The sequence below is a fragment of the Scleropages formosus genome, chromosome 4, assembly GCF_900964775.1.
Source record: "Scleropages formosus chromosome 4, fSclFor1.1, whole genome shotgun sequence".
Taxonomy (NCBI): Eukaryota; Metazoa; Chordata; class Actinopteri; order Osteoglossiformes; family Osteoglossidae; genus Scleropages; species Scleropages formosus.
This window is the reverse complement of record NC_041809.1, coordinates 28,097,553-28,664,998: the sequence shown is the minus strand read 5'-3', so window position 1 is coordinate 28,664,998 and position 567,446 is coordinate 28,097,553. Positions and strand designations below refer to the sequence as shown.

The following is a 567,446-nucleotide window of genomic DNA, read 5'->3' as shown; positions in this document are numbered from 1 at the left end:
AGATGGATGGCTTCAGGAAAGAAGCTGCGGAGATGAGGTGAAGTCCAAGTGGTGATGCACTTGTGCCGCCTCTGAGATGGCAGTTTCCCGAAGAGTATAGTGCTCTATTGAGCACTACTGATAATATTTTTTGACAGTACTTTTATTTATTTAGCAGACACTTTTCTCCAAAGCAACTTCCAATGGATACTATGTAGTGTTATTAGCCCACACACCTTATTCCCCAAGGTGACTTACACTGCTAGATACACTACTTACACTGGGTTATTCATCCATACATCAGCGGAACACACTCCCTCTGTCACTCACACACTATAGCGGAACCTGAACAGCATGTCTTTGGACTGTGGGAGGAAACCAGAGCACCCAGGGAGAACATGGAAACTCCACACAGACTGAGTGGGGATCAAACCCATGTCCTCTCACACCACCCAGGCACTGTGAGACAGCAGCATTACTTGCTGTGCCACTGTGCTGCCCCGATAGATAATTGATAATAGATAATAGATAATAAGTTGCTACACACTGTTCTGTATTATTTGTTTGAACCAGAAATTGACCATGCAAATGTTGTTTGTGTGTAAAATGGATTGTGTAATACTGTAATGAAATATCTGTATTAACATTACTGTTAAGCTTTGTGGATGTAGCATAGAGATGCTTTGACTTCTTGAGTTGCGGTGAAATCTCTTTTTCAGAGTTTACTCTGTAATATGGGTTTCGAGCATAATATCAAAAGCTATATATTTACAAGAGAAATTTAATGAATAACTAATTTTCTTTCAAGTTCCCAAAGGCAGCATTTGTCTGTAGTGATACACTGAGGACATTTACATTTACATTTATTCATTTAGCAGAGGCTTCATCGTACATCTCATAGAAAATACAATGTGTGCATTACATTAGGAGAAAGACAGACATACTTGTAGACGCGTGATTCTTAAGTACAGTCAGTTTGTTTCTTTGCACTATATTAACCAATTTTCATCGCACAAGTAGTTGCATAAAACTTTATCAGAATATCGACAATTCCTGATCACCTTTCTAGTAATTTTTTTAAAACTACATGTAAACATTTACGTTACATTACAGGAGTAGCTGCGTTTATTATACACTTAAAAATTAGTCACAGTAAATAATTTCAATCTTGTCTGACCTTGAAAACTGTAAATATTTCAGATACATTCTCATTTCCCAACTTTTTTTTATTAAAGCACTGACTGTAGCAATTTAAGTATTTTGTTTGGGTTTATTGCAAAATTGTTACCACAGGGACTTGAATCTGCAATCGTTAGGCTGTACAAGCTATCCAATAATCATGTTGTATTAGACATCACACACATGTTCCATGTGAGCAGCAGCCTCTGTCCGTGAAGTGGAAAAATACAGTTATTTCTACATGTAAAAGAAAGCTATGTTGAGTAGCTGTTAGTACCTTTCCTGTACAATATGTGAGTAATTGAACATGTACTGTAAATATTTATTTTACACATTGCCTCTGAAACCTTTGGGTGAAATTATTATTTCTTGTACATTTTGGCATCTTTAATTCTGTATTTGATCAGATTAAAGGTTTTGTTGTTCTTACCTTTCAGTTAGACAGTGACTACAAGTAGTGTCTCTTCTCAAAATATGGTTGCCTAGGCTTTTTCCTTTAAAAGCACGAAAGCAAGGTTTTAGTTACTGTTCATTGTGGGCTTTTCTACTGCTGAAAATCAAACCATTAAGGGGTCAAAATTAAAGATTTTGTGCGCTTTTGTTTTATTTTGCAAAACTAAGGGGCAGCAGTTTTGCTTGTAAAATCATTACGGTGTATAAATTGATAAAGATTTAAGTGTCTGATAAACATAGCTGTAAATTTCTAGTATGCCAATAAATTTGAATTCATGAGACTGTGTATCTGTCACTCACTCACTCACTGACCATTACTAACTTCTTGTTCTTTCAGATTTGGAGCAGTCTGGGGCTATGCTGGAAGCACTGGACTCTAGGCTTGGTAGAATATACCCAGGATGGGACTGTAAATAAATAAGATGATAGATGAAAGGCTATACCTATTATCATAACAATATTGCATGAAGTTCCATCAGAGTAGGAAACTAACAGCATATTCAGAGGCTATTTGGAACATGATAAATGGTAGATTTTCAAAGCTATTTACAAAGTTATTTTTAGTATAACTACACAAAGTACTCTTTTCTGGCTTAGTGATGGAATAGCCTGTCAGCTAGAAAATAAAGGTATCTATGGAACATTATCTGAATCCTACAAGAATGAGGATTGAGTTAAAACCTGTGATAGATTTAATGATGGAGTGATGAAAAACAAGAGTGCACTTATTAATGACATAAAGGAACACCTGCCTGTTCCAAACTACACTAATATGAAACATATAAAGAGAATGGAGCTCCACCAAAGTAACAACAAAAGCCTATTTAAGATAATGAATAGCTCTGTAGAGAAGCCCGAAAGGAATGATTCTCTACCCAAAAAGAATGATAGCAACTATCCTACTTTTCCTGCTGCAAAAATAGAAAATAATCAGCACAAGGGGATGAACCTCAAATGGAACACAAAGACACCGAGTTAAAACAATATAATAACATTCTGGAAACAACATTGCAATGATTAATACAATATATACATAAACACACACTTTCAGAACCGCTTGTCCCATACGGGGTCACGGAGCCTAACCCGGTAACACAGGGCATAAGGCCGGAGGGGGAGGGGACACACCCAGGACGGGACGCCAGTCCGCCGCAAGGCACCCCAAGCGGGACTCGAACCCCAGACCCACCGGAGAGCAGGACTGTGGTCCAGCCCACTGCGCCACCGCGCCCCTTCTATACATAAACAGTCATGTTTTACTTTACTCAAACTCTATTGCAGTAGTGCTCTGTAAAGTTTATTAAGCATGCATTGGCTAATAACAATAACTTTTCAAACAGTCCTGACATTAAAAAAATTGAGGTTGCATAATATACACTCGCTCTTGTGGTTTACAATATGCATAAACCTGTGCAAATTACATTTACATTTATTTATTTAGCAGATGCTTTTCTCTAAAGTGACTTCCAATGGACACTATTTAGTGTTATTAGCTCACACACCTTATTTACCAAGGGGCCAACCACTGGCCACAGATGTACAACTTTAAAGTCATTGTAAGCAGTGATTTATTGTGAAATATTTGTTTTTGAAAGGGTGGATAAGGGATAGTGAGTTTTAATATGGAAAAGAATTGCCTGAGCATAATTCATATTTCAAATAAACTGTGCTCCTTTTAATAACAGTCAACATTTAAACAGCTATATCTGTAGTAAAAAAACACTACAGTGCTGATTATGATTGACTTGTCCGACATGACCACAACAAGAATAAAAATTCAAATGGTTATAAACGAGATACTCCCATGCACTTAATGTGCGTGTTTTCAACAAACAGAAGCAGTCTTTCACAGTCACTTACATCCTTGCTGGATGATTAACCCTAACATCGCCTTTCTGCTTATGTTAAAATGCTTCCTGGAGTCAGAATCTGACCCATTTTCCCTAATTTAATCCACTGCCGCTTAATTGCTTATTCTCATATTAACGAGAATTTGCAACATAATTCTCTTGAAATATTGTTACTACTAGTTCACCAGGATCCTTTTGCATTGAACAGATTCCAGTTTAAATGAGCGCTATTCACACCAAATCTGACTCCATAAAAGAGCTGTAAATCTGTGCTTATAATGAAGTGGATCTCTGGAGCATGTCAGCATAATTAATGTTTTTAAAGAAGGCTGACATGCATTAGCATTTGAAATCTTCCAGTGTTTTGCATGCCTTTCCTCTGGGTAAAGAAGTATGTTGAGTGCATTGGTTCTTGAGTGTCAGGAGAGGTCCATATGAGATAATGAAGAATGCATGTTGTCTCAATCTGCCACTTAGCAAGACATTTCTTCCAACATTAAGTATGCAATGGAAGCACTTAGGCTTTCAGCTGCTCACAATGGCACAGTATATATTGTAAGGGTATGAGGATACCGTTGGGTAACATAAACAGGGTCCAAGCTCCTCCGAGCAGGAGCAACCCAATTATACATACAATGTCATACCATCTCTCGCAATCTCCTCCTTCACCACAGATGTTCTTAACCTTTTCCAGACCATGGACCCCTTCAAGAAACTGATGAGAGCTGAAGACTTTTCCTGGAGAAATGACTACAAATAAATTCTGAGAAATTGGCTACCTTAATTCATTACTCTAAACCTTAATTAATTTCACACAGAATGTCATAGGTAGTAATAGAACAGGATTATTTTCAAAGCAAGCCCATATTTTATGGATCCTCCCGAAGCCTTTTGATCTCAGGTTAAGGATCTCTGCTTTAATGTGTTTTTGTTAACCTTGCTGCCTTAATAGTATTTACTGTCACCAAAAATCCCAGCAAAGCTAAGAGTTACACATGTTCACACGTTTTGTCCAAGGCAAATTTCATATCTATTACATGCAGCTGTGGTAAAGGCAGAATGTGGCAGTGTAAAGTATTTCAGTGAACTGGTTCATCACAACTAGAGGTCAGTGTTGTATAGAAATGGCTGTTTGAACACTGACTCTCACCACCAGGCACTTAAAGCCAAAGACCTTTTCTGAGGTCCCCCCCATCAGACTGACATGGGTGTGCCGAAAAGGGTCTCATCCTGAGATTTTCCAAAAAGACATGGGTGGGGTCATCATACAGACATATGCATGGGCAGCATTAGAACATGCGTATATCCACAGGTGTGAGGAGTTGTGAGTCATGAAGGGGGCTTGTTTTCCTCAGCATCCCCAGCAAGTACCATCGTGCTCCCGGTTACTCCCCACTGAGATCTGACATTTTTAAAAATGCAAACTTTCCCTTTTGTTCTAGCAATGTTGGCTACCCATATTCAGTGATATTGCACCAGCCATGGGATGGCAACTTTAAAGCTAACCACAGCAGTGTCCATTGTGTTATGTTGAGAAACGTGTATGGTTTGACATTTAACATAGTTCCTAATTAAGTCACTGAATAACAAGCAGAGCTCAGCTTATCCTGAGCGCATTAGTAAGGGAATACACAACGTAGCGAAACTGACCAATTTCACACCCTCAGGAAAATGTGTCAGGGGATTTCATATACACACCGACACCATGGCAGTGTTCTCCATGAGCGAAACAATTGTAGTTTCCCGGATCTTTATGATAGTTCAGTCATTATAATATAAAATCGAAAATCATTTTAAAATCTCCAACATAAAAGGATGCAAGGAAATTGCCGCATATGTTCCTGTTAGACAATTGTTGTTCTTGCAAGGATTTATAGGATGAAATTAAAAGAATAAAGCAATTTTTTTTATAGCATCAGTTAATCTAGTTAGTGTAATTTTTGCAAAGCTGTCCTTTACAGTTTTGGACCTCTAGAACTGACACATACAGAACGGCAGGCTGTGATGTTTAATGTATAAGTATCTCTCCATCTTTACAAAAGAAAAGGTACAGTAGTTCCTCAAATGCCACTTGTGTTTGGACACCAACAGCAGCTCACAGACTCTCTATGCATGATTATGTAGTCAAGCTGAATGTTGCAGACAGAAACCTTGTCACCATGGTTACAGTCACATGCAGACTAAATTAAAGACTGGACAAGCTAGTAAGCTAGCTGTCTATTATCTATTTTTCACACACTTCAGGGGTACAAAAAATTAATGTATGAGAAACCTAAATTATACCTTTTACAAATTATATAGATGTTAGTTTTCAGTTGTGGTTTTTCTACAGTCATTCCACAAAACTTTTCCTTCTGAATCACCAGAGGCAACATCAGGAAAGGACAAAAGATCACTAACAGTGTTCAACACAATGGCCAACACACACAGACAGGATGCCAGGCCATTGGAGAGTAGCCACATGCACATTATACAGGGAATTTAGAGCATCCTAACCTGAACTGCATGTCTGCGCTGGATTTGAACCTACGTCTAAACAGCCTTTGTGATGTGAGGTGGCAGTGGTACCTGCTGCACCACCACGTCACTCAAAAAAGGTTTATATCACAAAATTATAAACGTCGTTCAAGAGGTGAAGCATATAATGGAGCAAAAATAGCTCAAAATTGTTCCCTAAGTATAGGGGTGGTGCAGTGGGTTTGGCTGGGTCCTGCTCTCTGGTGGGTCTGGGGTTCAAGTCCTGCTTGGGGTACCTTGCAACAGACTGGCATCCTATCCTGTGTGTGTGTGTGTGTGTGTGTGTGTGTGTGTGTGTGTGTCCCCTCCCCCCTCCAGCCTTACACCCTGTGTTGCCGGGTTAGGCGTCGATTTGCTGCTCGGGACAAGTGGTTTCAGCCTGTGTGTGTTCCCCAAGTACATTGTCAGACTGCAAAGAAATTATGTTCAGGTGTATAAATACCTGTGTATCATTTTAAATTACCTCCAATGCAATTTCTAAACCAGTGGTTTTGCATTCTTCTCCATTGTTAAGGTACAAACATATGTTTAGTTTTATCCACAGAATTTAATGCAACACACCATGCCATGATCTAAATATCTTGATGATATGATCTAAAATCTGAGAATTGCGGGAAGAAAGACTGAAGCACTGGTCAGACTTGGTGTGATTGTAAAACTATGAAACTGCAATTCAGGGGAGAATGTGGACTCACCCTGAAAATACTACTATAATTATGAAATCAAAGTACCTTCATTGATTGCAGCTTTGAAGCATCTCAAACCCATAGCACTCCATTCACGATGCTCAGCAGCTGGGATGAGGTTTTAGTTTGTGCAATACTAGGTTTTTACCAAATGTGTCGCTTGTGTTTGTGCCTACTAGAAATCTGATCTAATTTTAAACCAATGTGTAACAATGTGAGAACTTTCACTGAAAAATCTGCAAGAGCATCACAGTGGCTTTTCGAATAATTAAGAATTAATGCTCTTTTTTGGCAACAAAGGTTTTCTTCTGGCTATTAAGCTTTTGCAAACATGTGAACATGGCTAGAAGCTACAGCAGAAGTAGCCTGCAGATGCTTGGAAGTGATCCTGATATTCTTTTGCACATCCTGTATGGTTTTTATTGTTGCTCTGTGGGATATTTCTAAAATACTTCCACTTCTATGTTGAGTCACTATGGCCTTATAGCTCCAACATTTGTACATTTCACTCAGTAGACTTATGAATACCAGTTTTGCTACTGTTACTGATTGTTCCTGTATATCATGGTCTGGTTTACCATTTTATCTTCTATGGCTAAGTTTAAAATGACCAGATTTGTGCCCTTTATAAAGGAGAAGTGTATCCAAAGTTTGTTTCGCAAAGCATCTCTGTGTTTGTCTGAATAGGTGTGCGTTTATTTATGAGCCTAATTATAATTACCTTGCTGACTGGGCAGATATCCCTTGGAGTTGACTTTTTTCTTTATGCACCAATTCTTACCTACAAACACCAGCTCCTTTGAACACTTAAAATGTTGGAATATAAAATGATTTTGATAAAAATAAGGATTTCATGGTAATAATGTAACATCTACATTGCGGGTATACACTTGCAAGTTGAACTGTATATATAGATGCATATGTGCATCTTTAAGATACTAAAACATAAGCACAATTTCTATAAAAAAATGTGCAAAACTTATAAACTCACATATAGAGCTGGAAGGAGACAGTGAGGAGATAGTTCTAAATAACTATGTATGTGTCACTGAGTCAAGCTTGAATCATAGCAACCATAATTGCGGTTTTAATGGCAAGGGAGGAACCAAAGTGGTTTGTAAATAACAATATACATTTTTATTTTGTAATGATTTGTATAATGTAAGCATATAATATACATGTGGTGATAACTGTGGCTATGACAATAGGTAAGGTTATACTATAAAAACTGTGCTTTTTTTGCTGTTATTCGATCTATATAATCTTATCGATATGCTGTTTAACAAGGAAAATAAACTGCTGATAGAGTTTACATATAAATTAACCCATATTTTTACTTGTCTGTACTGTTGATCTGACAGTAACCAGTGAGATAGCAGAACATGTCAGCAGATCATTCCTTCTCAGTATACTGCTACTAGTTACCTCTGAATAGAAGCCATGGACAACCATTAGTGGCTTCCCAGTGCGTTTTCTGACATATCTTCTGTAATCTGGAGTGCTGATGCAGAATGCCAGCTAACTACATACTTAAAGTTTATGCATGAAAACAATCATTTGAAGACCTCTCCCCTCGGGTCTTATACTGTCCCCTCATTCAGCTGTTCCATTCCTTTCAGATATTCCATTCCATACCATCCAGGACTAATTCCCTAGATTTCCAGAAATCCATCTCTTTCCCTGTTTATTGCCTTTTGCATTTCAATAGGCATGTGACATAGTTGCTCGAAAAACTTTCTGTAGGCCCTGCTGTTGACTGTTAGAGAAAAAACTGCCTGTTTTTCCAGAACATGCTGTTCCTCGTCAACTCTGATTTTCCCTCCTAGAATGACTCTCCCAATCAATGCCAATCAGGTTTCAAACCTGGCACCTCCAGTGAAACTGTACTCCTTCTCATTGTTGATGTTTTCCACTCTCCCAGAGGAGTGTTCCTCTCTTATGCTTTGGTTCTCCTGGATCTAACAGCAGCATTTGACATTGTCATCAGATCTTTCTCTCATCGTGAACTAGGCTGGGTATTACAGGTGCTTCCCTTAGCTAATTTTTTTATCTTGACTTTCTGGCAAGTTTCTTTTCAAGGACAATTCTTCTCATCCTAGACCCAGACCCTAAGCAGAGAGATCCCACAGGGATCCATGTAGGGTCCCCTGTTGGCTTTGTTATCTCCTCCCATGGCGCTTCATGTGTCATTGCTTTGCCAATGTCTTGAATATTGCTTTTTCCCCTTCATAAAGAATGCCCTATGTCAGGAAGCCTGTCTAACATCCTTGCCTGTGTAACCATCCACCATCTGCAAATAAACCTGTCAAAAGCAAGAGATCCTTTTCATTCCTACTTGTGATTTCCCCAACTGCAAAACTGTTCCACCTGGGCAACAACTTTGACATTGTCACAACTATCAAGAACCTCAGCATCATCTGTGATGAGCATTTTATCCTTTTCCAAAACACAGAATCAGTAACCATATTTAGACAAACCCCTCTATACAAGATCTGGAAGATCTATCCCTACCTCACTACACTGTCCACCCATTTACTATCAATGACTACAACAATCTTGTACTGTTGCAGATTCAAGTGGCTGGACTACCAGAATTTGTGATCCAGCCAGTCATCTCAAATACTTCTAGATGACTCATCTTTCTCCTGCCTAACTATTAATACATTACCACTCCTTATCTATTGGTTACCAGTCACAGTTAAAATAAAAATATTGTGTGACACACTGTGGTGTGTCCAGTTTATGGAGCGACAGTATTAGGTGGAATTGCGCGGACTTACATTTTTTACATTTTCATTTCCCAAAAGTGCAAAAGAAGTATAATGTCACATCTATCCAATGACTATGAAGAAAAAGGTCAAGTAAAAAAATTAAATAAAGAAAAAAAAACGGTAAATGTCTTTTGGCTATCAGTAGTTAAATGAAATTCTCATAAACTATACAACATAAACTACTATGATCAGCACATTCCTCCCTCCCTACCTCACTCTCCTCTGAAAATCCTAATTAAGATTAAATGGCTATACCTTTAATTGCTTTTTCTTAACACACCTTTCCCCACAACGTTGCTGTCAGTCCAGTGTATGGCTTAGACTTCAACTCTCAACATTTTCATACTGCCTGACTGTCTCATCTTTGAATATTTTGATGTCTCATGTCTGACTTCCTCAGTCTGAAGATCTGAATTCCTTCCACTCAGATTAAAGACCCTGCTCTTCAAACGTTATTAGCAAGATTTTCCATTGAGTTTCCTGGCACAAGTATATAGATGGTGTAAATCTGTGTCAGCACTTTACTTAGAATCTTACGGTTCTTACGGAAGTTATCTGTAACTATAGATTCCTTTATCTGGGAATTGTTCATTTTTTTCAAGGTTTGAACAAGGATTATAGGGGGTTGATATATACATCACTGTTCAGTCCAACTCTCCTTTGTTACAGCAAAGCCTCCATTAAATATACTTGCTGTACCTGTTTGCATATTTACATTTCTGTCTGCACTACCTTTGGATATAAGCTCTTAACCTGTAGGGCAGTATGATGGCATGTAAACCATCATAGCTGACTGTTCACTCTAAATTGCCCTTAAAGGGTGAACATTTGAGTGAATGTGTGTATGATTGCTTTGCAATGGACTGGTGTCCCATATAGAATGTACCCCATCCACAATGCTTCTCGGATAGGCTCTGGACCTTCACAATCCTGCAACAGACAAGAGACTAACAATGAAAGAATGAACCATAACCTGTAAATTACTTTGGATGAATTAATAAATTTGTGTAATGTAAGTAGATTATTGTGACCAGGTTGGCCAAGCAATAAAAAGAACACAAGTTCTGGTTTATTCACAAAGGTTTATGTCCTTCAGTAGCTATCCCAATGCTGTATTTACAGCTAATCCAATGAATTTGTACAAACTTAAGACTTCCACTAATAATACCACCACCAACAACAATGCTGCTCCATTTCTCTTTCTGGCTCTGCCCTGAAGCACCTATATACAACAGGCTCCACCTTTAGCCATTCCATTGTTCAGTTAGTGTAGCTAACATTAAAATATCAACTTTACATTTAAAGGCTAACAAAATCATAATCCAATTACATAACATTTTTCAAACACAGTATTTTATACATATGTTCATACATCTAGATCAGACAATATAAACTATGCATCCATTTCTACCATCTGTTTTCAAATTGTCTCTGCCTGAGTATTTAAGAACTCAAACGCCCACGGTCCCATCTTTGCCACATTGGCCTTGTCTTCCATGTTACTCAAGGTAAGCATCTGTTTGTTACCGTGTTCACTGTTACAACATTATGTATTCGTCCTCCTGGTCTATTTACTTTCACATGTTCTTATATGTGGAGCGGAGCAGCTGTAGCATGCACCTTTAAACAACTAAGAAGAACTGCACTCTGGGTGATTCCTCATATGTAGAATAAACTTCAAAAAAATCATTCTGTTCTGCATGTAACCAAATACTGTGAGTTTTCATATTTCAATTTCATTCGTAAAAAACATTTGATGCATGTCCTAGAAAGATATAGAATTGGTAGGTAGACTGCAGGTTGAAAACGATTTTTTAAGCATTGTGATGTGATTGGAAGGCATTGCCATGCTTTAAACAGTACCGAAAAAAACTCTAAAATGACTTTTGAACACTTCACAGTTCATATAGATATGGTAAGAAACTTCAAGTTTTGTGATTCTGCTGGAATAAATTTCTAGGAGAAATGCTATATGTGGTATAGCGTATAAGAGAAGGCCTGATACTGATGTTTAAAGGGCCCAAGTACTTAAAGTTTGTAAGACCTCATCACAGGATCTGCCTCAGAGTTATGAATTATTAGAGTGCGCTGATGCCTAGCTTGGCCAAGAACGTCTGGAGACATTGAGTTAACAATATCTTACACCAGGTCAAGGATAAAAAGGACAAAAGAGGAAGAGGCTTTTCAGAGTGGAAAGACTTACTAATAGCAAGGCCAGAATAATCTGCTTTGAAACTTGGTCCAGAATTTTTTTCTGTGGAAAGAAGTTACAACCTTAAACACAGTGGATTCTTTGGTTTAGGGTGAAGGGAAAAGTCTATGAAATCATCTGTAGTTCTGAACAGGAATTGATTTTTTTTTTTTTAATTCATTCAAGAGGTGAGACAAGTCCTTTGTTCAAAACTCTGGGAAATCTATCATGGAAAGGAATTAAAAATCAGAAGATAAATGGGTAAAGAATAATAGCGGGGTACATCTTAGTCTTGTCCCATCCTGTGTATGCTACTATTTCTTTCACTGAGCTCTTAATCATATGATCTCACACTTAAAATTTTTTAAACTTCACCTGTATTAGAAAAGGTTCTATTTAGGCTAACAAGCAGTACAGAGTTCTACAGATTCCTATCAAACTCCTCTATATTGAACCATCTGTATGTCTTACGTGAAAGAAATTTTTCAGCTTCAGAGTAGATAACATTTTCACAGCATATACCACAGAAATACAGTAGATGTGACAAACAAATGAAGCAATGTAGCGTATAGTAGAAATTAATACATGGATTGATATGCCATGGAGTTAAGACCAACACATGTGGTTTCCAAGGCAATGGAGGATCACAAGTGGTTTGCCAGTGCCTTCTTTCATCCATGTCTTGAGGGTGCAAACGTGGAGAAACATGCAAACTCCATACACCCTGCGCTGGACTCAAACCCCATGCTCACTGAACAGGAGCTGTGAGGCACCAGCTTTACCAACAATGCAACTCCATCACTAAGTGTATAATAGACATATAATACCATTTAATTCATGTTATATTGCATTCCATTTTTATAAAAGCAGTTGCAAAATTGTATCTTCTCTGGAGAAGGTATAATTTAGTCCCAACTCACACACATTATCAGAAACCGCTTGTCCCAACTCTCATAAGCTATTTACTTTTATTAATTTGAATGACATGTATTTAAACTGTATGGCCACAAAAATACAAATAATGTATGACCATAATGGAGTATGGCAATAAGGATCAGTATTAGCAGTATACTCCATGCCAGCGGCAAAGTTTCAGAAGCATTTTTGTGCAGTTTCATACTGCTGCTTCAATGTCGTTTGTGTCTTTTGCATAGCAACATAGGAATTTGTTCAGCTGTGTGTTTCACCTGTAGCAATTCTGGTTAAGTACCCAGTTCAAGGGTACTACACTAGGGACTCTTCAGGGATTTGAACCAGCAAATTAAAGATGAAATATTAAAATCCTTAATTCCAATGCAGCATAGCTGGACCCAACTATAGGAAATACTATGTGTATTAGATCATTAATACAATCGTCTTTGAGTGGTCATTCTATAGATGTCATCTGCAAATTGAGCAATACATCAGTGTCTTATGAACTTACCATAAGGATAGGATTTCATATGACAAAATAATAGGATAGAATTTCCTTCAGTATCATTAGTACAACATACAAAGCCAATCCAGTTTTCAAAGCCAATCCATGTTGCAGCTGCATGCAAATTTTTGCATATCTCTGTATTATTTTTATTTATATTAAGTGTTCCTGTGGCAACATATTGGGGAAATATACTAGGTGCAAAAAAAAAAAAAAAAGGAAGCTGCACCTTATAAGAATTATGACACAAAATATGGAAATGCAGTACAGAGTTCTGTTCCGGGGACTGAAATTTTTTTAAATATACCATGTGAGACCTGCTTCAATGCGGATTAAAAATCTTCAATGAGTAGCACTGAGGAGTAAGGTTTTAGCTGATGGATTTGAATTTGTATAGTCAGTTGATTTTTAAGAGATTATTTAAGAAAGGCTAAAATTCCTTCACCTGAATATCTTTTTTTTCAGATCTCCAACTGCTTTTTGTGCACCGTTTCAGTTTTCTTTCTATAACAGAAGTGTCCTAATCCCACTCAATTGGCAGATGTGCTCAGACAGGTTAGAAATAGAACTGAGACTGTCTTTCACCTGGTTTCTACAGTGTAGGCAGCTTGCGTCTCATGTTTCCCATTGTCTACGATTGGTAATTAGATACACTGAACATGTACATGGATAAATTAGAGTTAACGGTTGGCACTGAATAGAAATTTAAGGAAAGCAATGTAAATTTTCAGTCTTTCAGTTCTCATTTTAATGTGGAAGAATTAGTACATATGTTAAAATTATGTCGAAAGTATTATTTGATGGTGATACCCAAGTTTTCTGTAGAATCATACCTGTAAACAAGTCAAGGACATGTTTTTGTAAAGCTTTATTAAATTTTTTGGCGATAAAGGCAGTTAGATGGTTTGACATTGACAAACATTGGGCATACTTATGTGGTGAATTGGTCATCAGCAATGAACAGATGGTTGTGGAGATTTATTTATTTTCAGTCATTTTAAAGCACTTATTAACTTTATTGTAGCTTAACTTTAATAGTGTTATACTGCAGTGTAGTGACATTACATCCAGGGTGTTCCTGCCCTCACATCATAAACTTTTGGGATTCAGGACACCACTGTGATCCTGAAATGGACAAGCTGTTATTGATAATGGCTACAAGTGTTAGAATATTTATTATAGCTTTATATGAGGTTTTCACAGACCCTGACATGTTAAGTAGAGCAATGTATGTATTAATAATCTGTTACTAATTGTGACTTAGTGCAGAAATGCAAAATGAAGAAATGAAGTCTGCGATGTTAAACTTCCGGTATCAGCTGTCTTCGTAAGTTGAAGACAGTTAAAAACACACTAATGATACTTACACTATTAAATATGTTATTTGGAGTAATTTCAGTTAACACAGATTTAAAATTAATTTAATCCTTCGGTGGGGAGGAGACAGTGTCAGACACTGACACTGATTTACACGTCACAATAGATTCATACAGAAAGTTAGATGAACCAAGTGAATCCTAGGCTCTTCTCCCAAATACCTAAGTGACTGTATACCACAGTAAATGCATTAACCAAGACTGAAACTGTTCTCCCTTCTAAAAATCGTTAATATTGGCACCTGAACACTTGGCTCCTTTCTGAGTATGAATAATTAGGTTCAAAGCAACCGACTATTTGTTGTTAGGTTGAATATATGATTGAATGTATGTTTTAAAGCAAATGTTGGACAGATTTAACTGCTCTCTTGGCCAGTTTTAATTCAATAAATTCCTAATACATACTACTACAGGGGGTTGTGGTGGCACAGTGGATTTGACCAGGTCCTGTTCTCCAGTGGGTCTGCAGTTTGAGTCCCGCTTGGGGTGCCTTGTGATGGACTGGCATCCCGTCCTGGGTGTGTCCCCTCCCCCTCCGGCCTTATGCCCTGTGTTGCTGGGTTAGGATCTGGCTCCCCGTGACCCCATATGGAACAAGTGGTTTCAGATGGTGTGTATGTGTATGTGTGTGTGTGTGTGTGTGTGTGTGTGTGTGTGTATATACATATTACTACATATGCAATGGTAGGTGTTATGCAAACTTCAAATTTTTTCAGTTGTAAAATATTTGATGGAATTCCATCGACTTATTAGATGGTTGCGTATTTTGACGAGATCCAACCACACTAAGAGGAGAACATAGTTTCTTAGTTTGTGGTAAACTAAAAGGTGGAGAAAATAACTCTCCTTGTGATTCCCATAACTAGTAAGTATGTGTAAGTGTCACTGTCAGCCAGGGATTTGCATGAATTAGAGCAAGACAAACTCAGAATATCCAACCTTAATTAGAGCACAAGGGAGCTCTGATTTGCAAAGGCATAATTTGAAACAGATGCAAATACAGTAGCATTTATCAATTTGACATGAATTATAATGAAATAATCAGTGTATATAACTCTTAACTTTGATTTGTTTTAGCATTTAAAAAAGAATAACTAACAAATACATAAATTAGTAAAAACTTTTACTTTGATATTTCCCTAGTTTTTGTCCAACATTTTTGTTAATGTCTTCATCTTAATTATTCTCCCTTGAATAATTTTAACCACTTAATTTTTTTTTTTTTTTTGCATTTTCCTCTATTACCACAGGTGACAGATACATAATGAGTGATGACAGGGACATAACCCTACTGTAATATTTTTTTGTGTGTTTAGAGGCCCTATTAGTATGTGCAAAAGAGCACTCGGGAGGAATTCACACGTTTGAATGAAAGCATGGCCGAGTCTTGGCTGTGTGAATTTCATCATTTGAAAGAGGTTTGGACACACTGGAAGGATCAAGGACCTCAGTACGCATTAGAAGATGTGGTGAAATGTTTGTATTAAGATCTGTAAAGTGGGTCAGTCTGTGCTTGCAGGCCATGGTATAAATCTGTCACATGAATGCTCCAGACACTTCCTGCAACGACACCTCAGGGATAAAACCACTGGGTGGGAGCAAAGTGGGGGGGAGGGACTGGGATAATCTGACAGATAATCCTGTTAACTGCCAATAAAATGAAAAGCTCTTCACACCTTTTTTCAAGATCAGGTCTTTAAAAGGAAATCTTTTTCTTTAGTTGTGCTACGAATTCTAATAATTCAGGAATAGAATGATTCTACATATGCAAAGCAATTTTTTGCTTCATGCTGGACACAGAAGGTGTGCTATAATTATTAATTTTAAATATGACTCTTTTGAACAAATGTAATGGTTTTCTTTTCAATCAAATAAAGAAGCATCTTGGTATAAAGGCACAGAACAGGCTCTTGATATTGGTATAAATATTCAGTCACAGACTCTTAACTGGTGTCCACCTATTCTGAATATAAAATCACTCACGGAAACGTGTCCATTGCTTTTACTCCATCTAGAATGCTGACTTGCTCATGTCTAATGATATACAAGTTTCCGTTAAGGTATCTTCTGACCTTCGGGCCACAACCGTCCTCTCATGAAATCAGAGGAACCATCATCTGGTATAACGTGAGAAACACACTGATCTGCTTTTCTTTCAATGCACTTTACACAGATTTACCCCTTTCTAAATTACTGTCCATGAGCATCAAGACTTGAAAAAGACAGAAGAAACCACTAAATAAATTACTTAAGGAACACCTAGTTTCATTATGTATGACCTTCATAGGGCTACAGATAATTTAATGAACTGAGCACATGGAAACATACTTAACACCAATTTTAGTATTGCTCTAGTATTCCTTAGTATTACCTTTTCAATAAGCTACTCATTGCAAGTGTGATTTATTACAAATGATAAGGAAAGTATGTAATTAATGTTTAAGCCATCGTTTTAGAAAGCCTCAACAGAGCTCGAAAGCCCAATTTCTACACACAGAAAAGGAAAATGTTTAAGCTATTGTCTTTTTAATTGGGTTTTTCTTGACTTTAACAAAGAAGCAGTGAATGGAGAACAGAATACAGTGGGGAGAAAAAAAGAACTTATTACATTTAAAGGCTTACTTTTAAAAACTGAAATAAATTTGGGCTAAGAATTAAAAAATTAAGGTATTGTGTATACTTCATTCTAAGCTTTTACACATTTTTTTCCATATACTGAAATGTGAGATTCACAATACTGATGCTCCTATGTACACATGCATTTACACAGATTACATTTAATTTAATTAATGTAAATATAATAGATGGGCAGCATTGCTGCAGAGCAGATAGTGCTGGTGCCTTGCTGGTCCTTTGATGCAGATCTGGACTTGGGTTTGAATGTGGGTCAGTCTGTGCAGAATTTAATGTTCCCAGTTTGTGTGTTTCTTCTGGTTTCCTCCCACAGTTCAAAGACATATTTCAGGTAAATTGGTAGCTCTAAATGGCCCATTGTGTGTCTGTGTGTGTGATTGCTCTGTGATTTACTGGTACCCTGTCCAGGATGCACCTTGCCTCAATCCCTATCTTTCAAGACAACCCTGAATCACCAGAACCCTGCACTGGACAAGTGGTTATTGATAATGGATGAGCAGATGATAATATGTAATATGTGCTGATGAATTCCGGTGCATATGGTGAAGGAAACTAACTGTACTTAAGAATCCCACAGAATCACACATCTGCAACTATATCTTTCTCCTATAGTAATGCACAAACTGTATTTTCTATGAGATGTACATCTCTTTGGAGAAAAGCTTCTGCTAAATGAATAAATGCAAGTGGAACATTTAAGTTTTATCCTTTTATTTAGTAGGATATTTCTGAGAAACTGTAATACATGCTCTGACAGTGACTGGATGAGGCTGCATAAGGTGGCTGTGAGTGGCTTCCAGAAGATGGCTGGAAAGTTAGCTTACAAAGCCTGTAATTCATGCCTTTTCAGCTCTGGTCACTGAGAGGCGATGTTAAATTATGGTGATGTCTCGTTTGAACCATTTTTCATTTTGTTATAACCCTTCTGTATATGCATAGTGCAATTAGATCTCCATAATATGGTGCAGTACATAATCCTGGATTTCACACCATTCTTCCATGCCTTGGTTTGAACCACACAATATGAACTATTACCTCCTCACAGGAACCATCCATGACAAAATACACCTGTGCAGAAATAGCTTTCCGTGTGATCATTCGGTGACATAGCTTAACCAGAGGCCACATTAAAAATGAGAAGCTGCATTCGAGGGACGATATTGCTAATATCTAGCAAGTGAGCACGTAATGAAGCAAAGAGGACTGCTAAAGAAAAAGCACCAGCATCAGTGTTTCCATGGCAACAGCAGGTCAACAGCATCTGTTCTAGAAATGCTATAGCAACCTGGCATTTGAACTGGAGTTTTTTTCTATCAAGACCACCCATGTAAGAATTGCAATTGCAATGCAACAAAACAGGATGCCAAAAATGCTATTTTTAACTAGTTTATCTTAATTCTAGTCTGAATACTGTTTATGATCTTATTGTAATCCTTGCACACTCTTACTTAGACTATTGCTATGTTAAAAGAATCAGTGCATACTCACTTTTTTAAAATTTTGTCCTGGAAAATACAATATTCTTTTTTTCTTCAGTTTTTATTCCAGTGTTCTCCCCAATTTATCATCTTTTAATGGCATTTTATCTGTGGCAGAAGGGTGTGTTACTCAACAGTCACATGCTTCTCTGATTCACACTCTCACCTTCACCACTTTTTGTTTCCACTATGATCCCAGTGCTGCTATGTAGGAGCAATGTGGCCATTACTAAGAATTGGTCACTCATCAGTGTAAAACGTTAGCAGGAATGTGAAGCCTTAGCAGTTCTCAGTTCCCTCTCCCTTTCCCAATTCTGATTTTAGGAGATCCTGGATACATACACTGAAAATTCTAGGTCTGAGCTGATCAGGCCACTCATGTGCCCAGAAGTTCGGCAAAATGTGTTTGTAATTAGATGTAATAATTGGGTATGAACAGAAATCAGTCTTTTTTCAGTTTTCATTTAAAATGTAATGTAATGTATTGTAGAGGGGGGTGCGGTGACAAAGCGGGTTTGGCCGGGTCCTGCTGTCTGGTGGGTCTGGGGTTCAAGTCCCACTTGGGGTACCTTGTGATGGACTAGCGTCTCGTCCTGGGTGCGTCCCCTCCCCCTCCAATTTGCGCCCTGTGTTGCCGGGTTAGGCTCTGGCTTGCCATGACCCCCCTCGGGACAAGCGGTGCGTGTGCGTGTAATGTATTGTTTAGCATTACAAAAAGCAGTAATTGAGAGCCTTATATGAATTGTTATGGTGCAATATGTGAAGAGACAGAGGGGTTATGATGCTTTCTGTGCGAAAGATGGTTTAAACATGTAGGCAGGAGACTGCAGCTGTAACACTGAAGCCCACATGATGATTGATATGAAGACAACCTGCGTGCCTCTTGGAAGTACAGTAAAATTCAGACTCCAAGTATGCTTTCTTTGTCTTCTCTAGCTGCCAGTGGTGAAGCACGTTCCAACACGATAATATCCACAGAAGAGTGTATAGGACAATAAGGGAAACCACAATTCAACAGAGTAGTTTAATGCAACAAACCACAAAACCAACTGAAATGCATATGTACAAAATCTGTTCTTTGTTGCGTCTTCCTCTGTTTCAGTTTGAAAATGGCTACTATACAGAAAGACTGATAGTTGCATGAACGTTACATCATCTCATTAAGCAGGTGACATGGTAGAGGTCAGAAGATGAGGCATGATAAATATGAATACAATATCTGTATTGCATAACTTCAGGGATCGCAAAACAAAGCCACTGACTTGCTGGAGGTATAGAAGTAGCTTAGTGAGGATTGAGGTTCCTTGTCCCTCCAGCAGTTAGAGAATGTTCAGATGGCTCCATGCAAATTTTTCTTGCCAGAAATAAGAGTATCCCTTAAGGTAATTAAACATGTACTGTTGGCTGGAAGTTGTGGAGGTCTGCCACTTGCGGTCTCCATACTCACCTGTTTACAAAGCCTTGTATTTCCTAAAAAATTGGACCGAATAAGGATATCTGCCTATTTTATTTGAGGTTCCTGCCAAGTGGGAGAGACTGAGTGGCTAAATGAGAGCTGATTCTTAGTCTTCAATCAGGCATTGCCTTTGAACTGCTGCCATATGTTGAGTATGGTGTTTATTATTGAAATTATTTGTGAATCCCTTTAATATTCAATGCATTTTCATAATCAGGTGACAAAATTTCATGGTAACATTAAAAATCTATTACTTTAGGAAGGAAAGGTTTTATTGATTAACATGAGCCAGCATGTGTATAGTCTTTAGGTTTTCAGCTTGAATAAATATAATTAATCTAACTTGTTTAAAGAACAGGACTAACTTCAATATGCAAGTTCAGCAAATAACCTCAGGAATGATTCCTGCTTTTATATAGGGTTGATACAGCATAAGTTAATACTGAATTGCTCAAAGGCTGGGAAATGAGTTTTTTAAATGTCAAGGATTATTAATGATAAATCAGTAATAGTACACGGCTGTTGTATGTGAATTTATATTTTTCAAAAAAATCTTTGTTTGCCTTTAGAGCACATTTAATTAACTGTGCAACTAATTTCAAAATGACCACATGCACACTATCCCTCACAGCTAAGGAAAATACAATAGATGCAGCCAGTGGCAAACAAACTACCACTAAAATTTCATTTCAGGAATGTTCTGTCTGAGTTATTCATTCACTTTATAAATTCAATAAAAATGATTTTTCTCTCAAAGCATTTTATTATAAAGCTTTAAGGCAGAGGACTAATTACAACGGATTATGTCAACATGCAGAATTGATTCAAACAAAGCGGAACACCTGGGAATAAAATAAAATGTAAAAGAAAAACTTCATTGAATTTCACAGTTCACAATCAACACAAATATGAAATAAAGAGGATATTTAGCTTTCAAGGAAACATCGGGCAGTAGGTAATTACAGCCACAAGGTTTTCATAAGTTTTAAAAGCCACACTTGCATGTACATTGATCTTTGCAGAAAACATTACATCACTAGTATTTTGCCCAACTTACGTATAGCCAACAGTTAAGCTGACAACATGTACTTCTTGCAAAGACAATCTCTGAAAGCAGATTTTTTTAATGGAATAAAGGATTTGGACTTGGAACCATCACAAATAATGAAATATTAACAAGAAACAAGTCGTATAATTTCTCCTCTGTAATCCACGCAAAACCATTACATGACTTGGATACGTACGTTTGAAACTGGTAACATATGTAAACATACTTGTACAAAAGCACATAACAAATGTTCATGTCTGTGTCACAGTTAGTAGTCACGTTGCTAATTTAGAAGTCAATGCTACTTCCACCACTCACTTATACACAAACCTGTGCCACATCTCATCATTAGCTATCAACAGAAAACTAATAAAAATGTCTCAATTTCCAGTATCATCTTTTTCTTCATTTTTCAGGTCATTGTCTTATGCACTGCATTCCTGTCTTACTGTCTTGGTTTGTCCAGTCTCTGAGTTTTAGTCGTACTCTTGCTCTTTGCAATCTCCTGGCAAGGATGACAGAGCAGGGTCTTCCTGATGGCTGTGTTTAAAAAAAGAAATATTCTAAGAGAACAAATCTTCAGTTCTAATCACTTGAACTGGGTTGAATAGTTTAAAGATGCGAGAAAATGGTTATCCAAACTAACAGATAAGTGCTGAATGCAGGTACATCACTCATTATCTGTACTTTTACAGTTTTCCAGAGGGCTGGACCCTGCTTGGCTGCACTTTGTATTTGCAGCTGACTAGACTCATGTACTATTCTGGAATGTGAAGGCTGTGAAAGGGACACAACTTGAAGGCAAAACAATTTAGCTTGCATACATGTTATGCAATGCTTGTCCAGACTGTTCAACCAGTTACTGTACTGTGTTTTCATGGCATTATGCTGTGAATGAACTGATTTAAGTTTAATTACTGCTAGTGTAATTCCCCCCCCCCCCCCCCCTTCACTTCACATGTAATTATGTGCAACCATGTTTATTTAAAAAAATAAATTAAAAAAATTAAATAGGATAACTTTATTCAGGTGTATCAGAGTGACCTTTGTCTTCCCCTGAAATTAATAAAATGGTTAATTGGAACCATATATTGAAATTGCTATATTTATAGGTGTACCATCACATTTAGAAGTTAATTTGTCTTTATTCTTTCATTGTGAAGAAAGTAATATAATTTAAAACAAAATGCATGTTTAATTTTAGTAATTTTCTTTGGTTTAAGAGAATTGTTGATTCCTTTGAACTTAATGTAGCATAACCTGAATAAGATGAGTGCAACTTTTTGTGAACACAAATAAGTATTTGATCAAGCTACACAAGCACTTTTTTAATTACTGTTATGCTCGAAGAAATCATACAAATCATTTTCAATGATCCACAATCAATATGAAAGCTGGCCAACCTTTGACTAAACAATAAATAATATACATTTTCATAGTACCTTAAATCATAGCTCTGCTTTTAAGGCCTTGTCTTTAATTTGAGGTCTTTACTTTGACTTGATGATGGTGACTGAACTGAACGTTACTGGTAGTCATGCCAGTGTGACTGAAGTTAACATCATTTTGTAATTATGCAAAATGAAAGTTTGGAAAATTTCAAAACTGTAAATCTGTCATCTTTTAGAAAAATACAGCACAGTTGCATAAAAACAAATACATAAATAATTGCCAATTTGCCCCATGCGAACATAGGTGCATCTGTTGCTCACTTCAGCCCTATACTCACAGTAGATATGATTAAGCATAATTTCACCCCAAAGCAGATGTGAAAACAGCAGGAAAAGCAGTTTTCTTGCTAGTCCCAAACCAATTGGTATCAACTACACACATCGTGAGCAGCAGCTGGAAACAACTCTAGTATATTGACCAAGACAGCTTGCACTTTGGAATATCTTGATCAGGGCAAACGTCTAGTTAAGTGCACTCTTTTTATGCATTTCACTCTGTCTTTCTAGTTTTTTGTTATTGCTTCAGGGATGGTCATTGATTTGTTCTTTTTACACCATTAGTCACTAAGGAGAGCATATCACACTGACAGACTTTAAAAATGTACATTTATTCCTTTTACGTCTTTTAGTTGGTCTCTATCATCCTCTGTACTTAACAAAAATGCTCAATGGTTGATGGTCGTATAGCATATAATCAATCCCATGTCTCTTCAGTAATAACGGAATTTTAAGCATCTCCAGTTGGAGCAATATCTTGGACAATTTACCTCTAATGACCAGCAATTAGGACATTTATACAAGTTAGTCTATTTGTGCCTCTGTCCGGTACTGGTTGACATTAAGGAGAGATGTATTTTTTACTTGAGTGAGGGACTTAGCTTAAATAAGAAAAGATTAGATTGTTTCACTTTTCTCCTCTCCGAGATGTGAACTTTCCTGAAGATAAGAATGATGTGAAGGAAAGTGAGAACACTACATTTTTTTGCTGTCATATACATACTTACATGAAAGTAGGTGTGCAGTAATGAACAAGTAATGCACTGCTAATGAAGGGATGGTTTTGTATCATCCAGGGAGGCCTCAGTACACAGTGTAACCCTCTCAAAGGACACAGCTTATTTCCTTGTTTTTGTTGTTGCTTTCCAGTGCATTCTAGTTGTTCCTGAGTCCATATGGGACATATGTACAGTCTATCAGGGCACCTTTAATAGGCCTCCTGATACAATCACAATACAGTTTCAGTATATCATCAATAATAAAGAAATGCAATAAAACGTTGTTTTAGCACTGGACAATTATCAACACAACTGACAACTCCTTTGTCAAAGGCTTATTACCCAGATAAATATATTCCTGTATTTAATGCTACTACATCCCCGAGGGTTCCCCTCTAAAAAATGTCCAAAAATGAAAGAAATGTATAGTTCTGACTTTACTCATAAAGAAAAAAAAAAATACAAAAGTAAAAAATGAGATTTCCCATATTCCAGTATGTTACAAGATTCACGCAAGTAATTACAATGTACTTTAAAATTCTCTTAAACTGTAACATTCCTGTAAATTAACAGTTCTCCCATTTATCACTGCAATGCTTTTCGGTAGAGGCTTTTCTACAAAAACAACAATTACACAGGTGACAGGACCTTCTCGCAAGTACATGTCTCACAGGCAGATCTCTCACAGGAGCTTCACCCTCTCTGAGGGTTTTTCACAGGTACAGGCCTCAGAGGCCTTTCATGGGTAGACCTCTTTTAGACACCTTCTCTGAGGTAGATCTCTTGCAGAGAACTTCTCAAAAGGTCATCTCTCTAAAAAGGACCGTCACAGGTAGATCTCTTTCAGAAGCATTATGATTGTTAGATCCTCCCAGGCAGGTCTCTCTGAGGCATTTCTCACATGTAGATCTCTTAGAGGCCTTCTCACAGGTAGATCTCTTTCTTGGAAGTCTCCTCTATGGCAGGGGCCTGGCCTGGCTCATGGCTGCTGCAGGAGTAAGCACTATGGGAAGGCAGCAATCTCACACTGGCCACCTTGGCACATCGCTCATCTGGCAACCTCGAGCCCCCTGGACCGAGACGGTCCACGTTACCCTTCTCCTGGTAAGGCAAAAAGGTGGACAGTTTGGGGGTGTTCCTTGTCTTGCGAACGGGAGATGGCTGCCCTGGCATCCAACAGGTGTCTGAGTGGCCGAACTCGGTGCATTCCTGAGTGCAGTTACCAGTCATGGCTACATCAGGCAGGGACCGAATATCTGGTGGAGAGAAAACGGACAGCAAATTTATTACAACCAGGGGAATATATCAATATAAAGACTAGATGAAGATGATAATGCTTGGAAAGTTAAAGGCAAAAAATAAGAGTTCAACCAGCATCCAGATGGACGGATTCAATTACAGCGGCAATGGACACACCCTTTCAAGATTAAAGACACCAGTGAATGGCAGAGCAATCTGGAGGCACTCTGTATTTGCCGAGAGATGTCAGCTCAAAAACACCTAGGAACAACAATAACGATGGATGCATCAATTTCAAGCCTAAGGACAGCAGCAGCCTAACTCCAAAAAGGGTATCAAAGTACATTCAACCTCAACAATGTGATGCCTTGGAAAGAGGTTGATCCTAGGTTTTCTATTCCCTATTCACATTATGACAAATTTACATTGTAACAAAATCATAGAATCTCACTCTACATTATTTTCTACTGTATAACATGTATATACACTGTATATAACATGGTTGTGGGAGTGTGCAATCAATGTAAAAATCATTGTGTTAACTGGTGAGACATGACTAAAATGAACAGTGGAGACATGCCAAGTACAGAGGTTTTATTCTTTTCTTGAATAAGGGAAGAGAGATTACTGCACCTAGGGCCCACGGTACAAAAAACACTTGATTGTGATTTACGACCACTGAGAAATGGGAAAGTTAGATGACCCAGAAATACAGTGTAGAGATCATGACTGGGTCTACAGTGTCTATGAGGGTTGTATGAAGTATAACCCTGCAATCCCAGAATGGCAGAAGCACTGTTTTGAATTTAAACTGGGCTTTGCCTTGTAATCAGTGATAGAATAGAAAAAGTGAGATGTGGAACATTTAAGCAGGTTGAATTTGATTTGTACAGTGGTGTTTTTTTATAAGGGGGCATGGTGGTGTAGCGGGTTTAGCCTGTGTCTACTCTCTGGGGGGTCTGGGGTTCGAATCTTGCTTGGGGTGCCTTGTAATGGCCTGGTGTCCTGTCCTGGGTGTGTTCCCTCTCCCTCCAGCCTTGCGCCCTGTGCTGCCGGGTTAGATTCCGGTTCACCGCAACCCTCCTTGCGACATGCGGTTTCAGACAGCGTGTGTTTCTTATAAGTTGGAGCAGTCAGCTGGTACATGCTGGCAGTTCGGCCATGAGGGAACTGAAATAGTTCAGGTGAGACATTATCACAGCATGTACCACAAGGTAGTTGCAATATTTAGTAACGTAGGAGGAACATATTAAATCCATACTAATGTGCAACACATTTCTTTGTAATTGGCAAGAAATCACCTGGTAGTCAACTTGACAGGCTTTATGGAACACCACTGTTCTACAAACACTCAAAAAGCTATGTGCTCTTCACAAAGTACTTTACTCGGGGTGTTTTTAATCTCCGAGTCAGGGGTCTAAATTGCTAGTTCTTGAGAGGTACCTTGACTGCTTCTGCACGAGGACTGTCAGGACTAGCAAGCAGTTCAGAAACACTCCATTTTAATGCGGTTTAAAGATTTCAACTTGAGTGTGAGAACTTGTGATTCATAATTAAAAAGATACCGATATCATTCTCTGAAACAACCACTTTGCCCTAGGCCTTCAACTTCAATGTTTTTTTTTTTTTTCCTTTTTTTTACTTCTGTGAAATAGATGGGCTGTAAAATCAACATCGAAACTTTAGATTTAGGGAAGCAACACAGGGAATTTAATGTTTTGCTTCATTTGATAATGTGTTTCACTGAGCATGCAGGAAACAAGTTTGACTCCCTTCTCTCAATCTGCAGTCTCCATAAACTCATATTAGACCCTTTGCATAGATGAACTAAGAGAAATTTGGCACATTCATGTTGTTGAAGTTACTCCTCTGTTAGATTAATGATGCTAGACAGTAATTTAGACACCAATGTGAGTGAGCGTAAAATATTTTCCTGTTATTAAAGTTTAACCTACAGTTTCTTAGTTTGAGTGTGAATTGATATCTTACAGAGAGGCAGAGACTTGTGGCTTCTGCATGTTTACATGTATAACATGTCACTGGGAAAATGAATAGAAGCCAGAATAGATGAGCTACACATTTTCAAAAAAAAAAACAGTATAGTCAGTATAACTAAAAGATGGTATACTGCATACCTGAAAGTCAGTGAAAATTATAATTACAATGATAATAAAATATGTCAAAGAGCAGTTAGCGGTAAACATCAGTGAAATTTGGGTGGACTGTGGATAAGCACTACATCAAAAGTGAGTTTGCAACTACTGAGGCTTTAATTGTATTTTATAAAGCAGAAACCACAACTGGGTTTTGAGAAAATAATTACTGTATCATTTTGGCTTAACATCTATGGAAGGACCACAGCAGAATATTTCTTTACAATATTTATATATTTTTAACAATATTTCTGTAAACAGGATTTGCTCTCCTGAATTTCAAAAAAAAAAAAAAAGAAAAACATGTTTATTATATGCAAGACACATTTTGGCCTGCAGTAAGGCTCAGTTGTGTTTGATGGAAATAAAAACCCTTCCAAGCTTGTCAGCTACTGTAGTGTTCATAAAGCGGTGCAAGATTTAATATGATGTTGATTTCAGAATATATTTTCCAAAACACCCATCCCAAAGAAAACCAAATAAGAAAAAACTGCCATTTAGTACCACAGTCTATTAAATGTGATGCAAGAAATGTATCACCCGAAGCACCTTGCAGAAATCATACTCATGAATACTGTTTAAAATCTTCCCTGTAGCACACAACAGAAAACATTCATGCAGTAAAACTTCATATAAAACATGAAAACATTAGTATTCTATAGACATCAACTAACTGATATGCCACATACAATAAAACCCAATAAAACTCCACGAAGAAATAATTTTTAACCTTTTATATCAAACATTCATAGAAGCACCTTTGCTCAGGAAGGGACCCTTACTGAATATCAAAACAGCAGTGTGTGCACTGCTTCCTAAAGAGACTGTTCAACATGTCCATTCAACACTTTGGCCAGGGAGAGGCCAACACATACACCTGCAGCAAAAATGAAAAGACAAAAGTGGTGTATTGTTTTTTAGTTTGTGATAAGTACTGATATGACTTTTCAGAAACTGTTGAAGGGTAAGTTTAGAACAGTACGAGGTGATTCTAAAACTTCTTCCAGGTCATTATTGGTGATTGATAACTGATAATTCACACACTCACTTTCATTAACCACTTGTCCTAGTCAGGGTCGGGGTGATCTGAAACCTATCCTGAAATCACCAGGTGTAAACCAGGGGAGACAGGACACTAGTCCATCACAAGGCAGCCACACATTGACACATTCAGTCACTAAAGGCAATTTAAAGTGTCCAGTTGACCTGAACTGCATGCCTACTTGCAGTAGCACCACTGTGTAGCCTTGATTAATTATAATAAGTAGCTGAACACAGAGGTGAATTCCTACCATTTTCAGGGTGTTCTAACTCGCCAATGCTGCCATCGGGGGTGGTCCTCTCATAGTGGTCCTCAGGGAGGGCAAGGGGTCCAATACGTGGTCCTGATGATGACTTACTGCTGGGTGTTTCTGATTCTTCCAGTCCACTGTCATAATAACTGTGCTGGGAGGAGTCGTGTTGGTCCTGTGTTTGATTGGTTGTTGAGAAGGTCACTCTACGATGAGGAAGCTGTAAGACAGGAAAAAATTTTATCAGCATGTTTATAATATATATATATATATATATATATATATATATATGAAATTGTTACTATGGAATATACAGTATGTATATTGAGTATCATTTATTTCTGGTGTTTTGCTGATTATTTGGCTCATAACTGAGATGTCTAATGTCTTAGCAATAATGAGTGACACCATACAGTAACATAATTGGTAAGAACAATGCATTATTTCAATGCCTATACAACAGAGTAAATGTAATGAAAATCTTTTTTTTTACTAAATTAATCAGATCAGTTAACATGAGCATATTTTCTCTTACTCTCTGTCTTACTGGGTGAAAGCTGGTGGAATTAGGGTTAGCACTGCTGCCTTCAGACCCAAAGGTCACAGGTTTGTCTCACCACCTGCTGTAGAATCCTTGAGAAAGATACTTGCCCTAAAAATTGCTCCAGTAAAATTACCCAGCTGTATAAATGGGTAAATAATTGTAGGTAGATTAACATTGTAAGTCACTTTGGGGGAAAAAGTGTCAGCTACATGAATAAATGTAAATGTACTCTAAGGGCCCAGGGCTTCAACTTGCCATTTAAATGATAGACGAAGATTTCCAATTATCATCAAACGAGATACTCCTAACATGAAAAACTGAACAGGATTTCCAACCCAAATGAAACAGTCTGTAAACTCAAGACTATAAGTTCAGAAACTGCAGAGAGAAGTTACAGCATGCCAGCTACTGCACAGAAATAAATCTTAGAAATGTACAGTGATACTGCAGGAAGAGGAGAAAGAGAAGAAAAGTCAATTCACATTCTCCGTTGCGGGTTGTTCTCCACCTCAGAGATCAATAATGCAGAGGTATGCATCTCTCCAGCTTGTCACCAGCAAGCCCAACGTTTCAACCAATGAATTAAGATCATTAAGGCCTCACTGTGCTCTACAGCTGGTCTCACTTCTGTCAAAATTTATTCTTTTGTCAATTCTACTCCCTAAAAAATGTAAATGTCACATTTTTAGGGCACGTTGCCAAAGATATTTCTAAAAACATCCATGCTTCATCTTCGGCAGATCTGTCACTTTCGAAAGAAAAAAGGTCAAGCACTACCTTATTTAGCCTTATAAAAGGTTGTTCCTGTTTACACTGAACTGGTGATGTTTTGGTTTTTATCACACTTATGTTTTGGTGTATAAGCACAATCATAGACCACAAATAATTAAAATACAAAACCGAAAACAGACATGATAATGCAAAGTCTATTTTACAAAATCTGTCCATGTGTGCAATTAACTGTTGTTGGGGGAAAAAGGTAAAGAGCTCTACACTAGTATATCATGACTCCTGCTTATAATAGTACTCTTGAAGTCTGTTGTTAACCTTGCAGAAATGGTTATACTCCATATCCCTGAGAAAACTATAGACATTAACCACTTCCTTTACCCCTACAGTGCACTTCTATTTCATTTAAACCCACACTCTCTGGCTAAAGCTGACATTTCATAAAACAAATCAGAAGAATACTTCTAAATACAATATTTTAGAATGGCCGATTTGAAATACTGTGGCACTAAATGTCAGGAAAGCTCACAGGCACTCTGAAATATTGTAAAGAACCATGCTCAGACACGCACTTAAAATCCTCCGTGCAACTCTTTACGTTTTTTTTCTGAGCACCAACGAGAGGTGTTGACTTTATGTGACCACATACAGAGACTACCACTAAAATGTTCTGTCCTACATTTATATTCATAGGCTTGAAAGGGCTGGATTGATTGTCACTGGGACAACATCTTATAGGTGTCCACAATTTTATCTAACTCAGGAATACAGGCCCACAGTGTTAAGGGATTCACAATATTTACAGCATTTGCACTGGAGTCCTCGAAACATTGCCCTCTATCTATCTTCAGATTACTGTAATAAGTTTCTGTCTCCGATATTCTATAACATTGCCAATTTCCAATTGTAACAGAGAACGTGCGTCACTAAATAGAAATTTCAGTCTTTGAAGTCTCCAACTCTGGACCAATTTATAACCCTGCTTTGAAGGTCTTAGTCTTCATTTAGTCAAGAAGCTCCTTGTCACTGTTTGAAGGCTCTATAATCCTTTCCCACTTTGTACCCTACAGTGAATTTCCAGTGTACAGCCCAGTATTACCATGTTTGAAGGGTTACATCCTTATGTACTGGGACCCTTTCCCTGCACCGACAGGGAGATTTCACTGTCTAGCACCAGTCTTTCTGAAGGCCTTATAGTCCTGTAATATTGTCCCAGAACACCATACTGCCCCGTAACTGTTTTAAAGCACTACAGACTTGTACTGATTCATTTGAAGACACTGCAACTTTTTTTTTTTGCTTGTCCTTATTGCACCAGTCACCCTATAGCGCTGTGTTTGAAGACCCTACAATTCTACTGTGCTCAAAGGCCCCTTAGCTATGCTTCTAACTTCACTTTCTCCACTCCTGTTCCCATCTGCAGAACTACAGGCCCCCCCCCCCCCGAGGAAAACCCTCACTACAAGAGCCTTCACATTAAGAAAACCCCTTACAGCAGTTATCTGTGTCTACAGTTTTCAGGTAGTAAGTGCTTGAGGGAAAGACTATGTTCTTGAAAATGTCCATCTCTGCTGTTTTGTGAGTGATGAGGGCACGTCATATAATAAAAGTATGCTGGACTGTGTTTCTTCTAAAAAAAAAAAAAAAAAAAGAGAAAATCCCCAGTGTGAATATGTTCCTCATCTCTAAATTATGAAATATCTAGCCTTTATTTTAGATCTGCCACTAACACACATGAATATTACAACGAGAGACTATTCATGGACCTTGATGAATAAAACATTGCTTGCATTGCTTGAAAAACATCAGACACTTGAGAAGGTGCCAACAGTCCAAAAGACATACCGTATATTTCATATTTTAAAGAAATTGTATCACTTTTTTTACATACAACAATCAGTCTATTAAACAAAAATGCAACAGAATAAAAATTCTTTTGGTGAATAAAATAAATTGTTTCTTCTAAACAAAAACTTTCAGGGAGATTCTGAAATGAGCCACTGATATTAGATGGATTCACTACCCAGAAGTTTAGAAACTGTATTTTGGAATGTTAACCCAGGCGTAAATAATCAATTATTGTATATTTTCATGTTTTACATTTATATTTTACATTTTCTCCACATAGGCTGCTTTTTCCAACACTTCCAAATATTAAATCCTCTGACTGTAAGATATGAAATAAGTGGCTAATCACCTGAGAAATCTCAGACTTTGTACATCCCAGCCCAACAACTTCTCCCACTATCATCTGGTCAAACCTGGTGATGGTTGCTGGTCTCTAGTTCTCATCCCAGTAGAGCAGTGCACATTCTTTCTCAGCCCTCATGCTTATTATTTACCAGTGTTGTCTAGAAAACTAAGTCACTTGCAATTTTGTGGGTGTGGGCAGAGGGATCGCCCCTTTAAATCTCAGAGCGGTTACTAGGAGCTGAGTGCATCCCCCACTCTCTGACATTAAGAAATACTACACACACACACACACACACACATTTTCAGAACCGCTTGTCCCATACGGGGTCGCAGGGAACCGGAGCCTACCCGGTAAAACAGGGCGTAAGGCCGGAGGGGGAGGGGACACACCCAGGAGGGGACGCCAGTCCGCCACAAGGCACCCCTAGCGGGACTCGAACCCCAGACCCACCAGAGAGCAGGACCAGGTCCAACCCACTGCGCCACTGCGCCCCCTGAAACACTACCACAACTGCAATTAATAAATGTTCTTGAAAGTCAACTGTTCTTAAACACAGCTGTGGCACTCCATCCCACGAACAATGTAATAGCGTAGTAGCTTTGGTTAATATGAGGCCTGTACTGGTATTTATAGTTAATGCACATAACTTGCACTGTCCCTTAATGACTATGTAATTTTTTTCCTTAATATTCTATGTATATTGATAAAATGCTACAATAAAAAAAGATTAAATACATGAAATGGGCATAGAAGAATAGAGGGCAACATAGTGTATACTGAGGACAAAACCAGAACGTAGAATTAAGGTATCCTGTTCTGTGTTTCGCATGTCTAACCCAGACATCAGGTTGAGGTGACTGTGAAACGTGTATTCAGTAATTGTAACCCAGAGGGCAGGCTGAAGTGGGCTGTGCTGTGTGTTTGATGTGTGTAATCAAGAGACTATAATAAGATGACATGATGTGTTTGGTATGTGTCCCAGAAATAAGCATATGGTAGGTTGTTTCATATATAGTACTTGGTATGGGTAACTCAGACAGATGAACAAGGTGGGTTGTTATTATTTATCTGGCTGAAGCCTTTGCCCAAGGCAGCCAACAATTTTAAGTCTATACACTAACTCTTTTTTCAATAATATACTCTTTTTTTTTCCTTTTTTTACTGGTTAAACTAGGATAAATACCTTTCTCAAGGGTACAACAGCAGCCTTGTTTACAGTACCTGATCCCTGTGTGTGTGTGTGTGTGTGTGTGTGTGTGTGTGTGTGTGTGTGTGTGTGTGCGTGCGCACGCGCATGCATGCACTTGGTCAAGTGATCAGGAAAAAGCAGGCTCAAGTGAGAAGGTGTTCAGGCTGATTGCTTATTAAGAGGACGCTCACTTAAGGACATAAAATGAACAGTATGTCTCTTACTCCCCAGGTTTTTTTATGGATCTAACTAGCTCTATGCATTATTATTTCTTATTATTATATTGTTTAACTAACACTCATACTTAAAGCAAGTGACACTTTCTCATTTAGCTTAAATACCTTTCTCACAGGGTTATGGAGTCAATAACAGGCCATCTTAATTTTCCCTTAAGTATCTCTATGAGTATGAAATTTCTATCAGAAATTTTGCAAAATTTACCTTTAATTTAAAGAGCAAAAATCATAATACAGTTTATTAGCCCAAAAATTCTTTCTTTGTTAAATCTTCTTTTTAATACGCTAGATTTTCATATGGCTGTGTAAATACAAATGCACAAAGGCTTTTCTCTTTGTTTTCATACCTGCTTTAGCCTGTAACCTGTCGTTTCTGAGCTATTTCATAAAGAACAGGTGGGAAAGAGGATTCTGACTCCAGAAACAAGCATTACAAATGAAGCATGAAATTTGCTCAAATTACTTTATTCAACCCAAGCACTCTTCTGATTACTGAGTCTAACATAAACAAATCAAAGATTTTCAGTGACCCGAAACAATCAGTGTAAACCCAGACATTCTTTTTCACCCAACCATCAGATCAAAATCTGGCAAAATATTTCATGGTAATATTTCATCCTTTAAGTTCATACATACAATGTATGATTTGTGTTTTGATGTACCAAAGCTATAAAAAAAAAAAACATTGATTTACAAAGCCACGTCAAACCGAACACCCAAACTAATTTGGAAGCGACTAGCTTCCATAGGTCCGTTAAATTACTTGGAATTACTCATGCACTGCAGTTACATTTCTTGTAATTGAAAATTAAGGTACAAATGTCACTTCTTAAGAGAATCAAAAGTGCATGGGTGCATATTTATTTTTTTATAGGCATAAACTGTTTTTCCATACCATAAATGGTCATTTTTAGTGTCTCTGTCCCTATATTAATACTACTACATGGACAACTTCTAACATATTCCAACCAGGCTACCTTTTTTCTTAGACACTCAAACCTTCTCCATTTGGTCTCAAATCAGAGCTGCTCTCCTCACATATTTAAATCAGAACTATTCACTTCAGACTCCATTAATCTCTTGTGCAATTTGACAGACTGTTCTGTGTCTATGAGCTCTTAAATGTGCATTGACAACCTGCCTGACAATCTAAGGCCCAATTATGCAGCAAATTTATTATCGGAGTTGACACGGTACTATCAGGAGACAGAAAATGTGTCACCTTCAATGATCTACATTTATTTTCGAAGTGAGCAGGTAATCTGTGAGATGAAAGGGGAAATTTAAATGTGCTTGATCCATTCAGTGCTTGTTCCTCCCCATCACATACAGTTGATGGATTTTTTGTTTAAATGAAATGGCTACCTATATAATGTGTTATTAATGGGAGTCTGCCATGTAGTGTCCTAGTAACAGAAGCTACAGAAACAGTAAGGTCACCATGTCATAAGTTGGTTGGGAGTGGCTCTATGTGGTAGTTCTGATTTTCCATATTTCTATTGATATATCTGTATTTCCCCTGTGGTGTCCAGGAACACAGGCTGTACCTGCTTAGGAGATAATGAGCAAGTGTGCCCGAAGTTCTTAAACTGACCATGAAGAAAGAGTCTTGACAGAACCACAAAGGGCTAATAGTGGTTCCTTATGGTTGGATGGTTTTCCATAAGGTACTGTTTTAGGAAGGAAAGCTCCTTTTTTATGTTGGTTACCGTTGTGGTTTATTTTGATAATAAAAACCCTATAAATCCACTACTTTACATTTGGTCACTTCCTAAACTGGCACACTTTGCTGTAATAAGAATGAGAAGTTATCATGCTGCGTGAAACCGATTGTCAATTGCTTCATTTGTTCCTGATATCTAAGATCAATAAGACTTGACTTAGATTGCATCATACTGCAGTGCCACCTTCTAAATTGCAGGAATATTTTTGCTTATTTGAATGTAACAAAGAATAATCACCAGCTACATAGGCATATCTCTAAGGACTGGAACTGACTGATGCTAATAGCAAACTTTCAAAGTAAAAAAGTAACAAGAGATAAGATGCATCATTGCAACAGCCCTGCATTGTCACCTGGTTACAAAAACATAATTTTGTAATTATTGGTTTTTACATACTTATACCTCAGAAAAAGGCTAAAATACATAAATTAATAAGTGATTACACTGAATACATATACTATTACTCTAAAAGTTCAGCATTTTATTTTGCATTGTTTCACAAATGCTCAAAGGATGTAATTTTTCTTTTATTATGGAAAAAACAGATGCAAGTTTACACCTATCTCACAAATGAAACTAACCTACAGAACAGGTATTTACACACACACAAGTTGAAGCTGCTTGCCCCGAATGGGGTTGCAGCAAGCCAGAGCCTAACCCAGCCACAAGGGGAGGGAACACGCCCAAGACAGGACACCAGGCTGTCACAAGGTACCCCACGGGGGACTTGAACCCCAGACCCACCAGACAGCAGGATCCAGGAAACCTGCTGCACCACTGCACCCCCTGCAACAGGTATTTGTAAATGTGTAAATACAAGCCACTGGTCGTAGAACTGGTGACAGGAAAAGGAAAAAACCAGAAGACCAGAGCATTAAAACTATAAGAATTATCTGCCCTGATAAGCCGAGCTTGTTTAAAAGTAAGCTGTAAATTCAACTCAGCATAGTAGATTAATAGCAATAAAATGCCTAACAGGACCCTGATCCTAAATGTGCCAGCATGGTTTTAATGTGTTCTTTAAATGTAGTTGTCCATATGCTGCATACAAGAATTATGACACTCTACAACTACAAATGGACCAATAATGTGTCATTTAGTCTTCAGTGAAATAAACTGTTGGGGGTGTGGTAGCGCAGTGAGTCGGACTGGGTCCTCCTCTCGGGTCTAAGGCTCAAGTCCTGCTTGGGGTGCCTTGCGACGGCCTGGCGTCCTGTCCTGGGTGTGTCCCCACCCCCTCCAGCCTTACGCCCTGTGTTGCCAGGTTAGGCTCCGGCTCCCTGTGACCCCATATGGGACAAGCGGTTTCAGATGATGTGTGTGTGAAATAAACTGTTGGCCTTAAAGAATTTTTTATCTGAAAGAAAAACACAATATTGAGGGCTTTCTCCTCTGCAATTATTTTCTTTGTCTTTCCTTTTCTTCTGATATCCCACTTGCACCCTTTTTTTTCAGTTTTCTGTGACTATGTGGGTCAGTAAAATCCTCAGTAATGTGAAACAGGTACAATGGCCCAAAGGGATGTGAACACGGTACATTCTTCAGTGTGCTGTTTTTCAAGATATCGGCGTGCAGTTCATACTCTTGACAGTTTGTACATTTTCCTTGCAAAAATACATTATTTATTGTCAGGGGGACATCTTGAACACACTTTTTGTTAGGAATAAATGTTTATTATCTCTCTAAGAGGGGCATATTCTCTACACCCTTTTCTTGCAACAGTACAGAGTGAATTGTCTTTCTGGGGGAATTGCAGTTTTCGATTGTCTCCCCATGGGAAATGCTCCTTTGATATTGCTCAGGAAAACCGAGTCTGTAGGCTGACAGAAATTAATCAAAGTGCCTTGGGGAAGCTGGAGAGTTACCATGTGCTTCCCCCCAGGTGCTACTCCCCAAACTGCAGTACAGACAGGACCGAATGACTCAGTGATTCTGTGTCTGAAGATGACAGTGATAGAGTACTCTCAGATAATCATATTATCATCTGAACCCCCCATCCTCTGGATTTTAGGATCTGTAGTCCTCCTGAAGACCTAAGAAATCCTCCTTAAGCCGGCAAAGGCCCATATCAGCCTGCGGCAGAAGGCAGGAGGGAAAGTATATCAAAACTATATATAAAAAAATAAAAGGAAAAAGGTCATGAAATGTGGCAATATAGAAGTCCCTAGAAACTACTAGAGAATGTAAGAGCCCACGCTGCTTTAACGGACTGGCTAATCAGAAAGCAGAATGGAAGACTGCACACTAAATAAACAGGTGTGTATAAGACAGCTGGGAAATGTTGATAAATCTCCTGGCTGAGCATCACTTACGAAGCATCACACAGCTCAGGCAAGACTGAACTTTGGACTGCAGAAAATTTATCTTTTTGCTCATAGTCAAGATTAAACATATCTGTTCTTCCCTCATGTATGGTCGTTTACAGAATCATGTGTACTTTACAGAAGCACACATCCTTCAAAGAGGACATTGTTAGAATAACAGAATTATATGTACGTATTACTTCATCCTGATGTTAAATTGTGTATAAATTCAGGTGCATTCCTTGTCATCCTCTGTCACAGATACTCAATATGTTAAGCTAAAAAGACAACCAAGACACATCCTTAAACTAAAAGGACCCAGATGCAAATCCCACCTCTTGAAGTGCTATGGTAAAAATTACCCAGCTGTATAAGCAGACTAATAATTGTAAGTAGCTTAACTATTGTAAGTCTGTTAGGTGAAGAAACATCAGCTTAGATACCTAAATAATTTATGTCAATAGTGACCTTAATAACTGCAGTGTACTTCAGCAGTTGACTGGTCTCTTGTTTTAGCCTGCTGGTTCTTCCTTTACAGACTCTATACCAGTAGGTTCAGGCCACCACTCATTGAGCAACAGACATGGTCAGTAATCTCACCCACCGTTAAATGGTCCTAATTTGTTTATGAAAATGGACACAAATATCTATAAAACAGATAATGAAATTACTCATTTGTTTTTTCTTACAGGGAAAAATTCCAACTCCAAGTTCACCCCAAAATGATCCTATATGATACCTAATATAAGGAAAAAGTTTAACCTAGTAGAATGAATAACCATAACATCATCATACCCTTTATAATTAAATGCATAAATTAAATATTTATTTTTCTTCAGTTGCTATCATTTTTTCAACGGTTTCCTAGGTCTTACAGAGGTACAGCAAGCTATTTATGGAAATTTCATTTTTAAAAAAGGTGAACCTGAAGGGTCTACTGCATGTAAACAAACTGAAAAATAATGATTTCATTAAGTAAACACTGTGATTGTGTGTGGACTGGCTTGAGAAATAGAAAAACTCATTGTCAGTTAAATAATTTGAAAATTAAAGTACAACTGCAAATACAAACATGTGAGTATGTAAGTGAGACCATATCATGCAAGAAGGCAAGTGAGAGTGTGGGTACTTGGTTCCCACAATGCAAAGTGTCTCACGGTCTCTGTGACACACACTGGTTGGACTATTTTCAAATGCGGTCTAAGTTATTCAAGTTGGATCAAATGTTGCCGGATGCTGCAGACCAGGTAAATGAAAATTGAGACTCTTTAATGATAAGTGGCATTAATAAACTGGATAAGTGAGAAACCAGATATCATAAGATTGAATATTGGAAGATGAGTGTATTGTCCTGTGTATCCTGCTTCATTACAGAAAAGCCTCTGTGCAAAGAACCAAATCCTCCTCAGTGAACATCTCAGTAACCTGACAGAAAGTGCCCTACCCACCCTGCACCAGATAGATTTTTCCAGTCGTAGAAGAGACTCAACTTCTTCAGAGCTTCCTTTTAGTGTCCCTCAATCCACCCTAGTAATACACCGAAAGCTAGATAACAGCAGGGACCTTTTACAACCCCTTACTTTCTTGTAGACTGTGGAAAGTCAAAGCTTGCTTCAAACCACAGGATGCTTCTTTCCAGATGGTATTTACTCACCAAAGAAAGGAGGCATAATTGAATGAAGCTTATTTCAGCAGGATCCCCACTAGCCATTTGTTTCTCTGACAGCAGCATTCACCCTGAGAGTAAACTGTTTGCAAAAACAAAGGGAGAGGAAAACCACTCTCTTTCAGATGCATCCTAACAGCTAAGGGTTACAGGCATCAATAGATACTGCAGCCTAAGATAATGTGGACCGCTACAGTATGTTCCTATGTACTTTAACTTAGTACAGCCTTCCCCAGCCCTACACTTACTGATCCACTGAGTATGTTTGCCCAGCTGACGTCTTAATTAAATTTGATTAAGCTTTTGAGACAGTTTTGCCATTAAAATCTTATAAAGCTGTTCAACAAGAACCCATAATAGCAACATTTCAAAACTGTAATACTACATGTATTGCAAATAAACAATAACTTTAAATATCTAATCAAATAGGACATAATAAGGTAAACCTGTACGAAACTTCATGGAGAGCTGTATCAACATTTTTTCAATGCTAGAGCACATCACTGTACTATTTTTGTGTATCATATACTTCGGACAGCATATTACAATACTAAATTTAAACCTGTGAAGTTTAAACACAAATGTGTCTTGCCTTGATCAACACAAATAACATTACTGATACACCTGCATGGGGATGTAAATAAGGAACATAGAATGTCATGTGACTCACAATTTAATGTGGCAAAGAAAATTATTGAATAGAGAACTACATACATTTAGACACCTGATAGGATAAAGGGCAATCAATGTCACACCAACTGATTGCTTGACTGCTTGCAGTGAGCATGTATTAGCAAGGTACTTACCCAAAAAAATTGCTCCAGTAAAGTTACCTGGCTGTATAAATAATAAGTAAATAGATTAACATTGTTATCTGATGTGGAGAAAAGATAAATACAGATTTTTATGTAATAACTAAGGAGTGAAATGACAGTGGGTTTTAATAACTTTATTATTCCTATAGCCCATGGTGACCAAAAGAGCAACCTTGTTCGCTGCTTTTGTTACTCTGGTGAAAAGAGCGCTCTACTGTGGTCCCAACATGATCTTTCAAGCAAATTTAAATAAGATTCAAATGGTGCCACGAGTTGCTTGTTTCCTTTTAATAAGCCTAACTAGATGCAACCATTTCCTCAGGGGATGGGGGTGTGGCCAATGCTGCAGAACCCTCTCACTTTATGGAGCAAGAGTAAAAATGAAGGTGGGGGCATGGGGGTGTGGTGGCGCGGGGGGGGTTTCCACCTATGCCTGCTCTCTAGTGGGTCTGGGTTTCAAGTCCTGCTTGGGGTGCCCTGCAATGGACTAGCATACTGTCCTGGGTATGTTGTCCCCCCAGCCTTGCACTACCGGGCTAGGCTCTGGCTCGCTGCAACCCTGCTTCGGACAAGTGGCTCCAGATGGTGTACGTGTGAGTAAAAATGAACAATCCTGATTGATCTTCCCATGCTTTTTGAAAATGCATAATAGTACTTAGAGTAAAAATCTAAGAGCTTGACACCTACACACAAGTGTGCCCTCCAAGGACCATAACCGATGAGTACTGGCATACTATGATACAGCTGAGATTTAGGCATCTGCACATGCTGAGACCTGCTGGGATCAAAGCTGAGAACAACTGGCCTAGAGTTAGGTATTGGACAGCTGGAAAAACATCTGCACACACTGCGTTCTTCTCAGAATCACAACTGAAAACCATTGCCAGTGTTATTTAGTGTATATCTTAAAAAAATGCACACACTGTGGCCCGCTGGAAACACATCTGATAACGACTAGTCTGTTGAATTGCAGAGCTACTGGATACCTACACACTCAGTGTACACTATGTGGTATAGTATTATAGGACAGCATACATGGCACAGTATACTGTACTTTAAGAAAATTTAATGGAGAGTACAGTGGTGTACCACACTGTAGTGTATATGTGGTGTATGACAAACTTCTCCAAAAGCAGTGCTGGTCAGCAGAATTATCATAAAATATCATACAGCCTTAACTGAATCCTGGCAGTTTCAATGAAAAATGGGGAAAAAAAATCAAGTGTAAAGGGATGAGCAATTAATGCTTTTCTATGCTTCGCATCTAATTTCAACGCCCAGAAAGTCTATGACGAAAACAGGGCAACAATTCAGCCAGAATATCAACCACTAATAAAATGCCTATTTTTCCAACCCTTCCCTAACCATCTTTTGGATTATTCTAAACCGACTGCAACAAATGGTTACCTTGACTAAAATATAACTAAAACTCTCACAAAGTGGTACAATAAATGAAAAATCACACTTATGTGATCCGGACATGGCCTTCTCACAGGCTGATCGACTTCAGAGTGAGCCTTGTGTGAGCGTGCTTGTGAGTGTGTGTGGTGAAGGGGGTGTAAGATCGGTGTTGGGAGGCTCGTATGACTAATAATAACTGAACTCAGAACAGCTTTTATCTAAAGCTTTTGTACATGACACCATGATTTAAATGGCTTTATATTTGGAATTATTTTCCAGCTATCACATCAGCAAAATCACCTGCTTAGAAAGTATCAAGATTACAAAAGCACGGAACAAAGGTGTTGTCAAGATTGTTTACTCTTCCTCTCAAACAGCAGAGATAGAAAAGCCTGCTGAAACACTTCTTTATATGAATAAAGTGTCTCAGCTACAATGTGACAGGAGAGAGTCTGGTTTCCATATCATTACTTTTGCAAGGTTCTCTTTGACCCCTTGCCTTTACTGCAGACACATAAATAATAAAGCGGTTTCCCATCCTTGTGCAAACAAGCTAAAGTGGTTGGGAAGTTTGTGCATTTTCTATACAGGCGTAGACTGGTAATGAACAGGTACAAAATTCATCACAAAACCACTTATTTTTACACGTGAAGAAGCACAACTTTACAAGGACAGGAGGCATTTAATGAGCAAAGTTTGCGTGTTGTAATTATTGCGTGTTGAGGGCTGCAAAATTTCAATAGCTTAATTCACATTTTTTTGCAAGAATTGATGTGCGGCGAGGGGGCGCGGTGGCGCAGTGGGTTGGACCAGGTCCTGCTCTTCCATGGGTCTGCGGTTCGAGTCCCGCTTGGGGTACCTTGCGATGGACTGGCGTCCCGTCCTGGGTGTGTCCCCTCCCCTTCTGGCCTTACGCCCTGTGTTACCGGGTAGGCTCCGGTTCCCCGTGACCCCGTAAGGGACAAGCGGTTCTGAAAATGTGTGTGTGATGTGCGGTGTAACCACTTGGCAGCAAAAAAACAAAACCTGTTTGTAGATGTATGTATATGCAGGTGTGTGAGAGTGGTGTGGCCAAACATAACAATAACTATGTCTAAGAAAACTAAGGACTGTTAAGATATCAGTTCCTACTTTTTTGCTGTGGCTCTCTTTTTTTATTGAGGGACTTTGGCCAGTTTCACTTGCCCAGAGGATCACTTTTAAATCAAAGATAAAATGGGATGAGTGTACCATTTAAAGAAAGTATGCTGAAATAATACTACAAATTCTACAAACAACTTAAAACATATGCATGGTGCTTCATATCTGGAGTGGATCTTTCTGGATTTTTCAGTCCACAAGACATCCACACAATTAAGGAGGAACCTCACTTCATCACGCCATACAGAGCCTCACACTCCAAGCCTCACTTTCCATAATGTATCACTGTCAATATTTTAACACTTGTCCAGTGTGTGTGTCCAAGAAACTGAAAAAGTGTATTTATTCACAACTTCGATCCCTGCTCAGTCTATGTAGAGTTTGCTTGTTCTCCCCGTGTCTGTGTAGGTTTCATCTTGGTGCTCCGGTTTCCTCCCACAGTCTAAAGACATGCTGTTCAGATTCCCCCATAGTGTGTGAGTGACAGAGAGAGTGTGTTTCACTGATGTATGGATAAGTGACCCATTGTAAGTAATGTATCTAGCAGTGTAAGTCACCTTGGTGAATAAGGTGTGTGGGCGGATAACACTACATACAGTTCATTAGAAGTCGCTTTGGAGAAAAGTGTCTGCTAAATAAATGAATGTAAATGTATAGTTCCAGGGGATGCGGTGGCGCAGTGGGTTGGACCGCGGTCCTGCTCTTTGGTGGGTCTGGGGTTCGAGTCCCGCTTGGGGTGCCTTGCGACGGACTGGCGTCCCGTCCTGGGTGTGTCCCCTTCCCCCTCCGGCCTTACGCCCTGTGTTGCCGGGTAGGCTCCGGTTTCCTGTGAGGGACAAGTGGTTCTGAAAGTGTGTGTGTGTGTGTGTGTGTGTGTATAGTTCCAATGGGAGTGCAGTGGTGCAGTGGGTTGAACTGGGTCCTGCTCTGCGGTGGGTCTGGGGTTCAAGTCTCTCTTGTGGTGGACTGGTGTCCCGTCCTGGGTGTGTCCCTACCCCCTCCAGCTTTACACCCTGTGTTGTCAGGTTAGGCTCTGGCTCCCCGTGACCCTGTATGGGACAAGTGGTTTTGGAGAATGTGTGTATAGTTCTGACATTTAGAAATTTCTTTTATGACTTGTAATTTGTTCTGTGATAACCAAAAACTCTAATAACTCAGATCTTCTGATATGATTCTTACTATAAAACACAGATGCCTCTTTACTGCGTATCCATGCATATGGACATGGACACACATACACATTTACATATGAAAGCTTTAGCTCAACTAGTAAAAAAAAAAAAAAAAAAAAAAACCCTGAAAAGTCCATTAGGCAGGAGTTCATGATTTGCCCCAAGGAACAGAAATGGAATTGATCAGATGATAACAGACAACATTGATTGACCCAGTACAGTACATTAAGGCCAGAGGCCTTTAAACCCCACCCCCATTTCTGTAAAGAAAAGATTCATGGCTGCAGTTACAGAAGATTCGCCAGTGCTGCACTAAACCATGAAGGCTAAAAACCTGTACCTTCCTAAAATACCTTTTAAATTTGTTCTTAAGATATTTAAATAACGCTGGGAATTGTGAATTTGAAACATCTCCCCTGTCTTTCATCTGTTTTTGTGGAATCCCAGAGGCCATCGCCATATTTAAGCTTGTCTTAATTCCATGTCAATCCAATTTCTCCATGTGGGTGTGACTGTCCAACCCTCCAACGCCACTCAAAATTACATCTGTGTCCAGTACATTCCTAAAACAGTGGAATATCGAGGGTATCCATGAAGCCAAGTGCAAATGCCTAGCAACAGCCCAGAGCAAATGCCTAGCAACAGCCCAAAGCAAATGCCTAGCAACAGCGTAATGCACATACCTAGCAACAGCCTAGTGCAAATGCCTAGCAACAGCTCAGTGCAAATGCATAGCAACAGCTCAGTGCAAATACCTATCAACAGTCCAGTAGAAATGCCTGGCAAAGCCCAGTGGAAATACAAAGCAATAGACCAGTGCAGAATCCAATTTAAATTATGTCTAATAATTTTAATTTTATGAATGTTCAAAGCCATTGTAATCAGTTTTACATGCTTTTAGTATGCATTAAACCTGGACAGGAACTGGGTTTCTAATGTTTCCTCATATCACTTTCGAAATGATGACTGAAAGGACATTACTAAAACACATTCTAGTAAACTGCATCACATTTGTGTAAAACACATGAAATGGCATATAATTCTACAAATTCAAACCCAAGAGAACAAAGGACATCCTGAGTGTTAGAATGTCTTGTATAAATCTGCGAAAAAGTGTCTTTACAAAAACTACCTATGAAACTAATGCATTGTACCCTCAAACATTTATAAACCACTGCAAGTTTAATCAGATAAATATTATTGCAAATGTTCATTTAACCTGTTCATCAACCTATTTACTTCCAACATTTCACAATTAATTCCCATTAAATGTTTTAAAGTTATAATGTATACACCCTTTAAAGGCTGCACACTAACCCAGCTGCCTCACAGTGTCTGAGCTCCTGGAATGTAGGTTTGAATCTAGCTTCGTTAGTGTGGAGTTTGCATTTTATCATCATGTTTGTGTGAGTAACCTCCTGGTGCTTATGTATCATATGAACTGGGGAACCTAAACTGCCCATAGCGTGTGGCTCGGATGAGTGAATGTGTGGCTACCCTGCAATGGACTGGTGTCCAATCCAGGGTGTACCTTGCACCCTGTGCTTCCGAGGTAGGCTCCGTACCACCACAACCCATTTATGGACAGAATGTTATCAACAGTGAGTGGCCGTCGCACATATTTATTGCATTTATTTATTTATTAATGATCAGTCACTGCTTGTCCAATGTATGTTCACAGAGGTCTGTATCCCAGAAGAAGAGGGCATGAGGCAGGGTACAGTCCATCACTGACCTATCTCACGCACTCATTCACTGACTTACACATATGCACAATAAGGGCAATTTAGAGGCACCAGCTCACCTAAAACACATCTTCAAATTAGGTGCTCCAGTTTCTGGCTACAGAGAAAATCCACATGAACACAGGGAAACGTGCAAACTCCACACGGACAGTCAAATTCGAATCCACAGGCACTGTGAGATACCAGTTCTACCTGCTGCACCACCATACTGTCCTCTTTAATAAAATGTACATTTATATTTAACATTTACAAACAACAAACAATTCAGTACAGGTGGTTCCCAACTTACGATGGGGTTACATTCCACGAAACCCATCGTAAATCGAAAATGCATTTAATACATCTCACCTACCAAACATCATAGCCTAGCATACATGTGATGGCTGTTACGGGCTTGGCACCTTTATGCTGGGCAATAATCTTGAGTTTCTCCTCAACATAACTGCCTTCCTCTTCTTCTTCCCACCAGTAGCAGGAGACACAGATGGGCCTTTCTGTGACATTATGGATGCACAAAACACAACGTAGATACAGAGGGGTATCTGTATAGCGACCACGCGGCAGACTGGGAGATGCGGATCGCTGCCGCTGCCCAGCATCGTGAGAGAGTATCGCACCGCATATCGCTTACATCCGGGGGGAAAAAAAAAAAAATCGAAATTTGAAGTACAGTTTCTACTAAATGTCTATCGTGAGTTTACCATCGCAAAGTTGGAAAAACCATAATTTGAACCATCGTAAGTTGAGGAGCATCTGTAGTTAGACTGTGATGGTGTGTTTGGACAAATTCTTAGTGTTCTTTCTGTCTTGGTTTTGAATTGACTGGGGTGCTTACACCTACTGCAGAGAGAGGTTCTTGAGACCCCCTGGTTGGAGAAACCTTTGAGCAAGAAGAGAGATTAAAGTGAGGTGGTGGTGGGTCTGCCAAAAACACCACATGCAGGAATGAGGGTTAGTGAGCAGTCATATGGGGGATGTTCTAATTCTTCCTTCCCAATTTTTTTCCCTCATACTCCAATTAACGAATTTCTCTTTAAATGTATATTAAAAGGTAGATTTAAAAACAGTTTAACATTCTGCTGTTAAATTAATATTCAAAAATATAGTGCTTGAACATTTATAGTGTTGTTACTGTCACTTTCGATGTATTCCTGCTACTGGTATTATTACATTACCATTGATATTGAAACCCATTGTTATTCTTTTGCTGTGTGAATAGCTTGAGTGATAAATGCAAATGTTTACAGGACACAAAATGACAGTCTAGGTCTAGACTGCTCCTTGACATCTGGAAACATAGAAGAGAACTGTATTTTCAGCAGCCGTGCATGACAACTAGGGTGTACCAAAGCCTTCTGGGCAACATGGCAGCTATAAGAACTCAAGACAGGAGCCAGTCTAACTGATGGACAAGGCAGGTTAATAAAGTGACAGGGAAGCACTGACTGAGGCACAGATTCTGAGAGTAAGGATATGTTATGTGTCACCAATGTTTACTTGTACACGTACAATGTGTGTGAAACTGAAAACGTCAAGATACTCTTACTTTTTTCACAACAGTAAACGGGATAGCATGCTTCCAATTTCGAAGGATGGTTTTTAATTAGTTAAATTCCTAACAGTACACAGCAAACTTATTTCATGTGAACGTCCATGAGTTTTAACGGAGTCATACTTCATTCATTTTGCATTGTGTGCCAAATCTCTTCAGCTCTTCTACACTAAGTTTGTAAACACTGATGTACTGTACCAGCTGCTTGTGCATATTAGATTCTGAAACAGAGAACTACAACTCAGATCACAGCTGAAATTAGATGTGTGCCATTCACCACTTGTTACTGGAACTCATCCAGTGTTGGAACAATCTGCATTATTCCGACAAGGGAGATATGGTTTAAATTTATCAGAATTTCCTGGGTGAATTCACTAGTCTGTAAGGTGCCTGTTAGTTGCTGGTTACTTGCCACTTTTGTGTGTTACATTGCTGTACTGATTGGTACTTAGGTCTGCTAAACAGCACTGCGTACTTTGCAGTATCCTATTCTGTGCTCCTTCTGTTTTCACTTTTTCTTTTCATTTACATTTATTTATTTAGCAGATGTTTTCCTCCAAAGCAACTTACAATGGATACTATGTAGTGTTACCAGACCACACACCTTATTCACCAAGGTGACTTACACTGTTAGATACACTACTTACAATGCGTCACTCATCATACATCAGTGGAACACACTCTCTCTGTATTAGATTAAATTTTCTCCATGACTCTTTTTCTAGAGTGGTATGAACTACTTTTTTTATGAGTACCTCCTTTATGAAAAATTGAGAACATTTGTAAGATGTAGTAAACAACATCTTGCAGCAATCATCAGAAGCTTCTGACTGTAACCCCACTGTCGAGCAAGGAACTTACAGTGCTCCTGTCTCACATAGGTTACCTATTTAATACATTTTAATCCATTAACTGAACTTGAAAATGACTGAAACAGACATTTAGCCTTCAGTGTGTGCAATCTACACAGGATATGTTGAAAGCACACACACACACATTTTCTGAACCGCTTGTCCCATACGGGGTCACGGGTAACCGGAGCCTAACCCGGCAACACAGGGCGTAATGCTAGAGGGGGAGGGGACACACCCAGGACGGGACGCCAGTCCGTCGCAAGGCACCCCAAGCGGGACTCGAACCCCAGACCCACCAGAAAGCAGGACTGTGGTTCAACCCACTGTGCCACCACACCCCCATGTTGGAAGCAATGATTTCATAATACAATAATACACCGGTATTATTCAAAATCAAGTTTTTCATAATTACTCTTTAATAAACTGAAATACTAACATAAAAATTATGTACACATTAGTAAAATGAATTTTAAAAATATAACTAGTAACTTTTGCAAGTCGTATCTGCAGTCTCTTCTCCCACATTATCAAATGCCAGTTTGTAGGGGAAAAAGGTAAAGACGGGATCAACCATGAAATATACTGCAATGAGCAAGGATTAAAAAAAAAAAAAAAAAACATGTGTCCTTTTGTAAGGTAAGATCTATGGATCATAGTTGTCTTGACCCCACATTCAGCTTTAACTATGCTATGCTTTGGTCCCCTGCCAGTACGTATGACTTGTAACTATGACCTTATTCCACTCTTTAACAATGGTTTGACACAATAGCTAAAGCAATAGTTATACCTTTTAGCTGTTATGCCATTGAATTAGCATAAATGTTATTTATGTGTAATCATGCAGTATTTCAAAGAAACTTCTCCTACCTGTTTCAGGCTGTACTTTGCTGGGTTTGCTTTGTAACTGTAATCTGAATACTGGTCAGAACCAGTTGAGTTGTCATCACCTGCTCCCACAAACGAGTTAGCAACAGGGAGATCCTGCACAACCTGGTGTTTACTGGATGCTGATGGAGACTGTGGCTGAAGTTGAATGGAGGGCAGGGGAGAGTTGGAGCGGTAGTGTCGACCCAGGTCAGGACTTCCTGGGGGATAGTTCAGCGGCAGGTGGATTCTGGGGCTGTCATTGAGTCTGTCATGGTTGAAATTTAAACTTTTCTGAAGGTTGGCCTCCTCAACTTCTTCATCCTCTTCTAAAGGTTTAGTTGGTTTTGGAGCTTTGCCTTTCTTCCACTTTTTAGCCTTGCTGCCCTTGTGACCCTGCTTAGGAGTATACAGGTCTTTGGTCTCCTTCTTGCCTGCCTGGTAGCCACCCTTTGCTTCCTTTTGCCACTGGTGTCGGATGACCACCACCACCACAATGACCAGCAAGACAGCTGTCACTCCTGCAAGGCTTCCATACATGATATTGCTGCGATGGGCAGAATTATTATACTCAGGATCTCCAGCAATGTCTAAGTCCAGTGGGGTATTGAGACTGTGCCCCACCAATGACTCCAACAGAGTGACATTGTTGAATGTCTCATTCACATAAATGTGTATTAGAGCTGTGGTATGTCTTGGTGGTTTGCCTTTGTCGCTGACCTTGACCACCAGACGATGAAGCCCATTGTGCCTGGGAGCTAATTCCTTGGCTAGAGTGATTTCCCCATCGGTTGGGGAAATGCGGAAGAGGTTGTGTGGGTTGCCACTGGAAATACTGAAAAGTAGCTCTGCATTGGGACCAGTATCAATGTCCTCTGCCTCCACTCTCACCACTCGGCTTTCGGGGTTAGTTAAAGAAGAAAGGCATTTGTAGGAGGAGTTTGAAGGCTTAGTGACATAGGGAGCATTGTCATTTTCATCCAATACGTTGATAGTAACACCGACATAGGATGATCTTGGTGGGTCCCCACCATCAACTGCTTTCAAACGAAAGGTATAGCTGTTCTCCTTCTCTCTATCAAGAGAATGACTAGAAAGGATAGTACCAGTCCCATTCTGGATGACAAACTTGCCATTGTCTGGCTCCACAGACAGATGTACTTGTGCATTCTGACCTTTGTCTGCATCAATCACTGTCACCATTCCAACTGGACTAAGTTTAGGCATATTCTCCAAGACTGAGAAGCTATAACCATTCAACATGAATTTAGGGTCATTGTCATTACGGTCCAACACCCTCACAACAACCACAGCTGTTCCACGGTGGCTAGGAATGCCCTTATCAGATGCAGCAACATGGAATTCGTAACGATCTCTGTGTTCTCGGTCAAGCTGACTCCGTGCCCGCACCTCCCCTGTGTTGGGGTTGATCTCGAAAAGACCTTTTGTAGAAGAGTCTGTAATTATGCTGTAGGTGAGCTCTGAGTTTGTGCCACTGTCAGCATCTGTGGCTACCACGTCTACAACCTTGTCTCCAAGCTGGTTCTCTTCCCAAAAATCCACCTCCAGCAATGTAGGAGAGAAAACAGGGGAGTTGTCGTTGACATCTTGGACTTGAACTTTTAAAGAGTTTGTGCTGGAGAGTGCTGGGTTGCCAGAATCAACAGCCACAACTTCAACTTGATAGTCCTTGACTCGCTCATAGTCCAGAAGAGTCGTTGTCTGCAGGAAGTACTTCCTTTTGTTGTCAGTTGGGGAATCACTGGCTGGCCGAAGCTGGAACGGAACATCTCCAGCCACTACACACGTAACCACAGCATTCTCTCCCTCATCTTGGTCTGACACCTGCACTAGTGCCACTGCTGTCCCAATGGGCATGTCCTCTGAAATGTTTGCTATTCCATCCTGGTGAGTTACCAACCCAATTCCTCGGATCTCAACAACAGGGGCATTGTCATTTTGGTCTTTCACATTGATGGTTAAGTAGACCTTGGAACTTTTAGGGGTTGAACCTTTGTCCCGTGCAACCACGTAAAACTTCAAAGCCCCAATTTCCTCCCGGTCAACAAGCCCTTTGACAAAGATAATGCCAGTAGAGTGGTCAATTCTCAGCAACTTTTGCACTGGATCTGTAACTTGATGCAAAGAATACTCAATCTCCCCATTCAGGCCAATGTCAGAGTCAACAGCTTTCACCTGCAATCAGAAACAGAGTAAAGCACATCAAGTGATAATGACCAGTGCAGTAAGTGCCATGCTTAGCTAACAGCACCGACTTTTCAAGTAAGACTAATGAATGAAAGTACAAGCACTCTGGAAAAAAAAATGGCACTCCAAACTAAAATATGTCATACATTAGTGGCATAGTACCACAATGACTCTATATATTACAGTATTACAGACTTATATCAGTGTCAGAGAAGCAACATTAATGCTGCTAATAGAACGATCCCGAAGATATTGAAAGCATTAATAATACTGAATATTTTTATTATCTACAAGACCTGATCACTCCCTGTACCCCAGCAAGACTGTTACGCTCCTTCACCTATTACTGCTTACAAGTCCCACTCATCAGAGATCCAAAAATGAAGTCTGCAGGTTCTCAGCAGTGGCTCTAATGTGGTAGAAGGAACTTCCTCTCTCCCTTAGAAGTAATGAACTGATTTCACCATTCAAGAAGTAGAAGTGTGAATGTTCCCTTGCCTCATAATTCGATTTGATTACGATTCAGATGGTAATGATTCGATTATAGACCGATTCTCAATGCATCACGATGCATTTTGTCCTCCAATTCTTTTATTAATAATACACACACTTGAAACTCTTTCTCTTTCAGATTTTTTATTAAGCTCGTTTTTCTTATCTGCATAAAAACCGAAATGTGCCTAAAATATCTGCTTTCAAGCAGCTAGGTGCATTTTTAAGCACTGGCTGCTGCCCCCCGCCATGTCTCCTATCTACGATACATCAGACGCACGTGCATTACTTCCGAAAGACATAAGCAACTGTTTTATTAATATTTATTTAATAGGAGTACTTTATTTACAATAAAAACAGTATGATATATATATATATATATATATATATATATATATATATATATATATACGATATTTAATTACATTTTTTACAAATCAGTTCTCTTCTTTTATGCATTGATGCAGAATTGTTCATGTCAGCATCGCAATGCATGGTAAAAACGATTATATTCCACAGCTCTATCAAGAAGGGTCTCAAAACCCATCTCTTTGAACCTATGTTTGAACTGTTTCTGAACCCACTGATTTCCAGACAGATTCATGAATTTTGATTACACCAGCTGTTGTGACTACCTTTGTGTTTCCTATCAATTTTATGGGCAGGGCAGTTACTTGTATAATGTGTGTCAGCAAAAACAGTGGCATTGAACAAACTGTGTGTTGACAGTCATGCATCTGCATCTGAAACTCTCTGCCTACTGTGAAATTAAATTTCTTTACATACTTTGAAGCTTTTGAGAGAAGAATCCGTAACACAACTAAATGTAAACACACAGTTGACAGGAAAGGTTTGTGAGGTTGGATCACTAATTTTCTTTTTTCATCCTTGACCTTATAATATTTAAAGAATATGTTCAGTAAAGATATTAAAATTTACAGTTTTGTGTGCTACTTGTTTAATGAGACAGTCTTTATTGTTATAATGGAAGATGAAAATCAGATAACATTTTGGAAACCAATCATGCAAATCCAGATAATTCCAAAAAGATTATTTCAGTTCAAAAACTTTTTTCTCATAAAAAAATATGAAAAACCTATAACAAATAAACCTTAAAGCAATAACCTGAAAATGAATTATATGTCATTGATAATATATCATTAACAAAGATGCACATGATAAAACATAGAGGGGTTTTACCTGGAGCACAGAGTGTCCCACTGGGCTGTTCTCATACAGTTCAGCCTCGTACATTGGCTTCTCAAATCGGGGTGCATTATCATTGGCATCCAGAACAACAATCCTTAATAAGGCACTGCTGTAACGTGGAGGGTTCCCACCGTCCACCACTTTGATGCTCAGATCATACGAGTCCCTCTGTTCACGGTCTAAGTTACCCAAAACAATCAGCTGAGGAAGCTTCTCACCTCGATCTTCAGCTACTTGCAAGCTAAAAAGCCCAGCTGCATCCGGGCCTGCAGTTAGGGCATAATCTACCACGCCATTCCTCCCCGAATCTCTGTCATTGGCTAGGGGGATAGGAAATAGTGCTCCTTGGTGGGTGTTCTCCGGAATGGAAAGGGTGAGAATGGGCGAAGGAAACTGTGGTGTGTTGTCATTAATGTCCTGGACCTCAATTCGCCCTTCAATCAGACGAGGGCTCAGATTTTGGTTTAAGTCTGTTATAGACACCTCAAACTCCAAGAAGCAGGGATCTCCCCTGTACAGATTTCGACAATCTTTTATGTTCTCCCTATCGATGGGGACTTCTGTAGTGAAGATATCCCCTGTCTTACCATCCACCCGTAAGTAGGGGCTTCCCACCTCTAATTTGTATAAGTGACCAGAGTCAGGTAAGCCCTGGTCAGCAGCTAGGCTGCCAATAAGAGTATTAGGTGGCTGTTCCTCTTGTGCCCTGTAGAGGACGCTCCCTGCAGTCCTGTGGTGGACAATCAGCAGCAGAACCCAGAATAGCAGTGTTTTCCAGGGAAGACGCATGGTCAGCTGATTAGCACCACTGCAGCCTGCAGAACAGAAGGATGACAAAGTGATACATAAGCGCATTAACAGTAAACAATGATTTTTATGGTTTGTAACGCACTTAATAAATGCAACAGCTGATGTCTCCACTTTTAGGAAATATAATCTTCCTTGCTAATTTTGTTTATTTTATATTTTAAGCAAGCTATTCCTTAAAAATAACATATATTAATGTGGCAGTGAGAAGCGCCTGTAAAATGCAGTCATACATATGAAACAACCACACAGATCATTTACTGTGGTATAATTATCTTCTGAAAAATTAACCAAGACTAAATAAGGGGAGGGAGGTGGGCAATGGCGTGATGGGTTTGACCTGTGCCCGCTCTGTGGCGAGTCTGGGGTTTGAGCCCCGCCTGGGGTGCCCTGCAGTGGACCAGCATCCTGTCCAGGATGTGTCCCTTGCGCCCAGTGTTACTGGGTAGGCTGCAGCTCGCTGTGACCAACCTTGGGAGGAGCGGTTGTAGCAATTGCCAAAAAAAAAAAAAAAAAAGACTAAGAAAGAGTTTTTATTCCAGGGTCCTAAAACTTTAATTAAAAGGTAGTCTACTTGTATGTAACTTCTGCAAATTTATCACTGTGACATTTAATCAGATTTTTTCACTGATGTTTATACAATATTGGATGATGAAAGGGCAGAATGCATTCATACTGAAACATTTCATAAGTAAAACTCATTTTTGTGCCTGAGAGGAAAGTCCGGAGGGCAGATCTATGCAGCTTCCAATATTGTTCACTCTGTCTATTTGATGTCCATGTGATACGTCTGAGCAAACAGATTTGGATAACAAGCTTTATGAACAACCTCAGAGGTAGCAGATTTTGAGATTTTTTTACATAAGTCACAAAAAGTAAAAGCATGAAAATTATTTTAAAAAGTCTAATTTCCTTTTCTCAACTAATAATCACTTTTGTAACCTTTCAAGTTCTGATTTATGAAACAGTTCATTCCAAATCTGGACGAAATGCAGAAAAAACCCTTTGGTCTCCACATATCAACATTCAAGCACAAATGTGCAGATAATAGTACAGTTTCACTATTCCTCAGCTGTAAATCTTGAGAAAACAAAGATCTTAAGTTCCGTGCAGTATCATGTCATTCTCTCTAAAACACTATTCCTGTTATTAAAATGCAAATGTAAACTTTTCCATTCAACCCGGTAAAGCATAAGCAGATGTAAAGCAGCGTTTTTTTTTTCTTTTTTTGCGCAGAGAAGGTAACATCAAACCAGCTCACAGATAGGTTTTGCTATAAAGAGATCAGTTATCTTAAATGCTAAATTGTGATGAATAACAGATCTTTATTTGACATGAAAGTCCACACTTTACAGAAGTTCTCAGAAGGGAAACAGCTCCATATTTCCATTAAATTTTAATGAGGCTATAGGGAGGTAATAACTGCTACATCCTTAATAAAGAAGGCATAAAGTAAAAAACAAACAGCTTTTGCTTTGAAAATATAAGTTGTTTTATGCAATTTAAATACATTACTTGGAGCTGAAACTGCATTTTTTCCTAGCATAATGATGAAAACGACACTACTACCATTCACCTTAGAAACATAGCTTACTACCATTTATTGTTACACAGACATGTATTACTCTTGCTATTATTTATGAGATTGTTTTAAGCACCATCTATCCAGTTTCTGAAACCAACTGTCTTAGTGAGAGTCATGATTGTTTCATACCTTCTAAAATCTGGATGACTTTTGAGACAATGCATTATATTTCCCTCCCAGAAATAATGGAAATAGCTTCCTTTTTTAATGGAAATTCATCTAATGGCCCAATTTTGAGAAAAAAAAAATGTGGCTAGTAACTGGGGCATCAGTGTACTGTTAATTGAGTGCCGACAGTACATTTGTGGAATAGGTTTAGGATATCAAATAAAAATGTGCATGCAGAGTTGAACAATGTTTCTCCATTCATACAATGATCAGTTATTCACCATTCACTCCCCCTTCCATTTTTTGGATAAATTTCAGCAGAACATATCAGCCAGTGAGTTCTTACACATACAGTGCTGATTACACACACACACACACACACACACCATCTGAAACCACTTGTCCCATACGCGGTCACCGAAGTCTAACCTAGCAACACTGGGCGAAAGGCTGGAGGGGTAAGGGACACACCCAGGACGGGACGTCAGTCCATCGCAGGTCACCCCAAGTGGGACTCAAACCCCAGACCCACTGGAGAGCAGGACCCGGGCCAACCCACTGCACCACCACGGCCCCTGAGTGCTGATTACTGATTACTGATATTGCTAAAGACACTGAACTGGCAGAAATTGAAGACACCATGCATATTGTTTAAGTACTTTGTCAAGTGAGCAGTAGGAAGTTCAATATTCAGATGAATTGTTTAATGCTATCTGGGAGAGCAGAGAAAGAGCAGATCCAGCAGAAGTCCCACCTGAATTGCTTCTCTCCAGTGAAACCACGTTTTGAAAGACAGAGTGGAGAGCTTAGATAATTCTACTCCTGATGATTTAGCAGAAAAAAACTGTCTAACTAATGATGGAAGACAGATGGAGACGACAGAAAATTTTCACGATTTCTGCATGTCAGAACTCCACTTCTCACTGTCTTTTGCTCTCTCAGTTGATGCACACAGTAATGGCTGTCCTTGAGTACCTGTTTTCTATACAAGTTTTTATGGTCTCACTAAAGGCATCTGGTATTCATTATTGGGGGTAAATAGCATGGGGCAGGTACTGGAAAGTCATCGATCAAGTGTAGCCCAAGTCCATGCTATAGTTCTGCTCCACAAAGTGAATACAGTGTGACCAACTCTGGTCTCAAACAATGAAATACGCATTTATAACAGATGCAGTACAACAAAGTCACAAACCAGAAACTTAGAGGTTGTTATCAATTTCAGAAAAAGACCAACAGGACATCTGGCTACCTAAGGACAACGACTCAAAACTGATTTCATATGAAATCACACACACACACTGTTTGAAACCGCTTGTCCTGAGCGGGGTCGTGGTGAACTGGAGCCTAACCCGGCAACAACAGAGCGTAAGGCTGAAGGGGGAGGGGACACACCCAGGACGGGACGCCAGTCCATTGCAAGGCACTCCAAGCAAGACTGGAACCCCAGACCCACCAGAGAGCAGGACCTGGTGAAACCCGCCACGCCACCACGCCCCCTTTCATATGAAATTGATTTTTTTTTTTTTTTTTTATTTATCGTCAATCCTTTCCAGGAACGACAATCGTGAGAAGAAAAGAATGCACCCTCCTTCTGTGTATGAATGGGATATTGGACTAGTTACTTTCTTAAATATATAAAACTCTACTTCTGACAAGATAATTTAAAACCATGCAGAGAAAGCATGCTTTGTATTGCATCGTTGATACCTAGCAGAAAATGGTTTTCTCGCTGTACCTGTGAAGTGGTTATTATTAGATTGCTAGGACTGCTGAAGTTATAAAGACTGCATATATTTGCCCCCTTCGATGCTATCAGTTTGAGTATAAGCCTCAAGGCATCATTATAGCACCTGCCATTATAACAGACAGTAGATGTGCTCCAGGTCAAAGTGTATCTGGGTGACATCATAGCAGCAGCAAAAAGCTACAGAAACATGAATAGCTCTTTAAGGTACTAGGCTATCAAGAAAAGTACAGTCTGAAAACTTTGACAAGTGATTTTTCTGCTATTCCCATGCTAAGTATGTTGGAGAAACAATCTCTGGAAAAGCACTGGAAAGGATCCAAAAATATGGATGCTGTACCTCACTGGACACAACCAAATGGGATCCTGCAGACAAATTTACTTGTATGATGCCAGGCTGAGCATCACAGAAAACAACTTGGGTTTGACTACAACAAAACTGGATGCCAGTTAGTGTTATGAGCAAGCCTGGCCACTTGCAAGTTTACATTTAGCATAGTATTTCACATTTCTGAAAAAACCTTCATAATGTGATTTGTCATAAGCTGAAGAATTACCACTACCTTCAATGATAAAATTTTTATGCATTCCTGAGCCCCAAAAATTACATGCATTTATACTATAATATCCCCAAATCCCATTAAAATGAACACAGTTACTTGAGTAGTTAATACTAGTTGTAACACAATAATGCAATTTCTCTTAATTAATTACTCTATAATATTGTGTGTTTGTATGGGGGGTGTGGTGGCGCAGTGGGTTGGACCAGGTCCTGCTCTCCGGTGGGTCTGGGGTTCGAGTCCCATTTGGAGTGCCTTGCGATGGACTGGCGTCCCCTCCCCTCCGGCCTTACGCCCTGTGTTGCTGGGTAGGCTCCGTGACCCCATATGGGACAAGTGGCACAGAAAGTGTGTGTGTGTGTGTATGTATGTGTATATATTGTGTGTTTGTCTATCTGCACTCATTCATTTCTTTCATAGCTATTACACACCATACGCTTAAAGCGTGAGGGGACTTAAAGCATCCTCTGGCTACCCTCATTTCCTCCCACTGTCCAAAGACTTTTGTCAGGTGGATTGGTGACTTTAAATTGCCCACAAGGTGCAAATATGTATATTACACTGCTCTGCCACTGACACCATGTGTAAAGCCAAAAGCCACGCCTAATCCTATGATCACATAAGCCTTATGGGATATGCTACAATAAACTTGTGCTTATACCAAGACGAATATAATATATATAATATCAAACATGTTTATAAAAACACACACACACACACACACTTTCGGAACCGCTTGTCCCCTACGGGGTCGCAGGGAACCGGAGCCTAACCCGGCAACACAGGGCGTAAGGCCGGAGGGGGAGGGGACACACCCAGGACAGGATGCCAGTTCGTCACAAGGCACCCCAAGCGGGACTCAAACCCCAGACCCACTGGAGAGCAGGACCTGGTCCAACCCACTGCGCCACTGCGCCACCGCACCTCCCTTTATAAAAACAGAAGTACTTAATTTTTTTATAAATATAAAAAAACTGTAAAACACTTATACAGAATAAATGTACATTTAAAAGCCCCACGTAAACAAATCCCCCTCTGGGCCTCCTGGTGCTCATGTGGAATTCCTCCAGGTGTCTAGGTTTCTTTCCATCTTCCAAAGATATCTTTCAGGACAACTGGTCACTCTAAATTACCCTCAGCATCTGTGTGTGAGTATTACTCTTCCGTATTGTATAAATGTTGTAAGACATCTTGAAGAAAGATATTTCCCTAAATACTGTTTAACAATCATTCTGTACAGTTATGTATAAACGTGCTGTTTTGGACTGCAGTAATCTCCCAACTAATACTGAAGTAATCTGTGTCAAGTAAAAAGAAATGTCAATGTTCTTCTAAAGTTTGGAAATCTAAAACGCAGCGATGGAGCCACAATGTCAGTCACCATACCAGTCCTTAGCCATGTATAATTGTACTAAAATTATGCAGCTGGTCACTCACTAAGCTACAATATGTTTGGCAGAGAAACATGACTTCCCACAGATCTTTGCTTTAGCTTGTCCTATGATGAGAGAAGCTAGTAGCTAGTGCTGGACCCCAAAATCCGAAGAAACAGACATTATGATGAAGATGTCACGTCTACCAGTCTACTGTATGAAACCCAAGTGAGAAATGGAAAGTGTAACAAAGATCACTTTTTCCCCTGTTATGTATTTGGTGAAGATGCCTACGTACACTTACACTCAAAACAATGGCCCAGAACTGCTTGCACGGTGAGCAAGTGTCACATGTGAGCTCACATGTGAGCTTGTCTTCACTCAAGTGAAGACAGTCATAATCTAAACATCAGGAACCAGGTGTCAGCTCCAAAAAACAAGAGCAAATCTTGTGAGCACATCATGGATGCATCAGAATCAGACAATGGCACGTCTGTTATTGACATGTTACATAAAGTCAAAAAAATACGTCAAGAACTTTATGAACTAGTTGTGTGAAACTGGGTGAAAAAGAATTACATGCAAGACACCCTTGTTTTGAGAGAATGAAGAATCTTTTGAAGCAACTCCAAGTTTACAGGAAAGGAAGCTAAGAAAAATACGCTTCAATACTCTGGAGATCACAGATTTAGAAGGTTGGAATAACTTATATTGCTTCAAACAGAGATGTGAAACTTGGCTATGAACATTCCACAAAGAAACTGCTTGTCCTAGTCAAAATTGTGGATGTCTGAAACCTATCCCAGAATCACTGAGTGCAAAGCTGAGGGGGGTACACCCTGGATGGGATGCCAGTCCATTGCAGAGTAGCCACACACGTACGGTACATTCACCCATTCACGCACTACAGGCAATTCAGCGTCTCCAATCCACCTGAACTGCATGTCTTTGGACTGTGGGAGGAAACCAGAGCACTCGGAGGAAACCCACACAGACATGGAGAGAACATGCAAACTCCACACAGACTGAGATGAATTCAAACTTATGCCAGAACAGCTCGGGTGCATTGAGGTGGCAGTCCTGCTAACTGCACTGCCATACCACCCCATCTATGTATTTTTTTGTACAAACTGTTTTTATCCAGTTCTTTGTGCTAAGAAGCAGCAATTATTTTCGCCTCTACACCTAAGCTACAACCCTGCCTGAAACTGACTGGAAGGGTCATGGTTTTTTTTTTTTTTGCTGGCACTTGAGCGTATGATTTTGAATACAACATCCAGAGAAATCCAGAGAGACTATATAGTTGTACTTAGAATAGATCATCTCTTCAGCCAGGCCTCAAGGCTTTTAGTGTTGAGTGCATGCGTACCAACGGTACGTTCGAGGGAGAGGGATGGGCTGTTCCACAGAAACTACACGACATCGAGTGATCACACAGCCCTGCTCTGCAACAGCGTACATTTCCACACTAAGCTCAATTCATGGCAGTACCCCAACCAGAGATTTACCATATCAGCGGTGTATGAGAAAGGCCTTAGATCTCCTTTAACCTTCCAGCATCACACACCTGGACCTGAAATCCTGCCACAGTATCCCACATCACTGTTTAAAATCTTAAAGTTTCTCCATCTGCATATAAAACATGTCATGCATTGTTAAATCGAGACTTGTGCGGTTTACTAGTGACAATTGCGTGAGTTTAAGGATATTTTAAACAGAAAGGTGGCCGTGAGAACAACGATTAGACTGCACTTGAAGCAGTTAGCCAAGAATAAGAGGGGAGAAAAACAATTAAAGGGGCAGGGAAATAAATGTGGGTTCAATACTCGTGTAACAGGCTGTTCCAAGGCGAACTGCGATTAGACTGCAGAACGACACACGGCGTTGGAAGAAATCATGACACTTAGAAATAAGCGCAAACCAAACGTGATCGCGATCTATCCTACAAACCCCCCTAGCGCAGCAGTACTCTAAAAAGACAACAGTAAATCTATCGATGCATGTTAATAAGTGCAATGTAAAATATTTTACCATGTTCCCATTCGTGCCATCGAGTCAATTACACGTCGGGTTTGGTCAATGATTATGATACTTTCCGCATGATTCTGTACTTGCAATTTGACGTGATTTATTTCTTGCCGACTGATAAACCTATTCATTGTGTCTTCCGATGCATTAGGAATTAAAAAGTGAACGGAGGAGTGTATGTTTAAGTGCACAGTTATTAACACCGCGCGGCACAGCAGAGCCGGAGAGAGATTCGGAGACGTAGCTGTGAATGAACTTAAGCGCAATTTGAAATGCAACAAAAAAAAAATCCACGCTGACATGCACCACACGCGTGGGAAAACGACAAACACCACATTTTAGATCACATGAGCCCATGATCTACTACTGTAAACTGATGCTGCGCGGTGGTGGTGATTTCGGGTTTTTAAAGTTGTACTAATACTGTACCTCTGCGCGACAGAACTCCTCTCTTGGTCTCGCTGCCGTACCGTATTGTGCACGGCGGGACCCAGTCAGCCGCTCCTCTCTCCTAAAAGTCCATCTGGAAGCAATCCCATATTTACAGAAGCAACGTGGAGAAAAAAAAAAGAAAAAAAAAAACTAAATCCTTTGACAGGAAAAAAAGCCAAATGAAACCACCAGTGAGTGAGTGAGTCTGGCTGAAGAAAGACAAGGGGGGCTGATTAGGGTACAAATAAGAGCTGTTTTAAGCGATTACTTTTACTTAGCGCCACCACCAACTCAATTCTGCTCCAGTCCAGTGGGATCCATCGCTTCGCTTATTTGTAGAGAAACAATTTAAGCACTCCGGCTAAACCAAAAAAGCCGGCGTCGTGGCCGCAGCAGAGTGTCGGGTTCCTTCCCTTCGCTAACGAAGTCCGCGCGCGCGCGCCAGCTTCAGGTGAATACGCTCCAGCGCGAGCGCGAACGTCCTTTCTATCCGCCGGCAACTGAGCGCTGAGCCCGGATCGCCCTGCCTCGCGCTGCTCCGCGGCGCGTGCGGCTCGGCAAAGCTGGGCACTCGCGCCGCGCTGCGCGCCGACCCCTCCTCGGCAGCGCGCGCTCCGGAAAGCGAGGAGGTGGAGCGAGACGCGTCCAGTCTCCCCAGCTTCGCCCCCACACCCTCATGAATCTCATTCATCACCCATTCATGATATTATTTTGAGTTATACCACGCGAAAACCGACTCAGCACACGTATATTGTGACTTGAGTGTATTCACGGTGCGCTTAGCAAACGGTCCTTTCATGAAAATGAATACAAACTGGACTCACTTGTGTTCCCTACATGATTTGTGTACTGTTACATTGGCCATGTTAATGCTGTGAAGTTATTTAAATTCAGTATTCTTCCCCCATACTTTCCCTTTCGGAGGTTAAACCGTAGACCGCAATAAAAAGCAAGGACTGTCGAATGGAAGAGAGTGAACTTTAATATCGATTTCTCCGTTACTGTGCCGAGACAGGACGTTCTTCTAACGTCGAGCCTTGATGGATTTCCTTTTATTAGGACTGAATACCCAGAATGTCGCGTTCGACACCTTAGAACCTTATTCGTGGCGAGATTCATTCGGAGTGGAACACACACCAGTGGAGTGGTCTAAGCATCAAACTGTGTGTGTGTGTGTGTGTGTGTGTGTGTGTGAGTACTATTCAGCAGCTACGTTCTGTAAAGTGGGGACGTTTAATATGGGCGTGTTCGGTTAATTATTGGCGCCATCTTTCGGGGAGTAGCTAAACACTTCGTATACAAACAAGACGGTCACAAACTATTTCCTTGACGATTTTCTTCTCTCTTTTTTTTTGGTCTGGCAAAGCCGTGCTATAAACGCCGTTTTGTGTGAAAATTTCAGTGAGTATCTTTGCCCTCTACCTCCATGTACATTCATTGTGGCAGGTAGCGATTAGAGGGAACTTTGCGACATAAATATATATTGCTTCATAAAATTCTCATTTTCCTTATTCCTGTGGTGTCCAGTGTTTAAGCACACGAGAGAAGTTTATTCCATAGGGAACAGTTTAAAACGCCAAATGGTGCAGTCTGTCACATCCCACGGGGTCACTGCCCCTCCTGGTCAGAGGCGGCGCCACTCAGTGCCGCTAGCTAACGCTTACCTATCACCTCACAGTCTCGTAGGACATGGAGGTATAAAAGGAGCCAGCGGAGCAGAACTAGTCGCGGATTCTTAATCAGCAGTTCTCTTGTGCTTCGTTGGCGATTGGTAGTCTCTTGTTCCCTCAGTTTGTTTTCTAGGTGTGCATGTTCCAGTCCCGAGTGCCCGTCCCGTCAGTTCCTGCCTCTTGTTCTTCAGTCCTGGTCCATCGTTCCTGTCCGGTATTTCGTCACGTCTCAGGGTTGCGGTCAGACTCACAGATTAGCGTTTCACTGTTCACCGTAGTTCCAACACCGTGTGTGTTTCCTGGTCTCGTGTTTCTTGTTTCACTTCCACCGAGTGTCTTACAATATTCACCGTACACGTCTAACCTCACACTGCACGTGAAGTCATTATATATTTCGTCTGTGTTTGGACGTAATAGCAACGCGCGTCCGTGTCGGACTCCCGTCCGGACGCTACAGAAGAATCCGCCTGCTAATATGACTTCAGCGGAATGGCGTGAGCTGGCGGATCTGACAGAGGCGAACCAAGAACGGCTCCTGGTTTGCGCAAATGCCGCTAGCCGCCTCACAGATCAGTTGGGGCGGTTGACACGACTCCTCGGTCGCGGTGGGCGGGGCGCCGATCCGACCAGTTCGCAAACGCATGATGATTGGCGGACATGTCTTTTTGATCGTCTTTATGCTTCCTCGGGTCCTCGCGCGGAGCCCACGAGCCCTGTGCAGACCAATGGGATCAGCGCTACTGAGCAGCTGTCCGTTCCCTTCCCGGAGGCTTTGCAAGGTAGTAGAGGTGAGAACCAGAATTACACAGAATACTCAATCTCCAGTCCAGCCTCTCTGTTCCCAGGGCCCTACTCTCCAGAGTCACCCCCTAGCCCAGACAGAGAGACAGTTCTTCCCCAGCACCAAGAGTTTTCAGGTGCGTTCCAGGTCTCCAGTGGAGAAGACATCCAGCCCCCGATTGTCAAGACCACTCTCTCAGGAGTTCTCGCCGGATTACCGGAGCAACTCCAGGTCCAGCCGGACCCCGACGCCGCCAGGGCAGCAGGTGCCCTACAGCCCTGTGGACAGTGAGCCGGCTCAAGCACGCAACCTTGTCAGCTGTGCAGGGCTCGAAGAACAGTGCGTCAGACAGGGAATAATACGACTCAGTAACGGGCGTTTGACAGAGGAGGAAAGGAGGCGCCGTTTTCTGCAACGCTTGTGCTTTTACTGTGGAGCTGCAGATCACGTTCAGGTTTCCTGTCCAGTGCGGCCACCCCGTGGATCCCAACGGACCGACTTACTGGTGAGTGATGTATCTCTCCATACCTCCCTGTTGACATTACCAGTTACAGTATCCTGGGGTTTCCAGCAGCAGCAGACGGAAGCTATGGTAGACAGCGGCGCTGCAGGGAATTTCATGGATCATGATATGGCCGCGTCCTGGGGCTTGCCCTGTGCCCGATGCCCAAAACCCCTGGCTATTAAAGCTATTGATGGCGCTCCAATCGGGTCGGGGCGTGTAGAACAGCGCACAGAGCCCGTTACTATGCAGGTAGGGCCACTCCATAAGGAACAGATATGGTTCTATCTGATTAAGTCCCCTGATAACCCCATTATTTTGGGATATCCATGGTTATGCACCCATGACCCTATTATCTCTTGGAGTGAGGGGAAACTGCTGTCTTGGGGACAGCAGTGTCCCAAACACCTGGAGACGTCTTGTAACTCAACATCCATAGAGAGCTCTAATGCAGATCTTCCCCTGCAGCTTCCAAGGGAGTATGCAGATCTAGTGGCGGTGTTTAGCAAACACAAGGCTGCAGAACTGCCTCCTCATAGACCTTGGGATTGTGCTATAGATCTTTTTTCGGGCACTACACCCCCTAGGGGGCGGGTATACCCTCTTTCTCAACCTGAACATCAGGCAATGGAGGCTTATATAACGGAGGCACTAGAAGCCGGATTCATCCGGCCGTCTACCTCTCCAGCTTCCGCTGGCTTTTTCTTTGTTGAGAAAAAGGACGGGGGTTTGCGCCCCTGTATTGATTATCGGGGGCTAAATGCCATTACTGTGAAGTACCCGCACCCCTTGCCTCTTATCACGTCGGCCCTCGAACAGGTTTCCGGTGCTACCATCTTTACTAAACTGGACCTTAGGAGTGCATATAACCTGATTCGCGTTAGGGAAGGGGATGAGTGGAAGACCGCCTTTAGCACCGCCCTCGGCCATTATGAGTACCTGGTCATGCCTTTTGGCCTGGCGAATGCACCTTCCGTATTCCAGGCTTTTGTTAATGAAGTACTCAGAGAACTAATTAATCGCTCAGTATTAGTGTATCTGGATGATATCCTGATCTTTTCTCGGTCCCGTGAGGAGCATATTGGACATGTCAGGGAGGTGTTGCAAAAGCTGGCAGCACATAAGCTGTACGTGAAAGGGGAGAAGTGCCAGTTCCATGTGCACTCTGTGGATTTCCTGGGGTACATCCTAACACCCAACGGGGTCACGATGGATCCACAGAAGGTCTCGGCAGTTCTGTCATGGCCTCAGCCAAAGACAGTAAAGGACCTGCAACGGTTCCTAGGTTTTGCGAATTTCTATAGGCGCTTCATAAGGAACTTCAGTTCCGTTGCAGCCCCGTTGACTGCGCTGTTAAAAGGAGCCCCTAGGCGCCTGACCTGGACTCCTGAGGCGAGTCAGGCCTTTGAAGACCTAAAGCAGCGTTTTACTTCTGCCCCAATCCTGAAGCACCCTGATCCCAAACTGCCCTTTATTGTGGAGGTTGATGCTTCTGAGGCCGGGGTAGGGGCAGTGCTCTCACAGCGCCAGGGAAGTCCCCTGAAGCTCTATCCATGTGCGTATTTCTCACACAAGATGTCGCCTACTGAACAGAATTATGATGTAGGAAACAGGGAGCTCTTAGCCATAAAGATGGCCTTAGAAGAGTGGAGACATTGGTTAGAGGGGGCTACGCACCCATTCTTAGTGTTAACTGATCACCGGAACCTGGAGTATCTGCAGAAGGCAAAGAGGCTCAATTCCAGACAGGCGCGGTGGGCCATGTTCTTCACCAGGTTCCGTTTCACGGTGACCTATCGTCCTAGCTCCAAGAACGGCAAGGCCGATGCCCTGTCCCGTTTGTTCGAGGTATCGCCTCAGCTCTCCCCACCAGACACCATCTTGTCCCCGACGCAGTTTGTGGCTCCTATCCGTTGGGCTTTATTGGACGATATCCAAGCAGCCCAACGTCAAGAACCCGGTCCCAACGAGCAGCCCCAAGACAAAGAATACGTCCCGTCCACTGTTCGGTCCGAGCTCCTACACTGGGCCCATGATGGTCCAAGTACAGGACACCCAGGGGTCAACCGAACCTTGAAGCTTCTCGCTGAACGCTTCTGGTGGCCATCCATGAAACAGGACGTACGAGACTTCGTCCTTGCCTGCACCACATGTGCCCAGGCCAAGGTCCCACGGCAGCTGCCAGCAGGGCTTTTAGAGCCACTCCCGATTCCCAACCGTCCATGGTCCCATATAGCGGTGGACTTCCTTACTGATCTTCCGTGTTCTGATGGAAACACCACCATATTGGTCGTCATAGATCGCTTTTCCAAGGCCTGTCGACTGATTCCTCTGAAAGGTCTACCTACAGCCCTGGAGACCGCGGAACTGCTGTTCCAACATGTCTTCCGGCTGTATGGCCTGCCAGAGGATGTCGTCTCGGACAGGGGACCCCAGTTCACCTCAAGAGTCTGGAAGGCCTTCTTTGCCCGCTTAGGAGTCTCAGTCAGCCTCTCCTCTGGGTATCATCCACAGTCTAATGGGCAAGTGGAACGCCTCAACCAGGAGGTTGGACGTTACCTGCGGAGTTATTGTGCTCAGAATCAAGCGGATTGGAGCAGATACCTCCCCTGGGCAGAGTACGCCCAGAACTCCCTGGTCCATTCGTCCACAAACTTAACTCCTTTCCAGTGTGTGCTCGGTTACCAGCCTCCGCTGTTCCCGTGGACGATGGAGACCAGTGGGTTGCCAGCTGTGGACGACTGGTACAAGAGGAGTGAGTCGGTGTGGGAATCCGCACATGTCCGTCTCCAGGAGGTGGTATCCCACCAAAAGGAGAAGGCCGACAAAAGGCGTAGGACTGTATTGTACCAGCCAGGGCAGAGAGTATGGTTGTCCACCCAGGATCTCAAACTGCATTTGCCCTCGAAGAAGCTTGCCCCCCGTTTCATCGGCCCCTTCAAGATCCTGAAGAGGATCAACCCGGTTTCTTACCGTCTTCAGTTGCCCTCGCGTTATCGTATCTGTCCCACGTTTCATGTTTCGCGCCTCAAGCCCCATTGTGTTTCCGCCCTGCAGAGCCCAGCAGTTGCTCCACCTCCACCGTTGGATGTGGATGGTTCTCCTGCCTACTCCGTCAGGGCCCTCCTGGACTCCAAACGGAGACGGGGTACGCTGTACTATCTGGTCGACTGGGAGGGCTATGGGCCGGAGGAGCAGTCTTGGGTACCAGCACGGGACATCTTGGACCCAGCTCTTATTGAGGACTTCCATGAGTGTCATCCAGATCGGCCTGCTCCGCGACGGCGGGGGCGACCGCCTACCCGCCGGCGTTCTGCGGCTGGAGCCGCCCCTGGAGGGGGGGGTACTGTCACATCCCACGGGGTCACTGCCCCTCCTGGTCAGAGGCGGCGCCACTCAGTGCCGCTAGCTAACGCTCACCTATCACCTCACAGGCTCGTAGGACATGGAGGTATAAAAGGAGCCAGCGGAGCAGAACTAGTCGCGGATTCTTAATCAGCAGTTCTCTTGTGCTTCGTTGGCGATTGGTAGTCTCTTGTTCCCTCAGTTTGTTTTCTAGGTGTGCATGTTCCAGTCCCGAGTGCCCGTCCCGTCAGTTCCTGCCTCTTGTTCTTCAGTCCTGGTCCATCGTTCCTGTCCGGTATTTCGTCACGTCTCAGGGTTGCGGTCAGACTCACAGATTAGCGTTTCACTGTTCACCGTAGTTCCAACACCGTGTGTGTTTCCTGGTCTCGTGTTTCTTGTTTCACTTCCACCGAGTGTCTTACAATATTCACCGTACACGTCTAACCTCACACTGCACGTGAAGTCATTATATATTTCGTCTGTGTTTGGACGTAATAGCAACGCGCGTCCGTGTCGGACTCCCGTCCGGACGCTACACAGTCCTGCAAATGAAATACCAACTACTAGATCATCTACTACTGTGCTGTCAGTATTGTAAATACTCTACTCTTTAATAAATGTTTACGTGCAGAATCTTTCTGCATAACAAATACATGATTAAAACAACCCAGAACTTGCTTGTTCATCTTATAGGAGGGTTTATAACTGGTTTATTCCAATGGAGAGAGATTACTTGTGTGTGTGTGCGCGCCGCTTGGTTTATGAAATTCAGGCTGAATTTCAGCCATCAAATGGTTAAAATGGCTTTAAAAAGCCAATATTATTTTTCCTATGTGGCAGTATGCTCACTTTTAAGCAAATTTCATAAATATGGCGCCAGAACCTGGGAAGTGTTTAGTAAGAATGAATAACTCGTGGGCTTCATAAACTTATTATAACCAGACAAAAATATAATTAATGAAAATTCAGAAATCATGTATGTATGTCATATCCGAGGTCATATGTCTAAAGCCAAAATTGTTGCAACTCACTTAAACCATGACTAAGCCTTATATTTCAAGCCAGAACTGGCCCAACTACAAACTGCTGTGATTTGACTGTGCTGACATATGACTGCGATTGGCCTGGGTACAACTTGCACTTGCTGTATATTGGATGAGAGATATCTTAGCTCTGTCCTCGATAAGTACTGAACCAAAAAAAGAAAAAAAATCCTTTTTTAATTCAGTAAGGGAACAGAAGTTTGGCAGTCGGCGCTGTCATTCATGAGGATACAGCATTGTATGTGTTTTTCCAGGAGTAAACTGGTATAATCCAAAATGCTTATAAATGCTTGTAAAAAATGACTTATTGTGCTGAATGCTGGTTATGATCTACCTAAACAAAATTTTTTGTTGTCCATAAGGACCCTCAGCTCCAACCAGCAGCCAGCTCTGGCTTGGACTCATCAGTTATTAAGAAAGGGCACTGGCATCGGCTGTGTGTCAAGGTGAAGACTCTCCTAAGTGTATCTGCAGTAATAATGACACAGCATTCACGTAGCATAGCACCACATTCGTAATCATGAGTCTAACTTTTATTACTGAAGATGAAAGGCACGTTGGCAGTGAGCGGGAATGATGGAAAATAAACTGAAAGATTGTACATTTATGAAAATTGTGCATCATTTCTATACACCTGTAATTTATGCAAATGCAGTTACTTTAAAAGCTTTTCAAGTAACATATTATATTTATTTTAGTACCAGTATGCTTTTGCTTGTTACTGAGGAAGGAAATTAGCTCCTAACATAGGCTTTGCATGTTTTTTTCCATCATTATATACATAGTGAAGGCTTTCAGTAATACAGCTAGAACCACAGCATAGACAGGCTTCCCTCCGTACCTTCCTAGTCTCATTATGTTGGGATATCTCTTTCTCACACTTTCTCCCTTTTGCACTAAATATATTGCTTTCATCTTTAACCATTTCCCTGCTTTATCAGATAAATAGTCAGTAAACAATATAATCACAACACAAATGTTTATCCTCACATGTAGTCTTATCTCCCATACACCAGTGGAGAAGACAAAGAAGAATAGAACAATGCTTGGGTCCACTCTGTAAATGTGAATGGATGTGGAACCAGAGGACAAATTAGAAATACAACCAAACTTGTGCAGGGTTGTGGTGAGGTTCAGAAAAGCCCTGGCCATTGTTGCTCAGGTGAATAAACTGACAACTAGCCTTTGTCATTACCTGTGGGTTAGACAGACTTTGATTTGTAAGTGGTGAGTCTTCTGAGGAAATGACAAGAGAGATGCTTGTAGATGACCCAGGCCACTGTTGTCACAAACTTGTCTCCGCAAACTGGCCTCGGTCATCCACAAGTATCAAGTCATCTGGTTCATAGAGAATAAATTCAAGTACCCATCATAACACAACCTCAGTTGCTCTTGATGCTCATGTGTGAAGCAGGTCAAAGATTAGAATGCATGCTTCAACCTTGTTTTTTTTCAATAAATTTGTATATGCTGCTTTGTGCCATGTGTTGAAGGACTGGCTTGAATATTCACTTGCATTTTATTACTATGAAATAAAAAAGTGAGTGCGAACAATATATTGGTATGAATTGTGATTTTTTTAAGTCAGTGATACTTGAGGGATATATCCATGTTATTCCACTCCCTTCTGAAAGAGCTATTTAGCAAACTTGTCCTTTAATATATGGTTATATCTTACAACCTTCCCAATACACTGAGCGTGATCTGATTACGTGCCCAGTTTATGGAATGACAAGAAGCTGCACAGACTCTTAATCAGGTGTGATTCGAAACTGTCATCTTTGGTTAGAATGCAGGGATTTGGGGGATTCTATGCTGTGGAATGAAACATAAAAAATGGAATTCATACATGATGGAAATGTGAAAGGAAGAGCAAATGGTATTGGATACATTTGGAGAAACATGATGCCTCCATAAATTACACATACACCATGAAAAATGGGCTTCTTTGTGTCCATCTGTTTTGTCAATTTTCAATGACGGTTTAATTCAAAGCAACTACAGGCATCCCTCAATTTAAGAAGTTTTTTCTCTGAAGTATGATGCTATATGTTTTGACATAACTTCGCTTAAGATACCCAATTTCAATTTCTGGAACAAAAAATTAGTATGAAGAAATTTATCCAAAACACGTCCAAGAAAATTTTGAAAGTCATACTTTGTGCGAATAAAAGAGCATTGCAATAATGTGCTGTAGTTGGTGCTAGTGTATTATCAGCTGTTTCCTGTTGGTATCCTGTCTTGAGTTTGCTTTGGTCTGATGCATTTGCGCAGTGCAAGAATGACTGCCAAACCTCCTTCCTTCTCCAACCACCACAACTCACAATACAATGTTCTTCTCTTCACTTGTTGATTACAGTAACACTGATTACAGTAACAATTCATTATAATAAATTGCCTTGTTTGTTTATTTTAAATTGTTGCCTGTATTTTTTTCTTTAGATATAAATTTAATTTTAATTACTGAATGTTCATTGCAGTTTACTAGATATAAGTAAAACACTATTTGATTCCAAAACATACAGTTTAGAAACATACCCATCAATGACCCCATTAAGTGTTTGATAGTTAGGTTCTTGGTTTCAAAGTGTTTTATATCATGTTGAAATCATAGGTTGATGGTTATATTGGTGTTTTACAGTGTTTCATTGATATTTTGGAAAATTTGTTTGGGGATTTTGGATAGGCTGATTGCCTGCAATAAAAACTAGCGCACGATCTGAACTTTTGGTAAGTGACGGCGTTCTGACTGTTGGTGACAATGACGTCTAATTCAGATGAAAATAGACAAAATCTTCTGCTGTTTGTAATGAGTAATCAGGCACATTGAACTGATATCTGTCAGAACAAGTTACTATCAGAGGCAAACATTTTTATAGGATATTGTGAGATTTTCATCCAGTTTTTGTTCACTCCTTACTGTGTTCAATGAGCAAAATCTATATGAATAGCTGAAATGGTAGGAAGTGTCTTTCTTGTATGTGGGCCTTATTGTGTTGCTCCTACATAGGCTATGTGTTGACTAATAACAACTCTCCACTTTATGTTAATACAGTGAGTTCTCAACTTATTTGGCGCTTGATGCCTGTTTGTAACTCAATTTGTACTGTATTACAGTCAAATCTTAATCTTACAGACGTCCCCTGAGTAGGTTCTGTAAAGCTCTTGGTACAGTTGGTCACATAGTGGGCAGGTTTGCTGCCTCTGGGTGCAAAAGGTCACTGGTTCGAATCCCACCTTCAACTGTAGTACTCTTGAGCAAGGTGTTTGCCTTAAATTACTCCAGTGGAATTACCCAGATGTTTAAAAGGGTAAGTAACTCTAAGTAGCTTAACATTGTAAGTTGCTTTAGAGAACAGCATCTGCTCAATGAATAAATGTCAAATCTCATGTATAAGTGTTGGAGGAAAGTATCCGCTCAATTAGTAAATATAATAACTGAAAAAATTCTCCGTAAGACCAATGCCATATTTTGATCAATTCATCACAAACATTTGTGTCATATGTCAGTATTTGGCTTTCAACTTTCCTTAATGGATACACCATCAGTGAAAGTTTAATAACATTATTATATAAATATACCTTAATTTATTGGGTAGGTTCTATAAAAGTCTTAGATATAGCTATAATAATAAATGTTCTCTGTGACTTTTTTAAAACTTTGAGTTACATTACATTTAAAACTAACTTAAAATGACTGAAAATAAAAATATGTAGTTTCTGCAAACTTCTGTTTACTGCCAATTGTTGAATGAATTATCCTGTAAACATGTGCAATGTTCCTTATCTTTTTGTCAATTGCCACCACTTAGGAACGCCAAACAGGAGTTGTAAACATCATAGAAGCAAGCTGAATTAACCCAGTTCCACATGCCTTCTCTGTTTGTGTTTCGCTTCCGACTTATGGCTGGATGCCAAACCCATGTCACTTTTCCTCCACAGCAAATAGACATTTTTGAAAATAGACAAGTGAGGAAAGTAAAACAAACCAAAAAAAATTTAAAAATTTGCATCTTTGAAAATTCATAACATGCGCAACACAACAGTAGGTCCTCGAATTGCAATGTTGCAAATGAAGAATTTTTCGGCATTACAAACTTTTTAGATTTTTCCTTTTATTGATTTTCTAATAAATACAGCTTGCATACAAATTCAAATTGTATGCTAAAATGTCGCTCAATGCGCTGACATAGTTACTGCAAACTGTAAGTGCAGCCTTAAGTTTGTCAACAGCCTGTTCTGTCTCTGGCTGGGGTTCTTTACTGTGTTTTCTTATTTGCAGTGGGTCATAAACATCCAGCCAGGGGACTCAAAATGCACAGGCTTGGGCACAAGGCTTTTTACCAGCCTGGTTTCAGCAAGCTGCCCAGCTTACAGTACTACATATATAATTTATTTTTTCCACCGAATACTCTACTATACCAAGTACTATCATATATTGTACCTTAATATTCAAGTATTTTGTTTTATTTGTCCACCTGTATTGATTTCTCAATATCAGACTGTACAAGACTCTATTTTAATAAGTGTTGGGTGGGTTTTTTGAAAGCTGTAGTATATTGCACAACATGCTACTCATTACTTCTGGAAAGTACTCTAGAACATAACTGTAACAACTGTACTGGATTGTTGGGACAAGAGGATATGGACACAACGATCTTTGCTCAGCTGTAACTTTATTTTAGACTAGACGAGGTATTGGAGAGATGGAGATCGGAGAAGCAGGTGGAGATCTGAACTCCTGAAATGGAGTTTCTAGTCCGTCTCGCCTCCTCACTCCAGGAGTGGCGTTTGAAAAAAGTTCTTCTCACTGTAGGCAGAAGGGGGTTTAATAGGGGAGTTACGGTTACATACTGTTAAACAATCATAACCGGTAACCATAACCATGGTCAGACATGTTGCTGTTCATTTTTATCTGTTAGCAGTAACCAAGACAGGCTGCCAGGTGTGAGTGGTATAGTGCATCGTGTCAGCGTCAGGGTGTCAGGTGTGGGTGTGTACCACAATAATTTCAAAAATAAATTTTAAATTAGTTAATGTGGAGCAGAGACATTGATGGACTGTATTCATATGGGAAAAATAAGCATATCTGACTGTAGCAAATTATAAAATACAAACAAAAAACAGTATGTTAAACTGAACTTCTTTAAATAAATTAGGATCTTGTCATTTTTCTTATGTAGGCATGTGGCATAAAGATCTGTGAGAAAAATTCAAGACATTTCACTTACCAGTCAGCTGCAATCTCTTTATGGAGGTGTGTAAGAGATTCTAGTCATCAGTAATATGTCAACACTTACTGGAAATATTTTCCAGATAACAAGAAAAGGCCATAAAAAAGAAACGTAATTTGTCAGTGCAGCCCTTTTGTTTTACAGCCTAGAATATGTGAAGGTGTAAACAAAGTTTGCCCTGGCAAATACATCAGAGAGGGTTGAGATAATGCAGGATGGAAAATGATGCATTACAAACACAGAAAAGGTAACTCATTATTATTCATTTTATTATTTTTAATCTCTTACACCCAAAGCTTTTGTTCTAATGAACCTGCTGAAAGGTTTGTGTGTTCTTTAACATAAAATCTAATTGGTATTTTTGGTGTGGAATTTTTTTACAGCTTTTTTAAATGATCAGACCTATATCTAGCCGTAGGAACTTTCCACAATGATCCTGTGTCAGAACAGACCCCCTTCCTGGGTTGTCTATACATTTAAGCATGCTTTCATTGCTGTGATTACATTGTGTTGGGCTCTGATGACTGTCAAGCTACATATTTCATCATTCTGTGTAGGTTACCATCTGAAAAGGAACACAGTGCATGTGAAAATCATTCAATGGACAGTAAATTGAACGCCAGCCAGAGGGCTTTTAGTGAAGTTGGCTCTTTGTCTTTCATTTCTAAAATGAACCAATTGCACTTATTTTCAAAGCTTTTTGAAAGATTTTTTGTTTTGTCCAAGGATTGTGAGATGAAGTTTGCTCAAGGTAAGAATGATTTAACCCTGTCTTTTCCAGAACTTGGTCTGCTAAGCTGAACATCAACTCTGAAAAACTGTGTTCTAACTGTCAGCTTGGTTAAACAGTACATACAATATTTAGTCTATTTCTGTGATAGTGACCTTTCATCCATTAGTTCATAATCACACATTTGCAGTATATTTCAAAAAAGTAATGCTACCAGCCATATGCAATGTGGTTGTGAACCTCATAAATGACTCTTCTCTGTTAGTGCTCTACTAAAGCTCACTTCACACACACAGTCTGAAACTGCTTGTCCCAAGTGGGGTCACAGAGAGCTGGAGCCTAACCCAGCAACACAGGACGCAAGGCCAAAAGGGGAGGGGACACACCCAAGATGGGACACCAGTCCATCACAAGGCACCCCAAGCAGGGCTTGAACCCCAGACCCACCAGATAGCAGGCACAGGCAAAACATGCTGCTCCGCCATACCCCTGCACCCCCAAAGCTCACTTCATGCCCTGTTAATACTCCATTAATAAGAATGTTCCATTAATGCTTCATTATGTTACTGTTGTATTAATCCTTTCATCCTGCCTTATTGTCATGCCTAATTCAGAAAGAAACAACATTAAATGGTTTCAGTTTAATAAGGACTGTTTACTTATTAATATGTCTTAGATGGCGATGGTGACTATGAAATGGGACGGAACCTTGGGGACATCTGCCCTAGGAATATTATGTGTTGGGAGATTATCTGAGATATCAGATTGTTGTACTTTTGATTGATGCCTCATCTGATCTCTCCCTGTATGCTGGCCTGTCTTTACCACTGATGGATCTGTATCTCAGAGCAGCACTGAAATGCTTGTCATTGCTGAGCTTTTAAATTATGTATTGTACTGATTAGTCATGGTCAAATTCCAGCAGGCGACAGTACCTCTAGGTCCTTGAAGCAGGCTGCATTCTGCACATGTTCCACAGGTATCTATACTAGGACCAACATTCTGCTTGTCCTGCCTGCCAACTCTAATTCCCAAGGTGACTGAGGGAATTTAGATACAACACTAAAAACAGAATTCCTAGCCTTTGATTTCTTTTTTTCCAGTTCTTTAACTACACCTCCTCCCTGCCGTCCTAAATAATGAATGTAATGCAGATATATACAAATCTGAAGAAACACATTTAATGTATTTCCCTGTCTCATTTTATGGCCAGGACAAAGGCTTGTGGACAGGTAGGAACTGTGTTTTGCAATAGAATGAAATGGGTAGTAGCACAGCAATGACACTTTCTGAAATATTACAGTAGATATTTAAGGGCAAAAATCAAGTCATTCTGTACATTCTGAGAAAAAATTGTCCACCCTTGTGGAAAAAAAATGTTTAATTTGGTCAACATTAATTCATCATACTTTTTCAGTTCATACCTTTCAATTTTTTTATGAATATTTAAAACATTTTATTCATCCACACACAAGCATTATATACTCATTAAGTCACATAGACACGTTAATGGAACAAATGTTATTCATTTTACTACCATTAGGCTCATATAAATAAAGAAAATTGCAACCTGTTATTCAGGGTTGGCCTTTTTGCTGGAAGCTTAAAGCTAGTGCTTTACTGTTCCCTGAAATGCCAAACGATATGAGTAACCCAGGCAAAGCCTGAACTGTTTCTGGAGTTTAAACGTCAGGGCCAGTTTCAGTAATTGGTGGCACTGAGAGCTCCAATGCACTTTCCCAAGGTGCACAAGATGAATACAAATAAGTCCACTGAGACATAACAATGAGAGTCCTCTCTTTTTTTTTTACACAAAGCCAGCAGCAACTTGGTGATACCACTAGATACAAGGATGAGGTCTCATGAAAAAGTGAGATATTCCTGTGTTGTCCCTCTCTTAAATGGACATACAGTATGGTGTACTTATTCCAAAGGTCAGGGAAGTTTTGCATCTGTGTGTCAGGTCTGAAGTAACATTACAATAATTAGTTGAATCAATTATTCCATTAAATAACTGTTTTGGGATTAAAGACAGAGGCCATGGTTAATGCTGTTGAACAGGTTTAACTAACTGTCTGCTCGTTTGCTGTCTTGGAGTGATTGGCTTTCCGAGGTTTTGGCTTGTAGAGCTTTATCTCTCCTTCATAGTTACTATCATTAATGCTGCTGATTTTGCATCTTTTTTTTTGTGCCAATCATATGTTAAGTTCTTTGAGACAATGTTTTGAGAAAGCTACTACACAAAAAGCAAATAGGGCTGAACTGACTGCCTAACTCATTATTGACCACATTCAACACTCCAAAGAATACAAGCAAAATTTAGAAAAATGAAGTGAAAGTACAGCGCAAGCTGAGCTCAGACATTTTAAAATACCTTGAAACCTCATGGAATTTCCACACTCATATGGCATTCAAAGCCACAAGAGGAAAAGCCAAGGTGATGAGGAAAGGGAGCCATTCTGGTTATTAACTGGATTGGCTGGCATGAACATTTCTTCAATTGTGCAATATCTTCTAACCAGCAAACAGCAGCCTTTACCTATTTATTGAAACAAGCAAAAGAATAGCCCATGTTATGACAGAGTACAGGGTTTTGTTTCAAATTTAAACCATTTATGTTTAAATGTTTTTTTTAAATGTTTTAGAAAAAAATATTTGTTTAATGCTGGAAGGTGGTTTCTGCATTTGCACTCTAAACACAGACAGGGATAAGAAAAAAAAATTCACATGCTGTTGCATCTCGTATAGTAACAAAAATTCATTCAGCAGAAAGAAGCTCAGGGCACTTTGAGTGGTAGAACAGTGCACAGGGTGGATATTGGGAGAATGAGACAAACCAAAGGTCCTGCTTGCAGGCACAGGACACTGCACTCCCTCTGCCTGTCAAAGTGCCCGTCCGTTTTACCTTGATTACCTGCTACATGTAGCAGCAGACTGAATTGGTTCACCTCTTCTGCATATGGGTTATACTCCTCAATTCAATTCAGGAACAACCAGTAGTTTTTTACTGAATATATAAATTATTTTATATTAAAGGATAAACAGTTCAGATCGAGCTTCCTCTGGGAACAGACAAATCCCCTAGAAACATGCAAATTAGAGCAGTTTTTTAAAACAATGTTGAAAACTTGTTTTCTAACCATTTGTATATTTTCTGGTGGTGTGGCTGGTCTCAGCGAGAACTGAATCTGTTGATATTCAAAAGAAATAGAGAAGCAGGGCAATGATGGAAGCTGAATTCCCACCTTCACAGAAAGCCCATGTCACCATTGCATTAGTTATACAGGGCATTCTTATTTTTACCAATTAGCGAGGGAGAAAAATCAGTTTGCACAGACAATGACATGAAACAACACACACGTTGATCGAAACCACTTGTCCCAAGCATGGTCGCAGCCTAACCCAGCAACACAGGGCGCAAGGCTGGAGGGGTAGGGGACACACCCAGGATGGGACGCCAGTCTGACACAAGGCACCCCAAGCAGGACTCAAACCCCAGACTCACCAGAGAGCAGGCAGAGGCTAAACCCACTGCACCACCACGCTCCCCTGACATGAGACTAGCTTGCTGTAAATTCAACTGGATAGTTGTTCCGAAGCCCCACAAAGTGCTATACGATACTAATCACAAATTGTCTCCAAGTGCAGTATCTAGTTTACAGTTATGTGCAAGAGCATGAAAGCAATCAGCAGTTCTTTATCTTTTACTATTGTTATTATTATTATTTCAAATTCATTCCATTACAGTGATATTAATATAATTTTAAGTGTTCTGTTTATTTTCCAGTTGTGTTTTTCAGTTTAACAATGTCATCTCCCTCAGCAAGTTTGCCGCAGCAATAAATTAAAGCTCCATATCAAAAGCAAATCAAGCTGCCGGAGGCTAGCGTTACATTTCTTGTTTGAGAAGGACTTAAGCCTGCTTTTCTCTATACGGTCCCTGTAGTCTGCTTGTGCCATTCTTATAGAGCTTACGCAGTGCATTCTGTAGTGTACATCACCACACGTACCTTCTACCGTGCCTCCTGGGGTGTACACCAGTGCTCACCTCTGTGTATATTTCCCTATGTGGAAAAAATAAACTTAACATCCTTACTTCCCTCTGTTCTTAATAGAAAAGATTATTGTAGTGAGAGATTATAAGTCATGTCAAAGGCAATTGCACTATGATGTAGGATGGAAGAGGAAACAGTTTCCTGGAGTTGGATGTGAAATTCCAGCCTATCTTCATATACATGACACTAGAAGAAAATATAACTAAAACATTACCAAGAAACATGGCAGATGTGATGTTTCTTTAAACATGAAAAACATCAACTTTTTATTTTTTTTTTGCTTTTTGATATATCCTGAAATATTGCGAAGATTTGGCGACTGACGTGCAAATATTCCCCTTTTGATACCTATCTACTGTTACCATAGCAACAAAACAAACCCCCCCATTACTCAGTACTACTTCTAGGTAATTACTACTCAATTGAAGAAAGCACTGGAATGAGCTAACATTTGGCTTATAAGCACATGGTGTCTCTTGTATACCGATCACAGTATACATTATATTTTGTACTCAATGTCCTGCTAATAAGAGACACATGTAGTATAATAACTAAGAAATGTATAATACTGTGATCAGACTGTGTGAAAGACTGAAGAAATTTCTGAATGTTTGAACAGTAAATATCAGTATACCCTCAAGCACAGGTTAGCAGATGCAGTTTTTTTCCTAAAAAATTGCCCATTAGGTGAATCTCCATTAAACAAATAATTTTTTGTTGGTGAAATTATAATGCATCTCCACATTGCTACAAAATTATCAAAACATGAAAAAACTGCAAACCTCACCAGGAAATGGTCTAAAAAATGTATTCGTTGATTTGAGAACAATCTAAACAACATAGTAAAACACTAACAAGAGTAAAAATGATGCATGACATTAAATAGGAATAAACTGTAACTGATATAATTGATAATAGCATTAAAGTAATGTTGAAGAACTGGAGGTAGTAGTAATAGATTTTTCCTCCTCATTATCATAACAAACAACAGAATTCAAATAAAACTGATTACTATCCAAGTATCTTTAATCGCAGGAAGTACTCTTCTGAGAGATACTTTGAAATTTATGTAGATTATGATAATGATGATTGCAGCTCCATTTGTGGACTAACTATCTATAGTCTGTGGCTGGTAACCCAGTTGTTAGCTGGGTATTTTTTAATGTTATTATTGCTTACAAAGCTTAAAATATGTATTGTAACACTGATTTTTGGGAGACATAGACCTGTATTTTACTCATCCCAGTGAGTCTCATTCATGCATACTCCACATCAGCCAGCCTTCCCTCTTTCAGCATTACTTATGATATGACATGTGATCATTACCTGATCATAATGATAAAGCTTCAGCACCATCATCATAGTCATTATCTTGAAATAACAAAACACGAAATAAAATGTTAAAATAACGAGAATAATAATTAGAGAATAAACTTTTTAAAAAGTCAGAGAAAGAAGAGACGATGAGAGGAGGGGAATTGTGAAGTCATTTGTCATGCTGTGGTTGCAGACTGTTTCTATTTATATGCTGCAGAGAGGAAGCTGAACAACACTGACAAATTATGGACAAATTTGTCTACTGTTTGGGAAGATCTCTGTTAAGATAACTTGTAGGCACGATTTGTCTTAGTTCACTCATGCACTTTAAGTAACTTCTTATCCTTATCAGGTCCGCGGCAGTCCAGAGCCTATCCCACAATCACCGGGCAAAAGGTTAAGAGGGGTACACTCCGGACAGGACACATCCAGCCAAGTCCATTGCAGGGCAGTCACACACACTCACTCACTATGGGCAATTTGGCATTGCCAATTCACCTGAAAGGCATGTCTTTGGACTTTGGGAGAAAGTGGCGCACCTGGAGGGAAACCTCACAACCCCGAGTTGAACACGCCAACTCCACACTGAGCTCGATTCAAAAGTATACCCGAACAGCCCAGGCACCCCGAGGCAACAGTGCTACCCACGGCACCACTGCACCACTCCTGCAGAGAACACTATACTGTAATTCATTTTTAATTAAATAATAGAAATGCTCAGTAACTAGGGGCTGAGTGCATTACAGTAGAAATTAGTGTAAAACTGCAGGTCAAATTTGTACAACTTTGCCGTCTCCTTTGTAATATGCTTTAAATGTGGATGACTGAATGTACCTATGTAGATCAGTTTAATTACTGGATGATATTTAACTTGGATGAGTGCAATCCATCATTCGCAGCTTCAAGGTGCTAGTACCGGCCCATTGTACCTTATATCCTTGGACACCGTTCTCTGTGTCACTCAAGTTTCATGGTAAGATTGCTGTTCTGGGAAATGATACTGTCACTCTAACTGTCCAGGATGGCCGATGAGTGGCACAGGGAAAGACGAGTAAAAAAAATGTCTCAGAATTCTCCTAACCCCAATAATGTTTTATTAATCAGTACTCAGCTCACATTGCAACCTGGTGATTGTGGTATGGAAGCTTATTATTTAATTATATTAATAATGTTTGGGGGAGGGTGTGGTGGCGCAGTGGGTTGGACCTGGTCCTGTTCTCCGGTGGGTCTAGGGTTCAAGTCTCACTTGGGGTGCCTTGCGATGGACTGGCGTCCCATCCTGGGTGTGTCCCCTCCCCCTCCAGCCTTCCGCCCTATGTTGCTGGGTTAGGCTCCAGCTCCCTGCGACCCCCATATGGGACAAGCGGTTTCAGATGATGTGTGTGTGTAATAATGCTTATATTAACTATGGGCAGCCTGGTAGCACAGCGAGTAGCACTCCTGTCTTACAGTGCTTGCGTTGGGCGAGAGGACATGGAGTTGAGCCCGGCTCAATCTGTGTGAAGTTTGCATGTTCTGCCTGTGTCTGTGTGGGTCTCCTCTGGGTGCTCTGGTTTCCTCCCACCATCCAAAGACATACTGCTCCGGTTCACCCATAGTGTGTGAGTGACAGAGAGAGTATGTTCCACTGAGGTATGGATGAGTGACCCATTGTAAGTAGTGTATCAAGCAGTGTAAGTCACCTTGGTGAATAAGGTGTGTGGGCAGATAACAGCACATGGAGCTCATTGGAAGTTGCTTTGAACAAAAGTGTCTGCTAAGTAAATTACAGAGTGTCTCCTATGGTTCTTGTTCTAGGCAGATACCTGGACTGAGTCAGTGAACAAAAAGGAGGCCAGAGACCCTGAATAAGAAACAAATCTACTTTATCAAAGATGTTAGCGCTCAAACCTTAGTATGTTGGTTTTGTCTTCAGTTTATTGGCTTTGTCTTCCAAACGAGACTTTGAAAAATCCACATTCTGATTAAATAAAATTAGAATTAAACCAAAATAATTCATAGGATTATGTCAGCCAATCTGGTTGAAGCCTTTCACATGAAGAGGAGTGGGAAGAAGATGACGGGGGAGATTTGAGACTGGCTCTGAGGAACTTTGGGGGTTAGCAGGAACTCTGTCTCTTTTCATAAATGCCCAATAGCTTCTTTTGCTCTAACTCTATAATCTCTCTCTCTCTCACACACACACACACACACACACACACACACACACACACACACACACACACACACTGACTGAAACTGCTTGTCCCAAGTGGGGTTGCGGCGAGCCAGGCCTGACCCAGCAACACCGGGTGTAAGGCTGGAGGGGGAGGGGACACACCCAGGACGGGATGCCAGTCCGATGCAAGGCACCCCAAGCAGGACTCACATCCACCAGAGAGCAGGTAGAGGCCAAGCCTGCCTTGCCACCATGCTTCCCACTTTATAATCTGTGTTTTGCAAATTTCTTTCTAATGGAAAAGAGCAACATTGTTTAGATTTATGTTTAGGAGGACTGGATTTAAATCAGGCTAGTGTTAACCAAAGTAACTGGAAGTTACTCAGATTATCTCCTCATCTGGTTTTTCTGCAGTTAGGGGTAAGTCTTCTACTGCATGTTCCATAATCTTTCATATTATAACAATGAAAAAAAGCCCCCAACTTTGGTGTAATTTTTTTCCCTGCGATCTTTTTCATATTGTCCTACAATCCATCAAAATACCTGATCAACTTCGCTATGAAAAATGTGCAAATATGCAAGAAATCAGACAGTGGCAAATAGCTTTCTGTGACCTTGTTTACACATAGTTTACCTACCAACATGCACTGCCCAGCCGCTCCGTTTTACTGCCGACTGCCATGAAAACATATCATCATGTATCCTGTATGTTTCTGATACTATGTAATTGCAGTAACCAGCCAATACTGAACTTATTTTCTGTGGATATTTTGCCCTTCTGCCTGTGCATGAGTTTTGAACAAAATTTAGGGTTTAATCAAAATCTTTTCTACCAATGGGATTTTATAGCCATCTGGAGACACATAGTGTGATTTCACTGTATGTGGGTGGATGTCACTGCCCATAGCAGTCTCTTCCTCACCAAGCAAGACTGGGAGAGCCCTCAGGAGACATTAGCTGCCTCTTTCTTCTTGCTACACTCTAAATGCCTCTCTCCCTTCCCAGTGATGTCATTTGTAATAAACCTGCTTTGTCTATTCGCTTTGACCATTGCAGAAGGAAAGCTAAGTAAGACTTACCTGTTTACATGTTTTCCGCACAGTACAAGACATGGGGTGAGGTGCTCCACTGCAAAAGAGCTGTTGAATGGACAAATTATTGATCTGTTGCTTCCCCCATCTGTAACTCAGTAGCACTTCTCACCTATGCTATTCCATCAACTCGGTGCTGTAATACTTAGCTTTGCTTGTCCATTCTCTGTGAAGGACTGTCTATCCTGCCCAGTCCACTCTTGGTGGACGCCAGACTGTCCTTGCATGTCTTTACCGTATCTCTGTAGACCTCTGTTTATCATGGCCAGTCCAGTGCAGAGTTCAGTCTGTGCTAGCCAGTTTGTTTTCTCTGTGGGGCACACTGTCATAGTCATTGGGCTTCACATGCTAAAAATTCTCTAATTCCTCAGCTAATTCCATTTCAGAATTTATTTAGTACATTTTCTCTAATATGACATTTCTGCTTGAGGCAAGGAGCAGAGAGGGAGCAAGAAAGGGAGATACACAAAGACAGAAAGATTGAGAGAGGGAGAGAGGGTGAGAGTATGTAGATAAAAAAAGGAGAAAGAGCTTGATTGAAGGACTGGAACATAGGAAATGGGAGAGTCAGAGATGACAGAAGAGAAGGAACAAAGAGAAGAAACAACTCCTGAATATCTGGTTTCCAAATGATCATTTCCTGTTAAAACATATTATCAAACATCTGTGTTTAAAATGTGACCATGACATGTGAAGCAACAAATATGAGAAAATAAATAATCTTTTATTTTTTTTTATTCTAAAATACTTCATAAAAAAATACATAGAATCAGGTCGAATTCATGACCGTAGGAGAAAGGTAAGAAAAAAGCTGAAAGGTGAGGAAAGCATAAAAACTCAAGATTGTATCTGCAGGTGCTATTAAATCAATGCTTTTTTTTAAAAAAAAAAAAAAAAAAAACACAAAGTGTATTTTAAAGTTTACCAATATTAGAAGCACAGTAGTGATTTGCAATTAAGATTATTTTAAAACTAGTAACCATTGAACTTCTGTTCCGAGATTGCAGTAGCATGTAGTCATTTCTTTGGTTACCATGACGAGTAGGCAGCGGTTACCATGGCAAGCAGGCAGTAGTTGCCATGGCAAGCAGGCAGGGAGCAGGCAGCAGAGAGATGCAGTACCCTGCTGAGCAGAGCAATACACAAACCAGGAAGTGAGACACACTAACTGAGGTGAAAAGCAAGCCAGAGACCCTGAATACTTGCACACACAAGGGTCAGAAAGATTAAAATAACCTCTTACATGAGCTCCCTGCCAGCACATGGCTCTGTGATAAAAGTTGCAACAGGGGTGATAGCGCAGATTTAGAAGTATCTTAACCATGTTTTCTTGATGATCGAAAAGTTTGACCGTTAAGCCTCAGGCTGGTTGGTGAGTGCTGCAGGGGGGTCACAGTAAGCTGGGTGGGGCTGCTGCTGCTGCCTGCTGCCTTTCGCTGCTTTCTTACTCCAGCCCCTAGTGAGTGGTAGCAGGATAAGTCATGGAGGCACACAATGAGAGGCCCATGGAGAAGTCTATCTTTCCATCTATTTGAAATCCTCTTTTATAATGTGATTGAGACAAGAAGCCAGACTGAGACAGACTGCAGTATTTGAACAATAAAGAGACTCTGGTGCTGGGGGTGATACTGCCACACTGATGCTGGTAAAGAGATGTTTTGTCTGGGGGGCCAGATTGCCATAATGGTGTGCTGGAGAGGCTGCCATCCTGGAGACCAGACCACACTGGGGCTGATAAAAACATTCCTTTGCTGCAGGCCACATGGCTACACTGAGGATGGTAAAGAAACCCTCGATGCAGGGGATCAGACTGTAATGATGCGGTTGTCGTAAAGAGACCTCTGCGCTAAGGGCCAGATTACCAAATGTGAGCAGTTAAGGCAAGCTGACATTTGGGTTTGAATTAACCTCCAGCTCAGTAGTTAAAACCTTCAAATCAACATAAAGCAAATATGGAAATTCAGGTGTAGCAGCTCATGTAATGCTAAAGAAGCAGGACTGATGGCAGAAACGTGCATGCTCACCGTGCACAACTAGGACTGTGGCTGCTCCCATAGGAGGTATAAACTGAAGCAATTATTGGATGTTCAGCCGTGAATTCGTGAGCTCCGGAAGATTTTCTGGACGAGGGCATTTGCAAAGCAAATAAATAATGTAAAACACATTAAAGGACAATTTAGCCTTTCAAACTAGGGCACATGCTCCACATTGCACATTTCAAGCTATTTCATATCCATAACATGTCATTTCATATGCCAATATCTACGTTCCCCAATATTATAGCTAAATAAATAACATGAAAATGATCTTTTTGAATGGGGGGCGTGGTGGTGCAGTGGGCTTGGCCGGGTCCTGCTCTCTGGTGGGTCTGGGGTTCAAGTCCTGCTTGGGGTGTCTTCCAGCGGAATGGCGTCCTGCTCTGGTTGTGTCCCCCCCACCCCTCCAGCCTTGCGCCCTGTGTTGCCGGGTTAGGCTCCATGAATGGGACAAGTATTTCGAACAGTATGTGAGCGATCCTTTTGAGTACTCTCATACTCTTTCACTTTTCCTGGTTATGGTCGGGGCATTTCGGAACCTATCCTGGAACCACTGGGTGCAAGGTTGGCAAGGGTTACAGCCTAGATGGGACACCAGTCCATCCTTTTTAATACATATTGCATATTTTGTTTTAAATCTGTTACCCGCAAATTAGTTTGTGTACCTATACCTCTGATCGAATAAGTGTTTGACCTTAAAAAAGTCGCAATCAGCATCGTGACAGCGATGTTGCACATAATTTGAATATGGCAGAACAAGGGTCTTTTTGAGGATAAAGGCTATGTTCGCCAGTCTGTCTTTTTATAGAACTGATCTTATGACATATGCAATCAGTCACAGCTTAATTAAAAATAATGGCCAAGGTTAAAGTAGGAAGGTACCATAGTCTTTGTTAGAGTGGTTGAAAAGGCAAGAAGAGAGACAATCCTCCAGATAGTGTCTGTATTACATTCTTAATTTTTATTTATTTTCTACTTAGTATAAACTTGAAAATAATTAGTTTTGTCAAAATCCACTTTCTGCTTTTTCAAATGAAAGGAGTGAACTCTCAGGTGGTTCCTATTTCCACTTTTTTTTTGCAGCAGACTTGACACTGGCATGCAGCTCTGAACTCTGACCTCAAGCTAGTCAAGAATTCTGGTAAACTTGAAAAAAATAAATAAATAAAGAAAGCAAATTGCAGCGGTTGCATTGTTACATTTAATGAGATGTGGAGTCTGTGTAGGAAAAACGAAAAGTACAGACCAGCAGACGACACCAGAATAATTTATGCAGATATCTTGTGAGATAAATTTTTATATTTCCAGAGCAGGTATTAAACTGATAAGCTTTAAACACTTAATTATTGGATTAGATTTTCATCCTATTGACCTGAACATTTTTATATAGTTAGAGCCTACATGAGTTGTGTTTAGGCTACAATGTTCATGTCGCCTTGCCAGAGAAGGGCTCTATATGTACTTTACTGCCTCACTGTGTGCATGATCATTGTTGTGTTCATGCTTATTTCACTTTTTAATCACATTAATTCCTGAGTTCCCTCAGGGAGATGTCAAGAAGACTGAAGTGATCCCCTCCCCCGCCCTTCAACAAAATGAAGGAGAGAACATCATTATTTCACCTGCTGGCACTAGTAGTAATCCACTCTTTGTCTCCCTGACTCATTTTCTCTTTACTTGGAGATTTCGGTGCTCATCTCTGTGACGTCTTCAACTTTTAGGTGAATTGTCTGGGTTTTTGATAGGAACTGCAAGTCAAAGTGCTATCAAAAGATAAGCTCTCTTAAATTTTGCACAAGAACGTATGGAAAAAAAACCATAGAAAGTACCGCACAGAGATACTAACAGTATGTTTTGCTTCTTTGCAGCAATTTAGCAGACCAGAACCCTGGAAGAATGCGGCAGAATCTGTGGTAATAGGGAGAGACCCAGGGTTCGCACAATCCAATGCCATTTGTCGCCCTTTGTTATATTGATGAAGCAGTCATCATGAAAGAAGTTCAGTCCAAGCGTGAAGCCACTGCAGCGGCGTCTGTCACATTGTTAAAGCTGGGAGAAAATCAGTGAGACACTAGACAGCAGGGGTGGGACGTGTGAGCCCTGCAATGGTAGCAGGAAGTGGCAGCTCGTCAGGTCCCTCTAAATTCCGATTGCACCATCCCCCACTCTGTGGATGTTATGTGTGTCCATAGAAGCATCACTCAATCTAGGTGGCGATTCTTTGGCCAAAGGAATCTTTTTTCATCCCCAGAGATGGTTCCTCCGTCCATGCGGCCATGCTCTCTCCCTGGGACTTGCCTCCCAGACTTTCAGAAATCCAAAGTCTATTTATCGATCCTGCAAGAACTGCTGTTAATTTGAATAGCCAGTTACAAATACTGAATAAATGCACAAGAGCCAAGGTGTGAAAGTAATAATGTCTAAGACCAACACAGTGGACAGTCATAATGACATTACAGTTTTTTTAACGAATCATTAATTCAATATATTTCAAAATATCAAATGTAACCATGGCCTCACAAATATTTGTTACAGCTGATGACAAGATTCTTTACATCTTTTCTGTACAGAAACATTCTTTCTGTATGTTGGACCAGTAATAACTTTTTGATGTTACTATTTTGCTTTGTTAGACAATTAAACCATCTTTTAAAATATAATACAAAACTAACACATGGCATATAGCGCTAGTGTACCAAAGCCTTGGGGTTCAGTAGTCAATTAAGCCGCAGTTTAAATATGTTAAATTAAAAACTCAAAGGCTCTGGCTAGCTAAAAAATTGAAATAATTCATGAAAGACAGAATTTTTATGCTTTTAAGTTCAGGCCTTTGCTTTTCTTGCATAAGTGGCACATGTGGTGTGGCGTGAGGAGGACAGAAAACTTGCTAATGTTTGCATCAAGGACATGAAATCACCAGGCTTTTCCCTCAGCTATTCACAAAATACCTATTATTTAAGTCAGACCACTTCACTGAAATTATTACATGGAGAGAACGGAGGCTCCAAACCACACACACACACACACACACACACACACACACACACACTGACTGACTGAAACCGCTTGTCCCAAATGGGGGTCACGGCAAGCCAGAGCCTAACCCAGCAATACAGGGCGCAAGGCTGGGGGGGGGGGACGAGATGCCAGTCCATCACAAGGCACCCCAAGCAGGACTCGAGCCCCAGACCCACCAGAGAGCAGGCACATCCCCCCCTTTTCCAAACCACAGAGTGAATAAAAACAAATTACGAGTAGAGACTTGGCATTTAGAAGCTCAAACTTAAATTAAAGCAAAAGTAGATGGGGGAAAAAACTAAAAAGAACACCTCCCAGAAGACCTCCCTCTCTTGGTTGTCTCTATCTCCTCACCCCAGCTGGTTCATTTCAAGAGTTACAGATTTCTAATTGAAAACAAAACCAGCTGGGTATCATCAGTAAAAAAGTACATTTTTATGGAAAGGGCAAAAACAGATGGTAAAATTGTTGAATGCAGCCTTCGGCCTCTGACCATCTCAGATACTCTTCTCTACGAGTCCTCTGTAAGTGAATGTCTGCTAATATATATGGAAATGTGCAACAATGATTTAACTAGAACCTTAGCCATTAGCTGTACATCTGCAAATGTTTAGGAAAAACAAGACAGGATACCAAACTCTCAGTTACACCAAGGCACCTGTTTACCATGTTCCACAAAGTGAAAACAGTTGTACTTTCCTCTCCTAAGAGATCTTAATTTGGCAAAGCATTACTTGGTTTTTCCTATATCTACTGCGCTTTTGCATGCTATAGTTTTACAGAAAACGTTAAATGCAGAGGTGTAGGAGACAGGAGGATAGGAGGAGGATGCACATCTATCAGGCAATATTTTTACCTTCAGAATTTATATTTTTCATTCCGGACAATTATTTTGAAGTTTTGCTGAGGGAACATCCTCCCGGGTCCCCTTAAAAAGTTGTGTCTTAAAAATATTGACCACGTTTTTAAACTCCTGGTTATGACTCCAGTCAATATAACGTAATAATTTCTGATGTAATTCAGAAATGTGTTCAGGGGCATCACAGTACAGTAATGGGAATAACTGGTGCCCAGCAGATCCATGGCTGTGCGTTGGAATATGGTTCTGTCTGTGCAAAGTTTATGTATTCCTCAAATTACCATTGGGTGCTATTTTCCTTTTATAATCCAAAAACACATGGTTTAGGAGGCAGGACAATCCAGGGAAGGATAAAAGAAGAGAAAGAATATTCTAAGGACTAGTGCAACATGGGGTTTCCTGTTCCCTGAGCCATGAGCTCCTACCTTGCTTCGGTCTGAGAACTTCCTTGTTTTGTGTTTTCCCTTTCACTAGGTCTTCTCTGCTTTTGCTGAAAGATTTTAAATACCCAATTTCCTTTTTTGCTAACAAAGGGCACATTCCTCTTGAAAAACCTGGTGTAACCCAATCAAATGGCCACCTCCATTCCACAAAAGATTACATCTGGGTTGAGAGCGTTGTCAAAACCTAGTAGGTAGTATGAAAACAGATTTTTTTGTCCTTTTTTGGCATTGAGTTATGAGTACTGCATACGCATCGAAAAGTTTTTTCTTTCAACTGTTTCTGTTTCTTGTCAACGCAAGCCTTAAACCTTGCTTGTTTCACCAACATTTCACAACATGGACTTACGTTTACATTACATTTACTCATTTAGCAGATGCTTTTCTCCAAAGCGACGTACATCTCGTAGAAAATGCAATGTGTGCATTACGTTAACGGAAAGAGAGGACTTCTAAAACAGGCACTTGTTACATGTACAAATAGACCTGGTGTCTAGTTTTCATCCAGAAACAATACAGCTGCACAGGCAATAGGCCTAACAGGATATGGGACAACTGTGCTCCCTGGATTCCTGTGATATTAGTAGTTCCCTGAATTTTAGCTGGTTGCGTGTTGCCGCGGAACTAGTGCAATTGATCCGTTATTCTCCCACTGAAAACTATGTCACATAAAGGCCCTTACCTACATTCTTTAACTGCGGAAGAAATCTTTTCATATTGTACCCTACTCGTCTGAAGTCTTTCTTGGGGCTGCCGTGGTAGACAGCTGAATATATTTTGCACAGGAGCACTTGGAGGAGCACTAATGATGCAATCAGGCGAAAGAAGTTACTGATCTCCCTCAGGCCGCAAAGGCTTAAAAATGGCCTAGAACACATTCCCCATTTTACTAAAGGAGCCATAATAAGAAGCACAGGTTTTGGGATGAGTTGAATACTAGTGGGTAAAAATCCTAATTTGACTTTTGATGCGGACAACATTTTGGTTTGAATTGTGTCTTCCATACAGAGGATAACCAGGTGCAGAGAAGTGCAAACACAAAAAAGTAACAGATTTTAGGACTAGATGGCACATCTTTGATAAAATGAAAAATACGATTTTAGTGACAAGGCTGAGATAATGGACACTAATCATGATTGCAACCTGACGGAACAAACTAAACTTAAAAAAAAAAAACACAGTGAAATCAAGACATCACATAATTATGCTGCACTAAAGCAAATGATGTCTGTGTTTGTCGTAATTGTTAATCACGTAAAGGTTGTCTTGTGCTGAAAGTAGAAAACAGATGCATTAATTTGTAGACTCTGAGAATGAGATGCAGTGAAGTATCAGCTTTGAACAAGATGCACATTTCTTTTTGGGGATGTTTTGCCAGTTCCACGCAACTAAACTTACCTGATATCTTGATTTGCTTGACACAGGTGGAGCCAGAAAACTGCTGGCAGTCTGACAGGCACTCATAGTGCTATGTCACACTGAAATGTTCATTCTGGGGCAGCCATGAGTCAACTATCAACTAAGCCTTGGGACCTTTGGATTTAACATCTGAAAAAATACATGGATGAAGATAATCCATGTAAAAGTTTTACACACTCAGGATCTGATACATATGATGTCTCTAGTATATTGAGCACATATTCCTTCAACAGAAAAGTCTTTCTATTAGACAAATTTTAAAATTACTTAATTCCTGACCCCTTTGCTGAAGAATTAAAATCTTGAAATGCATTACTTTAAAAATAACCGTGACGATGTTGATGAGCATCATCAGTCTGTGTTGATTCATTTACTTTGCCCCAGGTTTTAGTGACTCTGTGTCCATGACCATGTCCATATGCTGCCTCTTCATTGCTTCTGTCTGTGTCCCCACCTCATGGGTTCCTGGTTAATCGAGGTAGTGACTGGTGTAATCGCTGTGAATCTTGGGCATTGGGGATAATCTCTCTTGTGTGTTAACCTTTAATTCCTGGAAGCTCAAACTTCAGAACTCAGCTGAATTGAAGGGTCTGTTCAAATGATCAGGGCCCTTCTAGGGTCCCTGGAATCAGTAAATATTTTGTCAAAAATACATTTGACATTTGTAAAATTTTTGGATTAACTGTTCTGGGTCTCAGACAGACACAAATATCAAGGTCATAGTTAAGCTGAGATCATCACTTTTTGCAGAGTTGCAGTGCCTGTCATCTGCTAGAAGAGAAAGGAACTGTATCTTTTATGTGCACACACAGCTAACCAAAAAGGCTTCTTTTTAAAGTTTAAGCAGCATATTATTTAGTGTCAGCATCTTAGGAGAAGAAATGTTCAGATCCTCATCACAGTTGAGTGAAAATAAATACTTTATCATTTATAAAGTATAAATAATCATATTAATTTATTAATGACTTAATGTAAGATGTAAATATGTTGTCAATTTTGATTCTGCTAAATTATAAAAGTAAAATTATATGTGTGCAGATGCAAAAAAATAAGTGAAACATTTATTATTGGACATAACTCTCTATCTGTAAATGAAAGGTTTGACCAAATCATTAACATTATTAGTGCTTTAAAAAGCTTTTTAGATATATATTAAGCAAATACGAAAGATGTTTCTACAGGGTGATTTGAACATGACATCTTGAGAGGTCTGGCTTGTCCATGGTAATAATAAACAGGGCATTTCTACTCAACTGGCATCTCCAGTGCCAAAATCAACAGGACATCTCAGATGATCTGCTGATCAGCCATTTCTAGGTGGTAAAAAACAGGTCCGTCTCCATAGTGATTTTTAAAGACAGGGTATCTCCAGTGGTTTGGCATTTTCAGGGTGATAATAAACAGGGCATCTCCATGGTGATAACAAACAGGGTATCTCTGCTGATATGGCATCTCCAGGGTGATAATAATCAGGGCACTGCTGCCAGTCTGGCTTCTCTTGGATTCCCAGTTTGTTTGCTGGAGTCAACTTAAGCGCAGTTAAACTGTCACCATGATGCTAACACTTCCAGGCAGATCTAGTGCAACGCTTCAGTGGAGCTTGGACCTGAGCTCTATGGGACAGTGCACTGACACTGACTTGCCCTGGAGATGGTCTGTCCCTGCTCCACCCCCTGTATCTCTGTTGCTGGTGTTACTCACACTGGTATTACTCTGTGGTGTCATCACTCCATTAGTCCTCACCGCACCCTTTACCAGGCCTCCAGTGATGGAGGCAATAGCGAAAAACACCCATGTTCTCTTTTCGCTTACAGGACTGTGCATTGGAAACAAAAGCTTTGCTAGGGATGTGCGTGATTACGACTGAACCTGCTTCAGTCAGATTTGACTCTGCGGTCATCTCATACCTTTTATCGATTTTAGTCATGAAACTGCTCAGCAGTTTCAGGATGCAGCAAGCCTGGCCTTTCGTTCCTAACTTCGGAACAATATACCGAGGAGTTACGCTTGTAACTGCAAAGATGATATTTGCTGAAAGGAGGCACTACACTGAAATGTTAAACTTGATTCCTCAAAAATCTTCTACTTAACCTGAAGAAGAGGATAAATCAGTCTTTTAGTTTATGGTGTGCATTACAGCCATATGAAATGTAGTACTCTCGTTAGCTAAAGCTATACTGGGCATTATTTAAATGTTAATATGTACGATGCGTGTTTTAATCTAATAGGAACGTGTATTACTGATCATAATAATATAAATGATTATTAGACCATAAGTTTATGGAATATAATTACAGTGTTAAATTAAATACAGCACAGCTTCTAAACTCGAGAGCCTGAGGTTGTTTTTGGCCCCTGCTGGTGTGGGTTAACAGCTCCGCAGAGTACTGAATCAAATAGCAGGGCATTGCAATCTGTGTTATTGAAGAACAGCTGAATATATTTAAAGCCTTATTGATTTTTTGGATGAGTGATTTCTTATTATTATCAGCCTAATATAATTTATAAAGGCAGGATTTTTAGATGAACTAAATGCCCTATGCATGGCTATGCCAAGTTGGCCTAGGGAGGTTGTTGTTTGCTCCAGGCATGGACAGTAATGTGTCCTGATGCAGAAATTGTAAGCAAAATGGGTCCTGGGTAGTAACAGCCTGTGATCATGATTACTGTGTGGGGTGGAATTGAGTGTATTACTATGGCTACAGAGCTGATTAACAAAGATGCAATATGTGCACTACCAAAAAAAATTGTTTATGAGTCTGATTTCCAGTTGTTCTGCTGCACTTTCAGGATGCTCTTATCTCTCAGAACTATATTTTGAGTTACATGCCGTGCAAATTTTTCTTCCATGAATCTTCCATTCGATGGATTTGTTTAGTGTGCTCTGGAGGAGCCCTGGGAAACACTGCATTGACAGTTTGCTTTTCCCTGGAGCCCAGAACCTTCTTTGGGCCTTGAGTTAATGTCAGACCATTATGACTAACCAGTTCTTCTAAAGGTTAATGGTCCGCCCTGGGTGTAATCTACCCAATCCCAAAAGTATTTTTAATAAACCCAGCAATCATCAGCAGTACAAACAGTCAGACTTACAATTCCAAACACTACTACAGATCTGTGAGGACATGTAACCTATAACATTCAAACTGCCACCATTTGCAAACCAGTAATCAACACTATTTTTTCTGTAGTGCAAAATATACAGAGGGGTGTGCTGCGTCTTATTAATCACGCAAAACAACTCGGAAATTTTTAACATAAAATTGCTTTGTAATTACTTAGAAAATAATTGATGCATTATAAATGTAGTAATGTAATGTTAGAGTGTTACAGTAGAAATAGTGCATTACATTTCTGTAAGTTAAACAAGGAGACTTGGACTTTTACCTCTGTAGAAGCACAGAGCACAATTATACAAGAGCCTGTTCCCCAGCATATATCACAAAGCACAAACTGAAAAGAAACCTGTCAAATCAGTTGAACGGCTGAATAGAACAAGATAAAATTACGGCAAAGACATAAATGTATATTGTGTTCTTTGCACAAAACATTACATGACAAACTCCCTGTGGACAGGAACCCATTAAACACAATTACTGTCCAGAATAAACAGAATTATTAACCACGCTAATGAGGATTACAGTCCACATTAATGAAAATTACAATCACTAATGTACTCTAAGTGGTGAATGTTTTGTTGAGACAGAAAAGCAAAAGTCACAGTTGTGTAACAGGGTGGAATAGTGCATGTGGATCTGTTCACAGGTAAAGTTCCTCAAACTTCTGCATTTTCGGAATCAGCACTAATTTCCACGGTGTGTAGTTTTGTTGGTATGTAAAATGATGTGTCGGACATCTAGTACACTGAAATAACTGAAATGTAAATAGATCTATGTCTTTAACAGTCAACTGAAATCAAAGTGATTGAGAGGGGAAATGACCTGTGAAATAAGCCTCTGGCTGGTCCTTGTCTCCGCCTTCCCGCCCAGACTCCATACATCTGCTGCACAGCCGGCTTTATTGAGTGTCTGTCAAGATCAGTTTCAGTCTCTTTATTGAGTGCCTGTCAAGATTAGTTTTAGTGTTTTCCAGTTCAATAGTAAATATTGTCCAGTAGGACAATAGCAAGTAAGATTGCATGTTCTGGATGAGTCGGAGAAGTCCCACTGTTGTTAACCTCTGGACTTAGTGATTCATAGTACAACCAAACAGATCTATTACAGAAAGGGGTCGTAAAGTGAATAGTCGCTTCAACTCTTCCCCTAAGCATCATCACATCTGTTCTTGCTTTTGTGTCTCACCTGCAAAGGGCAAACACAGCTGCTGCTGCTTCCCAGGTAACACCCAGGCTCCTGGTGACAGCACAAAACTGGTGGCTAATGGTCATTTTAGGAAAATAACTTAGACTTCCAGTCACCATCATAGAGATGTCTCGAACAATATGCATTTTCCTGCTGTCTGAAGCTTCTTGACATCATCTCGTTGGAGCGTACAGTCCCATAGGAAAAACGTGTGAAAGAAGCCAATGAGAGGAAGTATATATGAAATATGAAGACCTGGTGGAGCAGTTGGCTGCTTGAAAGGCTGCAGGGCAAGGTGTGTGCCCATCGAAGTGGGCTGCAGAGGATTTGCAGGGAAGTCGCTGTATAGGATCTACAGTATGCTGGCTATTACAAAAATATCCGAGTTCAAACAGTTGTTACTGGGATCAAAAATTAAAATCTTTAAGTTGTTTTACCTTTAATTTTTTTAAAAAAAACATTAAGTGTAGGCAAGTGTTAGGAGCTCATGTTAATATTTGAGTAGTATAATTTACAGAATTCTTAACACTGGTCAGCCTTTCTACGAGTAGAATGCATTTTGACATTTTTTTCAGCATTAGACCAATAATTCCTTAAAGATCAAAATTTAATCAGCTCAGTGTCATTTACAGATGTTGTACCAAGGGATTACATATCATCACTGGCCCAGCGTCTACACATTATCTGGTTTTGTATAAACTATTATTAAGCTATTAAGCTAATAGGAATAAATTTTGCTTCATGCTCTACAAAGTTACCTATAGCAGTATATAATAAAGCATGAATTTCCTAAAAGCTATAATATATTTGGACTGTAGTTACAGACGAGAATTATCTTGCATTGGGCCAGCAGGTGGCATAGTAGTTAGAGCTGTTTCCTCTGTACTTGGAGATTGCAAGCTTGAATCCCACATCCTACTAAACACTCAGCTGTATCTTTGTGTGAATAATTGTAAGAGGTTTAATACTGTAAGATGCTTTGCACTAAAGCATCAGCTAAATGAAATGCATGGCACACAGAGTTTAGCTGTGAACAAATAAAAAGTTTCTTTTTTTATAAAATGGTTTTCATGAACATGTGGCTATAATATTTTTAATAATATTACAGGCACATTTTCAAGGAAAAAAGGCTATTTTAATCAGCGAAGAACATGGTTGTCATGGAAGCAAGAGAGGCACTGGCATATGTCTACGTTTAGTTAAAACTGAAGAGTGTAGATTGTGTGAGGAGTATCTGTTCAGTCCATTTTAAAATCAAGCTTTTCCCTCTCAACGAATCCAACACCGTTGCCGTGGAAACAAGACTGCGCTAGAAGATGAGGAGGGGAGAAGAGAACCCTTGTTTATTTACTTTAGAAATCTCCCAACCTGAACAAGCCCAGCAGAGTGTGGCTATCTCATTGGCCCTGGGTTGGCAATGGAGATGTTGCGTGCGTGTGTGTGTGCGTGTGTGTGTGCGTGTGTGTGTGCGTGTGTGTGTGTGTGTGTGTGTGTGTGTGTGTGTGGGTTAGTGTTTCTGTGTATTGCATTGAGAAATGTTTGAAGGAAGCCATGACGTGCAACCAAACAAAGTGGCATAAAGAATGTCACTTGTCAGTTCAACCACCTGACTGCTCTTAAAACTGTTTACACAGTACTAACAGTTTCCCCTAATTGTGTCATTTTCGAATGCCCGGGAGGGGTAGGCAGCCAGCTAGGGTTGGACCACTCGAGGTTTTTTCCTCCTTTTCCAGCCTACGGAGTTCTGTTTTCCCCCCCTCTGCTGCCTTCTGCCTTCCCCCTGTTTCTTTGAACTGTACATTATATATTTTGTTACTCCTGTTACTTGATGCACAAAGCTGGACATACAGTACCTCTGTATTTTTATCCCTTTCTCATTAAATGCTCCGAGGCAGCATGCTGGCGAAAAGTATTATAATCAATAAGCTATATTGAACTGAACATTGTTTTTTTGATGCACGATTGCAACTATAAAAGTTCGAAATAAAACTGGAAGATGAGCTTTAAATGCTTACCCCTGACATTTAAAAGCTTACCCTGACAGTTCCACACTTTGCCAACCCTAAGTATGTCAGTCTCTGAAAATTCACTGCTGCCTCTGCCAGCTCCCACTGCACAACTACAACTTGTTTTCTCGTTATTTTCGTGATAAAAATAGCATGGGGTGTTTCCGACAAAAAAGTCCTTCCTCAGCTGTATTAACGCATTCTTTTAAGAAATGTTAGCGCAAAGTTTTCTGTGTTTGTCAAATTCAGACCTTCTGCACCGGTAGGTATCGTGCAAATGATCCAGATGATCAATTGCTTAATTACGCTTTTCTTTGGTAAATTAACAAGTACAGCTTTGTATAATATGTATAATATAATACGTATTTGTATAGTTAAGTATAATATAATATGTATGTCTACCCTTACAGTATTATCACTGCATGTAGAAGCAAAACATAAAACTCTGGTTGCAAAAATACGACTTTGCCTATTCCGAGAGTAAAGGCAAACTGTATTAGCAGCTTAATAAACAAAAAGCTGTGTTTCCTTCTTAAGAAGCATTATAGCCTTTCTGGAGACAGGCAGCCAGTATCAGTCATGCTCACAGTATCTAGGTAACTCCACCGAGTACTGTTTTCTGTTGCCTGGCAACCATATCTTATTTGTCCTGCTCCGGGTCTTTATCCTTTTGCAGAAAGGTGATACTTAATACTACGTATGTACTCATTATAAGAAGTACTCTACACTCCACCCCAGGAAATTGCCATGAGCTCTACAGAACCCTGCCAGAATATTCCACACAAAACACTTGGTGTGTTCCTACCTACTACTATTAGGAATGTGCTTTCCTTGTATGTGTGTTCTTCATTGGAGCACAACAAAAATTAAAAGGGGATAAATATACGTATGAAAATTTGAATCCAATTAAGTCGCATCTCAAAGGGAATTTGGTACGGAGGCAGAAGTTTAAATGTATACATTTGTTCCGTACCATACAGGGGAAGATTTCACCTGTGACGGTAGCGCCCTCTGTTGGCCCGAGGAGCACTTTGCCCCCAGACTTTGTTCCCCTACAGAGACTTCCTTGGCGAGGCGGCATCTACTACAGCATCTCACATCATGTCTCCCATTTTGTCTCGCGCTGCTTGCCTCCCTCATTCCCTCTGGTTCTTCTGTGGCGTCTCTCCCATCTTTTTTTTGTCTCTCCCTACTCGCTGGCTCACGCCGCGAGGCTGACTCCTCTCGGCCGGTCTCTTCTTCGGGAGCCGCTTTCCCGTTCACGTGCGCTGCCCATTATCGCATCCCTCTGCTCTTTGTCCATTAGCGAGAGAACTGTTTGTGTTGCACTTCTCAGACTTGAGGTGCCTGTAATTTGTCTTTTGCTTAGGGAGAAATCAATTATGGGCAACTAAGGTCTTTTTTGTAACATAATTCTCCGGCTATTCTATCCTTACTCCATATTTATGAGCCCGAAATGGTACTGCCGAGGTGACGGTTGTACATCGGGAATCGTAGTAGATGTTCTGTGAAGTCCATTAACATGAATCATATGACAGTCACAGTCATCTGTGAGCCAGAATAGATGGCATTAGGTCAGAAAAGGAGCAGTCGCTTGGAGTCTAAGGAATGCCTTCATCTAAGCTGGGCCACTTGGCGTCTCCGAGTCCGTCCAGCTGCAGATAGCAAAGTGTAAAGCGATTTATTTTGCTTTTAAGAGCCAGAAAAGCCATCTTTAGCTGTTTTATCTGAACCAAAAAGAATAATAAAAGGTACCTTTTTTCCTATTTTTAACTTCACAGACGCCTGATGTGAGCGTTCCGAACCTTGTCATAGATACTGTACCGCAAATGAACGATATTTGTTCGTAACAATTGTGTAATGCGATGTTTGCCGAAAAATCAATATCACTGCCGCGCAAGCAGACAATTGCTTTCAGGAGTTTCATACAGGCAGCAGTGACTGCAATGTATTGCCCTCTACCTTACTGCAATCTGATTGATTTCCAGTAGACACTAGCAATGATTAAACATAGACCCAGAAGCACAAAAATTGCATCAACAGTGTGTTTGAAACGAGAGCTCAGCAAAAGTTAAGGGTCACATGAAGACAAGCATGATTCACAGCTTCTCATTCTGGAAGTGACCAGCTGTGTCACTGGCCATCCCACCTAACTGTTTGCCATATTCTTTGGAAACGTTCACCCGGGAAATGACCCCAACCCGGTGGGCTTTCCTCCGCGATGAATGCAGCACTCGAGCCCCTTCTGTGCAAGGTTCCACCCTTCTCCCAGAGGCCTCCACTGCAAACTTGTCACCCAGTTCCTATGGCGACCGTGTGAAAGTGTTACGGCCTGTAGTGGCTTTTCACGATAACAGGTCTTTAACGTGTTTAGCGACTCTGCCCTCAAAGCTGATGACCGACAACTTGGATTTGTTTAAGCAATGTTCTCTCCACCTGAAGTCGACTGCAGGTGGATATCAGAATCAGGTGGAATTTCCTTTATGTTCCAGTAATGTGATGATCGATCCCTGTGAGCCACATGACAAAACCACGAAAGCTTTAACTCGGTGCCCTTCATAACCATTCACAGAATCTGGGCTGATGCAGATAAGTGAATATTTGTTGATCAAAATGATATCATTTGTATAACTTGTGCCTTGAAGAAGCTCCTGTGGTCAAGGAGGTGTGTTTCCTGTCTAAGTCTTTTAAGGCTGTTAACCAGAGCTATCGCTGATGGACTTGCTTAAGATGTATTGCTCAATTTATACTTGTTTTAGGGCAACTGGTGTCCCATCGCATGACTCAGAGTGAGCAGCTGCAGCTGAAAAGCAGATCATGAACAATCACTCTCAAGGCAGGGCGAGAGGGCAAAATACAGTGCCACATGAGGGCGGCACGTTGTTGCTAATCAAGTCATGCAGGGGCCAATAATTTAAATGTCTGTCTGCCTAAATGAAACACAATCATCTGGTTTCAACAAAAAATACAACACAGAATGGAAGTTTATTAAAAAAACTGTAAACTATACTGTACACTTATAGAGAGAGTGTGTTCTACTGATGTATGGACGAGTGACCCAGTGTAAGTAGTGTATCTAGCAGGGTAAGTCACCACGGTGAATAAGGTGTGTAGGCTGATAACACTGCATGGAGTTCATTGGAAGTCGCCCTGGAGAAAAGTGTCTGGGAAATAAATAAATGTAAATGTACATGTATAGATAATTATTGTTAGTACAGGGCACAGCTGGTAGTGCAGTGGTTAGTGCTGCTGCATTTGGATCCAGAGGTCATGGGTTTGATCTCCACCTATGGCTGTAGTACCCTTGAGCAAAGCACTTGCCCTAAATTGCTCCAGTAAAAATATCCAGCTCTATAAATGGGTAAATAATTCCATGTCACTCTGGAGATAAAAGGGTCAGATTAAATGTAGATAAAAAGGTTGGCCAACTGATCGAGTAAAGTATCTACTTGTATAAATACTTGCAACACTTAATGACTTTGGTTGAAAGGGTTGTCTGAGTCAAATATACAACATTAATAATACCAGTAATGAATGAGCATGAATAGTCAATAGGTGAAAGAGCATAGCACTACTCAAGAGCTATCAAAATGTGACCAACATGAGGATGTGGCTCTATTAAATGCTTCCTTTCTTGTGCCTGTAAATGTAGCATCTTTTAATGAACTGTTTTACACAAACACAGATTAATTACACAGATGTCTGTTTTACTTCAACATACAGTCTACCGTAAATGACCATTCCTAATTGGCAATGGTACAAAGAATGAGCAGTAAAGATGCTAAATGGGTGGCACAGCGAGTAGAGCTGCTGTCTTACAGTGCCTGGGTGGTGTGAGAGGATATGGGTTCAATCCTCCCTCAGTCTGTGTGGAGTTTGCATGTTCTCCCTGGGTGCTCTGGTTTCCTCCCACAGTCCTGTGTGTGTGTGTGTGTGTGTGTGTGTGTGTGTGTGTGTGTGTGTGTGTGTGTGTGTGTGTGTGTGTGTGTGTGTGTGTGAGAGAGACAGAGAGAGTGTGTTCCACTGATGTATGGATGAGTGACCCAGTGTAAGTAGTGTATCTAGCAGTGTAAGTCACCTTGGTGAATAAGGTGTGTGGGCTGATAACACTACATAGAGTTCATTGGCAGTCTCAAGGGGCATCTGCTAAATAAATAAATGTAAAGATGCCTTGGATGGAGCTAAACCTCTCCTCTACTGGCTCTCTCTGTCACAGCAAAACATTTTTTTGCTATAAACTCATTTTATGTTGAAAATAAGTGTCCAGTGTAATATAATTTAGACCCGAATATATATATGTTTGTACAATCTGACATTGTTGGTAAAAATTGGTTGCTATAAACGAGCTCATTGTTGACAATAAATATTCAGAGTAATGTACAACTGATGATATATGTCTGCTCTAATTTAATTCATTCTTGGAAAGAGGTGTCTGTTGTAATCAAATTTATTGGTGACAGTAACTGTTTAATAAAAGCTAGTTTATTCTTCTCATAAGCAAACTTGACAAGTATATTTCTTACACCTTTTCCAACAGCATCTCAACACCTGAAAGAGGTAAACAGAATTTTCCTGTCACTCTCTCTGTTCCTCAAAAGTTACTAAATAGTAAGGGGGAAACAATTCTATGCGTACCATTTAACACTGATTAAAATTAAAACACAAGTGGAAAAGTCCTACAGAGAAAATGTTAAAATGGTGAAACCAAAGACACTTCTGAGATTGCGATGCATTTGATTCAAATTGATTTTTTTTTTCTGCTCAGCCCAAACGGCCAGTGTATACCTTGTGTGAAGAAAATTAACATTACCTATTATACACTGATTGGGGGGGTGTGGTGGCGCAGAGGGTTCGGCCAGGTCTGCTCACGTCCTGCTGTTTGGTGGGTCTGCGGTTCAAGTCCTGCTTGGAGTGCCTTGTGGTGGAGTGGCATCCCATCCTGGGTGTGTCCCCTCGCTGTGTTGTCGGGCTAGGCTCTGGCTTGCTGCAATTCCGCTCAGGACAAGTGCTTTCAGACTGTATGTGTATGTGTGTGTATTACAAGCTATAGGTAAGATGCTGCCCATGGGTACAGGTTTCTTACCACCAATTTTATGGCTTTCCTGCACAGTTCACACACTACAGTAGTTCCGGTCACGACTCACGTTCTGTGCCAACATCCCTGTTCTACGCACAGCCCGAAAACAGTTTTAGTAGATTACATCTCAAACACAGTTCCTGGACTCCCAGGCACAGTTTCCAGCCCTATGCAGAAATTACAGGTCAGTAAAAGACCAGAGGAGGACCTGTGTATGATTATGAGTTTGTTCTACCCTGTTGCCTGCCTGCCCTGAAGTAGACTGCCAGTGTATCTCTCTGCCTCATGGTTACTCTCACATTGACAGATGGCTCTTAATGTCTCATTACGGCAGTCTGGAGGGAAATAAAAGATAAATCATTTAGTCTGATTTGAGTTCATGGCTCTGCTCTCAAGTTCTTAAAATGACTAGATGTTTTTAATATCTTATTCACAAAAGCAATGCACAGAGGCACATGGATTAGAACATACACACCCTCTGACAGACACCCTGACAAAAGTATGCATATGAATATTGTTTTAAAAATATGCATTAAACATGGCTGTTGCAATCCATATTCTGAAAAACATGAACAAAAAGGCATTATTGCTAATGTGCTTGCATAAAATTTCTTGCCTGATAGTAATATCTTGTTATATTCAAACAGAGTAACGGTGAAAAGAAGATGTTCTTTCTGTTATTAATACCTCTTTCAGACACTTCATAATTTCACCCTCCACTCTGTGGCATGCTGATCCCATCCCAACAAAGTGAGACCCTCGATGACACGACATGCTGACACCACACCCTCCACACTATGCCATACTGTTTGACATCCCATCCCATCCCATCCCATCCCAACGCACTGAAACCCTGCATCATTTTACACAGACACAGTAGGGCAGTATCATGTTTTTATACCATCCACGCCTCCAAGACAGCCTGTATACTTCAAGGTAATGAAACCCTTTAACTGTACCACCAAAATACCTTTCCAGATACCGATACACTGATGTTCTCTCAGACTCTTGGGAGTCATTTTCCAGCAGCAGATTAAACCTGGCCTTGGACTAAATCACACACCAGCATTTTGTTGCATGCCTCATACTTTTGTTCCAAGTGACATACAATTTTGCTCATTTATACAGAAGGGCATTTTATTGGAGCAGTTCATGTTGCTCAAGGGTACTGCAATAGGGCCCAAGTGGACTTGAAACACCAGCCTTTAGATTTCAACTCCAGATCCTTAATGACTATACTTTCAACTGCCCAATTAAATTCCCAGCGAGCACGGAATTATTTACAGCAGCCTGACAGATTTTGTTTCCCGAACAAGGTTGTAATAATGCTGTCCCAGTGATACTGTTTATACTCTTCAGAGGAACTCGCCAAAGATTCCCCTGCTTTCCAGTAAAAATGACACCTAGCAGGTTCGTTATAAGCCTAAAATGAGTGTTCCCAGCAGCAAGTACATCAGTTAATGTTTCATAATTTAACCGGTATGATGCCTAGACTTCGCTGTTGAACGAGAGGTTCGTTTCTTAGTTAACGTGTCCATGCTGTATTTTTCCGGAAAGACGCAAATCACACAAACATATTAAAAACAAAATGTATTGGTCTTTTTTTCTAAACGCAGGAGTACGAGAATGCTCTCTGTATGTGTTTTCATGTTGTTTTTACAAGAGCGCTATGAGCACTACCCAGCAGTGAACTCTGTTTAATGAGCCCTGGGAAAGTTTACTCTGTATGGCACCCACCAGCTCTCCTTTAACTTGGGTCTTCTTGGAGTTGATGTATTATTGCTTTTTTATGCACATTTAGGCAAAGCGCAGCGCTGTTGAGTACAGAATCCTACTGTTGTCCCTCCCTCTCTCTTCCTTACATTTCCGCAGTGTGGTACATTTTCAGGCACACGGAAGTAACAGGGTCACGATACTGTTACAGTATATCTGTGTTTGTGGGGGCAGAAAATCTAGAACTGACTAGTTTCTCCTTGTAATTTGCTGTCTCTTGCTGTCTTGACCTCTTTCCTTATTTCGGTATTTAATCAGTATCAATATGTTTCCTACTTACTCCAGGGGTTTCAGAAATATACTTAGACCCCGTTTTAGTCTTTCTTTCATTTCCATTGATGTTCAGCACCTGCTGTGCCTGTCAGATCGCACGGCTCAAATCTTTTTTTCATTTCTTAGGCTGATTCTTAAGCAGCAATAATTCTTGTGGTTCTGTGAAATCTGTGAGGTGTTCGGAATTTGAAGACGTGTCCGTCATCTGCAATTTAGATTGCTGCAAAAAAAGTCTCAGGAGCAGATGCTATTTGGCTCAGATTGTTAAATCACAGCAAGCAGAGTTAAAGACAGTACAGGCAGGAGACCAAAGCCTGAGGTCTGAAATTGTATCTGAAGAGGTGAGAGTTCCAGACATGTCCCATGTTATGAGCCAGGAGTATAAAGAAGCCAAATGAGAGTCAACATATGTTGGCTGGAAGATTGCCAGCTTCCTGCCGGAGTCCTGGATGAATTGCAGAATCTGTTGAACTGTGTTTTAATTTGTTTCTTTCTATTTTTTTCAGCACTAGTTAATGACTTTTGAATTTTCCTTTGACCGAAACATGTGAGTAATACGCTTGGAGTGTTTCCTACTAGGGGGTGCAGTGATGCGACGGGTTTGACCGGGTCCTCCTCTCTGGTAGGTCTGGGGTTTGAGTCTTCCTTGGGGTACCTTGTGATGGAGTGGCATCCCATCCTGGGTTTGTCCCCTCCCCCTCCAGCCTTACGTCCTGTGTTGCCGGGTTAGGTTCCGGCTCCCCGCGACCCCGCTTGGGACAAGTGGCTTCAGACAGCGTGTGTTTGTATCTGTTATGAGAGAGCATGACTACCAAAACAAATACAAGCTAAGTATATTGTATTTATTCATTTAGCAGATGCTTTTTTCCAAAGCGATGCACAATTTGTGCATTACATTAGGAGAAAGGGAGAGATAGTTGCAGATGTGTCATGCTTAAGTAAAGTTTGTTTCTTTCCACTATACGCACCAGTGTTCATCACATGAGTAGATGAACAAAACTTAGGATAGACGAATCCTGATCACTTTCCTACAATTTTTTTTTTTTTCTTTTGAGATACACAAACATTTACATACAATACAGGAGTAGCGGCTGTGTAAAGGCTTATCTGGGCATGATCATAAAGTTATGGTGCATGAACATTTACATCTTACATGAGCTTAAGAGATCATGGGTAAAGCGAGTCTGGAAGAGGTGAGTTTTCTGACCCTTCTTAAATGTGGGCAGAGTTTCAGCAGTTCTGAGTGAGAGGGGGAGGTCATTCCACCACAGAGGAGCCTGAACCGAGAACCTCCGTGCTTCATTTTTTGTGCGTGGGACCACCAAGCGGGCAGAAGTAGAAGAGCGAAGCGGACTTGTTGGGGTGTAGCAGTTGATCAAGTCTTGTAAATAGCTGTGAGCAGTTCTATTGATGCATTTGTAGATAATAACCAGGCTCTTGAATTTGATCCGGGCAGCTATAGGAAGCCAGTGCAGAGAAACGAGTCAAGGAGATACATGGGAATGCTTTGGCAAATCAAACACAACTCGTGCAACCGCGTTGTGTATCAGCTTCAGAGGTTTGATGGCAGTAGCAGGAAGGCCACACAGGACAGAGTTGCAATAATCCAGACGGGAAGTCACCATGGCCTGGACAAGTAGTCCGACAGAGTCAGTTTTGAGGTAGGGCTGGATCCTGCGAATATTATGCAGGATGTATCTGCAGGACCAGGTTGTGGCTTCGATGTGCTGAGAGAAAGATAGACTTGAGTCAGTCGTCACTCCCAGACTCTTAGCTGAGGAGGTTGGCAAAATGAGTGAGTTGTCCAGTTTGATTGATAGATCATATCAGGAGCACAGGCCAGCTGGGAGGTGAAGAATCTGTTTTGGAGAGGTTCAGTTGGAGGTGGTGATTAGACATCAATGAAAAGATGTCTGACAGGCAGGCAGCAATGCGTGTGGAAGTGTCTGACGCACCAGATGGAAAGCAGAGGAAGAGCTGGGTATCATCAGCGTAGCCGTAGTATTTGAATCCATGGGAGGCTATGACCAGACCGAGGGAGGAGGTGTAGATCGAGAAGAGAAGAGGACCTAGAGCCGAGCTTAGAAACACATACAGTTGTGAAAGCTTGAAAGTTTGCGAACCCTTTAGAATTTGCTCTATTTCTGCATAAACATGACCTAAAACATGATGAGATTTTCATCCTAATTATCAAGTTCTAAAACGAGATAACAAGAACCCAATGAAACAAGCGACACAAAAATATTAGACTTGTTCATTTATTTATTTATTGAGGAAAATGATCCAATTTTACATATCTGTGTGCAGCAAAAGTATGTGGACCTCTAGGATTATTAGTTAATTTGAAGGGGAAATCAGATTCAGGAATTTCAATCAATGGGGTGATAATCAGCTGTGAGTCAGGGAGGCCCTGGCTTATTTAAAGAACAGAAAGCTGGAGGTTCACTATCAAACACACAATGATTTTCCACATGGGATTAGCAGTGTTTACTTTTTTAAATGCATTATTATAGTAAATTTTTTTTTATTTTACATGGTCTGTTTTCGTGTACTTGCTGTCTTTGTTTTTCTCCATGTTCTGCAATGAGTTTCTTTTTATGTGTCTAATGTAAACTATTTTAATGGATATAATGTGTAGACAAACCTTTTTTATTGTATATGTTGTCTATGGTAGTTTAACTGTGTTGTCAGCAAGATAATTTATCTAAAGGAACTACTATATGAGTTTACTGGCCTTAGTGAAGTATTTGTAATGATATTAAATTCATTAGCTGTAGCAGAGAAACCTTTTTCACGATTTGTTTAACATTGTTCTAAATCCTTGCCAAAACAGGATTTAAGAACATGTACAAATAATCTGATACACCAAGAAGGAGAGATGAAACTGATATCGGAGGCATTTGATGCAACAAGATCCAGACTGTGCCGATGGCACTGAACTGGTCCTGTGACAAGCTGAATAAAATCAGAAGCGTACATGAAAGAAAAAAATCTTAGCAGCAGAGAGTATTGTCCTCATGGACAGTGAAATCACCACCTAAAGTAACTTTGTCATATTCCGTAGATATCACAGTAAAATCAGCAAAATGTAGAAAGTGAAAATGATAAATAGGGTGTTTAATGCACACAACGAACATATACTGGGCAGCGGAAAGTAAATACAATGCCAAGACAAATATAATGCAGATACCTGAATGCATCTGATTAAAATTTCTGTTTAATTGCATGAGGTTTCATAAGAAGTGTAACAAAGGAATTCTGAATAAGTTATTATTCACATGGTGGTGATGGAAGCAGCCATAAAATGACTGTAAATTAGATGGAAGGAAGTGCGTTTAGATGAGTGTTTCATCTGATCTTGTTGGCTGAGCACTACTTGCGCTTTAAAAGTAAATACACCAAAATTTATAGATATTTTCATTAATCTGTATTCAGCTTCTATCTACACTCATATTTTCTTCTTAGATTAAACAAAGATAGCAAATTTTTTGCTAATGTTGTCTTGATACTGTATATCATCGGTATTTATAATCAATCGTTAAAAACAGTCTAGTTGCAGGGTATTAATTATATAGTTGGCAATGTCTAATCACCCATAGTCTAAAGATCTGTGTTTCAAGCATATCGTTGAATCCAAAATTTTCCTCAGTGTGTGACTGTGTGAGTGAGTGTGAGAGATTTTACCTACAATGGCCTGGTTTCCAGTTCATTGTGTACCTCACCTCTTACCCTGGATGGATGGATGGATGGATGGATGGATGGATGGATGGCGAAAATTCCTATCCTCCAGTCCGTATCCACCTTTCCTCTTCCAAAGTTCCCACCTCCTGTACTATAAGCTGAATCCTACTCCATACTGCGCATTCCTTTTCTTGTCAACATTCCAATGTTCCTACCCTGATTTCTGCAACTTCTACTTCTCTTCTTTAGCCTATACCCATACCTGTCTGGGATTCTGAATCTCCTGAATTCTGTCTGCAGCCTATTTATTATGTATTTTTTGTATTACTTCTTTAATATTATATATAATATTAAATAATATATAATTATATTTCTGAATAATATATAATACATTATTAATATTCCCGAGTCTTTTGTCTCCAGAGACAAACTTCTGAGTAAAGTAACAGTAAAAGATTAAAAACAGCATCGTTTATGCTCCTTTCCTTTCCTGCCCTGCAGTCTGAATATTTGTTTCCAACCATTTCCAAAATCCAGACAGAGATACACACATAAATATGAACAGAGAGATTTACTCAAGCAAATAAATACAAAGAGAGAGATAAATACATAGAGATATTTTTGCATTTAGATAGAGACAGAGAAGAGAGAAAAGAATGGTTTTTTTCGGAGGGCGGAGAGGAGTAAGGTCTTACAAGTTGTAGGATAAGTGTATGGAAAATAAAATTGTTTTCTTCTGTTTTACTTGGTTGATCAGAGCAAAATAATTACAGGAAACTGGCATTAAGAAAATAATATAGCTGTATGAAGACCAAGATTTTTTCTTAAACTCTGTCTGGCTCTATTTTGTGTCCCATTATTAGTGCTAGAGAAAGTCCCGCACTTCAGATGGAGACGAGGACTTCTGGAGCACAAGCATCAGAGTCCGAATGGTCTGTTCCAAACAGGCCAGTTCTTCGACTCAAATTATATATTCCTGTTCCTGCAATGATCCTTGCATGGTGACACTGCTTGCATTCATTATGAAGAGAACATTTTATTTAAAAAAAAAGAAAAACAGCTCAACAGCACAGCAGCATTTTCTGCCACGATGTACAAAAACATAACAGCGAAAACACAGTGCCCTCCATCGGTCGTAACGGAGAAGTAATCTCTTCTACAGTAAAGATCAGTTGCTAAGTTACAGTGTCAGGTTTCTTCTTCTTCCCCATTAGAAACAATCCATAATGCATGGGTAGATACCGTGTTAACCGCTGTATACAGTACCTGTAGGATTGTGCACCGTTTTTCCTGCATATTTCCTTACAGTGGTATGTGTGCATCATTATGCTCTTTGTATAGTTTTAACATCACCGTGTACAGTGTTAATTTGCTCAATTCACCAAAATCACACAAAAGAGGTTGTATAGCCGTTTCATGGTATAATAGACCTTGTCTTCGGTAAAGGTGCAGTGTATACAGGGGACTGTGGCACACAGGGGAACACACCACACTGGCCCCATGGATTATGAGCGACCCTGGATTAAGAGAAGAGGGTCAGGTGTGGTCATATTATTTAAATGGGTGGACAGAGGGAAGTTCTGTCTGACCTGACTGTGGATGCAATCACTAATGAAATTTTGTGGTGGCACAATTTAAGTCTTGAGTTACCTATACACCATTCAGTTAATGTTAAAGCAGTATATATACATATACACTCACACACACACTGGCTGAAACCGCTTGTCCCAAGCAGGGTTGTGGAAAGCCAGAGACTAACCTAGCAACACAGGGCGCAAGGCTGGAGGGGGAGGGGACACACCCAGGACAGGACGCCAGTCTGTCACAAGGGACCCCAAGCAGGACTCGAACCCCAGACCCACCACATAGCAGGACCCAGCCAAACCCACTACATCACCGCACCCCTGCGGCATATATATGTTTGGAATAAATTATTGATCTATGATCTATGTTTACTCTTTGCAATAACAAGGTACAACCAAATATGAGCAGCTGATGATATATCTTACCACAAGAGGGAAGGGAAGCCTATTGCTTGCCATAAATGTGCAGTAGAGATTAACACAGTTAACTGAAACCAGTTTGAAATTAAATTATTCACTCATTTCACAATAAATTATACAAGTTTACACACACACACACATCATCTGAAACCACTTTTTCCATACGGGGTTGCGGGGAGCCGGAGCCTAACCTGGCAACACAGGGCGAAAATCTGTAGAGGGGACACACCCAGGATGGGACGCCAGTCCATCGCAAGGCACCCCAAGCGGGACTCGAATCCCAGATCCACGGGAAAGCAGGACCTGGACCAACCCACTGCACCACCACGCCCCCTATGCAAATTTAATGGATATATATTCACATTTTGCATTACAGAAACATCGCAAGTTTTAAACAAACTGTTTAATACAGATTTAAAGTGCCTACGATTTAAACAGGACATGTTGCAAGTTCTTACCCACATGGCTGCTATCCCTCGGTCTTTAATTTAGCTGCTGGCTGGATAACATATCCTCAAAACATGAAAATGCAATGTACTATTATCATTATCTGATCAATCAAGATTCCATTTGGAATTTACAAGTTTGAGAGGGCACGTTCCTCACTTCCCTAAATTCATAGATTTGGCCATGCAATGAATTTTTGCTGCAAATGAATTGTGTATGTGTGTGCGTGTGTGTGTGTGTGTGTGTGTGTGTGTGTGTGTGAGAGAGAGAGAGAGCGATAGAGAGAGAGAGAGAGAGCTGCTTGGAGTGACCAGAGAACTTTTAAGTGGCCCACATGGGAAAAGCCCTGCCTCTTCTGATAACCTTTCCATCATTGCTTTTGGTGGCCCCTGTAAGTGATACGTTCAGCTTCTACCTCTCTAAGACCTTCTGCATCCTGGAGAAGATCAGGAACATAAGATTCTGATAGACCCTCCAGAACAGGACAAGAAATCACAGTGACCTGAAAGGCCACCAAAGCAGATTATGAGGAACCCGATGAATTAGTCTGAGCACCTCGTGAGAATGCAGTGTTGAATGCCTCTCATGGGAGGAGTATCAGACCCATCCCTCTTGGAGGACACCCAGGGGCAGACTCAGAACACATTGGAGAGACTGTGTCCCTTGGCTGGTGTAAGAATCACTGAAAATGCTTAAAAAATGTTACCGTAGAAAGAGAAGTCTGGTCTGCCCTATTTGGCCTTTTTCCACCACAAGAGCCATGAAGCTTTAATTTCTGTCATCTTTGAAAAATCAAGCTACTCAAAAAAATTTTTTAAGAAAATGTGTGGATTTAATAAATTGCAGGTTCGAATCCCATCTCCAGGTGTAGTACCCTTGAGCAAGATACTTACCTGAAATTATTCCAGTAAAATTACCCAGCTGTACAAATGGGTAAGTAATTGTGGGTACATTAACATTGTAAGTCACTTTACAGAAAACACACACATAATGGCTGAAACCGCTTGTCTCAAGCAGGATCGCAGCAAACCAGAGCCTAACCCAGCAACACAGGGTGCAAGGGGAAACACCCAGGATGGGACACTAGTCCATCACAAGGCACCCCAAGCAGAACTTGAACCCCAGACCCACCTCAGAATGGGACCCAGACAAGTCTGTTGCACCACCACGCATGGAATGGTTCTGGAGTTCTAAATCATACTATCATGTGCAGTAAGTTTTATTTCCTGAAATAATTTTTTTTGTTTTGGGGCATGGTGGTGCAGTGGGTAGCACTTTCCCTCACACCCTCTGGACTGTTTGGGCATGAATACAACTCAGTCCATGTGCAGTTTGCATGTTCTCCCTGTGTCTGTGTGGGTTTCCTCCAAGTGCTCCAATGTCCAACAGTTCAGAGACATGCAGTTCTGTGAATTTTTCTGCTACATCTTCTGTAGTGCATGAATGGATGAGTGGGTGTGTGCATGTGTGACAATCCTGCAATCGACTGGCATCCCGTCCACGGTGTAGAACCCTACCCTTGTATCCAGTGATTTGGGATAGGCTCAAGAGTGCCGCGACCCTGACCAGGACAAGCAGTTAACGAAAGTGAGAGCTTACCTCTTGTTCTCTTTCTTTTCTGCTCGCATGGATGGGAGCCAATGAATTTGATCTGCAAATCATTAAAAAAAGCTGCACTTTCTGGAAGTAGAGACATGTGCAATTTCAAAATCTGCTGACTGAAGAGATTCTGAGCTCATTTTACTTTCATTTTGAAAACTTTGCTCATGTGGTTTTCAATTGACTGCCTAATTAGTCATGCCCCTGTAATGCTATTTATACAGAACTTTATTCAGGAGATAAACTTATAGATGGGCTGATGTTTTGCAGATATAACGGCAGTACATTTGTATAACTATGTTGGTAGACATTTATGTTTGAGCAATTGAAATTTATTTGCATTTCTGAAACGATATTTAATGTTGAATTTAATTTAATGTTATAGCAGTATGCTACTGTGGTGAGCAGAAAAATGTACAGTCATTGGAACACCGGCACACAGCGAGAGGCCACTCCCGCGACTATCACGACCACTCCCACGACTATCTCGACAAACCCCTTCGACGACCACTGTCGCGACTATCGGGGCCACTGTCACAGTTATCGCAATCACATATTTGGTTACTGGAGTGTTTTATAATTTCCGTTTTTTTTAAAAAAAAAAAAAAAAAAAATCCCCCTGGCTACGTTGACTGTTCTGAATTAATGTTCTGGCATTGTGTGTGATTTGTTTAATAAAAAAAAAAAAAAAGTTATCGCAATCGCAACCAACTGTTGCGACTATCGCGACCACGATCAATTATCGCGACTATCGGCGATCGCGATCACGACCAACTGTCGCGACTATCGCGATTGCGACTACTGTCGCGTTCATTGCGATCAACTGTCACGACTATCGCGATCGCGGGCACTGTCGCGACGCGATCGTGATAGTCGCGACAGTTGATCGCGATAGTCTAAATGCAGGCGCGCTCGCTCACTTTGAAGTTGTTCGTGTGCAAATAAAAAAAAAAAAAACTAGCAGAAGGCAGAGACAAAATATGTGAAGAATAAACTTGATTTTTCTTGAATACAAGCTAAATACACGGGCAGCGTTTCAACAGAAGTCCAACTAATTTTTTTTTTTTCCCATAGAAATGAAGCTGTGATAGTGGAAACACGCGTTCGGTAACAGTTCAAACTCGTAACATGATTACTGAAGCCAACATTTTCTGTCTTGTTTTTATCATCTCGAAAAGAAGCTTTAAGTTTTCTCCTTTTTTCGAGAAAACAAGACAGAAAAAACATGTATCCCTATGTTATCTGCATAACATTATTAATTATATTTATTATTAATTGCGTGTCATTCATATATATTTAATAAAGTGATATAATGTTAAACTATATAAAAAATTATAACTACATATAATACAATATACTACAGAAATAGATATATATTTTTAATAAGCCTCCCTTTTTCAGTTCGGTTTCAGCAATACCCTGATCCAACAAATATTATTCACATAGTCCCAACGCAATTGGATTAAATATATGTAGATGGATTGTACACAATGAAATTAAGCTGAGACAAAATGCAAAAGAATTGTGCTACATTAACTAATTTTAATTAAGTAAATTAAACAAGCAGTAAAAATCATGTTGAGTGTGCACCGTCAGTTACAAGTCTAAATAGATTGGAGCATTTTATTGCAGCATGACCATTTCACTTTTTGATGACTGTGTTGAATTTCCCTTGGACTTTATGCAATGTAATTATGTTATCATCTCAAACATACATGTATTCAGTTGATTGCAAATGTATTGTTTTAGTATTTTCAGTAGAGCTACTTTCCGTTTTTTTCTATATATAGCTGCTCTTTGAAAATCACATAACCTGTCATTACATATGTGTTAATTATTTATTTATGTACACCAAATGCAATCATCCACACAATTTGTACTTAGTGTAATGAAACAAAAGCACTGTTTGGTACAGATTACTAGGATTAATTAAACTGCAGATTCAAATGGTTTAAATCAAGTTTGTTAGTGCCTAAATATCACGATGGGCTGACGTCCCATCCTTGTAGCCTAGCAACTCAGCCGTTCCGGGATAAGCTCCAAACCTCTGTAACCCAGACAAGTAAAAGTGGTTAACAAAAGTGAACAAGTAGCACACAAACAGCACCTAGATCGAGACATTTACTGCAAACTTAACAAAACAAAAACTATAAATTATCTATGAGAATGTGTGATTTTATATGACTGGTAGTGTAGTGGTTAGAACGGCTGTCTGGGGACACAAGGTTGCAGGATGGAATCTCACCTCCAGCTGTAGTACCCTTGAGCGAGGTACTTACCCTGAAATTGTTACAGTAAAGTTACCCAGCTGTATAAATGGGTAAATAATTGTAGGTAGATTAACACTGTAAGTCGCTTTGGAAAAAAGTGCCATCTAAATGAATAAATGTACAGTGTGCCATAACAAACACCACATTATCTGTCAGTATATCATTCCGTACTAAGGAGATGGACACGGCGAACTCAGCTGCAAGTGCTTTATTGGAGAGGGAAATCCAAAAGAATGGTCGGGAACAGTCGGGGTTCACTCGATTCACAGTCATCGTCCAAAGGGGCATTCAAGAATTAAAGTAGAAAACAGGAGCACAAGTCAGGGAGTCAAAGGAGTTGTCACGGGGGAACAGGAGGAGGGAGTAAGGGAAAAACGCAGGCAAGTATAGCACAGGGCGTGAGGCACTGGTTGCGGTTGCCTATAGGAGGTTCCACGATCTACTCCGGTCTGGTTGCGTCCTTTATACTGGCGTACCTTGATTTTTCCAAGGTGCAGAGGCGGGTTGTGCGGTTGCGGGTGTGACACAGTATTTCTGGATGGGGCATCATTATGTTGTGTGTTATTGCTAGAAAACCAATACAATATTTGTAGTGCAGGTGTTTTACTGGAGGACAGGTTACATTTCTAGGTCAGGTGACCCCTTCTTTCTGCAAGCTACCCCAACCACAGCACTTTGTCTTTCCGTGGATGTGGGGCCAGTGTAGGCCTCATTTCTGGATATGCTCATCACCGCACCAGTGTTGCCCACAGGCTGATTGCTGGGGAGGCAGTCCCTCGCAGCTCTCATTCCCTGTTGATTTATTGAATGGCTGGACAGTTTTTAATACCTGCTGCCTCCATCCATTCAGGGAGGTGCTGAAGCACATTTATCTGAAGCACTTCATCTCATCGTGCCAACAGCAGCCCACTACAGACACAAGATATGTTTAAATAAGGCCTCTTCCCGAGTGATCAGTAATCTGACTTCCAAAAGGTCTGCACGAAACCCGTGATGGAGAGGGGAGTATTAGCTTCATGATAAGCCCAGTCTCGGCAGGCTCTCGGTGAGTGAGGTCTGAAGGGCTCTTACTGCAAAATCAGCCTGAGGGCAGAGCAGCTCAGCCTGGGGGCGGTGGGCAAAATCACAGTCACAGCACAGACTCCAGCAGACATGATGGATGAGCTGCAGTACCGACACAGGACTTGCAGAGATGAAGCAACTGCTATCGGACCCGAGGTGCAGCTGCTCTCCCGCAGAACACATGTGGAAACCGTTTCACGAAACCCTTACATCCCCTCAGCTCTCTGTCACTCCTTTTTATGTAAAATTTACTTTGATAGTGTTCTGGTCCAGTCTGACTGCTTTGATGGTGCTATGTACAACAAAAAGGGTAAATCAGGTACAGGAAATGAGTGAAAATAAAAGGAAAACTGCGGACCATAAATCACATTAGCTACATAATTATAAATCTGGTCTATTGAAGTGAAATTATCCTTCCCCAGTCTGCTTTATGAGGACCTCACTAATGGCTCCTGGACACTGGCTGCAAGTGAGGCAAGGGCAAAATCGAGCTTATTGTGCGATGAAGGTGTGTGGCAGGTGAGTATTGCTGCGCAGCTGCGAAGCCAGGACTCTAGTTCCATGTTAGTAGAAGAAGTCGCCATGGGGCACTTCTAAAGAGCGTTATTTGCCTAAGATTAGGGCGTCAGACATGGTTTCCCGCCTTTTTTGAAAGGGGGGGCTGTGTTATGATCATATGCAGCGCTTCTCTTTATTTTTCTGTTTCTGAAAGTGGCAGACGGAGGACCATGTGTGAGGAGGGCACGGAGAGCGACACGGCTGACGAGGAGCACGCGTACAGCATCCTGAGCTCCTCCACCACTCTTCACACCTCCCCCCTCGCACGTGCCCGGTGGTCGTCTGCCTGTCTTCCCCGAGAACACAACGACCGGCTTCCCGAGGACTCTCCCCACCGCGACTCTCCGAAATTGAGCCGCTTTTTCTTCTCGAACAGTTCATTCGGCCAGGAGGGAGACCTCCGATCAGATGCGTGCGCCCCCCCGCTGCGCGCGGCATGGAGCGCGCGGGCTGGAGACCCCGGCCTCTGGATGGATGTGGGGAATTATTTGCGCTCGGATTACATCAGTCCCGCTGAATCCGCGATAAACCTGCAACACGGCGTCCTCCACCAAACGTAAGTGACCCGACCGCGAATTCGCAATAAAGCGCAGAAGTACTCGGTGTCGGTTGTGTGCGCGAGGCTCACGACGCGGTGTCTCGCGGGCGGTACAGCTGGGTGAGCGCGCGACGTGTTCAACGACGGCACTTCGACTTTGCTGTCGTTCTTGCACTTGTGTGTGGCGCCACAGCACAGGTGCGCAGCAGAAGTTAGTTTCCGAACATATTTCTTTCATATAGCTACTTGTTGTGTATTATTTGCTGGGTTTTGTATTAGTTGCAAACACTTAAAAAACTTTGTGACTCGAGTCACGGTGAGTGTTTGAGCCAGTTGGTCCTGCTGACAGATATAGTTACGTCTGAAACACATCCTCCAAAGAGAAAATTTTGCTAGCCTAGCAGTTTTAAAATTCACTCTCATTAAATTTTACTCTTTCTCTTACCACATATTAGAGAAACATGTGGCTGATAGTGTAGTGGGGTAGAGTTGCTGCCTTAAATTTGAATCTGAAGTGAAGGTTGCTAATTTAAGGGTATTAACTACCATTATCTACTGCTGTAGTAAGGTACTTACCCCAAATTGCTCCAGTAAAAATTACCCAGCTGTATAAATGGGTAAACAATTGTAAATAACTTAACATTGTCAGTTGCTTTGAAGAAAAGTTTCAGCTACGTGAACAAATGTACATGTCCTGGTCCCAGTGGTCCAGACCCTATTCAGAAATTACTGGGGGTACATCTTGAACGCAACACCAATCCGTCGCAGGGTTGTCACACACTACAGGCAACTTAACATCACGAGTTCACCTAAGACACATTACAGGGAAACCTCATCACCCAGAGAATAAGCGGACTAAGTATTGTCACAGACTGAAAGGGAATCGAACCTAGACCCAGTTACACAGAGCAGGGGCTGTGAGGTACCTGTGCTACCCGCTGCACCTCTACACCTGTCCTAGAGGTGTAGGGCATGAAGCTGGTACACTCCAGATTGAAACCCACATTCAAACCTGTAGCAAAAGTGAATTGTGAGGCACCAGTGTTACTGTAACAATTATTCCAATAGTGTAATAATTAAAGGTCCCAGGACTCAGTCTCTGCTACTGTAGCAAGGTTAATTTCTTATGTGCAGCTGCTGTGAGTATATATACTATATAGAATTACTGTGTACTTTATTGGGGCCTTAAGAATCAAAATGGAGAACTTTTTGTACATTAAGGTTTTACAGTATTTTTTTCCTGTATTATACTGAAGATAACAAAATACTTCACTCACAGGATTTTAAATCCCTCTGGGAGTAAACATGACAGTGTTTCTGATTGCTTATGTAAATCTCTTCCCTGTGCAAATTACAGCGAGTATATAGAACTGTCCGGGGATAATGACTGAGTGATCACCTGAGTTGCCTCCTTTTTACCTGTGATTCCCCATAGTGCTCTTCAACAGAGCAGCTCCATTGCCAGCTGCCAGAGCTCATTTTCATACTTTATAAGATAGTACTGAGGAGGGGTTCAGTGGGTTGGACCGGGTCCTGCTCCTGGGGTTCAAGTCCTACTTGGGGTGCCTTGTGATGGACTGGTGTCCCATCCTGGGTGTGACCCCTCCCCTTATGCCCTGTGTTGCTGGGTTAGGCTCTGTGACCCTGTATGGGACAAGTGGTTCAGACAGAGTGTGTGTATAAGATAGTATCTCCCATTGTGACAGCAGTACTCATTTCAGACATAAATATTGGCATTAATCAAAAAAGAGAAAAAAGTTACATGGTGGTTTAGGGCACTGATGGCTATTGTTTCAAGTTCCAGTAGATCTCCTGCTGTAGGACCCTCTGCGGAAAAAAATTATCTTCTTAAATACCCAGCTACAGTATATACATAAGAATATTGGTAAGGCAGTTAATGCCACTGCCTCGCTGCTTGTTGGGGTGTAAGTTGAAATCAGGCTCAGGGTGTGTAGAGCTTACATATTTTCCCTGTGTTTGCAACCCAAACACCTGAGTGAAAGAAACTCTTCTGTACCTTCCCTTTTCAAGTAAACCGTGCAAGTGGCTCCCTTTGGTTAAACTCAACTTAATGGGATTTACTCTTGCAAGTGAATACAATTTTAAGTTGCTTTGGTTAAAATCCTCATTCCAGCAGCAAAATAATGAATAATTAAGTCTCACTGTACAATGATCTTGCCTGTTGGCTTACTGTGATAACCTCTTCTTCTTCTTTTGTGTTCTTCTGCAGCAATGAATGGCTTCACTTTCACTGAATTGCATCTGTTACTCATGTATTTTTGATGCTTGAGAGATGGCAAGAGGCCTGTGAAAATTACAAGACATTACATCAAGTTGCTCATAGTACATTAGTTACAAAGAATGATGTGTTCGTTCATCTGTGGCTCCATGTTAGTGATGAAGTGTGGCAGATTTAAGATTGTATTGTCATGGTGATAGATACTGTGTTTGAGAATATTGTCATGAGAAGCTCTTCAGTGGTTACAGTACTTTAAAGACAGTGCTGAGCATTTGATATGTTTATTTCAGCTGTAGGTCTTTGAATACTTTTTTTGTGTTAACCTAACTGTATTTTTATGAGAAAGAATATTGTACCACCAATTTCAAATTCAAAAATGTTTACGTAGAATGAAAAATTGCTCTGTTTAATGTAGCATTTTGAAAACATGATCTCTAGGTGTGTGTGATAGAAGCTTGGCATTTATAAAAGGCGGCACTTCAAAACTCAGACATTATGAGTGGCAGATATTGAAAATTTAGAGGTGTCTTTACAGCGGTGAATATCTCTAATCTTGCGGAGATCTTGGGAGTTTGGAGACAACTGCCCTTGTCTTTTTCTCAGTTTTCTCAACCCTCACAATCCTTCCCTTCCTCTTCCACCTTTTTTATCTCTCCTCCAGAATAGACAGAAATATTGCTGGGATCATGCATCGCCGCCATACCACACTGAGAGAGAAGGGTCGTCGGCAAGCAGTCCGTGGCCCAACCTACATGTTCAATGAGCGCAGCACTAGCTTAACAGCGGAGGAGGAACGTTTCCTAGATGCTGCCGAGTATGGCAACATCCCTGTGGTGCGCAAGATGTTAGAGGAGTCCAAGACTCTCAATGTCAACTGTGTGGACTACATGGGCCAGAATGCCCTGCAGCTGGCTGTGGGCAACGAGCACCTGGAGGTGACGGAGCTGCTGCTGCAGCATGACGGCTTATCACGTGTAGGTGATGCCCTGCTGCTGGCCATTAGCAAGGGCTATGTGCGTATTGTAGAGGCTATCCTGGCCCACCCAGCCTTTGCTGGAGGCCTTGAACAGGAACTGTGTGACAATGACTTCTACGCCTACGATGAGGATGGCACGCGCTTCTCACATGATGTGACACCCCTGGTGTTGGCGGCACACTGCCAGGAGTATGAGATTGTGCACATCCTTCTTCGCAGAGGTGCACGCATTGAGAAGCCCCATGACTATTTCTGCAAGTGCACAGAGTGCGGTGTCCGACAGCGGCGTGACCCCTTCAGCCACTCACGGTCTCGCATCAATGCTTACAAGGGCTTGGCCAGCCCTGCATACTTAGCCTTGTCTAGCCCGGACCCTGTGCTCACTGCCCTGGAGCTCAGCAATGAATTGGCACGGCTCGCCAACATTGAGACCGAGTTCAAGGTGAGTGTGTCTGTGGGACCATCACCTTGAGATCAGAGTAAGTAACATTCTGTAGGAGTATCACAGATTACAAATGTAAGGGGAGAATACATGTGGTTCCTGCAGTGGTTTTTTTTCTGCTGTGTTGTCACCCACATATTTTCAGTGCTTCCAATTCACAGATACACTCAAGCATAGCTGGAATGGCATAGGTAAGACTTAACGCCCTTCACATATTAAATGCAGCAACAAATGAAATATCCAAAGTTATTTATGTGCTTTTACTGAATCCTGAACATGTCAAAGCATTAAGCATAACCAGAGTACTCAAAAGAGTACTCATTACTACAGCAAACTCAACAAGAAAATAAAAAATGGTAAACATTATCCCACCACAAACTGATTTGGAACATTTAATATATAGAAATAAGAAAATAGCTGCCGTTCCAAATTGATCACTAGTGTGGTTTTCATTGTAAGGGAGGATATGGAAATGCTTTATTATTGTGTCCTTCTGTGCATGTTTTTGGATTCTGTATGCAGGGAGAAGTGTACAGACAACCACAATCACTCATTCTTCTCAGTCAGCTCCTTTCCTTTGAGTTCTTCTTGAGCTTTGCAGGAAGATACAGTTCCTGAACATTATTGAATAAGATGAAGTAGTTAATGGAGATGGAACATCAGTCTGAGATGGGTATTCCGTTGAAAAGGATGGAACATACTAGAACCTGTGTTTTACCCTGTCCATCTCATGTAATTTCACTACGTGCTTTCTGCTGTCAGCTGTAGTTATCGTCTACTTTTTGACAGGCTTTGCAGGGTTTCAGTGGGATTACAGCTCTGTAGGGTGCAGAGAAAACAATAGAGGTCTTTTTGAGCTGCATACTCCATGTAATGAAGAGTACCAGATCCACGTGAACTCCGACACGTCTATGGATAATTCCAGCACATCCATTCTAATTACAGAGCTGCTTTAATCTGTAAATTCAAATATTCCCGTAAGCCTCTGGCAGGTCCCAAACACCTTTTCATCTGCTGAATCCATTGTGAAGTGCCTTCTGCTTGCAGGTCAGCTGATCTCGAAACCTGAACTGGAAAGTAGGGTAATTTCTTTGTAAATAAATGTTTTTTCTTTTTTTCAAACTCCATTTGTTCTAACAACCTTTTATTTTGTTAGAATCATAACAGTGTATGGTTAATGGAGCAGTTAGTGCGGTACGCCTTGGAAAACATCTTGCTGAAAAATCACTTAACTGTTTGGAATCCAAGACATATATTTAGTCACTTTTGAAAGGTTTTGTTCATATGGACTGATTTTCTCTTCATGGACAGCAACGTGAACTCACTGGGCGTTTGTTTTATCTTTGCTTCCTTATAGAATGACTACCGCAAACTCTCCATGCAGTGCAAGGACTTTGTGGTTGGAGTGCTGGACTTGTGTCGAGATACAGAGGAAGTGGAGGCCATCCTGAATGGGGATGTTAACCAAACTCCCCCCAGTGAGCACCACCGCCCTTGTCTTAGCCGGGTCAAGCTGGCAATCAAATATGAGGTCAAGAAGGTGAGAGTGTACGCTGGTGTACGTCTGTACACACCCAGGTAGTACAAGGTAAAAATGTGCCTGTAGTCTTAAATATAACATGACTTAATCATCTGACTTTAACACAGATCCAGTAGTTATTTGGTTGGCCTGCGACTTACTAGTACATACTAAGGGTAATTCTGTTCTCTGTGCTATATTGCAGTGTGTCATCAAATTTTATCTTCCAACTTCATATTCAGTGGCATAAATTTATAGTTTTTGTGTTTCTAATGGATTTTAAGTGACATTTACCAGATTGAGTACCTGAAATTTGGTTTGAGATTGGTGGGGTCCTGCAGAAGACTGCAGTATAATCCAATCCAGCATGTCATTCACATGAATGTAATGTCTAATAATATCAGAAACATCTTCAAACAAAACAATGCAAGTCTGCGGTACATTTACAAAAACAGTTTTTATTAACCATGTTTAATTAAATGCGCTTACTTTGTACCTAACGGTTGCCAAGAGTATGAAAGTATAGCCTTTTCCTTATTTCTAGTTTGTTGCCCATCCCAACTGCCAGCAGCAGCTCCTCACCATCTGGTATGAGAACCTGTCAGAGCTGCGGCAGCAGTCCATTGGGGTCAAGTGCGGGACTGTGCTGGGGGTTACCATTGGGTTACCCTTTCTTGCCATTGCTTATTGGGTCATGCCATGTAGCAAGGTACAGCTCTCCTTATTGTTTGACACAACTCATTTTCTTTATTTTTCATTGCTTTTTTTAACCACATTTGGCCTTTTTTAAATATGTATTGTCAAACCTTTATCTGAAGCACTCGTGTTTACTTGCAGGTAAGTATTAAGTTTTGAGATTTCATCTTTGATCTATGTCAGTCTTTAACCCTCACCTGACTTTCTTTTTGTGTAGTTCTTTGTCTTAGAGACAACATTTTTTATGGGAATATATCTGCAATGAAACTACTGATTTCAGTGTGTTGATTTTCCAGTGAAGCCAGAAGGTCAAGGAAGTGAGGCAGATTTAAATTTAATCTGTGTAGAAAGACAGGTTTGTAATCCAGGAAAATGAGAGTGCAGGTGTCTCTCTTAGCTGGGAAAGCCAGTGGACTGGGTTACACTGAGACACTAGGATGCAGTAGGTATATAAACAGACTAAGACCATAAAAATGAGCACAGATTCTACCACCGCTATTGAGACATTAGTGTACTTACAGAATCAACCCCCATTTTCCTTATGTTGTAGTACAGATGTTTGCAGTTGGAACATTTACAGTATGCAGCTTGTGATGAAGTATTTAAGCACTTATCCAGCTCTACCAGACATTTAAGTGCCATAGCTGCATCTGTACCAGATCCAAAGCTATTAAATGTGACTTCACCTGCTCCTGTGTGTTTGTGTTTACCCCTCAAGCTGGGCCAGGTCCTTCGTAGCCCCTTCATGAAATTTGTGGCCCATGCTGTGTCCTTCACCATCTTCCTGGGCCTCTTGGTGCTCAATGCTTCAGACCGCTTTGAAGGGGTTAAAAACCTCCCAAATGAGACCGTTATTGACCACCCACGGCAGATCTTCCGAGTTAAGACTACCCAGTTCTCCTGGACTGAGATGCTCATCATGAAGTGGGTCCTGGGTAAACAGGTTTTCTTCTTTCTTCGGTGGATGCTGGGTACAGAGGGCCAGTGTGGCATATATCAAAAGTCAAACTTATGTGCTTTCCTGCTGTTTGCATGGGTGAGAAATGCTATCATTGCAAACTAAGGAAGTAAAGCTTTCTCTTGCAGCACTTATCAACGTAAATAACCTTTATCATCTGCTGAACATACGGAAAAGTATCTTTATGAGTCCCTTCTACATTAGGAAATTGATGCGTCATTATAATATGGTTAGTCTGCATAGGCACAAAAAAAATATTTCAAATTCCAAGAAAATAATAAAGGTCTTTATGCACTTAAGATGTTCATGCTCTGCAGTTCGATGATGTAGCAAGGGTCCCATTATAGTGTGTAGTGTTTTTAGGCATGATTTTATCAGACTATGAGGAGATCTAGTCTGTTTCAGGGATGATCTGGTTGGAATGTAAAGAGATCTGGGCAGACGGGCCACGGGAGTATGTGATGCACCTGTGGAACGTGCTGGACTTCGGCATGCTCTCCATCTTTGTGGCATCCTTCACAGCTCGGCTCATGGCCTTCCTGAAGGCCTCAAAGGCGCAGCTGTACGTCAACCAGCACGTGCCCAACATTGCCCTGAGCAATGCCTCCCTGCCAGATGATGTGGCTTATTTCACCTACGGTCAGTAATGCTGAATATGAGTTCCAACTATAGTTAATATTACTGCATATGGTCTACACCAACAGTCAGCACTATTGCAAATGGGCTGCACTTCCTAAACCCAATATGAACACTTCTGTCAGTAACTTTGGACACTTGTGTCACCTATTGTAGAAACTACAGCAAAGCTAACAAACGTACAGTCATTATTCCATTATTCCTTACTGTAGTCTTTGTCCATGGTTATTTCTTGTAGTTAATGTTACTGTTTTTTTTTATCATTTTAGTTCAGTTACATCCATTTTGTTAGGGGAGAGTAGCAATACAGAGGCCATATTATGACTTGCAATGTGTTGCCATCTTGTGGTGACAGCATGGCAGAAGATTTTTGTGCTGGAAAAACCACTGACACAAACATAGGCGTGGAATGGTTGAGAAGCTACAGAAGGAAATTCACACTCTTTACTCCACACTTTGAAAACATATGTCATTCCCTCTCCCTTGGAACTATAGGGGTGGAGAAAATGACAGAAACACCAAAAAAACATCAAAATTTAAATATCTAGGACCTAATAATGAGAGGAGCCCACATTTGCTTTGAGAACAGCTTGAGTCATTGTTGAAATCCTGTCATTCAAGTCCTGAACTGTGTTTAGTGGAATAGTGAAAAAGATAAGCCTTCAGTTTTTTGAGGGATGAAAGAGATGGAAACCTGCTTTGCATTCTGAATTCCAGAACTTTCCATAAATGTTCAATGGTGTTTAGATCTGATCACTGGGAAGGAGATGGAATGTGTTTAAGGTATTAGCACTGTGTTATTCCAGAATATGGGAATATCATGATGGAACAGTGTTTGTATCATAAGGTTCACCTTTTGTAAAAAGACCTCATGTTCCTTGACTGTTATTAAATTCAAACTTTGTGGAGCTCAAAACGAAGTCTTTCTTGAGGCTGAGTCACAGAAACGCTGATTCAATTCTGTTGTAATTTTTAAGGCTGTACTTCATGATATTTAACAACTACGCTGTGAAATGTGTCTAATCCTATTGATGAGCTTTGACTTGCAACCACTCTTTCTCTTTGCCACTGAAGTTAGCCCATGTTTGGAATTTGCTGAAATTATTTTTGATACTGTTCTCTTTGACACATTAAATAATTTTCCAGTTTTTGTGCCCAATGCACCTGGAATTCAGCCATTGACTATTTGGCATCTTTAGAACTTAGTTGCTTTGAAAACTCACGTGTTATAGTGCTAAATGTCAGACCTGTTTTATAGCTGACACATACCACTAACTGCCAATTAATCTAACATGACTCACCTTTGCAGCTGCGTTTGTAATTATGATTTATTTATTTCAATGTTAGACTAATATTTCACATGGTATTTCCATTACTTTTCCCAGCCCCTGTATCCTCCTATTTTGTGTGAGTGAAAAATTCACAGTTCCTCCTCCTTCTCTCAGCGAGGAACAAGTGGCGACCGTCTGACCCCCAGCTGATATCGGAGGGGCTGTATTCCATTGCAGTGGTTTTGAGTTTCTCTCGTATCGCCTACATCCTGCCTGCCAATGAGAGCTTTGGCCCGCTGCAGATCTCCCTTGGTCGCACTGTTAAGGATATCTTTAAGTTCATGGTCATCTTCATCATGGTTTTTCTTGCTTTCATGATCGGCATGTTCAACCTGTACTCTTATTACCTGGGGGCAAAATACAATCCTGCCTTCACCACGTGAGTCCTGTGTTACTTCCACAATGGATAGTTCCTGAAACTAAAATTAAGATAAAATGGCGGCTTTTAATACATGTAATACAGATTCCATTTCACATTTTTACGTTTCCAAACCAATAAAAGGCACAGAGTTCAAATATGGCTTAGTAAAAAGATGATGTTGACACCAGAACCCTAGTATTTCCAAGTAAATCCTTCTTTATTATTTATCTTGAATTAGAATGATCAGAATTTATCTTATATCTGATATGGTATTCAGTCTACACCATTTGTGAGTGGTAAAATGCCATATTGTTTATTGCTATGCAGAGTTGAGGAAAGTTTTAAGACCCTTTTCTGGTCCATCTTCGGCCTATCAGAAGTAATCTCTGTGGTCCTAAAATATGACCATAAGTTCATTGAGAACATCGGCTATGTGCTATATGGAGTCTACAATGTCACTATGGTGGTCGTCCTCCTCAACATGCTGATTGCCATGATTAACCACTCCTACCAGGAGATTGAGGTATGTTTTGGAACGATTGCTGATAGTGGTTAATTGATAATTCAGATACAAGCAAATCTTTTATTCTCCTTCATCTGTGTCCATAACATCAGGAAAAAAACTAAGTTACCATCAGTTTTGGATTGTTTGCAGGAAGATGCTGATGTGGAATGGAAATTTGCCCGCTCCAAGCTTTGGCTGTCTTATTTTGATGAGGGTCGCACCCTGCCAGCCCCTTTCAACCTTGTGCCAAGCCCCAAGTCCTTCTACTACCTGGTACTGCGCACCAAGGAGTGTGTAGTGCAGCTGTGCAAGGTAAAAGCTAGAGGCCCTGACAGCGAGATGGAAATGGACAAGGTCAACACAGGAACTAAGGTGAGAGCTCTGGGATCAGGCTTTCCCCTCAGTGAAGTGGTAATGACCGTGTTTAACACATACACAAAGGGGAAAGCCAAGGGGTCATGAAAGTAAGCTAGACATAGGTATGTTTACTTCTTCCTTCTTGTAAGTGTCGAGGTTTACAATTGTGTAGTAGCAGCTGTTCCAGCAATAGTGACTTGCATGTTCATTGTCCTTTTTATTTTTAATTCGTCCCTATATAGCCAAATCTCTACAGAACTCACCGTCAGCCCAAAGATCACTTCACAGTACGGGAGCCCATCAAGCACCCAACAAGATACCAGGTACCAACACTGCCAAGCTTATACTTAGTACCAACAACCAAACCATTACCAGGTATCAACACGGCAAAACTCATATCAATTACAAACACAACTTAATCATCACTAAATATCAGGTACCCACACATCCAAGCTCAGCCTTATGCAAATTCATGCCAGATACCAACCATAACCAAACCCGTATCATTAAAACATTGCAGGTTCTGAATATCACCCAATCCATACCAAATACCATGTATAGACTTCCTTCTTTCCCATTTTCTCCTCTTCTACCCCATATCCTCTTCTGTCTGACGGGCAACCATATATAATTCTCCTCTCTCACACCTAACAGAAACTCATGAAGCGCCTGATCAAGCGCTATGTCCTGAAGGCCCAAGTGGACAGTGAAAATGATGAAGTCAATGAAGGTAAAATTATACTACTGATTGATAGATAGAATGTTTTGCCAGTACAGCTTTCATAAATGTTTTATCTATTCATTAAGTAAAAGCTTTTATATGAGCACTGCTGTACACTGATGCACATTTGTATACCTGAATAGGAATAAGGTATTCAGTTTTGCTTTGCTTCATATGAATGTCATTCTCTTTACTCTAAACTGTGTGTAACTTTGGAAAAAAGCATTTCTAAAATACATAAATGCAACTGTAGATATATACTTTAACTCACATGTCCACCTTTGATTTCCAGAAAATAGTATAATGGTGCATTTAATTTTCCTAATAACTAATTCAAAACAATTGCATATCATAAGCAGGTTAAACTTATACATAACAGATGCTTATTAAATAAGTATGCTTTTCACTTTTCCCTGTGTTTCAGTCTAAACACTTGTACCTTAATGTAGATATTTATTTGGTCATTTGTATAAGGTAAAAAGACTGCAAAGTTTACACATGCATTTTCGGAGTTTTCTGAAGTTCCTACAAAAATGGCATCACTTCATTTACATCAAAATGAGGCAAAATGATTCCAGTTATACCACATCCAGTTTGATACTCCATGTGCATATTTCTGCAACACCATCCTCTATTGCTATGTTTCTTTGTCATTATATTTCTGTGGCTCCAGCTTCTGTACCTGTGTGAACTTTTCGTGTGTCCCGCAGGTGAACTGAAGGAAATCAAGCAGGATATCTCCAGCCTCCGTTATGAACTCCTGGAAGAAAAGTCTCAGGCTTCAGATGAGTTAGCTGGGCTCATTCAGCAGCTAAATGACAAGTTTGGGAAGAACCTCGGGGAGTCATGAAAAGTGATAAGCAAATGTTTGCACTAGAAGAAAAGATGGAGGGAGAAAAAGAGGAGATTTGTGAGATTCTTCGGATATGTATAATGATAAAAAAGGCTAGATAGAATAAACTAGCAAATAATATCCAGAACAGTATTTTTTAGTAACTGGAAGAGGGACTGGAGTCTAAGTACCTTCCTATTTTTGTAACTTAAGCAAGGTGATGACAAAGGACTTTGATGATCTGAAATATTGAGGTTGTTAAGGTTGGCTTGACAGCATAAGCTGTCTAGTGTTCTCAGAAGGCTTCTGGTCTTACACAGCAGCTTCTTCTGGGATCTGACCTCAGAGCTACACCATTAGACAATCCCAACAAATGTAGGAGTTTATCAGTTGACTAAACAATTATTAGTGAAGAAAAATGAGATAGTGAAGATTGTGAGATAGCACCAGCACCTACAGTATTTGTTTTCATTGATAAGAATTAAGTCATTAAAATCTTAAAATGCTCATTTTGTGAGTAAAATATTTGCTCTAGAAAGTTTTATTTATTTTGATGTGTAGGAAATAGTTTTCCATGCATATGTATTGAGAGAATAAAATAATTGTACTATTCCAAAGACAGCGGTGTGTCTGTGACATAATTTTTTTTTTTCAGGAGAATGCTGGTCAAAAACATCTATGAGCATGGCATTTCAGATTTTTCTAAATGTATATATACCCTTTTATTCTCTTTAATGACTGAAGAGGTGGGGAGTAGCACAATCTAAAAAATAATCTAAATAATCTAAAAAATATACACTTGCCCCATTACTTTAACAAGGCATGCAAACACTCTGAAGTAAGAGTTTTGAACAGAAGAATGGCTGCAGAAAAATACTCAAGCAAAAATAGAAACAGATATGAACAGTTCTCGTCATCACAATTGTTCACTTTTTTATATAATTAAGGTATATAACAAATGGACACAAAAAATCTAAAGGGCACAAAGAAAAAACCCACAGTAAAAAGTTTTGAATTATTTTGCATTTAGGGTGTTTATTTACTCTTAGAATTTTATTTTAAAAAGCACAAAATTATTAAGCATGCAGTTGCACCAATCAGACACCAGATGTGCGCAAGTGAGCAGGACCTAAACCCCGCCCACAAGCCCGCCCCTGTGCCTGACGTTGCTGATTCCTCATTTCCGGTCCCACACTTCCCCCACCTTCCGTCCACACCCAGCCATCTGCTGCTGCGTCACAAATCCTGGCTCCCAGCTGCCATCCGGAATCCATTTTCTTCCTGCCTTTTTGCAGGCAAACCGGATGAAAGAGGCCATTTAACAAAGGACCCCCCCCCAACCCCCCCTACATGCACACACACTGTGTTGTTGCTATTGGTTACCAGCAGCAGAGTGACTTTGGGTCAGCAGATGCTGTTCCCCACAAAGACAAAGACTCAGCCTTTTGTTTCTCTGTGGACTTTAAAGTTTAAAAGGACTGGAACACACAAAGCTCCTATTTACATAAAGTCGGCTCACAATTATATTATTCTGTATCTATTGAACTGTTCAATTTCCAGTCTGAAATAAAGGGATATGTAGTTACAGCGCAAAACTAATGACTTCTCTGTGAAAGACCGTTTCAAGGACTTTTTAAAGGCTGTTGTGATTGATTTATTTGATGATATTTTGTTTTAGATTGTCGGTGTTAACAATACAAACGCTGCTTGCGCTGGGTGTGAACTTTGTCAGGCAAGTCCTGCAGTTTTGCGAAGTCACTATCAGAGGGTGGTCGCTGATTTATAGTCCAAATCATATTTAATAAATTCACTGGAAGGCAAAAATTAACTCCTGTAAAGCAGAACAGCAGCTAAACTACTGGCACAGAAACAAGTTATTAGTCTCATTTTTGTCTTGGTTAAAGCTCCCCCTGCCCCCAGCCATGCTTGGCCTCTGACCTTTTCACAGAGTAACACCATTTAAGGAAAGAAAGAGATGCCAAGGGACCGAGAGAGGATGTACAGCTGCAAGTTTCTTGTGTGTGTGTGTGTGTGTGTGTGTGTGTGTGTGTGTGTGTGTGTGTGTGTGTGTGTGTGTGTGTGTCTGTCTGTCTGTCTGAGAATGAGAATTATGTGAATGGCTCTCTCTCTATCTCTTGCCCTGTCTGGAAAAAGAGACTTCTGTGGATGGCTGTGTTTTCAGGACATGTGCTGTGTGTGTAAGTGATCCAGTGAGACCTCTGCGTGTTTGTCTGAGACAGAGAGACAGAGCTCTCCGGTTACGCGTGTGGAATGTATGAGTGTGTGTATGTGCACGAGTGTGAGGGTACGAGTGAGGATTTATGTGTGCGAGTACGTGATTGTGTGCTTATGATGCGTTTGCTGAGTGTAAGTGTTTGTGTCTTGGGCTGAGCGGGAGTTCTGTCTGCGTCTGCGTGTGTGTGTGTGTGTGTGTGTGTGTGTGTTTCCGTGGGTCTTCATTCATGTCTATGTGCGCGAGTATCCGGGGGAGCGCACTGTCCGGAACTGAACCTCAATCTGAAATATGCAAGACCCAGATAAACGGGGACATAGCGGTGCAGATTTCCCGAGGAATCCGCACTCCCTCAGGCCGACATTATCTCCACAAGGCCGCCATGGAGGTCACCGCTCTGAGGAGTCGCCGCGTGACATTGCTCTGCAGCACTGCTCTTTGCTGACTGAGTCTTTCTGCAGTGTGACTCAGGGAAAAGCTCCTCCAACAGTTCCACCGCCTATCAATGGGGGGCGCTATTGAGCCATTTATCTGCAAAATAGGGTACTGTTTATACAGTGCAGCCATTTCAGGGTTACTGCTCCTACTCCCATTTTACCACTTTGCCTCCATTTCTTCAATGTTTATTTATACCAGGTCTGAGTGGTGGGCTGGCTGTGTCAGTGAGCATGTCATCATGCGGGTGGAAGCACGCTCACACCTAATCCTAAACTGTCTCTCTCTCGCACACAAACACGCGCGGACACACTGACGCATTTTCATGGTAATCCATCGCGTAAAGGAATGGCCTGTTTAGAAACTGCGTGCGTATGTTGTCTGCGTATCTCTATTTATTATTATTTGGGTGTGTGGGGGGTGCCTTTTCTATGCTATTTCATGCCCCCTGGCAGCACTCTGAGTTGGTGGCTCTGGTGACGTTGCCATGGTGATATGGCACAGTATCTTCCACTGATTCACCCTCATGCTTCACATTAACACACACACACACAGAGTTTAGCTTTAGTATGCAGGAGGTGTGTGATTTTGTCTCCTTGGAAAGAGCAGGATGTGTTCTTTTCTGCACGAAGCCCACTCTTAAAAACAACAAACTGTTAAAGTTCACCATGATATATACTGGGTTTTACTGATATGGAAAGAAAACACTGCCTGCTGCACATGTCCACAGGGAATAGGCTATACATACAGCTTCCATTAGCGTGATGTAGTTGGCCCCCTTTATGTGATTTTTAACCTATGATGTCATCGGCAGCCAATAGAGGAACATAATTTATATATGCACTGGAGTGAATTTAGTTAATCTGGATATTGCGGTTTGCGTCAATATATTAATGCATCTGTGTGTGTGTGTGTGTGTACGTACTACATAGGTCTAGTGTGAAAACGGGTCAGCTGCCAAAGTGGATTAATGTGTGTGATCTGAAGTGCACATTTCTCTAAGTGAATGTGAAGCTGCACATACAGCGGCTGTGTCTTCAGCAGACTCCATAAAATGGCATAAAATCCTAAAACTATTTATGTTTACTTCTGCTATAAGGAGGCTATGTTTAGTAACTGTTCACCTTATAAACCCCTAGACAGACAGCTGCAGCTTTACAAAGGCTGGAGGCCCACCCCTCCCTGGGCATCCTGCTCTCCCATCTGCTCCTCAGCAGGGTGCAGTGGGATGGTAGGTTAATTCCTGCTTCTAATGCTGGCTTGGAGCAGCTTTCCCACACACACACACACACACACACACAAGCAGCACTCTGCGTTCACTGCACTCTCACTTCCCAGTACTCATCCACAGGCTGTGCACATCCAACCCACTTCTAGCCAACATTTGCTTAACCCAAACTTTTGTAGATTTCAAGCTCACTCACACGCACACACACACATTGGCTAAAGCCGCAGTGAACTGGAGCCTAACCCACAACACAGGGTGTAAGGCTGGAGGGGGAGGGGACACACCCAGGACAGAACACAAGGCTGTCACAAGGCACCCCAAGCAGGACTCAAACCTCAGACCCACCAGAGAACAGGCACAGGTCAAACCCACTGCGCCACCATGTCCCCTGAATAGATTTCGAGCTTTATCAAAGAAAGTCCATTAATGTGCATATTTCATAAGGTTTTCGGCTGTTTTATTTATTTTTAGCATTGTGCTAGAAATGCCACATTAGAGGGGGTGCGGTGGTGCAGTGGGTTGGACCAGGTCCTGCTCTCGGGCGGGTCTGGGGTTCAAGTCCCGCTTGGGGTGCCTTGCGACGGACTGGTGTCCCGTCCTGGGTGTGTCCCCTTCCGCCCTGTGTTGCCGGGTAGGTTCCGGTTCCCCGTGACCCCGTACGGGACAAGCGGTTCAGAGTATGTGTGTGTATGTGCCACATTAGCTGCTTCGTCCCTATTCAATCATCCTTCCGGTTTTTATATTTTTAAGGCCGTTTCGTTGCTCTGAATTTTTGCCATTCGCTTGACACTAGGATTAATAGCCTAAGAAAGTATCACAGGTAATTAGATTTAGCCCCACCTTCAATCTGCGGAAAACTCATTTAAGGGGTTTAAACCTTTTAGTTCATCGGCTTAGGATTAGTCCGAAGAAGCTGGACAGTTGTGTCGGAGACAATGTTGGGCCCTAGATCAAAACTGGTGGGACACTAGATGTAGGGAATGGTGTGGAATTGAGCAGATTCAGATATTGTTTTGATTGTGGTGTCAAATGGAAGGTGAGGTAGAGACAGGTATGGGTCATGGAGTATGGACAGTACCATAAGGCAAAGATAGCGATAGGATGAGATACACATAGGTTTCCTTGTGTGAAGTGGACATCAGTGGTAGAGTATTGCTGGCTTCTTTGGGGGTTTGAAAATCACTGGGGTGGGAAAACAATAATAAAGTTTAAACAATTATAAATGCTTAAGGGAAACACTGAATTGTGTTTAGATGCCTCCTGGGGAGATGGAGGAACGAAACAGCTCACTTCATTAATGGTGAGGCGTCAAGATAATATGTTGTGAAAGACAGGGACTTATAACCGGCTCTTCATATTGCAGAATAACAAATGGCAGATATTATTGGGGTTACAGTATACTGCCAGCATGCTTTGTTCAATCTTCTAAGTGCTACTAATTTTCTCAGTCTGTGTTCAGCAACAAACAGCAAAGCTGACAGTTCAGGCCTAAGGCCAAGGATCCATTCATAAGAGAGTCAAGACCTCGAAGAAGCACAGAGAGAAATATAACTCCTCCCAATACTTTGCATTTCCTTTGTTAATTTAGCTGGTAAATTGTGATAAACATTGGCACACACACTGGGAGAATATCCAAAGTCTTACTGAACCTTTTGTGTGTGAGTGTGCGTGATTGTTGTGAGTTGACATGTGGTGGATCCAGAGCATGGGGTGGGGATGAACATAATGGAGATCCCCTCGCTGCTCATCTTTTGCCAGTTTCAGGTAATGATGGGCGGTTGAGGGAAAATTGCACGCCAGTCACAAGCAAATTTTAAGGCAGCTTTTCTGAGCTCTTCAGAGACTTGGAGAGAGTGTTGGCAAGGAGCACGAGGAGCTCTCTATTGTTGGCCAAGGTTTTAGATTTGCCAACCGCTTTCTGTTAGTGATCAATGACTTTTTGCGTTTGCTTTTTGTGTTTTGCGGGCCAGGTCCCATTTGCTTTAGTTATTATTTTCTTAATAAAAGTCTTTGTGTGAGAATCTGCTGTTCTCTGATGTTTGGTTGTAATGTCTAATGGCAAGCAGTCCACTTGCTGTGCGATAACACTGGATGGTTGCGCTGCTACAAGGTACCATATTTATTGGCTCACTGTGTCTATCAGTGATTGCGTTTTATTTACAATTTTTTTTTTTTTTTTTTATTTGCAGATCACGTCCTTTGTGAGTCCATTCAAGATGCTGGTTGGGCCCGGGTGGTGGTTCCTTTAACTCACATTCTGATTAGTGTCCTTGTGCTGTTGGAATGTGCAGCGTGACAGATTGGGGATGTGGTGGTGCAGCAGGTTTGGCTGGATCCTCCTCTCTGCTATGTCTGGTGTTCAAGTCCTGCTTGGGGTGCCTTGCAATGGACTGGCATCCTGTCCTGGGTGTGTCCCTTCCCCCCTCCAGCCTTGTGCGCTGTGTTGCCAGGTTAGGCTCTGGCTCACTGTGGCCCCACTTGGGACAAGTGGTTGCAGACAGTATGACAAATTTAAACTGACTTCTTATAAGAACTTATTTTTTCTTTTTTTTCTGTTTTTTAGGTGGAACACTGCTCTGCTTTTTCAGATTCACAGGGGAGACACTGGTTGTTTTTCCCTGCAGCATTCCAGCACCATTTCTAAAGATCCATTTCATCATAAATTGTTTGCATGACCTTGCAGCTGGAGTTGGCAAGGATAAAGGCACTCATCAAAATGCAGTATGGCTCAGGGTGCAAATCTCCTTTTCCAAAGGGCACAGCTCTGTGTGTATGACAGTTTTGTATCAAAGACTAATCAGGATACTTCTTGAATGTGACGGCAGTCCATCGCAGGTTTGCCACACATTTACATTTATTTACATTTATTCACTTAGCAGACACTTTTCTCCAAAGCGACTTCCAATGAACACTGTATAGTGTTATTAACCCACACACCTTATTCACCAAGGTGACTTACACTGCTAGATACACTACTTACACTGGGTCAGTCATCCATACATCAGTGGAACAAACTCTCTCTGTCACTCACACACAAGAACACTGGCAGAACATGCAAACCGAACAGAGATTTGCATTCAAACCTATGGCCGAACAGCCCAGGAACTGTGTGACTGCAGGGCTTCCCACTGCGCCATCGTGCTGCCAATTTCTATTAAGTTTCTGATTTTTTGCATTTAGTTTTATCTATCCCTGTAGGTCTGTGACTCATAGAGAGCATCTATCGGCATGCTGCGTAAACTGAATTATCTTTGAGGAGTTTTTAATTCAGACGTTTGAGACTTTATTTAACCCTTTCGTTTCTGCTTTTTGTGCTGAGTTGGGAAGTTAGTTCTTCCTCTGTCTTATCTCCTGTTCCAGACGTTCTGCCGTTACAGATCCTAGCAGAGCTCCACTCAGACTCATGAAAACTGCAGGAGGAAGTTGGCAGTGGGCCACTGCACATGTGTTTTACATTAAAACTCCAGCAAATGGCCTCTCTGCATCTCTTAGCCTTAGAGCACTTCCTGCTCCTAAATCAAGGACCAGATGTATAGGATGTGTATGTCACAGTATATTAAAATCACACCAAGAAAGTTTCAGATCAGCTTCATATTTTCCATATATACAGTGCAAAAGTTCACTGCTATCTAAAAATGATGTATGGATGAGTGACCCAGTGTAAGTAGTGTATCTAGCAGTGTGAGTCACCCTGGTGAATAAGGTGTGTGGGTTGATAACACTACATAGAGTTCATTGGAAGTCGCTTTGGAGAAAAATGTCTGCTAAATAAATAAATGTAAATGTAAATGTAAGTATATGGGCTACACAGGGATAAAGGCAGAAAACAATGAAATACTTAAAAAGCCCAAACAAGTAAACAGTATCTTGAATAACTAGTTAATCTTCAGTTTATTTTCTGCCTCAATATTTGCCAATAAGTGCACATTTCTGTTTGTTTGGCACTTGGCTTTGTTTGCATTGATTTATTTAACAGCTGAAGTGACTTCTTATTGTGACTTCGTGTGCAGAACTAAAAATTGCAATTGCTGCACAGTGGTGCAGTGGAGAGTGCTGGTGCTTCACAGTGCCTGGACTGTTATGGTGTAGGTTTGAATCTGGCTCAGTCTGTGTGATGCTTGTTTGTTTTCCCCATGCTTGTGTGGATATCCTCTGGATGCTCCAATTTCCCCTCACAGTCCAAAGATGTGGGTTTCAGGCGAAGTGGGTAACCTGAATTGCTCTTACTCTGTCGGCCTCACTGTATGCTTGTATGATTGACTATGTAATTGTGTGCTTACCCTGCAGCGGACTGGTGTTCCATCCAGGGTGTACCCCGACAAACCTTGCGATCTATGTTAATTTTCATATGTCCTCTGGTGTGAATGGGAATTTATATCATTCATTGAATGCAAATAGGAGTTGGTGTGAAATCAAAGCAGTGATGGCAGGAGGAATATGGTTTTGTGCAGGCAAATGTGTCCGCTCATAAGCGGGGGGCACAAAGGTCATGCAGGATGTGATCACAACTTTTCCCAGCCGGATACATTTGGTCTGTCTGTTATATTTCCTATGTAGCAGACAGCGGTGGTGCTGTTGCCTGGAGGAACGATGTGGGTTGCAGCTACACAGTCTCAGTTGCAGTTGCAGCTCCCAGGCTGTGTTTTCAGCTGTGCGGGCTCTACGGAAGGTCCGGGAGACACAGGCTCTGACCTGGGCTCTGGATGTGACAACCAGTGTGATGTTTATGGCAGCAAAGTGTTGCTGGGCTCCAGTGTAAAGAAAAAGGCACCGCACTACAGAGCACCAACCTGCTTGTTCTGGGACAAATTTGCTTTCTTCCCATAGATCTTCTTCCTGCTATTGCCATTAACTTTCCAGCCCCGAAGCTAAAAGGCTCACACACACACACACACACACACACACACACACAGAGTCACCTACACTGCCCTGAGTCTGGCTCTCATCCGCTATTAGTCCCTTCGCCGGCCTGTTTGAAAGCATGGTTACCAGATGTGGGTCATGCGGCGCTCCTGCTCCTGTCCAAAAGATGTCACTGTTGCCGGGGAATGAGGCCGGCGCCAAAGCAGTGACGGCCACGGTATGTCGCTGTTGCCCTCCGTGCAGTCATTAGCCATGCAGAGAATGGATTTAACCGCTCAAGGGCTGCTGGCTGGGCTTCTTCAACCATCTGCTTCTGCTTTACATTGCGATGCATAGCTCTTGGGGGGATGTCAGGGGATGTATTTCTCTCTTTCTCACGCACGCTCAGAAGCACACACTAACACACACGACATCATCATGGCTGTTGTCATTTTCAGCATCTCTAATGTTCGTAACTTCTATCCTGTGTTTCAGTGTAAAAACGTGGGGGAACAGCAGGAAGTGAGAAGGGTAATAACTACCAACTCTAGTCATATTAGTATAACCCATGAAAGCTCTCAGCTACTTCTCATCTCAGTGTTTCCACTTGCTGTATCAGAAAAGTGACACACTGTAAGAAGTTATACTGTGAAATATGTGAGGTGGCTTCTTTTTCCCTGATATCCAGGCTCAGGAGTTAGGCTACAAATACTGAGATCTATACACAATGTTCACTGAACGCCTCCATGAGCAGCAGTAAAGATTCAGGCTGATATTCCTAAAAACGAGAGGACAAGCGGAAAAACTCTACCGACATTTTCTTGATTAACATACCGATGAAAAAATGATCAGCAAATATTGCTTTGAATTTTGATAACTGGTTTTTTACACCCACGTGTAGCTCAGTGGTCCATAAAATGATGTACTGTACATAGTTTACACAGTTGCTTCCTCTCTGGTGTGTGTCATTTGCAAATGCACTTAAAATTGCTTTATTACACACCACATTGTATCTCGTGAAACATTCAGGCATCATGCAAGCAATTCAACAGCATGACCATAGTGTGGCACAAGCTGGCCACATGTAAGTGTGTTTTGCGTGTATGAGGCCAGGACTCATCTGGTGTATGTTAAGGAGAGAGGAATTAATGGTGTCAGTAGGAGAGGGGAGGGGACAGAGACACACCTCCACTAATCTTCAGATGATCGCCAGGCCTTAAACTCTTAACCTTTTTCCAGATGGAAAAAGTAGTCAAAGCCACATGTCCATTTTGTGTTCACTGCACTTTTTCTTTGTAGCCGCTGTAGCAGAGTGGGGGTCCTGCTCTTTATCACAAACATCCAGTTTCAAGCTATTGGTGTGTGTTTTTTCAACCAAGGCTCACAGCATTAATGTGTGTCTGTATCTCTTATATGCTGTGGTGAATCTGCATATTTAATATTAATGTAAGTATAATCCAAGTGTTTACACGTTGTGCAGTGGCGCTTCATAAAAAGTGCTGTACCTACACAGAAAAGCCTCCAGATATACTTCATGTAAATTATTTTTAATCACAGATCTGTGAGTGTTTGTGTCTGTGTGCTTTCTATTCCTCTTAAAGCTCATTGGTGTATTTCCTGTGTAAATGGGTCACTGCCCATCTGGGCCTGCTGAGCATGCTCTCCCAATGGTATGCTCAAGTGAGTGTGTGTGTGTCTGTGTGACTGAGGTTCATGTTTATACATATAGTGAAATACACACACACACACACACACACACACACACATTGTTTGAAACTGCTTGTTCCAAGCGGGGTCGCGGGGAGCAGGAGCCTAACCCAGCAACACAGGGTGCAAGGCTGGAAGCGGAGGGGACACACCCAGGGTGGGACACCAGTCTTTTGCAAGGCATGCCAAGCAGGACTCAAACCCCAGACCCACTGGAGAGCAGGACCCGGCCAAACCTGCTGCACCACTGCACCCCTTCTTTAATTATATTGTCTCTATTTTTTTATACATCTAATTAAATTCATTCAAATATACCAACGCGCTCCCACAAACACACACATTTACACACATCTCAGTTCATTCGTTGAAGTCTCTTTCTTATTCCCAGTAGAGGAGAGCATTTCCTCCTAATGTTCTGCATCATCTGTGTAATTAGCCTTATCTACAACAGTTCTCTTGACTTTTCAGATAATGCCTTGGATAACATCTTATATCAGCTATAACGGGTACTCATGGGTTTAGCATGCCTCTGTGCAAAGATTCATTGATCACATGTTTATTTATGTGTTTTTAGACATGTCATACTGTATACTGTAGTTTGAAAGGTCAGTGTGATTCAGCTGAGCTTCAAATGAGACCCTTAGATGGTGAGACAGAAAAATTTTTCAGTTTCACATGATCTTCAATCAGTGCTTTTGTTTACAGGGCTGCACGCTACAAAATAGTCTGAAACCACAGTTGCTTGGCCCTGGTCTTTAATAAAAATCTGTATAAGTGCTAGCTGACACTAGCTGTGGTGAGGTTCTCCAGCACTTCTTCTAGGAGAAAACAGGCTCAGACTGTACATACTGCGTTGAATTTCCTGGACCTGCTAGTTTGTTTGGCGCAGCACTGAAAGGTCAAAGGTGCAGCTTGACTGTAATGGATATGCTTCCAGCCCATTATACAGAATATTCACTGTGGCCAAGAGCCTGTGAGTGTGTCTCTTTCCACCTCAGGGTGGTCAGCGTGGACTGATGTGAAAGAATAGTGACAGCCCTTTCATTCTAATGTAGGCTCCATGTTTTCACTCTCTCCTATATGTGTCATATTCTGCCGTTTAGGCTACGGGTTCCTTGACTGGCGGAAAATTAGCACAGCAGTGTGTCTGCAAAACAGACACTTATGTGGGTTAGTCTTGTCTACTTCCTGCATATCTGGAAAGCAGACCCAGTGGAAGTGTTTCTCTGATCTTGGAGCCCCTGGTGTGTGTGTTGGCTCGCATGGCGATACACTGATTGCACCAGCCACCACATTGCCTCATTAAGGCCACTTGCATCACAAATCTTGTTAAAGGCTGTGCTTTATTGCAGAAAAAAAAAACAATGATAAAAACAGCGTTAAAGAGCAATGATTAAAAAGGCATTACCGCACAACCGCTGCTAACCATTAAGTACATCAGAGCACTGCATGTGTGCTTGTATGCTACACAGAGACCTGTAAATTGCCTTTCACTAGTGAAAATGTGCTCTTTGACTAGATTAAAGGTTTTCCCCTGCATGTTTGTTCTCTGAATAATAGCAGCAGAACATCCAGAGGAAAGCCATATGAACATATTTATTATATTTATAACATGTGAACATATTTATTATATGTGTGGCCTTCCCGCTGCTGCCACCAAACCTCTGCAGCTGATACAGAATTCTGCTACCCGAGTTGTGTTTGATTTGCCAAAGCGTTCCCATGTATCTCCTTGACTCGTTTCTCTGCACTGGCTTCCTATAGCTGCCCGGATCAAATTTAAGAGCCTGGTTATTATCTACAAATGCATTAATAGAACTGCTCCCAGCTATTTACAAGACTTGATCAACTGCTACACCCCAACCAGACCTTTTCGCTTTTCTGCTTCTGCTTGCTTGGTGCTCCCGCGCATGAAAGGTGAAGCACGGAGGTTCTCATTTCTGGCTCCGTTGTGGTGGAACGACCTCCCCCTCTCACTCAGAACTGCTGAAACTCTGTCCACATTCAAGAAAGGTCTGAAAACTCACCTCTTCCAGACTCACTTCGCTCATGATCTCTTAAGCTCATGTAAAGTGTAAATGTTGATGCACCATAATTTTACGATCTTGCCCAGATAAGCCTTTATGCAGCCGCTACTCTTGTATTGTAAGTAAATGTTTGTGTATCTAAAAAAAAAAAAATGCAGGAAAGTGATCAGGATTCATCTATCCTAAGTTTTGTGCATCTACTCGTGTGATGAACACTGGTGCATACAGTGGAAAAAAACAAACTTAAGAATGACAAGTCTGCAGCTATGTCTCTCTTTCTCCTAACGTAATGCATAAATTGTATTCTCTGAGATGTACGTCACTTTGGAGAAAAGCGTCTGCGAAATGAATAAATGTAAATCTAAATATGAATCAGGCTATTATGTGAATGGGGGAGATGGGACACATTTCCCAGTGTTTTGCCGTTGTCTCATAGCTCTGCAGTTAAAACTTTTCACCATAGCACTGCCTTATGTTCCATATCCACAGCACACCCTTTCACCACTGCTCTGGCACAAAAGTCTATTGGCTGATAGGATCCATCTGCTCCACCATGTTCCTGTATCCACACTGTTGGTGGCCCATACATCAGCCAAAGTTGAATTTTGGCCTAGATTATTTCTTACTGTTTTCAGTCATGCTGAAACCATCATGACTTTCAATTATGTTTCCTCATATGACCCTGTGTCTTTGGCATCAGTCTCACTGTATATGGCCTTGATTGGACAGCCTTGTTTAAACTTTAAGCTTCATAAATGGTGTGATCCTACACTGTAGGGGAAGGGGAGTCTAATATTCCCTCTCTCCCTCGCTCACTCGCTCACAAAGAGTAGTTATAATGTTGATCGTGTTTTTCTCAGTTATGAAACCAATTTGTTCCACTTCTCATTCATCCTTGGTGTCATTGTAGATGGAGAGACACACTGCATCTTAGCAAAACATATCAATGTTTACTGCCCCCTTTGTTCTGCTGGTGACCATTGTCCACCAGTCTGTCCCTGTCCTTCAATAAGTCTGTACCCCTTTTTTGTCTTTGGGACTATAACCATGTTGGTGGGACCCACCGCATAATGAGAATAAAAGAATGTGTGTGTTTGCATGTATCTGTACAGTTGTGCATAAGTCTTGGAAGAGCTTCACTTCTGTCTTTTCTTGTTTGAAGACGTACAAGTATGTTCAGTTTATTTATATTATATCCCATCTGGCTCTGGAAAAAGAGCTCTGAAGAAAAACCACCAAATCTATCATCTTGCCATTTTCAAGAGACATGCTGGTATTTCTGGGATATCCAATACTCCAGGCTGCTTCGCCATTCTCTGCTTTAGTGAATGCAGACATCTGGAGGCGCCTACTGCCCCATGCCGCTGCAGGAGCGGAACTTGGCAAGCATGATGTACAACAATGAAAGAAGCTTTCATCTCACTCCATTTCATTTAATTGTCAGGAGAGCTTCACACAACCCAAAGACAAAAATAGTTCTCTAGTAGAGCCCTGTGCTCCTGGGTAGTATCTCCTGCTTCCTGGCACAGATCTCTGTTTCCAATATACCTGCATGCTCCCCAGCAGTACCCAAAAAGCTCTCTTTTCCCCGGGAATTTTTCCCATGCTTCCTACTGAGACCATTCCTCTTCTGTCTCATTTAATCTATAAATGTGCAGTTTTTGAGAAAAACATACTGCTCCATGGTAACTATTGGTCAAACACATAACAATACAGGAGATGATGCATGTAAAAGACGTTTTGGCTCACTGCCTGTCCCGAAAGACATAGTATAATTGCCTTAACGTTGAATGGAATACGGTTTATACAAGCCAGAAAAATAAGTGATGTGAAACATGATATTCTTAATTCTTCAGATAGCCCTCTTTCTGCACGTATCTTTCCAACACACATGTATTTAATGGACAGTACAGATGCTGCTGAGGTCTTGAGTTTGGCAGTTTTCTTTAAATGTCCACCTGTGTAAACATTACGATACAGATTAATTCCTCATGTCTGAATAATTACATGAAACAAGCTCATTACTGCTACCTGCAAAACAGATGCAGGCAGAATTTATGCTGCGGTGTGTATGTCGGTTTTCAAGAATGTCGGCTCTTTGCCCAACACTGTATTTCTCCATGCTTGCAGGGACAATGGCCACAATTTTGTGTCACATGCATCACTCACTAAAAGTGAAGCACTGGTCTAAATGAGAGGATAAACAATAATATTCAAAAGTTTTCATGGCAGTACACGGAACGTATCTTAGAAAGAAGGCACTGTGCAGACATACAGTATCAGTAAGGTATACGTCCATGACCAACTTACTGACTCCTTCTCTTCGCTTTGGACTGCACAGCGACTGCCTGTCTCTCATCACTCAGCAAATAGGCAGTAAAGCACATCCTGGCTTCTATTATTAAAGTGAAAAGAACCACGGACATTGTGTAATGTGTTTAGTTTGGTCTCTTGTTCAAAAAATTCATCACTGGAATAGGCTAATGTTCCTGTCAAACTCTCATGAATGTAAGATGAGACTTGAAAGAGCCTTGGATGGTTACTTAAAAGTTGCCCATTTCTTATTCCCCTAAAGCTTGGTCTGAGCCAATTCTCTAAAGGTCCTTTTACTGCTGCAGTGTGGGGCTTATTTTTCCTGGAAGAAAAAGCCTGGAATCTGTCCTTCATCAGCTCAATGAGAAGCGTATGTGTGTGTGTGTGTGAGTAAACATTATAGTACTGTAACATCCTTGCTTATAGTTTCTCCTTTCATATTTCAGTTGTTCGACCTACACTGAAGCTACACAAAGAGCCGCAGAAGATGATTGTATGTTTTTGATGCATGAAAAGGCAGTGAAGGAAGAGAGCAGAGGGTTCTCCGAGAACCACGCAAATTGAAACACAAACACACACTCACCAGATGGACTCTTTTCTTTCAGTAGAAAAGATGCACTCTGGACTGCAGGCACTGTGACTGACGAACCATGGCAAAAAGATATGTGCTAGGTCACAGGTTCGAGCCCCACCTCCGGCTGTAGTACCCTTGAGCAAGGTACTTACCTTAAACTGCTCCAGTAAAATTACACAGCTGTATAAATGGGTAAATAATTGTAAGCTTGTAATAACTATAACCTTAACATTGTAAGTTGCTTTGGAGAAAAGTGTCAGCTAAATGAATAAATGTAAATGTATATAAAGGCCCAGTAGGCTTCAATACAGAGCTCTGTCCTAAGACTGTGTGAACAAAGCAAGAGCACAAGAATCATATACTTATGATGGGACATGTGAAATCCATCAGTCCACACTCAGAAAACATGTCTGTATGTTTTAGCATATGATGCAAGTTACACCTATGGTTATGGAAATGGTGAAGCTCTGTTGTCCGGTGGTGACCACACCTAGCTTGGTCTGCTCTGTGGTCAGTACTGTATTTATTTTAGCTACAGAAGGCAAAGTGGAAACTGTGTGGCAACTGTAACATCTGCGTTTGTTACTCTAACAACACTGAAAATTCCTGCTTCCTTTTGCTCCATTGAGACAGAGATGAGCATGACAGCTGAGAGATGTTTGTCAGGGTGCAATGCAATGTGTTGGGTGAGGGGTGAATCCTTTTGCCTCCAGTTTTCCCCACCCCCGGCCAGGGAATTACAAGCTCAAAGCCCCCTTCTGGGAGGTATGGCTGCATAGCAGATGTGCCCATAACCACAGCATGAAATGGCAAAGGGTGTTTAGGAATGTACCCACCCACAAGGTCAGCAACCACCCTGCACACAAAAACTTTGTCTGCGGTATGACAAATGCCACAAGCTTATGTCTAAAAGGGGACATCTGCCTGGGGAGGGGGAAGCAGAGGGCAGTGTGTTGCTGAGGACAATAAAGCGTGGCTACTGTGACTAAGGGATGTGATCCAAGGGCAGCAACACATGCAGGAAATGAATGGGCAGCCTGTTCACTACGTAATATAGTCATCACTGACTGGACAATTACAGCGGCATTACATCACAACAGCATTACATTTACTCATTTAGCTGATGCTTTTCTCCAAAGCGATAAGCATGTCAAGCTACTTACAATTATTCACCTATTTATACAGTTGGGTAACTTTACTGCAGCAACTTTAGGTGAGTACCTTGCTCAAGGGTACTACCAGCAGACGTGGGATTCGTACCTGCAACCTTTGTGTCCAAAGGTAGCAGCTCAGCAGAATTACAGATCTGTGCACGTTCATCCTTAAAGTTCTTACATGTTTGTTTATGTAGAAGAAAATATCACTTATATAAATTTAAATATAACTTATAACACAATTTATTCTAGATTACAGGACTTCACACAGGATACTGTGGGTCTAACAACTTTATTTCAGTGATCCAGTTTGTTCTGTCAGCATGTGAATACAAGCCACTTGTTTGAGTATCACATGAACACTCTTGAGAAGTACTGTCTCACGTTTCATGTTATACTTTTGGCCATTTAAGGGTCAATGTTTATAGTTGAAATGTTTTAGTCCAAAGTGGAGAACCACACAAATCAGGTGAGATTGGATCATACTGGATGTTTGATCTTCTTCCCATCGCTTCAGTTATCAATGTCTCACTGGCTTCAAATACCAGGCCTACAGAAGGTTTTGCTTTCTTAAGAATGTGCTATATTCTAGTAGTTATAGATACCCCGGCAAGAGGAGAATCATGAGGCCTGATAACTTTTAATTGAACGAAAGGTGTGGCCTTAACCTAAAAACTGAATGAAAGGTATGGTGTTAAAGCTTGTTTGGATCTTTCTGGGAAGATTACAAATGCAAGATTATTAAATAATCTCTCCAAAAGGGCAGATTAGAGACATTGCTAAATCTGATAAAAATCTTTATAAGCCAAAGTACAAAATAAACAAAAATTTTACAGCAAAGAATTCCCACAGGAAACTTCGGGTAGGCAGTTCAGAAAGCAACTTTATTTAAAAATGTCAGTGAAAAAGAGAAAACCAAAAGCAAACATAAATATTAACATATTAAACAAAGGTATAACACTGTCGCAGATCTACACGTTAAAGAGGAATGCAATTCATTACAATACTGGTGTAATTAATCAGCAGACAAACATATATACTATATTCATAACGAGGGACAATTGAGCTGCACAAGTGGAAACAAGAAAACTTGAGACACGTTAAACATGGATGAAACCCTTTTTTTTTGTTTTCATTTTTAAATTTTTGTTAGTATTGTGTGATAAAATGAGAGCAGTGAACACAAAAATATGCACGACACATTTGTAAGTATATAGCAATGTGTGTGTCTTTAACTAGTCAATTTATTTACATCAGGTTTTAGATTTGTCACTACACCACTACGATTTATCTGAAGTCATAATTTTTTTATGGATTTTTCTGAAAATATGCAAACAGTCCAGTAGTTCCCACATTTCAAGATTTTAGGCTGAAAGTCATCTTGTTTTCTGTTGATCAATACAGACAGCTAGCCTTTGGAAATGATCTATATACAAAGAGTTAATGCACTAACCTTTCCAGCTGCATACGTAATTCAGATACAGTATTTTTTGTCTCAATGTACATGACCACTATAGCATGCAGAGATGTAAGAGACTATTTATGAAAGGGACAAAGTTAAATTGTATAAGTATGTCAGCTCCAAAGGGAAGATCTGCTCTGCCTGGAACTTCATGCTGTGTTCTGTGACTGCGCCACTGCAGTGTTCTAGGACAGTAGAGCTACATCAGCAGAGTCTAATGACTTGTTCTTGCCTCTGCACCAAATCACAGTTCCTCAGTTGTTCATTAGTATAAAAGTTAACACCTTCACCACATTCAGTATTTATCATTCAAATGTGTAAAAGTAACATTTCTTCATTTTGTCTAAAGAGGATTCATGTTCCTTTTCTGGAGAAAGACAAAATCTTTGCTTTTTGCAAGTCAAACTAGGCTTATTCATAACTTACAGTTTAACACGTGTGATTGTAAGTCTTTAAATTGGATGGATAAAACAACATGCGTACTGTAATGTCTTCATTTCAAACCTCACCTCACACAAAAAACTGCCATTTTAGGATTAACAAAAAATATATATATATATATTTAACTAAATGAAAAAAAATTTAAGATGGCATCAACATCAAATGATTTGCACCAATTTCAATACCATTCACTGGGAAATAGCAAAAAATATGATTTGAGCTTTATAACCATCAGATTCATCGGGGAACAAAGGCAGCAATATTTCATTTAAATGAATGATTTCCATCTTTCCCCTCCCCGTTTAAAAACACAAGACCCTTACCTTTACTTAAAGAGCAAGTACTATAATATGGTGAATTATGCACACTGTAATGTTGCAGAGATGTGAATGAAATGCACAAATTAACCCAGAAAATGCACTAAGATATAATCATCTTCTTACAACCAGAAAAGGTTTGAGACCTTTGGATCACAGACGTCAAGAGAGCCAAATAAGCTAGACAGAAAACCCTTTCTGGGATAGAAAGCCTGATGGCAGATGGCTCTTTGTATCACAAAGCCTCACTGCAAATGGCTATCTGACAAAACTTCGGACTTATTTCTTATCCTTCTTGGCCACCTTCTTCTTGCTGGCAGGTGTCTGGGCAGCCTTGGGGGCATCAGCCTGGGAGGGAGGCAGAACTTGAGCCTGTGGTGGGGGCAAGGCCTGCTGTGGGGGGTTGGCGGTAAGAGTGGCAGTGCTGCCAGGGATGTAGACATTTTGCCGGAAGTCAGGCGCACGCTGTAGGGTTAACTGGGGGCCATAGCGAGAGCCAGGGCCTAGCGTAGCTGTGGCCTCACTCACCTCTGGGGGGAGACAAATACAGGCTGATCAAAATTCAGAAACAAGCAAAAACACAGGATAAAGATGAAAAATGAACAGGTAAACCAATTTAGGAATGATGTGTGTTTTGGTGCAGGTATTGTAAATGTATGGTGTATGTCAGCGAGTGCAGCAAACTCTGCAAGGCAACATGACTGTCAGTGTGTGACACAATAATTGAGCAGGAGTGCATGAACTGATATTCCATCCCCAGCTTCCTGTCATCTGACACCCTTAGGCGTTCGTATTACAAGGCAATTCTATCTATGGCTGCGCAGTCTTTTTTTCTTCCTGCGCAAGCTGGATTTACAGAGCTCCGACCATGTGCGTAGAATGGAGGGGGCTGGTGAAAATGTGAGGTGTTACTTGGAAGAAACTGGATGACAGGCAGCATATATTTACCAGTTTCTCCTTTTTCTGAGATGAGCGATGAAGGAGAAAAGAGCTCAAGGTTTAGCAAGAACTCTCCTATCACTTACAGACAGCCTTCACCGCGTTTCATTTTGCCAGAAAAACAGAGGAGAGGGTGGATGATGAGAAGAAATGTCTGTGAATTTGCATGACAACATCAAGAAGTAACAAACAAAATGCTTTTTTCTTCAATGTGTCTTCAGCTGGACAAGTATTACAATTGCCAGAGACTCCACAGCCCACCAATTACCAACACCAACTCAGCACTACACCTAGAATTCGGAGCGACAATAGGAACATCAAACATTAGCTTGCCAGTAGTTCCCACAAACAGAGTACAGCCAGCCAGTATTACATCTATGCACTTGCAGTAATCACTGCACAGACCAGTCAGCAGAATGGGCATATTCTCCTAAGTCTGACTGCAGCTAAAAATGCTCATCACAAGAAACTCCTTCCTCTCTCCAGCTCCTTTAGTGGCTACCACATAATGAGCTAGACTGTCATGTAACTGGTCAGAGAAGCTTCTCCCCTTTTAATTCTTCTCATATGAAAATACCATCAGATAGTCCTTCAAGCAGAGCAGAAGTCAGCACAAACACACAATAATTCAGCACAAGTGCATGAACTATTGCCTATAACTGCATGAATATTGTAATGATAGGTGATTGCTAATTCCTGATGAATGCACAAGGTATGATTGTTAATGCCGTAAATGAAGAATACAGGTGCAGACAATGGGAAGCAACAGTTGTTCACTGCTGCATTAAGTTCTAATGTCTTCAAGTTCCGCGTATTAAAAATATAATGCAATACAATAAATGAGATCATTGATTCACAAACAGAAAAACACTGTGACAGTGTCCGAAGAGGTATATTGGAAGAAGAATGGAAAGAAAGGAATCCGATTTTTAAGAAATTGAGAGACCATGAGTACCCTGCAAATACTATCATATACACTAAGAATGACTAGTTAATACCAGCAAAAGAAGTTAGCTGAAAGACAAACATAAACTGTCAGAATACAGCCTCCACCCGAACTCTATCTTACAAGTAACATGGCTGAACACTGGAAAAGATTTAAACAGAGATTTGATTTGTATTTCACTGAAACTGATACACATGGAAAAGTGATAAAATGAAAGTCTCTGTGTTGCCACATGTAGTAGGTGAAGAAGTGCTGGACTTAATATAACAATTTTCAGTCTGAAGAAGGGAGAGATAATACGAAGCTGAGAAAAATTATGGACAAATTTCAAGAGTACTGCAACCTAAGGTGTAATGCCTGCAAGAAAAGTAAGGCATATGAATTCAGAGAGCTCAAAGACTCCCTCATAAAATATTGGATCATGTGCGGGATTCCAGACAATATACTAAGAAAAAGACTGATAAGAGCTCCTGTTAAGATTTTCACTTGGGAAAAGACATACTGTTGTGTAGGGCTGTGGAGACGGTAAAATACAAGCTAAAGAATCTGTTGCAAGGTGTAGTAAGAGCAAAATTAAAACATGAGGAAAAGTAGATACAGTCAACAAAAATGAGGAGGAAGAATTATGTGGATGCAGTATCAAAGAAATCAGAACAGAGAATGGAACGGACTCTCCTGCTGAAAGCGAATGAGAAGGACATTAAATTTAAACTACTCACAAGCGCATAATGAATATTATTTCTGAGATTTCAGGAGCTTGCAACCCAGATCAAACTTGCATCCAGCCAAATTGAAAGTAACAGCATATGGACATGCAGAGATAACAATGCAAAAGAATCAATGTGTCATACAAAAACAGACAGCATACTCTACCATTTATTGTACTAGTACAAAAAGTCTTAAATTTGATACTAGGCTTGTCAGCATGCAAGGTATTGATCGTAGTAAAGAGAATCCTTGTAGAAGATCGGACAGAAAGACACTATAATGGACTGATGCAAGTGTACAGTGACTTGTTCCAAGGACTAGATTGTCTGGAGAAGTAGACCACATACAATACAAACTGACAAAAGCATACCACCAGTCATTCATTCATAGAGAACAAATGGTAAACTTCTGTCAGGCCAGATGAAAGCAAAGTTGGAAAGAATGGAAAAAGGATTAATGTGAAAAAAGATAGATGAACCAGCTGAGTGGGTGAGTTCGCTAGTCATTGTAGACAAAAATAATGGGAATCTGAGGATATGCCTGGACCCAAGAGACTTGAACTGAGCAATTAAAACAGAACACTTCCAACTGCCAACACTGCCGAAGAAATATCGTCACATTTCATGAATGCCAAATATATCCGCAAGTTAAACGCATCCTCTGGATTCTGGCAGTTGAAATTAGTTGAATCCAGCTGTATATTTGTCGCCCCATAAGGCAGATAGAGGTTCCTCAGACTACCTCTTTTGGCATTGTTTCGGTTCCTGAACCGTTGTCATAAAACAATACATATGATCTATGAGCAAATGGACGGCGTAGACACATCAGTGCATAACAATCACATGGGAATAATATAAAAAGCACATGATTACAGACTAAGAAAAATAATAGAAGCAACAAGAAAGGCAAATTTAAAATTCATCAAAGGAAGAAGCCAGCTAGGAGTGACTAACTGGCATCATTCGCAGTGATGGCCTTAGGGGTGATCCAAAGACTGACTGAAAGGAACGTGAATGGAACCAAACAGAATAACACTGGGAGAGTTATGAGAACATGTCCCAGCCAGCATCCCAAGACAGGCAGTGTCATTGTGAGCTGGGTGTAAGTGAGAAATATGAGGAATTGCAGGAGGGTGAAAGCATCAATTAGGAGAGAAGACCAGTGGAACAGTGCTGAGAAGATGGTTGAGAGACATTCTCAGGGAAACTTACCATTGGCGGCTGCCATCAGTGCTTGGAGCTGCTCTGCCTCTGTGGGAGGGTTGGGCCAGGGTCCTGTTCCAGTCACAACACCAGTTGCCTCTTCAGGGCTGGCTCTGCCAGATGAAGGGACTGATTTATAACAAACACACAGCAAGAACAAGAAACACCTTCCATTCTCTCTTTAGTCAGTATTGACATTAAATCTTTGTAGTACCAGTCAATAAGTACTGGCACCATAATACAGAGAGGAATTGTTGGCCAATAGGAAGCAGCAGCTGGACAGAGCGGACATATGGTCAGACAGATGTTAAAGGCAGCTCCCTCCACATCCAACACATCAAAACAGAGCAGGTAGAAGGACACAAAAGCCAAGCATTTATCATTCCTGAAATGTATATAAAGCAAGCCATATTTTAACTAAAACAAGGAAAAGCCCACATGTATTGCAAATGAAGCAGTGTAAAATGTCTAAAGTTGTAGTTTAAATCAATTTAAGAACAAAAACTCAAGTTTGTATCTGAATAGCGTGTTTGAAGAGTTTGGTTTGGGTGAATATTTTGGTTGAGGGGCAACATGAGTGCTTATTGAATTATCTTCTTTTGTGACTGTATGTGAGTGCACTATTCAGTCAGAACTCGCTGGATCCAAATCTAATACCTTAAAGTCAATGGAATCCCATAGAACTGTAGAAAGCTCTACATTCGGTGACAGATGAGTAGACAGTAATAAAAAGCTTTACAGTTCCTAGAGTTATGGATATGCAACTGATGATTATGCCAAGGTATGTCCAGGTCGCACTTTGTTTTTGGGCAGTCCTCCTAGTTTCATAGGCCAGCATGCAGGAGCAGTTTACCCTTCTTCTCCCATTCTTTTATACCAAAGGCTACACATTTTGCATGATACACCCAGAATACACATTTATTTCTAAAGAAACAGCATGAGAAAATAAATTAAATGGTCTCATAGAACCTCTACCCTCCATATGGTAAAACACAAATATATAGTAGTCCATATGAGCAAGTGTGCTTGAAGGTAAAGGGCAAGAGAAAAAAAAAAAAGGCCTTTTGATGGGTAACAAGAATGACGACATACAATCAAATACAAGTTTTCTAAATTCAGTGTCATAATTTCCTTCTGAAAGCCCATCTGCATATGAGTTGAGAATCTAATGAAAGCACATTACTCCCAGCACACTGAAATCTCACCCCACAGACCATCAAAAAGCTTCAAGGTTGCACATATGTTGAGGTGGCAAAACAGACACAAAGAGCACCCTGCGACAGAGGGCACAGACTACACACTTCAGCAATGTTTAGCTAATCATTTCCAGTGGGTGGCCAAACACAACTACATACAGCGCTGCTCTAAATACACCACTGTACCTCATTTTCCCATTCGAAGTCCATCTCTCCTGTGTTGTGTAGAACCTGTACTGACTGAAACACAGGAGGTAAGGGATTCAGCCATCATGGAATCTGTGTAGACCTCAGGAGCAAGTTATTGTTCTAATATTGTGTGTATTTTTTTTGTTCGGTAAAATTTTTGTTGCACTTTGTATAGCCAGTCATTACGACTAAGAAATAAACGAATTTCTTGAAAGCTATTTTATGGGGTAAAATCTTATAAAATATATTTTTTAAAACAAAATTAGATGAAAATTTACACAAATTTCAGAAAGGTGCAACAGTTGGTGGCAGTTCAGTTAAATCATACCAACATACACAAGTGAGTCCGTTTTTTTCCTCTGAGCAATGAGGATACTGACCACTGGATGATTATTTTTTGTATTGCTGTTTGTAATTTAAAATCTTATACGCACAGATCATGGGAAGGGCAGGGAAGGTAGTTGTGCAGGTAAAGAAGCTAGCACTGTGGTCTTAAGTGCAATGGTAAGTGTGGTGTTGTGATTTTAAATGTACTGAATTGCAGTTCCCTTGAACTATACAGGTGTACTTTGAGCATTGCTGCAGTTTACGAGTGTTCACCCAAGCCTTAAGCCCAATTTTTCTAAGATGCCAACGAAGTGGACTGCCTAAGACTATTGCATTTTCTGAAAACACAAAAAGTGCTGAAGAACATTAACACAGAAATAAAGTCAGAAAATTTCAATCTATCATTGTATTTTCTTTACTTGTGTACTTTCAAAATTTTGCTGTGGAGCCAAAATCCTCTATGTTTCTGCATCCAGCAATTATAATAAAAAGCAGATGGAAAAACGGATGGAGGATTGTGGGGTGGGAGGCCTCCTTCATTCAGTTCCCTTCCCCAGCGTTTACAGCTTGTCTGGTGTTTGTGAGTATTAGTTATTGATAAGGAAGACCGCACACATTTATGGGAAAAATCAGTCAACAATTAGCATTAAATACGAATTTGACAAGACGATTTTCTTGAGTTTTCGTCATTTTCATTTGATTGTAGCTAAAGAAATATAAAAACAATGTTTTTTATTTCATTTTATTGATTATACAAATAACAAAGCACACTAAAATGTGCTAGATGATGACAAATGTTGCGTATGTTGTTTCAAGTTAATAAAAAATAAAAATCCTGTGATAGACTGGTGTCTCATCCACGGTGTTGTCTGCTCATGCCCTGTACTTCAAGGATAGCCTCTAAAACACAGTGACCCTGCACTGGATGAATGGCTGATGAAAATGGAATGAATAAATAAATGTATAGGAAATGTTCAATTTGTTAAAGATTTATTTGAAGTTTTTACTAAACCTTGTCCTTGGATAAATCAATGGAAATGGGTATTACTAAGCTTTTATTAATTGTGATGTTGTGGATTTAGATACTTCCAGTTCCAATTGTGTTTATAAGTTGAGAAGAAAGTACATTTATAATGAAATGTTAACAGCTACAATAATTTACTAAACTTGTACTTGTATCCAAGAGTTAAAGACCAAATTAAGCATGTTTTACTCATTAATTCAATGGGATACTTCACTAAACCCGGCAAAGGACAGGACCATGGGACAGCTGGTGATTAAGTGGTTACAGGTGCTACCCTTGGTCCCAGAGGTTACAGGTTTGACTGTACTCAAGGTTACCCTTCAGCAAGGAATTTACCCTAAACCGATACAGTAAAATTACCCAGCTGGATAAATAATTGTAAACTGCTTTGGAGAAAAATGTCAATTTAGTTTAAAGATACTGCTCAAGCATGCAGAAACTCTTGGGATCTAAACCTGAATATTCTTGGTCTCTAGACCACCTTGCTCAGATCAATGACAAGTGCTAAGGTGTCTTTGTGATGAGGTTATCACAGGGGAGGAATATAAGAACTCTTGTTCCTTGCAAAACCGTAATGTGAAAATAAAAACTACACAGTTAGACCAAATCACGGGGGGAGGAATGTTTAAGTTCACGGTTGAGTACCCTTTATCCATTCCTAATAAAACATTTCTGTGTGCTCTTTTTCTTGCTAAATGCCTGGTACACATCATTTACACAGTAAGATATTACAAGGTATGCAGTGTGACAACTTGTACACACCAACATACCACCATGCATTTTACAGAGTGGGACACCAAAGCTACATATCAAAACATCCAGTGGTGCGCACTAACATTTCACCAGTGTCTGCTTAATCCTTCATGCTGCGTCAAGTATAATTGTGATTCCTATGCAGAGATGTTAGTGTGGGAGAGTGTGAAAGCCGTAATTAAAAACAATTCAGTTTATTTCTAAAAAACCCATTCCAGCATGTTGGATCAGAGCTTTTTTCAAATGATGAATGTTTATACAGCGTATATATATATGTGCATCCAAATTTAAAAAAAAAATTATACTTACCCACTGGGTCCAGGTCTTTGGTTCTGGGAGAAGCGCCAGTCTGTGTTGGGGGGGTTCTGTGAAATGAAACAGGAAGAAAGCTTGAAGTGTGTATTCACACACAATAATCTGCAGATGGAGACCAGGCTTGGTCTTCCTGGAGAGCTCCATGAATCATCACTTCCTGTGTGGCTCAGCCTATTCTAATGTCAGTCCCTACCACAGAAAGGTCTGTCATATGAAGTACATACATGGAAAAAAAGAAATACCCTAAAGACCGAGCTATTGACTTGCCTCCTGATTCATAAACCCCTTCATGGCTTCATATGCAAACATTACTCAGCTGTACATGCAGATCAAAGGACTTGATTTATGGTCAGATTGAGATTATATATAAAACCATGAGATTAAGGTCATGAAGTCAGTTAAAGATGCTGACTTCCTGACTACACAATTCACAATGCCAGGTCAAGAAAACACAGGACTTCAGACTATAATGTCTTTTGATTATGCTATTTAACATGACACCACAGAACCTTTGGCAATAGTGAGAAAGGGAAACTAGCAGCAGACATATTCCTTTGATACAACAAAACTACTTGCCTAACAAGTCATAAATATGCCTACTTCAGACTCAGGGAGCCTGAGACAGACAAAATGAGAAATGCAAATCCAAATAGATGTCCATAATATGATATTTACTACTACTATCCACTACTATTATACTACTGCTACCTGCTCAACAGTTTCTGTACATACTCTCTGCCATATTCTATTTATTTAATTGTTGTACATATATTTCTTATATTTAACTGCACTTGTTCATTTCCACAATTCTGCTATTTGCACTTCTGGTAGATGCTAAACTGCATTTCGTTGCTGTGTACCTGTACTATGCAATGACAACAAAGTTGTATCTATCTATCTATCTATCTATCTATCTATATTGAACAAATTTGCTATTTCTTCTGTTTTACCTTCCACTATAAAATCCATCTTCTGAACAAGAAAACAATATTTCTATATGTTATTTAAAAAACATAGCCCTGTTTTCATTTATCATTGATCTTACACTGTATTTTTTTATTATGGACATAACATTGTTAATAAATACCAAAAATTCATGTACAGTTATTTTACTACAGCATGTGTATGTCAGACTTCATATGGTGGACAAACATAGCTAAAAAAATCATTTTAGCTAAGTTAACATCCATTCCAAAACCAATAACCAATAAATGTGTTTGTCACCTTTGTTTTACATAATGCAGCAGAGGTCCTCAGCCCTCCAAGAATCAGAGACTAACTGATTAACAAAGAACAGAACGAGATGACAGTGATTTATAGATCTGAGAGAAGGACTCCTGGTACTGCAGTATAACTGCATTAATTTCCAGCAGTAAGAGAAACTGGAGAGTCGCAATACGCATGATTCAGCAAAAAGAATATTTCAGCTGAAATGAAAAGATGACAGTATTGGACACTGGGCAGGTAAACTTATGTCTGAGCTACTAGGTTAGCCACCCAGTACAGCTTCAGACCATCAATGAACTGTCAAACTCTGAGAGGCCTTGGATTTGCTGGGCTGTGTAACACAGGTAGAGAAAAGCTACACTGCGACTATATTGAAGAAGACACACGTTAGTTGGAGCTTTTACACATGCACTGATTCTGGAGAGCAAGCTCATAAATGCTGAACTAAAACCACTTTCTACAGTAGGGTAGGCATTCCGTGGCTGATGTACAGTATTTTTCAGAATATATCTGACTGGAGATGATCGCTTTGTCCAATCAAGAACATTCTGAGACAGGGTTCAAAAGGCTCCGCGTTGAGTCCATGGGACATACTGTAGGTACCACTGGCTGCTGAAATGTGAAACGGAAGCCCTCACTCACAGGGATACTTTATAGGAAGATGGAACATGACATGTAGGGCAATCCAAACTTAAATGTGGCACAGCTTAAAAAGAAGCACATAATATCCTGAGCAACTCAGAATTTGGAATTTCCGTCTGAGTGTGAATTTACTCTAGAAACCATATAAATAACCATTTACCACCAAGTGTTGACACAGAAACCATCTTCAAGTGTATGGCTGCTTTCAGACAGTAACGAGAAGCAGAACTCTTTCTCGAACCAGAAAATTGAGCTACAATAGCCTAAGTATTTGCAAATTCACATACCACAGTAACTCATTCAAAAACATACTGGTAAAACAGACAGACTTTGCATAAGAACAAGAGGCATGGGAGGGGAGGACCTCATTGTACCATACTGATTGTGTTCACAAGGAGGAAGACAATACCAACATAGAAAATGTCACATCCCTGGTTTTGGTAGCAGAAAAAGTCTCACCTGATTGTTTGAAGTGATTAAATGTTTTCTAGACAGTGTCATACTCAGAGGATTATTTGGATTTGACATGGGACTCCTGACAAACACAAAGTCGCTCCTGCTGGACAAAGTGGAGTAATAGTTCTGTGCAGTAGGATCCAGAGGGCTGCCAACCACCTCCATGTATTTGACAGGCCCATGAGTATTGAGCTGCAGGTGGAGGTTCTTATGAGCGCGCCGCTGATTGTGCCTAGATCGCAAGGTGTGGCGACCATAACAGCAGAGGTTTCCAATGCCTGTCCCTCCATGCTGCAGACAGCGTACTACAAGAACCACCATAGTTAGGAGGGACACAAATGACACGCAGGCCAGGGAGATGATCAAGTAAAGGGTCACATCAGTCACACCCTTGTCAGAAGATGTCCTACTGGAATCAGAGGAGGTGTGGGAATGTTTCTCCTGCACAATAATGGTAACTGCCACACTGGTGGAGAGAGATGGTTTCCCGTTGTCTTGAACTACAACCACAATGTTGTACTCCAACTGTTTTTGCTCCTCATTCTCCTCCTCCTCCTCCTCACCCAGCTTATGGGCTGTCCTCAGTTCCCCAGTGTGTGGGCCAATGCGGAACAAGTCGGCATGCAGGCCAGGGGCAATACTGTAGAACAGCCAGGCATTGTGCCCACTGTCCAGGTCCACAGCCACTATTCTGTTGATGAGGTAGCCTACTCGTGAAGGGTTAGGCATGCTCAGCTGCAGGGCATGGCCTTCTGGAAAAGAAGGGTACACCACAGCAGGGCTGTTATCGTTCTGGTCCAGCACAAACACGTGCACGGTGACATTAGAGCTTTGGGCGGGGACTCCGGCATCTCGCACCTGAACGTCAACGCAGAAAGCGTTCATCTGTTCGTGGTCTAGAGACCGCACAGCACGGAGGCTTCCGCTCTCTGCGTCGACGTACACGTATGAGGACACCGGAGAGCCGTGGATCACACTGGGGAGAACGGAGAAGGAGAGGCGCCCGTTGTCTCCAGAGTCGGGGTCCAGAGCAGACAGAGAGATGAGCTGTGTTCCAGGGGCGCCGTTCTCGGGCACCTCCACCGTGTAGGACGGCTGTGAGAAGACAGGTGCGTTGTCATTCACATCCAACAGATTCACGGTGAAGGTGGACCGTGATGAAAGAGGCGGAGACCCGGAGTCTGTGGCTGTCACCACTAGGGTGTACTCATCCGCCACCTCCCTGTCAAGGGCTTCGGCCGTTACCACAGTATAGTGCCCCCCGAAGGGGGATGTCAGCTTAAACGGCATTCCTCCCGAGATCTGCAGAGTCACCTCACCGTTTTTTCCCGAGTCTTTGTCCTTGACACTGAAAAACGCTACGACCGTGCCAAGTTCCACGTCTTCCCTGACCGGACTCGGTAGTGACTTCACGTTTATCTCCGGCGCGTTGTCGTTCACGTCGATTATTTGCACTTTGACGTTGCACGAGCCCTCCATAGCGGGGCTGCCGCTGTCGCGCGCCAGCACCGTGACGTCATACGCCTCCGTCACTTCGTAGTCCAGCTCACCCTTCACTCGGACTTCGCCGGTTTCTGAGTCCACGCTGAGAAGAGCGAGCGCATGTTCGGGGGTGTACTTACTGAACATGAACGAGACCTCGCCGTTCGAACCGCTGTCAGCGTCCGTAGCCACAAGTTTGGTCACTAAGGTCCCCGGGACGGAATTCTCCAGCACACTAACCCTTTTCACCGGCTCCTCAAATACCGGCGCGTTGTCGTTCACGTCCAAAATGTTAATGAGCACCACTGTGGTTCCCGACCTCTCCGGCCGCCCCCCGTCCAGCGCTGTGAGCAGGAGGCTGAAGGACTCCTGCTTTTCTCTGTCCAGGGCTTTCTCCAGCACCAGTTCGGGAAACTTGCTGCCGTCGCTTTTAGTCACCACGTTCAGAGTAAAACAGTCGTTCGCGCCGAGAATGTAAGTCCGCAGAGAGTTGATCCCCACGTCCGGATCGTGCGCGCTCTCCAGGCGAACGCGCGACCCCGGGGCGGCCGCCTCGGACATCTCCAGGGAGATGTTCCCGGCTGGGAACCGGGGTGCGTTGTCGTTCACGTCGGTGATCTCCACGAGGACGCGGCTCACTTCCATCGGGTTGTCAAGCATTATCTGCACGTGCAGAAGGCATGTCGGGCTTAGTCCGCACACACTTTCCCTCTCCACGGGCTGCCTGATCAGCAGCGCTCCGTTCGCAGGGTTCACCTCAAAATACTGGACGTCTGAGTCGGAGACGACTCGCAGGTTTCTGCGAGCAATCGTGCTAAAGTCGAGCGCCAGATCCTTCGCTATGTCCCCAACAAAGGATCCCGCCTTCAACTCTTCCGACACGGAATAAGCGAGCTCGGCCCCGTCCGCAATACAGCACTTAGAGGAGCAAAACATCCACAGCGCGCACCAGCCCGCAGCCCATCTCCACTTTCCGTGCTCCATTATTATGTAAGTTTGCAGACTCAGACGAGCACTAATAAAACTTTCCTACGAAGTATCAACATGTAACATAGTCCTGCAGAAACACACACTACCTGGCTGCAGCGCGCGCCACGTCCCTCTTGCAAAATAACGACTGGGAAGTGTAAACAATCCATGAACTCCGACTTAGTTTCCCCTTTCCTTTGTATTTCCAAACATATCAGCCCATCGTCTCCACTCGTAAACTTTCACGCGCTGGGGAAGAACAGGGGAGGGAAGTGGATCGTGTTACATGTGGCGCGCGGACTCCCATTGGAGGAACGCGCTCCCGTGGACTGGCGGAACGCGGGAGAAACATCTGCTGCTTTAGGACAATAACCTGCGTCACACACACCGACAAAGACACTTGTAACTATTCTACTGTATTCATTGATAAAAAAAAGGGCAGAACAGAAAGCAGCTTAGCTACCTCTGTATCAATAAAACTTGATCCGCGAATTAGGAATTTACAGATATTTCATAATTTTTAAAATGACTGCGTACTATATCAAAATATTTATAACAATGTGAGCAGCTGCAATGTTGACAATCGTTGATTTTTTTCCCTCTCCTTGTACATATTAGTAATGTGGACGTCCATGCACCACGTGTTATTAAGCGAAACACCACCAGGTGGCGTAGTGAATAGTTTTACGTTGCCAGTCGAAGTCGGCCGACCTTAGAATATTTTGCAGATACGATAAAAATGACGTGGCAGATAAGGCGTAATAATAATAAAAATCATATGTACTTATATGAAACTTCACGATATTAAAGTATATTTTAAGAAATTGATGCTGTAAAAATGCCTATCTTTGTTAACAATAAATCTGTATAGTGCTATTAAGGAGCCTGTATGTAAGCTGTCGCACTATGACTTCCTTTCCCTTATGTTAAAATTGAAACTGAATACAAAGGCTTCTCTTTATTAAGGACAAATAAGAATATTTGTTTATTTAGCATATGCTTTTCTCCAAATCAGCTTTCAATGAGTACTATGTAGTGTTAGCAGCCCACACCTTATTCACCCAAAGTGATTTACACTGCTATGTGCACTACTTACAATGAGTCACTCATCCATACCCCAGTGAAAGACATTCTCTCTCTCTTTCACTCACACACTATGGGTGACTTTAGAGTCACTAATCCAGAGCACCCGGAGGAAACCCATGCAGACACAGGGAGAACATTCAAACTCCACACAGACTGAGCAGGGATTGAACCCATGTCCTCTCGCACCACCAAGGTGCTGTGAGACAGCAACACTACTCAGTGTGTCACTGTGCTTCCCCCTTCATAATATACGGATCATTTAAAACAGAATTATTAAGATTATTTATTATGCACCATCTGCTAAACCATCACCACATATGGCCACATATACATACAATGCATGCCCTATGTATACAATATGTAGAAAATAAATGAATCTGAGAACAACAGATAATGTATTGCTTCAGGAAACAATGTTATGACCTGATTGTTTCCATTTCAAGTCTAAGAGGGGTTCTTTCATTTATATGAAAAACAATTAAATCACTCCTGCCAATTTAAAAACCTGTTAGCTACTGAAGCCAGCTAATCTCCCTTTACTAAACTGAATAATCAGTACACATTTGATATAAGAGACATGATTTATAACTCGGGAGGATTAATTTAATTATTATCTGAAAGCCAATCGTTTTATAATTGTTCTGTTTTCAGATACAGGAAAGCAGGTGAAAGAGAAAGGGACTTTTAATGTAATGTATAATGGTATGCCTTCCTTGGAAGGGGAAGGATATTTTTATGATTTTATTTTTCTTTCACAGCCTAAACTTCCTATTTTTTTGAATAATTAGATTTATAATATAAACAAACAAATACAAATACAGATAATACAAATTGATGAAAAGTAGTTTTTATCAATCATTGCCTGAATGTGTTCAGAAAATATTGTGTTGTTCAGTAAAACTACATAGCAATAGAGTTTAATAATCTTTACAAAATTTGAAAACTATAATAATAATAATAATAATAATAATAATGGTAATAATAAAGTGAATCATAGTTCATCACAGAATAAAGCCAGAAAACTGGGAATGCTTCACAGCACATCTCGACTCAGTTGCCAGGAGAAGCATAAATCGTTTAAAAAAAGAGTCCACTAATAGTTTTGCCCAACGACAGCCTATCCAGACGCTGACTTCGTAAGGTCTCCCTTTTCCCCTAGCAACAAGAAAAACTGCTTCTCTGGGCGTCATCACCACAGCAACAACAGAAACCGCCAGCTGCTGCCTGATTAAATATACAAAAATATAATTAAATAATCTCAAATAAACAGCAGGAACAGTAGAGCACAAAGTATCTACCCCTTTTTAATAGTGTTATAGGACATTGCCCTCATACAGCGCAGTGCAAGGACAAGCGATTTTGTGTCTGAGAGTGCGGTGTCCGCGCTAGGACGTGACTGGCTGTTTCAGCACCATCATGATGAACAGCGCCACGCAGACAAGGCGCGTGCTCGGCCGCAGGCTGCGGTCTCGAGGGCTCCGTGGTGCGCATGCGCACAACAAGCTAACCTGAATTTGTGGGCGAAGCGCAAGGTGCGTTACGTTCAAGAGAAAGAGTACGACTTCTTTAGACGGGCTTCCACTGTAGTGCTGTATTTACACTTAAAATAGATAAGTTTGGTAGATTTTTAAATATTGCAACGGTGATTACATTACATTACTTACATGCTAATGACACGACGACATAAAGGTGGCAATAGAGGCGTGAAAGAGTGAAAAACATCTTTTAAAGATGGGCATTGTTCCTATTGCCTCCGTTCAGAAACAAGTATGCACATTCATTATTCTTATTCTTATTCTTATTCTTATTTTTAATTGCAGTGTCGAATTTTAATTTCAGAGAGCAACTACAAGAGTACAGCTTCTTGCCAACTGCAGATGTGATTATTTGTCTGGTTACAACAAACACAGTGCTGACACTAGGTCTTTTTGCTCTGAAAAAGGACTACATCAAGTAACAAAATTCTTCAGGTGACACCCTGGCACACACACTGGGGCATATAGAGATGGAGTGGGAAATTCTGTTTATTACTGGTCTCACCTTACTCAGTGAGAACTGTGAAATTCCCTCAATATTCAGCCACACACTGCAACATTCTGTGTCTTGTTTTCGAGAGCGGTGCAGCCTGCAGCAGGACTCAGCCTGTTGTCACGGCAACCCAGCCCACTTCTCCTTACTGGTGCTCATGGTGAAAAGCTTACTGAGGGAAAGAGAGCACGATCCGTGAAGTAACAAAACAAAATGCATCAATTTATACAATCATTTCCCCCTGAAACATAGCATCTCTCAAATATTATTTCATTTTCATGTTTACCTTTTTATCGTAGGAAACTTAAAGATTCATTTTGAATGTTTTTGCAGAGCAATGGCCACACTTGTTATAAGGTAGATATCATATTGGTATAATCGAGGAAAGGGAGACAAAGAAAATAACTTATCTATCTGTTCTCTCTGTTAAATTGAGAATGGAATCTTTATTCTGTTGTGGAATAGAAATTTTGTTGTGCCTCTCAGAAGGGATCTGCAGACATTTGGGGGAGGGGCCTGCATCACTCAGAGCAGGGGGCTTGTTCAGCTGTCATTGACTCTTAACACTTTACCAGGAGATTGCAGTGTTTCTGTTTTTAAGTTTAGCTGTAATCTCACTGAAAATAATCTAATAATTTAATAATCTTTAGGCCACAGTAAGAAAAACCACCATTATCAATGCAGAGAAAGGAACAAACATCTGTGTTGCATGTGCATATTTCTTCTTTTGCTGATTCCTTTCTGCAGTCTTACTGCTCCTAGTGCAGTTAATTATTTCAGTAATGTAAAATTCAAAGACAAACACACTAGCTTTTGCTCTGCAGCAGAAAAGCCACATTTCCTTGCATTTTTTTTCACTAGTGAAGACACATTGATCCATTGCCTGTGTGATACTTTCCTGTTTCTCTCCTTTTTCCCTTGCTGGAATAGAGGAAAAGTGGTAGTGTTATATGATCTCAACAAGAGAATGCTGCACCCACAATCACCCACAAACATGCAAACCATGAGACTATGATCCTGGAGTTAGGATGACATCCACTATCATCCTGCTCACTTCCCAGTTACTGACATTAGAGCTTCACTACACAGCGCACACAGAAGCTATAAAGCATTCTTCAAGTTTCAAGTGTTTCTGAGCATAATTTTAAATGAAACTGACATCCTAAGGAGATATTCTCCTTGGTCAACTATCAAGCTTCCGTTTTCAATTTCTAGAATACATTTTAAATACAGCTTATGACAGGAGCTATAAAAGCAAATAAACATTTTGAAATGTACCTTTAATTTTTCCTAAAAGCAGATTTCAAACTAGAGCTCACCAGCATATATTTAGCATAAAGTCAGGTTACACTAGCTGGGTGTTGTTCATAGCAAGGAGCCTGTGAAAATAATCCCCTGATAATGGCTTTTAATCATGAAATATGTAATGAACAGCTTGTCCACAGTTGCAGAGACCCGTATAATTTTTCTTACCATCATACGGTGGACACATGGTGAGTTCCACCACACAGGCTTCTACAGAGACTGCTATACATGTTTGTAAAATCGGTGTGGTGTAGGTGAGGAGATAGCATTCTGACTCATAATCTGTCACAAAATACAATATTTTCTAAAATACACGCAAACAGTTATGCAAATGAATTTGATTACCAGAGATTTAAGCTCAAACAGTTAATGACTGCAGTAGTTAGTGGCAGTGCAATATGCAAACCTATGAAAAGTCTATGGCAAGATAAACAGAAATCAGGCATTGTGACTGAGCTACAGAACCTAGAGGAAGTGCTCACTGTTTCCTGAACTGGGACAGCAGCTTAATCAAAACCTTCTGTGGACTTCATTACCCTATTCCTGCAGGGTTTCTGGGTTACTGGCACTCATTGAAAATTATGGACTGGGAAACAACGATTTAAATCTGGAAATGAGAAGCAAATGAGGACCCTAGCTAATTATCCAGACAACATTAAATCAACACAACTGCTAAATCAATGCATCTGCTAGTTCTCTGCACAGTATCTGCACCGAAAGTGGACGAACTTCCAAAACTTACAGGTAACACATATTGAACATTTGTTATTGCTATTGTGAGAATACAGATAATATTTCTTCAGAAATAACAAGCTGCATGTTAAACAGAACATGTAACATTTAACAAGCATGTTAAACAGAATAGAGTTTAAAATTCTGGTGACCATTAATGAAATTTTCTGCTTGAAGACAATAAGTTCATTAGGAAAATAATGGCCTTCTTTCTGTTCACTCTGTACCAAACTATTAGCATACAGATGGCAGCCTGAAGTGTCCTACAGAGGAAAAGAAGAGGCATACGTCTGCAGACAAAACTCGCTGTTTATCGCAGAGTCGTACTATCTACATCGCTCTATGCGAGCAAGACATGGACAGTTTACAGTCGTCATGCCCGAAAACTGAACCACTTTCACACAACATGCCTACGTAGAATTCTTGCTATTAAACGGCAAGAAAAGGTTCCCGATATGGAGGTTCTCACCCGTGCTGGCCTACCAAGTGTTCGCACTATTCTAATGCACTCCCAGTTTAGATGGGCAGGTCACTTGGTACGTATGTCAGACTTACGGCTTCCCAAACGACTCTTCTATGGCGAGCTATCCCAAGGTAACCGATCAAGAGGTGGTCAGAAGAAGCTATTTAAGGACATGCTCAAATCGTCCATAAAGGCATTTGGCATTGATACGGATAGCTGGGAAGAATCTGCAAAGAACAAAACGAGATGGCACACCTCCATACATAAAGGCGCTGTGTTGTACAAAGCTAATAAAACAACTTTAGCCATGCAAAAACGACATGAACGGAAATCTCGAGGCGCTCGTTCCCAACAAAATGCCACAATGACATGTCCGCAGTGTCAGAGAACATTTCATGCGCAAATCGGTCTAATCAGCAATCTGCGCACGCACAACACACCCCCGCCCCTGCCCCAGTCTGACTAGATGGTCCTCATCGACAACAATGGACAAACAACACAGAGACATGTCTTACACACCCATAATACTTTGTCCAAGTACACTAATGGGGGCTGGGCTGTCAGCAAATAATCCTCATGTCACGTATTCTTGTCTAGTGTCTTTAACAGCCATGACAAGGGACCCCTGGTTTTAATTCTTTCATCAACTCCAGTTCTTCAATTCTGACTCAAACTGTAATAACATTGATTTTTCCCCAATTTCACCCCACACCCCAACACATCCTACCATATCTGCCAATGCCTCAGATTCATTACACTAGACAACAGATAGTTGCTTCTTAATGAATAATTCACAATATACTTAAAGCAAAGCGAGTTGAACTGCATATTGTGAGACATGTTTTTATCTGCTTATCATTGAAAAATTAATGTTATTTCACTATTTAGCACCTTACAACTTATACTCAACATCTACAACAATCGAAAAGGAAAATTATACCTTTCTTTAAATATGAAAGATAATGACAAACAAATGTCTTTTCCATCTACATCCCATACCTTTCATAATTACTAAATACTGGAAAAATGGAACACAGAAACATACACTTTACAAATATTTATCACTGTCTAAGCACTCTTAAGATGCAAAAAAATATTGACTGAAAAAAAATGTTTCAGTAGGTGCGAATGACATTTGGAAGAGGAAGGCCTCACCTCTTCGATCACACTATTGCCATCTTCTTTCATTTTCCTCTGCATTGATTCCACATCAGTTATGTTTACATTCAGGGCACTCTTCCTTGAATCAGCAGTTCCGTAGACCCCATAACTGTACATATGTTTAAGTGTTCCAGTGGTTCCGACGTCTGCATAAAGTGATGGATAATAAGGAATAACTGGAAGATTTACGTTGGATTTAAAAAACAGACGTCTGTTCCACCATCTGCAAAATTTTACTGAAATAATTGCAATGACTGATAAAATGAAAAGAAATGAAACGACTGCCAAAGCCAAGATCAAATAAAATGTCAAGTTGTCATTGTAATCCTTGTTCTGTCCAAAGTCACTGAATTCCGAGAGCACTTCAGGGAAACTGTCCGCCACCACCACGTTCACATTCACTGTAGCTGATCGAGAGGGATGTCCGTTGTCCTCCACTACAACAGCAAGAGTTTGTTTCACTGGGTCTTTATCACTGACCTGACGGACAGTTCTGATTTCCCCGTTCTGTAATCCCACATCAAAGAGTCCCCTTTCTGTCGTTTTCAGCAGTTTGTATGAGAGCCATGCATTCTGTCCAGAGTCCACATCCACAGCCACCACTTTAGTGACAAGATACCCAACATCTGCTGAACGAGGCACCATTTCAGCCACCAGAGATCCACCGGTCTGTACTGGGTACAGAACCTGAGGCGCGTTGTCGTTCTGGTCCTGAATAAAGATGTTCACTGTAACATTACTAGACAAAGGTGGGCTGCCTCCATCTTGAGCTTTTACTTGTATGGTAAAAGTCTTGATCTGTTCATAATCAAACGTCGTTACAGCATAAAGTGTTCCGGTCTCTGAGTTTATTGATATGTAACGTGACAACGGAACTCCATTTAAACTGTCATCTACGACAAAATAGGACACACGAGAATTGGATCCCCAGTCATCATCTTTCGCTCTCAAGGAGAAGAATGACATGGATGGGGCGTTATTTTCAGGAAGATAAGCACTATATGTGTCTTTTTCGAAACGAGGCGCATGATCATTAACATCAGAGATTTTTAGACGCAGCACCTGTTTACTAGTGAGAGGTGGGACACCCCCGTCTACCGCAATAACAGTAATGTTGTATTCCGAAATATCCTCTCTGTCTAAAACCGAGTCAGTAACAAGGCTGAAATAATTCGTTAGAGATGACTGAATTTTGAAAGGAAGAGCGTAATCAGTCGAGCACGACACTTTACCGTTGTCCCCGGAATCAAGGTCTAGTACGTTAAGAATAGCAATAACGGTACCGGGAACGGAGTCCTCGGGCAGCGCGCTGGAAAACGACATTAGTGTTATTTTCGGTGCGTTGTCATTAACGTCAACCACTTCAATAATAATCTCGCTGGAGTCCGTCAAGCCACCCTGATCTTTCGCTTTTACTTTAATGTGGAAGATCTTGTGCTTCTCGAAATCTACCTCCCCAGCGATTTTAATGTCTCCAGAGGTCGGCTCCAGGGTGAACAGCTCTCTCACTATGGCTGCGGTGTGTTCGAAATAATACAGTATGGAGCCGTTGGACTCTTCATCTGCGTCCGTGGCGCTTAGTGTGAGCACCAGCGTTCCTTTCGGAGAATTTTCTACCACCGCTGCCCTGTACACAGACTGGCTGAATATGGGGGCGTTGTCGTTAGCGTCTAAAACCACGATGTGTATTTTAACAGTGCCGGACCTTTGCGGATCCCCGCCGTCGACGGCGGTCAGTGTTAAATAGTGCTGCTCTTGCTTTTCCCTGTCTAAAGCGGTTTGGAGCACCATCTCGACATTTTTGCTCCCATCTAATCGACTTTGAGTCTTTAGTGTGAAATGTTCCGCAGGACGCAGTAAATACTCCTGCAGTGTGTTGATTCCTACGTCAGAGTCCACTGCGCTTTCCAAGGCGAAGCGCGCCCCTGGTACGGCTAACTCACTTATTTCCAATTCGATTTCCCGCTTCGGAAACACAGGGCTGTTGTCGTTAATGTCCTCTATCTCCACCGTGACACGAAAAAGCTCAATTGGGTCTTCCAGAATGATCTCGAAAGTGAAGCTGCACGCCGAGGTGTCACCACACAGTTGCTCCCTGTCTATCCTCTCCCGAACCAGCAATTGTCCTTTCTCTCTGTCCAGCTCCACATACTCATTGCTGCCGACAAAGAACAGCCGTGCGCCGCGTCCTGTAGCCAGTCGTGATGATTCTAGTCCCAGATCCTTTGCTATATTTCCCACAAAGGAACCCACGGCCATTTCTTCCGGAATAATGTAGCGAACCTGTCCGTCTGCTGGAATAGCAGAAAACGCCGAGAAAAGGAGGTACAGTAACGGTCCCAGAAGAAAACTTCCATTAGCAGTCATGGCGATTATTTCGTCTGATTCGATGTTTCAATCCAGTAATCTTGAACAAAACGAATGTCCCACCTTATATAAATAAAGGGACTATAATGAAACAACCTTTAACATAGAGTTTACGAAATGTACACCTTGAAGTCCGACAGTGTACTCTGATCCATTATTTTAATTTCTCAGAATGACAAGAACAGCCGCAGCACAACAGAGCACCGTGCAGTAATGTGGAGATTTTTGGTACAAATTACCAGAGTACTTCTGTCGTGATCAACAGCGGCGCTTAGAGTTCATATTGAGAACGACATAACACGGTTTTAATAGTGTTGGATTTGACAAAAAAGAAAGAAAGAAAAAACACACTAAGAGCACAAGCCCCTAAACATTTAAAAAGAATGAAGCCCAGAAAGTGATTCGCTTAGTCTGCATTGTTTTCACACAAAAACGGAACATACATAGTTTACATAATTCAGATATCTTTAGTTTGTCCAAAAGGAGGTGTCTAAACACATTTACTGTGGAACATAACGTACTGACAATAAGCAACAATATTTAACGGGAAAGTCTCACCTCCACGCATTTTTCCGGATCTCTCCCTTTCTGTCCCTTTTGCACGGACACTGCGCAACTCGAATCGATATCCAAGGTGCTACTACTGGGCCTTACAAAAGTGGCATCACTCCTCCTCGAATCAGTTGTTCTACAAACTTCGTAATTGTAAACGTGCTGTAGAGTTCCGGTGCCTCCGATGTCTGCGTAAAGCGGTGGGTAATAGGGAATAACAGGAAGATTTGCGCCAGATTTGTGAAATAATCTTCTACTCCTCCATCTGTATATTTTTACAGATATAATAGCCAACAGAGAAGAAATAAAGAGGAAGGAGACCACAGCCAAAGCCAAGACTAAATAAAATGTTAAATTGTCATTGTAATCCACATCATGCGTAAAGTCACTGAACTCAGAGAGCACTTCAGGGAAACTGTCCGCCACCACCACGTTCACATTCACTGTAGCTGATCGAGAGGGATGTCCGTTGTCCTCCACTACAACTGTAAGCTTCTGTTTCACTGGGTCTTTATCACTGACCTGACGGACAGTTCTGATTTCCCCGTTCTGTAATCCCACATCAAAGAGTCCCCTTTCTGTCGTTTTCAGCAGTTTGTATGAGAGCCATGCATTCTGTCCAGAGTCCACATCCACAGCCACCACTTTAGTGACGAGGTACCCAACATCTGCTGAACGGGGCACCATTTCAGCCACCAGAGATCCAGCAGTCTGTACTGGGTACAGAATCTGAGGCGCGTTGTCGTTCTGGTCCTGGATGATTATTTTTACTGTCACATTACTAGCAAGGGGAGGAGAGCCTCTATCTTGCGCTTTTACGCGAAACTGGAAATCTTTAATTTGCTCGTAGTCGATGGTGCGCACTGCGCGAACAATGCCGCTGTCAGAATCAACTGTGAAATATGATATTTGTAAACCGTTGGTTTCTGTGTCATCAAGAACATAGGAAATGTGTGCATTATTTCCAGAATCTCTGTCATTTGCTTTTACAGAGAGTACCGATAGGCCCGGAGAGTTGTTCTCCACAACATAAGCAATATAGTTTTTCTTCTCAAATTGTGGTGCATTGTCATTTACATCTGATATTTTCAAAGTCAGAGTCTTGTTGGTGGAAAACGACGGGGATCCTTCGTCTTTAGCTGTTATCGTTATATTATATTCAGACACAGTTTCACGGTCCAATAGATGATCAGTGACCAAAGTATAAAAATTAGAAGACGACGACATGATTCGAAATGCCCGGTCAGGGAAAACTGCGCATTGAACTTGGCCATTTTTTCCAGAGTCTCCGTCTTTAATATTTAACATGGCAATAACGGTCCCTGGGACAGAATCTTCTGGTATAGGATTTGAAAATGACATCACGGTTATCACTGGTGCATTATCGTTCACATCTAAAATATCAATCAAGACTTTGCTGGTGTCAGTTAAGCCTCCATAATCCTTTGCTTGAATGCTTATTTTATAAAATTTAGTTTTCTCGAAATCAAAATTTCCTTTCACTTTGATCTCACCATTACTGGGATCAATTTCGAACAGATCAGAAATGGCATCTGCAGTGCGAGAAAAGGAATATGTCACCTCCCCATTGGTTCCTTTGTCTGCATCTGTCGCACTAACTTGAATCACCACGGTACCTTTTACAGCGTTTTCTGGTAAAGAAGTTTTATAGACCGCCGAACTGAACACAGGAGCATTGTCGTTTGCATCCAGAACCAGTACGGTAATTTTTACAGTGCCAGATTTCGGCGGACTGCCTCCATCTATAGCGGTCAGTAACAAATTATGTTCTTCCTGAGTCTCTCTGTCTAGTGGTTTCTGAAGCACAATGTCTAAATATTTATTATCCTCGGAATGTGAATCCAGTTTTAAAGCAAAATGATCGCTGGGGTGTAACATGTAAGTCTGAAGAGAATTGACTCCGACATCAGGGTCGGCTGCACTCTCCAGAGAGAATCTCGCCCCTGAAACAGACGATTCACTTATTTCTAGTCGTACTAGTTTTTCGGGGAAAACCGGAGCATTGTCATTGATGTCAAGTATTTCTACGTCAATTCGATGCAGTTCCATGGGGTTCTCCAAAATGATTTGGAAATGCAGAGAACACGGAGAAAGCGATCCGCACAGCTCCTCTCTATCGATCCTTTCTCTTACTATAAGCGTCCCTTTGTCGGAGTTCAGGCCAATGTACTCACGACCGTCCTCTGTGAAAACACGGGCTCGGCCAGATTTCAGCCTCTTCACGTCCACGCCCAGATCTTCAGCAATATTCCCAACCAACGAGCCCTTCGCCATCTCTTCGGGAATTGAGTAGCGCACCTGGCCGAGTACATCCACTGTAGCGCAAACACACAGGAGCAAAAGGTGCAGCTGCCATTTCCAAACCCAGGAGGAGAAATTCACACATACGCGAACGGAGCCATGAAATCCCATGACTGCAGATCCGAGTTTAAATAACAACAGCTGTTAAAATCACAGATGTACATGTATAATATATATACGAGATGAAAGACAAAATGAAGCGTCTTTGCGCCTGGTTCCGCCTACAGTTAATCGGTCAGTAAATACTGAATATACCAAGTCTGCTGCGGGTGAAAGCGATTTTCACATACAACCAGTGGAGGGAGGGATCGTGCTAGCACATCTCCACAGTGGTCAACAGCGGCACTCGAAGCATCAAGGAAATATTGCAGTGAGATTGGAACCCACATTGCGGTTTTCGCTGCCTGCTGTCAGGCGCAGCGCAGCTAGGTAATGGCTACAACAAGTCAGCTCTAAAAGTACTTCCAGTCGCTGTATTTTGCATAAGAACCGGAGACATTCTTCTATCGAGTTTCCACTAGCGTTGTAGAAAGCCAAGATATAGGAAAAAATGCATAGATTGTCTTCTAATTGAGTCATTACAAATGCCACTCTTGTTACCTACTAATAAACATTTAACAAACGCAAGAGAGGGACATCATCAAAACAAATTCAACAATTTCATATTATGGAAGGCGATAGAGGAGGGATACAGCAAAGGCATGGTGTACTATAGTGTGCGTACACTGAAAAATCCATTTCAGTACACAGAAAAGCTAGATTGTCCTCGCTGCTGGCAAGTAGTTCTTTTTCTAGGTGAGTCCAGGAAAATACAACAGCATTCAAGTGCTTTTGAACTCAGACAGAAAGTACTTCCCATATTGAATTGAACTTAGAATTAGTTCGTAACGTCAATAGGCAACAGGCAAGCCGGGATTTCTGTGGAAAATACCTCGATGTGATTCCTTGAAATATTTTCCATTATTTTCGTAATTTAACATAACAAATGCATCCACTTTTATCATTAAAACTTTTGTACTAACTTCCAAAATCTAAAAAAAACGTGCAAAAATACTGCAAGGTACATTTATAAATGTCAGTCGAAACCAAAAAAAAAATCGATTGTATTTTATTCGGTTTAAATTTCATGAATGATCACTTAAAACGAACATATTCACTACTAGTTTTCTGTAATGATCTAAGGTTTAACACAGGTGCATAAGAACTCACATGTAACAGGGGACAGACATTAGTACTGAGAAGAGTAAAAAAAAATGATTTTTGGTTGAAAAATGAGAGCTGCGTAAACAATGAATGATGCACGTCCCCTGTCCTTAACCGGAGGTACGTCTAACCACGTTAAAGTAATTGAAAAAAAATTGTAGTTTTTCCTTTTTCGATTTAAGGTGAATTACATTTTCGAAGGAATTACCTCAAAACCCTGATACACGCTGAATAATTAATAGATCAGTACAATAATACTGAACAAGCAATGAACATCACATGTAAATAGTCCAATTAGTGAGAATGCGACAACTGCGGAGGAACATGTAATCCAAACTTCAATTAAATATAAATAGCCCAATGACATTCGAAAATGAAAACAATAAACCAAATTCTAAATGTGAAATAAAGTCAATACTAAAGTTTTTCTAAACTGCTTTGTTCTTCAGAGAATTCTACTTGTGCAATTTTACGCACAGTATTTACGTTACATTTGTATCAAAACGCATAGTCCTACTACAAATTCAGAGGTATTTTCGTCATTCTTTTTGGAGTCAGTCGTCAAATACACCTCGTAACTGCACCCTTGTTTCTGAGTTCGTGTCCTTTGACTTCTGTAAAATTCTCTGGGCGATAGAGTTGGCATGCGGACTGTTTTCGTCTGAACCATTTGACAGATATAAAAACTGTTAAAGACAAAAAGGAAGAAGACACCTCGTCATAAGCCTAATGAAATGCCAAACATCTGTAGAAAAAGTGTTTCAGACTAACGTGAAACACGGCACACAGAATATTTCTATTCTAAGTTTAACTATGTAATTGAGAATGTACAAGTGTAAAGTGAAAAATATATAACGTGCGATATTTTAATAGACGAATAGCTTCAACAGGAAGCAAAATACATTAATCAAAGTTTAAAAGGACTACTTAGCAGGCTTAGTTTTCAATGATCTCACCTGCCCACCTGTATCTTCACTGTCCTCTTTCCCCTTCTGCGATGGCTGTAATGTTTGTGTTCCACTGGGGTCAAGACTCATGGCTCCCTGACTGCTGGGTCTTAGGTGCTTGACATCACTTCTCCTGGAGTCTGTTGTCATGCAAACCTCGTAATTGTACATGTGCTGTAGAGTTCCTGTACCCATTGTGTCTGCGTAGCACGTTGGATAATAAGGGATAACTGGGAGATTGGACTGGTAGTAGATGCGGGACTGTCTCCATCGGTGGATTTTTACTGACACAATGACTACTAAAGATGTAATAAAGAGGAAGGAGACCACAGCTAAAGCCAAGACTAAATAAAATGTTAAATTGTCATTGTAATCCACATCGCGCGTAAAGTCATTGAATTCCGAGAGCACTTCAGGGAAACTGTCCGCCACCACCACGTTCACACTGACTGTAGCTGATCGAGAGGGATGTCCGTTGTCCTCCACTACAACTGTAAGCTTCTGTTTCACTGGGTCTTTATCACTGACCTGACGGACAGTTCTGATTTCCCCGTTCTGTAATCCCACATCAAAGAGTCCCCTTTCTGTCGTTTTCAGCAGTTTGTATGAGAGCCATGCATTCTGTCCAGAGTCCACATCCACAGCCACCACTTTAGTGACGAGGTAGCCAACATCTGCTGAACGAGGCACCATTTCAGCCACCAGTGATCCACCAGTCTGTACTGGGTACAGAACCTGAGGCGCGTTGTCGTTCTGGTCCTGAATAAAGATTTTTACTGTCACGTTACTACTCAGAGGGGGTGAACCTCCGTCCTGCGCTTTTACGCGAAACTGGAAATTTTTAATTTGTTCGTAGTCTAAGGAGCGCACAGAGTGGATGACTCCACTCTCAGAATTGATTGATACGTATGATGATATGGACAGTCCATGTACAGAGGATTCCTCCAGTATATAAGAGAGACGAGCGTTCTGGCTCCAGTCTGCGTCGGTAGCTTTAACTGATAGGATAAAATTACCCGGGGTATTATTTTCCAAAATGAATGCCTGATATTCTCTGTTTTCAAACACTGGGAAATTGTCATTAATGTCTGCCACTTTTAAGAACAAAGTAATATTACTACGAAGTGGAGGCAGCCCTTCATCCTGCGCAATTATAGTGATGTTATATTCTGAAGTTGTTTCACGGTCTAAAAGTTCATCTGTCACTAAGCTATAAAAATTGTTTGAAGAGGAAGCAGTTTTAAACGGAATGTTTTCGCTGATGAAGCACTGGGCTTTCCCGTTGTTCTCGGAATCTAAATCTTGTACCTTAAACACAGCTATAACTGTGCCTTGCAAGGCATCCTCCGCCACTGTATTCGAAGACGACATTATAGCAATGGTTGGTATGTTATCATTGACGTCAACAATTTCAATAATTATTTTTGCGGTGTCAGAAAGGCCTCCTCCGTCTTTGGCTTGAATATTTAGCTGATAGTGCTTTCTTTTTTCATAGTCCAGCTGTCCAGTTGTTTTTACATCGCCAGTTAAATTGTTTATTTCAAACAAATCTCCGAAAACATCTTTGCTAGAAGGAATTGAATATGTTACGATGGCATTTGGTCCTTTGTCAGCATCCGATGCACTAACTGAGAGGACAAAAGAACCTTTTGGAGAATTTTCCAGTATAGAAGCCTTATATATTTCCTGTGTGAAAAGAGGCGGATTATCGTTGGTATCCAACACAGAGATATGTATCTTTGCAGAACCTGTCATCTGTGGTTCTCCTCCATCCACTGCAGTAAGAATTAGGGAAAAATGCTCCGACTTTTCCCGATCGAGTTGCGTCTGCAGCACCATAGTAACATATTTACTACCGTCAGGTTGTGAGTCCACTTTTAAAACGAAGTGGTCACTGGGTTTTAGTATGTAGCTCTGTAGTGTGTTAATACCCACGTCGGGGTCCACAGCGCTTTCCAGCACAAACCTCGCTCCAGGCAAAGCGGATTCACTGATTTCAAGCATTATTTCATCTTTAGGAAAAAGCGGCGGATTATCATTGATATCATTTATTTCTACCGTAATATGATGAAGTTCTATGGGGTTATCAAGGACAACCTCAAAATGTATAGAGCAGGGCGAAGTCTCACCACACAACGCCTCTCTATCTATTCTTTCCTTAACCACCAAAATCCCTTTTTCCCGAATCAGCTCTATGTACTCACTGTTTCCTCCGGCAAATATACGAGCTCGGCCACTGGTAAGACGTTTAGTATCCAAGCCCAGATCCTGAACGATGTTACCTACAAAAGAGCCTTTTGCCATCTCCTCTGGAACAGAATACCGAACGTGACCAAAGACAGCATGAATACATAGAAGATTTAGAATAAAGCGTCCTACTAGCGTGTCCATTGTGTAGTTCCCATTTCTTCTAGACATGATTGTAGAGCCCAAGAAAAACGTATTTCCACTTTGAATAAATCGGCAGTATACACGTAATACCATCGAAAATCTGCACTGTTTGAGGAATTATCAATGACATAAAGGGGAAGACAGCAATCACTGCAGCTGTATATCCGCGTGCGCAGGGTGTTCAAGCCTTCATGCGCACTGTGGGCTGCGCTGTATGTCTCGCTCCAGCGCGAGCAGGAGGTGTTGGTGGTTTCTGTTTCAACGACAAGTCCCCAGTACGATCAACAGCGGCGCCATCAGTCAATGCTGAGAAAAGCTTAGAATGAAAATGCCATTTGGAAATCATTGCTAGAACGCAGAACATCTATCTATCTATCTATCTATCTATCTATCTATCTATCTGAGCAGGTGGAAACCTAAATAATATTTTTATATATGTTTTATATTTGAATATGTTAGGCTTTGAAATGTCAATTTGTTGTTATTTCATAAATTAATTGTTTTAAATTAAGGGTCATAAATTGCATTGTACTCTGTAAATTACATAATTGTCACTAAATCGGAAGAACATTACTGCGGCACACAGCCACACCTGACACTTGTCATAATCTTTTAAAATAACTGAAGTTATTTGTAGGAAATACACGGCTCCTGTTTGACCTGTATACAAATTGATTTATCAGCAGTTCCTCAGTAACTTCAGTGTTTGATCATATTCAAATAATTTTTGGAAAAAAATTAAAACAATTCTAGGATGATTATACATACTATAGGTAACAACAGGTCTTCAAAAGAAGGATCTAATTCTTTTATTTTCAGTGAAGGAATGAGACAGAAAAATAAGGCCACTTGGGTAGTCATGGTGGGGGGTTCAGGAGCTCGAAAGACTGAGGTGCGGGTTCCTTTTGTTCACTAAGAAGGCGCAGACAAGCAAGTAGTTGAGGTCTAGGCAAGGGTCAGTTGAACATTAAATGTCATCCAAGGGGAATACACAGGCTCAGGGTTGTTAAGGCAAAAGCGAGAGGCCAAACCAAGGAGCACAAAGACAACGGGCAAGGAAACCAAAGAAGCACAAAGCGTTCAGCTGACTCGGAATGAGGATTCATACTGGTAGAGCTGGCGAGTCTTCCCTTTGTACTCTGCCCCTATGATTAGATGCAGGTGTCATCAATGTGAAAATGGAGGGGACATGACAATTAAAAGTGCTGCCTCTGACCTTAGAGGTTGCAAGTTGGAATCCCACCTCCTTCAATTGTACTTTTTCTATAGTACTTCTATAATGTTCATAGCCTGCCTTCTTTCAGCTGAAGTTACCCTGCTGATAAAGTCAGTAAATTATGGTATATAACATAACATTATAAGTCACTTCAGAAAAAAGTCACAGCTAAAAGAATAAATGTAAATTCTTTCGACTGCTTCTTTGCTAGTCATCACTAACTTATGAAAGCTACTCCACAACTGTTTACACCAGTAACTCTGTTTGCAAAGAAAAATGGCTCAGACTTGGAAAGGTGACAATGGGCTTACAGACAGATCATTATAACCTGACATGGATTTTGGAGAGATGCAGAAAAACACCACCAACAACAGCATATTGAAATTAAAACAGCCAAATTCAAAGTTATCATCACAAAGCAAGTTGTTTTTGTTGTTAGATTAAAGTGATACAGTTCCATGTAATGGCAATTCATTGGGATTTTAAATACATGATAATTTTACAAAAAAAATAATTACTTAAATTACGTATAATTTATAAACATTAAAAATGACCCCTATGACAACTGTTACGAATACATTACTTATACAAATCAAGTTGTACTGGCAGAAATTAAAGTCATAAAGACTATGAAAATTGCTCCAGCCAGATTTTCTTACCTGTCCAGGTAAGTCTGTTTCATCCAGAATGTTTCTCTCTTTCAAAACAGAATCAAGTTTCAAAGTATTCTCAGTACATGGCCTGAAAATCTTGCAATCACTCTTCCTCGAGTCAGTCGTCATACACACCTCGTAATTGTACACGTGCTGTAGAGTTCCGGTACATCCAGCATCCGCGTATTGAGGGGGGTAATACGGAATAACTGGAAGGTTGGCTTGGTAGTAAATGCGAGACTGTCTCCACCTGTGGATCTTTATCGATATAATAACCACCAAAGATGAAATGAAAAGAAAGGAAACAGAAGCCAGTGCCAATACCAAATAAAAAGTCAAATTGTCACTGTAGTCTGTACTGTGCGTAAAGTCACTGAACTCGGAGAGCACTTCAGGGAAACTGTCGGCCACCACCACGTTCACATTCACTGTAGCTGATCGAGAGGGATGTCCGTTGTCCTCCACTACAACTGTAAGCTTCTGTTTCACTGGGTCTTTATCACTGACCTGACGGACAGTTCTGATTTCCCCGTTCTGTAATCCCACATCAAAGAGTCCCCTTTCTGTCGTTTTCAGCAGTTTGTATGAGAGCCATGCATTCTGTCCAGAGTCCACATCCACAGCCACCACTTTAGTGACGAGGTAGCCAACATCTGCTGAACGGGGCACCATTTCAGCCACCAGAGATCCACCAGTCTGTACTGGGTACAGAACCTGAGGCGCGTTGTCGTTCTGGTCCAGAATAACGATATGAACAGTAGCATTTCCGCTCAAAGGAGGAGATCCTCCATCGTGAGCCCTCACACTGATCTGAAATCCCCGAAGTTGCTCGTAATCAAATGAGCGGACGGCATAAATAATACCAGTTTCAGAATTTAATGAAACGAACGAGGACGCAGGAACACCGTTCACATCCGAATCTTCCAGAACGTACGAGACTCGCGCATTTTGACAACAATCCGCGTCCGTGGCTCTAACAACAAATATCGATGTCCCCGGAGAATTGTTTTCCAAGACAAAGGCAGTATATGACTGTTTTTCAAATATTGGAGGATTGTCGTTTACATCGGAAACCCTAATATGTAAGGTTTTATTACTGGAGAGAGAAGGCGACCCTTCATCTGTAGCAGTTATTGTGATGTTGTAGTCAGACTGTGTTTCTCGATTTAGTTGCTCGTCGATTTGTAAAGTAAAATAATTTCTGATCGACGACTTAATTACAAAGGGGGATTTTGTTGTGACAAAACAGTTCACTTGACCATTCTGTCCCGAATCCAAGTCCTTCACATTAATTACAGCAACAGTAGTTCCAGGTGACGCATCTTCAGGAATCGGATTCGTAAATGATGTTAATGTTATCACGGGGATGTTATCATTTACATCAATTACATCAATAATTACTGAACATGAGTCAGTTAAGCCTCCAGGATCCCTAGCTTCAATACTGAGCTCAATTTTTTTGGATTTTTCAAAATCTATTGTTCCATTAACCGAAATTTCCCCCGACATTTCATTTATCTCAAAGACTCCACTGTTTGTGTCTCCGGTATGTCTGAAAGTGTATCTCACCTCACCATTAGCGCCTTTGTCTGCATCCGTTGCACTTACTTTTGCCACAATCGTGCCCTTCGACGAATTTTCTGGAACAGAAACCCTGTAGATGTTCTGGCTAAAAACCGGAGCATTGTCATTGGCATCTAGTACCTTTATGTTTATTTTCATTACTCCGGACCTCTGAGGGTGACCTCCATCTGTAGCTGTGAGAATAAGAGACAATTCCTCCTGTTTCTCTCTGTCCACCGGAGACTGTAAAATCATCTCAATGTACTTATTACCATCAGGACGCGTCTCCTGCTTCAGCACGAAATTATCAGTTGGTCTCAAATTGTAGCTCTGTATGGTATTTACACCAACATCGGGATCGTACGCGTTGTCCAGTCGAAAGCGCGCGCCCTGCGTAGCCGTTTCACTGATCTCAATATTTACTTCATCTTTCGGAAATGTCGGAGCATGATCATTTACATCTGTTATTTCTATCATCACCTCAATTAGCTGAATCGGATTCTCCAAAATAATCTCAAAGCTGAAACTACATGGTGACATGTCGCTGCACAGCAACTCCCGATCTATTCGCTCGTTCACTACCAGTGTTCCTTTGTCTGTAACGAGATCCACGTAGCGGGTGTTGTCTCCGGTAACGACACGAGCTCGTCCGCTCTTCAGTCTTTTAATATCAATGCCCAGATCCGCAGCCACGTTGCCGATAACAGAGCCCTTCGCCATTTCTTCAGGAACAGAATATCGCACTTGTCCGTGAACAGGATAATGAAAGAAAAGAAGAAAGAACCAAATCCGAGAAACACAGATAGAACCATGACATTTAATCTGAGCCATTATTGTTATTAATTAATGCAATGTCGAAAAGAGAAACTGATCAACAGAACGAGTATCCAGAAAAAAATCAACATTAGTAGTTTCCATATGAACGTGTCCTTGAAAAAAGCGTTTCAATAAATCCTGGGAATATATGGTTATGCTCCGAGCGAATTTTTCGCCCTATTTTATGGCAATCCACCAATTTCGCCTCCACACTCTGGGCCTCGATCAGTCTGAAGGAAAAAAAAAAAAAACGGGGACGTCCTTCTACATTTTGTTCGCCCCAGCTCTCCTCTTGAATCAACAGCGGCCCTTGCAGACACGCACGGGAAACACATCCCTCTGTTCTATTTCACTGATTACCTGACATGAAGTGATACACTTGGATTAAAATTGATGAGTATTTTTGATGCTGTGAGAAATCAGTTATGTGTTTCCATGAAGACTTCGCTAATATGGAATTTGAAAAGTGCTCGTTGTTTGCAAAAAAGTTTGTTAGATATTTAAATGCTAAAGTGATGCAGCCAATGTGTAAAAGAAATAAAAAAAATTATACAAATAATTGTTCCGTTTTTACTCTAAGCGTTTTTATTGAACGTTCCTTAAAACCAGAGGTGGAAAGCAGTTTTTCGGTTCAGTTAATCACTGCAGAGCATCACGCTAAAGAAATGTTTGCGTAATCGTTTTTGAAGAGTATGAATAACGTAGCGCGGTGCGCTCTGGGTTCAGATGTGGCGAAGAAGGACGCAGACAGCGATCGTTACGAAAGTTTATTAGAACACGGGCACACAGCAAGAGGTTTCGGCGCGAACAGAAGGAAATAATGCTCTCGGTCCAAGAACCCCTTTTTCCTCAAGGATCTGCATCTCAAGCCAGTTTAGCCCTTCTGAATCTTTCCTTCTCCACTATGCGACAGGCACTCACCTCCTCATAATCCCCGTGAGCCCCACAGTGGTTGAAGAACCATTTTACATTTTACCCACAATTCCCAACAATTTACAATGAAGAATTTTTTTCCGCTGAAAAGAAACACCACTCAGTAACGCGGGTCGATACAATTATATAGCAATCAATCAAAGTTGAAAGACATTGTAATGAAAAGTGAGATACATTGCGTCTATTTATATGCAAGTATGTTTTCTGCAACTGTAAATTGCATGATCTCATTACATGATACAATCATTACATGATTAACTTACATCACATGACATGATCTCATGAGTTCATGTAATGTGTAAATGTTCATGCTCTATAACTCTGAGATCATAATTGCTGAGTAACGGATAAACTTGCACGCAGCTGCTCCTGTAATGTCAATGTTTAATTTTTTTAAAAATAGGAATGTGAGTAGGAATTGTTTATTATTTCGATAAACCTTTATGCAGCAACTCGTGTGACGTATATTGGTTGATATGGGGGAAAGTAACAAACTAACTGTGCTTTAGAATCACGCGTCTGTATCTAAGTCTCTTTCTGTTAATCTAATTGCTACTGCATTTTCTGTGAGATGTACGTGGCTTTGGAGAAAAGCGTCTGCTAAATGAATAAATTTGAATGTAAAACAGAAACATAAATATTTTTGCAAGGGACTAAAATCCAGTCGAGCGCGTACCCTTCCTAACCTTGCGCCCAGTGATAAATGTATTGGCACCCGATCACTACGGGTATGACAAGGAGAAGCAGCTATTGAGAATGCAAATGTTCATTTAGATTAAGAAAATGCATTTTAAAAAATATTTCACCCTCAAAGTTGAGGTGAAGCTCTGTAATTTGGGGGGAAAGTTTGAAGCAGCAAAATAAAATTCAAATCTATTTCAATATTAAAGATAAAAATACATCATTGCAAAATTCTGCAGCTAAAATAAAAAAAAAATGGTAACTATAACAGATGTATTAAAAACTGAAAAATTCCCTTACCTGTTCGGAAAAGTTTGCATTGTTGAGAATATTTCTCTCGCTTCCCTTATGATTCTCATCGAAACAAGGATCCATCATTAAAACGCTCTGACTGCAAGGTCTGGCAATCTTTTGATCGCTTTTCCTGGAGTCTGTTGTCATGCAAACCTCATAATTGTAGACATGCTGAAGAGTTCCTGTACCTCCAGCGTCTGCGTAATGTGGTGGGTAATAAGGAATAACAGGAAGATTGGACTGGAAGTAAATACGGGACTGTCTCCATCTGTAGATCTTTAACGATATAATAACTACCAAAGATGAAATGAAAAGAAAGGAAACAGAAGCCAGTGCCAATACCAAATAAAAAGTCAAGTTATCATTGTAATCCGTACTGTGCGTAAAGTCACTGAACTCAGAGAGCACTTCAGGGAAACTGTCGGCCACCACCACGTTCACATTCACTGTAGCTGATCGAGAGGGATGTCCGTTGTCCTCCACTACAACTGTAAGCTTCTGTTTCACTGGATCTTTATCACTGACCTGACGGACAGTTCTGATTTCCCCGTTCTGTAATCCCACATCAAAGAGTCCCCTTTCTGTCGTTTTCAGCAGTTTGTATGAGAGCCATGCATTCTGTCCAGAGTCCACATCCACAGCCACCACTTTAGTGACGAGGTAGCCAACATCTGCTGAACGGGGCACCATTTCAGCCACCAGAGATCCACCAGTCTGTACTGGGTACAGAACCTGAGGCGCGTTGTCGTTCTGGTCCTGAATAACGATATGAACAGTAGCATTTCCACTCAAAGGAGGAGATCCTCCATCGTGAGCCTTCACACTGATCTGAAATCCCCGAAGTTGCTCGTAATCAAATGAGCGGACGGCATAAATAATACCAGTTTCAGAGTTTAATGAAACGAACGAGGACGCAGGAACACTGTTCACATCCGAATCTTCCAGAACGTACGAGACTCGCGCATTTTGACAGCAGTCCGCGTCCGTGGCTCTAACAGCGAATATTGACGTCCCCGGAGAATTGTTTTCCAAGACAAAGGCAGTATATGATTGTTTTTCAAATATTGGAGGATTATCGTTCACATCGGAAACTCTAATATGTAACGTTTTATTACTGGAGAGAGAAGGTGATCCTTCATCTGTAGCAGTTATTGTGATGTTGTACTCGGACTGTGTTTCTCGATTTAGTTGCTCGTCGATTTGTAAAGTAAAATAATTTTTGATTGACGACTTAATTACAAAGGGGGATTTTGTTGTGATAAAACAATTCACTTGAGCGTTTTGCCCCGAATCCAAGTCCTTCACATTAATTACAGCAACAGTAGTTGCAGGTAACGCGTCTTCAGGAATCGGATTCGTAAATGATGTTAATGTTATCACGGGGATGTTATCATTTACATCAATTACATCAATAATTACTGCACACGAATCAGTCAAGCCTCCGGGGTCTCTTGCTTCAATACTTGTTTCATATTTTTTAGACTTTTCAAAATCTATTATTCCAGCAACAAATATCTCCCCCGACATCTCATTTATTTCAAAAACTTCATTTTTTATTTCTCCTCTTTGTCTGAAAGTATATCTCACCTCTCCATTAACGCCTTTGTCTGCATCCGTTGCACTTACTTTAGTTACAAACGTGCCCTTCGACGAATTTTCCGGAACAGATGCCCTGTAGAGCTTTTTACCAAAAACAGGAGCATTGTCATTCACATCGAGTACCTTTATGTTTATTTTCATTACTCCGGACCTCTGTGGGTGGCCTCCATCTGTAGCTGTGAGAATAAGAGACAATTCCTCTTGTTTCTCTCTGTCCACCGGGGACTGTAACATCATCTCAATATATTTATTGCCATCAGGACGCGTCTCCTGCTTCAACACGAAATTATCAGTTGGTCTCAAACTGTAGCTCTGTATGGTATTTACACCAACATCGGGATCGTAAGCGCTGTCCAGGAGGAAGCGCGCGCCCTGCGTAGCCGTTTCACTGATCTCAATATTTACTTCATCTTTCGGAAATGTCGGTGCGTGATCATTTACATCTGTTATTTCTATCATCACCTCAATTAGTTGAATCGGATTTTCGAGAATAATCTCAAAGCTGAAACTACACGGTGACATTTCGCTGCACAGCATCTCCCGATCTATTCTCTCGTTCACCACCAGTGTTCCTTTGTCTGTAACGAGATCCACGTAGCGGGTGTTGTCTCCGGTAACGACACGAGCTCGTCCGCTCTTCAGTCTTTTAATATCAATGCCCAGATCCGCAGCTACGTTGCCGATAACAGAGCCCTTCGCCATTTCTTCAGCAACAGAATATCGCACTTGTCCGCGAACAGTATCAGCAAAGAAAACAAAAATGACCCCAAGTAGTGTTAGGCAGTTTAAATCATAACATTTTTCTTTCAGTGCCATTTCTTTTCGTGCTCTTCGATGAAAAAAATGTCCACTTCCAGAGACTGAATAACAAAGATGTCTAAAGACAACGTAACTCTAAGTATCTTACGCATGTGAATGGTTCTATTATAATAAAACTTTTCGACAACACTGAATATCTGTAGTTTATCCGAGCGCTTCACTCTCTTCTATGGCAACACACCAAAGTCACCTTCTCACACTGGGCCTCGGTTTGTCTGTAAAAGATATACGAGGAACGTCACCGAACATTTTAGCTCGCTGGATCCTGCCTTCTGAATCAACAGCGGCCCTTGCAGACACGCGCGGGAAAAGCAGCCAGTATTTCTGTATGGTAATATGTAATAAAGAGACTTGCTCCAGTAGAGAAATTATGTCTCTTTTGGTCTTGTAGTAGACAAAAAAACATGTTCCTCAGAAACAATTCATTAATATGGCATATTTAAATTTATTGACCAACTTCAATAACCGCTTGTCCAGAGCAGGGTGGCGGTGAGCTGGAGCCTACCCCAGAGATGGTGGGTGTAGGGCCGAGGGGGGGCACACCCTAAACTGGACGTTAGACCATCGCAGGGAAACAACTAGGTACCCAGGCACAGGTACTGGAGCAACTGCAGAGCAAGTACCTTGCTCAGGGGCACTACAGCTGGAGGCAAGGATCGAGCCGCCAACCTACGGAGCCAAAGGCAGCCGCACCAGCCACAACCCTACCAACCACCCCTACCACAATTTATCTTATAATGAAATTACAGACTTTGTAAATAATCCATTAGATATTTTAATGTAGCCAAAAAGTTTTCCAGTTCTTTTACTAAGAACATCTAATATTCAGTACGACTGATTTATGATGAATATATAACCTGTGGGGTTATTCCTGAAATGTAGTGACAGCAATGGAGAAAACTGCCTTGAAATCATTTGAAATTCAGGACCCAGTCCAACCCACTGCCACCCCCCCCCTTTCCATAGAAAGTAGATCTTCACATTTTTTTCAGTAGAAAAAAGCTCTTTATGTACAGTAATTCATTAATGGTGTTCAACTTTTTGCCTCAACACTGCAGTTAAATATCTTTGAACAATGTGAATTTCTTGCTTATTCATTTATTTTAGAAGCATATAATAAATAAGGGATGCAGTGGTGCAGAGGATTTGACTGGGTCCTGCTCTCCTGTGGGTTTGGGGTTTGAGTCCCGCTTGGGGTGCCTTGTGACGAACTGGTGTCCCGTCCTGGGTGTATCCCCTCACCCTCCATGTTTCATGTTCTCCCTGTGTCTGTACAGGTTTTCTCCTGGTGCTCTGGCTTTCACCCACATAAAGACATGCTGCTAAGGTGAATTGGGGACTTTAAGTCAGCCGTAGTGTGTAAGTGGCAGAGAGAGTGTGTCTCACTGGTGTATCAATGAGTGGCTCATTTAAAGTGCTGTGTCTAGCATTATAAGTCACCTTGGGTAAGATGTGTCCTGATAACACTACATAGTGTTCATTGGAAGCTGCTTTGGAGAAGTGTCCGCTGAACAAAGTAACGCAAACATGATATATCTATCTAAAAAAATCCATTTTAGAATAGCAACAAGTGCTAAATTATTCATTTTCAGATGGAAAGTACAGTGATGTGAACAAGAAAGTACTGTACACCTCCTTTTATTTCAGTGGTTTGAAATGTCAGGACTATGTAGTCTTTGCCATGTTTCCGTGTTTTAACAACCGATTAAAATCTTGCTGCAAATAAGAAAGAAGAATTAGTTAGCATGCAGAAGCCCTGTGTGTAGTTGCAGAATGAACCCCCTTTAACAGCATTAACTGTTTTATTCACTTGAAAAAACTTTACTTGTCAGCCAGATGGTCTCACATTTTCGTGTACAATGCACCAATTCATAACTTTGAGGCCTCCAAGAGACTGCAAAGAAGCCATAAGTCATTCTCTCTTCACTGCTACTAAGTATGTATGACATTCTAGCTGCAATATGTGTTTTTAGCAAACATTGCACTGTGCATTACACCAAAAGAATTTTAAAAATGTACTGTGTTATATGTTCCCCATTTCTTAACTTAGAGTGCAGGAAGCAGGGTGGCACAGTGCATAGCACTGGTTTCCTCAAAGCACCTGGGCTTTGTGTTTTGACGTGGCTTTGAATTTGGTGGAGTCTGCATTCTCTCCCTGTGTTAGCATAGATTTCCTCTTGATGCCTCACATTTTTTGCAATACCATATGTTTCAGGTGATATTGGTAATCTATAGTTACCCTGTAGTGTGTGAATGAGTTATTGAAGTGAATTTCTGCAGTATATCTAGCATATTAAGTCACCTTTGAAGAAGGTATCAAAAAAATACTGGTTAAGGATTATTTTCTGTTACTTTTGGAAAACAGCAGCTGCTGAATGAATAAATACTAACAAATATTCTGAGACAACCAATCCTGGGTAGAACTGGCAACTTTCTTGGATCTACTCCATTTGCACATAGTGTTTCTCACTTCGGAAGGTTGAACTGCATTTTATTTTAAACTACCTTCACAACTCTTCTCAAACTGATAAGTTAGAACAGTTGCCAATCATCACTTGTCAGATCATTACAGAAAGTACTGGACTGGTAGTCTGGAGATTTGAGGTTTTTCAAGGTGGCCTGCTTAGATTTTGACTGACTTGAGTGAAAGTTGCTGGGCTGTGCCCATTGCCAGTCTGTGAAAAGTATAATTATTGCTGCTGGCTTTTTCCACTTGTAGTGCATTTATACAAGTGCACACAAGTCACAGCTGGAATTTATTATGCAGCCAGGTCCATATTTACATTAATTTGGAGAGGGGGAAAAAAGGCTCCTCTTGAGTTGGTATAGCCAATATTCAGTAGCATTTTGTCATTTAACATTGGATGTTTTTGATGAAGAAAAAATGTTTGGTGGACAGCCCTAATAGTTCACCTTGGTGGCATGGATGTGAGAGATATCTTCTGGTCAAGCGTCCCATCTTAGCATTATAATTTAAATGTTCAATCAATACTAATATTAATGCCAAATTAGAAAAACTCTCCACCTCCATGACAGTTTAGATAATAAAACTCACCAATCTAACTTATCACATGAAAAGTATTAAAATGCACTTTCTTCAGGCTGAATACAAGATCTCTGAATTGGAGGAATCAGTGAAATCAAAAGTTATATCAGTAGATATCCTGGAGCAGAAAGCTGAACTGTACCATGCAAAACTGGACAAACTGGAATATAAAAACCATCGTAATAATTTGAAAATTGAGGGACTGCCAGAAAATCCTGTATAGGAAACATTGCTCTTAAGCAATTTCTACAAACTATTGTTTATGGGTGGGAATGCAGGCTGATTAACCTTCTACTGAGCTTTATTTTGCATATGACTCCCTGGCCACACTTCTGACACAAATGCCCATTTGGGGAGCATTCCGGTACTATTCCTGTAACCCTCTGACAAAGAAGACATAAATAAAGCTCCAGCAAAAAAGCGTGACATCATCTGTGAAGATTCCAATTTACAGTACTACACTAACATACCAGCTGAAAAGACATATCTACAAAAGATGACACTTTGATTAAATGACTTGGATAATGCCAGTGGATTAGCTCTGAAAAACAATGTAATTTGCTTTCCTTGATTTATGCTTCCAGCTGGAGTTCTAGTTTTACTCAGTATTGTTTCCATATTCTGTGTGCCACTGTGAGTTAGAACTGTTGTTGTTGCCAAAGAAAGGTGAAAAGTATTTGCTGTCAGATGTTGATATTTTAAGAAAATTTGACAGATTTTTTCGATTGCTTGCTAAGATAAAGACCGAGGACAACAGAGATATGAAGAAAGAACATGGGACCGAGAAAGTTTGTATTCACAAAAAAGTACTGGAGGATGAGGCATTAAGCTGCTCCAAAATAATGAATATATTCAGAGATAAAGAACTTGCACATTACAAAAAATGCCTCAAAACAGTTGAGGTACAAAGCAAGTGTTTCCTGTTAGCATAGCAAAAAGTGCAAGGCAGCATTCATTGACTTTACGGTTTAACTTAATACACACTAACTTAAAGAAACTTAACTTAAACACATTTAACTGAACACACTATGACAGAAGCCAGAGAAGAAATCCTAATTTAAAGGTCAAAGTATATGTTCTGACACACACACACATATCTTCAGAACCGCTTGTCCCATATGGGGTCATGGGGAACCGGAGCCTAACCCGGCAACTCAGGGCATAAGGCTGGAGGGGGAGGGGACACACCCAGGACGGGACGCCAGGCCGTCGCAAGGCACCCCAAGCGGGACTCGAACCCCAGACCCACCAGAGAGCAGGACTGTGGTCCAACCCACTGCGCCACCGCACCCCCACTACTAAAATGACATGCAAATTAATACCGAGACTAAGTGAATTACTAAATTACTAAAATCAAATATTATATACTAAAATATAGTTAATAAAAAAATTTAAAAGAAAGACAAAATTACCCTTAGATAGTCATATTGTGAGCACATAAAGATTGAATTCTGAAACATTGCTTTAAAGCAATGCTGGAATACCCAAATCAGTATTCAGAATAGCCACGTTAATTACACAACAAAGCACAAAAAAAAAATGAAAACAAAGAAATTACAAAAGACATTTTCCCTACCTGTTCCGACGAGTCTGCTTCATCCAGAATGTTTTTCTCATTTTGCCCATACATTATTGTCCCCCCAGCGTTTGAATCCATCATTAAAACGCTCTGACTAGAAGGCCTAAAAATCTTGCGATCACTTTTCCTGGAGTCTGTTGTCATGCAAACCTCATAATTGTACACGTGCTGTAGAGTTCCTGTACCTCCAGCATCTGCGTAATGTGGTGGGTAATAAGGAATAACAGGAAGGTTGGACTGGAAGTAAATACGGGACTGTCTCCATCTGTAGATCTTTAACGATATAATAACTACCAAAGATGAAATGAACAGAAAGGAAACAGAAGCCAGTGCCAGAACCAAATAAAAAGTCAAGTTGTCATTGTAATCCGTACTGGGCGTAAAGTCACTGAACTCAGAGAGCACTTCAGGGAAACTGTCGGCCACCACCACGTTCACACTGACTGTAGCTGATCGAGACGGATGTCCGTTGTCCTCCACTACAACTGTAAGCTTCTGTTTCACTGGGTCTTTGTCACTGACCTGACGGACAGTTCTGATTTCCCCGTTCTGTAATCCCACATCAAAGAGTCCCCTTTCTGTCGTTTTCAGCAGTTTGTATGAGAGCCATGCATTCTGTCCAGAGTCCACATCCACAGCCACCACTTTAGTGACAAGGTAGCCAACATCTGCTGAACGGGGAACGATTTCAGCCACCAGAGATCCACCAGTCTGTACTGGGTACAGAACCTGAGGCGCGTTGTCGTTCTGGTCCTGAATAACGATATGAACAGTAGCATTTCCGCTCAAAGGAGGAGATCCTCCATCGTGAGCTCTCACACTGATCTGAAATCCCCGAAGTTGCTCGTAATCAAATGATCGGACGGCATAAATAATACCAGTTTCAGAGTTTAATGAAATGAACGAGGACGCAGGAACACCGTTCACATCCGAATCTTCCAGAACGTACGAGACTCGCGCATTTTGACAACAGTCCGCATCCGTGGCTCTAACAACAAATATCGACGTCCCCGGAGAATTGTTTTCCAAGACAAAGGCAGTATATGACTGTTTTTCAAATACTGGAGGATTATCGTTTACATCGGAAACCCTAATATGTAACGTTTTGTTACTGGAGAGAGAAGGCGACCCTTCATCTGTAGCAGTTATTGTGATGTTGTACTCGGACTGTGTTTCACGATTTAGTTGCTCGTCGATTTGTAAAGTAAAATAATTTCTTATTGATGATTTTATCACAAAGGGGGATTTTGTTGTGACAGCGCAGTTCACTTGACCATTTTGTCCGGAATCCAAGTCCTCAACATCAATAACAGCTATAGTCGTTCCAAGTAACGCGTCTTCAGGAATCGGATTCGTGAATGATGTTAATGTTATCACGGGGATGTTATCATTGACATCAATTACATCAATAACTACCAAACACGAATCACTTAAGCCTCCGTGATCTCTTGCTTCAATACTTAGCTCATATTTTTCATTCTTTTCGAAATCTAATATTCCAGTAACAAAAATCTCCCCCGACATCTCATTTATTTCAAACACTACACTAGCTGTTTCTGCTTTATGTCTGAAAGTGTATCTCACCTCTCCATTGGCGCCTTTGTCTGCATCCGTTGCACTTACTTTGGTCACAAGCGTTCCCTTCGGAGAATTTTCATGAACGGAGGCTCTGTACTGCTTTTTACCAAAAACGGGAGGATTGTCATTGGCATCTAGTACCTTTATGTTTATTTTCATTACTCCGGACCTCTGAGGGTGACCTCCATCTGTAGCTGTAAGAATTAAAGACAATTCCTCCTGTTTCTCTCTGTCTACCGGAGACTGTAACATCATCTCAATGTACTTATTACCATCAGGACGCGTCTCCTGCTTCAACACGAAATTATCAGTTGGTCTCAAACTGTAGCTCTGTATGCTATTTACACCAACATCGGGATCGTAAGCGCTGTCCAGGAGGAAGCGCGCGCCCTGCAGTGCCGCCTCGCTAATTTCAATATTTACTTCATCTTTCGGAAATGTCGGAGCATGGTCATTTACATCTGTTATTTCTATCATCACATCAATTAGCTGAATCGGATTCTCTAGAATAATATCTAAATTAAAACTACACGGAGATGTTTGTTTACACAGCAACTCCCGATCTATTCTCTCGTTCACCACCAGTGTTCCTTTGTCTGTAACGAGATCCACGTAGCGGGTGTTGTCTCTTGTAACGATACGAGCTCGTCCGCTCTTCAGTCTTTTAATATCAATCCCCAGATCCGCAGCCACGTTGCCGATAACAGAGCCCTTCGCCATCTCTTCAGGAACAGAATATCTCACTTGTCCATGAACAGGATAATAAAAGGAAAGAAGAAAGAACCAGAGTCGGGAGAGACCGATTAAACCGTAATACTTTCTTCTCAGTGTCATTGTCTTCCGACTACTATTGTTATTGATTCGAGCAAAATCTAATTTTGAGAAGGTGGTTAAGAAAACAAGTATCCAGGAAAAAAATCGACATTAAATATCGTTTCCATGTGAGCGTTCCTGTTAAAAAGCTTTTAAATAGAACCTGAAAACATGTGGTTATGATCCGAGCGGTTTCCTTCCGACTATGTTAAGGTAATCTGGTAATCCACCAATGTCGCGTCCACACTCTGGGCCTCGATGTCAGGAAAACAAAACAGAGAAACAGGGGACGTCCTTCTAAATTTTACTCACTCCAATTTTCGTCTTGAACCAACAGCGGCCCTTACAGACCCGCGCAAGAAACACACCCCTCTACTCCTTTGCAGAGATTGCCAGTCTTGAAGGGAAATGCTTACATTCAAGCATAGTAAGTATTTTTGATACTGTACGAAATCAATTTCATCTTTTGATAAAGACCTGAGAAATACGGAGCTAGAAAAACCCCCTTACTGTCACATGCTGGTTGATTGTAAAATTCTATTAGATACTGAAATGGTGAACTGATGCAGCCAAAAAGAAATTGAATGTTTCGCAACATAATATTAAGAAGCTAATATTATGGATGAACGATGGATAATGTCATTTTATTCCCCACGTGCAATAAAGGCAGCAAGGTAAACATAAGTCGAGCTGAATCTAGGAAAATTGGAGATATTCGTATGTTTATAATTGCCTCTATTCGTTCAGCAGAGATTTCTCTAAAGCGACCTACCTCTCGGAAACCAAGAACTAATGCATTATACGAACGGACAGGCGAATCTTCTCCAGCTTTAAGTTTTTTTATATTCAACCCTAATAACAAGAGTTAGATAACATGTTTTCGATACAGTTCATTGCAGAGCAGCACAACAAAGACAGGGTTTGGGTAATCGTTTCTTCAAAGTATGAATCTTATCGGCATCTATTAAAGGAACAGCATTGGAATGAGAGATGTGCTACATTGCGTCCATTTGCATGCAAGTATAATGGTTTCCGCAGGAATGAAATACAGGAAAAAAAGGCTCCTACCATGCACTCAAGTGCCGTCCAGGGCGTACCCAAACCCTAACCTTGTGCACGTTGATTGACTTCAGAACACCACGAGTATGTCAAAGAAGAAGCTGTTATTGTTCATAATGCAAATATTAGATTATTTGGGGAAAAAATGCACTTCAGAAACTATTTTACTCCTAAAACTGAGAACAGGCACTGTAATTAAAGAGAAAGCTTTAAAACAACACTATAAAAATGCAAGTTAATATTCAAGCACAAGACTACATTATTGTAGAATGCAGAAACACAAATCGCAAAACAGTGAATGATACAGCTGCTAGTACAGCAGTTAGCCTTACTGCTGTTGAGCTCAAAAGTTGCAGGTTCAAATCTAATCTCCAGCTGTAGTACCCCTTAAGCAAAGCATTTACCCTACGGTTCTTCGGTAAAACTTAACCAGCTCCTTGAACAAGTAAAGAATTACAGATAGCTAAGAAAAACTGTAAGGTGCTTTGGAGAGGAGGGTCAGATAAACGTAAAAAATCAGAGGCTGCATAATTAACATTTGGCTTACCTGTTCGGAAACCTCTGCATTATTCAGAACATGTCTCTCATTTTGCCCATGCTTCTCATTAAGACTGGGATCCATCACTAAAACGCTCTGACTGCAAGGTCTAACAATCTTGCAATCGCTTTTCCTGGAGTCCGTTGTCATACAGACCTCATAATTATACACGTGCTGCAGCGTCCCTGTACCTCCAGCATCTGCGTAATGTGGTGGGTAATACGGAATAACAGGTAAACTTGACTGGTAGTAGATGCGAGACTTCCTCCATCTGTATATTTTCACTGATATAATAGTCAACAGAGAAGAAATAAAGAGGAAGGAGACCACAGCCAAAGCCAAGACCAAATAAAAAGTCAAGTTGTCATTGTAATCCACATCATGCGTAAAGTCACTGAATTCCGAGAGCACTTCGGGGAAACTGTCCGCCACCACCACGTTCACATTGACTGTAGCTGATCGAGAGGGATGTCCGTTGTCCTCCACTACTACTGTAAGCTTCTGTTTCACTGGGTCTTTATCACTGACCTGACGGACAGTTCTGATTTCCCCGTTCTGTAATCCCACATCAAAGAGTCCCCTTTCTGTCGTTTTCAGCAGTTTGTATGAGAGCCATGCATTCTGTCCAGAGTCCACATCCACAGCCACCACTTTAGTGACGAGGTAGCCAACATCTGCTGAACGGGGCACCATTTCAGCCACCAGAGATCCACCAGTCTGTACTGGGTACAGAACCTGAGGCGCGTTGTCGTTCTGGTCCTGAATAACGATATGAACAGTAGCATTTCCACTCAAAGGAGGAGATCCTCCATCGTGAGCTCTCACACTGATCTGAAATCCTCGAAGTTGCTCGTAATCAAATGATCGGACGGCATAAATAATACCAGTTTCAGAATTTAATGAAACGAACGAGGACGCAGGAACACCGTTCACATCCGAATCTTCCAGAACGTACGAGACTCGCGCGTTTTGACAACAGTCCGCGTCCGTAGCTCTAACTGCAAATATCGACGACCCCGGAGAATTGTTTTCCACTACAAAGGCAGTATATGCCTGTTTTTCAAATACTGGAGGATTGTCGTTTACATCGGAAACCCTAACATGTAACGTTTTATTACTGGAGAGAGAAGGTGATCCTTCATCTGTAGCAGTTATTGTGATGTTGTACTCGGACTGTGTTTCTCGATTTAGTTGCTCGTCGATTTGTAATGTAAAATAATTTCTTATTGATGATTTTATCACAAAGGGGGATTTTGCTGTGACAGCGCAGTTCACTTGACCATTTTGTCCCGAATCAATGTCTTTAACATTAATAATAGCTATAGTAGTGCCGGGTGACGCGTTTTCAGGAATCGGATTTGTAAATGATGTTAAGGTTATCACTGGGATGTTATCATTCACGTCAACTACCTCAATAACGACTACACACGAGTCACTAAAGCCTCCGGGGTCTCTAGCTTCAATACTTAGCTCAATTTTTTTAATCCTTTCGAAATCTATTGTACCAGTAACAAAAATTTCTCCTGACGTTTCTTTAATTTGAAAAACTCCACTGATTGTGTCTCCAGTTTTTCTGATATTGTATCTCACCTCTCCATTAGCGCCTTTATCTGCATCCGTTGCACTTACTTTTGCCACAACTGTGCCCTTCGACGAGTTTTCTGGAACAGAAGCCCTGTAAAGCTTCTGGTTAAAAACAGGAGGATTGTCATTCACATCGAGTACCTTTATGTTTATTTTCATTACTCCGGACCTCTGAGGGTGACCTCCATCTGTAGCTGTGAGAATAAGAGACAATTCCTCCTGTTTCTCTCTGTCCACCGGGGACTGTAACATCATCTCAATGTACTTATTACCATCAGGACGCGTCTCCTGCTTCAACACGAAATTATCAGTTGGTCTCAAACTGTAGCTCTGTATGGTATTTACACCAACATCGGGATCGTAAGCGCTGTCGAGGAGGAAGCGCGCGCCCTGCGTAGCCGTTTCACTGATCTCAATATTTACTTCATCTTTCGGAAATGTCGGTGCGTGATCATTTATATCTGTTATTTCTATCATTACGTCAAGCAATTGAAGCGGATTCTCTAGAATTATCTCAAAACTGAAAGTACACGGTGACATTTCGCTGCACAGCATCTCCCGATCTATTCTCTCGTTCACCACCAATGTTCCTTTGTCTGTAACGAGATCCACGTAGCGGGTGTTGTCTCCGGTAACGACACGAGCTCGTCCGCTCTTCAGTCTTTTGATATCAATGCCCAGATCCGCAGCCACGTTGCCGATAACAGAGCCCTTCGCCATCTCTTCAGGAATAGAATATCGCACTTGTCCGTGAACAGGATAATGAAAGAAAAGAAGAAAGAACCAGAGTCGGGAGAGACCGATTAAACCATAACACTTTCTTCTCAGTGTCATTGTCTTCCGACTACTATACTGTTATTGATTCGAACAAAATCTAATTGTCAGAAGGTGGCTAAGAAAATAAGTATCCAGGCAGAAAAATCGACATTAAATCGTTTCCATGTCAACGTTCCTGTTAAAAAGCTTTTAAATAGAACCTGAAAACATCTGGTTATGATCCGAGCGGTTTCCTTCCCTCTGGTAATCCGGTAAGCCACCAATGTCGCCTCCACACTCTGAGCCTCGATGTCAGGAAAACAAAAAAAGAGAAACAGGGGACGTCCTTCTATATTCCGATAATTCTAGCTTTCCTCTTGAACCAACAGCGGCCCTTAGAGTCAAGGGCGAGAAACACCCTCTACTCCTTTGCAGAGTTTGCCAGTCTTGAAGGGAAATGCTTGCATTCAGACATGGTAAGTATTTTTGATGCTGTACGAAATCAATTTCATGTTTTGATAAAGACCTGAGAAATACGGAGCTAGAAAAGCCCCCTTACTGTCACATGCTGGTTGATTGTAAAATTCATTTAGATCATTAAATGGTGAACTGATGCAGCCAATAAGAAATCGAATATATCTGAAAAGACAATTAAGAAGCCAATATTTTGGATGAACGATGGATAATGTCATTTTATTGCCCACGTGAAATAAAGGCAGCAAGGTAAACTTAAGTCGAGCTGATTCTAGGAAAATGGGAGATATCGATATGTTTACAATTGCCTCTATTCGTTCAGCAGAGATTTCTCTCTAAAGCGACCTACCTCTCAGAAACCAAGAACTAATGCATTATATGAACGGACAGGCGAATCTTCACCAGCTTTAACTTTTTTATATTCAACTCTGATAATAACAAATTTGGAGAACATTTTTTCGATACAGTTCATTACTACAGAGCACCACAGCACAGACGTGGTTTGGTTAATTGTCTCTTTAGAATGTGAATAATATAGCAATCTGTTAAAGTGAAAGAAACACTGGGATCAGAACTGTGCCACATTACGGCTCTTTACTACAGATGTAAGTATAATGTTTTCCGCAATAAAAAAATTCAAATACATTCATTCATGTAATAGACTGGCGCCCTGTCCAGGCCATATCCCTCCTACTTTTGGGCCCAGTGATTCCAGCACGAGTCTGACAAGGACAAGGGGATTCAAAAAGTGACTCATTGAGAATGTAAAAACTCCTTTAGTTAAATAGACTTTGAAAATTATTATACTACCAAAGTTAAGGATAAGCACTGCTTTTCAAAAAGTTTTAAAGCAGATATAAAGTTGTGCTGTAAAATTTAAATGTAAGCTAATATTCAAGTATAGGGGGGTGCACTGCTGCAGCAGGTTTGACTGGGTCCTGCTCTCTGGTGGGTCTGGGGTTTGAGTCCCGCTTGGGGTGCCTTGCGATGGATTGGCATCCCATCCTGCATGTGTCCCCTCCCCCTCCAGCCTTTTACCCTGTATTGTTGGGTTAGGCTCTGGTTCACTGCGACCCCATTTGGGACAAGTGGTTTCAGACAATGTGTGTGTGTGTTTGTGTTAATACTCAACTTAATCATTACATTACTGCAGAATGCAGCAGTCAAAACTGGAAAGAAAGAAATACAAAAGATGTATCCAAAAGCAATATTTCCCTTACCTGATCTGACAGGTCAGCATCATCCAGATTACTTCTGTCTCTTTGCCCATGCTTCATAATTTCAACACTTGGATCCATCATTAAAACGCTCTGACTGCAAGGCCTAACAATCTTCAGATCGCTTTTCCTGGAGTCCGTTGTCATGCAGACCTCATAATTATACAGATGTTTTAGGGTGCCTGTACCACTACCATCTGTGTAGTGAGGTGGGAAATATGGGATAACTGGTAAATTGGATTGGTAGTAGATGCGAGACCTCCTCCATTTGTAGATTTTCACTGAAATAATAGTAATTAAAGATGAAATAAAGAAGAAGGAGACAACAGCCAAAGCCAGAACCAAATAAAATGTCATGTTGTCATTATAATCCTTGTCGTGCGTAAAATCAGTGAATTCCGAGAGCACTTCAGGGAAACTGTCCGCCACCACCACGTTCACATTGACTGTAGCTGATCGAGACGGATGTCCGTTGTCCTCCACTACAACTGTAAGCTTCTGTTTCACTGGATCTTTATCACTGACCTGACGGACAGTTCTGATTTCCCCGTTCTGTAATCCCACATCAAAGAGTCCCCTTTCTGTCGTTTTCAGCAGTTTGTATGAGAGCCATGCATTCTGTCCAGAGTCCACATCCACAGCCACCACTTTAGTGACGAGGTAGCCAACATCTGCTGAACGGGGCACCATTTCAGCCACCAGAGATCCACCAGTCTGTACTGGGTACAGAACCTGAGGCGCGTTGTCGTTCTGGTCCTGAATAACGATATGAACAGTAGCATTTCCGCTCAAAGGAGGAGATCCTCCATCGTGAGCTCTCACACTGATCTGAAATCCCCGAAGTTGCTCGTAGTCGAATGAGCGGACGGCATAAATAACACCAGTTTCAGAATTTAATGAAACGAACGAGGACGTAGGAACACCGTTCACATCCGAATCTTCCAGAACGTACGAGACTCGCGCGTTTTGACAACAGTCCGGGTCCGTGGCTCTAACAACAAATATCGACGACCCCGGAGAATTGTTTTCCACTACAAAGGCAGTATATAACTGTCTTTCAAATATTGGAGGATTGTCGTTTACATCGGAAACCCTAATATGTAACGTTTTATTACTGGAGAGAGAAGGTGATCCTTCATCTGTAGCAGTTATTGTGATGTTGTACTCGGACTGTATTTCTCGATTTAGTTGCTCGTCGATTTGTAAAGTAAAATAATTTCTGACTGACGACTTTATTACAAAAGGGGATTTTTTTGTGACAACACAATTCACTTGACCATTTTGTCCGGAATCCAAGTCCTCCACATCAATAACAGCTATAGTCGTTCCAATTAACGCGTCTTCGGGAATCGGATTCGTGAATGATGTTAATGTTATCACGGGGATGTTATCATTGACATCAATTACATCAATAATTACTGCACATGAATCAGTAAAACCTCCGTGATCTCTCGCCTCAATATTTAGCTCATATATTTCATCTTTTTCGAAATCTATTAGTCCATTAACAAAAATCTCCCCCGACATCTCATTTATTTCAAACAGTTCACTTTCTGTTTCTGCTTTATGTCTGAAAGTGTATCTCACCTCTCCATTAACACCTTTGTCTCTATCCGTTGCACTTACTTTTATCACAAGCGTTCCCTTCGACAAGTTTTCTGGAACAGAGACCCTGTAGATGTTCTGGTTAAAAACCGGGGCATTGTCATTGGCATCGAGTACCTTTATGTTTATTTTCATTACTCCGGACCTCTGTGGGTGACCTCCATCTGTAGCTGTGAGAATAAGAGACAATTCCTCCTGTTTCTCTCTGTCCACCGGGGACTGTAACATCATCTCAATGTATTTATTACCATCAGGACGCGTCTCCTGCTTCAACACGAAATTATCAATTGGTCTCAAACTGTAGCTCTGTATGGTATTTACACCAACATCGGGATCGTAAGCGCTGTCCAGTCGAAAGCGCGCGCCCTGCGTAGCGGTTTCACTGATCTCAATGTTTACTTCATCTTTCGGAAATGTCGGGGCATGGTCATTTACATCTGTTATTTCTATCAATACGTCAATCAGCTGAATCGGATTTTCAATAATAATATCTAAATTAAAACTACAAGGAGATGTTTGTTTACACAGCAGCTCCCGATCTATTCTGTCGTTCACCACCAGTGTTCCTTTGTCTGTAACGAGATCCACGTAGCGGGTGTTGTCTCTCGTAACGACACGAGCTCGTCCGCTCTTCAGTCTTTTAATATCAATGCCCAGATCCGCAGCCACGTTGCCGATAACAGAGCCCTTCCCCATCTCTTCAGGAATAGAATATCGCACTTGTCCGTGAACTGTACAATCAAAGAAAATAATAATCCAGAGTTGTACCAGAGAAATAAAACCGTAATTCGGTTTCCGTAATGCCATCTCCTTTCTTGTGTCTGTTGTTCTCGATTAAATCAATCTTCAGATTACAGAAACTGACCAACAAAAAACGCATCCAAAAACAAATCAACACGAAATGTAGCATCCATGATTCGCAACGATTTTTTTAAAAACTCATTTTAAATATGCAATATTTTCAAGTAGTTATAGTCCGACTGTTTTCTTCCACCCTGTGCTGTTGTATTTCACCATTCGTCTCCTTCCACCAGTGCCACTGGGCCGCGCTCTGAATGTTAGGAAATTCAGGAAAGACATCCCTAATATTTTTAGCTCAAGATCGCCTCCTGAACCAACAGCGGCCCTTGCAGACTTGTTCAGGAAACACACGCTTATGCTTTGTTACAATGCAACATTTTACAGTGATACCTTGTTACGAAGGGATATTCTCCAGTGCACAGATTGTCGATATTTTCATGCTGTTATGAGCCATATTTCAACCCAGCCTCATAAGTTACCTTATTATCAAACTGAATTTTTAACATATAAGTTATAAATTCAATGAAAATATTGAAAATTATAACACTAACGGTGAATATCTTGGAATAAATATTTAAATTGCACTGTACAAGGTCCACACTATACGAAGTCGGGCTTCACCTTGATTCACACGTTCAGAATATCTTTTCTTATGACCATGTCCTGTTACAAAACACATCACTGTGGATAATTTAATAAGGTTTTTTAAATTAAAAGTGAAAGCTACGTTTTATAAATAAACTAGGCGGTACATATTTTTTAGGTAGAAGGCGGTGCGTGTTTTTGCAGTAAAATAAAATACATAAGTTTTTGTGCGCAGAAATGTTTGGATTCCCTCCGATTATGTACACAGCTTTGAAATGACCAAACACAGTAACTGTTAACTAATTCACCGGTCTACAGCCAAAATGCATCTGAAACAAATATATTCAGACTTTGCTACTTCTAGGTTACTAAGAACGAAAATTATGCTTACAATTGTTGATTGGCTCTAGTTTTCAGGATATACTACTGTCAGTGTATGCGTTCATATATAATACAATATAATATAATATAGAGAGGGGTGTGGTGGCGCAGTGGGTTGGACCACGGTCCTGCTTTCCGGTGGGTCTGGGGTTCGAGTCCCGCTTGGGGTGCCTTGCGACGGACTGGCGTCCCGTCCTGGGTGTGTCCCCTCCCCCTCCGGCCTTACGCCCTGTGTTACCGGGTAGGCTCCGGTTCCCCGTGACCCTGTATGGGATAAGCGGTTCTGAAAATGTGTGTGTGTGTGTGTGTGTGTGTGTATAATATAATATAAGTGGCGACTGTTCATCAATTAAAGAGGAGACTTGAAGCTATTTTGCTGCATAATGACAATGTTTGCCATCAATTCCAGGTAGTTATGCAGTCCATGTGAAGAAAACCTATAACAACATCAAACAACTTTTGAGGTCCATAAACTATGACCAACATCAATTGCAGCTTTGTGGCAACATGAAGGTTTTTGCTGTCTTGCTTGGTCTGCAGTTGGGATACACAAAGTACTATTGTTTTATCTGTGAACAGAAAGTCGGGCGACAGATTCCCACTACAAGACAGACTGGCAAATCTGTCAGTTTCTGGAGCCTGGCAAGAAAACTGTTCAGCATCCATCACTTGCTGAATCATGGAAGATTTTGTTATCATCCTTACACATCAAGCTGTTTATCTCAGAAAAAAATTTCAAAGGCTAAATGAACCTAAAATAAAGGAAAGTGTATGGTCCTCAGATCTGCGGACTTCTTCAAGATAATGCATTTGTCCATAGCAAGGAAAGGATGACATGGGAAGCCTTAAAGTTCAGGGCAACAAATTTCCTAAAAGAACAAGGCAGACAAATAGAAGGACCTGCAAAAACTCCTCAAGGCATACAAAAGCTTTTGATGCCACAAGTCAATGAAGATAAATTTTTTGCACTCTCATCTACATTTTTTCCAGCCAGGTATGGAACAGTGACCAATGAGCATGGTGAGGGACTTCACCAGGACACTGCAGAAATGGAGAAAAGATATCAAACGGAGCCCATTCAGAGCTTTCAGATTATTGCTGTGCAGTAACAAGAGATACAACATTTCATGAATACAAAAGACAGGACGTGCTGAGTATACACTGAATGAAGACTAAAAAAGTATTAATGTATTACCATTATGAGATAACCATTTCCTGTCTTTTGTTTCATAATAACGTCATAATAACTCCAGGTTCTTTGCAGTTTTTCTCAGCATGATATGGTTTCATTGTGAATTTTTTTTTTCTTTTGTGACAGAAACTCATGGATAAACTAGCATGTATCTTGAATGCCCTTCCTTTATCAAATAATTTTTCTCTCTGGGAAATGCAGGACTTAAGACTGTTTGAAAATGGCTTTATAAGATGTTCGAGGCTGATAAACACAAAAAATTGCTTTTATGAGACCATCACAATTTCCTTGGCATGCTGTGTACACTGATACCTGAATGTTTCATTCCAAACTGTCAAAGCTTCTGTTTGTATGGAAAGTGGTATGGTATCGCTTTTGAATCAACAGGTGTCTGCTAGATGGCTAAACAGACGCAGAAGTTGGTGCAGTAACTTTATCACACTTGACTTGTGCATATTTAATTGTTTTAGTAAAGAAATACTGTCAAAAATTGACGGTATCTTATGTCCCATTTGAGGTTTAATTTATTTGTTATGAAGACTTGGTGAGGACAAAATGAGCGGTAACTGTGTTCAAATTTGAAAAACCAAAAAACTGAATGAGGATGCATTTTCATTTCACAATACTGAAAGCATAATATTTCTTATTCAGTCCCACTATCACTACCTAATTCTCCACATAAGGGCTATTGTAGTCTGGAACTTATCCTGGAATTACAGGCTGCAAGGCTTGTATGCACAGTCCCTGTAAAGGGTCTCCAGACTATGGCTGAATATCCACATACACTTTGACTCATACAGTCACACACTGTGGGCAATTTGGAATCACTAATTTACTAGAAACACATGCCTTTGGACCAAGGGAACAAACTAGAGCACCCGAATGAAACCCCCATAAAAAAGTACAAAAAATGAAACTCCAGAAACCTAAGATTAAAACCCATAGTCGAAAATTAAAAAAGGCCAACAAAAATCATCTTAATGAGAAAAACGTAATACAGAAAATATTTTACTTCAATGGTTGGAGGATAAACACAGTAAAATGGAAAAATATTGTGATGAAAAATATATCATGACTGATACAATTAAAGGCCAAATTAACACTGACAACAATTACTGCACCATTGTACAATAAACTAGAAAAACCAGAAAATAAATTAATATGTTTAAACAGCAAGATATTGTCTTACCTTTTCGCAAATGTTTGCATCATCCAAAATGTTTCTTTCATGCCCGTGCCTTTCCTTAACACTTGAATCCATCATTAAAACAGTTTCACTACAAGGCCTAACAAATTTGCAATCGCTTTTTCTGGAGTCCGTTGTCATGCAAACCTCATAATTATACACGTGCTGTAGAGTTCCTGTACCAGCGTCTGCGTAATGTGGTGGGTAATAAGGAATAACAGGAAGGTTGGACTGGAAGTAGATACGGGATTGTCTCCATCTGTAGATCTTTAGCGATATAATAACTACCAAAGATGAAATGAAAAGAAAGGAAACAGAAGCCAGTGCCAATACCAAATAAAAAGTCAAGTTGTCATTGTAATCCGTACTGTGCGTAAAGTCACTGAATTCTGAGAGCACTTCAGGGAAACTGTCGGCCACCACCACGTTCACACTGACTGTAGCTGATCGAGAGGGATGTCCGTTGTCCTCCACTACTACTGTAAGCTTCTGTTTCACTGGGTCTTTATCACTGACCTGACGGACAGTTCTGATTTCCCCGTTCTGTAATCCCACATCAAAGAGTCCCCTTTCTGTCGTTTTCAGCAGTTTGTATGACAGCCATGCATTCTGTCCAGAGTCCACATCCACAGCCACCACTTTAGTGACGAGGTAGCCAACATCTGCTGAACGGGGCACCATTTCAGCCACCAGAGATCCACCAGTCTGTACTGGGTACAGAACCTGAGGCGCGTTGTCGTTCTGGTCCTGAATTACGATATGAACAGTAGCATTTCCGCTCAAAGGAGGAGATCCTCCATCGTGAGCTCTCACACTGATCTGAAATCCTCGAAGTTGCTCGTAATCAAATGAGCGGACGGCATAAACAATACCGGTTTCCGAATTTAATGAAACGAACGAGGACGCAGGAACACCGTTCACATCCGAATCTTCCAGAACGTACGAGACTCGTGCGTTTTGACAACAGTCCGCGTCCGTGGCTCTAACAGCAAGTATTGATGTTCCAGGAGAGCTGTTTTCCACTACAAAAGCGGTATATGATTGTTTTTCAAATAGTGGAGGATTATCGTTCACATCGGAAACCCTAATATGTAACGTTTTATTACTGGAGAGAGAAGGCGACCCTTCGTCTGTAGCAGTTATAGTGATGTTGTACTCGGACTGTGTTTCTCTGTCCAGTTGTTCCGTAGTTTGCAATGTAAAGTAATTTTTAAAGGATGACCTTATGACAAATGGACTATTTGCACTGGTGAAACAGCTAACTTGGCCATTTTCTCCAGAATCTAGGTCCTTAACATTAATTACAGCTATAGTGGTTCCTGGCAACGCGTCTTCGGAAACAGGATTCGTGAATGACGTTAATGTTATAAGGGGGGTATTATCATTCACGTCAATGATGTCAATAATTACTGCACACGAATCAGTAAAGCCCCCATAATCTCGAGCCTCAACGTTTATCTCATATTTTTTAATCTTTTCAAAGTCTATAATTTCACGAACAAAAATTTCCCCCGATATTTCATCTATTTCAAACACTCCATTGCTTGTTTCTGCTTTTTGTCTCAAAGTGTACCTTACGTCTCCATTTGCGCCTATATCTCCATCCGTTGCACTTACTTTTGTCACAAGCGTTCCCTTCGACGAGTTTTCCGGAACAGAGGCTCTGTAAAGTTTCTGGTTAAAAACCGGTGCATTATCATTGGCATCTAGTACCTTTATGTTTATTTTCATTACTCCGGACCTCTGTGGGTGACCTCCATCTGTAGCTGTGAGAATAAGAGACAATTCCTCCTGTTTCTCTCTGTCTACCGGAGACTGTAACATCATCTCAATGTATTTATTACCATCAGGACGCATCTCTTGCTTCAATACGAAATTATCGGTTGGTCTCAAAGTGTAGCTCTGTATGGAATTTGCACCAACATCGGGATCGTAAGCGCTGTCGAGGAGGAAGCGCGCGCCCTGCAGTGTCGCCTCGCTGATCTCAATATATGTTTCCTCTTTCGGAAATATCGGAGCGTGATCATTTACATCTGTTATTTCTATATTTACCCCATATAAGTGAATAGGATTTTCGAGAATAATCTCAAAGCTGAAACTACACGTAGCTATTTCACTGCACAGCAACTCCCGATCTATTCGCTCGTTCACCACCAGTGTTCCTTTGTCTGTAACGAGATCCACGTAGCGGGTGTTGTCTCCGGTAACGACACGAGCTCGTCCGCTCTTCAGTCTTTTAATATCAATCCCCAGATCCGCAGCCACGTTGCCGATAACAGAGCCCTTCGCCATCTCTTCAGGAATAGAATATCGCACTTGTCCGTGAACAGGATAATGAAAGAAAAGAAAAATTAACCCAAGCAGTGCCAGGTAATTAGACCCGCAACATTTTTTTCTCAGTGCCATTTTCTTTTCCTCTGCTGTATTGTGGTTATTAAAAGCGGTTCATCCAAATTAACGAAACTGGCAAACAAAGGTGTCCAAATATAAATCGGGCTAAGGTATCCTTTCCACCACTTCGTTGCTGCTAAAAAATATTTTGTAAAAGAGGTTCAGTCTTGGCAGTTATGATCCAAGTGGTTTCTTTCGCTTGTTTTGTGACCATCCATGAATATCACATTCTGCCACTGGGCCCCGGACTGCCCGAAACACACAATATACAAGGGACGTCATGAAGCTTTGCTAGTCTGAACCAACAGCGGCCCTTGCAGACACGCACAGGAAACACACCGCTGAGCCCTATTACATTGTACCTCCTGTTACAGTATGGTAACTTGTTATGAGGCGATGTACTCCAGAGCATAAAATAAGAATTTTTAGTGCGGTGTTGCTTTCTAGTATTTAGCTATATCCCGACAAGTGATGTTTAAGTATTTTTCCAGCAAAGCGTTTTCTGCAGTAATTCACTGTAAGTGTCTGCACTCAAGAGCTCAGTGGGAAAAGCAGTTTTCCAACATGGGTCCTTGATTGCAAGGGAGAAGCTGGCTATTGAAGTGCAACTTCCAAAATTCCCGTATTATTAAGTACCTAAATGTGTAGCATTCTTTTGGATATCATACAATCAATGCAGTTGATCAATTTTTATTTTTGACGATATCATTTAAAATACAATACCATAGCTCTAGGATGAATATGGCATCGTTAAATCAAGCTTAAGTAAGGAAGACTGTTTAGAAGTTTTTTTCCTCCTGCTGTACCTGTAGGCAATTATTGTTCTCTTATTAGAGAGCAATGTCAATTTCTTGCATTGGCATTGACTTCACAAGCACACACTTAAAAAAAAACTGAGAAAAATATGCAATATAGAAATTATTTTTCCCTTCAATGTGGACAAAGACTATAGTTAAGTGCACTGCAGTACTAAAACAAATATTCAAATTAGTATTGAGAGTAATTGCAACATTTCACAACAAATTGCACCAAATCGGAATACTATAGGCAACAAAAACATTACTTCCCTTACCTGTTTGGAAAAGTCATCCAGGATGTTTTTCTCCATTTGCCTCTGTTTAATGGTGTCCTCAGCAGAGGTATCTATCACTAAAATGCTCTCGCTGCAAGGCCTGACAATCTTACAATCGCTTTTCCTGGAGTCTGTTGTCATGCAAACCTCGTAATTGTACATGTGCTGTAGAGTTCCTGTACCTCCAGCATCAGTGTAGTGCGGGGGGTAATACGGAATAACAGGAAGGTTGGACTGGTAGAAGATCCGAGATTGTCTCCATCTGTAGATCTTTAACGATATAATAACTACCAAAGATGAAATGAAAAGAAAGGAAACAGAAGCCAGTGCCAATACCAAATAAAAAGTCAAGTTGTCACTGTAATCCTTGTCGTGCGTAAAGTCACTGAACTCAGAGAGCACTTCAGGGAAACTGTCGGCCACCACCACGTTCACACTGACTGTAGCTGATCGAGAGGGATGTCCGTTGTCCTCCACTACAACTGTAAGCTTCTGTTTCACTGGATCTTTATCACTGACCTGACGGACAGTTCTGATTTCCCCGTTCTGTAATCCCACATCAAAGAGTCCCCTTTCTGTCGTTTTCAGCAGTTTGTATGAGAGCCATGCATTCTGTCCAGAGTCCACATCCACAGCCACCACTTTAGTGACGAGGTAGCCAACATCTGCTGAACGGGGCACCATTTCAGCCACCAGTGATCCACCAGTCTGTACTGGGTACAGAACCTGAGGCGCGTTGTCGTTCTGGTCCTGAATTACGATATGAACAGTAGCATTTCCACTCAAAGGAGGAGATCCTCCATCGTGAGCTCTCACACTGATCTGAAATCCTCGAAGTTGCTCGTAATCAAATGAGCGGACGGCATAAATAATACCGGTTTCAGAATTTAATGAAACGAACGAGGACGCAGGAACACCGTTCACATCCGAATCTTCCAGAACGTACGAGACTTGCGCATTTTGACAACAGTCCGCGTCCATGGCTCTAACAACAAATATCGACGTCCCCGGAGAATTGTTTTCCAAGACAAGGGCAGTATATGATTGTTTTTCAAATATTGGAGGATTATCGTTCACATCGGAAACTCTAATATGTAACGTTTTATTACTGGAGAGAGAAGGCGACCCTTCGTCTGTAGCAGTTATAGTAATGTTGTACTCGGACTGTGTTTCACGATTTAGTTGCTCGTCGATTTGTAAAGTAAAATAATTTCTTATAGATGATTTTATCACAAAGGGGGATTTTGCTGCGACAGCACAGTTCACTTGACCATTCTGTCCCGAATCCAAGTCCTTAACATTAATTACAGCTACAGTAGTCCCCGGTAACGCGTCTTCAGGAATTGGATTCGTAAATGATGTTAATGTTATCACGGGGATGTTATCATTGACATCAATTACATCAATAATTACTGCACATGAATCAGTAATGCCTCCGTGATCTCTCGCCTCAATACTTAGCTCATATTTTTCATCTTTTTCAAAATCTATTAGTCCATTAACAAAAATCTCCCCCGACATCTCATTTATTTCAAACAGTCCACTTTCCGTTTCTCCTGTTAGTCTCAAAGTGTACCTCACCTCTCCATTGGCGCCTTTGTCTGCATCCGTTGCACTTATTGTGGTCACAAGCGTTCCCTTCGGAGAATTTTCATGAACGGAAGCTGTGTACTGCTTTTTACCAAAAACGGGAGCATTATCATTGGCATCGAGTACCTTTATGTTTATTTTCATTGCTCCGGACCTCTGAGGGTGGCCTCCATCTGTAGCTGTGAGAATAAGAGACAATTCCTCCTGTTTCTCTCTGTCCACCGGGGACTGTAACATCATCTCAATGTACTTATTGCCAGCAGGACGCGTTTCTTGCTTCAATACGAAATTATCAGTTGGTCTCAAACTGTAGCTCTGTATGCTATTTACACCAACATCGGGATCGTAAGCGCTGTCGAGGAGGAAGCGCGCGCCCTGCAGTGTCGCCTCGCTGATCTCAATATATGTTTCCTCTTTCGGAAATGTCGGAGCGTGATCATTTACATCTGTTATTTCAATCATCACATCAATTAACTGAATCGGATTCTCTAGAATAATCTCAAAATTAAGACTACACGGACTTGTTTGTTTACACAGCAACTCCCGATCTATTCGCTCGTTCACCACCAATGTTCCTTTGTCTGTAACGAGATCCACGTAGCGGGTGTTGTCTCCGGTAACGACACGAGCTCGTCCGCTCTTCAGTCTTTTAATATCAATCCCCAGATCCGCAGCCACGTTGCCGATAGCAGAGCCCTTCGCCATCTCTTCAGGAACAGAATACCTCACTTGTCCATGAACAGAATAATGAAGGAAAACAACAAACCAAAGTCGCACGAGACAGGTAAAAGCGGAATATGGTTTTCGAAATGCCATTTCCTTTCTTGAGCTGTTTTTCTCGATTAAAGCAATGTCCAAATCATAGACATTAGTCAACGATTAGTGAACGTTTCCTGTGAAATGCATTTTCATATATGCTGTATATAGGTAGCTATAGTCTGACCGTTTTCTTTCTCCCAGTGCTGTTGCAATCCACCAGTTTCGCCTTATACTACGGACCTCGCTCAGTCCTTAGACAATCTCTGAAAAGACCTCCCTGGTATTTTTAACTCGCTTGAGCTCGCCTCCTGAACCAACAGCGGCCCTTGCAGACACCACCAGGAAACACACGTTTGTGTTTTGTTACGACGCAAGATTTTACAGCGTACTTACATGTTACAAAGGGCCTCCATTGCACAGATTCTGTTGATACTTTATTTTCCAATCAATTGTTCCTTGAATGCCATCTTTTAACATTCAACAGTAAAAGTTCAGTTTTTGTCAAATGGATATTTTTATGTTATGTTTAGACATTTGATATAGACGTATCACAGATGGGAGGGATTAAGATGAATGTTCTAAAGAAGATATTTAAAATGCACTACAGAAGGTCTAGGCTGATGTAATATTTTTTATTTAATTTATTTATAGTCTCACCGAGTATTTATTATTCCTGTCTTTATTCGTCCCACGTACCTTTCAAATTACAGCAAACACACTACCCCCCAGCAATAAATAAATAAATAAATAAAGAAATAAATAAAAAGCTGTTAAAGTCTGCATGGCTTTCAGTCGTTGAACAACTTCCATTATTTCATTTCGCAAATATCGCCGCCTGTAGTTTCTGCATACGCAGCACTGTTTACGCTCCTCTTATTGGGCCGATTGTTAATCTACAAATTTATGGTGCATATTGCATTGTTAGAATATTGCCCACAGTGTGTAAATCAGTTTAACTCATATTTAATTCTCAGTACGGTAATGAATCATATAAGAAACTTAAAATTCAATGTAAATCTTCTAACTTTGTTAATTTAACTTGCCTTCATACAGCTGAGCTGAATACACTTAGAGAGTTCATCTTTACATGTCAGGTTGAAACAACTTGCATTTTGTTGCTGGAGTTCACTTGATGTGGCAGTAGAGTTAAATGAACCTCATTAAGTCATGCGCTGCTAACAAAGGTTCTCTAAGTTAATTCACCAAAAATTCTCTTATTAAATAAGGTGTATGCAAAACATTGCCTTGATTTTTAAAGTACATTCAACACATAGTATGTTTAAGTGCAAATACAATAACAGCAAGAAGAAGAAAAAAACTGTGAAGTCAAAGTGAAAGTAGAACACAAAAATAAGACCAGTGGACAAAGAGAACCTTCTCTAAAAGTGTTTATAGTTTCCTGAGTGTCAAGAGAGAAGAAGCAGTTTTCAGTCAAAAGCTAGACCCCAGAAATATTTTCCAGCAATGTCAACTTCTTGCTTGATCGATTCAGTGGGCAGCTTAAATATCTGGAAAAAAAACACTAAGGTTGGGATAAGCTAAATTCAATTTGTTTTTATAAAGTGCTGAACAAGGTTGGCTTAAATAATGAATGAATGAATGAATGAATGAAGATCACAAAAAGCATCACACTGTATCCTTTGAGATGTAAACAGAGGTGGGTAAAGTAGCCAAGTAGTCATAGTACTCATATAAAATCATCTTACTTTCAAAAACAATTACTAAGTACAAAGTAAAAGTACTTGTCCAAAGAAGTTACTTCAGTAAAAGCAAAAAAGTATCAGTGTCACACCCTCAATGGAAAATGCTACTGAGAACGGTCATTGTAGCTAATCCCAGATACATGACATGCACCTGTACCTCATTAAAAACACAATTCAAGAGAAAGAGACCTCCCTGCATCAATTGTTCAATCTCTTTGAGAAACCTCGTCTCTCTTTGCACTCAGTTTGCTCCTTGTTTTTTGCCTTTTGGATCTCGACCCTCGCTCTTCGAACCACGACCACAACTCTTCAGATGACACCTTGAACTCAACCAAGCCCCTTGGACCTCAAACCCACACTGACCTCCTGAGTGTCATTCCTAGATCAGTCCCCCCAAATCCTGTCTCCGAACACTCTCTGTTCCCTTTGAGAACTCATATGAGTTATGACAATCATGTCAGAAAACTACTCAAGCAGTGAAGTTACACTGATTCAAATGACGCATTTTTATATTCCGAATCACTTGCAATGCTAGCAAATACAACATACAGTTTTAAGTCAACATTTGAATATATTACATCTGCAGGACTAATAAATTTAACATACTGTCAAATTATTCAAATAAATAGAAAAAATAAAAACAGGATCAAAATTGTTCTTAACTATTATACATTTGACATCTTTGTCCTAGGTGGCTTAGAATTGTAGATTTGTATACCAAGCAGACTTAGACTTAGAAGGTGGTCAAAGTGTAGTTACTTTTTCACAATTCATATTTACTCATGAAAAAGATATACTGACAAGAGTTACTGTGGTATTTTATATCTCACATGAAGTTAATTTTCTACTGTTAGGATTTCACAAAAGACAAAATGAGTTCTATGTTGTCATTCATAAACACCAAAAAATTGAAAATGGATTTTTTACCTCAACACTGGAATTGTAATATCACTTACTGCCACTAACCACTTGTCCACGGCAGGGCTGCGGTTTTCCAGAACCTATCCCGAAGCACCGAATGCTAGTCTAGCAGGTTTGAAGCCTGGACGGGGCATTACACCATGGCAAAATAGTCACATACATTTTGACTCGCATCATGCAATTCGAAACCAACATTAGCCTGAAATGCATTTCTTTGGATCAACTGGAGCACATGAAGGAAACCTACACAAACACAAGGAGAACATGGAAACCACAAAGACTGACCCTTATCCGAACCCGTGCTTGAAGAGCAAAGGGCCCATATCCACCAAAGGAAAATATTTAATATGAAACATATTGTACTTTTAGAGTAGGAGGACTAAAAGTGTTAGATGAAAAAGATATTTCTGCGTAACACTACCTCTAAAACCAAAATCCAGATCTGCAGAAGTCAGTGCACTACTGGCACTGCTCAATAAACTACGGAACACATTTGTAAGGAGAAAAAGGTATTTAAATCAGTACGATTTTTCTTACCTGTTCGGAAATGTTTGCTTTATCCACAAAGTCTCGTTCGTTTGGCCCATGTTTCTCTTCAACACACGAATCCAGAAAAACAACACTCTCGCTGCAAGGTCTGACAAACTTGCAGTCGCCTTTCCTTGAGTCCGTTGTCATGCAAACCTCGTAATTGTACACATGCTGTAAAGTTCCTGTAGCGCCAGTGTCTGCATAATGTGGTGGGTAATAAGGAATAACAGGAAGGTTGGATTGGTAGTAGATTCGAGACTGTCTCCATCTGTAGATCTTTAACGATATAATAACTACCAAAGATGAAATGAACAGAAAGGAAACAGAAGCCAGTGCCAATACCAAATAAAAAGTCAAGTTGTCACTGTAATCCTTGTCGTGCGTAAAGTCACTGAACTCCGAGAGCACTTCAGGGAAACTGTCCGCCACCACCACGTTCACACTGACTGTAGCTGATCGAGACGGATGTCCGTTGTCCTCCACTACAACTGTAAGCTTCTGTTTCACTGGATCTTTGTCACTGACCTGACGGACAGTTCTGATTTCCCCGTTCTGTAATCCCACATCAAAGAGTCCCCTTTCTGTCGTTTTCAGCAGTTTGTATGAGAGCCATGCATTCTGTCCAGAGTCCACATCCACAGCCACCACTTTAGTGACAAGGTAGCCAACATCTGCTGAACGAGGCACCATTTCAGCCACCAGTGATCCACCAGTCTGTACTGGGTACAGAACCTGAGGCGCGTTGTCATTCTGGTCCTGAATAACGATATGAACAGTAGCATTTCCGCTCAAAGGAGGAGATCCTCCATCGTGAGCCTTCACACTGATCTGAAATCCCCGAAGTTGCTCGTAATCAAATGAGCGGACGGCATAAATAATACCAGTTTCAGAGTTTAATGAAACGAACGAGGACGCAGGAACACCGTTCACATCCGAATCTTCCAGAATGTACGAGACTCGCGCGTTCTGACAACAGTCCGCGTCCGTGGCTCTAACAGCGAATATCGAGGTCCCCGGAGAATTGTTTTCCAAGACAAAGGCAGTATATGATTGTTTTTCAAATACTGGAGGATTGTCGTTTACATCAGAAACCCTAATATGTAACGTTTTGTTACTGGAGAGAGGAGGCGACCCTTCGTCTGTAGCAGTTATAGTGACATTGTACTCGGACTGTGTTTCTCTGTCTAATTGTTCTGTGGTTTCAAGAGTAAAGTAACTTGTAAGCGAAGACCTGATTACAAAAGGACTATTTTCACCGACGAAACAGTTAATTTGACCATTTTCTCCTGAATCTAGGTCTTTAACATTTATCACGGCTAAAGTCGTCCCGGGCAAAACGTCTTCGGAAACAGGATTCGTGAATGATGTTAATGTTATCACGGGCATATTATCATTCACGTCAATGATATCAATAATTACTGCACACGAATCAGTAAAGCCCCCATAGTCCCGAGCGTCAACATTTATCTCATATTTTTTAATCCTTTCAAAATCTATGATTCCATTAACAAAAATTTCCCCCGATATTTCATCTATTTCAAACACTCCACTCATTGTTTCTGCTTTATGTCTGAAAGTGTATCTCACCTCTCCATTAGCTCCTATATCTGCATCCGCTGCACTCACTATGGTCACAAGAGTTTTCTTAGATGAGTTTTCTGCGACAGAGGCTCTATAGATGTTCTGGTTAAAAACGGGAGCATTGTCATTGACATCTAGTACCTTTATGTTTATTTTCATTACTCCGGACCTCTGAGGGTGACCTCCATCTGTAGCTGTGAGAATAAGAGACAATTCCTCCTGTTTCTCTCTGTCCACCGGAGACTGTAAAATCATCTCAGTGTATTTATTACCATCAGGACGCGTCTCCTGCTTCAATACGAAATTATCAGTTGGTCTCAAATTGTAGCTCTGTATGGTATTTACACCTACATCGGGATCGTACGCGCTGTCCAGCCGAAAGCGTGTGCCTTGCGTAGCCGTTTCACTGATCTCGATATTTACTTCATCTCTCGGAAACGCCGGGGCATGGTCATTTACATCTGTTATTTCTATTGTAACCCTGTATAAGTGAATAGGATTTTCTAGAATAATCTCAAAACTGAAGCTACACGTAGCTATTTCGCTGCACAGCAGCTCCCGATCTATCCTGTCGTTCACCACAAGTGTTCCTTTGTCTGTAACGAGATCCACGTAGCGGGTGTTGTCTCCGGTAACAACACGAGCTCGTCCGCTCTTCAGTCTTTTAATATCAATCCCCAGATCCGCAGCCACGTTGCCGATAGCAGAGCCCTTCGCCATCTCTTCAGGAATAGAATATCGCACTTGTCCATGAACAGGATAGTGAAAGAAAAGAAGAATGAACCATAGTCGGGAGCGACTGATGGAACCGTGACATTTCTTTCTCGATGCCATTTTCTTCGGCTGCTATATTAATGAATAGCGCAAAAGCAAAATTAAACAAGCTGGCCAGGAAAACGAGTATCCAGGAAAAAATCAGCATTAAATATTATCTCCATGTGAACGTTCCTGTTAAAAAGCTTTTTTTTTTTGTATAGCCTGAAAATGTGTGGTGATCCGAGCCGTTTCAATCCACCAATGTCGCCTCCACGCTCTGGGCCTCGATCAGTTCGGAAAAAAACAGGGGACGTCCTTCTATATTTTGTTCGCCCCAGCTCTCCTCTTGAATCAACAGCGGCCCTTGCAGACACGCACGGGAAACACATCCCTCTGTTCTGTTGCTGTAATTATCTGACATGTGCTTGACTTAAAGCATAAATATTTATTTATCAAATACTGGTTGTTTGTAAAAAAGTGTATTAGATATTTAAATGTCAAACTGATGCAACCAATAAGTAATTAAATATTTCTGAATATAAAATTTAAAAGCTAATACTATGGATGTACAGTTTATATTTTTATTTCATTGCTCACATCCAATAATGGCAGCAAGGTAAATCTATGTAGAGCTGAATTCAGAAAAAAAATAACACTTTATGTCAGTATGTTTACATTTACTCATAGAGCAAATGATTTTCTCCAAAACGACGTACATCTCAGCACAGCAGACAGTCCACCATACCAAAATACCAGGCATATTTATCAAGTTTTTACTCAGAGTTTTTTTTTTTTTTGACCGCTGATTATAATCAGAGGTGGAAAACATTTTTCCCGGTTCAATTTATCACTACAGAGAACCACAACAAAGGCACTGTTTGCTTAATCGTTTCTTGGGAGTGTTAATAATATAACAATCTGTTAAAGTGGAAGAAACTCTGGTATCAGAAATGTACCATATTGCGTCCGTTTAGATGTAGTGCAATGTTTTCTGCAGTAACAACATACGAATGCAATCATTCTTGCAGTAGACTGGCGTCGTATCCAGAGCAAATCCATTCTAATTTTTTGCCAGTGATTCCAACACAACTCTGATAAGTACGAGTGCCATCGACAAATTAATGAAGGAGAATACAAATATTTGCTTACATTAAAAATGTACAAACAAAAATATACTGCCAAATTTGAGAAAATCTTTGCTTTTAACAAAAGTTTTAAAGCAGCGCTGTAAAATTTAAAGTTAATATTCAGGTGAATCATTACATCATTATATAATGCAGTTTGTAAATTGAAAAGTAGGAAATAATATAGATTTATACAAAACCAATATTTCCCTTACCTTTTCGGACAAGTCAGGCTCTTCCAGACCACTTATCTCTCTTTGCCCATATTTCATAATCTCAGCACTGGGATCCATCACTAAAACGTTCTGACTGCAAGGTCTAATAATCTTGCAATCACTTTTCCTGGAGTCCGTTGTCATGCAGACCTCATAATTATACACGTGCTGCAGTGTCCCTGTACCACCAGCATCTGCGTAATGTGGTGGGTAATACGGAATAACTGGTAAATTGGACTGATAGTAGATGCGAGACTTTCTCCATCTGTAGATTTTCACTGATATAATAATAATTAAAGATGAAATAAAGAGGAAGGAGACCACAGCTAAAGCCAGAACCAAATAAAATGTCAAGTTGTCACTGTAATCCTTGTCGTGCGTAAAGTCACTGAATTCCGAGAGCACTTCAGGGAAACTGTCCGCCACCACCACGTTCACATTCACTGTAGCTGATCGAGAGGGATGTCCGTTGTCCTCCACTACAACTGTAAGCTTCTGTTTCACTGGGTCTTTATCACTGACCTGACGGACAGTTCTGATTTCCCCGTTCTGTAATCCCACATCAAAGAGTCCCCTTTCTGTCGTTTTCAGCAGTTTGTATGAGAGCCATGCATTCTGTCCAGAGTCCACATCCACAGCCACCACTTTAGTGACAAGGTAGCCAACATCTGCTGAACGGGGAACCATTTCAGCCACCAGTGATCCACCAGTCTGTACTGGGTACAGAACCTGAGGCGCGTTGTCGTTCTGGTCCTGAATAACGATATGAACAGTAGCATTTCCACTCAAAGGAGGAGATCCTCCATCGTGAGCTATCACACTGATCTGAAATCCTCGAAGTTGCTCGTAATCAAATGAGCGGACGGCATAAATAATACCAGTTTCAGAATTTAAAGAAACGAACGAAGACGCAGGAACACCGTTCACATCCGAATCTTCCAGGACGTAGGAGACTCGCGCGTTCTGACAACAGTCCGCGTCCGTGGCTCTAACAGCGAATATCGAGGTCCCCGGAGAATTGTTTTCCAAGACAAAGGCAGTATATGATTGTTTTTCAAATACTGGAGGATTATCGTTCACATCGGAAACCCTAATATGTAACGTTTTGTTACTGGAGAGAAAAGGAGACCCTTCATCTGTAGCAGTTATAGTAATGTTGTACTCGGACTGTGTTTCTCGATTTAGTTGCTCGTCGATTTGTAAAGTAAAATAATTTCTGATTGACGACTTAATTACAAAGGGGGATTTTGCTGCGACAGCGCAGTTCACTTGACCATTTTGTCCGGAATCCAAGTCCTTGACATTAATTACAGCTATTGTAGTCCCAGGTGACGCGTCTTCAGGAATTGGATTTGTAAATGATGTTAATGTTATCACTGGGATGTTATCATTGACATCAATTACATCAATAATTACTGCACATGAATCAGTAAAGCCTCCGTGATCTCTTGCCTCAATACTTAGCTCATATTTTTCATCTTTTTCAAAATCTATTAGTCCATTAACAAAAATCTCCCCCGACATCTCATTGATTTTCAACACTCCACTGGTTGCTTCTCCTGTTAGTCTCAAAGTGTATCTGACCTCTCCATTGGCGCCTTTATCTGCATCCGTTGCACTTACTTTTGTCACAAGCGTTCCATTAGACGAATTTTCATGAACGGAGGCTCTGTACTGCTTTTTACCAAAAACCGGTGCATTGTCATTGACATCTAGTACCTTTATGTTTATTTTCATTACTCCGGACCTCTGAGGGTGGCCTCCATCTGTAGCTGTGAGAATAAGAGACAATTCCTCCTGTTTCTCTCTGTCCACCGGGGACTGTAACATCATCTCAATGTATTTATTACCATCAGGACGCGTCTCCTGCTTCAACACGAAATTATCAGTTGGTCTCAAACTGTAGCTCTGTATGGTATTTACACCAACATCGGGATCGTAAGCGCTGTCGAGGAGGAAGCGCGCGCCCTGCGTAGCCGATTCACTGATCTCAATATTTACTTCATCTTTCGGAAATGTCGGTGCATGATCATTTACATCTGTTATTTCTATCATCACATCAATTAACTGAATCGGATTTTCAAGAATAATTTCTAAATTAAAATTGCAAGCAGTTGTTTGTTTACACAGCAACTCCCGATCTATTCTCTCGTTCACCACCAGTGTTCCTTTGTCTGTAACGAGATCCACGTAGCGGGTGTTGTCTCCGGTAACGACACGAGCTCGTCCGCTCTTCAGTCTTTTAATATCAATGCCCAGATCCGCAGCCACGTTGCCGATAGCAGAGCCCTTCGCCATCTCTTCAGGAATAGAATATCGCACTTGTCCATGAACAGGATAGTGAAAGAAAAGAAGAATGAACCATAGTCGGGAGCGACTGATGGAACCGTGACATTTCTTTCTCGATGCCATTTTCTTCGGCTGCTATATTAATGAATAGCGCAAAAGCAAAATTAAACAAGCTGGCCAGGAAAACGAGTATCCAGGAAAAAATCAGCATTAAATATTATCTCCATGTGAACGTTCCTGTTAAAAAGCTTTTTTTTTTGTATAGCCTGAAAATGTGTGGTGATCCGAGCCGTTTCAATCCACCAATGTCGCCTCCACGCTCTGGGCCTCGATCAGTTTGGAAAAAAACAGGGGACGTCCTTCTGCATTTTGTTCGCCCCAGCTCTCCTCTTGAATCAACAGCGGCCCTTGCAGACACGCACGGGAAACACATCCCTCTGTTCTGTTGCAGTGATTTCCTGACATGTGTTTGACTTAAAATATAAACATTGTTGACACTAGTACCGAACCTGAAAAGTCTCCTTATTTTTCAAATACTGGTTGTTTGCATAAAAGTGTATTAGATATTTAAATGTTAAACTGATGCAACCAATAAGTAATTAAATATTTCTGAACACAAAATTTAAAAGCTAATGCTATGGATGTACAGTTTATATTTTTATTTCATTGCCCACATCCAATAAAGGAAGCAAGGTAAATCTATGTAGAGCTGAATTCAGGAAAAAAAATAACACTTTATGTCAGTATGTTTACATTTACTCATAGAGCAAATGATTTTCTCCAAAACGACGTACATCTCAGCACAGCAGACAGTCCACCATACCAAAATACCAGGCATATTTATCAAGTTTTTACTCTGAGTTTTTTTTTTTTTAACCTCTGATAATTTTTTTTTCGGTTCAATTTATCACTACAGAGAACCATAACAAAGGCACTGTTTGCTTAATCGTTTCTTAGGAGTGTTAATAATATAACAATCTGTTGAAGTGGAAGAAACTCTGGCATCAGAAATATGCCATTTTGCGTCCGTTTAGATGTAGTACAAAATACAAATGCAATCATTCTTGCAGTAACTGGCGTCTTGTCCACATCATATCCCTTCTAGTTTTTTGCCCAGTGATTCCAACCCAACTCTGATAAGTACGAGTGCCATCGAAAAATTAATGAATGGGAATACAAATATTCGCTTACATTAAAAATGTACAAACAAAAATATACCGCCAAAGCTGAGAAAAATCCTTGCTATTACCAAAAGTTTTAAAGCAGCACTGTGAAATTTAAAGTTAATATTCAGGTGAATCATTACATCATTACATAATGCAGTTTGTAAATTGAAAAGTAGGAAATAATATAGATGTATACAAAACCAATATTTCCCTTACCTTTTCGGACAAGTCAGGCTCTTCCAGACCACTTATCTCTCTTTGCCCATATTTCATAATCTCAGCACTGGGATCCATCACTAAAACGTTCTGACTGCAAGGTCTAATAATCTTGCAATCACTTTTCCTGGAGTCCGTTGTCATGCAGACCTCATAATTATACACGTGCTGCAGTGTCCCTGTACCACCAGCATCTGCGTAATGTGGTGGGTAATAAGGAATAACTGGTAAATTGGACTGATAGTAGATGCGAGACTTTCTCCATCTGTAGATTTTCACTGATATAATAATAATTAAAGATGAAATAAAGAGGAAGGAGACCACAGCTAAAGCCAGAACCAAATAAAATGTCAAGTTGTCACTGTAATCCTTGTCGTGCGTAAAGTCACTGAATTCCGAGAGCACTTCAGGGAAACTGTCGGCCACCACCACGTTCACACTGACTGTAGCAGATCGAGAGGGATGTCCGTTGTCCTCCACTACAACTGTAAGCTTCTGTTTCACTGGATCTTTATCACTGACCTGACGGACAGTTCTGATTTCCCCGTTCTGTAATCCCACATCAAAGAGTCCCCTTTCTGTCGTTTTCAGCAGTTTGTATGAGAGCCATGCATTCTGTCCAGAGTCCACATCCACAGCCACCACTTTAGTGACGAGGTAGCCAACATCTGCTGAACGGGGAACCATTTCAGCCACCAGTGATCCACCAGTCTGTACTGGGTACAGAACTTGCGGTGCGTTGTCGTTCTGGTCCTGAATAACGATATGAACAGTAGCATTTCCACTCAAAGGAGGAGATCCTCCATCGTGAGCTCTCACACTGATCTGAAATCCACGAAGCTGCTCGTAATCAAATGAGCGGACGGCATAAATAATACCAGTTTCCGAATTTAATGAAACGAACGAGGACGCAGGAACACCGTTCACATCCGAATCTTCCAGAACGTACGAGACTCGTGCATTCTGACAACAGTCTGAGTCCGTGGCTCTAACAGCGAATATCGACGTCCCCGGAGAATTGTTTTCCACTACAAAGGCAGTATATGATTGTTTTTCAAATACTGGAGGATTATCGTTCACATCGGAAACCCTAACATGTAACGTTTTATTACTGGAGAGAGAAGGCGACCCTTCATCTGTAGCAGATATAGTGATGTTGTACTCGGACTGTGTTTCTCGATTTAGCTGACCATCGATTTGCAAAATGAAATAATTTCTAATGGACGATTTTATTACAAAAGGGGATTTTGTGACAATGCAGTTCACTTGACCATTTTGTCCCGAGTCTAAGTCCTTGACATTAATAATTGCTATTGTAGTGGCAGGTGACGCGTCTTCAGGAATTGGATTTGTAAATGATGTTAATGTTATCACGGGGATGTTATCATTGACATCAATTACATCAATGATCACTGCACATGTATCCGTAAAGCCTCCGTGATCTTTCGCCTCAATACTTAACTCGTATTTTTCATCTTTTTCGAAATCTATTATTCCAGTAACAAATATCTCCCCCGACATCTCATTTATTTCAAACAGTCCACTTTCTGTTTCTCCTGTTAGTCTCAAAGTGTATCTGACCTCTCCATTGGCACCTTTGTCTGCATCCGTTGCACTTACTTTTGTCACAAGCGTTCCCTTCAGAGAATTTTCATTAACGGAGGCTCTGTACTGCTTTTTACCAAAAACGGGAGCATTGTCATTCACATCTAGTACCTTTATGTTTATTTTCATTACTCCGGACCTCTGAGGGTGGCCTCCATCTGTAGCTGTGAGAATAAGAGACAATTCCTCCTGTTTCTCTCTGTCCACCGGAGACTGTAACATCATCTCAATGTACTTATTACCATCAGGACGCGTCTCCTGCTTCAACACGAAATTATCAGTTGGTCTCAAACTGTAGCTCTGTATGGTATTTACACCAACATCGGGATCGTACGCGTTGTCCAGTCGAAAGCGCGCGCCCTGCGTAGCCGTTTCACTGATCTCAATGTTTACTTCATCTTTCGGAAATGTCGGGGCATGGTCATTTACATCTGTTATTTCGATAGTTACGTCAATCAATTGCATCGGATTTTCGAGAATTATCTCTAAATTAAAACTACACGCAGAAGTTTGTTTACACAGCACCTCCCGATCTATTCTCTCGTTCACCATCAGTGTTCCTTTGTCTGTAACGAGATCCACGTAGCGGGTGTTGTCTCCGGTAACGACACGAGCTCGTCCGCTCTTCAGTCTTTTAATATCAATGCCCAGATCCGCAGCCACGTTGCCGATAACAGAGCCCTTCGCCATCTCTTCGGGAATAGAATATCGCACTTGCCCGTGAACTGTACAATCAAAGAAAATAATAAACCAAAGTTGAACCAGAGAAATACAACCGTAATATGGTTTCCGTAATGCCATCTTCTTTCTTGTGTTTGTTGTTCTCGGTTAAATCAAGCTTCCAACTACAGCAACTGATCCAGAAAAACGCATCAAAAAAACAAATCAACGCGAAATGTATCATCCATGATTCTCAACGATTCTTCTAGAAACTCATTTTAAATATACAATATTTTCAGGTAGGTATAGTCCGACCGCTTTCTTCCACTCTGTACTCTTGTAATTCACCAGTGTCTCCTTCCACCACTGGGCCACACTCTGAATTGTAAGGAAATCGATGACAGACATCCCCGATATTTTTAGCTCAAGATCGCCTCCTGAACCAACAGCGGCCCTTGCAGACACGCTTTGGAAAAGCACGTTTGTTTTGTTACAATGGAACATTTTACAGAATGGTGTCTTGTTATCTACATATACAGTATATGCGTTTGTGGTGAAGTGTTTGGTTTTCCTTTACTACGAATATGTACGCAACCTTGAAATGCCCACATAAAATAACTTCATAAATTATTGCCTTAGTGAAACAAGTAAAAACGAGGAACTGCAGAAATCAATAGATAAGATCTTCAATGCAGCTAAATTAAGTATTTTCAGGCTCAGTACATCCTATATTGCCTGTCTCAAAGGAGCATCAGTTTGCTCTGTCTACAGCTGTGTCAAATATGCATTGTTGTACTCATGCAAAGGTACTTTTATTTTAAAAAAATAATTGCTGAAGTACAAGTAAAAGTTCTTGTTCAAAATTTTGCTTCAGTAAAAGTGAAAATGTGGGGTGCTGTGGAGCAGTGGGTTTGGCTGGGTTCTGCTCTCTGGTGGGCATGGGGTTCAAGTCTAGCTTGGGGTGCCTTGGAACAGACTCCCCTCCCCCTTTCAGTCTTACGCCCTGCGTTGCCAGGTTAGGCTCCGGCTTGCTGCGACCCCTGCTTGGGACAAGCGGCTTTAGCCAGTTTGTGTGTGTGTAAAAAATAAAAAAAGTATTGGGCCAAAAAACTGCTAAGTACTAAAGTTACTTTGATTCAAATGAAGCATTTTAACATTCTGGACTTTGATTCAAACAAACAACCACAAGGTTACAAATTATTGTGTCTCACCACTGCAGTACTTACTGCTCTGTAATGAGAAACCCCAACACAATGTTATACTAACAACTAACAAATGAAAAAGGTAGGTGTCACAACCACACCCACACCTCAACCAGCAGCACCTGGCTCCGATTAAGCACCTGGCATTAATTGGAGCACTCTGCTATAAAACATCTCTCAGCTGCAGGATGTCATTCAGACAATCATCCCATCCCCCTTGCCTCGCCTCAGAAAACAGCCGCCTATCTTGTCTCCCGACTACGACCTCTGATTCTTGCCTTTGTCCTGTTCGCCGACCTACAAACTCTTTGCCCGTCCCCGACAATGCGAACATGTATAATCCCTTGGTTAAACAACCCTGCACTTGGGTCCAGTCTCCCCTGTGTCCTCTGTTCTCCATGACACATGGGGAGAACAGGCAAAATCCAAACATGCTGAACAGGAATTGAAGAATGTCATGATCAACAGGTTCATGAGTGCTGAACAGATGCAGAAGCTGATGCAGTTACTTTTTCACACTTGACTTCAACAAGTTTAATTATTTTTGAGTGATGAAATACTGTCAAAATTGACTGTGGTATGTCATATTCAATATGGGGTAAAATGTATTTACTATTTGGACTTGGTGAGGGCAAAATGAGTGGTAGTTCTGTCCAAATTTGTAAAACCAAGTAACTGAAAAAGGATGCATTTTCTTTTTTCACAATACTGAAAGTGTAATATCATTTATTCAGCCTCACTATACTATTTGTCTGCATCACAGTTATGATGGTCTGGAACTTATCCTGGAAGAACAGGGTGCTAGTCTTGTAGGGGTAAACCCTATATAGGCTGCCAGTCTGTAACAAAGTAGCCACATATGCTTTGACTCACACAGTCACACACTGTGGGCAATTTGGAATCAATTACATTATTAAATTTACTTAATTAAATACATACCTTTAGATCAAGGAAAGAAACTGGAGCAACCGAAGGAAATCCAAAAAGGGGAAAAACATAGAAACTCAACAAAACTTATTCAAAAAAGATTCAAGCCCATTCCCGAAGGGCCCAGCAAATATCATCTTAATGCAAGAAACGTAATATATAAAATAATTCACTTCAATGGGGTAAACACTGAAATATGGAAAAACATTGTTATAATTATAACAGGACTGATACAATTAAAGTCGAAATTAATACCGACAGCAATGACTCAACATTTGTACAATAAACAAGGGAAAAAAAGACAGCAAGACATTTTCTTACCTGTTCAGAAATGCTTGCATCATCCAAAATGTATCTTTCATGCCCGTGCTTTTCCTTAATACTTGAATCCATCATTAAAACAGCTTCACTACAAGGCCTAGTAACTTTGGAATCACTTTTCCTGGAGTCCGTTGTCATGCAAACCTCATAATTATACACGTGCTGTAGAGTTCCTGTACCAGCGTCTGCGTAATGTGGTGGGTAATAAGGAATAACAGGAAGATTGGACTGGAAGTAGATACGGGACTGTCTCCATCTGTAGATCTTTAACGATATAATAACTACCAAAGATGAAATGAACAGAAAGGAAACAGAAGCCAGTGCCAGAACCAAATAAAAAGTCAAGTTGTCATTGTAATCCGTACTGGGCGTAAAGTCACTGAACTCCGAGAGCACTTCAGGGAAACTGTCCGCCACCACCACGTTCACATTGACTGTAGCTGATCGAGACGGATGTCCGTTGTCCTCCACTACAACTGTAAGCTTCTGTTTCACTGGATCTTTATCACTGACCTGACGGACAGTTCTGATTTCCCCGTTCTGTAATCCCACATCAAAGAGTCCCCTTTCTGTCGTTTTCAGCAGTTTGTATGACAGCCATGCATTCTGTCCAGAGTCCACATCCACAGCCACCACTTTAGTGACGAGGTAGCCAACATCTGCTGAACGGGGCACCATTTCAGCCACCAGTGATCCACCAGTCTGTACTGGGTACAGAATCTGAGGCGCGTTGTCGTTCTGGTCCTGAATAACGATATGAACAGTAGCATTTCCGCTCAAAGGAGGAGATCCTCCATCGTGAGCTCTCACAATGATCTGAAATCCTCGAAGTTGCTCGTAATCAAATGAGCGGACGGCGTAAATAATACCAGTTTCAGAATTTAATGAAACGAACGAGGACGCAGGAACACCGTTCACATCCGAATCTTCCAGAACGTACGAGACTCGCGCATTTTGACAGCAGTCCGCGTCCGTGGCTCTAACAGCGAATATCGACGTCCCCGGAGAATTGTTTTCCACTACAAAGGCAGTATATGATTGTTTTTCAAATACTGGAGGATTGTCGTTCACATCAGCAACCCTAACATGTAACGTTTTGCTACTGGAGAGAGAAGGCGACCCTTCGTCTGTAGCAATTAAACTAACATTATATTCTGAATTTTTTTCTCTGTTTAATGGTTCTTTAGTTTGCAATGTGAAATAATTGGTTAAGGACGACCTAATTTCAAAGGGACTATTTTCAGTGGTGAAACAGCTAACCTGGCCATTTTGCCCGGAGTCTAAGTCTTTGACATTAATTACAGCTATAGTTGTGCCAGGTAAGGAGTCCTCGGGAACCGGATTAGTGAATGATGTCAACATTATCATAGGGATGTTATCATTCACGTCAATTATATCGACAATTACTACACAGGAATCAGTTAAGCCTCCGGGATCTCTAGCTTCAATACTTAGATCAAATCTTTCATCTTTTTCAAAATCTATTATTCCAGTAACAAAAATTTCCCCAGAAATGCCATTAATCTCAAAAACGTCAGTATTTGTTTCTGCTTTATGTCTGAAATTGTATTTCACCTCTCCATTAACGCCTTTGTCTGCATCCGTTGCACTTACTTTGGTCACAAGCGTTCCCTTCGGAGAATTTTCTTGAATAGAGACCCTGTAGACTTTTTTACCAAAAACAGGAGGATTGTCATTCACATCGAGTACCTTTATGTTTATTTTCATTACTCCGGACCTCTGAGGGTGGCCTCCATCTGTAGCTGTGAGAATAAGAGACAATTCCTCCTGTTTCTCTCTGTCCACCGGAGACTGTAACATCATCTCAATATATTTATCACCATCAGGACGCGTCTCCTGCTTCAACACGAAATGATCAGTTGGTCTCAAACTGTAGCTTTGGACAGTATTTACACCTACATCGGGATCGTATGCGCTGTCCAGGAGGAAACGCGCGCCCTGCGTAGCCGACTCGCTGATCTCGATATTTACTTCATCTTTCGGAAATGTCGGAGCATGGTCATTTACATCTGTTATTTCTACAGTAACCCTATATAAATGAATTGGATTTTCGAGAATAATCTCAAAGCTGAAACTACACGGAGACGATTGTTTACACAGCAGCTCTCTGTCTGTTACCTCGTTCACCACCAGTGTTCCTTTGTCTGTAACGAGATCCACGTAGCGGGTGTTGTCTCCGGTAACGACACGAGCTCGTCCGCTTTTCAGTCTTTTAATATCAATGCCCAGATCCGCAGCCACGTTGCCGATAACAGAGCCCTTCGCCATCTCTTCAGCAACAGAATATCTCACTTGCCCATGAACAGAATAATTCAAAAAGAGAAAAATTAACCATAGTCGCTCCAGACAGATAGTCATAGTATCATTAAATTTTTTTCTCACTGCCATTTTCTTTTGGCAGTTTTATTATCATCTATTCGATGATAATTCCGAAATTACACAAACTGACTAAGAGAAACTGCAGTGAAACCAAATCAGCTCGAAATACCTTGTACATGTGAACGTTCCTGTGTGAACTAAAACCTCATCGCAATGATCCGAACGGTTTGCTTCACTTTCTTTCATGGAAAACGAACAATGTCGCCTTCACCCTCTCTGGATCTCTTTCTGGCTCTAACGCAGAATTTACAAGCGTCGTTCTTCTACACTTCGCTCGCTCGAGGTCCTCCATGAAACAACAGCGGCCCTCTGAGACACACACGGGTAACACACCAGTCCGCCACAAAGTAGAATATCATCGTGGTCGCATGTCACGAAGGGATACGCTCCACTTTAAAAACCATAGCTTTAGTGACCATTAACTTGTTCCTTTCTGTTTTTAACATGTAAAACCAACGGTTCCCCTCTTTCCTCTCTATACGGAGTCACATATTCCTTGCTTGCAGATACTGTACGTCCCTCATTATTTGTGACCTGCAGCTATAAAACAACTTTTGGTGACAGATACCGCACTTCGCTATCCGTGTGGGAGTGACACGTTGTAAGCTAAAATTCAACACTATAAAAAGATATTCCTTAAGGACATATATTTTTACTTTGAAATGATTGCATTTTTTGATTAAAAATGGTGGTCTTGAAAAAATACTTAACTGCACACGTTTTACACAGTACTGTCTTTATAAGTCTTGTACACCAGTGAGGTAGTCGTTGTTGCCTCCTGGGTTGGATTCAGTGTGCTTCAGTTGTGTATTAGAGTATCAAGAAAAAAAGAAAAAATGACTTAGCTTCAATGTGTTCTTTTCTGTCACTTCACTAACACTAAATGCAAACACTAAATGTACTAAATGCGGCTGACGCAGCATATTGCCCTTAGCGCGTCCCACATGATCCCCCCCATGTACATGTTTACTCTGTGTGCAGACGGCATTGGATGCTTGCCCTACCCATTTTTATACTAGAAGTGGATTTTTAACGTGTACCCAACAATTTATAATTCTTTATTTATTCGTCCCAAGTATTGTTAAAAGTGGACCAAACATGTAAGATGCAACCACGATAAAATTAAATGCTGACGGCATTACGGTCTTATCCATCCATCCATCCATGCATCCATCCATCCATCCATCCATCCAATTTTAGTAAACGCTGCAGTGAACTGGAACCTCTTTTAGAAGCATTGAGCACAATTGATAGGAGGTCAGTCCAAAACATAATGCTATGCTACACATACACGCACTAAAAGTAATTAAGAGCTACCAATTCAAGTGAACTGCATGTCTGGACCGTAGGAAGAAACCGAAATAGTCGGCGGAAACCCACGCAGAAAAGGGTAGAACCTGCAAAGTCCACACACGATCAAAGGGATCAAATTGCGTTCTGACACCACCAAGACGCAGTCAAGCGGAAGCGCTACTCACTGTACCACCATTCTGTCAGGTTTCTCAACATTTTTAACGGAAATAATCCAGATACACACTGTTTAGGTAGGAAGCAGTTTTTCAATACATATTGACGTCTCACATCCTGGACTCATACTACAGAAAATATTTTACCACCACCTGGAGAATAAGAACTCAAACTTGAGAGAAAATTGGCCCACAGAAATATTGTAAGGTTAATATGTTCAATTGCAAGTTTTTCTCTATTTTCCCATAATTCTACGTGGAATTAAAAAAAAAAGCTAAAATCATGCATAATACCAAATAAGCAACATTAAAAAATAGATTTAAAAAATAATACACATTAATATCCAAAGTAGTTACGGCATTATTACATGTAGAACAAATCGAATAGACAGGATATTTTTTTTACCTGTTTAGAAAGTTCTGCATCATCCAGGATATGCCTCTGGTTTTGAACACGATTCATGATCTCTTCTGCAGTGGGATCCATCATTAAAATGCTCTCACTACAAGGTCTGACAGACTTGCAGTCACTTTTCCTGGAGTCCGTTGTCATGCAAACCTCATAATTATACACGTGCTGTAGAGTTCCTGTACCTCCAGCATCTGCGTAATGTGGTGGGTAATAAGGAATAACTGGAAGGTTGGATTGGAAGTAGATACGGGACTGTCTCCATCTGTAGATCTTTAACGATATAATAACTACCAAAGATGAAATGAAAAGGAAGGAAACAGAAGCCAGTGCCAATACCAAATAAAAAGTCAAGTTGTCATTGTAATCCGTACTGGGCGTAATGTCACTGAACTCAGAGAGCACTTCAGGGAAACTGTCCGCCACCACCACGTTCACACTGACTGTAGCTGATCGAGACGGATGTCCGTTGTCCTCCACTACAACTGTAAGCTTCTGTTTCACTGGGTCTTTATCACTGACCTGACGGACAGTTCTGATTTCCCCGTTCTGTAATCCCACATCAAAGAGTCCCCTTTCTGTCGTTTTCAGCAGTTTGTATGAGAGCCATGCATTCTGTCCAGAGTCCACATCCACAGCCACCACTTTAGTGACGAGGTAGCCAACATCTGCTGAACGAGGCACCATTTCAGCCACCAGTGATCCACCAGTCTGTACTGGGTACAGAACCTGAGGCGCGTTGTCGTTCTGGTCCTGAATTACGATATGAACAGTAGCATTTCCGCTCAAAGGAGGAGATCCTCCATCGTGAGCTATCACAATGATCTGAAATCCCCGAAGTTGCTCGTAGTCGAATGAGCGGACGGCATAAATAATACCAGTTTCCGAATTTAATGAAACGAACGAGGACGCAGGAACACCGTTCACATCCGAATCTTCCAGAACGTACGAGACTCGCGCATTTTGACAGCAGTCCGCGTCCGTGGCTCTAACAGCGAATATCGAGGTCCCCGGAGAATTGTTTTCCAAGACAAAGGCAGTATATGATTGTTTTTCAAATTTTGGAGGATTATCGTTCACATCGGAAACCCTAATATGTAACGTTTTATTGCTGGAGAGAGAAGGCGACCCTTCGTCTGTAGCAGTTATAGTAATGTTGTATTCAGAAATTAATTCTCGGTTTAATTGTTCTGTAGTTTGCAAGGTGAAGTAATTTGTTAAAGATGATTTAACTGCAAAGGGGCTTTTTTCACTGGTGAAACAGTTAACTTGGCCATTTTCTCCTGAATCCATGTCTTTAACATTTATTACAGCGACCGTCGTTCCGATCAAAGCATCTTCGGAGACAGGATTCGTGAATGATGTTAATGTTATTACCGGTGTATTATCATTCACGTCAATAACATCAATGATCACAGTACACGAATCAGTAAACCCATAATCCCAGGCCTCAACATTTAGCTCATATTTTTTTGTCCTTTCAAAATCAATTGTTCCAGCAACAAAGATTTCTCCGGACATTTCATCTATTTTAAATACTTCATTGCTTCTTTGTGCTTTGTGTCTGAAAGCATACCTCACCTCTCCGTTAGTACCTATGTCTGCATCCGTTGCACTTACTTTGGTCACAAGTGTTCCTTTCCGAGAGTTCTCGGGAACAGAGGCTCTGTAGACCTTCTGGTTAAAAACTGGAGGATTGTCATTCACATCTAGTACCTTTATGTTTATTTTCATTACTCCGGACCTCTGAGGGTGACCTCCATCTGTAGCTGTGAGAATAAGAGACAATTCCTCCTGTTTCTCTCTGTCCACCGGGGACTGTAACATCATCTCAATGTACTTATTACCATCAGGACGCGTCTCCTGCTTCAACACGAAATTATCAGTTGGTCTCAAACTGTAGCTCTGGATGGTATTTACACCTACATCGGGATCGAGAGCGCTGTCCAGTCGAAAGCGAACACCGTGCACGGCCACTTCACTGATCTCAATGTTTACTTCATCTTTCGGAAATGCTGGAGCATGGTCGTTTACATCCAATATTTCTATTGTAACCCTGTATAATTCAATTGGATTTTCGAGAATAATCTCAAAGCTGAAACTACACGTAGCTATTTCGCTGCACAGCAACTCCCGATCTATTCGCTCGTTCACCACCAATGTTCCTTTGTCTGTAACGAGATCCACGTAGCGGGTGTTGTCTCCGGTAACGACACGAGCTCGTCCGCTCTTCAGTCTTTTAATATCAATCCCCAGATCCGCAGCCACGTTGCCGATAACAGAGCCCTTCGCCATCTCTTCAGGAATAGAATATCGCACTTGTCCATGAGCAATGTGAACAAAGGAAAAACAAATAAACCAAGTTGTTAGCTGATGGTTTAAACTGTAACGTGTAGTTCTGGTTGCCATTTCTCCTATGAGATCATGTATTGCAGGAAAGGAAAATTCGAGATGACATCAAACAGTACAGCAAAGAATCCAAGATCCAGGGTCCGAGGAGAATCCACCAAAACATGCAGTGTAAGAGTAAAGGCTATATATAACTTTCTTTCATCAGTACTAAGATTCGAAGGCCGCTACGTTTTGAGTTTTCTCCAGCCTTTCTTTTGCTTCGCTCTGATTTGAACACAAACGTAAAATGGGAGGCGCTGCGGCATTTCTCTCTGGGGCTCCACTTCTTAACCAACAGCAGCCCTCATTGACACTTGTAAGAAGTACACCGACGTGCACCGTTCTCGGAGAACAAAAATCAATTCCTTTTAGTTATCTCATCTGTCTAAGATCGCTGGATTGGAGGTTTTTTAAGCACTGAAATACAGGAGTTAAAGGTGCAACCTATTTATGAAACAGAAGGAACCAATAAAGTGATGTTTCGGTAAGTAAAATCGCTGGTCTTCTAAAGCGCATTTAGAATCCAAGCAAACATAGATATAACCTTTAGTACAACTATTTATTTTTAAAAACTTGTGCAGTACAGTTTTTCAGGGGTATAGAGTCTTTCCTAGAGGTTCAGGACCCAACAATGCACATGATACTAGACCACCCAGAGATCAAAAATAAATTAGGGAGAATTTAGCTGAATTTGGGTAAAGGTTGCAAGACAAAACTCTGCCTACGCATCTGGTCACATTACAATTATCCAGGATATAATAAAAATATAAAGCTAAATAAAGAGTTAAAACAAATGCAAAACGTTCACGACAGTTCATGACACATAATCCACACATTTTTACGCAATAAAAAACAACCTTTGGCGAGCTGAAAAGATCGGCTAGAGTATTAAAAATCTTTCTGGTCTTTGTCAAATGTCACAGACTTTTTTAATTCGAGGTACATTTGAAGTAATATAATAAAGCCATGAAATGGCAAATTAACCTATAATAATACAGAGACATAGGGTAATAAAAAAGACAAAATCACAACAAGTTGGAAAGTACGTAAAACTTTCTCACCTTTTCAGGAGACCCGGACTCATCCATAACACTTCTGTCTTTCTTTGCACGTTCCACTTTTTCCGAATTACCGGGATCCACCACTACAATATTCTGACTGCAAGATCTGACAAAGTCGCTCTTCCTAGAGTCCGTTGTCATGCAAACCTCATAATTGTACATGTGCTGTAGAGTTCCTGTACCTCCAGCGTCTCCGTAATGTGGTGCGTAATAAGGAATAACGGGGAGGTTGGCTTGGTAGTAAATGCGAGACTTCCTCCATCTGTAGATTTTCACTGATATAATAATAATTAAAGATGAAATAAAGAAGAAGGAGACCACAGCCAAAGCTAAGACTAAATAAAAAGTCAAGTGGTTACTGTAATCCACATCTTGTGTAAAGTCAGTGAATTCCGAGAGCACTTCAGGGAAACTGTCGGCCACCACTACGTTCACACTGACTGTAGCTGATCGAGAGGGATGTCCGTTGTCCTCCACTACAACTGTAAGCTTCTGTTTCACTGGATCTTTATCACTGACCTGACGGACAGTTCTGATTTCCCCGTTCTGTAATCCCACATCAAAGAGTCCCCTTTCTGTCGTTTTCAGCAGTTTGTATGAGAGCCATGCATTCTGTCCAGAGTCCACATCCACAGCCACCACTTTAGTGACAAGGTAGCCAACATCTGCTGAACGGGGCACCATTTCAGCCACCAGAGATCCACCAGTCTGTACTGGGTACAGAACCTGAGGCGCGTTGTCGTTCTGGTCCTGAATAACGATATTTACAGTCGCATTACTGTGGAGGGGAGGAGAGCCTCCATCCTGAGCTTTGACCTGAATTCTAATAGATTTGATGTCTTCATAATCAAAAGAGCGCACAGCATAAAGAACTCCGGTCTCAGAGTTGATGGAGATGTAAGCAGACACCGGAGCTCCACGGATATGGGTATCCTCTATTATGTATGAAACTTGAGCATTTTGATTCCAGTCCGAGTCTGTAGCGCTCACTGTGAATATGGACAAACCTGGAGAATTGTTTTCCATTATATAAATCGTGTAGGCAATTTGATCAAACTTTGGAGCATTATCATTGATATCAGTCACTGTTACATTTAATATTATGGTGGACGACAGGGAGGGTATTCCAGAATCACGTGCAGTTAGTTTAATATTGTATTCAGAGACCGTTTCACGATCAAGAGTAGAATCAGTTAGCAGTCCATAATAGTTACCAAGTGAGGATGTTACCTTAAACGGGGTATTCAAATTTATACTGCATGTAACCAATCCATTTAATTGAGAATCGATGTCTTTGACATTGATAACTGCAACTGTCGTGCCGATAGAAGCGGCTTCAGAAACTGAACTTGAAAAAGACATAATATTTATTACTGGTGCATTGTCATTGACGTCAATCACTTCCACTATAACTTTACTAGAGTCTCCCAACCCGCCCTGGTCCTTAGCCTCTATCGATATCTCACATTTTTTCGTCTTTTCAAAATCTATTTCTCCTGCTACTGAGATTGCACCGGTGTTAACATCTAAATAAAACATTTCAGCAATATTACCTTTAAGGTTGGCGAAAGAATAAAGGATTAATCCATTTGATCCGCTGTCTGCGTCCGTGGCGTTGACGGTTGTGATGTGTGTACCTTTCGGTGCGTTTTCCATTACGGTTGCTCTGTAAACTGTCTGGTTAAATACGGGGGCATTGTCATTTACATCTAGTACAGTAACATCTATAATAACCGTACCGGACCTCTGAGGGTTACCTCCGTCCACCGCGGTAAGCGTCAGTGAAAGGTGAGGATGCTCTTCCCTGTCTAATGGCTTCTGAAGAACCATTTCAGCGTATTTAACTCCGTCGGGTCGCGAGTGCTGTTTCAGAATAAAATTTTCTGTTGGATAGAGAATATATTTCTGAAGCGCATTAATTCCCTCGTCGGGGTCCTCAGCGCTCCCCAACAAGAAGCGAGTCCCCAGTGCAGCCGATTCACTTATTTCGAGCTTAATTTCCTTTTTTTGAAACGTTGGAGCGTGGTCGTTAATGTCTAAGACTTCCACGCTGACACGATGCAGTTCAACCGGATTCTCGATGAAAATTTCAAAACTAAGAATGCATGGAGAAATGTCACTGCATACCTTCTCTCGGTCGACTCTTTCATTAACGACCAAAATCCCTTTGTCTGTCTTCAGCTCAACGTACTGAATGCCTTCTCCCGTTACGATGCGTGCACGGCCCTCCCGCATTCTGGTCACTTCCAGACCCAGATCCTGGGCTATATTTCCAACAAAAGAGCCCCTCTTCAACTCTTCTGCAATAGTGTAGCGCATCTGACCAGTAGCAAAATGACTAACATACATGATGAAAAAGAACAGTAATCTCCATTGCAACCTTGAGTACATTTTCCATCTCGCAGTTCCGATTTGAAGAATGTCATTTCTTTCCATCTCTGAACAATTTTGTCAAAAATGATGGAAAAGGTCAAGCTCTCCGGTCCAAGGATTAAGATAGACACAATTCTGCGAAGTCCTACTGTATTTTCGCCCTACTCACACGTAATTGCTGCGCACACAGCAGAAAAACTGCATGTTTTACTCAGTACCTCTCCTAAACAGTGTAGGGAGAAGAAAGGATTCTATTGCAATGTGAAGCTCAAAGAAATTATAGCGCTACACTGATCAACAGCGGCCCTCAGAGTGCAGTTCTGGAAACACTCAACTGTTTCCAGAATTAATCTGGGTTCAAGGTAGAAACGAAACAGCTATACTGTTTACAGAGAATTTCGTGCTTTACTTGCCTTAAGTCCTGCATTTAACTGAGAGATGTGATACTTATATCTACACAGACAGTTTAAAAAAACTGTTTATTCGTGTCCTATACGAAATGTCTAGTTCAGTAGTATCGCACAGCACGAAAAAATACAACAGCGTTACTCGTGACTGATGGGTTGAAAGGGTGCCGAGGTTTTTCACATAACCGCAAAAGAGAATGCACTGCATTATCAGTGTTTTAAATCAATTCACGTGCAACAGTATTTACAGCTGACATTTAAATGCAATAAATGGTCAAGCTAAGATTCATAACACACACATACATACATACATACATACATACATACATACATCATCCGAAACCACTTGTCCCATATGGGGTCGCGGGGAGCCAGAGCCTGACCCGGCAACAGAGGGCGAAGGGCTGGAGGGTGAGGGGACACACCCAGGGCAGGACGCCAGCCCGTCGCAAGACACCCGAAGCGAGACTCGAGCCCCAGACCCATCGGAGAGCAGGACCCGGTCCAACCCACCGCGCCACCGCACCCCCTTTTAGATTCATTACACTTTTCATCAAATGCATGTTTATCAAATACAACATATCGCATTTGGAGTAAGTTCAGCGCTTCTGAGTACCCTAAGCGTCAAGAAAAGACGATGGAGGTCACTTTTTAGTAAGAGAGATCGTTTCCCTTAATTATCCCAAATATACACATTCTTAAAGTTTTAGTTGACCTCAGTCCCACCAAAATTACAACCTTCTGCTAACAGAAAAACAATGAACTGTAACACCTATACAATCTATACAAAAAGATACAGCAAATTCAGAGTTTGTGATGGCACTTATTATGGTACAAAACAAATTAGTATGAGGACAAAAAATTAATTAGTTTTTGAAAAAACAAAGTCAGTGTACACACATGCACGCACACACAACTTTTTTTTTCTTCGTAGTTGATTTCTTACACATTTTTGATGTATTACTACTTGTTTTAAGCCACTCAATGAACAGCACGGTGGGGCGGCAGATAGCCATGTTGTTTCAGAGCGCCCTTCTCATTCATGTGTAGGTTCAAATTCAGCTCAGTGTAGGGAGTCTTTTATCCCAGTGTTCACTGATTTTTCTCTGGTTTCCTCACACAGTTCAAAGAGGAGCGTTTCAGTTTAATCGACTCTGAATTGCGCTTAGGGTACACGTGCGTACTGTGTGTGTGTGTGTGTGTGTGTGTGTGTGTGTGTTTAGCCACCCTACCATAGACTGCCTTCCCGTTTTCGTGTATCATGTCTACCTGAGCGCCCAGTGCTGCTGGGACAGGCTCTGGAACACTGATACTCCGAGTTTTAAAAGCGATTAATAATGATGAGTGAGGAAACACTAATAAAGAGTAATATATTTTTCAAATCCTCACATTGCACTGGGATCCGTACATAAGTTCATTATAATTAATGAGAAAAAAGGAAGAAACGAATTTTCAGTAGTGGACCCAAAATTAAAAACTGTATACGTATTTTTTAAATATTGGTTAAATAAAACGAAAACGCCACAGAACTAAAATTCACTCACCTTGTTCGAGGAACTTGGATCGTCCAACACATTTTTCATTTGCGTGCTTTCCGTGTTCTCCTGAGCACCTATACCGACCATTAAGACACTCTGACTACTTGGTCTGACAAATTTGCAGTCGCTTCTCCTGGAATCCGTTGTCATGCAAACCTCATAATTGTACATGTGCTGTAGGGTTCCTGTACCTCCAGCATCCGCGTACTGCGGGGGGTAATACGGAATAACGGGAAGGTTGGCTTGGTAGTAAAGGCGAGACTTTCTCCATCTGTAGATTTTCACTGAAATCATAATTATTAAAGATGAAATAAAGAGGAAGGAGACCACAGCCAAAGCTAAGACTAAATAAAAAGTCAAGTTGTCATTGTAATCCACATCATGCGTAAAGTCAGTGAATTCCGAGAGCACTTCAGGGAAACTGTCCGCCACCACCACGTTCACACTGACTGTAGCTGATCGAGAGGGATGTCCGTTGTCCTCCACTACAACTGTAAGCTTCTGTTTCACTGGGTCTTTATCACTGACCTGACGGACAGTTCTGATTTCCCCGTTCTGTAATCCCACATCAAAGAGTCCCCTTTCTGTCGTTTTCAGCAGTTTGTATGAGAGCCATGCATTCTGTCCAGAGTCCACATCCACAGCCACCACTTTAGTGACGAGGTAGCCAACATCTGCTGAACGGGGCACCATTTCAGCCACCAGAGATCCACCAGTCTGTACTGGGTACAGAACCTGAGGCGCGTTGTCGTTCTGGTCCTGAATAACGATATTTACAGTCGCATTACTGTGGAGGGGAGGAGAGCCTCCATCCTGAGCTTTGACCTGAATTCTAATAGATTTGATGTCTTCATAATCAAAAGAGCGCACAGCATAAAGAACTCCGGTCTCAGAGTTGATGGAGATGTAAGCAGACACCGGAGCTCCGCGGATATTCGTTTCCTCCATCATGTAGGAAACGCGAGCGTTTTGATTCCAGTCTGAGTCTGTAGCGCTCACTGTGAATATGGACAATCCTGGAGAATTGTTTTCCATGACAGAAGTCGAATAGAAACTCTTATCAAATACAGGAGCATTGTCATTGACGTCAGACACCTTTAGAGACAACGTTTTAGCACTTGAAAGACGAGGGGATCCAGAGTCCGTGGCAGTTATTGTGATTTGATATTCAGACAAGCTTTCACGGTCTAGACGGGCATCCGTGACCAGAGTGTAATAATTTAGTAGCGATGATTTCATTATAAAGTCCGAATTTTGGCTAATCGCACAACTAACACGACCATTCTCACCCGAATCAAGATCTTTAGCGTTTAATATTGCTATGGTTGTACCAATTGGAGAATCTTCAGGGATTGAGCTTGAAAAAGACATGATATTTATTACTGGCGAATTGTCATTGACGTCAATCACTTCCACTATAACTTTACTGGAGTCTCCCAACCCGCCCTGGTCCTTAGCCTCTATCGATATCTCACATTTTTTCGTCTTTTCAAAATCTATTTCTCCTGCTACTGAGATTGCACCGGTGTTAACATCTAAATAAAACATTTCAGCAATATTACCTTTAAGGTTGGCGAAAGAATAAAGGATTAATCCATTTGATCCGCTGTCTGCGTCCGTGGCGTTGACGGTTGTGATGTGTGTACCTTTCGGTGCGTTTTCCATTACGGTTGCTTTGTAAGCTGTCTGGTTAAATACAGGAGCGTTGTCATTTGCATCTAGTACAGTAACATCTATAATAACCGTACCGGACCTCTGAGGGTTACCTCCGTCCACCGCGGTAAGCGTCAGTGAAAGGTGAGGATGCTCTTCCCTGTCTAATGGCTTCTGAAGAACCATTTCAGCGTATTTAACTCCGTCGGGTCGCGAGTGTTGTTTTAGAATAAAATTTTCTGTTGGATAGAGAATATAATTCTGAAGCGCATTGACTCCCACATCAGGGTCCTCAGCGCTCCCCAGCAAGAAGCGCGATCCTATTGCAGCAGATTCACTTATTTCTAATTTTATTTCCTTTTTTTGAAACGTTGGTGTATGGTCGTTAACGTCCAAAATTTCTATTGTTACATGGTGTAGCTCCAGCGGGTTTTCTAAAATTATTTCAAGGCTAAAGCTGCAGGGAGAGATTTCACCGCATAGTCCTTCTCTGTCGATTCTCTCGTTAACAACCAGTATTCCTTTGTCTGTCTTAAGATCAATGTACTGAATATTTTCTTCAGTTACTATACGAGCACGTCCTACGCGCAGTCTGGTCAGTTCTAAACCCAGATCGTCTGCAAAATTCCCTACAGGCGAACCGGTATTCATTTCCTCTGGAATAGAATATCGAATCTGTCCACAGTTGAACAAACGGAAGTTTAAAATTAGAAACAAAAACACTTGCCATTGACGATTCTGATGCGACTGCTTCCTTTGATTTTCTCTCATGATGAGACTACGGTTTCCCGTTGTTGCGGCCTTTTTTTCTTTTCGAATAGACAAGAAAAAATAGTATTATGAAATACTAAAATATGAAGGAACAGGTAGGACTCAAAGTTAATGTCAAGATATATCAAACTGTAATCCGTGTCTTCAGTGTTGTTCGCTCCGTTCCGCTTTCTCTCGAATAACACAGTAATGTGGGAGGTCCATTGAGTTTTTCTGTGACTAAATCCATTGACGAACAGCGGCGCTCAGAGTTTATACATAGAATGCAAAGCAGAGTCAAAACAACGAACTTCTCTCTTGTACATTCATACAGGGACGGAACATAGTTAAAAGAATATTTGTAGTGTTAAACTAGTTTACAATGTTAATAGAGAGAAGAAATGCCAGATTTTAGTATTATATACTACCCATTTATTTCCAGTAACCATTTGTCCTGAGTAGGGTGGCGGCGGTCCGAAGCCTACTGGAGAATCACTAGGCGCAAAACCTTAGGAGTACACTCTGGACCGGACACCTGTCCATCAAAGGGTAGCCACATACATACACATAAATAGGGCAATTAGCGCAACCAATGCAGCCGAACTCCATGTCTGTGGGCTGTGGGAGGAAACCGGAGCACCAGGAAGAAACTCATACAGACACAAGGGAATTTGCAGGCTGCAAACAGAAATGGATTCTAATGTAAACCCAAAAAACCCACGCACTGTGAGGCGGCCGCACCGCCCTACTCTTATACCTTCTTTCTGGTATCATTATTCTCACACCAAATTTGATATTTGTATGGTTTCTCAAATAGGGAAAGCTAATCTTTTCTCTTTTCTTCAGTTTTCAAAACATAACATATGTCACTGTCAGAAAAAAAATGGTGAAAGTTCGCTCATAAATGTCAGAACAAGAAAAAGCATTTCGTGTATCACAGAATACTTTCCATGAAATAAATACAATGATTTCGCATTTTATTTTGCAGAGGGTTATTAATAACTAATTTCCTAAGTAAGACTTTATCACAACTGATTTTACAAAACTGAGTTAAAATGTTTTTTTCTCGGTTGTATTACAGGGTTTAAAACAGTAATGTTAAGATTCAATTTTTGTAAAATTGTGTGGATTTTTATTTTGCTGTCTTATGTATCGTTTATTTTCACATTTACTTTTATTCGTTTATCGGATTCTTTTATCAAAACAGACGTACTGTAAATCTCCAAGAACAATGTATCATAGTGTTTGTAGGCTAGTTCTATGTATTATTACAATGTATCCCTTTATATGTCTGAATAAAATGCACTGTGAGCTGTAAAAAAAAAACATATTCCAGACAGTCGAAAGCTCCATCATTCATTGGTTACATCAATTCAAACGAATAAAAGTCCTCACCTGGTCGAGGGAATCCGTCTTCTCCAAGATGTTTTTTAAGTTCTGATCGTGATCCATTACATCCGCAGCTCTTTGATCCACCAATAAAACACTTTGACTACATGGCCTGACAAACTTGCAATCACTCTTTCTGGAGTCAGTCGTCATGCAGACCTCATAATTGTACACATGCTGTAGAGTTCCTGTACCTTCAGCGTCGGCGTAGTGCGGTGGGTAATACGGAATAACTGGAAGGTTGGACTGGTAGTAGATACGGGATTGTCTCCATCTGTAGATTTTGACTGATATAATAACTACTAAAGATGAAATGAAAAGAAAGGAGACTACAGCCAATGCCAAGACTAAATAAAACGTCAGGCTGTCATTATAATCATTGTTGTGCGTAAAATCACTGAACTCCGAGAGCACTTCAGGGAAACTGTCGGCCACCACCACGTTCACACTGACTGTAGCTGATCGAGAGGGATGTCCGTTGTCCTCCACTACAACTGTAAGCTTCTGTTTCACTGGATCTTTATCACTGACCTGACGGACAGTTCTGATTTCCCCGTTCTGTAATCCCACATCAAAGAGTCCCCTTTCTGTCGTTTTCAGCAGTTTGTATGACAGCCATGCATTCTGTCCAGAGTCCACATCCACAGCCACCACTTTAGTGACGAGGTAGCCAACATCTGCTGAACGGGGCACCATTTCAGCCACCAGAGATCCACCAGTCTGTACTGGATAGAGAATCTGCGGTGCGTTGTCGTTTTGGTCTTGAATTGCAATTCTAACAGTTACTCTTGTTTTTCGTGGAGGAGATCCTCCGTCTTGTGCGGTTACGTTAAATGAAAAAGATTTTATTTGCTCGAAATCAAACGAACGTGCCGCGCTAATAACCCCGCTGCTGGAATCAACTGAAACAAAGGAAGACACAGATGTCCCACTTATCTGGGTGTCCTCAAGAAAATAAGTCACATGACAATTATTTCCAGAATCAGCATCACTAGCTTTCACTGTCAGTACATCGACGTTAGGTAAATTATTTTCTTTTAAAAAGGTTTCATAAAACTGACGCTCGAACAGCGGCGCATTATCGTTTACGTCTGATACTACAATCGTCACCGTCAAATTCCTTGAGAGAGGCGGTATTCCTTCATCGGAGATCGTTATAGTCACATTATATTTCGGAGTTGTTTCTCTGTCAAGCAAGCCGTCTGTTACCAAAGTGTAGTAATCTGAGTAGGACGACTCTACTTTAAATGGGACGTCCGGATTAATGTGACAATGCAGCGCACCGTTTTTCCCGCTGTCCAAGTCGTCTGCATTCATTACGGCTACAGTTGTTCCTATTGGCGAATCCTCTGGAACAGATTTCGAAAAAGACATGAGACTAATAGTAGGGATATTATCGTTCTCGTCAATTACTTGGATTATGACTTTGCATGTGTCAGTCAACCCACCTTGGTCTTTCGCTTTTATGTTTAAGTGATAGTTGCTTGTCTTTTCGTAATCCAGTTTATCGGATAATCTGATTTCCCCTGTTTGTGCGTTAATCTTAAACAGTCCATTCGCTTCTTCACTAGAAAGACCGATTGAGAAAGATACATCTCCATAAGGCCCTTTATCAGCATCATTGGCGCTTATAGTGGTTATAAGGGTTTCTTTTGGAGAATTTTCCTTGACTTCCACTTTATAGGTTGTCTGGCCACAAACTGGCGCGTTGTCGTTGGCATCTAGAACCGTGACATGTATACGAACAGCTCCAGATTTCTGCGGGTCGCCACCATCGATCGCCACCAGCAACAAAGACAGGTCTTCCTGTTTCTCCCTGTCTAACGGCGTTTGGAGAACCATCTCCACGTATTTACTGCCGTCAGGGTGACCTTGCAGCTCCAATTTAAAATTGTCATTTGGTTTAAGCGAGTAGCTCTGGATTCCATTGATACCGACGTCCTGATCAACAGCGCTCTCAAGAGCAAAACGGGCTCCAGTCGCTGCAGATTCGCTTACTTCTATATTGATATCAGCTCTCGGAAAAATAGGAGCATTGTCGTTAATGTCACGAACTTCCACAGTAACCCGATATAACTGTATAGGGTTTTCAATTATAATATCAAAGCTGAAGCTACATGGTGTCATACGTTTGCAAAGATCTTCCCTGTCAATCCTCTCTCTAACTTCCAAAACCCCTTTGTCCTTATTAAGCTCCACGTATTGTCGATTGCCCTTAGTTACAATACGAGCATTGCCGGACACTAACCTTTTTACCTCCAAGCCCAAATCCGTCGCAATATTACCGACAATTGATCCTACTGCCAGCTCCTCCGGAATGGAATATCTCGCTTGGCTGTTAACTTCCTTCATCGCACAGAGCCAGACAATAGCATGTAGCACTATCCATTTGATTTCAGTGCCGGTCTTCCTCAGATCGAGTGAAGCACATAAAAAAAGTAAATTAACCATGGTGTTGCACCGATATACACTGAATAACTCTAATCTACAAACCCACTGCGTGAAGCATTTCTGATAAAATCACTGTTTTTTTTTTTTTAAATCTGTTTTGGCTACACAGTAAAGCGTCTTTTCAGGGAGACTCACTCCTTGTCTCCTGCAGGCAAATTCAGAGACTGAGCTTTGTTAAGGACCGCTTCATGCATAACGAGTTCTATTGACCAACAGCGGCGCTCACAGTTACAACTGAGAAATTTCAGCCGTTAAAAGTTGCAAGTAATGTCAAAATTCTGATGAGTTTCGTTTATATTCTTGGTAAAGTAAGATGAATGCTGTCGGAATTTTGTATTGGTTACATATACACCAGCACGATCATGCATTTCAAAGTCTTCAGCCTAAATAACTTCTGTTCAGTAGATTTATGCTCTACAGGAATGTGGACAAAAACAGGCGAATTTACCACCAAAAATTAAGAAATTTAATTAAAACCTCTCGATGAAAGTTTAGCAAACTTGTATTGATCTTGAGCATGATCAGACCTTTCTGTGCGATAGGAGACGTACTTCTGAATAGCTTTGGCTACTGTACTTATGAGGAATAATAATAATAATAATAATAATAATAATAATAATAATAATAATAATAATAATAATAATAATAATATGTTACTGACATGAATGTCATTCCTCTTTTGTTTTGTTCCTCTTGATTTTAATATCGACAATGTGCGTAACCAAGACACACATTAACCGGCATTTACCATGCGCAGGATTCGTACTGTAGGTGTGGGAATAAAAGCGAATTTTGTAGATGAATGAGTACATTTGGATAAATGATTAAATTAAGTCTCAAATTTAAAAAAAAAACAGTGGGACTCACAGGTTTGGAATATTCTTCATTCGATGGATTTTTCTGCAGGGGCTGCATTGTGTCCATACCAGTTTCTTCAACGTTAACAAGACTTTGACTGCAAGGTCTGAGGTACTTAATGTCACTCTTCCTGGAGTCCGTTGTCATACAGACTTCGTAATTGTACATGTGCCGTAGCGTTCCTGTGCCACCAGCGTCTGCATAGCATGGCGGATAATATGGAATAACCGGAAGATTGGAGTTGCAGTAGATCCGAGATTGTTTCCATCTGTAGATTTTTACAGATATAATAGTCAACAAAGAAGAAATGAAAAGGAAAGAGACCACAGCCAGAGCCAAGACTAAATAAAAAGTCAAGTTGTCATTGTAATCCGTACTGTGCGTAAAGTCACTGAACTCCGAGAGCACTTCAGGGAAACTGTCCGCCACCACCACGTTCACATTGACTGTAGCAGATCGAGAGGGATGTCCGTTGTCCTCCACTACAACTGTAAGCTTCTGTTTCACTGGGTCTTTATCACTGACCTGACGGACAGTTCTGATTTCCCCGTTCTGTAATCCCACATCAAAGAGTCCCCTTTCTGTCGTTTTCAGCAGTTTGTATGAGAGCCATGCATTCTGTCCAGAGTCCACATCCACAGCCACCACTTTAGTGACGAGGTAGCCAACATCTGCTGAACGGGGCACCATTTCAGCCACCAGAGATCCACCAGTCCGTATTGGGTACAGAACCTGCGGTGCGTTGTCATTCTGATCCAAGATGTTAATTTTCACTGTCACGCTGCCACTAAGAGGTGGGGAGCCTCCATCTTGTGCTTTTATCCTACATTCGAAATATTTCATCTCTTCGAAATCAAAGGATCGTACTGCATAAATGTCACCCGTCTCGGAATTCACGGATATCATTGAAGAAGCTGGAGTCTCACTGACCTGTGTCAGATCTAGAAAATATGAAATTCTAGCGTTCTGATTCCAGTCGGCATCGTTTGCGTGAACTGAAGCAATAGACACACCCGGTGTGTTGTTTTCTGAAATGCTAGTCACATACACACTTTGATCAAATACTGGCGCGTTATCGTTAACGTCGGTAATCCCTACATGAAGGGTTTTACTGCTGCGTAGAGGAGGAACCCCATGGTCAGTAGCTGTAAGAGTAATATTGTACTCGGAAATGATCTCACGGTCTAAAGTTCTTTCTGTTGTCAATGTGTAATAGTTTGTTAAGGATAATTTAATTTGAAACGGCAGAGACTGGTCAATTGTACAATTAACCTTCCCGTTTTTTTCGGAATCCAGATCTTTCACATTAATGATTGCAACAGTAGTCCCTGGCAAAGAGTCCTCAGAAATTGTGTTAGAAAAAGACGTCAGAGTTATGAGGGGTGCGTTGTCATTCAAGTCCAAAACATCAATTATTACTTTGCAAGATTTCGAGAGTCCTCCTAAATCCTTGGCTATTACGTTAATCTGAAAATGTTTGTTTTTCTCATAATCGATCAAGCCACGAACTCTAATTTCTCCGTTACCTTCATTCATAGAGAAAACGCCCGTGTTTTGCTGCGTGAGGCTATCGATGTAATAGGTTACCTGGCTATTCACACCCTCATCTGCGTCGATCGCGCTCACCGTGGCCACTAAGGTCCCTTTAGCTGCATTCTCGACCACCGTCGCTTTGTATACAGCCTGGGTGAAGACGGGAGCATTGTCATTGGCATCCAGTACATTAATAAGTATGTTCACCGAACCTGTTCGCTGCGGGTTTCCTCCGTCCGCTGCAGTCAGGGTTAAGAACATTTGAGCCTGCTTTTCCCTATCAAGAGGGCTTTGCAGAACCATTTCGACATATTTACTACCATCAGCGTGCGTTTGCTCTTTTAAATTAAAATGAGTCGTCGGCTTTAGCGTGTACCTTTGAAGCCCATTGATTCCAACATCGCGATCCAATGCACTGCTGAGAATGAAGTGAGCGCCCAGTGGTGCTCCTTCACTTATATTCAATGTAATTTCCTTTGTGGGAAAAGACGGGGTGTTGTCGTTAATATCCAGAATTTCTACTGTAATGCTAAACAGTTCCATTGGGTTCTCTAAAACCATTTCGAGTCCGAAGCTGCACGGCACCGTTTGTCCACAGAGCTCCTCCCGGTCTATGCGCTTTTTCATCAGCAGAAGCCCTTTGTCCACATCGAGTTCCACACAGGCAGAGTTGTCCTCAGAGACGATGCGAGCCCGACCAGCCTTCAGCCGCCTTACATCTATTCCCAAATCTTTCGAAATATCTCCAATTAAAGATCCTTTTTCCATTTCCTCCTGTATGGAATAACGAACCTGCGCATTAACAGTACAGGTAAAAAGAGCTGAAATAACACACAAAAGCACTTGCCAGCGGGACAGCCCTTGCTGTTTCATGCAATGCATTTTGGCGACAATACCGCAAAAGGCCACGTTGAACAAGTCTCTGCTATTGAACCAGCAGTCTCCAGCTTTCATAAAATAAAAATGCACGCAAATCCGAAGAGGACAGTTTCTCAAAATGCGGCGACAGAGCTCTGTTGTTCTAAATATCTCATCTCAGCATACAGATGGGATATGTAGTAAGTGTGCGACCTGTCTGTTCCCGTTGATCAACAGCGGCGCCCTGAGTCAGCGACGGACTACAGCGCTTCCACACGAACACGAGATAAAGGAGCTCCCGTTCAGTTTGGGTTTTTATCCGGGGAACACGAAGCGAAGTTTCAGAAACCTTAATGGTTTGATGGTAATCTTATCCTTCCTCTTCTTCTCTATATTTTGAGCCGTAGCTCCCAAATCACTTATTCGTTTCCATGGAAATGTGGAAGGCCACTCAATTTTCAGAACTGTTGCTCACATGGTGGCCTGTAACTCTAAACATCTGCTCTCGAAAAAGCATTTGTCTGGAAGCTATAAAATTTGTTGGTCTAGGCAGTTTTATCGGAATATATCTGCCACAACAATTGTACTGGATTGGCCATAGTGTGTGTGTTTAGTGTGTTTAGAGTGGGTTGTTCTAGTGGATACATTAGAGATTCAATATACAGTAAGTTAGTGTATGCGTGTCTAGTATTGTAAATCACCTTGGATAAAAGGTTTCAGCTAAATACAACATAAAAAAAGCGTATGCCAAATGAATAAACGTTAACAGATTTTGCGCGTTTTTACGCATTTTAACCGTTGCTTTGAAACCATTGATTTTTGTCAGCAAAATGCTTTCCTCGCCTTTTACTTAATCACTCTTGTGCCAAAGTATTGAAGTGCATGGCCATTAAGGGAAACTCGGTACATCGCACGAAACTGAAACGTTACCTAAATTGATGTTTACATTTACATCTACAGAAAGATACAATGAGTGCAGTACATCAACAGAAGAAGAAATTTTTACGCAGACCTGTTATTCTATACAGTAGTCAATTTTCCACAATCCACCATATTAATCAATATACATCACAATATACGATTTTCCCCAATGCAAAGATTTCAAGCACATTTCAGTATACAGCAACTTCACTAACACTTTTGTGAGCAATACCACATCACTTTCCAGAAAAATATGCGGCTGTTCAAACTTCTCTGTAATGCAATTATTTATTTTAAAAAGTTATGCAATTTTCTTTCTGACAGTACTTGCATTATGGGAATAACTGTATTCCTTCGTGTGCTATTTGCACCTTGTTGTTGCGTGACATCTGTTAAGACAGTGCGTGTAAATTTCTCCGCAGGGATTAACAAAGTACATATCCTATCCTATCTTATCCAAATAAAATTTGTTACCATCAGTCAATGAAATTGCAGCATTTTTTTTCTAATTTTACGTTAGGTTTAACGGTGCTATTTTTCTGTAACTGTACACATGCTGTAGAGTTCCCAGCATCTGCGTAGCACGGTGGATAATATGGAATAACAGGAAGGTTGGACAGGTAGTAGATAGGGGATTGTCTCCCTCTGTGTATTTTCACTGATGTAATAACTGTTAGGAAGGTTTTCACCGATAGACGCATGCACCTGTCCGTTTTTTCCAGAATCGGGGTCCTAAACACTTATTAACTCCGCAGTTGTTCCGGGCTTCGAATATTCTGGAATTTTCCCAGAGAATGATGTCATAGTAATTATAGGGGTGTTATCATTCATGTCCAATATTTCCAAGACTAATTTCGATGAACCTGTCAGGCCACACAGATCTTTTGCTTGTATGTTTATTTCATACTGACGCTTCTTCTCGTGATCGATTTCACCCTTCAATATGATTTCTCCAGTGCTCGAGTTAAGATGAAACATGGGTCGAACGCTGTCATCAACATGGGTTAAAATATAGGTGATGTTGCTATTAAAGCCTTCATCTGCAACCGTCACCTTCACTCTGCCGACTAACGTTCCCTCCGGTTTGTTTTCTATTAGGCTGGATCTGTAAAGAGCCTCTTCGAACACAGGAGCATTGTCATTTGCATCCAGCCCAGTAACATGTATTTGCACTGTATCTGACATCTGTGGGGTTCCACCATCAACTGCTGTTAATTTCAAGATATGTTCACTCTTCTCCTCTCTGTCTAGTGGCATCTGCAGTACCATCTCTGCATATTTACTACCGTCAGGATGGCTATGTTGTTTCAACGCAACACTGTTTTGCGGGTTTTAGTATATAGCGTTGCACTGCATTTGGGCCTACATCTGGGTCTGTAGCGCTCCCCAATAAGAAATGCGTGCCTACTGGAGCAGACTCGCTAAAATCCAAGCGTATTTCTTTTTCTGAAAACACTGGCGCATTGTCATTTATGTCCTCCACTTCTACAGTGATTGCGCAGAGTTCAAGTGGGTTTTCCAGAACCAGCTCGAGGCTGAAGCTGCATGGGGATTTCTGACCACGAAATTGCTCCCTGTCCATCCTTTCTTTGACGACCAAGTACCCTTTGTCCCGGTTCAGTTCGATATGTTGCCTATTGTTGTCACTGAGTAGGTGAGCTTGACCAGAGGATAGTCTGTTAATGTCCAAACCTAAATCCTTTGCAACATCACCAATAAAAACTCCCCTCTTCATTTCCTCAGGTATGGAATATCTAATCTGTCCCTAGCCCACATCAATCATGAACACAGCAAACATGTAAAATCGTACTTGCCATGTGACTGAAATGAGTTCAAAGGCTTTTCTACAGCTCCATGTCTTCGTTTCATCTTGCCTTCAACCGGATTGCAGCGATGGATATTAAAACACTTAGGTTTGTACAAATATGCAGTTTGTTCCCTTGGTGTTATCCAGGCGTATATCTTCCAGTTCCCATCTCTCTTCTTAGTAATAAAAAGGTGCTGCTGTTGTTCGAGGTACGAATGGGCTATCGTTTCTTGGGCAACAGCAGCTCTTACAGTCGTTATAGAAACAAAACATTTTCAATTATGCTGCAGAGTTGCAGAGAATTGATATTATTTTTAGCAACAGAAACTGAAAATTAACGTGAAAAATTTTGGTTGAGTAGGAATAAGGTGCACTCAGATTCTAAAAGAAATGGAACCTTAATTGAATGATGCTACTAAGTCTACATGCTTCGGTTTGCATGTAGATATTCTTTTATCCACTTGCCTCAGTATATATAAGACCTGCCTTAAAATATTTATTATGCCAACAGAAACCAGAAGAAACTAAAAGTTTTTCTTTTTTTTTATCTATATACTAAACTTGAGTGGGGGGTGCGGTGGTGCAGTGGGTTGGACCACAGTCCTGCTCTCCAGTGGGTCTGGGGTTCAAGTCCCGCTTGGGGTGCCTTGCGACGGACTGGCGTCCCGTCCTGGGTGTGTCCCCTCCCCCTCCAGCCTTACGCCCTGTGTTGCTGGGTAGGCTCCGGTTCCCCGTGACCCCATATGGGACAAGCGGTTCTGAAAATGTGTGTGTGTGTATATACTAAACTTTAATTATTTGTTTTAAAGAGATAAAATTGTTTGAGACAAAGTTTGAAAGCATAACTCAATATTTAAAATACAGACTTTAGGAATCAGACAGGAGTGATGTTTTTGTTTTCCAGTGACATAGTTGACCTTTATAAAGTATTTAAAAACATTAACCGTCTTGATCTGACATTGCCCCATCACTCACTATACCCCTGCTAAAAAAGTACAATAATAAAATATGTGATATTTGTAAACCTGAAGCGAAAGTGATTTAAATAGCAATTTAGCAGAAGTAACAGCTATTTTAGTAAAAACATTTTTACAGATTTTTTTTTTTTCTTTTCAGCGAAGAAAATGTGTATTTAGCTATGTTTTCCGAAGGTCGGTGGCGCAACAGGTAATACCGGTGCTTTATAGCTCTTGCACCATTCAGTAGCGGCTCGAGTCCACTTCAGCCTGTGCGGGGCTGGCATTGTCTCCTCAGCTGTTCCCCCCAGGCATAAAGAGAAAAAGCTCACGGCAATCCACTTGCCCTCCCTTCTTTACCTTGGAAACCTTGCGAGCGGTGCTCTTCTCATCCTTACACTGTTACAGTTCCCGTTTCAGTACCATGGTCAGCGCCACTCATTCGAAAGGCAAACGAGAAGATGGTGTGATATTCACTAAAAACGTCCTTAATGAATAAGGACTAATAATTAACATAATAAATAAAAACCTAATAAAACAGCTCCGTCTATTAACTTTCTGAGAAATGCAAATGAACCCTTCTGCAATCGCCACGTACTTAATTTACTGCAGAAGATAAAGTATTTATTTATCATCAAATTAAGCTAAACGAAACGGGGTTTTTCCTAGAACACGTTTTTATACAATAAAATACAGAGAGATTATTGCAAAGATACTCGCATTTCTGTTCTGAAATCACGCATTCATTAGTGCTGATTTACTTTATCCACTGAAAAGCTTCCACGTAGATACAGATTCTACTCCCTGTGTCAGCAACTTCTCCAGCGGCTTATATTTCGTGCTGGGCAGCGACACTCGCAGCATCACGGATGAACTGCACACGCCTTTTTAGACATATTCCTTAAACAAACAAAATTTGAAACATTAAATATTGTGACGTGCACGCGACCCCGCGTGTGCGGTTTTACTCCAGCGGGAGATCATGTCGAAAAACGCTGCAAGTGGACAGTGTTACTCCTTTCAGTGGGGAAATCTCTGTCACAAGCAATAACAATAATCAAACAAGACTGGGGAAATTATAAGCCTTTTCATATTCAAACTGGAAGCAGTTCAGGAATAAATACATGTATCACAAAGGAAATGAGTTAAGCGTTTAATATTAATTTAACATGTGGGCCATGAAAAAAGGCATTTTGGCTTTTTACAGGTACTTGAGAGGCTATAGAAATTATGCTGAATTATTTCTAATTTTGGTAAATCTAATTAAATAAATCTGAAGAAAGTACCCTCCTAATGTGCAGCTCTGGTTGTTCCTTGGACCACAATGTGTCAGGTGCAACATTCGGCATCGACAGAGCACTAAAACATAAAATAGTGCTTAGGTCATTTAAACCTTCCCTTGAGGGTGCAGAGGGGCCTTCCCAGAATGTAAAGACCCCTTACTATCTTCTTTTAAGTTTATGTTAGTTTGTTGACTTTACCAATAAAAAGCAAAATTGTCATAGCATGTATTGGTGTTACATAAATTATTATAAATTACATATAAACTTCTCACTCTCTTGATTTTCTGAATCACTTGTCCAAGTCTGGGTCTGTTCAGTTCAGAGCCAACCCCAGAAGAACAGGTTACGAGGTTAAGTAGGGTATGACCCTGGATAGTATTCCAGTCTATTGCAGACATATAAATTATAACTCACAAATATAAGTTATTGTATGAGATGGGAGCTAAATGCTTATCTGGGAGCTTGCTAAGCATGGCTAGTATTCAATTAACTACATTAGGGCAGTAATTTTTACATGGCTGTTTTGCTTAACCATTTCATATATCATTGGTGTCATAGAAATATGGATACATTCATGCCAAGTGTGATATCTGTGGACATTTCTACACAAGGGCTAAACCAAAGTAAGTGACTGAAAGCTTGAATCTGACAATGTACCATATGTGAACTTGGGAAGTACAAGTTAGCTGTCTTGCAGTGTACGTGCTTTGAACAGCTGTAATAGCTTGCATGACTTCCATCCTAAAGCAAACTATTCATAATAACTAGGAAACTAGAAAAAAAAAAACTGCAGTGAACCCCAGGGTCTCTCTTACACATGATACTTGTCACACACACACCTCAGTACCCCATCTCTGAAACATGACACGGTCCTCTGTGTATAGCCTTCTCACTTCCATTACACACCTCTTAAGTGAAGCAGTTCCAAGAAAGTAGAACCAGACTGACACTGAGCCTAAAAGCAGAGCTGTAGGTTTCTCTTGAACAAACTTTACATTTAGGCTCTCAGTTGAACTATTAATGGACACTAGATGGCTCCACACAATGTGACTTTGAGATTCTGGGAGCACTGTTGAACTAGGAAGAGATTGGGAACACTGCAAGGGGAAATTTGATTGGTGACATTTTGCAGGGAAAGCAACCATATGACAAATTTTTATTAAAGTGATACTCGACTGTTCTTGTCCAACCGGATATATGATCAAATTCTCCGAGTAATTTTGTGATATAAAGTATGCAGACCTTCAGATTATCATACAATTTACGCTCATGTCAGATAAAAGATACTAACAGTAGCATAAAACAACAACAGCAGATTAGATTTAAAAAAAACTGCAGCATAAAGAAGCATGTGACTGGAAAGCATAACAGCTACTAAATGCTACTATCCAAATAATCATAGTGCAAATCCCACAGGAGAAAAGCTCTACTGTAAAAGCTCTTGTACTGATATCTGCAGATAAACATCTATCATCTCCATGTAATTACAAATAACATTCTATGTATGCTATCTACCCCAGCAGAATTAAGAGTCTTCACTGATTTTCCACATATAAAGTATACAGTATATCAGATTAGTTTTTCCAGAATCATGTCACATATCTGTTGACACACCTTATTTCACTGATGATTATTATGATGTTTATTACTTGTAGTAAGTGCAAGTCTGGTTTTAGTTAGCAAGAGTACATTCACCTGATATGTCATATTGGAAGCATCTGATAATTACTGCTAAGTTCCAGTTGTTATTATTTTTCATTTAGCTGACACCACTTCCAGGTTAATTTGCGGTGAAATGATTGTACATTACAAATGTCTTCACAAGAATTTAGGATACAAGGATATGATAATCATCCAAGTATGGTGTGGGAGTTAACATAAGATCAACTTACAAACAAACCTAACTGATGAGAGCAGTCTAGCTAAATGTAATTACAAAATGAATTATGATCAAGACAGAAAAAATTATTTTCGCAAAAACCGTGTGACACAGGGACTCAAAGGTATGAGATTTGAAGTCATGAAATGGAAGAGCTCAGAAATAAAATATGACAAGTCAGAGTGAAAAAAGTGAACAGAAAATAAACAAAAAATTGCTGTCAAAATTGACAAAATATATTTTTTTTCTGAATTTAGTTTACTTAAAGGTGCATGCTTTATTTCGTTTCAGATGTTAAACTGAAACTTCAACAAAATAGAGCACATACTATGCAGCTTCTCAACTTCATAATTAAATATTAGAAAGTATTCTGAATTTACTGTTTGCAGTGTGAGGTAACACAGTGTGAGATAGATCTTTTGTGTTTGATTTCCATGTAGGCCATCTTGAGAGAAAGGGAAGGTGATGGAGCTATGAAGGAAAATGCTTAGAAGAGACACAATACAAGCACATAAAGTGTGTTGGCTATTATGCAGCAGACTAAAAAAAATGCCTTACATACACAACTGCATTCCTACATCTATGTCTTATGAAACAGTGAGTGATTAGCATGGCAAATTTGATTGCAAATTAATATGGCTAGACATAGTAAAGTAGCATTTTTCCCAGTTTTTTTATGCATATGATTTTAATTTAGAGTAAACCCTTTTTCTTAGTTTCAGATATATGTCCATCACTTGCAGATACTAATGAACCTAGGACAGTTGTCACAAGTGCTTAAGATACTGAGAGACTGTACTTGTTTTAACACAATTTAAATGCATATTCCCACTGCCAGTAAGGCACTTGTAAAACAGATCACAGAATATTTGTATAGACTCTTAGAAGTTCTTAAATAAACTCACAGAACTAGCAAACATGTCCTCTGGGACTGTTTCCAAAAATATTTCAGAAAAATTCAATGGCTACATGGAGATATCCTGCCTTTCAATTAAGTCTGATCCTGTCTATTTTTACACATTTGTTTGTTGACTGTAGGAGAGGATGGGAGATGAGGTGGTGCATCAAGACTCTAAAAGGATGGGAGCACATATTGAAAAAGTTTTCAAATGAAGCACAAATATGAAATATTTAATGTTTTAAAGAGTGTCAGCATTGCTTTTAAAAGGAGGAACAAACTTTACTTCACTAAGAAAGCATTAACCTCCAGGCATTTGTGAAAGACATCAGATCAGGTTTTTTTTTACTCAGTGTGAGATCTAGATGTAGTTGTCATGGAGACCTATTCTTTCCTGGTTACTATGGAGATTCTGCCCTGGCTCAAGTAAGGGCACAAATAGATGATCATTATTAATTTTCTAACTATTTGGAGAAATATTTATGGGGAGGACAAGAATGAGAACCTGATGTTCAGTCAAACAAAAGTGGAATCTAATATTTATAACAATGCTGCCCAGAAACAGATAGCTGTTCTTCCTCCCTGTTTTTGGCAGTGAGTTTTCATTCATATTCGGTTCTAAAATGAATTAAACTGGATGTTTCCATTGATGGTGGCATCATTTTCTACTCCATGATTTGACCACACCCTGGCAAAGAACAGCTCTGTGTAGATATGGATCTTGTACTTCAGTCATTGACTCTGCTTCCACCCACCATGCAATCAGCAAATTTAAGTTTTTACCTTTTATCTGCAGTTAAAAACCTTACAACTGTACTTTCTAATCTAAAAACCTAGATGGTTAATATCAGACTTTGAACCAAATCCAAATCCAAATGAATGCCACGACACACTAAACATAATAATGTAAAAGAAGGTTGTCCAAATGTGTTCCGGTATTTAATAAAGAAAACTTTATTTGTGATTTATAAACAAAACACATAACCAGTATTCATAAAATAAAAAATAGTCACTAAATCACCGTTACAACAAAGAGCAGGTGTACAAAAAGGTTCCACTACAGACCTGCATGGTCATGGTCAACAGCTTGGAGCACAGGGCTCCCATTTGCCAGTGGGGGTTGCATGGGTACACACCAAACACAAGCATACGGGACATACACCTTTTTTTGGCCATTTTCCTTCTTTGAATTTTTTTTTTTGGTTTATCTTTTTCTTTTTTCGAAAAGGGGGGAAGGGATAATTGGCTCTGAAGCGCATACAGAGTTTAGTTTTACATTAAATTGTTAGATCATCATCATTTCAAAGCCTAACATAAAAGAAAACATCACTGTTGTTAATTCTCAAAAAATGATACAAACTGAAAGTTGTTTTTGAGAGCATTACACTATAGCATTACACATATCTATAAGATTAGTAAAAGTTAACGTCAACAGGAGAAAACCATGTGATTCCTGGTTATGTATGTGTCTGAGAGTGTGTGTGTGTGCGTGTGTGTGTGTATGTGTGTGTGTGTGTGTCTGTGCGTATGTGTGTATGTGTGTGTGTGTGTGTAAAATATGCTTAGTATTTAGAAGAGAATATATGCATCTCTGTGATTAATGGAAGAAAAATAATGAAAAACATAACTATCTATCTATATATAGTAATTTATATATTGTATCTGTTTCAGTTGATTATAACATGCAAACAGCCACTTAGTGATCTGACAGCACAGAACCAAGTCTCTAGAATGCCTGCAGACAGACAGGGAGGGAGGTAACAGGAAGCAATGCAGTCCAATTGCTGTGAAAATATCACTCTTCCACTTCTAACTGGCCAATGTCAGCAGATGTACATTGGAATAGCTTTTGATTGGTTAGCATGGGGAATGAAGGGAAAAGGAAACAAGAGTATGGAAAGCTGAAAGGGAGGCGAAAGGCAGTTTTGTGATGAAAAATGAAATTCCTCAAACATCTCAAATTTCACCCGCATTGCTGTTCTTCACAAATAAACTGGAGAAGTTGATACGCTCACACTGTGATGCCATACCTGCCAGCCTCTTCATCATTAAAGTATAGTAGTATCTCTGCAAGAAATCTACCACAATACACAAACAGTCCTAAAACACATTCCAGTCTACAACATCTGTGTGTTTGTATTAGAAGGAAGTAATCTATGCATAGGATCATGGGCTATGGAAAAGCAACCATGAAAGGCCCCTTTGTACTTTAAAGTGGAAAACACCCAGAGAGAGGGCTTGGGATAAGAGTCAAAGCTGAGAAGACATTTTTTCTAAGGACGATTGTTAAACATTCAAAAAAGAAGAATGAAGGGAACAGTCTGGAAGTGAGGAGCTTGCAACATTCCTGTTATTTTACAAGGTCAATCCAAAAGCCCTGCTTCCAGCCCTGAGGACTTCAGCACCTCTCTAGGGGTGTGGGAGAAAACACCAGCCACATGTATGTATGAGCGTGTGTGTATGTGTTTGTATGTGTGTGGTGTTTGATACGTCTAGAAATAACCATAAATATATGTATTTCACTGAGCAGTAAGGGCCTGATCAAGGTAGAGGATTACAGGTCTGCATATTTTCCATATGACTCCTGGTGTTCTGTGTGCCATCTGGCCCTCTGTCTGTAATTGACTGGACCATGTCAGACTTAATCTGACCACTGACCAATGTGTCAGAGGAAGCTTCACATATGGAGCAGCGCAATGCTTTGTGAAGCCCTGCTGTGTGTCATGAATTGCAGGAGATTTGCATTCCTTTTGACTTGTTTCTCTTTAAAAAATTTTTCATATTTTATTCAAAAGCAGTAGCATAACACTTTTCTCTGATCTGTTTCGATCACTGTTAACTATAAAAGGAACTGAGTGTGGTACATATAATACAGATAGGCCAAGATAGGAAAGGCCTGAAGGAGAGCTTCCCAAGAAGGTGAAGGTATGTGGATTTCTGAGAAAGACTGATGTGACGAGACAATTTACTTCCTCATCCAACTTTAGAAGAAGATGGGGGCATGGCTTAAGAGACAGCTGTAGTTCGAGGGCAGAGATTTTCAGGATTACTCCGGAACGAGGGACTTCATGTAGATTGACACCATAGAGGTGGGGCTTCAGAGGCATCTACTGCTTGGTCATACGGGGAGGGTGTGATGGTGGATCAGTAGCCTTAAGGCACTGTGCTGGCCAGGCTGCTTAAACACTGGGCTTGAACACTCAGTCATTTATTTTCATGAAACGCTTATCCTAGTCAGGCTTCTGGCAGTCGAAAGCCTATCCTGGAATAATTGGGCACTAGCCTAGGAAGGATACACCCTGAATAAGAATAACCAGTCCACCGCAGGGTAGCCGAACATGCACAAATGGGTTTGAAAATCTGTTGTTGTTTTCGGAACTACCCCTCCACCATCCCGACCAGAAGATGCTGACAGTGAGCCAAGCAGCACCCACACCCTTATCTTTCCTCCCCAGGGCTAAAACACAACAAATTACATATCCTTGTCAATATGATTACATGATCTCATTAAAGGACAGATTTTTAACCTTTGTGTCAGTGGAAATCAGCTCTGTTGAAAGATAGGGGTTAACCCTGGGTTTGAGGGGTGCAATTTATTTAGGGATGAGTATCAGGGAGGCTCTCCTTTCTATTTGTTTCAGTTTTACTGTTGCTGTGCTGCATGTGATCACTCTGCTTTAAAGAAATCTATTCATCCCCTTCATCTTTGCCTTTCTCCTTCTTGTCCTTTCCCTTCTTCTTCTTCTTTTTCTTCTTTGTCTCATCCTTCTTGCCAAAGGTGATGAAGTCACCCTTGTCATCAGGTCCACCCTGATCTTGGCGGATGGATATGATGGCAGGTGAGCCGGGGATGAGGAAGGCTTCAGGGACCTCTCCAGGCTTCAGATGCTGCGGGGGGCCGTAGCCAGGTCCCGGGCCATAACGGAAGTGCCAGCTGTTACTGTTGATTCCAGCCCCCACTGGGGGAGACACTTCACCCCCCTCAGCATCTGTGACAAAGAAAGGGAGAGAAGCATCATACAATCATCTCTGTAAGTGTTGCCTTCTTCTCCGCCTGCATTCTCCCTCTCATATGGTAGTAGTGCTTTCTGAACCCTCTGTCAAAAACTGCTGAAGATCATATACGTAGAATTAAACCTACCAACTTTAATCAACATACCTTATATAATTAAGTAGTAATAACTATTGTGCCATTGTTTTTACACATCACACATCACATTGTCTGAACCGTTTGTCCCATACGAGGTCACGGGGAGCCGGACCCTAACTCGGCAACACAGCGCGTAAGGCTGGAGGGGACACACCCAGGATGGGACGCCAGTCCGTCGCAAGGCACCCCAAGCGGGACGTGAACCCCAGACCCACCAGAAAGCAGGATCCAGTACAACCTACTGCACCACCGCCCCCCATTGTTTTTAATCTAAAATTTTTTATTTATATAACAAATTGCCAACTCTGATCCCACAATTCAGATTCTTTAGTATCTGGGCTAAGCAAACCCATTAGCCATTGTGGCCCTCAGGAATTTTCTGTAACAATATATACACAAGAGTCTCAAAGAATGTTTTGGATGGGAATATAAAGCATGGATGCTTCTTGCTTGCAGCCACAAGGGGAATTTGGTTCTTCCCCTGCCTGAATGCCTTCCAGTTCTCAGAGCCAGTCTGCACTGCAGTTCTGCAGCAGAAGTGATAAGCAACTAAATCAGAGCAGACCAAGAGATGACTGGATTGCTTTAGACATGGATCGGACCCAAGTCAGAAAGATATTGTGAAAAGAGTCCAGGGTAACCCAGAAAGGTTACACAAGAGAGGAACAAATGTATGCTTGCAAAAACAATGGTGTTACACTGACTGCACTTTAAGAATAACGTGTCTGCATCTGTGTCTTGCTGTCTGCTGATGAAATGCACTTTTGCTTTTTCTGAGTTGGAAAAAGCATCTGATTAAAGGAAAATGGAAATATAAACAAAAATCTAATTCTGAAAAACTTGACCCTGCATACCATCCCTCAGTCCTGCATAATCTTTGCCCTGTGAAGGTTAGCCCTGCATTGAACGACAGAAATAAATATTTTGGGGTGGCCACTAAAAAGCGGTTGTGTGGTGATACTATTTACGCTCAAAATGGAGAGAAAGAGGACTTGCCAATACACAGTCAGTCCTTCGCTAACGCGCTTCATTTACAGGCTGCTCACTACCTAGTTCTGCTGTACTTAATTCTCAAAAATGACTAAACGTCCTTGATTACAAAAATTTCAGACGCTATAATAATTATACCATACACACAAATTTTTTACCCATTTTATTCATTTCAAACATTCTTCCACCAAAAAAACTTTCTTCTATACACAGTGCTTTCATTAACAGACAGTGCTTCTTCCTGTACAGTTCTGACCTACTTCTTAGTGCAATATTCAGATAAGGCCTCAGTCTAGAATTTTATTGATTTTAAAACCAATTTGTACTCATTTTTTTTAGATTCAGGAATCCATTTGGTTCTGTTCTGTTTCTGTCTGCTTGGGTAAACATTCTGTAAGGTTATGTGTGTTTCAGGCAGTTCAACTGTGTGAAAGTCAAGAGTCTGTTTGAAACTGCTGCTGATATCCAGCACTGCTGTGCTCATGTTCGAAATGCAGGCAGTGTTTCTCTAGCTTTAGTACTTGTGTTTCCTTCTACATGTGCCTGCATTTTCTTCTACTCATACTGCTCTCAGCTCTTGCACTTATAACTTCTGTTTTCCTTTCTCATTCCTTGTCTACTTTTTCCCTAAGGGCTGTTTTGAAAATGTATATTTTGATTAAGGATCCAAGTATATAAATGTATTAAAATCAAAATTTTTGATTCGAAAAGCTGTCTATCTTCATCTCTTTTTTTCCATCATCTCTCTCTGCCCTAAATAAATCCCCTCATCCTCACCCTTTTGAAAACATAGGTCAAAAATGGCCTGCTGAGGTCATCCCATCTGTACCACTTTGCTAATCCTTATTTCACTGCAACACACAGCAGACTGACAGAGAGATCAACATGTGACAGACACCTGACAGTGAAATTCTGACTGATAGTATCTGATAGGAAGGCAGACGAGTAGTGTGGCATAGGCAGGAGAAAAAAAGGAGAGAATAAAGGAGGAAATCAGGGAGGCACTATCATTCTAGTGAGAATGGTATAAGCATGCAGCAGCAGAAGTAGTGGTATTTGTGTTGTATCTGGTCAGGATCTGTCTCTGATCTGGCAGGGCTGTCATGGTCTAAGAGTTTGCCAAGCTCAGCAGATTCAGGCCAAGTGCCTACTAAGCTCATAGCAATCAGTCTCTTCTGCAATGAGATGCTTTTAAAATTGTTTGCTGCAGTAAAATCAGAGTTAGACATCTGTTAGAAGCCAGCATTATTTATCTACACTTGAAGAACTTTGAATTTGGCAGCAAGCAAGCAATTTTAGCAGTAGGTCTCTCACAGTTAGTACAGGTGATTAAGGAAGAAAGTGCTTATGACTGGTTAATATCAATAAATAGGTCTTATCAATTGATTAGCTTTAAATATGGGGAAAAGCTGGTCATTAGTCAGGGTAAGTGATTTTATAAAATGTGATTTTACTTGAAAGGCAAAATTTCATTGTACAGGAACAATTCCAGTCGAATATATGAGAACCAGGGCTATCCTAGAACTTGAACCAGCAACTTTCAAAGTAAAAGCCTGTGTCATAGATCACTATTTGATTTGTCAACACACCAGACTTCTTCATTGTAGAAACTGGTTAAATTAGGATGATGTCAGCTTTATCTTTTCAGTGGGTGTTCAGATTTTGGTTAGTGTTCTGTGTTTAGGTCATACTCTGTGGCTGATTGTCCGTCCTAATCTGAAGAATTGAGTCTGCTGCAGAGGATTAAAGAGATGACAGAATCAAATCACAAACCAAATGAAACTAGTACTTAAGATAGGAATCTACAGTGAATCACAGCATAACTGCAAGCAGTGTGTAAGGTCTCTGTTTTAAGCCATACTGCAAGTATTCTCTGTCTTCCACTTTAGCAATCCAGTAACAGACTGAATGCTATTTTTAGTACACATGAGCAGAATGGTAGTATGAAATTACAGCTACAGAGGCGCAGTCTTTCCAGAGAATCTCAGCATGCAGACAGACAAAAATACATGCACATACACAAATTAGTATAGAAAGATGAACAGAACCATGCAGAGACATGCCAGATGAATGAAATACTAATCAGTCTTGGTATTTCTGCAACTTAATTTATACAGCTTGCAACTGGAAATGTACTGAAGCACCCCCCTATTCGTGTCACTGCAAAGATGATCTAGAAATAGATCATCATAAATGTGTTTTATTAATATCATACATGCCTGGAATGCTGTCTTGAAAAAGATACAGTGGGAAGAACAAAACTAGTACAGTACGAAGCTGGTCTGGAGCATAGGTTACCAGATTACACCCCAGACAGAACACCTTAGGGATTAAATCCCCTCCTACACACACACACTATGGGTAATTCAGTTATAAATTAACCTGAAATGCATGTCTCTGGATTGCGGGAGGAAACCCACGAAAAAACAGGGATAATAAGCCGACTCTACACAGACTCAACCCAAATCATGTAGCTACTTCCAATGAACACTATAAATGTAACTCCATTCACTATGCGAATCGGGTTCACTCACATACTAAACCTAACTACACTGTGTTCATTGGAAGTCGGTTTGGAGAAAAACGTCTGCTAAAAGAAGTAAGGTAATATAAACATAACGATTCAAACTTTCGTCCACACAGCCCTAGTGCTGCGAGACACAGTGCTACCTACTCTGGTTATACATGTGACCTTGTAGTTGCCACCAATTACATTTGTTAACATGAGAGATACTTCTTATGAAAATACTGTTTCAAAATGAGAAAAACATATGTATTTGAATTATTTCCAAATACATGAAACTATTGTAAGAAGTATTTAGAAATACATTGAACTAGTAATGGTCCGACCACATATGACTACTAATATTTATAATTCTGTTTGGAATAGGTAACCAAAGTATAGGAGTTTAAAACACTGGCCTATCTGCATGTTACCTCATCCGTGTGCAGTTGTGAAACAGATATTGTGCAAATAACGGTATCTGCGAGCAATTTGTGATTTTGTGCAGGAATTCATTAGTATGCCTGTGAGCGTCTATAAGAAAGTGTGTCAATTGTAAGGTTTGTGTGAGTGTGTCAGTTAGTCTCTGTCTGTGTGTCAGTGTGTCAGTCTATTGGTGACTGTCTCTCTTGCACTGAGTATCTGAGTAAGTGTGCCAGTGAGTATTAAAGACAAGTTACTTCCCTCGGTGTGGGTAAGTGTGCCAGCATGTGCGCTAATGAGAAATTGTGTCAGGGAGTGTGTCGGTAAGCCAGTCTATCTCAACATACGGTCCTAGAATCCATGTTTATAAGGCGAACAAAAGGAACAGCATGCATATGTGTGCATGCGCATATATATGTATATGCGTGCATATGAGCCTGTCAGAGAACAAGGAAAGTGCTGTTTTGTGCGTTCTAGAAAAAGGAATACTTGTTATGACATTAGGCTGAACAGTGGATAAATGTCCGTGTTTAAGGCCCATTATTCACATAAATACAGGCCATTACCTAACATACCTGGCCATTTTTCAAAGAGCAGTCCCATCCATCCAAACCACTCACCCCACACGGGGCACGGGGAACCGGAGCCTAACCTGGCACACAGGGCGTAAGGCTGGAGGGGACACACCCAGGAGGGGACACCAGTCCATCGCAAGGCAACCCCAAGTGGGACTTGAACCCCAAACCCACCAAAGACACAACCCACTGTGCCACCGCACCCCCTTGCCAAAGAGCAGTACCAAAATGTTTTTGGTTTAACTGTTTTTCTTCCTTTTGTGATTAATGACATTGATATGATCATTGTGACAATGAACTCTAAGCTGGCCTGGAAAAACTGCTTTTTGGAAAGACACATTGTACCTTCAGACTTGTGTCTTATTTTGACCTTATGTAACAGAATGCTGTGTGTTTTTTTGTGTCTATGGATTTGAACATGAGTGCATATGAATGCACAGCTACAAGGGGCAATGTTCCACACACCTTAACCTGGTTGTGATGGTTACTGTTAGCTTTGATTGCATTGCTGAAGCCTCCTTGCAGTTGAAGACTTGTGCATGCATACAACCTAAATTTAACATGATTCCTGCATCCACAATCTCTGAAGCTTCCTTCATGTAGGTCATCATCCCTCCCTTTCTCCCTCTTCACAGTTAGCACAGAATGTGAATCGTTGCCCAGGAAACCATCTCCTCCACTGTTCTTCGCCCACACCCAGGCAGTGATGCTGACGGAGCGTGCTCTCCTAGCAACAAGTCACTCCCCTAACAACCGCTCGAACAGCAGTCCCTAGCAACTGCACATTCTCAGGGGCTTGCTGGTCTCTCATATCTATCCTGTGCTCTATTTCACTCTCACCATCATTAAGCTTTCCCTCTAATTTCAACACTACATTTACCCAAACCCAGACCTATAGCTATAACTAAAGCTAGGGTAACCCCCAGCCATGTTAGGACCTGCCACAACTACTGCATGTACTGCACTGCACATCTTTGCCTATGCAAGGAAACTGGACCTACTTTTCAAGCAAAAGCTCTGCAGTGAAGCAAAGAAATCAATACTGCAGAGTTCCCACATGAGCAGAAGCCCCACCTCCACCATTTATGCTTTAAAACAGCATTGCGCTACTCCTTAAAGCTCCATCCAGAACTCATGTATAAATCCTCATATGACCCAAACCGACTCTTTTTTCTTAGTTTCTCCTTCTTTCTCTCTGTCCTCTGTGTCATTTTTGTAAAATGCTATCCACTGTTACCTGGAGTGAGTCCCCAAACCGACAGAAATCTATTGCTGCTTCTTGCTGTTCCACCTCAAATAGTCTGAAATCCACATAATTCTGCTTAAGAATGGTTCTGTTCTCATCTTCTCATCTGCAGCATTCAGTGTATAAGTGTGTCATCAGGGCTAGTAGCAGTCCTGGCTCCTCTACCATTACAGCTTCCACCTACTATCATCACCCCACCTAATGATTCTAGTCACATCTGTGACCAAAATTTGACAATTTCTTATACAAATCTTAACACCTCAAAATCCTCTCATTCTGTATACTCTGCTGAGCACCATGTGATGGGGATGCTTGACAGCAAATACAACAGAATGAGGATATAACAGCAGGGCAGAATCCCTCCTCAGAATGGACATTTTCACTGACAACACCATTGGGAAGCAAGCCCAATCTAAAAAACTGTGTTCTTTCACAGGTCACTCCATACCAGCAGTTGTCCAATTACTTGACAAGAGCAATTTCACTAAAGGTATAATTCAATAACCTCTACCATCATGTTTGCTGTCTCTCTCTCTCTCATCTTGTTCCAGAAAACATTTTATGGCTGATGCTGCTTTGGCTTGATTCCATGTCACATTGAGCCACCTGACCTTGGGAAGATTGAACAAATGGTCCCGTTTGCCACAGCAGTGACCCCATAATGAAAATTTAACACAGCCAACTGAGAAAGACAGAAAAAAAGAATTTCATTCCTTTCACAATCCAGTTCCGGAGTATGGATGAACACTGCATGGGTAGTGTGACTTACACTATATCATGAGAAACAGTGGCACCATTTTGCTTCCCTTCTCCCCACTACACTGTTACACCCAAAATATGAATGAATTCCTCAGTGTTCCTGAGATTGCTAGTAAAGTGAATGTTTTTGCTGTTAGCATCAGTCACAAACATTACATCAGTTAGTGTCACCTATATTATTAGCACTCGGTCATAATTTAATTCAGCATTGGTCAACACAGCTGTGGTTAAACGTGATTCGGCACTCTTACCTCCAGCAGCACTGGACACAGTAGGCCAATTTTGGACTAGCACCCCCTGGGCTCCCTGAATCACAGAAGATTCTTCCATATGTACAGAACTGTCAAAGAAAGAATACACACATTACTCAGCCTACACAACACCTCAGTTCAGATTAAGCTATGCTGTGTAAAAATAGGATCCAGATATGGCACATATATAGTGCTTTGAAATGCTGCCATAATAGCATATATGCCTCCTTCTTAGAGGTAGCTATCATCAGAGCTACTGATGAACAGCTGAGCCTCCAGCTAAGGTCTTGCAAACTGACAAAGATAAAACTCAATTTTAAAAAGCAAGAAGATGACTTTTGCATACACTGACAGTACAGGTAATTTCAGAAGCATTACTTTACCTTCTCTGTTATATCAAAAACTAACATGCAGAGGCAGACTTCAGTCCATGGATGTTAGGCAAAATACAAGACTAACACTGCAAATACTGACATTTTCTTATCTTTCAGGACACATTAAAGACATTTTCCTATCTTTCAGTAAGAAAAGAGCAAAGGAAAATACTGGAATAAAGCGTAGCATACACCTCCTAAAGATGCTGGTTAAAGTACTAATTCAATTACTTTTTACAAATGTGACCTTTCCCAGTGCGAGGCAGCATGGGGATAGCCAAAAGCCTTCCTTTTTCTTTGATATGTTTAAAGAGGAAATCACAGACCTGGGATCACAGTGGAGCATGTAAGAAACATGCTAGTATGATACTAAGAGGGGAGACCCTCCATTCCTGCAAATAAACAGATAACACCCTCTGCCTGTCAGATGTGCAATATGAGTCCTGTTAGACTTGTAAGCAGAGGCTATGGGATACAAAAGGCAGTCAGATCATTGGAAATTTATCGAAAAAAACAAAGAATTTGCATATACAGGAAAAGGTCAATGTAATGTTCACTCATTAAGTGTAAAATAATGTCCTTCAGCAGTCACTAGTGTTCCCACTCCAAACCTGGTTCAGAGTGTTCCGCCTAGTTTTACATCATACTCTTTCTTCTCCAACTGAGGTTTCTCTGTTGCTTCTGCTGAAATCCTGGAGTATACTGCTTGTTCTTCAACCCTACTTCTTACCCAACCTATTCCTGCCTTGTTTCCTGCTATTTACTACTTTCTACCTGTCCTGCATCAAGTTTGCTTTCTACTGTTTCTCCTCTACTTTTGTGGCCTTCTATTCCTTCTTCAATCTTGCTTCATATCATCCTACTTCAGTCCTGGTTCTTAACCCCCATTGTTCCACCCTTAATATAAGAGAGTGTGGTATATATTCTATAAAATCAGTGGACCATGTGTACCAGCATATTGATTACATCTGTATGTTGAGAGGAGGGGTGTGGGGGCATTGTGGTGCAGTGGGTTTGGCCAGTGCCTGCTGTGTAGTGGGTCTGAGGTTCATGCCCTGTGACAGACTGGTATCCTGTCCTGGGTGTGTCCCCTCCCCCTTCAGCCCTGTACCCTGTGTTGCAGGGTAAGGCTCCAGCTTGCTGCAACTCTGCTCAGGACAAGTGATTGCTGACAATGCATGTATGTATGTATGTTTATGTAGTAGTGTGTTTTATGGACTCCAAAAAACTAAAATGTCAGCTCCTGCAGTAAGGGCAGTAAGTGGCACCCAGTTTGAGCAAATGGATTTGGTTAAGGAAATTAGCCCTTCCTTGATTAATGAAATTAGTGCATGAGAACTCAGATATAGACATGAATAAATGTACAAGAAACCCTGGACAAAGCTAAACAAAATAATATTAATCTGATAAGAAAATAACCTAAATTAATTGGTTACCTCTTACATATGACATGTAAATTGCTCTGGAAGAAAAATATGAAATGATAGTGTATGTCCCTGCTTTTGGCCAAAGTTATGAAAAGGAAGCTTTCTTTCATACTCTGTTCTCCTCTGTCTCTGTCCCTCCTTTGATTTCCTCATATCCTTACAGTTTATGGCCCTCTGCTTGGTTTTTACATTCAAGGAGTAGCAGAAAGCACAGATGTTGAAAACATGTAAGTATACTCAAAATGTTGCTGATTGAAACCTCAGAAGTGACCATGCCTTTTTATTCTAGTAAACTATTTCAAATCTGAACTGTTCCAGCAAATACTTAGCAAAAGATGTGATCACCTGCTCTACAGAAACCAATCACAGTATCTGCTGAGCTCTGTCCTCTTTGTCTGCACTGTGTGTCCCCTGTACGTCCCTTGTGTGTTCTCTGCATGTCAACTATCCATTTCATGTTTTTCCACTTTTAATTCCTTTTTTATACTTGTTTATGCTCTCTTGTGTGTCCCTAGTCCATCACCAGCTTGGCTTAGTGTTTCAGTGCTTACCTTTGCATTCCAGCCCTTAGGGAGGCAGAGTATCGCCAGTCTGCATTAGGGGTCTTTGGCTGGAGAAAAGGAGAGAAGAAAAGATATAGATGTTTTCCATATCTCTAAATTCAAGCAATACATCCCAGAATACCAGTGTATGTCACACTGAATACAGGTTCTGTCGTATATCACAGCAAACCTGCAAAGGAACTAGAGTTATACATCCACAGTTACACAGCCAGAGTCCCAACACAGAATCACTGACCTATTTTCAAATTATAATCAACCATCAATATTTTTCAAGCAAAAAAAATCTTAAAACCCAATACTACAGCTTGTGCCCAACATATTCATCTTACTATTCTCTTAAGTTTTATTTAATGATTGTATGATGCCTGTAGTATTGTGCTTAATCTAAAACTGATCGCAATTTTTGCATTTTTACAGCTTACACTATATATTATTCTGATATTGTAAGTCTCCTTGAGGAAAGAAAATCTGTGGGACACCAGATGGAACAGAGCCATTGCTTAGCAGTTACAAAACCTGAGTTTGAATCTCCGTCCTTTAGGCATTTGCCCTTAATTGTCCAAGAAAAATTGCCCACCTGTACAAATGATGAATAATTGTAAATTACATAATATGAAAACTTAACATTGTAAATTGCTTCTTACAAAGGTGTCATGCTAAATTAATAAATAAAAATTGTATACGGCAACACACACACACACACACACACATTTTCAGAACCGCTTGTCCCATACGGGGTCACGGGGAACCGGAGCCTACCCGGGAACACAGGGGCGTAAGGCCAGAGGAGGAGGGAACACACCCAGGACGGGACGCCAGTCCGTCGCAAGGCACCCCAAGCGGGACTTGAACCCCAGACCTACCGGACAGCGGTCCAACCCACTGCGCCACCGCACCCCCTCTATACGGCAACAACCAGACAAATAAAAGTAATGATGAATATTGTGCTACAGTTCACTACAGTTGTTTGTTACATCTACAGTAGGCTCATACAAAAATATTTAATCACACATCATGTTTATGCATAAACTGTAGAGCTCAATGGAATAGTGAAAAACAAATGCAAGCAAAAATCTAATTCTGGAGCAACATATAATGACTACCGGAACAGTGCCTGTACAACTGAAAATGTGCTAATGCCAAGCAAGCTTTCTGTTTTTCCTGCTGCATTGTGATCTGTAATATTCATTCACAATAATATGCATAATAAAGAAAAGCCTTGCATTTAGGTAATCAAAACACTACTACTATTTTTGTTAGATTAACAATAACCAACCATCAGTGCTCAATGATCCCATTTGCATGGGCTGTACTAGAGTTTAAAAAAAGCATGGAAGCTAAACCCTGCTCTCCTCTGTCGGACCTTCCTTTGATCCAGCCTTTCGCCTGCAAAAAAGATAGTTATACAGACTCATCTCCTGATGTTTGGTCTCCCAATATATGTTTTTTAATATATGGTGTGCTATTATTAATACCACTTTATCATTTATCAGTCCAGATTTTCATTCATCCAGCCTGACATATTAAGTCTAGACCAGCAAAATCTGGTCCAGTGCAATAAACTGAGGCTGCATTTCAAGCCTGTGCCAAGTGGCTGTGTGAGAGAGACTGTGAGACACATTGCATTGTTAGAATGGCAAACCCACAGTCGCAGTTGTGGCCTGGCACTCAATGGTTTGGCTGGCATCTTCTTTTGCACCATTGTGGTTTCACTTCATAATTATTAATTTATTTATTATAGGTTTGTATTTATGAAAAACGGCTCCTAAAGAAGAAAAAAGTGAAAGAAAGTATCATCTTGGGCAAAGGAGAAGGCAAAGCATCTGCAAGTAACTGGCTCATGGGGGGGGACATAAGGCTACTCATAGGGTTTTTGAGGGAAAAAAGGTGGAGGTGTTACAGCATATAGAATGTGGTGAAAGACAGAAAGATGTTTCTGTTTTGTTAGATTTGTCTAAAATCGCAGTGCAAAGTATTGTTTCTTCTAGAGACTAACAAAACAAGAGCTAAAAAAACGTTACTATCTCCATCCTCATCTCTACCCTCTCCTCAACCGAAAGCCTGTTTTCATTTTTACAAGTATGTCCACACACACTTTCACGATGTTTACTTCATGAAATCAGATTTTTTTTAAACTTCTATTATATATATTTCTGTTTGTTTTCATTCTTTCTATTATAATGCAGTACACAACTTTTTTTCCAAAGAATATGCATCATTTAACATTATTTTGGGGTGAACTTGGGATGGGGCTGAAATTACTAATAAAATAAGTAATTTAACTGGTTTTTCAATATTCATTTGGTTTTCAGCAACAAACTAGGTCCAGTTAATGGGGGATAAGTGTACCACACACACAGACACACACACAGTCTGAAACCGCTTGTCCCAAGCAGGATCCTAACCCAGCAACACACTGGGCGTAAGGTTGAAGGGGGCACACCCAAGAGGGGACACCAGATCATCACTAGGCACCTCAAGCGGGACTTGAACCCCAGAACCACCAGAAACCAGAAGCCCATCAAGCCCCCTGAGCCACCTCACCACCACACCTCCCTCTAGTAGTGTACCAATATTGAACAAATTAACAGATGCACACACAAACACAGAGTGCCGAGTGCAAGTGCACAAAAAAAAGAGCACTAAACCCATAAACAAATCCAAAGGCACAAATGTAAACAGCATGAAAGCAAACTCATACATCACACCATGCTAATTAAGACACACGCACAAGAAGAAAAATATATTCAAATACATGTTCTTTTGCGATATACTGTACAATTCTAACATCATTTCTACTTCATTGTTAAATACATTATTGCATAATAACATAAAAAAGTATGGAAAAAAATTAAAGGTCAGGACCAGATCAATAGGTGCCACATGCTTTGGTATACTATTACAATGAACCTCACACAGTTGTGAAGCAGCATTCGCAATTGTGCTGGTTCAGGACGTACAGCCATTTCATCCTCTAAAAGCTCCCAGTCACAGCTGGTAATTCATCTATGAAATGTCAGTCACTCAGAGGATTTGTAGATGGCAAACAAAAAAGCGCAACCAATCTGTGTAGTGAGGTTTACATTTTATAATGAAGATATGTCTTCCCTCCATTACAGAATGACAGCCATATCAGTGAAATGACAGACACTGACAACAGGCCATCACTGCAGGGCAATGCTGCCAAGGTCATGATCATGGTTAGGATTAGGGCAGGAAATAACACACCTGCAAGGCGGCGTCTGGCATGCTGAGCCTGCGGACAAACATTTGGCCACTCTGACCGGTGAAGAAGCGTTCAGAGCCGAGGGTGCCACCAGGTGGGAGGCCAGTGTTGTAGAACATGAAGGTGTCACTGCCTGAGGTGGCCGTCAAGCAAGTCTTATAGCAATAGGTTTTGGTCAGGGAGCCATTGCCCCGAACTTCAATGTAGTGAGGTTCCACTTTCAGGTCACGTCGCAGCACCACATTGTTGTTTGGCTGCTGCCCACTTCCACCACCTCCACTGCCTCCCTCTGGTGGGGTTTTCTGTGTCACACAGCATGGGGAACAGGACCCCGGCTGGGTGCAGTAGGCATGACAGCGCACAATGGCCAGCACAACCACAGTCACAAGGAACACAAAAGTTGTTGCACTGAGTGCCACAATAAGGTACAATGTCACATTGGAGAAAAGCAGCGCACTGTGAGGCCGGATGATCCTCTTAGGGTCAGGGGTCAACTTCGGTGGGACTTCCATCACAGCAACATTGATAGTAACAGTTGCTGAGAGCTGGGGCTGGCCATGATCATGCACAAGCACTGTTAGGCTGAAGAAGGTGGAGTTGTCTTCTACTACCTTGCGGGTGGTGCGAATTTCACCTGTGTACTCGTGCACCTTGAAAAGGTCTGGCTCACTGGCCTGCTCCAATGCAAAGAGTAGCCATGCGTTCTCACCTGTGTCTGCATCATATGCTACTACCTTAGTCACCAGGTACCCTGCCTCCGCATTCTTCAGCACGGTGTCTGTGGATCGTGACCCATTGGCCCGGGGGTTGATGATCTCAGGGGCGTGGTCGTTCTGGTCCATCACATAGAGGTACACAGTGGCCACACGGCTCAGTGGAGGCACGCCTCCATCCTGAGCTTTCACCTGAAAGTGGAACTCACGCAGTGTCTCATAGTCAAATGAGCGCAGAGCATAGGCCTCACCTGTGTCCGACTTAATGGACACATAGGAAGTAATTGGGATGCCATGGTTGTTGTCATTGAGGACAGTATAGATGATACGTGCATTCTCATTGACATCAGCATCTTGTGCCCTGACAGTGCAGAGCAAGGCTCCAGGGGCATTGTTCTCCATCACATAGACAGTATAGGATGTCTGCTCAAAGCGTGGTGGGTTGTCATTCACATCTGCCACGTCCACCTGAATGGTCTTTTGTGAGGAGAGGGGCGGGATGCCCCCATCTGTGGCACTAAGGGTAACATTGTAGGCAGGTATGGTCTCGCGATCCAGAAATGCAGAGGTGACCAAGGTGTAGTAGTTCCTAAAGGACTTGATTTTAAAAGGGAGATCTGGAGGGATCTCCAGGCTGACCTGTTTGTTGGGCCCAGAGTCTCTGTCTGTCACACTGATCAACGCCACAACCGTGTCAGCACGTGCATCCTCCCTGACTGGACTGGAGAGAGACGACAGCACAATCTCTGGCACGTTGTCATTCACATCCACCACCTCCACCACTACCTTACAGTGCACAGCCACTGCTGATGGGCCCTTGTCCATAGCCTGGATATACATCTCATAAGAGTTGGTGTCTTCGTAGTCCACATGGCTCTGCACCCTGATTTCACCTGAGTTGGGGTCCATGCTAAACATCTGTCTAACCCTCTCTGGGGTGTAGCTGCTGAAGGAGTAGTACACCTCTCCGTTTGAGCCTTCGTCTAGGTCTGTGGCATTCAGCTTTATGACCAGCGTGTCCTTTGCCGAATTCTCCAGCAATTTCACTTTGTACACCGAAGTGTCAAACACCGGCACGTTATCATTGGCATCTAGGACACGCACGTTAATTTTAGCTGTGCCGGTTTTTGCAGGCGTCCCTCCGTCGACAGCTGTCAGAATTAATTGATGAGAAGGGGTCTGCTCGCGATCCAAGGGCTTTTTAAGCACGAGCTCGATCACCTTGCCGTTTTGGGATGGTTTATTGGTGTCCAAAGCGAAGTGCTCGTTGGGGCTAAGTCGGTACAGTCGAACTGAATTAGAACCCACATCGAGATCCTGCGCATTTTCAAGAGGGAACCGAGAGCCGGGCAGCGCGGATTCCGAAATGTCCATTTGATATTCGTCTCTGGAGAACTGCGGCGCATTGTCGTTCACATCCAGTACCTCCACCTCGACGTTGTGCACTTCCACTGGGTTCGCCACGGTCACCTCCAGATTCAGAATACAGGTGCTGCTCAAGTCGCAAAGCGTCTCCCGGTCGATTCTGTCACTCACGCTCAATTTTCCGTTTTTCGGGTTGATATCCACATATCGCCGGCCGCTGTTAGAGGTTACCTTCATCTTTCGGGACGAGAGCATCCGCAGATCTAATCCCAGGTCCAGTGCGATGTCGCCAACCACCGTTCCTTCTTCCGATTCCTCGGGAACAGAATACCGAATTTGTGCAGATGCAAGGCCACAGAGGAGCAATAAGAGAAATATGAAGGTGGAAGCAGGCACGTTCCTCTTTATGCAAGCGCATCTCCCCGCTACAGCCATCGCAAACTCCTGGAATCCGCACACGAAACGGATTAAAAACAGCCTTCAGCCTTTTTATCGTGCAGCACCGTGCTCCCCGGCACCTCATCAACCTTAGACGGATGCACACAGTGTCTAACTATGTGCAAAACGATCGAAACATCCGCTCCGATTTTTTTTCAAACGGTGCTTCGCAGATGCATCCATTTTTTCTTTGTCTCTGTTTTTTTCTTCCCTGCGCGCGGCTGACGGGTGTGTTTCCCTGCCACTGGTGCTGCGCATCGCTCGCTCTCGCGCGCTCACCACCCCCCCCTCCCCCCGCCACCACAGCCCACCCCACCCGAGCTCCCCCCGATCGCTCTCCACCTCTCCTCCCTCCCCTCCCTCTCTCTCTTCTTCTCCCTCTCTCACCCGCCCCTTGCTGCCTGCCTTTGAGCGAATGGTGTCTGTACTGGGTTGTGGGGGAAGGGCGGCTTGTTCGAATGCAGCCCATTGCTTTTACGTAGCTCAGAATTAAATGGCAAAATTAAAAAGCAACACCTATTGCATTGCACAAGCACCACGACTCCAGATGATGCCACTCCCCTTTGCATATGTACGCGATGTCTGCTGGTGTCCAGTTCTTCTTGTCTGTAACCACCCTATATGCATGCATGACAAATTTAGCAGAAATTATTACTGTTCTTTTTTAAAGTGACATTTAATAAAATACAACGCAACACAGCCAGTGCACCACGACCAATTTTTACATAAATGCACAGATTTAAGACAAAAAAATGTATGGTCCTTAAATTTCCCTGGTGACAAAAGACATCATTAGCAGCCACCACCCCGCACTCTTCAGGGGCCACATTCCACAGCAAACACACGAGGAGAGTGACAGCTGGAATAATCATATCTAAAGATTACCGGGGAAGTGCAATTCAAAAAGCATGCCTCTTTGTGCTTGCTTCCACCACTGGACAATACGCTGCATTTTCTCCACAGATTGACTCAAGATAAATCATGCCATGTGAACCAGGTCACAGTGATGTCCGTGTGCCTGCAGTCTGACCCCACACGCAGGCCGTCAGAACAAGCTAGGGCAAATGCACATGCAAGACAGTGAAGAATTTACCCTTAATATATTCCTATAATAAACTACCATTCCTGTAATAAATTTATGACAGTTGGACAAACTGGGTCAAATGTGTTGTTCTAAGATTTCTTTCTGTAAAAGTGTAAGGTAATTAAAAAAGTGTAACAATTTGTCAGGGACTGGAATACCAAATATTTTCGTACTAAAGGGAGTTATACACAAATATTCAGGGAAGCCAGGTTTTCATGTATATCCCTCCTCCTCTGCTATGTCTACACAATTAACTATATTAACTAAAATATGTAAATTCAGACAGAATTAATTCAACACTCCTGGACATCACACCATAAACAACCTCACTACACAAATTAAGTAGTCATTCGGAACAAACAATTATTCTGAAAAACAAGTTTACATAAAATTGAGGATTTATAACACATTCTAGCTTGCTCAAATGGGTGTTTAAATTAAAATGTATAAATATATTTTTTGATGATTTTATTCAAAAGGTTCAGGCAACTTACAACTTTAAACTTAAACATAAATAAAAGATTCAATGACTGTTCCTCTGCTGCAATTTGTAACACAGATCCAGTACCAAATCTACTGCACTTTCTGACAGAGGTAAGTAATAACAAATTAAATTTACTCTGTATCCAAATAAATTTCTGCAGAAACTGTACATTCAGAGTACGTGGCACTACAGTGGTTTAGGTAAGTTATCACCATACTTTGAACCTGGACCTAGAGTGTTGAATGTGTTGTGAGGTACTGGCAAACGTGACACAGTGCAGTTACCCTAAACTGTTCTAGTATAAATATCCTGTCGTACAAATGGGTGAAAAGAAGAAGAAAAAAACTGAATAAAAATACAATAAACTGGATAAACATGCCTTTAGTAGACAAAGGTATCTGTGAAATAATGGTTAATACCTAGCGTACTGTAGTCTTTATTTTTCATTTATCTTTATTTGATATGTGTAGTTAACAAAACCTAATTGTATTGGTCTATGATGGACTGGTGCACCCCCCTCAGCATTGAACCCAGTGATTCCAGAATAGATTCCAGACCCCTGTGACCATAACCAGGACAAGCAGTTAATGAAAATGGATGGATGGATGGATGGACGGACGGACGGACGGACGGACAGACAGATGGATGATTTTACTGGGACATCAGATTTAATTTATTGCAATTTAGTATGTCGGGGGGGGAGGGCGTGGTGACATTGGTTGGTTGGTTAGTATGTCAGACATACACTATATCCAGAAGATGAAAAACGCACAATGAAGGAGTTGACATTGCTAAAATTCCAAAGAGTTCTTTCATTGATTCTCAATACTTACTTGTCCAATACAGGCTCAAAATGGTCTACAGCCTTTTATAGAGTTTTGCCCAAATTTCTAGACATGTATTTCAAGACAGACTTGCTATGGATCTTTGCTGCCCAGTGGACATTGGTGAATTAACAGCACTTTGCTCATTAAAAAGGAATGAAGAATCACTAGTAAAAACAGATTAGAAACACCTGTCCCTTTGAGGACTAGAGAACTTCCTTTATAACCAAATTTCTGTGATTTAACTTTGCCCTGCAGCAGCACACAAGTTGCAAATGTTAATTTCCTTGTCAGAAAATTATTCCATTTATTTCATAAATGTGAGCATGGATATTTTCTCATGTGGGTTTCTGTTATTATGATGTAACTACCAGACACTGTACCAGATAACTGAGTTATTTTCTGTCTACACTCAGAACATGAAAGATGTAGCAAGACAGTGGAAGTGAGCTGAATGCAAGAGGTGGATTGAGATTTGAAAATAAAGAGAAAGTTTAAAAAACTTTCCATCATCTTGGGTTCCACCACATTTTTATCCATTATGCACACACGTGCCTGGCCCAGGAACCAGAGGTTGTATGTTATCCTCAGTCTGTTTGCTGTGCCAGTACGTGGGTAGGTTATCTGAGCCGAATGGATTGCGTAGGTGTATCTACTAGGTCACTGGGCAACGTGATTGCGGAGCCCATATGCCTTTCATTGTATTTTATAAATCTACAGGAGCAATTCCGTTCAGAATCGAATTCACTCAAGAGCTCACTGGTACAACATCTGTTCTGATACGGGAATGTGACTCTATGACCTTAGAAATCAAAGGTATGATTTAAGTTATGATACTCTGAATCAATCTGCTCAAAACTTCAAATTAGCAATAGGAATTTGAGATAGGGATTATTATAGTGCAAAAAATATCATAATTACATCCCAGACTAGTAAAGGCCACAGAAACGGAGATAAACACTGACATGCTGTTTTATGTTAAATCATCTTGATAACCCAGATAAATTTCTTGTTGAAAAAGAGATTTTAATTTATCGGCCAGGCAGTAGAGGGGAAAAATGGGTGCTCTTTTTGAAACTACTGAAGCAGAGAAGCTCTACTTAAACTGACTTTGTCTGTGCACTGCTGCATTCCCCCTCCCTCGTCCTCTTCAGTCTCTTGCACTGTTCTTCAATGCTTGTTGTCAGGATGCTCTGCCCACTTGTGGATACTGAACATGACATTTCCCAAAATCTCCCTCAGGATGTTCACCTGTGCTCCACAAATACGTCAAAGAAAAAAAGACTAAAGACACACATTGTTCATGGATTACTGATAATTCAGTTCAGTTACATTTATTCTGATAGAGTGCTCTTCTCACTAGAGTGACACACAGTGCTGAATAAGGTTACAGCACTGAAAAATAAACCTCTGGGGGTCCAAGTATCAGAGGCTGCCCAACCCTCCTGGACATTTTACTGTAGTGACAGAGGGCCTGTATGGATATGTCTAATAAGTACAAGGTTACAGCACCTGGCATTCCCAGGTAGTCTCCCATCCATAAACCACACTCAACCCTGGTCAGTTTGGAGATCTAACAAAATCAGACATTCCTAGTCTGCTGCAGACATTACAACTGTTCTACATTACCTAGGAATTGTTATTATACATATGTTTTCTATTAGACATTGTTTTTATTAAGTGCTATTAATTACATATATTCATAAAAAAACAGTTTTTACTTCTTGTTCATGTTTTCAATATAAGTAATATGGAGCAGTATAAGCTATAGATAGGATACCGTGGAGAGAAACACAGTGAAACATGAGTCAACACATAATGTGAGTAAAGTCCAATGTGAGGCACAGACAGCACAGTGCAGACAGTGGCAAATTAATCACATACAACTGAGCTAAGTCACAGAAGACAAACATGGGTTACAGAAATATAACATTACAGTTACAGACAGTACACTCAGAGTAACTAGAAAAAATTATTTTCACCAGTAAGCTTCCAAGTTCCCTTCTGTAGCAAAGTCTCGGTCCCTGCACTCCTAATTTGGGTCACTGCACATATTTGCCTACCTGGGTAGTGATACTCATAGCCTGCAGTCACACGATGCAAAAATGAAAACTAAGGTCTGAATTAAAGAGGAAAAATACCAATATTTACTTGTGCCTCCCAAATGCAAATGTTCTTAACTCCATGGGAACCACACCAAGCTTTATGTGTTTTTGCTCTGTACACATTGCAGTACATATGTTACAAAATGAATGAAAACTGTTGAGAGGATACAAAAATGATTACTGCCATATTACTGTGATTAAAATAGCAGCGGATATAATAAATACAGCCTTACTGGCTTACAGGAGGGGCATGGTGGTGCAGCAGGTTTGGCCTGTGCCTGCTCTCCGGTGGGTCTGGGGTTCAAGTCCCGCATGGGGTGCCTTGCAATAGACTACTGTCCCCTCCCTCTCCAGCCTCTTGCCCTGTGTTACCGGGTTATGTGCCTGGCCTGTGTATATAAAAGCAGCAGGGTTTTTAGAAGAGATTTTTTTCCTATGTGAGCAGTGCATATATTATGTTCAAGCACCTTTTCTGGATCAATAAAAATTTAACTAACACCTTATTTTAATGGTGTATATTGCACAAAATCTTTCAAACACCACATTATCTGGCATCACAATGGAATTTTTGGTTACATTATCTATATGGGGTCAGAGAAAAATCTCATGTAGGGCACTGCTCTCGCAAGTTCAATATTTCATACTTCATGATAAACCAAGGAATAGTTTTTGAAGTATCAGTGCTAGTATGAACCATAGAAGGGCCACATAATGAACTCACAGAACTCTCACAAAGAGATTAATCATATCACTGCCAGTAATTTCTGTCTGCTCCCAAATTTGGCTACCTCCTCCTGCTGCATCAGTCTGCCACCACAAGGAATTGTCAAAGCACAGAAACCACATGGTTTCTCAAAAATGGCTGTTGCCCTGCAAACTGAAGTTTGAATCTACCCTCTTTTGTAGTATCCTTGAGCAAAATACTTTTTGAAATTGAAATGTAAAAATAGCCTGCCATATGAATGACTATGGAAATTTAAGTACCTTCTATAAACATAACAAAAAACAAAAACATTGTGCCTTGTAAACTATTACTGTGTCTTTGTTTATAAAGGCTTTAGAACAATAAAAGTAAATAACAATAAACTGTACTTGGAGTGTTTATGTGTGAGTGAGAATGACTTAGATGCACAGGAATCCCAGATGAGACGCATTCTGCCTTACAGATGGTGCTTCCTTTCCAGGGCTTACATTAGCTTGCGTGCTGCGTAAAATGATTCTGCAAGACCTCGTTTGTGAAGTACACACACACACACACACATTTTCAGAACCGCTTGTCCCTTACGGGGTCACGGGGAACCGGAGCCTACCCGGCAACACAGGGCGTAAGGCCGGAGGGGGAAGGGGACACACCCAGGACGGGACGCCAGTCCGCCACAAGGCACCCCAAGCGGGACTTGAACCCCAGACCCACCGGAGAGCAGGACTGCAGTCCAACCCACTGCGCCACCGCACCCCCTCGTTTGTGAAGTAATACACAGATAAACATAACTGTGTTTAGGTATATAACAGGGGATTCTTTGCATGTTATAGTGACATAAACATGATTTAGTTTTAAGAAGGGCCACTTCAGATAAAATAAAATACGGTGAAGGCCTTATTCCTGTTTGCTTGGAACATCAATGCAGAGATATACTGTAGTTTCACATCTTATACTGTCAACTCACACTATATGAAATGGCACTCAAGGTGAATTTAAATATGAAAACGCACTGTTCACCGAAGGAATTGCTAACCAATGAATACACTGCATGTCAGTGGCACCTCATTATTATCATTATTATTATTACACTAGTATTATTACATCATTAGAACATGATTATCCATCCACCCATCCAATTTCAATAACCACTTGTCCTGAGCAGGATTGTGGTGTTTTATTAATATCATTATAGCAGTAGTACAGCCAGTCCCTGGGTTATGAATGTCCGACTTACGTACAACCTATAGTTACGAACCATCCCCTGTAAAGCCTATCATATTAAAAATTCGAGTTACATACAGTTGTTCATAATAACAAATGGACGCTACTGTGCGACACATTTACATTTACATTTATTCATTTAGCAGACATTTTTCTCCAAAGTGACGTACATCTCAGAGAATACAATTTGTGCATTACATTAGGAGAAAGGGGGGCATAGTTGCAGACACGTGATTAAGTAAAGTTAGTTTGTTTCTTTCCACTAATGCACTGATGTTCATCGCATGAGTAGGTGCATAAGACTCAGACTAGACGATTCCTGATCACCTTCCTACAATTTTTTTTTTTTAAAGGTACACAAACATTTACGTACAATACAAGAGTAGCAGCTATACAAAGGTTAATTTGGGCATGATCATGAAGTTATGATGCATGAACATTATCACCTTACATGAGCTTAAGAGATCATGGGCGAAATGAGTCCGGAAGAGGTGAGTGTTCAGACCCTTCTTAAATGTGGAGAGAGTTTCAGCAGTTCTGAGTGAGAGGGGAGGACATTCCACCACAACAGAGCCAAAACCGAGAATCTCCACGCTTTACTTTTTGTGCGCAGGACCACCAAGTGGGTGCATCACACATGCATCAAAACATTGCGTGTCTACAGCGGTTCGTCAGTTCGTTGGCTTGTGGGCCCAAGGTAGGACAAAGACTTTGTTCCTTTCAGTAGGACCACATTGCCGTTAACAGTGTCTCGTGTGTGTTAGTATATGAGTTTAATTTTTTTTGTTTACCCGCGTAACCACGGAACCAAAGCATAAATGTGATGTAAATTATGGTGATGCATCAAAGAAAATGAAAACAGTCACAACTGAAACTTAGGTAGAAATAATAAAGCGATCGGAAAAAGGTGAAATGCCAACAAACATTGGAAAAGCATTAGGCTACAATCGATCAACAATCGGGACAATTTTAAAGGACAAAGCAAAAATGGTGGAGCATGTAAAAGGCTCTGTCCAGATGAAATCTACAATTATCCAACTTACGTAGAAATTAGACGTAAAGACAGATTTAGGAACAGAACTCGTTCACAATCTGGGGGACTGCCTGTAGCAGAAGTGGCAGCAGTACATAATAGTAGGATTAACATGTATTTAGCTGGCGTCTTTGCTAAAGATGACTTAAAATGCTAGAGACACTACTACTTACTCACAATTATCTACCCATCTACACAACAGAACAATGTAACACAGTCACACTGACATACAATTAAGGCAATTTCACATTCTCCAGTTCAACTGAAACACATATATTTGGACTGCAGGAGAAAACTGCAGTACTTGAATGGAGTACACATGAACACAAAAGAACATCCAAACTCTGCACGGCCAGAGCTTAAATATTTAAAGCAATTTTTAAGCATACAAGTCTTGATAGGTAATGTCAACAATTTTTTTTAAAAATGCTCAGTTGGAAGGAATCATATTCTTTGTACCAGATTCCTTAGTCTCATTAAGATGATTGGTCATTTTTCTCCCTTGGATATTAGGTGAAATTAAATACAAATTATTTAAAAAAAGGAAATTATTTCAATATTTCAAGTCATTTACACGAATATCATCCAAAACACACAACACAAAGAAACAATTTAATATACTGTGTAAGACATTTTGTGCAGTACTAATTTTCAGAAAATATTTTATGAAATTGGAATGACTGGTCAGTTGCAAAACCAAATAGCCCTGACAGAAACCCCTGCTCTGTATTACTCCAGTCAAGGTAGGATGATAAACAGAAGTACTGTAGACCATGCTGGCTGTACCAATAGTGCATAAGTGAGACATAATTCTAATAGAAAGTACATCAAGTTTCATTGGCTTTACAATACAATTGAACACAAAAGCAAAAATGACAGTCATGGATAGAGCAGAACGTGTAAAGTCAGTACGTATGAAGGAACAGTATCATTGTTATGAACTGCCTTGGAACCAGGAACAATAGAGTTCATAACACTGAATGAAAGAACTTGTCCTGAGTGGGATCACAGCGAGCTTGAGCCTAACCCGGCAACGCAGGACTCAAGGCTGACGGGGGCAGGGACACATCCCTGACGGGACATGGGATCCCAAGCAAGACTCAAACCCCAGACCAACCACAGAGCAGGCCCCGGCCAAACTACTGTTCCACTGCACCCCCCACCGAACTATGAACAAAAGCACTAATTAAAATCAGAAATATGAGACATAAAAAACTGACAATCTACTATATAATACTGCATTGCAATATTTGTAATAAGACAAAACTTGATGAATGTAAGCATCTTCTCAAAGAATGTGTCATGACCAGCATACCCTGCCGGCCTCAGAGGTCTGCCTGTCTGATCAGCACCATGTGGGTGGACAGCGCCACACAGACCCACTTCTTAAACAGATGTAACAGTCAAAAACTATTATTCACCCATTCAGCGAACACTTTCCTCCGAACCAACTGACATTCATTTACCTATGTATACAGCTGCATAATTTTTACTATATTAAGTCGGGGTAAGTATTTTGCTCACAGCAGGAAGAGGGATTTCAATTTGGCTCTGTGACTCTACATGTCACTATAACCCCAGCAGTTGAGGCTGCACATGAATTATATCAGATAAGCTTTTACAAATCTATGATGGAAAAGATGTTTCTAAATGTAATTCAAAATAAAAATATTTAGATTGAAAATATAAAAGACATATTTATGTTTTACTCATCTACTTACTGATGGTAGAAATTGTTTTAATTTATGCAAAAATGTACATGTTTTAGTATGTAAATTACTGAGAGAAAGTGCTACTGAAAAAAATGAGACTGGAACAAAAAAGGTATCAACCACCTGGTATGTGCATTCTGACATAAGGAACTGGCATTGCAGTCACTGTGTTGATAAACTTAGCTTCTGACCTGCACATGTCTGTATAAGTCAGAAGTGAAAGTGTGTAACTGAGCCTTGAGTGAGTAATCACAAGCATGGATTCTGGCCTATGTCGTTATTCCAGCTTCTCACAGATATACTGGGTGTAGTTGACAAGGATCATTTAACTACAAATGGTAGTTAAACGGTAAAATTACAAACTGTTTTTCATACAATAATACAATATACATACAGTGTTGAAACGTGAGACGAGAAAAGTTTGCCTTTAAAAGCAACCGAATATCTTACCTTTTCACTGTTAGGGAGAGTGAAGTTCCGTTTTAAGGAATCACCTCCATTAATACTGATCAGTTCCGCCTCCGCAGGTGGGAAAGGTGTCGGGAAAACCACCACATCACTCTTCAGCGTGTCTGAGCTAAAACACACGTCGTACTGCTGGGTGGATTTGGAGTAAGACCAGCTCCCGTCAGGGTGTGTGGTGATGACTGGAGCGCGACTCAAACTGCCGTCTGTCCTGTGGCACTTTACTGCCACCAAAGTGATGAGACCCAGTAAAAATATGAGCGACACCGACACGATGGCGATGAGCAAATACAAGTTTAAATCGGAAAAGCTCTCCTCTTTGCTCGGCACTGGTCTGAACGGAGTCTGCATTTCACTCTTACTTTCCACAACCACAACGTCTATTGACACGGTCGCTGACAGCGAAGGTTCTCCATTATCAGAAACCAGGATGAGCAGCGGGTGAGTTTTCAAGTCATTGTCACTCATTCGTCTCTTAGTCCGTATCTCCCCGTTGCTCGTTCCGATTCTGAACAGGTTGCTTCCCTTGGGCTCGGCGATGTGATAAGACAGTAGAGCATTATATCCAGAGTCGGCGTCTACAGCCCTGATCTTGGCCACAAAGTATCCCGCTTCGGCAGAGTAGGGAATGTTCTCGCTATTGACGGAGCCCTGGTCAGAATAGGGCGGCAGAACCCCAGGACTGTTGTCATTCTCATCCAGGATAAAAACGTTCACAGTCACGTTGCTGCTCAGTGGAGGAACTCCAGAGTCCGTGGCCTGAACTTGAAACTGGAAGGTTTTTATTTCCTCATAATCAAAAGACCGCATGCTGTGTATTTCCCCGCTAGCAGAGTTCACGTTAATTAAAGTCGAAAAAGGCACATTGAGGGAACCGCTGTCCACCAAGGTATATGACACACGGGCGTTTTCGTTTTCGTCTGGATCAGTCGCAGACACAGTACATACAACGGTCCCTATCTGACTGTTCTCCTTCACATACACATTAATGACCGGTTCTGGGAAGCGCGGCGCGTTGTCGTTCACATCAGAAACATGAACGGTTATGACGCTGGTGCTGGACAGAGGAGGAGTTCCCTCATCAGTAGCTGTAATAGTGACGTTGTACTGAGAAGTGCTCTCTCTGTCAAGAGGAGCATCTAGAACAATAGAATAATAATTGCTATAAGAGTTTTGAAGCTTAAAGGGAAAATTGTTGTTTAATTTACAGCTCACTTTTCCATTATTACCTCCGTCGCTGTCATAAATGGTAACAAGTGCTATGGCGGTGCCAACTTTAGCGTCTTCCTTAACAGCATCTAACAGAGACGTCACACTTATTTGTGGCGCATTGTCATTAATATCAATAACCTCGACAAGCACTTTACAGTGTGTGACCATAGGCGACTGGCCTTTATCTTTAGCCTCCACCCGAATTTCATAGAAAGGATTTTGTTCGAAGTCTATATCGCTTTTTACGGTGATTTCACCAGTATCCGGATTAATGGTAAAGGTGTCCAAAATATTTTCCTGCCCGTGCCTGTTAAACAAATACAAAACCTCACCGTTTGCACCCTCATCGGCGTCAGTTGCACTTAATGATATGACAGAAGTACCTCGTGGTGAGTTTTCAAGAACACGAACTTTGTAAAGCGAGCTGCTAAACACTGGACTATTGTCGTTTGCATCTAACACGTTCACTGTAATCTCCAGAGTCCCAGACTTCGGAGGTTTTCCTCCATCAACTGCAGTAAGTATGAGGGGGATCACAGGTTGTTTCTCTCTGTCTAAAGCTTTCTGTAACACTAACTCCGCAGATACACTCTGCTCTCCACCGCTCTGAACATCCAGGGAGAAATGTTCATTTGGGCTCAGTTTGTAGTTCTTCACAGAGTTACTGCCCACATCGGGATCGAAAGCACTGATCAACGACAATCTGGCTCCAATGAAAGCAGATTCTGACACATTAAAAAATTGCATTTTCACTGGAAACGTCGGAAAATTGTCATTGACATCCAATACTTTTATTTCCACCCGGTGCACACTAAAAGGATTGTTAACAATCGCCTCGAGATTTAAAGAGCACGATCGAGTATTCGGACACATTTCCTCTCGGTCCATTCTTTCATTCACATATAAAAAACCCGTTTTCAAATTTACTTCGACATACGGCTTTTTAGACCCAGAAACTAACCGAAACATGCGCGATTCCAGCTCTAGGGTGTTAAGATTCAAATCCTTTGCGATATTTCCAACAAATGTCCCTGGGTTTACCTCTTCAGAAACAGAATACACGATCTGTCCAAATGCCCGTCCATGAAAGGTTACAATACTAAAAAATAAAAAACAAAACCATATCATCACGCTCCGAGATCTTGGTAAGCCCATTGCTTCAGTACGTCTTGTGGGAAGTAATACACCGACCATATATTTGAAAAAGAAACACTGTCGCCTTTGAAATTACATTGTTTTAATCGAAGTCACGTTCTTCACAGGCGTGTCTCCCGCTATACATAACGCCTGCCGTCCATGCTCACTGTAAACCCAACTGCGGCCTGCCGATCCGCAAGGGAGGCGTGGCCAAAATTATCCCTTATAAAATTCACTTTCCGGTTAACAGCGACATCATGTGGATTAAACGAACACCGGGAAAGTGACTTTTGTGAAAAAGCGAAGAGTTAGACATCCATATTACTGCTATTACTACTAGGCTACTATATTATTATTATTATTATTATTATTATTATTATTATTATTATTATTATTATTATTATTAACACAAAGGGAAGAGAAGTCAGCTGATAGCATAGCGGTTAGAGTCGCTGACTCTGGACCCAAAGGCGAAGGTTTCCATCCCACCTCCTAGTCCATCTGTAGAACCCTTGTGCAAAAGACGTCTCATAAAATTATCTAAAATTACGCAGGTACAGAAATTAGTAAATTGTTGTAAAAAGAGGGGGGATGCAGTGGCGCAGTGGGTTGGACCTGGTCCTGCTCTCCGGTGGGTCTGGAGTTCAAGCCCCGCTTGGGGTGCCTTGCGACGAATTGGCGTCCCGTCCTGGGTGTGTCCCCTCCCTCTCCAGCCTTACGCCCTGTGTTGCCGGGTTAGGCTCCGGCTCCCCGCGACCCCGTATGGAACAAGCGATTCAGACAGACGATGTGTTGTAGGAAGATGAATAATTCGCTTTGGCGAAAAGCGTTAACTCATCGTAAATATCCAAACAGGCTTCACATGTCAATAAATCTTTCACAAACCTATGAATTATCTGGTTAAACTGACTTGCTCACATTTATATCCAAAACTGCAACGGAAGTAAAAATAGGAGTCTTACACCAATCTATAGGAATCACGCTTCTTTTTTTTTTTTTTTTTTTTAAAGTGATAAAAACCTTTTCTTTTAAATTCAAACAAAATGCAGTTCATTGATTATCAAGACGTCTTCCAGTTTGCACCAAGTTGACAGAACTACGTCCATGCGCAAGGCAGGATGGCGGGAGTCGCAGTCCGGATACGTAGTTCTGAATCACTCCAAAGATCGTCACTATTTTGCTTAAACGAGGTATGAATACTGACTGGCGGTTTTGTACTTCTGGATTACCCGCCCACAAATACACCCTCGTCAAACACTCCAGTCCAAATCTAACCTTTACAAGATGTCGCAGCTCCCTGACGATGCTTCCAACAGGAAAAGCGATACGTTGGAACCAATGTCCCGCACGACACGGTTTAATCCAGAAGTACAAAACTCCCAGTCAGTTGACACCAACCCGCGGAAGCCAACGGGTTTTAAGAGGTATGAATATATGGCAGTCGCCACATTGCTGGTGCGAGCGCGCGAATACACACACAGTAGAGCAAAGCATTTTAAACTTGACAGAATAATTTATACAAAAAGGAACTTGAAAGTTATATAAGAACCTTACCTTCTCGCTCTTGGGAAGGGTTTGGTTACGTGTTAATGTCTGCGCTTCCTGAATACTGATCAGTTCCGCCTCCGCAGGTGGGAAAGGCGTCGGGAAAACCACCACATCACTCTTCAGCGTGTCTGAGCTAAAACACACGTCGTACTGCTGGGTGGATTTGGAGTAAGACCAGCTCCCGTCAGGGTGTGTGGTGATGACTGGAGCGCTGTACCGACTCAAACTGCCGTCTGTCCTGTGGCACTTTACTGCCACCAAAGTGATGAGACCCAGTAAAAATATGAGCGACACCGACACGATGGCGATGAGCAAATACAAGTTTAAATCGGAAAAGCTCTCCTCTTTGCTCGGCACTGGTCTGAACGGAGTCTGCATTTCACTCTTACTTTCCACAACCACAACGTCTATTGACACGGTCGCTGACAGTGAAGGTTCTCCGTTATCAGAAACCAGGATGAGCAGCGGGTGAGTTTTCAAGTCATTGTCACTCATTCGTCTCTTAGTCCGTATCTCCCCGTTGCTCGTTCCGATTCTGAACAGGTTGCTTCCCTTGGGCTCGGCGATGTGATAAGACAGTAGAGCATTATATCCAGAGTCGGCGTCTACAGCCCTGATCTTGGCCACAAAGTATCCCGCTTCGGCAGAGTAGGGAATGTTCTCGCTACTGACGGAGCCCTGGTCAGAATAGGGAGGCAGAATCCCAGGACTGTTGTCATTCTCATCCAGGATAAAAACGTTCACAGTCACGTTGCTGCTCAGTGGAGGAACTCCAGAGTCCGTGGCCTGAACTTGAAACTGGATGGTTTTTATTTCCTCATAATCAAAAGACCGCATGCTGTGTATTTCCCCGCTAGCAGAGTTCACGTTAATTAAAGTCGAAAAAGGCACATTGAGGGAACCGCTGTCCACCAAGGTATATGACACACGGGCGTTTTCGTTTTCGTCTGGATCAGTCGCAGACACAGTACATATAACGGTCCCTATTTGACTGTTCTCCTTCACATACACATTAATGACCGGTTCTGGGAATCGCGGCGCGTTGTCGTTCACATCAGAAACATGAACGGTTATGACGCTGGTGCTGGTCAGAGGAGGGGTTCCCTCATCAGTAGCTGTAATAGTGACGCTGTACTGAGAAGTGCTCTCTCTGTCCAGCGGCCCGCTAACCACTAATGAATAGTAGTTTTTATAGGACGGCTGCATTTTAAAAGGAATTTGGCTCGGAATGGCGCAGTTTACTTTTCCATTTTTTCCAGCATCATTATCGAAAACTGTAATCAAAGCAACAGCTGTGCCCACTGCAGAATCTTCCTTTACATTGTCAACTAAGGAAGTTATGGATATCTCCGGGACATTGTCATTCACATCCAAAACTTCAACCAACAATTTGCAATGTCCAGCTCGTGCATTGGGTCCCTTGTCCTTCGCCTGAATATGGATTTCATATCTACCGTTTGCTTCGAAGTCAATATTACCATTAACAGTGATTTCCCCAGTGAGGGGATCAATACTAAACATATCGATATTTTCTGCATCCTCTTGATAAATGAAAGAATAAACAATTTCACTATTCACACCTTCGTCCAGGTCAGTTGCGTTTAGCGTAACTAGGGATGTTCCACGTGAAACATTTTCGAAAACATGTATTTTATAAAGCGGTTTACTGAATGTCGGGCTGTTATCGTTCACATCTATAACATTAACAACAAGCTGCAAAGTTCCGGATCTGGAAGGTTTTCCTCCATCAACCGCAGTCAAAAGGAGTTCGATCACAGATTGTTTCTCTCGGTCTAACGCTTTCTGCAGCACCAACTCTGCTGATACACTCTGCTCTCCATCGCTGTGTACATCTAGGGAGAAATGTTCATTTGGGCTCAGTTTGTAGCTCTTTATAGAGTTACTGCCCACATCGGGATCATATGCCTTCGGTAAAGGGAATCTTTCTCCAACAAATGCCCACTCTGATATATTCAAATATCGTGATTTTAAATTAAAAGTAGGGGAATTATCATTAATATCCAAAACATTCACTTCAATTCTATACAAATTTAACGGATGACTGACAACAGCTTCTACATTTATTGAACACTTTAGCGTGTTCGGACACAGATCTTCTCGATCAATTCTTTCATTCACAAAGAGGACGCCAGTCTTTAAATCGACATCAAAATACTTCATATTTGATCCGGATAACATCTGAAACATACGGGATTCGAGTTCCTGAGCCTGAATACTGAGATCCTTCGCTATATTCCCGACAAACGTACCCTTGTTTACCTCCTCAGACACAGAATAAACGATTTGTCCTGAAGCCAGATCCAAAATGCCAAGCAGCAGCATGCCAAGGAGTAGAATCAAGTCCACGATTTCGGCCATTTTCTGGAGGTCTGGAGAAACATATTATTGAATGATTTTCATATCCCTAAAGGCTCTGCGATCAGCGAAAAGCGTCGGAATCCAGTCACTGAATTCAAGAACGAACAAAGCATCAGAAACGGGTGCCCAGTATCGTAACAAGGTGGAGCCCAACAGCAAATAAATATCACTTTCTTAGTGGACAGCGACGCTTTGTGGATATTTAATTTAAGCACACGGCTCATCTTATATGACGTTTATCTAAAGGGGAGAAGATTCAGTTACATATTAGCAATACTGTACTTCACATTAAACGCACTTCTGAAAAAAAATAATCAGAGTGTTATTTGGTTGGTATGAACGCATGGGAGGCAAGTAGAAAAAACCGTCATGGATGCAGTACAGTAACTTTATGCTCAACGTTAATAGCTATTCCAATGCATTTTTCTAAATTCAGGGGGCCAGCTTCACGGAACTCTTTAATAGAGTTTGTACCAGGTGCCTTACTAAGGAAACATTACAAAATAACTAAAAAATGTAAATATCAAGAGAAAAGGTCCCATTAAAAATAAAATCAGTTGATTTTAAAAAAAGATACCATATAGACAAAAATTGGAAAATGCAAATAATTCACGTTTTTTTCTGTCGAATAACAATGATATACATAATGAAAAAGACAAAAGATTTCGTGCTAAAAATTATAATGAAAAAGTTTCATACCTTATCACTTAAGGGGAGCGTGTGGTTCCGTTTTAAAGAATCAGCTCCATTAATACTGATCAGTTCCGCCTCCGCAGGTGGGAAAGGCGTCGGGAAAACCACCACATCACTCTTCAGCGTGTCTGAGCTAAAACACACGTCGTACTGCTGGGTGGACTTGGAGTAAGACCAGCTCCCGTCAGGGTGTGTGGTGATGACTGGAGCGCTGTACCGACTCAAACTGCCGTCTGTCCTGTGGCACTTTACTGCCACCAAAGTGATGAGACCCAGTAAAAATATGAGCGACACCGACACGATGGCGATGAGCAAATACAAGTTTAAATCGGAAAAACTCTCCTCTTTGGTCGGCACTGGTCTGAACGGAGTCTGCATTTCACCCTTACTTTCCACAACCACAACGTCTATTGACACGGTCGCTGACAGTGAAGGTTCTCCGTTATCAGAAACCAGGATGAGCAGCGGGTGAGTTTTCAAGTCATTGTCACTCATTCGTCTCTTAGTCCGTATCTCCCCGTTGCTCGTTCCGATTCTGAACAGGTTGCTTCCCTTGGGCTCGGCGATGTGATAAGACAGTAGAGCATTATATGCAGAGTCGGCGTCTACAGCCCTGATCTTGGCCACAAAGTATCCCGCTTCGGCAGAGTAGGGAATGTTCTCGCTACTGACGGAGCCCTGGTCAGAATAGGGCGGCAGAATCCCAGGACTGTTGTCATTCTCATCCAGGATAAAAACGTTCACAGTCACGTTGCTGCTCAGTGGAGGAACTCCAGAGTCCGTGGCCTGAACTTGAAACTGGAAGGTTTTTACTTCCTCGTAATTGTAAGACCGCATGCTGTGTATTTCCCCGCTAGCAGAGTTCACGTTAATTAAAGTCGAAAAAGGCACATTGAAGGAACCGCTGTCCACCAAGGTATATGACACACGGGCGTTTTCGTTTTCGTCTGGATCGGTCGCAGACACAGTACTTATAACGGTCCCTATTTGACTGTTCTCCTTCACATACACATTAATGACCGGTTCTGGGAAGCGCGGCGCGTTGTCGTTCACATCAGAAACATGAACAGTTATGACGCTGGTGCTGGTCAGAGGAGGGGTTCCCTCATCAGTAGCTGTAATAGTGACGTTGTACTGAGAAGTGCTCTCTCTGTCCAATGGCCCGTCAACTACTAAGGAGTAGTAGTTCTTATAGGACGACTGCAGTTTAAAAGGCACAATTTCAGATATTTTGCATTTTATAGCGCCATTATGCTTGCTGTCATTGTCAACAACAGAAATCAGAGCAATTACCGTTCCGCTTTCTGCGTCTTCTTTCACAGTATTCGCAATTGATGTTACAGTTACTTCGGGGGCGTTGTCGTTCACGTCAACGACTTCTACTAACACTTTAGAATGAGCTGCACGAGGGTTATGCCCCTTGTCTTTGGCCTGAACCCTGATTTCATAGGCGCTTGCTCGCTCAAAGTCAAGGGCGCCTTTCACCGTGATTCCACCGGAGTCTGGGTTAATGCCAAACAAATCAAGGACGTCTGAACTAGTGTGACTACTAAAAGAATAAGTTATTTCCCCGTTTACACCGTCATCTTGGTCAGTTGCATTTAGAGTTAAAATTACCGACCCAGCATTAATATTTTCCAATACTTTCACTTTATAGAGTGGTTTGCTAAATACTGGAATGTTATCATTTGTGTCGTTAACGTTGATGACAATTTGACATGTTCCGGATCTTGGAGGCTTTCCCCCATCAACCGCAATCAGTAAAAGCTGGATCACATGTTGTTTCTCTCGGTCTAATGCTTTCTCCAACACCATTTCCGCAGTGACACTCTGCTCTCCGTTGCTCTGCACATCCAGTGAGAAGTGTTCATTTGAGCTTAATTTGTAGTTCTTCACTGAGTTACTCCCCACATCGGGATCACTGGCCACAGGTAACGGAAATCTCTCCCCCGTGAAAGCAGATTCCATAATATTGAGAACATTAAATCTTTCAGGGAAAGACGGTGCATTATCATTTATATCTAAAATGTTCATTTCGATTCGATATAAATGCATGGGATTATAAAGAATGGCCTCCATATTTATGGAGCATTTTATAGAACTCGAACACAGTGTCTCTCTGTCAATTCTTTCGTTAACGTAAAGCATACCAGTCTTTCTGTTTACTTCAAAATATTTCTGATGAGCTCCAGACACAATCTGCAACTTTCGCGTCTCCATTTCTTGCACGTTGACATTTAGATCTTTAGCGAGATTTCCAACAAACGTACCTTTTTCCTCCTCCTCTGACACAGTATATACAATCTGTCCCGAAGACCAACCTGATACACAAAACAACACAATCCATTGTATCCACACCAGGTCCCTTTGGTCATACAGATCCATCGCAGTAGTGCTCTGATTGATCGGGTTTGTCCACTGGATTATGCGTGATTTATCAGTATATTCAGAAATCACGGTAATTCATAAAAAAGAAACACTATATCACACTCATTCTACGTGGTATCCCTTGAACAAAGACGTCAATGAAGTGTTTGCGCATGTTTCTTTCACTAAGAGGAGGAGCTGAACGAAAATGTAACGAGAACTTTTGCGGTCTACAGCGACATCGTGTGATTATACTGTCCAGAACAAATGTGTTACTTTGTATTCTTGTCTGCAAAGAAGTGTAATCATACGTGTTTTATTGAACTAATCAACTGAAACATAAGATTTTAAAAAGGAGACTCTTTTTTGGACACTTTTATAAATCTCCAAACTATCGAAAAGCTTTAAAACATTAAAGAAGTAAAATGTGTGGTGACTAAGCAAAATAAACACTCGAAAGATCCATAAAACTTTTAGGATGCTTCCACTGAACATAAGTTTAAGCAATTGACATGACACACATGTTTAGTATGGGTTTATTGAAAATGATTAAAATATAAAACATAAAATATACGTAAAATTTAAAAAATAGACAAAGACTGACGTATATTTGGTACTCAAACTACCTGGAAAAAATAAGGCTTGGTGACTCAGTTGCTACTCTGGCTTTAAAGTTTGTTTGACGCACATTTCCAGATAAACGTGCCTCTGCTCACTGGTAAGAGTTTGCTCCTTGTACTCGCCACTGTTTAATTTCCTTTTTGTTTATTTAAAGCATCTTACTAAATTACGATTATGCCGTTTGTAGGAAAAAAAAAAAAACATTGGGATCAATCGGAAGGATTACACAAAATAATGGAATAAACGTATGAGTGCCTCTCACATTTGTTCATTTAGCTGATGCTTTTCTCCAAAACGGCTAGAATGCTAAAGTACTCAGAATGATTATACACTTAAGCGTTTATTTTTACTGGAGCAATTAAGGGTAAGCACTTTGCTCAAAGGTTACCTGGATACAAAGATAGGAATTAGACAAATCGTATTTCTCTGAGATGTACGTCGCTTTGGAGAAAAGAGTATGCTAAATTAATAAATGTAAACTGAACCTGTAACCTGGATGCAAAGGCTGAAATATTAAACAGGAAGCTACCAGCTGTCCCGTGTGTTCTTTTTTTCTTCATTGCTGTGACTCCCACTGCAGTACACCAAGGAACTATTATGGACCTGATAAGGTTTTAAAGAAAGACATCTGCAACAGAAAATGTTAAAAAGGTTTTCTTTAAAATTTAAAATATGACTTGCCATGTGCGTAATTACGCAATATAGTAATGTAACGAATTAAAATAAGAAAACTGTTCCGGTAAGAGCAATACACACACACACACACACACACACACACACACACATACACACACATACACACACACACAGACACACACACACACACACACACACATTTTCAGAACCGCTTGTCCCATAGGGGGTCGCGGGGAACCAGAGCCTACCCGGCAGCACAGGACGTAAGGTAAGAACAATACATAAAATAAAATCTGCAGTGAGGTTATACTGAGTATTTTATCGCAGGAAAATACTCGAAGGCATAAAAAATCCATTTTATTATTTCTTCCAACTTTTTCAACTAAGAAGTGTTTGGTTCCTTTTAAAATCATTAGCTCCGCCTGTACTGATCAGTTCTCGGTCTGCAGGTGGAAATGTCACAGATGAGCCTATAACTTAGAAATTTTTACCCGTTAACTATAATTTTGCATTTCTAATGTACTCCACTCAGTGCTCAGTGTACGAAAATGTAGTTTTTTTAAATTAAAAAATACAGAGCAGTGAAGCAACCGGTGTAAAATGCGCACTCGAATTAATAGTTTTAATGCAGGTTTTAGAAACGCCCCAGCATATACTAAACTATATATACTCTGGCACTGAGTAAATATTTATGATATTCATTTGAATTATTCTAAGCCTTTATCCATACAACACACACACATTAGCTGAAGCCGCTTGCCCCGAACGTGGTCGTGGCGAGCCGGAGCCTAACCCGGCAACACAGGGTGTAAGGACGGAGGGGACACACCCAGGACTCGCAAGGCACTACAAGTGGGACTCGAACCCCAGACCCACTGGAGAGCAGGACCTGTGCCAACCTACTGCGCCACCGCGCCCTCCTAAAAACAAATAGATCCAACAAATTTAGATGAATGTGAAAAATATTATTTTGCTAAATTTAGTACCGAAGTGTTTTTTTTTCTAAAACTTGATTTTGTTCAACCATGTCATCTCTACGTTTGGGTAGAAATCCAACTGAAAAATACGTAAGTATAAATTGGACATTTTCTAGTCTTTCGTAGAATTTTTAGATAAAAGTAAACAATACATGCCATCAAACTTTTTAAAACACCTCATAATACACTGTACCATTTCGTCACGACCGCACTCGAGAGAGGATTCCAACGTGATTAAAACTTGGCACGTCAGAAAAGCTTACTACTCACAGTGTATCTGTGACTGACGCTTTTTTCTACAGCGACTTAACAATGCTATGCTATTTATGATAACGATTTATCCATTAACATGTATTTAGCATACGTTGCTCTCCAAAGCGACTTCCAGCGAGCTCTTTGTGTTATCAGCCAACACACCTTATATTCACCAAGGTGACTTATACTGCTAGACACACTACTTACAAGGCCCTCATCCATACATTAGTGGAACACAAATTTTCGCTTTTTGCTGTGCTGCACCTTAGACGAGTGGATAACTTTTCTTGTGCCGATGTGAAAAAGGTGCGTTGCTCTATCACATAACAGAAGAAAGCAGAATTCAAACCTGTGGTGACAAGTAACCACTACCCAACTGCTCAGACACATTTTACAAAGCTTTTACCAACAGCCAGGAGAAAATGTCCCCCACCCAGATTGTTAATATATAAATACAAAGCGATAAGTACTTAAAACTGAACCAAATCTTCATAAACAACAAACACCATAAGACGCAGAAAAACTTGAGCGGCAGTCCATGATGGGAAGGCAGTAGCTCACCATTAAAGTTAGAATACATCTTACCTTCTCACCATTGGGAAGCGTGTGGTTCCGTTTTAAAGAATCAGCTCCATTAATACTGATCAGTTCCGCCTCCGCAGGTGGGAAAGGCGTTGGGAAAACCACCACATCACTCTTCAGCGTGTCTGAGCTAAAACACACGTCGTACTGCTGGGTGGACTTGGAGTAAGACCAGCTCCCGTCAGGGTGTGTGGTGATGACTGGAGCGCTGTACCGACTCAAACTGCCGTCTGTCCTGTGGCACTTTACTGCCACCAAAGTGATGAGACCCAGTAAAAATATGAGCGACACCGACACGATGGCGATGAGCAAATACAAGTTTAAATCGGAAAAGCTCTCCTCTTTGCTCGGCACTGGTCTGAACGGAGTCTGCATTTCACTCTTACTTTCCACAACCACAACGTCTATTGACACGGTCGCTGACAGTGAAGGTTCTCCGTTATCAGAAACCAGGATGAGCAGCGGGTGACTTTTCAAGTCATTGTCACTCATTCGTCTCTTAGTCCGTATCTCCCCGTTGCTCGTTCCGATTCTGAACAGGTTGCTTCCCTTGGGCTCGGCGATGTGATAAGACAGTAGAGCATTATATCCAGAGTCGGCGTCTACAGCCCTGATCTTGGCCACAAAGTATCCCGCTTCGGCAGAGTAGGGAATGTTCTCGCTATTGACGGAGCCCTGGTCAGAATAGGGCGGCAGAATCCCAGGACTGTTGTCATTCTCATCCAGGATAAAAACGTTCACAGTCACGTTGCTGCTCAGTGGAGGAACTCCAGAGTCCGTGGCCTGAACTTGAAACTGGAAGGTTTTTATTTCCTCATAATCAAAAGACCGCATGCTGTGTATTTCCCCGCTAGCAGAGTTCACGTTAATTAAAGTCGAAAAAGGCACATTGAGGGAACCGCTGTCCACCAAGGTATATGACACACGGGCGTTTTCGTTTTCGTCTGGATCAGTCGCAGACACAGTACATATAACGGTCCCTATCTGACTGTTCTCCTTCACATACACATTAATGACCGGTTCTGGGAATCGCGGCGCGTTGTCGTTCACATCAGAAACATGAACGGTTATGACGCTGGTGCTGGACAGAGGAGGAGTTCCCTCATCAGTAGCTGTAATAGTGACGTTGTACTGAGATGAGCTCTCTCTGTCCAGTGGACCGTCAACTACTAAGGAGTAGTAGTTCTTGTAAGAAGACTTCAGTTTAAATGGCAAATATTGGTTACTGCGACAATTTACAACTCCATTTTTACCCACATCTTTGTCAGAGACCATAATCAGAGCAACCCCCGTTCCAGTTTTGGCATCTTCTCTCACCGAGTTTAATAAGGAAGTTACTGATATTTCCGGTACATTGTCGTTTTCATCAATAACTTCAATTAAAACTTTACAATGGGTGCTCTTTGGAGAATGGCCTTTGTCTTTTGCTTGGATTCGTAACTCAAATACAGAGTGTTCCTCGTAATCAATATTTCCCTTCACAGTAATTGTCCCAGTCTCCGAGTGTATAGCGAAAAATTCGGCTCCCAAATTGCCGTGTTCAATAAGAGAATATACTATTTCACTATTAATACCATCGTCTGCATCGGTAGCATTAAGCCTTATTATTTCAGCTCCGACTGGAGTATTCTCTGAGACGGTGATTTTGAACAGAGGTTTACTAAATATTGGACTGTTGTCATTAATATCTAGGACATTTACAATAATTTCTAAGGTCCCGGATCGGGGAGGTTTTCCCCCATCAACCGCAGTCAGTAGCAACTTGATCACAGGTTGTTTCTCGCGGTCTAAAGGTTTCTGCAGAACTAATTCAGCAGATACACTCTGCTCTCCACCGCTCTGTACATCCAGAGAGAAGTATTCATTCGAGCTCAGCTTGTAGTTCTTCACTGAGTTGCTGCCCACATCCGCGTCATAAGCTAATGGCAGCAAAAAGCGATCACCGCCGACTGCGTTTTCAGTAATATTCACTATATGCAGATCTACTGGGAAATAAGGTGCATTGTCATTTAAATCTAAAACATTTACTTCAACACGATAAAGATTTAAAGGATTATGAGCAACGGCTTCTAAATGCATCCTACATTTCGGAGTGTTAGGGCACAGTTCCTCCCGGTCTATTCTTTCATTCACATATAATATACCATCTTTTACATTTACCTCGAAATACTTCTTGCTGGTCCCAGACACGATTTGAAACATCCGTAGTTCTAGTTCCTGAATATTAAGACTCAGATCCTTTGCTATGTTTCCAACCACGGTTCCCTTGTCCACCTCCTCTGAGACAGAATAGACAATCTGCCCGTAAGACACATCCATGAAACAAAGAAGCATTAGAGAGGCTGTCCAGACCGATCCCACGTGAAAGAAGCATCCCATTGTTGTTTCCAGTACATGTAATGCTTTTCAGGAACGGTAGCATAAATAGCACCGAACAGAAGCCAATATATCCTTTCAGATATTACTGTAAAATGAGGCCCGAGTACAACTACAGGACATTTTCAAACAGGGTAGCATTTCGTCTCAACAGCTACTGTGATTCTTCAGATGCGTTTGAAGGAGGAGCCCAGAAAGCAGTATTTGAAGTCACGGACAACAGCGACATCGTGTGTTTTAAAAAGTGATTTATACATTAGCATGCAGTTGCAAAAAAAAATAAAATAAAATAAAATAAATTAAAACGCAGTATAATAATAACAGTGTAAGACCAGGTATTCGGCGGTGTGCAATACTTCTCATATAGATGGAGTGCTTCGTTAAATAAAAAAAAACTATACACTGACCCTTTCATTTGCACCTTCTCTTCTAAAAATTGAGATAATTTTATATTACATGTCACAACGTGTACCCATAGAGATTACTGTCTCTGTGAAATTTACATATAGTCCTTTACATGACGCTTTTCTCCAAAGCAACTTACTATGTTCAAATACTTACAATTATTTACCTATTTATACTGCTGAGTAATTTTACTGGAGCAATTAAGGGTAACTGGCTTCCTCAAGGATTCTAAAGCTGGAGATGAGGCTTGAACCCGCGAGCTTTGGAAAATAGCGGCTCTAACCACTGCGCTAGAAGTTGTTCCCACATAACATGTACATTTACTCCTTTAGCAGACGCTTTTCTCCGAAGTGACGTACATCTCAAACAAAATACTATTTGTGCATTACATTAACCAAAGTAATGTTTCTGTGCATTACATAACCAAAGCAATGAGCAATGTTTTTTACATCATTAACGTGTGAGATTGAGCAAGGTAAAATATTAGTTAAAAAAATTCTTACTAAGACCGGTATGTAGCAAAAGAAATCAAATCATAAATACTCAGCCCAACAACGTCCAAAGCGGATTTTCAACAAACGTTAAAATTGGAATTTACTGACATTAAAAGAGTGACTGAAGGAACACCACTTTCTAGGGGCAGTTTAAATACTCTACATGTAAGATTTGGCCCCTGCTGCCATTTCACCAGACAGTGGGTCAGAAAACAGTCCAGTCATGATCCACTTACTTTCACAGGACTCACTTATTGCGCTAAGAAAGCGATGTCCACAAATTGGCAGTGTACCACACATAACCTTGTGGAGGACATTGGAGCTGCAGCAATCCACGCTTTTCCACAGAAAGAATAACATTGCTACACTTAATCCAGCAACAATTTATATTATTAAACGTCATTTTCCAACAAATTAAATAAATATATTTTTTAACAAATAAGTATTAAATGGGGGCGCGGTGGAGCAGCGGGCTTGGCCGGGTTCTACTCTCTGGTAGGTCTAGGGTGCGAGTCCCGCTTGGGGTGCCTTGTGACAGACTAGCGTCCCGTCCTGGGTGTGTCCCCTCCCCCTCCAGCCTTACGCCCTGTGCTGACGAGTTAGGCTCCGGCTCGCCGCGACCCCGCTCGGGACACGCGGCTTCAGCCAATGTGTGTGCGTATATTTATTTTTTTAAAAATTTAAAATTATTGTGTAAAGCATATTCCAAACTTGCCAATGAAAAATCGTTACAGAAAAGTCTAACACAAACACAGTCCTGCAACGGGTATTTACAATTATTAATTTTCATCCAGATATTCGTTCCGAATTAATTTCTAGCATAGACATAATTATTTAAATTTACAATTTGATGAAAAGAGAAATACCAACCAACGCCTACAGCCGCTTGTCCCGAACGGGGTCGCGGCGAGCCGGAGCCTAACCCGGCAACACAGGGCACAAGGGACAAAGCCAGGACAGGGCTCAATCCGTCGAGGGCCACTCCAAGCAGGGATCGAACCCCAGACTCGACGCGATAATTCACAATTGTCTGTTTACACTGACCAATTTAAATTGCTAATACGACAAACCACATAGTTCTGCTTCGTGTCAGAAAACACCAAAATCATTTCAACAGGTTACTCTTATAGGTGGCGCCACGAATATAATATACAGAAGTGGAAGCAAACCAAGGAACATTCTTAAGAAAGCGCTGTGAAATCGCCTTCGGTGATGGAATTCACGTTTGTAATTACACATGTATAAAAGCAAAAAGAGGGAAATTTTTTATACAAAAAAAGGTGCTGATCACGGTTGTAAAGGTCTGGAGCCTATTCCGGAATCACCGAGGAAGGTACAGAAAACAGCCTAGAAAGGACGATAACAGAAGTTTTTCTGAAAATGTAGCCAGAATTTTGACTCTCGCTAAAAAACAGCAAAAGCGGCTGTCATGGAAGTAAGAATATATCTTACCTTGTCAGAGTTGGGAAGCGTTTGGTTTCGTTTTAAGGAATCACCTCCATTAATACTGATCAGTTCCGCCTCCGCAGGTGGGAAAGGCGTCGGGAAAACCACCACATCACTCTTCAGCGTGTCTGAGCTAAAACACACGTCGTACTGCTGGGTGGACTTGGAGTAAGACCAGCTCCCGTCAGGGTGTGTGGTGATGACTGGAGCGCTGTACCGACTCAAACTGCCGTCTGTCCTGTGGCACTTTACTGCCACCAAAGTGATGAGACCCAGTAAAAATATGAGCGACACCGACACGATGGCGATGAGCAAATACAAGTTTAAATCGGAAAAGCTCTCCTCTTTGCTCGGCACTGGTCTGAACGGAGTCTGCATTTCACCCTTACTTTCCACAACCACAACGTCTATTGACACGGTCGCTGACAGTGAAGGTTCTCCGTTATCAGAAACCAGGATGAGCAGCGGGTGAGTTTTCAAGTCATTGTCACTCATTCGTCTCTTAGTCCGTATCTCCCCGTTGCTCGTTCCGATTCTGAACAGGTTGCTTCCCTTGGGCTCGGCGATGTGATAAGACAGTAGAGCATTATATCCAGAGTCGGCGTCTACAGCCCTGATCTTGGCCACAAAGTATCCCGCTTCGGCAGAGTAGGGAATGTTCTCGCTATTAACGGAGCCCTGGTCAGAATAGGGCGGCAGAACCCCAGGACTGTTGTCATTCTCATCCAGGATAAAAACGTTCACAGTCACGTTGCTGCTCAGTGGAGGAACTCCAGAGTCCGTGGCCTGAACTTGAAACTGGAAGGTTTTTATTTCCTCGTAATTATAAGACCGCATGCTGTGTATTTCCCCGCTAGCAGAGTTCACGTTAATTAAAGTCGAAAAAGGCACATTGAGGGAACCGCTGTCCACCAAGGTATATGACACACGGGCGTTTTCGTTTTCGTCTGGATCAGTCGCAGACACAGTACTTATAACGGTCCCTATCTGACTGTTCTCCTTCACATACACATTAATGATCGGTTCTGGGAAGCGCGGCGCGTTGTCGTTCACATCAGAAACATGAACAGTTATGACGCTGGTGCTGGACAGAGGAGGGGTTCCCTCATCAATAGCTGTAATAGTGACATTGTATTGAGATGCACTCTCTCTGTCCAGTGGACCGTCAACCACTAATGAATAGTAATTTTTATATGATAACTGCAGTTTAAAAGGCAACGAGTGTGTTATATAGCAATGCAATATGCTATTTTTCCCGGCATCTTTGTCAGTAACTGTAATAAGAGCCACAGCTGTTCCAATTTTAGCATCTTCTCTTAACGTGCTCACTAGCGATGTTACTGATATTTCGGGAGCATTATCGTTTTCGTCAATAATTTCAATTAATATTTTACAATGTGTTGCTCGAGGGGTCGGTCCTCTGTCCTTGGCCTCAACGTGAAGTTCAAAAGCACTGCTATCTTCAAAATCAACATTACCGTTTACAGTGATTTCACCAGTTAAAGGATTTATAATGAATATATCCAGTGCTTTGTCAGACCCGTGACTTATTAATGAATAAATAATTTCCCCATTTACACCGGCATCTAAATCGGTTGCGTTCACTTTAATTACTGACGTCTGAAGTGGAACATTTTCATGCAACTGAACTTTAAACAGCGATGTGCTAAATATCGGAGTGTTATCGTTGACATCTATCACATTGACAATGACCTGTAAAGTCCCGGATCGCTGAGGTTTTCCACCATCAACCGCTGTCAGCAAGAGTTTGATCACGGGTTGTTTCTCTCTGTCTAAAGGTTTCTGTAGCACTAACTCAGCAGACACACTCTGCTCTCCACCGCTCTGTACTTCCACTGAAAAGTGTTCATTTGGACTCAGCTTGTAATTCTTCACTGAATTACTACCTATGTCCGGGTCGTATGCTTTTGGTAAAGGATATCGTTCTCCTGGAAAAGCATGTTCGGTTATATTTAAAACTTGCGTTGTAACGGGAAAAGAAGGCGCATTGTCGTTTACATCAAGCACATTAACTTCCACTCTGTACATATTCAAAGGATTGTGAGTGATGGCTTCTAGGTGGAGAGAACATTTCTGACTGTTCATGCAGAGATGTTCCCTGTCTATTCTCTCAGCAACAACAATAACACCAGTTTTTGTATTTACCTCAAAATACTTGTTTTTTTTCGTCACAATCTGAAACATCCGCGCTTCCAATTCCTGAATATTAAGGCTCAGGTCCTTCGCTATATTTCCAATCACGGTTCCCTTGTCCACCTCCTCTGAGACAGAATAAACAATCTGAGCAGAGGATGAATCCAAGAAACAATGAAGGGCCAGGAAACGAATCCAGAAAAATTCCGCAAGAAGGAATCGCTGCATGGTAACACTATAAGATCCGAATCTTTGTAATACAATTGAAATATTTGTAATGCAATCCTCAGGCATTAAGTCTTCCGTAACTGAGGCAAAGCGAGCATAGGAGAGAAACAAGTATCACGTAACTAGACGGTGGTTTGTCCAGACAAAGCATGTTCTCTTTTCTAAGAGACTGAAGGAGGGGCGCAGAGGTGTATAAAAAATAAAACTCGTGGTCAACAGCGACACCCTGTGATTTCATAAAGGAGAAGGACTCAACATTGACTGGGTTCGACACTGACGTACCGGAAAACATAGGGGTTTTGCTATGAAAAGGACTAACAGAATATTCGGTTGTGTTTTAAAAAACCAGTGGTTCTCAAACTATGTCTTTCCGAGCACGACTTTGCCAAAATCAAGACGCACTGGACCACCTTTGGCCTAAAGCCACTTTCTAGCCCAAATTCCGAGTTAAAGTGACCACATTTGTTTTGCTAAATAATATTGATGTAAAATACTACTATTTTACATAAAAAATTGACTTTTTTTGAAATAACTGCAAAGGCATGACGCGTAAGGTGGTTGACGATAAGATGTCTATGCTATGACAATCATGGTAAGCAAGGTTTTTATGTAAAGAAACAGTTGTAACATTTTCAGATGTAATAATTCAAAAAGTGTAAATCCATAACTGACTAAAGTAACTGAGTGATTTAAAGGTTACTTTGCTCAGATATTCTGACTGTTAGTTTGTGGACCACAGGTGGTCCGTGGACAACCATTTGTATGAAGCACACTTCAGATGATCACATTTTTCTAGAAGTAGGAATTCAACGTAAAATTTAGCATCAATGATTTCAGAATACAGTACATTATTGTTGCAATCATCGTCATTAGCATCATCATCAGCAGCAGCATGAGCATAATCATCAATTAATTCAGTTCACACAAGGAATGTGTACGAATGTCCATGCACCCAAAGTAAATAATCAAAGATTCATAAATAACATTTCTTCTGGACCCATTTCTCTCCTAATCCGTGAAAAGCTCCAGAGATTTAAATCATACCATCTGTTACAATCACCTTTGTATGTTCTATCAAGGTCAATTCTACAGGAAGCTACTCACGAAATGTGCACCGGCAAAAACGGTGATATCGGACAAACTTACTCTGCTTGGCCATTCATGTGTTTGTATCTATAGCTCTTCGCTTATTGTGAAATACACTTTTGTTTCCTGAACCCTACGTCACTTTTGAAATTTTCTCTGCAAAGTACACGTAAATGTAAATCAGTGCGCAGAGAATCTTGTTACAAAGCAATTAATCACATAAAACACTTACCACATACTAAACATTAAAACTGGTCCAAAATTAAAAGCTGTGCTTACCTTTTCTGTGTATATGTACTGAAAATTAAAACTGATCAGAAAACATTCAATTGGTGTTTAGGGTTGAAAATGCAAAGGAATAACTTCAACCGGTAAACAGAGGCAGCGCAGCATCTGCGCTGCAAAATAAACTGCGGTCTTTGATCGACATAAAAAACAACATTGTATCAAGTCAAAGCCAAGAACAGACGTAACTGACAAACGCTTGCATTTCAGCTTTTCTCGGTTAAGTGTCGTACTAAAGGTTTTGAAAAGGAGTTTCATTGGGAGTTGATTTTAGAGATGTTACTGAACTGAATAATGCAGTGACATAATTTTAATGAACTCATAAACTAACGGTATTTGAAATAGATGCTTAACTCCTCCCGTCCTGAGTGTGCCCCCTCCCCCTCCAGCCCTACGCCCTGTGTTGCCGGGTTAGGCTCTGGCTCACCGCAACCCGCTAGGGACAAGTGGTTTCACTCTGTGTGTGTGTGTGTGTGTGTGTGTGTGTGTGCTTAACCCCTACTCCTATAAATCATGATGAAACAAGAGGGAAACTGACAGTCTTGAGAAAGAGTTTGTGAACAATTTGGAGTTTTCTGTGTTCCAACATTAAATGTTGTTGAAATTTTATCAATTCTCAATTATCATCTAATTCATAATAATAACGGGACTACAGACGAACACAAAAACAATTTTATTGTTTTCCGTCTATAACAAAGACATTAGCCAAGAACATTCACTGTCTGTGCTGGGTAAACTACGTGAACCACTGTTTTTTTAACTTGTGGAACCTTCTGAAGCACTAATGACCGAAACAAAATGTTTCCGGTGCTACTAACAAATAGTTTGTACAATGTTAGTACAGTACTTCTGGAACAGTTGTTTGGGATTATCCAGGCCTATTCTTCTTTATATAAATTATTTCATTCATTGATATTTTGTGGGATTTCTTGCATACATTCTTTACCAGAGCATTTAAACTGTGTTAAGGTCACCATCGCAACGCCTAACGAGGAAAATCCGCCACTGTCCAATATCTGTACTTTTACTGTTTTCTCTACTAAATATTAAAACAACGTACAATTTAAATTCGCATATACTCGTAATCTCAGAATATGTAAAATTTTTGGGGTATTATTGTTTCACTTACACTGGGTTTATTTTTTCCTTCAGAAAACGATTGGGTCACATTTCATAACACTTATGCAGAAACACTGAAACCGGTTGAAAAACTCCATGAAATGCATGGAATCAGCAGACAAAGTCTTATAAAATAGTTGTCTGACAGTATCACAAACCACTAAGCAAAACGTGAAACTGATATCTTGGATCGAATAATTTGTCAATCAATTTTTGTACTAAAACAGGGCTAAAGATTTTAAATTCAAAAGACGACACATCACTTTTACTAAACTACAGAAAATTGTTCATTGTATTGTAATTAAGCAAAATATTTTTATCTGACTCATATTAAATGCAAGTTTTATTAATTTTGGAGGTGTAAAATAACTTACCTTCTCCATACTTGGAAGTGTTTGCAACCGTTTTAAGGAATCAGCTCCATTAATACTGATCAGTTCCGCCTCCGCAGGTGGGAAAGGCGTCGGGAAAACCACCACATCACTCTTCAGCGTGTCTGAGCTAAAACACACGTCGTACTGCTGGGTGGACTTGGAGTAAGACCAGCTCCCGTCAGGGTGTGTGGTGATGACTGGAGCGCTGTACCGACTCAAACTGCCGTCTGTCCTGTGGCACTTTACTGCCACCAAAGTGATGAGACCCAGTAAAAATATGAGCGACACCGACACGATGGCGATGAGCAAATACAAGTTTAAATCGGAAAAGCTCTCCTCTTTGCTCGGCACTGGTCTGAACGGAGTCTGCATTTCACTCTTACTTTCCACAACCACAACGTCTATTGACACGGTCGCTGACAGTGAAGGTTCTCCGTTATCAGAAACCAGGATGAGCAGCGGGTGAGTTTTCAAGTCATTGTCACTCATTCGTCTCTTAGTCCGTATCTCCCCGTTGCTCGTTCCGATTCTGAACAGGTTGCTTCCCTTGGGCTCGGCGATGTGATAAGACAGTAGAGCATTATATCCAGAGTCGGCGTCTACAGCCCTGATCTTGGCCACAAAGTATCCCGCTTCGGCAGAGTAGGGAATGTTCTCGCTATTGACGGAGCCCTGGTCAGAATAGGGCGGCAGAACCCCAGGACTGTTGTCATTCTCATCCAGGATAAAAACGTTCACAGTCACGTTGCTGCTCAGTGGAGGAACTCCAGAGTCCGTGGCCTGAACTTGAAACTGGAAGGTTTTTATTTCCTCGTAATTATAAGACCGCATGCTGTGTATTTCCCCGCTAGCAGAGTTCACGTTAATTAAAGTCGAAAAAGGCACATTGAGGGAACCGCTGTCCACCAAGGTATATGACACACGGGCGTTTTCGTTTTCGTCTGGATCGGTCGCAGACACAGTACATATAACGGTCCCTATCTGACTGTTCTCCTTCAAATACACATTAATAACCGGTTCTGGGAAGCGCGGCGCGTTGTCGTTCACATCAGAAACATGAACGGTTATGACGCTGGTGCTGGACAGAGGAGGAGTTCCCTCATCAATAGCTGTAATAGTGACATTGTATTGAGATGTGCTCTCTCTGTCCAGCGGCCCGTCAGTCACTAATGAATAATAATTTTTCAAGGATGACTGCAGTTTGAAAGGAGTTGTTACGTGACAGCGAACAATGCCATTTTTCCCCGAATCTTTGTCAGAAACTGCAATTACAGCAACTGCTGTTCCGATTGCTGAGTCTTCTTTTACAGTGTTTAATAGTGATGTAATTGAAATTTCAGGATTATTATCATTCAAGTCAATTACTTCGACAAGAACCTTACACTGAGTATTGCGAGGAGGGACACCTTGATCCCTAGCTTGTACTCGAAATTCAAACGCTGCATTTTTTTCGTAGTCTATATTTCCTTTTACGCTAATCTTTCCGGTTTGAGAATCAATAGTGAAGATGTCATTAATATTCGCAGTTCCGTGTTCAACCATGCTGTAGATTATCCGACTGTTCATATCTTCATCTGGATCCGTTGCATTTAGTGTTATTACCGGTGTGCCGTACGGAACATTCTCATTCAGTCGAACTTTGTATAGAGGCATGGAAAAAGCTGGAGTGTTATCGTTCACATCAATCACGTTCACTGTAATCTGTAAAGTCCTAGATCTGGGAGGTTTTCCTCCATCAACTGCAGTCAATAGGAGTTTGATCGAAGCTTGTTTCTCTCGGTCTAAACCTTTCTGCAACACTAACTCTGCAGATACACCATGTTCTCCGCCGCTGTGTACATCCAGAGCGAAATGTTCGTTTGGGCTCAGTTTGTAGTTTTTTACTGAATTCGATCCTACATCTGGATCGTCCGCCAAAAGCAGAGGGAATCTGTCTCCAAGAACAGCCACTTCCGTTATATTTAATACAAATGTCTTGACTGAAAATGATGGCGCGTTGTCATTTACGTCCAATACATTTACTTCAATGCGATAAAGAGTTAAAGGATTATGAGCAATTGCTTCTAAAAATACAGAACATTTCAGGGCGTTTATACACAAGTCCTCTCGGTCAATTCTCTCATTCACAATCAGCATTCCGCTTTTCAGATTTACCTCAAAATACTTCTTGTTGGATCCGGATACGATCTGAAACATCCGTGCCTCCAGTTCTTGAACAGTTAAACTCAGATCCTTTGCTATATTTCCAACCACAGTTCCGCTGTTCACCTCCTCTGAGACGGAATAGACAATCTGGCCGTAAGACGAATGTCTAAAACAAAGCAATACCAGAAACAACAGTCCGGCATATCTAACACTCACCGGGCTCCCCATCGCTCATCTCAGACCATATTATACTTTTAGTGGATCGTAACATTACAGAATACTGATAGATATAGTCCGTTTAACAGAAAACCAGCGCACACTACATGAATTCGCGGACGTTGGTTTCTAAAACATAAATGGACCGCGCGCGTTTCATCCCAACAAAGCACATTCTGTTTTCAGTGAGAGAGATGTGATGGAAGGAGGGGCTCAGAGAAGAAGGATAAAAATACAAACCCGCGGTCAACAGCGACACCCTGTGATTTCGCAAAGGAGAAGGATCGACCTGAACCATGTAGTCAGTAAATAAAAGGCTTTGCACAATTGAAATTAAAAGCCCAGAAACTAAACCAAGGATCAAAGAAGCTTTCTATAACACATGAAATTTATTAAAAAGCATCCAGGGTAGTATTTTACTATGTAATTTGAATAGTTTTTCCAAACATATAGATTATCCATGAAATATATTTACGTTAGTGGGGGTGTGGTGGCGCGGTGGCGCAGTGGCGCAGTGGGTTGAACCGAGTCCTGTTCTTTAGTGGGTCTGGGGTTCGAGTCCCGCTTCGGGTGCCTTGCGACGCACTGGTGTCCCGTCCTGGGTGTGTCCCCTCCCCCTCCGGCCCTGCGCTGCCGGGTAGGCTCCGGTTCCCCGCGCCCCCGTATGGGACAAGCGGTTCAGAAAGTGTGTGTATATTTACATTAACTTAACGCTTTGCTTCAAAGCTACTTACAGTGTTAATCTACATACAGTTATTTCCCCATTTCCACTGCTTGATAATTTTACTGGACCAATTTTAGGGTAAGTACCTTGGTCAAGGGTACTAGAGATGGAGGTGAAATTCCAGACTGCGACCGCTGGGTCCAAAGGCAATAAAAGGTCATTATTACAACTGAAAGCAATAATGTTTAAACTTATACATGAGTAACACGATCATCTCTTTACAAATTTTCACTTTTAAAACTGTTTCAGTAAATTATCTCATCAACTTCAGATTCTTAAATACTCGTAAATGTAAAAAAGATTTTCTGAAGCATTACAGACAGGAGCATCTGATGCCTTGCACAAGAAAGAAGTAGTGATAGATATGCCATCTACTTTATGCTGGCAACACCTTATTAAACTGGAACCTGAAATTAATATACTTCAATACCTCAGTATCTGTACGAATGAACCTAAATTGTTCAACTACTATTTCATATCATGGTTGAAAAGGCCTTCATTAAAATAACTGGACGAAACATTCAAAGGCAAATACAGGTGCTGAAAACCAAAACGTATCCCTAAATGAAATCTTAACAATACGATTAAATTAGAACTTGGACTGAAAATTTGAAAAAATAATTAAACCATTGTTATTCGTATACAGTTTGAGTTTTCTGATCGTCTTTTGCAGGTCATTGCATTTGTTTTCTGAACGTATCAGTGGGCACGATTCCAATAACCATCCCTTTGATTTTTTAATTCCCGCACATATCTCATTTAATGACTTCCAATGTAAAAATCGATTAAATAAAAATTTGCAAAAAAAAAACAATTAACTCATCTCCAGACATGATTCTACCAAATTGCAGTTCGTTATTTCCTTCTGCATAATCAGTAGAAACAGAACGAATTACCAGAAACCGAGTTATGACAAAGCTCAAATCCATCTTACCTTCTCGCTCTTGGGAAGCGTTCGGTTCCGTTTTAAGGAATCACCTCCATTAATACTGATCAGTTCCGCCTCTGCAGGTGGGAAAGGCGTCGGGAAAACCACCACATCACTCTTCAGCGTGTCTGAGCTAAAACACACGTCGTACTGCTGGGTGGACTTGGAGTAAGACCAGCTCCCGTCAGGGTGTGTGGTGATGACTGGAGCGCTGTACCGACTCAAACTGCCGTCTGTCCTGTGGCACTTTACTGCCACCAAAGTGATGAGACCCAGTAAAAATATGAGCGACACCGACACGATGGCGATGAGCAAATACAAGTTTAAATCGGAAAAGCTCTCCTCTTTGCTCGGCACTGGTCTGAACGGAGTCTGCATTTCACTCTTACTTTCCACAACCACAACGTCTATTGACACGGTCGCTGACAGTGAAGGTTCTCCGTTATCAGAAACCAGGATGAGCAGCGGGTGAGTTTTCAAGTCATTGTCACTCATTCGTCTCTTAGTCCGTATCTCCCCGTTGCTCGTTCCGATTCTGAACAGGTTGCTTCCCTTGGGCTCGGCGATGTGATAAGACAGTAGAGCATTATATGCAGAGTCGGCGTCTACAGCCCTGATCTTGGCCACAAAGTATCCCGCTTCGGCAGAGTAGGGAATGTTCTCGCTATTGACGGAGCCCTGGTCAGAATAGGGCGGCAGAATCCCAGGACTGTTGTCATTCTCATCCAGGATAAAAACGTTCACAGTCACGTTGCTGCTCAGTGGAGGAACTCCAGAGTCCGTGGCCTGAACTTGAAACTGGAAGGTTTTTATTTCCTCATAATCAAAAGACCGCATGCTGTGTATTTCCCCGCTAGCAGAGTTCACGTTAATTAAAGTCGAAAAAGGCACATTGAGGGAACCGCTGTCCACCAAGGTATATGACACACGGGCGTTTTCGTTTTCGTCTGGATCGGTCGCAGACACAGTACTTATAACGGTCCCTATCTGACTGTTCTCCTTCACATACACATTAATGACCGGTTCTGGGAAGCGCGGCGCGTTGTCGTTCACATCAGAAACATGAACGGTTATGACGCTGGTGCTGGACAGAGGAGGGGTTCCCTCATCAGTTGCTGTAATAGTGACATTGTACTGAGATGTGCTCTCTCTGTCCAGCGGCCCGTCAGTCACTAATGAATAATAATTTTTCAAGGATGACTGCAGTTTGAAAGGAGTTGTTACGTGACTGCGAACAATGCCGTTTTCCCCCGAATCTTTGTCAGAAACTGCAATTACAGCAACTGCTGTTCCGATTGCTGAGTCCTCTCTTATAATGTTTAATAGTGATGTCACTGTTATTTCAGGATTGTTATCATTCAGGTCAATTACTTCGATAAGAACCTTACACTGAGTATTGCGAGGATGAATTCCTTGATCCCTAGCTTGCACTCGAAATTCAAACACTGCATTTTTTTCGTAGTCTATATTTCCTTTTACACTAATCTTTCCGGTTTGAGAATCAATAGTGAAGATGTCATTAATATTCGCAGTTCCGTGTTCAACCATGCTGTAGATTATCCGACTGTTCATATCTTCATCTGGATCCGTTGCATTTAGTGTTATTACCGGTGTGCCGTACGGAACATTCTCATTCAGTCGAACTTTGTACAGAGGCATGGAAAAAGCTGGAGTGTTATCGTTCACATCCAGCACATTCACTGTAATCTGTAAAGTCCCAGATCTGGGAGGTTTTCCTCCATCAACTGCAGTCAATAGGAGTTTGATCGAAGCTTGTTTCTCTCGGTCTAAACCTTTCTGCAACACTAACTCTGCAGATACACCATGTTCTCCGCCGCTGTGTACATCCAGAGCGAAATGTTCGTTTGTGCTCAGTTTGTAGTTTTTTATTGAATTCGATCCAACATCAGGATCGTCCGCCAAAAGCAGAGGGAATCTGTCTCCAAGAACAGCCACTTCCGTTATATTTAATACAAATGTCTTGACTGGGAATGATGGTGCGTTGTCGTTTACGTCCAATACATTTACTTCAATGCGGTAAAGATTTAAAGGATTATGAGCAATTGCTTCTAAAAATACAGAACATTTCAGGGCGTTTATACACAAGTCCTCTCGGTCAATTCTCTCATTCACAATCAGCACTCCGCTTTTCAGATTTACCTCAAAATACTTCTTGTTGGATCCGGATACGATCTGAAACATCCGCGCCTCCAGTTCTTGAACAGTTAAACTCAGATCCTTTGCTATATTTCCAACCACGGTTCCTCTGTTCACCTCCTCTGAGACGGAATAGACAATCTGGCCGTACGATGAATGTCTAAAACAAAGCAATACCAGAAACAACAGTCCGGCATATCTAACACTCACCGGGCTCCCCATCGCTCATCTCAGACCATATTATACTTTTAGTGGATCGTAACATTACAGAATACTGATACATATAGTCCGTTTAACAGAAAACCAGCGCACACTGCATGAATTCGCGGACGTTGGTTTCTAAAACATAAATGGACCGCGCGCGTTTCATCCCAACAAAGCACATTCTGTTTTCAGTGAGAGAGATGTGATGGAAGGAGGGGCTCAGAGAAGAAGGATAAAAATACAAACCCGCGGTCAACAGCGACATCCTGTGATTTCACAAAGGAGAAGGACTGACCTACGCCACGCTGAACAAGTAAACCAGAAGCACTATAAAACTGAAAAGGAAACTCCTGAAATTACACCAAGGTATCAAAGACGGTTTTTATAATACATTATTTTTATGAAAAAAATCCAGGGTTGAATTTTTGGAATGCAAGCTTCAGAATTATCCAAAAGTATACATTATTTGTGAAATAGACTGTATCCTTGATTCACTGGACAGCCAGAATGTGCATGATTAAACATGTCCTATTACAAAGATTCACTTTTTAAAATTGATACAATAACTGGTCTCATCAACTTCACATTCTTAAATATTCACTTTTAAAAAACTTTCTGATCCACTTTTCGCAGGACCACCTGATGCCTTGCACAAGTAAGAAGTAGTGATAGATATACACCTTTTTATATTGGGAACACTTCATTAAACTTCAACCTGAAACTGAAATACTTCAACATCTCTGTATCTACACTATTCAGACTAAATTGTACAACTGTATTTCACATGACCGTTGAAACAGGTATTAAATAAACAGCAGCATGAACGAAGGTATGTTTAGGTGCTGAAAACCAAAACATGTTCCCACATGTAATCTTAACAGTACGATAAAATTAAAGCTTTTATCGAAAATGAACAAGATTAACTAGACCATTCTTATTCGTTTACATTTTGAGTTTTCTGATCGTCATTTGAAGTTCATTGCATTTGTTGTCCGAACATATGAGTGGGTGCGTAATCAATAACAATACCTTTGAATTTTCAATTCCGGCACATATGTCATTTAATTACTTCCAATGGAAAAATCGATCAAATAAATATTTGCAATGAAACACAATTAAAACATCTCCAGACATGATTCGACCGAAATGTAGTTCGTTATTTCCTTCTGCACAATTAGTAGAAACAGAACGAATTACCAGAAACCGAGTTATGACAAAGCTCAAATCCATCTTACCTTCTCGCTCTTGGGAAGCGTTCGGTTCCGTTTTAAGGAATCAGCTCCATTAATACTGATCAGTTCCGCCTCTGCAGGTGGGAAAGGCGTCGGGAAAACCACCACATCACTCTTCAGCGTGTCTGAGCTAAAACACACGTCGTACTGCTGGGTGGACTTGGAGTAAGACCAGCTCCCGTCAGGGTGTGTGGTGATGACTGGAGCGCTGTACCGACTCAAACTGCCGTCTGTCCTGTGGCACTTTACTGCCACCAAAGTGATGAGACCCAGTAAAAATATGAGCGACACCGACACGATGGCGATGAGCAAATACAAGTTTAAATCGGAAAAGCTCTCCTCTTTGCTCGGCACTGGTCTGAACGGAGTCTGCATTTCACTCTTACTTTCCACAACCACAACGTCTATTGACACGGTCGCTGACAGTGAAGGTTCTCCGTTATCAGAAACCAGGATGAGCAGCGGGTGAGTTTTCAAGTCATTGTCACTCATTCGTCTCTTAGTCCGTATCTCCCCGTTGCTCGTTCCGATTCTGAACAGGTTGCTTCCCTTGGGCTCGGCGATGTGATAAGACAGTAGAGCATTATATCCAGAGTCGGTGTCTACAGCCCTGATCTTGGCCACAAAGTATCCCGCTTCGGCAGAGTAGGGAATGTTCTCGCTATTAACGGAGCCCTGGTCAGAATAGGGCGGCAGAACCCCAGGACTGTTGTCATTCTCATCCAGGATAAAAACGTTCACAGTCACGTTGCTGCTCAGTGGAGGAACTCCAGAGTCCGTGGACTGAACTTGAAACTGGAAGGTTTTTATTTCCTCATAATCAAAAGACCGCATGCTGTGTATTTCCCCGCTAGCAGAGTTCACGTTAATTAAAGTCGAAAAAGGCACATTGAGGGAACCGCTGTCCACCAAGGTATATGACACACGGGCGTTTTCGTTTTCGTCTGGATCAGTCGCAGACACAGTACATATAACGGTCCCTATCTGACTGTTCTCCTTCAAATACACATTAATGACCGGTTCTGGGAAGCGCGGCGCGTTGTCGTTCACATCAGAAACATGAACGGTTATGACGCTGGTGCTGGACAGAGGAGGGCTTCCCTCATCAGTAGCTGTAATAGTGACGTTGTACTGAGATGTGCTCTCTCTGTCCAGCGGCCCGTCAGTCACTAAGGAATAATAATTTTTTAAAGATGACTGCAGTTTGAAAGGAGTTGCTACATGACAGCGAACAATGCCGTTTTTCTCCGAATCTTTGTCAGAAACTGCAATTACAGCAACTGCTGTTCCGATTGCTGAATCTTCTCTTATAGTGTTTAATAGTGATGTCACTGTTATTTCAGGATTATTATCATTCAAGTCAATTACTTCGATAAGTACCTTACAATGAGTATTGCGAGAAGGAATTCCTTGATCCCTAGCTTGCACTCGAAATTCAAATGCTGCATTTTTTTCATAGTCTATATTTCCTTTTACACTAATCTTTCCGGTGTGAGAATCAATAGTGAAGATGTCATTAATATTCGCAGTTCCGTGTTCAGCCATGCTGTAGATTATCCGACTGTTCATATCTTCATCTGGATCCGTTGCATTTAGTATTATTACCGGTGTGTCGTACGGAACATTCTCATTCAGTCGAACTTTGTACAGAGGCATGGAAAAAGCTGGAGTGTTATCGTTCACATCCAGCACATTCACTGTAATCTGTAAAGTCCCAGATCTGGGAGGTTTTCCTCCATCAACTGCAGTCAATAGGAGTTTTATCAAAGCTTGTTTCTCTCGGTCTAAACCTTTCTGCAACACTAACTCCGCAGAAACACTTTGTTCTCCGCCGCTGTGTACATCCAGAACAAAATGTTCATTAGGACTGAGTTTGTAGTTTTTTACCGAATACGATCCAACATCTGGATCGTCCGCCACGAGCAGAGGGAATCTGTCTCCCAGAGCAGCGCCTTCCGTTATGTTTAACACAAATGTCTTGACTGGGAATGATGGTGCGTTGTCGTTTACGTCCAATACATTTACTTCAATGCGGTAAAGATTTAAAGGATTATGAGCAATGGCTTCTAAAAATACAGAACATTTCAGGGCGTTTATACACAAGTCCTCTCGGTCAATTCTCTCATTCACAATCAGCACTCCGCTTTTCAGATTTACCTCAAAATACTTCTTGTTGGATCCGGATACGATCTGAAACATCCGCGCCTCCAGTTCTTGAACAGTTAAACTCAGATCCTTTGCTATATTTCCAACCACGGTTCCTCTGTTCACCTCCTCTGAGACGGAATAGACAATCTGGCCGTACGATGAATGTCTAAAACAAAGCAATACCAGAAACAACAGTCCGGCATATCTAACACTCACCGGGCTCCCCATCGCTCATCTCAGACCATTTTATACTTTTAGTGGATCGTAACATTACAGAATACTGATACATATAGTCCGTTTAACAGAAAACAAGCGCACACTACATGAATTCGCGGACGTTGGTTTCTAAAACATAAATGGACCGCGCGCGTTTCATCCCAACAAAGCACATTCTGTTTTCAGTGAGAGAGATGCGATGGAAGGAGGGGCTCAGAGAAGAAGGATAAAAATACAAACCCGCGGTCAACAGCGACATCCTGTGATTTCACAAAGGAGAAGGACTGACCTACGCCACGCTGAACAAGTAAACCAGAAGCACTATAAAACTGAAAAGGAAACTCCTGAAATTACACCACGGGATCAAAGACGGTTTTAATAATACATTATTTTTATGAAAAAAATCCAGGGTTGAATTTTTGGAATGCAAGCTTCAGAATTATCGAAAAGTATACATTATTTGTGAAATAGACTGTATCCTTGATTCACTGGACAGCCAGAATGTGCATGATTAAACATGAGTTACTTGATCATCCTATTACAAAGATTCACTTTTTAAAATTGATACAATAACTGGTCTCATCAACTTCACATTCTTAAATATTCACTTTTAAAAAACTTTCTGATCCACTTTTCGCAGGACCACCTGATGCCTTGCACAAGTAAGAAGTAGTGATAGATATAAACCTTTTTATATTGGGAACACTTCATTAAACTTCAACCTGAAACTGAAATGCTTCAAAATCTCTGTATCTACACTATTTAGACTAAATTGTACAACTATATTTCACATGACCGTTGAAACAGGCATGAAATAAACAGCAGCATGTTCGAAGGTATACGTGCTGAAAACCAAAACTTCTCCCCACATGTAGTCTTAAAAGTACGATAAAATTAAAGCTTTTATCGAAAATGAAGAATAATTAGAGCATTCTGATTCGTTTACATTTTGAGTTTTCTGATCGTCATTTGAAGTTCATTGCATTTCTTCTCCGAAAGTATCAGTGGCCGTGATATCAATAACAATCCCTTTGAATTTTCAATTCCGGCACATATGTCATTTAATTACTTCCAATGGAAAAATCGATCAAATAAATATTTGCAATGAAACACAATTAACACATCTCCAGATATGATTGTACCAAAATGTAGTTCGTTATTTCCTTCTGCATAATTTGCAGAAACAGAACGAATTACCAGTAACCGAGTAATAACAAATCTCAAATCCATCTTACCTTCTCGCTCTTGGGAAGCGTTCGGTTCCGTTTTAAGGAATCAGCTCCATTAATACTGATCAGTTCCGCCTCCGCAGGTGGGAAAGACGTCGGGAAAACCACCACATCACTCTTCAGCGTGTCTGAGCTAAAACACACGTCGTACTGCTGGGTGGATTTGGAGTAAGACCAGCTCCCGTCAGGGTGTGTGGTGATGACTGGAGCGCTGTACCGACTCAAACTGCCGTCTGTCCTGTGGCACTTTACTGCCACCAAAGTGATGAGACCCAGTAAAAATATGAGCGACACCGACACGATGGCGATGAGCAAATACAAGTTTAAATCGGAAAAGCTCTCCTCTTTGCTCGGCACTGGTCTGAACGGAGTCTGCATTTCACTCTTACTTTCCACAACCACAACGTCTATTGACACGGTCGCTGACAGCGAAGGTTCTCCATTATCAGAAACCAGGATGAGCAGCGGGTGAGTTTTCAAGTCATTGTCACTCATTCGTCTCTTAGTCCGTATCTCCCCGTTGCTCGTTCCGATTCTGAACAGGTTGCTTCCCTTGGGCTCGGCGATGTGATAAGACAGTAGAGCATTATATCCAGAGTCGGCGTCTACAGCCCTGATCTTGGCCACAAAGTATCCCGCTTCGGCAGAGTAGGGAATGTTCTCGCTACTGACGGAGCCCTGGTCAGAATAGGGCGGCAGAATCCCAGGACTGTTGTCATTCTCATCCAGGATAAAAACGTTCACAGTCACGTTGCTGCTCAGTGGAGGAACTCCAGAGTCCGTGGACTGAACTTGAAACTGGAAGGTTTTTATTTCCTCATAATCAAAAGACCGCATGCTGTGTATTTCCCCGCTAGCAGAGTTCACGTTAATTAAAGTCGAAAAAGGCACATTGAGGGAACCGCTGTCCACCAAGGTATATGACACACGGGAGTTTTCGTTTTCGTCTGGATCAGTCGCAGACACAGTACTTATAACGGTCCCTATCTGACTGTTCTCCTTCACATACACATTAATGACCGGTTCTGGGAATCGCGGCGCGTTGTCGTTCACATCAGAAACATGAACGGTTATGACGCTGGTGCTGGACAGAGGAGGGGTTCCCTCATCAGTAGCTGTAATAGTGACGTTGTACTGAGATGAGCTCTCTCTGTCCAGCGGCCCGTCAGTCACTAAGGAATAATAATTTTTCAAGGATGACTGCAGTTTGAAAGGAGTTGTTACGTGACAGCGAACAATGCCATTTTTCCCCGAATCTTTGTCAGAAACTGCAATTACAGCAACTGCTGTTCCGATTGCTGAGTCTTCCTTTACAGTGTTTAATAGTGATGTAATTGAAATTTCAGGATTATTATCATTCAAGTCAATTACTTCGATAAGAACCTTACACTGAGTATTGCGAGGAGGAATTCCTTGATCCCTAGCTTGTACTCGAAATTCAAATGCTGCATTTTCTTCAAAGTCAATGTTTCCTTTTACACTAATCTTTCCGGTTTGAGAATCAATAGCGAAAGTGTCAATAATATCCGCACTTCCATGTTCAGATATGCTGTAGATTATCCGACTATTCATATCTTCATCTGGATCCGTTGCATTTAGTGTTATTACCGGTGTGCCGTACGGAACATTCTCATTCAGTCGAACTTTGTACAGAGGCATGGAAAAAGCTGGAGTGTTATCGTTCACATCAATCACGTTCACTGTAATTTGTAAAGTCCCAGATCTGGGAGGTTTTCCTCCATCAACTGCAGTTAATAGGAGTTTTATCACAGGTTGTTTCTCTCGGTCTAACCCTTTCTGCAACACTAATTCTATAAATGCAGTCTGTTCACGACCGTCCTGCACATCCAGAGCAAAATGTTCATTTGGACTGAGTTTGTAGCTTTTTACTGAATTCGATCCAACATCAGGATCGTCCGCCAAAAGCAAAGGGAATCTGTCTCCCAGAGCAGCGCCTTCCGTTATATTTAATACAAATGTCTTGACTGGGAATGATGGTGCGTTGTCGTTTACGTCCAATACATTTACTTCAATGCGATAAAGATTTAAAGGATTATGAGCAATTGCTTCTAAAAATACAGAACATTTCAGTGCGTTTATACACAAGTCCTCTCGGTCAATTCTCTCATTCACAATCAGCACTCCGCTTTTCAGATTTACCTCAAAATACTTCTTGTTGGATCCGGATACGATCTGAAACATCCGTGCCTCCAGTTCTTGAACAGTTAAACTCAGATCCTTTGCTATATTTCCAACCACGGTTCCTCTGTTCACCTCCTCTGAGACGGAATAGACAATCTGGCCGTAAGACGAATGTCTAAAACAAAGCAATACCAGAAACAACAGTCCGGCATATCTAACACTCACCGGGCTCCCCATCGCTCATCTCAGACCATATTATACTTTTAGTGGATCGTAACATTACAGAATACTGATACATATAGTCCGTTTAACAGAAAACCGGAGCACACTACATGAATTAGCGGATGTTGCTTTCTACAAAAAAATGCACCGCGTTTCATCCCAACAAAGCACATTCTATTTTCAATGACAGTGATGAGACGGAAGGAGGGGCTCAGAGAAGATGAATAAAAATACAAACCCCTGGTCAACAGCGACACCCTGTGATTTCATAAAGGAGAAGGACTGATCTGCGCATCGCAGTACCAGTAAGCCACTGAGACTGTACAAAGGCTTTAACATTAAATCGTACGGTCAAAGACATTCTGTTTTCGTGTGGAAGTATCGGCCACTGGTATACCACGTCTGGACACCACTTGCGTGGCTAGACAGGGAAACCGAAAAAATGGCTTGCCAATGCCTTCTTGCATGCATGTCTGAAGGTGCCAACATGGGGAGAAATACAGTCCACACACCCTGAGGTGTATTATAATCCACACCCACCAAACAGCCTAGGAGCTGCGAGTCCCCGGCTTTACCCACTGTGTCAACATTTCCACTGGACATATTTTGTACTATCTGAGATATTTTAAAATGCATCCCGAATTTCGTTCCTAAACAGATGCACAGAATTAGCGTAACGTGTTAACGTCATGATACATTTGACACAAGGAATGTGCATGTATATACATGGGTAACACGGTTATATCCCTTTATAATATTTAGTTTTTGTTAATCCTCACATTAATTGGCCTCATCCACATTACATGACCATTGCAAATTTCACATTCCTTTGCTGATTCATTCTGGGCTGGGTTACCCGATACCTTCAGGTACGAAAAAATTAAAAGAAAAAAGTAATTTGTAAGTTGAAGTACACATGTTTTTGAAGTGTAAAAAGAAAGTAGTATAGATTTAAAACATAAAATGTTAGTCTCCTCTACAAGGCTTGTATACGCGGCTGTACTGTTTCAAGTGTTCCAGTGTTTTATTCCAATCTCTTTTAATTACACTCAAGTGCCATATTTGGATAATTCAGGCTTAAAGATTTGTTGTGAAAAAAAAGAGAAAAACATACATTTTCAAATGTCAAAATACGTGTAGCGTCCGGACGGGAGTCCGACACGGACGCGCGTTGCTATTACGTCCAAACACAGACGAAATATATAATGACTTCACGTGCAGTGTGAGGTTAGACGTGTACGGTGAGTATTGTAAGACACTCGGTGGGAGTGAAACAAGAAACACGAGACCAGGAAACACACACGGTGTTGGAACTACGGTGAACAGTGAAACGCTAATCTGTGAGTCTGACCGCAACCCTGAGACGTGACGAAATACCGGACAGGAACGATGGACCAGGACTGAAGAACAAGAGGCAGGAACTGACGGGACGGGCACTCGGGACTGGAACATGCACACCTAGAAAACAAACTGAGGGAACAAGAGACTACCAATCGCCAACGAAGCACAAGAGAACTGCTGATTAAGAATCCGCGACTAGTTCTGCTCCGCTGGCTCCTTTTATACCTCCATGTCCTACGAGACTGTGAGGTGATAGGTGAGCGTTAGCTAGCGGCACTGAGTGGCGCCGCCTCTGACCAGGAGGGGCAGTGACCCCGTGGGATGTGACAGTACCCCCCCCTCCAGGGGCGGCTCCAGCCGCAGAACGCCGGCGGGTAGGCGGTCGCCCCCGCCGTCGCGGAGCAGGCCGATCTGGATGACACTCATGGAAGTCCTCAATAAGAGCTGGGTCCAAGATGTCCCGTGCTGGTACCCAAGACTGCTCCTCCGGCCCATAGCCCTCCCAGTCGACCAGATAGTACAGCGTACCCCGTCTCCGTTTGGAGTCCAAGAGGGCCCTGACGGAGTAGGCAGGAGAACCATCCACATCCAACGGTGGAGGTGGAGCAACTGCTGGGCTCTGCAGGGCGGAAACACAATGGGGCTTGAGGCGCGAAACATGAAACGTGGGACAGATACGATAATGCGAGGGCAACTGAAGACGGTAAGAAACCGGGTTGATCCTCTTCAGGATCTTGAAGGGGCCGATGAAACGGGGGGCAAGCTTCCTCGAGGGCAAATGCAGTTTGAGATCCTGGGTGGACAACCATACTCTCTGCCCTGGCTGGTACAATACAGTCCTACGCCTTTTGTCGGCCTTCTCCTTTTGGTGGGATACCACCTCCTGGAGACGGACATGTGCGGATTCCCACACCGACTCACTCCTCTTGTACCAGTCGTCCACAGCTGGCAACCCACTGGTCTCCATCGTCCACGGGAACAGCGGAGGCTGGTAACCGAGCACACACTGGAAAGGAGTTAAGTTTGTGGACGAATGGACCAGGGAGTTCTGGGCGTACTCTGCCCAGGGGAGGTATCTGCTCCAATCCGCTTGATTCTGAGCACAGTAACTCCGCAGGTAACGTCCAACCTCCTGGTTGAGGCGTTCCACTTGCCCATTAGACTGTGGATGATAACCAGAGGAGAGGCTGACTGAGACTCCTAAGCGGGCAAAGAAGGCCGTCCAGACTCTTGAGGTGAACTGGGGTCCCCTGTCCGAGACGACATCCTCTGGCAGGCCATACAGCCGGAAGACATGTTGGAACAGCAGTTCCGCGGTCTCCAGGGCTGTAGGTAGACCTTTCAGAGGAATCAGTCGACAGGCCTTGGAAAAGCGATCTATGACGACCAATATGGTGGTGTTTCCATCAGAACACGGAAGATCAGTAAGGAAGTCCACCGCTATATGGGACCATGGACGGTTGGGAATCGGGAGTGGCTCTAAAAGCCCTGCTGGCAGCTGCCGTGGGACCTTGGCCTGGGCACATGTGGTGCAGGCAAGGACGAAGTCTCGTACGTCCTGTTTCATGGATGGCCACCAGAAGCGTTCAGCGAGAAGCTTCAAGGTTCGGTTGACCCCTGGGTGTCCTGTACTTGGACCATCATGGGCCCAGTGTAGGAGCTCGGACCGAACAGTGGACGGGACGTATTCTTTGTCTTGGGGCTGCTCGTTGGGACCGGGTTCTTGACGTTGGGCTGCTTGGATATCGTCCAATAAAGCCCAACGGATAGGAGCCACAAACTGCGTCGGGGACAAGATGGTGTCTGGTGGGGAGAGCTGAGGCGATACCTCGAACAAACGGGACAGGGCATCGGCCTTGCCGTTCTTGGAGCCAGGACGATAGGTCACCGTGAAACGGAACCTGGTGAAGAACATGGCCCACCGCGCCTGTCTGGAATTGAGCCTCTTTGCCTTCTGCAGATACTCCAGGTTCCGGTGATCAGTTAACACTAAGAATGGGTGCGTAGCCCCCTCTAACCAATGTCTCCACTCTTCTAAGGCCATCTTTATGGCTAAGAGCTCCCTGTTTCCTACATCATAATTCTGTTCAGTAGGCGACATCTTGTGTGAGAAATACGCACATGGATAGAGCTTCAGGGGACTTCCCTGGCGCTGTGAGAGCACTGCCCCTACCCCGGCCTCAGATGCATCAACCTCCACAATAAAGGGCAGTTTGGGATCAGGGTGCTTCAGGATTGGGGCAGAAGTAAAACGCTTCTTTAGGTCTTCAAAGGCCTGACTCGCCTCAGGAGTCCAGGTCAGGCGCCTAGGGGCTCCTTTTAACAGAGCAGTCAACGGGGCTGCAACGGAACTGAAGTTCCTTATGAAGCGCCTATAGAAATTCGCAAAACCTAGGAACCGTTGCAGGTCCTTTACTGTCTTTGGCTGGGGCCATGACAGAACTGCCGAGACCTTCTGTGGATCCATCGTGACCCCGTTGGGTGTTAGGATGTACCCCAGGAAATCCACAGAGTGCACATGGAACTGGCACTTCTCCCCTTTCACGTACAGCTTATGTGCTGCCAGCTTTTGCAACACCTCCCTGACATGTCCAATATGCTCCTCACGGGACCGAGAAAAGATCAGGATATCATCCAGATACACCAATACTGAGCGATTAATTAGTTCTCTGAGTACTTCATTAACAAAAGCCTGGAATACGGAAGGTGCATTCGCCAGGCCAAAAGGCATGACCAGGTACTCATAATGGCCGAGGGCGGTGCTAAAGGCGGTCTTCCACTCATCCCCTTCCCTAACGCGAATCAGGTTATATGCGCTCCTAAGGTCCAGTTTAGTAAAGATGGTAGCACCGGAAACCTGTTCGAGGGCCGACGTGATAAGAGGCAAGGGGTGCGGGTACTTCACAGTAATGGCATTTAGCCCCCGATAATCAATACAGGGGCGCAAACCCCCGTCCTTTTTCTCAACAAAGAAAAAGCCAGCGGAAGCTGGAGAGGTAGACGGCCGGATGAATCCGGCTTCTAGTGCCTCCGTTATATAAGCCTCCATTGCCTGATGTTCAGGTTGAGAAAGAGGGTATACCCGCCCCCTAGGGGGTGTAGTGCCCGAAAAAAGATCTATAGCACAATCCCAAGGTCTATGAGGAGGCAGTTCTGCAGCCTTGTGTTTGCTAAACACCGCCACTAGATCTGCATACTCCCTTGGAAGCTGCAGGGGCAGATCTGCATTAGGGCTCTCTATGGATGTGGAGTTACAAGATGTCTCCAGGTGTTCGGGACACTGCTGTCCCCAAGACAGCAGTTTCCCCTCCCTCCAAGAGATAATAGGGTCATGGGTGCATAACCATGGATATCCCAAAATAATGGGGTTATCAGGGGACTTAATCAGATAGAACCATATCTGTTCCTTATGGAGTGGCCCTACCTGCATAGTAACGGGCTCTGTGCGCTGCTCTACACGCCCCGACCCGATTGGAGCGCCATCAATAGCTTTAACAGCCAGGGGTTTGGGGCATCGGGCACAGGGCAAGCCCCAGGACGCGGCCATATCATGATCCATGAAATTCCCTGCAGCGCCACTGTCTACCATAGCTTCCGTCTGCTGCTGCTGGAAACCCCAGGATACTGTAACTGGTAATGTCAACAGGGAGGTATGGAGAGATACATCACTCACCAGTAAGTCGGTCCGTTGGGATCCACGGGGTGGCCGCACTGGACAGGAAACCTGCACGTGATCCGCAGCTCCACAGTAAAAGCACAAGCGTTGCAGAAAACGGCGCCTCCTTTCCTCCTCTGTCAAACGCCCGTTACTGAGTCGTATTATTCCCTGTCTGACGCACTGTTCTTCGAGCCCTGCACAGCTGACAAGGTTGCGTGCTTGAGCCGGCTCACTGTCCACAGGGCTGTAGGGCACCTGCTGCCCTGGCGGCGTCGGGGTCCGGCTGGACCCGGAGTTGCTCCGGTAATCCGGCGAGAACTCCTGAGAGAGTGGTCTTGACAATCGGGGGCTGGATGTCTTCTCCACTGGAGACCTGGAACGCACCTGAAAACTCTTGGTGCTGGGGAAGAACTGTCTCTCTGTCTTTCTGTCTGGGCTAGGGGGTGACTCTGGAGAGTAGGGCCCTGGGAACAGAGAGGCTGGACTGGAGATTGAGTATTCTGTGTAATTCTGGTTCTCACCTCTACTACCTTGCAAAGCCTCCGGGAAGGGAACGGACAGCTGCTCAGTAGCGCTGATCCCATTGGTCTGCACAGGGCTCGTGGGCTCTGCGCGAGGACCCGAGGAAGCATAAAGACGATCAAAAGACATGTCCGCCAATCATCATGCGTTTGCGAACTGGTCGGATCGGCGCCCCGCCCACCGTGACTGAGGAGTCGTGTCAACTGCTCCAACTGATCTGTGAGGCGGCTAGCGGCGTTTGCGCAAACCAGGAGCCGTTCTTGGTTCGCCTCTGTCAGATCCGCCAGCTCACGCCATTCCGCTGAAGTCATATTAGCAGGCGGATTCTTCTGTAGCGTCCGGACGGGAGTCCGACACGGACGCGCGTTGCTATTACGTCCAAACACAGACGAAATATATAATGACTTCACGTGCAGTGTGAGGTTAGACGTGTACGGTGAGTATTGTAAGACACTCGGTGGGAGTGAAACAAGAAACACGAGACCAGGAAACACACACGGTGTTGGAACTACGGTGAACAGTGAAACGCTAATCTGTGAGTCTGACCGCAACCCTGAGACGTGACGAAATACCGGACAGGAACGATGGACCAGGACTGAAGAACAAGAGGCAGGAACTGACGGGACGGGCACTCGGGACTGGAACATGCACACCTAGAAAACAAACTGAGGGAACAAGAGACTACCAATCGCCAACGAAGCACAAGAGAACTGCTGATTAAGAATCCGCGACTAGTTCTGCTCCGCTGGCTCCTTTTATACCTCCATGTCCTACGAGACTGTGAGGTGATAGGTGAGCGTTAGCTAGCGGCACTGAGTGGCGCCGCCTCTGACCAGGAGGGGCAGTGACCCCGTGGGATGTGACAATACGTTATTTCCTGACAAGGACAAAATCGGTTCCGAAATCTGATGAAATTAGTTTCTGTTTGCTTCTTGCAGTGAATTTCCCATATAATAAAAAGTGACTGCTTTTAAACTATGAAGGTACTGAAACCCAAGACATAACCTAACACGTAATCTTAAACGATTTCATGAAATTAGAGTATGTACAAAAATTTTCTTATTTTTTTTAATAGCAAAGGGAGCGGAAAAAAATTTGATGATTTTGGATATTACCTGCTGCAGACGTCGAGACTTAATTCAGCTGTGTTAGATGTTCATCATTACGCATGCTATATGAATTAAAATTAATACACTTACATGTTGATTCTAACAAATTATGCTTAATTATTTACCAAGTGGAGAGAAACCTAGCACATAGTAGATGTGAAGTTTAAACTACGAAACAAGTGTCGATTCCATCTTACCTTCTCACTCTTGGGTAACGTTTGGTTCCGTTTTAAGGAATCACCTCCATTAATACTGATCAGTTCCGCCTCTGCAGGTGGGAAAGGCGTTGGCAAAACCACCACATCACTCTTCAGCGTGTCTGAGCTAAAACACACGTCGTACTGCTGGGTGGACTTGGAGTAAGACCAGCTCCCGTCAGGGTGTGTGGTGATGACTGGAGCGCTGTACCGACTCAAACTGCCGTCTGTCCTGTGGCACTTTACTGCCACCAAAGTGATGAGACCCAGTAAAAATATGAGCGACACCGACACGATGGCGATGAGCAAATACAAGTTTAAATCGGAAAAGCTCTCCTCTTTGCTCGGCACTGGTCTGAACGGAGTCTGCATTTCACCCTTACTTTCCACAACCACAACGTCTATTGACACGGTCGCTGACAGTGAAGGTTCTCCGTTATCAGAAACCAGGATGAGCAGCGGGTGAGTTTTCAAGTCATTGTCACTCATTCGTCTCTTAGTCCGTATCTCCCCGTTGCTCGTTCCGATTCTGAACAGGTTGCTTCCCTTGGGCTCGGCGATGTGATAAGACAGTAGAGCATTATATCCAGAGTCGGCGTCTACAGCCCTGATCTTGGCCACGAAGTATCCCGCTTCGGCAGAGTAGGGAATGTTCTCGCTATTGACGGAGCCCTGGTCAGAATAGGGCGGCAGAACCCCAGGACTGTTGTCATTCTCATCCAGGATAAAAACGTTCACAGTCACGTTGCTGCTCAGTGGAGGAACTCCAGAGTCCGTGGCCTGAACTTGAAACTGGAAGGTTTTTACTTCCTCGTAATTGTAAGACCGCATGCTGTGTATTTCCCCGCTAGCAGAGTTCACGTTAATTAAAGTCGAAAAAGGCACATTGAGGGAACCGCTGTCCACCAACGTATATGACACACGGGCGTTTTCGTTTTCGTCTGGATCGGTCGCAGACACAGTACTTATAACGGTCCCTATCTGACTGTTCTCCTTCACATACACATTAATGACCGGTTCTGGGAATCGAGGAGCGTTGTCGTTCACATCAGAAACATGAACGGTTATGACGCTGGTGCTGGACAGAGGAGGGCTTCCCTCATCAGTAGCTGTAATAGTGACGTTGTACTGAGAAGTTTTCTCTCTATCTAGAGTTGATCCTAGTTTTAAAGAATAGTAGTTTCTGTATGACTTCTCCAATAAAAAAGGAGCGATTCCGGAAATATAACAATGTACGACTGCATTTCTTGCGTCATCCTTGTCTGAAACTGTAATCAGTGCAACGACAGTGCCAGGTGTTGCATCCTCTTTGACGGTCTCGTAAAGGGACGTCATTTTGATTTCCGGAGCATTATCATTTATGTCTATAATTTTCACCAATACTTTGCAGTGGGAAGCCAGGGGCGTATGGCCTTTGTCTCGCGCTTCAATTCTAATTTCATAGACGCTGCTTTCTTCATAATTCAAATTGTCAGTAACTGTTATCTCACCAGTATTTGGATTTATTGCAAATTTATTCAGAATGTCCTTTGCTCCTTCGCTACTAAATGAATATACAACTTGGCCATTAATGTCCTCATCAGGATCTGTTGCATTTAGCTTTATTATAGTTGCCCCTATCATGACGTTTTCGGCCACGCTTACCTTGTACACAGCATTCTCAAATGCCGGAGCGTTGTCATTGGCATCAAGCACATTGACAAAGATCTGTAACGTCCCTGACCTGGGAGGTTTCCCACCATCAACAGCCGTCAGTAGGAGATGAATTACAGGCTGTTTCTCTCGATCTAAAGCTTTATTTAGGACTAACTCGGCAGATACAAGAGCTCCATCAGTATTTACGTCGATCGAAAAATATTCGTTTGAACTGAGCTTGTAGTTTTTTACAGAGTTGCTCCCCACGTCCGGATCAACTGCATTAAGCAGAGGGAATTTTGTTCCTGTCATAGTAGATTCAGCGATCCTAATGTTTGCTGATTTCTCTGTAAAAGCTGGAGTATTGTCATTTATGTCTAATATATTTATTTCAAGTCTATACACGTTCAAAGGATAATGTAAAATTATTTCCAGTTCTACCGAGCATGAATGACTGTTTAAACATAGCGCCTCCCTGTCAATTCTTTCATTCACCAAGAGCATACCCGTTTTGGAATTTACATCAAAATACTTTTTAGAGGATCCCGAGATAATCTGAAGCATGCGCAGCTCCAGCTCGGGCACTTTAAGATTCAAATCCTTCGCTATATTTCCTACGATTGTGCCCTGGCTTACCTCTTCGAAAACTGAGTAGACAATTTGTTCAGACATCACATCCCGCAAACAAAGCAAAAGCAATAGCAGTCCCGTTGTCCGTATGTATATTCTTCTCTCCCGCAAAGTCATCGCTACCAGGTCGTTTTTAAACGGCGCTCAACTGTGCAGTGATGTTCAACTAGAGGCTCATATAACTGAAGACATAATCAACAACCTTGCTATTTTAAAAAAAAGCAAACATAGTCCCGACAACCAGCACCACATCTTCCTGCAATTTCATTTGCGAAGACCAGAGAGAACCCTGCGGTAATTCACAGGAGTCCGCGCCCGTCGATGTTTGCAGTCATACGGGTAGACAGTGACACCGTGTGGAAATAATGTATAACAGAGTCGTGTTTGTTTTTAGAATTTAAATTCAAAAAGCTATACCTGTCAACAACAATAACAACTGCATTACCAAATGGTATCCTAAAGTACAATACAGAAGTAATCGTAACATTTAAGTTTCTCTCCCAAACAGTACATGCTACAGTTCTGAGTCCTAATGCACCTCTTAGGATAAATTCAATAGTTTGAAACCATAGCAGCAGCTTGAGGCTGGGGCTAGGACTTGGACAACTTCTTATAGAAAACCTTAACATGATATATAATATTACTAACAGACCCGAACTGAAATATAAGAACAGTTGGAATTCCTGAAACAGAGTACTTCAGACGTGCTGTTATGTATTCATGTTGACCACGACATAATTTCATTACATTACCTTAAATAATCAGTGTCACGTTTTGACTAAATAGAACACAAGCAACAATAGAATGACGGCAAAGAGGGGGGCGGCTGTTCATCAACACAGTAGAGTAAACCGAAAACTATTCAGGACCATGGACAGCGTCAAAATGCTGGTCAGTGGACCCACGGTCCCCTCAGCATGCAGCTGTCAATAAGAACGCTTCAAGCCGTTTATACGTGTTTAAAACAGTGACGTAACAACTTGTCGGCTGTTGGGGGAACGAAAAATGAAAAATATCAGCAATAGAACGCAATGAAGTTATACACAGGTCTGCACGAACATGAGGATACGCCTACGATTTCACACGATCAAGTAATTTAGATGTGTAAGAACAGATTTTAAATGTAAACATTTTAAACGGGTTTAAATTATCATTTTAAAACTTTGTAAAGTTTTAAACATTAAGGTGAACGTGTTTATTAAGATAATTCGGAAAGTGGCAAAAACTCTGGTAATGTGTTGTGCACCGTGGGATGACGAATTGAGATGCACAAATTCAAACTATTTCGACCATCTCGACATTATTTTGTTTTTTTCTTGTTAAGTACCGATTTAAAATACATTATGATGTATTGTAACAAGTAATACAATCAAAAACTTTTGGTGATTAGACTTTTTCTGAGTGTATGTGTGTGCATAAATGCATAAATTGTACTTTAGCTGAGATGGACGTCGCTTTGGACAAAAGCGTCTGCTAAATGAATGAATGCAAATGTAAATGTGTGTGTGTGTGTGTGTGTGTGTGTGTGTGCGTTCGTGTCAGCAGAGTTGCACTGCAAAATTATTAAAAACGCATAACAGTGTTATTGCGGTTAAGAACTGGTAACTGAAACCAGAGCAATATTAGTTCAAAGTCGGTTCCCTGTGACTGTACAATGACCATCGAGCAAGGTATTGTGCTAATTTGCTTAATAATGTTGGATGCTTTAGATAAAACTGTTACAAAAACAACGACTTAACTGAGTGATATGCACAAATGGTCGTGCTTACCTCAGTCCTGGGTGATACTATAGGTTTCCTCTTTAAAGCGTCTTCTGTAGTTCCAGATAAGGCCACTTTTCTGTTTAAAGAATCAGCTCCATTAATACTGATCAGTTCCGCCTCCGCAGGTGGGAAAGGCGTTGGCAAAACCACCACATCACTCTTCAGCGTGTCTGAGCTAAAACACACGTCGTACTGCTGGGTGGATTTGGAGTAAGACCAGCTCCCGTCAGGGTGTGTGGTGATGACTGGAGCGCTGTACCGACTCAAACTGCCGTCTGTCCTGTGGCACTTTACTGCCACCAAAGTGATGAGACCCAGTAAAAATATGAGCGACACCGACACGATGGCGATGAGCAAATACAAGTTTAAATCGGAAAAGCTCTCCTCTTTGCTCGGCACTGGTCTGAACGGAGTCTGCATTTCACTCTTACTTTCCACAACCACAACGTCTATTGACACGGTCGCTGACAGTGAAGGTTCTCCGTTATCAGAAACCAGGATGAGCAGCGGGTGAGTTTTCAAGTCATTGTCACTCATTCGTCTCTTAGTCCGTATCTCCCCGTTGCTCGTTCCGATTCTGAACAGGTTGCTTCCCTTGGGCTCGGCGATGTGATAAGACAGTAGAGCATTATATCCAGAGTCGGCGTCTACAGCCCTGACCTTGGCCACAAAGTATCCCGCTTCGGCAGAGTAGGGAATGTTCTCGCTATTGACGGAGCCCTGGTCAGAATAGGGCGGCAGAATCCCAGGACTGTTGTCATTCTCATCCAGGATAAAAACGTTCACAGTCACGTTGCTGCTCAGTGGAGGAACTCCAGAGTCCGTGGCCTGAACTTGAAACTGGAAGGTTTTTACTTTCTCGTAATCAAAAGACTGCATGCTGTGTATTGCCCCGGTTAAGGAATTTACATTAAATAAAGACGTTAAAAGAGCACCGTTGACTGTTACTTGAGGTAAAGCATAATTCACCTGGGAGTTCTCATTCAAATCGGGGTCTGCAGCCGACACTGTGTATATATGACCGCCGACAGGGCTGTTCTCTTTTAGATACACATGCACTTCGGATTCTGGGAAACGGGGCGCATTATCGTTCACGTCCGACACCTGCACCATAATTACACGAGTGGTAGAGAGTGGAGGAGTTCCTTCATCTTCTACGAGAAGAGTAACATTGAAAAACGAATCTTTCTCTCGGTCTAGCGTGCCATCTAATATTAATGAATAATAGTTTTGGTAAGATGACTGTAGCTTGAATGGACTTCTACTCAACAGCTGGCAACGAACCGCTCCGTTCGTTCCTCGATCCTTGTCTGAAACGGTCATCAGTGCTACCACGGTGCCCTTACCGGCATCTTCCTTCACTGGGCTCAAGAGAGATGTTACTGTTATCTCCGGAGGATTGTCGTTCACGTCAAGAACCTCCACCAAGAGCTTGCAATGTCCGGTAGTAGGCATGCTTCCCCTGTCTGCTGCTTGGACACGAATCTCAAATATTCTATATTCTTCGTAATCAACTCTTCCTTTAACCATTACTTCACCCGTACGTGGATCAATTTCAAAAGTATCGAAGATATTTTGTGGGTTACGGTTGCTGAAAGAATATAAAACATCTCCATTTAAGCCTTCGTCCAAGTCGGTCGCATGGAGCTGAGTTATGACGGTGCCGAAAGGTACATTTTCGACAACAGACACTTTGTAAACCGATTGGTTAAAAACAGGAGCATTGTCATTCGCGTCCAAAACATTAATGATTATAGTTAATGTTCCCGACCTTGGCGGTGTACCCCCATCTATAGCCGTGAGTTCAAGCGCAATTGTGGCTTCTTTCTCTCGATCTAGAACCTTTTGTAGTACTAGTTCCGGCGATAATGTCTTATCGGTGTTCGTCTGTAATTCTATAGCAAAATACTCATTGTGGGAGAGTTTATATGTTCTTAGGGAATTTGATCCCACGTCGGCATCATATGCGCTTTCAACAGGAAATCGAGTTCCACCAGAAACAGTAACCTCGGTTATGTTGAGCGCCATATGAGAAACTGGAAATACTGGTGAATTATCATTAATATCCAGAACATTGATTTTCACCCTGTACAACTGCAGTGGTCTGTTCACCACTGCTTCTAAATGCACTGAGCAAGCGGCGGAGTCCGGGCAAAGCTCCTCTCTATCCACTCGTTCCTTCACGTACAAAAACCCGGTATCCGAATTAACGCCAAAGTAGTGCTTGTTTGGCCCAGAAACAATCTGAAAGCCACGGGCACCAAGTTCTTTGATAACAAGGTTGACATCTTTGGCTATGTTTCCCACAGGCGTCCCTAGTTTTACCTCCTCCGTCAGCGAGTAGACGATCTGTCCTGAAGCCTGATCACTGAGCCATGAGAACAGCACCAACAGAAAACCAACCTCCCTCGTTTTCTCCTTTGAAAAACCCAGCATTCCTCCGTTTGCAGGCAGAAATAATCCAAAATAATGACTTACATTCATAACGTTAATGTTTCCAGTGGACAATGCGAAATCGGACAAGGAGAAGACCCGAAACCACCCTTGTCGTTACAAAGAACATCCTGTATTTTCAGTAAAAAATATATGAAAAATTTGAATTCAACAATTCAACGAATGCACGTCTTGCCTGCAGCATATTTGTAAAAAGATGATTTACTTCTGAAACAAGTACGACCCCGCTCACTGGATTTTATATATTCAGCTAATGACCAATAATCAAACCTCACTCGAAGTAGCTCATAAAAATGCTGGCCCACAGCACAATAGCACGTCTTCTTCAGTTAGAGGCGGGGTGATTTCTGAAAATGATCTTGTGAACAACGAGCGACACTTAGTGGCTAACGGTGAGAAAATTCAAATGAATTCTGGTTTCTGGAGCGTTTTGAGCCATGCTATCCAGTGCTACACGGTCATACCTGAGAAACCTTTTTTTTTACTTTCTGCCCTTGTTTTAAATATATGGATGTATTTGGAATTTCTCTGTCCAGATGTCCAGGTGTTCCATCTTGACATTCAGACTGCAACCGTTTCATCACCAGTCGAGGTGATATCATCAGTGCTCAGCGTGTGTACTGCTGCAGTGGCCCAGTGACATTTATAAAAATAATTCTAAAACACAATAATAGCAGTTGAAATATACATGACACAACTGTATTGAGGCCCAACGGATATAATAGGCAGCCACCAGTAGTGGTATGATACACAGTGTCAAAATTCATTCAAAGTGATAGTAATTAATTAAATTCTTAATTCTTACGAAGTATTACAAATGTAGCAGTAATTACCTGCTTATAATATAATTAGACATAGAACTTTTAAATTAAAAAAAATTTCACAAATGATGCTGTAATATAATAAACTATCTAACTGGGATCTTTCCTTGAACAAACATTAAACTGGCTTACAAAAAGTGTACGATGTGATGAATTGATGTGGCCCACACTGGATTATGTCCTATAATTCCAGGAAAGGTTCCAGACAACTGTGACCTTGTACTGGACAAGCAGCTATTGAAAATGGATGAATGAATGGATGAATAAATTAATATATGATGTATTTTTTTACAGTACTTTAGCAAATAAGAGTCAAATTACCTTGACTCAAGTAATATACAGAAAAAGGTTACGTATTCATAAATTCTAACATCCTAATATATGGTTATTGGATGAAAATATATTTTTCCACTTGTTGGAATAATGATTTGTGTTACTTAATTTCAACCATCGTTAATAATGATCATTAATTATGATCATTGATCTGCCATCAAGATTTTCCAGCTGCATCAGAATGCCACAGCACAAGTGCTGTTTGACTTGTGAAAGCATTCAATGTATCTCCCCTGATCATCTCTCTCATGACACAATGACAGATAATGACATGATGGGCTTCCTTTAGCTGCCTCTATCAAATTCTGTTACAGCCTACTAGTTTAAGGATCAGCGACCCTGATAAGGATCTACAGGCCCTGATCATTCCCTACAGGCAACAACATTGCTTCAGTCCTCCTCTTCTGGCTCCTTGGTGGTCCCACATACAAGAGGTACAAAACTGAAAGTTTGTAATTTTGGCATTGATGTAGCGGAATGAGCTCCATCTCTTTCTGAAAACTGAGTCCTTTTCAATATTTATTGTGTCTCAAAATACCTTTCAGACCCACTTGTCTTAATCTCCTAACCACTCTGCACAATTACATAACATCATCTGTCATGATCACTTTTATACTTTCTTTGAAATTCATTTCTATAGGCAGCGACTAGCGTAATGTGTGCTGCCAAAAACAGCAGTATTGGACAAACTGACTGTGATTTGCCAGCTGTCTGTATCTAAAATTTGTGAAATACACTTGTGTTTATAATGAGTTCTGCACTGCTTTCGAGAAAATATTCAGCTAAATGAATAAATATGGGGGGTGCGGTGGCGCAGTGGATTGGACCACGGTCCTGCTTTCTGGTGGGTCTGGGGTTCGAGTCCCGCTTGGAGTGCCTTGCGACGGACTGGCGTCCTGTCCTGGGTGTGTCCCCTCCCCCTCCGGCCTTACGCCTTGTGTTACCGGGTAGGCTCCGGTTCCCCGCGACCCCGTATGGGACAAGCGGTTCAGAAAATGTGTGTGTGTGTATAAATATGTTATCAGAAATATGTTCTCAGTAACTTTGTCTAATCATGTTTTGGGAAGAGTGCTGCTTTGTCAGTGCAAAAATGTATATGACTATCAGCAAGAGCATGTTTCTAAATAGGTGTGTTAGGGATGTGTGCACTTGTCAAAGAGAGTTTCAGTGTAAGCATGTGAGAAACTGAATTGTGAGAGTCTCCACCCCACTTACAGACTGCTTTGTGTCCACCAGTGGATTTCCTCCTAGGATGTCAGTAAGGAGCTCAGGGAAGCTAAAGCAACTAATCTGTGGATTAGATTAAGGAGCGGCAACTTCATCCTGCTTTGACAGAATATAATCTTTAATAGCATTTACAATAACAATGTGTCTCTTTGCCATGATAATTTTTTTTAAGAGAAACAATTACAGTGTTTCAATATAGCTAGATTTTAAAGTCAGTAATAGTAGTGCTCCTGCTCCTTGCAGTCAACTTAATTTATAGAATGCAGTAACAAACAACTGGTCATTGAGTTGTACTGTAACTTTTCCTAATGGAATCAAAAACATAAAAATCTAAACTGCTTGTTAGGGACATCTGAGAACCTCTGACCCCTTCATGAGGACATTTAAGGAAGCCCCTTAAAAAAATGCTGTATAAACACAGTTGCTTGTACAATGTATAAGAGTCTTGGTCACAGACCAATCTGGCTGATGTGGGTGTAGAACACTTGGTAAAACTGAGCTCAAGTAATATTTTTAGCCAAGATTAACAATCAGAGTGTAAGTATCTGATTCCCAACATGAGCAGAATATTTCACAGAATAAGACCTTTAAATGAAAAGACTTTACTGCCCTATGCACTTAACAGTAGCTGATTCAATGTCATAGTGGTGTAGAAAAAGTATTTTTCCCCATTCGCAGTTCTTCATTTTTTTCAGCTTTTGTCATTAAATTTGACCAGTTTTTTGTCAGTTCAACAGGCATATGAATGGAGCTCCAGAAAGGAAAAAGTGAACCCCAGTATTCTTTTTCAGTTCCTTGATGTGGAAGATAATGACATGGGCAAAATGAATACGAAAAAGTAAAATTCCCCAGCAATCAATATTTGATGCACTAACCTGCAATTACTGCAGCTAAACACTTCCTATAGTTGATGACCAGGGTCTCAGTGGTGGAAAAATAGCAGCCCACTCCGTTATGGATAACAGCTTTAGCTAAGCAGGTTTTAGCATTTGCAGGTTTTCCAGTAGGAATAGTTGGTTTCAGGTCTTGACAACATCTTAATTGTATTCAGCTGAAGTCTTTAACTAGGCCATTACATAGCTTAATTTTCAGCCATGCTGATGTTGACTTGTTTGCACATTTTAAGATCATTGTCTTGCAGCATAATGGCCTCAATAGAAAGAGGATGATACAAAGAGGAATTTTGGGGACCTTCAATGACAGCAGGTCTTGTAACAGGAAAACATTTCCAGACCATTATACTGCCACCATCATGCTTAAGATTTGGAAGAAGATTTTATCCTAAACTACTATGTTTGGTTTTTGCCAGATATAATGATACCCATATTGTCCAAAAAGTTCTACTTTAGATTTATCAGTCATCAAAAGATTCTTCCAGACAGCTTAAGTGACAGTCAGGTGCTTTCTACATTTATTTATTTAGCAGATACTTTTCTCCAAAGCAACTTCCAATGAACTCCATGTAGTGTTATCAGCCCATACACCTTATTCACCAAGGTGACTTGCACTGCTAGATACACTACTCACAATGGGTCACTCATCCATACATTAGTGAAACACACACTCTCTCTGTCACACACACACTATGGGGGGGAACCTGAACAGCATGTCTTTGGACTGTGGGAGGAAATCAGAGCACCTGGTGGAAATCCACACAGACACAGGGAGAACATGCAAACTCCACACACACTGAGTGGGGATTGAACCCATGTACTCTCACACCACCCAAGCACTGAGAGACAGCAGCACTTATCACTGTGCCACCTATTTACATCATTACATTTATCATCTTTTTTAATGTGGACAAAGATTCAGCAGTTTTGAGCGAGGGGGGGAGGTCGTTCCACCACAATGGAGGCAGAACCGAAAACCTCCATGCTTTACCTTTCATGCGTAGGACCACCAAGTGGGTAGATGTGGAAGAGTGCAGCTGGTCTGGTTGAGGTGTAGTGAATGAGGATGAGCTTTCATGTTCCTTTTAGTAAAGAGTGGTTTGAGCCTTTTCAATTCCTGTAGTGTCTTCTTGGTTAATAATAAAGAGAAACTTGAGTTGAGCAGCGAGAAGGCTGTAATCCCCTGACTACTGTTGCCTGAATAATGCTTATGGAGCAATTTTTGCATTTATTAATTTAGCAGACAGTTTTCTCCAGTGAAAACTACATAATTAATTTTTTCACCCAAGGTGACTTACAGTGTGAGATATTAACTATAGTTAGTCACTTATCTACAGCAGTGACACAAACTCTCACACTCAAACTATGGGCAGTTTTACTGCCAACAAATTTACTTGAAACATATCCTTGGACTGTGAGAGGAAACTGCAGCACCTGCAGGAATTCCATGCAAATGCAGGCAGAACACATAAACACTCCAAAGACTGAGCAGGGAATCAAATCCACATCCTCTCATACCACCCAGGTACTATGAGACAACAGTGCTACTCGCTGCACCACCACCCAGTAGGGAAAGCCCTCCTAGGCAGAATCAGCACTGTTACAGACTTTCTCCATTTGATGAATATGACTCTCATCATGGTTTAATTGATGCTCAGAGCCTTAGAAATAGCTGTGTAATAATGCCCAGACTGACAGACTTCAGCAACTTTTTCCCAGAGGGCCACAGAAATTTCCTTTCACCATGGGATTATGTGTCCCTCTGTCTGTTTTGTCAACTTAACTTTTTGTGGCAATGGTTTAAGTAGTTTAAGATTATACTGAACAGGCCTGCCCAAAATCAGGCCTGATTCATTCAAATTAGGCACGTTAAAGAGGCAATTACTTTTTCACACCAATTATTTAATTTAACATTTAAGTATCTTCCACTCCAAGAAAATTGCATAAAACAGTCCTGGTATCACTTTTTCTGTCAGACTCCATTCCTGTACTACTAGAACTGAAAAAAAGATCTGATCAAATTTAATGGCAAAAATCTGCAAAGATAAAGAAAAATAGGATGGGAAAATACACTTTTTAATGCCTCAGTTATTTGACACTCTGAGCAGCATAATGTAGAAGAGTATACTGAGGAGTGGCAGCAAATTTTATTGGAAATATGTGACTGCAAGAATATAAATATGTGGTTGCAAGGTGAGCATCTATAGTAATGTAAACATGTGTCATTAGCAGAAAACAGAACATTCAGCTTGTATTATGAAAGTTTGTGACCTGAAATCTCCTAACAGCATCTCTGTCTGATCAGAATTTCATGATGTTACCCAGCCCTTTACATAATCACACATCCAGGCAAGCGCACACACTCTTCAGGCAGTGTGAAGTAACCATGGCGACAAGAAGGCACAGCCAGAATATTCAGCACTGGTTTTTCAGGTCTTTATTTTCTGTCATTGGTGACATTGATCCTTTTTATTAAGGTTCTTGAACAAGCAATATAGGATTACGTTGTTTTGGAGGTATGTCATGATATGTATTAGTGGTATATCCTAATAATTAATTTGTCCAGCTTCTGCAAAGAGAACAAGGCGTTCACACTTTATTCTTGTATAGGGAAATAAGCAGCATGTCTTCGAGATACATTCTTGTATATGAATATTCTGGGAACAGTAATAACTTGAGTCAGCTGAGAAATCTAAATATAGTAAGTGTTTCATTAACTGCTCTCAAAGAATTGAAAGCACTGTGAAAATATTTTTTTCAGCTTTAAAGGAAAGTGAAATAGTTTATTCTCGGTTCTTACTGAAGACAAAATGTATCACAGGTGAGAACATTAAAATCGGGATTTCAGCACTCCCCCTGCCTACTGTTACTGAAGGAATGAGTATTAGAGTATTCACACACAGGGTGGTGCAGCAGGTAGCACTGCTGCCTAACAGTACCTGGGGAGTTTGAGTGAAGTGTCCAAATCTGATTCATTCTGTGTGGGGTTTGGATGTGTTCCCTGTTTTCGTGAGGGTTTCCTCCATGTGCACAATTTCCTTCCACAGTCCTAAGACATGCATTTCAGGATGGCTGGTGACTCTGAATTACCCTTAGTCTGTAAATGAGTGTATGTCTGCAATCCTGTAATGGACTGGTGTCCTGTCCATGGTGTACCCTGAGTATCCTTCTTTCCTGTGTTTGTGGAATAGGTCCTGAACCACTGCGATCCTGACTTGGACAAGCAGTTAATGACAGTGAATGAGTTTATACATATACAAGTATGCATACATACATACATACATATATACATACAGTACATAGAAATGTTCACGCATAAAACTGTCCTTCAGGTTCTATAATTACTGCTGTCATAGAAGTAATCATGTTTGTGCCAAACATAAAGGCACACATGTCCTTCAATTTCTACAACTACAAAAGACACAGTACTGTTTTCATACCCTCTTTACACAAACACACACATCAACAGACATGTTAATCATAAGTTGTGTTTATTTCATTTGATATAATGATTAATTATTTACTGACACAGCATGCACCTTTGCCTGGGCAGAAATAGCTGGCCTTGAATCTTTCCACACTGCCATATGGCCTTGATGATGATCCCACTGCCGTATGGTCTCTTTTGAAGATCAAATCATTAGTCTCTCTACGTCGAGAGAATATAAAAGTAAAATTAATTTGGGAGCAGGTAAGAAACATGCATACTTGTTCTTTCTCAACCAGGAAAAGCCACAGCTCTTAATATAAGGAGCAGGGATCGCTAACAGCCAGATGGCAATGTGTGAGGCCAGTGCACAGCCATTGCAGGAGCACGAAGCAACACTATAGGAGCAAATACTGGGAAATGTACAAGTATTGCCCCTAAACATTACTACTGCAACATAACCAATACTACCCATCCTCTAAATTGAGTAAGGGAATATAGCACAGTTCACTACTACGTAACATCAATATTACGTTCAGGTACTTAACAAATTAGGTGCCCTTTCAATAAATTAATAAAAACATGCCAGTATCCAAGTTGGTGTGGTTACTAAAGGACACAGAATTCAGTGGACATTATAAACATCAATCTTATTTAGCAAAGCACCTTTAACAAGCAATGGTACAAAGCTTTTGCAAGGTAAACACAGGAAAAAAATACATTTAAAAGAAATTAGACATTATCTTTATAATACAGATATGTAAATGTACTTGAAATATAAAATCCAAAGTGTTAGTTTGATAAATTTATGCAAACTTCAATATAAACTTCCTGAATAACTAAAACGTTTTTTATTATTTTTACCAACCTAAAGAATAATTAAAACATCAGTTCTAATGTACTGCACTGTTACTTAAACATGTTGCATAGGAAAATGCCTTGTCTTATGCCAACAAAATATACAATGGCAAGCTAATTCACCTTGTGACAAAAAAGTTGTACATTCAAGTTAAAAAGGTGGCCATGCTTTTGCACTCTTGGGAAAGGTGCTTTTTCTAATTAACAAAAATGCAAAACATTATTTAGCTGGCAAACATTTGTTCAAAGTAACCTTAATGTACTACAGGTTCTACACCACGTGCAGTGGGGGTAGCTCTTTTCAAGATGTTGAAAAGCATCAATGCAGATTGTACAATATACTGACAAAATTACATCTTAATGGTCAACTTTTTTAAATATTTCCTTTACATGGTAACATTTGGATTTTATATTGCAACATAATTATTTTGGACTTCTGCTGATAACACCAAATATGAAAGCAGGATAATACAAACAACGTGACAGAACATACCAAATGTAGTGCAGGGAACATACAGCTTATGAGTACACTAAAGAACCCAGACACAGTGCGAAGCAGTGGGTCTCCAGTAGGGGCGATGGCAGCAACAGTGGCCCTTTGATGGATCTGGGACTATCATGCAAATTATATCATGTCTTTTTGCTGCAAACGGTGCAGAGAAAGATTCTGGAAAAAAAAAACAAAAAAACATATAATGTCATATCCAATGCTATTAAATTCTCGTTCACAGTAATACTGCTGAGCAGAAAACAATTTTGTGTTTACAATACAGGCATTAATATTTTTCTTTGTTTCTTTTGCTTAAGTGCAAATAGATGTATACAACTCAGCTTCTGATTACCAGACTCAACTGGCTCAACCAAATAAGCTCAGTATTTATTGTTGCCTTCAACTAATATATGGAGCTGGGCTCATTTGAGCGGATAGTTTAACTTATTTATACCATGTGCTGAATATCCTGTTGTACTCTAGTCTCATTACAAATCTGTTGTTTAGTCATTTTTGCTTAACGCTACTAATAATGCGTGTACTATTATGATCGTACAATGGCAGAATTACAAATGGCTCTTATACTTCAGAACAAAGACTTCAGTCTTGTTAAACAGAGCTCTGTTTTACCAGTTTTACCAGTCAGGCCTTCACTGCACCTATGAAGCCTCCATTTAACTAAAAAGGCTTTCAATGAGGTAATCAGGCCACAGTCCAGGAAATTAGGTCTCCATCCAGTTAAATAGACCAATAATTAAGTACCCGGCCTTCACTCCATAAACTACACTTCCAGTGTATACACTGGACCATAAGATAAGCAGACCTGCAACATCCACACAGTCTAGAGTTCTATAAAACCACTTTTGTGACAGAAACTGTTCAACGGCACATTGTTCTAACCACACAAACATACTGGACACAAATACAGTCATGTGAGAACACAAACACATAGACACTGGGAGACTCAGACACATTGGACCTGAGGAAACAGCAGTTGTTTACATAGTAGCTGACTACAGTAAAACAACATCATAGTTATTTACCATGTAACTGAAGTTCCAGTGAAGTACAAAAATGATAAACAGTATTAACAAGGCATCACCCTGTGGGGGCAGTCTGTCTCTACAGCTGGGACTGTGTTCTGTGAACACAAGCAATCCATCCCACACCACACCCACTGCAGTCCTTCCGCATGACCTACTGTCTCTGTCTGCACTGTGTATTAGAGCATGGCTGTGAGAATTTCAGAGCGTGCATTTTGGCGTATCACAGTGCGACAATGGCAATGTGTGTATATGTCTATGTACACGATATGTATGGCAACATGGTTATGAAAAGGTTATTGTGCATGTCTGTGTGTTGTAGGTGTACTCTACTTTCACACGCTTTCTCCCTCAAATGATGCTTGATGAGGGTCAGTAAAGCAACAAGGCTAGTCACGCTTTCAGTCACCCACATCCAGAGCCAAAAAAAACATCCTGAAAGGGTAAACACTGCAATGGCAATCACTGTACACAAAGCTCAATGCTATATGTGTTTTGAAATTATATATTTTAAAATATTTTTGAAGGTATAAGACAGTGCTGAATATTTTAATAAATTGCTTTAACACAGGCATGATGAGGTGGGTATGAGTGCATGTGTGCGTGTGTGCTTCAGTTCTGAATAGAAGCTGCGCCTTGATGCCATGGTTACAGATCTGCCTTCTGCTTCTGAAACAACGAGAGAGGGGGAGGGGGAGGGGGAACATATTAAATAGAGTAGTATTCATCCAAACAGAGGCCTGCACTTGCACAGTCCAAACAGATCAGCAACCCCCCCCTCCCCTAACATCTCTGGTTATCTAGGTTCTAGTCTGGGTACTACAGCCATGAAAGAAATCAACATCTTATAACAAAGACCAGAAAATTAGGCATGCTGTTTTGCCCACAGAATAAACTGCAGGTCAGAATCTCCTGAAATAATTCATTTTTACAAATATTTGGTTATACATGAAATTTCAACCTGCTTTGAGAAAGAAGAAATATTTCTCATAGATACAATTAAAAGTACACTGTTAGATTTACAGACAACCTAAAAAAAATTTTATTTGTTAGTTTACATACAGTAAACAATCACAATCATGATCCAGTTTAAAGGCATTTCTATGCATAAGGGATTAATATAGCATCTTAAAATAACTGAGGTACTTAAGAAAATATTCACTGTAATGCCCCAGATTACAGCTTCCTTCCCACAATGTTAGATACAACAGCCACAACATAAAACACACAGAACACTATCAGTCCATGGAGAAAGGATGAACAATAGCTTATTCTCATTATGTAGGCAGACCACTCCAGCACATGCTCAGTAGGGAGGTACCATCTTACATGATACTGGGCTACATGCAAACAGGAGGGGGACAATCTGAGATGAGCTGTTCCCTCCTCTCACTCAACCCCCCCCTTCTCTCACATCTGCTCCCTCCCACGTTCACATCAGAAATAGCCTCTCCAGTGCTTGTCATTTTTATTGGTTCACATGATCCCTTCCTCATCTCACTGAGCCTCAGACCCATCTGGTCCCGCTGGTGCTATATTCATCGATTCAGTTTATGCTTTTTAACAATGTGTATCTTCACACTGGCCACCAAGAGCTCTCTGTTCTGCCTGAATGCATGACACGATCACATTTTTCACTGCTTCAACCAGGTACCTGAATCTACAGTAGGAAACGGAATGGTAATTACATCAATGGCACTATTTAATGCACCAAATACAGAGGAATACTTAACAGAGGAGACCAAACTTCTACCATCATGCATTGTAAGACTCAGCTGTACTGAAATGAATGCCAGCATAGTTACCACAGGCTGCTGAAACAGCTTCAGTCTTATCAAGTTAAAACAAAAAACAAAACTGCAGCAGCATGAACTGTTTCTAAGCTTGTTTCTATGGCTCTTATGATGAGTACTTTATTGTCACACCATATTCCTCAGTGAAGGTAGTGTTGCAGAAAAGACAGAGTATTGGATATACTGATTTTTTAGATGGCAAAGCTGCACACACAGAAGTGTAGTGCCAGAGAAAGATTTTAATGTTCCTGTGCAAAGTGGAGGCAGTTTTTACAAGTTCAAACAGATACCATAACACATTGTACTTGCCTTCACCATGAAGGCCTCATCTCCCTATCCTCTCTCCATTGTACTCAGGGCCACCTTATATGCCATTCGACCCTTGTTGGACCGTACCATATTTAAAACGACATTACATATCATGGCTTACACACACACACACACACACACACACACACACCATCTGAACCGCTTGTTCCATACGGGGTCACGGGGAACCAGAGCCTAACCCGGCAACACAGGGCAAAAGGCTGGATGGGGAGGGGACACACCCAGGACGGGACGCCAGTCTGTCACAAGGCACCCCAAGTGGGACCTGAACCCCAGACCCACCAGAGAGCAGGACCCTGTCCAACCCACTGCACCACCACACCCCACTTCTACAAAACACTGAGTAACAAAAAATATACAATTAAAAACACAATACATGTACACATTCATTTGACACATATATCCAAAAACACATTTGAACACCCCTGCCTTACTAGTATACTCCCCAAGAAGGATGGGGCCCTCCCTTGCCATGATGCACTATAAAGCCAGTCCAAAGGGCTTTCTTCTGTTTGGCAGCAAAGAAACAGTACCTAGTAGGCCAAAGAGGTAGTTTGGCAAACTGCAGTAATAACCAAATAAAGGCAAGTGTAACAGTACTGCAAATGGAACTTTTCAGATGAAGTCTTATGCAGCTACTCATGTGATGTACATTGATTCATATGGTGGAAAGAAAATAACTGTACTTAAGAATCATGTGTCTGCATCTAAGTCTCTATTTCTGCTAATGTAACGTACACATTGTATTTCCTATGAGATGTACATCACTTTGGAGAAAAGCATCTGCTAAATGAATAAATGTAAATGTACAGGATAATTAAAGCAGCAATTAAACTTTTTTTACCTGAAACACTGAACAATTGAATCAGTAGTAACATGGCCTAAGATTGTGTTTGCACCCACACACAATGTTGTCATGTTGTTGCCCATGTGGTGACTATGGTTGTGTTTCTAGAAGGGTCTATAAGTGGTCATACTGGGCCAGTCACATTTACATATGGGCATGATTTAATTTTGCACTATGTACACCCAAAGCATTTTAGGTGTGACCATTGGATAACCTTTTAATTAAGTTTGTCAAATAACTGAAGTAAAAGCAACTGAAATCACCAAAAAACTGTATAAACCTGAATGGGACAGCAACATCGTGTGACAGGAATGTTTATATCCCGGCCTTTAAGCAGTTCATGTGCATGAACACACCAACAAGCACAGAGTACAACATTAATGTTCTGAGCAGTCATTTAAGCAAAAGCCAAGGGATTTCTATCAGTGTAAAGCTCTCAATAAAGATTTGAATAACTGAAACATACTGCCATACCTCAGGGGCAGATAGCCACATCTAGTGAAAGGTTTATTAAGGTGAAACAAACCACAGGGGCTTTATTCGCACAATGTTTTATGCTATTTGAGATTTTTGGTTTAAAATTGTTCTTTCTGTGATGCATTAGATCCTTTCCAATCATCCAACAGAGGTTTTTTTTCCTTCATGTTCTGTTCTCTTAATATTTGTGCTAACAGGCCATTTCCGCTTTTTATTTATATGATAATAATAGTGTTGATTTTTGTTAAATTCATCTTGGTTTTCACAGGCCTTAAAATAATTAAACCTGTAAGTACACACATTTTCTCACACCCGGTTCCTTCAGATCACACATACTTTGAGAATGTTGGCCATTTACAAATAAGAGAGGACAAGGTATCTACACCTAGACAAAGGGGCACCCATCCCTTACAATGAATGTCCTATGCTGACAGGCTGTACAAATCCGGTTTCTGTGCATTCAGCGTGACCGCACCACACAGAGAAGACATACAGTATGAAGGCTCTTGCACACCAGGGTGGCTGAACCCTCTGGGATACCTGCCAATAATTCATTGGTTTATGTGGCTGCCATGTCCCTACTCCGTGAGGCCTATGCCACACCGAGCACAGAAACATAAAATAAAGCAGACTGGTCAAAATATATTGTTTACTTATCAACAGTCAAAAGGACTGCGTAGAGTGACAGACTCTGCATCAGACTGATCTGCTATTAAGAACAATATCTCTTATGTATTATCTATTCTCTATTAAATCTTTTAATCACCTTCTTGAGCATACATTCATCCATTATGAATAACAGCTTGTACAACACAGGGTCTCAGTGGCCAAGGGCCCATCCCAGAGGCATAGGGTATGAGGCACAAAACACCATGAAAACAAAGCAAGCCTGTTTCAGCGCAGTCACACAAAATCACACATAACGGGCAGTTTACATTCTCCGATTTACTGGAAATACGCCTTAGAACTATGAGAGGAAAGCACAGTATCAGGTGAAAACCCACACGAATGCGGAGAACACGTGCAAACTGTGCACAAACTGATCTGGATTTAAACCCACAGTCCCGAAGGTAGGAGGCACTAGCACTACCCACTGTGCCACCATACTGGCCTCACATGAACATGTGCCTTATAAATGAGAGCAAGTGCTGTACTCTTTCTATTTCCATGGCAATAACCTCTGGGCAGATAAACACATTAAAGGAGAATGCACTTTACAACCACATGAATGCTTCAACCCAGAAATTAATTTCGACAGAAGTTATAAAGGAGTCCCGAGGAAAGCTTTGCAGTTTGCCTCACACAAACTCATTCACATTGTGACAATCAAAATCCAGGTCCCCCACATGACTCTGGCTATTATGCTATTCTGACACTGCAGTGCCTTTTCATCCCCCTCCCCCCGTCTCTCTCTGTGCTTGCTCCTCTGCTCAGACATGCAAGCACGAGCACACGGAGGGAATTACTATCACAGCACGCCGGAGAACCCCTATCTTCCCTCCCTGTGAACAAAGACTGACAATTTCGCCAGAATGGAAAAATACTTTTCCCAATTCTGAATATAAGCTTTCATTTTAATAAATGTGTTTCCTGGTTATTTTAGCTTTATTAAAACACAGCAAGGTCATTGCAAATAAAAATCATGTGAGAGAAGAAACACGGCTGTGCTTTTCAGACTAGCTGAGCACAGCACGTGCACTGTGAGGGTTTGTTTCTCTACCTCCATTTTGGTATGTTATAGCAGTCAGGAATGGATTCAGAGGATGTTGTGTGTCAATGCTTATGTGTATGTGCAAAATGGGGGGGGCGGATAGTGATTTAAGGGAGAACTGAGACTGACTTGGAATAAACAATATTACGGTTTTGTTTTGAACTGTAATAACCACCTCCATTTAGAGGATTTTTGTGGCCAAACCTAAGAGCCTCATCAGGCTAAGCTTGTTCTGTGAAATAATCACCCCTTTTCATATGTTCTTGTGAAGTATCACAAACACATTATGGTATGTTTGGCAAAGATAACTGACATTAAGATGTTTGTGAACTACAATAACCAGCTCTATAGGGAGTAACTGGGGACTTTGATGAAGACCCCATTAAATTGGAATTCCTGTAATAGAACAGGGAAATGCTTCAGTCTGACTTGCTTGTAGGTAGACAGCTGGTAGTAGGGATGTAAGTCAGTCTTATGACCTTTAAACCAAACCAGATGAGAAAATTGTTTTGTTACAGTAATAAGAAGCCCACGGTATTTTTGCTCACAATGCTAACATCATCTTAGACTCCTTAATGTCCTTCAAAATGACTAACGTTTTTAACTCCCTCCAGATTTTCAAGAAGAGCCTGTTACGATAATGAAAACTTGTCATGTTAAAGGAGGAGAAAACACACGTTAACTGAAACTGCTTGTCCTAAGCAGGGTCACAGCGAACCGGAGCCTAACCTGGCAACAAGACCAGAGGGGGAGGGAAAACACCCAAGACAAGATACCAGTCCCTCACAAGGGACCCCAAGCAGGACTTGAACACCAGACCCACCAGCAAGAAGGCACAGGTCAAACCCACTGCACCACCATGCCCCCCAAGAAGAAGAGGGAAGAAAACAGTGACATTATTGAGGTAAGAAGAACAAAAAATCAACTAATCTTTTCATTAATTTTATCTGACACTTTTCTCCAAAGCAATTTACAGAGTTAAGCTGCCTTTAATTATTTACCCATTTATACAGCTGGGGAATTTCAGCTGAGCAATTTAGACTAAGTATCTTGCTCAAGGGTACTACCACTAGAGGTGGGATTGAAGCATGCAATCTTTGGGTCCAAAGATAGCAGGTCTAACCACTATGATACCCATCTTAACATCTTGAGGAGGCCTCATGGAAGAATCACACATAATCCTCATCTGTAACTATGACAAGCACTTGAACAAATGTAATGGCACTGACAGACATTGTCTGGACATTACAGTTATTTCACATTTTTAACATGATTTTAATTGAGTTGCTGTAAAAAAAAAAAAAAAAACTATTCAAAACACTACATGATTCCAGATCTTTAAAATGTGGGTACATTAGCTTGTTTAAGGCTAAGTAACTGAAATTGCAACAGATCTCAATTACAGTTTTTCTCAATCAATTTGACACATTACTCCAAACTCTGGTCATTGCTCTCAAAACAATTAACACAGCCATCTGAACACTTCATTCATTGTCCTAAATAGACAAGAAATTACAATCTATCTCATACTACTTTCAAATTCTGAAGAAAAATAAAAAACCTATGTTTTGTTACAATTTGTTACAATTGTCTATAATCTATAGCAGGTATACAAAGTTTCCTTTGAGAGGAACTCTATCAGAGTGAAGGAGTTACGATTCCAGTTTGTTCAAGTACGTGTAAGCCACACAATTACTGCACTTTTATCGTAAGTACAAAGATATTGTTTTCCTGGATGTTATGTGTCTATATACTGTTCCGCTCTAAGTGGAAAAGTTCAGGCGTCTCTGGGTGTAGTGCTATGTTAAAGTGGGAACCCAGACTGTTTTGCAACAGTTACAGTATAAACTTTGCAATAAGTTTCTCTCAGTCATTTTAACACATTTCTCCAAATTAATGTAATTGCTCTCAAAACAATTAACACAGCCAACTAAACACACTCTTACTTGAGCAAACAGTTCAATTCCACTGCATAAAGAAGTACTGCCTTTTCTTCTACTAATGCATTTACTAAAATTAAATACTAACATCAAACGTCAGTTGTGTGGTCTATTGATTGTATTACATAGTTTGATGTACACACACAAATACATGAATGCAAATACACGTTTATTGTAAAGTTCTCTACTGAGGAGTTCTGTTGTATAACAGAAGCTACTGCCTCAACATCTCCGCAGGCCTCTTCTATTGCTTGAAGAAGACTGTAAGGGTTGCGATCATATACTTTCCATCCCCAACAGGAGAAGAACTCCTCAACTGGATTCAGGAAAGGAGAATATAGTGGAAGGAACATCATCCTGAAATGTGGGTAATGCTCAAACCACTCCCGCACCAGCGCCGAATGGTGGAATGGCACATTGTCCCAAACAACTACAAAATTTCACTCCATTTGCTTCTGGTCAACCTGCGGGAAGGTGATTTCATTGAGCGAGTTTAAAAAATTTTGCATCCTTTCAATATTGTATGGCCCCAAGACAGTATTGTGTGCCATAACACCAGTAGTTGAAATTGCGGCAGACATGGTGATGTTGCCTCCCTGCTGTCCAGGGACATTGGCCATCGTGCCATAGTCAATCACATTCCTCCCTCCTCTTTTTTTTTTTTTTAAGATTGAAGCCATACAGGTACATATACAGGTACTCGAAATGAGTAGCACTGCTATCCAACTCTAAAATTCTGTAGAGTAAGAACACACAGTACAATAAGTTAGTGTTTTTTAAAGTAATGGCATTGATTGCAAAGTTTATACTGTAACTGTTGCAGAACAGTCTGGGTTCCCACTTTGACACAGCACTATGCCCAGAGATGCTTGAATTTTTCCACTTAGAGTGGAATAGTATATACACATAATACAGACACATAACATCCAGGAAAACAATATCTTTGTACTTACGATAAAAGTGCAGTAATTATGTAGCTTACATGTACTTGAACAAACTGGAATCGTAACTCCTTCACTTTGATAGAGTTCCTCTCAAAGGGAACTTTGTATACCTGCTTCATCCGGATGGCATTTCTTCTTACAACACAATCAGTTGTGGCAAGACTGCATTGCTGAATATTCTGGAATACTTGGTTGTTCTGTATTATTCTTTGCTTGATTTCTTTGAGACGGATGGTGTCTTTGTAGACAACCATGTCAACAATGGCATGCTCTTGTTCAACTGAAAAGAGTCTTGTTCATCCACCTGAATGTTGTCAAACTTCCATTCTGACAAATGTTTGGATGAGTACGAACATTTATAGTATAGAAATAGAGAACTAGAGTCTAACGATAGCAGTACAATGGTATGGTTACTTACCGGTTTTCACTCTGAAATGTGCGGATAATTGAAGCCACTGTGGATCTGTTTATGTTGGGCTGAACTCTCTGCCCAGCTTCTCTGAAGGAGAGACCATGATTTATGACATGGTCAATTAGGGTGGCCCTCATTTCATTTGAAACCTGTCTGAACCCAATCCTTCTTCCTCTCCTGCCTCCTCTTCCACAACGCTATCCCTTTCCTCTCTGCTCATGTCTTGTTACATTTTCTTCTCTTGCTCTTTCTACTACACCATTGCCCTCCACTCTACCCATCTCTTCTCCCTCTACTCCTCCCCCTCTCCTTTTCCTACATCCTCACCTCTTCTTCCCTCATCGCTTTCTTCCTCTTCCACTCTTCATCTTCCTCTACCCTCTCCACCACCTCTCACTCTTACATGTCTTCCTTTCCCCCTTCTAATTCTTGTTCTTATTCTTTGACTTTTTTCTTTTCCCCTTTTATAATTATAGGGATTGTGATAATTGTGTAATCAGTTAAGAAATTTGCATTTCCTGTGTTGTGTGTATTACTAAATCAGCAGATATCAATTTGGGGCTCATTGAGAACATACCATGTGTAACTGAGCATTGAACAAATGACAGAGTTTTGTTTGTTGTGTTTAGCAAAATGGTATATAAATGTTTGTGATTTGTGTTAAACCAACGAAAGACATGCAATTGCTTTTTTCCTGATATATTACAGTTCTGGTTGGCTGTATGAACTGTTGTGCACACATTGCAGAATTTTGTGCACAGTGTTTTGGGAAAAGTATGCATGTCATTTGAAAGTAGTATGAGATTGTAATTTCTTGTCTATCTATTTAGGACAATGAATGAAATGTTCAGATGGCTGTTAATTGTTTTGAGAGCAGTGACTGGACTTTGGAGTAATGTGTCAAATCGATCGAGGAAAAATTGTAACAAAACATAGGTTTTTTTATTTTTCTTCAGAATTTGTCCCGAAAAAGTATTTTGGAATATAAAGTGCCTTCTCTTCCAACAAGTACTTAGACTCCAATATCTAATTAAAAGAACTTATGGTGGTTTTGGTATGGTGAATTTCCATCAGTGCCATAGTCAATTTGATTGTATTCGTAAGTAGTATTGCTCATTAGGCTACTGCAGCATTCAGATTTTTATTTTCAGCAACTTTCTTGGCTGATCATTAGCTTGGTTAGTCACACTGGATTGATATCTTTCAGATTAAATTACTACTATTACTGATTTCAATACCTTTGGCTAATCACAATTCAATGTGGTATGTAGGCTACACATTGTCATATGACAGGTGTCAGTTCTGGACACAATCTTCTTAATTTTTCTGTATTTACCACAATAAATCACAGAGAAATATGCTAAATTTTCCATCCTTCAGATTATTCTTCTTTCATAGTGATAAACACAGCGCAAAGCCAGAGTAAAACAGAAATCATTTCTGTAACTTGCCCCATTAAAATACTTTGCTACACAGATGCCAGCATAAGAATGATTCACTGGACACTGAAAATGACAAGGGCAAACACAACATTTCTTGATTACAAACACAAGATTGAGAAATTACGAATACTAACCTTAGTATTTGACTCCTGAACACAATGCAGACAGAATATTTTAAACTGCAATCCTGTTATCATGAAGGCTCTCACCTACTCAGCAACATCATAAACATAATAGACTAAAACATAGCATGTTGATGGCTTTATCATGAAACCTGAATGTGCAAAAACATAACTTCAGCATTTGGATACCACAACTCAGGTTGAACTTCACTAAGCCATTCCCTTAATAAACACATCTGTGATTGGTTTATGTGACTCTAGAAAGAGAATATCTCCGTATAAAATATAAGCTTTGTTAACACAAATCCCTAGTACTGGTTATTGGCAGACAAATTATTTATGGTAGTACATCCCAAGCATTTTAATATGGCAAAATAATACAAATAGGTTTGTATTTCAGAGAAATGTTATTTTTCAAAAGACATGTACATAACTTGTAGCTGGTAATATACGTAGCAGAGGCAGCGCAGTCCAGGACCATGCTCAGCACTCCAATAATGAGGTTTGTTTATTTTTCAACTGCTCAGTCCCACCATCTGGCTCTTCACAAGGAAACTTTCACCCACATATTCAGTCCACACTTCATCTATAGCGATTTTCAAGTCTTGCAAGAGTGGAGCAGAGAGCTGGTGTATTGTATAACTGATCCAGACATGAGCGTAGATATGGATTTCGCCTACCCTCTTTCCCTCTGACCCACAGGCATCACTAGCTTGAGCACTCTCCCTATCGGTGGACAAAATGACACAACTGCATGTATGAAATATAAAAAGACCATGGCGGGATCTGCTGAAGGCACATGCCACAGCTCATCCTGTTTCCGCTGCACTACAGTGGGTGGGTGGGGAGCTGGGTGACCTACTTCCACAACCATGGCTTAGAATACATTATTTAAAAGAAGGACTCAAGTGGCATTTCTGCATTCAGAGTCAGACTCCCTGTCATTTTACTTGTTTCCCAACTGCTCTGGTACAGAATCACAGACAGGAGTGTCATTATTATTGAAACCCATACAAAAGTCTGTGGAGTGGATAGAAAACATAGAAAAGGCGAAAGCTAATAATCAGTATCCCCTAATGTACATATATAGCAGATTCTGTCATCAAAACTACTTTTAAACAAGTCTGGGTGGCACAGCGAGTAGCGCTGCTGTCTCACAGTGCCTGGGTGGTGTGAGAGGACATGGGCTTGATACCCACTCAGAGTGTGTGGAGTTTGCATGTTCTCCCTGTGTCTGCATGGATTTCCTCAGGGTGCTCCGGTTTCCTCCCACCATCAAAAGACATGCTGTTCAGGTTCTCCCATATTGTGTGTGTGACAGAGAGAGTGTGGTTTCACTGATGTATGGATCCATTGTAAGTTGTGCATCTAGCAGTGTATGTCACCTTGGTGAATAAGGTGTGAGGACTGATAACACTACATTGAGTTCATTGAAAGTGGTGTTGGAGAAAAGCATCTGCTAAGTAAATAAATGTAAATGTTTCCCTGCATTTCTTCGTCGAGTGGCTAAAAAACATGTATATAAAAACTTACATTTGTGAACATGGGTGGGCACATGTTTGATTTTCTGCATGTACAGTGTAGAAAGAACCATACATGCACCTGCAACAAGAAAGGAAGCAGAAGTATATTTTCTTTTTTTAGCAGCCACTGTCACAAGAGGCCTGGCAGCAGAAGACCATGCTGAGAAATAGGGAAAAGCATGGACAAGTCCTGTGACCTTGCATCACCGCAGCAGAAATCATTTGTTGCCCAACTGAAGGAACTTTTAGCAAATGGACAGCTGCAATGAAATCTTTGACAGCTGTCTCCATACATTGCAGGCTTTTAATTTCTGAGCCTTCAAGTCTCTTTCCACCAGCACCTACTTTGCTTTTGGGTTCATTTCAGTTTGCGGTTTTAAGAAAATTCTCTACACTAATTATGTAAATGTTCGAAGGTTGGTCAAGATTTACAGATTGTTTGACAAAGCAATGGCCTGGCATCTCATAGCCAGTGATTTCAGAATAGTCTCCAGTGCACTACCATCCTGACCAGGACAAGCAGCTAACAAAAGAGAGTATTCCTAGGTATCATTCAGCAATTTTCTTGTTCAAAAGAAGTTGTTTTAAAACATCTACCTATTTTGACAAAAACAAATATGCACAGGAGCAGATTAAGAATGTAACATGTCCTCTGCTAAAACCAGAAACCTATGTTAGAACTTGATCAAAGACTTGGATGAGCTGAACCCCACTTTCAAATAAAATGCATGCATATTATATTAAATATTGGTACCATACATAACTGAAAGCCAGTAAAAAATATTAAACATAAAACAGACAAATGTGAGGCATTTCTGCTGCATATGAGCAGACTGACTCACTAGAGCAACAGTCAGTGCTAAATTTAGCTGTGTAGGTCCCTGGATGGAACACATTGAACAGCTCAACCTGTTCTCACAACATCATGGCAGAGAAAGAGCAAGATAGAGCTGTAATGCAGGTCCTATTTCAGCATCATCACATGGAAGTCATGCAGCACCTTGGTCTCTGTAAAAACTTCTTTCTAGTCAAGGTGTTTTTCTAACAATCATTTCCTATACTTATTTACATTGAAATACGTTTGTAAAAAATAAACTGACTTGAACCACACAAATTTACTGTAAACCCCATAAAGTGATTCCAGACAGCATAACAAAACTCTCTGGTTATAGGTTCTCTACAGTCATTCATAACAATTGCAACCAATTAAACATGGAATAAACATCCATGGACACATTTTATAAAATTAGAAAGCACAAAGTCATTCAACACTTGCAGCCACATGGGTGGGAAAGAAGAATGTGGCAGAAAGTTTTCACTAACAAAACTGGTTCTTTTCTTGAACAAAACTAAACCAAGATAGGGACAAGGCTCCCTTCAAAGGAGAATAAAATAGACAAACTGACACAGGTCCGAAAGCAACCAAGCAAAAGGAACAGAAAAATTACCTACACAAAACAAATGCCGACAAGTTCCATGGAGCCCTCCTGCTCCCTAAATTTTACTTCTGTCACATTGCAGAAAAGCATCACACACAAAAAATGTCTGAAACCACTTACCCGGAGTGGGGTTATGGCGAACTGGAGCCTAACCCAGCAACACAGGGCACAAAGCTGGAGGGGGAGGGGACACACCTTGGACAGGACGCCAGTCCACCGCCAGGCACTCCAGGTAGGACTTCAAACCCAGACCTGCCACACAGCTGAATCCAACCAAGCCTGCTGCCCCACCGCACCCCCCAGAAAAGCCTCAGACAAATTAATATTTGTAAGTGACAGAGAAACCCTGCCCCCCTACCAGGGCTGCACCATCCACCAGCTCACACTATACAGAAACTTAATTATGCTTAGTGCAAACAATGTCTGATAATATCAACTATCTCATCCATTCCCAACTATTCTCCATCTATTATTACATCTGAAAATAATTCATTATTATCATCATTAATTCATTTACAGTAGCAGATGCATTTCTCCAAAGCAACTGATTGTGAGCAACTTACAACTGGGCAATGTTTACTGTGTAAAGTATATAGAGTCATTAATTAAACAAATTTGAAATCCGTAACTACTACACACACACACACTTTCAGAACCGCTTGTCCCATACGGGGTCACGGGGAACCGGAGCCTACCCGGTAACACAGGGCGTAAGGCCGGAGGGGGAGGGGACACACCCAGAACGGGACGCCAGTCCGTCGCAAGGCACCCCAAGTGGGACTCGAACCCCAGACCCACCGGAGAGCAGGACTGTGGTCCAACCCACTGCACCACCACGCCCCCCCGTAACTACTAACTAACGCCATTACTTAAATCATTATGCTCTCTCTGGGAGCAGGGCTGAGGACTGAATCAAGCTGCATGTAAAATTTTTGGTTTTATTTGTGCTATTTACAAAAATGGTGACTGCTGATGAACAGAATTGCAGGACTGGACACGGTTAGGGTCTGTAAAGCAGGCTCTCTCTGACAGGAACACACTTTTTGGTTTCATTCTTGGGGTTGGGTACATCCACCCACCCTACTAAGAAAGGTTTAAAAAATGTTGATGAGCACGTGCCCTCATGCACAGACACCTAACACGAACACCTAATACTAGGGCAAATAAAGCCTTAATCTCATGATCACATGAACGTCATCTAGAGTCAAACATTTATTATTAACGTTCACAGGACCTCTAACAGCATCATGTCTGAATGCTTTTCAGAGTGACAATGACACTGATATTGAAAACTTCATTTCTTTGTAATGCATGTGAGCCCAATTATCAAAATGTCTCCATCCAGTGTGCCTTGTACTGTCTCATATCATGTTTTTGTAACGTAGACTGCGGACCACCAAGATCCTGCAATGGACAAGCAGTTCCTGATATGTAAATTAATGAATGAAAGTATAATCTTAGAAGCCAAGTTAGAAATCATTTTGTTACATATAGTACAAAATATGTGTTTTAAAAAAATTGTCATGCTTAAAAAACTTTGGTTTGTTTTTCTAATAATTTTAGGGGACACATTTTCCTATAGGAACCAATTTTTCAAAAGAAATAATGTGAATTTGACCCTCTCATAAGAGGGATTCACCTAACAGGGTGATTTCAAGGAACAAATTAACCCCCTTAAGCGAAGGGTAAGTGTGTCCTGGCTTTTGATGCACCCAAGTTATTTTCCATAAATGCTGACTGAATAAGTCTCACTCACACAGACAAACACACTGTCTGAAGCTTCTTGTCCCGTGCGGAGTTGCAGCAAGCCAGAGCCTAACTCAGCAGCACAGGGCGCAGGCCTGGAGGGAGAGGGGGCACACCCAGGACAGGATGCCAGTCACAGGAAACCCCAGGCAGGACTCGAACCCCTGACCCACTGGAAGGCAGGCCCTGGCCAAACCTGCCACACTACTGCACCCCCCCACTGAATAAGTTCCCCAGTTCAAATCCCTTTGAATCAACAAAGCAGGTAGAAGACTAGATATACCTTTTTCAGTTATACATTATCTAATTTATGTTTTTCAAGGAAAATCATTGCAGGCATATCAGTACAACACATAATTCAATCTGACTTGTCCAAAATCAGAACAGTGAAAATAACTACACTCCTCATATAACTGTATCCCATACAGCAAAAAAATGCTACAAGAGCTTCTAAAAATACACCAATTTTCATAAAACAGGCTGATTATTCAGTTCAATGCAATTTTTGCCTGATCCACATCATTCTATTTTCATTTCCTTTGTCCCATTCTGACATATGCAACAGACAGTACAACCGTACATGAATGTAATGAATCCCACACAGGTGATTCCTGTCAACTCCTATCTTTGGTTATTAGTTCAGATCAGTGATTTGCCATTAAATAAACAAGGAAAAACACTCATAGGAACATTAACAAAAATTAAAGAACACAAATTCAATAACTCATGTACAGAGGCCAGGAAACAAAGAGGAACTACAATATTTCGTATCACATTGAAAATCTAAGGAAATTATAACGACTGACCAATGTAAATCTATTACCACAACTGAAAAAGCAGATACTAGTACTGTTCATTCATTTAGGTGATGCTTTTCTGCAAAAGGATTTTAAATTATTCAACCATTTATACACCAGGGTAATTTTTACTGGAGCAATTCAGGGTAAGTTCTTTGCTCAAGGGTACAACAGCGTAGGGATTAAACATTTGTTGCATTTACATATTTAGCTGATAGTCCTCCAAAGAAGTAATGTTAAGCCACTTATTTTTTTATCCAGTTATACCGCTTTTACTGGAGCAAGCTAAGGGTAGTTCCTTAGAACAGTACTACAGCAGGAGGGGGGATTCAAAGATTGGTCATTTGAGTGCAAGGCAGGAAATATAACCACTACACTACCTGCTACTGCTACACAGCACCTCCAATGGCATAAAGTCTGAATGTTTTGCAAAGTAAAAGACATCAGTAGAGATATTGTAAACTTTTTCTTTGTATCATAGACATCTATCAGCCAAATTATCAAAATGCCCAGTACAGTGTTGTGAGACATCTTAAGGTTTTTCTAAGCCAAATATGTGGTCTTAAATACCTCTGACTCATCAATCATACAAATTGATCGGCGATCATACAACTAACTGCCAGAATTAAGGAAACACTGACATAAAGTATCTCAGTAGGACACTGTCTACAAGCTGCATTACAGAACAGCAAAAAGTGGCATATTAACTACAAAATAGCCAGCTCTACAGAAGCTGACGATATGAATGACAACTGTTTTTATTATTATTTTGATGGTATAATGACTGTCTTAATCACCAAAAGGTACTAATTTGTCGAGATCCGCTTTTGGACAATAGAGCCGGACAGAGTCTTTTGGACAGAGTTTTACAGTCTTACAAGATTAAACATTCAACATGTTATGTTCTTAACATTTCGGAAAGCATTTCTGAGTAGGGCTACTTCCTCGCATCACCTCTTCTGAAATGTCTTGCTCAGAAAATTACCATAATAATGTCACGTATAACATCAGGATCAAGATTTTTTATATAATTATATGGTACATATTTCAATACGTTACAAAAATACTTTGTAATTTCTTACCTCTCCTGTAATTGTCCTTCTTTGGTCTGGTACCACTAGAGTGTTCGCATTGCTGTATGGATCAACAGTGGAACCAATACTCATTCTGGGTCCCACTAACATGTACCGTTTCTCTCCGGACCTGTACTGGATGCTGTGGCAAAGCGTTCCGTTCCCGCTCGTATCCACGTAATTGGAATCCCGTGAGAACTTGGGAGATTCGTCTCGAGGTTTAGAACACTGCATCACTATCAAACCGATAATAGAGATGACAAAAAGCGCTGAAACAGACCCCAAAGAAATTATCAGATAAAAAGTGACGTTGTTCTCCTCTTCGTTTTTTACTGCGCTTTTAACATCTGATGCTACAAACGCCTCTTTGCTGGTCTCCACTACTCTGACGATCACAGTTGCTGTCGCTGAGAGTGAAACATTCCCATTGTCTTTAACCAGTACGACCAGTTTGTGCTCAGCTTTGTCTGATTCCATGAATGGCCGAAGTGTCCTGATCTGTCCTGTGTAGCGCTCCAAACCAAACAGAGTGGGGTCAGTAACTTGCAGCAAAGAGAACGATAACCAGCCGTTGTATCCTATGTCAGGGTCATAAGCTCTTACTTTAGTCACCAAATGTCCTGAGATCACATTGCGCGGAATCTCCTCCACAAATTCTGTCGAACCGTTAGTGTTGACCGAAGACAAGATGACTGGAGCGTTGTCGTTCTTGTCCAGAATGAACACCTTCACTGTTACGCTGCTGCTTAGTGACGGGGTCCCAGAGTCTGTTGCTACCACTTGGAACTGGAAGGTTTTCGCTGACTCAAAGTCAAAACTTTTCAGTGCGTAAATATTGCCATCGTCGGGGTTAATATTTAGATACGATGCAAGATGATTTTCGGAACTGCCATCTTTTCTGATGCCATACTTTACTATAGCGTTTTCGTTTTGATCCCGATCAAGAGCACTAACAGAAAATATAATAGAACCTGGGACGTTGTTCTCATAAACGTAGAATGAGTAAGGAATGCTAATGAACTCTGGTTTGTTGTCATTCACGTCTGATATGTGAACAATAATATTTTTTAGAGAAGAGAGCGATGGCTCTCCGCCATCATGGGCCAGTATTCTAACGTCATACTGTGACTGTTCCTCTCGATCCAAGAGTGCTTTAGTTACCAACGAATACACATTTTCCTGCAGAGTTGTGTCAAGTTTGAAAGGAACGTCATCGGGCAAAGAGCAGAAAACCTTTCCATTTAGGTCAGCGTCAATGTCACGCGTACTTATAAGAGCTATGACTGTGCCTGTACGTGAATCTTCAGAGATAGTGCTAGAAAATGACGTCACGTCAATTTCTGGGGCATTGTCATTTACGTCAATGATTGTTACAATTACACTGCTGTCTACCGTCAACGGAGTCGCCCCTTTATCAGATGCCTGTATATCGATTTCATATAAATTATACTCTTCGAAATCAATTTCACCTTTTACAGTTATTTCTCCAGTATTTTCATCTAAGTTAAATATTTGTCTTATTTTATCGTTTATATTATTCCCGAAAGAATAAAATACTTTTCCGTTAGACCCGTCATCCAAATCTGTGGCATTTACCTGTATCACTCTAGTGCCCAGTGGAGCATTTTCTTGCAGTGTAGCCGCGTAAAAATCTTTTGCAAAAACTGGCATGTTATCATTTACATCAAGTACCTCTATAGCGATATTAATAGTTCCTGAGTTCGGAGGTTTGCCCCCATCGCTGGCAGTAAGTACGAGATTATGTCTCTTTGAGGTCTCTCTGTCTAGCTGTTTCTGCAAAATCAAAAAAGGGATTTTATTATCTGTACCCCGATCCTTAACTTCCAAGCGGAAATGGACGTTTTGACTGAGTTTATATGCTTGAATAGAATTAACTCCAACATCTTGGTCTCGAGCAGCTTGTAGCTGAAAGCGAGCGCCCGGTAAAGCAGATTCTGCGATTTCCAGATGCATTTCACTGCTAGAAAAACGTGGAGAATGGTCGTTTATATCCAAAATCTCAACTGCGACATAATGCACTTCGAGTGGGTTCTCCATCACGGTTTTCAGGTTCACGATGCACGAATTTTCTCTGTCGCATATCTCCTCGCGGTCTATCTTTTGGTTCAAGTACAGTATGCCGTCATTGTCGTTAACCTGGAAAGGAGACTCTTTCGTCCCAGAAACCACACGAAACCGTCTGCCTCCTAGTGCTCCCACTTCAATGCCCAGGTCCTTGGCAATATTCCCCACAACAGATCCCTCTTTCACTTCTTCAGGAATTGAGTACTTTATCTGTGCCCGAGCCGCATTATATAAACACAGCACCGCCATGACATTAACGAGCATCCATCGGTGTTCCAGCTCTGATCTCCGCCTTGTTTTCTCCATTGTTATCATTCCATTCAAAGCTTTCTCTGAAATATCAGTTTATTCCAGAAGAAAAAAAGAAATTTATATCCGTGTTATTGCCCGACCGGACACAAAGTGCTTTAAGGCTGCGTGGTCCCACGACCATATCGGTCCATTTTAGAGTTGGGCGAGGAATTCTGGTTTCTGCGACGTTTATGGACCGTTATCCTTGTATAACGGTGACACCTCGCGTTCCGACCTTACACTACTAAAACTCTGCTATACGCCGCACAGTTGAAACGAATTGTCCAGAAACACTAATGCTGGTGGCAGCTGAGCTGCAATTACTATTGGTTCGTCTTTGGAAACAAGAAATTAAATATTTAAAATAAACGTTTTAAAACCTGTATTAATATATTGTAAATATAAATCAGTCTCATTTCAAAAAATTCATTTGAATCCGGAGCGTTTTTTTCAAACTGCGTTTTCATCTGATGTACCTCCTTCTGATATTTCAGCACTGTTGTGGACAGCAACTGGATAAGGCACTATGACTGGAGGTTCCACAAACTTTACACTGTTGTATCCAGAAGGGAAATGGAGATTGTGGTTACTTTAAGTCACCACTGCACAAATTTCAGTCATGTTAACTCTTACTAATATTTGTCTTTGCAAGTTCGGATAATAATATGCACTCACTCACTCACTCATACTTTCTGAACCACTTGTCCCATATGGGGTCACGGGGAACCGGAGCCTACCCGGCAACACAGGGCGCAAGGCCGGAGGGGACACACCCAGGACAGGACGCCAGTCCATCGCAAGGCACCCCAAGCGGGACTCGAACCCCAGACCCACTGGAGAGCAGGACCCAGTCCAACCCACTGCACCACCGTACCCCCCTAATAATATTCAAAACATTTTATTTGCATTAGTTGCAAAACTTGCACTGGTTCCACATCCATTTGTCATTAATCATTTGTCCTGGCCAGGGTAGTGGAGGTCGTGGACATATCTTGGAATCACTAGGGTCAAGGCTGACGAGGAGTACACCTTAGACGGGATGCCAGTCTATGACAAGGTAGCCACACTGGCACACATGCACGCCCATACAGACACTAAGGGCACTTATGCAACACCAATCCACCTGAAGTACATATCTTTGGACAGTGGGAAGAAAACCTAGCACCAAAATGAAACCCACGTGAACACAGTGAGAACATACAAACTCCACACAGACCAAGTGGGATTCAAACCTATACTCAAGTGATTTGAGATGGTAGCACTACTCATTGCATCACCATGCCATCCTTGTCATTTACTCATAACATAATTACTATCATGTCAAAATGGTTTTTAAAAAGTCACCGACAGTATAAATGGGTTAGTCGCATTCTAAATGTATTTGGTTCAAACGTCCAGGTAAATTGATTGTTTCCCACTTCCACTTGTGTTCCCCAGCAAAATAATTACTGACAGGTTGGAGATGTTGAATAATGAATATTGTTGTATATATATTTAAATATATAATATTAGCAAAATAAAATACTTTTCTAGTGAATTACTGTTTAAAAAGAAAATGCTGGTACGCCAAAGCAATGAATTGCAATACGGCAGATTGCTTTCTTTTTCTTTTCTCTACGTCACTTTCCTGCTTTGCAAAAAAATTAACTGTTTATGTCGAGAAAGATTTTGAGACCTAAAACCGTTAAGGCTTTTGCTTATCATTTTTCAGTGAAGAAGCATGTTATACTTGACAGCCAAAATTCTAATGGAAATATAAATACTTAATTTAGTTCTCTTTAAGCCCTCCATCATTACTTTACTATCAAGGCTAAAAATGTAATTTTGTGATTCCATTTCCGTTTTTGACTTTGAAATTTAATCTGAATTGCATCCTCATTCTCTTTGAAGTTACATGATGCTGTGGCACGAAGTTTATTTTTTCCTAACATGTGTCTGGACTAGAAAAAAAACTATTACTGGAATGTGAATATGTTGCTCATTCAGAAAAATGTAACAAACATTGAGCTCCGTAGTAGGGTACTAGTAAGATTTCTAAGAACCCCCCCAGTCCTGCAAAACAATCATGAATTGAACAACTTAAAATAAAACTGTACACAATTCACAAATAACCTGCACAACCTGTGCAACCAAGGAAAACACATTACTCACTTCAACCACCACACGAACCGACATTAAATACAATCGAGTACGCAAAAATCAATGTCTGACTCATATACTCACCTCAGTAGAAGACTTTCTATTGTCTAAAACAACCAGTGTATTTCCAGTGCTGTTCGGAATAATAGTAGAACCGATACTCATTCTGGGTCCTACTAACATGTACCGTTTCTCTCCGGACCTGTACTGGATGCTGTGGCACAGAGTTCCGTTGCCGCTCGTATCGACGTAATTTGAATCCCGCGAGTACTTGGGAGATTCGTCTTGAGGTTTAGAACACTGCATGGCTATCAAGCCAATAACACTGAAGACAAGAAGTGCTGACACGGACCCCAGAGAGATCATCAAATAAAAAGTGACTTTGTTTTCTTCTTCCTGTTTTACGGCGTTTTTATTAAAGTCAGTCGATTTAAACGCCTCTTTAGTCTCCACGATCTTTATAATAACAGTTGCTGTGGCTGAGAGTGAAACATTCCCATTGTCTTTAACCAGAATCACCAGTTTGTGCTCAGCTTTGTCCGATTCCATGAATGGCCGAAGTGTCCTGATCTGTCCTGTGTAGCGTTCCAAACCAAACAGAGTGGGGTCAGTAACTTGCAGCAAAGAGAATGATAACCATCCATTGTATCCTATGTCAGGATCATAAGCTCTTACTTTAGTCACCAAATGTCCTGCGATCACATTGCGGGGAATCTCCTCCACAAATTCTGTCGACCCGTTACTGTTGACCGGGGACAAGATGACTGGAGCGTTGTCGTTCTGGTCCAGAATGAACACGTTCACTGTGACGCTGCTGCTCAGTGGCGGGGTCCCAGAGTCTTTAGCTATGACTTGGAATTGGAAGGTTTTCTCTCTTTCGTAATCAAAACTTTTAAGTGCAAAGATCCAACCGTTATCGGGATTTATATTTAGAAAAGAAACTTCCTTGTTCTTCTGTCTTTCACCTATATGATATGATATAAGGGCATTTTCATTTAAGTCTTTGTCAGTCGCAGAAATTGAGAAGACGGACGTCCCTGGGTCATTATTTTCCAATATATAAAATTCGTAAGGATTTTTAAGAAATTCTGGGCTATTATCATTCACATCTGATATCTGAACGCTCACTGTTTTAAAGGTGGACAGCGGAGGTTGACCACTATCTGAAGCTTTTATTGTAATGTTATAATGATTAACCAGCTCCCTGTCCAACATCCCTTTGGTAACTAAAGAGTACAGATTATCTTGGAAAGACAACTTTAGATCAAACGGTGGATTATTGAGTAGAGTAGAAACAGTCTTACCGTTCATGCCGGAGTCAGGATCTGTGACGCTTATGAGAGCGATCACAGTCCCTGGTTTCGAGTCCTCAGGAACAAAGGTAAATAACGAGGTCACCTCAATTTCAGGTTTATTATCATTGACGTCCTGAACTTTAATAATGACACTACAGTCTACTGTCATAGGGGGCTGTCCTTTATCAGAAGCCTGTATGTCTAGCTGATAAACCTCGGTGTCTTCAAAATCCACCAGACCTTTTACACGAATTTCACCAGTGACATTATCCAGATGAAACATATCATAGACTTTGCGTTTCAAGTTGCTGCCAAATGAGTATTCGACGTGGCCGTTTGTACCCTCATCCGGATCTGTAGCTTTCACTTTTACAACAACGCTACCGGCTTCGGTGTTTTCTGGTAATGTTACTGAATATATGTCCTGCTCAAAGTACGGACGGTTATCGTTTATATCCAAAACTGCAACCGTGATGCTCAGTTCACCGGTCCTCGGCGGCTTGCCTCCGTCTACTGCTGTTAAGAGTAAATTGTGTGTATCCTTTTCTTCCCTGTCCAAATGTTTTTTGAGTACTAAAAATGGGATTTTTACGTCTTCTCCTCTGTCTCTAATTTCTAGTTCAAAGTGGTCGTTTTGGCTTAATTTATAAAAGCGCACGGAATTAGTACTACTGTCGGGATCACTGGCTGCCTGCAGCTGAAAACGGGCTCCCGGCAAGGTGGACTCTGCTATTTCCATTCGCTTTTCCGATTCTGGGAAGCTTGGGTAATGGTCATTAACATCGATTATTTCTACTCCCACGTGATGAATTTCCAGTGGATTTTCAGCAACGAGTTTGAGATTTATTAAGCACACCGCGTTGTTGTCACAGATCTCTTCTCTATCCATTTTGTTGCACACGTACAATGTTCCATTGTTCTGATAAAGCCCAAAATGAGATTCCTTGGAACCAGCAACAATCCGGAAACGCCGTTCTCCTAAAGTGGTGATATCAAGTCCCAAGTCTTTTGCAACGTTTCCCACAGGGGTTCCATCTTTTACCTCCTCTAAAATGGAATACCGTACCTGTGCAGAGGCTCTGTTAGCAAAGCTTATGGCCACAGACACAGCCAAGAAAAGCTTCCAGTACTCACATCTCCATCGTCCACGTTGTTCCATTGCTAACTGCGTGAAATCCAACAAAAATAAGGAAATATTTCATGAACCGAAAGTATACCGAGGTTTAAACTTGGTATGTGGCATTATTTTGTCGAAAAATACGGTGTATGGAAGCTATTCTTTATACTAGTGCACGTTGTCCATACTGCCTGCTGTTTCTTCGTGACTTAGAAAAAATAAACGTCATCACTCACTGGATGGAGTTATTCGCAGAGCCGTTTCTTTGTGTAATACTGACACCGCGTGTTTCACATTTTCAATGTCAGAAGGCAAACGAGTTGCACCATACTTACCAAAATACTTAATCTAGATTTTTTCAAACAACAACAATAGTAATATGTGTAATATGTTTAAGAAACTTAGTGTATCTTACTTACAAATTCTCAAGAAAGGCATATTTAAAATAGTGTGCTGGATCACAAACTAATTGAACCAATCGGAACTGTAATAATGGATTAAAAGCAGTATGCCTGAAGTTATATATGGATTGACAGAAACAATCAAGACAGATTATTGTAGTTATATGGGCAACACAACGATAGTTAAAGAGAGGGAATGTGAAAGACTCTCGCTGGTAATTCTTTTATAACACGTTGATACAATCGGACAACAGGAATCTTAGCCAAAAGACATCTACATACATTTAAACGCTGACCCTCTGTAGTATGCACGATACCTTGTTTCAGCCAAGAAAATGTGTGCACGGACATTTTTTATCTAGTTTCGTGCTTAACTTAAAAACTACACACCCACACACACACTGTCTGTCTGAAGCTGACTGTCCCAAGTGGGGTCGCGGCGAGCCGGAGCCTAGCCCGGCAGTGCAGGGCGCAGGGCTGGACGGGGAGACGACGCACCCAGGCAGGGACGCCAGTCCATCGCAGGGCACCCCAAGCAGGGCTCAGACCCCAGGCCCACCAAAAAGCAGGACCTGGCCAAGTCTGCTGTGTCACTGCGCCCCCCCACTTAAAAACTATACAAACTCAGTTATTACTACTTGCTTGACTGACGCATTGATGCCATACCAGGTTTACTCAACCAACCAACCAATGTCAACAACTGCTTGTCCCGAGCGGGATCGGCGAGCCGGAGCCTACCCGGCAACAAGGCACAAGAGACACACAGAGGACAGGATGCCAGTCCGCCGCAGACCACCCCAAACAGGGCTCTAACCCCAGATCCACCACACTGCTGGCACCGGCCAAACCCGCCGCTCCCCCACGCCCCCCACGCTTATTCAAAGAAATGCTTTTTTTTCCAGAAAACAACTAACTAAATGTGATATAAGCGGTTACAGGTGGCACTGTAATGCAGGGACTTTCACTGTGCCTTGGATGTTTGCGCGTAGATTCGAATCCAACTCTGCGTGGCGTTTGCATGTGTATGGGGGGGACTTCCTGTGTCCTGCCCACCAAACTAAATTTAAGAGAGAAAAAGCAGGAAAACTGAGTTTTTACTTCAGCTAATTGTACAATTTTTTTGGTCGGTTGAACACAAACTTAATTTGAACCGTTTCTTTAAGTGAATTGAAGCAACTCCGTTATACAGTAGGACCGTGTCGTGTGAAGAGAAGGTTCCCTTAACTAACCGTTAACGCCCCAGACTTTGTGTCCACATTCGACAACTGATTTGTCTGCAGTAGTTATTAAAGTAGTTTCGATTACTTCAGTTAAAATTTTATGTGGTTTTATTTAGTACTTTGTGTGTTTTACTTCAGTAAAGTCTGTTGCATTGATTTCAGGAACCTAGCATGGCAAGGTATAGGATTGCACAGCATGCCCAGCTCTATTTCTGCCACTTAGTTGACTGGATGCAAAATTAACAATTATTATTTCCATTTCTTGTAATTAAAAATTTTTGTCGACCTTCAGCTCTGTTTCTATAATCCAAATCTACCTTGGAATATGCATCAATTTCTAATACCGAAAAGATCTAGAGTCAGCAATCAGTGCTACTGCCAGAGCTCCTGAGAGCAGTAATATAGCCCTATCTGCACAAGACTGCACAGCAGTAGAGAGCAGTGCACAATGTTCCCAGTACACAACACTCCCAGTCACATTACAAAATGTTCCCTGTCCCAGTACACAACACTCCCAGTATACAATGCTCAGTTCCACTACACAACACTCCCAGTCCCAGTACATCATGCTTCAGTGCCAGGACTGAATGTTTCCAGTACACAATGCTCCCAGTGCCAGTACAAGCTCTGCAAATATTTCTTGTTTTTATCCTGATAATGGAGGCTTAGTTGCTAGAACCTCCACAGTTAATGTTTCACACACATCTCCACACACACACACTGACTGAAACTGCTTGTCCCAAGTGAAGTAGCGGCGAGTCGGAGCCTAACCCAGCATCACAGGGCACGAAGCTGGATGGGGGGAGACACACCCAGGAAGGGACGCCAGGCCATCACAAGGCACCCCAAGTAGAACTCTAACCGCAGACCCACCAGAGAGTAGGCACAGGCCAAACCTGTTGCGTCACCATGCTTCCCCACCCCTGCGCCCCCCACACATCTCCATCCTAACCCATTTTTAAAAACCCTATTCTAAATCAATGTTTGGGCAAACAGCTTTTCCTCCTTGAGGGGACAGCTTTAAGTTAAAATACCATTCTGACAGTAATGTTAATTTTAGTTTCTAGATGAGGTAGACTGTGTACAATCCACAAGCACAGTTGTGAACAACAAGAGACCATTTTACATGATGCGGATTACAATATTTTGAGGGGACACATCACTGTCACTGATCACCCATGGCAGCTGTCATGCAAATAGTTAATCAGTGCCTCTTCATATATCACACTGAGACTAGCTTGGGAAACACATCAATGTCACGACCCACACGGACAACATCGCTATGGGCCAAAGGAGAGGCCACTCAGTGCCACTAGCCCAGACCCATGCACCTCATAATCTGGTGGTTAGTGAGATATAAAAGGAGCAAGTGTCTGAGGATACATCGTGGATTTTTAATCATTGTTTTATTGCGTTCTCTTGGCGAACTTCAGTTATCCGTTTCCTAAATCTTGTCTCATAGGTGTTTATGTTCCAGTCCCGAGTGCCTGTCCTGTCTACTCTTACATTTTGTACTCCTATCCAGGTCCATTGTTCCAGTTCGTTATTTCGTCACACCTCCGTCCGTGTTAAAGAACTACTCTCAGATTCGTGTCTTACTTTTCTACTTTGTGAAAATGCACTGTGTCTCATTGTCCTGCGTTCATCGTTTCAATTCTGCACCGTACTTTACACTTTACATTGCGCACTTATAAAAACACTCTGACGTGAGGTCATTTTACTTCTCGTCCGTGTTCGGACGTCACAGCAACACGACCGCGTCGGACTCTCGTCCGGAAGCTACATTCAAAATGAACTGCAATACCTAAAATTACATTAAATGCTGGATGACCAACTAATGTTTTAAAATGATAATTCTGCCAATACATTCTAAAATTACCCTGGGGTGAATGGCAGTAAGTTCGTAACTTTTGGACTTAGACTCTAAGTTAGAGAGTGACTGAGTTTTGAAACATACTGATTATATATAGCAAAGTCATGGATAAAGAGCAATCAATGAATCAAAATGAAAATGTGACTATAGCAAAAAAGTTAATGTAAAGAAAATCTCCATCAAGGAAATACATTTTATGCTAATTTTTTGGCCAAACATCCTGAAACAGAACCATCCTTACCTCACCAGAAGCTCTCTTCCTGTGTTCAGAGATCATAAGAGTGTTCGCATTGCTATTGGGAACAATGGAAGAACCGATACTGGTTCGGGGTCCAACTAACATGTACCGTTTCTCTCCGGATCTGTACTGGATGCTGTGGCACAAAGTTCCGTTGCCGCTCGTATCCACATAATTTGAATCATGTGAGTACTTGGGGGTATAGTCTGGAGGTTTAGAACACTGCATCACTGTCAAGCAGATAATGCTAATGACAAAAAGCGCTGAAACGGACCCCAAAGAGATGATCAGATAAAATGTGAAGTTCTTCTCATTTTCAGTTTTTAGCGAGTTTTTAGTATCAGTCACTGCAAACACCTCTTTAGTCTCCACTGCCTTCACAATCAAGGTGGCTGTGGCTGAGAGTGAAACATTCCCATTGTCTTTAACCAGAACAATTAGTTTATGATCAGTTTTGTCTGATTCCATGAATGGCCGAAGTGTCCTGATCTGGCCTGTGTAGCGCTCCAAACCAAACAGAGTGGGGTCAGTAACTTGCAGCAAAGAGAACGATAACCAGCCATTGTATCCTATGTCAGGGTCATAAGCTCTTACTTTAGTCACCAAATGTCCTGCGATCACATTGCGAGGAATCTCCTCCACAAATTCTGTCGACCCATTACTGTTGACCGGAGACAAGATGACTGGAGCGTTGTCGTTCTGGTCCAGAATGAACACGTTCACTGTGACGTTGCTGCTTAGTGACGGGGTCCCAAAGTCTTTAGCTATGACCTGAAACTGGAAGGTTTTCTCTCTTTCGAAATCAAAACTTTTCAGTGCGTAAATGTTCCCGTTTTCGGAGTTAACATTTAAAAAAGATGCTAATTTAGTGTTATTTAAACCCTTTCCTATCATGTAAGAAACCTGCGCATTTTCGTTTTTATCATAGTCAACTGCAGTTACTGAATATATTGATACGCCAGGTACGTTATTTTCGGTCAAATACATCGTATATGGATTTTGAGAAAAGGTGGGCTTATTATCATTGACATCTGTTACCTGAACAGTAATGGACTCGTAAGTCAACAGTGCAGGGCTTCCCAAATCTCTGGCCAGTATTTTAATTACATACTCAGGCACAGTTTCTCTGTCCAAATACGCATTTGTTACGACCGAATAAATGTTTGACTGTGATGTAGGTTTAAGCACAAAATCAAGGTTTTCTTCAATGGCGCATGTAACCTGACCATTTACTCCCGAGTCTTTGTCGGTGACTTCAATTAGCGCCACGACGGTACCGAGTTTGGCATCTTCTGGAATGGAACTTAACAAAGAAGTAACCTCTATCTCGGGCTGGTTGTCGTTGACATCTTCTACACTTACAAAAACATCACAATGACCTGATAGAGGAACAGATCCCTTGTCTGTTGCCTGCACATTAATCTCATAAGAGCGTTTTTCTTCAAAGTTGATGAGTCCTTTAACCCGGATTTCCCCACTGTTTCTATCCAGCTCAAAGACTTCGTATCGTCTTCCTCTCATTGTTTCAACAAAGGAGTATTCCACTGCTCCGTTGTCACCAAAGTCCAAATCAGTAGCATTGACTTTTATTACAAATGTTCCAATGGGGACATTCTCTCGTAAACTAACCGAATATTTCTGCTGATCAAACACAGGGGCATTGTCATTAATGTCCAGCACCACAATAGTGATATTAACTACACCAGTTAAGGGTGGATTTCCACCGTCGATAGCAGTAAGGAGCAGCTCGTGCACAGCAATACGTTCTCTGTCCAGTGGCTTCAGTAAAACCAGCATAGGAATTTTATTGTTTTCGCTACGATCTTCGACCTTCAGCTCAAAGTATTCATTTCTGCTTATTTTGTAAGATCGCAAGGCATTTGTGCCCACGTCTGGATCGTGGGCTCCTTCTAAATGGAAACGAGTACCAGGTACGGTCGTTTCTGATATTTCCAGACGCCTTTGTTGGTCTGTAAAATTAGGCGAGTGGTCGTTGACATCAACAATCTCTATTGTAACTCGATGTATTTCAAGGGGATCCTCAATGACCGCTTTTAAATTGACATAACAATGAAGATTCTCCTGGCAAAGGTCTTCTCTGTCAATACGGCCACTCACCAGTAAAGCGCCGTCTTTTTCGTTTACTTGAAAAAGCTCTCTTTTGTCCGCAGAAACCGTTTTGAACCTTCGGTCTGCCAGTGTTCTCGGCTGAATTCCCAAATCCCCGGCAAGGTTTCCGACGAACGTGCCCAGTTTTACCTCCTCTTGTACAGAATAGCGAATTTCTCCGCAAGAAATTTTGATCAGAGAGAAAATCACCATAAAAGATAGAAACGCCCGTATATTTTCCAGCTTCTTTTGGCAAGCTTGGTATTCCATAACAAAATCGCAGTCGTACGCTATCAGCACAGAAAATCGAAATTCAAAATAAACTCTTTTTTCATGGGGTAGCTGCCATATCGACACTCACTTTTATGATAATATATGTACAATATTAGTCAACAATGCGCAGTCGTCCTAGGGATAGCGCATGTTTCTAAGGCTGATCTTATATATCCGTCTGTGCCGTTCCATGAAGGATGACGGGATGTGCGTGTGGTGCCTTTGAGACTATGGACTGTATCCTTCACAATACTGACACCTACCGTTTCTGGCCTGGACAGAAAAAGTTGAACATTTGCAAAATTTTTATTCCTTTCTCCATTAGAAAGCAGTTCTTTACATAGATGTTGTATAGTCATATGTCATATGACATATGCCATGCAACGAGATGGCACTGCAAAAGACCTTGGACAGGGCTAGAGTCCTATTTACACAATCAAGAGTGGATGTTGTCATATATCTATTCAAAGTGAACCAAATGTTGGATGCCACCTGCTTCAGGGTGACCAGTGAGGAGGAAAAGCACAGATTCTCTCACTGTTGCCCAAACCCATGGAAAGCTACCCCATGTGCCCATTGATAGTTTAGTTCTCAGTTATTTTTAACTTGTGCTCTGAGTTGTTGTAGTTTATTTTTGCTGTCATTTGCTATACAGATAACTCCTGTCTACTAAGCTCATGTAGATCAAAAATACTAAAAGTAATGTGAAACAGAAAACACATAGTCTTTCAGTTCTATGGTTTTACATATCAGGACATATCTAAATTATCATGTCCTCACCAATGCTTAATAGTTGATAAATCCAGCCAGTTTTGACAAATAACACATAACAGATTTTACTCCATCATTGTTTATTCAACCACATAAGTCAACATGTGGAATCCATGCCTGAAAAAGTACTGTTACTGCTTCCATAACAACACCATTAGAATGTGCTATGACCTACCTATAAAGGCTGAAATTATGGCAGATTGGTCTGGAGCATAGAAGTTTGTCTTAACAAAGCATGCCAAGGACAATATTTGTGATAATCTGTGAGACGTGAATGTTCATGTTCAGCTGCTTGGGAAGGGTTGTAAAGCCATTTCCAAATAATAATTATTCAACAGTAAGAAAGATTGTTGACAAGAATACACTCAAGACAGTTGCCAATCTACTCAGAATTTAGCACCTCAAGCAAATTCACTCCAAGATCAGACCATATAATGCTCAGAGGAAATGGAAAGTGTCAAAAAGCTACATTTAGGGATCGACACACCTCTGTAAACACAGTAAATATTAGATTGCATGACTGCATCCTTTACAAAAACACAGAAAAGTTATGTCTGTCAGGAAAGTGCAGATAGGACAGAACTTCTTCTCTGAAAAAAATAACAAGACAACATAGCTTAGGTTTGCTGCTAAATGAACCGCAAAACTTTTGGAACACTGATCTTTGACCAGACAAAACCAGTATAGACACTGCATATCACCACAAGAATCTTATACCACCTGTAAAACATGGTGGTGTAGGGGTGATTGTTTCAGGCTGTTTCCCAACCACAGGGTACAGGATTCTTGTAATCACTGATTTACATAAATTTCTTTCTATAACTGTATATTCTAGAAGTTGAAGTGAAAACACCAGTCTTACAGATTAAAGTAACATTGAAAGTCTCACACAACAGGACAATGATACCAAGCACACCTACACTGGTAGACTAAACAACTGAAAAAGAAAAGAAACAAGGTTTTGAAATGGCCAAGTGAAAGTCTGCACCTCAGCAACTTTGAAATGTTGAATCAGGGGCTTAAAGTCACTCACTCTCTCAGTGTTGTAAATCATTTGTACTAAGTCAGAGGGCCTTAAAAGTGAATAAACAAATGCTGACAAAAATCAATAAGTCTAAAGTTCTACCAGGAAAACTGGACAAGATTTTATAAAATGCAATGTAAGAAACTAATAAATTCATATAAAATTATTGTGTTTAATTTGGAGTTAAAAGGCATCCTTTTGTAGGTCTAGTTAAGTGTCTATGAGCAAAATATGGTCACAAAGAGTTTTTTCCCCCAAAACAGCTTATAGGTTGCCATTTTCACTCATTCACTTTCAATGCTTGTCCTGGTCAGGGTCACAGTGGTCTGATGCCCATCCCAGAACCACTGGGGACACTCCGGTGGTGGGCACACTCTAGACAGCACACCAGTCCACCTCAAGGTAGCCTATATATTTTCAGTCAAGTCTAGTTACTGTATCCTTAGGATATCATAGTACCTCTTCCAAGACAGAGTCTATAAGTTGCATACGTATAACAATTTGAGTGCAATATAATGAAGCAAAAATAACGAAAAGGAGGAAGTCATCGTCTCCAGTATTAAATTTGAGTTTCCGTTATGTTTTTTACTTTTACTGTGTTATATAATGGAGATTCATTTATGACAAAGTTAAATGTAATATATTCCAAAATTCCGAATAAATCCAACAATCAGAAAAAAAACTGAATGGATGGGATACGAACATTAAGGTCTGCACAATACTATAATTTAAAAAATTCTCTTTCAGTACATTGTTAAAGCACACTACACATTAACGTGCTACTCTCCTTAAACCTCCAAGATGTATACAACAAAATTCTATAACACTAAAAAATTCTGTTATTATGTCAGCTTTATCATTTGTCAATTCAAGCGATTACTTTTTACGTCATTATTAGTAATAACACTACTATAAAATATAACACTTCATTATTAATAAACACTATGTACAAAAACAATTAAAGACGAGAGAATCCACCTACTGCTTACCTCTCCAGACACTCTCCTCCTGTGTTCAGACACCACAAGAGTGTTCACATTGCTGTTGGGGACTATGGTAGAACCAATACTCATTCTGGGTCCCACTAACATATATTCTTTGTTTCCAGACCTGTACTGGATGCTGTGGCACAGAGTTCCGTTCCCGCTCGTATCCACGAAATTGGAATCGTGTGAGTACTTGGAGGTATAGTCTTGAGGTTTTGAACACTGCATTGCTATCAAGCCAATAATACTCATGATAAAAAGTGCTGATACAGACCCCAGTGAAATCATCAAATAAAATGTGATGTTATTCTGATCTTCGTTTTTTAGTGAGTTTTTGATATCAGTTGCTGCAGACGCTTCCTTGGTCTCCACGACCTTGACAATTACGGTTGCTGTGGCTGACAGTGAAACGTTCCCATTGTCTTTAACCAGAACAATTAGTTTATGATCAGTTTTGTCTGATTCCATGAATGGCCGAAGTGTCCTGATCTGGCCTGTGTAGCGCTCCAAACCAAACAGAGTGGGGTCAGTAACTTGCAGCAAAGAGAACGATAACCAGCCATTGTATCCTATGTCAGGGTCAAAAGCTCTTACTTTAGTCACCAAATGTCCTGCGATCACATTGCGGGGAATCTCCTCCACAAATTCTGTCGACCCATTACTGTTGACCGGGGACAAGATGACTGGAGCGTTGTCGTTCTGGTCCAGAATGAACACGTTCACTGTGACGTTGCTGCTTAGTGACGGGGTCCCGGAGTCTTTAGCTATGACTTGGAACTGGAAGGTTTTCTCTCTTTCGAAATCAAAACTTTTCAGTGCGTAAATGTTCCCGTTTTCGGAGTTAACATTTAAAAAAGATGCTAATTTAATGTTATTTAAACCCTTTCCAATCATGTAAGAAACCTGCGCATTTTCGTTTTTATCATAGTCAACTGCAGTTACTGAATATATTGATACGCCAGGTACGTTATTTTCGGTCAAATACATCGTATATGGATTTTGAGAAAAGGTGGGCTTATTATCATTGACATCTGTTACCTGAACAGTAATGGACTCGTAAGTCAACAGTGCTGGGCTTCCCAAATCTCTGGCCATTATTTTAATTACATACTCAGGCACAGTTTCTCTGTCCAAATATGCATTTGTTATGACCGAATAAATGTTTGACTGTGATGTAGGTTTAAGTACAAAAGCAAGGTTTTCTTCAATGGCGCATGTAACCTGACCATTTAGTCCCGAGTCTTTGTCGGTGACTCCGATTAGAGCCACGACAGTGCCGAGTTTGGCATTTTCTGGAATGGAGTTTAACAAGAAAGTGACTTCTATCGCGGGCTGGTTGTCGTTGACATCTTCTACTCTTACAAAAACATCGCAATGACTTGATAGTGGGAAATGCCCCTTGTCTGTAGCTTGCACATTAATGTCATATGTCCGTTTCTCTTCAAAGTCGATAAGTCCTTTAACCCTGATTTCCCCACTGTTCCTATCCAGCTCAAAGAGTTCGGACCCTCTCCCTCTAACTGTTTCCCCAAAGGAGTATTCCACTACTCCGTTGTCACCAAAGTCCAAATCAGTAGCATTGACTTTTATTATGACTGTTCCAATGGGGAGATTCTCTTGCAAGCTAACTGAGTATTTCTGCTGATCAAACACAGGTACATTGTCATTAATGTCCAGCACCACAACAGTAATATTAATAATACCAGTTAAGGGTGGATTTCCACCGTCGAGAGCAGTAAGGAGAAGCTCGTGCACAGCAGTACGTTCTCTGTCCAGCGGTTTCAGTAAAACAAGCACAGGAATTTTATTGTTTTCGCTACGATCTTCGACCTTCAACTCGAAGTGTTCATTTCGGCTTATTTTGTAAGATCGCAAGGCATTTATACCCACGTCTGGATCGTGGGCTCCTGCTAACTGGAAGCGAGTACCAGGTACGGTCGATTCTGGTATTTCCAGACGCCTTTGTCGGTCTGCGAAATTTGGCGAGTGGTCGTTGACATCAACAATTTCTATAGCAACGTGGTGTATTTCAAGAGGATCTTCAATGACCGCTTTTAAATTTATGTAGCAATCAGGATTCTCTTGACACAGCTCTTCTCTGTCAATGCGACCACTAACCAGTAAAGCGCCGTCTTTTTCGTTTACCTGAAACAGCTCGCTTTTGTCCGCAGAAACCATTCTGAATCTCCGATCCAACAATGTCTTCGGCTGAATTCCCAAATCCCCGGCTATGTTACCAACAAACGTACCAGGTTTTATCTCTTCTTGAATGGAATATCGAATCGCACCATAACTCATTTTGAAGAGAAAGACAAAAACCATTGCACGGAGAAATGTCCGAATATTCCCCACTGTTCCTCTGTAATCAAGGCATTCCATATTAAAACCGTTGCTGAAAGATAAACTTTAAAATTAAATCCCGAGAAAAATATCTAATGTCCCAGATTGCATGTCCACAATCGCTCATATGGTTGAGTATGTGCCAAAACTGCTAGCAAAGCGCAATCGTGCTAAATTCAGGATGTGTATTTCTATCTAGGGCTCCTCTAAATTCCTGCCCGTGAGTCACAAAGGATGACGGGGAATGGCGTCTATGGCCCTCTGACTACCTTGTACATAACAATACTGACATCTGTCGTTACTAACAGCGCCCAAAAATTGGAAACAATTCACTCTCAACATTGCATTCCGCTTTGGCATGCACTTCTTTGGCTGGACATTCCGTATGTTACTCGAGCTAAAATCAACTTCTGTAATACGGAGGAGATGCTACTAATAGACACCGACACTCAAGTGACTCAGAAAATGTTCAAAAAAAGGTAAAGTGCTGTAACCTCATGTTTCTTAGTCTTACGTGTAATTAACTCTGGTTTATTATATTGAACATTTCTGATGAACAGTGATTGTTAACCGGCACCGTCCTACAGAACTTGAGTTATTCTAAGAAAAAAACAATCGTGTTGGAAAGTTTTTCGTGTGTAATAATTTTGCACTGAAATGCAACATACAAACACGAGGGAAGTTCCGCAAGTCATCACTTTCAGCATCAAAACATTCATTACACTTCGACATTTTGAACTTTTAAAATGTGGTAATGATAACATGTATAGTACAAATTAAATTAAAATTCGCCGCTGCACTGTTTTCCCGATCACCAAAAATGACATTAAACCCTAAGGTATGGGACACTTTATATGTCAGTACAACATCAGAACATGACTGAACAATATAAAACAACCTGTTCGGCGCGTCATGTTTACAAAAGAAAACAGTGCAAAATATCACATGACCTTAACGTGGAATTTTCTGACGGAATCCAAACAAGAAAAAGAAATTAATGTATCGACATCGTGTGAAGGACTGCTGGTTTTAGCCCATACATCATTGTTACCTAATACTCTGAATAAAAATACTTAAGGAATAGGGGGAAAGAGCACATTTTGTATTGTGCTTACCGCTCCACAAGTTCTCCCACTGTGTTCAGATACGACAAGAGTGTTTCCATTGCTGTTTGGGACAATGGTTGAACCGATACTCATTCGTGGTCCAACTAACATGTACCGTTTCTCTCCGGACCTGTACTGGATGCTGTGGCACAAAGTCCCGTTGCCGCTCGTATCCACGTAATTAGAATCCCGTGAGTACTTGGAGGAGTAATCTCGTGGTTTAGAACACTGCATCACTGTCAAGATGATAATACTGATGAAGAAGAGCACGGACACAGACCCCAAAGAGATGATCAAATAAAAAGTGACACTGTTCTCCTTTTCGTTTTTTACTGCGCTTTTCACGTCTGATACCGCAAAAGCTTCTTTGGACTCCGTTGCTCTGATAATAACAGTTGCTGTCGCTGAGAGTGAAACGTTCCCATTGTCTTTAACCAGTACGACCAGTTTGTGCTCAGCTTTGTCTGATTCCATGAATGGCCGAAGTGTCCTGATCTGTCCTGTGTAGCGCTCCAAACCAAACAGAGTGGGGTCAGTAACTTGCAGCAAAGAGAACGATAACCAGCCATTGTATCCTATGTCAGGGTCAAAAGCTCTTACTTTAGTCACCAAATGTCCTGCGATCACATTGCGCGGAAACTCCTCCACAAATTCTGTCGACCCGTTACTGTTGACCGGAGACAAGATGACTGGAGCGTTGTCGTTCTGGTCCAGAATGAACATGTTCACTGTGACGTTGCTGCTTAGAGACGGGGTCCCAGAGTCTTTGGCAACCACCTGAAACTGGAAGGTTTTCTCTCTTTCGAAATCAAAACTTTTCAGTGCGTAAATGTTCCCATTTTCAGGGTTAACGTTTAGAAAAGATGCCAGTTTTGTGTTATTCAAACCCTTTCCGATCACATAAGAAACCTGCGCATTTTCATTTTCATCAGAGTCAACTGCAGATACTGAAAATATGGATACTCCAGGCACGTTATTTTCGGCCAGATACATCGTATATGGATTTTCAGAGAAGGTGGGTCTGTTATCATTGACATCTGTCACCAGGATAGTAACCGACTCAGAAGTCAAAAGTGCAGGGCTTCCCAAATCTCTGGCCATTATTTTTATTACATACTCAGGCACAGTTTCTCTGTCCAAATATGCATTTGTTACTACCGAATAAAAGTTCGATTGTGACGAGGGTTTAAGCTCAAAAGGAAAGTCTTCCTCGAGGGTGCATGTAACCTGACCATTTAGTCCTGAGTCTTTGTCGGTGACTCCGATTAGAGCCACGACAGTGCCTAGTTTGGCATCTTCTGGAATGGAGTTTAACAAGAAAGTGACTTCTATCTCTGGCTGGTTGTCGTTGACATCTTCTACTCTTACAAAAATATCACAATGACCGGATAGTGGAACCGGCCCGTTGTCTGTAGCTTGCACATGAATTTCATAAGATCGTTTTTCTTCAAAATCTATAAGTCCTTTAACCCTGATTTCCCCACTGTTCCTATCTAGCTCAAAGAGTTCAGACCCTCTCCCTCTAACTGTTTCCCCAAAGGAGTATTCCACTACTCCGTTGTCACCAAAGTCCAAATCAGTAGCATTGACTTTTATTATGACTGTTCCAATGGGGAGATTCTCTTGCAAGCTAACTGAGTATTTCTGCTGATCAAACACAGGTACATTGTCATTAATGTCCAGCACCACAATACTGATATTAACTAAACCAGATAACGGTGGATTTCCACCGTCGAGAGCAGTAAGGAGAAGCTCGTGCACAGCAGTACGTTCTCTGTCCAGCGGTTTCAGTAAAACAAGCACAGGAATTTTATTGTTTTCGCTACGATCTTCGACCTTCAACTCGAAGTGTTCATTTCGGCTTATTTTGTAAGATCGCAAGGCATTTATACCCACGTCTGGATCGTGGGCTCCTGCTAACTGGAAGCGAGTACCAGGTACGGTCGATTCTGGTATTTCCAGACGCCTTTGTCGGTCTGCGAAATTAGGCGAGTGGTCGTTGACATCAACAATTTCTATAGCAACGTGGTGTATTTCAAGAGGATCTTCAATGACCGCTTTTAAATTTATGTAGCAATCAGGATTCTCTTGACACAGCTCTTCTCTGTCAATGCGACCACTAACCAGTAAAGCGCCGTCTTTTTCGTTTACCTGAAACAGCTCGCTTTTGTCCGCAGAAACCATTCTGAATCTCCGATCCAACAATGTCTTCGGCTGAATTCCCAAATCCCCGGCTATGTTACCAACAAACGTACCAGGTTTTATCTCTTCTTGAATGGAATATCGAATCGCACCATAACTCATTTTGAAGAGAAAGACAAAAACCATTGCACGGAGAAATGTCCGAATATTCCCCAATGTTCCTCTGTATTCAAGGCATTCCATAATAAAACCGTTGCTGAAAAATAGAAACTGAAAAAAATTAAATCCCGAGAAAAATATCTAATGTCCCAGATTGCATGTCCACAATCGCTCATATGGTTGAGTATGTGCCAAAACTGCTAGCAAAGCGCAATCGTGCTAAATTCAGGATGTGTATTTCTATCTAGGGCTCCTCTAAATTCCTGCCCGTGAGTCACAAAGGATGACGGGGAATGGCGTCTATGGCCCTCTGACTACCTTGTACATAACAATACTGACATCTGCCGTTTCTAACAGTGCCCGGAAATTTGAAAAAAAAACTCTGTCTCAACATTGCATTCCGCTTTGGCATATAGTTCTTTGGCTGGATATTCCGTATGTTACTCGATCTAAAACCAACTGTAATATTGAGACGATGCTACTAATTATCGAATGATACGAAGATACGGAGATGCTTCGAATAATGATGCAGTTATGCAAGGTACCATGATCATCGCCTCAAATTTGTTCACAGTCAGAAACAGGTGCTGTCTTCATCTTGCACATTTTCCATTGATCGAATCATTAAAGAAACTAATATTAGTTGAGTGATGAGGATGCCGACAGTCAAGCCACTCAGAAAATGTTCTAAGAAAGGTAAAATGCTGTAATGGCATATTTCTTAGGCTTATGTGTAATTAACTCTGGTTTATTATATTGAACATTTCTGATGAACAGTGATTGTTAACCGGCACGATCCTACAGCACTGGAGTTATTCTAAGGAAAAAAAAAAATCAGTGTTGGAAAGCTTTTCGTGTGTAATAATTTTGAACTGAAGTGCAACATACAAACACGAGGTAAGTTCCGCAAGTCATCACTTTCAGCATCAAAACATTGATTTCACTTAGGCATTTTGAACTTTTAAAATGTGGTAATGATGACATGTATCATACAAATTAAGTCAAAATTCACCGCTGCACTATTTTCCCGATCACCATAAATGACGTTAAACCCTAAGGTATGGGACACTTCAGAACATACGCCAGTACAATTTCAGAACATGACTGAACAATATGAAACAACTTGTTCAGTACGTCATGATGTTTACAAAAGGAAATAGTGCAAATATCACATGACGTTAATGTAGCATTTTCTGACGGAATCCAAACAAGAAAGACAAATGAATGTATCGACATCATGTGAAGGACTGCTGATTTTAGCCCTTACATCATAGCTACCAAATACAATGAATAAAAATACTTAAGAAATAGGGGGAAAGAGCACATTTTGTATTGTGCTTACCTCTCCACAAGTTCTCCCACTGTGTTCAGACACGACAAGAGTGTTTCCATTGCTGTTTGGGACAATGGTTGAACCGATACTCATTCGTGGTCCAACTAACATGTACCGTTTCTCTCCGGACCTGTACTGGATGCTGTGGCACAAAGTCCCGTTGCCGCTCGTATCCACGTAATTAGAATCCCGTGAGTACTTGGAGGAGTAATCTCGTGGTTTAGAACACTGCATCACTGTCAAGATGATAATACTGATGAAGAAGAGCACGGACACAGACCCCAAAGAGATGATCAAATAAAAAGTGACACTGTTCTCCTTTTCGTTTTTTACTGCGCTTTTCACGTCTGATACCGCAAAAGCTTCTTTGGACTCCGTTGCTCTGATAATAACAGTTGCTGTCGCTGAGAGTGAAACGTTCCCATTGTCTTTAACAAGTATCAACAGTTTGTGCTCAGCTTTGTCTGATTCCATGAATGGTCGAAGTGTCCTGATCTGTCCTGTGTAGCGCTCCAAACCAAACAGAGTGGGGTCAGTTACTTGCAGCAAAGAGAACGATAACCATCCATTGTATCCTATGTCAGGATCATAAGCTCTTACTTTAGTCGCCAAATGTCCTGCGATCACATTGCGGGGAATCTCCTCCACAAATTCTGTCGACCCGTTAGTGTTGACCGGAGACAAGATGACTGGAGCGTTGTCGTTCTGGTCCAGAATGAACACGTTCACTGTGACGTTGCTGCTTAGTGATGGGGTCCCAGAGTCTTTGGCAACCACTTGGAACTGAAACGTTTTCTCTCTTTCGAAATCAAAGCTTTTCAGTGCGTAAATGTTCCCATTTTCGGAGTTTACGTTTAGAAAAGATGCCAATTTTGTGTTATTCAAACCCTTTCCGATCATGTAAGAAACCTGCGCATTTTCATTTTCATCAGAGTCAACTGCAGATACTGAAAATATTGATACGCCAGGCACGTTATTTTCGGTCAAAAACATCGTATATGGATTTTGAGAAAAGGTGGGCTTATTATCATTGACATCTGTTACCTGAACAGTAATTGACTCAGAAGTCAACAGTGCAGGGCTTCCCAAATCTCTGGCCATTATTTTTATTACGTACTCAGGCACAGTTTCTCTGTCCAAATATGCATTTGTTACTACCGAATAAAAGTTCGATTGTGACGAGGGTTTAAGCTCAAAAGGAAGGTTTTCCTCAAGGGCGCATGTAACCTGACTATTGAGTCCTGAGTCTTTGTCGGTGACTCCAATTAGCGCCACGACGGTGCCGAGTTTGGCATCTTCCGGAATGGAGCTTAACAAGAAAGTAACTTCTATCTCGGGCAGGTTGTCGTTGACATCTTCTACACTCACAAGAACATCACAATGACCGGATAGTGGGAAATGCCCCTTGTCTGTAGCTTGCACATTAATTTCATAAGAGCGTTTTTCTTCAAAATCTATAAGTCCTTTTACCTTTATTTCCCCACTGTTCCGATCCAGCTCAAAGAGTTCGGCCTCTCTTCCTATTACTGTTTCCCCAAAGGAGTATTCCACAGCTCCGTTGTCACCAAAGTCCAAATCAGTAGCATTGACTTTCACTATAAATGTCCCAATGGGGACATTCTCTCGTAAACTAACCGAGTATTTCTCCTGATTAAACACAGGGGCATTATCATTAATGTCCAGCACGACAACACTGATATTAACTACACCAGTTAAGGGTGGATTTCCACCGTCGAGAGCAGTAAGGAGAAGCTCGTGCACAGCAGTACGTTCTCTGTCCAGCGGTTTCAGTAAAACAAGCACAGGAATTTTATTGTTTTCGCTACGATCTTCGACCTTCAACTCGAAGTGTTCATTTCGGCTTATTTTATAAGATCGCAAGGCATTTATACCCACGTCTGGATCGTGGGCTCCTGCTAACTGGAAGCGAGTACCAGGTACGGTCGATTCTGGTATTTCCAGACGCCTTTGTCGGTCTGCGAAATTTGGCGAGTGGTCGTTGACATCAACAATTTCTACAGTAACGTGGTGTATTTCAAAAGGATCTTCAATGACCGCTTTTAAATTTATGTAGCAATCGGGATTCTTCTGACACAGCTCTTCTCTGTCAATGCGACCACTAACCAGTAAAGCGCCGTCTTTTTCGTTTACCTGAAACAGCTCGCTTTTGTCCGCAGAAACCATTCTGAATCTCCGATCCAACAATGTCTTCGGTTGAATTCCCAAATCCCCGGCTATGTTACCAACAAACGTACCAGGTTTTATCTCTTCTTGAATGGAATATCGAATCGCACCATAACACATTTTGAGCAGAAAGACAAAAACCATTGCATGGAGAAATGTCCGAATATTCCCCAATGTTCCTCTGTATTCAAGGCATTCCATAATAAAACCGTTGCTGAAAGATAAACTGAAAAATTAAATCCCGAGAAAAATATCTAATGTCCCAGATTGCATGTCCACAATCGTTCATATGGTTGAGTATGTGCCAAAACCGCTAGCAAAGCGCAATCGTGCTATATTCAGGATGATGTGTATTTCTATCTAGGGCTCCTCTAATTCCTGCCCGTGAGTCACAAAGGACGACGGGGAATGGCGTCTATGGCCCTCTGACTACCTTGTACATAACAATACTGACATCTGCCGTTGCTAACAGCGCCCGGAAATTCGAAAAACTCTGCCTCAACATTGCATTCCGCTTTGGCATATACTTCTTTGGCTGGACATTCTGTATGTTACTCGATCTAAAACCAACTGTAATACGGAGAAGATGCTACTAATAATCGAATGATACGAAGATACGGAGATGCTTCGAATAATGATGCAGTTATACAAGGTACCATGATCAGTTCCTCAAATTTGTTCACAGTCAGAAACAGGTGCTGCCTTCATCTTGCACATTTGCCATTGATCGAATCATTAAAGAAACGAATATTAGTTGAGTGATGAGGATGCCGACAGTCAAGCCACTCAGAAAATGTTCTAAAAAAAGTAAAATGCTGTAATCTCATGTTTCTTAGGCTTATGTGTAACTAACTCTGGTTTATTATATTGAACATTTCTGATGAACAGTGATTGTTAACCGGCACCGTCCTACAGAACTTGAGTTATTCTAAGAAAAAAACAATCGTGTTGGAAAGTTTTTCGTGTGTAATAATTTTGAACTGAAATGCAACATACAAACACGAGGGAAGTTCCGCAAGTCATCACTTCCAGCATCAAAACATTCATTACACTTCGACATTTTGAACTTTTAAAATGTGGTAATGGTGACATGTATAGTACAAATTAAATTAAAATTCGCCGCTGCACTATTTTCCCGATCACCATAAATGACATTTAACCCTAAAGAATGGGACACTTCATATGTCAGTACAACTTCAAAACATGATTGAACAATATAAAACAACTTGTTCGGCGCGTCATGTTTACAAAAGAAAATAGTGCAAAATATCACATGACTTTAACGTGGAATTTTTTGACAGCATCCAAACAAGAAAAAGAAATTCATGTATCGACATCGTGTGAAGGACTGCTGGTTTTAACCCTTACATCATTGTTACCTAATACTGTGAATAAAAATACTTAAGAAATAGGGGGAAAGAGCACATTTTGTATTGTGCTTACCTCTCCACAAGTTCTCCCACTGTGTTCAGACACGACAAGAGTGTTTCCATTGCTGTTTGGGACAATGGTTGAACCGATACTCATTCGTGGTCCAACTAACATGTATCGTTTCTCTCCGGACCTGTACTGGATGCTGTGGCACAAAGTCCCGTTGCCGCTCGTATCCACGTAATTAGAATCCCGTGAGTACTTGGAGGAGTAATCTCGTGGTTTAGAACACTGCATCACTGTCAAGATGATAATACTGATGAAGAAGAGCACGGACACAGACCCCAAAGAGATGATCAAATAAAAAGTGACACTGTTCTCCTTTTCGTTTTTTACTGCGCTTTTCACGTCTGATACCGCAAAAGCTTCTTTGGACTCCGTTGCTCTGATAATAACGGTTGCTGTCGCTGAGAGTGAAACGTTCCCATTGTCTTTAACCAGTACGACCAGTTTGTGCTCAGCTTTGTCTGATTCCATGAATGGCCGAAGTGTTCTGATCTGTCCTGTGTAGCGCTCCAAACCAAACAGAGTGGGGTCAGTAACTTGCAGCAAAGAGAATGATAACCAGCCGTTGTATCCTATGTCAGGGTCATAAGCTCTTACTTTAGTCACCAAATGTCCTGCGATCACATTGCGGGGAATCTCCTCCACAAATTCTGTCGACCCGTTACTGTTGACCGGGGACAGGATGACTGGAGCGTTGTCGTTCTGGTCCAGAATGAACACGTTCACTGTGACGTTGCTGCTTAGTGACGGGGTCCCGGAGTCTTTAGCTATGACTTGGAACTGAAACGTTTTCTCTCTTTCGAAATCAAAGCTTTTCAGTGCGTAAATGTTCCCATTTTCGGAGTTAACGTTTAAAAAAGATGCTAATTTAGTGTTATTCAAACCCTTTCCGATTACATATGAAACCTGCGCATTTTCATTTTCATCAGAGTCAACTGCAGATACTGAAAATATTGACACGCCAGGCACGTTATTTTCGGTCAAATACATCGTATATGGATTTTGAGAAAAGGTGGGCTTATTATCATTGACATCTGTTACCTGAACAGTAATTGACTCGTAAGTCAACAGTGTAGGGCTTCCCAAATCTCTGGCCATTATTTTTATTACGTACTCAGGCACAGTTTCTCTGTCCAAATATGCATTTGTTACTACCGAATAAAAGTTCGATTGTGATGAAGGTTTAAGCTCAAAAGGAAGATTTTCCTCAAGGGCGCATGTAACCTGACCATTTAGTCCCGAGTCTTTGTCAGAGACACCAATTAGCGCCACGACGGTGCCGAGTTTGGCATCTTCCGGAATGGAGCTTAACAAGAAGGTTACTTCTATCTCCGGTTTGTTATCGTTAATATCTTCTACCCTTACAAAAATATTACACTGTCCCGACAATGGAACTTGTCCCTTGTCTGTCGCTCGAACGTTAATTTCATACGACCGTTTTTCTTCAAAGTCTATAGATCCTTTAACCCGAATTTCACCGCTGTTCTTTTCCAGCTCAAAAATATCGGACTCCCGGCCTCTGACTGTTGCTCCAAAAGAGTATTCCACAGCCCCATTGTCGCCGAAGTCCAAATCAGTTGCATTAACTTTTATTACAAATGTTCCAATTGCGACATTCTCTTGCAAGATAACTGAATATTTCTGCTGATCAAACACAGGGGCATTGTCATTAATGTCCAATACGACAACACTGATATTAATGACACCAGTTAAGGGTGGGTTTCCACCGTCGATAGCAGTAAGGAGCAGCTCGTGCACAGCAGTACGTTCTCTGTCCAGCGGCTTCAGCAAAATAAGCAGAGGGATTTTATTGATTTCGCTAAGATTTTCCATCTTCAACTCAAAATGCTCATTTCTGTTGAGTCCATAAGATCGCAAGGCATTCATGCCCACGTCTGGATCGTGCGCTCCATCTAACTGGAAGCGAGTACCAGGTACGGTGGATTCTGGCATTTCTAGACGTTTTTGCTGGTCTGTAAAATTTGGTGAGTGGTCGTTGACATCAACAATTTCTACAGTAATGTGGTGTATTTCCAGCGGCTCTTCTATAACCGCTTTTAAATTTATGTAGCAATGAGAATTATCTTGACACAGCTCTTCTCTATCAATGCGACCACTAACCAGTAAAGCTCCATCTTTTTCGTTTACCTGAAACAGCTCGCTTTTGTCCGCAGAAACCATTCTGAACCTGCGATCCGACAGTGTCCTCGGCTGAATTCCCAAATCTTCCGCTACGTTGCCCACAAACGTCCCAGGTTTTACTTCCTCTTTCATGGAATATCGAATCTCACAGCAAGAAATTTTCATCAAAGAAAAAAACACCATAACACAGAGAAGCGTCCGCATGTTTTCCCGTGTCTCTTTGTATGCGTAATCTTCCATATAAAATAGCCGATGGATGCGATATACACAGATAAAATTTCAATTTACATCGAAGATGACATGAACATTGATATCAATAACCGTATATACAATCAAAACACAGTCTACCTAAATTTGGAATGTGTCCCTGTCTAAAGCTCATCTTAATAAACTGGTACACAAAGGATGACGGGAAGGGCTTCTAGTAGCTCAGTTTGGACCTGTGTCTTTGATGATGCTGACCCCTGCTGGTCATCACCACGAGAAAACGCCCCAGAACAATGCGTCCTCTTAATTGATATAGTTCAGCATCGTGCAACCATATAGTGTAACACAAGCGGGATGACGCTGCAAATGAGGTCGTTCCTGAACACATAGATACCTTGTGTAGCAACCGAGGTTTTTACACAAAAAGGATTGTGTGCTCTCTTGGCTGTTAACAGCAGTTCTATAGCGAGGGAAGTGGTGGAAAAAGCAGGCAGACCAGATAAAAAGTCAAACCAAAACATTCTACAATGAGGTTTACTGATGGCATCCGAGGGCCAATTGTTGGAGGATGAGAAGTACAGATTTCCTCAAAGGTAATCTGGCCTTCCCAGTGCTTAACTGAGGCCTGATCATTTCATATTGTGAATCCCCTCATTGTCTGGGAAGAGAGGTAAAAATATTGTAATGTGAAGATAGGCATGTGTTTGTCATGTGAAATAATTTTATTTAGCTTTAGACACTCTGGGTAAGTGGTGAGGTTGCTGTAACTGGGCCTTGTGTACAGCCATTGATATAAGCACATAAAATGCAACATCTTATCCTGTATATACTGAATTTTATATTATATTATAATATACCTTTGACTGAGTTAAGGCCTAGTCAAAATGTTTCTGCCTTACCTGTTGGTCACAGACCATGGAAAGTTTTTTTTTTTTTTCATTCTCACTGAGATGTTTCCCTAGTAATAATATTTGAAGTTTACATTTTCATAGTGCTGCTGCACTGTACATTAAACTTTGAATTAATGTCTAATTATTAACCAGGACAGGACTACATTTACATTTAGCTAACCCTTTTCTCCAAAGCAACTTATACAGTTAAGTATTTGCACTGATATATCCATTTACAGATTTGAAAAATTTTAAGGAGCACTTTCAGATAAACACTATGCTCATTTTACAAGCAGGAGGGAGAATGGAGCCCCTATAATCACGATTCTCCTTCCGAGGCGGTTTTTATGAACGACAGAATACAATTACAATTTAGTAGCACAATCTCGGGATTACAATCTAGTTTTTTGCATATGTAATTTGTATTTCTTTTTTCAACATACAGAAAGCATAATATCAGGAAGGCAAGGCAAGAAGTCTCCTTAACTGAAGAATCGAAATATTTCAGTTTAACTTCTGCGCTGTCCTCTTTTTACTGGCAACCGGCATTCGTCAATTTAAATTAAAGATATGTTTTTAAAAATGAAGAAATGGGACACTGGAATACATGGTAGGCTCTTTGAATTGTTCCTTTAGTGAGACGAAAATCTAACTATCGAAATACTGTTGATACGCTGCTAGGTTAGCGCTTTAAATTTAAATTAAGTCTTCATGGAAAATTCCCCATAATAGCCCAGAAACATTACATTCTTGCAAGCAAACAGCAATACACAACAAGAAAAGATAATATTGTTAAAACGTGTGAATGGCTGCAAAGTTCTAAGTCCAAATCACTTAATGGCAAACACCTTGATTAACAAAGTCAAGGTATACCAATAACGAAAGTAAGAAATCTTGACAGCACGTTCTATCATCGGCTTACCTCTCCAGAGATTCCCCTGTCTTCTCGAATCACAAGAGTGTTCCCATTGCTGCTGGGGACGACAGCAGAACCGATACTCATTCTGGGTCCCACTAACATGTACCGTTTCTCTCCGGACCTGTACTGGATACTGTGGCAAAGCGTTCCGTTCCCGCTCGTATCCACGTAATTAGAGTCACGTGAGTACTTGGGAGATTCGTCTTGAGGTTTAGAACACTGCATGGCTATCAAGCCAATAATACTGATGACAAAAAGCGCTGATACAGATCCTAGTGATATTATCAGGTAAAAACTGACGCTGGTTTCATTTTCGTGGTTAACTGTGCTTTTGATATCCGATGCTGAAAAAGCCTCTTTGGTCTCCACTACTTTGATAATCACAGTTGCAGTAGCTGAAAGTGAAACATTCCCATTGTCTTTAACCAGAACAATTAGTTTATGATCAGCTTTGTCTGATTCCATGAATGGCCGAAGTGTCCTGATCTGTCCCGTGTAGCGCTCCAAACCAAACAGAGTGGGGTCAGTAACTTGCAGCAAAGAGAACGATAACCAGCCATTGTATCCTATGTCAGGGTCATAAGCTCTTACTTTAGTCACCAAATGTCCTGCGATCACATTGCGGGGAATCTCCTCCACAAATTCTGCCGACCCGTTAGTGTTGACTGGGGACAAGATGACTGGAGCGTTGTCGTTCTGGTCCAGAATGAACACGTTCACTGTGACGTTGCTGCTTAGTGGCGGGGTCCCAGAGTCTTTAGCTATGACTTGGAATTGAAAGGTTTTCATTGACTCAAAATCAAAACTTTTCATTGCGTAAATATTACCATTGTCCTGATTAATATTTAAGAAAGAAGTTACACTTTGGCCGGTATTTACGTTCCCAAGAGAATAAGAAACAAGAGCATTTTCATTCTCATCTGCGTCAGAGGCACTGATGGCAAATATAGACGCCCCAATATCGTTATTCTCTTCCAAGTAGAAAGTGTATGGATTCTGCGAAAACACCGGATTGTTGTCGTTTACATCTGACAATTTCACTCGCACTGTTTTAATGGAGGACATCGAGGGATTTCCTAGATCCTTCGCTTTTATTGCTATATCATATTCTGGAATTGACTCTCTATCTAAGCGGTCGTTTGTAACTAATGAATAAAAGTTACCTTCAGACGAAGGTTTCAAATCAAACGGCAAATCCTTAGGTATGGTACAAACTATCTGTCCATTAACTCCGGAATCCAGGTCTGTTATCCCCATTAGGGCCACCACGGTACCAAGAGGCGCGTTCTCAGGGATCTGACTGGAAAGAGAGGTGATGTCTATCTCGGGTTTGTTGTCATTCACATCCTCAACTTTCAGGAGCACGTTGCATTGGGTTTTTAGAGGCAATACACCTTTATCAGAAACATCTATGTTTATTTCATAAATGTCATTTTCCTCAAAGTCAATCAATCCTTTTACATACAATTCACCGGTTTCTCTGTTCAAATCTAGAATGTCACTTGCTTTGCTTCTGAATTTTGTTCGAATTGAATATTCAACTTCACCGTTAACACCATCGTCTGAATCGTGAGCATTGACTTTCAGCAAAGACGTCCCCACTGGAACATTTTCTTTTACTGTCGCAATATATTGCTGCTGATCACACACTGGCGCGTTGTCGTTAGCGTCCAAAACAATCACATCGATATTTAAGGCACCAGATTTCTGGGGACTGCCGCCATCCACGGCGGTCAAAGTCATATTGAAATGTGCGACAGTTTCCCTGTCCAGTTGTTTCCGGAGCAGCAAGAATGGAATTTTGGTACCTTTTCTTATATCCTTTGTTTCCATCTGAAAATATTCATTCTGACTTAGTTTGTAAGACTGCAAAGTATTAACACCAATATCTGGATCTTGAGCCTCTTCCAGCTGGAATCTCGCTCCCGCCACTGTTAGCTCTGGAATTTCTAAGCGATATTCTTTATCTGGAAAACGTGGAGAATGATCATTGATATCTGAAATCTCTACGTTAATGTGATGCATTTCTAGTGGGTTCTCCACTACGGCTTTGAGATTAACATAACAAGGAGTTGTTTTGCCGCACATCTCCTCTCTGTCTATCCTCTGGTTAACAAACAAAGCGCCGTCTTTCTGGTTTACCTGGAAAAGCTCTTGTTTCGTTCCCGTAATAACACGGAGTTTCCGATCCACTAGCCCGCTTGATTCGAACCCCAGGTCTCTGGCAACATTCCCAACTATGGTGCCAATCTGTAATTCCTCATGGATGGAATACCGAACTTGACCAGCGGCCTTCAGGAGCAGGAACAATAGTACCGCAAAATGATGAAAAAAGCACCGATATTTCGGTCTCTTCAGACAACACTCCGCATCCATCCTATGAATAGCCGCCTGTAATTTGTATTAATATGAAAAATGAAACAATAAAATATTTCATATGTGATTTGATCCTTTTATTATTTTCTATATTATCCTGAGATCGCGTGCGTTTTTTTCCTCTTCTTCTCTCGCGACTGCCATTCTGTAAATGGCTCCAACTCGCCTGGTGTGTGGTAGGTTACGATTGTTATCCTGCTGCTAAGAATTTCTTTGGCAACACTGCCGCTATGCGTTACGGGTGAAAAGATGTAATAAAAGAGTTGCGAAACATCGACGAATGTAAAACAGGCCTTTATTCCGACTGTACTTACAAACAGGCTGGATATCATTTATTATAGAAATGATCATACAGTCGGAGTAATTTGTATAAAAAGCTCATACAACAATAGGTTCCAAGTAATGTGATCTTTTTTCCTTAAAAAATATTAGTGAGTTTAAACCAACGTTTTATTTTATTTTACTATAATCTCCATGTGCTGAATAAATATCACCGTGATATTATCTCATATAAACGTCATGTACATAAACGACGGATGCTTTCTGATTTGACGGCGCAGCAGGTAGCGCTGCCTTCTCACGTCACCTGAGCCGTGCGGATTTAGGCTCGAATTCAGTTCAGTCTGTGTGGAGTTTGCATGCTCTCCCTATGTCTGTATGGGTTTAGTTCCACAGTCTAAAGACACGTAGTTCGGATGTATTGGAGACCCTAAATTATCTGGTGTGTGGTTATCCTGCGATGGACTGGCATCCCTTCCTTGGTGTATCCCCAAGTTTTGCTCTCCGGGGTCCAGACCACCACGAAACTCACCAGGACAAGCGGTTAATGAAATTGAATGGTTTCTATGTTTTCTGATTTTGTCAAGCTTTTATTCCTTAACTCTATGTGTTGAAGATAATTCAAAGGACAACGTGACTTTTTACACTTTTACATAAAGTCCTTGCTACACACCCACCATCTGAACCGCTTTTCCCATACGGGGTCACGGGGAGCCGAACCCAGCAACACAGGGCGTAGGGCTGGAGGGGGAGGGGACACACCCAGGACGGGACGCCAGTCCGTCACAAGGCACCCCAAGCAGGCCTCGAATCCCAGACCCACCGGAAAGGAGGACAAGGCCCAACCCACTGCACCACCGCACCCCCCAAGTCCTTGCTTCTCAAAACATTATTTATATTAATGTAGAAAGTTTGAATAAACAGGTAAACGTGACTTTTTTTGACTGTCATCGGGTCACAGGTGCAACACCTCATTTTGATCTATAGCAAATGCCCATTGGCTGTCAGTCACTGGATCCTCACTCTATCCTTGTCATCTGCAACTAAAACTTTGACACCTGCAACTAAACAGCGTCAAAACAGCTCTCCTGACTTACGAACCAAAAATTACTTTGAACCTAGTTCTTTCCACTTCACCATCAATCAACCTCTGCAACCTGCCAAACATCTCTATTTCGAGACGGAAAGGGCTTGACCAAGATAACCACAAGAAGTTATGCTTCCAGAGGTTACACATTTTCTAGAATTCACTGGCTGAATGAACTGAATGTGAACAATTGATGAAAGAGACATAAAATACTCGCTAACTAAAACATATCGAAGTTGAATGGCATCATCCGTTAATTAGATTTTTATTATATATTTGGCAGAAATATGACCATAATATATTATAATTTATCCCTTACCTCACCAGAAACTCCCCTTCTGTGTTCTGGCATCACGAGAGTGTTCGCATTACTGTTCGTGACAATAGCAGAAGCAACGCTCGTCCTCGGTCCAACTAACATGTACCGTTTCTCTCCGGACCTGTACTGGATGCTGTGGCACAGAGTCCCGCTTCCGCTCGTATCCACGTAATTGGAGTCCCGTGAGTTCTTGGAGGCGATATCTTGAGGATTATGACACTGCATGATAATTAAGCTGATAATGCTAATGGCAAAAAGTGCAGAAACACAGCCCAGCGAAATGATCAAATAAAAAGTGACGTTGCTCTCATCTTTGTGATTTGCAGTGCTTTTGATATCTGACGCTGCAAACGCCTCTTTAGTCTCAACTACCTTAATAATCACAGTTGCTGTGGCTGAGAGTGAAACATTCCCATTGTCTTTAACCAGTACGACCAGTTTGTGCTCAGCTTTGTCTGATTCCATGAATGGCCGAAGTGTCCTGATCTGTCCTGTGTAGCGCTCCAAACCAAACAGAGTGGGGTCAGTAACTTGCAGCAAAGAGAATGATAACCATCCATTGTATCCTATGTCAGGGTCAAAAGCTCTTACTTTAGTCACCAAATGTCCTGCGATCACATTGCGCAGAATCTCCTCCACAAATTCTGTCGACCCGTTAGTGTTGACCGGGGACAGGATGACTGGAGCATTGTCGTTCTGGTCCAGAATGAACACCTTCACTGTGACGTTGCTGCTTAGTGACGGGGTCCCAGAGTCTTTAGCTATGACTTGGAATTGAAAGGTTTTCATTGACTCAAAATCAAAACTTTTCATTGCGTAAATATTACCATTGTCGTGATTAATATTTAAGAAAGAAGTTACACTTCGCCCGGTATTTACGTTCGCAAAAGAGTAAGAAACAAGAGCATTTTCATTCTCATCTGCGTCAGACGCGCTGATGGTGAATATAGACGCACCGGGTTCGTTATTCTCCAGCAAGTAGAAAGTGTATGGACTCCGTGTGAAGACTGGACTGTTGTCATTAATGTCTGATAATTCAACTCGGACTGTTTTGACAGTAGATAATGAAGGAATTCCCATATCCTTTGCGGTAATAGTAATATCATATTGCGGTACTGACTCCCTGTCTAAGAGGCTCTTCGTCACTAAGGAGTAGAAGTTGCCCTCGGAGGAAGGTTTCAAATCAAACGGCAACTCCTCGGGTAACGTGCAAACCACTTGACCATTGACGGTTGAGTCCAGGTCTGTGACACCCATCAGTGCTACCACGGTACCAAGTGGTGCGTTTTCAGGAATCTGGTTGGACAGAGAGGTGATTTCTATTTCTGGAGTGTTATCGTTTACGTCCTCTATTTTAAGAAATACATTACAATAAGCAACCATGGGCGATAATCCCTTATCAGTTACTTGTACATTTATCTCATAAATCTGTTCAGTTTCGAAATCGATCACACCATTAACTTTTATTTCTCCCGTTTTAGAGTCTAACATCAAAAGATCATTTGCCTTGCTTCTGAACATATTTCCAAATGAGTACTCGATTTCACCATTAATGCCTTCATCTGCATCGGATGCATTTACTTTCAACAAAAACGTTCCAACGGGTGCATTTTCCTGTACTGTGACAGTGTACGGCTGCTGATCACATACTGGCGCGTTGTCGTTAGCATCCAGAACAATTACAGTGATATTGAGAATTCCAGATTTTGGAGGGCTGCCGCCATCTATGGCAGTCAGTGTAACATTATACTGTGCCACAGTTTCCCTGTCCAAGGACTTTTGCAATACCAAAAACGGAATTTTAATATCTGTCTTCAAATATTTTGTTTCCAGCTTGAAATGTTCGTTTTGGCTTAATTTATAAGAATGCAAAGTATTTATGCCTATATCGGGGTCGTGAGCCCCTTCCAGTTGAAACCTCGCTCCGCTTACTGTCAGTTCTGGAATTTCTAAGCGATATTCTTTTTCTAAAAAGCTGGGGGAATGGTCATTGACGTCCAAAATCTCTACAATTATGTGATGCATCTCTAGCGGATTCTCTATGACAGCTTTAAGATTGATGTAGCAGGGAATCGTTTTACTGCACAGCTCCTCTCTGTCTATCCTCTGGTTCACAAACAAAGCGCCGTCCCTCTGGTTTATCTGAAAAAGCTCTTTCTTTGCTCCGCTCACAATGCGCAGGTTTCGATCCGCCAACCCACTCGTATCAAAGCCCATATCTTTAGCCACATTCCCAACTATTGTGCCGAGCTGTAGTTCTTCCCGAATGGAATAACGGACTTGAGCAGATGACCGTTCACAAAACGACAGCAGTAACACAAAAGGGAGCACTGCCCATCCACACTCCTGTCTCCAGCGATTCACCATCCCCATGGTAAAGATGATTCCGTTATTCCATTTGTAACGAATAATCCATATTGCGATGTAATGTTCTTACAATCAAAAATATTCCATTCCAGTTTTATGCTCTCATTGTTCCGTCCATTCTTCAGTCCCTGTGTGACATTTATCCTCTTGCGTTCGTGCGACTCAAGCCTTATTCCTGAGATCCCTACAACCGAGCGCGTTATGATTTCAGTTGCTATTGTACCAATCTCTTTGGCAACACTACCACCAGGCGTCAAGGCATAAGACGTGTAAGACCACACTTCAAAGCATTTAAAACGTGCATACAGTATATATTCAGAAAAGTATCGAAAATGAGCTTTACAAAATGTACTGTATGTGTGGTATAGGAAGTACTTTCAGATGTAACATTTACCTTATATAAAGAGCATGTATTTGCTTACAATATATTATTTCTTGTGGTATGTTTCTAAGTATGCAACACAAACGCCTTTGCCTCACGTATGCCTCGTGTATTTCTTATGAACGAATACAACTCCGTTCTGACTATATTTCCTTTATGTCCCACCAGACTTTTCCAGCTTACATATACACAGGTCCACATTTTTATTAGCCACTAAAACCATACACAGTACCTTTATTTTGATTTCTCCATAGACTCCTACTCACAGAGTCAAATACAACATCTACAATCTGACTGATTAACAGGAATAATCTTTCAAACTGTGCATCACTAACCTTATACCTGTTACATCTTGTGAAATATAGCCTGCTCTCACTGTCCCCAGCCTCAAGAGTCTGGGAGTTACCACCAGTTGACACCAATATTTGTTCTTTCCAGTACATCACAGGTATTACCCTGTCTTTTACATACACTACATAGCACTCACTATTCACATTCTCATCTCTTCCCTGTTAATTTCTCTTCACCACCTTCCAGTTGATGGAAGTGCATCTTTCAGATTCAGAGCTGCAGCCTACAAGATGCTTAAAGGACCAAAGTCACATTGTCTTGAAGAACTAATCTGAGCCAACATTCCAAGACTGCTCCTGTACCATAGGTCATTTGAATGTTCATTGCACAAGGGGTTTAACATTATACTGTGTTTGAGCAATGAACATCCCTCTCTCGCAGGTCATCAGAAAACAGTTCTGATATAGGTCTAAAACCAAACCATTTGTAAACACCTCAACCATAACCTTTGGTTGTCACCATTAAGTTACTTTGGTGTGCTGGCTTATGTGTGTATGTTCGTATGTACATATGTATGTATGTATGTATGCATTTATTTACGTACTTATTTATTTATTTTTTTGAACTAATTTATGAAAAAAAACATGAGAATGATCCTGTGCAAGTAATTAACCTGAGTTTTGACAAGTATTGTCTGTATTTGAAGCTGTGTGTTTTTGTTAAATTCCCTACAGTAGCCTGTAAGTTCTCTGAATAAATCTGAATTTTTATAATAGAAAAAAACTAAATTCAACTGTTAAAATGCCATTATAATATTTATTATATGTCACACAATACACAGATTTCTAAGACAACAAATACATTTGTAGTTCACCTGATGAATTACAGTTTTCATAAATGTGCTGCTTTATGCTATTCATCTTAAATCAGCCTGAATTTAGGTGTATGCCAAGTGGAAAAACAAGAAATGTAAAATACAAAAAAAGAGTGGGAATTAATGAAAATGACTGTTTCCCTACATGTATCTGAAACCTTTTGTCATAAACAGAAGATGTTGCTTGCTCTCAAAGAAGATAATGCAGATTTGAATAAAATTCAGAACTATCAAGACTACCACATGAAAGACATTTATTGGCTTCTTACCTCTCCAGAAATTCTATGATCTTGAACCACCAGAGTGTTCGCATTGCTGTTTGGATCAATAGCAGAGCCGACACTCATTCTGGGTCCTACTAACATATACCGTTTCTCTCCCGATCTGTACTGGATGCTGTGGCACAGAGTTCCGTTCCCACTTGTATCCACATAATTTGGATCATGTGAGTACTTGGAGGCATAGTCTTGAGGTTTAGAGCACTGCATCACTATCAAGCTGATAATACTGATGGAAAAAAGTGCAGACACACAAACCACTGAAATGATCAGATAAAAAGTGACGTTGTTCTCATCTTTGTGATTTGCAGTGCTTTTGCTATCTGATGCTGCAAACGCCTCTTTGGTCTCCACTACTCTGACGATCACAGTTGCTGTAGCTGAGAGTGAAACATTTCCATTGTCTTTAACCAAGACAACCAGTTTGTGTTCAGCTTTGTCTGTTTCCATGAATGGCCGAAGTGTCCTGATCTGTCCCGTATAGCGCTCCAAACCAAAGAGTGTGGGGTCAGAAACTTGCTGCAGTGAGAATGATAGCCAACCATTGTATCCTATATCAGGGTCGTAAGCTCTTACTTTAGTTGCCAGGTAGCCTGCATTCACATTGCGTGGAATCTCCACCACAGCTTCACTGGAACCATTAGTGCTGACTGGAGACAAGATGACTGGAGCGTTGTCGTTCTGGTCCAGAATGAACGCTTTCACTGTGACGTTGCTGCTTAGTGACGGGGTTCCAGAGTCTTTAGCTACCACTTGGAACTGAAAGGTTTTCACTGTCTCAAAATCAAAACTTTTCAGTGCGTAAATGTTACCATTATCAGGATTAATATTTAAGTAAGAAGTTACACTCTGGCTGGTAATGAAATTCACAGTAGAATAGGAAATCTGAGCATTTTCACCATCATCTGCATCATAGGCACTGACGGTGAATATAGATGCACCAGGCTGATTATTCTCTTTTAAGTATAAGGTGTATGGATTCTGTGAGAAGACTGGACTGTTGTCATTAATATCTGATAATTGAACTCGGACTGTTTTTACAGATGATAAAGAAGGAATTCCTAGATCTTTAGCCGTTATTATTATATCATACTGTACTACTGATTCTCTGTCTAAACGACTCTTTGTCACTAAAGAATAGAAGCCACCCTCAGATGAAGGCTTCAGCTCAAAAGGCAAATCTTCAGGTAATGTACAAACAACTTGTCCATTGATTCCTGAATCGAGATCTGTTACTCCCATTAGTGCCACAATGGTACCCAGAGGCACATTCTCTGGAATGTGGTTAGACAAAGAAGTGATCTCTATCTCAGGTACGTTGTCATTCACATCCTCTATTTTCACAAAAACATTACAGTGTGTGGACAATGGGACTGGCCCAGTGTCAGAGACTTGTATGTTTAGCTCATAAAACTGTTGATCTTCATAATCAATTGGAGCTTTTAATTTGATTTCTCCAGTATTTTTATTTATTTCAAATAACTCAGAGTCCTTACTTCCAATTTTGCTTCGAAATGAATATTCAACAACCCCATTTATACCCTCATCGTCATCAGAAGCATTAACGTCTAATAAGAAAGTGCCGACTGCAACATTTTCAGGTAATATAACGTTGTATTTCTGCTGACTACATATGGGTGCATTGTCATTTATATCTAAAATAACGATCGTGATATTTTGGATTCCGGTTTTTGGGGGGTTTCCACCATCCACAGCTGTCAATACTAGATTATATAGTGGTATATGTTCTCTGTCTAGAGGTTTCTGCAGAATCAAAAATGGAATTTTATTATCTTTGCTCAGTTCAGAGTCTTCTGTTTCCAACTGAAACTTGTCGTGTTGGCTTAATTTATAAAACCGTAAAGCATTTAAACCCACGTCTGGATCTCGTGCACCTTCCAACTGAAAACGTGCGCCGGTCATTGCCGATTCCGATATTTCTAAACGATATTGTTTATCTGGAAAGCTGGGGTAATGGTCATTAACATCTACAATTTCTACCGTTATATGGTGCATTTCTAATGGGTTCTCTATTACAGCTTTGAGATTAATGTAACAAGGAGTGGTTTTACCGCAGAGTTCCTCTCTGTCTATCCTCTGGTTCACAAACAAAGCGCCGTCTCTCTGGTTAATTTGAAAAAGCTCTTGCTTCGTTCCCGTAACAATACGTAGGTTCCGGTCCACTAGCTTGCTTCCATCGAATCCCAGGTCCTTAGCCACATTTCCAACTATTGTGCCAGGTTGTAATTCCTCTTGAATGGTGTAGCGGATTTGAGCAAATGTCCCTTCACACAACGACAAAAGAACAACGAAACTGAGGAGCGCCCACTGACAATCTTTCTTGTTGTAATACTTAGGTCCCATGGTTGTCCATAAATTTTCCTGGCCAAGATCTCAAGCTAAGATATACATGGAATGTATAGAATTAATTTAATGCCACTGAGACTATTGAAGATTCAGTTTTCCTCTATCCGTTCCGATGTAGTGCCTTCTTGCCGCTACTGTGAGCTATGGCCGCACCACTGAACACCGTTTACCATTTATGTCGACAATTTCTTTGGCAACACTGCCGCCGCGTGACCTGGAGTAGGGTATATGACGTAATAGATGTGGATAAACTGCTCGCGAGTGAAAAAGCAAGTTCATGATGCCCGTGTACCCGGTTTATCAGTTTGTCGTTATAGTTAATTTAAGAATAAAGCTGAATCGTAAGCTGATAGCAAATTATCTAAACATCGTCAAAATTTGGAATCAAAACTTTATAGCGATCTTCAGTACATCGTCATTAAAAAACAATCTATGTCAAAGTTCTAATGTTTTTTTTCACGTAAAAGAGGTGACGTCTGTCTCCGGTACGTTGCCATTCACATGATCCTTTACACACACACATTTTCAGAACCGCTTGTCGCGGACGGGGTCACGGAGCCTACCCGGCAACACAGGGCGTAAGGCCTGAGGGGGAAGGGGACACACCCAGGACGGGACGCCAGTCCGTCGCAAGGTACCCCAAGCGGGACTCGAACCCCAGACCCACCGGACAGCAGGACTGCGGTCCAACCCACTGCGCCACCGCACCCCACCATGATCCTTTACTTTCACAAAAAACATTGCAGTGTGTGTGGTGTTTCAACAGTTTCAGTTATGAAAGCCGTACGTAGTTAAAAAATTCAGCTGTGGTATCAGAAACTGTTAACCGAAATAAGTACATAAATGAAAAATTTCATAATTTCCCTATTAGGATCTAACTGTAACTGGTAATTCTACCGAAAATTTAAACACTAAAATTTAACCAAACGTTTGTCAGGAGAGATGTTTCCATTTTTTAAATTTGGTTCACATATCACTCTTCCATTTCCCAGTGTACGGTATAATAGTATTATCACTACGAGCATACTTAAATCAAGGCAAAAAGAATGGTGTACAAAAAAACGCAATAAAACACAAGCATGTTGTAACGTTTTCATGAAAATTCCAAAGGAAAATTTGCAATCTCTCACAATAAAATATTGTCAGTTGTTGATGCTTAAATAAATAAGTAAATTTAAAATAGAAAAACAAAAGGCACGATCTGTCTGCTGCTTACCTCTCCTGAAGTTCTCTTCCTGTGCTCAGATACGACAAGAGTGTTTCCAGTACTGCTGGGAACAACAGCAGAACCGATACTCATTCTGGGCCCAACTAACATGTACCGTTTCTCTCCGGACCTGTACTGGATGCTGTGGCACAGAGTTCCATTGCCGCTCGTATCCACGTAATTGGAATCCTGTGAGTACTTGGAGGGATAGTCTTGAGGTTTGGAACACTGCATGGCTATCAAGCCAATAACACTGATGAGAAAAAGCGCTGATACGGAACCCAGTGAAATCATCAGATAAAATGTTACGTTATTCTCATCTTCGGTTTTCAGTGAGTTTTTAATGTCAGTTGCTGCAAACGCCTCTTTAGTCTCAACTGCCTTGATAATAACAGTTGCTGTAGCCGAGAGTGAAACATTCCCATTGTCTTTAACCAGTACTACCAGTTTGTGCTCAGCTTTGTCTGATTCCATTAATGGCCGAAGTGTCCTGATCTGTCCTGTGTAGCGCTCCAAACCAAACAGAGTGGGGTCAGTAACTTGCAGCAAAGAGAACGATAACCAGCCATTGTATCCTATGTCAGGGTCATAAGCTCTTACTTTAGTCACCAAATGTCCTGCGATCACATTGCGCGGAATCTCCTCCACAAATTCTGTCGAACCGTTACTGTTGACCGGAGACAAGATGACTGGAGCGTTGTCGTTCTGGTCCAGAATGAACACGTTCACTGTGACGTTGCTGCTTAGTGACGGTGTCCCAGAGTCTTTAGCTATGACTTGGAATTGAAAGGTTTTCATTGTTTCAAAATCAAAACTTTTCATTGCGTAAATATTACCATTGTCCTGATTAATATTTAAGAAAGAAGTTACACTTCGCCCGTTATTTACGTTCGCAAGAGAGTAAGAAACAAGAGCATTTTCATTCTCATCTGCGTCAGACGCGCTGATGGTGAATATAGACGCACCGGGTTCGTTATTCTCCAGCAAGTAGAAAGTGTATGGACTCCGTGTGAAGACTGGACTGTTGTCATTAATGTCTGATAATTCAACTCGGACTGTTTTGACAGTAGATAATGAAGGAATCCCCATATCCTTTGCGGTAATAGTAATATCATATTGTGGTACTGACTCCCTGTCTAAGAGGCTCTTCGTCACTAACGAGTAGAAGTTGCCCTCGGAGGAAGGTTTCAAATCAAACGGCAAGTCCTCGGGTAACGTGCAAACCACTTGACCATTGACGGTTGAGTCCAGGTCTGTTATTCTCACAAGCGCTACCACAGTACCATGTGGCGCGTTCTCAGGGATCTGACTGGAGAGAGAGGTGATGTCTATCTCGGGTTTGTTATCATTCACATCCAATACCTTGAGAATCACGTTGCATTGTGTCTTTAAGGGTAATACGCCTTTATCGGAAACATCAATATAAATTTTATAATTATCGTCTTCCTCGAAATCAATCAATCCTTGTACAGTTATTTCCCCCGTTTTACTGTCTAAGCGTAGAAGATCATTTGCTTTACTTCTGAAATTATTTCTGAATGAGTACTCGATTTCACCATTAATGCCTTCATCTGCATCGGATGCATTTACTTTCAACAAAAACGTTCCCACCTGTACATTTTCTTTTATTGTTACAGTGTATGGTTGTTGATCACACACGGGTGTGTTATCATTAGCATCCAAAACAATCACAGTGATATTGAGAATTCCAGATTTGGGAGGGCTGCCGCCATCCACTGCAGTTAGTGCAATATTATACTGTGCCACGGTTTCCCTGTCCAAGGGTTTTTGTAATACCAGAAATGGGATTTGGCTATCTTTGTCCAAAACCTTTGTTTCCAACAGGAAATTTTCGTTTTGACTGAGTTTATAAAGACGCAGAGCATTTAAATCTAAATCTGGGTCGTGCGCTGCCTCTAACTGAAATCTAGCTCCGGTCGATGTCATTTCAGGAATTTCTAAGTAATATTCTTTGTCTGGAAAACTGGGCGAATGATCGTTAACATCTAGAATTTGTATAGTAACGTGGTGTATTTCTAGCGGGTTCTCTGTTACTGCTTTGACATTGATATAACAAGGGGAAGTTTTACCGCAGAGCTCCTCTCTGTCTATCCTCTGGTTCACAAACAAAGCACCGTCTCTCTCGTTTACCTTGAAAAGCTCCTGCTTCGTTCCTGTGACAATACGTAGGTTCCGATTCATCAGCCCGTTCGCATCAAACCCCAAGTCTTTGGCAATATTTCCAACTATAGTTCCGAGCTGCGCCTCCTCTTGAATGGAGTAGCGGACTTGACTAGAGGCCCATTCACACAACAAGAAGAAAATCGCATGACGGAGAACAAGCCACCGGTGCTGAAACCCTTTGTTATAGTCGATCTCCATTATTATCCTCTGGGTGTGGCATTAACAGAAATCAAAGGAACATATCGGAAAAAAAAAAAATAGCTGTATTTCATACAGTAGGTTAGAGCTCACTCGTTCATTGAACTGTTTTGCGTCTGAGCATCTTTCAACCTCCTCTTTCCTCCACAACCCGGTCCACTGGGTTGAGCTACCCCGACAGCCTTATCATTTGCGTTTTACTGAACTATTTCCAGGAAAACACTGCCTCCATGCGCCTGATCTTCAAAACAATTTGCAGTGACCCTGTACTGAATTTACAAAGCAATCCAGTAACATATTTTCTCATTTCTGTAACTGCTGATAAGGTTACAAATTGCACCGTTTGTTATATTTTAAATTCAGAGTCTTGCTATGAAACAATTTAAATCAACGTACAGTTCAATCTGCTTTAAGTAGATTAATCTCTATTGTTCCTAAAATTTCTTACAGTGAAATGTGCACTTGTAGGAATTATACCACCGTACTTCTGACTTAGAGCAGTACATTGATATATTTTACTTTTGGAAAACGTTATTGAAAGGACTGTGACAAAAACCGAACTGGCACTTCTAAAAAATAAATGGCTGCAAAAAATTCTATAACGGAAATAACAATTCTGATTTCATGAATATATTACAAAACTCTGGCACTGATTTATAAAAAAAGTGCCTTTGCATTTGCAAGATGCACCTATTTTCTTCAAACAATAAAAGCAAGCAGAACTGAATCTTTTGAGTCACATCGAATTATTTATGCTGCTTTGTTTTTAAGGAAATATTATTTCAATATTCTTTCAAGAGTCGAGAATTCCTAATTACGATAAAGGTGCCAAGAAATGAACAAACGTGTTTTTATATTGGAAAATTAGAAACACTACATAAAACGTGTAGGGAGCGTGTAAGTTCATCACTGCATCGTAGAAAGAGAAACTTCAGCTCTCTGGAAAACTTTAGAATGTTTTCTGGGACCAGTGAAAACAATCGATGTTATGTCCTTTATAACAGTGACGGATTTAGCGCTTTTTTTTTTTTTTTTGCTTGTTGCCACTTTTTTCAGCAGAATCTGGATGAAAGTGTGTGAAAGTTAAAAGTAGAAGCAAATGACACAGTCTTAAGGAAAAGTTTCTCACACGTAGCTGAAACTTCTTCTCACATCACAAGAAACGGGTCCTTTCAACACGCGTACATACAAAAAAACCCAACATCATAAACAAAACGTATTCAAGAATCGATATGAAGACTAAGAGTGACAAGAATAATATTCATAATTCGCTTCTTACCTCTCCGGAAATTAGACTCCTATGATCTCGGACCACCAGAGTGTTCGCGTTGCTGTTTGGATCAAACGTAGAACCGATACTCATTCTGGGCCCAACTAACATGTACCGTTTCTCTCCGGACCTGTACTGGATGCTGTGGCAAAGCGTTCCGTTCCCGCTCGTATCCACGTAATTGGAGTCCCGTGAGTACTTTGGAGATTCGTCTTGTGGTTTAGAACACTGCATGGCTATCAATCCAATAATACTGATGACAAAAAGTGCTGATACGGACCCAAGAGAGATCATCAAATAAAAAGTGACGTTGTTCTCGTTCTCCTTTTGTACTACTTTTTCAAAATCTGACGCTGCGAAGGCTTCTTTCGTCTCCACTACTTTGACAATCACAGTTGCTGTGGCTGAGAGTGAAACATTCCCATTGTCTTTAACCAGTACGACCAGTTTGTGCTCAGCTTTGTCTGATTCCATGAATGGCCGAAGTGTCCTGATCTGTCCTGTGTAGCGCTCCAAACCAAACAGAGTGGGGTCAGTAACTTGCAGCAAAGAGAACGATAACCAGCCGTTGTATCCTATGTCAGGGTCATAAGCTCTTACTTTAGTCACCAAATGTCCTGCGATCACATTGCGCAGAATCTCCTCCACAAATTCTGTCGACCCATTACTGTTGACTGGGGACAAGATGACTGGAGCGTTGTCGTTCTGGTCCAGAATGAACACCTTCACTGTGACGTTGCTGCTTAGTGGCGGGGTCCCAGAGTCTTTAGCTATGACTTGGAATTGAAAGGTTTTCATTGACTCAAAATCAAAACTTTTCATTGCGTAAATATTACCATTGTCCTGATTAATATTTAAGAAAGAAGTTACACTTCGCCCGGTATTTACGTTCGCAAGAGAGTAAGAAACAAGAGCATTTTCATTCTCATCTGCGTCAGACGCGCTGATGGTGAATATAGACGCACCGGGTTCGTTATTCTCCAGCAAGTAGAAAGTGTATGGACTCCGTGTGAAGACTGGACTGTTGTCATTAATGTCTGATAACTCAACTCGGACTGTTTTGACAGTAGATAATGAAGGAATTCCCATATCCTTTGCGGTAATAGTAATATCATATTGCGGTACTGACTCCCTGTCTAAGAGGCTCTTCGTCACTAACGAGTAGAAGTTGCCCTCGGAGGAAGGTTTCAAATCAAACGGCAACTCCTCGGGTAACGTGCAAACCACTTGACCATTGACGGTTGAGTCCAGGTCTGTTATTCTCACAAGTGCTACCACGGTACCATGAGGCGCGTTCTCAGGGATCTGACTGGAGAGAGAGGTGATGTCTATCTCGGGTTTGTTGTCATTCACATCCTGGACCTTGAGAATCACGTTGCATTGTGTCTTTAAAGGTAATACGCCTTTATCGGAAACATCAATATAAATTTTATAATTATCGTCTTCCTCGAAATCAATCAATCCTTGTACAGTTATTTCCCCCGTTTTACTGTCTAAGCGTAGAAGATCATTTGCTTTACTTCTGAAATTATTTCTGAATGAGTACTCGATTTCACCATTAATGCCTTCATCTGCATCGGATGCATTTACTTTCAACAAAAACGTTCCCACCGGTACATTTTCTTTTATTGTTACAGTGTATGGTTGTTGATCACACACGGGTGTGTTATCATTAGCATCCAAAACAATCACAGTGATATTCAGAATTCCAGATTTGGGGGGGCTGCCGCCATCTATTGCAGTTAGTGCAATATTATACTGTGCCACGGTTTCCCTGTCCAAGGGTTTTTGTAATACCAGAAATGGGATTTGGCTATCTTTGTCCAAAACCTTTGTTTCCAACAGGAAATGTTCGTTTTGACTGAGTTTATAAAGACGCAGAGCATTTAAATCTAAATCTGGGTCGTGCGCTGCCTCTAACTGAAATCTAGCTCCGGTCGATGTCATTTCAGGAATTTCTAAGTAATATTCTTTGTCTGGAAAACTGGGCGAATGATCGTTAACATCTAGAATTTGTATAGTAACGTGGTGTATTTCTAGCGGGTTCTCTGTTACTGCTTTGACATTGATATAACAAGGGGAAGTTTTACCGCAGAGCTCCTCTCTGTCTATCCTCTGGTTCACAAACAAAGCACCGTCTCTCTCGTTTACCTTGAAAAGCTCCTGCTTCGTTCCTGTGACAATACGTAGGTTCCGATTCATCAGCCCGTTCGCATCAAACCCCAAGTCTTTGGCAATATTTCCAACTATAGTTCCGAGCTGCGCCTCCTCTTGAATGGAGTAGCGGACTTGACTAGAGGCCCATTCACACAACAAGAAGAAAATCGCATGACGGAGAACAAGCCACCGGTGCTGAAACCCTTTGTTATAGTCGATCTCCATTATTATCCTCTGGGTGTGGCATTAACAGAAATCAAAGGAACATATCGGAAAAAAAAAAAATAGCTGTATTTCATACAGTAGGTTAGAGCTCACTCGTTCATTGAACTGTTTTGCGTCTGAGCATCTTTCAACCTCCTCTTTCCTCGACAGCCCGGTCCACTGGGTTGAGCTACCCCGACAGCCTTATCGTTTGCGTTTTACTGAACTATTTCCAGGAAAACACTGCCTCCATGCGCCTGATCTTCAAAACAATTTGCAGTGACCCTGTACTGAATTTACAAAGCAATCCAGTAACATATTTTCTCATTTCTGTAACTGCTGATAAGGTTACAAATTGCACCGTTTGTTATATTTTAAATTCAGAGTCTTGCTATGATACAATTTAAATCAACGTACAGTTCAATCTGCTTTAAGTAGATTAATCTCTATTGTTCCTAAAATTTCTTACAGTGAAATGTGCACTTGTAGGAATTATACCACCGTACTTCTGACTTAGAGCAGTACATTGATATATTTTACTTTTGGAAAACGTTATTGAAAGGACTGTGACAAAAACCGAACTGGCACTTCTAAAAAATAAATGGCTGCGAAAAATTCTATAACGGAAATAACAATTCTGATTTCATGAATATATTACAAAACTCTGGCACTGATTTATAAAAAAAGTGCCTTTGCATTTGCAAGATGCACCTATTTTCTTCAAACAATAAAAGCAAGCAGAACTGAATCTTTTGAGTCACATCGAATTATTTATGCTGCTTTGTTTTTAAGGAAATATTCTTTCAATATTCTTTCAAGAGTCGAGAATTCCTAATTACGACAAAGGTGCCAAGAAATGAACAAACGTGTTTTTATATTGGAAAATTAGAAACACTACATAAAACGCGTAGGGAGCGTGTAAATTCATCACTGCATCGTAGAAAGAGAAACTTCAGCTCTCTGGAAAACTTCAGAATGTTTTCTGGGACCGGTGAAAACAATCGATGTTATGTCCTTTATAACAGTGACGGATTTAGCGCTTTTTTTTTTTGCTTGTTTCCACTTTTTCAGCCGAATCTGGACGAAAGTGTGTGAATTAACGGAAATAAAAGTTAAAAGTAGAAGCAAATGACACAATCTTCAAGAAAAGTTTACTCACACGTAGCTGAAACTTCTTCTCACATCACAAGAAACGGGTCCTTTCAACACGCGTACATACAAAAAAACCCAACACCATAAACAAAACGTATTCAAGAATCGATATGAGGACTAAGAGTGACAAGAATAATATTCATAATTCGCTTCTTACCTCTCCGGAAATTAGACTCCTATGATCTCGGACCACCAGAGTGTTCGCGTTGCTGTTTGGATCAAACGTAGAACCGATACTCATTCTGGGCCCAACTAACATGTACCGTTTCTCTCCGGACCTGTACTGGATGCTGTGGCAAAGCGTTCCGTTCCCGCTCGTATCCACGTAATTGGAATCCCGTGTGTACTTTGGAGATTCATCTTGAGGTTTAGAACACTGCATGGCTATCAAGCCAATAATACTGATGACAAAAAGTGCTGATACGGTCCCAAGAGAGATCATCAAATAAAAAGTGACGTTGTTCTCGTTCTCCTTTTGTACTACTTTTTCAAAATCTGACGCTGCGAAGGCTTCTTTCGTCTCCACTACTTTGACAATCACAGTTGCTGTGGCTGAAAGTGAAACATTCCCATTGTCTTTAACCAGAACAATTAGTTTATGATCAGCTTTGTCTGATTCCATGAATGGCCGAAGTGTCCTGATCTGTCCTGTGTAGCGCTCCAAACCAAACAGAGTGGGGTCAGTAACTTGCAGCAAAGAGAATGATAACCAGCCATTGTATCCTATATCAGGGTCATAAGCTCTTACTTTAGTCACCAAATGTCCTGCGATCACATTGCGCGGAATCTCCTCCACAAATTCTGTCGACCCGTTAGTGTTGACCGGGGACAAGATGACTGGAGCGTTGTCGTTCTGGTCCAGAATGAACACGTTCACTGTGACGTTGCTGCTTAGTGACGGGGTCCCAGAGTCTTTGGCAAGCACTTGAAATTGGAAAGTTTTTAGTATTTCGAAATCAAAACTTTTCAGCGCGTAAATGTTACCATTATCGGGATTAATATTTAAGAAGGATGCTACACTTCGGCTGTGAAAGACATTCCCAAGAGAATAGGTTATCACGGCATTTTCATTTTCATCTGCGTCATGAGCGCTAATGGTAAATATAGACGCACCAATATCATTATTCTCCAGCAAGTACAAAGCGTATGGACTCTCTGAGAAGACTGGGCTGTTGTCATTAATGTCTGATAATTCAACCGTAACTGTTTTAAAGGAGGATAATGCGGGAGTTCCCAGATCTCTCGCTGTAATAGTAATATCATACTGCGGTACCGACTCTCTGTCTAATTGGCTTTTCGTCACTAACGAGTAGAATCTGCTCTCGGAAGAAGGTTTTAAATCAAACGGCAGTTCTTTCGGTATTGTACAAACAATCTGCCCATTCACACCTGAGTCCAGATCTGTTACTCTCACAAGCGCCACAACCGTACCGAGAGGTGCATTCTCGGGAATCTGGCTGGACAAAGAGGTGATGTCTATCTCGGGCTTGTTGTCGTTTACATCCTCCACTTTCACATAAACATTACAAAAGGCAGTCATTGGTAAGGTTCCTTTATCAGATACTTGGACATTTAGCTCATAAACATGCTTTTCTTCGAAATCAATCTGGTCTTTGACTGCAATATCACCTGTTTTTTCGTCTAAACTGAAATATTCCGATGCTTTACTCCTGATTGTACTACGGAATGAGTATTCAATTTCACCGTTAACTCCTTCGTCTGCATCCGATGCATTAATTTTTATTAAAACTGTACCCAGTGCAACATTTTCTGGTACTGTGACTGTGTATTTTTGATGTTCACACTGGGGCGCGTTATCGTTAGCGTCCAAGACAATAACTGTAATATTCAGGGAACCAGTCTTATTCGGGCTGCCACCGTCCATTGCTGTTAGTTTCATGTTGTACTGTGAAATAAGTTCCCTATCCAGGGCCTTTTTCAGTACTATAAAGGGAATTTTATTATTAGGCAAGTCCTCTATTTCTAAGAAAAAATAGTCATTTGGGCTCATTTTATAGGAACGCAAAGCATTGAGGCCTATATCTTGGTCTAGTGCCCCTTCAACCTGAAATCGTGCACCCGGCATTGTTAATTCTGGAATTTCTAATCGATATTCCTTATCTGGAAAACTGGGTGAGTGGTCGTTCACATCCAAAATCTCTACGGTAATATGATGTATTTCTAGTGGGTCTTCGACTACAGCTCTCAGATTTATAAAACAAGGATACATTTTACCGCAGAGCTCCTCTCTATCCACTCTTTGGTTCACAAACAAAGATCCGTCTCTCTGGTTTACCTGGAAAAGATCTTGCTTTGTTCCTGTAACAATGCGTAGGTTCCGATTCACCAGCCCGGTTTTATCAAAGCCAAGGTCTTTAGCTATATTCCCGACCATGCTCCCGATCTGTAGCTCCTCTTGGATGGAATAGCGGACTTGTGCGTTTGCTTTTTCACACAAGAGCAAGACAGCGACACTAAGAAACACCCAGCGATATTCCAGTCTCTTCAGGTCAAATTTGGTTCCCATGATCACAATGGATGAGTTAATCCATCTCCATACAATGTTTATTTCGAGAAGATGTATAGCCCAGTAGTCAGTCCAGTTTAGGTTTTTCATGTGTTCGTTTTTGCTTTCCTCCTCTCCTCGAGCGAGACTAGTGTAGATACAACGAAGCTCTAAAGCGGAGCGCAGACGTGCTTCCATTAATTTGTTAGGCAACACCGCCGCCAGGCGTAGTAGTTCATGCGTACGTGTGAAAATACGAAATATTGAAAAATCACATAACGCTATTCGAAACATCATTTGGAAATACGCGGTACAAAATATCATATCGTGCCACTCACAAGAGAAAAAAATTTAAAAAAATGTGACCCTCACATTGTACGTTACAGCCCCCTAACGTACACAAACATAAACCTACATACACAGTACTGTGCAAAAGTTTTAGGCACTTGGGGGAAAAAAGCTGTAAAGTCAGAATGATTCCAAAAATAATGCTCTTGTCATGCTAGAACAATGGAAGCCGGGGCGAATATGAGTAGGACCCAATCGCAGGTTCTGTTTAGCAACAAACAAAACCAAGGAAGGAGCACGACGAAGAGCCACAGTCGGGGACAGGCGAGGGTCGGGCGATGAGCGTTCAGGGTTTCTCGGAGTAGACAAGGGACGTAGACGACGAGACGAAGCGAAGGTTGGTAGTCAGCTCAGGAGCTCAGGAGCTCAGGAGCTTGAAACGGAAAGGAGCGGAATCGTTGGCCGCACGAGAGTAGCTGTTGCACAAGTGAGGTGCCGCAAGCAGGCATGGGACCTTGCCCTTTTATCCCGTGACGTCTTGATGAGAGGCCAGTGCGGGCGAGATGCGCGTGACAGCTCTTAATTAATAAACTTCCTACAAAGCTTAGTTTCCATCCATCGTTAACTACCGCTTGGCGCGGCGGGTTTGGCCGGGTCCCGCTCTCTGGCGGGTCTGGGGTTTGAGTCCCGGTTTGGGTGTCTTCATTGGCTTGCGATGGACTGGCGCCCCGTTCTGGGTGTGTCCCCTCCCCCTCCAGCCTTGTGCCCTGTGTTGCTGCTTTAGGCTCTGGTTCGCCACGACCCCGCCTGGGACAAGTGGTTTCAGACGGTGTGTGTACTTTCTTTCTTTGACAGCATACAAAACCTTAACGTAATACTGTAACTTTTTGCAAAAGGAATGCTTGGAAATCTAAAATATGCACTTTCCCATTGACACTAATGCAAAAGACATTAAACAACCATCTAAAACAAATATTTTAGTGAAACATCTAAGTGCTTAATACTTTTGCACAGTACTGTAGTACTGTATATAGAGCAATATATTGTTGTACTAGTGTAATTTTTATAACTTTAATTTGAAAAACTGAAATGGATTAAAGACATTGTTACTGTATGTAATTCACTATTTACGCATTCAATTACACGAGGAAAGTGAAGAAATTATTCATTTATATTCAATAAGGTATTTTATATGGAAATTATGCATAATAGGTTAAACAAGTGACAGTTATCAATTATAAAGGAATCTGGCATCTGGTCTTTACGCGTTTAACACGGATGCATGATGTTGCGAGTCCCAAACACGATCACATTCCAGACCCGTCTGACTCACCATGAACAAAATTTCATACTTCAGTGTTGTACGGGACTCCACGAATCCCTAGACCCCTGGGAAATACTTCTCTTAGATTATGGGGCTCCAAAACCGCTTTATGTTTTCTTACAAGAGTGGTTCAAAAACTTAAACCAGTATGAATAAAATCTGCACTTCCATCTACCCAACATGCAAACCTCGGTTGTATGCAGAACGTTCAGTATTGAAAATTAGCTTTTGACTTTCACTGCGTACCTCTTGAAGTTTGTACATCTAATTGCCTCAGGTAACATTTTGCTCGGTCTCAGACCATACTGACATTTCTGATTTTTTTTCCCGTTCTGAAGCAGAAAATACCCAAATACATGCAATCGATACAGCTTTACGTATGCCATTTGTTGCTGAACTGAATGTGTTTAGCTCTGCAGGTGTAGTTGAATGTGTATATGCCACGAGTTTGCGGGAAAAGACATTTCATTGCCAGCAACCACTGCTGTACGCTGTATTACATTTACTAACATTTATTCATTTAGCAGACGCTTTTCTCCAAAGCGACGTACATCTCGGAGAAAATACAATTTGTGCATTACATTGAGAGAAAGAACATAGTTGCAGACGTGTGATTAAGTAAACTTAGTTTCTTTCCACTTTATGCACCGATGTTCATCGCTCGAGTGGGTGCATAAAACTCAGAATAGAAGATTCCTGATCACCTCCCTACATTTTTTTTAAAGGGACACAGAAATTTATGTATTGTTGTGCATTTGACATATAAACATTTGATTGACTGATTTTGATTAATTGATATGCAACACAGAGGAACAGAGCAACAATTAAAATGCTTTTAGAGTTTAAATATGAAACTAAAACACCATCAAGAAACTGAACTAGCTCAACCAACTCAGAATTAAACACTTAAAATTATCTAAGTATCTTTCCTACCTCTGATGCGTTTTGGCTTCTTACCTCTCTTGAAAGTGTACTTCTGTGTTCCGGAACGACCAGAGTGTTCCCATTAGTGGTCGAAGCCATTGCTGAACCGATACTCATTCTGGGCCCAACTAACATGTACCGTTTCTCTCCGGACCTGTACTGGATGCTGTGGCACAGAGTTCCGTTCCTGCTCGTATCCACGTAATTGGAATCATGTGAGTACTTGGAGGAATAGTCTTGAGGTTTAGAACACTGCATGGCTATCAAGCCAATAATACTGATGACAAAAAGCGCTGACACCGACCCCAGTGAAATCATCAGATAAAACGTTATATTATTCTCATCTTCATTTTTAAATGAGTTTTTCATATCAGTTGCTGCAAAAGCCTCTTTGGTCTCAACTGCTCTGATAATGACAGCTGCTGTAGCTGAGAGTGAAACATTCCCATTGTCTTTAACCAGTATCACCAGTTTGTGCTCAGCTTTGTCTGATTCCATGAATGGCCGAAGTGTCCTGATCTGTCCTGTGTAGCGCTCCAAACCAAACAGAGTGGGGTCAGTAACTTGCAGCAAAGAGAATGATAACCATCCATTGTATCCTATGTCAGGGTCAAAAGCTCTTACTTTAGTCACCAAATGTCCTGCGATCACATTGCGCGGAATCTCCTCCACAAATTCTGTCGAACCGTTACTGTTGACTGGGGACAAGATGACTGGAGCGTTGTCGTTCTTGTCCAGAATGAACACCTTCACTGTGACGTTGCTGCTTAGTGACGGGTTCCCAGAATCTTTAGCTACCACTTGGAACTCGAAGGTTTTCACTGACTCAAAATCAAAACTTTTCAGCGCGTAAATGTTACCGTTATCGGGATTAATATTTAAGAAGGATGCTACACTTTGACTGTTAATTACGTTACCAAGAGAATAAGATACGAAGGCATTTTCATTTTCATCTGCATCAGATGCGCTGATTGTGAATATGGACACACCGGGCTCGTTATTCTCCTCCAAGTACAATATATATGGACTCTGTGAAAACACCGGATTATTGTCATTAATATCAGATAATTCCACTCGAATTGTTTTGACAGACGACAATGAGGGAATCCCCAGATCTCTCGCTGTTATAGTTATATCATATTGCGATACTGATTCTCTGTCTAGGCGACTCTTTGTCAATACCGAGTAGAAGTTTCCTTCGGACGAAAGTTTCAGATCAAAAGGCAAATCTTCAGATATCGCACAAACTGTCTGTCCGTTCAGGCCCGAGTCAAGATCTGTTACACTCATTAACGCCACCACCGTTCCAATAGGCGCGTTCTCGGGAATCTGGTTCGACAGAGAGGTGATGTCTATCTCGGGCATGTTGTCGTTCACATCTTCTACTTTCACAAACACGTTGCAATGTGTGGTCAAGGCAGCAGTACCGGCATCCGAAGCTTCTACATTTATTTCATGGAGTTGCTCAGTTTCGAAATCAATTTTGCCTTTAATTTTAATCTCTCCAGTTTTCCTGTCCAAATCAAACAACTGAGACGCCAGACTACTAAATTTGTTTCCAAACGAATACGTTACTTCTCCATTGGCCCCGTCATCGGAATCAGATGCGTTTATCTGTATGACGAACGTGCCTATAGGAGCATTTTCCTGAATGGACACGGTATCATCCTGTTTATTACAAACCGGTGCATTGTCATTTACATCCAGGACTCTAACTGTGATATTAAGGATCCCCGATCGATGTGGATTGCCACCGTCGGAAGCCGTAAGCCATAGACTGTACGTTGGAATGATCTCTCTGTCAATAGCTTTCTGTAAAATCAAAAATGGAATTTTAATGTTTTCCCTTCGATCATGTATTTCTAGTTTGAAATATTCGTTCTGGCTCAGTTTATAAGACCGTAAACCATTGAAACCAACGTCTGGGTCTCGAGCACCTTCTAACTGAAAACGAGTTCCCGGTGTAGCAGATTCTGAAATTTCAAGCCGACTTTCATTACTCGGAAAACTGGGAGAATGGTCGTTAATGTCTACAATTTCTACAGTAACGTGGTGCATTTCCAGAGGATTCTCTATTACAGCTTTGAGATTAATGTAACAAGGAGTGGTTTTACCGCAGAGCTCTTCTCTGTCTATCCTCTGGTTCACAAACAAAGCGCCGTCTCTCTGGTTTACTTGGAAAAGCTCCTGCTTCGTTCCTGTGACAATACGCAGGTTCCGATCCACCAGTGAGTTTTTGTCGAAGCCCAAGTCTTTAGCTATATTCCCCACTAGAGTCCCGCGCTGTAGTTCCTCTTGTATGGAGTAGCGGACTTGAGAAGATACAAATTCACACAAAGACAAAAAGACCACAAAATGGAGAATGGCCCACCGATACCGCTGTCTACTTGTATAATTATACTCGTTCCCCATAATTAGACTTAACGCTTCTGACAACGACGTCATCCAAAGTCAGTCCAAATGTATTTTACATTAAGCCATCAAAACACTTTTGATCCGTTATTTTTCCTGCTCGTTTTTCCTTCTTTATTATTTCCAGCTCTTGTTATGTCGTCCACTCTCGGCACTGTGCTCAGCTAGAAAGCGCTCACAAAGCTAATAGCGATTCCCGTTTTACTCAGTTCCCAGGGCAACACTGCCGCCACGCGCCTTACCCAGGATATTTTAACCCAGTTCAATTTGTTATACAGACGGAGTCGCAACTTACACTCAGACTGGAGGATTGGCACAGTGCATAAAGGCAAAAATCACATATAAGCATAGTTACATTCATTCACTTAGCGGACGCTTTTCTCCAAAGCGACTTACAATGGATACTATGTTTTGTAACTAGCCCACATGCCTTACTCACCAAGGTGACTTATACTGCTAGATACACTACAATGGGTCACTCATCCATACATCAGTGAAACACACTCTCTTTGCGTTACTCACACTAGGGTTGAACCTGGACAGCACGTCTTCAGACTGTGGGAGGAAACCGGAACATCCGGAGGAAACCCACGCAGACACGGCGAGAACATGCAAACTCCACACAGACTGAGTAGGGATCGAACCACTCAGGCGCTGTGAGACAGCAGAGCTACTCGCTATGCCACCGTGCTGCCCGTATATAGGTATTAACATATACATATTGATATGTTACCACAAGCTTTCTCCAACATTAAAATAATAGTACATATAATAATAAACATGCTGTGAAGAACACACTGTAACTGATGGGATGGTATCTCGTCCACGGTGTACTTTGACTGCCTCTGGGATAGGCTCTGGACAACCGCAACCCTGACGTGGAAGAATGGTTAACGATAGTGAATGAATGAGATGAATGAGAGTAAGTGAGTGAGTGAATGAGTGAGCGACATTGTAATTTCTCAGAAAAAAAAAAAGTAGTAATATAAGTATCCACGTTTAATTATATAACTTCCAAGAAAAAAAAATTCTGGCAGTTTACATTGAAATGTAAATACAGCTAAAAACGTAAGAGGTTGTCTTTCCAACGATATCGAATAGATAGATAGATAGATAGATAGATAGATAGATAGATAGATAGATAGATAGATAGACTTAATTTCAGGTTTATACCACAGGTCTGATGCTCATCACTGGAAGTACCAGGGTACAAATTATATCCTTAAACCACAGGAAAATTGGCCTAATTCTGCGATTTTATATTTTTAATGCCATTTCAAATTTCTGACTGATGATTTTGTATCGTAAAACCATCCACAATCATGAAAATTGACCTATTTAAATAAAACTTCTTATATACTTCTTGTACTCTGCCTGCAGTAACTAAACAATGGCAAGTTGCCAAATTTGATGTATTTTTTTAATTAAAAAAGACTTTACTCAATTTGTCCTTTTAAAACTGCACAATTGACGGTGTTCGTTTAGCAAAACGGTCAAATCTTATTATAAAAAAGAAAATACAAAACAAAAATGCTGAAAGGCGTAAAAGCACTTTGTTAACTATTTTTTACCCATTCCCATATAATTATTATTACTGTAGCAGTCACTCCAGATATTTAAATAAAGAAAAAGAACCAATAAGTAAAATTAAATATTACACACCACACATTAATTTCTTACAGAACATTAAAATATATTGGTCTCTTACCTCTCCTGAAAGCGTCCGTCTTTGTTCAGAGACCGTAAGAGTGTTGCCATTGCTGCTGGGAACAGGAGTAGAACCGATACTCATTCTGGGCCCAACTAACATGTACCGTTTCTCTCCGGACCTGTACTGGATGCTGTGGCACAGAGTTCCGTTCCCGCTCGTATCCACGTAATTGGAGTCCCGTGTGTACTTTGGAGATTCATCTTGAGGTTTAGAACACTGCATGGCTATCAAGCCAATAATACTGATGACAAAAAGTGCTGATACAGATCCTAATGATATTATAAGATAAAAACTGACACTGGTCTCTTTTTCGTGATTGACTGTGCTTTTGACGTCCGATGCTGCAAACGCCTCTTTGAACTCCACTGCTTTCATAAGCACAGTTGCCGTGGCTGAAAGTGAAACGTTCCCATTGTCTTTAACCAGAACAATTAGTTTATGATCAGCTTTGTCTGATTCCATGAATGGCCGAAGTGTCCTGATCTGTCCTGTGTAGCGCTCCAAACCAAACAGAGTGGGGTCAGTAACTTGCAGCAAAGAGAACGATAACCAGCCATTGTATCCTATATCAGGGTCATAAGCTCTTACTTTAGTCGCCAAATGTCCTGCGATCACATTGCGCGGAATCTCCTCCACAAATTCTGTCGACCCGTTACTGTTGACCGGAGACAAGATGACTGGAGCGTTGTCGTTCTGGTCCAGAATGAACACGTTCACTGTGACGTTGCTGCTTAGTGATGGGTTTCCAGAATCTTTAGCTACCACTTGGAACTGGAAAGTTTTTAGTATTTCGAAATCAAAACTTTTCAGCGCGTAAATGTTACCATTATCGGGATTAATATTTAAGAAGGATGCTACACTTTGGCCGTGAAAGATATTCCCGAGGGAATAGGATATCCTGGCATTTTCATTTTCATCTGCGTCATGAGCGCTGATGGTGAATATAGACGCACCAATATCGTTATTCTCCAGCAAGTACAAAGTGTATGGACTCTGCAAGAAGACCGGGCTGTTGTCATTAATGTCCGATAATTTCACTTCAACTGTTTTCATAGACGATAATGAGGGAGTTCCTTGATCTTTAGCTTTAATTACTATGTCATACTTTGCTACTAACTCTCTGTCTAAACTGTTCTTAGTCACTAAGGAATAGTAGCTGCCCTCGGATGATGGTTTCAGGTCAAACGGCAAGTTCTCAGGTAACGTACATACGACTTGTCCGTTAACACCTGAATCAAGGTCTCTTACTCCCATCAACGCCACAGTAGTACCAATGGGCGCACTCTCAGGAATCTGGCTGGACAGGGAAGTAATATCTATCTCGGGCACGTTGTCGTTTACATCCTCTACTTTCACAAATACATTGCAGTAAGCGACCATAGGCGAAAGTCCTCTGTCAGATACCTGAACGTTTATCTCATATTCCTTTTGTTTTTCGAAATCAATCGTGTCTTTCACAGTTATTTCTCCGGTTGTGGGATTCAGCGTGAAAAGCTCAGACGCTTTGTTTCTAAATTTACTTCTAAATGAATATTCCACTTGACCATTAATTCCCTCGTCTGCATCCGATGCATTAACTTGCATTAAAACTGTTCCCAGTGGCACATTTTCTGGAATGGTGACAGTGTATTTTTGTTGTCCACATATAGGCGCATTGTCGTTAGCATCCAGAACAACTACTGTGATGTTAAGAGTTCCAGATTTTTTCGGACTGCCCCCGTCTATTGCCGTCAGCTGCATATTATACTGTGGAATAAGTTCCCTGTCCAATGACTTTTTAAGTGTGATAAACGGAATCTTACTATCCTCAGAAAGTTCGGTTATTTCCAGCTGAAAATAATCATTCTGAGTAAGTTTATAAAGCCGCAAAGCATTTAATCCTATGTCTGAATCCTGAGCACCTTCAACCTGAAATTTCGCTCCGATCATTGTCAGTTCTGGGATTTCTAACCGATATTCTTTATCGGGAAAACTGGGAGCATGGTCATTAACATCCACAATCTCTACAGTAATGTGATGCATTTCTAGCGGGTTTTCGATCACAGCTTTAAGATTAATGTAACAAGGAATAGTGTTACCACAGAGCTCCTCTCTGTCTATCCTCTGGTTCACAAACAATGCGCCGTCTCCCTGGTTCACCTGGAAAAGCTCTTGCTTTGTTCCCGTCACAACACGGAGGTTCCGATCTGCCAGCTCGCTTGCTTCGAAGCCCAGATCTTTAGCTACGTTCCCAACTGTGGTGCCAGTTTGTAATTCCTCCTGGATGGAATAGCGGACGTGACCGGTCGTCTTTACATACAACGAAAATTGTACCACAAGATGTAAAAATGCCCACAGATGCTGCCTCCTATGATTAGCGAGTGCCATGTTCAAATGTTTTCAAAACGGTATATATCTTCTCAGCGGTTAAAAAACAAAAATCGACTCAGTTGAAAAATATAGACGTGATGGTGCGTGGGCAGATTTTCCCAGCATCTTATAGCAGTTTTTTTTTTCCCCAGCACACTGCCTTTTGTGGTTTTGTGCTTTTGCTGTTTGGGGCGAATCCCACCTTCAGTGACGTGGGTGGGCTTTAAATCACGTGTTTTCCTCTTCTGCAGTACTTCATCGTGTCGAGAAAGACACGATATTTACAATATTTAATAAAACACTTAATTTAATTTTAAATAGTTAATAAACTTAATTAATTTGAATTGTTTCATCAACTCAGTATAATATCAAATGCCAGATTAGATGGTATTATTTCATACGTTGCAATTTGGTTTTAAGGTTGTAGTAGAACAGGAAATATATTCTCTGTAGGTAGCCGATTTCCAAATGCAGTTAAACTGCTTATTAGGTAACATTACCGGCAACCATTTCCTGAACATCCTTCTGAGAACGTGTAACCGTCAGGTACTTTAAGCACTGTGCAATAAATTTTCGATTAAATATATGTTCTCTTACATTATCACTTTTAGCTTTAGTTTCTTCATTGCGTAGCTATACGGTAAGAAGATACATGAAGACCGCAACTATTATATTTCTTTTTGTTGCTTAAATACAGTGTTTTCGGTTGATTTTTGACTGGCCATGTTGTTTTATCTTGTTTGTGGCCTTTTTATAGCAACATACAGAAACACTGAATTCTCATCCCAGTCACTTGGCCATACTTCCATACGTAAATAGATGCTTAAACGATGAATTTCACCATCTGCCCTCATTGTTATATACAGTATATAGTACCAGCTAATTCAGCAGAGCCGACTGAAGGTTAAATTCACAGCAAGTGCATTGAGCCTAAACGTTGGTAAACACTGACGCCTTGTGGCCATAGAATAAGCAGAACTGTTTGGATGCGCTTTCTGTTTCTCTGCGTGTCTTTCGGCAATGTTATGCCTTGGAAACAAAAGGTAGATATGACGGATGTTAATTATGCTGTCGATTAAACCCCAGGATCTATAACATTAAAATAATTTCAACAGTATTTAGATAAATTTATTGAAACGGTTTCTGCGCGTGATCCATGGTCGTCTATGTATCGGTTTTGACGCTTCCTCAAAATTTCCTGCCTTTTCCACAGCAGGAATCACAAACCCGCGACGAAGATCTTAAAAAGATGTACAAAACTGTTAGAGTGCAAATGCAAAGGAACCGATATCGCGTAGAAGCATGATATCACGTCGATGTGCTCATTTATTATACGGCAATGTCTTTGTTGCTTAATAGCGTGAGGATCACGAAAGAAGCCTAATAATTAACCTAGAGGCTTGATTCCGACAAGCGGAACTTCCGTAAATTCATAAGTGCTGTAAATTTTCGCTTTCAGTTTATATGGTCGTATAAGACCTTGTTTTGTCCGCTACACAGCTTACTCAGACTGCAAGCCGCATCCCTGGGCTATGACGTGTGCAGTACAGGACCGGCCTGCTGCTTGTTTCCTTGGCAACGGAGCAGCACTACAGTGGTTGCTGTCCGTGGTGCTGAATTATTCAAGTTTATTTTCAACGACGTAAACGCAGCTGGGAAGGAATAAAAGAACGAAAGAAAACACAAAACTTAGACTTGTAGCTATTTTTTAACTGAACTATTTCTTGATATTCCTGCTGAAAATTATTATGTAGTTTCAAACTTAAAAATACAATGAACTGACTTGTGTAAAGCAGTATTATTTTTTTTCAGTTTTCAGTACCAGCGAAGCTGCACAGCTCTTTTTCACATCCTAAGTTTCCTTTTTGTTACTTGAGCTGCCTTCTTTTCAGAGTGTGCAAATGTTCATGAAACACTGATAATCTAAAAGAAATATAATCTGAACAAAATGTACTGTAGGTTTATGTGGTTAAATTTTAAGTACAAAACCTGAAAGCATGTCCTGTATTCACAAATCTCTAAAGTGACACACTGAAATATTTATATGTCTTCAAACAGCAGCTGAGATGGTGACATTTTCCAGTAGAACAGCCACTTACATTTACCTGAGACTTTTCCTCCCAAGTGACTTACACTGTTAAGATAGTTACCCATTCATATACTGTAGCTCAGTAATTTTTTTTACTGGAGCAATTTAGGATAAGTACCTTACTCAAGGATACTATAGTTCAAGGTGAGTCCCAAACCTACAACATTTGGGTCCAAAGGGAGCAGCTCTAACCACTATGCTACCAGCTGCCTACTTCCCAATAAAGCTTTACTTCAGTCATATCCAAAAGAAATTGGGATCTGCTATCCCTTATGACACTGAAAACTAGGTCAATAGTTTTTTATGTTAAAACAACCCACCTTCAATCACTCAGTAGCTGGTCAACAGGATATTGGGCATAAACATACCAGTATTATGTGCCATACGACCTTTTATTGCGCACAGTATAAATCCACCCCTTCATATGATAATATTTGTGTGACAAAGTAGGGATTATCAGCATAATTCCCTCATTCAGGTATTCCAGTGAAAGGGTGCCCCATCAGTCCCCTCTTGAAAGGTTCTTCTGTTATCTGTTATTATGTATTGTCTACAATCTGTCATTATGCAATTGTTTTGGTTATATTTCTTTACATTTCTAAGGTTACATATGCTACAAGGTTTCACTTATACGTCTACCCTTTAACTCACCAAAACACTTTATTGTGAGGCTTGTAAGTGTACCAGAGGCTGTCTTGCAGTAGCATCCATATCCTTTAACAGATGGTGGGAGATAAAATGGGTCAGCATCAGTTGAAGACATCTGAAAAACAACCTCTACCCATTTCTCTCACACATCCACAACCATTCTCTATTCTCCCCGATTACTGAGAAGTAAGTGCAAATTTTGAATCATTTAAAAATATTGTCCTATTTACAAGACAGCTCTGGTCAAAAAGAACAAAAATTTTACTCAGCAAAAAAAAAAAGGGGGGGGGGGTGGAGCTAATAATTTTTGGCCTTTTCTCTCAGCTTACGTCTGTTAGGCTACACTGACATGCTGTTGTTGAGAGCAGAAGGAGTGATGACAGGATAGTGCCAGTCAAGGACGAGAAGACAGGAGATCCATTCATAGGGTATTCTTAATGAAAGAGATCAGAATGACGGTCTTTGCTGTGGTACTCCAGTCTGTTCAGTTATACTGATATTCTGTGATATTTTGTGATATTCCCTCTGTTTCTGTAAAGCACCTTAAAGAGTCAGTATGATCCTTTATCACCTCTACTGTATTTCTACACTGTTTCATCAATGCTCTCACTCAATAATCCATCCCAACAGAGTGTGCACAACTGATACTGGTGATACATACAGCAGCCTTGACGATGTATACAGATATTTTGATTGGATAGCTCTTCCCATATCACGCAAGGTTACAACTCAAAGGACAACATACCAACATAATCTTGCTCCATGTACACCTATTACAGACAAGGAATACTGGACTACATATGAAGTCTAAATAGGAGTCATTCATTCTGGGAGAATAAATATGTGCTAGAGAAAATGATAGTACCCTCAGATAATATACTGGGTAATATATTTACTGAAACTGAAATATGACATTGCAATAAATCATGTGAATTATATTTGCCCACATTTTGTTCTACCAAACATTCCCAGTTTTGTTAACTGTCACTCTTGGTTTCCCTATCTTCAAGAATACACATCTCCAGAATCTCAGACACGTAGAGGTATAGAACTCTTATTCTCCCTTCCTTTGCCACATTTTGTTGCTGGATTTGTGTACAAGGACCTTACTGCAAGAAATGATAAATGTAAAATAATACACATCTGGCTCCAACTGGTTACACATTAAACTGTAGGACACCACAAATGTACTATTGTAATACAGGAATACAGTACAAGCAAGTCATTTCATTCTAAAAAATTAATTGCTTTGAGGTGTATCATTACTGTAATACAATACACAAACCATTTAGATAATATGAAGAGCTGCATTAATAATTGTAAATGTTTCTTTCAAATCAAATACATTACCAATATTATTTTCACAATAGCAAAATGTACAGACCCAATAAAGTCATCAACCTCATTGTCAGATTTTAGAATTTGAAACTGTGTATTATGTCAAGTTATTTTTCTGTTTTCATTTATTCTATTAAGAAACACAGTGTGTCTTACAAAGCATTTTTGTCTCACTTAGAAATGAAAGCTGACTTGTAAAATTAATGAGAAAATAAGTTGAGATGTTAACCAGAGTTGTTGCTAATCAAACATGCAAAATTTATTTCTCTAATGCCTCAAATTCATAATCATCTGAAATATCTTTTAAGACATTTTAGATGTTCTGGTTTTAAATGAGAGAGAGAATGCTAACACCAAACTGCTCAGCACTGGTATTAATCTAACACCTGCATGCTGAATAAGCCTAAGTAAGTGTGCACTGACATAGTAAATATTTAAATCACAGGGACTGCAGAGCATTTAATTCACATACTGGATGGAGTTTTCAGGCTGGTTCGTCCAGAGCTGCACATTCGTGAGGCTTGTTAGACAACTGTTTCACTTGACCTGCTGTGCCCACCCTATTTCCCGTGAATTCACAGTAATAGATCTTTCATAATACAATTCTGTTTTTGCCCTTAGCTTCTCTTTTTGGTAACCAAAAGTGTTGAAATCATACAAATGAAAGAGCCTGACGGGCACAGTCCATACGTTTTCAGCACAAGCAGATCACTATGATTGAAAGGATAAAAGATATTATAAAGGTAATTTTCCCTTTTTCCTGGTTTTAACGCAGTCATCTTGGATTTGCTTATAGATTAGACAGTTTTATCCCTTCGTATCAGTCAAAACTGACAAAATCCCAGGGAAGCTTCCTGAATTTTTTTTCTTTTCAGAGAAATAAGAAAAGATAATTCTGATACTATAGACATGCAGATTAATCAATTTGGATCTATTGGATGTTAGAGTAATTGCACATTACTAAGTAATTAGCCCTGTCACTTTGACAAACTATTTTATATTGACAAGTATACGTAACACTGCAAGTGGGACAGCTGGTAGTGTAGTGGCTAGAGCTGGTACCTTGGGACCCAAAGGTTTGCAGATTTGAATCTCACCTCTGGCTGTAGTACCCTTGAGCAAGGTACTTACCGTAAATTGCTTAAGTGCTTATATGTTTGGTTAAAAACATAAACACCTAACACATAAGAATATCAGCACACCCAAATGAATAGACCTTTTTTTAAAACTTACATCTTGGGAGAATATCAAGCAGTTGGCCAGTAAGTAAAAGTGAAAGGAGTTACATGGAAATACCAGATAGAATAAGGTCCTTAGGAGTCACAGGAATGGCTTCACTGATTTAGCAGCACAACAGCAAAGAAAACACAGACAGAACCATGCAGTCAGAGAAGATTAATTGGAAAACAACCCTCATACAGACCCTTCCTGTAATAATAATAATAATACAAACAAGAGACAGTAATAATATACAAGGAAGAAGGTGAGATCTCAGGTGTAGACTGCAAGAACTGTTTTATACCTGCTAGGCATTAATTGTAACATTTTATTACAGGGATATACAGTATGTAAAAAAATATTAAATACACAACATATTTAGAAACACTATTACTGTTGTTTCATTCTTTCATCCATTAATTCAATTCAGCTGATAATGCTGGAGCAGGAATGGGCTAGTTCAAAGCCAACCTTCCACAGAGTATGCATCAAATAAAAATCAGTCAGCAGTCTTCTAAACAGTAAAAATACCTTAAACATGTATTCGAAAAAAATATTACATTTACTTACCTGTAAAACATAGTGAAAATATTTATTTACCTGCAACATGGAGGCTGCTGACTCACTAGTCTTGGTGAGGCCTGTGCATCTGGATATACTGGAAACAATATATTGGGAACCCTTCGGTACTGACTGTCTGATTACCAGCTTCCATTTTTGGTTTCTGCCAGAAACAAACTGTACTGTAGAGTTCCTCTGGCTAATGATGTTATTCCTACAAGGAGGAGTCGCTTTGGTGGGTTTCTGTTTCTGACATTTCAGTACAATGATCACCAGTATAGTGATCAATAATAGAAATGACACTGAACCCACACCAATCACCAGATACAACTTTATGTTGAAAAACAAGTCATATTCCAAAGGCACGTCTTCAGTCGCTTCAGGAAACGGTTTGATCACCTGTTCCACAGTTGATACCTTGATAGTGACAGTAGCAGAAAGCACAGGGTTGGCATTGTCTTTGGAGACAACAACAAGCCACTGGCGACAAGGATCCCTGTAGTGGGACATTCTCATTGTCTAGATCTCCCCATTGTATTGGTCCAGATTGAACAGTGTGGAGTCAGAGATATGTAAGAAATGGTATGTGATCCAACAGTTCTGCAATAAACCTGCATCAACAGCAATAACTTCATTGATTAGTTATCCTTCATCAGTGGACCTTGGGATCACTTTGTCAACCTCTGACTCTTGTGCCATCCATGGAGATACTACAACTGGTGTATGGTCATTTTGATCCACAGTAATGATATGAAAAGTTACGTTAGTGCTAACTGGAGTAACACGAGAGTCCCTGGCTTCGATGTGAAACAGAAACTCCTTCTCTCTTTCATAGTCAAATGCTTTTAGTGGAAGATTGCCATTCTCTGGATTGACTGAAAACAACATTGACCCTGAAGTGTTCACAATTTCCTTCTCGACAATAAAGTAGATCAGGTACTTGTTCTCTTGATAGTCTGGATCGACAGCAGAAACCGAGTTTAACAATGATCCAGAGGCGTTGTTCTCCATTACTGGAATAGTGTAGAAGGACTACGGGAACTGCGGCGCATTGTCATTCACAGTGATTCCAAAGCGATCGTGTCATTGTCTGACAAAGCAGGGGAACCTCTGTCTGTGATGGTGAGAGTTCTCATAACCAGAGACTTTTTCAGGATGCAAAGGTTTTGCTACAACTAATGTGAAATAGTTTCCCAAATACCTATTCACTGTGAACGATAACGACGGGAAAGATCAACTTCACCGTTGTCATCTGAGTCTTTGTCGCTCATATTGAGTAAGGCTATAACAGTTCCTATGGCAACATTTTCTTTTACAGTGTTTTAAACAACTTAGTAGTTATTTCTGTATAGTAGTCATTCACATCAGTAACAAACACTTTTACTCTACACTGAGAGGGCCGGATCCCTTGTCTTCAGCTTGAATGTGCATTTCAAAATTTTTAATTTCTTCATAATTGATCAGCCTATTCTTCTTGATCCAAAGCCTTTTTCAAAATCAGGTCAACATATTTAGCCCCATCTTTTCCTGTCTGAATCCGTATCAAGAAATGCTTGATTTTACTCAGGTTATATGTTTTAACAGTGTTTGTTTGAACATCTGGGCCCACGACATTCGTTAGGGAGAATGTTTCTCCAGGTGAGGCCGACTCCGAAACATCTAGTTTCATGAGGCGGATTATCATTGATATTGGTTATTTCTACTTCGATGTTAAAGATCCACAGAGGGATTTAAGTTCTTACATCTAATTTAAGGAGACAAGGAACATAAAACTCTCATGTCTGAACTAGGCACAAATATTCCCCGTCTATCCTCTCAATGATGTAAAGCTCCCCAGTGTTTCTGTTAATATCTAGATATTTGTTGCTATATATTATGTCTAGTTTTATATCACATTGTGCCAAACTGTTGACATCAAATCCTAAATCAGAAGCTAAATTTGTCACCACCGAGCCTTCCTCCATTTCATGAGGAATCGAGTAGCACGTTGCTGCTAAAGACAAACTCCATATATTCCATAATATAAAGAGAATCAAGACGTACCTTTTACCGCTAATCAGTACGATGTTACAGAATGCCATTGTTTCAAAACCGAATGTATCCAAAAGATGGAATGATGTCCTCCACGTTTCAGTAGAAAGATATTTCAGTGCAATGGAATAAGCTTACTGAGCCAGCCATAAGCATTCCAGGGACTGTGACATCCTCTTTGCTTTGTCTGAAAATCCCTCTTCTCTTCTATACAAAGTGTATAAGAGCAATTTATTATGGAACTGCAACCCAGTGTGTATGCAACCAAATGTCTACCAACAAGCAATAAAATATTTTTTTTCCTGTTTATATTTATTTTTGCCTTTTAAGATCACCATGAATCCATGTCCATTTTCATAAATCTGCCGTTGCCATTTCAGCCTTATAAAATATATTCCAATACCAGTTCTGATACAGGGAGCAGTATAAACAGAACCAAGCCAGTGTAGATCAGAAGGGACCACACTCTAACTGCACATCCTGTTCTCGGGCTATAAAACCTTTGACTTCATCAGTACATTGAGCAGCAGGTAGCATAGAGGTGACAGCCGTCGAGGTCCAGTTTAAAGACATGGCTTTGAATTCGCTTTCACTGCCTCACTCTTGAGCAAGTGTAAATGCAATGCAGATTTATTAATAAATGTAGATACCTTAGTGCACAAATCTGACATTGTGGGTTATTTTGTAGAACAGCGTCAGCTATGTAAATAAAATCCTGACGCAGTCTGACCCTCCAGGTGAACCAAATTGTATCTAATTACCCTGGAAAATTTTCACAGTATTTGGAGGTCAAAATGTATCCATTTAACATTTGATCATTTTAGCAGTACATTTGAACATGTTAGCAATGTCTTATAAATTGACATTATATTATCCGTGATTATAATAATGGTCTGGAAATTTTTTAAAACATTATGCTGTGAAATTACGGCCATAAAATGTTAGGCACTTTATTTAGTTTTGTCCTTTCATTAGACATTCCTTGTTGAGGAAGGACCTGAAGGCATCAGTTTGAACATCATAATGTAAAATTTAATTCACATAAAGCAACTGGAGAGTTGAACCAGAGAAAATAAAGGGGAATTAAGCTCTTTCAGAAAAGCAGTAAACATTAATTCAAGAACAAATAAGCTGTTAAGCTTAAAGCTTAAAATGCAGATATTAATTCTAAATGTAAAAACAATCAAATTACACAACAAACCACAATAATAAATTTTAAAAATTTAATGTAAAAGTGATCCATTGAAATAACAATTAAATACAAATACATTGACAGTTCAACAGTAAACGCATATTAAAGCCGTAACAAAAATCTAAATAAAGGCTCAAACTATTTCAGCTACCATATAGAAATACTGGATGGGAGGTTATGGACAGTTATACATAATCCAGTGTCCACAGAATTTCAAAAAAACCCATTTTCATACCAAATTTAAAAAGATAAACCCCACGTTTAATGAGTACAATAGTAAAATTAAGGACTAGTACAGAAGGTATGAAATTTAAACACTTCAGTAATCCAAATATTTACAGAGGGGATTTCATAATATATTTCCTTGCCAAGTATGTAAAAGTTATTACCCTACATGCCATAACATTATCAGAAAAACAAATTTGGACTAGGATTTAACAAGAAAATAGATCTATAAATTAAACTTTTTGTGAAAAGTTTTTAAATGATTGTGTGAACCCCATTCCAGGAAACGTGTGTCTTATCTCATTCTCAGAGTAAATATACCAAAGTGCCTGGAGGAACTTTGCATTTTTAAAACACAGATGAGATGTCCTCGAGAATATCTTACTCAAGTTATTTTCCGCAGAAACACGTACTTTTGCTATGTCTGTCGGCCTCACCATTTTCTTACCTTTGAATTTTTCACATTTAATGTTTTAACTCTTTTCCCATCATTCCATCCATTTTCAAAAACCGCTTGTCCTAATCAGGTATCTGGTGCAACTCTTTTGTATAAAAATAATACAGATAGTCTGTCATAATTGATGCCAGCCATGCACCACATTCCATCTTCACACTTCTTCCATCTGGCAAATGCTATTGGAGCACCAGCACCTTCAGATTTAAAAACAGTTTCTTCCCACAGAACATATCCATTCTTTCTCCCTGTACTGTAAATTGAACTTTTGTATTACCTACTATATTGGTGTAGCACGTCGAGGCGGCCCGGGAAGGGGGCAGAGACGGGGGCAAAGCCGCCTCAGCTGGGGCTAATTACCTTCCCTATTTCTTCCCTGGTGTCTGGCAGACGGGGGAGGAGAGCGAATCCCAGCAGATGAACCCGAACCTGAACCCGAACCCAGAGACGACGCCGGCATCCAGACCGACCCGAGGCTCCCAGCCCCCCTGACCTGCACAAAGCCCCACCCTAGGCTACCTGTTCCCTATCCCCCCTTTTCCATCCCTTTCCTTCTCCCTGTACTGAGACCAAATAAAACCCCTCATCGACACAGGCACCGCATCTGCTGTCTACTGCTTCTTCGTCTCTTACAATTCTATTGTCTAGTTATCTTTTCATGTTATCTTTCTTTATTACCTTTATTTATATTATTTATATTACATTTCATTAAATTTGTTGAATATGCATGACAATAAAAATTTGAAACTGGAGAAAGGCATTTTCAAAGTTCAAATGCTCCAAATCAGAGTATCATCAAATTATGGCTGTGCGGCACGCAGCGCCATGAGTTTGGATAGGGCGAAGAAGGACGCAGAGGCAGTGTTCACTACAAATGATTTATTAGAACACCGGCGGCACCAGGGAAATAATGCTCTCGGTCCGAGGACCCCGTTTCCTCTAGGACCATCATTTCCCCCGGGCCAGTGGTTACACACTATTTACAAGTTACCCACAACGCAACCAACTATTTACACAAAACATCTTCCCACCTAATTACCAGTAACGCGGGTCGTTACAGTTGTTTTAAACCTTATATAATGACTTTCAACACCACTGAAATATGCAGCGAAATTACATACCACGTGAAACGGACGCAAAAACCCACGGTGCGAAGCGGCAGAGTATGTTTAGGAGAGAAGGCGACAGCCGAGCAGAGACAGCGACCCCTAGCGGTCATTCTAGTGAATTGTCTGCTTAAATAACCACAGGATTTCCAAGTCGTTCCTACTGTGTGTGACGCTGGGGTCGTGACACTGTTCACTATTGGTTCACACGACGTCATTAAAGAAACTGCGTACAAGGCTTTTATTGAGCTGTACTAAAAATAAATTGTAAAAATAAGCGAAACGATAGAGGGTAGTTAAGATTCGTTTTGGGTGTCTTCTAAGTATTTATTTATCGCTTTTGCTTCTTAAAAGTTTAAAGAAGCAAATGATCAGTGATCGAAAGGACCACGGAAAGCGCAATCCTGCTATGAGTGTCACTGTACACATGAGCTGGACAATAATATGCCGCCATGGCGTCAAGTGACACAACTCTTATTAGAGAAAATATAAAATATTCACAAAACTTCATGAAATATGCTGATTGCAAAGTCAGCTTTCACCGAGTTCTTTTGATAGCTCAGTTGGTAAAGCGGAGGACAGTAATGATTTTGCGTAGTAGACATCCTTAGGTCGCTGCTTCGAATCCGGCTTGAAGGAGACTTTTGAAGTTGTGGGGCTTAAACACGTTGTACTTATTCTCGCTCCGGCGGCAGTTCTCTTTATGAACGTATTAACCGTGACGGTGAATTGCTTGTAGTGAGTCCGTATTAAAAACGAGTATAGATTACAAATATTTTACGTCGCTCTAGAGCAAGGTTTAAAATAAAAAAAGCAATGCCAAAATAAAACCGATTCCTGAAAATTAAGTCAAATTTAAAACGCTGGACAGCGCCCCTGGTTCGATCCCCACAGCCCCAGGAGCTGTGACAAAGGCCAACAACACAGGAAGGAAGTAACCACTGAGCTAAACCAGCGCACAGAAACACTTGCGAGATACGCCTTTACAGTTGAACTTTTACTGCGTCACTATCACGTGTGCATTTCCTATTCTGCGCGAGAGATTTGACAGGATTTGGTAATATTTACCTAGAGCGATTATCAGATAAGACTGTGCAAGAATCTACACCCTAATTTAACCACAAAGTCCAGGTTATGCACACTGGTCGTAATAAAATATCGAAAAGAAAAGATTTAAGTGTAAGGAAGAGATTAAAAAAAAGTTGCAACGCGCTAATGCAGCCAACAGGGGGAGACAAAGACCAGAGGTGCAGGGAACCACTGTCTGTTTTTAAATCACAAAAAAAAGGTCTCTTTTAACGACCGCACTGTCGCACATGTCCCAGAGCTCGTCCGTGGATTAGTCCCTTCATGTTGTATGCTGTCCGTGCATTTATGTTTTTTTAATAACAGGTGCGTCATTAATTACAACTGCATGTTTTCGCATTGAGCAGTTGCATTTTAGAAATTTGTGCTGAGCGTTTATGTTTCTCTGTGTTACACATGATGTCATGTGTTCTGTTCAGACAGTTCTGTTTCGCTGTGTGTATCTTGAGCAATGGTGCCTGATGGTGTTTTACACATCTGTGTTGGGCAATGCTGGGTCGTTGTATGCAAGCCCCCTTTGTTAGGTTGCAGCGACAGGGCAGGGTCCCACGCAGAAGGAATGTAGGAATGCCAGGGGAATGTGGACTCACTCTCTCTCCCTCTCCTACACTCACCAGACTGACTCTGCAAAGACAGACCTGGACACAAAGAGAGAATAGGTTGTTATGACCTTTTGACATCTGTAGTTCCAGAAAAAGAGAGAAAAATCTTAAAACAAATAAAGTTCTGGTCTGCTGAAAAGCAGGTACCGTAAAAGTCAGAGAAAAACACAGTCTTTTTTTTTCTTTTTGGAAAAATCCGACATTAAAACTTCTTTGCTTGTTTTGCCGAGTTAAAGCTAAGAGAATCGTGTCCAAGTTACTGTTCCTCTCAATAGCCCCAGCTACAGACTAATATGGAAACTGTGGGCCATAGGTCAATAGAAGGCCATATGTAGGACAGAGGGAACAGGGAAAGGGGAGGGACAGACAGTGGAGCTGGGAGACAAAATAATGAAATAAGAGAGCAAAAGGTGAAGGAGAGGTAGGCATCTCAGTAAGGCGGAGGATGGGCCAAAAGGAGGGTGGGAGGGAACAAGGGCCACATGCATCTCAGCTGTGTAAACTAGCAGAACTGCTGAAGAAGAAAGGCAGAGCCAGGCTGTGTGAGACTCCCCATCACTTCTTCAGCCTTGTTTTTATGACTGCAGATACTGGAAAATGGGCACTGTCAAGAACCCTAGAAGGGCAAGGCCCTGGTGTGTTAGGAATAGAGACAGAAGATATGGGGAAAGCAAGAGAGAGAGACTTTGTGACAGTTTCTGTTTTACATGGGGGAAAAAAAAAAAACATCTACACATTCTTTTACATCATGGAGGTTAATCTGCCAATACATGTCATTTTGACTCTGAGGATCATTACTAGGCCTCAGCAGATGTTGCTTGGAAGGTTAACAGGTGTAGGAGAAAGATCTGTCTCCCAGCAGCTGGGACGAATACATATAAACCAGAGGCCTTCTGTAATTATGACTGGGGCCAGTGAGTTCAGACAGACTGAAAAGTATTCCTTAAACGTGAGGTTGTTACTCCCTGTTTTGTCCGACTGCCTGAAATTCAGCGTAAGTCTGTGCAGCCCTCCTACAAGAGATTCCATGTTATACTGATTGTTGTCTTCTGTTCAGCGTGCTTGGTTGGAATACATTAATTGATCTAGCTTTATGTCTCCCCTCCAAGTTCTATCTGAATCTCTTTCACTTTGTTCCCCTCATTGTCCCCCTCTGTTTTCTATTCTTTCAGTGCCAAAAGGCCCTACCTGACAGATTGGCCCTGGGCCCAATGAGTCACACGTCTGCTAAAGCCATCAGCAGTGAGAGTGAAGTTATGGATTGTGTGTGCGTGCATGTATGTGTAAGTTTACGTGAAAATGTGTATATCAATTTTAATTTTGTGTGAGTGGGTGTACACGTCAGTGAGTGCATTTCTGTGTTTCTGTGTGTGTATATGTCGATGCAAATGTTTGGACATGCTTGACAATGCTTGGTCTTTTCTGGCTTCCCTGTTGGTCCACTGTTCCTGGTAGGTATGTGTTTTTCTTTCATGGGACAAAAAGCGTTTTTTTTCCTGCCAGTAAAATCATGAATTTACATTGTACATGTACCTTTGAAAAGCTATATGTGACTCACTGTTGACTGGAGTGGGGGGATGGGAGTGCACATAGGAGCTGAGCGGGTTGTTTATTTGTAAGTCTCAGGAAGAGGGGTTTGCTTTTCCAAGGGTCTGATCACAATTGGTTTTGTCACAAAAGAAGAGGAATTGTGGATTGTTTCAGACACTCTCCGTTGAGTGTCTGAAACAATCCAAAATTGTATTCACTGTCAGTGCACGTAAGGGTGTCACGTTTGTATTGTCTTTGTATTTGTAACACTATGAGAGCTTGTAAAATTTACTTTCCTGTGATAGCTGAAAGAACGTAATGTAAATTACAGTGAAATTTGCAAGAATAAATTTTGTACTGCAGTGGCAAGTCAGAGTTTATAAAGTTTAGGTCTCAGTAATTGTAAGAGTAAAATTACGTTATTATAAGTAAAGTGTTAAAACAGTGTGTCTGCTTTCAGTTCCATTTGGAGACTCGTGAAAGTTAAATGAAATAGTGATATGTAAATATGTACATGTTGCTAAGGCAATCAGCTTCCCAAAGCGAAGTGGCTGACTATTGCTCACATATTACAGTAGTGATTTCTTAGCTCCAGTCTTCATGTGCACATGCAAGGTTTTTGTGCACATATAAAACTGTAGCTATAAAGTGAATTAAGTGGAGACAGAGTGATCAATTTTTTTTTCAATAGGGTTGTAATAAATTATTAGTTCTTCCCAGTCTAGATCTGTGATCACAAAATATAAGCAACCTCAGAATATGATAATCTGAGAACCACCAGTAGAGACAGCAGGAGACAATGGAGACTCACAGACTCTTTCCATAAGCTCTGCACCTGGTTTCTGCCCTCAGTCAGACAGCGTTGGTCCAATGTGACCTGAAGGAGAAGGATGTCCACTACCAGGGATATTTCACTCACATGTTGGGATAGCTGGAGGTAGATGGGCATAACTGGAGGGACAGGTTCTATGTAACATTTTATTAGGTGTCTGTGGGGGGAATTGGGGCAAAGGACTGAGTTTCACCTGGAAACAAGCCAAGGAATTGGAAATTAGAGCTTAAAAATGTCACCATCTGTGCTAGCATAGGGCCAGGTAATTATCATGGCCATATTACCCTCACACTCAAAAGTCCAGCATGCTTTTGTGTGCCTATTGTATTTGTGAAAGGGGTAGCATTCACAGTAGAACACATTGTAACACTAACCAAAAAACAGAAGTTGAAAAACATTGTTCTATACTTTAACCATAAGCCTGTACCACAAAACAACATACTTATTATAGTGTGAAAGCAATCTAGTTCTAGCAGAATCACATCTGTATATTCCACAACACACTGTAAGGTCTCTTTTTCTGATATACAACGTACATTTGCTCCTCCTTTCACCAACACACACAGATACACAAGACAGATACACTTCCAGAAACAGGCTGCAGTTTTTATTTGTGCTATTCTGACCTACAGTGTTTCATAATCATTATGTGTCAGGAGACCTCATGAATGGAGGGTATTAAATTATTTTAATGAATTGCACAAGTGGTTGCAGAAACTGTAGGAAGCTGTGTGTTAGCCCACATTTCCACATCACTTTCAGCTTTGGTTTTAAATGAGAGGCCAGGGAAACACTCCATTATACCAACTAGGTTGTCTCACCCTTTCCCTAAGTTGTAAGACCTCAACCGCATCCCCAACCCCATGCCCCTTCCCTAGTCTTTTTTAAAGCCTCTGGTTCTTTCTTTTTCTTTCTTTCTTTCTTTCTTTCTTTCTTTCTTTCTTTAAAGCCTCTGATTCTTTCTGCAGACAGCAGATTAGTGACATTCACACTTTCACACATTCACACTTTCACTGACTTTTTTCCTTTGAGAGACAGCAGTCTGTCTGTGTTAGGATATTATAGAGATTACCGGTCACTCTGCAAGTGTCACAGTTTGTGGGATATGCAGGTGAAGAAATGGATTTAAAAGGAATATGCAACACTAAAGAAGAGACTGCCTCTGTTAAAAACAAGAAATAGAATCTAAACACAAAGTCTCTTGTTCTCATAGTGGGTAAATGACTGGTTTGAAGAGAATTCATACACACACCTGAACTGCTGGTCCCATACAGGGTCACAGAGCCTAACCCTGCAACACAGGGCAAGAGGCTGGTGGGGACACACCCAGGACAGGATGCCAGTCTGTCACAAGGCACCCTAAGCAGGACTTGAACCCCAGACCCACTGGAGAACAGGACCTGCCCCAACCCACTGTGCCATCACACCCCCCTGAGGAGCATTCACACAGCACTATTTCATCTTCCTTGTTTTCCTCTTTATTCTTCAGACTAGCTCACCTTTTCATTTAGTAAAGTCTGATTTGTCCAAAGTTAGCGGAGTAATAACAGCAGCATCAGGAGACAGGCTCTCTGGTCATTTTGTTTTTGCTCACATGCAACTATGTGTGACAAATTTCTCTTGGCCTTCACACTATAAATATAAGTGGGTATCATCATGTAATAAAAGTAAACTACTCATGTTGTCATGGTGATGGAGCCTGGCTACTCTGGAATGCACTGGTGTTCCATCACTGGTGTACCCTGTGCCCTAGCCTAGGACCCTGTGCTTCTGAAATTGGCTCTGGACCACTTTGACCCTGACTTTGACCAGAAATTAACAAAAGTGAACGTTAATTTTGTCCTTGTCTCTCATTTCATGAATATTTAGCTGATCAGCAAGAGAGAAAAACCCAGAGATGAAAGCATGGACAAGTGCAAAAAGTCAGCCAGAGAAACAGTGAGAGCAGCCAGAGAGACAAGTGCAAACAAAGAGACCAGCCAGAGAGACAAGTGCAAACAGTAAGAACAGCCAGAGTGAGAAACCGCTCCAGCTGCCTATACTCTTGCCTCTGAATTACACAAGACAGTCCCAATTAGAGTGTGGGCAACCAAAGCATTCCTTGGTTTCTGCAGCTCACTCAGCTCCGTGCAGAAGCATGAGGTGCTTGCTGTGGTACACACGTCATTAGAGATTTGTTTTTCAGAAAGTCATCGCTGGTCTCCAGTGGACCAAAGTACTTGCTCTTTTAGAGCTATATTCAAATGGTATTACACAAACATGATGAAGCTTTCACATTTGTACAGAAATAAGTGTGGAAAGTTATGCGGGAGATATGAATTGGTGTTGTAATTGGGTCAGCAGTACACTGCCATGCTCCTCATTTTGTCAGTATCTCGGTGTCTGGATGGATCTTTTTTCAGAACCACTTGTCCCATAGAGGGTCACGGACAACCGGAGCCTAACCCGGCAACACAGGGCGTAAGGCCAGAAGGAGACGGGACACACCCAGGACGGGACGCCAGTCCATCGCAAGGCACCCCAAGCGGGACTTGAACCCCAGACCCACCAGAGAGCAGGACCCTGGTCCAACCCACCACACCCCCTGTTAATTATTCATAGCTTGCCAAACTGGATTTTGGGGCAGCAGGCAGTTTAGTGATCAGTGTTGGCACTCGAAGGACAGAGGTTGGAATCCCAGCTCCCCTCATAATGTATATATAGTGTAAGTATTTATTTATTAATATATGCAAAATTAAATTAAATTTAAATGAATATATGTGGCTTACATCATAAGTTGCTTTGGAGAAAACTGCTAAATATGAATTTACTCCAACAGAATAATAGTTTATATTGATAGTTACATTATATAAATGGGAGCTTTTAACTGTCTTCAGAATGTTGTTCAGTGAAGAAGTGTGTAGTTGCCCCATCTGCTCTTGCTCTGTACTGCTTCCCAGCCAGCCTCTAATAACTGCAATGAGACTGTGGTTTACAGTTTCACACACATTCTACACTGTTTTTCTTCTCCTCAAGAAACAGGCTAAAAAATGTCCATTTATTTACTTTGAATTCCATGACTGTGGTAACCAGCTCTTGCCAACCAAGAGAGGGATATGTGAGGGAGAAAGCCTGTGGTTTTAATTAGGGGGAGACATGGACTGGTAAAGACAGGGAGAAAAGAAAAGCAGATGCAAGACTGTTACTGTTACAGGTTGCAGTGTGGTGCCACATGAGAACACCAGGCAAGTGAAGGGACTGACAGTGGGTTCTTAATTGGCTGGGGGGCTCTGAGCAATTTATTCAGTCATTTGGTGACTAAGTTGCAGTTTCAACATGTATATGGCTGTGTGTGTTCTCCTTCAAGGAGAGCATAAAACAATAACTAAAACAGGGACAAAATAATCCAGAAAATGGCAGACATATCACTGATCAGGGCCCATCTCTAGGAGCCCTTCTTCTCCCAAACTCCCCCAAAGAGATCACTAGGCTCTTGACCAGCTTCATTAAATGTTCTGTCTGTTTGTCTCCCACGTAGAGGCAGCTGGACATCATTAATCCTTTGAGGTGGGAGCAGTGGGGAGCTGTCCATTGGTTCAAGCACTACCCCATGCCATGACTCTACCACCCACCAGCTCACAGTCCATTCAAACTGAAAGTTTAAAAACCTTTATTTGCATAATTTGCTTAGTGTTACAAAAGTGATGTGTTTACATGCATAGATGAAAATAATATACAAATAAAAGTACAGCAGAGGGTAGGAGTGGGACAGTTGGTAGTGTAGAGGTTAAAGCTGCTGCCTTTGGATCTAACAGTTGTAGGTTTGATTCTCCACCTGAAACTGTAGTACCCCAGAGCTCGGTGCTTATGCTAGAACTGCTCCAGTAAAATTACCCACCTCTGCAAATAACTGTAAGTAGCTTAACATTGTGAATTACTTTGGGAAAAAGCATCAGCTAAATGAATAAATATAACTAAACTAATTAACATTTAACAAAGTACAAGAAAGGCTGCTGGGAGTTATTGTTCATTCACCATTGCTCACTATCGTTATCTAATGCAGAATCACGGTGATCTCAAGCCTATTCAAGAATAGGGCATGAGGCACAATATAGCCTAGGTATGGCATCAGCCACTGAAGGGCAATCTCATACAAAAAGGCGACTAAGAGTTGTCATTCCACTTAAAACACGTTTCCAAAGTGCGAGAGTAAACCCATTCAAATACAGAGTGAATATTCAAATGCTATACAGAGTAAGCAATATTCAGATATATACCCAGACACAATTCAGGCACTGAGAAGTACCGGTGCTACCTACTGCACCACCGCGCCACCTATTGACTGTATTAGTATAATAATTATTACTCTTCTTTTACTATTATTAACCAAAAAGAAGTTTATGAAAGACTTTCTTTTTTATGCGATGATAATTATGAATGAATTGAACTCCATTGAAGCCACAACTTTCTGTAGAATGCCTTTTTTCCTCTGGTGGCATAATCCAGTACTAGATGTGGAAAACAGTGTTTCTTGTAGAGATGTATTTGTGGCTGATGAAGAGGAAATTTTCCACATTCTTGACTTGCAAAAAAATTACAAAGCCTGACCTCTTCATTTTCCATCTCTTTTATGGCTGTCTTTTCCAAACAAAGACCTTATATTCCTGTTTAGTCGGTGTAATTCTTACTTTTGGATATTTTACCCTTTTCAGGTAACTCAGAAAATGCTCCAAGTTTATTTCCTGGTAATGTTCTTGTGTATTGTTTATTTTTGCTTCTTTGTGTATATATCTATAGCGTTTAAGAAGAGGAAGGGAAAGAGATGCTCCAGGAACTGATTAAAGGGCTAAAAAAAAGACATATCCTCTCTTTTACTGTCTCACTCAGCTTTGCAGCTAGCCCAAATTAATTTCATTCTATACACCTTGGTCATGGTGCCTTTTTCTTTCCTTTACTCACTCCTGTGGTCTTTCATCTTTTTCTCCTGGGCCAAGGTTTCCACAGTTACCTGCTCCATCTCTCTCACTCTCTCGTTCCACAAGACTCTTGGCCCCCCTCCCCTGGTTTGCAGAGGCTAATCTATTCCAGAGACTGTGAACCTATGGAAAACACATAACAAGTGCACATATTTTTGCCCAAGCCAAGACCCCAAAAAGCACTGAACAGGAATGCGACAGAGAGACAGAGGCAAAAAAGGAAAGAAATTGTTTATTCAAACTTAAAGCTGAGCTTTTTGTTGTGGTGTAGACCTGTCTTTTATTAGAAGTCTGAGCTGGCTTCAAAGCCTGGAAAGACTGAGGACATTCCAAGCCCCAGAGAAGAGGGAAAAAGAGGAAGAATGATTGACAGAGACGTAGCCAATACAGGGAGTTGGGTGGGAGACAAGCGGCTGAAAAAAAAAAAAAAATCCAAGCATGTCTAAGCGACTGGCTTGGAACTGTGTCCTGTTCAAAGCATATTTCACAGTCATTAGGAACCCAGGTGAGGGTGCCAGGGAGATGTCAGAAAAGTAGGAGACCAAAAGGTTTTCCAGAGGAGAGCACAGTAAAGGTAAAAGGAAGGAGAGAGACCTGTCCCTTCAGCTTTTGTGTCCGCCACAGAGAGGCTCAAACATCTGCAGCGAAGTACTCACTGACACTGTTGCATCCTGCTGACAGAGTACTGGGGTTTCAACAAGTGCGTCTGTAAGAGAAGGTGCAAAGCAGGAGTCAGTCCGGCAGTCCGGCAATCACGGTGAAATAATCCCAATGCTTGCACTATTGCAAAAAATGTATGTTTGAGTGCCTAAGTGTACAAATGAGACATCTGTGCAGCTGTGTGCCATCAGCAGGAATTTACGCTCTGTGCGTTAGCCAAGAAAGGGATAGCAAAGCACTCTTGGCAATGAGGCTAAATCATAATCATCACTATAGCAACTCTTGGGGGTCTTGCAGAATAAATGTACGCCTGTGCGTGTCTGCCTGTGTGTATGCATACTAATGTGTATTCAGCTGGGACTACTAAACATAGAGAATGACTGAACACACTGAACAACTAAATATACACTGTGGATGTCTGGACATAGCTATTTAAAATAATTAACTAATCCTGCGTTGACATCACTGAAACCTGAGTTTGATCACTGAGACCTGTGACTAAATCACACTGTAGAAATTATAGATAACTCCCAAATGTAATGCAATATAACCTGTGATTATAAACCACTTTCCATGCTCTCACCTTCCTTCAGGGAATCATTTTTATGATTTATTTAAACAGTTACTGGCAGCTTGGGGTTTTTTGGTTAGATTTTGATCTGAAAACACTTCTACCTGGTCTTTGACAATTTTCTTATTATGAATGTGCTGTATGAAAATAGATTAATTGACTGACTGATTAGTCATCACACTGTCCTAAGCAGCTACTTTGTTGAGAAATTAAACAGACTGAGTGGCTCAATATACCAAAGTATTAACGCACTAAGCATATGTCAAACCTTTCAATACATACTACTGAGTAAATACTACTTACACTGCCACCGACATGCTTAGATATTGACGATGGTCACCTACTCGCAGTTTGTACCATTGATACACTGAAACATTAATCAAAGTGTACAACTATCATTTTAAGATATTTACACCCTAAGAAAGTGATATGTGAGATATTGACATTCAGAGCCTATTGTAATGTTTTGTTACTGCCAAAAATGGTCCACTTGTAGATTTTACAGTACACCCTTAAAGAAAGAAAACCATTCGAAATAAGTTGTATGGTTAACAGGCTGTAGGATAAACTCCATAGAAAAGAGGCCTTAGGATAATAAAATGGAAAATGTGCTGCTCTGCTGAGACCTAACTCTGAACTGATTTATGGAAGAGTCTGAATGCATTGGAGCCCTGTGAGTGTGATTCTCCATTCACTAGTATGTTAACCGCCTTCTCATTTCAGACATTCCCAGCTCCTTTCCTCTCTTTTTTGTCAGTTTTTGGAAAGAAAAGAAACAAAGGCAGGGTCCTGTTTATATAAGGCCATGGTCCTGATCTAAAAGAAGTCCACACTGTTTCTTTAACAAGCTTCATGTAGAAATAATAGCAGTAAGGTTTTGAGGCCTCTGCAAGGAGGAGTGGGTGCCTGTCTCCGGGGGTCACTCTACCACAAAGGTCAGGTGGTCTGTGCGAACCACAAATGGAAGAGGACAGAAAGGGGGCCTTGAGCACTGTGCATGGCGGTCTTCACTCTGCAAGTTCCACAGGTCGCAGCAGTACTCCTACACCCCCCTTGTCATCCCTGCAGGCCATCCCTTCCATATGGAACATGTTAGGACTGCAAATGTTCTTAATAAAAAGCAGGCTGACGTCACAGCTGACATTGCTCTTTGTTGCACTGCATAATTTGATACTGTATTTGTCAAATGGTGGCCTTACAGGGCAAGCACAGCTGTACCTCCCCCAGGTTGTGAAAGAAGTGTGATGGAAGAAGGCTACAGGTATATAATGTGAGAGGGGAGTAAGCAGCTTGCTGTCAGTCTGGTCGGGGAGGGGGGCTGTGCTGGTTCTCAGCATGGGCATAGAAGAGACTCCTCCCTTCAATCCAAAAAGGACCATTTTTTGGCTCCTACCTTATTCCATCCTGTCCTTGTGAAGGGGAGACATTGCTAGAATATGCCTCTTTGGATGAAATTGACAAAATTCCTTTGAGTTTTCCAAGAAACAACGTCTATAATTAACATCCATCTGCCAAGGGGAAGAAGGCATGAAGGATCAAGGGAATGAAGCGAGAAGAGAGAGAGGACTAAAAGAAAAGGAAAGCTTAACAGAACACTGAAGTGAGAAGAAGAGAGAAAATACAAATGGAAGCAGTACATAAAGATGATGAGCAAAGGAAAATGGAAGGGGGAGGAATAGCTAGGCAGACCACCTATTTACTAGATATGAGCCATACTGGCTGCCACAAACAGTGTAACGCACAGTTATTCTGCAGGGTGAAAGGCATCCCCATTAAACAAATATTACTTTACTAGCACAAATTGCACACAAGCAAACAACCTCCTGATAATCTATTCCTAGTTCATGCAGTAACAAAGTCAATGAACTGATTCTAGTGACCATACTGGATTAAATGACAGAAAGATAAAGTGGAGTTTATGCTATGAAAATCCAGACACTGATACAGGTAGGAAAGGTACAGACATTGTTGCTGAAAACTGTAATTACTAAGGGCACAAGAAATAAATGGTTTAATTTCAACGTAAAAAATGGCAATGCATTAAACAAAACTAAATCCATCGTTTTTCATTGTCCATGCTTTACAATGTATTCTTTTATCCAAGACTGATGAATCTGAGATGAATGAATGAAATTTGTTAAAACTTAAACAACCAGTTAAACATGTAAAGGATACATCATTCATCTATTGCATTTCTTGTCGTGTCTGGAGGTTGAGACATTTATGCCTTATTTGAACTTTGACCAACAGGACAGTGCTCAAGAAAATTTCCTGGAATGACCGCACCTAGTGGACTAGATACAAGCACAGGACATCTCATTCACAGTTCTTTCTGTTATCGGAAGACACAGAGATCCTCAGTCCCCTTCTCCGCACATAGATCCAGCACTGAAAGGCATGTATCACCACACCCAACCTGTTCACGAGGGGGACAGTCCCATACTCATTTTTCACCAGGCCATGACCACCCTTTGACCGTAGTACTGTGAAAATTCCAATTATCAGCATGTGAAATTGAACCAATCGGCCAGGCCAGTGGTGCCTGGTAGCAGAGGAACCCAATATCTAAAACTTGCTGACAGGAAGAATCATATTCCGTCCACCCCCAGTTCACTACTTTAACACATTGACACTCAACACACACCAGCTACACACATTTACTTACATACTTACTTGCAAGTCTAGTCACACTCTTGCGCTCACAAATGACAAAGACAATCTCAGTCACAGATGCGCATTCTCTCTCTCGCTGTCTCTCTCTCACACACACACACACACACACACACACACACACACACACACACACACACACACACACACAGAGTCACAGACCCCGTACCGGAGAGAGGCAGAGACGGATGGAGGCAGAGTGATGCTGGCTCGCCGCTCGGGTGTCTGCGGTTCGGTGGTGGTGAGGGGGTGTGGACCAGGCGGTTCTGCTGAATTCCCTGGGAAATGTTCATTTTGGATCCTTCTGTTTGCTTACATACCTCACTCACGCCCTTCTCCTCCCGCTTTCATTCTCTAATTCCTATTCATATTCTTTTTTTTTTTTAATTTTTCCCCTGAATTCTTGAGCGGATCAAAATTCAGGCGGCTAAAAAAAAGCGCCGGTGGTGCTGCAGTGAAGAGTGATTCTTGTTACCCTCGAGTGTGTCTGTCTGTCTCCGTGTACCGGTTGCTGTGGGCAACGTGACAAGCGCTAACTTTTTCTGTGTGGGCTCGTGCACCGTCTCACAGATGGAACTGAACTGATGAGGTGACAGTGAGTGAGCAGTGACACCCCCCGGTAGTTGCATCTCCTTTCTCTCGGGTGTCAAAGTGAACCCTCTGGACTTGGACGACCTCGCGAGGAGGGTTCAGCGGGGACACTGACAGCACGTGCCTCCGCCGCGCGCCTCTTCGTCCTCCGTTAAATCCTACACCCGTAACAATGGTCACTAACCATTCACCCTGACACGTGCATGCGTTGCCTGAGAAAGAGAACAGGCAGGAGAACTGAACTGCTAATGTGTTCAGTGGTGTCCTGGTATCCATCTGCGGCCTTAATACCTTTGATTTAATTTACATGCAGGAAAAACTGAGTCCACAGAAACATCCATCGAACAGGTTCCGAAGTCGTTCTGTAAATGCTGTTAAGACAGCGTCTGCGTTTCTCATGCAGTGACTCGTTTTATGCTTTTCAAAATAATCAAAAAAGCATAGACACACGGTCGCTTCGACCTGGAGCAAAAAAAAAAAAAAAAAAAAAAAAAAAAGAAAAAAATCGCGTGCACCTTCCCGACGTCCTGACTCAGTTTAAAAAAAGTAGATCGGGTTGCATTTTTTTTTTTCAGAAATTAAGGGTGATGTCATCTGCCTGTGCTCGCGCTGGTCTCTTGTAAGTGAGCTCCGTGCAAAGCTGCCGTCGGGAAGTGAGCGACTGCAAGGACCAGGTGCGGCGTGCAGGACTTAGGTGCGGTGCGCAGTCGCCCTTCTTTCGCAAAATCCGTAGATGTCATCGCTGTCGCTCAGTCTCCTCAAGAGCTGGACCGCTCCGCATGATTGGCATCCTCTTTCTCTTCTGGCTCTCCAAGCTCTTGCTTCGTAACTCACACAGCCTAGGACAGGTTCTTGTCTCCCGAGCTCCGGATTTCGCGACTTCTCCGGGCGGATTAGCCATGACAGAAGCCGGCGGGCGGCAGCACTCGGCGCCCACAGAGCTCTTGTCACCTCGCCGCGCTCCATTCCGCCCTGTCCAGGTGCTCTGCCTCCCGCGGGAACTGACCACACATCTGTGGGACTAGAGCAGTGAGTGGATCGACTCCTTCCTTACCTCATTCCCTCGATCCCTCCTTCCCACTACTCGGTTCTTCAGCTCCGTCAATTCCTCTGGCGCTTATCATGACAAAGTTAACCTGACTGCTAAGTGAGACACAAAGAGAAATAATCATAATGTAATTCTTTTTAAACGACTTTGACAAAACTAACTCTGATACGAGCGGTGGGGTGGCTGGCAGCTGCGCACCGCCTTCATGGTCTCACACGTCGTCGCGCCGCAAGTAACTGGAGAAATGTGCTGCTCACCCTCGAAGGTGACATGAGGACTTCCACCCGTTGAATCTGCGGGCAATAACTGGGGAAAGTTCGCGCAAAGCCAAGCTTTTCGGAGAAGAGAAATCGCACGCGTACACGTCTGAAGTGGCAGCACTTTTCCACTCGCCACAACTTCTGGTGTGAAATATTTAAAATACAGACTGACTCAGTCCCGTGCCGGAGCCTCAGAATCCTGCGATTTGGGTCCGCAGGAGGGGGCTACAGGGAGGGTCCCAGAACTCAACCTGCCTCCCGGTGAACGGGGGGCCCGGCATCTGCCGCTCATGCTCGTGGATCCCAGTTTGTATATGAAACCCCCGCTCCACTGAACGGATTATAAACGGACGTCAAAACCACGGATTCACGACCGGGACCCGCGGATTGAGGGTTCCGATCGTGGGAACTAGTGGAGCGGCTCGGTTCTGACTGCAGGGGAGCGATGCGGTCCTTCCTTTTCTCTGTGGCTCTCTTGTGAGTAAACGATACCAATGGACCTGCTGGCTGTGCGTGTCCGGGGGGGGGGACCGCAGTCCAGGGACCCACGGGCATTTTGTGCTGTTCCAGACCATAAGGAACACTATAAAGCAGACACGGCCAACAGAGCTGTTTATCTGATACTTTTCAGGAGCTGTTACTGCTTACACTTCAATAGAAAGAGCAGCAGGTGTTTATGTTTAGAATCTACATTCACATGTGATTCTTGGTGCTGGCCCAATTTTTTTACTTTACTTTTTGAGCAGGTAGTGAGTTACAAATAGTAGTTACAACTAGTTGTTGCTAGTTACTTACTTGACTGCATGATAACCAGGGGATCAGCACTAGGTAAAAAGTAAATGCTCTTAGTGCTGAAGGTAGGGCTAGACTGGCACAAGTGAGCCTTTTAGGGACACAGGGGGAGAGATTGGGTTAAAGAGGACACACCTGTGACTAAAACTTGCACACTAAAAACCACACTGTATAAATAGGAAAAGCCCAGATCTGTAGGCAAAGTCAAATGAAATATCTGACAAACAGCCAAAAAACAGCCAAATGAGATAAAAGATGTGTGCACTGTGTGGCCCAAAGGAGTGTAAACCTGCATCTTCCCAATCCTCCCTGCACATCTGTAACTCCCCTTTCCTTTTGCCTTCTCCTCCAGTCCCTCTCCTCCACATCTGCTTCTGAGCTCCAAATCTCACTATCACTGCTATGCACAGTGACAGGTGGCAGTAATGAGGAGCAGAAGAGGGGAGGTTTACTCTTTCTATTGAGCAGAAAGCCACCAGGTTGCTCTACCCTTGCTATCTGGGGGAGGCCTGGCATCACTCTGGGTAAAACAGAGGCATAATATAGGGAAGAGCTGGGGATTGCTGTTTTGTTCCTTATCTGATAGTTTTTTCCAGATTGAAAGACAGCATAATTGTGTAAAAAAGCAGTACAGGTGACCCAGCCTGTACTCCACTAGCTGACATGGTCATTCCTGTTGTCTTTAGTGTCTTGTCATTATCTTTGCCAGCCCTCTTAATTAATATTATTGGTGTAATGATATCTTAAATTTCTCTTTCTCTTTCCCTTCTGCTGTACCTTCTGTTTCTCAGATGTGTCCAGACACTGTTTGCTGCGTGCAGCCCTATGCAGGTAAGACACTGTGTGTGTGTGTGTGTGTGTTTGTCAAAAATGTAGTCTCTTCACATTTCATCCCGGTGGTAACATGATGACAAGTATAGACAATGATTACAGAGAGAAAATTACATGCAAGATTAATGACTGACACTGACTGAAATATACTAAGGAGGAGTGTTAGGTGTGTGTTTACGATGGTGTCAATGTCTGGGTGTCAGTAAGTGTATATGATGGTGTTAGCATCCACCTGTACGGATGAATGAGTCAGCGTCTGCTTAGCGCTGCAAACATCTACGTGTCGGACCAAGCAGGTGTTTGGCACGGATGGTGTGAACTTCAGTGTGCATGTGGAGAACCAGACACGGGTTCGTGATGCCATGAGCAGGAGGCAGCACCGGGTCTACCAGTTGTACAGCCGAACCAGTGGGAAGCATGTGCAAGTCCTGGGGAGGAAGATCAGTGCCAAGGGAGATGATGGAGACAAGTATGGTAGGTAAATGCAGACTGACACATATAAACACAAACACTAGTACACTCATATGTATGCATGCAAAAATAAGAAATGCACATTTTCGCCTTTAAGGCTGCCTTGTTCAGAGTAAATATACCCTTTTTTCTCCTCTCTCACTCATATTTTTGACTTTTACCTAAATAAAGGTGCTGAATGTATTGAATCATTGTCACAGTTTGCCAAGCCATACCAAGCCTTTTATAGGTAATTTCAAGGAATTGCAGGGTATACCAATCAAAGGGAATACCGAAACCTTTGGGTACCCTATCAGACCGTGTCAGAGTATGAAAAAGCTGAAAGAACTGGCAGTGGTCAGGTAAAAGCAGAAAAGCTGAAGGGAGAGACACTTTAATTACAAATATGTAATAAAAGGAGCCGCAGAAAGAAAAGCAGAGAAAAGGAAAAGGTTATAGATTTTATCAGACCTCCCGGCATTTAAGGTCACGGGAACCTTCTTATTTTTTTTACAAGGCAGAATCATCAGCCATGTTGAAATAGACGAAAGTAGTGCATAAGAAAAAGGAAAGGGAATTTATGAAGTGGGAGGTAGAAAGGTAGGCAACATCGTAGAGTGCACTGAATTAAGATAAAATAGGCAGAGGTACACGTTGTGTAATAAAATGAAACAAACTTAAGGGAATTCAAATTCCCCAAAGAATGTGAATTGACAAGACTGGAGGGTGAACATTAAACAGCCCTGCAGCAATCACAAAATAAAACAGTGCAGCGCTTGGGAGGATGGTTTGGATTCCAGAGCTGTTTTAGCCTTTCTTTGTCCCACTCTTGGAAATCACAACTCTTAATGGGGAGCAACACCCTCTCTAATAACTCACCTGTCTATCTGTCCCACTGCCTCTCTCTTCACAAGCCCAGCTCATAGTGGAGGCTGACACCTTTGGTAGCCAGGTGAGAATACGTGGGAAGGAGACTAACTACTACCTGTGCATGAACCGCCGTGGCAAGCTGGTTGGGAAGGTGAGTGCAGGAGCAGTCCAAAAACTCGGGGATCCGATGCTGGAACAGTGTGATGGCTCCGTGTTCTCACATCAGATCTAACCAGGCTGGTGTGTTTTCTAGAAGCCCAGCAGTCGCAGTGCAGACTGTGTCTTTGTGGAGATGGTGCTGGAAAACAACTACACGGCGCTGATGTCTGCACGCTATGCAGGGTGGTATGTGGGATTCACTAAGAGGGGGCGACCTCGGCGCGGCCCTCACACCCTCCCTAACCAGCAGGATGTGCACTTCATGAAGCGTTTCCCCCCGGGTGAGCAGCCAGAGCTCCACGCCTTCCGCTTCACCACCATCAGTAAGAGGAGCAAGAGGATGCAAGCAACAAACAGTCGCTAGCAGATCCAGCTAACACACACCCTGCCGACACATACGCTGCTAGCACACTCTGTTAAGATGCCCCCCATGATGAACAGACCCTGCTGATACACATCATGCAGGCAAACGCACTGTTAACGGACAGCAACCATGCACACCCTGCTGACACCGATCTTGCTAATATGTGCTGCATAAAGACTACAGGCAGCTGTCACACAACCTTCTGAATGTGCTAACAGAGCCCTGTGATACATCTCCCCGTATGTTGTCATGTACCACTATCCAGAATAGACCTGCATATGGCCCCCAGGGCTACAGACTGTTTCTTAACAAGCACTGGCGAGCTGACGCTGGCCTCTCAGCTTGATCATCTGTTGGACAGCAACTGTAATTGTATCACTGGCCGGGATGGACCGAGCGGTATAGTCCCAGAAAGCAGATTGACCTGAAGCACGGAGGCCCTTTTGCAGGACAAGAAACAACGTACGCAGTCAGTCCAGACAGAGCATCAGACCCAAATCAGACCATGAGCCCGACCAGAGATCACAGGAGAAAACTGACAATGAAAGGGAAGGGCTCTCTTTCCTTGCTGCTAAACCTGCTAAACGTGAGACTGTGTGCATGAGCGTACTTACATGTGACCGATCGAAGTGTGAGAACCCAAAAAAGCTGACATCAGCTGTCCTGTGTGACGCTGTGAGGATCAGGGGTTGGAGAAAACTGTGGATGTATTGTCCTCACATCTCCAAACAGCCCATCAGGCCTGCCATGCCAAAAAAGCCAAGCTACCAAAGACCCTCTCCGTGCTTTACTGAAGACGACACAGGGAGCTCCTGCTCACCGGTGACATGAAAGCTGCTACCAGGATGGTCGACTGATCATCAAAGCCTCATATATGTGTACTAAAGGGATCAACTAGGAACAAAAAATTCATTCAAATGTAAACAAAATAAGCAAATTATTATTATTGTTATTATTATTATTATTTAGAAAAAACTATTTATTTAAGTTCTGTATATGGCACTCAAGTAAAGACGGTTTTGACTGCCTCATTAAAGAGTTTATGTTGTAGTATATCATTGTGGTTCTGCTGTTGTCTCAAATTGTCCTCAACTACTATAAAAATGGAATAGATGGGAGTTTACTGTCGATGAGCTACAGAAGCCCATCTACACACTCACTGTCACACAGACATGCTTACTATCACCATCTACAAAACTTGGCACCCTGATAAACTCACACACAAGGAGACATCCTGAGAGGTCTAATCCAATGTTATAAATTGTTTATTTGCAAAATTTCTTTGTCATGTGTTTTTACAAATCCTTTACAAAATTATAGGTAACACCAGGTAGGAAATCGAGTCTACAGCTATAAGGCGAGGAGGAGTGATTTGTCACCATCTGGTGGTCGTATTAGGTAATTACATTGACTGCGTTACGTCACCGTGTCTTGAGAACAATTGGAGAAGAGAGAAAGGAAAAAAAAACACTCTTTGAAGTGTCTTTATTGTTGCTGACTGTGAAACCTGGGTGTGAACCCACTTTGGCAGTCATAACTAGATCAATCCACATGGGCTCTCATTCTCAAAGCTTCCAGCAAGTGAAGGGCAAGGCTTAGAACATAACCACATTCCTCAGGGAGGGGGAGAGGTGTGTACTTGACCACAGTAATCTGCCTGGAGCAAGTCTCTCGACTCCATTCAATGCCAGCAGGAGGCACAGTAGTTAGAGGAACAGGTCGTGAAATCAGAACATGGCGAGTTCAGTTGCTGTCTGGGCATTTCTCCTGTGTCTGGAAATGCTTTTGCTTAACTTGCTACACCTCAAATTCTTTGAGAAAAAGATACAGCTGTAAAAATGTAAATTATTAAAATTGTGAGCTTCGCACGGTTGCTCAGCTCATAAGCTCTGCCAAGCAAATAAACAGTTCCTGGCAGGAATGCGACTTTTCTCCGCAGCCAAATTATAACCTGTGGGCAACAGGTTTAGTTTGAGGCAGCTAGCTGGAGATCTAGGCCTGACTTACCAACATGTTATGAAGGATGTATTAACAGCAAAGACAACAGCAATACGTGAATCTGGAAAAGGAGATCTCCATTTGACTGCCCACCTGCGGCAGGCTGCACAGGCAGTGCTCAAGGTGGCAGCCTTTAATAAATACAAGCATATTCATCATAATAAATATAATAAATAATAAAGTGATCCTAAGTGTGGGGCCAAAACTGCTTGCCTTTAAAGTAATCTTCACTTGAACCCTGATTTAATTTGTTCTCATCACTGACTCAGGGATGCTGACTTCCACACAAGGAGTTTCATGGGCATAAGACACCTACCTGAGCATCTTCACACTCCTTCACACCACACTTTCTCAAGCTCTGTAGCAGTCATGTCCTGCGCAGTATTTCATGGTAATATTTGACTGAATAAAGACTGCCTTTGTGAAATTAATTTTTAACAAGTTTATTTACTAAATTAGGGTAGCGTGGAAGGTAGGGCTGCACCTGGGCTGTTTGGCCGTAGGTTCAAATCTGACTCTGTGTGGAGTTTGCATGTTCTCTGCGTGTCCGTATGTGTTTTCTCCCGAAGTACAGAGGCATGCAGTTCGGGAGAACTTGTGATACTCAGTTGCCTGTAGTGTGAATTGGTGATGGCACGCAGGAATGGACTGGCATCCTTCCTGGGGTGTGCCGCCCCTGTCAGCCTTGCTTCCTAAGACAGGCTCTGGGCAGCTGAGACCCTGACCAGCTCAAATGGATAAGTGAGTAACTTAGGAAGTCTTGTTTTTCACCATTACATTGTCTATCCATGCACCATCAATAAGAACTTGTCCAGTACAGGGTCACAGTGGTTTGGAGCCCATCCCGAAAGCATAGGACTGGATTCAAAGCCACATTTGAACAAAACATCCATTGTTTGTGTTGCGCTGAAACCATTCTTGTCTGAAACAAAACTTTTTTTTTTTTTTTAAACATCAGATCTGCTTGACAAGTTCACTTGCTTCTGTAAGGATATCCTACAAGAAGAATACCCAGAGTCTTGGCAGGACAAATTATAGAATAACCTAATCTGCATCCTAGTAACAGTGTGGTGCAAAAAAGTTGGTGCTGACTATTTTAAAATGTGCACAATTTTGCCTCTCCCCTCACCAAACTCAGCCCTTTATCTGCTGGAAAGTTTATGGAAGAAAACAGCAAAATGAAGCAGCAAACAGCAACAAAAGGGACTCTAGACTTGGGGTCACTCATTTTCTCAAACAGTCCAGCTAATAGATAAGAACAGAATCCACAGCTGTAGAGTCACATTTAAGGTGTGACAAGTGTTACTCTGGTGCATTTAAAGGAGCGCTGAGACCCTCTCAACTCCAACAAGGGGTCAGCTGCAGGGGACTGGACCACCGCTCGATGTTGAATCAACATTGCAGAGAGCACTGCAGGAAAAAGACCCAGTGGATGATTTTTGAACTAATGTACATTAACCCTCCTTCTCCAGGCCTCTAGCCAGCACATCAATAAATTAGCAAACCCCACTTTGGAGGAATGCATTTTGGGCTACACTTGAAAGAGCCCCAGGCGTTCCAGAGTCAATGGAGCCGGCCGGCCGGGTGGAGCGGTTGTCTGAGGCCCACGGCATCCCACCCAAGGCCTCCATCCACATCCCCTCCTGGCGGCAGCTCGGCCAGCCCGGCGACCACAGCCCACATTCCGAGACTGCATGCACCTCCACTTGACAGAAACATCAGGAAGCTGCAGACTACCTCCCCAATATTAATGTCTTGCTAGTGTGAGCTCACAGATACAAGTGCAGAGAATACGCAAGCATACCACACCTAAATAAGGCACGCACATACGTGTGTAAATACACCTTCACAGTCAAATACTTTATTCTTTTATAATGTCTGCTTTTGTCATTTAAAAAAATCATTTTAATATACAACACAATTTTGACAAGACACTTCTGTTTACAGCTAAACTTAGTTCGATGTTATAGGTTTTTAAGAACCTAGGCAGGCAGACAGCAAAGAGGGGTGCAGGTAAGGACGATGAAACTATAATGGTTAGTACAGTATTCCCCCCCAAAAAAAAACACTTCACCTCAGAAATAAAAAATAAAAAAGACAAAAATAGTTCAGAGGACACCACAACTGGAGACCTTTCCATCAATCATGCACTTCAGGCTCCAGGTCAAGTTAAACAGTTACAGTTCATCTTTCCACAACTTCCTCTTTTTTGTGCCACAAAATAGTGAAATGAGATCCTTGAGCCTGGTGGAGGCTTGTCCCACAGTCTGCTGAGTGCGTGGGGGCCAGATTCCACACATCCTCCCCTCCCATTCGTGCCGCGCCCGTTGGCTGAGATTAGAGTCCTGTCTCTCCTCATGTCGGTCCGTCTCTAGGGCGGTAGGCTGGCGGGATGGCACAGTGGCGCTAGAGGAGCACCCGCTAGCACAGAACATCCAAGAGCAGCAATTCAGGGTACAGAGCAGTGGGTGACATGGCGAGGAGATGACGGCCGAGGGAGCAGTCCTCCGGGCTGCTTATGTGGGTTGCCCCATCCACCCTAAACCAGACACCAAGACACAGGACACACACACACGCACACACACGCGCGCACACACACACACACACACACACACACACACACACACACACACACACACACACACAGAGTTGTCACCACTGGACCTGTAACAAGAGAGGACACAGGCTAAATTTAAAAAAAAAAGAAAAAAAATGTAGCTTTGGACTATGTCCTTGAGAGAACCTGTGTGTGTGAGAGAAAGCATACATACATACCTGCTATCTGGAAATGTAGGTGTAAGTGCGGGAAGGGGATCGCCCCTCTGTCTGCCCAATAGACGATACGTTCAGGAAGTCCCAGATGAGAATAGTGTCGTCATGAGAACTACTAATGATCTGGAACTCATCAAACTGCAGCCGGAAAACACGGCCAGAGTGTTCCTGGAAAACAACATTGTCAAGGTAAATATTAGGACTGAAACAGGATTGCCCCACTTCCAGAGCAGTGCTCTTGGAACAGTCCCGTAGTTATAAAGCCTGGTTGGTCAGAACTAATGATTTAAATCCCTCCACACATTCTCAAAGAAAAGATCAATCATGGAAGCAGACACAAAGTAAGATAGACAGGCAATGGCACAAAGTCACATGGATGGGTGGCAAGGCAGAAAGGACAGTTACCTGACCAGTTAAACCAAGAGGAGTGGAACAGAGGAAATTGCTCACCACCAGCATCAGATAAAGAGACAGTGACACAGAATCAAGGAAAGGGATGGTGGCAAAGAGACACAAAGATGAGAGATATAGGCTAGAGACACAGAGGAAGGGGGAAAGCTTCACACACAGTAACCTAGATGCTCACCACCAGTGTTCGTAGACAGAGGGTGCTAGCTGGTGCTCGAGGATCTAAAGCAGCTTGGAGATCCCACACTTTAATTTTACTGCAAAGTGAGAAAGAGTCCATTGGGGATTAGAGATCTCATACAACAACTGCATAAACACAAAGTGTGTGTATGTTCCTGTCCCAGACAACCAGCTGTAACATGTGCGTTTCTCCTACCCATCATAGGCTCCACTGACAATCCTCTTGTTGTCAAAGCGAATGCAACGCACCAGTTCCTCATGTCCTTCTAAAACGCGCAGGCATGCACCACACTCAATGTCCCACAGCCTGTGGGCAGTAAAATACAGTAACATATATAGAAAAGGGTGGAAATCCCCACACACACACACACACACACACACACACACACACACACACACACACGTGCGCGCACACATACACACTAACCGGATAGTGTTGTCAGATGAACCGCTGACCACGAGCCTATCTCTGTATTGCAGGCAGGCGATGCCCCGCTTGTGTCCATTCAGGGTTCGGACAAATTCACATGTGCTTGTGCTCCACACCTGGAGAATAAGAGTGGGCAAATGGGTGTTACTTGCTTATATTCAAACTACAGCTGGATCCCTGGCAACACCAAAGTAAAATTTGACATGTGATAAAAACTGCAGCTTAATATCCCAGGCAAAAGTTTGCCACTGTACCTTCCACTAAGATACGTGACTTGAATGAGTAAATATACATGAAATTTAAACTTAACAGCTATTGAAGAACTCAAGTGGTAACAGGTAACATAGTGGTTAAAGCTCCTGTATCTGAAAGACCCAGGTTCAAATGCTCTAGTACTCTTGAGCAAGGTATTTACTCTAAGTTGCTCAGGTTTAAAAACAAAGAGAGACTTGTTTAAAGAGTTGGATGATTGTACATAGTTTAACTTTGTTGGGGGAAAGCATCAGCTAAATAGCATACAGTACATTGTAAATCACCTTGGTGAATACAGTGCTTGGACTAACTACCAGCGAACTCTATGTTGTGTTGCTTTGGAGAAAAGAGTCTGCTAAATAAATAAATGTAAATACATACATGTAATCCCACATCACAGAGCAGAAAGAACACCGATGAGCTGTGTGCCCCTCTTCGACCTTTAATCCCATTGCTAGGGCTAATGCTAACCTCCAGCTGCCCACAGGATTCCCCTGCCCTTGCTCTATAGAGCCAAGAATTCCAGAAACACTAATGGGGTGGATATCTCCCACTCCACACATCCTGTCATGGGCCCTCCCCAATTATTTCTTCTGTATGAGAATATTTTTTAAGTATACGACATTTTTGGCAGGAAACCATCTTATGGTATTATTTGGTCATGCCCCCATTTTTCCTTATATTCTGCTGCCCGAAAAGCCCCACATTGCAGGGGAAGGTGAGGTGTTTGTGTAACTGGGCCCTCACTATAGGGGGGTGCATGTGCCTTGTCTGCACTGACCTGCACAGACTATACATGGCCAGGGGGTTACTGCAGCAATCCATGGGATGAGAATGTAAAAAGGACCTGAGGCTCAGCGCTAGCCAAGGCTGAAAGAACATACAGTGTAAAAGCAGAATGCACTTGCAATACAACATCGCCATCCACTGGAAGAGCAGTGGAATTAAACTGTGAGCACATGTGTATGGAATAAAGGATACAGTGAAGGGCTTTGTACTTAAAAGCTACAAAATAACATTGCTGTTTTTGAAAAACCTTAACAGCATCAACCGGTATTCACTTGCATGTTACCTGAAAATTACCATCAAAGGTATATGAACAAAAAATGCGCCGTTATCAAAGCCCCAGCACTTTCAACAATTTTAAAAGTCCATGACAGCTTCAAACTTATAAAAGGAGTCTCAAACATGAGGAGATGAAAACCTGAAGAAAATATAATAAATATAGAACAGTTTGTAATAACTGAACAGAGCTAAAAAGCTAAAGCTTCTGGGACTCTGAGGACTTTTTTGTGGACTGAGGTCCAAGTCCAAACTCACCTTGATGGTGCGGTCCCCCGAAGCAGACACAATGTACTTGTCATCAAAGTCAACAACGTTGACAGCGGCACGGTGGCCCACCAGCACGCGCCGCAAGCTGATGTCAGTGGGCGACGCCATGTCCCACACAGCAATGGAGCGGTCCTTGGAACACGTCACCATTAGGCCGTTGCAGAAGCGCAGATGCAGAACAGCCTCGTTGTGGTGAATCAGGGTGTTGAGCACCTCTCCTGAATTCACATCCCAGACCCTGAGGAGTGATCCAGGATGTCACATGTTTCAAACGGCCCTTGGCCCTCAAACATATCCCAAGCCCCATGCAACGCTGTCACCCTCCAAGTTTACCTGACGGTGGAATCGGAGGAACCTGTGACAATGACCCTGTCGTCATACTGCAGGCATAGCACTGAGCCCGTGTGGCCGGTCAGGACCCTCAGGCACTCCAGAGTCTGTTTGTCCCACACCTACAGCACACACAGCTAGCCTGTGTCATGGCAAGTCTGGTAAACACACAAAGCGAAGCACGCGCAAAGTGATGCATACACAACGACCGAAAAAACACAAGCACAGCGACACACCTTAATGGAGTTGTCCCTGAGGCCACTGATGATCTTTTCATCGTCGTACTGCAGGCAGTAAACCCCCTTGCTGTTTTCCGAGCGACACTGAATTCTTTGCAGGTTGTGTCTTCCGCAGCGCCAGTTTGCCTCGATCGTCTGAGAGGCGAGAGAGAAAGGGGAGTGTTACGCAAGTAGAGAAAGTAAAAGGAGAAAAAACAACCTTCATTTGTTCCAAACAGACCTACCTCAATATCCTGGATGATTTTAGGGTACAGGGAGTGGTAGTAGCTGTTTGGAGGAACCTCTGCTGTACGATTCTTGAACAGGTACTTTTCCCTGGTGAAAGACAACTGCGCTAAGTGAGATGACACAATTCAAAAGGAGAAGCACACAACCGTACCATCCTGATGCCGGGGACAGACAAGAAAGATCACAGCAGTCATCACATGAATAGGCTCCTCTAGAAGCTCATATCCTCCAACTGCCATGAACTCACCACTGGTGCCTTTCAGACAGGCCCTTCCACAGGGGGTCAGTGCGGACCATGCGTTCGATGAGCTTCTTCCAGAGCATGCCCTCAGAGATGACACGCTGCCACTCCTTACACACCAGCTCAGCTGCACACAGTGAGCGCGCATCCAGAAAGGACAAGATGTTCTCTGCTATGTGGTCCAGGCCCTGGGCTGAAGAAACACAACTCATGAGAAAGACAGTTTTGGGCATTTGGGTGCTTCCTGAATGAATTCTAATGTACATATTTGTATTAAGTGTTGCCTGTACCCAAATATTTGCGTGAAGTCTATAAGTGACAAAACATGTTCATATGAGCTATGCTGGCACGATGTGAATGGGCATGCATCAGCTGGCACCCTGAAGAGCTTTTGCAGCATAGCTTTGAGATACAGGCTGACGTGTCCCAGTGTTTGTGGGTGTATGTGTTAGTAAGTCTGGCACAGGGGTTGATGCAGAAACATGTGTGCGAATTTATATGTTTATACCTGGTAGTGCCGTAATAAAATCCCTTTGCAGCATTGGTTTGAGGTAGGAGTTAATGTGGCCGTGTTGGTAATGGCACATGCGCGAGATGAGGTGCTCCACAAACTCCACTTGGTCAGCTTCAGACCACTGGTCAAACAGCTGTATGCACCTGTCCTTCTCTTTCTCATAGTTGCCCTCTGATGGCCTCTTCCTGGAGCCTGTCACCGGCCCATTAATAATCTGAGTAGAAGAAAAGTGGTAAGGACCATTAGCCGGAACACACAAACCATCTTCTCAACTTGTGATGAGGTTGTCCCAGCAAACTGCAACTGACCAAAACCTGACTTCCCAACTGACGGGCCATAAACTGTCAGCTAGGTTTCCTTCAGATGCATGAGCTCAGACTGTTAGCTAAAATGGGGTGTCTTCCAACTGACTCAATCTGGACTGTCTACTAGAGGGAGCTGCCCAGCACTCAGATTTACCCACCTTAAACACCGTGGTCTTCTTTGGGGAAAGTTCATCATTTTGGGACTCCATTACAGAGGTGTTCTGGAAAAGAGTGAGGGATTCTGAGTGTAATGGAGGTGGGTTAAAAGCTTCACACACAGGCTTCAGAGGAAGAACAATGTGAATGTCAAACAAAGGCAATCCTTTCAAGCCAGGTGAAAGACATCTTTTTGTTTCCATTATACACGTAGTCCCATTAGCTACCAATAGCTCTGCGAAACGGATGAGGTCCACAGAGAGCTCTTTGAATTAGTCTGAGCTCTTTGCTCCACATTCCAATCAATGGGGCCTGTGTTAGGCCACAGATCAGTGCCAACCTGCATGGGGGTAACCCACTATAGTGCGAGTTGATTCATCAGATGTAAGGAAGGCCACACACAAAAGCAGAACATCTCTGGCTGTTTGTGCCAAGAACTGATTTCAGCAACTCTACAATGCATTCATGCAAAGGACTTTCTCTCCCAACTATTTGGATTCTGACAGGTTCTTTTACATTCTTGGTTGCATTGTGGGTTAGGCATGTTTGTATCGGAGGGTAGTTCTGTTCAGACATGGGTTTCAATGGGTTTGAATCTGACTCAGCTTGTGTAGAGTTAGAATGTTCTACCCATGTTTGTGTGAATTTTCTTTGGGTGCTCTGGTTTCCTCCCACAGTCTAAAGATATGTTAGAGGAAACCAGGTGGAGGGGTGACTCTAAACTGCTCTTATTTTGTGTGAGTATGTTATAGTCTTCCCCATGATTTACAAAAGTAATTAATTCCTTAAAAAAAAAAAAAAAAAAAAACACTTCATAAGGTGAATTCTCAGAAAGTGAAGACATCATTACTATTAGTTTAATGGCAAGCAGTGTGTGTTCCTGAGCTCAAAATTGGACATCCATTTATGTTAAAATTTCACAAAATCCCATTAAAATGGACAAGTACCTCAACAGTTAATGATATGAGACGGTTACTGTACCAGCCCTCACTGAGCTCTCTTGTAGCAATCACATACCCTTAACTAATGTCCACAAACAAGACACATACGATACTCAGCGTGTGTATGTGCATCCTACAAAGACAAAAAAAAAAAAAAAAAGGAAGACAAATCGATGAAAGCAATGACACAGACATTGTTCGGAGAGTCCAAAGAAGCCATGATTACCAAGATCATAAAACTAGCAAACAAGGGGTTACTGTAGTGACAAACCAAACTAACTGCAAAAAGACCACAAGGTGACTCTGAACTCGCACCGCTTGACCACCCGGAGACTGGTGAAAGCCAAACGTAGTAATCATAAACACAAAGAAATACCTTGCAAGTTAAAGTAGCAGTATTAAATGACACTCCTTGTACAACTGAAATCTTTTCACCTGAATTACGTCTACCTTGGCGGAGCGACTGTACACTTGTTTGCTGTATAAATGCAGGAGTGCTTGCAGATGGTTTGATTCTGTACACAGAATTGCAAGTTACCTTAGATGAAAACTAGTTTATAACTGCAACCATAGTAAATGTCCCATCTGGCATGAATGAGGAAGGCACACCCTCACTCTTCGTCTTTCCCTAACCACCCCACACAAGCTCACTTCATTACCTCCATCTACCTCATGTGCCTTCTTCACTGCTCATTAACCTAGATCACATCAACAAATTCTTCATTCTGAGCAGATGCCTTGTGGATTCATTCAATAACTTTCTTCTCATCTATTCTCCAGCCACATAGTCAACAAAATGTGGGCCAACAAGACACAGGCTGACATCCACACTACAGGACCACAGTAACACAGCTGGGGAGGGATAAGCACACCACTAGCCCAGGGCTGTAAAAAAGAAAATCCTCTTCATTGCACATGAAGGGCTCTCCCACAGAGCATTACTAGTATATGTCCAGACTTGCAAAACGAATGCCGCTGAAAACGGCTGATTCAAAGCACTGTAAAGTGCTTCTTGGTAAGTCACACCTGTATTTACTGAGCTCTGGGCTCTTTTACAAAGGTGCCAGGCTCAGATACTGGGCAGACTTGATGGGACACATCAATCTACAAACATCAGAAGATGCGCCCTGACACACAGTGGCAAACCCAGACAAACCTGAGACACATTCTACAGCAGAAATCAAAACCCCAGTCAAAATCTAGTCATTTGACCTAATATCACAGTAAGCTCACACACAAGCCAACCTACATGCACACACCGCCACATGCGATACTTTTACAATAATGCATCATTCACTCCCTCATGCATCCTGGACCAGGAATGGGGGAGATGCAGGACAAATGGTAGAAAGGGGTCCGCACAGTTGATACACAGGGAAAGGGTCCAAAAGGAAGGGGATGAAGTGTCAGGAGGGAGGCTGAAGGAATGCGCAATGTGGATGACACAGCACAGGGGCAGAAATGAAGAGAGGCACCTGATTGTGGCCCAGGACACTGGGCATGCTCTGTAGACACCTCAGGGCACACAAGCTCCCTGCCACCGAGGAACAGCCCAGCCTGAGAGAGCGAGGCACAGAGCACTGCGGACAGAGAGAGGGAAGACGGAGGGAAGATGGAGGGAGGACAGAGGGAAGAGGGGGAGAAACAACTATTAGAGTGAGTCTTACACACCCATGCGCACGCACACACACAGACACACCAGAAAGGAGGAGTGGGGGCATGTACACCAGAACCAGAGGGAAACTTGAAAAGGCTCCAGTGATTTGGAACAAACTGCATTTCAGTGAAAACATAAGAAGTGACATCAACTTACACTCCATCCCCTCCCAGCTACAACTCATCTCACCAGCAGCTCAAAAATACCATTACATTCACAGGTATTCATTTAGCAGATATTTAGACCCTTTTCTCCAAAGCGACATACAGCCCAGAGTAAAACCCTCACACAGAGGGAGGTTCTCAAGACTTGAGCTGAGAAATCCTGGCTTTTATATCCTGTTGCAAATTATTGAAGTCTCCTCCTCATCCACTGCTTCTATTTGCCATGTTTAATGTACTTCAAACTAAAAGCAGCAGTGGACAGCATCAGGCTCCTCTCATTCCCCCTCACAGAGAGAGATGATGGAATTTCAGACTGGCTTGAATGGCCCAGTTGTTTCCAGCCCTGCAGGTCCACTAGAGTCAGCAACATGGGGTCCTGCCTGCTGTGCTCCACCAAGCTCAGCCCTTCCTTCACCAGCCACAAACACCAGCAAGGAGTCCTCTAGCAATATTAGTTCTTGCTCTTTCCTTACTCTCTCCCTCACAAACACACACACAAAACCAGCTGCAAGTCTGACCAAAACACTCCTGGTGTGTGGTGTAGTCCAGGCTATTTGCAAAGTCCTTCTACAGAGCGAAAAGCACTTCTGATCAATTTCCCTGTCATTAATTTAAACATATAAAATTTCAGCATCACGCTCTCCAGATCCAGCACTATTATCTAATGGGCTATATTTCTACTCCACTTCCACAACAAGTGGGGCTGTAAATAAATCCATTTTGTAGGAAAACATTTACTCACACTCACTTTCGTCAACAGCTTGTCCTTGTCAGGGTCGCGGTAGAGAGGAGCCTATCCCGAAAACACTGGGCGCAAGGCTGAGGAGGGTACACCCTGGACGGGATGCCAGTCCATCACAGAGTAGCCAGATATGGAAACACGCACTCCACACTCACCCATTTACACAGTACAGACAATTTAGCATCGCTAATTCACCAGAACTGCATGTCTTAGAACTGGCAGGAAACCCACACTGGCACGGGAATAACATGCAAACCCAGCACAGACTGAGCCGGATTTGAACCTACCCCTGAACAGCTCAGACACTGTGAGGTGGTAATGCTAGGAAAACAGTTAATGCTTCTAAATTAGCGCCAACATAAAGGATGGCCCAGTAATAAAAGTAAGTTATGGAATAAGAAAAAGAACTGAGGACACACTTCTGATCCACCCGTTTTCACTGCTTATTTTGAATCCTGCGTATCTGTTTCCTTCATGAAAAATACGATCTCTTAAATCCTGTAATCTCTCGCAAATGGCCAGAGGTTGTCATATGGTTCACGCTAAATTACCCATACTGCGTGAATGGGTGAATGAGTTTGTGGATGTGTGGCTATCCTGCAACAGACTGGGATCCCATCCAGGGTCCCTAGCCTTGTGCCCATTGACTCCAGGATATGTTCCCGGACCCCTGCAACCCTGACCAGGACAAGCGGTTAATGAGATGGATGGATGTTATATGGTAAAGGGAAAATGTTCTCTCAGGAAAAGGCCATTCCTGTGCTGAAGAACTGTGGACTAACCACATGCTGCAAGACCCTCGTGTCCAGATGAGCTCAGACCATCTGCTCGACTGTCCTAACGCACTCAAGATCTGGAAATCAACAATTAAAAAAAAAAGAGCTTCACATGTCACTCAGCACAGATACCACAAAAGCCTCCAAGAGAAAAATGCTGATTGCCAAAGTCCCAAGTATCCACCGGGAGATGTGGCATAAATCCCAGACTTGTGAGAACGAATGCACGAATACGGAGCCCAGCATGGAAAAGCATGAGCAGCAGCGTGTATGAGACGCTTGATGAAGAGAGAAACTGCATCTGACCAACAGGACCCTTACAAAGCACAGGTGAAGTCCTGATGATGATGGGCTCATAGTGGCAGGTATTGTACAGGTTTAGGGAAATGTGCTGCAAACTGGACCACAGCTGCTGTCGTACCAGTATGCACAGAGTCCAGTCTAGAATTTCTGAAGTATCCAGGAATATTTTGAAGCATTTCTTAGAATTTTGGCAAGCACTAACCCGTGGTTTAAAGATGAATTCTGTTTCAGACTCAGAGAGCAGGGTTTGTCCATAAACATTTTTATCTTTCATTTTACAATTTATAAAAATACACAGATAGGTAAACCGACTGAGAAAAACTAAACTGAGATACGTAAAATAAGACAAAATTTTTATTATACAAAAATAGCTAAACTGCTTGGCAGACATAACTGAGCAATTCGAGGTTTTCGTTTACAAAACAGAACGTGAGTGTTGCTAGTAATACTTAACATCTGCACAGCAGATTCAGAGCCAGCGGTTAGAAGATGGGCAACTACACACCTGCACAATTTATCAGGAAAAGAGCAAATTCCTCTACCTGTCGTTAATCACCTGTACTGGACGCGACGGGCTTCTCTATGCGCCTTTTTTCTTGTTTTACAGATACTTCCCAGCGCAGCGATGGTGTCACACACAGCGCTCACTTCCTCTGCGCAGAGCAGCAGTGATGAGATCAGACCGGTAACGACGGCGCGAGACCTCAGCTTCCGAGCCGAAGGGACCGGAAACGGACACCTTTTTTTTTCCTCTACCGCCGTCCGTGCCGCCAGCGCTATTATACCGGTGTTACCATACCGCGCTGACAGCGATGTACGGGTGTTGCCGCGCAGCGGACAATGAACTACCCTTCACACCCCGCCGTGAGCGTGTTACCTGTGTTACCGTGCCGATGACAGCGCTGTTAACCGTCTAACCGGGGCAGCTGACAAATCGTGTTACCCGCGTGTCACAGCTGCTGGGTCCCTGGGACTGGAGCCGTGGAGCTCCGCTACCCCTGTACCGCTGACACCACGGTAACTGGTGTTAGCGCACCACTGCTGAGAGCTCACCCAGGCTAGCGCTGTCGCCCGTGTGTTACCGGTGCTGGTGGATCGTCCACGCCACGGTCGGTGCTGCTAGTCCGGCGGCCCGTCACCGTGTGGCGCAGCGCCGCCGCAGCGGACACTAACCCACTTTCGGTCACACACCAGTTTTGTCTTTGTCTTCGCTTTACTCCTCCACCCGCATCGACAGCTCACAATATTCCGTGAGCATAGAGAAACGTTCGCGTACAGGCTCTCGAGCAGCCGAGCGGACAGACCGGCTGACACCTCAGCGAAAAAACCCGACGCGGGGCCCTCCCTCTGCCCTCCTCCCTCCTCCCCTCGTTCCTCGAGCCGGCCGCGACTCAGCGCTCCTCATCGCGGTTGATTTTCCTTTCGTTCTACTCACTCCCTCCTGAAGAACTAAGCCGTTTGATTTGAGCGAAACTCACCATCAGTTCGAGCGTTTTGTCCTCCATCTCCGGATCCATCTTGTCGTTACCCGAAGCCCGTAGCGAAAATGGAAACCCTGCCCAGCTCCGGCGGCCCACGGCTGGAGTGACGTCACAGAACACGGCAGAAGCCACCGCCTGGAAAACCACGCCCCTGATTGGTTGTTAACTGACAACGAGGGTGTTGTTAGCAGGACGTTAAGTTACGTGATTGGCTGTCCTGCTGCTAAGGCAAGGATGGAGGTAACCCCCAGCGACTAATTGTTCAAGTGAGAAGGGAAAACCGAAACACATTCTGAAGAACCACTTATAAGAACTGCTTAGTTCGGTCCTGGGGGGGGGGAAATTATTTTGTGGTCCATCGACATTTTATAATTTAAAAAAAAAAAAAAAAAAAAAAAAAAAACATTTTTTTGAAATATCACACGCGACGTTACTACGATTAACTGACGCTTTGGTCCAAAGCGGCTTAGTGTTCCGGATACTGCATATAGCAGGATATTTTTTACTGGATTTTTACAGTTCAAGCTAAATTCCATCCTTCCAAACTGGGATTCAGACAAAGCAACAGCACCAAAACTTGTCTAAACTCGTTAATACATATTTAACCTTTTAAGTACCACAGAAGACAATGCACTGCAGTCCTGCAGCTACCTAAATTATTGTGGTTACTAAAAACTGCTTCCTACCGTGTCTCAATATTTTTTCCCCATATTGGCACTTAGAATGTGTTAAAACCCTGCACTATGCCTTTGTATTTGAGTCTAAACCTACAAATAACTTTAGGATGTATACTTGCTCAGATTCACTGGCTTACCTTGTTTGTTAAACACATTTGATTCTTTAAATTGAACTCCTTAACCCACTGTAGTAAGTATATAGCAAACAAGGGGATTGGGGGGGGAGGATCACAAGAACTTGCACACCCATTTTGCAAACAATGAGAACATTTAATAACTGTGGCCAGTTATAACCAATTCATACAAAATAGTTACAACAAAAAAGCAACAGTGCTTGGGGGGACGCAAATGTAGAAAAGAGGGAAGTTGTTCCAGCTGTTTGTGTGACACTGATCATTCTATCGGTCTAGGTTATCAGAGCAACCAAATGACAAAGGACAGAGGCCAGGCCATCCCAAATAGCGTCTCTAACAGACTGAGGAGGCTCATTTGCACACAATCCCTACAACCTCAATGAGCCCTCATGACAAAGTCTCCAAGAAGGTGGCAAGAAGTTACCAAAACACTCAAATGCTTTAAAGAGGCTGTGCTTCTGTTGTCATGGCAGAGAAATCTATTCCCTGAATGACTGACAAAGTAAAGCATGGTTTATAACAGCAAGGGTAGCTCACCCAAATGGAGCTACACCTAGACACACAGGGAGGACAGCTGACACATGAGGAGACCACAGGGACTTGCCACATTGGTGGGCTACTATTGAAACAGCATCCTTCATTTCCCAGGCCTCATATTTCCACACCTCCCCAAGTAACACAAGTAAAGCATAACTTACTAATGTGATTCACTTATCTTTCAGCCCACCAATCAAATTAAACAAGACACGGTAAACAAGGCAAATAAATATTCATCCTCGGTGGACACGGCAACAGACATGGTTTAAATAGATGTACTGTATCTGGAGTGACTCCAAATTGTGTAGAGCTGAACACTTAAAAATCGGTGTACATCTCAACACACAAGTACACTTTGCCCTCTTCCACAGATGGAGTAAACAGCCCAAGTTGTATGCCCAATAGACACCTGCTTCAAGCGCACTGCCTTTTCCTACCCCATTTCACCTGCCCCTAAGCTTCAGAACTAATGTCATGGGACAACCAGACCAGGCCATGGTCAAAACAACAAGTGTTGCTATGGTGGCTAAACATTTGTCAATAATAGAGACCCCCAAATTTCCCAGTCCAGTTTATCTGCTCTTCCATTCAATTCCTGTATTTTTTTTTTCCTATCCATAGATATAAATGTGTATAAATTCAATTCATACAATGTACCTTCTACTGGTAAGGACCAGTGCAGGGCCAACTCATTTATTTGCTTTTGTCTCTCAATGGGGTGAAAATGGGTGTTTATCTGGTAAAGGCTGAGACAGCTTGGCTGAACATCCAGTAGATGCCCTGAGAGACAGACTTACCAAAGTCCTCACAGCCACAGTAGTCTCAGTTTCTCTCTCTCTCTCTCTCTCTCTCTCACACGCACGCACACATTATATATATATATATATATTAATTAGGCTCATTTAAAAACACCTCCCTGCCCAGACCACAGCACATAATGCAAGGACAGCTGCACACACACAAAAAAAAAAAAATTCTGGAGATGTAGCTGAGTACTCACTAATATGCCGAGATAAAGATATGGTGACCAATGCCATTCACACACTGTAGAAAACATGAAGGGGCCAGCCTATGGGCCAGCTCTGTAAGGCCTGCCCCCCCCTCCCCCCTTGTAGGACTAAAAAAAGCTAGACAAAGGCAGTGCAGGCCACAGCAGAATATGAGAATTAAAGACCCAGAGTGGACGAAATGTGAGGCTGGACCAGACTATGGAGGGGTTGTATTCAGCAGTTCAAATTTAATACATTTTTTGCCCGCTTTCTACAGAAACTCAGGTTAAAAAAAATAAAAATAAAAAAAAAAAAAGACTAGAAACTTGAATAAAATACAACAGTAGCTGATGTCAATAAAAAAAGGGTAAGGGAAGCAAGGAAAATGGAGAAAAAAAGAAACAAAAGTGAGTCCAAAAGTAGTGCGGGCAGGGCAGAGGAGGCTATGGCATTGCTATCGGATCAATGCATTAATTTATGAAGGAAAAAAAATCTAAACAGGTATATCCACCCAGGAGATGGAACCACTCTGTTCTAAGGCAGGGATACATTTATGTATGTTTTTGTGATATTTTCCCTTCCTCACTCCCTCTTGTCATTTTCCTCCCTCATACTTTCTTGAGGGGGGGTTGAAGAAAGGGAAAGGAAGTAGCCATTCATTATTTCTTTTTCTCCTCACATCAGTCTGGACTACCTAGTAGTCATCCAAATCAAAGAACTCGTCATCATCCCCCTGGTATTCCATGCCCTGGAAATCCACCCGGTAGCGTAGGATCCCTGCCAAGGAAGCAGAAAGGGAGAGAGAAGTTTATCACCAAGAAGGACTACGGCTGGCTATGAAATATACAGATGAAAGACATCAGCTTGATAAGAAAGAGATCCTGGATAAAATAAAACACCACCTCCAATAGAAACTCACCTCCAATACCACCAAAGCCCTTTACAAACTGCGACCCCTCCTGGCTCTTGTCTGTGACGATCTCCAATGTAGCACCAAATTTCTTGTAGTTATTGGCAAACCACTCCAGCAGTGGCATGCTCTCTATCAGTTCATGCTCCTGGCCTGTCTACACAGATCAGAAAGACACAGAATTTTATCACTACACCCTTTATTACCACTGCACACACCATATGCCCTTGAGAAATTTTCCAATGAACATTGCAGCACAATAGCCTGGACATAGCTATGAATATAACACAATCAGAATGTGGACAAAAAGCTCAGTCAGCTGTTTCACAATCTGACGTGCTATTCTGCTATTGAAGACAGACCACTTTTCTGAACTATCTGTCCCTAAAATCTGGTTAAATGGATTTCCTGCAGTGAAGATATTCTCACCTCTTTGTCTGTGAAGTGAGATTTGTCTTTCTCTTGCTCCGGCGTTAAGTACAGTATCTTTTCATCTGAGGCATATAAAGATGAAGGAAAGAGAGCCACATTCAAACATCTACATCACATAAATTCTTTTATTAATCACTCATCCATTACCAGTGACTGCTTATCCGATTTAGAGTCAAGGTAGTCACTGGGAGCCTATTCTAGGGCCTAAAGCAGGGTACATCTTAGATGGGACACATGCCTTTTGTAGTGTATTCAAAGATGCTGCTTGTAACACATACCCATACTAAAGGCAAAGTAAATTCTCTAAATCACCTGAAAAGTGTGTTGGAAATATGGGAGGAAACCAATACAAACATGCGTTTCAAAGCCACTTACAAACCCAGGTCCAAGCCCATAGCCAAGGAAGAGTGAAGAACCAGAGCTACTCATTATACCACAACTTTTAACTTGGTGCAAAGATATATCTGTTACATAGCTGACAGTTTACCAAAGAAATTTAAAATGTTACTCATTTTCATAGCATCTCAGTTCAAGGTCACTACAGCATAAGAGTAGAAACTGAACTAAACCTTAAGGGCAAAAGTCCATATTAATTGCACCACACTGCACAAATTTAATAAAGTAATTTTCAATCGATACACAAAACCCCATTACAAGATTAATTTGTGTAACTTTTTACCCCCATTACTGTATTCCCATATATGTAGCCATGTTTTAACTATCAAGCACAAACAGTATGAAAGGCATGCAACTTACCGTTCTCAGACATATTGCCCTCGGCACCATGGCAGCGCAGGACATAGCGCATGGTATCCAGGTTTTCATAGACTATGAGGATCTCCACAGCACCCATCTCCAAGGCCTTCAGAGTGTCCTCCACACCAAAGCAGTATTTTCCCGTGTCCTGGCTGATCTCATCAAAGTAACGTCCTGAGGGATGGGGCAAGAATTTGAAGGGCATTTGTCACCCAGTGATGAAACCTAACAGTCAGTTCTTAACCAGCTTAGAGCATTCGTAGCCATGACTCCAGATTGTTTACTATTTAACGCGTATGAACACAACCTGCAGTAACATTTATGAGGCAATAAAAAAAACCTGAACAAAAGGTTGCCTGAGAGGAAATACGATACCTATCAGCTTCTTCTCCTGGATGAACTTGACGTTGGACAGCACCTCTGCGGACAGCTCAATGGCCTGGTTAAATCCATTTTCTCCTCCATACGAAATGTCCACCAGCTTCAATACTTTGGCTTGCAGCCTCTGAACAGACAATACCAGCCAACACATCAACAGCAATACATCCATCAAGCAGTACCACATTCAGAAATGATCTATATCACCATCGTGAAACCTCCAAACTGATGCAGAGTCAATGAAGCAGCTACAGTTTTTCTCCATAGCACTGACCGGGTCAAACATGTCCGACTGGCTGAGTTCAGTTTTGAAGTCTGCTGACCCAGCCAGAACCATGCCAGCCACGTTGACCTTGTCGTTGGATACAAAGAGTTGCACAGCTGTCTCAGCCACCTTGCGCACATAGTTGTGTCTCTTCTCCATCCTTAACCGAGCGAAACGCAGCGCAGACTGACCTCCTCGTCCTAAGAGAAAGAAACTCATCTTCACCTTGACTATCCGAATATCCACTGTCACATGGGGGTAAGCGTGTGTTTGAGGGTGTGTAGCTGAGAAGGGGTGGGATTACCATGCTTTTTGGGCAGGTCCACAGTAAATTTGTGTAGCACCTCCCTGGTGTTGCCCTGCAATGTGCCAAACAGGGCACCACTCCCGTCAATCACTATGAAACCAAACTTGCTGTCATCTGAGAGCAAAGCTGTAAGGGCCTGTGAAAACAGTGGGGGCAAGGGAGTGGAGGACAGAAATAAGGACAGAGGGATGTAAGTGTGGGAAAACAGTTACAGCAGCAGTGCAACTAAAACAGGAACATAGCTCATTGTACAGATGTATGATGAGCAAAAAGGACCTGTTATAGTCTTCTAATAGGAGTTTTTGGAAGGATTTTCAAGCTATTAAATCAACTTATGATTTACACCTGTAAGCAATGACACATTCCTAAGAAGCCTAAGTACAGCTTATCTTTACCTCAGTGTGAAACTTGTTGTCACAGAGATACAAGGAGGTGTTGATGGGTTTAAAAGGCTCAAAGTCAATATTGACTTTCTTCTCCTTGCCCTCCTCAGTCACAATGGTCCCACAGTATACCACCAGGCCATTTGGGGGAACTGTAACATACAGTCAATCAAAAAGGCTTGGAACACCACAAACCCAACCCAGAGATACAGCTACACATTAACAGTTGTGAAGGGGGGGGGGGGATGTACAGTAGAATATCTTCAGGACCAAAACTACCACTTTGTTCTTTGGCTGACACTGGATCAAAACTTAGTTTACATATAGAAGTGCAGAATATATCAATGTCACAATCTAGGGTTAACCATTTTGTTGAAAGGGACTACAACAAGGCCTTGACAGGAACTAAACACACACATGTCTACAATGCTTGTCATCAGCGGGGTCGCAGCGAACCGGAGCCTGACCCGGCAACACAGGGTGCAAGGCTGAATGGGGAGGGGACACACTTTTGTATATAAACCTGAAACATGGGTTCAGTCAATGTCAGACTGGAAGACCATAATGGTTATACAGCAGTCCAGCCATGAAGACAATAAGAGTACTCTGTGCTACTGCTTGGCACGCACACCCACCTTTATTATAAAGCTTAAGTCTTTGTTGTACAGAAGTGATAGCGCCCAGCACAGATAGCCGATTGACCCGACTCTTGATGTTGGAGGCTGTGCCAAACTCATCAGCCAACATCTTTGCCACACGAGAGATCTGATCTTTGGGAGGGATTATCAGGGAGATCATGCTGGTGCCATTTCTAGAGGAAAGCAAGAGATTATGGGTTATATCAAAAACTCACACCAACAAAAAAACACAGAAGTCAGTTTTTTTTTTTTTGTTTAAATATTCCACACACACACAGCAGCAGACACACTTAAAGAACCACAGGCAGTTATGCTTAAGTCACTCACTGAACCAGCCACTCACCAGTCACAAGACTGTACATCTACATTTACTCAATTAACTGCCAGTTTTGTTCAAGGTGACTTAACGTTACGTTTACATACAACGTTACTCAGATTTGTTTATCCATTTATACAGTTGAATCATTTATACTGGCACAATTCAGAGTTAGAACTTTGCTCAGGAGTGGAAGTAGGATTCAAATCCTGGTTCTTCCAACTGCAAGACGATGGTTCTAGCCACTATGCCATATGCTACCTGCTGCCCATGCCACTATGTGACTGTGTAAGGATTAGACAGGTGGGAGTGGATGGGGGCTTAAGCGTTTACAGTAAAACTAAGCCAAGCGTGAGGGGAAGAACAATTCCAGTGCGCAGTTCTGTACAAAGAAATCCAGCCTGAAACAACCTAAACATCTTGAGCAGTATAAAAATGTCAGACTACAAATCTGGAAACTGCTGGGACTGAAAAGCAGTTGACAGCAAACAACAGGTCTCCCCCATCCCAGTCAATACAGGATGACTCACGTGGCCAGTCAGTGTTGGCTAAACACTAAAGTGAACCAGTAACAGGTGGAAAATCTGCGCGTTTTTAACCACACAAAGGCGGAGCCGCATGACGGCTGTCCTTGAGGGAAGGACTGAAGATGAAGCTCTGAAGGGCTCACCGTATCCATAACGGAGCGACAGTCCTGAAAAACACACAGCCGGAGGCACACGACCAGACCGCAAACACTGACTGACGCTGCGAAACAGACACACACACGACATACGTGGCTCTATATTCAAGCAAGAAAGTGCTCGTTTCTCTCAGGGCGCGGTAGAAATAAGCCGGGAGCACAGCAAAGGAAACGTAACAACACTGTCAGCGGCTAAACTCGTTTTATATCTCAACAGAACTTCAGAGGAGACTGACTCAGTTATAATATCTGCTTATTTACCGTGACTGTATGTGTAACGACATGATCATGATGATGTACACAACCATCGAGCTGCAGTCCGAACAGAACAGAAGCTTCATCATGTGCTGGATCGGGCAAGACAAGAGGTTCACAACTGACACTTGTCTTGACCCTTTCTAAAGGCCACTGTGGTCTTAAAATTTTTATTCAACATATTATTAACAGTAAAAAAATAAGCACTCCGGCCTGGTCCCGGACTCCAGTCCGGCTCCCCCTCCGAACACTGACTGACTCGGCCTCCTCAGAATACCACCGACTCGGGCGGCCCCAATCAATCGTGGCCTCGCGCGCTGCCTCGTCAATTCCCGCTTTTTTCTTTTCTTACCCCCGAGCAGCTTCAAGACTTTTGATCAGTTTCTTAATCTTCCATATCTCCACATTTCTGTCCGCCGCACTCGGGTCGTCCGCCATCTTTCTTCTAATCGGTTCAGCACCTGAAAAGTATTTTAAACGAAGTTTTTATTTTCTGTCATAGCAACTTGTCGTTAACGAAACAAACATGTGCTACACACAGACACTCATTATTAACCAACGACAAGCAGCACAAAGGCCGAGCGCGGCCCACCTCATACACACGAGACAGGAAGCCTCTTCCCCGGCTCCGTCTGTGCTCAGTAAGTACGCGGCGGATAAAGCCTCCAACGCCCACCAGGCCCTAGAGCCCGCCGAGTTCTCTCAACTTAGTAGCAGTACTCAGCTTTCCCACCAGGCAATTTAACTATATTCAATACAACCGAAGACGTATCCATCACCTTTCTACAAACTCCTTCCAGTTAAAAGTCGCTACAGCCATTCTCACCTTCAGCTTCGCTCGGCCTTACGCCTGTCCTGCTACTCCAGCTATGTCTTTCGGCTGCTCTGTGACGTTATGCCAGCCCTGCCGGTTAGTCTCATGCGCGTGGTTCGATACGGTTCACGTGGGGTACGGTCGAAATTCCGGTAAACATCATTTCCTGGAAACCGCTCATGGAGGGCTATTCGGAATATGCTGATTGGTGAACTGGGTCCAAAGACACGGGAACGGACGGAAGTAGTTTCTTTTTCTCTGTCTTATGGGACATGTAGTGAAAAACTTCTTTCTTCAAACTTCGTTCTACTGGCTGAATGGCAAGGAAGGACTCCTGAAGGAGATTTCAGAGAAATCCAAAACATTTAACCTGTCGGTACGTCGGAAGTGCAAGACCTCTTCCGATTTTTCTAAGCAGCAGTTAACAGTCGGGTCTCCATTACCAGTGCAGAAAATTAGTGCAGGTTGAGGTTACCACCATGCCATCATCATCATCATCATGGATCTTTTTTTTTGCAAAAAGTGGTTCAATTTGATATTATTTGACATTCAACATATACCTTTTAAACGTAATTGATTTCAATGGAAATGTAGACGTGTAGAATTTACCTAGCAAGTACGTTGTTATTCATATCTTTACTTGTATAAATCTAAGTTTCATATTATTTCTTAAGTTATGGAGACTCGGTGAAAGCCAGAATATAGGCCAGGATGGTCGACTACTGTAAACATGGTAATACAGGGAGCTGCACAAATTGACCGAATTCTTTGTGTTTATACGGTAATAAGTTAATTATTGGGGCAGTGAAGTAAAATTGGTTCTTTTTGTTGGATACTCAGCAAATTTATATTTGGGCAAAAGACCAGTACGGTAGTAAAGTACAGAATTCCAGCTTTTATAACAGACAGGGTAATGGTTTTATACAGGTTAAACCATGTTGGAACAATGTTATTTTTGTGTTTAGTCCCCACAGTTTCAGCTGAGCACAAACTGGAACGAATACATTACACACCACCTCCATAGAACAGCTGAAGCAAGTCTGCGACCCATCGATATCGTCAGATTCTTGACATTTTTATTAACATTTACATTACATTTATTCACTTAGCAGACACTTTTCTCCAAAGCAACTTCCAATGGATACTATGTAGTGTTATTAGCCCACACACCTTATTCAGAATCAGAATCAGAACGAGCTTTATTGCCAAGTATGTTCACACATACAAGGAATTTGTTCTGGTGACAAAACTTCCACAGGACAGACAGAATGACAGTGACAAGACACAGATAATAAAAAAATAGAATAAGTGAATAAAAGATAAAAATATATAAACTATAAAGTACACCATATACAAAATAGACACTAGACATTATATATATGTACAGGTATGTTATATACAAATGCAAGGGAATGTGAGTAAGAGATATGATGTGATAAATAGATAAAATTATAAATATAAATAGCTTGTGTATTGCACTGGTTTACTCCCTAGGGGGCATTTTGCCATTCATGAGGTAAATGGCCTGAGGAAAGAAACTTTTCTTGTGCCTGGCTGTCCTGGTGCTCAGTGCTCTGTAGCGCCAGCCAGATGGCAAGGGTTCGAAGAGGAAGTGGCCTGGATGTGAGGGGTCTAGAATGATTTTGCCAACACTTTTACGCTCTCTGGACGAGTACAGTTCTTGGAGAGTGGGGGGTGGGGGGGTGCGCCGATGATTCTTCCAGCAGTCCAGACTATCCGCTGTAATCTTCTGAGGTCTGATTTTGTAGCTGAGCCGAACCAGACAGTTTTAGAAGTGCAGAGGACAGACTCGATGACTGCAGAGTAGAACTGCATCAGCAGCTCCTGTGGCAGGTTGAACTTCCTCAACTGGCGAAGAAAGTATAACCTCTGCTGGGCCTTCTTCACGATGGAGTCTATGTGGAACTCCCACCTCAGGTCCTGTGAGATGGTGGTGCCCAGGAACCTGAATGACTCCACTGTTGCCATAGTGCTGTTCATGATGGTGAGTGGGGATAATGCTGGGGTGTTTTTCCTTAAGTCTACAATCATTTCCACCGTTTTGAGCGTGTTCAGCTCCAGGTTGTTGTGACTGCACCAGACAGCCAGCTCTTTAACCTTCTGTCTGTAAGCAGACTCGTCACCATCCCGGATGAGGCCGATGAGTGTGGTGTTGTCTGCAAACTTCAGGAGCTTGACAGAGGGGTCTTTTGCAGTGCAGTCATTGGTGTACAGGGAGAAGAACAGTGGGGAGAGCACACATCCCTGGGGGGCGCCAGTACTGATCGTGTAGGTGTTGGATGAGAATTTTCCCAGCCTCACTAGCTGTTGCCTGTCTGTCAGGAAGTTGGTGATCCACTGACAGATGGAGGTGGTCACAGAGAGCTGGGTTAATTTGCACAGGAGGAGGTTTGGGATGATGGTGTTGAAGGCCGAGCTGAAGTCCACAAACAGGATCCTCACATAAGTCCCTGGTTTGTCCACATGTTGCAGGATGTAGTGCAGTCCCATATTGACTGCATCATCCACAGACCTGTTTGCTCGATAAACAAACTGCAGGGGGTCCAGCAAGGGTCCAGTAATGTCCTTCAGGTAGGCCAACACCAGTCTTTCAACTGACTTCATGACCACAGATGTTAAGGCAACAGGTCTGTAGTCATTCAGTCCTGTGATTTTGGGTTTCTTTGGAATGGGTATGATGGTGGAGCATTTGAAGCAGGAAGGGACTTCGCACAGCTCCAATGATCTGTTGAAGATCTTTGTGAAGATAGGGGCCAGCTGGTCAGCACAGGTTTTTAGACAGGCTGATGAAACACCGTCTGGGCCTGGTGCTGTCCTTGTCTTCTGTTTCCGGAAGACCCGACGCACATCCTCTTCACAGACCCAAAGTGCAGGAGGGGGAAAGAGTAGGGTTGCTGGAGGTGTTGATGGATGCATGGAGAGAAGGTCAGAATGGGTGTGGGATGTGAGACATGGTTTTTCAAACCTGCAATAAAACTCATTCAAATCGTCGGCCAGTTGTTGATTCGACACAGTGCTGGAGGACGGTGTCTTGTAGTTGGTGATGTCTTTCAGGCCTTTCCACACTGATGCAGGGTCGTTGGCTGAAAACTGTTTTTTTAGCTTTTCAGAGTAGTTTCTCTTAGCCATTCTGATAACCTTTGTCAGTGTGTTTTTGGCCTGTTTATACAAGACTCTGTCCCCATTCCTGTAGGCGTCTTCTTTGGCCTGACGAAGCTGTCCGAGTTTTGCAGTGAACCACGGTTTGTCGTTGTATGTTAAATGAGTCCTGGTAGGGATGCACATATCCTCACAGAAACTGATATATGATGTTACAGAGTCTGTGAGCTCATCCAGATCGGTAGCAGCAGCCTCAAAAACAATCCAGTCAGTGCACTCAAAACAGTCTTGTAAGTCCCGCTCTGCTTCGTTAGTCCATCTTTTAACAGTCCTTATTACCGGTTTAGCTAATTTCAGTTTCTACCTGTAGGTCGGTATAAGATGAACCAGACAGTGATCAGAGAGCCCCAAAGCTGCCCGTGGGACAGAGTGATATGCATCCTTTATTGTAGTGTAACAGTGGTCCAGTATATTACTGTCTCTGGTAGGGCATGTAACCTGCTGTCTGAATTTTGGCAGTTCACGGGAGAGATTTGCTTTATTAAAGTCCCCGAGAATGATTATAACAGAGTCCGGGTGTTGTTGCTCTGTGTCTGTGATCTGATCGGCCAGCTGTTGCAGCGCTACGTTCATACACGCTTGCGGTGGAATGTAAACACTTACGAGAATAAACGAGGAAAACTCCCACGGCAAGTAGAAAGGCTTACAGTTGATGAAGAGCGCCTCTAGATTGGAACAGAACATCTTTTTCAAAGCGATGTACATCGCAGCAAAAATACAAATATTCTCATATACTCATATTCCTATGAGATGATTCCTATGAGATGCTCTGCCAACTCATAACTCCAGCCTCATTTGCTCGTTTTGTTTTTGTGTGTGTGTTTTTTTTATTTATTTATTTTTATTATTTATTTATTTTTTAAATTCAGCTTCGTCTTCAACAAGTGAAATGCAGGCTCAACTGGATTTAAGTTAGGAGATTGACTTGGCAAGTTTAAAACTTCACACTTTGTACAGGTTTGCTAATACCATGGCCCATTTTTACAAAATGTGATTAATCTTGGGTTAATATACTTTCCAGTTCCATTTATGTTGATACAATGACATAATGCAGCTACTTGTGTTATGTGCACCCGTTTTATGCAGCTACTCATGTGATGTACAGTACATTGATTCATATGGTGGAAAGAAACAAACTGTATTTAAGAATCACACATCTGCATCTATATATCTCTTTTTGCCAATGTAATGCACACATTGGATTTCCCATGAGATGTACGTTGCTTTGGAGAAAAGCGTCTGCTAAATGAATAAATTTAAATGTAAATAATGAAGTATACTAGAGTAAACAGCGGAAAACTATATTGTAAATGACCTATTCACTTCTCTAAATGTCCTGAGAATAGACAGCTGAGAACGGCTGAAGTTTAGCTCAACAATTTGTTGGACCATTTGTCTTGCTCGTCTCACTGTTGAGCCATGGACAAGAGCATGGTTGACTACTGTAGTGATGTCTCAACCAAAATTAGTGTTCTTGCTCTTTTTCTTCCTTGGTCACCTTCTCGCCTGAACTCTCTGCTTGGTTGTTGGTTTCCATTTTTTCCGACAAAAACAAAGTACAATTGATCTGTGGCCCTTTACACAAGTTCGTCAATCTGCATGATTATTGGATTGTTCATATTTATAGAACTGTGTGTGCTAATCTAATTGTACCTGCTTGTAGGGACTGGAGTTTTGCATTTTGAATGGCAGTATTTTCAGTATTAAATCGTGAAATTAACTTTGCTTTGTGATGACACCAACATTCAAAGTTTTACAGAAGAGTTTGAGAAATCTCCAGTTTGTATGTAATCAAATGAATAACGTCAAATGTTTTGGCAAAAGTGTTTTTTCAGATAATTCATGTTCATATTTTGAAAGTTCTGTTCTGAGAATCAGTTGTAGTGTGTTAGCAATTCAGAAAAACTTTTGACAAACCAATTTTAGTCATTCACTGTTAGTAACCACTTGTCAAATTCAGCAGCTTCAAATAAGTAATTTGTTTTAAAATTTAAGCATAGTGTTTCCAGCAGGGGAAGCTGTTTGTCTAATCCAAAGAAATGTTTGTTATAATTTTACTATCATTAACGTTAATGGATGGCTGTGTGAATTTTAGAAAATATAAGGTAATTTTTTGGAAACAGTGATTCACCCATTTACATAGCAGGTTATTCTTACTATATCAATTCAGTCTGTACCTTGTCAAGCATAGTCAGTAGGAGTGGGGATATCAACCAGGGACCCTTCACTAACTGTTGCCCTTAGCTTATTTTTATATCATTTTGAGTTATGCTGATTGTGGTTTGTACTATGTACTGTGTTACTATCAAATACACCTTACAAACCCATGTGTAAGTACTACTCTGTGTCATTGTAGAACAGCTGAATGTCATGTGCTGAATTAACGGCAGATTAGAATACAGACACTTGGGACATCAGTAAAGTACCAACAGCAATCACAGAACACTGAAGAAAAACTCTTTAATGGAAAAGTATTTGTGTTAATGAACAGGAAATCCTCTGCTGGCATATTCTACAAATCACACGAGACAGTAATCAGATAGAAATATTAATTGGCAGAACCTTTTCAGTGTGTTACAAAATAATAAATCAGCCCAATCCAGTCTGTAATCACACACACACACACACACACACACATTTTCAGAACCGCTTGTCCCATACGGGGGTCGCGGGGAACTGGAGCCTACCCGGTAACACAGGGCGTTATTATGTTTTAGGGTAATTATTACCCCAAACTAAGGGCATTACCTTAAGTGGGCCTGACAGACTTGTACAGAAATTCCCTACTATCTCACACACACACACACACACACACACACACACACACACACACACACACACACACACACACACAGAGTCTGAAACCGCTTGTCCCAAGCGGGGTCACGGCGAAACGGAGCCTAACCCGGCAACACACGGTGTTAGGCTGGAGGGGGGAGGGGACACACCCAGGATAGGACACCAGTCTGTTGCAAGGCACCCCAAGCAGGACTTGAACCCCAGACCCACCGGAGAGCAGGCACAGGCCAAACCTGCTGCGCCACCACACCCCCTCATTCTCCACTATGCAGAATTTTTTTTTTTTTTTTTATAACATTCTTCCCTTGTAGCAATGTAAGGTTAGTTTAAAGGAGAGCAAAACAGTTATAGCAATAAAATAGTTTCATTTGAGTGTTTCCATTTTCACTGTCAATTTGCTATGCCCCAAGTGTAATGAAATTTATAACATACATTAAATATTGCTTGTATTTGAGCATGAAGCATGACATAAGTTATTAACATTTTGGAAGTGGTCTAGTGCAACTGTCTTTTAGTGTCATCTAGTGAAGATAAACCAATTTTAGAACTAAAAACTAGTTGCAGTATATGGTAAATCTGTAAAGACAATTCTAGTAACCTTTTACTTTGGAGATCTGCAAACAAAATTCTCAACTCAGATTTTGGGACAAAAAGACATTTTTAAAATAAATAAAATAATGTAAAAACCACATCCATTAAACCATCTAAGAATAAACTCCATGAAGATCAACTAGACCTAGTGTACTGATTTTAAAAGATAAGACTTAGGAGAAAGTAATGAGATATTCTGGATAAGCCTGCACATCACTAAATATGACAAATACCAGTGGATTGTTTATGTTGTCCACAACACTGTCATATAAATCTGCAGTATTTCCTGTACCCTTGTTGGGAGGGACAATGAGCCCCGCCTTCCCCAGAGTGTACTCCCCCACCAGGACTCTGGCCAGGTACATGTTCTTTTGGCCATTGGCATCAGGCTTGGAGTAGGTATTTTGTGCAGAGTATGAGGGGTCCACTGCAAAGTAAGTCCCATTCCCAATGGCAGCAGCTGAAAGATTAAGGAAATCTGTCATCATATGAATAAAGTTACACACTGTTGAAAATAGAAAAAAAAAAAATCTACAACAAGATGCTTTCAACATATTTCATTAATACTTAAATCAGGAACTGTGTCCATCCATCCATCCATCCATCCATCCATCCACTGCTTGTCCTGGTCAAAGTCACGGAGGCCTGGAGTCTATCCTGGAATCACTGAATGCAATTCATACTAGGTAAAAAATTACATGTAAAAATTAATTTACACACCGTTTTTACCCGCGTAGCTACGATTGAAACCATGGGTGTTGATGTGATCGACCGAAGTTGTGCAGGTTCCATGGAAGAGCTGTCTTTCAGTGTTAATGAGGTTGCTCTTTTCCTCTATGACTTTCTTCTTGATCTGGTAGCTTTTCCAGAGCATGATATTCTGAATCCTTTCAATCTAAAGTCAAAGACAATAAGCTCATACTAAGGATGAACTGCAAACGCAGTATGTAATAATTACAACAAGCAATAACTCTAGTATTAAGAGAATTTCCATTGTTCATGTGCTGGTGACCTCAAGTCAAGGCTAAAACAAAAGCAGTGCTGTCAATATGACCAGTTTTCCTTAACACTGTCATTTCAGAATGACTTGTATGTACCTTAACAATATTGTTCTTAAGACCAGTCTTCCTGAACTCTCTCTCCACATTTTGGTATTCCTGACAGGTTTGTGGCAGTAAGACAATGAGGGGGTTAGTCCCTTTCTTGTCATCCCAGTGGTTTGGAAGAGCATCTGTAGCACAAAGAGAAAAAAGTACATTAGTTATACAAGATACAATAGATTTTATAATAATTTTGCATATATAGTGTGGAGTCACTGTTCCAGCAGCAGAGGATTGATATGACTTTAGATAAATTGGATTAAAAAAATAAAACATCTTCAGGCAAAGTGACATGTAATTTCTTATGATTCAAACTTAGAGTTTACCTCGTAGGTCAATTCTTTTCAGCTGAATGGTATTTTTGCTGTTGAAAGCTGTTTTGCTAATTAAATTTGCTTGATATTCTTCGTTGTTGATACTGATTTTCACATGAGACTGACGATTGTCAAAAGCCTGTTCTAGTGTCAGATTGGTGAGCACGTCAACAGGAAGGAAGGAGGCTCCAGCTTCATACTGCCACTCCACTAAGTCACTCAACAGGATTGCCTCACGTTTTTGTCTTTCTAGCCTCTCCACCTCTCTGATCATCTCCCTGATATTTCCATCAGCTGTCAACACGTCTCGGGTGAGACCCTCCAATTTCACCATGGAGTCAGAGCCACGGATATCCAGTCGAATGCGAACAGTCAGCTTTTCCTGAAGCTTGTGCAATTTTGCACGGTCCTCCTGGGTGAAATATTGGATCCAGGTGTCTTTGATGGTCTTCTCTGTCTGCTCTTTCACAATTATGTCCTGGATCAAGTTTTTAGCTTTGGATAGATCTTGAAGACTCTCTCCACAAACATGGAATATAGTTGGAGCAAACTCCTCACCCACCATAGTAAAATCTTCATTAATTTTTGTGTTATCACCAGCACTCCCAAAAAAGTTGGTTACTGAGTCTGTTGGTTACACAAAGAAGAATAAAAATCTGTGATATACTGCAAGAAGTAACAGTACATATTGTACTTCTAAACAACATTAAATGAAAACTCCCTGATAACACACTACACTAGTATTTTTTCACACCAATGATAGCATGTTTTATAGTGAAAATGACTTTATTATGAAAAAAATGATGGGAGAGCACATAAGCTTATCCAAATTAGTTTTTAACTTGCACAACATGGATGTGCTTCAGCAGAATGCCTTGATTTTTTTAATTTCAAATGGTTTAATTTTCTGTATACCAGTGGGATTCAAGCACCCAAGCTGGATGTTTGATCCTGGTATTAAATTGAACACATTTTATAATAGTCTCTCATTTTGTCACTTAGCCATTAAGTTCTAAATATGTGCGGTTAACAAAAATAGTTTTAATGGTTAGGCCCCACATCAGAACGGTTACCTCGTCTACCTTTTATTTTAGAAAATACGCTCTTCTCCTCCGGCTGTTCCATGCCTTCTTTCATCTTCATGACTTTAAGGAATTCACCCACCATCCCTGGTTGGAAAACCAGGATCTTTACATACTTCAGAAAGAGTCCTTTCTTCTTTTTCTCAAAGTCTATCACTGCACCAATCATAGCCTTTGCTACCAGTTGTGGACTTGCTCCCCCAGCTCCTAGGAAAAGAATCGGGACAACACAGATCATGGCCCTGAACCAATAATAGTAACCTATTATCCCTTCGCTTGAACTTATTAATCAAGCTATACACAAACACAGACACACCTGTTCCAAGAGCAGGGAAGGAAACCGATGTGAAACTGTTCTCTTCACACAACAGCAACACTGAATACACTGCTTCCCGGATTAGGTTTGGGTCATTCCGCCCAGTGATGTGGATGATACATTTACATGGCAAAGATCCTGACTGGGTGAGAATCATCCCATTGTTCGGCTTGGATGCTGAAGGTAAAGGGGAAAAACGTGAATGTCATGTTTATTTTTTCTAATATTTACATAACATTCTTTTCTTGCTCAAACATCTGTCCTGAACCTCAGTCTCCTCAGTTATCCACAATAAAGAGAAGCAAAATTGTATAATCTTAAAATGTCAGGTTTTAAATTCTATTCTTTTCCAGAGGGAAAAAATTCAGTGGAACAGTAGAGACAAGTATGAATTTGGGGTGCAAGACCCACCTAATTGTGAACATTCCCTCTCCACAGCAAAGCCAGCTGCATCTAGAATGGCCTTGGACACACCTGTAGAAGGGAGAGACAAGATATATATGCTGTTTTCTGAACTTCTCATTTCTCATTTTCTTTAATGATATAAGATGACCCCTGAATTTTACATTACTGTCTCCGAAAACAGATATTTCCATTTTGACAAAGAACGTGTGCTGTTCTCTAAATATATCATTATTGTTACTAGAAAGGAGTATTCCCTTAGTGGCTACACCTCTTATTACAGTCACTGAACTTGGACATTTCTTTAGAGACTGATGGTTTGGAGGAAGAAGTCGCATCTGTTGTTTTTGACTTTATCCTGCAGAGTGCACTGAAATGGGACTAATGCTGGTAACCCGGAATCTAAGATAATAACCATTAGGTAAATAGCCCAAATCTGCTGCTTGGCAGGCTGTGAAAGTTACCTGCTTTGAGGGAAAAGGTATCATTGGAGGAATTGACAATAGCATCAGTGCTCTGCTTGGTGATGTCTCCAGAGGATACTTCCACAGTCAGATGTCCCACACGCATACTGTGCACACCTAGGGCAGGGGAGGATACCTGGCCAGTAAAAACTGGATTGAAAAGAGACAATGTCATAACAGTGTTATGCGGGCATAGTAAATATCTTTTGGCTATAGGTGGGTCATTGGTTGCTTTTCAACTCAAAACAATGTTGGCACACAGAAACGGCACCCAGAGCCACAGCATGCAGTAAATAAGGGAAATAACCAAGGAACCATTTGTATGCCTTCATGCAAGAAAGAATAATATACATTATTAATTAAGCAAAAATTGAGATTGTGTTATGATGTAACTAAAAAGTATTGTGATAACTGGTTTTAATGGACTATATCTCAATAGTATATAGTGTAGTTCTGGTTTCTAATGGAGAATGAATAACTGTGATGAAGGACTCCTACCAGGGTCCTGCCGCAGGTGGTCATTATAGGTCGAGGCCTTTTGTGATTGGCTAGAGTCCCTTAAATTCTGCTCTGACGCTCCAGCATGTTGTCTGTCGTACCCTGTATGACTCTGTTTCTGATATCCAAACTCACTTCTGAAACACTTCAACAGAGAGATACAGAAGATGAGTTCACCACTCATGTAACAATGGCTAATCAGAATGATGGCACATTCACAGCAAGAGCGCAGCTTGGCTGATCAACACTCTTAATTCATCTACATTAATATACTTTTGTATCGCAACTCACAAACATAACTGAAACTGAAGTCTTCATGTAACTGCAACTGTTTTTATACCCAACTGCTACATCCCAATCAATAAAAGATTAATAATACCGCTTAATTCCTTGATTCATTTACAGGATATGTTGTATAAAAATCATCGGCTAAGACTTTTATTTATTTATGCTATTTACATAAACAGCTTTTCCATGCAGGGTCTCAGTGTACCTCTATCCTGGAAGCAGAACAAATGAGGCAGGGAACAATTAATGCCAGTCCCATGCATGACTTTTATTATCTTGAAGGAAAGTTAAAGTCTCCTTTATATAACCGAATTTAAAAAAGTCACATCCGCAAACTCCTGTTCAATGTCCTGTTTTCTGCTTTAAATATGAAGATAATGCTCTCTTCCTGCTGCACATTAGAAGCCACAGGAGCATAGAAAATAACGTATTAAAAAATGTTTGACCTTAAATACCAACTCAGGCCTTATTTGCAAGTGAGGACACAACTGGCTATGTGGATGGGGTCTATTAAAAAAAAAATAAAATAATAAAACTGCTCTGTCAGTATTTCAGTTTGCATTCCAAAAAGGGTATTAAGACATATGTCTCGTTTTACTTGATGAATAGTCTCTATAAAATTCTAAGAAAAAGCTATAATAAATGACACCCTAAATAAAATCAGTCTTACACAGCTCCTTGAAGCTGCCCCTTCTCTCAAGTTTTACATTTCTGTTATATCTCAGAATGTTTTGCTGCACACTAATGGCGGCAAGCAGAAACACAAGTAATTTTTGCTGCACAACAGATACATTTTACGAAACAGAATATGAAGACAATTTGTAGTAAAAATAAATGAACGGAAATGTTTTCATTTTCAAAAGTTTATACCATTGTATACATGTCTCCACAAAGCTGAACCCTGGAGTAACCATCACTAGCCTTTGCATGAAATGAGCATTTCAGCCCAGTGTTTATAAAACGGATGAGACATTACACATTTACATATTAATAAATTATATACAAAACTGTAATGTCAAAGCCAGCACACTGTATGGCATCGCTTACCTCAATAGTGCGAGAATCACTGGGATGCAACATGATATCTACTGCCGATAGATGCTTTGGGGAACACCTATCACTGAATCTCCGAATCTCAGATAGCATGATTTTAGCCACCAGGTTCTTGGGGAACCCCAGGTTTCCCGTGCCAATAGCAGGGAAAGACATAGACTTCACTCTTTGTTTTTCAGCTTCTTTCAGGCAGTCTTGGATAATACTTATCAACACCTGAAGTACAACAGTACATGGTCATTTATAGTATAAACCCACTTTTGTAAATACTGTGAACTCCTTCAAGATATACAGACATCAGCTCATTACTGGTACCAAAAACACCATTAATCTACCACCAAATTTCCATCTACAAAATCTATTTACAATGTATATCCCATTATAACTTGTTCTTTATATAATTTCAAGCATTAGTAAACAAAATGCAATAACAAAGGTCTCAGTTAGAACAGGGTCAGAAAATTACATTTGATATGTTGCATTTCACAACTTCTTTTGATTCTGATGAAACACTGAGGTCATAAGACCTGAATACCAAAACGTTACCTGCTCTGATCTCTTCCTTTCTTTGTCCCAGAAGGGGCAAACAGCATGGAACACCTTTTCACACTTCAGGTTATAGCCGTTAGTGACAAACACACTTCCGTATTCCACTCTGGATTTCCCACCCTTGTCTCGAATAGCTGACTGGAGTCTTGGACCAGCAGCCTCTAAAATGGCCTTGGAAACACCACCTTTACTGAGGTCCAGATCATCAGAAATGGTATTCACTATTACAGTGGTCTGCAGGATTTAAAAGAAGGGTATATTATTACTATTGAATTTTAGCAATAAGATGTTAAACTGATGGTAGAAGAAGTCTCCATTCTAAATAGTCTTTTCACCCACACACTGCTTTATTGTGATGAATAGTCTAGAAATTATTTCTCAAATAAAACATATATTTCAAAAGGTGTCCCTTTTAGCTTCTTGATAGAAGAGAATATACTACATCCATCCACTGCTGTATTAGGCTGTTGAACAATGACTTCAGCTACAGCTAATAAATGAAGATTTTCCAACCAGTTTACAAAATAAGATTTACTACTTCATCTACAGAATTCCTCTTTGAGTGGAAAAACCTTACCAACATCAGATAATGCTTATAGACATTATAATTGTTTATAGTATCCTAGTAGTCATACATTAGAAGACTGAGACATTATCATGAACTCATTGTTGCCTCCTTGTTAATATAATTCACCCTTATCCAACATTCTTTATTCACTCATTATTTATCACCACTTGTCCTAATGCAGGGTTATGGTGGTGCAGAGCCTATTCCAGAAGTACAGAACGTGAGGTATGGTACATCCTGAATAGGGCAACAACCCATCAAGGTAATGACATACGCATTCAGCTACACACAACAAGCAATTATGAGTGATCAATTGACCTGAAACACATCTTTGCCAATGCAAACGTGAAGACACCACAAAAACTCCTCACAGACTGAGCTAATTCAAACCCACGCCTACACGCATAGCCCAAGGGCTGTGAAGTAGCACTAAACCCTTACCACTCTGCTGCCTATTATTGTTACTATTATTATTATTTTTATTAGTAGTAGTAGTAGTAGTAGTATTACTAATTTACTTGACAGCATTGCTTAAGGCAATTTATAATTACAATGTTTTCACAGCAACTACTCCAACACTAATACTTACTGTTGCATCCTGGATGCATCCTGTCGTAATGGTAATATCAAGTCCTTCTCGAGTTTTTGTCTTCTCAGGTGCTCTGCTCTTTTCAGCCTCTTTTGAAGTGCCAAACTCCAAGGCAGACATCTTCTTCCGTGCACCAGTGTTCCATGGCTTGGGGGACAGAGGCTTCCTCTGTGCAGGCATTAGCTGTAGCTGCTGGTCTGCAAATATTTTCTTTACAGCCTCCACCATGGCTTGTACAGTCTTATCATCATTATTGACCAGGTGGATCTCACTCAGAGAGTTCCTTTTGAGGGAACGTTCCTCACAGTATTTTTTCACTGTCTCAGCAATGGTCTCTGCACAGAGTTGCAATGGGAATCCAAATATTCCAGAACTGATGGCTGGAATAGCCACAGAGAAGCAGTTGTTCTCCACAGCTAAGGTCAGGCTTTGCTTCACAGCACACTGAAGAAGCTGCACAGCTGTACTTGCTTCCATCTGAAAGAACCTTGGTCCAACTGCATGGATGACATAACGGCATGGGAGCCGACCAGAGTTTGTAATAACAGCATCACCAGGGTTCAAACTGCCATTCTTCTTTATGTAGCAATCACAGTCGTCCTGCAGCTTTTGACCTGCAGCTTGGAGAAGGGCTGCTGCCAAACCACCAATATGACTCAGCTCCTCATTTGCAGCGTTGACAACTGCATCTGCCTGAAACTGGCAGATATTGGCTTTTGTGACTGTGATGATCACCCCACTGGATGTCTGCACCTTACAGTAAGTAGAAAAGCTGTAATCTTCTGCTTTCTCCAGTTCTTCCTCAAACAGGGTGTCCTCCTGCAGCACCACCACACAATTGCTTTCCACTCGGATAATGGAGCATAACATGTTCTGTTTCTCTAAAAAGAACTTCTTTGCCCCAGGTTTGACAATCTTCAGAATATCTGTATGAAGGGAAGTTGTTACTTCTTGAAAGAAATTTTTTACTTCCTGAACAAGGTAGCGGGACCCAGAAAGTTGTATCCGGGCCCTAGTTTCCTCAAAAAAAACCTCAACCTCTTTAGAGTTTGCAAAACTATTCCAGCTCTGTTTTTTGTTTTCTTGTATGAATTTTACAACTGCAGGAGATTTGACACGAAGAGCCTCTTGAACACGGGTGTATCTGTTAAAGAAGTCACACAGACTTTCACAGACATTTATCACAGGTTGATGAAAGCCAGAGACAGTAATTGTGTCTTGGCTGGTGAACTTCATTGTTACTGTGGTCTTTTTGGATGAAGTATAACTGTCTTTCAACTTCTTGTACAAAATTTGCCATTCTTGTCTTCTCAGAACTTGCTGGTCCTCCACCGTGATAGTCTGAAATGTCAGTGAGTCCCTTAGTTGTTTTTCTGCATCAGTTAGAGCCTTTTCAGATATGCCAGTAATTATCACAGCTCCCTTCTCAATTTTAAAGACAGCACAGACACCACGGGACATAAAAAGTTCAGAAGACATCTCCTCGTTATCAACAACGCTGAGAAAGCCTAAAAGACTGGAATCAACATCCAGCTGCCTGTGTTTCATTTCAAGTTGTTTTTCAAGAACCCAGCTTTTAATATTTAGTACCTCAGTGGGTAAACCACACAACATTAGCTTTCTAGCATCAGTCTTGTATGTGAAACTCAGCCCTGGGAAGGATGTTGCAGCTCTTTGCTGAAGACCATCTTGCTGCAGGATGTAGAACATGGCTGGAGTCAAAGGAACCTCCTCAGAGATGCTGTTCTTCTCCCTCTCTATTTTACTAGTGGCTCTTTGCAGAATTTTATCCACCGTTTGTTTCAGCCTGTCCACATCTTTGGCTAAGCCTGCAATCACCACAATCCCTGTGCTTGGGTTAGGGTCCAGGATGGCATCCTGTTTAATTGCCTTGTGAATTTCTTTCTCAACAACTTTCCACACGAAAGAGGTTACACCACACTCAACAGACTTGTACTTCGACATTATGTTCTGGAAGGCATCAATAGCATTTTGCTTCCAGTTGTCAATGTGTCTTGCTGTCAAACCTTTTTGTTTCAGCAGGTCAGGCAATGGGGTTAACTTGACATTATTGCATTCTAGATCTACAGCACAGAAGTGATTTTTCATTTGGTTACTGATAGGTGAAAACTGCTTAGTCATTAGAAGGAATTTCCACACTGCATGATGAATGGTTTGAGTAAAAGGGTCAGGCATCTTCCACTCTGGTCTGTCTTTTCCATACAAGGCCGTTCCAATGGACTTGTAGAACGGGTAAACATTGACAGGTATCTTGCAGATATGATGTGTTTTCCTCTGTACAGTTAATACGACTGAAAAAAGAATCAGAATCAGGATTGAGTAAAAATTACAATTGTTATGACTAAGACCAGGATTTTAACTGTGATTCTGTGAAGTGTTACTACCTTTAGGATCTCGGAAGGTAACGATAGCCGCCTGTTCTTCAGGTATCATATTAATGGCCTCCACTTCACCTCCTCCCTCTTTCTCAAAGTACAGAATCAGCAGGTCCTCCACAGCCTGAGAGGGAAGGTTCTCCACCTTAACACTCCTGGTCTCCTCCAAGGCCCTGGCGCTGAGTTCAAAATGCAGGAACCTGTTGTTCTTCTTGCACTCTGAGAAGAACTGCACTGCATCTAAAATAAAACAAATTTTTTAGACTCAGTTCAAGCTGTAATTTATTTTAAATAGGTTTTGAAGAAAACAACAAAGAAACAAAACATCAACAGTCATGTGTGCCATCTTTAATTCTTTTAAAACATACACTTATGGGTCTGAATGTTCTGATTAAGAGCAATCTATAAGTTTCACCTGAAATAGTTCGAAATGTCTTACCATTGGTATTTTTGAAGGACACAACGGCTGCGTTCATCTCATATATCATTTCCACAAAAAAATCAGCTTCAGCTGATTTGCAGATGTTCTCCACCATCAGGTCTAGAATGTCTTTGGAGATGTTCTGTTTCACATTCTCTAGAACAATGGTGGTTACCTCTGGGGTCTCTTGACGTCTTTCAGAAGGCTCATTATTAGAATGGGAGAATTGTTCTCCATCCCTAGAAGAACCTTAGAGGTTTGGGGAAGGAAGTATTTTCATGCTACATTGCAAGGCTACACAACAAATTAAACTATTTACTAATTTAGTGCATTTAAAATAATTTAAAATTACAGATAATTAACTTATCCAGGTAGAATCTGACCAATGTTAGCTATGAATCAGTTGCAGCAATAATTTTGTTCTAACAAAAGTGCCCAAGAATGAAGGAAGTTTTATACAATTACTGACCGTAGCTAATGGATGGTTTACTTCTTTCTCCTTCCTGGAAAAGAACAGTATAGCATCAGATTAAAGAATTTAATTTATACTGGGGATCCAGAAACAAATCATCCATTACGTAGTCCTGTTAAAAGTAGCTAATAATTTCATACCTAACCGCTTTAACCAGATTAGCACTTACCGAGGGAATTCAGGTTTGCTCACGGATAGTATTAGAACTAGAAAAAAATTTGTTTAACTGTGATAACACAGTTACATGGTCTGCACCATAAAGATACAATACAAAGAAAAGCTAGACAAACCCTGCCAGTCCAGTAATTACTGTACATGATGAAACCATATGACAGTTTATGATATGATAGTAGACAAAAAACTAAACAGGCTCTTCAACTTGTGAACACTACTGAGACTGAAAATCTGTTTGTAACTCAATTTGTTCACAAATCTAAAGTAGTTTCCCCCCTTGCTGTCACAATTAACAAACACTACATAACACAAACATCCCTCCACTTATTCACAAATTCACAAGTTCCAGGTTCCATAAAAACCTCAGATTAAGCCACAATGAATAGAAATATTCTGTAATGCTTCCATCTATCCATACATTCTCACAAACTGTTTCTACAATGCAGTGGCATTGGAGTTCCTATTCCAAAGTAGGGTATATCCTGGACAGGATCCCATCCCTCAGTCTATTTACATGTTATATTCCATAAAAATCTCTGAATGAACCATAATAAATATGTTTTATGGCATTTAATTTTCTTTTTTTTACTAAGCTAATACAAATTTAAAATGACTAAAAATAAAAATGCATTTTCTCCACAAATCCCAATTCAATGCTGACTGCAGACTGATTGGTCCCACAAACACTTGCAACATTAGTCATCTTGTTTATTGTTCACTGACATGTGACACTATACACTAGCTGTGGAATCAAGGAGTTAGCTGAGTGAAGTTCATGTGAGTGGAGTTCACACTACAAGAGACAAATTTTAGAAAATAGAACTGTGATTAACTTATAATTACAAATGAACAAACTGTTAAAATTCTTGTATCTTCAAAAACTTGAAAAGCCAATGTAATTATAGCATAAATAACTTAATGACAAGCAAGAGCAGGCCCTTCCCGGGACTTTCATCTGTACTAGTTAGTTCGGAGTCCAACTATTTTTTCCATACAACAATAATAATACTTTGTTTACAATTTTATTTTTATTACAACCGTTATCTACCAACGCAAGGTGTGCTCGCTCACATTCCCTACATTCCAAACAAAACATCATACAGAACTGAATACTTCTAACTGAACACGTACATTCCATTTACTTCACTCAGTTCTGTACCTCCTTTCCTCTTTTTATTTGTACAGCAAAGTGTTCTTACTCGAACAATTCAGTATAAGTACAATGTGCAAGTGGAATACAGCAGGACTTGGATTCAGTGTGGAGACCTTCAGATTACAATGTGATAACCTTAACTACTACGCCACCTAGTCTAGTATTCTGAAAGCCATAATGAATGTAGTGTTTCAATTAATGTCAGTGGGCTTATCAAAGTAGATGTGTAGAAATGCATGAGGAAAAGAAACACAACACAACACACACACACACACACACACACACACACACACACGATTTTCTGAACCGCTTGTCCCATACGGGGTCGCGGGGAACCGGAGCCTACCGGGCGTAAGGCCGGAGGGAGAGGGGACACACCCAGGACGGGACGCCAGTCCGCCGCAAGGCACCCCAAGCGGGAGTCGAACCCCAGACCCACCAGAGAGCAAGACCCGGTCCAACCCACCGCGCCCCCGTTAGCAACAACACGTCATTGAGATACCGGCTTAGCGGAGTAAGCGCAGCAACGCGCTGACGTGAGTGGTCCCGGCGTGTGAGCGGCCCGCCCAGCCTGCACGCACTTTTCACCATGATTGGCTCAGCCGCCTGTCACTCTGAGTCAGCAGGCCAAACTACGTTAAATATCCATTTTCCCCTGCAGAAATCCCCTCTTTCCCCTCCGGGAAACTATTTACAGCATATTTAATAACAACAGCCGCTGTACCAATGAGGTCCTTCGAGAAAGTGACTTCTTACCGAGTTTGGCTCCGCCGCCTCCGACACATAGACGCGTAACTTCACCTGCTCATTGTCAATCGTCGTCTCGTGGTCTCTTTTTTCAAGCACTCTGGCTCTAACTGCACCCAAAACAAGTCCAGACATAATCATATATTGATATATTGTTTCACTGAAGCGGGACTTGGTCCACTGATGATCAACTACAATTTCGTCAAGTTAAAAAAGTAAATGCTGTCACAAGTTATTATACTGATTTAAAATAAACGTTGCGATTGCATTTCGAAGCATTTTTAATGATTCTCTCTCGTGTAGATTCGGGTGGCTTTCGCTTACTTTCTGCAGACTTGAAATGGACAGCCACTGTCCCCGTGGTCTCATCGAAGTCCACCACACAGTCGCCTCCGTTGGATTTTTTCTTACTTTGAAAGTATATCTGAAGTTTGGTCTTTATTTTCGCGAAAGCACACGGCCAGTGGCCCTCAACCACCACCGAATACGGAAAATCCTCCATGGTCGGTGAGCCGGTGACGGAGGACGCGCACAGAACCAGTCCGCTCCTGAAGTATCTGCTAAGTTTCACTTTTGTTTCGTGTTTCGTTTGCGGAGAAATCATCGCTGATGTCATTCATTGTAAACAACAAGTCAGTCCGGAGCTGTAACCTTTGCACATGTTGATCACACCTAATAAACAAAGGATAAGATAAATGGTTAGACAGCTGTTTAAAACACAGTCCGTTGTCGCCTGGATACTTAAGTTGTATTGGACCTTATTATTTGGATTGGTGTAGAAATCATGTAACTCAACTAACTGCATCGATGATGAATCAGTCCGTGCGTGTTGAGTTAGCGTGTTAGAATTTTGATCTGGGGTGTGGCTGAGGCACCTTGTTCCATTGTAATAATCTAAATCATAACCTTATATGAACATTCTCCTTGGATCCTGCAAGAGGACATACAGTGGAAAACAGGAAGAATTTTCCAGTGAATAGCAACATTATGTATAAATCATGTTTTGAAGTAAGTGTGACCGGAACCACCAATAGGGTGTGGGTGTTGATGGTGACCAGCAGATGACACTGTGATTCAAAAACGGTGTAGTGTGAAGAAATTCTAGTGAAGAGGAAAACAGAAAAGAAGTGGAATTTTTAAATGGTAGTGACCACAGTGCTGGACAGTCAGAGCCACAAAAGCGAACACATTTCTTTGCATCCCCTTGCTCTATATCATATGCATATGAATCGGCTCTGTGTTTTTCTGCTCCATGTCCACGTTAGCATAAATTCCTCCCAAGCTTCCCTATATGTCTTAAGACTTAACATGAAATGACCCAATGATTCCCCGCTCTTCTGTTGTAGCATGAATCAGAACCGTATGCCCCTGTTCTTTGTATCTGTTACCACGAATCAACCCAAAGTTTCTTGCACTCTATGTTAACATGAATCATCTTCATGTGCTCTTGCTGTGTAAGTGATTGATTTTGTTATTTATGTAAACTTATGTGCACACTATTATATACCATTCATGGTGATAGTTTTTTTTTTTTTTTTTGGGAGAGTCAATAGTCTCATCTGTCAGAAATCTCAAAAAGTAGAGATTTCAGTTTTTGTCACTTATTATTATTAAACATGACAACATAATTAATATTAGCTTAGTAATTAATCCAAAGAGTAAATATTGTGGTTTACAACATATGTCTCTGTTATTATAGCTTAGAGAGCCAGTATGGCACTTTTTGTAGTGTTGTGACTCAATGTGTCAGTGTACAGTAGAGAAGAAATGCAATGTGTCAGCTACTCTAATTTCCATTCTTGATGTATCACTGCTCTGTCACACACACGACTGGCAGTCCATATTTTAAAAATGATTTTGTAATTTCTCGGGAGTACAAGAGCACAATTCTGCAATTTTATTTTTCAAGCTTTTGGTCAAAACCTCAATGACTTATCCACCGGTTTATCTAGTAAAGCCCAGTGGTTTTTACGTGCTCACGACAAGCAAATAGAGCATTGTTTCCTTACATGGAAAGGTCACCTGTGCTCCTTTGGGCCTGTTCACTCAGAAGAAGAGCTGTTGCCTCCTGCACCAAAATGAACCAAAAGACATTCAAGGTGATCCCTGTGGAACAATGCAGTTAAAGAGAGGTTTCGGTTCAACAGTTTTCAAAAAAAAAATGGTCTCTCTCCCACTGTTTTTTTCTTTATTCTGTTATTCAGACAGTATTTTCAAGATAGACCCATTAAATTTTATTGTATTGTTTAATTAACCAAGGGGCCGCGGTGGTGCTGTGGGTTGGACCGGATCCTGCTCTCCAGTGGGTCTGGGGTTCGAGTCCCGCAGGGGGTGCCTTGCGGCGGACTGGCGTTCCGTCCTGGGTGTGTCCCCTTCACCTTACACCCTGAGTTGCCGGGTTAGGCTCTGGCTCCCCGCGACCCTGTATGGGACAAGTGGTTCAGAAAGTGTGTGTGTTTAATTAACCCCATACAAAGTATTCTGCAACATGTTCAGTTGCAGTAACAACCCTGTGACCTTTACTACCTTTTAAAAAAAAGCACTGGTAACAATGGGAGAACACAGGGGAGAGGACACACATGCCAGTTCAATCATTTGACTGTGACAATAACTGTTCAGTCCACAGAATTGAATGGGCATATAGCACAAAAAGAAAGAAAAACAGAAATGTTTTGCCTTCTATTCACATCGGAAGGCAGCAAACGTTTGAAGGGACTGCAGTCAACTTTAGTTAAAGTGTAACTGAAATAAGTTACAGAGAAAAAGGTGTACAATTATTCAGGGAGTTTAATGGAGTTGCAGTTAAATTCCTGATTGTTGGTGCTATTCTGCTGGGCTGAGCTATGTGGCAAAACCAGTCTGGAAGAAAAGACAGAACAATCAGGATTATATTTATACATGTTATCCTACTTCTGCAGCACTGGTGTATATCATCCCTTTTCATGTGTCATTATTTATTTATGTATTTTAGGACACAGCAATCCCCTGTCTAAAGAGCCTCAGTGATTTTTTTCTAATGGTTTTACAGAAGCTTCAGTTATGAGATTTAGTGAAACACTAAAGCTTAGAAAGTAATGTAGCAACATGCTCCCACTGTAAGTGCAAATAACCAGATTCAGATTGAAAGAAAGTGTATAATTTGTGTGCGTTTTCAGTCAGTGAATTGCAGTGGCTGTGGATGGGATTAAAAGAAATTGATTTCTGCACTAATAGTGAGTTCATATAGTGTACAAAATGGCTTATGGAAAACACAGGTATGCATGCTCAAGGAGTGGCTAATCTGTAAGAAGAGTTAATGTTCTTCCAAGTGAACAGGGATTTATTAAAGAGTTAAAGAAATATGCCATGTGTTGTGTGAGATTAACAGTGCTTGCTTCAAAATGCCTATTTTATTGAAAACACATTTCCTCCTTTAGCTTTCTGAGCTCATCTACCATAGAAGTTGTAATTAGGCCTTGGAGTGTGATTTTGTTAGTGGGAGACAAGGCTGTGCATCAAATGGAAGCAGACCACTCACTGCGATAACCTTTTGTGTTTCAGAACTACACTGGAATGGCTGAAGGAGAACAAAGTAAATGTCCATGAGAGTCCCTGACTAAGTCATGGCTTTCATATTTGTGACAATATATTGAGTCTGAAACTGCTTTCTGTAAATGATCCCCAAACAGCTGGATAGCACTTAAGCAAATCTGCCAAGAAGAATGAACAAAAATTACACCAAGCTTGTGTGCAGTTAGTTAAGACTTTACTGAAAAACAGTTACAGCTTTAATTGCATCATGTATTGAATTTAGACATTGAAATACATGCACAATTAATGTGTTCCAAACTAATTAACACTCAGGAGGGCCAGATTGCTTTTGCATGCCACTACAGGTTTTTTATTCGCTGGCTGTGTGGTTTAATTTTGTTTTTGTTTATTAGCATTGATTAAATTATTACAAATTTTATTATATAGGTGTTCAGATTTGTTTTTACGTACTTGCAACAGTCAGATCTCTCGATAGAGATTTTACAGCCTGTAACGTGTGTAACAAGCCCAGTTTCTGATCCACTGAGTGCAAAATGTGCTCTGTTCAAGCTACATGGAATATAAATTCTGTATATCCCATAAAACATGTCCTGTGCACGTTCTTAATGCTTAATTCCATTGTTTGTTCATTGCTACAGCAACACTGAATAATCACTTTTTTCTTTTTAATTTTAACAGTAATAATACTTTTTCCATCCTCCTCATGCTTACTTGTTGTCATGGAGACAGCAGCAATTTATGTGCCAACTTATTTTTTTACTGTTGTTTTTTGTTACTGTTCCGCTTGCCTGTTATTTTGTGGGGCTACGTACAAACACTCAGGAGACTGCAGTATTGCATGCACACTTGCAGAAGTAATGAATGAATGAATTAATTAATTATTCATTAATGAAAATCACTATAAATCTTAGCTGTGGAAGAATTTAAGAACTATCAAATCCCTTTTGTTTCATGTGACACACTCACTCACTGTAAAGTGGACTTGTATTCATCCCATTGTGTCATGGTATCATCATCCCTACCCAGAAATTTTGTCTCACAGCTTGAAGCTATTCCATTCTAGATACTCTGGCTTCATCTTTCATCATAACACGGGTGCTTTGTCTTGAATCTCCCAAATGTACATGACTTCCTTTGGATCTTTCATGCATCAATACTTGTCAATATTTCCTAGTAGTTCTTCTCCACAGTGGGGGAGCGGGTTTGGCTCGGGCCTGCTCTGTGGCGGGTCTGGAGTTTGAGCCCTGCTTGGAGTGCCCTGGGGCTGACTGGTGTCCCATTCAGGGTGTGTCCCCCCCGCCCCCCAAGCCTTGCACCCTGTGTTCCTGGGTTAGGCTTCGGTTTGCCATGACCCTGCTCGGGACAAACGGTTGTAAACTGTGTGTCTCTTCTCCACAGGTATTACTTGCTCATACAAGAAACCAGTACAAGATTGTGTCTTTGTGTCCCTGAGCAACTATATACAGTATTTACAGTGTGTGTCCCAGTACAGTACAGGGTGGCACAGCAAGTAGCGCTGCTGTCTCACAGCACCTGGGTGGTGCGAGAGGACATGGGTTTGATCCCTGCTCAGTCTGTGTGGACTTTGCATGTTCCCTTCGTGTCTGCGTGGGCTACCTTCGGGTGCTCCGGTTTCCTCCCACGGTCCAAAGACATGCTGTTCAGGTTCCCCCCCGTTGTGTGTGTGTGTGTGTGTGTGTGTGTGTGTGTGTGAGAGAGTGACAGAGAGAGTGTGGTTTCACTGATATATGGATCAGTGACCCATGGTAAGTAGTGTATCTAGCAGTGTAAGTCACCTTGTGAATAAGGTGTGTGGGCTGATAACACTACATAGAGTTCACTGTAAGTTGGTTAGGAGAAAACCATCTGCTAGATAAATAAATGTAAATGTATTTTGTCTGGGGGGTGCGGTGGTGCAGTGGGTTGGACCACGGTCCTGTTCTCCGGTGGGTCTGGGGTTCGAGTCCCGCTTGGGGTGCCTTGTGCCGGACTGGTGTCCTGTCCTGGGTGTGTCCCCTCCCCTTCCGGCCTTGTGCCCTGCGTTGCCGGGTAGGGTCCAGATCCCTGTGACCCTGTATGGGACAAGCGGTCCAGAAAGTGTGTGTGTGTGTGTGTGTGTGTGTGTGTGTATTTTGTCTGTACATGTAAGTTGTGCCTGCATTACAGATAACCATCCACTCCCATTGCCGTTTCTGTCCTCACACAGAAGGTCAGCGGAGAGGAACGGAGATTGGAGCAAGTCAAGGGTAGTATGTGGTTCTGAGTTGGCAGATATAAGCTGAGCGATGTGTTAAGTGCAGCATTTCTGGGGGCACAGCCAGAGCAGTGACTACCTGCTGGCTGTCACTAGGGCTCTGTGAGGACACAATTGACACGGTCAGAAGATGCGCACAAGGTGTTCATGTTAGATTTAAAATTGGACAGTTTTCATATTTTCTCAACATTTCATCAGATCTGTTTTGCCTATTGTGACACCCACACACAATGTGCATGTCTTATTCCATTTGTCCATTTTCAGAAGCCACTCATCCAGTTAATGGTTGTGGTGATATGAAGGCAACCCTGAGAAGTATAGAGCACAATATAACCATCCATCACAGGGCAACCATGTGCACAGTTACTCACACAGTCCCAGAATTAGTAAATTATATTGATAATTTTACCTAAAATACACATTTTTGGCTGTGGCAGGAAGCCCATGCAAATATGAGCAAATTGAAACTTCACACTACCAGAACCATAGTTAAATCTGAAGCTAGAGCTGTGAAGGGAGAAATTAAAGTACCTTGGAATCTTGTTCACAAGTGATGGCAAAGGGGAATAGGCACTGTACTAATCTATTGTGGGGAAGCAGGAGTTGAGCCCTTGGCCAAAGCTAAAATGGCCAAAACGAAGTTTGATCATCGAATCACTGTCCTCAGTCACCATGACAAGATGAGGACCTTGGCAATCTGAACAAGACTCAGGGTAGAGTTGCTTCTCATCCAGATCAAGAACAGTGAGTTGGGGTCTTTCAGGTATATTGTAACAATGCCCTCTGGTTGGCTCGTGCTGCCATTAGACTTGTCAAATCCCACTTGAAGGAGGCCTTGTGGCAAATGCAGGACACACTGGACCGTAGATCATATTTTTGGCTGGCCTGGGAACACCTGGGGATCCTTCAAGAGGACCAGGAGACTGTGGCTAAAGAAAAGAAGGTTTGGGCTTGCCTGCTCAGCTTGTTTCTTCACCAGGATAAGTGGAAAGAAAATGGAACAGAACAGAACTAATAATATAATTAATAACTTTCTGTATTGCATAATTAGAAGTCCTGTAATGTAGCTGCTATGAAAAGATACTGTTTTCCTGTCCATTAAAAGAGACATTCCTACACGTGCACAGCTTTCCACAGTGTCCTGTACAAAGACACACACCTCACAAACACCGTCCTCCACATACACCAACCCTCCCTTTTCTCATGACACTGAGGGAAATGTGGCATTTTTTATTTTCACTGTCAGCCTGAGGAGAGCAATGGTTCTCTCTGTCACCATAGCAGTGAAAGAAGAGTGGCGGTTTTCCTGCTCTATGTGACAAACATGGAAGTCACAGTCCCATCTATTACCAAGACAACCAAAGAAGACATTTCTCCCACTCACTATGACAACCATTAAAGAGTAACAGTGCTTCTGTCCCCATGACTACCAGGGAAGAGTGACAGTCCCTTTTCTGTCTTCCCTCCAAAAGTAGAAATACCATTTAAGAGTTAGAGCCTTATGTTCACTGTCAGAAAGAAAGCAAAGAAAATATTGAATTTTATTTTGGGGAGTTACATGAAATGTTGGCAGTATGAAGTTACAGTTAGTGAAACAGATACAGTTTCAGAGATAGACACAGACAAAGCTGTCAAATCTGGATTTACACCAGAAATCCATATCCCTCCAATCCAAACACAGAGCTTCACATTAACAATTCTGCAACTTTCCGTGCCAAAAACAGACCCCCTTGTCTACCCCTGCCCCCAGTTGAGAATCTACTGAATCCTTGAAATGATGCAGTTTTAATGTGTGCTGCTATTTATAACCTTGTGCCTGGTAAAAAAAAAAAATCCTCAACTATAGAGAACTAGACCTCTGAGTATACTTACTGTTTTTGTTAGTTTTTATTGATAACATTATATTCCCCATTCCCATGTAAGAAAACTTGTTTCTGTTTGCTAATGTTACCAGTAAATGTAAATAAAGTTCTTGTTTATTCATGTGTGTACAAGTTGGAAGATGTGCATGTTTGCATTAGTGTGACTGTGTGCACATGAGCATTGATGCATATAGTAGCACAGATGCGTGTGTGTCTATTTGTAAGTTTATGTACCTTTGAGCATTTTTGGCTCTAAGCGTGTGTGTGTAAATTTATGGGCATGTTTCCATCTAAATATATGGGAACGAGAGCATGCATGCATTACATACGTATGCTATGTGTTTCAGTGCATGGTCAACTGTGTGTATTTCTCTCTGTGTAAACTGAATGCTTGTACAGTAAACTGCAAACTGTTTATCTGTGTGACTGCTTGCATGTTTGTAGGTATGTTGCCTATTGAAGTGCATTTACCTGTGTGACTGCATGGCGTGTTTGCAGGCCTGTGTAGCTGTTTCCATGTTTGCACTCCCCAGTGGATTAAATGACAGCATTTATATTGAGCTGATGACTCAGCCAGTCGTGGTTTCCATGCATAGTTTCTGTCTGCCACTGCCATTTCACACTTGTAGCTGTGTCCTGTTTAAATCTTGCATTAAAGAGGAGGGTTTTACTGCTACATGGTTGAGAGCCAGTGCAGGTTTTTGCTACAGCCAATGTGCCTGGCATGATTGTTCTATTTAGTTTTGTATTTTAATATCATAGTATTCACTTTTAACCACACATGTACATTTGCAAAGATATTGCCACAATATATTCTCCTGATTTTCTTGCAATCTATGAAGAGGAATCTGATTATTGGGGGGATACTGTATAACAGAGAGTACTGGTAACCTAAGGGCTGGTTTTGAAGCACAGAATAAGGCTGGTCTTGGACTAAAGTGCACTGTTGACACAGATTCTCTGTTAAAAATCCTTTATAGCCTACATTAAGGCTTAATATGTATCATATAGCATCTTTATGTCTCTGTGTGTGCAATTCTCTGGCAAAATTGGCCATATTGCAGATAAATGTGTAGAATCTCTTTGATGGGCAGGAGGTTAAGATCGTGATTTTTCTCTTGTTTTAGTTGTGGACACGTTCCCTATATTCCTGAGCGCTCAGTTCATCCCCTTGATGCCCAGGTTACAAGGACTAGAGTATGAGCTCTACAGATCATATTGAGACTGGTTCAGTTCAATTCAGATTACAACTTGATGCCTATTTCAGGGAGGGAAAATGACACTGGAGCTCGTATCGCACTGTGCTATAGTTTCCTTGCTGCAAGGAGACCATAGTGGGATATTTTTGGTTACATAATTCAATTGAATAACTGATGCGTGCATTATTATTATTTCTATCACTCTTATGGAAAGATTGCATTGTATGAAAATTAAGATACCGCTATTATATCTTAATAAAATTTCTTGATGCTGTTTATGTTATCTTTTTGTAGAAGAGCAAACTATCAGAAAAGGGGTTGTAAAAATTTCTTATTTTCCTTTTTTTAACATCTGTGCTTCAGTAAATATTTTGGCAGTGAAGGTTTATTCAGTAACAAATCCTGCAATATTATAGTACAACATATACTGAATGATTCCACAACTTTAGTATGGTACATTAACAAGAGCAGGAATGAGTTGGGCATGAAGGTATTTAGTGGACCAAGAAATATTAGCAGTAGTAATCAGTAGTAGAGTTATAAAAAATATTGCAAGAGGCATATTTGGCTTGTTTTAACATTTATTGTGTGGCAGAGGTGACCACACAAGCTGGATTCAGGCACAGGGCAGCAGGTTTCCCTACCAAAACAGGTTTTATTTTTAAACAGGCAGACAGGAAACAAAACAAAAACCATACTCCCACATAGTCCGTCATCCTGAGTCCCTAGACCAGCTGCCTTTAATGTCCTGGTTGACTGGCCCTGACTCACCAGCAACTTGTATTCATTAACCCTTTAAGTTAAGGCAGGTGCAAGCAGTTTGGTGCTGTCCATCGCCTTAATCCCAGCCCTTCCAGGACAGTACCACCCATCAGCTCATAGAGGCCTTGCAGTGTTTGTGTATACAGTATATGCCACCTTTTCACACCCTTAAAGAGTCTGTCTACTGTGATGAGTGGCACAGTGGTGCAATGAATAACATGGCTTGGGTCTAGGTTTGAATCTGGCTCAGTGTGTGTGGAATCTGTTTGTTCTTTCTGTTTTGTGTGGGTTTTCTCCGGGTGTCCAGATTTCCTCACAGAAGAAAAAAGAAATGTGTTTTAGGTCCACTGGTGACTCTGAATTGTCCATAGTGCATGACTGACTGATCCTGTGTGTAGCTACCTTGTGATATACCAGTGTCCCATCCAGGGTGTACCTGTAATTAACCATGCATCCTGTACTGCTGGGATAGGCTCCAGACTCCCGCAGCCCTGACTTGGGCAAGCAGTAACTGATAGTATAAGTACAAGGAACCTGCTGTGACAGTTAATTTTAAAAAAAATTAAGGAAATTCATTACACTTCACATTTCTACAGTTAGTTGCAGAATTGTGTTTGTTTAATAATTTTTGAATAATTTGTTTAATAATGTAAAAACCCTTATGCAGTTACTTGTGTAATGTATGCTGGTTCATATGGTGGAATGTGGCAAATTGACTGTACTCAAGAATCATGTGTCTGCATCCAAATCTCTAGTTCTGTTGATGTAATGCACTCTTTGTATTGTTCTTTGAGATGCGCATCACTCTAGAGATAATCATCTGCTACATAAATAAATGTAAATGTCGTGACTTCTTTTAGAATGGTCTTCTCAATATATTACATAATATGTGTTGTAGGTGGTATGATGATGTGAATGGTAATGAAAGAAAATGGGGAAAATAAAGAAATAATTGATGACCGAAGATGAAAGATCAGAAGAAAATGAAGATGTGATTTCCGGAGTATGACAGAGAAGAGATGCTGTTAAGGAATGACAATAAAGGTGGAGATCAACAGCAGAAGATGGAAGAGGATTTTAGGGAAAGCCAGTGAAAGTGGAGATCAACGGATAAGGTGAGACGAGAGAAGAAGGCGCTGAGGAATGGAAAAGTTGTTTGGCAATCCTTTGGGGCAATCCTTTTTGGTTTCATTTCTGTGGTTGTTTTCTGTGAAAATTCAGGAGTAAAAGAAATTGTTCTTGGCATAACAAGAAGGTAAATTGGTCTAAATAAAATCTGAGTATTCTTTAAAAGAGTGTGAGTTGCAATCTATAGACATAGGAGGCTGAAGAAATTAAAAAAATGAAGACCATAGTGGTTGTCTTTCAGATTGATGCAGTAGTTGTCTGTTACACTAATACTGTGTATTTCCTCTGTTGTAGAATCTAGATCAGAGAGAGCAAGAGAAGAACATGGAACGGATGTTACATATAGAGAGAAATACAGAAGTATTGGATGTTTGGAATTGGATTTTTTTTTTTTAATTTAGTTCAGGGACTCCCACTGCAATAATGCAGATGAACACCTCTCTTCCTTCTGCTCATTTTCCCACACAGCTAAAAGCGCTTGTCACAGCAGCTCTGCCAGGCAAGCTCTCCACTGCCTCACAGCAATCACGGAACAGTGATTCACTTAAAAACCCACAATAGCAAAGCAGAACAGGTATTTCATTACAAACACAACATATAGATGCGCAATATGTATTTGATAGCTAAGACAGAAGGTATTCCTCTAGGACACACTTAAATGGAAAATGAAAAATACCAGTACAGGGCATGCATTTAATGAGAAACACAGAGTATCTATGCATAAAGTGTATTTATTGAAAACACTCTAAGTTCCCACGATAAGTGCGACAAATACTGCACTCAAAGCCGTTGACAATGCTTAAGCAAAAGGTAAATGTTTCTACTAACCGTAACCAAGGATTCTGATATGTCACTGATGAATTTTTGCTCAATACTCATCAGATGAGTGCTGAGCAGTGCTGCGGGTGACAGCTCAGATGGCAAGCTGACAAGCAGGGAGACTCACAGGGAGCCGGACAAGTCTCCGTCTGCTGCCCTGGAGAGAGGCACTGTGGAAGCCCTGAGTGACAAGTTGAGTGATACTGTGGGTCTCAAAGGCTGTCTTTATATCCAAGCTGGATTGAAGACTGTTACAGACTCCACTTGAGGAGCCATTTCAGTCAATCAATGATTAAATTTTATTTTCGTAGCATTTCGGAAGCCATGCTCTGTGGCCATTTTACAAAGATAAATTTTATTGTTGCTTTTTAAGTAATAGAAATAGAAAACCTTAATCTTAATTCTAACTAGTTAGTTCATTATCTGGAATGTGTGTTTTACATTTTAAACATTTTATGCATTATACATGGGGGGCTGCGGTGGTGCAGCAGGTTTGGCCTGTGCCTGCTCTCTGGTGGGTCTGGGGTTCGAGTGCTGCTTGGGGTACCTTGCGACAGACTGGTGTCCCATCCTGGGTGTGTGTCCCCTACCCCCTGTGCCATCAGGCTAGGCTCCGGTTTGCCACAACCCCGCTCAGGACAAGTGGTTTCAGACTTATTAAAACAATGCAGCACTGAAATTTACCTGGTAGAGACAATGATCTTCTGTATCAATAGTGCCTACCTTCCCAAATGTTGTGCTTTTCCCCTCCACAGTCTCTCCGATGCAGAAATAGTATAACATTTCATTGTGTTCATGTTTGGAATTTTGAGCTGTGCTTTAGTATTGATGGAGGTCCTGTAGCAGATTAGGGCCAGTAACATTGTAAATCATGCAGTTATACTGGTTTGATAGTGGTGTCCTATAGCCACAGACCTGAAATGGTTGTGTATGTCCCACAGCTATAAAGATTTGGCAGTAGTGTAGGTTCTTCTAGTGATAATGCTGTCAAGAGAGCCCAGGATCCTCCAGGTTTGACTCTATATTTTATTTAGTTGCTTATGTTGGCTGAATGGCATACTATTTTTATACAGCTGAATCTTTCCAGAAGTGACTGAAGAAAGCAGCTTTACTCAAGGCTGCAACTGCTGTTGCTTCCAATGATTCAAACCGGCAGCCTTCGACAAAACGAGCTTAGTGCCCTCAAGTGCTGTACCCAGAAGCCACTGCAGTTCCATGTGTCCAGCCCAGCTGGCCAGCACTTGACGCAGGCACTGCTTGCTTGGGTCCCACACTGCAGAGCGCAGACACAATGCAGCTACTCACGGAGAGAAGTCGCATAGCTGAATAAAACATCTCAATTACATGTGCAGACAGGCATGTACTGAAAATAACCCAAGATTTAGATCGTTCTACTGTTTTACCTCAGATGACTGGCTGGGGAAGTATCTCTGTGCATGTATAAATTACACGTATGTGATTGTGGCTGTGTGGCAGTGTGTGCGTGAGTGTATGTGTGTGAAAGAGAGAGAGCAACTCAAAATTTGCTGTTGTGTATTTGGGCCTCTGTCTGTATTAAACTGTACTAAACCACCCATAAATACCTTTGTGATTTATTAGCATTACACACCACAACACAAAGACAGATTGTAAATAAGTACACTTGTTTTTATCAGTGACACCCTCAATGACATTTTCAGCACGGAAGCTACGTATCAGCTCTGAAAGGGCAAAAAACCTGGAATCATATCAAATGGACATTTTGGAAGGAAAATATTTGAACAGACTGGTTTTGAACAAAACCACAAATACGAGACAAATGTATATAAACTGAGCACATGGTCAGCCGGCACATTACCGCAAAACAGTGGCAACTCCATAGTTACAACTGCGGTAAATGGCAGATTTGACAGGTTCGTGGTTTCTGAGAGAAGAGATCTAGAACACACTGTTTTATAGTTTCTGTGTGGCATAAATGAACAAATCAGATTTGTTTTCGGCAGACATTAGCAAGCGAGCGTTCCTTAATTAGATTGGAGTAAGCACAGGATTTTTCTGCCATCAGCTATCATCATATGGCTTGAGATTTTCCAAATGTTGTACACAGTTGTTATACTATTGCTCCCCATCATGTCGAGTTGTGGCTCACATATGTAATGAAAGCAAGGGAGGGAAAAATTGTTGGGGGGGGCTACAGTAGATTTTCTACAAGAAACAGAGAGTGCAGGAGAGAGAGGAAGTGGGAGAGAGCGAGTGGGAGAGTGAGCGAGCGAGTGAGCGAGTGAGCGAGTGCGAGGGTGAGAGAAGCGGTGCTAGATCGCTTTGTTCCGAGGACATCTGCCCAGCAGGAAGGTGCTGAAGTCGAATGCTCTGCAGTCCAGATGGACAGATGAGAAATCCCTGGAGACACCTAGAGAAAAGAAGAAACTCTTGTTGTTTTCCTGGAGACTTGCAACTTTCAGTGTGTGCATTGCCAAGACATTCTACTTTTAATTATTTAACATTTCCTTCATGCAGTTGTGACGAAGGACTTAAAAAGTTGCTTTCAGAAGCACTGGGCCTCAACCAAGGTGAAACTGGTAGATTTTGTGGTTTACCTGTCTTGGTTGGTGGCACTTAAACAGGCTCAGTACAGTCTAAGGCTGATTTGGGACCTGGGGCTCCCTGTGTTTGAGGGGGAGTCAAGAGACCAACTGCTGTGGAGACAAACTGCTCTTGCCGTGTGCCTGTCAGGGAGGGGGCAGACCCCCGACCCGCCACGAAAGCATGGCGGGCTGCACTCGGCGATGCCAGCAAGGAATCCTGAAATTCCTCCAGTGCTTACATCGGCTCGTCTCTGGGACACTCAGCAAAGGTACCTACAACCCCACCCCTTCCCACCTGCATCTTGTGTAAGTACTGTTCCTCATGCAAGGATGGGATGGGGTGCCTGGGCCTCCCTCTTGCGGATTACGGGAGGATACATTGATTTCTCCACGGAGAGTGAAGTGGATGGAAAGAGTGGAAGGAGAAGATGGTGTACACTTTTAAATGTATGCATGGGTTCATAATGCTTTTATTTTTGTGTGTCGGTTTTTCTGCCCATGTATCTATGAAAAAGCACTTCTGTGTGCATTTTTTGTGTGCCTGTGGGTGTCTGAAGAAAAGAGAGTATTAGTAACTAATTGTTATTAAATTAATTTTCTAATTATTACTGTTATGTATGTTGTTTTGTATGTTGTAACAGTTGTTTATTTTGTAACACCGCTGCCCAAGGCAAATGACACTGCTTAGACAGGATTTCATAGTCAGATATACGTGTTCCATAACCTTTGTGTTCATTGCTATCCTTAGAAACAAAAGGATATGGAACGAAGACTCCATAAACCATGGTGGCTGACAGACGCATTAAGGGGTTACCATTTTTATGAAGGTGGTAACATACATATGACTAAGTGGTAATATTCCTTCATGCAGAAATAACCACACATTGGTGCCGTTGGACTGAAGCTAGACTCTGTTCAGCATGTAGCAGTCGGTGCTGAATATTCTGCTTTCAAGCTCCGTGCCTTCAGTATCTGTCCACACGTAGCAGTGTTTGGACTGAGGTTTGAGTGAGTATTGGATTTAACAGAAGCTGTGCTGGAGTTTCTGCCTAAAAGCTCAGTACTGTTTAGTTTCCCTCAGATGTCCTCAACTCTCCATTCCCCCATCAACCCTATTCCGGTTGACCGACTTGATTTCCCTCAAGACTGGTATCTGTACTTTTGCGTTTTTTTTGTAATGTAGTGTTAATCTCAGGGACCACATATTTGCTGAAGGACCTGGAACTTACCATCTTGTATATAAATAAAGTCCGATGTTCTGCAGATTTATGCATATGTGAAAGTCAGTTGAATGGAATATTGAATGTTTTGATGGTATACCTCCGTTGTACATTTTTCAGGAATAGAAAAGTGAACTGAAATACTGTATGCTTTACTATGTGGAAAACAGTTCCTATGGGAGCCACAAGATATGTTACTTTTATAAAAATATTAAGTAAGAAGTGGGAATGTTGAATTTTTGTGATAGTGTGCACACTGCAGCTGCAGAGCTGCTGTTTTGGGGCCTCACAGGTGAATCAGTTATGGCTTCTTTCAATAACCACATGCAAATCTCAAGCCTTTTCAGATGTTTCATACATGTACAGTAGAACTGGTGGCAATGGACACTTCATTAGCAACCCAAATTGAGTAAACCTGAACAGAAGCTACGGTCAGTCAGTTTCAGTCAGATTTTCCCTGCCACGCTTGGTAATCTCAGTGGCGTACTGTATGTGTCAGAGGAAGCATTCTGCAACTGTGTTGGCACTACTTCAGGAGCGCTGATGGCAATGAAGGTCTTATTTACTGTTCCGTTTGTGCATGTTCAGCTGTTCTGGATGCGAGTGTGAAAGCGCTCTGTGTTTTATGAACGCTGGAGAAATGGGCAGTGGAGTGTGAAGACACACACAGCAGTGATCTACATTAGAGTTTAGAAGGTCCCTGAGGCAGTGGATGTGGCCACTTCTGCAGGGTCAGTTTAAGCAAATAGCCCCTCCTCCAGTGTCAGATGGTGTATGTCTCACACTCATACTAGACCAATAAGCGAGCTAAAAACACTGCTTTGACTTTCTCTCTTTAAAAAAAAAAAACAGCATGATGTTTCACATGTCAAATCCATCTGCAACTAACTTTCAGAATAAAAAAGGCTCTTTCACTTCTAGAGGGGGGCGCGGTGGTGCAGCCTGTTTGGCCGGGTCCTGCTCTCCAGTGGGTCTGGGGTTTGGGTCCTGCTTGAGGTGCCTTGGGACGGACTGGCCCCGTCCTGGGTGTGTCCCCTCCCCCTCCAGCCTTGCGCCCTGTTTTTGCTGGGTTGGGCTTCGGCTTGCTGCGACCCTGCTTGGGACAAGCGGTTTCAGACAGTGTGTGTGTGTTTTTCACTTCTGATGTTTGCTCAGAAATGCAGTGAATTGGTTATTACTTCATTTCACAGTGATAAGCTACAAATGAGATATAATTCATAATAATAACTTTTGTCCAAGTGCTTCTTGCCCATGTACAGAATCAGAAAGAACCAAAGATTCAAGACAAAAAACATATTTTTATTGTACTGTATTTACGTGAAGCCTGTTTTTTGGAGGTAATACTCTGAAAACAATCCATTATTTGTAATTTTGCTAGTTCTGTACCGCTTAGCACCTCTTTTATGTTTATTCAATGATTTTGTTGTATAAGATGTTTGGAAGACAGCAGAAGAAACAGAAGCCTATGTCATTTTATTTATTTATTTACCTAGTTCACACATTTCCCCAAAGCAACTTAGAGAGTCCAGCAATTCAGTTTTTGAACATTGTTCATAGGTAGTACAGCAGAAGGGGCATTTGATCCAAGGTCCTTTTAGTCCAAGGTGGCAGCTGTAACCTCTACACTACCTATTGGCCCCTTCTGAGTGCTTTCTCTCTAGCTGCTGTGGATCATCCATCTCTCTCCTCTATTTTAACCATAGTAGCTCTATTGCATACAATTTCCAGTGTCCATCAGTCTTCTGTTACTACCACTGTACATCTATTACATGTTCAATCACAAGTAATCAATGTGCTGACAATTGTAAAGTGTTTATTGGGAAATAAGGTATTTAAGTAGTTTGGAGAGAGTTAAGTGGTTATTTGCCTTTAGGCTTTGGGAAGAGATTCCAATTATGTAATTTGGGCAATATTAGACCCCTAAACTGAACATAATAAACAACAAAGTAAATGCTGGAAGGAGACCCTGAAAGGCTGTCTGCCTGGTTTTCTTGCTTGTAGGAAAAATGAAAAAGCTTATCTTCTTTTATTTAAAAAGGGTAAATTGAAAGTGGGCCCTTTCAAGGATCTGATGGAAGCTTCAATCTGGCATTACAGTGAACCACAGACAACTGAAGCCCACTATTTAAGATGAGAAATCATTCCACTTCTCCTTCTCTCCTGCGGCAAGCACTACAGCTCCTCTTTGAAGAGGTCTTTTTATAATTCCAATCGGAACGCTGATCCTTCACGTGTTAGATGTCACACATAATGACTATAGCAAAATGAATATCATTTGATCGAAAGTAAATATGTATGTTTTTAATTATGCTTATTTATTTACAGGGTGCAGTTTGTAAAAGGCAAAGTATTGCTTTGCTGAGTAAACTGGTGTTTGTAATAAGCAGCAACCACCGACGGTAGTGTGGGTAAATCTGCACGTGTGCCCAGTGCTGTGTCAGCATGCGCCATGTCCCTGCACCTGGTTCATATGAAGTGGAGTAATACCTTGGGGTTCTTCCTCTCCTGTTATAGACACTGACCCTCTCTCAGCACACATTGAAAGCCTTGTATCTATTTTGTGATCACGGATGTACACAACTCTATTTTTATTACTTGATAAAAATCTATCACTTTACCTGTCCTGTCCTTGATCAGTCAAGAAGCTTAGATCTTTCTCTATATCTCTTTGACTCGATGATTTTAGGTTGATGTCTGTCTACATGAAGGTCCATCGCAACTCTTTGCAACTATAAGTAGATCTCTGTATGAATATATGAGCAGACCTGTCTGGACAAGACTCTCCATAAAGCTATTAGTAGATCATTTCCTATATACAAATATGATTACATGTCTGCTTGAGGCATGACTAACAGCTGTGATTCTGGGCATCTAGCTAGGAGTTCTAAGCAAGGTCATGTCTAGTTCTCCTACTCTGCAGAAACATGAGAAGATAGAAAGGTTTTTGGCAACAGTTTCTTCCAGTGATATCTTCTCACAAGAAGACAGAGAGAATAGATGTAAAAAAAGGAGTTAAAATGTATATGCTGATTTTAAAAGAAAGGATTTTGATTGCCCAGTCAAGCAAAAAGATCAGAAAGGAAAATAATATTTTAAATATTTTATTCTGTTTTGGGTTAAATTGGGCTAAATATTAAAACAATTTTTACAGAATAGGTAGTTTTTTTCTTTTGTTCACTTCAGCGAATTCAGGTGGTCTTTGCGTTATGACATGGTTCAGTTCCAGCAATCCTCTCATAAGTTGAATTCTTAGTAAGCCAAACAGCTAGACACCCAAACACTGACAGTGACTGGAACAGTAACAAATATGGATATCTTGGACAATGCCACCAGCTGATATTATCGTACAATAGATGGAGAGGTTGTGAGGACTCAAAAATAATATAAGGTTAACAGGTTGTAACATTTAATATTTATGTGGGTTGTTTGTCGCAGATGGTTGTATGTTATATTTGCCGTAAGTTGAAGACTACAGGTTTTAAGAAAGCCCAGCAGACATTAAATTGCAAATTATTGGAATGGTCCTTGCATGACCCACATGTTTTAATTTTATCTGAACTCTTAATTTCTTGTCTTTGATTGGAATTTGATGGATTGAATGTTATGGAGGTAGAGGTGTCAGCTGATAATTCAATAATTTTAAGATGAGCTATTGGCGATAGAGGAACAACTAATCTACATTTACATTTACATTTGGCAGATGCTTTTTCCAAAACAACACACAGCTCAGAATAAACAGCTGCATTCCACATCAAACACAGGGCTGGATACATACATATGATTCCTGAAATGGCTTGTCTGATACAGCCATTGACATAGCACATATATCTAGAAGCCACCAAATGAAGTGGCTTTTGAATAAATAGGCAGGTAAAAAATATAAGGCTATAAGAGACTATCCTGCAAACATTTCAAGAGTTTGTGAGGGAAATGGGTCAGACAGAGATGAGTTCAGATCCTTCTTGATCAGTGGAAATGAATCAGCAGTTCTGAGGAACAGGAGAGTTTATTCCACTGTATACTTACAGGTCTGCAGTTGAACGAGCAGATGTTCTTGCTGGGGTGTAAGGATGAAACAGGTTTTGTAGATGTTGTGTAAACTCATTGGCAGGTCAAATACAACTCATGCCATAGTATTCTGTAGCAGTTGAAGGGGCCGGAGTGGAGATGCTGGAAAATCAGACTAGGGGGTTTTGCAGTAGCCCAGATGAGATATCACCCTAACCTGGACCAAGAGGTGGGTAGAATGTTATTTGAGGTACTGGCAGATTTAATGGATACTGAAGAGGAAATAACTGCAAGAGCACATTATGACTGCAATGTGTTGGCAAAAGCAAAGAGTGATCAGTCCAAACAACTATTATTCCCAGGCTTTTGAGTACCTGGTATGATATGTTGAGTGAGTTGGCCAGTGAGACAGATAACTCTTAACAAGGGGGTGGAGAAGCACAACTAACCTTCTGTTAAAAATATAAACTATTACTGTTACTACTGTCTACTTTTTTTATGTTTGTTCTATAAACTGCAGGATCATAATTTAAATGAATTGCATGTTCTTAGCTTTTCATCAAATCAGTACTCACATTTGCTAATTGTTTACCCTTATCAGGGTTGCAGCAATCCAGAGCCTGTCCCAGAAATACTGAGAGGTCGGCTAGGAGGGGTACAGCCTGGATGGGATGCCAGTCCATCGCAGGATAACTCAGTACTGCAGAGGAGAAATAAAAAAAAAAAAGTATTAATTTATTCAGTTGTTTTTGTTTCACAAATAAGCACACTGTTTGATTTTGCATTTCTTTATTCAGATATAATACCCTTAATGAGCATGAGGGCTGAAGCTATCCATAGACATTGCTGTGGTCAACTCTCAAAATTTACCTGACAGGTAACTAAAACTTAGAACTGTGGGAACTTTTATTATCCGTTATTTAGCTGACACCTTTATCCAGGTAATTTGTAGTGTTATACAAACAACTTGTATGCAATCACTTGGCCATTTATACATCGTTATTCCTGCTGAATAAATTTTGTAAATACCTTGACCCAGGATACCAGAGTAGGGACAGGATTCAGATCAGAAATCTTCAAATTACAAGGTGGAAATCCTAAATATTACACTACCTGCTTCCCACAGGTCATTAGTCAGTGTTCTCGCTATTGTGTGTTGCAAAAATGAATGGAGGACTTTCAGCGATTGAAAGAAAAAAAATCCATTTGACCAAAAGATTACATTTCTTTAGAAGATGTGAACTCAGTTTGTGTCTCAGCTCCAGCTCAAAGTTCAGGCTTCATCTTCATTAAAATGTTAATGAAGACATTGACTCACAGAGCTGCATCGAGACAAATGTTGGAAATAGGGCTTCAGTCGGTGTGCTGAATCACATGGGAGTACATGCACCCTTCTGAGCTTTCGGTCTGGAAATGCTGGAACACCTACACTGCTTTTCCCCTCAAGAATGTACTATGTCTTTTTGTTGCATAACCGTTTTACAGCGCTGAATACAGCTCAGTTTCATGAAAGTACTGAAACGTTAGTTTCGGTGTCACTATATCACATCTCATTCCACACACGTGTTGTCGTGACACACTGCAGTCAGCGCACAGGAGAGGAGGAGGTCTGATACCAGCCGTCTGGAGCGCACAGTGTGGCATCTGAGTGAGGCGGAGGAGTGGGAGGGGAGGATAATGCAGGGAAACACTCCTTCTCACGCACACCACAGGCTCCTGCAATGGGAAGGCGGGGGAATGGGGGACAGGGGAAATGAGCATGCAGGGAAATACTCCTCCTCTCACATACACACACCACAGATGCCTGCAGTGAGAGGATGGTGGTAGGGGGGCAGTGGGAAGGAGCATGCAGGAAAACATTCAGCCTCACACACACCACACCTCCTGCAGAGGGAAGGATAGGGAGTGGGTGGGGGGTAATGGGATGGAGCTTGAAAGGAAATACTCTCCCTCAAAAACACACCGCAGGCTTTTGCAACTGAAGGCAGTCCACTGCACTCATGAATAAACAAACATACACAAAAACTATACACATGCTCATACACATATACATTCACAGACACACTTGTGTACCTATTGCAGATGTTTTTGTTCCCTGCCTCACTATTTATTCCCATCTCAGAAGCACTTATCCCAAATCTTCAAACATTTTCCTCCTACTATTCCTTTTTCCGACCACCGCCAACATCTTTGAATTCATGTTGTAAAGGGAAAAGATCGAAGTCGACAATTTGCGTCACCATTTTTAATTTTTAAATCACTTGTCCTCCATCCTTATGTAATCTCCCTCCTGTTTATTTATAACCACTTTTCCCTTTGTGCAGATCTGGCCACTATAAATCCAGTGAGGACAATGCCTGAGTGAATACGTGTACATATATCATATGTAAGTGAGTTTAGAGAGAGGGTTTGGATGTGTTGTGTTTGGGGGGTGGTGGGCTGAAATGTATGACACAACTGGCTACAGTTCAAATGCCACATGTTTGACTTGTGAGGTTATTCATTCAAATTGGTATGCTACATTCTGCTGTGTAAACAAATTGAGTATATAGTATATATTGAGTAATAGCCAAGTACACAAATCAGTGCCCTTTGTCCAATTGTCTGTTACAGAAAATTTGCATTGCCCCCTCTAAAATATTTTTAAAAGAAAAATGCATTAAGCACGATGCATTTTTTCTGCTTCCTTAAAAAAATAACTTCTGTTTTAAATATGTTGCCCCTTTTCCATGGCAACGCAGACAACAATAGAACATTTTGTGCATCATGGAGAAGAAACTGAACTCTTGGGATTGTGGATGGGTTCAGTCGTGTTCTGAAAGACTGTGATTGACTTTCTGTTGGGGATCCTGAAGTTTAATCATCAGCAAAATGTTTTACTATGACCTGTGCAGTATGCCAGGCAGCAGCAGACAAATGATCTTTCCTGAAATTTTCAGAAGCCTCTTATTAAATATATTGTCCCTGTGGTAGACAGCCAGTCAGAGGAATCAAGGGGGATGCAAGGTGGAGTGTACCCTAGGATGGGACACTGAGCCACTGTAGGACTCTTACACACACACACACTAAGAGCAATTCAGATTCAAACTCGCCTGAAACAAATATGTCTTGACTGTGGAAGGAAACTGGGGAACTCATAAGAAACCTACATGGACATGAAAAGTTAAAAAGTGTTTGAGAATGGATTTGTAATACTAGCATTCTACTTCACCTTATTAGGGAAGACAATGTTGAGATAATGAAGGAATTTACGTGCTTTTGGACATTAAATCGGATCAGATCTTTTTGTCAGTAGCAGTATTATATAAACGGGGCCTGACTGAGAAAAACTTTTCACCATTTTCGTTATCATGACATTTCTGTGGTGTGGAGGATAATGAAATGTGCAATCACAAGTATGAGAAAATAATTGCCCTTTCACTGTCATAACTAGTTTTAGTTGCACTGACTGCTAAAAGCTTCATATAACTGTTAACTTTGGTCTCATATTCAAGTCAAGACTTTCACTAGACCATTCTATAACTTTAATGTTGTTTTTTGTCAGCCATTCTGACGCTCTCATACTTGTACCATTTTTCTTACTGCAGGGTAATGAACATTGACTTGAGCTGAAGTGAGACAGGACTGAAGTTTCCTGAATGTTGTTCTAGGGTTCATTTTGAACTCATTTTTTTTTTTTTCTTTTTGCAGGATGGCCACTCTGATGAGTATAGCTCCGACTGTGTAGATCTAGTCCAGGATATACCACACTGACATTTATTCATTTAACTGACACTTTTCTCCAAAGTGACTTACAATGTTAAGGTTCTTAGAGCTGTTTACCCATTTATACAGCTGGGTAATGTTACTGTTGCAATTTAGGGTAAGTACCTTGCTCAAGGGTTCTATAACCAGAGGTGGAGATTGCACCTGTGACCTTTGGGTCCAAAGGCAGCAGTTCTAACCACTACATTACCAGCTGCCCCTGTCGACATACTGTATGTAGACTGATCATTGGCAGTCAGTGGGATGTAAAGTGACACATTAAACTTCCAAATATCTATTAACTACAGGCTGTTCTATTGTGACATTCTCTGCTCTGTAACTCCCTAACTTCACTTTTTGTAAGGATGAGGCAGATTTTTCAGGATGTCTGCCAGGCTAAATGTGAATGGGATGACACAATAATGATTTGTCATACAAATGACTCTAGATCCACGCCAGCACCTTAATTTCTCTGGTCAGCAGATGGATGAAACAGAATGGATTTGGTAAAGTTGAAAGTACCAAACTCCTGTGATGTTCTTATGCTAGCAAATTAAGATATGCAGCACCAAGCAGCTTAAGATCAGAGGGGGTGTCTCTACAGTGTGTGAAGCCTATAGGGATGGTTACTATTCTTGTATAAAATGCTAAACTGATGAAATCCAAATCTTAAAATAAACTTATGAAATTAATAAATGATTATGATTTACACACCTGATTCTACTTACCTACTTGGTTTAACCAATGCTGGGCAGTGCAAGAGGACATGGGTTTGATACCCATGGGTTTGCTTTCAGCGCTCTATATCACTGTGACAAAGAGCGCGCTATAAAAATGAATTGAATTGAAAATACACCTTTTTAGTCTCTATGGAGTGTTCATGTTCTCCTTGTGTTTGTGTGGGTATACTTCCACAGTCCAAAGATATATGTTTCAAGTGAATTGGTGACTCTAAAATACTCATTGTGTGTGTGAAGAGACTGTATTCCACTTATAGTGTATAGCTGAGTAGCTCACTGTAGGTTGTACATCTTGCCTTGTAAGTCACTTGGGTGAAAAAGTGTGAGCTAAATACTACATAATACTATGGAAGATGCATCTGCTAAATTAAAAATGTAATTGGATATTGAAAATTTTGAAGTAAATAGTATACACACATTTCTGAACTGCTTGTCCCATACGGGGTCACGGGGAACCGGAGCCTACCCAGCAACACAGGGCGTAAGGCCGGAGGGGGAGGGGACACACCCAGGACGGGACGCCAGTCCGTCACAAGGCACCCCAAGTGGGACTCAAACCCCAGACCCACCGCAGAGCAGGGCCCGGTCCAATCTACTGTGCCACTGCACCCCCCCTCCCCCTGAGTAAACAGTATTTAAGTAAAAAATAAAGGATGACCTTATAAAAAATTTAAAACTGGTAAGCCCCATTATATGAGAGACTTCTGAATCTCAAGTGCAAGTCCCACCTTGACATTAAATAGGAAAGACCTCTAAAGAACAGAATTCAACGTCTTCATCTGTTTTAGGGCTGTAAGATATACTTTTGATTAATGTTTTTGTTTAATAAAAACAGTTAATAAAGAGCCTATTTTCAGTTTCACTTCTGTTTCACAATGTTTTCAACTATGAATTTTAATTTTAACTGTCAAAGCTATATAGTCGTGAAGTTTGCTTACTACTTATTTTTAGAATTCATTTTGTTTAATACTTGCTATACCCTTAACACCTTGAAACAATTTTTATATCCACTGTAAATCTCATCTTAGGTTTGTGACTTTAAGAGCAGGTCTGTGCTTAGTGCCTGCTAGTTGCAGGGAAGGGATAATTTTGGAATCATGCGCACTGGAGATTCATATAAAAAGTTTTAATTATCACCACTAGAGGTCAGGCATTCCATTTGTGTTTTTTCCTCAGTCAAGCATGTTCTTTTCATTGAATTGGTTTTCATTATGTGTAATGATGTATAACAGGCCAGCGCTGCCAAGAATTAGTGCTATTTCGTAGAAAATGACAAAGTAGTAACAGTAATTGTAGCAGTAAGAATAATAATTATGAAAATTTTACAATTCTAATTATCTCCATTTAATCATTTTTATGCTTCATGATCATTTTGTCCATCTTGGCACTGATGCCCTCTAGTCTCTGGTTAATCTTTTCTGCTGCTGTAACTATTTTTTAAGAAGCTGATCTTCATTATATGGGCCTGTAAAAATTCACATATTTACTCCATAACTTTTAAAAATGCCTAGTTAGAAATGGGGGGGGGGGATCTTACCCTGTCCAAAATAGCAACAATATATATAATTGATGTCCACTTCAGACAATCTACATCGGTCTCTCAATCTGCTTTTGTCGTGTTAAATGGAAAGATAAAAATATTAAAATGTCAATAATAGGAAGTGTATAGGCTCTCTAGAGTGCAGACACATTATGTGGTTTACTGACAGCACATAAGAACCCAGATCACAAGAGCCTGAGCTCATCTTCCCTTAAATGAAAAGCCCACAGTTTCATAGTTGGAAGGAACTTGACTTGGCTTCGTTATCTCAGGCTGTTCTTTCACTGGGATCCATAGTTCCATACTTTCCCTGGGGTTGTGATTAATGCTAGTTAGATTAAGTGTTCTAACATAGAGTTTGAAATCAGGGATGAATCTGACTTCATATCTGGCAGAATACCTTTTTTTTTTTTACTGAGCTTTTTGTTAGGATTTTTCAACACTCATATAGGCCCTTCTAGTTCTGCAGTGACTCACTCAATGAATTCTTAATTGCTCTATACTTCATTTCACAAATATACTGCATGCATCCAAAATCACACAAAATAAGTAATAAAGGGTTTGGTGTTTCATATTAGATCTATTGCCTGCTCACTGAGTGTTCATAAAATAATATATTGTTTTTGAATGTGGGGGTGTGGTGGTGTGGTGGCACAGTGGGTTGGACCGGGTCCTGCTCCCTGGTGGGTCTAGGGTTTGAGTCCCACTTGGAGTGCCTTGTGACAGACTGGTGTCCCATCCTGGGTGTGTCCCCTCCCCCTCCAGCCTTATGCCCTGTGTTGCCTGGTTAGGCTCTGGCTCCCTGTGACCCTGTATAGGACAAGCAGTTCAAACTGTGTGTGTGTTTTTTGTTTGTTTTTGAATGCATTGACAGGGCATAAACTGGAAGAGAACCAGATAATTTCACACTTTCTCCATGAATTGCTTCTAAAATATGATCTGGTCTTCATGTACATCATAGATAATAAGAGCCTTTAAATAAATAGCACCCACAAAACTGAACAGAGGATAACTGGAATTATAAAATGACTTTCAGGATTGAGTTTGAGCCTGCCTGTCTTATAAATGTAGCTCACTAGAGTATGTATCAAGTCAAATTTGACTCATGGTGACCACTCACGTGTTTTCTTTTTTTTTTTAACGATAACTGGCTTACCTTCTTCTGCACACGTTGTCAAACTGAGAACAAAGGGAGAACTTGCTGACTCTGCATGTCCTGAGCTGGATTCAGATCTACACTGGGACACACAGCTTATGCCTTATGGGGTAAAAGTATCACCATTTCACCACCATGGTGTCTTGTAAAAGTATTCCACAATGTGCAAAAATACCATATCAGAAGAGAGTTCCGTACATCTCAAGAGTTGTTGATCCACGTAAAGCTGTGAAGGGTTATAAAGCCTTTCTATGAACCTGAGCTTCTTTCAGTCCACAGTCAGATAAATGGAAGAAGTTTAGTTCCACTGATACTCTCATCAGGAGTGGGCATCTGAAGATCCTTACAATTATGATACAAAAGAATGTAGGCGTAGGCCAGACCCGCTGCACCACTGCGCCCCCTTTTACACAGTGTCCCATTTATTATACAATGTTTTTAAACTGTGGCTAGATGTGGGCCAGAGGCCGCCACATAGACAGGACTATGGCACAGGACAGCAGGGTTTCCCCAGCAAAAACAAGTTTTCAACAAAAACCTAAAGCCAGAATGGAGAAGATGGCCCATTCAACAGCACTTACCAATAAGCAGACAAAAAAAATCCAGTAAAAAGCAATACAAAACTGGTCCACATAACACTGCCCTGGTCCCATCTCTGGGAGTCTTTCCCCTCCCTGTCAAACTCCCCCAAACAGTTATCTAGGCTCTCTGACCAGTTGCCTTAAATGTCATGACCAACCATCTCCCAACTGGTCATCATTAATCCTTCAGTCAGGGTGGGCTTTGGGGAGCTGTCCACCAGTTCAAGCTCCAAAATTTGAAATATTTACGTAATCATGCTTAGTACTTCATTCTCTTTCTGTTTGGCTCTCTTGTTCTGTCTCACAAAAACATCACATTTCTAATCTCAGCATCATCCCTAGCAAAAAACAAAAAGTGCAGTCATATTTTAACTAAAACTCCCACAATAAAATATTGATCTGTCCAAGTCTTTTCCTTAATATAAACCCATACATTCAAACATACTATGCAAATACCTGTCCACTAAACCAGGAGCTCCCAAAGGAGCCTATTCTACATTTCAGACCTCTGCTCATTAGTGCAGCTTGAGGAGCGTAATGATGTGTTAACACAACTTCTGTTCACCACACATCGCCCCTTCCATCAGTGCCTCGGCCCAGCTTGTCTTCCTTCATTATAGAGATGTGCAGTGTCAGCAATGGAGACAAATTAATGAAACGGCTTTCAAAGCCTGCTCTTCTGCCCTCTGGAAGACTTTTTCTAGTTCATTCCAGAACAAGAATTACTCTGTTATTCTCCTTCTTCTTGCATCCAGCATGCAAAGCCACCAGTACAGCTTTTTCCTTTTCTCATCTCCCCCATTCATCCCCATCACTGCCCTAGTCCTATAGCTTTCATGGCCTGGACTCCTAATCCTTCATCACCTTCACCGTTATTTGGAAACTCCTCCTCTCCATCCTCACCCCCCACCATTGTTCAGTGGCTTCACAGTTTTTGCTGTCCAGCTATACGCCTCCCTACATTCATCAGCTGTCCAGAAGATGAGCCAGAAGCACTCACATTTTTTGCTAACTTTCCAGTCTCACTGACATGTCTCATTGGTTTTTTTCCTGCAATGTTCTGTTTTTTGTGCCAATGTGCATCATAGTGAAACCAAGCATCTGGCTTAGGGGCTGCTGCAGTAGGCTAAGGGTGCTGCATTGAGTTCTAGAACCAAATCTCGTACAGATAAACAAGCAGCAGTTGCTACTATCATATTCAAAGTGGCAGAACCTGAAAATGGCCATTTGTACAAGAATTGAGGATAAAGTAATGCCAGATGGTTCAGACAGCAATGCTTAACTGTAAAATCAAATTGAAAAGTTCTTTCTCTTTCTATATTACTTATTTGCTTAGCAGGCGCTTTTATTTGGAGCAAGCGACACTGCTGACAGTTTTACACTTTACAGAGTACAGAAGAAAATTTCCTCCGTAAATTCAAACCAACTGCTTTTAGGCTGTGAGTCAAAATTCCTAAATCAAAACCTTTCAATACTTCTCAGTTCAGTTTTTTGAGTCTTATCACTGGATAGACTAGAGAGTGAGGTACCCCAGAGTCAGAATGGAAGAAAGGAAAGTAGTCAGACTGACATATATAGGAGAAGGGTAATTAGAGAGACACAGAGTAATGAGATGGAGATATTGACTCGCCATCAACCTCCCCTTTTGGCCTCCCTATCTGGCCAGACATCTCTATCAAAGTGCATTGATTACCTGCCACTGCAGGGCAATGACCAGCTTAACGACTTCATTACCAGCCATTTCAGCCCTGCTAACTATGAAAATCAAGCTAATCATCTCTAGGTGAGGTGATGCAGAGAATTCCATATACAGTGCATCTACAAGTACAGAGTTTCTTACGGGCTTGTTTTCTAAGACCTGATGCATTACAAAGTCAAAAACAAGCCCAATTGACAGATAGCTGCCTTTTTGCACCAATCTTTCATCAAATCACAATCATAGCCAATCAGACTCTACACAAGGAGTAGAGGCAAAGTGTGGAGAAACACTAACTGATGAATATCACATAACTTTGTACTCATGTGTACTTAGTGGAGTATTTAGTTCTCTTTTATTTTACAATGACAACAACAAGAGTAGCATAGCATTTTCTCAGCTGTCCTCACTGCACTAATCTTTCTGATCTATTACACAACTGTGTTGGAATTACGATGTGGCAGTGTCTATATATGTATATACACTGCTACACAGTTATTCCAACACAGTTATTCCTCACTCACTCACTTTTACTGTTTGCCCTGATCAGGGTGGCAGGGGTCTGGAGCCTATCTTGTAATCACTGAGTGCAAGGCCAGAGGGGATTCCTACTGGATGTGATTCCAATCCATCACAGGGTAGCCACACACGCACACTCACCCGTTCATAAAATGTAGTTTAGCATCACAAATTTACCTAAACTGCATGGCTTTGGCCTCTGGCAGAAAACCCATGCAGATATAGTGAAAATATACAAACTGCACACAGACTGAGCCAAATTCGAACCTACACCTAGACAACCTAAGCACTGTGAGGCAGCAGAGCTACTTACTGTGTCATTGTGTCACCTATGTATAAACTACATGCAGTTTATATTAAAATAAATAGCTGTATATTTTCTAATCCATTTCAGCTGTAGTGTACTTAAAGAAAAAATTACAAGGTAGCTCCTACATATCTACTGCAGTTCTAAGTCATATTTACAGGATTACATTTGTATGCAGTGTATATAAATGTCTGCATGTATTTCTTAAGCAATCACAATGTACTACATCTAAGATAAATTGTTTCACATAATAATTTAAAAATATAATTCATTTAGAGTATAAAAAAGAATGTGTAATCTACAGATAAAAATTGGTATGAGCTAAACACATACAAAGCTTTACTCTGGAGGAAAAGTGAGTAACTGCTCAGCCAGGCAGATACTAATTGTGCTGGGTATAGAAATGTGGGTGTTTTCAAACAGTTGTAAAACTAGCTAAGACAAGGTGAAAAAGTCTGTCAAATAATGTGCTATTTGACAGATCAGATAATTAACTAAATGCTTGATCTGTTTGTCTATGATGACAGTGGTTTTGCATAACAGGGAGATTCCAGTAAAGCCCTGACATGTAAGAAGGGGATACAAATAGAGAAAAGAGAATGACTGATATTCTTAGATGGAACGTAATGCTCAGAACAAATAGAGAAATGTCGCAGACAAGAAAGGAAGACGAATCAAAGCACCAAAGGAGATACTAATAACGACAGTCCTTTCAATCCATCTGTATGGCATAGCTAAGTAAGCCACACATTATACGGCAAGGTAACACTGTTAACTTCACAAAAGTAGCTGTTTTAGCCCATAGGTTCTTCCATATGGAAAACAGATGAATAGACTGGCAGATTCTGTAACTGGGGACCTCGTTTTTCAGCAAGCTGATGTCTTAGTGGAACATGCATGTCATTAAACATTGTTAGTTGTCTTTCTGTACAGCAACAAATGAAATAGTTTAGTTGATGTTTAAGATTACATCCATGGCTTGAAATCTTTTTAAATTGAAAAAAAAAAAAAAAAAATTACCAGAAACTGTCAAAATACAGAAGAAATAAAAGAGGGTTTAAAAAGAAAATGCTAAGATGAGAGACAGAAAAGATCTGAGAAAAATGGACACCCGGAGCAAGGGAGGATACACTGCTCATCGCTTGTTTTTGAGTTTTCTACTGAAGCCCTAACCTCAGATACAGAAAAGTCAGACCTTTAATAGAGAATTTTAATCTAAGAAAGCCTCCAGCATGTTACATAAACCTTAGATACCATTCTCTTCTTCCCTCTCTCCCTCCCTCCCTCCCTCTCTTACTTACTCTGTCCTTCCCTCTACCTTTCTCTCCTGTCTTTCTTTTCCTGCCAGCCCCTTTTTATCCAGATGTTTGTGTGTGTTTGTATGTGTCAGACAATATTTTTCTGTGTTATTGGACATGAAACAAGTGCTCCCTTACAGCTCACGAGAGAGAGAGAGAGAGGTAAAGAACGAGAGAAAGAGAGGGAGGACGGCAGAGTGTACTGTACCTCAGTTCTGCCGTAGACAAAGCGAACAACAGACACTCACTGCAGCGCTGCACAGAGATACAGGGACACAGGCTAGGAGATGGGGGTGGTCATGGGAACCTTTTCATTGCAGACCAAACAAGTAAATTACCGCAAAGGTAGGACCTGTGTGGTGTGTATATGTATTTATTTCTAGACACTGAGAGCCCCTTTGAGTGGACAGAGTATGTGTGTGCAATGATAAATGTATCGGAATCTGGTAGTACAACATGTAACAGGATGAGTATGTGATGGGAGTGTGTAATAGGAATGCGTTCCAGACTAAGTCTGCGATGGGTTGTGTGTGATGGAATGAATATATAATGAGTAATATAACAGGATGTGTACATAATGAAAGAATCGATATATGAAAGAGTGAGTATCTAACAAATGAATGTGATGCGCTAACAGCATGGGTGTACAATGGAATGAGAATGACAGTAAATGTACGTGACTGTGAATATGTACAGCGCAATGCAATAAGGCACAATAGCTTACTGAAAAGGATATCAAACAAATCATGCTATTGGTCCCTTTAGAAAATTCTGTTGAAGTTTGGAGACATGGTAACTTTTCTTCAAAAATACCTTTAAGGGAGTAGACTTTTAGAATGTTTCAGTAACCTTTGCCTAAACATTGATGGGATTCATGAAAAAGGAAAAAAGTTGGCAAAAAGTTCCCATTAATCCTATAAATCTGATATTAGAGCAGTTCCTGATTCACTTACATAACAATCAATGAGGGACCAGCACAGTCGGTTGCATGTAAGTTCAGCAGAGGTCAGCTATAGCATACTGGGTATCGTCCCCTTCTGATTCATGCCAGATATGATATCCCATGACTCCATGCCATAGGAGTCATGGACACACCCATCAAATCAAATGGTAGTGCACTGACAGCACCACCAGCCGGAATGGATCTGTTACTGTGTATGTCATATCTGTGTATGAGAATAATCATATCTGGATGTACCAGAATGACATGCATGTGTGTTTTTTATTGAGTGTTGTACTGGTAGGCAGTGTATGAGAGTGAGGGCTTTGTGTGGCAATGTTTGTACATTTTACTATCTGTGTAGAATAAAATTAGTACTGTGTTTGTATGTAACCTGGGCTTACAGAACTGATTACAGTGGGGGGAACAGAGTGAACACAATGTATTTATACAAGAGGTGGAGAGGGGTGGGGCTCTTCAAGAGGGAGGAGACCTATATGAAAGGGGAGGAGCTTTGTCTGGTAGTTCTCATACTAATCATTCTAATAAACAAACTCTACACATAATAATGTATGTGAGCTCTTTAAGTGGATCTACAACAAGAGAGATGGTGGCAACAATGAAGAGAGGCAGTGAATACAGGATAATCAGGGATACAAGTATAGGTATAGAAGTTGCATATGTAGGATATATGGAGCCTGAGACCAAGGCAGTGGGGGACATAACACTGAAAATAGATACAGCCAGATAGTGACTTGAACAGGAGTAAAGCATTGGTGACATCATGCACAGTGGAACAGAAATTAAGGAGAAGAGGGAAATTTTGTGCTGACATGTTTAGTTAGACTACATCTCTGCTGCAAAGAGCCTGTTGATGTCCTTCTGCTTTGAGCATGTAAGGTATAGTTAAGAGTGAGGGGTCAGGAATGGAAAGAATGAGTCCTTGTATCCTATCAGTGGGCTTGTAAGCATCAGACTTTTCTACCACAAAGACATCGATTCACTACCAATACCACGCAAAACCACCATGAAGCATGTGAGCAGCTCAAGTCTGATGGTATAGAAGGCTGAGGCTGATGGTATGAAAGGTTAAGGACAATTCTGTGATTTAACTGGCTTCATTTCCTGCATTTCCTGGTAGCTTTTCTCCAATTCCTAGGGGGGCAACTCTGTTCTTTTGCTGCCACAGAACACATACACTGAAATGTGTGATATAACATCTGAATAATCTCTTGCCAGAGGTTGTTTCTTGGCTGGCAAGGACTAACTCAACCTTCAGTTTTCAACCACTCCTTGCCCCTTTTCAGTTATGCTGTTTGATACTATTTATGTACAGGATGTGGTAAACAATTGACCAACTCCCTGTTGTGCTCTCATTTAACCGCTTAGAACCCCTCTGTCTAAAAACATCTCAGATCAGTCCTAACTACATTACTCTTTTACTCTACTTCATCTCATGACACACTTAACCTGTCTTACTGGCTTGTTAAGTATCACTTATCCTGCATTTCTATCTGTGAATCCTCAACTCTGTTGTGTAACTGTCTCTTACCTTCATATTTATCTTTAGCCCTTTTCTCTTCCAATTCTACCACCTCCATCCATTTATGTTTTCTCTGCTTGAGCAGATTTCTTGCCTCAGCCAACTACTGCACTGCTCTCATCCCATCCTGAGGGGAGAGAAGGAGGTAGGAGGTAATCCTTTCAGGAAAAGCCAACAGAAGGAGATGGGAGATGAAAGACTGAGAGCAGAGGAGGGAGGGACAAACCAGTGAAGAAGACTAACCCTGACTAAAAACAATGTGAAGGGTAGCACATTATCATCATGGGGAAATCTTCACAATTTGTTAGTTTTGATTGTAAGGCACTACATTACGCACACACAACATTGGCTGAAGCCGCTTGTCCTGAGCGGGGTCGCAGTGAGCCGGAGCCTAACCTGGCAACACAGGGTGTAAGGGATACACTCAGGACGGGACGCCAGTCCATCCCAAGGCACCCCAAGCGGGATTTGAACCCCAGACCCGCCAGAGAGCAGGACCCAGCCAAGCCCACCACACCACTGCACCCCCCCAGCACTGCATTAGTGTTTCCTTATTTTTATGCAGTTTACATGCTTCACAACTGTATACTTTGTGTGCATTTTTGCTTTAGGACTAAAGCTGTACCAAAGCAAGTCTGCTGAAGAACCTTGCAGCAGTTACCCTTCTGAGACTTGAAGTGACGATTTTTATGTTTGGCTCCTTGCCTCAGACAAAGGGATGTAAACCTCTGACCCATATTGAGTAAAGAAGCTAGGACTGAAATCCACATTGCCTCTAAGATACTCCCTGTGATCTCACCTCTGCGTTCCGCTCTGGTCTCTCTCAGCCTTTATCACTCTACATTCCATTCAACTACATTAATTTCTCTCAGTCACATCTCTGCGCTTGAAATCTATTCATATATTTATGTGTTTATTTCCATAAGCAACAAAGTAAACTATTCCAAGTTTTCAGCATAGAAGTGTAGTATACTAGGAATTTGGATTGAGCAGAATTACTTATTTTTTCAATAAAATAATGAGCAAAATGCCAAAGTAGGACAGACTACGTGAATCAAGCTGCTTTCTTTCCATGGGGGTTAATTAATCATTAAACCATCAACAGGCCTCTCTGTAATAAGTTACTGCGACTGTTAAGTGCCAGGGGTAAGACATAAAAAATTCCCTGATAAAAGAAAAATTCTTATACAGATGCTGAGCAGTAGCTCAAAGAACAGTATTTACAATTACACACACAAACCCACACAAGTACTCAGGTCCACAGTCTTACACATATACACTGACACAGAAAAGCAATTCTTTAGGTTACCTACAGCCAACAGCAATTTACACTCAGAATTAGCCTCCTAATGTCATTACATACAGTTTAATTGACTACTGACATTCCATTCAGTTTTTGTTGAATTGTGCAATGTGTCCCAAATAAATTAAACCCACAAGTCATGACAGGATGTCTTTCTTGTCCCAACAGAAATTCTGTAAATGCCTGGCACTGTTGTCTTTGGTTTTATTGCTGTTCGAAGGAAAGAACCGGATAAAGTCTTGGGGCCCTTCCTGAGTCGCTTTTAGACATTCACGGCCTGAACTGAGATGTAATGAAAATGATGATTTTAGAGACATATGTGATCAGGAGTGTTTCCAGAAGTGTTGATGATGTAAGGCCAGAGAGCTGCAGATAGGAATAAGACTGCCATGGTATCACTCATACCTATAGCTACTACAGCTGAGGTTCATGCCAGACTGCAGATCCTGATAAATGTGCTGTCTCTTTCACATTCTGAACTAACATGTGTCTCTCTCCAATCACACACAGCTGCGACACTGGGGATCCTGTACATCAACTTTGCAAACTGATATATGGAGGTATGAACTGGCCTTGTTGCATGCGAGCAGCAAGCTTTTAGCGCTGCGAGAGAGGGGGCTGCATAACTATTCTGATCACACACTCCAGGAGAGCAAATGGGTGAAAAGGGTCCATGGAGGTTAGTGTGAGCTTGACTCTAGACAACAGTATGTGTACGATATTAAAGCCAGTAAAGTAAGGTACGGAGCGCTCAAACATTTCTTCAACCACGGCGGAGGCGGGAGGGTGCAGAGGCAGTGAAGAGAGGGGAGGGAGGAAGACTGTTAGAGACCAAGGGGGAACAGGGAACAGGGGAGAGACGAAGGAGGGAGGGGCACAGGGAAAGCAGGAGCAGCCAGAATCTCTGTGATAGAAGCAGAAAGAAAGCCACAAATCCAGTGCTTTTGTGTTCACACGGAACGCTAAAGCAGAAGCAGAAACGGAGGGTAGAATCAAAGAGAAAAACAGGAGTGAGATAGCAGAGAGGGTGAGGTGGAGGGGAAGCCGGAACGAGAGGAGAGGAGGAGCGCGTGCACGGCTGTTTGAACACACTGGTTTCCACGGTGACAACATGGGCGCAGTGGTGGGCACGTTGACCATGCAAACCAAGCAGAGGAGACCGTCAAGAGGTACGTTAGCGAAAACAGACCATGCGATTTGGAGATTTACCCACTTAGGCATGCCAGAAAAGCAGCACTGATGGATTGACCAAATGACTGACTGCGTAACTGGGATCTCCGTTTAGTGAAAAACGCTGAGGAAAATGGAGTCACGCATTCGTACACACTCACATGAGCACACTGAGTCGAAATGTACTTTGTCCTCCCTAAGGCACACAAACACTGAATATAAATTCGCTGCATGCTGTTAAGCACACAAACACTGGCTGTGATCATAGTTTATGTTTGGAGGCACAATATGACACAAGTGAAGGTAAACAACCTGCCCATGCGCCGCTGAGCCGGCAAAGCCACAGGTGTGCAACGGAGACATGGGTGACTGGATTAGTTTAGGCCGCTATAATTAGACATGTGTTTCAGGCTGCCGTGTTCTGTGTTGTGTTTGTTGGTGTGCATTTTGGACTTCTTCCCTTTCCGTTATTAAAGATCTGAGAAAACAGTTGCTCGGGATGGCCCGCTTTGTGCACTCGTTTGCTTTTTGTGAATGAGTGATTCAGCAAGTTTGAGAATTTTCTGTGAGCATGTGTTCTGTGGATGAGTAAGTGCGAGTGTGTCTGATTACTCTATGAGTGTGGAGTACAATATGTTATTAGTCTGCTCACAAATCACTTCCCTGCTTGCCTTATGCCTCCGGATCACTGTTGTCATGGAGACGTAGAATTGAGGGGTTGAATGGGGAGAATTTGGTCACTGATGATGAGGGGATGGGTTCACAACTCCTTCATCACGTAGAGAAGTAAAGCTGTTGATGCTACCTCTGCTTAAACATGCCCCTCTCTTGCTCTTTTCTTTCGTTTCATCTTTTTTATTCATAGAAATTTGCCCAACTTAGTAGGAAAAAGTGACAAGTAACAGCTAACACAAAAATCACAGACAACAGCAAATACAATAATTCAGACTGCTGATTGTTCAATAACTGAAGAGAGATGGGCTTTTTTCATGAAGGATGCTGAACCATATCTCTCGCACCATCACAACCACAGCCACAGCCACAGCCACAAGGTAGATAACACCTACAGAAAACTACTTAGAGGTTTAGGTAAGCCCCATTTTACTCTACATGAGCAAAAATGACTTTATTTGTTGTTAAGCAACTTTGAAGGCCACACATAATTCTGGCTACACCACCCTTACTTCATCCATATTGGACTTCAGCCTTCGCATCTCCCACCTGAACCTGAATAAAATTTGTAGCAAAGTTACCTGAAAATATTTCTTTTAAAAAAATTATTGTTCAAGAATTTAAGAACGTTTTTCTTGGGGGCGTCCTTAGATTTTATTTGATTCTTGAAGGGGCCTTCGGCCTAGAAATTTTAGGAAACCCTGATCTAGAAATACATGAAGTCCATTATACTGTTTCTAACAGTAGATTAGATAGTGGGGCGTATACTGGGCACTATTTGAAGAGCTTGGTTGGCTCAAGGTAGGGTTGGATTACACAACCCAAAAGAGATCAAAATGGCATTGTTCTATACTGGAGTCTCTCAGCTTTGAGGCTTCAACCTATTTACCTCTCTAGAAAACACTGTTCTCACCATGATGTAGTGGTCATATAACAAGCCAAGCTGATATTTCACTTGCATGTGTTTGGAATAAAATGTGTAAGTATATTATTGAACAGAAGTGAACTGAACATTGAATAGAATACTGAGTACTGGATTTCACATTGATGTCTTTCATCTGCTGCTAAGTACATTAGTATCTCACCATTCTTTCACAGTAATTCTGTCTTTCTCTCAGTCCTTTCTATCTTATCCCAGAACCACCTTGTCTTTCCCGGTTTCCCACACTTAAACTTAGCACGTTCCAAATAGGTCTTTTATCCACTACTCTCCATTCTCGCCATGTTTTTTTGCAGGTCCTCCAAGTTCATGTACACTGGCTATAGCAAGTGTAACCAGATCTTTATCCAATCCTACTTCTTAAATTTAACAATAACCTGAGATTTTTAATTGCTGACAATTTCTGAGGTCTTAGGAGAATCTCAGAGAGTTGCCATGTCATTCCTGATACAAGCTGAGATTTGAATGGATGATATTTTTTAATCACAGGATCTTCTGCCTCTGTGCTCCTTTCCCTCAGATTGGCTCTTTGCTCTGCTTTTCTTTCTCTCCCTCCATCTTCCTCTAAGAGCTGTATCTTTCACTCTCTCTTTCCTCCTTTTTTCCAGAGTCTCAGTTGATGAGTGCAAAAGCACCAATTAAGGCAGTTCTGACTCACTGCCTGGAGTGTATGTAAGTGGTGTTTGCACATGTGTGTGAGTGCTATTTGAACATTTTTATATGTGTGTGTTAATTCGAATGTAATTATCTATCGTGTTTGTGTGTGCATACGTGAATGTATCTCCGTATAGAGATAAAAATGCCTCCCTTTTTAATAGATGCTCACAGTCTAGTCTTCACCCCACTGTTACTTGGGGCTCCCAGTCTATGTTGTGACTGCACCAGTTCCCCAACCCAGCTGCCCTGGGAGGATGACTCACAGACTTACAATGACTGAAAATGCACCATGACCATTTTCACAGCTCTTAGGCACCATATTCTAACACAGCATATTTTGTTTGGAAAAGATTAAAGACATACAATGAAACAGCAGAAATATTACAATACATTTAGAAATTGTAGCTATAACAGTTGTTAAAAGAAATCAGAAATGCTGTGAAACAGAAAAGTATGTAAGTAAATAAACGGAGCAATAACATCTTGAGGGAATGTTTATGACATACATCTTGTTATGCACCTGGAGTCGCTAGGTCTTTCAATTCTGTCAACATCAGATGCCCTCGCTTAGGTGACCCAGCCAGGGATGATGACTACCTTGAACCCACAGCTCGCCTCACTGAATCCACAGCCATCTAGATGGCCTTTCTGCAGCCTCAGTAACAGCCTTGATGGTGTTCCCCATCTAAGTGACTTTTATTTTTAATTGCATTTTGTTCCCAGTTCTCTTTTATAAAGCTTCTCTGTTGTGTGGCAGGCAAACGTGACCAGTGTTTCTACTTTATACCATTAGCTGGCAGCAAATTTTACTTAGATAAAACAGAAGTAATGAGGTGGGCAGTTTCGCAGAGCTGTGTAGGATTGACTTTATTCAGATGTTTTTTTTTTTTTTTGTTTATCGTTACTCTATTAGACAACAAATTGGGGTATTTGTCTATTATTATACTTTTTTATTATATAGATAATGAAGCAAAAAGAAAGTGACCACATGTTGACAAATGCTACACACATGCACACCCATCCTGATCACCAGTTTTGTTGTGTCCTCAGTCATAAAAAAGACATGTAATCACTATTTAAAGCTAAAAATTTTCATTAATTCTCCCCTTACAGTCTATTACACTCCTCAGCCACCAGATGCACAGACAGAACTCAGAACTATCTTGTGTGTATAAAGCAGAAAACAACATACTAAATAGAATGTTGTGGAGGTGACTTTTTCAGTCGTTTGAAAGTAGACAATTTCAATTTTGACTCAGATTAATAAAAGACCATAAAACTCTTGAAATGAATGGGCATCCCAACCATGTTTTCCTGCTTTATGCCATGTGCATGTAGAATAGAGGAATAGTGTGACTTGTACCAAAAATGCGGTTGATGAAAACAGAATAAATTAATAAAAGTCTTACAGCAAATTTTTTTATTCATTATGGCTTTATTTGATGTTTTTGGACAGAATCTAACCTGTGAGTAAATCAAGGCATGCTTGTATTATTAAGTTTTTGTTAATTGTGACTTAATGGATGAATTTATGAAAAATAGTTATGGACATAGTTAAAGTCCCAATTGGTGCCTTGCGACAGACTGGCGTCCCGTCCTGGGTGTGTCCGCTCCCCCTCCAGCCTTTCGCCCTGTGTTGCTGGGTTAGGCTCTGGCTCCCCGCGACCCTGTATGGGACAAGCGGTTCCAGATGACGTGTGTGTGTGTGTGTGTGTGTGTGTGTGACATAGTTAAAGTCCCAGTTGTATCCTTCAGCTGAGATCCAAGTGTATATCCTTGCATTAGCCTCCTCCATGCATTCTTCCTCTGGGAGTATAAGCGCCAACAAGTTGAACTGTGTAGAAGCTTCAGACAGTAGAACCAACTTTGAGATATCTCTGTGATGGTGACCAGACATCGAAGCTGTCTTCCTAAGTTGAAAATCAGCTGGCGGTTTCATAGCAAGAGGCCTGAATTGGTGTCAGGTGCTGATTCTGCTCTTTTATCAGTTGCAGTGGCCTGTCTGGCTGGCCAGCAGGTCCAACTGTGTGCTATTCCCATACTGAGAGACTGGCAGAGCCTTGAGGACTTGGCCATGATACCAACAAATGCAGGTCCTCATTATACTTTCACTCCTCTTTAGATATAATGGCCATAATGGAGAATCAACTTTTGGAGATTTTTGGGTGAAGAACAGACCAGTCTCAATGGGAACTCCAGGTGTGAAGAAAATGTTATGACTTTTTGAGTGAAGATGTTAAAATAATATGTGCATCTAGTGGACTGTATTCAGAAACAATGCACAAAGCCACCAATATATAAATTAATGTTATAATTTTACCCAGTCATAAAAACTGGAGCGTTCCTATAAGGGCTTGAGTTAAAAGCTTCATTCAGTTGTATAACAGTGCACAGCCTCCTGCTCAATCTACCTTCTGATAAATTCTGTAACATTCTGTTAGACTTTAAGATAGTTTCATCAGTTAAAAAGTACTGTATGTGTGTGACCACGAATCTATCCAAAATAATTCTGAAGAAACTGTGAGATTGACTGACTGACTATATTTTGTCTCAGATGAAAATAAAATACATTTATTTTTGTGTTTATGATTGGGATTGGGAGGATAATTTAAACAGGTTTTCTATCAAAATGGCATCACTGTCCCTTCCTGGCATCAATCATTCTTTAACCTGTTACCATGACTATATGCACTGTCTTCATAATTCCATCTATTACAAGTATAGCATCCATCTCCCTCTTACTTGTTCGTTACTATGACAGCATCCATCTCCCTCATCTTCCTGTCTGTTACCATGGCAGCATTTATTTCTGTTTTCTACAGGGGAGGGGGGGGGGGTCAGTTTAGCAAGTGATCAATTTGCCAAGTAAATAATGACCACATTTATCTGAAATGCACATTTTATTATTCAAGTGCAAAAACAAAACAACATATCTTTCTATTTTCAGTGAATGTTTATTTCTTTTTGGTACAATAAAATCATGTATCTTGTCTGGTTGTTTCCATGACAACAGGAAACAGCTCAAAATGTCAGGACATTATACTAGTGAGAGGGGTGAAAGGGGAAATGTGGGATCAGAAGTGAAAGAGACACAGATGGGAAAAGAGTTTAAAAAAAAACAACTGGAATAAAAAAGAAAGGGAAAGATCTAAATTAATAGTCTTTAGTATACTCCCAGTGTTTGGTGTACTTCCATTTTCTTCCTCACTATACTTCATTTCTCTCTAAGTACCCTATACACAAAGTTTTTCATTTTTTTGATACTTAGATTTCCAAAAACTCATGGACCATACTGACAACTTTCTTGTTAGATGAATCCAATATGAATCTTTTAAGCTATGTCCAGAACAACTATATCTTATAATAGCTAAACACTGCACAGCATCAAAATAACCTTTTCCGAACTGTGAAGCATGACGATGGTTTGAGATTAATTTTTCATCAGAACATCTATGATCTTTTATCAATTAAAGGACCATGCATTTAGAATAAACCAACATAAATGCTCTCATTTTTTATTCATGTACAAGACCTACTATACTGAAGCTGAAATTGGGGAGGGTTGACAGCAGGTAACATAGTGGTAAGAAAAGCTACTTTGGGCTTGAAGGACTTGGGCTCAAAGCCCACCAACTGCTGTAGTACCTTTAAGCAAAGGTATCTACTCTAAATTGCTCCAGTAAAATGACCTTGCTGTTTAAATACAAAAACTCTTATAAGTAGTTTATCATGTGATGTTGTAATGCTTTGGAGAAAAATGTTAGCTCTATGAAAAAATGTAAATGATAGCTGTATAAGACATGGTTGCTTGTGAAAGTGGAACTTTCATTAGTTGCGAAAGCTTAAAACTATTTGTCTTAGGTCCTCTTACGTCTCTTTAAATGATGCTGTTGTTTGTTGACTAAAACTAGAGAAGTTTAACCAAAACTACATTGATCAGGTTTCTTACCATTTCTTACCATCATACAATTGAAAGCTGCACAAACTTTGTCTCGAACATCGGCCCTTTGTTTAACGTAGCATGCAGTCATATACTCTTTCATTGCAATTACCTTGATGAATGTGCTAAGGTTCATCTTTTGCATGGAAACCACTTTTTGATGTACTATTTTGGCCTGTTAGCCTACATGTTAGTTTCTTTGCAACGGATGTTTTTACAAGAATTTCGTGAAACCAATGTGGCATCTGCAGAGCAACATTTTGTTTCCATATGATTAAAGTAGTGCTGCATATATATATATTCTGCAAACTTACATTACACTCATTCTTATTAACACATTGCCAACAAATTCATGATAGCACTCTAAACGTATCAGATGTATCATTTTAATATCCTTAAAACTCATCCCCATAATCCTGATCTGCATAATCCCCAGGAACAGTGTTGATTAACATGATGTTCATTAGCATAATCTTCATTAGCATAATCAACATTAGCTTGATTAGTAACATTGATGAGCAATGTGCTTAATGCTGGATACTGCCAACGCTTTAAAATCAGGATATTTCCTGAGGGAATGTGGAGCAGAATCATAGATATCACATAGATCATGGCAAATCTACATTCTCCACAAAAATTCTGACACTAGACTCAAAGACCTACTTATGCTGACACTAATCTCTTGGCACTACACCACGCCTGTGCATAACACAACAAATCTAAACAACCTGAACACACTGAGCGACCAATGTACAATGACTTGGCAGACACAGTGAAGGCAACGAAAAGTATATAGGTACACATTCAGCAAAGCAGACAGACAAACCAATCTGCAGTGGGAATTTAAACACATAGTGAGTCCAGAGAGTAGGTCTTGTTCTATCTGTACTGCAGAGAGTTGCTGATGGAGCACGTGCCTGAGGGGTGCACTCCACCCTTTGCTGAGTGATGGACGGCTATAGGTAGCTTTCGTAGCTCGATTGCTCTCATTTTTTATTCATTTGGGTAGAAATTTCTTTGGGCATGACCCCGCCCCCTTGCTTTTCTGTTCTATCTCCTTCCTGTTCTGACAGCTAACCATCAGCCCTGGGAATGTGCGTGTGTGTGGGTTTCTGTCTCAGTGTGCCTCTGCTTTGCTGGCATGGTTCATACTGTGGTAAACAGAGAATATGAATATGAAAAACAAATTCTGTTGTGAGGATCAAGAGTATGAATCCTACAATCTGCTTGTTTCATAAATAAACTTAATTGCAATTCCATTTTGCAGGAAATCCTATGCATATGGCTACACCTGGCTAAACACCAGTGAACAATAGACTTGAAACTACTTTTTGCTGCACTGGCATCCAAAATTCTGTCTTCACAGAAGCAAACAACTGCTCCTGAAATGTTTACTTGTTTGTTTTATACATCAAGCTCTAGGCTAGCCCCAGGTCTAAAACGGAATGTTTATTTCACTGGAGTAATACAGCATGACTCAGTAGTGCAGCTTTTCAGCATAACATTAGTCCATCTCTGAGCAACTACCCCTGGCTCTCCAGTGGATAGCTGCAAGGTCATGTGTGCAGTTGAGAAAGCATGTATGAAATGGTATGTAATGAACATATATAAATCAAAATGCTTTGAAGCACATGATGGAAACAGTATTGTTAAAGAAAGGATTAAGTTCATTAACGCTTCATATCCTGTCAACATCAAACACGAGCCGCTTGGAGCTCCTCGCTGTGGCCTCTTCTCCTCATTATTCATGCTGTTCACAGTCGACTTCTAACCACCTGCAAACATCGTGTATTAAGGGATACAATAAACATCCATATTATTTTTAAATGGACGGCAGGATGATAGTACTGGTGCCTCTTGGGCAGTGGGTTTGAATTCAGCTCAGTCTGTGAAGAGTTTGCATGTTTTGCTTAGGCTTGCATGTGTTTCCTCCCACAGTTCAAAGCCATGTGTTTCAGGTAAAAAGGTGACTCGGAATTGGTCCTTGGTGTGTGTGTATGTGTCAGTAAAAATGTGTGCGAGTGTGATTGCCTTGCAAAGGACTGCCATCCTCCACCCAAGGCATACTCTGCCTTTTGCCCAAACTGACATAAAACTCAAAGTATACAAAAGTGCATTTTACCAAAAGAGAGAGACACAAATGCAGACATACAATTTGTGAAGTACAAACAATTAGTCCAATACCAATACTCTTTACTTAAAATACTGTATATAGAACACAGTTTGAAAGCTTGTGTTACCTTTAAATGTCTTAACGATTTGCCCAGCTTTACCTTTACATACACTTCACATAATATGTATCTTAATAAAGGATTTCATTGTCCTGTTGGAAGAGTTACATTATATCTATATATTCCCAAAAATTTTTATATAGATTTTATTGGTTTATTATAGCCTACTTAAAAGATTTTATCTTTTAAGTAATCCTCTACGCATCCAGAGTGATTCAGAGGGAAGTCGAGGCTTTGCAGTAAAAGATGCCTACATTTTTACAATGGTGCAATAAAGCAGTCTGAATATCACTGGGCAAGAAGAAAACAACTTGACTCAGTAAATCGTTCATGAAGTAATTGATCCATGTGGTTCAGGAGGCTTTCTTGACCCCTCACCACTGGACACTCTCAAACAAATCACATCTCCTATCTCTATACAGATAAGGTGGATGATGAACTGGAGATGACCATGGTATGCCACCGACCTGAGGGGTTGGAGCAGTTGGAGGCCCAGACAAATTTCACCAAAAGGGAGCTACAAGTGCTGTACCGGGGTTTCAAGAATGTAGGCAGCACCTAACTAGCTGTGCATCCTTTATGTTTTCTCTTTTTGCTGTCTTTCATTTTCTTACCTTTACTGTGTCTTCTTTGTGAGTACTGAACATATGTAGAATCCCTTCAATGCCCATTATTTCTCTGTACTTTTGATAATTTAAACATTTATTTTTCTTACTTTATGTACGCACTATATAAAATATTACAAACTTGAATCAGAACTATAAACACAGTACTTCCATTTTAGTGATCGTAATGATCAAATCAGCTAACTACTGCTGTCTTAAGCTCATTCTCATATATTTTCAGGCTCATACTGTTCTCCCTGCTGTTTGTAATTTTATTTCCCCTCCACTCTCTTCCTTAGTTCTGTTTCTGCTGCTTTCTCTGTAAAGTTACTAAAAACCCTGCATATCTTCTGTGAATCTAACACAAAGTCTGCACACCAGTTACTACAAAATTAGTGTAATGCCATCAATGAAGACATATTTTTAATATATCTTAAATATATTTTCACTTCCTTAAAGTGTATATTTGTATATTTCTTCTCCCATCATCCCTAAGGAAAAAAAAATAATTTAAATAAAAAGCACATAAATCAAATGAAAATGAAGACACATGAAAACAACTGTCAGTCATTTAGCTCCATGAATTGCTCATTCAGTTCTGGATTTATGCAGTCAAAGCTATTAATAACCTATCCTAGTGTGTGTATTCTTCAGAAAATCAAATTTATTATGATCATAGTAAATATAGCTGACATCATGTTATTTATCTAGTTTCTTCTTAGCATAATGTAGGGAGAAAAAGCATCTTTGAGTCAAATTCTACTCATAGTGTCCACTCGCATGGTTCCAGGGTAAGGGAGGGTATGGTGATGGCTTACCATTGCCATTTTTAATGTTTTTGGATTGCAAGCACAAACAAAACTTGTAAATTCAACAAAACCCTGCACTGCATTCAAACCTTCATCCAAGTGCGCAGCTCAGCCCAGAAGGTCCAGCTACCAAAGGTAGTCGGTTTGAATTCAACTCGTGGTGTGCAGAGGTTGCATGGTCTACCCTAATTGGAAGAAGGCAATGGTAAATGACTTCCTTACTTTTACCGTGAAAACCATGCGAGTGGTTGCCGTAAGTTGCATTCGGCTTGACAGCACTTACCCCACACCCCATAATGTAAGGAGTCAAATTTAGTGTCGTCACTGCATATCCATCGGTCTTTGTGAACAAGAGCAGAAGTAGCTCAAGACAGTGTGTGGTCATTCTATACAGTGCCCTCTTTATTAACATTAACATCCAGCTGTGGTCTCTGTCTATTTCTCCCACTAGGAATGCCCAAGTGGTGTGGTGAATGAGGAAACGTTTAAACACATATATGCCCAGTTTTTTCCCCATGGAGGTAAGAAACAGACAGAACTCAGACTTATTCTAATAACAATATTTGCATGTTTTAAAAGATCTGACCCAGTCTGCAAGCAACCTACACATCGCTAATGGTTTACCCCTCCACGAACCAGAATCTAAGACATAAACCTCTTCAGTCCATTTAGAAGGTGTGAAGCACGGTCGGCTTATAAACAACCATTTCAAAATGAAATGTTTTATGTATTAGCTATAACTTTTAAGGTATTGCTTGTAATATTGTTTTCTATGTCTTTCAATGCAGAATAAGTAAATAGAGGTGAAGACTGTATATTTATGGTAACAATTTAATACACCACTTAATTTTATGCATTGTAAGTTTATATAGTATTTATGTTTTCATGTATTTATGTTTCTCTTTTCCTAGAATGGTGTTACATTACATCCACAACGTAAATCATTACTGTAAAATTATTAACTTGATTTAAAAAAATTACAAGGAAAGCCATCCAGTCATTTAATGCTTCAGAGTGATTCATTTATGTTACTTAGGTATTAAGTTTTTATGAAGGTATTAACTTTTTTGATGCTTACACTATGCCAATAAAATGCCTGTAGGACAAAAATATTTTGTACAAAATCTGTTGCATAACAACCTTTTTCCTGCAGATGCAAGTAATTATGCTCACTATCTCTTCAATGCCTTTGACTCTGCACACAACGGTTCTATCAAGTTTGAGGTAACCAGTCTCTTCAAAGACAATTAGGCAGTTAAACAGTCAGCCATTCATTGCTCAATCGTTGCTTCTATTTTTCTGTTATATTTTGATCTGAACTTGTTTCCACATACTGGTATTATTTACTATGTTTTTGGCAGCTTCTCAGATTCCATTTATTTATATTTTGGATTATTTAAATTAAATTTACCCAAAAGAACAAGCTGTATTTATTGCCCTCAGTTGATACACTGTGTCCTTCATGTAATCCTGGAAGTGCTAGGTTTGATGACCCTGCAAAATCTGGATCAGAACCACAGTCTGTGTTCAAATCATTCTTTCGTCCCATCCTAAATATCTCAGGACTTTGTTATGGGCCTGTCTATTTTGCTGCGAGGTTCTGTTAGAGAGAAGCTACAGTGGACTTTCAACCTGTACGACATCAACAGAGATGGCTACATAAACAAAGAGGTGGGTTTGTGTTTGTAACGTAACAAATAACAAACACTGTACAATTGCATTTGTGCTTCATACATGACACTATTTGACATGTGGGACTATCAGTGATTTTGTGTGGTGTATGTGCACACATGCACATAAATGATTGTGTTGCAGGAAATGACAGAAATAGTGAGAGCCATTTATGACATGATGGGGAAGTACACCTACCCTGCTCTAAAGGGTGATGTGCCAAAGCAGCACGTGGATGCTTTCTTCCAGGTCAGTCTTCCAATCACACATGTGCCATGCTGTCAATTACAAAACATAACCTGCTCTATAAAGCTGTGTTTCCCTGCCATATGGGTTTCAAGACATGTCATCAGTACCATAACATAAGTCACATTATATTTCAGCCCTTACCTAGTGCCGCATATGTAAGCTCTGCTATGCTCACCTTCACTCAGTGAAACTCTTACCGTCTCTCTCCACCGCTCTCTTAGAAAATGGACAAAAACAAAGACGGAGTCGTTACCTTAGAGGAATTCATTCTGGCATGTCAAGAGGTAAGCTTTTCTACCTGTTTTTCTGCCCTTATTTTTTCATGTCTTTTTGCTTTCTTGGTCTGTATGAGGGCATGGCGGGTTTGGCCAGGTCCTGCTCTCTGGTGGGTCTGGGGTTCGAGTCCTGCTTGGGGTGCCTTGCGACAGACTGGCATCCCGTCCTGGGTGCGTGTGCCCGCCCAGCTCTGCTCCCTACACTGCCGGGTTAGGCTCCGGTTCACCGCGACCCAGCTTGGGATAAACGGCTTCAGACTGTGTGTGTGTGTGTGTGTGTGTGTGTGTGTGTGTGTAGTCTGTATGTATTCTGTATGGCGGGCCTTCAGTTTTCACCTTTTCATTCCGTTTTCCGTTGCGCTACACTGGCCTCTTGTGGCACTTTCTGTAAACTGCAACACACGTTTGTTTTCTTTCCTCCACAAAGAAATCAGATGAATCTTTTATTTGAACGAAATAACGTGCGTTTCTCTTTCTCTGTTCCTATTTCTGTTTTAGGATGAAAACATGATGAGGTCGCTACAGCTGTTTGAGAATGTTTTATAGAAAAGAGGACGTGAACACGTGTACATGATGATTTATGAATATGTGAGAATCGGAATGTCCAGTGTCTCATGTGAGTGAATTTGTTGGATTCGTTTTTGGTCTGTCTGAATAACGTGTATGTGTGTGTGTGAGTGTGGAATGCGAGACTATTACGTCTGTCAGTGTGCGCAGTTCCCAGCCACCACAGCCTGGTTATGTTATGAGGGACACAAAGGCGTGATACACGGCATCTTACGGGCTGCCAGAGGCATCATGAACACTCGGCTCCATCTCGCTTACCGCCTGTAGTTACCAGGACCTGCAACTCTTTGTCTCCCTCTACCTGTGACGATTGGAATTGCACCTCTGAGGCTCTCTCTACTTGCCTGTAACCTCAGCTGTTTGGCGCCGCCTACTTGTGATGAGAAGGAACTGCACCTCTGGGGGGGTCCTCTCCCCAGGTTTTCTTCATTCTTGTTACCAGACTGGATTGCATGTTCTAAACAGAGGAACTTTTAATATATAAACACTCTGCTTGATGCAGACTTTGGCCTTTGAACTATTGTGAGAGAAAAATGTAACACATGCTATCATTTGGTCCTTGCTGTATCCTGTATTGTCTGTGTCTTAGTTGTGAGTCTTTGTGGATTGCACAGTTAAGGAAGCCTTGCTGTTTGTTCTGTTGTTGTCATTACGGATAATGTTTCAATGTTGGAATGGCCTTGTTTTCCCTCTTGCTATCCCTCTTCTGTCTGTTCTTGCATCTGTCTGCCTTTGAGATGTTGAGCGGTGTGCTGAACACACTGAACAGAGCCATGGATAGAGTTGCTACTGCACCGGACACCATAGTAAAGGCAGATGTAATGTGATGGCAAGCTTAGTGGCCATAGCATGCAAAAAAAAGTTTTTAAAAATTTCTTAAAGAAAACTTTTAATTTCGGTGTTCAAAAAAAGTGGGTTCTACATTGGCGCTTGCGCTTGACGTTCGAAAGTACACTGGATCTGAGCGAATAACTGTTTATCTATAGAGGCCTCTGAACATCTATTCAGCTCCTTTTCTACACTGTTTGTGTAGAAATTTGAATTGTACCATTAGCAGGGTGGGCTGATTTTCCTCTTATGCAGCCCAGACAGATTAAGAAGGCCCATCACTGAGCTGAATGGTGTGGTCAGACGAGAAAATTGTTATTACAAAGTCAGATGAACTTTGTTAAACCCTGTGTTTAAGAATTAAGTGCTGTGTTCCTCTGTAATTCTTTCGTGCATGTATTAGTCTTTGGAAGGCATCTACCAGTATTGTATTATTGCGATAATTTAACATTTCAGTTTACTTGTGACAGAAGGACAATATGGACAAATGAGAAAAAAAGCAACAGTTTTGTTTTGACAGTCAGGTTCTATCTCTTATGTCTAGTTAATATGTTGTCACATGTGCGCACAGCCCATGTGGTAGTGTATAGCTTTTGAGGTGTGCAGGTCTGCAGTGTGTACACCTCCTGTTAAACACAGATTTATTGTTGTTTTTATTTTTATTTTTATTATTCACTTTCGTTTTACATGTTACCCCTTTGTAAAACAGCACTGAAAAAACTGATGTGCAAAAGGACGAAAGCATGCCCCTTCGCACACCTTGAAACACTAACATTCTGATAACACTACACTATCTGTTAGTTTTATTGTTGTAGTTTTCTTGTTTATTTTATTGAGAGATGTTTTATATGACCTCAGTACCTCCTTTCCTACTAAAACGATAACAGCCAGCTATGGGAGTGTTTCAAAAATCTTGCTCTGCTGGTTGACCATTTCATGGTCATCTACCCTACATTAAGACAATTCAACTGACTTGCTATTTTGAAACATGATAGGAAGCATGCTATGACTTTCTGTTTCTGGGAGTCTTTGTTCCAATGGTGATATAAACATTGTGCTCCTGTGTCTGCACTGTGTGTTTCGTTTTACTGTGATGTCCCTGCCATTGCATTCAAGTCCTAATGTATCAGCCATAGGTTCACCGGTCTATTGACCATTGGCTGCATACCGGGCAGGGTGGAGAATGGACCTTCAGAGACTCCATATTGATCAAATAAAAGATCAAATAAACAAACAGAGACATTGTGTGGGGAAGATGATGGAGAAAAAAAACATGAATGGTGAACGGTCGAGCTCCACTGCGAGGAAACCTCAGATGCCATACTCATCCCGTAGTGATCAACAGTAAAGCCTCATTAGCAATACCTCTACGATGGGAAGTCCAGCAGTCATGCACTGGAGTAACTGTTTGTTTTTAGCATTATAAATGTCTTTAAAAGTCTTTCTGACACTTCCCATGGTGTATCTTTGTTCCATGCAAGTTTCAGAGTGAGTGGACCTTTCATCTAAAAACATGAGCATAACAGTTGCTAAAATCATGTGGTTTAGCACCAGGGGCTAGTGAGACTTTAAGTGTCAAGATGTGCATTTCTGTAGTATATTGTGGATACTTCCAGCTCATTGTTACATTGGGGTACAGGCAGTATGAAGGTTCATATTCAGTCCTTTTCAAAGCAAAAACTTTGTTTCTCTTTAATATGAAGTTTCAAGAGGAAAATGAATAAAACCATAGTGTAACACATGGTGGTACTGCAACTCAGTGCTGAATCGCAGTTCTCTGTGTTGTATGCAATCCAAAGGTTAAAAAAGTCTGTTGCTATATTTTTACAGGATATGTACAGGGAACCACAGACACCTCACCTCTCCTGGATGGCAGACAGACAAACAGACAGACAGAAAATCTTTATTTTACTGCTGAGATGTTATAAGAAGAATGTTGAATCATGTAACAATAAACGTTTTAAAAAAAAAAAAAAAGATTTCAGTTGTATGGTTTATTCAAAATATTATATGATGTAATAACTTGTCTGGCATGGGGGAAGAATTGGTAATTAACAGTAGTTTTACAGAAATACAATAGCGGGGCACACATTAGTTGATGAAACATCCGATCGGGTCGCCTCGCCCCACATTCTTTTACACCTAACTTAAATTAAATTGTGGTCTGAATCTCTTTATACATCATGTGACCTATGTCAGCCTCTGTCTCCCCAGTAACAAATGTGGATCTGTGTGAATTATACACTCGGGCAGCCGCTCTCGGCCATTTGACGTTTTAATATCCAAAGACTGATTTCCTCGCGCAATAAAGTGAAGGTTCATCTTCGATCCAATCACAAAAGACATACATTGACGGCTCCGCCTCGTTGTGGTGACCTGTAAGTATCATCTCCTATGATTGGTTGAGAATGAGCAAGCTCTTCCCGCATTCTCATTCTGGGCGTGTCCTTAGGATCCGAAGCATGTTAGTGAGACTCCGTGGGGTGGAAGGGTCCATTTGTGGTCGTCGCCGCGTGCTGTGAACGAGAATGAACGATACAGACATTGAACAGATGGATCCTCAGAACTTTCTGTATGGTAAGAACAGCGTTGTGATTAAAAAGGTAACGGTTATAATAAAAAAAAAAAAAAAAACCCAGTCTGTCCGGTGTAATGTGACGTCACACACACAGTCAGATATAATTATTCCAGAACAAAAATCACTAACTACGTCGTGTCTCCTAGGATATGCTTCCTGATTTGCGTTTGGTATTTGCTCTTTATTTAGCTGCTAACGCCTCTTTCTAGCATGATGAGACCGATTTTTAGCTTCTTGATCATCTTCTTGTTCCATCTTTAAACTTAAAAGCTGCATAAAATAATTATGTATAATCGAGTAAGTGTTTAACTGCAGTGAGTGTAAGATGGAGGTTTTTGTGAAGATAATAACGGCCTGGCAGGAGGAGTTGCATGCTGCTCCTGAACACGTGTGGAACCCCAAAGATCATCATGGCTTCATCTTGGGCCTTCCATCATGTGCTCTACTGCCAGTTCACGGGTTATGCATAATGTCTTTGGGAAATTTCTCTGCTGGTTAACGTGTTACCAACTTTTTAACTAATTATTATAAATGCCTGTCTACTATTTTTTTTTTTTTAATTTTGTAGCCGTCCGTAAGATGTTTCTCCAGTCTAGACTCTAGTAGTGAGATGCTTCAGGTTCTTTTTTTCCCGGTTTGTTTTCTCGGGTGTTACAACATTACAACATGTAGATGTGCTACTTGTAGGTGAACAATTATTGAGCGCTAACGAGTCCAGAATAGCGTTTAATAAGCGCACGAGGCAAACGCAAGAACGTAAGCGTTCACGTTGACTGGCCCTCTGCACCCACGTGACTCCTCTGAACCAATGAGGTGGCGGCTTTTAAACACGGGAAAGTACGGGCCGCACACGTGTCCACGCGATGTTTCTGGAACCGCTAACCCCCCCCCCTGCGCCAATATTGATGTTGGAGGGGGGGGGAAATCTTGATTGAATGTACTGAAAGAATAAAAATAACTTTCATTGTCATTTCCCGGGCCTCTTCTCTTAGGCTGCGAGTTGAAAGCTGGAAAGGAGGTTGTGTTCAACCCCTCAGATGATGACTTTCAGCATCAGTTGTCCTTGAGGATGGTGAGTTCTGTAACCTTCCAGTGAAGTCCTGTTTCCACATTCGGCAGAACTTTCAGAAAGTCTTTCTCGAGCAGTGAGGTTATTGTTTGGACAGTTGGGTGTTGCATTGTCGAGCAGTATTTGGCTCTAAACCCGCTCATTTGCAGGTGTGTGTGGACCCCAGTACAAAGGATGAGCTGCACATCGTGGAGGTGGAGGGTCGGGACAAAGATGGTGAGACGGTCAAGGCGGTGCTGGCCACACTGAAGCCATCCACCCTACCCAGTGTAAGTTACTGGTTGCGAGTGCGTGAACAGCTCTGATGCCTTGGTGACTTGTAGCCTTTAGCGGTTTAAGACTCTTGAAAGTGCAGCGTCACGATATTTCTGTACAATTGTAGTCATTAAAGTGTGGAGTAGTCTGGAGATATTTGAGATGTTTGTTGGAAACACTTCAGTATTGACTCATATTTCTCCATGTAGAGAGAGTATTTGTTTTAATTAATGCATTCTTTGTGTTACAGGTCTCTCTGGGTGGGTTTGAAATCACCCCACCAGCTGTCTTCAGATTGAAGTCTGGCTCTGGACCAGTTCACATCAGTGGCCAGCACCTTGTCTGTAAGTAACCGTTCTCGAATACCCAACCTGAATTAAGAACTGCGGATGCAGGTGAACGTGGGTCAATTAGAAGCTGGACGCACGAAGTTGTTTTACTTCACTCTCTTGAAGAATTATATTGGAAATATTTAATGAGAAACGTATGGGTCGGTTTGTGGGTTTTGTTTGTTAGCCAGGGTTATTGGTTGAACAGACACCAGTGATAATTCTGGTTGGTGGGTAATGGCATATTACCACCTCAGTCTGTGCAGTTCTTTGTATAATCTAGTGACATTTTTATTCTAGTGATGGATGGAGATCAGTCATTTGATGAGGATGATGATGATGAAGAGGAAGAGGAGATGGTGAAAGGATCCACCAAAAGACCTGCCCCTCCAACAGCATCCAAATCTCAGGTTGGGTTTTATTCCCTTCTTATACTTTTGATGTTTAGCAGGTACTGTTTTTTTTTTTTTTTTTTAAATCACAGTAACACATTTTTTGCTCTGTTTTTACCATCATATTTAACAAATTTTTTTTTGCCACAGAAAAAAATGAAGATGGAGGAAGAGAATGATGAGGAAGATGAAGATGAGTACGTAGCATCTCTATATAAGGTTGAATATGGGTGTTGTGTGCTACCTAAATTAAGTCGTGGTTGGACACTGTGTCGGCGCCTAACGGGGAACCTGTAAATTTGTGCCTCAAGCGGGTTTGGCTTTAAATGGGTTAGGGTGCACTTGGTTGTAATGTAATTTTACTAATGCTGCTCTAATTAATGCTCACTACAGAATTTTTAAACCAAAATCCAGACTAGACCAAGTTCTCAGTTCATCTTTTAGAGTAATTAGTTTGGGCATTTGTTGGGGCTTCTGAGTTTTACTACTCCATTTTGAGTATAGCAGTCAATAATTAGGTGGTTTTAGCATTAGGTGGTAGTTTTATGGCAATTTTATTTTTATTTTTAAATGTAACTGGAATGAAATGTGTTTGCAGTGAGGATGAAGATGATGAGGAAAGTGAAGAGGAAGAAACTCCAGTTAAAGTAAGGGACCTGTCTGTGGTTAGACTTGCTGGTGCTTCATGTGTTATTTGTGTAAACAACTGGTCTATTTTTCAGCCCAAGAAGACCCCAGTCAAGGTCCAAACACCTGCCCAGAATGGAAAAACCCCCAGTACCCCAGCTGGGAAACCCAATGCTAAGGTCAGCCTTTTACATATGGAGTTGTCATCCAGAACAGCATTGCCTTGCTGGCATTCAGAACAGTTGTGCAGTATGTGGCCTGTTTTGAGTGTAGTTTTTTTTATTTTTATTTTTAAAATCTATACTCTGCCAGGCCAAGACACCTGACTCTAAAGGCAAAGATAAGAAGCCGCAGACTCCTAGGACACCCAAACCTGCTTTGTCTCTGGATGAGATCAAGGCTAAGTTACTTGCTTCAGTTCAGAAGGTTTGTGAGCAGTTTTGATTTACAGGCCGTTGATCACACTTCTAGCTTTTAGTCAGGTCTGCTTCACATCTCCTACACAAAATATTTTGACCCGTTTATATTGCTGCACATTTTTATTAGACTTAAGATTTCTGCTGTTGTGACAGGAAATGGGGAACTACAGTTTTTGAACTCCATTTGTTCATGTTCAAATCCATCACAACTTTAACTGCTATGTTGACACTCCCATTCTGTTGGTTCTTATTCAAGCAATCTTTTGTATTTCAGGGAGTGAATCTGCCCAAGGTAGAGGCCAAATTTGAAAACTTTGTGAAGAATACGTTCCATGTGGCTGATGCCAAGGTGCGGTAATGACTGATTTTTAGAATGTAAACTTTTGTGTTGGGGACAGGTATGTTTTTTTGTGTGTGTGTGTTCATGTGGCATATTCTTTTTTTGTCTTCCAGGTTATCCAGGAACTCTGGAATTATAGACAGACAGTGAAGGATAGGAAGTGATTTTTTTTTAAACATTTTAAATGTTTTTTTTATATAAATTTGCCACCCAGTCTTTCATCCTCACCTGCCTCTCTAATCACAGTCCGTCCAGAGCTGTCTCAGAGCTCTGCCACAGTAAGTGGGTTGTAGTTTTTCAGCAGCAGGAGATGTTGTACCATCTGCAACTAAAAAAAAAATTCCTATTCAAGCTGATTTGTGTGAGAGGTGGTGAGCTGTACTGATCCAAGGCCCATGTAAGCAATGTCCAGGACTGTGTTTCAAGACTCTCTGTAACTCATTTGGTGTTTTAAGGGTACTTTGCCAAGTAATGGATTGAGATTGATCATGGGACCTGCAGCTTACTTGACTTCCCTGCGATTTTTGGACTTAACTGCAATAAAGGAGTGGATGACATCAGCTGCGTGTGCTTACTAATTGTGTACACATGGGTGTGTCTGGGATTGACATGCATCTTTAGTGTAAATCTTGCTAAACTACTATGTTGTGACTTATTTTCTCAAGATGTGCTTTTTATTTAAAACTAGAAATACCTTTGATGCTGCTGCATTCTGCAGGGGTGTCCCTGATCTTTGCTGCATTTGTTGTAAGAGCCTATGTCCACAAGAGGGCGACATTTCCCTGGATGCTTTGCTAACTGCACCATGAGCTGGGTTGATGCTGCAAACAGATGACTGGCATTGTAATAAATATTTGAGTTGGGATCATTGGTAGAGGACTGTGTTTCAGAAGACTGGGGGAAAATTATGGTGTGGCAATTGTGGCTTACGAGAGCAACCCCCTAAAGAGTTTGGAACAAACTGTCTTAGGGTATAATGGGTTAAGAAAAAAAACATGGCAGTGTCTGTTCTTAAAAACTTTTTGATTATTTACACATTTGCAAAATACAAATTATAGTACATGATTCTGTGGCACAGACATTCATATAAATATGGCATTTTGAAAATGTTTTTTCGGTGTGGCATGTAAACATTCTTGTCTTTAGTCCTCCTGCACATATTTTACCATACAATTTCCATCAGGGCACAGATGGGGTATGTGCTGTGTGTAGAGGAGCATGGGTGCCACACATGTAGTGAAACCTCAAGACCGCTTAACCGAAAGAAGAAAATGTCCGATGGCCACTGGCTGCCTTCAGAATCAAATTCCTGTCTCCTGAAACTTTATTTGCAGGGATCACAGCCTAAAAAGTACCAACAGAAACCCAAGTGCTGTTCCTGGGGTCACTTATAGATGCCCTATCCAATGCCCTCAAAACAGGACAAGCCTGTTAGTGCCAGACTCTTGGGTTTGGTGGCAGATGAACAAGGGGCCGTTCTTATAATGCAAGGTGCTTTACAACTTATTGTCCCTTTGTCTCCCTTTTTATTTTCCTTACCCTCCCCTTTACCCTTGGACTGAAACTGGGTGCAGTGTGGGGATAGAGGAATCCAAACCTGAATGTGAGGCCACTCTCATACAAATGCACTCTGCAAGCCAGTTGGCCATACCGAGTTCCTGTCAGCATGCATGGCTGACAGCCCCACCCTCACACGAGCGCAGTCACACCTCCCAACTTGCCCCCTTCGTCTGTGGCCCAGGGCTGCAGGTTTTGTAGGGCAAAAAGAGAGGAATTGTGGATGCAGAGGGGATCTGGGGGCATGGAGTCACTCAGGGATTTCTGGAAAGCATCGTGCTGCAGCTGGATCATCAGCCGATTGGCTTGTTGTCGCTCCGCCTCTCGCTCCTCTGCCGTCTGTCGCCTGGCAACAAGATTACAGTCGAAGACAGGATGGTCAAAGGGTGAGTTAAAGACTTTGGAGACAAATGCAGAGGCACATCCAGAGGGAAAAAACACAAACATATACATGATTTGCAGACATTGTAGAACCTCCACACATCTGCCCATCCATTTCCAGTAGCCACTTATACAAATAATGCCATTCCACTACAATCTACAGGCAGTCCCTGGGGATGGACTTAAAGCAGAAGACCTTAGATGCAACGTCAACTTACCCCCAGTTATTCATACATCGACTGCGTCTTTGCATTGTGGGGGCGGGAGATTTGAACCTAGGCCTGCATTTAAAACCAACAAGCTTAGTGCTATAAGGTGACAGCAATACCTGCAAATGGAAATATTTATAGCTGCTTTTACTGGGTGAAAGCAGAAAGACCTTGTACCTGGTGTTTAACAACCAGACAGAGACATCCAGTGAGCACCCAAGTAAAGAAGTTACTGGTTTCACCCATTACTCCTGTATTGTAAGTGTCCACTTATAACCATATCTTATTGAGGTTCTTTACTTGTCCTCATTTCATTTCATCTCATCCTTGTGACTATTAGTATTTCCATTGTGAACATTAACATTTTTATTGTTATGGTTAATATGAAAAGTTAATACAGTAATGAGTTTTACAGACTTTATTATTGCAATCATTATTTCTTTGCTTTAACTACTATATCCAGGTTAACTTATATTTATACAAGGTAACTTCAGGGTGTGTTTTTTTTTTTTTTTCCCCAAAGTTTACAAAGGAAGAATCATCAGGTTATTAGCCTGTATTTTTTATAAACCATGTTACCTCCTGCTGCTGCTCTTGAATCTGCCATGTGGTTCAGTGCTCAGCAGACAGAAATTTTAAACAAAAAACTGATGAAAATTATATGATGACAGAAGTTTACCTTTGATTTATTGGGCCGAGGATAACAGCACAAATAGCTCCTGTCTTCACTATACTAGGGTCTATTTGTGTTAATGTTTATTGTTGTAAACAGTGACTTTAAAGTGCAGCACTGTTATTTTCTCCTTAATGGTGGCTCACTAAACTGTGCTGAAATTCCAAAAACCGCACAGCCGAGATGTTTCTCACAGAACAAAGAAATACGAGCAGAACAAGGGCTGAAGTCTGAGAAACACAAATGTACTCATAATCCACATAGGGCCAGAAGGAATTGTCTGAAATACCAACATTACTTTCAACTATCAACAAACATATCATCATTATTTTCACTCCATTCGAAATAACACTTAGATTACTATGAAAATGAAAAATTATTACTTTCATACAGCTGGGATACCTGGACAAATGTCCAATCCAGTAAAGACTCCCTGACACACAGGCAATGGAACTTAGAATTTAGAGAATTGGAACACAGTTACAGTACAATAATATGTAAGCAAATATATACAGGTTCACTTAGGTCCTCCCTGAGTCACCACCGTGTCGACAAAACAACTGGAACATCTGCACTAAAACAAAAAGTACTTTTTTAGGCAAAATTAAACGCTCGTACCTACATATGTCATATTTACAGAAAATAAAAATAAACCAGTTATTGGAATATGGGCACGGAAATATACTGCCGATGGATTGTAAAACGGTTTTGCTAAATGAATTGTCATTATTACTGATAATGTAATGAACGAAAGATCCACGTTGTTAAAACATCTAAGTCACGTAGGACTTGTCTTCAAAAAACAAATTCGATATCTATAAGCCTCGCAGGTTTAGTATCAGACAGTATTATTTTCATTTTTCACCGATATCTAAGTTGCAATATATGACTTATAAAGTAACGCGGTTTACATCCGTTCTGCGGACGATTCCAAAATGTTTATGAGAAGAAAGCCACAAGAACGATTGTGTTGCAAGATGTCTGTAATAAATACTGAAAACTGGTAAAATTAATAAATAAAAATGTGTTAATACATATAAAAACGTTACACACAGTCAAGTCCCAGTCATGCGGCAAATATTTGCGTGATTCCGGTTTTACCAGTTCCAGAAATTTCTGTTGCCAGTTATGATGGACAGTTTATAGTCAAGTTAACAAGTATTTCATAACCTTTTGCTTTCGCCCCGGGGGGAGGTTATTTTATTCTAATAATCTGTTTAAATTCTTTGTACTTAGAGCTATAGTCTATAACGTCAGAAAATTTGCTCAAGATACATATTTAAAACACCTTTTGTATAAAGGTGTATTATTGTTGTTATCTCTGGAAATATTATTTCCTTCTTTCCTTTTAACCCCCAAAGTGTCCCTATCCAGCGCGGGCTCGTCATGACATAGTGACTGATACTGTATTATATCACTCTATGTGCAACACATAATACCCATAAAAACTACTGTTTTGATCAGTTTTCTCTGCTACATCGATGTGACGTTTGATTCTATTCAGCCTTGATAAAATTTCACGTAACCACTTGTAAAATAAACTGCCCACATCAAAATAAGAATAAGTAGATCAATAAGTGCTGGAGTTAAGGTGTGGGAAACATTAAAAAATAAACGATCCTCGTTTTATGGAGTGTTTTCACGATTTCGTAGTATATTACGGAATCATTTCAGAAAAAAAAAAAATTAAACAACATTTTCATTCCTTAACGTTCTGTACAGGACGAGGGCTGCACGGTGGCGCAGCATCTGCCAACAGGGTTGCGGGAAAAGACGCGCGTTCTGTCCGCGTCCCCCCTCGGTGTGGAGTTTGCACGTTCTCCCCATGTCCGCTCCGGTTTCCTCCCACAGCCAAAAGGTCTATGATTCAGGTGGAACGGCGACTCAAAATTGTCTATAACGCGTGAATGTGTGCATGTGTGGGGTGACCCTGCCACTCGACTCTTGTCCAGGTTGTACCCTGCAGAGTCCTATGCTCCTGGGATAGGCTCCGTACCAAAGCGGCCCTGCCAGAGGACAGGATGTTGCTGAAAGTCCCTGACCTTGACTTCCTCAGACTTTATAAATCATACTCAAGGTATAATTATAGTCAATCATAATTATTTTATCAAAAAATCAATAAATAATCAATAATTCACAAATCATCCTTTCAAACCAATGATTTGTGAATTTTGGTTTGAAAGGATGACTTGTGAATTTATAGTCTGTCACTAGATTGTTATTTAGTTTAAACTGGAAATTTGTTTTATGAAGGTTATGTTTTCTATAGAAATGTATAATGGGCACCTGTGCTTTCAATGAGTGAATGAGTATGTATGTTTTTTAGGTGTTCATATGTACACATTATGTCTTGTGTTGGGTGTTTAAGGTCTGAACTGATTATTTGGAATGTTTTAATAACTTTCTTGAATTTAATAAAGCTGGCGTCTGTTAAAAAATGCCGTTATTGATAATGTGTATACATAACACGCATTACTTACCATTATTATTAGTTACATATAATTAACAATTAGTTACAGCACCAGTATTACAAATCTCTACTCTGTTAATCTCAGTATGTTTAATCTGTGTTTTAATCTATATTTTATCTATCTGTACATGTGTTAACAGTCAAAGCACCTATACTGGAATTACTTTGCTCTCATCCATGGTCTCCTGTGTATTCCTGTCACTGAAAAAATGACTTGTGGTTCTGCAGCTCACGCCAGTCCTCAGACAGTACATTGCACCGGCAGCTTCGTTTTTTGTACAGTGCAGCCTTTGTTATTAAGAGTTATGTCCAGATATCTTTTAAGGCTTGGTGTTCTGGAAGGCCCCCCAGACTTGAGACTGAGAGCTGCTGCACTGAAGCAGTAATGTACCTGGCAACTGTGCCGGTCAGCAATTTGCAAGTACTGCAAAAGTTATGATGTTGTCTTGCTAAAAGCATGCCTTTCATTCACTCTTCAGGACCGCAGTGGACTCAGCTTAAGTTGGCACTAATATTAGCAGGGCAGGGGTATTAGCGGTTGTTCAGATCCAGAGATGGTTCTGGTTTCATACCTGTCACACAAGTGAGACTGTACATATCAGTAAACTGTAACAAACCAAGGGGACTCATTGGACCTGTTTATTTTGCCTATAGCTATGGCCAGTTGGTGGGTGAGCATCGTCTATTTAAAGTCACTGAAAATTCAAAATGAAAGTTAAAGACTGTTACACCCCGAAATTCCCTCATTCTTGTTTCTTCTCTTCTTTTTGTCCCCCTGACCCCGCCCCTTCTTGTCTCTCATACTTTCTCACCTCCACTTTGTCCTGCGGTTCTGGAACCAGGTCTTAACCTGAGCATCAGTCATCTTGAGTGTCTTGGCCAGGGCTGCTCTCTCGGCACTGGCCAGGTATTTCTGCCGGTGGAAGCGCTTTTCCAACTCACAGATCTGCACCCGTGAGAAAGATGTTCGTGGCTTCTTGCGCTTTGGCGGCGTGCGATTCTGGTACGGGTGACCAATCCGACGGGATACAGCAAAAGGGGTCAGAGCTGCTATTAATTGATGATGGAAGAAGGTGAACAGACACACGAAGACGTAAACAAGAAAAAATGCACGTAAGACACTGTTTTTCAGAGGCTCAGATGAGATATACACACACTTATTCCCCGCAATCCTCAATCTCTCATTTTCCTTATTTTAGCCATATAATGTGGTGATTTATTACATTTATAACATTCTGTCATCCATTATAGCAAGGATGGCTGTGTACCTGTGTGCAGAGGTGGCTGAAAGAAACCATCAGAGGCTTCTTGAAGCATGGGTATTAAACGGTAGAGTGATTATACAACTGGAATCTCAAAAAATGGAAGCAGAAGTTCCATCAGGGATATGTATTATACCATCAAAGAAGGAAAATCACCTGAAATAATTTAGTAAAACGCACAGTTATAATAATGCTCCAGTGGAAAATTTGTCAAAACATCTGAGTTTAAAAGATCTGCTCCACGATGTCAGAAAACTGCCATACAGCCTTTTCTATCTGGGAAAGCTCCCTTCATTGTTTAAATGTATACTGTAACGACCCGCATTACTGTTTGAGCGGGGAATGCACTTATTGTAAATAGTTGCATTATGGGAAAAATGTGGGATTAAGTGTGCAACCATTGGGGCGACTACTAGGGGAAATGATGGGGTGGCCGTGTTTGGCAACGTATTAGAAAAAAAAAAAAAAAAAAAAAAAAAAAAGTCTCGGGGCGTTAAGCAGGGGGGGGGGGAAGGTTAGCTAGTAGAAGTACTAGTCCTGGAGAAAACGAGATCCTCGGACCGCGAGCGTTACTTTCCTGGGTGCTGGTGTTCGATAAAATGCTGTCTTTGCGTCCTTCTTCGCCCCATCCAAACTCACAGCGCTGTGCGCCACAATAATATCAGTGCAATATAAAATCAGAAGTAAAAAGTCTATGTTTTCTGAATACTCTTAAGTTTAACATGATGTAGCCTACAAACGTCTTTACGCCATACAATACAAGTTCCTCCCCTTGTCTCCCCGCGCGAAACAGAAAGCCTCCTGCTCTCAGCGACAACCGCAGGCTATAACTACCGCAATATATTTATGCTTTTATACAGCTTAGTAAAAGAAAAGAGGTAATAGATGCGATGGAGTGTCAGCCACGGAACGGGAGGGCAAAGAGGCTCCTTCGCTGTGATCCTGCTGCTTCAGCATCTCCCCGCCGCCGATCGATGACACTCCAGAGTGCGTTTCTGCAGCCCTTTAATAGGGAGCCCATAGCGACCGAAGTGGTTTTCCTGAAACCCTTCAGGTGTTTCCAGTCACTACGACAGCTTAGAGCGCAACTGTACATACTGTATACTGCTTGTGAGAGAAATATTACACGATCCGGGGGTACGGGAATCTCAAAAGAATCAAATAAATGAATATATGAGTAGGTTTATCAATCTGAATATGTATACGCAATACATACATGATGCATTCAATAAAATGTATAATTTGTTTTGAATACAGTTTTCAATATGCTAGATAAATTCTGACAAGCAAACAAAAATGTATTGATTATTTATTCTTAGACGCATTTCTAGTTAAAAAGTTATTGCTTTGTATCGAGAAGTAACGCGTTATACTAGTCGTTGTGTTACTTTGCAACAGACTTAGAATAGCATAGGGCTTATTTCTCATATCCATTAATTTAATGATTAAAATGTATGTGCTTATTCTCTTGGAAAAATGGTGTGGTTCATTAGGACAAACAGAGCTGGGAGAAGATACAGAGCTGTCGTCGGAAGGACCCTGGTTCCAGCTCCAGGCTCCAAGCTGTCTAAATGGGTAAATCATTGTAAAATTGCCTTGGAGAAAAGCCCCAGATAAATAAACATTAAACACGACAGAACAAAAACGAAGCTGCTAAATATTCCAGATTTTTCTAACTAATTAGACTGTTGACATTCCTGTAACAGATAAACGAATGAAAGAAATAATATGTATCTCCATGATCGGTGAATAAAAAGATTCCATTGAAATTCATCTGGAATCTCCCAATGCTGCGGTGGCGCAGTGGGTTGGACCGCAGTCCTACTCTCCGGTGGGTCTGGGGTTCGAGTCCCGCTTGGGGTGCCTTGTGACGGACTGGCGTCCCGTCCTGGGTGCGTCCCCTTCCCCCTCCGGCCTTACGCCCTGTGTTGCCGGGTAGGCTCCGGTTCCCCGTGACCCTGTAAGGGACGAGCGGTTCTGAAATCTCCCAATGCCCACGTCAGACGCCCGAGGCATCATTGGCCATTAAGCCACTTCCCCGCCCTTTGTGGATCCACTCAGTGTGGCAATTTGTTATATATATACCAGCGCAGTGTCTAAAAACGAGACAGACAGCTTGGAGAGCTCTGGTCTGGAGTGTAGCTCGGTGACGCAAATGCATAGTCTAAAAGGCCACTTGATATTATTATGTTTACTAAAGTAACATATTACAACGCTTCCAAAAAAAAGAACATTGCTGTGACACGTTACTTTTTAGCTTTCTAAAGCTTTACACCAAACACCAGAAACCCATCACTTCGGACATCCGAAAGCCCAAACTGCGGTAATGGGTTATGACGTCATCACGCCGCGCTCCAGCGAGACGCTGCCGAAGGTGTTTTACCCGCAAGCAGTTTTGTCCGCTTATTAGTGTTTTGCTCAAACCTCTCTTGCTTGGTACGGGTTCACTGTATGTAACATCTTTTTAAAATGCGATGCACATCACGAGCAAACACGAAGGAATGCAACAGACGTCAGTTCCAATAATTAATCGAAATTTGCTTGTAACCAACTTATTTTCTGTTTTCGGTAACTGTGTGTTAAGTCATTCACGATTTCGTTCTTCTTTTGAAGTTGGTAGAAATGGCATGAATATTTGATTTTGTTTAGTTGCCCTTGATCGAATTACAAGAGCCCTACATGCTAATTACATTTCTCACAGGGCTGTCAGCGCGTGATGTACCTGCCTGTGTGCGTCAGGTGTCACAGGTAGTGTAACGTCGCATGTCACTTCATTACATTAAATACCACACACGCAGTTACACTGCACTGTACAATAATCTAAATTTCTTCCCATGTAATATTAAATCATACAAAGTGAAAATTATTTTCCTTAAAAAAACATTAAACACCACATGTCCTAGCGTTTTAAATTAAGGAATGCAGTAAATGCGTAATTCTAACTATTCCGGAACCACAGAGCGGTCGCTCAATTTTCCATAATTTTTCTTCCTTAATTTTACAGCATTATTCTTACACCTTCATTTCAGACGCATCCTTCATGTTTAGCTCTGCCTTTAGTCTTTGAGAAATCTGCCCACCCGCAAAACTGAAATGGAAGCTGTAGGAAATATGAACAAATACTATTTACATCAACCGGCTGTTGACGTCTGTCCTTATTTCCTACATTTATCTTTTACTTTGATCTTTATAGTAAAGGCCACGGACAGTCCATATAGTTGGACATGCTTTTCGCAGTGTCTTTAGACTAGATTTTTTTAAAAACTGAATTTAAGCAAACCCTTTACCAATGTTTTATAATACATTTTTGGCTCCTTCTAAATCAAGGATATGCGAACATATTTTTCCTCATACTGGCATTTAACGACGATTTGTACTGCGACGACAGTTAAAATGTATAATATGAAATGCAAAAACAAATTTCCGCACTGTTACTATAATTTTAAAAAATTATTAGACGTTCCTCTCTGGTTTTATTTTGAGATAATGTAATTTAGTTAGGAATACAGTTTAAATATATTCTCAGATTCTAACAACTAGTAAAAACCTAGCAATTAAATTAATTGTTCAAGTTCTAATTTACATTGTTGTTTTATCTAATCGAAACAAAAAGCACAGCTGTAACATTTAAATATGAGTTTCATTGTCTTAGCTTTAGCGGTCTTTTTCTATATCGTATGCTGTTTAGATTAAATTATCTCTAGCGTTATTGTTGCTGGTTCAGTTATTCTAACCCAGTGAGCTGTTGTAAAGAATATAGGGTTGGCATTAGATAAATTATTCTTTGAATTAACATGTGGTATTTTTAAAGTTGCTCTAGAATTGCTTTCGAAATAATAAAATGATGCAAACAGGCTTTAAAGAAAACGCTTTCTTAATTCAGATCGTTGCTATTGTTACATTTCAGGAAGAAATATATAACATTTGTGGAAGCGCACGTTATAGGCTTTTATTATGTGCGAGTTTTATCAGATATAAATGAGATGGGAAGTTAAAGCGATGTCGATCCTGTTGCCTCTCCTCAGATTATTAATGTATACACTATGTTGTTTCTTTACTGCTGTGTTCTAATTTTGTGGTCTTACCATGTGGAACATATGACATATGTGACATGAACACAGTGACCCTACCTGTGTCGCGTAAATTCCGGATCACAATTTAACGCTGATTCCACCTTCTAGTTTCCTAGAGAACTTTGCTTCTTACAGAAGCCTGGCTATGGAATGGAAGAATTAAAATGAAACTAATTAAAAATTCACGACGTGCGTGTAGAACGAATTGTTCCTTCCTTGTCCATCGAATTGGTAGCGATAATATTGTGACACCTTCGGGCCCCTTTTTCCTTCACTCACTAAAATGTTTCGTGTTTTTCCATGAGGCCAAGTCGTATAACAGGACTACGGGTAACATGTCCACATGACTTGATTCATTTATAATGAATGCATAGCTTTTTTTAGATTTTTTCATTCATTGTGCTTGCGATCTGTAATAACAGAAAAGGCAGAAATCCTCACCCGAGAAGTTACCTGGAAAAACTGCATGGAATGCACTTAAACCAGTCAATGTGAAATTACTAGGTAAAAACAAGTTTATACGACGGGGTTGTTTGACGGAATTTGTTTGTTTGTTCGTTACCTGCGAACTTTTCCTTGGCGAATCTGTGACTGCTCTCCATCCAGGGAAAGCTGAGGCTGCCGAAGCCTGGAACCGCACTGGCCATGGGAGGTGGGACCGCGGCAGCCAGGGGTCTGTGCGCCGGGACCCGGATCACGCCACCAGGAGCGAGAGTCAGGTTCACACCATAGGAGCTCGAGTCCTCGAAAGGCGCAGAGATGCCATGGAAAGAGCCAGGCAGTGCTGTGTATGGCGCCGTGCTTGCTCCGGTGGGGCTGCCCAGATGATAACTGCCCCCGGTATCCGAACTGCCTCTGTTGCTGTTTTGCTGAGAACCTTCCGGATCAGAGCCACTGAGGATCTGGTCGATTCCGAAGCTGATGGGTTCGTGCTGGGCGGCTTGGGGGGGCTGGCTGGGGCCGCTGGGGCTACTGCTTGGGGTCGGCTCCATCCTTTACTCCCCTTCCACTCCCAGCGCTTCTCGACTGAGCCCAAATAGGAATGGTGACCGATAGGCGCACTGAGAGTAAAAACAGGGTACGGAAGGAGGATGAGTGTGAAGTATATGGGAAAATCACTTGTACTCACTTCACGTCTTTCTTGCCGGTTAATAGAGATCAAAACAAGTTCTCATTTGGTTCAGCCTGCCGGATCCCTCTTTGGCGACACAGACTGACTCGTCCATCTGCATCGTAGCAAACGCCAGCGAAAGTTTGCCAAACGGATTTGGCTCTGAGGATCAGTTGGCTCTGCGCGGGATAGCTCCGTCTAACACCCCCCCCCCCTGCCCCGCACTTTCGTTTCGCCATCCTGTGTTTCCATTGGTCCGACCAAATTCCCCGCCATCCTATTGGCTGACATTTACACGTTAAGCAGCGAGACCAAGTACCGGCTGAAGAAACATTCCGAAGTGACATCATGTTGTAAAAAGCACACGGCAAATTCATTAAACTCGAGACTGTCCAATCGAGCTGCAATATATTGTGATCTCTGTATTATTAAAACATCAATTATCTCATATGAAACAGTTCCTGCATCCTAGACAATGTAGTCGTTTCAGTTTTACCAAGGTAAAAATAATTATTCCAAAGCATTTTAAGATGCTAATACCGCATGATTCTCCATGCGCTTACAGTTTAACCCAGTTTTCTTATTAAGCTGCGTTCGAATCATTAATATATGTTTATGAAGATTAATAACCTGTTATTTGCCATTCACCTGAAATGTTTAGGTGTAACTGGCCTAATTAAACTCGATAAACGTTTAATACTGAGGCAGGAACAATGACCATGATGAAGAGCACAAGCTTTTTTTTACTTTATGTGCAAGATTTTCATTGGAAGATGGACTCACGGAGATTAATTTGATTTATGTGTGATTTATTTCACCCATCGATCCTTTGTGAGAAACTAAGTGCAGTCTATAGTAGAGAGGCAATTTTCCATGTCTGCACGCAGTCCTGAAAATGATGTTCCATCTCCTTATCAATACCATTCCTCCTTTTAACTTACACGCATGTTGTTCTTATAACTTTTCTGACAATAACTGTATTGCACATATTTAAATTTGATATTTGAATATCGAAGTGATCTGGTAAATTAACAAGTATTAACCCTTGACCCTGACAGTGCTCTTGCGTCTGAGTTGGGAAATCTAAATTTAAGAGCATGATTCGATAGAAATTTAACATTTCCTATTGTTATAGTAATAACCAAACAATACAATAGTACTATGAAAATTCGGTATAAAACGGACGGTGATGACGGTCCAAGTGTACATGAGCAATTCGGTTCGCACTTTGAATAAAACACCTACGATAAGGTATTTCCATTTGTAAATTCACAAAAGTTGCGTATAAATAGACAACAAACATGAATTTGCAGAGAACAAAGTGCAAATCTGCCGTTAAACCAATCTTACTGCTCAAAAATTATTTCCGCTACTAGTACCCGACAACTGCCTATACCTTAGTATATCAATATAGAGATTTTAAGGTAAAGAATTATATTGAGTTCTATGTACAAATTATTGCACCGTACTTGAACCCTATAAATACATATGTCGCCATGGATGAATGCGTCAGCCAGCCCGAAAAAAACATAAGTCAAAGTAAACGATTATCTTAATAAACATGCATTATCATGCATGGAAAATCAGATATCCATCTTTATTTTTTGTTCTTGTGAAATTGCAATACATCTGTTAGGGTGATTTACGAGGTCACGTGTTTTTTTCTGCCTTACCGAGGAAATTCATTTTATCACCGCACTCTTGGTATGTAGGTAAGGACAAGGAAAGCAGAAGGACAAATTTAAGGACAGACACTACAGCAGCTGGAAGCAAGGGCTTCCCCTGAGGCCTGAAGTTTCCCAAACAAATTAACATTACCCAGTGCTTGCTTCATTAGACTGCAGCTACGCTGTCGAAATTACATTTAATGCCTGCACATAGGCCTACTTTGAGGAAGTATTTATAAGAGTTGGAGCAGCAGAGCCACGGTCGTGTAAACATCGCGGTAATTGCATTAAATGTAGATTTATTCATCTTGTATAACATTAATATTGTGCTATGAATTGCGTGCAGAGATTTTGTCTGTCTTGTAACAGTGGTTGAGAGTGACAGCGGCACCGTGTTTGTTTGTGCCGGAAACACAATTTCCACTCCTCGGTCTAATGCAATCAGAGCAACGGGAAACCCTATCTGTGGACAGCGGATCTAAGTGGTTCCTTGTAATCCGCCGCGTAAAGGCGATTACATCCCTTTGGCCAATCCGCCACGTTTGATTACCTCCAGGGAACTGAAATTGGGGGGAGAGCAAATCCGTTTACTTTGAAGTACTTGATAGTTTAATAGACCATTAGCGCCGATGCTTAAAAGCTTCGGTCCTCAGGGGTAGACGAGACAGGAGCAGAGTGGACCCTTACGTCAACCTTTAGCGCATGTCACTGAGCCTATTGCATTGGCGGTGTGTTCACCTGTCCGCTCGTACTGCAGCCCTGCCGTCCCTGTCCAACGGAACGAGGAAATACTGGATTACTTGCTGTATGTAACAAATCATTTCAGTATTTACGCAATCAATAATTTATGCGTGCAAAATTATATATAAAGACAATTTTTTTTTTTTTTTTTTTTTTTACTGGCGCTGTGGTAAGATCCCTTACCTTGTAATCAAAAGGTCCCAAGTTCGAACCTCCTCCTTCTGAAGTTCCTTTAATAAAAGTATTTACTTAATTTGTACAATAAGAACGGCCGGCGTGTAAACGCTTAAATCATTGAATGACGCTTAGTTTGTAGAAAAACCTGACACTCTAAGTCGGCGTGAACAAATCTGATTGAAAAACAAACAAACAAATGAAGGAGTAACATGTTCATTAACTCTTGACTTTATATGTAAAAAGTTGTAACTGTTCAAATTAACAGGTACAATGAACGAGCTGCCGGAGCTTTTTCACACTAGGCCTATTAAAGAGCATAGATTAAACAGAACATATTAAATATTTGTACGTTTCTCTTCTGAACAGTTGAAGTATAATTACTTATATGTGGGCTAGAAGTTAAACGTGAAAAATGTGAGTTTAACGACAAGAGCTTCTACCATCAAGCAGAGGCGCTACAAGTGGGAGGCGGGAGCCGCACATTTATGTGGCATCGATGATTCTGCTTTGTGCTCTTCCAAAAAGCACCGTGGTCTTTTTTAGATATAATGCCACTAAGCACCGGACTGTATTTCACTGATCTCAAAATTCCAAGCCTGTATTAAAGGTTAAATTATGAGGACTATTAAGTTCATTTCACAGTGACAATATTTCAGCCCTGTTTTAAGTACACACATGCATTTCACACACTGCGAAGTCGGACATTCATTAATATTCCCGGCTGCATTAAAAATAATGTAAAGTCTACCTTCGATAGCAAGAAAACGATATCTAGTGAGCACATTTTATATGGTTGCGAGTGAGCTGCGAAAGTTAGAAAATCGGCTGGAATGCATGGATGCTGCAGAGACACATCCAAGGTGAAGGTGCGAGCGTCAGGTTTACCACCCCCACCCAAAAAAAAAGACATTTTCTGTCATACGAGGTGTATAATCCGTTCACTGCCCCTCCCAAACCACAAAAATGTTCTTGCTCGTCTGCCTTGTGGAAGCATCTTCACATCATATGTCCCAGCGGATAGCTGAAAAAAAAGAACTGCTCGTTTTAAAGTGAGGGGAGATGACAGCGCTAAGACCGACACGAAAACATTGCCTGTTTGCACTAATTGGCCGAACGCAGGACCGTTGGAATCTAGTAAATAAGAAATGAATTCGCAGACTGCGTTCATTCACACGCTACTTTTGCGAAGCTATGAGAGTGGTGTGTCGCTCAGGGTGGACAGCAGACAGCTTGGAAATATAGTCCGCAGTGGCTGAAAGAGTCAAGAATTAGCCCTGAGTGTTTGATTGAGAAACCGAGAGGCGCGTTGGATAATGCGACAGAAGGAGAAGCGGTGTGTGAGCGAACGGGGGGAGACCTGGCATTGTGGATCCAGTCTCTTCCAATATTGTGTTAAACCGCATTATTTTCATTTTAAAAAACCAGTCGCGCCGTCCTGGCAATTGGTGGCCGTTTTATATCCCTGCTCTTTCGCTGCAGTGCGTGACGACTTGAAAGGCTTAAACTATGCGTTCGCTCGTGGCCTGAAAATGATCTCCAAAGCTCGACGAGAAGTATAATTTCGCGTGATATTGGCGCAATTGTTAGCTTTAACAAAGTTATGTATGAGATGTTTCGTTGTTGTTATGTATCCCCCATCTTTGCTTTTATTTTTAGTCATAGTGTACCCTTAATTTATGGAAACTCTGTTGCAGAATTTGCTCTGCAAGAAATAGAACTTTTTCTAGTAAATGAGCAAAAAAAATAAATAAATAAAAAAATGCAAAAGATGGTTGGAAAGACTTTTTTCTTTAACATTTTACTTAGTTCTCGGTGAGATTTAGTTAAAGGAATATGAATGTTTCCCTTCTTAATTTAAGGGCAATATACTTAGCATATTACTTCGGAGCCAAATAGCTCGTTAGCGCGCATAACAACAACTACAGAAAAGGGTTAATAGATTTTGTGGGACAGAATATGAAAAGACAGTGCTTGAAACCGAATATGTTCCTATATTGGAATAAAATGTTTTCTGCTGTGTACCGTAAATGGGCATTATTGCTATAGGCCTACAAACAAAGCCGCAGTTAGTTCAGCAATATTCTTGCAGCTCTTCTGTTAATTACATTTTATAATGGAAAAAATAATAATAATAAAACAAATGGCACTGCAACTTTGTGCCGTGTGAATACATCGCAACCCTGAAACCGGATCTGGAAAAGGAATGGAACAATATTTGAGTCTGCAATCCTGTCAGAGCTGACCGAGGCTAGTACGAATTCGAAATAAAGAGTTTTAAAATTAATCGTGATTAATCTTTGTTTGTTTTAATCGGGATACTTCTCTCCGATGATGTAATCAGCGTTAGCCATGCTGACATCCACGTTCTAGGCCTACACCTAGTGGGTCAAAGCGCTTAACCCCCGAGGGGTGTGCGCAAAAAGGGTGTCATTCACTCACCCACATTGCGACCTTGTGGCCAATATGGGATCAAACCTATTGGTGGAATAAATTAAAAGCACGACAGTCCCTCCACCGCACATGAAGGGGAATAAAGGAACGGGAGCCCGCGCATTGTTGGAGAAATGGCTTGATCTGCATATTGGGGGTCCGTGTCCTCGCCGGGGGCTCTGTTTTTATTGCGTGTGTCTGCTCTTATCAATTTCGCCGAGCGTTTTGAAAAGGAGTCTGGCAGGCAATGCGAGGCGCTCTGACAATATGCAAAAGACCGTTTCTTTTGAATAATAAATGATCCGCTTTTATAACGGCTCTAAAGTGCCTGTGATGGTACAATATGAAAAGGCTCGGATAAGTAATAGTGCATTTAAAAAGGATCTCGTATGTTTTTATTACTATATATATATATATAAAACAGACCGCGGAAGACTGAAAGAGGGAGACGGAAATTAGGACGGGTTGGAGTGAGAAAGATATCTATATTGTTGCAATAAAAGTGATGAAAACAAGTGAAGGCCAGGGAGATTCCCCCGCAGCGAAGCAGCCTGCTTAATGAAAGTTTACCGCTTCTTTCTTTCCGCCGCTCTTGTCTCTACTTATGAAATATTAACTATATTTTTATATAAAGCCACAAAACTTAATGGGCTCTCATCGCTTCCTTTGTTTTCCTTGTCGTTTATTTCTGATATTTCTCTGGTCTGTAATAGAACTCCTTTTAATTTGGTTTACATTGTTTGTCATCTGTCTCCGTCTGGCTCTCAAGTAGACTGACAGAGCCCATCAGCTGTGCTTAAAAACATGAACAAAACAAAACGAGATTATTCTTTGGCGGGATGGTCTCGCTCTTTTTCCTCCTTTCTTTTTTTTGTGCACAATACATATAACTGACTATATATTTTTCTCGGAATGGGCCAATGTTAAGCTTATATTGATGTAGCCTACCTACACTCTCATGTATTAAACATGTTATTGCTGCACTACAAGTGCATCGTTTGCGCATGTCAAGTTAATTTACCTTATTAAATTTAGCCCAGTGCGAATTATCTGTGCTTATTTGACACAGTGCTATTTTAGCTAGCAGCGTGTAGTATATCATCAATTACCATCCGAAGTTCATAACATATTTTTGAATTAAGTGCTAGATATCTGCTTGGAAACGTTACTGCACTGGTTGCTAAATGTCAGAGTAGTTTGAAAAAAAAAAAAAACAAAACCTGAATCCCATAGGCCTAAAAGTGAAATCTGAGTCTATACTGGCTGCTGTAGATGATTGGAAATACAAGTGAAATACTTTTTATGTGCCGAATAAACATAACTTTTAGTTGTACAAGTACGGAACAGTCAGCTGCACATGTTCCTCATTTAGCCAGTATTATTCATCCCTCAGGGTATTTTCCCGCTAAAATTGTTTTCGCGTTCTGTAAAGATCTAGATGAATGCATACCGCTTACATATGTCTCAGTTACACATGCACCTTTTTCCGGTCTAGACTCTTGAGTTAGGTTACCAAAAGGCTGTTACAAATAACAGGTGGCAGATATGTTAATTACTATCACAAACGAGCGCACGCGCGTATGTGTGTGTGTTTGTGTGTGTGTGTGTGTGTGTGTGTGTGTGTGTGTGTGTAGCTGCCCTGTGATGGACTGGCTTTCTGTCCAGGGTGTAAACTCCCTGTCCTGGCACCATATGTTTCTATGATAGTTTCCAGACCTCGCGACCCTGCAACAGGACAAACAAGTCAGTGTTATAATAAATATATAATATATGACATCCATTGAAACACAGCATACAATTTCTTCCATCGGTTTTTTTTTTTGTGTTGGGATGTTGTGGGTCATTCTTCATACACTGAAAACATAAATATTTAAGTTAAACTAAACCCAGAAGCATATAAAATCGACATGATAGTACACTTATCTATGCCCTCCTGTGAAGATGAAAGTACGGCCATCGACTGTGTCAGCAGTAACAAACCGGGATACAGTATCGGTCGAAACATTTACATACAACACACACGTACCAAGAAATCCTCCCTTTCTCAGTTTGCTTAGTTAGTTGTGTAATGTACAAAATAGTTCAAAAAATTTGTTGATGACTGCTCTTTTGCCACATAAAATACAGCCCTGGTGTCTATGACCTATACCTTCTTTCTTAGGATTTAATTAATTACCCTTTATGAGAAATCTAACTCATTGCTGGTTTATTTGAAGAAACTTTCCGTTTTCCAGAAATGATGGTTTTGGTGAAGGTTTTATGTTTACAAACGGACAGTTTTTAAAAATATTTTATGCATTACTTTGAAATATGTATGAAACAGACTACTTTGAAATGCTCCAAAATTTGAATATATAATGTTATGATATGAATTTGTATTTACTGTATGACTTTACTATTTCCTTACACAAGTATATGTAGAGTATAGATAGATAGATAGATAGATAGATAGATAGATAGATAGATAGATAGATAGATAGATATTCCATACTAGAGTATAGTTTCAATATATTAAAAAGGTCACGCCATCTACATGAGAGCCCAACTGTAGCAAACCCAGCGTACACAAGAGTTCACTAAGACCAGACCATTAGAAGACCATTAGAAGACTGTTAGAAGACCAGCAGAACACAAGACACAGCAAAGAGTTTGGGGAAAGAAGTAACCGTCTGCGAACAGAAATCTCTTTGCAGTGGAATAGTTCCGATCATATGTTAGTTCAGTGATATGTTTGCCACTTGGCATCAGAATTTTGGAGGGAGAAGTAATGAATCTTTTTGGTCACGAATGTGTCCCCAACACTTCTCTCTTAATGTCCTTCTGCTGGACTCACTAGCATTTATTTTAACCATGGTGCCACACCGTCTTCGTTAGCCTTGCGCTGGAGTGTGTCTTCCACAAGTCCCCAAGACCTTCAAATGTGAGGTGCCTGGACTAGGAGCTGAGGAATCTCAAGATTTGTGCTAACATTTGCAGCATTTATTTACTCAAAAAGAAGGAAATGAAGCAAAATCACCACCTTTACACATTTGGACTTTGTACATTGAAAAAAAAAAATCAGCTAAAAAGCCACATTCATGGGTTTGGTCTTCTAAGCCCCTTTACATGCACTGTAATAGCAACATTGTGTTTGTGTCAAATTCTCTGCCTAGGACTTAATGTTATTGTTATTTTGGTGCAAATCATCTAGTTGTTAAGTCATTTGTCTGGTTTTGACCCCTCTAAAGTCAAGCCTTGGTCTTCAGCTAAGGATAATTTCTAATATCAATCTCAGCTATACTACTAAACACAACCAGAACCTTTCAGTCAGCCAGTCATGGGAATCATACAATGCATTTAACATTGCAAGCAATGAGACTAATCCTGATGCACTCACTAGTGCTACTGTCAAACAGACTTTTACTGTCATACACACACATTGAAACATGTCACATGCAATGGTCACAATGTATGTTGTCCCCCGATATTTAACTTCCAAAAGTAATCTGTGCACAATTTGCACTTGGTAACTAAGATGAAGAACATATGGTATGGTTTTCAAATTATCTTTTAAAGGCTGTATAGAGTATTTAGTAATTGTATGCTTGATAAAATTGGGCTTCCACGAAAGGAACACTGAACTTCAGTAAAGGCATCAGCAAAATAATTAAATTAGATGATAGATAGATAGACAGATTAAAAAACAAGAACAATTTCATTGTTTTTCTCCGGTTTTAATGAAGAACCAATGTTTTAAAAATTGTATGCCTTAGGTGTCAAGAACCTAAAACTATACACCTGGTGAAGGCTGTGAGAAAAAACAGATTAAATTCTTAGTAATTTTTTTTTTAAATTGCTTGTGCATGCACATGTGTGGCATGTATCTGTTACTCAATATTCTGATGATTGTATTTTTCTTTGTGGGAAGCCCTCTTCCACTGTCATCAATACCAATGAGGCTTTCCGCAGCTATCAGCCTGAGAGTATCTGCTGTTAAAGCACTAAAACACTCCTTGCATTATTTATTCATTTAACATATCAGAGAGGGCTGGACAGCTATAATACCGCTTTGAGTAAAACAGCAATTGCAGTGGAGACATAAAATATATATGCTGAAAGTTTGCATGCAGCTGAACAAATACATTCATAATTGTAGCATACAGAAACACATAGAGACAACACAAACTTTTCAGTAGTTTGAAATCATTGTCAGGCCAGACGTGCACCACATTGGAGTACTGAAGAAAAAAAAAAAAACTGAGACAAAAGAATTTTCTTCAGCAGACCAACGGAAGCCATATAAGGTGCATACAGTATATGTGCATGGTACATAATGAATCTCCAACTCTCAATAATACAGACCAAAATAGTGAAAACTAAATTATTTTAATAGTATCTAGCTGGCGCAAAAGACAGGTGCTGGTAGATTCTGGTACATAAGGATAGTACAGTTTATTCATGAATGAACATGTATTGGACTGACTTTCCAGTGCATTATGATGTTATGTTTCAGTATATTTTCTAGAATTTTCAAAAAAGACAAAAGGAAGCAAAGTGGAACACTGAAAAATGACTAGATTTTAATATTTGGAGTGACTTGCTTGGGTAAAATATTTAATAATATCAAAATATTATAAATGCAGCCTTCTTAAGGAAGAATTGTAAATGCTTTTATTGCCTTATTTTGGCAATATTATGTTGTGGGTTATTTCAATAAAACATTTCACTTATATGCAACAAGATTACTATCATATTGAAATGATTTTAAAAATGAATGTACTCTTATCTCCCATTAACCGGTCCAAATTTGTTGTTATAAACAGACTGCATATCAGAAAAAAAACAAAAAATGAAATTACTTATTCTATTGCTTCCAATGGGGAAAAAGTCCAATTCGTGCAAAGTCCATATGAAGCTCATGCCAGAATCACGCTAAATGACACCTAATGTCTGAGGAAAACATTGAGCAACACAGTAACATATAATGAATTACAACTAATAGCAAGATTTACTTAGTGGACAATTAAATATAGAGGGTACTTTTTTTTTTTTTTTTTTTTGTGTCATGAAGCTGTTTTCGAATTGTGTAGGTCCCAGAAGCATTTCTGAACCAAGTGTGTGGTTGTAGCAAATATTGTGGTATATGAAAGTTTTCTTATTATTCTGCATCTCAGAGTTTTTTTAAGTCTACATTTTCTTTTAATTTCATTATATTTTATTGTTGTCTTCCACTCCAAATTGTAAATACATAAAGTAATTAAAGATTTATTGTTTTATAGTTGCTGTTTTTAAAAGCAGGGGGTGCGGTGGCGCAGTGGGTTGGACCACAGTCCTGCTCTCTGGTGGGTCTGGGGTTCGAGTCCCGCTTGGGGTGCCTTGCGGCGGACTGGCGTCCCGTCCTGGGTGTGTCCCCTCCCCTTCCGGCCTTACGCCCTGTGTTGCCGGGTAGGCTCCGGTTCCCCGCGACCCCGTATGGGACAAGCGGTTCTGAAAATGTGTGTGTGTGTGTTTTTAAAAGTTTTACTATAGGCTAAGGATAAGTTATCTGCGGACATGTCAAGAAGGGTAAGGTATATAAAATAAAATAAAATAAACAATAATAGTGTGTGCAAGGGGGTGCGGTGGCGCAGTGGGTTGGACTGCAGTCCTGCTCTCCGGTGGGTCTGGGGTTCGAGTCCCGCTTGGGGTACCTTGTGACGGACTGGCGTCCCGTCCTGGGTATGTCCCCTCCCCCTCCGGCCTTCCGCCCTGTGTTGCCGGGTAGGCTCCGGTTCC

General features: G+C 41.2%; 17 protein-coding genes and 8 pseudogenes across 55 annotated transcripts; 4 read left to right on the top strand and 21 right to left on the bottom strand.

The window, feature by feature from the left end:
- Window positions 1-24,236: 24,236 nt before the first annotated feature.
- LOC108934241 (protocadherin-1-like) lies at window positions 24,237-52,991 on the bottom strand. The gene is made up of 4 exons (XM_018751805.2): window positions 52,194-52,991; window positions 48,297-50,489; window positions 28,166-28,385; window positions 24,237-24,737 (listed from the first exon to the last, which is right to left on the bottom strand). The coding sequence occupies exons 1-4, from the start codon at window positions 52,989-52,991 to the stop codon at window positions 24,406-24,408; spliced, it is 3,543 nt and encodes a 1,180-aa protein (XP_018607321.1). The 3' UTR covers window positions 24,237-24,405.
- A 62,811-nt stretch (window positions 52,992-115,802) lies between these two features.
- On the top strand, window positions 115,803-128,141 carry LOC108934107 (short transient receptor potential channel 7-like). Its single transcript, XM_018751632.1, has 12 exons — window positions 115,803-116,140; window positions 119,023-119,779; window positions 121,137-121,319; window positions 121,843-122,007; window positions 122,713-122,929; window positions 123,358-123,591; window positions 125,034-125,298; window positions 125,608-125,803; window positions 125,936-126,157; window positions 126,385-126,465; window positions 126,797-126,872; window positions 127,574-128,141. The coding sequence occupies exons 1-12, from the start codon at window positions 116,055-116,057 to the stop codon at window positions 127,711-127,713; spliced, it is 2,622 nt and encodes an 873-aa protein (XP_018607148.1). The 5' UTR covers window positions 115,803-116,054; the 3' UTR covers window positions 127,714-128,141.
- Window positions 128,142-145,176: 17,035 nt separating this feature from the next.
- LOC108934196 (protocadherin gamma-A11-like) lies at window positions 145,177-241,764 on the bottom strand. 9 transcript variants are annotated; one of them, XM_029251193.1, is made up of 5 exons: window positions 239,201-241,764; window positions 154,022-154,077; window positions 151,606-151,659; window positions 150,233-150,336; window positions 145,177-146,958 (listed from the first exon to the last, which is right to left on the bottom strand). In XM_029251193.1, the coding sequence occupies exons 1-5, from the start codon at window positions 241,643-241,645 to the stop codon at window positions 146,708-146,710; spliced, it is 2,910 nt and encodes a 969-aa protein (XP_029107026.1). In that variant the 5' UTR covers window positions 241,646-241,764; the 3' UTR covers window positions 145,177-146,707. The 9 variants fall into 9 exon arrangements, with proteins under 9 accessions (XP_029107026.1, XP_029107027.1, XP_018607257.1 ...); XM_029251194.1 differs by lacking the exon at window positions 239,201-241,764 and adding an exon at window positions 205,792-208,280; XM_018751741.2 differs by lacking the exon at window positions 239,201-241,764 and adding an exon at window positions 202,332-204,855.
- Window positions 173,015-175,387, bottom strand: LOC114910372 (protocadherin gamma-A6-like; annotated as a pseudogene).
- LOC108934115 (protocadherin gamma-A11-like) lies at window positions 173,102-191,202 on the bottom strand (annotated as a pseudogene).
- On the bottom strand, window positions 181,599-184,157 carry LOC108934113 (protocadherin gamma-A11-like; annotated as a pseudogene).
- Window positions 196,012-198,990, bottom strand: LOC108934116 (protocadherin gamma-A11-like). Its single transcript, XM_029250817.1, has 2 exons — window positions 196,582-198,990; window positions 196,012-196,083 (listed from the first exon to the last, which is right to left on the bottom strand). The coding sequence occupies exons 1-2, from the start codon at window positions 198,988-198,990 to the stop codon at window positions 196,012-196,014; spliced, it is 2,481 nt and encodes an 826-aa protein (XP_029106650.1).
- LOC108934118 (protocadherin gamma-A11-like) lies at window positions 211,308-213,894 on the bottom strand (annotated as a pseudogene).
- On the bottom strand, window positions 215,059-217,610 carry LOC114910427 (protocadherin gamma-A11-like; annotated as a pseudogene).
- Window positions 218,730-221,249, bottom strand: LOC114910428 (protocadherin gamma-A11-like; annotated as a pseudogene).
- On the bottom strand, window positions 223,450-225,821 carry LOC114910426 (protocadherin gamma-A11-like; annotated as a pseudogene).
- LOC108934186 (protocadherin beta-16-like) lies at window positions 226,495-237,987 on the bottom strand. The gene is made up of 6 exons (XM_018751717.2): window positions 235,409-237,987; window positions 233,212-233,403; window positions 231,444-231,834; window positions 229,253-229,929; window positions 228,007-228,385; window positions 226,495-226,535 (listed from the first exon to the last, which is right to left on the bottom strand). The coding sequence occupies exons 1-6, from the start codon at window positions 237,824-237,826 to the stop codon at window positions 226,495-226,497; spliced, it is 4,098 nt and encodes a 1,365-aa protein (XP_018607233.2). The 5' UTR covers window positions 237,827-237,987.
- An 882-nt stretch (window positions 241,765-242,646) lies between the features above and the next one.
- LOC114910418 (protocadherin gamma-A11-like) lies at window positions 242,647-244,804 on the bottom strand. Its single transcript, XM_029251113.1, has 2 exons — window positions 242,881-244,804; window positions 242,647-242,771 (listed from the first exon to the last, which is right to left on the bottom strand). Exons 1-2 carry the CDS (start codon window positions 244,802-244,804, stop codon window positions 242,647-242,649), a joined length of 2,049 nt encoding a protein of 682 aa, XP_029106946.1.
- A 9,499-nt stretch (window positions 244,805-254,303) lies between these two features.
- Window positions 254,304-417,584, bottom strand: LOC108934193 (protocadherin alpha-C2-like). Of its 24 annotated transcripts, none has more exons than XM_029251184.1 (5): window positions 303,816-306,371; window positions 281,258-281,426; window positions 265,888-265,946; window positions 263,536-263,624; window positions 254,304-256,627 (listed from the first exon to the last, which is right to left on the bottom strand). In XM_029251184.1, exons 1-5 carry the CDS (start codon window positions 306,017-306,019, stop codon window positions 256,326-256,328), a joined length of 2,823 nt encoding a protein of 940 aa, XP_029107017.1. In that variant the 5' UTR covers window positions 306,020-306,371; the 3' UTR covers window positions 254,304-256,325. The 24 variants fall into 24 exon arrangements, with proteins under 24 accessions (XP_029107017.1, XP_029107020.1, XP_029107018.1 ...); XM_029251187.1 differs by lacking the exon at window positions 281,258-281,426 and having other exon boundaries at window positions 303,647-305,919; window positions 306,008-306,371; XM_029251185.1 differs by lacking the exons at window positions 281,258-281,426; window positions 303,816-306,371 and adding an exon at window positions 398,724-401,221.
- LOC114910424 (protocadherin alpha-2-like) lies at window positions 309,734-313,795 on the bottom strand. The gene is made up of 2 exons (XM_029251197.1): window positions 311,256-313,795; window positions 309,734-309,976 (listed from the first exon to the last, which is right to left on the bottom strand). Exons 1-2 carry the CDS (start codon window positions 313,626-313,628, stop codon window positions 309,821-309,823), a joined length of 2,529 nt encoding a protein of 842 aa, XP_029107030.1. The 5' UTR covers window positions 313,629-313,795; the 3' UTR covers window positions 309,734-309,820.
- Window positions 382,694-385,247, bottom strand: LOC114910430 (protocadherin alpha-6-like). Its single transcript, XM_029251262.1, has one exon. The coding sequence runs from the start codon at window positions 385,109-385,111 to the stop codon at window positions 382,694-382,696; it is 2,418 nt and encodes an 805-aa protein (XP_029107095.1). The 5' UTR covers window positions 385,112-385,247.
- On the bottom strand, window positions 406,019-408,562 carry LOC114910425 (protocadherin alpha-8-like). Its single transcript, XM_029251198.1, has one exon. The coding sequence runs from the start codon at window positions 408,494-408,496 to the stop codon at window positions 406,019-406,021; it is 2,478 nt and encodes an 825-aa protein (XP_029107031.1). The 5' UTR covers window positions 408,497-408,562.
- A 5,528-nt stretch (window positions 417,585-423,112) lies between the features above and the next one.
- On the bottom strand, window positions 423,113-425,328 carry LOC108934187 (protocadherin alpha-C2-like; annotated as a pseudogene).
- An 18,177-nt stretch (window positions 425,329-443,505) lies between these two features.
- On the top strand, window positions 443,506-446,805 carry LOC108934269 (fibroblast growth factor 18-like). The gene is made up of 5 exons (XM_029251366.1): window positions 443,506-443,537; window positions 444,644-444,683; window positions 444,980-445,157; window positions 446,048-446,154; window positions 446,257-446,805. The coding sequence occupies exons 1-5, from the start codon at window positions 443,506-443,508 to the stop codon at window positions 446,524-446,526; spliced, it is 627 nt and encodes a 208-aa protein (XP_029107199.1). The 3' UTR covers window positions 446,527-446,805.
- A 3,566-nt stretch (window positions 446,806-450,371) lies between these two features.
- LOC108934063 (F-box/WD repeat-containing protein 11-like) lies at window positions 450,372-462,062 on the bottom strand. 4 transcript variants are annotated; one of them, XM_018751554.2, is made up of 14 exons: window positions 461,973-462,062; window positions 458,328-458,432; window positions 455,914-455,976; window positions 455,445-455,664; window positions 454,943-455,129; window positions 454,692-454,782; window positions 454,465-454,602; window positions 454,232-454,350; window positions 453,887-454,136; window positions 452,312-452,430; window positions 452,081-452,191; window positions 451,883-451,961; window positions 451,300-451,464; window positions 450,372-451,063 (listed from the first exon to the last, which is right to left on the bottom strand). In XM_018751554.2, exons 1-13 carry the CDS (start codon window positions 462,009-462,011, stop codon window positions 451,303-451,305), a joined length of 1,683 nt encoding a protein of 560 aa, XP_018607070.1. In that variant the 5' UTR covers window positions 462,012-462,062; the 3' UTR covers window positions 450,372-451,063; window positions 451,300-451,302. The 4 variants fall into 4 exon arrangements, with proteins under 4 accessions (XP_018607070.1, XP_018607072.1, XP_018607071.1 ...); XM_018751555.2 differs by lacking the exon at window positions 450,372-451,063 and adding an exon at window positions 451,151-451,188; XM_018751556.2 differs by lacking the exon at window positions 458,328-458,432.
- A 2,602-nt stretch (window positions 462,063-464,664) lies between these two features.
- LOC108934054 (eukaryotic peptide chain release factor subunit 1) lies at window positions 464,665-470,580 on the bottom strand. Of its 2 annotated transcripts, none has more exons than XM_018751541.2 (11): window positions 470,461-470,580; window positions 469,987-470,095; window positions 468,379-468,554; window positions 467,756-467,895; window positions 467,358-467,496; window positions 467,063-467,253; window positions 466,786-466,915; window positions 466,411-466,584; window positions 465,652-465,716; window positions 465,232-465,379; window positions 464,665-465,089 (listed from the first exon to the last, which is right to left on the bottom strand). In XM_018751541.2, the coding sequence occupies exons 2-11, from the start codon at window positions 470,070-470,072 to the stop codon at window positions 465,007-465,009; spliced, it is 1,332 nt and encodes a 443-aa protein (XP_018607057.1). In that variant the 5' UTR covers window positions 470,073-470,095; window positions 470,461-470,580; the 3' UTR covers window positions 464,665-465,006. The 2 variants fall into 2 exon arrangements, with proteins under 2 accessions (XP_018607057.1, XP_018607058.1); XM_018751542.2 differs by lacking the exon at window positions 470,461-470,580 and adding an exon at window positions 470,227-470,297.
- A 6,122-nt stretch (window positions 470,581-476,702) lies between these two features.
- Window positions 476,703-490,566, bottom strand: LOC108934478 (protein mono-ADP-ribosyltransferase PARP14-like). Of its 2 annotated transcripts, none has more exons than XM_018752358.2 (18): window positions 490,511-490,566; window positions 489,929-490,276; window positions 489,614-489,714; window positions 487,528-487,561; window positions 487,077-487,307; window positions 486,647-486,877; window positions 484,242-486,553; window positions 483,082-483,318; window positions 482,530-482,751; window positions 481,195-481,339; window positions 480,697-480,846; window positions 480,242-480,304; window positions 479,831-480,007; window positions 479,506-479,721; window positions 478,445-479,059; window positions 478,116-478,249; window positions 477,739-477,913; window positions 476,703-477,478 (listed from the first exon to the last, which is right to left on the bottom strand). In XM_018752358.2, exons 2-18 carry the CDS (start codon window positions 490,218-490,220, stop codon window positions 477,192-477,194), a joined length of 5,622 nt encoding a protein of 1,873 aa, XP_018607874.2. In that variant the 5' UTR covers window positions 490,221-490,276; window positions 490,511-490,566; the 3' UTR covers window positions 476,703-477,191. The 2 variants fall into 2 exon arrangements, with proteins under 2 accessions (XP_018607874.2, XP_018607875.2); XM_018752359.2 differs by having other exon boundaries at window positions 479,515-479,721.
- A 30,123-nt stretch (window positions 490,567-520,689) lies between these two features.
- Window positions 520,690-538,492, top strand: kcnip1b (Kv channel interacting protein 1 b). 2 transcript variants are annotated; one of them, XM_018751624.2, is made up of 8 exons: window positions 520,690-520,877; window positions 534,351-534,475; window positions 535,794-535,863; window positions 536,496-536,566; window positions 536,906-537,013; window positions 537,158-537,262; window positions 537,484-537,546; window positions 538,036-538,492. In XM_018751624.2, exons 1-8 carry the CDS (start codon window positions 520,820-520,822, stop codon window positions 538,081-538,083), a joined length of 648 nt encoding a protein of 215 aa, XP_018607140.2. In that variant the 5' UTR covers window positions 520,690-520,819; the 3' UTR covers window positions 538,084-538,492. The 2 variants fall into 2 exon arrangements, with proteins under 2 accessions (XP_018607140.2, XP_018607139.1); XM_018751623.2 differs by lacking the exon at window positions 520,690-520,877 and adding an exon at window positions 525,192-525,487.
- Window positions 538,493-541,374: 2,882 nt separating this feature from the next.
- Window positions 541,375-545,498, top strand: npm1a (nucleophosmin 1a). Its single transcript, XM_018752268.2, has 11 exons — window positions 541,375-541,509; window positions 542,503-542,582; window positions 542,729-542,848; window positions 543,085-543,178; window positions 543,464-543,573; window positions 543,706-543,752; window positions 544,154-544,202; window positions 544,278-544,361; window positions 544,495-544,608; window positions 544,876-544,950; window positions 545,055-545,498. Exons 1-11 carry the CDS (start codon window positions 541,461-541,463, stop codon window positions 545,103-545,105), a joined length of 873 nt encoding a protein of 290 aa, XP_018607784.1. The 5' UTR covers window positions 541,375-541,460; the 3' UTR covers window positions 545,106-545,498.
- A 93-nt stretch (window positions 545,499-545,591) lies between these two features.
- On the bottom strand, window positions 545,592-556,868 carry tlx3b (T cell leukemia homeobox 3b). Of its 2 annotated transcripts, none has more exons than XM_018752269.2 (3): window positions 556,129-556,868; window positions 551,044-551,281; window positions 545,592-546,844 (listed from the first exon to the last, which is right to left on the bottom strand). In XM_018752269.2, exons 1-3 carry the CDS (start codon window positions 556,556-556,558, stop codon window positions 546,631-546,633), a joined length of 882 nt encoding a protein of 293 aa, XP_018607785.1. In that variant the 5' UTR covers window positions 556,559-556,868; the 3' UTR covers window positions 545,592-546,630. The 2 variants fall into 2 exon arrangements, with proteins under 2 accessions (XP_018607785.1, XP_018607786.1); XM_018752270.2 differs by having other exon boundaries at window positions 551,044-551,278.
- Window positions 556,869-567,446: the final 10,578 nt, after the last annotated feature.

Excerpts from the sequence above, each read along its gene's own strand:
- LOC108934241 (XM_018751805.2), bottom strand. The coding sequence starts at position 52,991 with ATGCGTCTTCCCTGGAAAACACTGCTATTCTGGGTTCTGCTGCTGATT. Across the intron at positions 28,386-48,296 it reads CAAAGTACAGCCTGAAACAG|CTTCCTCATCGTAGAGTGAC; the intron begins GTAGGAGAAGTT and ends CCTGTCTTACAG. Across the intron at positions 24,738-28,165 it reads GTTAGAACACCCTGAAAATG|ATATTCGGTCCCTGCCTGAT; the intron begins GTAGGAATTCAC and ends TCTCTCCACCAG.
- LOC108934107 (XM_018751632.1), top strand. The coding sequence starts at position 116,055 with ATGGATGTGGGGAATTATTTGCGCTCGGATTACATCAGTCCCGCTGAA. Across the intron at positions 116,141-119,022 it reads CACGGCGTCCTCCACCAAAC|AATAGACAGAAATATTGCTG; the intron begins GTAAGTGACCCG and ends TCTCTCCTCCAG. Across the intron at positions 121,320-121,842 it reads TCAAATATGAGGTCAAGAAG|TTTGTTGCCCATCCCAACTG; the intron begins GTGAGAGTGTAC and ends CCTTATTTCTAG.
- LOC108934196 (XM_018751738.2), bottom strand. The coding sequence starts at position 158,818 with ATGGAGCACGGAAAGTGGAGATGGGCTGCGGGCTGGTGCGCGCTGTGG. Across the intron at positions 154,078-156,355 it reads TAATCACTTCAAACAATCAG|AACCCCCCCAACACAGACTG; the intron begins GTGAGACTTTTT and ends TTCATTTCACAG. Across the intron at positions 146,959-150,232 it reads ACTGATGGCAGCCGCCAATG|AGGTGAGTGAGGCCACAGCT; the intron begins GTAAGTTTCCCT and ends GTCTCCCCCCAG.
- LOC108934116 (XM_029250817.1), bottom strand. The coding sequence starts at position 198,990 with ATGGCATTACGGAAACCGAATTACGGTTTTATTTCTCTGGTACAACTC. Across the intron at positions 196,084-196,581 it reads ATGCTGACCTGTCAGATCAG|ACTCGTGCTGGAATCACTGG; the intron begins GTAAGGGAAATA and ends TGTCCTTGTCAG.
- LOC108934186 (XM_018751717.2), bottom strand. The coding sequence starts at position 237,826 with ATGAGAGAAAATCAAAGGAAGCAGTCGCATCAGAATCGTCAATGGCAA. Across the intron at positions 233,404-235,408 it reads ATCCAAGTTCCTCGAACAAG|ATGCGCTACACTATTGCAGA; the intron begins GTGAGTGAATTT and ends GCTACTGGTCAG. Across the intron at positions 231,835-233,211 it reads AAAGAGTCGACCGAGAGAAG|GACCAGAACGACAACGCGCC; the intron begins GTATGCAGTGAC and ends ATCGTTATTCAG.
- LOC114910418 (XM_029251113.1), bottom strand. The coding sequence starts at position 244,804 with ATGGAAAAAGGATCTTTAATTGGAGATATTTCGAAAGATTTGGGAATA. Across the intron at positions 242,772-242,880 it reads GTTCAGTGACTTTACGCACA|ATGGAAACAATCTCGGATCT; the intron begins GTACGGATTACA and ends AAAAATCTACAG.
- LOC108934193 (XM_018751722.2), bottom strand. The coding sequence starts at position 271,638 with ATGGCTGTAGCGGGGAGATGCGCTTGCATAAAGAGGAACGTGCCTGCT. Across the intron at positions 263,625-265,887 it reads CTAAGGGCTGGAATGCAAAG|TTCTGTACATATGGAAGAAT; the intron begins GTAAGCACTGAA and ends TTTCTTTGACAG. Across the intron at positions 256,628-263,535 it reads TGTGTCCAGTGCTGCTGGAG|ATGCTGAGGGGGGTGAAGTG; the intron begins GTAAGAGTGCCG and ends TCTTTGTCACAG.
- LOC114910424 (XM_029251197.1), bottom strand. The coding sequence starts at position 313,628 with ATGGGGAGCCCGGTGAGTGTTAGATATGCCGGACTGTTGTTTCTGGTA. Across the intron at positions 309,977-311,255 it reads CGCTTCCCAAGAGCGAGAAG|ACATTCATCGTACGGCCAGA; the intron begins GTAAGATGGATT and ends GCTTTGTTTTAG.
- LOC114910430 (XM_029251262.1), bottom strand. The coding sequence starts at position 385,111 with ATGGAAGATTACGCATACAAAGAGACACGGGAAAACATGCGGACGCTT.
- LOC114910425 (XM_029251198.1), bottom strand. The coding sequence starts at position 408,496 with ATGAAAAACCTAAACTGGACTGACTACTGGGCTATACATCTTCTCGAA.
- LOC108934269 (XM_029251366.1), top strand. The coding sequence starts at position 443,506 with ATGCGGTCCTTCCTTTTCTCTGTGGCTCTCTT. Across the intron at positions 443,538-444,643 it reads CTTTTCTCTGTGGCTCTCTT|ATGTGTCCAGACACTGTTTG; the intron begins GTGAGTAAACGA and ends TCTGTTTCTCAG. Across the intron at positions 444,684-444,979 it reads CTGCGTGCAGCCCTATGCAG|GTGTTTGGCACGGATGGTGT; the intron begins GTAAGACACTGT and ends CGGACCAAGCAG.
- LOC108934063 (XM_018751554.2), bottom strand. The coding sequence starts at position 462,011 with ATGGATCCGGAGATGGAGGACAAAACGCTCGAACTGATG. Across the intron at positions 455,977-458,327 it reads GTGTCCTGGGCCACAATCAG|AACACCTCTGTAATGGAGTC; the intron begins GTGCCTCTCTTC and ends ACTCTTTTCCAG. Across the intron at positions 454,783-454,942 it reads CTGTCTGAAAGGCACCAGTG|GGAAAAGTACCTGTTCAAGA; the intron begins GTGAGTTCATGG and ends GTCTTTCACCAG.
- LOC108934054 (XM_018751541.2), bottom strand. The coding sequence starts at position 470,072 with ATGGCGGACGACCCGAGTGCGGCGGACAGAAATGTGGAGATATGGAAG. Across the intron at positions 467,254-467,357 it reads GGACCTGCCCAAAAAGCATG|GACGAGGAGGTCAGTCTGCG; the intron begins GTAATCCCACCC and ends TCTTTCTCTTAG. Across the intron at positions 466,585-466,785 it reads CCAGGAGAAGAAGCTGATAG|GACGTTACTTTGATGAGATC; the intron begins GTATCGTATTTC and ends CCCATCCCTCAG.
- LOC108934478 (XM_018752358.2), bottom strand. The coding sequence starts at position 490,220 with ATGACATCAGCGATGATTTCTCCGCAAACGAAACACGAAACAAAAGTG. Across the intron at positions 487,308-487,527 it reads TAAACCATCCATTAGCTACG|GTTCTTCTAGGGATGGAGAA; the intron begins GTCAGTAATTGT and ends CAAACCTCTAAG. Across the intron at positions 477,479-477,738 it reads TAGCTACGCGGGTAAAAACG|CTGCTGCCATTGGGAATGGG; the intron begins GTGTGTAAATTA and ends TTAATCTTTCAG.
- kcnip1b (XM_018751624.2), top strand. The coding sequence starts at position 520,820 with ATGGGGGTGGTCATGGGAACCTTTTCATTGCAGACCAAACAAGTAAAT. Across the intron at positions 520,878-534,350 it reads ACAAGTAAATTACCGCAAAG|ATAAGGTGGATGATGAACTG; the intron begins GTAGGACCTGTG and ends ATCTCTATACAG. Across the intron at positions 537,263-537,483 it reads ACGTGGATGCTTTCTTCCAG|AAAATGGACAAAAACAAAGA; the intron begins GTCAGTCTTCCA and ends CCGCTCTCTTAG.
- npm1a (XM_018752268.2), top strand. The coding sequence starts at position 541,461 with ATGAACGATACAGACATTGAACAGATGGATCCTCAGAACTTTCTGTAT. Across the intron at positions 542,583-542,728 it reads ATCAGTTGTCCTTGAGGATG|GTGTGTGTGGACCCCAGTAC; the intron begins GTGAGTTCTGTA and ends GCTCATTTGCAG. Across the intron at positions 542,849-543,084 it reads AGCCATCCACCCTACCCAGT|GTCTCTCTGGGTGGGTTTGA; the intron begins GTAAGTTACTGG and ends TTTGTGTTACAG.
- tlx3b (XM_018752269.2), bottom strand. The coding sequence starts at position 556,558 with ATGGAGCCGACCCCAAGCAGTAGCCCCAGCGGCCCCAGCCAGCCCCCC. Across the intron at positions 551,282-556,128 it reads CGCCAAGGAAAAGTTCGCAG|CAGCTCTGACCCCTTTTGCT; the intron begins GTAACGAACAAA and ends ATCAATTAATAG. Across the intron at positions 546,845-551,043 it reads AACCGCAGGACAAAGTGGAG|GCGACAGACGGCAGAGGAGC; the intron begins GTGAGAAAGTAT and ends TCTTGTTGCCAG.